This window comes from Saccoglossus kowalevskii, chromosome 15 (genome assembly GCF_978046115.1).
Source record: "Saccoglossus kowalevskii chromosome 15, keSacKowa6.1, whole genome shotgun sequence".
Lineage (NCBI taxonomy): Eukaryota > Metazoa > Hemichordata > Enteropneusta > Harrimaniidae > Saccoglossus > Saccoglossus kowalevskii.
The window spans coordinates 22527374-23019993 of NC_140655.1; the positions used below are offsets into that span (position 1 = coordinate 22527374).

Below are 492620 nucleotides of genomic sequence, written 5' to 3' on the forward strand. Positions count from 1 at the left end.
GTCACAATTCATCTCTGCTAACCGCCAAATGTTTTAAATAGTAGCGGAAGAAATGAATATTTCGGTTGCCCGCTTGGAGTACGACAACTAAGTTAACTCCTTTTAAATATATAATATACAATCAATGCATTGCTACGAAATCAATACTGTACATCAGGGACAAATGGGCATTCAACTAGGGAGGCTCAATCCAGCAAAACTGTAATGATTATTATTTGCGAGGTTCTATTTTCTTGTAGCATTGGAATACTTAACAGATTGTTAAATGGATTGAGCTTTTATTGCATTGAATGGCAAGTTAATATGAAAAAAACGAGAAGTGGTCGTACAATGGAGATATGGCGTTCCATTGTAAGTGTTTGGGTGTATTGTACAACCAACTTAATTGTGTTAGTATCTTACGCGCATCATAATGAAATGTGAGGTTTTACCGGAGATACGAGTAATTACAACGCCAATATATTGGTACCCGATGAATTTAACAGATTTGAAAAGATGAATAGATATCTGAGTAAATCTTATATAACCTGGAGCTTTATCATGAGTGTATGACTTCAAACAGTTATTTATGTTAATTGCAACAAGTCATATGGTCTGCAACATTGACAATTTCAATTAGCTATTTAAATCTAGGTTTATTGACGGTCTTTATTGCGAATGGTACTTCGACATCGCTTCCCATAAACACAAACCTAGAACGTGACAGATTTTAACTGTATATGCATTCACACCGATTATGTCACACATACATTGTTACTTTTCGCGCATCGACGCAATCAGAACTGAAGCAATGACGACGCAAGTGATAAAAATGAATTTCGCATTGTCGAAAACGGAAAGTATTTCGCTTAAAAACGCAACACGGCTAATATTTAAATTGATGTGCCGTAAACTTGTTACTATAATGTGGACCAGGAAATTACCATAATTTGGTTGAACAACTCAACCCAGACACGAAAGCTTACCGTATATCACAGCGCCACAGTTCGTGTGTTCGTGTGAATGGTAAACGCATTTTACTCGTGCGTTGTATACGCAATATGGGGACATGTTGCGCGTGCGCGGTGCAACGAGTAGAACGCTTTTTGTTGTCTTGACCTTTGTTCATATACAGAACATTTGTGGTATGTCGTACGGCTGTTTTACTAATGAGATTGACGTAAGGACGGCGTATTACAATTAACTCCAAAAACACCCATGAATCGCTGCAGCTTCTTTTTTAACAATCTTTCCTGCAGATGACACGTGGCATGAAATGAAGTTCTTATGGTGCAACCATATTTCAAGGCACGGATGCAGACGATGCCATACCAATGTTCTAAGACCACAAGTAAAGTTAATTAGACGTTTTGGCCATTCTTCGATCAAAGCGAACGCCATTGGTATGTCACAGTAATATGTGTTATGAACACGATATCACTCGTACGCTGCTTCACAACGCCACTACCTAGTGAGCACACCATGGCAACGCATATACGAGCTGGAAATATTAACAACTTAATCCCATCCCTTCTGATTTACACGTGGGCTATGACGTTGTTCTAGCTATTCGGCTATAGTATACGTGTTTGTAAAAAAAAGTTTGATCATCCTTAGAATCCAATGTCTCGCGTTTTTTGTATAAATACGATGCCAGTGTGGTGTATGATGAGGTGTGATACCGTTAGTAAAGTAACACAATAGTCGCCAAGACTGAGTTAGACTGTAAATGAGGTTTTCTGTTGAAGCAGCTAGGATTGAATGAGACAAAAAATGCAGACTAGAATAGAAGGGATATTGTTCACGAAGAGATCTGCACCAACACAAACTAGAAGGGACAAGAGCCGTGCTTGTGAGATTTTTTCCACATTAATTTAATGAATGTCTGGAGTAAAAATGAGCCAAAATTGTCTTTGTGGTATAACGAATATACACATAGTGATATGTCATGTCAAATTGAACTTATGTTTGAATATCAATTCATTTCCTAGCTGTATTCTCTGGGGCGGATCGGAGCCTCGTCACAGAACGTTCTACGTTGCTAAGACGCGCATCGCCGAACATGTATTTCTATGGGCTCTGCGCGAGCTACTGTGGAACGCCAGTCGAAGAGCTGGTGAAAACAACTAAAGTCGAGAAAACATCAAAAACTCAACTATGTGACAATACCGAAAAGACAAATTTATATTTGTTGCACATGTAGAGGTAATCTTGTCATAGTGTTCAGGAAAGTCTCAACAACTAGCCCAAATCACAGTTTCTTGTGAGTTTTCGACCGTTGTTTTTACCGGTTATAGTTGCCAGGCAGTGAAAATGCCCGGGGTAAAACAAATCAGTTCTTTAGAAAACCTGTATTACGAAAACAATCTAAACGAAAAAGTAATCTTACCGCCATACTATAAAATATAAATATTCGCCGATATATGAAATGGTCTTTCATATCACATTGGAAATTAATTGTCAAAGGTGTAACTTGAATTTACAAATGTGATCGCTGTGATTGTTCATTTCACTGCTAATATTGCGTAATCAGACAGTGACACACGACGCCCACACTACAATTATTTTTTCTATCAGCCTGGCGTTAATAACAACGGCGATGCCGGTAATTGCCTTGGCAACCGCAACAAACCGACGCTGAAAACTTAAATTAAGCTGAATTCTGTCACCATAACAACTGCCATGGTGTCAGTGCATACACACTGCCATACATACATTTATGTACGAAATGTATATATACTACGGAGACACGATTCAATTGTAGACGAATTACTTTCTTTTCGCCGATTCCCACAGGTGTATTCTATATATTTCTATAACGTTTTTGAACAAAATGACTACTCTAATTATTGTTTTTAATAACGCAAAAACCTTTCCTGCTATCGCGTTCTTTATAAATCGATATTAATTTATTATGTAATCGTAAGACTAAAATAAGTGGAAAAAAAGTATCAGATAACGTATGATTCGGAAAGTGATAATTGCAAATCGATTGGCGTCGCGTCTGGAATGTGACTGGAAAACTTGATGACGTCCCTGTCCATTTTCCCCAAACTAAGTAGCCAAGGTTCTCGCATGCGAATATTTTATACAAAACGAAATCAGTCCACATACAAACAAAATCGTCGTTTGTGGTTAAAATTGTCAATAAAGTCGACTAAAATTGTATAAATTTGAGTTCCTCGGCAATAAGCTCGTAGATTTTCGGGCTTCTCTGTGTCAAACATTTCGGACGGCAGAGGTCTGCCATTTGGTTTTCAAAAAAAACAGTGAAAATCGTTTGCTATTTTTATGGCGGTTGATACTAAGGCATCTTAAAACAGTGATGTGGGGTGCGGGGGGGGGGTACAATCGCGTTTTGTGGCATTTTTTCAGTTGGCCTTTGAATGTCTGGCACCCATTCACGTGCCCGAGTACAGACGATTTCTCCATTGTTGGTGTTCATATCAACCAGGTAGAATTTAAACCTGCTTTAATCCAATCATGCAAGCCGAACGACCGCTATGTCCTCTCTGAATAGCTATGGGTAGACGCATACAATGATTTTAGAGAGGAAAAAACACACATTGTATGTATTTTATGCCAATAAAAAGCAACTCATACTGATTTCTATATCAATACAATCTCAGTTTAACCTTGATTTACACACTAGTACAATGTTTCACTTTGTTTAAGAATTATTGGCCATATTACTCGTAATAAATCAAGATTACTAATAAATACATGCATAGCAAATGGTGAGGATAGTATGTCATTATTAGGACATATTTGCGGTAATCGTATCGATCGACACGAACTTTTGGTAAAACCTGGTTATTTAGCATCATTTTCAGTGTTTGAGATTGAACAGCTCGAAATGTCAGCGAACAGCAGGTCACGCAATGTTTGCATGCTGACATGGTTCGCGTTCCGTTACTTTATTTTGTTTCCGACTAAACTACTTTGCAGCTACATCCAATGAAACAAAATGTAACGCAAATGCGACACAGATTTACCAAATAATTATAAGGACGACGACCACACGTTCATAACATGTCATACCGTGCCGGTTGCACGCTGCCAGAAATGCATTCAGTTTAGTATCACAAACCATTTTTGATATTTTTTTTACGCCGGACAGTCACCTTACAGCGTTGATATATTGAAGATAATATTAGGTAATCGTAGTCCTAAATAACTATTAAAAATAGCTAGACGTTTCGAGCAATGGCTCTTTATCGATAGCATAGAAGCAAGTGCTTCTTCTATGCTATGCTTCTATGCTTCTATGCACTTGCTTCTATGCTATCGATAAAGAGCCATTGCTCGAAACGTCTAGCTATTTTTAATAGTTATTTAGGACTACGATTACCTAATATTATCTTCAATATATCATACTTATCAGTCCGAGCAGCGTTTATTTATTTATAAACTACCTTACAGCGTTGTTGAACGATACGAAACGCCAATGACAAACGGATTGCTCGACAGAAAAACGTTTGTAGACGTTCACACCTTTTCGCATTATTGAACGCATCCCCGATGTCCACTGAATATTATGAATATTAGTACCATGTGAGACAAGGTAGACAGTAGATCAAGCGATATTTTATGGCGCCGGTACACTTGTTGGGAAGGCCACCTCACAGTAGTTCAGTGGTGCGCACAATAAGAAATCAAAAGAGACACGGGGCATGACCCGTCACTGCACTGGAACATTACTGTCAATCACGGTGTGTCTAGCAGCTTATATCAGTATATTTAAAACTAAAGGCTAATTTTCGATCAATTACCAGTAAACGTAGACGAAAAAATGACTTTACAGATTGAATAGAATAAAATTGATTAAATATACACAGTGTCGCCACACCGCTCTTTTAATGTAAGATGAAATACGATATAATATACATAGAGGTCATGACCTTAATGCCACAGACCACAGACTAATTCACGCTGGTAAAAAAATTGAGCAAAGGCGTTAAAACCGATGGACAAATTAAGCTTGGAGATGTTTTTTCGGGAAGAGACGCATAACTCTTGTTTTGCATTGTGAATAAATCCAATCAGTTTCGCTAAAGTGTGGTTAAACTTGAAAGATGGGTGTGCGACGCTCTCATATAGACTCAGATATAAGAATTGCTGACATTGGATGTTTTACGGAGTAATAATGTAACCGATTCAAGTCACAAACTCGTGTATTTAAAATAGGTAAATTTAATTTGTTCAAATAATGACACGTTTATCACATAATGTCAAGTTCAATAATATACGTATAATCAAACATGTTCCTAATAACTAGCATCAAACGCATACTGTTAACAGGGAAGAAATAACACTTCATTTTTTGTTGAACTTCCGCAATTTGACATTATTACATTCAGTGGAAAATCCCCGACAAATACTCTACTTACCCAAGTTACTGGGTAGACACACAAACATTCACGTTGAGTACGAATTCCTTGCAGCGAATTCCGTGGGAGCTCGGTGCCGATCTTAGCGGTATGAAGTATATAACACCGTCGATGATCACCAATAGTTCCCTCTCACTGTATATTACAACAGTTACGGACAGTGGGCCAGTGGCTGTCAATATCCAATAATCAGTTAGTCAGGAAGCAGTCTTCTAAACGCTAATCCACCTCTAACTAGACATGCCGCGATCTGAGCAAATTTTTGAGCAAAATACGAACTCACTCGCTGTGCCGAAGCGCGTTGTAATCTCCGCGGAGTACATTCGGTTGCCTGGCAACACATCCTAGAAACATTCGCGATAACACAGTCTATGAATAAAGTAATATAAACCAATTTGTCTGTTTATCATCCGTAGTCACTATCGGTGTGCTTCACAAAGAGTCGACTATGATCTGACGCAAGACTGACAAATTATAATGTGTTTCCCATTATTTGAGCTGAGTAATCCAGAATTTGGGGTCATATTATTTTTTATAATACTCAGGTTAATATACTCTAAGGCGATTGGAGAAACCTATATCGAAACACTGTTTCTCCCTTTGAGATTATTATTTTTTCACATAATTGTGATGCTTATACTTCAAAAAACGTAAAATTTGATGGTCCACCGTTTATTTATATGTACGGTTTGAAATATACAATGTGTATACCGTGAGACCAGTGGGACCGCCAAAGAAGCAAATGTCATTAACAGCACAGAATAAACACGGACGGCGGCATATCATAACCATATTTGATGGAAATGCGATCGATAAAAGCTAAAAGCGCTGACAGAGTAATCGATAGTTTGTAACAAAGCCTTTCTATATAGTAGACATTTTTATTGCTTTATTCATTACCAGTTTGTTATTCTTCGGTGCTCGTGTCTACGTTACGAGTCGATGAGACCTTTGTACACTTGTATTTTATACCTGTGCAGTGGGTATAGCACGCAATTGTCAGTGCGTCTACCGTGGACAAATAATTGAATTAGAGTAGCGAATATTAAATAATTAATGGTTGCCGTGCCAACAAGGAAGTCTGGATATACACAGAGTCAAATTTAAGACGGTGTTTTTTTGTGGAAATTAGCAATACTATTACTTTTACTGATAATTAATAATGCTAACTTTATTTGATATAATTAACATGATTCTGTATCAAGCCAACTGATTGGCCGAAGTCATGTTTTATTTCTGCCACGAGATCTGACCCTCGTTTTGGTCCCGACAGTGAATAAAGAGGTTAGCTATTTTGAGTCAGGGTTAGAAAAGTATTAACTAAATGTGATACAGAAACTTGTACTCATCTACGCGTAAATTCTGCTAAGTGAGTTTTAAATAGCAAAATTTCGAATGTATGTATGTATGTATCACAAAACACAAGCAAACCCGAATTCACATGGAAATCAACGTAGATCATATTATTACGAGCTTTTCGGTATTCATGGCTTACGTGCACTCGTTGCGACAGTACAATGCATTGGGAGAGTTGGAAATACGCACCTATATAGTAAGCACATTTTCTAGCACAATTGACAGACGGATATTCTATAACGAGGTTATAAATGCTACACTATCTACGGCAAAGTGTGTTAGATAGTTCTTACATCCGTGACCAAATCTACAAGCTATCCTCGAACTGAAAAGTTAAAGTCTAATCTCGAGCAAATGTAGCGAAATCTTCCCCGATCGTCCTCCCTTCCAGTTTGAAAACTAATACATATGAAATATAACTGCAAAACTTGTTGTAAACGTCCTACTTCAATTTAATAACCAATAATGTTAAACCTTCGACTCAGTTTCACATACATTTCTCTTTCATGAGCTTTGTTTGTATGAATTCCATTTTAAAATGTTGTCCTGGTTTTAGTCATATTTATGTAAACGATTCCAGCGTTTTGTCATTAATTACCACACACCGCCATCTTGTCTGGTTCAGAGTCTGCTGTCATCGGGAATCGCTCACTGAAACATTTATTATGATTTATCCGATGTTTTACATTCTTTTTGCTCAATGTATGCTAATAACTTTATTGCGTGAATAACATGAATGAGTATGTTATTGTCGAATAAACCTCATTTGAAAGTCTCAAGTTCTAATGACTTGGCGTACTTTTAGTTTCAGAGCAATTTAAAAAACAACAACTATATCTTAATATCAGCTGAGATAAGCTTATATCCAACTTGAACATTGTAGTAATGCCAATTAGTCTTTGTGGTATCCTTCATATATAGAATGTTTTGAGCCAGTTCAGGAACATTTGTTAGAATATCTGTGTTTTAAAACTATGATCTCTATTGACAATAACTACATCACTTTACTCACGGTATATAAACACATCTGTTAAATTTGTATTCAGGGTAATTATTTATTTATTCAGGCTAAAATTAACAAAGTATATGTAGAATATAAAAATAAAATTACTAGTAAATGTTGACATTACATAGTAGACAGGGAGCATGACAAAGTAAATCATTTCGATATTGACGTCAAACATTTCAGACACTAAATTTATATTATAAACCATTTGTTTAGCGTAGAAATACGCATACACAATTTATTCAAAACATAAAGGGGCAAGTAGTATCTGGTTCAAGTTGTAATAAATGTGACATTCAAGTAAAATGTAAATTTCGTCTTTTATAACGTTTAAATAATAAATGCCACTCATTCTCAAAGTTCGATTTGGACACATGCTTACTTATATTTCTAAATGTGAATTCCCGGCACATAACCTGACAATACATTCCCGGAACAGTTTTAAAGTGAACACGAAATGTATAAATATGCCAGTAAATATATTAAATTACGTCAACGCAACGTGGAACGCGCAAACACACGCGCCCACGACCAAAACGCGCCAGTACATCATCGAGCACATTTAATGAAGAGTACTATTCTCACTGACAGGAAACAGTGTTTAAATTACCTATCAAATAATTAGTGTATAAACTATAACCTTTACAAGTAAATTTAATGAAGCTGAATATTGGGAACTAATGCAATTATTGAAAAGTATTTGATCATATTCACATGAACGAAGGCGCGACTAACGCATTACATAGCCTTATCGGAGGTGGCTGCGAGAAAATGTCATCGCCACTTTCATCGTAACATACCACTTGATACAACACGTGGTGGTGCGGTGTTGTGAGATACCTTGGAAAAAAATCGGTGGTGCTGTGGATGTACCATGCAAGAAAGTTTTTTACTCTCTTTTTCATTGGTTTTTAGTGGCAATGCTTATAATTTGCTCGAATCGCACTTTAAACCCTTTAAAGGGTTATTATCGAGCACGAATGTTGGTGTGCAATTATTAGGGCTACTTGTGTTCATTTTTTTAAATAAATGATTTGGCAACTATGTGTTTCAATTGCCGTTGTCTTTTATATGTCGAATGCGCCAAGATTTTGAAACAAGTTAGAGATATTTCTGAATGTTCACTGTAACTAAATGATATTAACAGAATGTCCAAGTAATGTCAAGCATGGAGATTGTGAATAAATGTCATATCATATATTAATATTTCAAGAGATAAATTAATAAGTACATTTATTATATTGGTGATAATAAATTCAATGGGGTGTCACAAATTAATGATTTTGTTGTATTGTATTGTACGCAAGGTTCTTACGATGCCAGGGTTAATGAACCGTAACAGCTACAACTTCACCCAGCAACGAATCAGTGCAAAGCTACTTATAAAACTGTGCCTGATTGGCTACCAGACACTTAGCAATCAGGCCAATCAGAGAACAAATTCTTTATTGTTATTTTTGTCGACGTAATTTATGCATTGCTTGAACTCAACTGTAACAACTTTGTATCTGCTGTCCTGGCAGAAAACAAATATTGAATGCATGCAACAGAAATTTGAAAATACTTGTGTTTTAAAACGTGAACTTGTTTTTGTGTAGATCCTGTGTATATATATTTGATTATGTATATTGTTTCATTCAATTCAGTGACTGTTACATATGTTTATTTGATTTCCTGTTTTTTTTTTTTAATTTCTGAGAAAACAAAACGTTGTGGTGTGGCCGTGACATATCCGTGAAAACCAGCCGCGAAGATGTGAACCATACCTGGGAAAACTTATATTATATGACGGCTTTCATTATTGCCGATGTCTCATGAACATCATGAAAAAAGTCACCGTGCAAAAACGCGCATTTTGTACCTGAAAATATGGAACTATACAGTTTAGAATATATATTTATTCTAGCATTACCCGCCCCCGTACTAGACAGAGCATATTACCAAATTCTCGTAAATGATATTGATTACTAACTATAATGACCTAATGTTAAAGTTTTCTTCCTTTCTTCTTTTTAGTCGTTTAAAAGTGCGCATAATTAGCGCATATAACAGTAACAATATTTCGGGTGCAATAACAGTAACACTAAATGAATTATTTTAATTCGCTGTCAAATACAAAGATTAAGCCCCATGTAACCAACATACATGAATAGGATATCATACAAAGTCGCAAGTGCAACTTATTTCTAGTAGGGTTCTATCACCACGCCCACGGGAAACACCAAAACACACAACGATACAAAAATATATTATAAAGACATTAATATACACACGATCAATTAAAAATCAATATATAATCTGGTCAATATATATTTTATTCGGTTACAGTAATATTACAATTTTATACATCCCCAACCTCACTACAAGATAAAAAGTACAATATAAAGACAATAATATATACACAATCAATTAAAAAATCAAATTTGTATGTACAAATTGATATAACATTCTATGACACACATCTTACAAAAATCAAAAATTACTTTGACAAATTTACCAGGTGTTTTTTCGTTATCTGTTTAAATTTGTGGTAATTTATTCTAATACTTAATGTCATTATTGTAATAAGTCTCAGTTGGTACATAAACATTTGAATCGTTCCCTCTCAGTGTCATAAGATTGTAAATGATCCCATGTAGAACATGGCGCTGAACATAACAATGTCAACAATACCTATATGTACGAGTTATTATATGGTATATGGTATTGTGATCGATTTCATGCATTACATCAACGATGGTACAAAGGGTATGCAACTTATACATACATATGCCAATAAGCGCATTAAGGTATATCCGCAAGAAACTTTTATTTTACGCTCAATAAATGGTTTGACCGAGATCAAGGCATCACGCAACATTTAAACCACTCATATACAACAATGTACAAAATTGAAAAGTAGGGTTGCATTATTGCCAATAAGACCTTTACCCGCCAAAATTCAAATCAAGAAATAACCAACATGATCCGAGAAGAAGTTGACTCACGAACGCACCTCCTCAAATCAATCTGTCATATTAAAAGAGTTTGGTTTTTGCTAACATTCCACGGACAAGTTTAGGACTTGTTCATGCTGGTATAATTTTTAATAAAACGGTGGGAAATGAAGTCATGCCATTACATGACTATGCGAACCCTACATTGCGCGATACAAGTTATAATTTTAGTATGACACGTATAAACAAAAGCAATGGACATTGCAACAAGGCCTGGCTTACAGAGCATCACACTTTATCAATTGCAAGTTTTTTTGTCATAAAGTCCGATAGAATAATATATTTAGGACAGCTGATAATGGAATACCAGTTTAACAATGGTGATACTGCCCTCTCGAGTTGAGGAAGGGTGAGTATTTGTTTTTATTTAGCAGGGGTGCTGTCTTGAGTCTTCCAAAAGCTTGTTCAAAACGTGATGACCATATTTTGTTTTATGTTTTTAAAAAACGACAGTTTCACTGCTTTTCTGAAATATATTGATGGATATTTAGTATTATTGATCGAGTGGCGGCGTCATACTGTCATCTCAAGCCAAATTTTCGAATACTTTCTAGATAGAAAATTCTCAGCTGTGGCATTCGTAATTTTTTATATTATGCATGGCAATTTAAACGTAAATTTCACAGCCTTGCTGATGGGTAATTGGTGTCTCACAGCTTTAGAGCGGGACAATATATGTGCTAAAGGTAGAACTGGGCAAATATGCAAATATTAACAGAAGACACAAATAGGTTTGAGCTAAGCCAAATAACACAATAACACATAAAGTTGCGTACATTCTAAGCCAGGTTTTTCATGACACGAATCCCATGAATAACAAAGATACCCGAGCAAATCTAAAATGTGCATGAATTCTGAGACAATTTACATAAACAGCACAATTTACTGGAAGGGGGTGTCACATGTGGATTAATTCAAAAGCTGGTTGAAAACCGTCGATCAAAGATATGTTTAAATGAAATTATCTGGGCTTACCCCTCTCTAGATATCAATAATATTCCACTATACAAACGTGTTTATTGTAATTCAAACGGATAATGTTTCTTTACTGATATTACATTGTTATATACATTCTGAAAGCTATATTATCCATTATATAAGTACCATTATTGAATAAGGAATTTATGACACAAAATAGATACAAAGGATATATGTGATTATATGAATAACGTTGAATTTCGAAATCTGGATAATCCTCCTTGGAATGTTATCAAGCCAACTGGCACTATCTGTCAATGAAAGCGAATCTTGCTGGTTTGTCAGGTACGTGGAGCATATAAAAATACACGCCCATTTTACCATGATGCCATTCAATTCTAAAATTCTTGACCAACTGAAAATATAAACAGATTTTCAGATTGATAATTGCAATTTTCAAATATAGCATGCTTGCTGTTATATGGACGATGTATGATGTTAAACGGTAAAGTATATTTTGTATCAGAGAATTATCATCATAATATCGAAATGTATGAAATGAAAACATATTTATGATAAACAAGAACATTTTTAGACAAACTGATTAAATAATATTATATTTGGTATAATTTCTTATCAATGCTTTACTACAATAATAGTCAGCTAATTACAGATCGATTTGGTCACACTTATTACACCCTATAAATGATTCATGGTCCAATTCTGTAGTACACTCATTCTCGACCAGCAATGTAGGATATTAATTATGGATCAGTACAGGTCATGAGCATTAGAAAATAAGAAAGTCCCTGTTAGAGCTTAATAGGGGGGGGGGTTAGCACTTATTACAATAAGAAACCCACGATAAAACAACTCACCTTTATCAATGCAAGTTGTAATTCCTGTTCTGCAACTCTTCTTCCAATACACATTCTGGCCCCAAAGCCAAACGGAAGATGAGCAAACCCACTTGTGTCTGTATGCATGTCCCCACCTCTCAGCCAGCGTTCTGGGATGAACTCATCAGGGGAAGGGAAGTATTCTGGCAATCTGCTGGCTATATTTGGTGCTACAACCATTGTCTGTATTGGAATATAAACCATTATTATTATAATATAACTTTTACATTGACCCGGGAATAAACACGCCAATAAGAACTCTTATAAATGTGACAAATCCTCTACCCACATCGAATTGACATGATGTGTGCACAAAACCCTATTTGACCACTGAGAAATGACATATTCTAATAATTGAACACAAGTTGTTGGTAATTATTTCATTCATACATTTAGGTTGGCTGAACAGCACCATGTACATGCATTTAAAAAAAAAATAATATATCATTTACAAAATGCTTGGTTCATGTCAAAATAGAACATATGACATAATCCTGCAAGTTCTTGCAAGTTTTATTCCAATGAATCTGTGTTTGGTCTATATATATTAGGTTACATACTCCACTCGGGATTTGGTATCCACTCATCACTAGATCTTTGGCAGTTACTCTTGTATTAGTAGGCACCAATGGGAATAGCCTAAAGCAAAGTACAAGGAACAGATGTAGTGATATACTATTAGATGTGATACCATATAACCCGCCAGGCTTGTTTAATGTTTAGTTTCCTTACAAAATGTTGTATATTCATTTGAAAACTGATTGTTATATGTATTGTGGATTCATACCTGAATGTTTCTTTAATACATGCTTTTAAATACCGCATACTTTTTAATGCTTCTGGTGTTATTGGGCTCTTGTCAGGGAGTATTCTGTTCAGTTCCTCGTATACCTTCTCTTGTTTTTCATGGTTTGTTGCGAGGGTGTAGAGATTGAAGACCAAGGTGTGAGAGGTCTAAAAGCGAGCAATATGAACGATCCGAAATCAACGTCCGGTAAATTAGAAAGTTCATTTCTAGAGATGTTTTAGACGTGTTCAGAAAGCACTGCGGTTTGCGTTATAACAATAACTTGGCTGCAGGTAGCCAAAAATATATTGGTGTGACGAAAATTCTGAATTCTAAGATTAACACTGCCGTTTTTGACAATTCTATTATTGGTCTTATGCAAATAAAATCAAGTTTGTTGACAACCTTTAATTTCAGGAGTCGTGTTTGTTTCATATGTAGCCCGTCTTAAGAGTGTCAGGAACTAATAAAACTAGTATTTGTAAACAAACTGCACATCATATTATGAAGCTATAAACGTGTACACACCGTATCAATGCCGCCAGTAATAAGTTCGTTTGAAGATATTAGAATATCCTTATAAGAAAGATCCTTCATTGCCAACAGGGAAAGTAAATATTTACTTTGTCCTTCTTCAAAACGACCCTCTTTAATCTTCTGAATGGCTGCTTCAGTATATTTCTGCGTTATTCTTTTGAATATAATATAATGATATCAAGATAAATAATTATTATGCGTGTGCATTCGCAGCGTCCTGTGATGTCAAAATGGCTGTAATAAAAAAATCCTAAATAATTTGACTTCACATCATACAGTAATAATAGCACAATAACAATCGAATTACTATTATAGACAAAATCTCGTATTATAATTGTAAAGCTTTGGGTTATAACTCAGTTGGAGAGATTAATCATATCTTATAATTTGAACTCGAAATCATGGATCCCAGGAGTTGATGAATACAATATCTAAAAAAAGAACTTGCATGGTAAAAAACCTTGTAAAATCAAGCATACTAATTCATTAACTGTATTTTTCTGTTCTGAAACCATAGTTATTTAGTATTTTGTGGTACATATTCAAACCGTTCATTTAAAGTTGATGGAGGATCCAAACCTGAAAAATATGTTTTTTTTATAGCCAGACAGTGTTTTCTACATACTTTTGGAGCTCTGAGACAAGTACAATCTATATCAAAACACTTAAGTATACATAATTGATTATATCCAGGTAGAGAAGGGGTTTCACTTTCGAATATTTCAAAGAGTTTTTGTTATATTCAAAATTAGATGTAGGCTTGACACAATACTACAAGTTAACGAAAAACACTGTCAACACTGCAAGACGCTCATTTGCAGAAACCAACCAATATTTATTAATATTTGAACTTATCTGGCAACCTTTAACAATTCCAGCTGGGAAATGTTGTAATTATTCATATCTCCCACAAACCGTTATTTATAATCAATTATACGGAGATAAAAATAGTGTTTAATTCTTTGTAAATTCAGTTGAACTCACTGGTTAAATCCAAGCTTAGCTGCCAAACGACGCACGGAGGCTGTGTTTATATGAACGATCTTACTAACCTACCTTAATAACGTCTCTCCGGCACGAGCAAATTGTGTCCACGATGGTGTACTGATATACTTATACAGCCCCGATGAGAACGTCAGCTTCCCCATTAAATTCATAAATATCCTAGTAGCATCTATCATGACACTTGGTTCTGAACTTGGATCAAGATGTGCTGATATGCAGCCCAGACGAGTGTCAAGTGCGATTGCTGCCACCGCTAATGAATTAAAATGTATGAACATGTGCGTCAACACATGGCGTCAACACACGGTGTCAACACACGGTGTCAACACACGGTGTCAACACACGGTGTCAACACACGGCGTCAACACACGGCATCAACACACAGCGTCATCACATAGTGTCAACACATGGTGTCATCACATGGCGTCAACACATGGCGTCAACACAGTCATAGTGTCAACACATAGTGTCAACACATGGTGTCAACACATGGCGTCAACACATGGCGTCAACACAGCGTCAACACATAGCGTCAACACATGGTGTCAACACAGGGTGTCAACACATGGTTTCAACACATGGTGTCAACACATGGTGTCAACACATGGTGTCAACACATAGTGTCAACACATGTTGTCAACACATGGTGTCAACACATGGTGTCAACACATGGCGTCAACACATGGCGTCAACACATAGTGTCAACACATGGTGTCAACACATGGCGTCAACACATAGCGTCAACACATGGCTTCAACACATGGCTTCAACACATGGCGTCAACACATGGTGTCAACACATGGTGTCAACACATGTTGTCAACACATGGTGTCAACACATGGTGTCAACACATGGTGTCAACACATAGTGTCAACACATGGTGTCAACACATAGTGTCAACACATGGTGTCAACACATGGTGTCAACACATAGTGTCAACACATAGTTGTCAACACATGGTGTCAACACTTAGTGTCAACACATGGTGTCAACACATGGCATCAACACATGGCATCAACACATGGCGTCAACATATGGTGTCAACACAGGGTGTCAACACATGGTTTCAACACATGGTGTCAACACATGGTGTCAACACATGGTGTCAACACATAGTGTCAACACAGTGTCAACACATGGTGTCAACACATGGCGTCAACACATGGCGTCAACACATGGTGTCAACACATAGTGTCAACACATGGTCTCAACACATGGTGTCAACACATAGTGTCAACACATGTTGTCAACACATAGTGTCAACACATGGCGTCAACACATAGTGTCAACACATGGCGTCAACACATTGTGTCAACACATGGTGTCAAGAAAACAAGAAAACTTACACCATAGAAGCTAGGCATAATTTACTCAAATTAAATAATTGATGAACTATCGAAATATTGAGCTAATTTTGCCAAAATAATAGCTGATCCGATAATATTATTGGTTTTAGAGTGTCGGGTTGAACAATAACTTCTTGCGTTTTATATATAATGGCCGGATACACATCATTGTCATATGGACAACAACGCCTAATCTGTGACAAGATAATGGTACTATGAATAAGTTGTCCAAAATTGGCAAGACCAGACATACAAGCTGTTAACAATCAATGGGCACAACCAAATCAACAGTATCCATGATATCACAGTGTGACTCCCACTATAATGCGGTGGTTTGTAGACACCTCAACCAAGAAGCTTCCATGGATTTAACCTCTGATGCTCGTTGTTGTTTAGTTTTTAATCACTTGCTAATTCTCACTCTAGGACTGCCATCAAAACAATCGTTGGCACAAAACAAACAACTAACACAATTTAACAAAACAATCTAAAACAATATAACAAAACAATCTAAAGCAATATAACAAAACAATCTAAAACAATATAACAAAACAAGCTAAAACAATATAACAAAACAAGCTAAAACAATATAACAAAACAAGTGAGAAGTATATTACAAAACAAGTGAGAAGTATATTACACTAAACTTAATAGTCAAATCGGCAAGAAAAGAAATACAATACCCGATTCAGGGAAGGTGAATTTGCAATATTTTAAACTCGTCTACGGGGTGCATAGGCATGACATTAGCGCCGTCCGACTGTGGCGTTTGGTCACCATGAATCGATTTATACCAGCACTACATCTTCACTAAAGACGGTTTCAATACCCCACAGAGCAACGCCTTATTAACCACGAAAAGTCATGAATGATTTAGAGTATAAATGCGTCATAACCTTTTACCTATTCATTGTTACTAGCTTTCTGTTGTTTATGTTATCTTCTCTAGCCTGTCTTGACCAGTAAATTGACAATTTGACTGGTTCTGCCATTAACAATTGTTAGAGTCCCATCTATTCTAATGGCCTAGCCACCAAAATATAGTTCATCAGTGAGAGTGATTTGTTTCACGCATTACAAGTTATACTTGTGCGTGGACAAATTTGTTATTGCATTTTTTTCTATAGTTGTTTTCACTAAATATCTTTCAAACATTACAGGTTGCATTAGTGGGTATAAAAACTAACCTTGAATTGTGACATAATTTTTCACTTGTTTCATTATTTTATAATTTATTTGTTTGGTTGTTCATCACTATAGCAACACAAAATATCCACAACCCTTCATTTCTTACACTAGGGTACCCACGTGATCACGTAAGATTTACACAAAGATTCAGTTATTGAGATTTGATAAAATTCATAGCGTTATTTCGAATTCACACAGCGTGTACTCACATTCCAGTGCCCATTTATATATTTGCCGTTGAAAATCAGGAACTTCTCCGTCCTCAGTTCGTAATTCTTTCATAAGACTGATGAAGTCATCAGCGATTATATCTTGGGCTTCAATAAAGTTGGAAATCTCCGCAGGTCTCAGAATAAATTTCTGCATACTACTTCTTATTTTGCGCCACTCCTTACCTTGCCTGTAAATTTTAAACAATAGTAAGTTACATGTAAGACATCTTTTCAATAATTCGAATGGTGATAAAACTGAGAACCACAAGCCTGTCGACGTTGACTATTCATAGAAAAGTGTACAAACTAAATGTGATGTTCTTGCAATCATGAGTGTGTGGAAAATGGCAAGTTTTGACAAATATTTCCCCCGAAAAGGTTACCCAATTACCTTTGTTGATTCCTGGTGATCTGATTGATTCAAAAGAAAATTATAATCACAATTTGCATGAAGGTCGGGTTGAAAGAAATTCAAACTTTCTGTTTCCAGACAATTGCGCGTTCATTGCGAAATCGGAATCAAAAATCAGTTAGGGCCTGAGTAAAACAATTATATTATTACAAACTAATAAACAAAACTTCACTTACAAATTCGCCAAACCAATAGGCATTTGAAACCTCTCTCTGACGAGTTTGAGTGGTTCAATAGCAAGTCGTATTGGAGTACTTCCATCGCTTTTGAACAGTGTCTCGATGTCGTCTGGCAGAATGATATTCACAGCTGGTATTGAAGCAAACGTCTCGCGCCATATGTTGCCATACTTACGGTATTTATCCAACAATGCGTCCTGTAATGCATGGAGTGAGTATGGCCCTGTAATAAAATAATGAAAAAAATTCTTCCATGAAAAAGTAATAATTACTTCGCCCATTGCTATCAGTGGAGCGTTGCCATTTGCCTAAACACAGACTAAATCCGTCATAGAGTAGGGTTATTGGTGCTGTCTGGTTACCGTTACAAAAGCGGAGGTTTGAACTTACTTTACCAACTTTTTCAACAGTTGGGGAAGAACTTACACGTTCCTCTAAAATTCAAAACTTTTACGCGTAGCCAAGATGTCAGTTCTGATGTGCCTGACACTAAAAAAAGTGAGCGAATTACTAATCGACATATATACGACTGAAAATTGTGGTTGTTACTAATGTGAAAAATACTAAGGCGATTACAATCTGCATTTTAAAAATAACTGTTATTGCTACTAAAATGCAAGTTACAAAATCTACATAGGGATAACCAAGTGATATAAGTCCAAGAACAGAATTACAGAATTATACCACTCTACATAATTATATCACTTACTAGGAATATACCACTCTACAAAATTATATCACTCTCTAGGAATATACCACTCTACATAATTATATCACTCTCTAGGAATATACCACTCTACATAATTATATCACTCTCTAGGAATATACCACTCTACATAATTATATCACTCTAGGAATATACCACTCTACATAATTATATCACTCTCTAGGAATATACCACTCTACATAATTATACCACTCTCTAGGAATATACCACTCTACATAATTATACCACTCTCTAGGAATATACCACTCTACATAATTATATCACTCTCTAGGAATATACCACTCTACATAATTATACCACTCTCTAGGAATATACCACTCTACATAATTATATCACTCTCTAGGAATATACAACTCTACATAATTATATCACTCTCTAGGAATATACCACTCTACATAATTATATCACTCTCTAGGAATATACCACTTTACATAATTATATCACTCTACAGAATTATACCACTCTACAAAATTATGTCACTCTACAGAATTATACCACTCTATATTATTGTATCACTCCACAGAATTATATCACCACTTAACAGAAGTATGCCACTCTACAGAATTATACCACTCTCTAGGAATATACCACTCTACATAATTATATCACTCTACAGAATCATACAGAACTATATATCACCTTACAGAATTATATCAACACTCAACAGAAATATGCCACACTACAGAATTATACCATTCTACGGATTCTTGCCACTTCACAGAATTATATCACTCTCTAGGAGTATGCCACTCTACAAAATTATATCACTCTACAAAATTGTACCACTCTACAGAATTATACCACTCTATATTATTATATCACTCTACAGAATTATACCACTCTACAGAATTATACCATTCTACAAAATTATATCACTCTAAGAATTATACCACTATATTATTATATCACTCTACAGAATTATACCACTCTACAAAATTATATCACTCTACAGAATTATACCACTCTACAAAATTATACCACTCTACAGAATTATACCACTCTATATTATTATATCACTCTACAGAATTATACCACTCTACAGAATTATACCACTCTATATTATTATATCACTCTACAGAATTATACCACTCTACAAAATTATATCACTCTACAGAATTATACCACTCTACAAAATTATACCACTCTACAGAATTATACCACTCTATATTATTATATCACTCTACAGAATTATACCACTCTACAGAATTATACCACTCTATATTATTATATCACTCTACAGAATTATACCACTCTACAGAATTATACCACTCTATATTATTATATCACTCTACAGAATTATACCACTCTACAAAATTATATCACTCTACAGAATTATACCACTCTACAAAATTATACCACTCTACAGAATTATACCACTCTATATTATTATATCACTCTACAGAATTATACCACTCTACAGAATTATACCACTCTATATTATTATACCACTCTACAGAATTATACCACTCTATATTATTGTATCACTCCACAGAATTATATCACCACTTAACAGAAGTATGCCACTCTACAGAATTATACCACTCTATATTTTTATATCACTCTACAGAAGTATGCCACTCTACAGAATTATACCACTCTATATTTTTATATCACTCTACAGAAATATGCCACTCTACGGAATTATATCACTTAACAGAATTATATCACTTGTGAATCGGCATTTTCTATATAACTATATATTTTGCACTATTATTACTATTGTAAATCGGACCTTGTACTTTGGCAGTCTTACTGCGCAGCGTAAAACCGTGTGTGTATAAGTTATACTAGATGTACAATAAAACAATAAATAAATACCGAAGGGTAGATACTCATATGAGGTTCCGAGTACCGGTATAGAGCGTGGTCCTGGTATTTCGTTGAACGGTTTTGCATTTGCAAAATCGATCTTCTTGATATCCTCTTTGATTTTAACTGCACCAGCAATGGTTGTAAATGTCCTCTTCTGGTAGTTCGACTTAAACCGGTTGCAAAAGCAGGCACAGTTTCTTAAATTGTGCATAGTTGTTCTGCTAATAGAAAAATAACATCTCTGAATGTATATAATGTAAATTAGTATATATGATCGTGTAACGAGATATCAAATCGTAGCAAGACTTGTGTGAGAAGTGGCAGCAGAAATATGGACGGTTATTAAAGCGGGAGTGTCGTCACCTACGCATGCGTCAGATGGCCATAGCGTGTCATTGTTTACAAACAAGCGTCTACCCATGAGCCTTTGCGTTTTTAGCGTGAGTTTTTATAGTCGCTTGGGACTCAACTCTCGCGCGTGCGCAGGTGCAAACCCTCCCGCTCTAACGCTATTTATTTCATTATTAAAGATAACCAATTAAAAATGTAATTATTGGATTTAGTGAAGTTTAAGCAGACGACATTGATTTTTTACGGGCCTATTCCAATTTCTGATTACGTTCGTATACCAGCCCTGTATTTTGAAGTCAGTGGGTTTGGGCCAAGACTTATTTTATTTCAAAATTAATTAAAGAAATTAAAATGTTCACATAATGCTCAGATTTTCTAATAACACTATAAAATTTAACGGGGAAAACATTATTAGTCCGGTCGATATTAGGCTCAACTCTTTCAATTAACTACGGATTTGATAAATAAATATATTTTGAGAGTTGAAATCGGTAGTGTTTGAAAAAAAATTATTCAGCTCTCATTTTCAGTCGCATATTTATCAAATCTTGATATTTTCATGATACATTTTCTGTGAATCATTGACTTATAATAATAATAATAATAATAACATTTAAAAAATAACGTCTTATTTGTTGAAAAACCAGTTTAGTTTTCGCAGTGTGAAATAAGTTCTAATGTTGAAAAATGATCGTAGCTAATCACTGTCCTTGCTAATGAGTTCATTTCGCATTTGTGAACATTTAGTTTGTTTCTGAGATAACCCACACAACATTGTGAATGTTTTTTTTTTTTAAATTTAGAAATAAGGTTGGTAAACGGTTGATTTAGCGAATATGGATGTTTTACTACTAGTAAATAATGAAATTCCACATCTTAGTTCATGAGAAACAAAGCCCGGCAAACTTACGTAGCGTCGATGTGACGCTTTTGAATCAATGTGAAACCTAAGTGAGTATATATAATGCGCCCTCTACTAATGTATATTGAGTGCATTCCTTCCGGGTTCGTTTTTAACCAGGTCATCAGGGCCTCAATATATTTAACATAAACAGTCCGTTATATGCACACTTTTGATAACAACATTGTGTTAACATCACAGAGCGTAGTATAATCGAGCCCTCGGGTTTATTTTATTCCTGGGCACTTTGAATACGGCCACTCTGTAGCCTAGGCCTAACTGCATGGTAATAAAAGAGAGCGGCACTCGCCTTGGGGAAACTAATTTGCATAACAACCCGGACGCCTTCACGAGTTGAAAGGCACTGCCCTGCAATGGTAACGTGAAGTGGTTTATCTGAAGAACTTACGCTGTTTAAAAACGTTGTTCCTTCATTTGTTTGTAGCTCTCCGGGATAGCTCCCCGGTAATAACAAACGGCACACGGAATCATACAGGTACCCGTGATTTCGACTGTTTAAATACAATAATGTACATATATTTCGAACTCATTTAAATGACACCGATAACATACTGAAGGTCAAATTCAGCGATTTGCATGATAGCGTGATACACTGATACTTACAGTACATCGGCGGGCCGGAGAATCTACACGGGTGATTCGTAAACCTTTCGTCGCGCCACGCACAGGACGCTACTAAGCTTCTGCTAGGTATATTCTTTGGTGATTGGAAGGTCACCGGCGGTAATTAGTGCACGTTGCACCGAGGTCGAAACTCGAACTCGTAATTTTCATTAGAAGAGCGCACTGGATTGTGGGAAAACCAATGTTTATCAACACAAATGTCGCACATGCGCGGTGCGACGACCACCGCCTTTGAAACATATAAAATAAATGTACAGTTGACAATTGCAATTTTGAAACAAAACTTTTCTCAGATAAATTAATTCCAGAAAAACTTCATATTAAATTCTGTGAAAGAGTTCTGGATGTGCACAGGAAGGCATCTAATGACCCATGTAGAGGTGAATTAGGTCAATATCCACTTATATTGGATATTAGTGTTTCAGTTATGAAATATTATCAAAGACTAGTATGTAAAAAAACAACAAAAAAACAATTCTATCATTGATGCAGCATATGAAGAATCCAAACTCTTGTGCATGACCCATGGCTTAACTTTATACAAAAATTACTAGTCATAACAGATCTAACTAATTCAGACCCACATCAGAACAATTGTTGTGATATTTTTAAAGAGAAGCTCAAATGTTTGTACCGTATGAAGTGGAAAAACAATTTGTTGAACAATTGTAAGCTTGACTTTTACAGGTGTGCTAAAGAAAATTTTGAATTTGAACATTATTTGGAAAAAAATAAAATTAAAAATCATAGAATAGCTTATACTAAATTTAGAACTTCTGCACATTTTCCTCCCATTGAATCCGGTAGACATAAAGGCATTTTGAAGGAAAACAGGCTATGTAATCTCCATGAATGCAATGAAGTAGGGGATGAGAAACATTATATTTTATATTGTAATAATTGTCAAATCAAAGAACAAAGATCTAGATTCCTTGCAGCTTTATACATCTATGCCCCAAAGCTGGAAGATTTTAGCATGGATGAATTATTTCCTATTATTGTTTCAAGTAATGATTTTTTCATTCTTAGCATTTTTGCAAAATTTATTTTCTATATTCTTGATATGTTTTAGTACTGTAGGTTTTTGTTGTTCTGAATGTTTTGTTTTGTTATTATTATTTTTGGACTTTACTCAAGATTTCATTGGTACGTTCCAAATAAAAAATCACTCAAGTCTTTGAAAAATATGGACTCCCTTTCAGACAAAAATAATGAAAAAAAGATTTTTTAGACAGACAGGGTAAAATAACATATTCCTTTTCAGACAGAAGTGGTGAATTTGGGACCCCTTTTGGCGGCACATATACATCTATCACTTCAATGCGAGTGCCCCCCCCGGTGCGTTACCCATTATTGTTTCATCAAATAACGCGAGATAGAGAGATAACTAAAATTTATTTTCTTTTAAAATATCAGCTTCCTACTGAATATCAAATGACTTCAATCGCTTAGTTGCGCGTGCATATCAAGTTTTCAAACACAATTTACTACATAAACCACGAAGCGATCACTGTTGACGCCAATACCGCTATTTGACCATTATACTAATAGAAAAGAACCACAAATTATGTGAAATGCGCTTGTGAGTTCGGCACTAGAATGACATTACGAAAACAGACGGAGCAGGTAAATGCGACTGCATTCGGAAATCTTCGGGTTAACCTTAGGACAAACATGTGCCAATAAACTACCAGCAACATCTACCGAGGCACGCATCCTAGGGGCAAAATCGTCCAAATCACACCTACTAGTTGCTAGTCTGTTTGTAGTTTAAGGAATTAGCGATAGCTGTTGATGGTATTGATCCGTGGTACATCGTGGCCATTTCACAATGTAATCTCATCCTTACAATTAATTAAATACAAATTTAGTATATTAGTCTTATTTTTGACTCGCTGTTAACATAACTCTGTACTATGGTATTGGTGATATATGAATTGAGTGCCATAGGATGGTACTTGATGGCCAACAACCTAGTCAAATATGTATTTTGCATTGTACGAGTGCAAAATAAGTTATTAGGAAATTAGGATATTAGTACCAGCTGTTTTATACGCATGCGCATTGCCCGATCCTGTCAAATCTCGTCATCTGTTTTGGGGCGTGTCTGGTCGATGTGAAATTGATTCAGCCATTGGGTAACAGAATTAATTTGTCTCTGTGTGAAACCCGCTGTAAAGTAGCGGTAAAATGAATTTGCGCGGTTTTTGCGCTGTCATATTCTGAATGATTGGAGCAGCAATGGAAGCCGACCATTTAATTGATAAAAATCGTGTCCAGAATATGATTTTAAATGGTCGAACTTATAGAGAAATCAGTCTCGTATTGGAAAGCATGTTTTCGGGAAGGAGAGGTGTCGAGGTGGCGTGTCGTGGTGAGTAGATTTCCTCCCCGGGACGCCGAGTTGGGCGTCGGTACTGAGAGAGAGGCGGTGAATATAATGTGGAGCGACCAACATAGTAAACCAAACTCACGATACTGGTCCAGACGACTATGGTCGAACAACCATGAAAAATAAATAGCAGGACTTCGGTATTGTGCATTCAGCACAGAAATAAAAGACACGCCCACAGTTAGACAACCAATCATTCTATTATTGGTCACGATGTACCACGGATCATTTCCACGTTCTTTGTAAACATCACATACACGATGTGCCGGCCATCCAATGGCGGGAAGTGCGGTTTCCTTTGTGCACAATCAGCGTCAACTTCATGAGAGAAACACGACGCACTTGCTAAGCCAGACCGTCTGGTGGCGCCCTACTATTTCATCAATAACCAAATGTACCACGGATCGGTAAATTATATCATACAAAAATGAGCTTGGTTTTTAGCGGGTGCCACTTTAAGGGGTCGTTATCTGCACATAAACTGTAACTTTTGAGTCCCAAGCGGGGGTATGTATTGGTACCTCAAAAGCGTATCTGTGGGCGAGTTTTGGAGCGGCTTAGCAAGTGCGTCGTGTTTCACCCTTGAAGATTGTGCACAAAGGAAGCCGCTCATCCCGCCATTGGATGGCGGCACATCGTGTATGTTCAACTGTGGGCGTGTCTTTTATTTCTGTGCTAAATGTGCAACACCAAAGTCCCGCCATTTATTTTTCATGGTTGTTCGACCATAGTCGTCTGCACCAGTATCACGTGTTCTAATTTTGGTTTACTATGTTGGTCGCTCGACACCATACTCCCTCTCCGTACCGACGCCCAACTCGGCGTCCTGGGGAGGAAATCTACTCACCACGCCACTCCACCTCGATACCTCTCCTTCCCGGAAACGTGCTTTCCAATACGAGACTGATTTCTTTATAAGTTCGGCCATTTAAAATCATATTCTGGACAATTAAATGGTCGGCATCCATTGCTGCTCCAAAATCATTCAGAAAGTGGCAGCGTAAAAACCGCGCAAATTCATTTTACTGCCACTTTACAGCAGTTTTATAAAACAGCTGGTACTAATATCCTAATTTCCTAAAAACTTATTTTGCACTCGTACAATGCAAAATACATATTTGATTAGGTTGGTTGGCCATCAAGTACCATCCTATGGCACCCAATTCATATATAACCAATACCATTGTACAGAGTTATGTTAACAGCGAGTCAAAAATAAGACTAATATACTAAATTTTTATTTAATTAATTGTAAGGATGAGATTACATTGTGAAATGGCCACGATGTACCACGGATCGTTTTGCGGGCACGCAGAAACCACAACACTGTTCTCTGCGTGTTGTTCTGTGTGTTGGTTCTGCGGGCACGCAGAAGACGTTTAGATAAAGTCTGCGTGTGCTACCGATTCTATTGTTTTAATACGATAAATGCAATCCGTTAATTAGCAATAACACTTGTTTTCAGTGATGAATATATGGAGGTAACGACAGAAAGAATTTAAGCAAGAAGCAAGGCCCGTGTTCAAAGTTAACCAAGCCATTATTTATTCTTTCCTTCTTATGAACGGTACGAGTATACCAACTGTTCAATAGTTTGAATGTCGGGATCGAACATACTCAATTTACAGTGCTATGATGGGAAATGACCCAATAGTTAATTTAATAACCAGTTAATATAGACTGGCCAAGAAAAAATTGGAAAATGGAAATTTTATATATATTTTGTTAAATCGTAGTCAACAAGAGAGCTTCTATAAAATCCGAAGGAATTATCGTATAAAACAAAAATGAAACGTCAGTCGACTGGACCAGACTACGTTTAATTCTGAGGATATAAACCTAAATAATTTCAATTGTGATCGGTATTTCACAAACCATCACCTCGAGGGGACGCGATATAGAGACGAGACGAGATTCCCCCCTGACACGTGTGGAGAACCCAGAGAAGAAGAAATTACCCCTGATATTACTCTCATCGTCATATTTCCACTTTTCCAAATTTCGCCTGGCCAGTCTATATTTTTGCCTAGGAGTGAATTGTTTTTTGCTTTTTATTATCCAAACAATCTTGGCTATAGACTGTTAAAATTCTCATACGATTTTAAATTTTTTTCTTTTGAATACTTAGCAAGTTTTAGCAAGGCTGTACATAAATTATCGAAAAGAAACATGGTGAAAAAGTAATGACTCTATAGTTACTTTTTACAAAACGATAATAAGTTTAAATTTGAAACTGTTACAGCCATTTTAATTATGGGCATTAGCAAACTTCTTACTGAGTGAATGATTATGCCATTATCTCCACTTGTGTATTTTTCAGTTTACAAGGGAAGTTCAAATCTAATAGCTTTCACAATTATTGTTTATTTCAAGTGAAACTTTCACACAACGTTTATCAGTTGTTCATTAACAAATTGGCGTCGGTCCAGGCTTGTATATAGTATGTTTTCATATTACAAAGTTGTCAAGCAGGACGTGTGCCGTATATTCATTTCACACTTCGAATGTCATTGTTCGAGAATGCACAGCTTTAAAAATAAGCCCAGACGTCCTTTTGTTCGTAGAGACGTTGTCAAAATAGTGTGAAAATGTCAAGACAAACTGACAAAAACTGTGGGAGCTAATTACTTTTCAATCTGTCTGACCAACCAGAAAACACGAACGGAGATAATGCCCGTTTTATGAAAGTGACGTTAATTAAAATACCGTTGAAGAAAAAAAAATGCGTAAAAAAATATTTACCAGTATAACACTAGAAGCTGCCAGTTGTCGACATGTTGCGAGATAAGAGTGAAAAAATTGACTTATCATTTACAACTGTATATTTTTTTGTTACGCTTGCATGCTGGAAGCGTCTGTGTCTTGTCTGTTATTTTTGTAGTTTGTGAGGCTAGTTGATAGCGCTTGAGGTAAGTTAAACTGGGTCAAGGACAGGAAGTCACACATCGCCGCACCGTAACTGAGGCCAGCAACTTAGGACATATTTCATTTCACGCCAATTTCCAATTTCCAATTACCGAATAGGGGTTTCTAGTCGCAGGACGAGAGAGCTGGTCAGTCACTGCCCTAGAAATACCATGAGAAGATCACGTGCTATTCGGTTAATGACCGGGAATCGAACATTGTGCGCACCTGCAACATGTTTATTGTATTGTACGTATTGTATTGTACGGAGACACAATGACCTCCCCTACGCGTACGTATCTACGACTGCTTTACTATGCTTACGTTGTGGTATTCAAAATATATATGCCAGCAGTAATAAAATATTGATCATACAATTACAGTATAGGCCTCTATATATTCGTACGTACATAGTTGCTTAGCACTAAGTAAAAGATAAGATTGTAAACTGCAGGTGAACTCGAAAAATGTCTTGCCCCCTCCCACAAAAGAAGAAAGAAATTAACCGTCAAACATTAAAAACTATAGTACTGTGGAGAGTACTAGTAATTTATTGCCCCTTCGGACATTATTTCGACTGCTATATCTCGCCCACCAATCAAGGGATTCTGCAGATGTTTAATATGAATTGGTGTTCAGATTGGTGTGTGAAGAATCAAGCAGTTTGCTGCATACAATATCACAAAATACTACTGTAACAGTGCTGAATGAGATTTTCACAAGTTCACTTTCTATCACTTCACCTCTTGCTAAATTTGACTTGGATATAATGTTGTACTATTTTTGGAAAATTTTAAACAATTCATGTTGTATTATTTGATAAGGAATACTGCGATTAATAGAGTGCATGTAAGTATTTATTGAGGAACAAAGACTAAATAGGTTTCTACCTCTCCCGTCACCGTAGGTGACAGCGCAGAGCTATTCATACGAAAATCGTTTTGTCTGTCGTCATCCGTCAACAAACTGTACAGAAACATTTTTGGACACGTAGCATATCAGCTAGTTGGAATGACATTGCAAAGTATACATATTGTGCCAGATATTTGCAGTAACTATACCAGCTTTAAAGAAAGTCGAAAAATTTTGCTGCTACGTTGAAGGGAGACAAAATACTTTGTCAGAAGTGTAAATGAATATGACAACAGCTGTGACACGTTTTTCGTTTTGGGTTGACAGATAATCAAATCTACCACTATAAATTTAGTTTTAAAGACAATACAATCTTTCCCTGATAGCTATAATTGTGAACATACATTCACATATATACTGTTATCATTGACTTATTGTCCTTGTAAATCCTTATGTCATGTGGGTTGCATGAAGAAACTGTATGCCAAGTTTGAAGTTCGTAGCTATTACCCCTTGTAGCCCAATTTTGAACATGCATAAACACAGACCTTTGACAAAAAAACAAACAAACATACAAGTCTAACTGTGACTTTGACCTTAAAATGTAGAAAGGTCTTGTGAATCGTGAGAAACATACGTTTTTAAGTTCCTAGATATTTCCCCTTGTAGCTCGGAATAAAATATACATAAATCAATAATGTGAATTTTACCCTTTGACCTTTTGACGCGAACATGCGCCCAGCTGTTGTGAGTCGCATGGGGAACATGTTTGCCATTTCTGCAGGTCCTGGTTATTTTCCCTCTGTAGTTATATACAAAACAGACATAAACTCATACTGTGACCCTGACCTTTGACCTCAAAATATCACAGGGAAAATGTGTGCCAATCTTTATGACACTGGCTATTCTTGCGCACATTTGTTCTCACCTTAAACAACTAGCTTGTTCTAAGCAAATTATTTTTTGTTTTATTCTAGCTTTAGTCATTCAAAGAAACAAAAAAATTAAATGGCAAAACACGGATTTTCAATCATTTTTTTGTTTTAATAATTAGTCTAATTTTAATAGTCTTAACTTAAAGGATCTCAAAACTTTAATCAATTGCCAGATTCAGCTATTGTTGGCGAATGTTAATCACAGTTAGTGTATGATTGGTCATATTTGGTGTAGGTTAATCACAGTTAGTGTTTGAATGGTCATATTTGGTGTAGGTTAATCACAGTTAGTGTAGGATTGGCCACATTTGGTGTAGGTTTGTCAGCATCCTTTATTTTATGTTTTTGTCATATTACCTCAAACCCTGCAAATGGAAGTTTGCTAAAATCATGGGATGAAACGGTGTGCATTGTGATAACTGTCATAAAGGTGATTGATAGGTCATACTTGTTTTCAACTCTGGAAGGACAGTTGGAATCTACCAGGTGTGCTTGTGATTTACATAACAAAGGGTGTTTATAACTTTGGAAGGAGAGTTGGAATCTACCAGGTGTGCTGTTGTTTGAATAACAAAGGATGTTTATGATCTACTGAGTTGCCTACGTGACACAGCTGCTAGCAAGATCACATTCTGATTGGCTTATGTGGAAACCCAGGTGGTGGCACTGAATCATGCCTATAAATTGGACAGACTCAGGACAGTTTGGGGGCCATCGTTTCAATTTGGTGTCCGTCTTTTCAACTTGCTTTCCTGTGTCTTGTGCTACGATATTGTTTGACAAGGTTAATCACCCCTTGTATTTTAACTATACAATAGCTTCTCAGTGGGCAAAATAAACAAACCTGACATACCATGAGCGGTCCTCTATAAAGCTGTCAAAATATTCCAAAACAAGTGAATATTTAATTCCCCAGAAGAAAATCTTTATCTAATTTCCAAGACATGTAAAAAACAGCACCACCGCTGCGTTCAAAATGTAATACATGTAATAATAATTATATTCTATTAACAATAAGAGTAATAATCTATTGCCCGATAAAGAAAATATTTTTTTCAATGATAGATATAATTATTTAAGATGACGTTAAATCGACATAAGAACAATGTACAACAGCTGTAACCTTAACAATACCTACAGTTCAGCACCTAACGTAACTCTTATCATAGTTATAATGGCTCCAAACATATTAGAGCTTTCTGCCAAGAAACAGGTAAAGTGGGAATGTTACGTGCATAACTGTCTTTTCGGGTGGAGTATTAACATCATCAAAGACACTCATGAATCTGAAAAAAATAAACAACAAAAAAAATACTGTATAATATACTTATTTACTCACCAATATCATCCAACTCACTACATGTATTCAACGAATACACTGCACTCGGTAACTCATATCAATAAACTCACTCACTACTTCCATCACCGATATCAACTAAGTCACCACACTAATTCACTGAAAGGAACAATACATAACTTCTCATGAAAATAATCAATTAATGAGATTTATGATTTGCGACGTACTTTTGCACCAATAGATTGTCTAGTGTACCACGATACTGTGGATTGTTATCCTGATATGCATAATATCCTGGTCGGGACTTAAAAAAACCGGCAAAATCTGCAACAGTGTAGTCGCGCTCAATTGATATAGTATCAACCCTATAGAACACAATACATGGAATAGATATTGTAATAAACAATAGTATTAGAATATACACAAACCAATTTTACAATGTAAATTGGGCATTGCTATTAATCTACTTAAACCTACACAGGCTGTATTGTATCATATGAGGACATGTGCTTTTTTACGTGCATGCTTGGGGGAGATTTTGACATGTACTATAACTGCTGAAGCCTACCTCTCTGACTCTGCATATGGCAGTTTAATTTCTCCATAATGACTCTCGGCTGTCCCATACTCACCCGATATCTTGTACTTTAACTAAATTCAAGAAAAGTATATATTACCAAGTTTTCAGTTTGGTCCGTAATTATATTTGTGTTCACAATTGAAAAATATATATGCACACTTTTATGAATTGCCAAGGGCAACTATGTGTTTAATATGGTTAAACACAATATCAAATTTTGTTTTAATATAGATACATATTCAGAGAATACTGGGACAGACTTCCAATACAAACCTCATCAAAAACATTTTGCAGTCGCTTCCCATGTATATTCATATGAAACAGTGCGTGAGCGTAGCCGTAAATAGCAACACATCCATTTGGCTTTAAAATCCTATCAACCTCGTTATAAAAATGTTGTTCATCAAACCAATTTGAAGCGGTTGCTGACGTCACAAGATCTACTGTACTGTCCGCTACAGGTATGTTTTCAGCACTACCAAGCCTGAAAAAATAATAACCATTGACTATAATTTCCTTATTTTTATATTGAACACACTAACTGGTAGTGATGTCAAATATTGAAATATCCTGGGACACATTTTAACAGGTCTATCCAAAGTATTTATATTAGTATTTTTTTTCACTTGAAAGTACATAACCATAATATATATGAGAAAACTTGCTTAAATCATTGCGAAAAGAAAAATTGTATTGCTGTACGTTTGGTGGAGCGGAGAGCCCGCTCGATGTAACGCCAATTCAATTTTCTTCCTTCAATTACTTGCCCAATGTTGAACTAAACCCGGTGATGCAAATTCTAAATTTCCCAGTACGTCATCATGTAAAATTAAAATTTATGGCTTACAGCCAAAGCCAGAATATATCATGTGTGTTATTGCATGTACACTGCGAGGCGGAAAACGTATTCAATCCTCCAGCTATCTATACTGACTTGTATGTTTTTCACCAGTATTTCTAGGTGTTAATGGTACATTGCGAATTACTGCGAACTGACACAGCAAACAATGCGCGCGTGCTTGACAAGAGTTCGTAACAAGTCACAAAACGGCCAACATATTCTGTTCGAGGTTATAAAATACTATAATGTAATACACTTGTATTTTTTAACTTACTTATATTCGATATTTGTGGAGTGGTTACTCTCCACAGCATATTGTACTTGTGATTCACTGACATCGTAACCAATGACTTTCTCAAAATGGTCGCATAGCAGTCTAGTACTTTGTCCAGAACCACATCCCACATCAACAGCCAGGTTGTAGGGACCGGAACTCTGTTTTGTAAGACAATATACGACAATCATTTGTGACGCAATACAATTAAACCTATGGGGTGAGTTTAATGCCAACAATCCATTCCCGAATTATTGATCAAGTGAATAAATTCTGTTTTTTTGTGTTTTTATATACTTTTTATTAGGCGCTTCATTGATACATTACATTGTTATGAAATTACATTGTTGTTCTTTCCTGTATTCTATTATACATATAGAGTAGTACCTCTTTTTATCTTACATATGATAACAAAGGAGACCACTTTTTTAGATGTGAAACCATCTTATTGTACTTTTTTGCAATATAATTTTCACATTGGTAAATTCTTTTACAGTAAGATAGGAAGCCAACGAAATTTGGCTTCATTTCCTTCATTTTACAAAAGTATACATGTTTTCTTACCAACAGAGATATAAAGTTTACAATCAAAGTATCATCTGGGTTAGATATAATCATACACAATCTACTTGGTGGTGACTTTAATTTAAGTGGTTCCCCCCACCAAAAGAGGATTTCACTCCAGAGAGATATAACATATTGACATTCATAAAACAGATGTTCATAGCTTTCGGCTTCCCCGTCACAGAACGTACACTGTGGGCTGCCATACTTCTGAGGGTTTATTTTGTGTAATTTTTGGTTTGTATATAAAATATTATGAAGGAGCTTGAACTGGGATTCTCTCATTTTGCTTTCAGTTGTCATTTTCATCATAAGTTTATATCTTTTTCCCCATTCCATGCACCCCTCCCTCAATTCCATTTGTAGTTTGTTTTGGCTTGTAGGAATAACAAATGACTTTTCACATAACTCATTTTTGATAGCTTTCTTAGTTAAGGTTTCCAGATCCATAGGAATTCCTGTAATTTTGAAATAAGTAGATTCCAGATCTGCTTCCCCATACTTTAGATCCCCAGGTTTAGCTGATGCTAAACCTAGCCATCTTAATTTATGTATTAGGGTAAATTCCTCCTGTGCTATTGACTGCCACGGTATCAAACCATTTGCGTCAAAAAGATCAGATACTTTCAATTATTCCATTTCGGACGAAGTCCTCCATATATACCGATTTTCCCCCAATCAGTATTTTTTCATTATTCCATATGATTTGATCTTTACCCTGTTTATAAACTTCAATTTCTTGTGCCCATATATCTAAGGTCTCTGTGACAAATTCACTCAGTTTCACCGGCAAAACCTTAGTATTATAATTGCACCTGAAGATCATTTCCCCTCCCACTGGTTCAAGCTGCTTGTCTAGAAAGAGTTTCCAGGGATGGTTAACGTCCGGATCTAAGTAATGTTTGATCCAAAGGATCCTTTGTTGTTTTTTCATGATATACAGGTTCGGCATAGCCAGACCTCCCTGGCCCACGCCTCCCATCATTGTACTTCTAGCTATTTTGTCTTTGCCTTCCCACAGGAATTCATACGTAATTTTATGCACTTCCTGAATAGTCTGTTTTTTCAGGGTAATTGAATTTAGAATATACGAGAATTGTGATATTCCAAATGTTTTTATAATCAGAACTTTTCCAAATAAGGACAGTTTTCTTCGTTTCCAAGAATTGAAGATCATTTTCATGTTACTCACTGCCTTATTGACATCTCTTGCATAATTTTCCCTTTTATCATACGAAAAATGAATTCCCACTATTTTGATGGGAGACGTGGGCCACTTCACCGCGAACATGCTTTCCTTTTTATTTCTCCATTTTCCTAACCAAGCTCCCTCTGATTTTTCTTTATTTATTTTCAGCCCTGAACAAGATCTAAATATATTAAGCAAGGCAAACAGTGCGCCAGCGGATTCCACATTTGATACAAAACACGTCATATCATCAGCAAATGCTGCAGCTCTAATTTCGGTTTCCCGTATTTTAATTCCGGATGTATCATGGCTTTTTTTATTGCTAGCAATAAAGGTTCTAAAGCTAACACAAATAACATTGGAGACAAGGGATCACCTTGTCTCACTCCCCTTCTCAATTCAAAATAGCCTGTACTGAACCCATTGTTCATTACGCACCCTTTAATATTACTGTACAGTGTAGTTATCCATTTATAGAATGTTGGCCCAAAATTAAATTGTTCAATAACTCTGAAAAGATACACCCAATTTACCGTGTCAAACGCTTTTTCAAAGTCTATTGCCAGTAGGATACTTCCCAGATTGGCTTCCCTTGTATAATGGTATATCTCATCTATCAATCTTACATAATCATTTATATTACGTCCTTTAACAAAGGCCGCCTGTGCAGGACCTATTAACTGGGGTATTACTTGTTCAAGACGTTTCGCAAGACACTTGGAGGCCATTTTGATGTCTACGTTCATTAGGGAAATGGGGCGCCAGTTCTTCAGATATAATTTATCCCGACCAGACTTTTCAATTAGGGTTATCATACTTTGTTTTTGGGACTCTGAGAATTCACCCTTGTCAAACGCATAGTTAAGTGAATCAACCGTCAACCCGTCATTCCCGGGACTTTTATTTTCCTTCATTTGTGGTAAAATATTAAATACCTCTCCTGTCCCCAATTTTCCTTCACATATATCTTGTGACCGATCAGATAGCCTAGGAATATCCAGATTTTGCAGAAACCTTTCAATTTCCTGTCTATTAAGATTTTCTTGTCTGTACAGATTTGTATAAAATGATTTAATTTCTTTTAAAATGTCCTGTTCTTGGCTAATCTCTGTAAATTCACTTGTTCTCAGCTGTTTAATAGTAGATCTTTTCTTGTTTGCTCTCTCCAGGCTCAAAAAATACTTGTTGTTCTTCTCACCCTTCTCATACCATATCGCTCTAGAGCGTATGATTGAGCCTTCTGTTATAACATTATAGAGTTCTTCTAATTCTCTAGTTAAATCTTCAAGGATTGAATAATTTTCCGTATTAGGATTAACCGAACAGCTGATCTGTGCTACCCTTATTTTATTTTCTAATTGCTTTAAATTTTCTTTATTTTCTTTGGACTTTTTCTTACTGTATTCAATTGTAACATTTCTAATTTTATATTTAATCATATCCCATAACAATCTTTTATCCTCTATCTCTTTCATTTCCTCTGTCCTTTCATTTATTTTATCTTTTAATATATTATTATACTTTTCATCTCTTGTTAAAGCTGAATTAAATCTCCAGTAGGCAGGCCCACGTTTCTGAGTTTTATCATCAATACTTAATACTATTGCTGAGTGGTCTGAGGCTATTCCTGGTATTATTTCTATTTTCTTTGTTACATTTTGTAAAACATCCGATATTATGAAATAGTCTAATCTACTCTGTTGTATGAAAGGATGCCTGCGTCGCCAGGTGAAATGTTTTTTATTCTGGTTTCTGACCCTCCATATATCTATCAAATTAAACTGGTCTAAGACATCATTAAATATTTTAATGGAGTGCTTCCAAGGTCTTGCATCACTGCCCGATCGATCTAACATGTTGTTTACTGTGAAATTTAAGTCCCCTCCCCATATAACTGCACAGTCTGGGTTTATATTTAAATCCACAAGTCTATCCCTCAAATTTCCTAAGAATTGTTTATGTTCCGATTCTCTGTTTGGTGCATAAGTATTCATTAAGATTAAAGGCGATCCATTGATCTTGCATTCAACAACAAGAAGTCTACCCTCATTATCTTGTACAATATTTAAAGCCTCCAAAGCTAAATTCCGGTCAATAATCATTACCCCCTTACTGTTATTAGAGCCATGTGAATACCAGATTTTGCCCCTAAATTGAGCTGACCAAAATTGTTCATCCGCTGGCACACTGTGTGTTTCCTGCAAGAAAACCACATCCACTTTTTTTGCTTTTATCAAATTAGATATCTTTTTTCTCTTTTTAAAATCTCTCATCCCTCTCGTATTAAGTGATAGAATTGATAACTGTAAGTCCATACATAATATTTTGGCTTTTACAGGAATTTCCTAAGAATAGTAGCACCCATTTTTCGTGAACACAAAACACTAAAAAACATACTAACAAAAGAAACGGTAAAAACAACATAGACATAATCTAAGATATTTAAGGCAAGATACTGCGCTATTGGACGGCTCGGTAACCTCATTATTTTAATCCTTATTCTCTCCGCCTTTAACTCAGATAGTACCACTTCATATATAGCACCAAGGAATTAGCTTACAAGATAATAAAAAATTTTTCCAAAAATCCTTATAGAACTGTTCAACACTGTGATAGCTGATAAAACTTACAAAGTTCTTAGGCTTTTCTTCTTCTTTCCTTTCTCGTGGTCTTTCATTCCTCTAGATCTTTCACCATAATCGCTTTCATTTTTCCTTCTACTTCTATCATGCACGTAGCTGGAACCCTCCATGAGATATAACTCTTTTTATTTGGATTCTCCTTCTGGTAGTCTTTACGAAGGTTCATCAATCTTTTCCTATCTTGGATAATTTTTTGACTCACGTCATCTGTTATGAAGATGTCCTTTCCTTCGAACTTGTTGTTCTTAAGTGTGCCTGGAGCTGCAAATAATATTGATCTTGATACACTTGCGTCAACAAATGCTACTGTTATGCGTCTTGGCTTACCAGACCGCAACGGAAACGAAGGCACTCTATGAGCTCTTTGAATGGCCACGTGGTTTTCGACACCTCTGACCTTCATATGATTCAAGACGAATTTCTTTATAAATTCTGAACACGGTTTCTCGTGTTTTTCTGCTCCTTCTGGGAAGTTATGGAAGTTTAAGTTCATTCGTCGCGATCTGTTTTCCAAATCGTCGTTCTTGTTTTCTGAATCACTCAGTCTGGTTTCCATTTCCCGGACTTTTAATTTCAGTTTGTCCACCATCTTGTCACGTGTCTCCCCGCTGCGGTCTCTTTTTTCGATATCCTCTACCCGTTCGTAGATATGATTTAATGATTCTTCTAATTCCGAGACTTTATGTTTTGTCTCCTCAATCTGCCGATTCATAGGTTCAATCTTGTCTACTGCCTCCCTTATCGAGAAAAGCAATCTCAACATCATTTCCGACCGATCTTTACTGGATAACTTCATTGCCTTTTGGAGGTCGCCATCTTGTATTATTTTATTCTGGCCTTCCGCACTTTCACTGGATGCCGATAGCATTTCGTCCACTTTCCTGTCCTGTTTCTCGGCTCCCTTTGCTCCATCTGCTTTCATGCCAACCCTCGGTGACATATTACTTCCGTATTTTCCTCTCGGCGGGTTAAATTTCTTCTGTTTTTTTGAGCCGTCCGGTTCCGATGTTACTTTAGTTGACGCATGCGCAGCTTCCATCAATAAATTCTGTTAACAAACAACGAACTACGGCGTGGTACTGTCACCTTTTCTCAATGGACATGCATTTTCTCGTTTTTTTGAAGGATGAGTTTGGGGTGGGGTGGTGGTAGCGGGAAGATGTTACACATAGAGTAGCAGATAAGTTGCATCGCCTCTCTGTTTTAATTGTACCACTCCAGCACATCTCTTGTAATGGCTGTTCTATTTTGGTAACAGCAGTGGGAGTACCAGTGGTGCACAATTTAATTTAATTTTCAAAACTTAATTAACTAACACTTTACAACGTATTTCAAGTGGTCTCTGGCAAAGTGTACCCTTTTTATTCAATCCTGAATAGTGTTAAATTAAAATAGTCGGGTATTCCTGAATCTAACTCAAATATCACTATGTGTTTTTGTTTTAAAAAAAAATCATCGCATTATTAAGTTTAGAAGGTAACTGATAAATGCAAAACAAGTAGAGCAACTTATTCAAAGTTCGATTTATCTTTTATAAAATAAAAACTTCATTGACCTCAATCATTCCCTTGAATTGGAATGGCTTATTTCGGGTGTGTTTCCTCATACCAGCATACTTTTTAATGCAACATAATTTTACTTAGGTGATTCTGCTGTCAGTATTTTAGTAGCTTCGATTGCAAATTCTGTTCTATTCTATTCTATTCTATTCTATTGCATCACCTGACGTGTTATCTGAGAATTCGCCTTGTGAAGAATAATTAATGATGACTATGTAAGCAACGACATTGTGTAAAAACTGTAAAAATTGCACAATAATGACGTGGAATATGTGGAATCATTGTAAAACGTTCAAATAAAGACGTAAATAAATAAATAAAGTAATAAATAAAGTAAGGTCAAATTATAACACAATACAAATCAAATAATGTTGTAACCATGCTCAAATTACAATACGTAAAAGTGGCCCAATAATAATAAAATGATGAAGTTTGATATGGTGAAATGGTCACAATGTACTAGTACTTTTAGAAAACATAGCCCTTGATGTATGAATGAAAAGTACACATGTTTGGATACTTTGCAACAACTTAATACACATGTTTATGTTTAGACTGCTGATACATTCACTGGATCGTGTTGTCAGCAGAATTTGAGATACATACACCCTGTCTCCCCTGTGGCATATTGGTATGTCTCAGAGAGTGGCATGGTGATTATGAAAAAACCTTGAATGTGCTGAGTCCAGTGTTGTTGACAATGAAAATAAATATGACATCATTGACCTGAAATCCCCTATTTTAAATTAGTAGAGCTTAGATAAAACGTGGTTTATTCCATTAGCAAATATGGCATTCTCCATGCATTGATGTGCTATTTCGGGATAATCAATCATTTCGTTGAATACATCACTCACTGCATGTTTTAAACAACACGCAGGTTAAACATGTCGGGTCTGCGTGAACTATCCCCCCCCCAAGATGGTCTGGTCTGTTCGGGCCAATCTTTGTACATTACAAAAGTTGTGTGTGTGTGTGTGTGTGTGTGTGTGGGTGTGTGTGTGTGTGTGTGTGAGGCAGTCTCAGTCTAGATGACATAAAGTACAAACATTGCGTCTTTTTGAGTCAGTCTTCTTTTGATAATCGACACTACAAACGTGGCACTGTTTGAATGACAGACAATATGAATATAAAGTCAACCTTACATAGCGACATTTCATAATGTTTACAATTTTGAGATAATTCGGATTACCTTGTGCCCAAGAAAAGTTATAATACGTTCAACTACTGCCGTTGGATACGATGGCCTGAATTTATAGTAAGCATCTGAAATCTGAATCTGAAATATGTAAGCTTTCACGTCACGTGGTGATAGTGCTGGCGATTGCTAGTATGTTGTACATTACATTAGGCATGCCTCTTTGATTCGTATTATAAATGGCGCCACTACTAATAGCGGGTTTACTCTTTGCATATTGTCAAGAAACAGGAATTACTCGTATACTGATTTGAAGTGTTATCTAAGTAATTAAAGTGCGGCAGTCGTCGTGCCGCGTTCTGTTCGATATGGGACTCATAGCGACGTATACAACGCGTGTAAAATACATTGTTTATTTACATGAAATTCAAACACGCGCTGCGCGACGACCACCGCGCTTTAATTATAGTTAATATGTGTCGCTAATAACCGTCAGCATACTCTGATTCATCGTTCGAATCGCATCGTTTCGCTGAAGCCGGCCATTCATAACCGGCCCACGAGGCTGTATCACACGTTGATTATTATATTCAACCGAGCTAGCTCCATTACCAAGTAATGTGTCGTTTCTATCGTGAGTTCTGATTGGGTAATCCAAATGAGACCAAGTGAATCTTATAATCGTTTCAGGGCGTGCGACATACAGTAAATAGTGATGAAATCTGTCAAGGGTAAATGTGGAGGCTTCGGCCGAATAAATGGTCCTTGGCTGGCGAAGTTGACTCTGAATGACATGGATGTTTTCTTACTTATTCATAAATTTAGCTAGTTAATTATAATATTCGATCGATAATTCCGCTGTACTGTCTTCGTCGTGCATACTCTGAGGTATCCTCGTAATAACTTCATAGTAATACATAAGCAAAATAATTGCTAACTTTGGTATCAAGACATTCCTAATTTTTTAGTTTGTTTAAATATGCCTGGCAACAGAAACTGAGTGTCAATTTTGTTCTTCCTGACTTGCTTTTGTTACTAGTATTGCAAGTGAAGGTTTAGTGATAACCAAACATGTCGTACATTTCGCCAGATCAATCAGATTTATATTCGGAACTACTTTACATGGCTTTGCAATAACCTCTGATATCCATGCCTGGTCGAATTCATTGTCCAAAGTTTCTCAGCGTTGCATCAAATAATGAATAAATCGCAATTAATACATATCCACCTCACAAGGCGACAGGTGCCCGTAATATAATTGACATGGCAAATATAATCCTGGATCTCAGTTATGTGGGATGAGATTTTGGTCAAAGCATCGGAATTCTCGGAAACCATTTTGAGCAAGTCATTGATTATGACGTCAGTAAATCACAGTTTCATTGAGTAGGCTCTCGCTCTCGAGTATGCAGAAATAGATTTGCATGCAGTCAGGGTTGGGTATTGTCGCTGTTTTCTTAATAGCTAAGGTACAGGGTGCGTAATGGGCAATTGAAAAACAAAACAAACGATTATAACATAACGATATACGTCATTCACAAAATGACCACCGCGATCTTGATGAGAATGAGAAAGCCACCGAAATAGTTTTCCATTTGCAAATAAGATTTATTCACAAATATGGACTCAACAAATACTGGCTCAGTTCTCGAAACGAAACTGTATATTCAACGGGTGTAATTGGCAGTATCGACCATCCTGGATTAGTGGCCGTAACCTTCGTAACATTACAATGCTAATATATATATACGTAATAAAAAGTGTAATTCAAATATATTTTGTATTATCTAATTGGGAGAATATGATTTTTATGCTGCAATGAACATCGTTAGATTATAAGAATTTAATAGGGCAACTAGTTCGTCATTTTCATTGAGGTTATTGCTCAAATCAGAAAAGTGACGATGTAATATATGTGTAATTATCGGTGTTACAACATTTACAATGTCTTAGCATACATTTGGAAATGAGCCTCCGGTAATTTATGCAATGATGTTGCAGACGATAAGACATGTTGTTTAGTTATTGAAGTGACATTTGGTTATGTAATAAATGTTATACCAATTCTTGATATATGCATATATCGTGTAGATACAAAAGTCGATTATCCCAAAGCAAAAGTGCTAAATACAAACGAAACGGTAATAGATGAATTAAGACAGAACTACATGAATGTTAAAACTCGGCAGCACTGCTTCGTAAGGTACAAGTACCTCACTCATCAGGCGCTTGTGTTTAATAATTCACTGCACCAACCAACATATATTATAAACTTCGAAAATTAACATATTAATTAAAATATTAAATAAATTAAAACGTACGGGTTTAAGTGTCACATAATAGTGTCTTTGATCTATGTCGGCGTGGTAATACGAGTTCATTCCTTTTGTTCAGTGTGGACTGATGGGGTCTACGTACACAAGGAGAATAAACATCCACCCGCAATCACAAAGAATATCCCGGTCGGGATTAACAGAGAAATTTTCAACAGAAATACCATCAAAGTCTGCTATAGCTGTATGAACAATATAAAAGATAATATTGAAAGTAAAACCAAACGCCAACTTGTGACCGGTAAGAACACCACGATCGATAAACAAAGATTAAACAAAGCTATGCAATTGCCAGAAGCAAACAGAATGCCCACTGGATGAGAAGTGTTTGCAGTTTGGCGTCATATACCGGAGGTTACGCGATCAGACAGCAAAACTAGCGAAATGAAATGAATTTAAAACAAGATAAAGAAATCACACGGCCTCATTTCGTAATCTCGAAATGCAACAGAACTAAGTAAGCATGTCACTCAAGGAAAAAAGTGTTGAGCATAGAATAACATGGAGAATACTTGCTCACGATACCCCATACAATAGCTTTTTATATTTGAAGAAAAATTTTATCATAATTTTTAGACCCCACCACTCCAAAACAATTTTGCAGCCATTGCCGCCCCTTTACATGACCTTACAAAAAAGGTCAACCAAAACAATTAAAATGGGAAGATGTACATCAAACTGCCTTCACTAAATTAAAACAAGCATTGAACTCTGATCGTATTTTACACCTCCCGAATTTTCGTAAAATATTTGTTCTTAGAACGGATGTCTCTAATGAAGGATTGGGGGCTGTTTTACTGCAGTACGACGAAGAAATTGCGTTTCCGATTGCTTATGCAAGTAGGAAACTTAGTTCGACTGAATCTAGATATGCGGTTGTTGAGAAGGAATGTCTGGCAGTCATTTGGGGCTAAGAAAATTCCAACAATACTTGCTTCTGAAAGAATTCTGGATAGAAACTGACCACCAACCTCTTATTTATTTAAATAAATCTAAAATGAATAATGGACGCCTTATGAGATGGGCAATGTATCTCCAGTCCTTCAGCTATCGTGTTATTGCTATCAAAGGGTCCCATAATATCGGAGCCGACTTTCTTAGCAGAAATGCCGTAGATTGAGGGAAGATTGTCCATCTTAATAGTTTTATAGGTTAATGTATGCATTTTAACATCGATGCCTTAAACTTTGTTTTCCCTGCTGTCTGCAGGTTCTTATTGTAAAATTATTTTACCATAGTAACCTCTCAAACCCGGGACATATGTCAGGAATCCAAAGTTTAATTGATTTCCAAGTATTACGCCCTCCCTGTTAGGCTTATAACTTTTAAATGCATACGTGATTTACATAGAAAGGGGAATACTTTGTGACTTGTTATAGGTGGAGAAATAAAGAAATACTTAATACATATATTGCATGCACGAATTGTTACATTCTTCGCAAGGAGAGCAGCCTGATTGGACGACAAAGAATTTATCTGGGGTGAGATTTGTCTCCAAATACTATGGTACCGAAGACTTGATTCCCGAGAATCAGAATGAATTTGAGGTTAATATTTATTAATAAACTTTGGTGAATTTGGTTAGACGGGTCAACAAACTCTGTTTTGCATTTCTGTCAGTTTGCATAACATTCCGGTCGCACCTGATGTGGTAGCTTCTCGCAATTCTTCTGGTTTCGACCAATTAGAAATGAGCAGTGTAAACAAAGAGGTGTCATCTTGATTTACATATGTTCCCCAATAAATTGAACCAGAAATCTCGCCTTTGTTGGCATGTTGGACGATCCACCAGAAGTTCGGTATAACACAGATAACGTCACCATTGAACTCCGGATTGAGAATTTACTCTCTGGTCGTCCTGGTGTCAGCTGTGTTACTGTACAGCGTTTTCGTGATGTGAGCCACCCCTGAAAACCAAGCCGTCTGAAGTTTGTCGCCACGTTTGTTGCTTCAGTTCGACAACGTCACGTCCGGTAAAGTACATCTGCCTTACACGCACAAACAGCCAGGTTTAAGTTTCCCCGTGCCTTACCTGCATATTTCGACCGCGGTTACGTTTATCGGAACCGTCTAAAATATTTAGGCAATGCAGTAATATTTAATTAGCCGATTTTGTGAAACTATTTGTGTATTTATTGTCAAACTTTTGTTTGTATTAAAGTTGCAGTTAATTCAAATTTGGTGTCATTTAGTGCTGTGCGTGTATGATGAATGTGTTCGTTCTCTTATTTATAAATTCTCTATGGTTCTTAGACGTCCAATTGTTATTGGCCTGAGATCATTGTCGTCTTGTAACGATAACCATCTTAATGATTTCCAATGCCTTGATGGCCCGTGAAAAGAACCCACAATAAGTGTGATCTATATAGTTTAAGTTATACGAATCACTGTTTGGCATTCCCATTCGCTTTGTATGAATTATTTCAGATTTAATACAAATATATATATATAGACCTCTTGACATAAAAGAGATGAACTCGCATAGACTAACATACGATGCGTAACAAGGCCCCACGCGAGAAACCGTACTCACTGCAACATATTAAAGTGCCTGTGAAATGCCCACCCACACGTTCCCCATTTTAAAACTGTGTCCCACTGAAATGGACAGTCATTGATTTTTGTTGTTGAATATGATTACTTGTATCCAAGTAAATTTGGGATATTTCTAGTACTGTAGCCACGGCCACCTATCCTGAAACGATCAGCTGTTTCCGGATTTCCGACTCTCGCCGAAGTAAAGTGCGCCACCAAACGTAAAAATTCGAGAGGAAGCCATACTTTTGTATGTACTTTTATAACACTGCGTCATTCAACATACTTTTGAACGATATACATTTTTCGGTCGTATTTTGTTTTCCGTTTTGTGTCCATGTGTTTAGAGAGTGTTTTGTTTAAGAAATAGATTCCGTACCAGCCCATGTTTACCGAGGCGGATTTCGGAAGAGAGTGAGAGACGTTCGACGGAGTCGGGTAAGTATATGGTTTGACTTTTTTGCGATCATGAATATCGCTTCATAGAGACCATTTAGCTTATGTAAGAAGTAGCAATATTTTTGATAGTGTCGCGAATACGAAGCGTCGGAAAAACAGGAAATTACGCAGCACTTACACACTGCTAATTGTTTTCATTTTCGCAGGCTGAAAGTTTCTGAATTGTTCGGTGATTGGTGTTGAATGGTGAATTCACACCTCTGTTCCCTCACCTCGCAGCTTGATCTGCGTAATAATTTGGGCTTGGGATGTCAATGTGTTTCGACCACGTAAATGTTTAATATGATGTCATAATTATGACAATCACGCTATCTCGAACCCACTCTGAATTTGTCTGTATAGTCTATCATACAGCATTGCCAGAAATGGACCATAGAATCTGGTCAAGTAGGGATTTCCTGTTTATCCCATTGCAGTGACTATAATTATTCAAGACAACGCATGATGTCATAGACTTTAAAGATCTATTGTTTAGTCTAATTGAGAGTATATTGTTATGTTAAGTAGTTCACAGCTTGGGGTTGGAAACAATAGTAAGTGAGATAATGTTTTGTTTCCTCTGTTCTTTGCCCTCTTGTATTTGTTAGCTGATCATTTGAAGCCATGTAATAAATGGTTGTGGTTACCAGAAGACGAGATACCCTTTGGTACACCGCAGTCCCTCTATCACCGGTCTGGAAACGCTTAGTATTCTATTGTACTAACCCTGGTAACGGGCAAATAAATCGTTGACACCTTACGCCAAGTTATCCCGAAAATAAACTCCCATTGATGTAGTCGTGCATATCATTAACCCACTGGAAGTTACCATGACACTTAGCGATTTGGGTCATTGCGCATGCGTCATTACCAGCACACCGATCACAACATTACCATGTGAAAGGCTTGCGGCGATTTTGTCGAATTCGACGATGACAACGTTGATTAGGATTTTGTTTTAAAAGACGTCATTGAGGAAGAAATCCATGAAGTCCATACAGATAAACCATGTAGTTCAACCAGTGCCGAAAACATACCGGAGAAACCTTTTACGAGGCATGATTGCCACGCCCACACTCCTGTCAAAACTCCACAACTGCTGTCTGAACGTAAACAAAATTTGTCTATGAAATTAAACTCTTTATTACACCCCAAACAGAATTAAACCACCCCATTAGTTTCAGAAGTAGTTTCTTTAACCACCAAATAAAAATGGAATTGGAGAATAACCCCATTCCCTTGTAATCGGAACAGAAACTAGCGTTACAATTATACGACTGAGAGAATGATGTGATCCAAAATGGCGCCGTCGTGAATACAATGACGTGCAAAACCAAGACCCAAAAATCATACATCTTGTGACATTAAACAGTATTTCAATTGATTGTGTTGCCGATATACATAGTTGTTGCAATTAATATGCCTGAAAAACAAAATAAGCAGAAAAACAAAATTACCGAAGTAAAATGTGTACAACATCGTAACTGGGACCGGCCATTTTGTTTTTAACGACGCCGTTTACTTCTTAAAAATAAGTGTCATTTTTTGAACGAACAATCATCAAAATCGTATATTCAACATGACCATTGTGCTAAACGTATTTCAAATCTACCAAAAACACAAATGTTGTCATGTTGTCAAGAATGTACCGTTAATGAGAGGAACAGAAAAAACGAGTCAGTTTACAAGTCATGGCACAGTCCCTCTATTACAAAAGGTGAAAAAGACATAATTTCACACAAGAAAACGTCGAGCATCAACATATTGTATACAACGAAACTTACTCTCCTTAAAATCAAAGACGTTACGAATCAACTATGGTAAAAAAATATTTGTATACGGTATCGAATATGTTCTGGAAACGTTAAAAAATAGATCACAGCACTGAACGCGATGTATCTCGAAGCTATCAACAGTATAGTACCGCGCTTCGCGGAGAGCCGTTACAAGCCTTAGCCCACTAATCCCGCCGATTCACACGTAAAACAATAGGCGTTTTCAGACCGGTGATAGAGGGACTGTGGGTACACTCTTGAAATGGCATTGAAGACAGCCACCCGTTATATACTTAATACAAAAATATGTGAGCAGACTAATCTTGTAAATATCATTGTGGTCGTCAATGACGATTGGTATGCAAATTATGTTTGTCTGGCGCATTACAAGACAAAAGATGAGACTGTCGTGGAACAATACACAACTCACGGACAGGCAGTGGGCTGAAACGCCTCTTTTATAAAGAGGAAAAACGGCCGATACAATATATTGATCTTGTGGTCTGAACTTCAGCATCAAAAGCAGTATGGCGATAGTGGGTCGGGTTCGAAAAGTGGGGTGATTTAACATGGAATAAATGACATAAAATAAATCTTGATTCAGGTTACTTCCTGTTAATTGGATTAAAACAGTTATATTTGCTAACAACTGGATCGTACATCTGTGTGAAAAAACGCATGAATTTCAACTCTAATTTGGGCAGCGAATACTGCGTCTACAACTGTGTCGCCGTGTTCAATGAACCAGAGAGTATCCAGAACGAAACAAACAAACTTGAACAGTCACCTGCGTTACTGCATTTTCTTATTTGTCAAAATAGAGTCTGGCACACAAATGGACATCGTCCAATGGTAATACACTGGGCCAGTGAGGAATTTATCATCAGGTTTTACGACAAGTTGGGCATTTAATGGTGAAGTTTTAATGGAAACATATATAACATATAGAAAGCTTGGAACATCACCTGTCTATTACGAAGCACACAAAAGTGAAAAACTGAAAAATATAAACTCAAAATTAAATTTTATTTTAATATATGTTTATGCAATGCATTCTCTATGGCACATTCTGTGATGTTTATTTGACTGGGGAACACTGGCGGAAGTCGGCCATCTTGTCCACTCATTTCTGGCGATGTATAATAAAAAAACAGAATGTCATAGCCTTTTTCTCAAAATCATTATATATATATATATATATATATATATATATATATATATATATATATATATATATATATATATATATATATATATATATATATATATATATATATTCAGAAAACTAAAATATAAAAAAATTATATTTCACGGGCACTTCAAGGGCTCATACCACGAATTAGAATTCCATGGACGACAATTGAATTTCTCTAAAAGATCAAAATATTGTTTTAATTTGTGTAATCACATGTACAATATAATTCTGGCCAGAAAGAAAAAAATGTTGGCCTTCTCAAACTTCTACAAAATAGATTAAAACCAAAACACACAAATTTGCCAGGCTTCAATAATCTCAGAAAAGAGGCCAGTCTTAAAGTTTAAATAAATCGAGAGTTGCCCAAATCCACAAATCACCGGTACTTGTCAATAAACAAAGATTCACACACCAGTCTATGGGCTCACACCACTAATGAGCAAATTGCTACATGAAAATGATAAACAAAGTCGGCAACATGACTCTATAATGGGAAATCAACATGTCAGTTATCAACCACATGAAACAAACAAAAACGCACATGTTTGCCAGATTACACTCTGACATAGCCGAGGTAAGCAAGACACACCTGGTGTAGAGTACTGCACCTAAAGAAATCACTGGAAACGTTCTATGGTTGATTAGTGGCATGAGACCTTAATAGCTGACGTAATTGAAGTACGCTCTCACACAACGCGTTTCAGATAAAACGCAGTGAAGAAAACCCATTGGCTATCCATGTATATGTATATGAGATCTTGTCATGTATACATGTCATGTATGAACTTTGAGTTGAGGTCAGATATCACGTGACAAACAGTTGTATGTATAGTCTCAGACTACTAGAGAACAAATTAGCAACGCGGCTTTTTCTTTGGTCAGATACGTGCCAGGTTTGTTTTGATGATAACTATTTAATCCAATAAACAACCGATGGAACTAGCCCGACTATAACGTAATAACGCGACATCATTACTATTTCATCAAATAACGCGAGATAGTGCAGTAACATTAGCTGGGTCGTAGTTTTCTTTTTTTCGTGGTTGAATGCTTGCCACAAATACGACAAAACATATGCAATGGATTTCTATGCTTATTCTCCATGTTTCTTTAATTATACAAATAACGAGATGGTAAATGAGAGTGCGTTCGAAAATCTTCGGACTCGGGATAAACGTACCAGCAAGGTCTGCCGTCACGGTGGCACGCACCCTACGGGCGTAATCCTCAATTCAAGTTTACATCCACAGCAATAGGCGTTGCTAGTCTGTTGTATAGTAGTCTGAAGTAAAGTAATGTCTTCGTGCGAAAGGTTATTTACTGGTGCTGCTATTGCTGAAGCTTACCGGAAATTCAGACCAACGTATCCCAAAGGAGTTGTTGATCGAATCATAAGCTATCTTGGACACAAGGTAATTGATTTATATGCCCATAAGCATTGCATTCAATCAGGGCATGGTGATGATGTTATTCGGTGTCCTCGAGATCTTGTTACAGTGAGCAGCAATTGTATTCAAAGCAGATGCAGATAGAGGTTTCTTCTGCTTTTACAATAATTTTGATCATTGGTCGATTTGAATGCGTTGTACATCCGGCGACTTGAAGTCAACTTGAATACATGGACGTATAGGGGCGGAACGACCTTGTCCCGGTGCCGTACCTTATTTTTCTCAAAATTACAGCAATTGTAGAATTGAAATAGTTCGGTAATATAATGCAAGTATATATCACAAAATTAATCTTCAGTGTTCCGACCCCCCCCCAAAAAAAAACACTAATATCTTGCTTTTGGTCGATCAGCCTGCGCTATACTAATCATAAGGGAACACCTTCAAGCAGAAATCATTTGCATGCAGTCCTGCCGCTGAAGGACACACTCGTAACTTGGTTGACAAGATATTTTGCTAAAAAAAATGTGTGCGTGTGTGCCCCATAGACGTCCATGTATTGACTTCAGCAACCAGCCACACAGATAGATCGTCAGACCCCAGTGATGAGTTAAAGGACATCGTATTTTAGATTGCAGTCATGGCCACATTTGTTTTGGCGTATGACAATGGAAATATTTAATCAACCATATCAACATTTGTATGCAAAATACATTGCCGTTACGTGAACTGTGATGGTTTAAATATTAGGCAATTTCTTTCTGCGCTGACTAGTGTCTTTTCCAGTACTATACGATCTTTATTTGTCCCCCTGTGTGATATTCAGTCATTTTCACAATTACAAAAAAGTTTATGGACAGTACCGAATTTCTGATCCAATGTTTCGATGTATGTTGGTGTTTTCAAAACAGAAGCCTGGTCCTCATAGCCTGGCCGTTGATGTGGGATGTGGTTCCGGTCAAAGTACGGTTATTCTTGGAGACTATTTTGATCAAGTCATTGGGTGTGACGTCAGTGAATCTCAGATACAAGAAGCCATTGACCATAACCTCGCAACAAATGTGGAATATAAGTAAGTTAGCTTATTTTCCCCCGGTAAGAGTTCTTTAGGGCCTTTCACCCATAACTCTAATACTAACCCCGCCCCTCCAATACCTCTCCTCCATTTCAATTGTATATACCCCACTTTGGGTCATTTATAATTATTTGGAGGAGTATATAGAACACCGGGGGGGGGACTGGAGTGTTGGAGTTAGGGATCATGTTAGGGGGCCCTAAGGAACTCTTTCCATTTCCCGTAACTGTAAACATAATCTCAAACGTGTTAGCTAACTGTTAGTTAAACAAAAAAAAAATGTAGAAAATTGAAAAGAAGTGCTTGTAATTAATGTTTCCTATTTTGTCAATCAACGTCACCGCCAAATGTTACAGCGGGCGCAAGATGCATACACACCTAACTCCCTCCCCATTACAGGTGGACTTTGCAACATTTCCTGAGTACCTAATTAACCGATATCAAAACGGCGACTTAGGTCGCAAGGAACGACGTAGTTGGACTATTCCATTGTCATTTACAAAGTGCCGGGTTGTTATTCTAATAGGCATGACCAAACGCGTTTCAATGTTACCCTGGCCAGCGACGTATTTTCATGTAATTGTTACATTATCACTCACGACATTCGAAAATAAGACCAACTACGATCAATGCGACGCCCCATGTGTGTATAAAGAAAAGAGGAAACAAAACGATTCATGTTAGTTCTTCTGCCGATTTCTCGCAACCATCAACGTGATTTTTTCATTTGGAATTTCGAGAAACTTAACATGAAACGTTATGGCATTCATATGCACAACACCTAACAATGTTTCAACTTTTAAATTGTCAGTTAACAAGGTCTTTCATAGTAGCACTTCTATGAGATTGACGTACTAGAATGAATGGGTTCAATTATCAGTACTAGTGTTCACTGATGATATCATTTGACATGCTAACCGGACGTTTGTCGTCTGCTTCACAGTCCGTTTTATACCCGATATTTAGAGCATTTCGCAGCACATACAAGCTGTTTTTATCGACATAATTCATTCATAGATCTCAAATTTCATGTACAGAGTGTCAAAAGCCAGACCTCTGCCCCCTTTAAAAAAGCCCAAAGCAGTTCATCAAATGTTATTTTATTGTCTTATTCACTTTTATTGCCTTTACCCAAACACAAGAATACCTGAATGTAACATGTAACTGAACTTCACAAGACAAAATCACTACTTTGCTGTATTTAACGAATACGTTGTCAATTTGTGATCATGAATAGCACTGGCGTATTCGTAAACAAAGTATATGCTTTGCTGTCCATCCCAAACGATGTGCTTTCTAGTTGCCTGTTTGTGCTCACCTAAACTCACTATCCTGACCTAGCCCTACTTGGTTGCTATGGCATTTGCTAGGCAAACATTCTATTTTTCTATACATGTTAATCAGCTGGGATTCCTTGTTAGTAACCTTGTGAATTTTAGTACATGACGATCTTTTGACGGTAAATACATCCACCTTAGAGCACATCATTTATAGACGATGGACTTCAAAGTTCGTGTAACAGATAAAAGTGTTTGCAACATTTTAATTAGAAGACACGTATACAAAAGGGGTAATCAGGCGCGTATTGATATTTGTTTTACTGATGTTAAATCGCTCAAATGGATATAGGAAGTGAGGCATATTATTCATTTATTATCCATTCATCCGAAAATGTTATAAATTTAAAAAATGTTTCGGTTCAATTGAATGAAAAACTAAATTAGCTGTTCAGATAAAACTGGGACGATGTGGTACCTCAACAGGCACACCTACTCAATAAATTCAGACGATAAAAGACGATATAAATAGAATCTTTAAGAATAATGTTACAGTACATGACACAGAGACAGATACAATGGCTTCTTTCAAATTACAAAAAAATGCATTCAATTGATGATTATTTAAATTACTAATTTTAGGTCTTGAAACTGCAAATTTATGATCGTAATATTTTGAAACAAGTATAAACGCGGAATAGCTGTATTTTAAGCTAAACAAAATTGTTATTGCTCTGAAATAATGACAAATAAGTGTCAATTATGTACCCGTCAAATTAAAAGTTCGATTCATCTTCTTTTAGATTGCTCAAATGTTAAGATTGCACTTCAAGTGTACTAAACGAAATTAAGCTCACAAACATAATAAAATTGAAGAAACAATCCAAGGTACAACATCAAAGTTTGCAATAGGCAACGCGGCCAACTGACTGTGGTGAAGGGCAACTAAAACAACGCGCGTTGCCCGATGCGATGCATCTCGAATTGCCAAGCGTAACACGGCTTTTACGCCTTTCGGAATATTGTGGCGACGCATCAATTGACACAATTCGGATCGCATGTCGATTTGGAAGAATGCATGAACGCTTCACAATATTTCCAGATTTGTAATTAGAATCACAGCTAAATTAAATTTTTAAGATTATAATTATATCTATTACAGAAATAACAAAACAAAAAAAACAATATATTCAACTAATTCAACACAATACAGCACAGAGGAAATAATAATTTTTTTTTATATTTGTATTTCAGAAGTGGAAGTGATAGAAATATACCTGCAGCTGATCATACAGTGGATCTAGTGACGTCAGCAGAGGCAGCTCATTGGTTCAATCGTAATCAATTTTATAAAGAAGTTGATAGGGTTTTAAAGCCGAACGGTTGCCTTGCTGTATATGGATATGGATTCCCAAAGTTGCACGACAATACAAATGGAAAACAATTGCAAAGTATACATGATGATGTGTGTATATTAAAAAAAACATCTATAAAACCAAACGAAATCTATTGCGCTTCGTGTTTCTGTATCGCGACGACATAATTCATACATATTATTGTGTGAAAGAACTTCGGTAATGCATACTATATGAAACGTGCCCACATCACACTGTCGAGATGTGTGCGCAATGAACGTGTATAATCATCCTTAATTCCAAGAATACAATCACATTGATAATTTCAACCATTGTGATCAGAGTTATTGAAAACAACTTTTCAGAATGATAAATATAGTACAGTAACGTGATGTGAACATGTTTCCTTTTTTGTGTGCCTCACCCTAACTAATAACATATTTTGTAATTCCGATTAAAAATGTTTAGCTAAAAACAACGGGCTTTGAAACTTGAAAAACATATCTTAGTGAAGTTGGTGCTGATTTTATTCATTATTTCTGTTTATTTCAGTTTGTTTATAAGACTTTAGGTGGGTTCTGGGAAGATGGAGTAAAGAACGTTGAGCAACACTATACATGCTTTACAATGCCGTATGCAGAATCTGAAAGGTGAGTATGTTAACACTTTCGCAGCTAAATGTGTTCTCGATGAGTTGTTTACAAATCATCTCATCAAATTTTAAATATTCATATATCATTTCAATATTGCGTGGCTGCTTTTCGCACGCGCTCATGTATAATACAATATATATGAATAATTATTACTTTTGTGATGAGTTTGGGGGCTGTGTACGTCAGTATTTAAATGTGTAATATGTTCCCTTTCATACAGGGATGATACGTTTTCAATTGAAATTGACTACAGTGTTGCAGATTTTGTGGGGTACTTAAGTTCGTTTGCAACATACCATAAATATCTAAAAATGAACCCCGACAAACAACACGTACTGCTGGAAGTGAAAGAAATGTAAGTTTGAAATGACATTCCATGTTTAACATTTAATGACAAATATTATTTGATTTAAAGTACATCATACTACTTTGCAATTGATAGATACTATCCCAAAGTGACTGCATCAAATGCTTAGAGTAAATATATTTCTACAGTATTTATATGTAATTTATTAAAAAATAACAAGATGTAATGTAATGTATTGTAATGTCACTAAACACTTTATACGCATTATGCTCATTTTACTGATAATGTTCACTAAATCTATTGTGAATTATAATGGATATTTGGCAACTGAGATAATATGTCCAAACAATTATTTCTCGATATACAATTGTACATATGTAATTTTGAAACGGTTCATTTAGGTATATTCGTATAATGCAGTGTATGCTTGAGTGTATGCGTTGTTAAGCAATTGAATAACATAATAAATATTGAAATGAATGAATTAATGAATAACTACCTGATTGAGTGAATAGTTGACTAAATTGGTTGAATGAATTACTGTAATAACGAATGAGTAACTGGCTTTTTGACTAATTGACTGACTGACTGACTGACTGATACAAACATGTTTAGATAGACTACGTTTGTAATATGGTTATATATTAAGTCTAAATAACGCTTTTTCAACAGGTTGATGAACGTCATTGGCGATGAGGCACCAGCTGAACACACAGCAATCCATGTATCATTTCCAGTTTTTTTGTTGCTTTGCAGAAAACCATAACACCTCTATGATACCCACCCACACCCACCCACACCCACACCCACACCCACCCACACCCACACCCACACACACACACACACTCACACACACACACACACACCCACCCACACACACACACATATATATACAAATAAATATGCAAAACGTTGCTAATTCATGAAGGTGAATTTATAAATCACCATCTGAATGAAGAGAGTTTTATGAATAGTATTACTAGACATTTTTTCAAAAACTACATTAAGAACACAATGTTGAATAAATACCGTTTTATTTTAGCTGAGATTAGTAACAATCATGTACGAATGCACTTTATTCCAAATTTACCAAGTTGTCTCATGATTCACGTCCCAAATTTTGGTTCCCTAGGCATCTCCAATATATAACCTATCCTATTTTTTGCCACGACCCTTTTTCGCTCGGAATGGCAAAGGCGATTAGACTCGATTTTCAAGGACGCAGGTCGTTTGCGTCGAACTTCTTCTTTTGTTTCGAGTTCGTTGTATCAACCTAGAAACATTGCAACGTTGCTTTCTGTTCCAATAAGGATTTTGATATGCATAACAATTCCTTACTGTAACGTCTTCTGTACTCTCCAAAATTTGACAATAGCACTAGTCCAAAATGGACTTCATGTTCAACGTATCTTTGATTTTAGCCATGTTCACGCCACTGTACGTAATAACATCCTCTTGTACTTGACAACATTCATTATCAGACCACTAAGCAAATAGATTAGTAAAAATATATCGCTGGCAGGGACGGCGACGGCTGACGGATTGTTTTGGTTTTGTGGCTCTTCTGGCATGGGCAACTTACTGGCGTGTTTTTTTGTATATACCAGCCAGAAACTGACAAGGAAGTAAGTACCAGTAAATGGTTCGGAACGTAGTTAATATGGGATTCTGAATCAGTTAGGCCCTGAAGGCGTCATCATATAGTATTCCATTAATGATTAAAATTCACATAACAATCTTATGCTTATTAATAATCCGATAATTATGCTGGAGAATACAGTACTGGTAAGTGTCAGATAAAAAGTGTCAAATCAGTAGGAACACAAATAGTATGGACCCTATGATATACAAAAAATGTAACTACAAAATAAATATCATTGAATACAATAATTTTTAACAAAACCCTGCCAACATGGGCATGTTGACAATTCTTAATATTGCTAAATCGCAAGTAATGAACTTTAAATCTCATTTACAATGATAGGGATAATGCATAGTTATGGCAAGGACAAACATTGATTCTTTAATTAAAATCTCATTTTTGTTAGAGTACCTGTAAGTATTGAAATATGTACACATTATATCTAATTTGGCCGGGAATTGCCAAGCCAGTTTAGAAAATTGTGAACAAACATTTATATATACTGTAAAATAACTAATTTTCACTGGGTTTAAATTTCGATGTTTTACCATTTCAGGCATATTCAGTGGGTTTTAAATTCACGGTTTTATCATTTAGATAATGTGTTCTATAATAAATTTTACCTATTTACTGGGTTTTAATTTAGCTCACTTTCCAATCAGCGAAATAAGCAAAATTAAAACCCAGTGATTAATTAATCCTTTTACAGTACATTTCTTTATTACATTTATACTATATTTATTTATTTGTTTCGTACTATAATTTCTTATCTATAGTGGAAAATTAGTCCGGGGATTATTATTACCAGGGGATTTCAATGAATAATATTCAACTGTCCTTCTGCAACACCAATAATATCATTACTTACAGTATGTCACTAAGTTGTCACCCACTATCATGGGTCTTATTTAGAAACTCCAGCCAGAGCAAGTGAACAAAACATAAGGGAAATTCAACAGTTCATAATGATGGTATTCCCAGAATAGCACAGGTTGTTAAAGACACATAATATTTTAATTCTCAACAAGGATGAAAAGAACAGTTACTGCGACAAAGCCCTTCTCCCCACGAAAGCTTCCCGCTACGAAACCCACTTACTGCGAAAGCCACTTACCGCGAAGCTACGAGTTATACAAAAAATATGAGCAATCACAGATTTCGAAACTGTATAGCGCCACCAACGATGAATATAACACGGCTCTATGTTTCAGGATTTAAATAGGCAATTTTGGGATGATTGAAACACATCAAATAACTTTACGTCGTAATTATTGCACATCGTATTTACACATAAGCTATCTCTGCAGTTGTACTCTTTGTTCTTCCAAGAAAAATGTTAGTACATCTAAAAATATAGAGAACGTGCTTACTCGTATGCATTTCATGAACTTTGGAGTGCCGTTCCATCAAACAAACGCCAAGTCAACAGCATGTCAACTTATTTAGGAAAACATGGACATTCTAGATAACCAAAGGTGTAGCAAAACTATGACATTGTACCAAACGTATTTCTCTGAGAATCAGCCAGTAAGGTGTATTACTTATGCTGACGAAGGTTAGAGCGACCATTATACATTAACGCAGAATCTACACGAGGGAAAGGGTCGCGTAATAAATATAGTAGATATCAGTGGCTAACCGAGTAATATTTTACGTATCCAATGATGTACTACCATACGTTTGTAACAATTTATTAAGAAATACACCACCACCAGCCCTACACTTTTTTGCCCTAAAATTGCAACATTTATCTAAACTTATCCTTACACACGCGTGAATGTGAGCGGAAACGGTTTATACGCGTATCAAACCATTCCAGGTCCACGTAACTCAAGGAGCGCCATCTATGGTGCAATTTTTCTTAAATGTAATTCATCATGACTGTGTGTCGAGTGTAACGTGAAAGTAGAATTTGCCCCCCCCATAAATATAGATATTTGATCGCTTTATGAAAAATGAAGAGCTGTTTTTTTCGGATGTTCTTCGATGCTGTTTCACAGGGTCTTTGTCACTGTTACGTATTTCCACAACCGCTTTCGGTTATGGTGTTTACTGTGTATCAAGACAAATGTAGCACCGTTGCCGTCAAGGCTATGTCTTATTTAATCATTTCATAAGTCCCTGGCGGCGCCCAATTTAGCCTACGACGCGCAATAAAACCCTATGCGAGAACAAGGGAGTGCGCAATGCATCATTGGTACTTGTGCATTGAATGTATGACCTTTGAGTTGAGGTCAGATATCACGTGACACACCAGCTGTATGTATAGCCATGTCCTGGTATGGAAGGTTGTTTACTGGTGTTGCGATCGCTGAAGCTTATCAGAAATTCAGACCAACGTATCCCAAAGGAGTTGTAGAGCGAATCATAAGCTATCTTGGACACAAGGTAAAGCTATTTTTAAGTTATACAACGTTGCACTCATTCAGGGTTTGCTGCAGTTTATGCAGCTCTCTTAGTCGTGGTATACGTTGCGGGGGGACCAGACTATGGCCGCAACGTTATGTCAGAATAGCATAAGCGGCCAATAAGAGCTGCTATACTTCAGCAAATTCACAGTATGACCTACGCCATATTCGATGCATTCTAGTTAAAGTAAACGGTAGCGTAGTCGCACTCAAATCTGAGGTAGATAGATATTGTGTCCGTTTTTGCAATAATTTGGGTCGTCGATGGATTTCAATGTGATGGTGGCTGATAATAAAAGCAACACAATATTTTAATACTGAAAATAAAGTGCACAGATATGTAACACACTGATGAAAATATGAAATCAGTGCGTGGAAACCTGTCCCTCCGAATCTCAGTTTATAGTCTGCACTCCCTTTCAAAAGAATGGGACAAAAATAGCCAATTTTTTCGACAAAAAACTGAAAATTGTCTGTCTCCAAAATTAGGGTGCATTTCCTGAAATAAGGAAGAATATGAAAAAAGCAGAAAAAATTGGGCGAGAAAGTCTGAAAGTAAAAAGGTGAACGGTGCCGTACATTATTTTCACAAATTCTGCCGTAGAGGGTGCTAATCGAACCGAAAAAGGATAGTCGTGTGTGGTATTTGTACTCATGACAATTAATTCAAACGAATCTGAATGCGTACAAACAGAAATTGATTGCATTAAATAAAATTGTAATATTGGAACTATATAGTTGCGAAAATGATCAGTTGTCTGAAAGAGATTGATAGGTTTCGTCTAGGTTTCTATTTCTTGTTTTTTTATCGCGTATATGGTTTACGTTTTAAATTAATCATATTATCGCTTTTTTGAAAACACAAATCATATTTTGTCACCTTCCATAAAATAGAGCCTGCAAAATATGTTTCATATATTTTTTCAATGCATGAGCAGTGTCTTATAAATTTCCCTATTTTTCAAAATAGAATCCAGGTCCTTATGGTCTGGCCGTTGATGTGGGATGTGGTTCCGGTCAGAGTACTGGGATTCTTGGCGACCACTTTGAGCAAGTCATTGGGTGTGACATCAGTGAATCTCAGATACAAAAAGCTATTGACAGTAACCTCACACCAAACGTAGAATATAAGTAAGTTAGCTTTTGGTTTATTGTAATTATACTATAACATTGTAATTTGCTTTGGGAATGGGTATGGGTAAAATAATTTTCATAGAGCGTAAAGTTGATCTTTATTTGTGTCGACTCACTCACAAACTTATATGGCACACTCGAACTTGACAGATTTTTTTGTTTTGCTGTCGAGCGGAGCTATTCATAATACTGATTGTCCGACACCGACCGTCGACATCATCTTTTCACTTCTTCTTAAAATCAAATAATTTCCAGAAAGGTACTTTGTGGGGTTTCTCCCCTAAGATTAGTTCATTTCACAATTTTGTGAATATTTCTGGTAAAAAATTACTTGTTTTTAAAATTTGCTTGCTGTGTTCACTTTTTTGACCATAATTTCTATTCTCTAATTTTAGTGAATATAACAGGAAATTCATTTTCAACTACTGCTGTGGCATATTTTTGGATATTTCTTTTGCATATTTCCAAATTTTGCATAAATTAAAGTAGTTGAATTTGGGCTTAGAAAATTGTTAAATTTTATATAAATGAGGCGATAAACAAGGACGCATGTCAGTGTTTTTTTCGAACTTACGAGAGTAGCTTTCGGAAATTCGTAATAGTACGAAGAAAACAAAAATCTTAACTGCAAACGTAAATTGTAAGTAAAAAAGACAGTTGCTGGTTAGCGCGACACCATTGTCATTGTGGCGTACAGTACGGTATAGAAATTTGACACGTGTGAATTGTTTTTTCGTCTTGCATTGCTATGTTCCGGCGACACCACAAGAGCCAGACCAGCACCCGGGACCAGCACGACTCACTGACGACTCAACTAGATACATAGCCGTGTGCTAATCCTGGATACGTATATGGTCGACGATTGGGATTTCACTTATTACGCCGCGACGAAACTGACGTGGCTTTATGGCTCAATCCTTATTACACTATTACTACGTTCACGTTTTTAATCAGTTGTGTTTGCAGAGATATTACAGCAGTTGTGTTCACGTTATTCAGGACCCACTTAGGACCGACTGGGCTCGTGCCGAAATCACGCTCTCATTCGTCGATCTGTTGGCACAAACGATACGCATATGATGATAATAATAATAATTGTTATAGTGAAATTATATCCAGTTGTTGCAATGGTGTTTATTACAAGCCATCGTGCACATGAACGGCAAAGAAGATTCGAAACACAATTATTTTGTTCACGAAAATATAGGTTGTAGCAGCACATAAATATGCGTCGCTGATGACGGTTTGCATTCAATACTTTAGCATCCGACCATCTACTAGTATATCCGAATTTCCTGTCATCGTCATTTTATGCTAGTATCAATCAACTTATGTTTTTCTTAAATTTACCACCGAGGGCGTGATTTCGGCTCGTGCCGAGCGTTCAGGCAGCAAATCTCGGCACGTGCCGAGTTTCGGTCCCAAGCATCCATCGGGACCGAGATCGAGTTCTTTTCGGCACGTGCCGACTCGGTCCCGACCGTTCACACACAATTTTCGGCACGTGCCGACTCGGTCCCGAGTCTCAGCACGTGCCGAGATCTCTAACGTGAACGCCACTTATGTGTTTATATCTATGATAAGAATAAATCATGTTTGCTCCCATGTTTACTCAGTAAACAAGTGACGCCATTTCGGGCGACTTTCGAACTTAGTTGCACTTACCCAAAAATATCCGTCAAAATATGATTCTTTTCGTCGATCAGAGCAAAGTATTTGGGAAAAAACACACCATCGTTTCAAATAGGTTTCCAGCTTTGTAGGAATGCGGGAAATGACTTTTATGCAAATTTGCCATTTTCAAGTGTTTCAGTTTGACACTTTAGTCAATACCTTATTATACAGACACCAATTTAATGAAACAATTATTATTATTAGACAAAATCTTCAAATCACCTGGCATTACTTTATGGCAGCTCACATGAGTAATATCATAATTCTACTGATTGCTCCTTCTCAGGAACTATTGATAAACGATTCAATTTTTAAGTTATATATACTGTACTGGCGTTCAAAATCTCGATTTTAACGACAACAATATTTTACAGAACTGGCAGTGATAGCAATATACCTGCAACTGACCATTCGGTGGATCTCGTGACGTCAGCACAATCATTTCATTGGTTTAATCATGAACATTTCTATAAAGAAGTTGACAGGGTTCTCAAGCCGAAGGGATGCCTCGCTGTTTATGGATATGGTACCGCTCAGTTCCATAAGAACACGAACGGAAAACAACTACAGAGTGTTTTTGATGAGGTGTGTAATATTTAACCTCGACTAATTAACTAATAATATGTTAATTTCACCGTTTTAACACTTTTAAGATGAAACAAATGAAGTTAGACGCCTCGGGACTAACAGGCTGTTAAAAAAAATGCAACAAAATTTAGGAAAGTAGACGTTTCGGTACTTTATTACTTATTTATTCACAATGATTTTATGCATTGGTACGTCAAAGTGGTTTCATATTTGTAGAATAACACCCACTCTAATGACCGAATGGCGGCTATTTTAATGCTATAAAATGCATCTAATTCATTAGATTCTACCATTCTATTGAGTATGATGGGTTGATTATGTACATCTTTTTTCCCCATATCGGATTTAAAATGGATGACTGACGGCCATTTTCTTTTGGCAAATATCTGACATTTCTTGACCAACATATTACTTTTTAACACAAAAAATGCATAAATAAAGTAGTTCCAATTTGTATCATGTCTGTCACATAGTTGTCAGTGACGATAGATTCAAGTTATTAGAAATAACGCCACCAAGAACTATAACACCACACCACTTATCTAATTTACTCATCAAACCAACTTTATTGACAAATTGAAATATTTTTTTTGTTTTCATCCTCTTGGATGTCTGATTTTGTCTCATGAGAGATCACTTTGAAAAAGTACCAAGCTTGTTTTCGAAGATTTGTAGAAATGTGTCTGCAAAACGAAAAAAATAAATAATTTAGTTCCTCCATTGTAATAATTGTAATTATTTATTTGAAACAATCATTTGTATATTGTCAGTTCTACAGTAAAGAATTAGAGGGGTTCTGGAGTAAAAGACGACGGCACATTGAAAATCACTTTAAACAATTTAAGCTGCCGTATACGGATTTTGAAAGGTATGTCTGCTGTACTCTTTTGTTGGTTAGATGTTTTCACACCAAATTGTTGGCTAAAATATTTGTGGATTCACTTCCAATTTGGCTGTCAGATTTTCTTATTCCATATATTGATTAAAAAAATTCGAAATCACATCTGATCAATATATGGTCGCCAGATAATGACGTATTTATATGTGTTACATTCGCCATGTATAAACACGTAATACGTTCAGATGCAATCTTTCAGTCCCCATTTCGCAGATTCAGTTTCCAATCATACACGTTGATTGGATATTGTGCATTCGAAATTAATTTTCCTGCCGCAATGTTGTATTGTAACACGCTGGTGAAACGCGCATATCATGAGTGATAAGATAAGTAGTGTAATTGTCAATGAAATTGATTTAACCTAAAAAAATATAATAAACTGAAATACCGGCCATATATTTAACCTGATGTGTTGCTTAATAGTTAGCATGTCCCCAAGCATCACGAAAATTGTGGAATCGACTGCTTTAGCCTGTTGATCCTTGTAATGAAAGAATAAAAAATAATCCTCAACCACCAAATCTTATCTCGAACACGTTATTAAAATACCTCAACAGTTGCCTGCATGCATTTCTTCCCACACAGAGATGATACATTGTCAATTGAAATTGACTACAGTGTTGCAGATTTCATGGGATACTTAAGTTCCTGGACAGCATACCATAAATATCTCAAAGTAAATCCACACAAACAACATATATTGGTGGAAGTGGAAGAAAAGTAAGTTTTGGAACGCTAAGGAAACTTATCATTACTTATCATTCACATTTTCTGAATATATTATAGATTCAGTTGGCGTAATTGAACGGGTGTAAATACTTCGATGACGTCCGAGAGTGGACAAAGATTTGAATCAGTGAGTGGGTGTATAAGCTTAGTTGAACGGGGATTAGTGTAACTAAAATGTTCGATTATCATTAGAACAGAAAATTTTACTATACAGCAAATGTGCAGTTTAGGTACGAGCCATAATGTCGCGTAAAGAGTCGTGATCCCTGAGTGCGTGGATTCAATGAACCACTTTGATCATCGAGTGAATAAATTAAAGTGAATGCTTGGTGAATGAAATAGTCAGTGAGATACACCGACTGAATTGTGTTCGTAGTGATTTATATTAATAATAATAATATCACTTCTCAGGTTGATGGGTGCGACTGGTGCTGATACGCTACCTGAAATGACAACAATTAAAGTTTCATTCCCCGTGTTTTTATTGCTTGGAAGGAAGAAATGACACTCGACACTTTCTAACACTCTCTGTAAGGTGACAATTTAATTTGTAAATAAAATGAATAAATATCATATCAATTTTCAATTCTGTTAATTGTGTAGCAATATGTTGGCTTACTGATGCCGCATATCAAATCTTGTATGTATAATTTGGGCACAAAGGTCGACAGACTATGGGTTTAAATAGAAATAAGGTCGTTCTAGAAATGAGTACGTAAGAAGCAGCTTAAGTATCATCACGTTATGAACATTAATGTGTCTATAGAATGGCTTTGTAAGGTTCCAATGATTTCCGTTTCCCGTCACGTTCAATATGGGCTAAACGTGTTCTGATTACTGTGTAATACAATTGTTTATCGTCGAGTTTTCGTTTATAAAATACAATAATACGTACCATTTGATTAGCTGTAACTTCCATTCTTCGCTACTTAGACCCTCACAGTGGCGGCGTCATGCTGAAATGGTGCCTTACCTGGACTCCAGCAAATGTGTATCTTTAATTGAAACCAACAAGTAATTGGTAAAGCCGCAATATACAAAGAACAAATCTCGAGGCCTCGGGCATTCTATCACTTTGTTTTCTAAACGATCCCGGAAACAAAGTATCGCTTTATTCAACTTTTTAAAATTTACCAAACATTTAAACAACTGAAGGATTTCCATTCTCGCGCTCTCATGATATTGTATGACAGACTTCACGTCGATAAGAAGTAGAGACGACGATTTGGCTTGAATTTAGTCACGAATGACTCTACAAAAAACAGGAATTTAACCGATATCAACTTCATGCCCGATTGTTTCACAGTAGTGTTCCGACATATTCTGACTTGACTGACGTGACAGGAACTCATTGTTACGTGACTAATATTCAGTATGTAACATATGAGTAGTCATATTGAATCTCGTGCGATTTGTTATTTGTTCGTCATCTTTCCAGTACCGGTCGACGAATTATTCGTGCCAAGGTGTATACCGGGGTGTATACTACGCCCATTGAATATTTAACTCAATAATCGATGATTATACAATAACTGGTGTGCGTGGTACAAAATAAAATGTATAGGCAATTATCATAGTATTCATCGGTGAGCTGTCTCTCCGAATCGATGCCTATAATGACTACATTACTACATGTAGCGCTGTTACTTCCGGTTCTTCTTTGGTACTTTTCTATAGGGCTTCCTGGACAGATTAACAGTCACGCATAACCTACATTTTTTAGTGTCCCGTCCTTGGTTCTCGGTTTGGGCCTTTATGTGACAAATTTAAAATTGTCATTAAAAGTGTGTCATATTTATCAATTTGATAAGCTCTTGATGGCACCTAAGCCATCCTAAGATGTGTAAGCTCGAATTCCTATGGGAGGGATGTGAACAAAACACACAGATTTATCAGACTTTTTACCTTCAGCATTCGCCGAAATACGTACAGCTTTGAAGTATCTTTGAAGTCAATAAAGAAACCTTCACACACAGTTCTAGCTGCTGACTTAATTGCAGTATGCCCTCGCACAACGCCTTTTAGATAGAACGCAGTTATAGAAAGCCTATTGGCTAACAACAACACTATATATATACTACGAACGCCGATTATGCTAATTTGTGGTACGAGATTATTCTCTATGGCTGAATACATGACCCTAGGAACAAATACTACGTGTCACCTCAACTATATGTGTGGTCATGTCTTGCAATGAAAGCTTGTTCACTGGTGATGCTATTGCTGAAGCTTACCAGAAATTCAGACCAACGTATCCAAAAGGAGTTGTTGAGCGAATCATAAGCTATCTTGGTGACAAGGTAAAGCGATTTATATGCCCATAAGCATTGCAGTAAGCAGTAATGCAATCGAATTCTAAGCATTTGTAGAATTTCCAACATCCAGCGACATTTTGAGATCAGATCTATGGCACATTTATAAGACACATTACAGTCATGGCCACATTTTTTGGTTGAGATTTATTCAATTGTTTTTTTTTATAGAAAAGTCCATAAAGTAAAAAATATGCTTCACAAAACTATGTTCCTGGACAGATCAGGTGTGCATTGCGCTATACACTGCGAATTTCTTTCCGTACAAAAGTAACAATCGAATCTCTCCATGGTTACCGACAATTATCCCCAACGCAAATTGTAGATCGTTGGATCAATATGTTACCTTTGTTTAGGCTACATGTGGCTTGTGAAGAGCGATCGACGACGTTATTCAGGCATGGTAACGCATGGTAAATATAGATAAATAAAAATAGATACATAAATGTTAAACAATATAGAACTGCCCGAAGCGTCATATACAATGTGTGTACAAAACATTGCCAGGACGTGAACTGTGATGTTCTAAATATTAGACAATTTCTTTGCATGACGTCACTACGCTGTCTAGTGCCTTTACCCGCACTATACTCTCCCAATACACCGACCTATTTGCCATTTTTCACAATAATGAATATGCTTATAAGTATAATTATATTTAATTTAGTACCGAGTTTCTGGTACAAAACTTCCATGTATGTTTTTTTTCTAAATAGAAGCCAGGTCCTTTTAATCTGGCCGTTGACGTCGGATGCGGCTCCGGGCAAAGTACTGCGGTTCTCGGAGACTATTTTGAGCAAGTCATTGGGTGTGACGTCAGTGAATCTCAGATACGAGAAGCTATTGACAAAAACCTTTCACCAAACGTAGAATATAGGTAAGTTAGTTTATATTTTGTTCTTGTAATTGTAATAATAAACTCAAAAGTGTTAGCTGACTGTTAATTAAAATATTTGTTGTAGAAAGTGTTTGTAATTAGTGATTCATATTTTTCAATTACATCCTTAAATCAATCAATTAATGGTCGCATCGATCTCCAACAGTCAACGTCACTGCCAAATGTTAGAGCGACGCATAATATTTACATACACCTGATCCCGCATCTGGTAGGCCCTTTCCGGGGTACTTTGCAACATTCCTAAACACTTTCATGGGAACTTGATTAACATATATCAAAACAACGAAAGCGGAAGCGGAAGGGCAGGTGTAGTTGAACTATTCCATTGCTAGTAGTAGGTATGACCAAAACGTTTCGATGTTAATTTCGTCAGCGACATGTTTTTAAGTAATTGTTCTATAATCACTAAGAACATTCAAAATTGTTGGAAGCAAAGTGAAAACGATATAAAATGGTGACAGTTTATTTGAAACAAATCTGTCACATCAAAGGTTCACGTATTTACTCGGGTAAATTGAAGGTTGTAAATAATTGTTACCATTGTCCCAAACCTTAGCATATTTATCGCGAGTGATAATCTGCTGAAAATCCACTGTGCTTACCCACAAAAAAATATTACCTCATGATTTTTTATTTTTAATAAAACAAAATAGAGAAGTATTCTTTGCCAAATACCAGGTTCATTACATTAAATTCGAATTTCATGTAAATAGACAATTTATATTACCCACGTTGTATACGTCACTATAGGTTGATTATATAATTGAACATGACTGTAGGGTTTTAAAATCAAGCCCGTCTGCCGGATAGTACGTCTGTTTAGTTCCCATCCAAGGCGACAAGCTTATTTATATATAAAGGAGAAATCTGGACTAAATTCAAATGGACTTTGGGATGTGCCCGTAGCCGTCGAAATTGGCGAGAAAAAAATGCAATACATGTACAATACAATACAAATTTTCATTTTCCTGCTAAGGCATTACTAATGTTTTGCCCATTCCTTATCACGCAATTTCAATTGTTATTCAAAATACCTTACGCATATTGTTATTGAATATTGAGTGTTTGTACTATACTACCAGTAATTGTCATAGGATAATCTGATAAGCGTTATATTACAGGCCTGAATTTAATCCGTGACGAAACAACGCGGCCACCACATAAAGATCGAGAATAATATAACATCAATATAAATGCGAATACGTTCTCTTTGACCTACAACAAATAATGCTGAAAATCATAATTTTGTCGCATGGAAGCCTTCAGTCAAGCAGTAGAAGACGTCATCAAATGTGACCACCTTGAATACTTAATATTATGTAGCACGTGTCACTATTTACCTCATTGACTGTGTTGAATGTTAGATGCGCACGGCAATATTTATTATATTAGGAATCGACCATTAAAAATCCTTCTGAATATCATTCTGAAAAGAAAGCAAAGCGGTCAAATGGGCCAGTCCAGATGCTGTGTTCTAAACACGCGTGTATGGGTAATTATTTTGTTGCGATCATTTCAACATGGATTGATTATTATTTTCCCGCAAAGTCATATCAAACAATTCATATTCACTACTATCAGATTATCAATTCAAATGTTCAGTTATCTTGATTGAAACCACTGACTTCTTCCTTTTTTTCTAACTAGTCGTCATAGCCATATATGAGCGGGAGGTTAAAGAAAGGAGGGGCATATTTCCGGGGACAACTTCCTCTGAAAAACCCACTTGTCGTCCCATAACATATTTAAATTCCAATTTCACAACACGTCGTGTCGTCCTTGTAAAAACGATCAACTCCCGTACCTCGGTGCGGAGCCAAGAGTTCCAAAAAGACCCCCAAAGCTTTGGGTCTCATCCAAATTGAAATGATGTCCTAATAGTCAGGTCAATAATTTAAATGCTTTGCAAGAGAAATCAGAATATATGGTGAAGTGCGCCAGCTTGCATCTTGCTCCATCGCCAAGGACGCAGAAATCATGCTAGGATAGATCAAAGACTCAAGGGGTAACGGATGTATTCTGTGATATGATATATTGACTATTTTGACAACAAATGCATGCTCATGATTGGTAACCCACAGTTCCACCTAAGTGCAAATCCATAGACGTTGGACTTCATGTTCGTGTAACAGAAAACAGGTGTTTGGATTATTTTGATTAGAAGAGACATCTACATATGGAGTCCATGGGTACCTAAGGGTATTTGAAGGATATATAAAATGAGAACCTTAATTTATCACTCATGCATTCAACATGATTATACATTTTAGAAATATTTCGATTGAATTAAAAAGAAAACTGAATTAACACTTAGAATACAGTACATGACAAAGTGGTGAACCAGGCTTCTTATAAATTCCAAACGAATTTAGGCCCTGACATTTGGAGTACTTGTAGTACAGCATGTTATTTAAATATGTGAATAGGTTGACAATTATTGGCTTTATATCTTTGTTTTGGAACTCCTAATACAAATGTATTTAAACAAGAAACAAGTTTTTATTTGGTTTTAGGAGTTGATCACATTCCAACAATATGTACTACATTACTAATGACCACACATTGAACATGATTGAGTAATTCACCACACTACAGTGAATTATTAAATGTATGGCAAAGAAAAAATGTAGACTATATGCCGTATTAGCTCGTACAAATTTAATTTGGAAATATTGCCGAAAATTGTAGTGATATTCATTTTTGTTACTGTCATTTGGTATTTTAAACAAACACATTGTAGGTAACAAATGAACAGTTTGACTTTGTTTTGTTATCTAACAATCGCACCTTTGCATGTACATGTACTATAATATGTACCGATAATAATTGTTCTGGTATTGTTCTTTGTTTGGTAGTTTTTTATGTTTATTTGTCACATATTACTTTCTTAGACTGACTGTTCCGAAAAAGTTCAGTTTTGCGCACCAAATGTGTGCTCACCATTTACCTAAATGGCAAACATCACAAACACGAACAAACTGTTTATATGCATTTTACTAAATTAAAAATATAGGCATTTGCTCAAGTTCGCCTAGGTTATTAAACGTGTTTTGTGTACTTTGATGACATACTGGAATTATTCTCAAAAATTCATTGTGTTTAATTGTACAACAACAATTTAGTACTTTAATAGGACACTATATTTTGAGATACATGTATTAGAGTATATTATTGTCATTTGAAATTATGGTAATTCACCTAATAATGCGAACGATTCACATTCAGAAATCACATCAAAATTGAAGCATCAGGACTATATACCATTTAAAGGAAAAAAACAATACATTCAAATGAATTCCAAGCTGATTCAACACAGACAATACAACACAGAGGAAATAATAAGTCATGTTTTTCTTTGTATTCCAGAAATGGAAGTGATAGAAATATACCTGCAGCTGATCATACAGTGGATCTTGTGACGTCAGCACAGGCAGCTCATTGGTTCGATCAAAATCAATTTTATAAAGAAGTTGATAGAGTTTTGACGTCGAATGGATGCCTTGCTGTATATGGATACGGATTCGCGCAGTTGCAAAGAAATACAAATGGAAAGCAACTGCAAAATATATATGACGATGTGTGTATAGTTTAAAAACATCTATAACCAAACGAAATTCATTGGTAATACAGTAAAGTACTATGCCCTGTGTTTCTGCACCGTGAAAATATAATTCGTATAAATCACTTTGTAAAGTGTCCTCATCACTTGCATAACACTATGGAGATGCATAAACCATGCACGTGATAACCATCATTAATCACGTTGTTAACCTCAACTGTGATTAGAAATATGGAAAATGGAAAAAATATCAGAATGATAAATGTAGAACAGTAACTTGATTTAAACATGTTTCCTTTTGTTGTTCCTCAACTCACCTCCCAGAAACGTCATGCAATATTTTGACGCACTTTTTCTGATTTTATTCTTTATTTCAGTTTCTTTATAAGACATTAGATGGCTTCTGGGGAGATGAAATAAAGCAAGTTGGGCAACGCTATACATGTTTTACAATGCCGTATGCAGAATCTGAAAGGTACGTATGTTCACCTTTTCACAGCTAAATACTTTCTCATTGAGTTTCATCCAATTCCTAATAGTGTTTTACAATTACAATATGAATTTCAAACGCGTGGCTTCTTTACTCACGCGCTCATGTATGATACAATACATATAAATAATCATTACTTTTTTGATGAGTTAGGGGGCTTTGTACGTCAGTATTTAAATGTGTATGATTTTATTTTTTATACAGAGATGATACATTTTCAATTGAAATTGACTACAGTGTTGCAGAGTTTGTGGGGTTTCTAAGTTCTTTATCAATATACCATAAATATCTAAAGGTGAACCCCGACAAACAATGTGTACTGGTGGAATTAGAAAAAAATGTAAGTTTGAAATATTCAAAGAAAAACAAAATATTTGTTTTAACCGAACCCGTCTCATAACAATCATACTTAATAAGATATTCATATTACTTAACAATTGATCATACTATCATAAAAATTACTGCACCAAATAGACAAAGCAAATATATACAGTCTTTTATATTGAATTTATTAAAAAATAACAAAATGGAAGAATTTCATACCATACGTGCCAATAAACCAGCATATAGGTAGAACATACAGATATATATATATATATATATATATATATATATATATATATATATATATATATATATATATATATATATATATAACATGATAAATGCCAAATATATAATACATCATACTTATTTTTCTGATAATGCTCACTACATCTATTTTAAATTATAATGGATAATTGGAGATGAATGTATTTTTCCCCGAAAAACCTTGTTAAGAGATTGAATCACAAAAAAACAAGAAATAAAATAATTGATGAATAACTAAAAAGATTGAATGAATGATTGGCTAAATCGATTGAATGAAAAAATTAAACGAATGTGCAACCGGCTTTTCGACTATGTAATTGACTGACTGACTGACTGATTAATTAATTAATGAAATTCAAAAATTACATTGTCTGATGAATGAAATAATTAATACGTTTTTAATATGTTAACAAATTTAATTTAAATAACACTTTTTCAACAGGTTGATGAGCGCCATTGGCAGTGAGGCACCAGCTGAACACACAACATTCCATGTATCATTTCCAGTTTTTGTGTTGCTTTGCAGAAAGTCGTAACATCCCTATGATATATATATATATATATATATATATATATATATATATATATATATATATATATATATATATATATATATATATATATATATATATATATATATATATATGCATAATACGCTTATGTGACAATTTCAGTTTGTCAATAATCATAATGCTACGGAAATATTCAAAACGTTGCGAATGCATGAAGGTGAATACATATATCGTCATCCAAATGAGGAGGATCTTATGGAAGGAACAATAACAATATATACATTTTTCAAAAATTATATGAAAAACACAATGTTGAATAAACACTGTCATATTTTAGGTGTTATTAGTAACAATTATGTACAAATGCACTTTATTCAAAATTTTCGAAGTTGTCTTATACGATCGACAGTGCTATAATATGCTTTAGTTCTGTTGAAAAGTTAATTCTGTATGTAATATTGGAGTAACTTTTGACAACTCACACATGTTTGACATCAACGTCGTGCAATCTATTCTAATCACTCTTTGTCCCATAGGTTTTTTAGTCAATACTTCAGCATGACTCGTGTCGCCCTTTGTGCAATCTTGTCTACCAAACTTAACTGAGAATACATGTCCAGGAAATAGACTCAATTCAAACCAACGAACTCAAACACCGCTGCTAGAATCATAAGCAATACTTATAAATTATACTGTATACTTGTATGGCTACAAAAATCACATTGTCTTCCCACTCATCATTGGGTTGATGTATATTTCAGGAAGCTCAAAAACAAGTTATGTTTAGTGCCTCGGTCAATAACTCATTTTTTGCCCAGCGTTCACTATAACATATATGAAAATAATGGCAATTCACGACTGCATATTGACCTTGTGAATATTAAGATGCTAATGTTCTCACCGCAACTGAGTCAAGACAACTTCATGTCCGGCTCCGAGAGTTTGTGACCCACTGACCTGTTTCTAGACGTCATACATGCTTGCTGCAATACGTGACAAGTTCAAGCTTGTCCAATTCAGATTAAATATGCAATTAACATTAGTGAGGTTATGATGTATGCATATGTCACGAATATTGAATGTTTAATTATCAAAAACATGAATCAAAGCAACCACATATTTTCGGCCACGATTTGCACACCATCTATCGTGATAATGAGAAGACTGTACACGCTTTTTATCATACTAAACTGCTCACTGTTTCATTTTTATACAATTGTATCATAACTACGACATTGTACCAAACGTATTATAAATGAGCGCTTGATCGCAATCCAGTTATTGTGCGAACGAAGACTAGAGCGATCAATATACATTTACGCAGAATCTACATGAGAAATAAGGTCGCGTAATAAATAAAGTACATATCAGTTACTAACCGAGTAATATATTACGTATCCAATGATGTACTACCATACGTTTGTAACAAAAAAAAAACAACAAAAACGAATGGCCTAAAGCGGATGGATAATCAATTGTTTGTGTTGTGAAACTAATGATACATCACCTCAAAATTGAAAATTTATGGAAAAAACTTGAATACAAACAGTCACTACATTGTATCTAGATGGCTCGTGGCGGTGCAATATCTTAAAATGACAATGTTAAGTATGGAATTGTACAGATATTGTCCATAAGCACAATTGGTCAAAATCCTGACTGAGAATGTGCAGTGTGCCTTCGTTGATACCTTCTCTATCAAGCGTCGTGAAAACGTCTTGATGTATACTCTGATTCCCCTCACGTTAGTCTTCGTGTGACTGAAAAACTGGCACGAAACTCTTTCTCACTTCGTCCAGGTTTATCAACTGCAACGGATTACAACATACACTTAGGCAGTACTTACAATAATCGTCGTCAAGGCAACGTCACACATCATCCGGTGAATATTGTGTGCATGAACTGCTTATTTCGCCAAATGTGCCTTTTGCTTGCAGAGAAGCGGGACACATGCATTGCGTTTACAGATACGGTAAACAGAATTACGTATTCGTTTTGTGGTGAAACTGGTCAAGGAGTTAAAAATCGATTAAGTACTGGCATGCTGTTTTTTTGTTTATTTAGTGTACTTTTTCGGATTAATTTTATATTTAAGAACGTAAATAATCCAACGAGTTTTCACATTCTCCTCATAAATACATGTTGGCTGCTCCCTTTCTTGACCCCTCCATAATTTCTGCGTGTAGTACCAACTCTTATGTATGTCCTCACTTGACGACACTAGCCAAGCTATAAATCTTATCTTCAATTAAACGTTTAGGAATCCGGACCTGCTCAGCGATTTTCATCAATAGGAAGTCAACGGCATGGATCACTTTGTTTACCCGAAACCAATCGTCTCTATGTACACACGGTAGTGCGAGCTAGCAGTACCATCAAGGCAAATTGTCTGGGAATGGTGTGGCTTGATCCTGCTTTGGTCATTTTGAGTTTTGATGACGGATCTTTACTATTGAGAATAGCTAAATTATCACGTCTAGGAGTTTGAACGTACGTTAATGGGCGTAGTGCTTTTAAAATAACATAAAACTTATTGTGTCTTTTGTACACAGCAACAAAAAAGATTATTTTCCAAGTCAGACCTTCGAGAGGGACGTTAGGTATTGATGTTGAACAGCGTTGCCTATACGAGAAGGTGTGAAACACTGGTTGTGCCTGCACTTCACTTGTTAATTTCACGACGGGCCAGAAGCGGCGGCACGACATTTTAGTTGACGAGATCTGAAATCTAGATCCTCTAAAACGTTATTTCCTGCATTCGGAGGGGCAAATTTTGCTGACACAAAAGGTTTCAACTTGAAGGGGCGACACCCCCGTCCGATGCCGCCACCACTGAGGGCCGAATTGTTTTAGAGATGTGAGACTGCTATTTTATGTCAGGTCAACAAACTTTCAAAGTGCTAGTATAAATGCATTAAACATGTAAAATAACGACAGAACTCATTGTTTTTCTTGCAAATACGTGAAGCAACTTAAAATCAGGCAATATATGCTGGAAATATCAAAATGAATTTAACGCTGGTTAAAATATTAATGGTTTTATAGTGCTTTAAAAATCTCGCAAAAAGTCAGTTCACGACAGAAACGTGAAAACGTTGGCACAAATTCAAAATTGAATCACTGTTCCATAAACTAACGTAATTCGCCTACAGGAAAACAAGTAGAACTGCTGTGAACAATAGTTTATATTTAAGGCACATATATTAGCCTGTGATACACAACATCCTGCGTTCTCACTGAACTGCTGTTATGTATGACCTTGGAGTTCCGGTCAGGCATCACGTGACACGCCAGCTGTACCATGTCGCCCTACAAACGGTTGTTCACTGGTGCTGCAATCGCTGGAGCTTACCAGAAATTCAGACCAACGTATCCTAAAAAAATTGTTGAGCGAATTATAAACTATCTTGGTCACCAGGTAAACCGATTTCGTATGTCGTTACATTCAATCGAGGCATGGTATAGTTCACGTTCCATGCCTTTGTTACAGTGTGCAGTAGCGTAATCGTATTCTAATCTGGGGCAAATAGAATAGTCATTCGTTTATACAGTAATTCTGATCATCGTCTGATTTAAATTCGATAAACATTTGGCAACTTTAGTTAAAGCAGCATCGCATTACTACATGTACTGTTGACAGATCTGTTGTATATTATACCTATTGCCACATTTCACACTGTCAACAATGATTAGGTATGTCTGACCGCCAATCAACACAAAGGAAATCAAAAAATGCTAATTAGTCAATATGGCTGCCTCTAAAATCTGCAATTTTGGATATTTTTTTCATTTTAGGCAAAAAATCATTAACTAAAGCGCAATTGCATATTAAATTAATGAAAGAATGTAGCCATTTGTTAGACCTGTTAAGGGGATTCCATTATTATCCAGAATTCCATCTTGATCACATGCATAGGGTGTAATATCAGTCCAAAAGTACCCAGTTGCAGGTTGGCAGTGTCGGTTAAGACCACTTACCGAACTGTAACCACTAAACCACCTATTTTGTAATTGTTTGTTTTTAGCCATAACATAGCGGAGGCTTTAAGAGGTAGTACGGCAACATAGTGGGTTGATGGCATGTGGGCAACTGTCCGTTGTCACTCGGTTTGTGTTTTCATTGGTCACTGAGCTTTATTTGTAGTAAAACTACAGAACTTTTTTTTCTGACGAAATACAGCTCATCTGCCACAATTATGCAAATAACATTGTTTATACTTGCAATAAATGTGTACTCATTCCAAACAACTTAATTAATTGTGCTGTAGCAACCCCCTTGTTGAATTCTTAGTGCATGTAAAATAGAAAATACAGTCTGACTGTTATATGACATTCGATTATTTTGTGATAAATTGCCAACACGATTGCCATTATTATGCATTTGTCTTATTCAGACGAATGATTTAGTTGTGATTTAAAGTTAAATGTACAAAATTATATGCCATATGGATGCTATACCGTCATATCAATTGCATGTAAAATACCAAATGGACAGTTCATTCACAAAAAATGTATACATACATGACACAAAATATAGGGTGCTCAGATTAGCACACCCACATGTTTCAACATCCCAATGTTCTAAATATACGCACATACATTTATAAATTATAGATAGACACAGTCACTTTATCAGCTCATATAGAAGAGCAAAAACTGACCTTTATTTATTTATTTATTTATTTATTTATTTATTTATTTATTTATTTATTTATTTATTTATTTATTTATTTATTTATTTATTTATTTATTTATTTATTTATTTATTATGTTTATCTGGATTACTGATCATCATGTCTGTTATGATCATACCTGCAAAAGAACTGTGCCTCTGTAATCTACCAATTTCCTTCCTTCTTCAAACCCATGTCGCACTTTTTTGCCGACAAGGAAAGAGGTCTCTGGGTCGGGCGAATCCGACAGATCACATTCATGATTGACTTATACTTTAACATTACTGGCTAATTCATTCCAGGACAAGTTTACTCTCTTTACCCGCCCTGTTTACGAGAAAAGCTGTAGACCGATTTGTCTCCTGCATCAAGAAACAAGTTTCAATACATTTTTTTCGAAAACGAAGTTGGGCTTTCAGAGCTTGTTCTTTCTCTTTATTTGGGTGCATTGATTCTAACATGGAATCAACTTGACCAATAGTTTGCTAAAGACCATAACAAATTATCTGATGGGTATCTTGTTCAAATTGGACAAGCTTATTTCCCTTCTATTTTGTACTTTGAGCCTCTGTTCTTCCAGAATTGTTTTTCGTCTTCTCTCAATTTCTTCTTTTCTCTTTTGGAATGCAACTTGGAGAGACTTCACTCCCTTCCTGGCAGCAGCAACCAATTTTTCACTTGTCTCATCAACCTGAGATGATAAACCACTGATCAGTCTTGTTTATACAAAACATTGTAGAGACCTCTGAGGCTAATACCGTTATAACGGAAACGCAAGTTGATCAAGATACCCAAACATACTTATTGTGCTTACCAACACTAAGCGTCTGCTCACGGAATTCAGTTGTTATAACTTCATAAAGTCCACCAGGAAGCTGATCTTTAAACTCTTTCTTTAGTAACTTTGCGAGAGCTGGTAACACGGATCCCAGAATCATTCGAATGAGACCATCATATTCTTGACTGTGCATGATGAAAGCATCCTTGTTTACAGCAATATTTTCAAATGAGAAAATAAGGCCCATCATGAAATTCTCCACATTCAAGGCAGCATCCTCAAGAAAATAAACTAATTGTAGGTAATAGTAGTTCATGTCTAGTACATAACATTTTTTAATCTCAAGCAATCTCCATAATGGAGTAGACACAAACTTAGAAATTAAACCTAACGCTCTACAACCAGCAACATAGAAATCTTCATTGAGTAAAGTAAATACACATTCACATTCCAATTTAGTGACTGAATAGACAGAACACTTTTTATCCTAGCATGAAGAAAATAACATGACCAGCATTAGTAAATACAATATTGAACCTATTACCACGATAAGAAACTAAGGGATCATAAATAATTTGTTATCTTTCAAGAAATGTAAGTTTTAAAACTGCGAAAACAGCCCGACTTTTCATCTGCTTCTCTAGCAAATGCGTTACAGGAGAGTCTGACCAAAGTGAGAGTTCATGGTTCATTAGGCATGAAGGATTCACAACCAGCAACTTTGACATAATCTGAACCAAAAAAGGACTTTTCCACCTCCAAAAACGCCTCTGGCATATGAACTAAACTGTGTAGTGCACAGAAACAATTCATAATGGCATCCACATGTTTGCCATTCTCAACATTTAGGTCAGCATAATTTGCCTTAATTTCAGAGATTTCTAGCAGTTTATTGAATTTACACTCAGTAGCTGCTCCATCACTCACAGTGTTGGCAATCTGGCACATGATTTTCCCAGCAGCATTCTAGCAACAAACGGAAGTGTTGTAAAGGTCTACATTTGTTTCTTGGCATCTACGTTTTCCGCCAGTAGTCTTCTCTATCCAGTGCTCGTTTGGCTCGTTTGGATTTCTCTTTAACTCATTCTTTCAAACCCTCTGTCTTCTCACCTTTTTCTGAGAGCTGTTCTTTCACCACTTTCAGTTTTTTTTAGATCTTGTTGTCGCTTTTCAGTTAAAGTAAACACTTCTTTTGCCAAAGAGAGTGCAACACTGCCATAAACTTCTGTTGGCTCAGTTGTGCTGCTTACAGAGAGCATGGCATATCAGGCAATTTTAATGTACTTTGCCGAAAATGGTTCAAATCTTCCAGCCCGGAAACTCTGATTCTATTTTTATTGAACTTTCTAAATGTAGTAATGACACGTGTCACATACTTCTGATATGTTGCAAACGGTATTTTAGATACTTTATGGCAGCTCTGCGACCATTTCGCCCATACTCTTTAAAATGATCCACAACTTTACCATTAGTTAGCGTATCCTCGATACTGACCGGTGCAAACAAATTTGGCTCATTATTTGAAGTGTAATTCCTGTAGTTCATTATCAAACATAATTTATTAACCCTTTCAACCATTACATCTTATAAACACAAATCCATGTGGAGTTCTATTATGCAAATTTTATTACAAATGTAGAGCACAATTGATCCTGCAAAAATTGTTTATACGACAATTCAGGTAAAATATCAACAATAAAAAAAGCAACTGCTACATGTTAAAGTATGCTAATATACATGATTAGGAATTGTTCCTCACATCAAGTATACCATGAAAGTAATATATACAAACATGCATTTACAATGCGAGGATGTTAATTTAGTCACAATAAATAAACTCAAAATAATTCACAGCAATGACCCTTTATAACTCTGTCTCAGACTCACTCGATGTAGCTAAAAAAAGCTGTCCAGTACTGGTGAAATAAAATAAACTGTCAAGCTCCCAATATACTCCTGGTAACAGTGGTTGACATGTACTTAACTTATCATGAACATAAATAACTAAACTAGCACTAATGTCATGAATGCTAACATAGCAGTTTTCCTTAGTATTGGCAAAAATAGTGTCAATAACCACAAGAATTATTTCACACATGCTACTATTCAGCAAAATATGGAGATAGTAAAGTATAGTATGTGTAACTTTGAGATGTGGACTGCAGACAACTGTTGGATCATGTAGTTTAGCTCGCAGTAACGCAGATTAGCATATGTTCCACTGACCATTTGCATTGGAACAAGTGGATAATAATATTGTTCTTGATTAGCAATAAAACAAGATTAATAACTACATGTATACTCATTGATGGCAAAAAATATCGGCTATCATGGTTTCAAAAAATTACCTATTTTTCAGGAAAATAAAAAAAAATAAACGGAATAACGACGACTTGAACTATATGAAAATGATGTCATATCCGGTGAATGATCACGCATGTGAAGAGGCCGCGTATAACTCGAGAATCTCTAAGATGGCGTAGCAGTCGCTGAAATGTTAACTAGGCGACAATTTACAACTTTTTAAGCGGAAAAAACGTTCTCAGAAGACAGATGACTTAAACAAAAGTAAATTTATATATTTTACTATGAATATCGATCAGTTTTACAACTCGTAGTCTTGAGAAATTTATTTAAGCACAATTTTAATTCTGCCTATGTTTCCAGTGGTGGTGGAATAGGGCCCAGCCAGTCTGTTATCGCTACAATGATGGGTGTGTCTCTGTATTTGTTTGACGTATGCCAATACAAATATTTGTAAAGTCTTCGAAAACCTGTCGGTGCTACTCGTTCTGAGAAGCGGTGCATGCTTACTTATCACAAGTGAATTCCAATGAATTTAATTCCGTACAAACTGTAATCGGTTGCAGTTGATACAATTGTAACAATATAGTAAATAAACAATCAATTTAGTTAAAATAATAATGACAAATTGAACACATAAAGGTTATTTATATTTAAGTAATGCTGACGTGCACGCAAATTTCAAAGAATACTCGAATGTTGTAAAAAAAATATTATTAATTCTTTAAGTCCAAATCAACTTTTACTTTCTCCCATAAAATACAAGCTGCATAATTGTTTTTCTTATTTTATAACCAAAATTGTTACCAAGCCAATTGCCCATTATCAAACATTTTTATCAGAAAAATACACAATATAGATTACATGCTCCAGAATTTTTTTCCGAGACAAATTAGGGTGTGTAGAATGTTATAGAATTTCTCTTTCCACAAAATGGTTTCATTCTAAATGTGTGAGTCTTTTGGTTTCTTAACATCATATACAACGTTTGCACGTATTGGGCTTTGCCGTGCATTTTATTTTTGTCACGTCACTCGCTCTCTATTGTATGAAATTCAGTCATTTTCATAAAAATGAATAACTTGATAGTTTACAGTTTCTGATTCAATGCTTTTCGTTCCAAAATAGAAGCCAGGTCCTTATAGTTTGGCCGTTGATGTGGGATGTGGTTCCGGTCAAAGTACTGGTATTCTCGCAAATCATTTCGAGCAAGTCATTGGATGTGACATCAGTGAATGCCAGATACAAAAAGCTATTGACAATAACCTTTCACCAAACGTAGAATATAGGTAAGTTAGCTTATTTTTTCCTGTAACTGTAAAAATAATTTCAAAAGTGTTAGCTAACTGTTAATTAAAATACTTATTACAGAAAATTGAAAAGAAGTGCTTGTAATTGATGATTCATATTTTGTAATTACACCCCTAGTTCGATAAAGCTTTGGGGCTCACTCAAAATGAATTCTGGCACACGAAATATGCCATGCTTAGGAGAGTAGCAGAAAGAAATGGTGTCATTGATAGTCGGATCGGTAATTTAAATGTTTTACTGAACGAAATCAAGCTTACAAACATAATAAAGAAAAACATTGTTTCATGTACAACGTCAACGTCACCAACCGGCAACGCGAGGAACTGAGTACACAGACATCTGACCGTGGTGACGGGCAACCAGAAAACCTTCATGGTAGTTTTCAGGTTCTCTGACCCATCCTTGCGACGCAATTGTACCATACACTCGAGGCAACCCGTGAAGCAACTGTGTTGCCTCCTTATAAAAGTTATAATCACAAGTGGTTAATAACCAGTACCAAATCGGTTAATTCATTCATAATCCAGCACCGAATTACGACATATCAATACAATCATACGTACATTCCAAATCGTTGCTAAGCCTACAGAGCTACTTAAAATCGAAACAACCGTGATGGTTGTTTGGTCGGAGAACAGTGTCGCGATTATATATTCCACGGACAAAAGGAAAAACAATTGTTTGTTTGTTTATTGCCCGAATAAAAAAACGAAAGACCGCGAATCCAAGCTTACAAAGGAAATGAAAAGCGAAGAAAACAACATAAATAGCTACGCGACTTTCAGAGCGGCGTCATGTTCGTTTTTACCACAATAGTCTTACCAGTTCATTAGAATGTTAGTCTAAAATGTTGAAATTGATTTAATCTCTGTTATTTTGTAAAAGGTTAACTTGAAATTGACTTCTGAAGCCTAGCGTTTTTGACCTCGTAAACTGTGATTGTAATTGCGATTTTGCATTGTTCTCTTTACACCTTTCTCGTCGAAAATGAGAAGCAGTGTCTTTTAGCACACGGGAGTTTTTTCTACGCTTTGTTAGACATTTATTCATGTTACTGTTATTTAGTATTTTAAACACGCACGTTGTAGGAAACAAACAGTACCCCTGTATGTACATGTACTATAATATGTACGGATAATAATTTGTCATGTATTGTCCTTTGTTTGGTAGTTTTTTAATGTTTTTTTTATCACATATTACTTTTTGTGGCTGTCCATTACAAAAAAAAAACATTTTTGTTTGTCGGATTTTGCGCACCAAAAGCGTGCTTCCATTTACATACATGATATAAATCCCTCACACACAAAGTAATTGTTGTTTATATGCAAAACTGCCCTCAAAATATAGAAATTTACTCAAGTTCGCCTTGCTCATTAAACTATTAAATTATTTTCACAAATGAGTCTAAGGCCTACCTTTTCTGGTGGCAGATTGTGTTTAATTGCATGTACAATACAAAAACAATATAGAAATGCCAACATAATTATTCCTCTGGGTCCATTTTGAATAGGACACTATATTTTGCGATACATGTATTAGAGTATATCATTGTCATTGGAAATTATGGTAAGACACCTAATAATGCGAACTTAACAAAACCTTACAATGCTTACGATTCACAACCAGAAATCACATCTAAATTGAAGATTCGGGATTATATATTACTTAACGATAAAACAATATATTCAATTGAAATTCCATGCTGATTCACACAGACAATACAACACAAAAGAAATAATAAGTCATGTTTATATTTGTATTTCAGAAATGGAAGTGATAGAAATATACCTGCAGCTGATCATACAGTGGATCTGGTGACGTCAGCACAGGCAGCTCATTGGTTCAATCGTAATCAATTTTATAAAGAAGTTGACAGGGTTTTGAAGTCGAAAGGATGCCTTGCTGTATATGGATATGGATTCTTGCAGTTGGAAAGTAATACAAATGGAAAACAACTACAAAGTATATATGATGATGTGTGTATATTTTAAAAAAACATCTATAACCAAACGATATCTATTGGTAATACAAGAAAGTATTGTGCCCTGTGTTTCTGTACCGTGAAAACATAATTCGTATAAATCACTTTGTATGAGAACTCTAGTAATGCATACAATAGAAAAAGTGTCCTCATTACTTGCATAACACTTTCGAGATGCATAAACCATGAACGTGATGATCATCATTAATTTCAAGAATATAATCAAATTCATAATCTCAAATGTGATTAGAGATATGGAAAACAAATCAGAATGATGGATGATACGTTACTCAACACAAGTCTAAGAAATATTGACACACTTTTTATTCATTATTTCAGTTTTTTTATAAGACATTAGATGGCTTCTGGGGAGATGAAATAAAGCAAGTTGAGCAACGCTATACTCGCTTTACAATGCCGTATGCAGAATCTGAAAGGTACGCAATTCACCCTTTCATAACTAAATGCTTTTTAGTTGTTGTTCACAAATCTTTCAACCCAATTCTTATAGTTTTCTACAACGTGGCTGCCACTATTTGAATATGTAAAATTGTCCCTTTTATACAGGGATGATACTTTTTCAATTGAAATTGACTACAGTGTTGCAGATTTTGTGGGTTATTTAAGTTCCTCTTCAACATACAATGAATATCTAAAAGTGAACCCTGACAAACAACACGTGCTGGTGGAAGTGGAAAAAAAGTAAGTTTAAATGACGTTTCATGTTTAATGAATAAATATTATTAAAAAAATAGTTAAAGTGCATTATCGCGCCATTCAAACAAACCGGTCTCCAAGCATTCATACTCAATCAGACAGAAATTTATATCATTTTGCAATTGATAAATAATATCACACTTACTGCACCAAGCACACAGAGCAAATATATCTCTACAGTATCTTATATTTAATTTATTAAAAAGTATCAAAATAAAAAAATAATCCCCATATGTACCAATAAACAAGCACATACACAGGCAATATAGTTGTATATAACATGAATGATGCAAAATATTTAACCTGAATAATACGTTTAAAAAATACTTTGCTGTAATGTAATGTAATGTAATGTAATGTAATGTAATGTAATGTAATGCAATGTAATGTAATGTACTGTACTGTAATGTAATGTAATGTAATGTAATATAATGTAACTAAACATTTTATACACATTATGGTCATATTACTGATGCGCGCTAGTTTTATTTTTAATTATAATGGATAATTGGCAACTGAGATAATATGTCCAAACAATTATTTCTCGATATACAATCATTGTACATATTTTATTAAACTATGTAATTATGGCGCTTTTGTGTTTAATGTCGTCATTGCTTGAAAGAGTGTTGCTTTTTTTCAAGAACTTGTAGAGCAAATTGTAGTAGAGTTTAGTGGTATAAATATGTTTAGAGAGACTATGTTTGTAATATGGTTATAAATTAAGTTTAAATGTTTTTGTTTTTTTTCAACTTGCAGGTTGATGAATGCAATTGGCAGTGTGGCACCAGCTGAACACACAACAATCCATGTATCATTTCCAGTTTTTTTGTTGCTTTGCAGAAAGTCATAACACCTGTATGATATATATACCTTATACGGTTCAGTAACAGTTTCAGTAGCTATAACATTGTCGGGGCACAGGTCAACATGTGTGTTTGTTACTTATTCTTATGCATTTGACTAACTATCAATGCATTTCTACATTTAGATAGATTCATTTATCTAGTGTTATCTAAAATTATTTAATTTAATTAAAATATATTTTTTATTATCTAATTGGATGAGTATGATTGCAATGAACGATCGTTAGATTATTGCTCATTGCTCAAATTATAAAGATAATCATGTTGTGATAAAACATTTTTAATGTTTTAACATATATTTGAAAAGAAAATGAAATATATTTAATTCAAACCTGTAGTAACGCGCACGGTACGATCCATTGTTTAATTATTGAACTGGAAAGAGTCGTTTGTACCCCACCCCTAACCCTAACTGTAGCCTTATCCTACTCCACGACGCTCCCAAATATATCTTTATTAAGAACACCCAGAGTTATCTAAAGGGGGGAGGACAATTTAGCTTGTGAGTATTGAAACGTAATTTTACTCTTCCTGTGAATATGTGGGGTAATAGTATATGCATGTATCAAACCATAAAAAATGGCGTTATGCGTTATTTCTAGTGACCCGTCCTCGGTTCCTGTTCCTGTCAATAATTAAATATCTATAGACGACAATATTAGCATCTGGGTTAATTTCTCCAAAATACAGGTTACAAAGATTAATAATATATTGTTCTCATTTTTTGACATAAAATGTAGGTACTCTGGCCAAAAAAACGCATGTTGGTCTGCTCGAATTCATATCAAAGCAATGTATACAAATTTGTCAGGCTTTCTCCCATCAGCATTCCCAGCATTTCCAAAAATACACACAGCTTTGAAGTGTCTTGTCAATAAACAAACCTTCACACACAGTTCTAGCTGCTGACATAATTGCAGTACGCCCTCACACAACGCGTTTTAGATGAAACGCAGTAATAGAAAGCCTATTGGCTAACAACAACACTATATATATACTTCGAACGTCGATTATGCTAATTTGTGGTACGAGATTATTCTGTATGACTGAATACATGACCCTGGGTACAATTATTACGTGTCACCTCAACTATATGTTAAGTCATGTCTTGCTATGAAAGATTGTTCACTGGTGCTGCTATTGCTGCAGCTTACCAGAAATTCAGACCAACGTATCCCAAAGGAGTTGTTGAGCGAATCATAAGCTATCTTGGTGACAAGGTAAAGCGATTTATATGCCTATAAGCTTTACAGTGAGCAGTAATGCAATCGAATTCTAAGCATATGTAGAATTTCCAACATCCAGCGACATTTTAGATCAGATCTATGGCACATTTATAAGACACATTACAGTGATGGCCACATTTGTTTTTTCACGTATGACAATTGAGGTATTTTATGAACCAATTCATCTCCCATAAAAAAGAACACGCATAACAGTTTTCATTTTTATCAACCTTACTTGAAGCCAATAGAAAATGATGTCAAATTGGTTGAGATTTATTCAATTGTTTTTTTATAGAAAGGTCCATAAAGTAAAAAAATATGCTGCACATACGCTATACACTGCGAATTTCTTTCCGTGCAAAAGTAACAATCGAATCTCTCCATGGTTACAGACAATTATCCTCAACACAAATTGTAGATCGTTGGATCAATCTGTTACCTTTGTTTAGGCTACATGTGGCTTGTGAAGAGCGATCGACGACGTTATTCAGGCATGGTAACGCATGGTAAATATAGATAAATAAAAATAGATACATAAATGTTAAACAATATAGAACTGCCCAAAGCGTCATATACAATGTGTGTACAAAACATTGCCAGGACGTGAACTGTGATGTTCTAAATAGTTTATGCTTATAAGTATAATTATATTTAATAAGTACGAGTTTCTGGTCCAAAGCTTCCATGTATGTTTTTATTCCAAATAGAAGCCAGGTCCTTATAATCTGGCCGTTGACGTCGGATGCGGTTCCGGTCAAAGTACTAGGATTCTTGGAGACTATTTTGAGCAAGTCATTGGGTGTGACGTCAGTGAATCTCAGATACGAGAAGCTATCGGCAATAACATTTCACCAAATGTAGAATATAGGTAAGTTTGCTTATTTTTTTTCTTGTAACTGTAATAATAAACTCAAAAGTGTTAGCTTAATTAATTCAAATATTTGTTATAGAAAGTGTTTGTAATTATTGATTAAAATTTTGTAAATCAATCAATTAATGGTCGCATCCATCGCCAACAATCAATGTCACTGCCAAATGTTACAGCGTCGCATAATATTTACATACACATGGCTCCCGCATCTGATAGGCCCTTGCCCTAAACACTTTCATAGGCACTTAATTAACATATATCAAAACAACAAAAGCGGAATGCATTTGATATGTTGCCACAAGGGCCGGTGTAGTTGGTCTATTCCATTGCTCCATCAATCACAAAGAGCCGGGCTGTTATACTAGTAATTTTAAGTAATTGTTTTATAATCACAGTTTATTTGAAACAAATCTGCAACATCAAAGGTTCACGTATTTGCTTGGGTAAATCGAAGTTTGTAAGTCATTATTCCAAACCTGAGCATATTTATCGCGAGTGATAATCTGCTAAAAATCAACTGTGCAGCATGTTATTAAATTACTACTTAAATATGCAAATAGGTTGACGATGATTGGCTTTATATCGTTGTTTTGGAATTCTTAATACAAATGTATTTAAACACGAAACAAGTTTTTATTTAATTTCAGGAGTTATTATTAAATGTATGGCAAAACAAAATGTAGTCTAGATGCCGTATAAGATCGTACAAACCGTTATGGTGGGTTTTTAGGTGAAGTTCCCTGACCCATCTTGGCGACGCAAGTATACTATACACACGAGGCAATCCGTGAAGCAACTGTCTTGTCTCTTTATAAAGTTTATAATCACATAGGTTTGTTAACCAGTTTCCAAATACACGCGCGGATTTAGGGGGAGGCGCGCCAGCCATTCAGCCCGCAAAAAAATGACAAATCGATTGACAAACCCAGCCCACGTAATAGGAGCGCACCCCCTTACAGAATTTCTGAAGCCGCCAGTGAAATAGGTTAGTTAATTCACGACCCAGCACCGAAATATGGCATACCAATACGATAACTAGTTCTCGTTTCAAACAACTTTAATTTGGAAATATTGCCGAAAATTGTAGTGATATTTATTCTTGTTACTGTCATTTGGTATTTGGTATTATTTGGTATAACAATCGTACCCCTGCCTGTACATGCACTATAATATGTACCGATAATAATTGTTCTTGTATTGTTCTTTGTTTGGTAGTTTTTTATGTCTATTTTTCACACATTACTTTCTTAGGCTGACTGTTCCGAAAAAGTTCAGTTTTTCGTGTCGGATTTTGCGCACCAAAATGTGCTTACAATTTACCTACGTGACATAAATCACACACACGAACAAACTAGCCGATGGTTATATGCATTTTACTAAATTAAAAATATAGGCATTTGCTCTAGTTCGTCTAGTTTATTAAACGTGTTTTGTGTACTTTGATGACATACTGAAATTATTCTAAAAAATAGTCTGTGGCCTTCTTTTCTGGTGACAGATTATGTTTAATTGCACGTACAATACACACACAATATATAAATGCCAATATAATTATTCCACTAAGTCCTATTTGAATACTTTTATAGGACACTAAATAATCGCCTACACAAATTCACTTGGAAAGGTCCTGACAGAGTCGCCAGGAATGCTTTGATTGGAGACTATAGCCAGGGCGACTTGAATATGCTCGATATATTTGCTCTGTATCACTCACTTAAATTAAATGGATACAATCATTTCAAAATAAAAACGAGACTCATCCTTGGAAAAATATTCTAGCACACTACCTATCTCCTGTTGATGGTTCTCTGATCTTTAATTGTAATTATAAAATAAAATATTTACCCATAATGCTGCCCCTGTTCTATGAAAGTTTACTCTACAGTTGGCGGAAAATTCATTGTCACGAGGTTGAATACACAATAGCAAATATCATAATTTGGAACAACCAACACATTCTAATAAATAACAAATGTTTATGTTGCCCAGATTTTATCTAAAAATGTATTGTGTACCTTTGTGATCTATACGATTTCACTGGTCAGTTTAAAAACAGGGAAGCATTGAGAGTCATTGGTCTGACGCAGAATCACTTTTTGCTATGGCGGGGAATAATCTCGGCTGTACCAAGTGAGTGGAAAGCTTGTGTGCCATATATTGTTAGACCACAATTACCTATGGGTATAATCATTAGTGATAAATTTATGTATCTGAAGGATTTATAATGCAAGCTAATACGAAGAATTTTGTCTAGCTTTTATCTAATTCCACCTAAAAGTACTCTTTTCTTTACATATTTGTTTCACATTGAAGACACCGAATGGAAGGAAATATTTCTTCTACCATTTGCTGTCACCATGTAAACAAAACTTCAAGAATTTCAGTGGAAGCTAACATATAATGTCCTATATACCATCTCCATGTGTCGCATACGACTTGTTTACCACTTCCGTGTGACTGAGAATGTTCTAGAACCGTACTGTGTCTGGGTGGAATTTTTAGAAGCTGGTTGAATAGGTAATAGGACACTGTAGAAGGCAATAGAAGGTAATGGAACATTCTAGAAATTTGTAGTAAATTCCAGACTCATTATGTATGCTGATGTAATGGTCTATTTATAGACAGTATAGGTATATATAGGGGAGTTGTTCAGCACTGAGATCAGATCGGAGATCTCGTTGAATTGTATTGGAGTTTAAGTATCTAGTTATTGGAGTAGTGGAGTTTTACCGCGTTATTGTACTTGATGTTTGCAGAGTATAATAATACCAGTACCAGTTGAAACCTCATCTGTTGGCTCCGTGTTCGTATTTTATCATCGCCGCCAGGGAAGTCTTTTTGTTACTGTTGCCATTTTGGTATTTGAACCATCACACCTGTACTATACCAATTACGGTAATATTACGTTGCGTGTGACATCTGGGGGCTCGTCCGGGAACAGTGAAGACATATAGAAGACAACATGGCCAGCGAGATAAAAGATATGTCGAAACAGGTGTTGATGGAATGGGCGGATGAACTTGGAATGACTGGAGAAGACAAAAGGAAATTTATTTTGGAGCAATTGAGTTCTCAGTGGGCTGACAGACAAGCGGCGAGGGAAGAGAGAAAGGCGAAAATGGAAATAGAAGTAGAGATGAGGAAACTGGAGATTGAGGAAAGAAAGGAAAAGTTACGTCTGGAAGCGGAAGCAAAACAGCGAGAAAAAGAAAGGGAGATTGAGGAAAGAAAGGAAAAGTTACGGCTGGAAGCGGAAGCAGGCGAAAGAGAGAAATTGCGAATGGAAGCAGAACAGCGAGAAAAGGAAAGGGAAGCAGAGGTAAGGAAAATGGAGATTGAGGAAAGAAAGGAAAAGTTACGACTGGAAGCGGAAGCAGAAAAGCGAGAAAAGGAAAGGGAGATTGAGGAAAGAAGGGAAAAGTTACGATTGGAAGCGGAAGAAAAGAAAAGAGAATTTGAGTTGAGGAAATTAGAGCTGCAAGCAGCAATGCCGGGGTTTCAACAGGCTGATTTTGGTGGTCAACGAAATGTGGTCAGTGATGCACAGTCACCAAAGTTGCCTGCATTTGTTGATGGTAAGGACGAACTTGATAGTTATTTATTGCGGTTTGAGAGGTTTGCAACGAATGCGAGTTGGCATAGAGATGGATGGGCCACAAAATTGAGTGCGTTGTTGACTGGTAGAGCACTGGAAGTATATACCAGGATGTCCGACACTGATGCAGTTGACTATGATCGTGTGAAGGTGGCGCTGTTGACAAGATACGATTTCACAGAGGATGGGTACAGGAAGTGATTCCGTGAAATTAAACCTGAAAGTTCCGAGAGTCCTGACCAGTTAATTGTGCGGCTTAAGAATTATTTTGCTAAATGGGTTGAGTTATCAGGCACTGCAACAACATATGATGGTGTTACTGACTTGATGGTGAAGGAGCAGTTTATTGGTACCTGTACAAAAAATCTTGCTGTTTATCTTAAAGAAAGAGCACCCAAAGATTTAGATGAGTTGGCAGTAATAACAAAGCAGTATCTAGTGGCACATGGTCGACAGTTATCCACAAAGGACCAGGTGAGGCGTAACGATAATAAGACGGCCATTGGAAATACTGATGTGGGACAGGGTAGTAGTATCCGGTGTTATGTATGTCAGGGCGTTGGTCATCGAGCAGTACAATGTCCATCCCGCGTTACTGATGTCAACCATGACAAAGGTGGACAGTGCCTTCAGTGTGGTGCTATAGGACATGTGGCTAAGTTCTGCCGTAGTGGACAACACAGGGGTCAAGAAAGAAAGAGTGTCAAACCCAGCACTACTACTGGTGCAGCTGCAGTGGTTAAAGAGGAGTCTAATATCAGTGCTAGCTGTGCTGTTCAAATTAACGGTGACGTGCCTAAAATGGTTGAGAAGGACCATTTGTTGTTAGCATCTGGGGAGCAGTTAAAGGTTGTGAATGGTGCATGTATGGAACGGAGTGGCATTGTGGAGGACAGGACTTTGCCTGTGGGTCAAGGGAAGGTTGGTGACACAGTTGTGACCATGTTGAGAGACACTGGGTGTAATGGCAATATAGTCAAGAAGAGCTTGGTACCAGATGACCAGTATACAAAAAAGATGGGTCATATGTTGATGGTTGATCGTACTGTAAGAAGGGTTCCAGTCGCCATGGTGGAAATTGATACGCCATATTTGAGAGGCACGGTTGAAGCATTATGTGTGCAGGACCCAATCTATGAGTTAATTGTTGGGAATGTGCCCGGAGCAAGACCACCAGATGACCCGGAACCATTGTGGAATGTGAGTGGAGCAGTAACAACCAGAGCGTAAGCGAAGAAATCTGGTAAGGTGAAGCCGCTCAAAGTGTGTGATGTAAAGACTGGAGCACATGTAACAAAAGACAATTTAATCGAGATACAGCAAGCAGACACATCGTTGAAGAAATATTATAATAAGAGAAAACCAGAAGTGAGAGGGCACCATACAACAGAGTTCCAGGTATATGGAGGCTTGCTATATCGTGTGTATCGGGATCGTTCAGTTCCAGGAGGCAAGACGGTTGTGGTAAGTGGTTGTGCCGAAACTGTTGAGGACTCGTGTTATGGAGATTGCCCATGATTCAATATTTGGTGGACACATGGGAATAAAGAAGACAGAAGACCGGATTGTGACTAGCTTTTATTGGCCAGGGCTACATCAAGATGTTACCAGTTTTTGTAGGTCGTGTGATGTGTGCCAGAAGACTGTTTCAAAGGGATCAGTTGTGAAGGCCCCATTAGGTAAGATGCCTTTAATTGATATGCCATTCAAGCGTGTGGCTATAGATTTGGTTGGACCAATTACACCAGCCAGTGACGGGGGTCATCGATACATCTTAACTATGGTGGACTATGCTACACGGTATCCAGAGGCCGTTCCACTTAAAAATATAGATACGGAGACTGTAGCCGAGGCGTTGATTGACTTTTATAGCCGATTGGGGATTCCAGAAGAAGTACTAAGTGACATGGGGACTAAGTTTGTGTCAAAATGCATGCAAGAAGTATCAATATTGCTCAGCATTAAGAGACTGACGTCTACGCCCTATCAACCCATCTGTAATGGACTGGTGGAAAAGTTTAATGGTACTTTGAAGAAGATGTTAAAGCGGTTGTGCCATGAACAACCAAGGCAATGGCATCGGTATATTAGTGCTTTACTCTTTGCGTATAGAGAGGTACCACAGGAGTCAACTGGTTTTTCCCCATTTGAGCTGTTATATGGTCGAATGGTTAGAGGCCCAATGAAGATCCTTAAAGAGTTATGGACCGAAGAGAGCGATACTCCTGAGATAGTTAATAGTTACCATGTGTTTGAGTTGAGAGATCGGTTAGAACAGACTTTAGAGATTGCTCGAGAGGAATTACAGAAGGCACAGAACCGATACAAGTGTTACTATGATCGTAAAACGAAGAAACGAGTGCTTAAGGAAGGAGATAAAGTGTTAATTTTGCTGTCAACTGACAACAACAAGCTGTTGATGCAGTGGAGGGGTCCTTATGTGGTGGAGCAGGTAATAGGTGAAAACGATTATCGAGTGAGGGTAGGTGACAAAGTGAAGACGTATCATGTAAATATGTTAAAGTTGTATGTTGAGCGGGAGACGTCATCTAAACCAGATGGAAGTGAGGCAAGTTACTCACCAAATACGGACATAGACTTGATGAATGCTGTGCGTGCAGCTACAGCGGGGTTCAACGAGTCAGATGAAGAGAATGCTGTAGACGAAGATGATCTTCTAGAGTTAGGAACTTGTAAACCCAAGGAGTCAGGTAAAGATGTACAGACCTGACAGAACACCAGAGAAAATAACTGGTGGGTTTAGTCAATACTTATGATAAGGTGTTTACTAACTTGCCAGGAAGGACCAAGATAATCAGTCATAAGATTGACCTGACAAATGATACACCAATACGATCTAAGCCATACTCACTACCATATGCAATAAGGGAGAACCTTAGGCAAGATATTGAAGATATGTTAAAAATGGGAGTAATCAGGAAGTCCACATCACCCTATGCCTCACCGGTGGTGATTGTAAAGAAGAAGGATGGATCGAATCGCATATGTGTAGACTATAGGAAATTAAATAAGGTCACTGTAACTGACCCTGAGCCAATGGTAACAACAGGGGATATATTTCAGAGGCTACATAATAGTAAGTTCCCGTCAAAAATTGATTTAATTAAGGGTTATTGGCAGATACCAGTAGCTGAAGAAGATATACCAAAGACAGCATTTGTTACTCCCGATGGAGCTTATGAATTTTTAAGCATGCCATTTGGAATGAAGAATTCGGGAGCTACTCTGGTGCGAGGAGTCAGAAAATTATTGTCAGGTATGGAGGGGGTTGGAAGCTATATAGATGACCTGATAGTTTATTCAAGCTGCTGGGATGAGCATGTGCAAGTATTATCTGAGTTGTTACGAAGACTGAGGGCAGGGAACATAACAGCTAGACCATCCAAGTGTGTTCTGGGTGCAACATCAGTAGAATTCCTGGGTCATGAAATTGGACACAATTGGGTGAGTCCGAGTCACGACAACATGGAAAAAATTCGAGAAGCGCAAAGACCAGCGACCAAGAAAGGTGTCCGATCATTCTTTGGGCTGGTCAATTACTACAGAGACCACATCCCCTTATTCGCAACTATTGCAGCACCCCTGAGTGATCTACTAAGGAATGGACAACCCAACAAAGTTGTATGGGGAGAGGCCCAGGAGAAAGCATATAACACTTTGCGGGAATACTTATTGGGCAAACCAATTTTGAAGTTGCCAGACCCACAGAAACCATTTGTGTTGCGGACGGACGCGTCTCAGGTAGGAATTGGAGCAGTACTTATGCAGAATCATGGTGAGAAGCTTCATCCAGTTGCGTATGCAAGTAAGAAGTTATCCGATGCAGAAAAGAAATATTCAACTGTAGAAAGGGAATGTTTAGCCATTGTATGGGGCGTGAATAAATTTCGCCTATATTTAGCCGGTGTGGAGTTCATTTTGCAGACGGATCATAAACCATTGTCTTACCTGGATAAAGCCAAGTTTGCAAATGACCGAGTGATGAGATGGGCGATGACTCTGCAAGGATATAATTATCGTGTTGAGGATATTCCTGGACGGGACAATGTGGTAGCGGACTACCTGAGTAGATTGATGGACTGAGGAACTTTTGAACAGTATAGTAGAATGTTATTCGTTTATGACTGTATTTCATATTTTATTATACTCTACTGTATGTGATTTTCGAATTTTTGTACTCAGAGCTTTATTCAGTTCGATTTGATATATTGTATTGTTGTTTTATTTGAGATTGTTATCGTATTCGTATCATTGACGTCGTCGCTAGTCATGTAATATTATATGTTATAATATTCTTGAGAGGGGAGGCATGTCGCATACGACTTGTTTACCACTTCCGTGTGACTGAGAATGTTCTAGAACCGTACTGTGTCTGGGTGGAATTTTTAGAAGCTGGTTGAATAGGTAATAGGACACTGTAGAAGGCAATAGCAGGTAATGGAACATTCTAGAAATTTGTAGTAAATTCCAGACTCATTATGTATGCTGATGTAATGGTCTATTTATAGACAGTATGGGTATATATAGGGGAGTTGTTCAGCACTGAGATCAGATCGGAGATCTCGTTGAATTGTATTGGAGTTTAAGTATCTAGTTATTGGAGTAGTGGAGTTTTACCGCGTTATTGTACTTGATGTTTGCAGAGTATAATAATACCAGTACCAGTTGAAACCTCATCTGTTGGCTCCGTGTTCGTATTTTATCATCGCCGCCAGGGAAGTCTTTTTGTTACTGTTGCCATTTTGGTAATTGAACCATCAGACCTGTACTATACCAATTACGGTAATATTACGTTGCGTGTGACACCATGCTACATCACACGAGACCTCGTCTTACAGCCTCTGGTCTTTCTACGTTTTATCATAGTTTTGAAGAAACACTCCTAAAGTTTGTCAATTGTGAATATGTTAAAAGCCTTTGGACTACATTGTGTGATCAATATGGAACAAATTTAAGAACCCCAGGTGATCTCACATGTAAACAAATATTATTAGGTGATACTCTATTTTTCAAGCTATTGAATCATACAATTATCATTACCAAATAGATAATTTACACTAGTAAGTTAAAAAACTGTTTACCCTCCTTTAACATGGTTAAAATGAACATACATAAAACACAACAAATTAAACACTATATTTTAATTAAGCAAAATAAAACAAACCTCTGTTTTGAAAAGTGGGGAAATCTTAAAACTAGGTAATGTTTTTTTTTGTTTGTTTTTCTACATGGTATTATTGTCATTCTTGTTAACCATTCTTGAGGGTCTGGAGAAATATGGCACCACCACACCCAGCTACTTTATTTTGTTATTTTACATGTATATTTATATACTCAAAAAATCGCACATATAAGTGAATCTTTAAGAACCATACTCAGGAGGAAATGTATTTGGTTTGTCAAAAACGCATATTTTGAGAACTGCGATATATGTAAATAAAAAAAAACAAAAAAACAAAAAGAGTTTCAGTAACAATAACATATTGTTACGGTAATATTCAGAACGTTGCAAATGCATGAAGATGAATATATATATATCGTCATTCAGATGAGGAGGGTCTTATGGAAGAAGCAATGAAAACATATACATTTTTCAATGTTGAATAAACACTGTCATATTTTTGCTGAGACCAGTAACAATTATGTACAAACGCACTTTATTCCAAATTTACGAAGTTGTCTCATCCGATCGACATTGCTAAAATGGACTTTAGGTCTGTTACTTCTGCATGTAATATCGAAGTAACTTGTGAAAACTCACACATGTTCGACATCAACATTAAGAATACATGTCAATCTATTTTAAGTTTTTTTAAAAAAAATATTTCAGCAAGACCTTTGTCGCCCCATGGGAAATCTTATCTACCTAACTTGACTGAGAATTCATTTTTATTTGGATGTCCAGACCGAATTCAAATGAACGAATCCACCCAAAGCTGCTCGAATCATAAACCATACTAAATGTTATGGCTACAAAAATTACATTGTTTTCCAACTCATCATAGAATTGGGTTGATGCATATTGTAGGAAACTCAAAAAAACAAACTTTTCTTGTCGTCGAAGTTGCTATATTTAGTGCCTCGGTCAATAACTCATTTTTTGCCATTTGTTCACTAATATGAACATTCACGACTGCATATTTAAAGACGATGATGTCTTCACCGCAGCTGAATCAAAGATGATGTCCGTCTCCGAAAGTTTGTGATCCACTGACCTGTCTCTAACCGTCATGCATGCGTGGTGCAGTTTCCGACAAAGTCAAGAATGTCCAATGCAGATCAAATATGCTAATAAAATTAATGAGGTTATGATGTATGTATATTTCACGAATATTGATTGAATATCCAATTATAAAAAAACCCCACATGAATCAAAGCAACCATCTGTTTGCAGCCCGTCTATCGTAATAATTAGAAGACTACCCGTTTTTTATCATACAAACTGGCACTGTTTGATATCTATATAAAAATAAACTGTATAGCGCCACCAATATTCCGGTGGATATCCCGGCTATATGTTCCAAGATTTAGGATTCAGAATGGTTGGAAAGCATCAAATAACTTTTAGGAAAAAAGTTCTAATTAGTACACATCGCGGATAAAACTCGCATTTACGCATGTCGCTTGCTTCAAGCTATCTCTGTAGTCGTACTTTTCGTTCTTCAAATAGAATATATTTTTGCACTTCTAACTATTGCGAACGTGTTATCTCATATGCAGTTGATAAACATTGGAGTGACGTTCCACCAAACAACCGCCAAGTCAAGCACAGGATAACTTATTTAGAAAAGAATTTTGTTGGAAACATTACAGTTTTCTAGATAGCCTGAAGTGTAGCATAACTATGACACTGTACCAAACGTATTTTTGTAAATGGGCGCGTGATGTGTGTGTGTAATCAAGTTATGTTTATAATGTCGAAATTCAATTATTGTGCGGACGAAGACAAGAGCGATCAATATACATTTACGCAGAATCTACATGAGAAATAAGGTGAGGGGAAGCATGCCACCAGACACCCTAGTAAGGTCGCCCTTTGAAGTACATATTAGTTACATATCCAATGATGTACTACCATATGTTTGTAACAACAAAACGGAAGCCCTAAAGCGGGCGTATAATCATTTGTTTGTGTTGTAAAACTAATGATACATCACCTCAAAATTGGAAATTTATGGGAAAAAAAAGAGTACAAATAGTCACTACTTTGTATCTAGATGGCTCGTGGTGATGCAATATCTCAAAATGACAATGTTATGTAATGCAATTGTACAGATAATGTCCCTAAGCACAATTGGTCAAAATACCGTAATGTATGGGTAATAAGGAGCAGTGTCCATTCATTGAGCATCGTTACAAAAACATCATTTACTGTTGATGCCATCATCGAATGTTATAGTGGGAACTGTGGAGAAATGTGTCGAACATATTTATTTATTTGCGCTGGCAGGAAACGCAATAAATAAAACAAATCATTTTTACCGATTGGCACTGAACTGAATATGTCTGTGACAGACAAAGAACAATTACAAGGAATAGTTTAGATGCGACTTGGTCCAAATGCACTAGACAAAACAAAATTCATGACAAGCACACACACACACACAAAATGAAGTTGTGCACCATAGTTGTTCAAAAACAAATGCAAGGAGCATCACTTGGAGTAGATGTTATGCACCTAGAATTCAAAGTGCCATTCATAACCTGAAGTGAAAATTCTGTAATTAAAAAAATTGTGAGGCTATTGGGGCCCAATGGCCAAAGACAAAACTTTAATTAAGTCATTAAAGCGAAAACAAATTAACAAGGAGAGTCATGCATAATGACAGATTTCTAAAAAAAATTAAAATAAATAGAGGAAAACAAAATACCTCTGTTAAAGAAATGTCTTTAAATGTACAGTCCTGTAAAAAATCAATATAAATTAACCGAGAAAAGAAATCTCACTCTTATGGTGCCGTACTGTGTTCCCCAGCTTGATTTTATATACCCTCTCCAAATAATGCAGCCCAATAACTTTTCAACTGGCCTAGAGTTAACTTTGTCAGAATAATGCTTTCGCCAAATGTCATCCATGATCGATAGAGGTCAATGGGGTCAAATGAGGTCAAATATTGTAAAAATAAATCACAAACAATTAGACATTATTTCAACCAAACAGTTTCAACACAAATTTCAAATTTGGGGGAAGATATAAGTCAAGCAAGTGGTTCCACATCGAATATTAGTTCAGGGCACATACCACTAATTGAAACTCCATAGACGACAATGTTAACATATGATGAGACTGATATATGAAAATAATAAACAAAGTTGAAACTATGGCTCTAAAATAGGAAATCGACATGTCTGTAATCAACCACATAAAAAAACGCACATGTTGGCCAGCTCAAACTCTTGCAAACAAGACACACCTACTGTATTTGGATTGCACATAGGGAAATCACTGGGAAAACACCAAGATTAGAACATCCAAATACATACAGAATAATTCCACAGGTAAACAGCCGCTAAGTAGTAAACAAAAGACCACATGTTAGTCTCACCATTTACCCAGGTGATCACGCCGTCAACAGAGAACACCTGAGAAAAAAATATTAAAAAAATGTCATTGGTTCTTGCAAGGCATTTAAAGTGAGCGTCCATTGGTTGATTAGTGACATGAAACCTGTACATACGGTTGTGAGAGCAAGCAGTAACAAATTTGATTGGGCGTGCCAAGAAACTGGCACCACCAATCAGCGTTGCTGTATCATAAATGTGAAGGTCGGGATCTCATCAAAGACTAAAACAATGGCGGCATGTACGCTTTGCGCTGATTCACCCGGAGTCAGAGACGGGGGAAGATTTGGCTGACACAAAAGGTTTCAACTTGATTTCCAGACCCCCATTTTTTCGGGTGGGCGACCGCCCCCTCCACACCCTCCCGTGCCGCCGCAACAGCAGGCCGAATTGTTTTAGAGATGTGTGACTGTTATTTTATGGCAGATGAACAGACTTTCTATGTGCTAATACAAATACATTAAATATTAAAAGATCTTGACTGCACATATATTAACCTGTGATGCACAACACCATGCGTACTCACTGAACCACTGTTATGTATGACCTTGGAGTTGGGAGGGGGTCAAACATCACGTGACACACCAGCTGTACTATGTCTTCCTACATAAGGTTGTTCGACGGTGTTGCAATCGCTGGAGTTTATCGGAAATTCAGACCAACGTATCCTAAAAGCGTTGTTGAGCGAATCATAAACTATCTTGGTCACCAGGTAAATCGATTTATATGTCGTTACATTCAATCGAGGCATGGTACAGTTCAAGTTCCATGTCCTCGAGATTGTGTTGCAGTGAGCAGTAACGTAATCGTATTCTAATCTGAGGTAAATAGAAGTGTCATTCGTTTATACAATGATTCTGATCATCGGCGGATTTGAATTCGATAAACATTTGGCAACTTCAGTTAAAGCAGCATTGTATTTCAATATTACATGTACTGTTGACCGATCTGTGGTATAATGATTATACTTATTTCAGTCATGGCCACGTTTCACCTGCCAACAATGATGGGTGTGTCTCTGTATTTGTTTGATGTATGCCAATTGAAATATTTATAATGTCTTCGGAAACCTATTATTCAGACTCTTGTTGTTTTTAACGGTGTTAAGAAAAAAAACACCGTAGAGAGTGCTAATCGTTCCGAGAAGCCGTGCATGGTTACTTATGACAAGTGAATTCAAATGAATGAATTTCCGTACAAACTTGGTTGCAGTTGATACAATTGTAACCGTATAGTTAATTTAAATAAACAATCAATCGGTTTAGCTAAAATACTAATGACAAATTGAACGCATAAAGGTTATTTAAGTTATGCGAACGTACACGAAAATGTCAAAGAATACTCGAATGTTTTGAAAAAAAAAATATTATTAATTCTTTAGAAGCCCAAATCAACTACTTTCTTCCACAAGTAACCTCTAGAATGCTGTGTGGGTAATATTTTCATATTGATTTTTGTTGCATTTGCAACAAATAGTTACCAAACAATGAGAAATCTATTGGATTGGATATACCTCTCAGCTGGCTTCACATGCATAGTTCAAGCCTGCCTAACCGGTGCGTATGCCAGGATTTAGTTGCAGCACCTAGACGGTCTGTGATTACAGCTTCATGTTCCGAGTAATCGCAAGAAATTGACATTACAATAAAAAAATAAAAGACTGGCACTCCAATGCAATTAATAGCAAGTAAAATTCCTGGGATTGAAACATAGACTTTGAAGTCACTAGTGTTGGCAATGAATAACTTCAAGTTGGCATAAAGACGAGGTAGTTTATTCAACCAGTTAAATTATAATTAAGTCATATAATTTGTTTATTTTATTTTCTCCTGAAGTCAAATAAAATACATCGGTGAATGGATGTTTTTTTTTGGGGGGGGGGTGTAGTTTACACTGTGTATGGAGTGGTAGGGTTGGGTGTCATATAATTTGTACATTTTCAACTCTCATAAAGTCACATAGAATTTCACTTAATTTATTTTTGTTTTCAAGCATTATGTGTGAATCCAATTTTAACTGAGCTGTGTCAAGTATAAATAGATTATGAGGGAAATGGCATTTTCACTGGAATTTATTTTAGCGGAAAAATGTTTACAGTGAAAATGAAGTATTTCACATTATTACATATGTACTGCAATTTATTTTGATTCGTCCCTGAAATCAAAATCGGTATTTCCACACCACATATGCAAATGAGGTCTGAGAGCAAACAAAGTAGTCCTTTCAAGAATAGCGTTTTTCGAAACATAGCAGAAATAAATTATATTTAGAAGTACGATATTTTACCCGAGGGTACATGAATATACTTGCCGAGTGGTACTTATTTTGACTAAAACTAATTTGCATATCACCCATGCAATAATGTTTTTGGTATTGTCACGGTTAATATGCAAATGAACATTGTATTGGCGATTCGCTCCACTGGGATTGCCCTTAAAAACACTTTTGTTTGTCTTGGCTTGGCCGATTTCGCTCAAACTTAGCATGTAGGTCACACCTTCATTAGAAAAAATCTGGAAAAAAATGTGCCCACCGTTGTCATACCAACAGCAAAATTTGTTGATAGCTTCGCGCTAAATGTATTTCCTCCAACAAATTTAGGATATAACACCTCAGACATAGCTCATTTCACTCAACGTGAGTGTGGGCACAAAGTTACTTTTTGTAAAATCTGAAAACAAATTCTGACCACCGTTTCTATGACAACAACCAAAAACTGATTCTTTTAATACCTTCACGCCAACTGTATCACACCCTACATTTCTATGATTAAAAAGCACGGACGTAGCTCATTCTACTCAGCTTGAGTGTGGGCAACAATTTACAGTTTTTTATGTCTATTTTCATTACCTAGAAAATGGACCCCAACTTGGGGTAACTTTTCACCAGCAACAGCTTTTAACTCCTCTCTTGGCTAGTTTTGTACATACATGACAGGCAGGTCGTACCGTCACTAATTGGAAAAACAATCCTGGCCCACAGCTACCATGTTAACACCCAAAAACTGTCTTTTGAATACTTTAGCCCCAAATTTATTACCTCCTACCAGTCTTGTAATAGCAGTTTTTAAATGATTATGCCTTTTATTTTGGCTACGTTGCACACCGGCGCCGACATTGTTACACTGTATCAACGTAATCTCAACGCAACTTTTAACTTTGAATGCAATGTAAATCTATAGCAGAACGATTGGAAATAATACATTTAACGGCATGAAATTAAGTGACTTCTAAAGACTGAATGTTTTTTGCGAACTTCCTATACGGTGCCCGGTTTTAGTTATAACCGACGTTAGCTTCACGTTCATGTACTACCATCGCTTGTTTTCATTGGCAACCGGACTACTTTTATTTTGTATACACATTTTCGTCTGCTATTTTTATCCAGTTCAAATCGTTCAGCAACATTTTTGGCATATTAAGTGTACATCACATCGAACACTACGATTAAGAGAACTTGGTGTATGTTGAGTTTTATAAACCCTGAAGGGCTCTTGGAAGATCCCCGGCAGTAAAATTAGCGATTGCCATGGAGGCGCAACCATCAAGATCAAAGTACCAGGAGGTTTCTGCTGGCGACGTTACCCAGTTCCAAATAAAAATTACCAACGCCAAATGAGCAACATTTTAACCGGTAATCAAGATTCATTCAATCCACGACTAACAAGCTACATCACAAGCGAAGTTGCAGCGTGCAGCTCAGCGACGACCGCTGTCGACGAAAGTCATCCCGTCAGTGGAGTGCCGCAGTAGCATGGCATGTTTGCCAAGGCAAAATTCTGTGGAGGAACTTTTAACTTCAACATAAATGTGTGTCCACCCTTCACAATTGTATTCAAACGAAACACGTGGTGTGCTGTTCCCCTTCAAACCCGGCATACTTAAACAGAAATGCTCAGCGATGCAAAAATAAGAATATATATTACTTTTCACTATACACATCTTTGTTGATACTATCCCTCACATATTCTACTCCCAATTATTCCTGCGTAAAATGGACTAGCCTCTTTTCAAGTTGACATTCAGAGTAAAATCACGTGATAGGCTGTTAAAATTAAAAAAATATTTAAAAATATGCCATTACAAAATAGGGGTGTTTTGAGCAAAAAACGAATAACCCTGGAGTGCACACAACACACTGAATTTCGGAACAAATCTTGCATTATTTACAGCACCAAAATACCACAGAATTATCAGACAAAACATGGAAACACTATATATTATACTTCGGCCTGAACCCTCTCTATTGCAATTCCAGGAATTACCCCCCTTATGTGCATCCATTTCCACCTTGGTATCACCCACCCCTGAAAACAAACTCTTAATACCACACTGGAGCGTTTGGCAATAAACTAAAAGCTGCATAATTGTTTTCATACTTTTTAACTGAAATTGATACCATGACATGAAGCCAATAACAAAATTATCAAAATATGTTTAGAAATATAGACAATATAAAATGGATGCGCAACATATCTTTTTTTCGAGACAAATTAGGGTGTGCAAAATGTTATATACTGAGAATTTCTCTTTCCACAAAACGGTTTCATTCCAAATGTACGAGTCTTTTAGTTTCTTCAATGCTGACAGTGTATAACTAATTGAAACATCATACAACGTTTGCAAAATACAATGACCGTTTGAACGTAATACGATCGTGCGCTTCGCCGGGCAATTTATTTTCGTGACGTTATAATGATGAATATGTTGATAGTTTACAGTTTCTGATTCTGATTCAATGATTTTATTTTCAAAATAGAAGCCAGGTCCTTATAGTTTGGCCGTTGATGTGGGATGTGGTTCCGGTCAGAGTACTGGTATTCTCGTGGATGTGACATCAGTGAATCTCAGATACAAGAAGCTTTTGACAATAACCTTTCACCAAACGTAGAATATAGGTATGTTCGTTTTTGTACAATAATATATTCTATGACTGAAATGTTGTATCGAGGCTAAAGTTGGCCTTTACTTGTGTTATTTCTGTTTGACAAGCTTTTGTCGTCAAACAACTAGATCTAGACAGAATTTTACCTTATCTGTCTCATCCTGAATGAAGAGAAAAGTATAAAAAGGGAAAAAGTTATTGCTAAATATCTAAATTTTACCCAGTATTTTTCCCTGCGTGTTCAAATAAATATTGCATTGTTTCAGGACTGTTATCGCAATAGCAATTATCATTTCATTGGCGATTTGTATTCACTCATTCATTCATTATATAATCTAGACAATATTAAAGATTCATAAATTATATAGAAATCACAGTACAATCAAATACAATACTCTACTGATTCCACACAGAAAAAACAACACAGAGGAGATAATAAGTCATGTTTATATTTGTATTTCAGAAATGGGAGTGATAGAAATATACCTGCAGCTGATCATACAGTGGATCTTGTGACGTCAGCACAGGCAGCTCATTGGTTTAATCGTAATCAATTTTATAAAGAAGTTGATAGAGTTTTGATGTCGAAAGGATGCCTTGCTGTATATGGATACGGATTCCGCAGTTGCAAAGTAATACAAATGGAAAACAACTGCAAAGTATTCACGATGAAGTGCGCAAAACATCTATAAAATCAATCCAAACCAATTGGGAATACAATGCATTTGTGACTCGTGTTTCTGTATTGTGACCATATAAATCGTATAAATCATTGTGTACGAGCATACCGGTTAAGCATACTATAAGATACTCTCAACTATTGTGATTAGAGATATGGAAAATGAAAAAAAATAATGATTGTCAGAATGATAAATGTACTACAGTAACTCGATGTGATTTCAGTTATATGTTCATCTTTATTATTTCTGTTTATTTCAGTTTGTTTATAAGACATTAGATGGGTTCTGGGAAGATGGAGTAAAGCACTTTGAGCAACACTATACACGATTTACAATGCCGTATGCAGAATCGGAAAGGTGAGTATGTTTACACTTTCGCAGCTAAATGTTTTCTCGATGAGTTGTTTACAAATATTCTTATCAAATTTGTAATTTCAAAAGCATGGTTGCATTACTCCCACGCTCATGTATGATACAATACGTATAAATAACCATTACTTGTGTAAAAATGGGGTTTGTGTCTGTCAGTTTTTAAATACGTAAAATTTCCTCTTTCATATAGGGATGATAAGTTCTCAATTGAAATTGACTACAGTGTTGCAGATGTTCTATGTCAGCATACCGTAAATATCTAAAAGTGAACCCTGACAAACAAAACGTACTGTTGGAAGTAGAAGAAATGTAAGTTTGAAATGAAATGTTATGTTCAAAATTTAACAACAAAAAACTATTTGTTTTAAGTGCATTATCGCGTAATCCTTCCAATCGTCTCCTGACATTCATACTCAATCAGATAAAACCTCATATTACGTTGCAAATGATAGATAATGTCAGAAAATGTACTTGAACAAAAATAAACAATACATTGGGAATTTGGAAACTAAACATTTTATACGTATTATGCTCATTTTCCTGATAATGTTCAAAAATTATTTTGTGAATTATAATGGATATTTGACAACTGTAAAAATATGTCCAAACAATTATTTCTCGATATACAATTGTACATATATTATGAAATTATGTAATTTTGAAATGGTTTATTGGGATATATGCGTATAATGTCGTGTATGCTTGAGCAAATTCTTCAAAAACCATGCTAACAGATTGAATGTCATTATAAATTAAGAAACCATTGCATTGATTGAGTTTGAAATTAGTAAAATGTGTATATCAATGAAATAACGAATAAGCAACTGCTTCTTTGACCAATTGCCTGACTGACTATCTGACTTGCAGAGCTTAGTGTTGCGAACGTTTTTAGAGAGACTAAGTTTGTAAAATGGTTATAAATTTAGTTTAAATGTGTTTTTTGCAACTTGCAGGTTGATGGATGTCATTGGCGGTGAAGCACCAGCTGAACAAACAACAATCCATGTATCATTTCCAGTTTTTTTACTGCTTTGCAGAAAGTCGTAACACCTCCATGATATATGTACGTAATACAATGTAATTCGATGAGATGGAAAAGTTACATTGTAATTTGGTGCAGACGTCCGTGAATTCAATTGAACAGTTTTGACATAAGCACAGCGTAACGAATTTAGCTAGACCAGGTGTTAGACCACATGTGAAAATTACTTACCAATGCTTCGAACATGATTATATGCTAATCGAGATAGAAGTGGTAATTCAAGATGAGTGTTATCTACTCAACATTCAAAACATGCAAAAGCATGATGGTAATTTCATAATGGAACTTAAAAGCGTAGAATCAGGTCGACGAGGATGGGATTCGAAACCACGCGTGCAGAGCACAACGGATTAGCAGTTCATCGCCTTAACCACTCGGCCACGTACTTATGGACAGCGTAACGAATTTAGCTAGGCCAGGTGTTAGACCACATGTGAAAATTACTTACCAATGCTGCGAACATGGTTATATGATAATCGAGATAGAAATGGTAATTCAAGAGTGTTAACTGCTCAACAATCGAAATCTGGCAACGAGGGTGATGGCGATTTTATTATCGTACTTAAAACTGTAGAAATTGCGTCGACGAGGATGGGATTCGAACCCACGCATGCAGAGCACAATGGATTAGCAGTCCATCGCCTTAACCACTCGGCCACCTCGTCTACGTACTTATGCACAGCGTAACGAATTTTGCTAGACGAGGTGTTAGACCACATGTGAAAATTACTTACCAATGCTGCGAACATGATTATATGCTAATCGAGATCGAAGTGGTAATTCAAGATGAGTGTTATCTGCTCAACATTCAAAATATGCAAAGGCATTATGGTAATTTCATAATGGAACTTAAAAGTGTAGAATCACGTCGACGAGGATGGGATGTGCAGAACACAATGGATTAGCAGTCCATCGCCTTAACCACACGGCCACCTCGTCTACGTACTTATGGACAGCGTAACGAAATTAGCTAGGCCAGGTGTTAGACCACATGTGAAAATTACTTACCAATGCTGCGAACATGATTATATGCTAATCGAGATCGAAGTGGTAATTCAAGATGAGTGTTAACTGCTCAACAATCAAAATCAGGCAACGAGCATGATGGCGATTTTATTATGGTACTTAAAACTGTAGAAATTGCGTCGTCGAGGATGGGATTCGAACCCACGGTTGCAAAGCACAATGGATTAGCAGTCTATCGCCTTAACCACTCGGCCACCTCTTCTACGTACTTATGCACAGCGTAACGAATTTAGCTAGACGAGGTGTTAGACCACATGTGAAAATTACTTACCAATGCTGCGAACATGATTATATGCTAATCGAGATCGAAGTGGTAATTCAAGATGAGTGTTAACTGCTCAACAATCAAAATCAGGCAACGAGCATGATGGCGATTTTATTATGGTACTTAAAACTGTAGAAATTGCGTCGATGAGGATGGGATTCGAACCCACGCATGCAAAGCACAATGGATTAGCAGTCCATCGCCTTAACCACTCGGCCACCTCGTCTACGTACTTATGGACAGTGTAACGAATTTAGCTAGGCCAGGTGTTAGACCACATGTGAAAATTACTTACCAATGCTGCGAACATGGTTATATGATAATCGAGATAGAAATGGTAATTCAAGATGAGTGTTATCTACTCAACATTCAAAATATGCAAAAGCATGATGGTAATTTCATAATAGAACTTAAAAGTGTAGAATCACGTCGACGAGGATGGGATTCGAGCCAACGCGTGCAGAGCACAATGGATTAGCAGTCCATCGCCTTAACCACTCGGCCACCTCGTCTACGTACTTATGGACAGTGTAACGAATTTAGCTAGGCCAGGTGTTAGACCACATGTGAAAATTACTTACCAATGCTGCGAACATGGTTATAGGATAATCGAGATAAAAATGGTAATTCAAGACGAGTGTTAACTGCTCAACAATCGAAATCTGGCAACGAGCGTGATGGCGATTTTATTATCGTACTTAAAACTGTAGAAATTGCGTCGACGAGGATGGGATTCGAACCCACGTGTGCAAAGCACAATGGATTAGCAGTCCATCGCCTTAACCACTCGGCCACCTCGTCTACGTACTTATGCACAGCGTAACGAATTTAGCTAGACGAGGTGTTAGACCACATGTGAAAATTACTTACCAATGCTGCGAACATTATTATATGCTAATCGAGATCGAAGTGGTAATTCAAGATGAGTGTTATCTACTCAACATTCAAAATATGCAAAAGCATGATGGTAATTTCATAATAGAACTTAAAAGTGTAGAATCACGTCGACGAGGATGGCATTCGAGCCAACGCGTGCAGAACACAATGGATTAGCAGTCCATCGCCTTAACCACTCGGCCACCTCCTCTACGTATTTATGGACAGCGTAACGAATTTAGGTAGGCCAGGTGTTAGACCACATGTGAAAATTACTTATCAATGCTGCGAACATGGTTATATGATAACCGAGATCGAAATTTTAATTCAAGACGAGTGTTAACTGCTCAGCAATCAAAATCTGCAAGAGAATGATGGTAATTTCATAATAGTACTTAAAACTGTAGAATCACGTCGACGAGGATTGGATTCGAAGCCACGCGTGCAGAGCACAATGGATTAGCAGTCCATCGCCTTAACCACTCGGCCACCTCGTCTACGTTCTTATGCACAGCGTAACGAATTTAGCTAGACGAGGTGTTAGACCACATGTGAAAATTACTTACCAATGCTGCGAACATGATTATATGCTAATCGAGATCGAAGTGGTAATTCAAGATGAGTGTTATCTACTCAACATTCAAAATATGCAAAAGCATGATGGTAATTTCATAATAGAACTTAAAAGTGTAGAATCACGTCGACGAGGATGGGATTCGAGCCAACGCGTGCAGAACACAGTGGATTAGCAGTCCATCGCCTTAACCACTCGGCCACCTCCTCTACGTATTTATGGACAGCGTAACGAATTTAGATAGGCCAGGTGTTAGACCACATGTGAAAATTACTTATCAATGCTGCGAACATGGTTATATGATAACCGAGATCGAAATTGTAATTCAAGACGAGTGTTAACTGCTCAGCAATCAAAATCTGCAAGAGAATGATGGTAATTTCATAATAGTACTTAAAACTGTAGAAACACGTCGACGAGGATGGGATTCGAACGACGCGTGCAGAGCACAATGGATTAGCAGTCCATCACCTTAACCACTCGGCCACCTCGTCTACGTTCTTATGCACAGCGTAACGAATTTAGCTAGACGAGGTGTTAGACCACATGTGAAAATTACTTACCAATGCTGCGAACATGATTATATGCTAATCGAGATCGAAGTGGTAATTCAAGATGAGTGTTATCTACTCAACATTCAAAATATGCAAAAGCATGATGGTAATTTCATAATAGAACTTAAAAGTGTAGAATCACGTCGACGAGGATGGGATTCGAGCCAACGCGTGCAGAACACAATGGATTAGTAGTCCATCGCCTTAACCACTCGGCCACCTCCTCTACGTATTTATGGACAGCGTAACGAATTTAGGTAGGCCAGGTGTTATACCACATGTGAAAATTACTTATCAATGCTGCGAACATGGTTATATGATAATTGAGATAGAAATGGTAAATCAAGACGAGTGTAAACTGCTCAACAATCAAAATCTGGCAACGGGCATGATGGCAATTTTATTATGGTACTTAAAACTGTAGAAATTACGTCGACGAGGATGGGATTAGAAGCCACACGTGCAGAGCACAATGGATTAGCAGTCCATCGCCTTAACCACTCGGCCACCTCGTCTACGTACTTATTGACAGCGTAACGAATTTAGCTAGGCCAGGTGTTAGACCACATGTGAAAATTACTTATCAATGCTGCGAACATGGTTATATGATAATTGAGATAGAAATGGTAAATCAAGACGAGTGTAAACTGCTCAACAATCAAAATCTGGCAACGGGCATGATGGCAATTTTATTATGGTACTTAAAACTGTAGAAATTACGTCGACGAGGATGGGATTAGAAGCCCGACCGTGCAGAGCACAATGGATTAGCAGTCCATCGCCTTAACCACTCGGCCACCTCGTCTACGTACTGATGGACAGCGTAACGAATTTAGCTAGGCCAGGTGTTAGACCACATGTGAAAATTACTTATCAATGCTGCGAACATGGTTATATGATAATCGAGATCGAAATAGTAATTCAAGACGAGTGTTAACTGCTCAACAATCAAAATCAGGCAACGAGCATGATGGCGATTCTATTATGGGACTTAAAACTGTAGAAATTGCGTCGACGAGGATGGGATTCGAACCGACGCGTGCAGAGCACAATGGATTAGCAGTCCATCGCCTTAACCACTCGGCCACCTCGTCTACGTACTTATGCACAGCGTAACGAATTTAGCTAGACGAGGTGTTAGACCACATGTGAAAATTACTTACCAATGCTGCGAACATGGTTATATGATAATCGAGATCGAAATGGTAATTCAAGACGAGTGTTATCTACTCAACAATCAAAATCTGCAAAAGCATGATGGTAATTTCATAATGGTACTTAAAACTGTAGAATCACGTTGACGAGGATGGGATTCGAACCCACGCGTGCAAAGCACAATGGATTAGCTGTCCATCGCCTTAACCACTCGGCCACCTCGTCTACGTACTTATGGACAGCGTAACGAATTTAGCTAGGCCAGGTGTTAGACCACATGTGAAAATTACCTATCAATGCTGCGAACATGGTTATATGATAATCGAGATCGAAATGGTAATTCAAGACGAGTGTTAACTGCTCAACAATCAAAATCAGGCAACGAGAATGATGGCGATTTTATTATGGTACTTAAAACTGTAGAAATTGCGTCGACGAGGATGGGATTCGAACGCACGCGTGCAAAGCACAATGGATTAGCAGTCCATCGCCTTAACCACTCGGCCACCTCCTCTACGTAATTATGGACAGCGTAACGAATTTAGCTAGGCCAGGTGTTAGACCACATGTGAAAATTACTTACCAATGCTGCGAACATGGTTATATGCTAATCGAGATCGAAGTGGTAATTCAAGATGAGTGTTATCTACTCAACAATCAAAATCTGCAAAAGCATGATGGTAATTTCATAATGGTACTTAAAACTGTAGAATCACGTTGACGAGGATGGGATTCGAACCCACGCGTGCAAAGCACAATGGATTAGCTGTCCATCGCCTTAACCACTCGGCCACCTCGTCTACGTACTTATGGACAGCGTAACGAATTTAGCTAGGCCAGGTGTTAGACCACATGTGAAAATTACCTATCAATGCTGCGAACATGGTTATATGATAATCGAGATCGAAATGGTAATTCAAGACGAGTGTTAACTGCTCAATAATCAAAATCAGGCAACGAGAATGATGGCGATTTTATTATGGTACTTAAAACTGTAGAAATTGCGTCGACGAGGATGGGATTCGAGCCCACGCGTACAAAGCACAATGGATTAGCAGTCCATCGCCTTAACCACTCGGCCACCTCGTCTACGTACTTATGCACAGCGTAACGAATTTAGCTAGACGAGGTGTTAGACCACATGTGAAAATTACTTACCAATGCTGCGAACATGATTATATGCTAATCGAGATCGAAGTGGTAATTCAAGATGAGTGTTATCTACTCAACATTCAAAATATGCAAAAGCATGATGGTAATTTCATAATAGAACTTAAAGTGTAGAATCACGTCGACGAGGATGGGATTCGAGCCAACGCGTGCAGAACACAATGGATTAGCAGTCCATCGCCTTAACCACTCGGCCACCTCCTCTACGTAATTATGGACAGCGTAACGAATTTAGCTAGGCCAGGTTTTAGACCACATGTGAAAATTACTTACCAATGCTGCGAACATGGATATATGATAATCGAGATAGAAATGTTAATTCAAGATGAGTGTCAACTGCTCAACAATCGAAATCTGGCAACGAGCGTGATGGCGATTTTATTATCGTACTTAAAACTGTAGAAATTGGGTCGACGAGGATGGGATTCGAACCCACGCGTGCAGAGCACAATGGATTAGCAGTACATCGCCTTAACCACTCAGCCACCTCGTCTACGTATTTATGGACAGCGTAACGAATTTAGGTAGGCCAGGTGTTAGACCACATGTGAAAATTCCTTATCAATGCTGCGAACATGGTTATATGATAATCGAGATCGAAATTGTAATTCAAGACGAGTGTTAACTGCTCAGCAATCAAAATCTGCAAGAGAATGATGGTAATTTCATAATAGTACTTAAAACTGTAGAATCACGTCGACGAGGATGGGATTCGAACCGACGCGTGCAGAGCACAATGGATTAGCAGTCCATCACCTTAACCACTCGGCCACCTCGTCTACGTTCTTATACACAGCGTAGCGAATTTAGCTAGACGAGGTGTTAGACCACATGTGAAAATTACCTATCAATGCTGCGAACATGGTTATATGATAATCGAGATCGAAATGGTAATTCAAGACGAGTGTTAACTGCTCAACAATCAAAATCAGGCAACGAGAATGATGGCGATTTTATTATGGTACTTAAAACTGTAGAAATTGCGTCGACGAGGATGGGATTCGAACGCACGCGTGCAAAGCACAATGGATTAGCAGTCCATCGCCTTAACCACTCGGCCACCTCCTCTACGTAATTATGGACAGCGTAACGAATTTAGCTAGGCCAGGTGTTAGACCACATGTGAAAATTACTTACCAATGCTGCGAACATGGTTATATGCTAATCGAGATCGAAGTGGTAATTCAAGATGAGTGTTATCTACTCAACAATCAAAATCTGCAAAAGCATGATGGTAATTTCATAATGGTACTTAAAACTGTAGAATCACGTTGACGAGGATGGGATTCGAACCCACGCGTGCAAAGCACAATGGATTAGCTGTCCATCGCCTTAACCACTCGGCCACCTCGTCTACGTACTTATGGACAGCGTAACGAATTTAGCTAGGCCAGGTGTTAGACCACATGTGAAAATTACCTATCAATGCTGCGAACATGGTTATATGATAATCGAGATCGAAATGGTAATTCAAGACGAGTGTTAACTGCTCAACAATCAAAATCAGGCAACGAGAATGATGGCGATTTTATTATGGTACTTAAAACTGTAGAAATTGCGTCGACGAGGATGGGATTCGAGCCCACGCGTACAAAGCACAATGGATTAGCAGTCCATCGCCTTAACCACTCGGCCACCTCGTCTACGTACTTATGCACAGCGTAACGAATTTAGCTAGACGAGGTGTTAGACCACATGTGAAAATTACTTACCAATGCTGCGAACATGATTATATGCTAATCGAGATCGAAGTGGTAATTCAAGATGAGTGTTATCTACTCAACATTCAAAATATGCAAAAGCATGATGGTAATTTCATAATAGAACTTAAAGTGTAGAATCACGTCGACGAGGATGGGATTCGAGCCAACGCGTGCAGAACACAATGGATTAGCAGTCCATCGCCTTAACCACTCGGCCACCTCCTCTACGTAATTATGGACAGCGTAACGAATTTAGCTAGGCCAGGTTTTAGACCACATGTGAAAATTACTTACCAATGCTGCGAACATGGATATATGATAATCGAGATAGAAATGTTAATTCAAGATGAGTGTCAACTGCTCAACAATCGAAATCTGGCAACGAGCGTGATGGCGATTTTATTATCGTACTTAAAACTGTAGAAATTGGGTCGACGAGGATGGGATTCGAACCCACGCGTGCAGAGCACAATGGATTAGCAGTACATCGCCTTAACCACTCAGCCACCTCGTCTACGTATTTATGGACAGCGTAACGAATTTAGGTAGGCCAGGTGTTAGACCACATGTGAAAATTCCTTATCAATGCTGCGAACATGGTTATATGATAATCGAGATCGAAATTGTAATTCAAGACGAGTGTTAACTGCTCAGCAATCAAAATCTGCAAGAGAATGATGGTAATTTCATAATAGTACTTAAAACTGTAGAATCACGTCGACGAGGATGGGATTCGAACCGACGCGTGCAGAGCACAATGGATTAGCAGTCCATCACCTTAACCACTCGGCCACCTCGTCTACGTTCTTATACACAGCGTAGCGAATTTAGCTAGACGAGGTGTTAGACCACATGTGAAAATTACTTACCAATGCTGCGAACATGATTATATGCTAATCGAGATCGAAGTGGTAATTCAAGATGAGTGTTATCTACTCAACATTCAAAATATGCAAAAGCATGATGGTAATGGTGTTAGACCACATGTGAAAATTACTTATCAATGCTGCGAACATGGTTATATGATAATCGAGATCGAAATGGTAATTCAAGATGAGTGTTATCTACTCAACATTCAAAACATGCAAAAGCATGATGGTAATTTCATAATGGAACTTAAAAGTGTAGAATCAGGTCGACGAGGATGGATTCGAAACCACGGGTGCAGAGCACAAAGGATTAGCAGTCAATCGCCTTAACCACTCGGCCACCTCGTCTACGTACTTATTGACAGCGTAACGAATTTAGCTAGGCCAGGTGTTAGACCACATGTGAAAATTACTTACTAATGCTGCGAACATGGTTATATGATAATCGAGATAGAAATGGTAATTCAAGACGAGTGTTAACTGCTCAACAATCAAAATCTGGCAACGAGCATGATTGCAATTTTATTATGGTACTTAAAACTGTAGAAATTGCGTCGACAAGGATGGGATTCGAACCCACGCATGCAGAGCACAATGGATTAGCAGTCCATCGCCTTAACCACTCGGCCACCTCGTCTACGTACTTACGGACAGCGTAACGAATTTAGCTAGACAAGGTGTTAGACCACATGTGAAAATTACTTACCAATGCTGCGAACATGATTATATGCTAATCGAGATTGAAGTGGTAATTCAAGATGAGTGTTATCTACTCAACATTCAAAATATGCAAAAGCATGATTGTAATTTCATAATGGAACTTAAAAGTGTACAATCACGTCGACGAGGATGGGATTCGAGCCAACGCGTGCAGAACACAATGGATTAGCAGTCCATCGCCTTAACCACTCGGCCAACTCGTCTACGTACTTATAGACAGCGTAACGAATTTAGCTAGGCCAGGTGTTAGACCACATGTGAAAATTACTTACCACTGCTGCGAACATGATTATATGCTAATCGAGATCGAAGTGGTAATTCAAGATGAGTGTTATCTACTCAACAATCAAAATCTGCAAAAGCATGATGGTAATTTCATAATGGTACTTAAAACTGTAGAATCAGGTCGACGAGGATGGGATTCGAACGCACGCGTGCAAAGCACAATGGATTAGCAGTCCATCGCCTTAACCACTCGGCCACCTCCTCTACGTAATTATGGACAGCGTAACGAATTTAGCTAGGCCAGGTGTTAGACCACATGTGAAAATTACTTACCAATGCTGCGAACATGGTTATATGCTAATCGAGATCGAAGTGGTAATTCAAGATGAGTGTTATCTACTCAACAATCAAAATCTGCAAAAGCATGATGGTAATTTCATAATGGTACTTAAAACTGTAGAATCACGTTGACGAGGATGGGATTCGAACCCACGCGTGCAGAGCACAATGGATTAGCAGTCCATCGCCTTAACCACTCGGCCACCTCGTCTACGTACTTATGCACAGCGTAACGAATTTAGCTAGACGAGGTGTTAGACCACATGTGAAAATTACTTACCAATGCTGTGAACATGATTATATGCTAATCGAGATCGAAGTGGTAATTCAAGATGAGTGTTATCTACTCAACAATCAAAATCTGCAAAAGCATGATGGTAATTTCATAATGGTACTTAAAACTGTAGATTCACGTTGACGAGGATGGGATTCGAACCCACGCGTGCAAAGCACAATGGATTAGCTGTCCATCGCCTTAACCACTCGGCCACCTCGTCTACGTACTTATGGACAGCGTAACGAATTTAGCTAGGCCAGGTGTTAGACCACATGTGAAAATTACCTATCAATGCTGCGAACATGGTTATATGATAATCGAGATCGAAATGGTAATTCAAGACGAGTGTTAACTGCTCAACAATCAAAATCAGGCAACGAGAATGATGGCGATTTTATTATGGTACTTAAAACTGTAGAAATTGCGTCGACGAGGATGGGATTCGAGCCCACGCGTACAAAGCACAATGGATTAGCAGTCCATCGCCTTAACCACTCGGCCACCTCGTCTACGTACTTATGCACAGCGTAACGAATTTAGCTAGACGAGGTGTTAGACCACATGTGAAAATTACTTACCAATGCTGCGAACATGATTATATGCTAATCGAGATCGAAGTGGTAATTCAAGATGAGTGTTATCTACTCAACATTCAAAATATGCAAAAGCATGATGGTAATTTCATAATAGAACTTAAAGTGTAGAATCACGTCGACGAGGATGGGATTCGAGCCAACGCGTGCAGAACACAATGGATTAGCAGTCCATCGCCTTAACCACTCGGCCACCTCCTCTACGTAATTATGGACAGCGTAACGAATTTAGCTAGGCCAGGTGTTAGACCACATGTGAAAATTACTTATCAATGCTGCGAACATGGTTATATGATAATCGAGATCGAAATGGTAATTGAAGACGAGTGTTAACTGCTCAACAATCAAAATCTGGCAGCGAGCATGATGGCGATTTTATTATGGTACTTAAAACTGTAGAAATTGGGTCGACGAGGATGGGATTCGAACCCACGCGTGCAGAGCACAATGGATTAGCAGTACATCGCCTTAACCACTCGGCCACCTCGTCTACGTATTTATGGACAGCGTAACGAATTTAGGTAGGCCAGGTGTTAGACCACATGTGAAAATTCCTTATCAATGCTGCGAACATGGTTATATGATAATCGAGATCGAAATTGTAATTCAAGACGAGTGTTAACTGCTCAGCAATCAAAATCTGCAAGAGAATGATGGTAATTTCATAATAGTACTTAAAACTGTAGAATCACGTCGACGAGGATGGGATTCGAACCGACGCGTGCAGAGCACAATGGATTAGCAGTCCATCACCTTAACCACTCGGCCACCTCGTCTACGTTCTTATACACAGCGTAGCGAATTTAGCTAGACGAGGTGTTAGACCACATGTGAAAATTACTTACCAATGCTGCGAACATGATTATATGCTAATCGAGATCGAAGTGGTAATTCAAGATGAGTGTTATCTACTCAACATTCAAAATATGCAAAAGCATGATGGTAATGGTGTTAGATCACATGTGAAAATTACTTATCAATGCTGCGAACATGGTTATATGATAATCGAGATCGAAATGGTAATTCAAGATGAGTGTTATCTACTCAACATTCAAAACATGCAAAAGCATGATGGTAATTTCATAATGGAACTTAAAAGTGTAGAATCAGGTCGACGAGGATGGATTCGAAACCACGGGTGCAGAGCACAAAGGATTAGCAGTCAATCGCCTTAACCACTCGGCCACCTCGTCTACGTACTTATTGACAGCGTAACGAATTTAGCTAGGCCAGGTGTTAGACCACATGTGAAAATTACTTACTAATGCTGCGAACATGGTTATATGATAATCGAGATAGAAATGGTAATTCAAGACGAGTGTTAACTGCTCAACAATCAAAATCTGGCAACGAGCATGATTGCAATTTTATTATGGTACTTAAAACTGTAGAAATTGCGTCGACAAGGATGGGATTCGAACCCACGCATGCAGAGCACAATGGATTAGCAGTCCATCGCCTTAACCACTCGGCCACCTCGTCTACGTACTTATGGACAGCGTAACGAATTTAGCTAGACGAGGTGTTAGACCACATGTGAAAATTACTTACCAATGCTGCGAACATGATTATATGCTAATCGAGATTGAAGTGGTAATTCAAGATGAGTGTTATCTACTCAACATTCAAAATATGCAAAAGCATGATTGTAATTTCATAATGGAACTTAAAAGTGTAGAATCACGTCGACGAGGATGGGATTCGAGCCAACGCGTGCAGAACACAATGGATTAGCAGTCCATCGCCTTAACCACTCGGCCAACTCGTCTACGTACTTATAGACAGCGTAACGAATTTAGCTAGGCCAGGTGTTAGACCACATGTGAAAATTACTTACCACTGCTGCGAACATGATTATATGCTAATCGAGATCGAAGTGGTAATTCAAGATGAGTGTTATCTACTCAACAATCAAAATCTGCAAAAGCATGATGGTAATTTCATAATGGTACTTAAAACTGTAGAATCACGTCGACGAGGATGGGATTCGAACCCACGCGTGCAGAGCACAATGGATTAGCTGTCCATCGCCTTAACCACTCGGCCACCTCGTCTACGTACTTATGGACAGCGTAACGAATTTAGCTAGGCCAGGTGTTAGACCACATGTGAAAATTACCTATCAATGCTGCGAACATGGTTATATGATAATCGAGATCGAAATGGTAATTCAAGACGAGTGTTAACTGCTCAGCAATCAAAATCTGCAAGAGAATGATGGTAATTTCATAATAGTACTTAAAACTGTAGAATCACGTCGACGAGGATGGGATTCGAACCGACGCGTGCAGAGCACAATGGATTAGCAGTCCATCACCTTAACCACTCGGCCACCTCGTCTACGTTCTTATACACAACGTAGCGAATTTAGCTAGACGAGGTGTTAGACCACATGTGAAAATTACTTACCAATGCTGCGAACATGATTATATGCTAATCGAGATCGAAGTGGTAATTCAAGATGAGTGTTATCTACTCAACATTCAAAATATGCAAAAGCATGATGGTAATGGTGTTAGACCACATGTGAAAATTACTTATCAATGCTGCGAACATGGTTATATGATAATCGAGATCGAAATGGTAATTCAAGATGAGTGTTATCTACTCAACATTCAAAACATGCAAAAGCATGATGGTAATTTCATAATGGAACTTAAAAGTGTAGAATCAGGTCGACGAGGATGGATTCGAAACCACGGGTGCAGAGCACAAAGGATTAGCAGTCAATCGCCTTAACCACTCGGCCACCTCGTCTACGTACTTATTGACAGCGTAACGAATTTAGCTAGGCCAGGTGTTAGACCACATGTGAAAATTACTTACTAATGCTGCGAACATGGTTATATGATAATCGAGATAGAAATGGTAATTCAAGATGAGTGTTAACTGCTCAACAATCAAAATCTGGCAACGAGCATGATTGCAATTTTATTATGGTACTTAAAACTGTAGAAATTGCGTCGACAAGGATGGGATTCGAACCCACGCATGCAGAGCACAATGGATTAGCAGTCCATCGCCTTAACCACTCGGCCACCTCGTCTACGTACTTATGGACAGCGTAACGAATTTAGCTAGACGAGGTGTTAGACCACATGTGAAAATTACTTACCAATGCTGCGAACATGATTATATGCTAATCGAGATTGAAGTGGTAATTCAAGATGAGTGTTATCTACTCAACATTCAAAATATGCAAAAGCATGATTGTAATTTCATAATGGAACTTAAAAGTGTAGAATCACGTCGACGAGGATGGGATTCGAGCCAACGCGTGCAGAACACAATGGATTAGCAGTCCATCGCCTTAACCACTCGGCCAACTCGTCTACGTACTTATAGACAGCGTAACGAATTTAGCTAGGCCAGGTGTTAGACCACATGTGAAAATTACTTACCACTGCTGCGAACATGATTATATGCTAATCGAGATCGAAGTGGTAATTCAAGATGAGTGTTATCTACTCAACAATCAAAATCTGCAAAAGCATGATGGTAATTTCATAATGGTACTTAAAACTGTAGAATCACGTCGACGAGGATGGGATTCGAACCCACGCGTGCAGAGCACAATGGATTAGCTGTCCATCGCCTTAACCACTCGGCCACCTCGTCTACGTACTTATGGACAGCGTAACGAATTTAGCTAGGCCAGGTGTTAGACCACATGTGAAAATTACCTATCAATGCTGCGAACATGGTTATATGATAATCGAGATCGAAATGGTAATTCAAGACGAGTGTTAACTGCTCAACAATCAAAATCTTGCAACGAGCATGATGACGATTTTATTCGGGTACTTAAAACTGTAGAAATTGCGTCGACGAGAATTGGATTCGAACCCACGCATACAAAGCACAATGGATTAGCAGTCCATCGCCTTAACTAATCGGCCACCTCGTCTACGTACTTATGCACAGCGTAACGAATTTAGCTAGACCAGGTGTTAGACCACATGTGAAAATTACTTACCAATGCTTCGAACATGATTATATGCTAATCGAGATCGAAGTGGTAATTCAAGATGAGTGTTATCTACTCAACATTCAAAACATGCAAAAGCATGATGGTAATTTCATAATGGAACTTAAAAGTGTAGAATCAGGTCGACGAGGATGGGATTCGAAACCACGCGTGCAGAGCACAAAGGATTAGCAGTCAATCGCCTTAACCACTCGGCCACCTCGTCTATGTACTTATGGACAGCGTAACGAATTTAGCTAGGCAAGGTGTTAGACCACATGTGACAATTACTTACTAATGCTGCGAACATGGTTATATGATAATCGAGATAGAAATGGTAATTCAAGACGAGTGTTAACTGCTCAACAATCAAAATCTGGCACCGAGCATGATTGCAATTTTATTATGGTACTTAAAAACTGTAGAAATTGCGTCGACGAGGATGGGATTCGAAACCACGCGTGCAGAGCACAAAGGATTAGCAGTCAATCGCCTTAACCACTCGGCCACCTCGTCTACGTACTTATTGACAGCGTAACGAATTTAGCTAGGCCAGGTGTTAGACCACATGTGAAAATTACTTATCAATGCTGCGAACATGGTTATATGATAATTGAGATAGAAATGGTAAATCAAGACGAGTGTAAACTGCTCAACAATCAAAATCTGGCAACGGGCATGATGGCAATTTTATTATGGTACTTAAAACTGTAGAAATTACGTCGATGAGGATGGGATTAGAAGCCACACGTGCAGAGCACAATGGATTAGCAGTCCATCGCCTTAACCACTCGGCCACCTCGTCTACGTACTGATGGACAGCGTAACGAATTTAGCTAGGCCAGGTGTTAGACCACATGTGAAAATTACTTATCAATGCTGCGAACATGGTTATATGATAATCGAGATCGAAATAGTAATTCAAGACGAGTGTTAACTGCTCAACAATCAAAATCAGGCAACGAGCATGATGGCGATTCTATTATGCGACTTAAAACTGTAGAAATGACGTCGACGAGGATGGGATTCGAACCGACGCGTGCAGAGCACAATGGATTAGCAGTCCATCGCCTTAACCACTCGGCCACCTCGTCTACGTACTTATGCACAGCGTAACGAATTTAGCTAGACGAGGTGTCAGACCACATGTGAAAATTACTTACCAATGCTGCGAACATGATTATATGCTAATCGAGATCGAAGTGGTAATTCAAGATGAGTGTTATCTACTCAACAATCAAAATCTGCAAAAGCATGATGGTAATTTCATAATGGTACTTAAAACTGTAGAATCACGTTGACGAGGATGGGATTCGAACCCACGCGTGCAAAGCACAATGGATTAGCTGTCCATCGCCTTAACCACTCGGCCACCTCGTCTACGTACTTATGCACAGCGTAACGAATTTAGCTAGACGAGGTGTTAGACCACATGTGAAAATTACTTACCAATGCTGCGAACATGATTATATGCTAATCGAGATCGAAGTGGTAATTCAAGATGAGTGTTATCTACTCAACATTCAAAACATGCAAAAGCATGATGGTAATTTCATAATGGAACTTAAAAGCGTAGAATCAGGTCGACGAGGATGGGATTCGAAACCACGCGTGCAGATCACAAAGGATTAGCAGTCAATCGCCTTAACCACTCGGCCACCTCGTCTACGTACTTATTGACAGCGTAACGAATTTAGCTAGGCCAGGTGTTAGACCACATGTGAAAATTACTTATCAATGCTGCGAACATGGTTATATGATAATTGAGATAGAAATGGTAAATCAAGACGAGTGTAAACTGCTCAACAATCAAAATCTGGCAACGGGCATGATGGCAATTTTATTATGGTACTTAAAACTGTAGAAATTACGTCGACGAGGATGGGATTAGAAGCCACACGTGCAGAGCACAATGGATTAGCAGTCCATCGCCTTAACCACTCGGCCACCTCCTCTACGTACTGATGGACAGCGTAACGAATTTAGCTAGGCCAGGTGTTAGACCACATGTGAAAATTACTTATCAATGCTGCGAACATGGTTATATGATAATCGAGATCGAAATAGTAATTCAAGACGAGTGTTAACTGCTCAACAATCAAAATCAGGCAACGAGCATGATGGCGATTCTATTATGGGACTTAAAACTGTAGAAATTGCGTCGACGAGGATGGGATTCGAACCGACGCGTGCAGAGCACAATGGATTAGCAGTCCATCGCCTTAACCACTCGGCCACCTCGTCTACGTACTTATGCACAGCGTAACGAATTTAGCTAGACGAGGTGTTAGACCACATGTGAAAATTACTTACCAATGCTGTGAACATGATTATATGCTAATCGAGATCGAAGTGGTAATTCAAGATGAGTGTTATCTACTCAACAATCAAAATCTGCAAAAGCATGATGGTAATTTCATAATGGTACTTAAAACTGTAGAATCACGTTGACGAGGATGGGATTCGAACCCACGCGTGCAAAGCACAATGGATTAGCTGTCCATCGCCTTAACCACTCGGCCACCTCGTCTACGTACTTATGGACAGCGTAACGAATTTAGCTAGGCCACGTGTTAGACCACATGTGAAAATTACTTACCAATGCTGCGAACATGGTTATATGATAATCGAGATAGAAATGTTAATTCAAGATGAGTGTTAACTGCTCAACAATCAAAATCTGGCAGCGAGCATGATGGCGATTTTATTATGGTACTTAAAACTGTAGAAATTGGGTCGACGAGGATGGGATTCGAACCCACGCGTGCAGAGCACAATGGATTAGCAGTATATCGCCTTAACCACTCGGCCACCTCGTCTACGTATTTATGGACAGCGTAACGAATTTAGGTAGGCCAGGTGTTAGACCACATGTGAAAATTCCTTATCAATGCTGCGAACATGGTTATATGATAATCGAGATCGAAATTGTAATTCAAGACGAGTGTTAACTGCTCAGCAATCAAAATCTGCAAGAGAATGATGGTAATTTCATAATAGTACTTAAAACTGTAGAATCACGTCGACGAGGATGGGATTCGAACCGACGCGTGCAGAGCACAATGGATTAGCAGTCCATCACCTTAACCACTCGGCCACCTCGTCTACGTTCTTATACACAGCGTAGCGAATTTAGCTAGACGAGGTGTTAGACCACATGTGAAAATTACTTACCAATGCTGCGAACATGATTATATGCTAATCGAGATCGAAGTGGTAATTCAAGATGAGTGTTATCTACTCAACATTCAAAATATGCAAAAGCATGATGGTAATGGTGTTAGACCACATGTGAAAATTACTTATCAATGCTGCGAACATGGTTATATGATAATCGAGATCGAAATGGTAATTCAAGATGAGTGTTATCTACTCAACATTCAAAACATGCAAAAGCATGATGGTAATTTCATAATGGAACTTAAAAGTGTAGAATCAGGTCAACGAGGATGGATTCGAAACCACGGGTGCAGAGCACAAAGGATTAGCAGTCAATCGCCTTAACCACTCGGCCACCTCGTCTACGTACTTATTGACAGCGTAACGAATTTAGCTAGGCCAGGTGTTAGACCACATGTGAAAATTACTTACTAATGCTGCGAACATGGTTATATGATAATCGAGATCGAAATGGTAATTCAAGACGAGTGTTAACTGCTCAACAATCAAAATCTTGCAACGAGCATGATGACGATTTTATTCTGGTACTTAAAACTGTAGAAATTGCGTCGACGAGAATTGGATTCGAACCCACGCGTACAAAGCACAATGGATTAGCAGTCCATCGCCTTAACCAATCGGTCACCTCGTCTACGTACTTATGCACAGCGTAACGAATTTAGCTAGACCAGGTGTTAGACCACATGTGAAAATTACTTACCAATGCTTCGAACATGATTATATGCTAATCGAGATCGAAGTGGTAATTCAAGATGAGTGTTATCTACTCAACATTCAAAACATGCAAAAGCATGATGGTAATTTCATAATGGAACTTAAAAGTGTAGAATCAGGTCGACGAGGATGGGATTCGAAACCACGCGTGCAGAGCACAAAGGATTAGCAGTCAATCGCCTTAACCACTCGGCCACCTCGTCTACGTACTTATTGACAGCGTAACGAATTTAGCTAGGCCAGGTGTTAGACCACATGTGAAAATTACTTAACAATGCTGCGAACATGGTTATATGATAATTGAGATGGAAATGGTAAATCAAGACGAGTGTAAACTGCTCAACAATCAAAATCTGGCAACGGGCATGATGGCAATTTTATTATGGTACTTAAAACTGTAGAAATTGGGTCGACGAGGATGGGATTCGAACCCACGCGTGCAGAGCACAATGGATTAGCAGTACATCGCCCTAACCACTCGGCCACCTCGTCTACGTATTTATGGACAGCGTAACGAATTTAGGTAGGCCAGGTGTTAGACCACATGTAAAAATTCCTTATCAATGCTGCGAACATGGTTATATGATAATCGAGATCGAAATTGTAATTCAAGACGAGTGTTAACTGCTCAGCAATCAAAATCTGCAAGAGAATGATGGTAATTTCATAATAGTACTTAAAATTGTAGAATCACGTCGACGAGGATGGGATTCGAACCGACGCGTGCAGAGCACAATGGATTAGCAGTCCATCACCTTAACAACTCGGCCACCTCGTCTACGTTCTTATGCACAGCGTAACGAATTTAGCTAGACGAGGTGTTAGACCACATGTGAAAATTACTTACCAATGCTGCGAACATGATTATATGCTAATCGAGATCGAAGTGGTAATTCAAGATGAGTGTTATCTACTCAACATTCAAAATATGCAAAAGCATGATGGTAATTTTATAATGGAACTAAAAAGTGTAGAATCACGTCGACGAGGATGGGATTCGAACCCACGCGTGCAGAACACAGTGGATTAGCAGTCCGTCACCTTAACCACTCGGCCACCTCGTCTACGATCTTATGGACAGCGTAACGAATTTAGCTAGACCAGATGTTAGACCACATGTGAAAATTACTTACCAATGCTGCGAACAAGGTTATATGATAATCGAGATCGAAATGGTAATTCAAGACGATTATATGCTAATCGAGATTGTAGTGGTAATACAAGATGAGTGTTATCTACTCAACATTCAAAATATGCAAAAGCATGATGGTAATTTCATAATGGAACTTAAAAGTGTAGAATCACGTCGACGAGGATGGGATTCGAACGCACGCGTGCAGACCACAATGGATTAGCAGTACATCGCCTTAACCACTCGGCCACCTCGTCTACGTACTTATGCACAGCGTAACGAATTTAGCTAGACGAGGTGTTAGACCACATGTGAAAATTACTTATCAATGCTGCGAACAAGGTTATATGATAATCGAGATCGAAATGGTAATTCAAGACGAGTGTTAACTGCTCAACAATCAAAATCTGGCAACGAGCATGATGGCGATTATATTATGGTACTTAGAACTGCGGAAATTGCGTCGACGAGGATGGGATTCGAACCCACGCGTGCAGAGCACAATGGAATAGCAGTACATCGCCTTAACCACTCGGCCACCTCGTCTACGTACTTATGCACAGCATAACGAATTTAGCTAGACGAGGTGTTAGACCACATGTGAAAATTACTTACCAATGCTGCGAACATGATTATATGCTAATCGAGATCGAAGTGGTAATTCAAGATGAGTGTTAACTGCTCAACAATCAAAATCAGGCAAGAGCATGATGGCGATTTTATTATAGTACTTAAAATTGTAGAAATTGCGTCGACGAGGATGGGATTCGAACCCACGCGTGCAAAGCGCAATGGATTAGCAATCCATCGCCTTAACCACTCGGCCACCTCGTCTACGTTCTTATGCACAGCGTAACGAATTTAGCTAGACGAGGTGTTAGACCACATGTGAAAATTACTTACTAATGCTGCGAACATGATTATATGCTAATCGAGATCGAAGTGGTAATTCAAGATGAGTGTTATCTACTCAACATTCAAAATATGCAAAAGCATGATGGTAATTTCATAATAGAACTTAAAGTGTAGAATCACGACGACGAGGATGGGATTCGAGCCAACGCGTGCAGAACACAATGGATTAGCAGTCCATCGCCTTAACCACTCGGCCACCTCCTTTACGTAATTATGGACAGCGTAACGAATTTAGCTAGGCCAGGTGTTAGACCACATGTGAAAATTACTTACCAATGCTGCGAACATGGTTATATGATAATCGAGATAGAAATGTTAATTCAAGATGAGTGTTAACTGCTCAACAATCGAAATCTGGCAACGAGCGTGATGGCGATTTTATTATCGTACTTAAAACTGTAGAAATTGCGTCGACGAGTATGGGATTCGAACCCACGCATGCAGAGGACAATGGATTAGCAATCCATCGCCTTAACCACTCGGCCACCTCGTCTACGTACTTATGCACAGCGTAACGAATTTTGCTAGACGAGGTGTTAGACCACATGTGAAAATTACTTATCAATGCTGCGAACATGGTTATATGATAATCGAGATCGAAATTGTAATTCAAGACGAGTGTTAACTGCTCAGCAATCAAAATCTGCAAGAGAATGATGGTAATTTCATAATAGTACTTAAAACTGTAGAATCACGTCGACGAGGATGGGATTCGAACCGACGCGTGCAGAGCACAATGGATTAGCAGTCCATCACCTTAACCACTCGGCCACCTCGTCTACGTTCTTATACACAGCGTAGCGAATTTAGCTAGACGAGGTGTTAGACCACATGTGAAAATTACTTACCAATGCTGCGAACATGATTATATGCTAATCGAGATCGAAGTGGTAATTCAAGATGAGTGTTATCTACTCAACATTCAAAATATGCAAAAGCATGATGGTAATGGTGTTAGACCACATGTGAAAATTACTTATCAATGCTGCGAACATGGTTATATGATAATCGAGATCGAAATGGTAATTCAAGATGAGTGTTATCTACTCAACATTCAAAACATGCAAAAGCATGATGGTAATTTCATAATGGAACTTAAAAGTGTAGAATCAGGTCAACGAGGATGGATTCGAAACCACGGGTGCAGAGCACAAAGGATTAGCAGTCAATCGCCTTAACCACTCGGCCACCTCGTCTACGTACTTATTGACAGTGTAACGAATTTAGCTAGACGAGGTGTTAGACCACATGTGAAAATTACTTATCAATGCTGCGAACATGGTTATATGATAATCGAGATAGAAATGGTAATTCAAGACGAGTGTTAACTGCTCAACAATCAAAATCTGGCAACGAGCATGATTACAATTTTATTATGGTACTTAAAACTGTAGAAATTGCGTCGACAAGGATGGGATTCGAACCCACGCATGCAGAGCACAATGGATTAGCAGTCCATCGCCTTAACCACTCGGCCACCTCGTCTACGTACTTATGGACAGCGTAACGAATTTAGCTAGACGAGGTGTTAGACCACATGTGAAAATTACTTACCAATGCTGCGAACATGATTATATGCTAATCGAGATTGAAGTGGTAATTCAAGATGAGTGTTATCTACTCAACATTCAAAATATGCAAAAGCATGATGGTAATTTCATAATGGAACTTAAAAGTGTAGAATCACGTCGACGAGGATGGGATTCGAGCCAACGCGTGCAGAACACAATGGATTAGCAGTCCATCGCCTTAACCACTCGGCCAACTCGTCTACGTACTTATAGACAGCGTAACGAATTTAGCTAGGCCAGGTGTTAGACCACATGTGAAAATTACTTACCAATGCTGCGAACATGATTATATGCTAATCGAGATCGAAGTGGTAATTCAAGATGAGTGTTATCTACTCAACAATCAAAATCTGCAAAAGCATGATGGTAATTTCATAATGGTACTTAAAACTGTAGAATCACGTCGACGAGGATGGGATTCGAACCCACGCGTGCAGAGCACAATGGATTAGCTGTCCATCGCCTTAACCACTCGGCCACCTCGTCTACGTACTTATGGACAGCGTAACGAATTTAGCTAGGCCAGGTGTTAGACCACATGTGAAAATTACCTATCAATGCTGCGAACATGGTTATATGATAATCGAGATCGAAATGGTAATTTAAGACGAGTGTTAACTGCTCAACAATCAAAATCTTGCAACGAGCATGATGACGATTTTATTCTGGTACTTAAAACTGTAGAAATTGCGTCGACGAGAATTGGATTCGAACCCACGCGTACAAAGCACAATGGATTAGCAGTCCATCGCCTTAACCAATCGGCCACCTCGTCTACGTACTTATGCACAGCGTAACGAATTTAGCTAGACCAGGTGTTAGACCACATGTGAAAATTACTTACCAATGCTTCGAACATGATTATATGCTAATCGAGATCGAAGTGGTAATTCAAGATGAGTGTTATCTACTCAACATTCAAAACATGCAAAAGCATGATGGTAATTTCATAATGGAACTTAAAAGTGTAGAATCAGGTCGACGAGGATGGGATTCGAAACCACGCGTGCAGAGCACAAAGGATTAGCAGTCAATCGCCTTAACCACTCGGCCACCTCGTTTACGTACTTATTAACAGCGTAACGAATTTAGCTAGGCCAGGTGTTAGACCACATGTGAAAATTACTTAACAATGCTGCGAACATGGTTATATGATAATTGAGATGGAAATGGTAAATCAAGACGAGTGTAAACTGCTCAACAATCAAAATCTGGCAACGGGCATGATGGCAATTTTATTATGGGACTTAAAACTGTAGAAATTGGGTCGACGAGGATGGGATTCGAACCCACGCGTGCAGAGCACAATGGATTAGCAGTACATCGCCTTAACCACTCGGCCACCTCGTCTACGTATTTATGGACAGCGTAACGAATTTAGGTAGGCCAGGTGTTAGACCACATGTGAAAATTCCTTATCAATGCTGCGAACATGGTTATATGATAATCGAGATCGAAATTGTAATTCAAGACGAGTGTTAACTGCTCAGCAATCAAAATCTGCAAGAGAATGATGGTAATTTCATAATAGTACTTAAAATTGTAGAATCACGTCGACGAGGATGGGATTCGAACCCACGCGTGCAGAACACAGTGGATTAGCAGTCCGTCACCTTAACCACTCGGCCACCTCGTCTACGAACTTATGGACAGCGTAACGAATTTAGCTAGACCAGGTGTTAGACCACATGTGAAAATTACTTACCAATGCTGCGAACAAGGTTATATGATAATCGAGATCGAAATGGTAATTCAAGACGATTATATGCTAATCGAGATTGAAGTGGTAATTCAAGATGAGTGTTATCTACTCAACATTCAAAATATGCAAAAGCATGATGGTAATTTCATAATGGAACTTAAAAGTGTAGAATCACGTCGACGAGGATGGGATTCGAACGCACGCGTGCAGACCACAATGGATTAGCAGTACATCGCCTTAACCACTCGGCCACCTCGTCTACGTACTTATGCACAGCGTAACGAATTTAGCTAGACGAGGTGTTAGACCACATGTGAAAATTACTTATCAATGCTGCGAACAAGGTTATATGATAATCGAAATCGAAATGGTAATTCAAGACGAGTGTTAACTGCTCAACAATCAAAATCTGGCAACGAGCATGATGGCGATTATATTATGGTACTTAGAACTGCGGAAAATGCGTCGACGAGGATGGGATTCGAACCCACGCGTGCAGAGCACAATGGATTAGCAGTACATCGCCTTAACCACTCGGCCACCTCGTCTACGTACTTATGCACAGCGTAACGAATTTAGCTAGACGAGGTGTTAGACCACATGTGAAAATTACTTACCAATGCTGCGAACATGATTATATGCTAATCGAGATCGAAGTGGTAATTCAAGATGAGTGTTAACTGCTCAACAATCAAAATCAGGCAAGAGCATGATGGCGATTTTATTATAGTACTTAAAATTGTAGAAATTGCGTCGACGAGGATGGGATTCGAACCCACGCGTGCAAAGCGCAATGGATTAGCAATCCATCGCCTTAACCACTCGGCCACCTCGTCTACGTTCTTATGCACAGCGTAACGAATTTAGCTAGACGAGGTGTTAGACCACATGTGAAAATTACTTACCAATGCTGCGAACATGATTATATGCTAATCGAGATCGAAGTGGTAATTCAAGATGAGTGTTATCTACTCAACATTCAAAATATGCAAAAGCATGATGGTAATTTCATAATAGAACTTAAAGTGTAGAATCACGTCGACGAGGCTGGGATTCGAGCCAACGCGTGCAGAACACAATGGATTAGCAGTCCATCGCCTTAACCACTCGGCCACCTCGTCTACGTACTTATGGACAGCATAACGAATTTAGCTAGGCCAGGTGTTAGACCACATGTGAAAATTACTTCCCAATGCTGCGAACATGGTTATATGATAATCGAGATAGAAAAGGTAATTCAAGATGAGTGTTAACTGCTCAACAATCGAAATCTGGCAACGAGCGTGATGGCGATTTTATTATCGTACTTAAAACTGTAGAGATTGCGTCGACGAGGATGGGATTCGAACCCACGCATGCAGAGCACAATGGATTAGCAGTACATCGCCTTAACCACTCGGCCACCTCGTCTACGTACTTATGCACAGCGTAACGAATTTAGCTAGACGAGGTGTTAGACCACATGTGAAAATTACTTACCAATGCTGCGAACATGATTATATGCTAATCGAGATCGAAGTGGTAATTCAAGATGAGTGTTAACTGCTCAACAATCAAAATCAGGCAAGAGCATGATGGCGATTTTATTATAGTACTTAAAATTGTAGAAATTGCGTCGACGAGGATGGGATTCGAACCCACGCGTGCAAAGCGCAATGGATTAGCAATCCATCGCCTTAACCACTCGGCCACCTCGTCTACGTTCTTATGCACAGCGTAACGAATTTAGCTAGACGAGGTGTTAGACCACATGTGAAAATTACTTACCAATGCTGCGAACATGATTATATGCTAATCGAGATCGAAGTGGTAATTCAAGATGAGTGTTATCTACTCAACATTCAAAATATGCAAAAGCATGATGGTAATTTCATAATAGAACTTAAAGTGTAGAATCACGTCGACGAGGCTGGGATTCGAGCCAACGCGTGCAGAACACAATGGATTAGCAGTCCATCGCCTTAACCACTCGGCCACCTCGTCTACGTACTTATGGACAGCATAACGAATTTAGCTAGGCCAGGTGTTAGACCACATGTGAAAATTACTTCCCAATGCTGCGAACATGGTTATATGATAATCGAGATAGAAAAGGTAATTCAAGATGAGTGTTAACTGCTCAACAATCGAAATCTGGCAACGAGCGTGATGGCGATTTTATTATCGTACTTAAAACTGTAGAGATTGCGTCGACGAGGATGGGATTCGAACCCACGCATGCAGAGCACAATGGATTAGCAGTCCATCGCCTTAACCACTCGGCCACCTCGTCTACGTACTTATGCACAGCGTAACGAATTTTGCTAGACGAGGTGTTAAACCACATGTGAAAATTACTTACCAATGCTGCGAACATGATTATATGCTAATCGAGATCGAAGTGGTAATTCAAGATGAGTGTTATCTACTCAACATTCAAAATATGCAAAGGCATGATGGTAATTTCATAATGGAACTTAAAAGTGTAGAATCACATCGACGAGGATGGGATTCGAACCCACGCGTGCAGAACACAATGGACTAGCAGTCCGTCGCCTTAACCACTCGGCCACCTCGTCTACGAACTTATGTACAGCGTAACGAATTTAGCTAGACCAGGTGTTAGACTACATGTGAAAATTCCTTATCAATGCTGCGAACAAGGTTATATGATAATCGAGATCGAAATTGTAATTCAAGACGAGTGTTAACTGCTCAGCAATCAAAATCTGCAAGAGAATGATGGTAATTTCATAATAGTACTTAAAACTGTAGAATCACGTCGACGAGGATGGGATTTGACGAAAAGTAAAAAAATGAAAATCATCAAAACAAAAGATACAGTAAAAACTGAAACAACATGGATGACACGGTATCTGATTTGACCTTTGTCTTGTCAATATAATGATCAATTTATTTACTCATCGGTTTTTTCTTTCTTTAAATGGTAATAATGTGAAAATATTTTTCCTTTTTATTTCTTTAGTTCTTCAACTATTACAATATGTCAATGCATTTATAAAACTTGAAAGAAATGAAAGAAAGGCTAGAATTGCACTTGTTTCCCTTATAGAGAATAAGATGGATATTCTTCTGTTAAGTAAGGGTTGGACCATTTGATTTGGGGGGGGGTCAGCTCAGTGAAAGGCAATTTTTTTTATAATTTTGTTATGTGTTTTGAGTTTTTTTTATCGGGTTTGCTTGCATTTTTTTAGGAGTCCACCATACACAACATTGTTTTTTTCATTATCAACGGAGGTAGCAAAGACTTGATATTTTACTGCCAGGTGGGATAGATTGGCACTTTGATAAGGGTTGGTCCTTCAGACCGAATGTCCGAATGCTGAGGTTTGTTGGTAGGTGTGGGTGAGGTAGGTGGTGATAGTGGAATGGTTGGTGAAAGTGAGGTGGGTGGTGAGAATGAGATAGGTGTGAGTGAGGTGGGTGGTGATAGTGGAATAGTTGGTGAAAGTGAGATGGGTAGTGAGAATGAGATGGTAGGTGTCAGTGAGATGGGTGGTGATAGTGGAATGGTTGGTGAAAGTGACGTGGGTGTTTTTTATTTGGACAGTGACTCAGATTAGACGTCTGATGATTTTACTTTTACACAGACTAGAGCGTAACATTGTCTTGGAACATATTATTTTATTTTATTTATTACTTGTTTAATAAAACATGGTTCCATACAATCATGAATGTATCTTGTCTATTATTGTGGTCACATAACATACCGTGGAATGCTTTATTTGCACTGGCATTTTATTTTCCCTGTTTTACCTGAAGTCAATTTTCTGCAAAATAAATTCCAATGAAAAGGCAGCTTTCTCTATACGTTGCATTGAGTCTTAATGCAACATAGTGAAAATTAGATTTTGCTCCACCGTTATCTCAAAAACCACTAATCAAATTTCGATTGAAATTAATATTGAAATGCAGATATTAATTTTCCCTCTGCTATTAATTAATTCACAAACCAGAATCATTGACATCCATTTATATATGAACTAGTTTCTTCTTGTACTCTGTTCCCCCTTATCTTGGCAGGAAGAATTGGCATATTCTTATGATGCAGTAATTCAAGTGAATCTACTGTGTTCAGAAATGACACAACAACAGCTGATGGAAACATTTTTTCCCCCAAGTCATAAAGTGACAAATATTTTTTTTTTACATTGGTGAAGAAACAATTTTTTTTGAGAACATTAATATAGTACTTGTACAGAGTATTTGAAGTTGATATAAACATAAAAGTGCTAAGAATTTCCTTTCAAATGTTTGTGATTGATATGCTAATTATATGCAAATTGGCACCCCTCTTGTGGAGAACACTGATGCTATTTAATAAATATGGTAAACAGAATACTGATAATTGCTCTTTGACCTACCTAAAATTAAGGTAATAGTTGATCTTGCTCAGAAAGCGTGCATTGAACATTATCTTTCGTAATGCTGTATGGGCTGCATCTCCTGTTTTCATATACTCTCTTTGAGTTTCATCATCTGTGAGGGGACCATGGTCACACTCTGCACTTCCCTCAATATAGGGGAGTACCCAGCTGTGTTCATCCACAACATGGTGAAGTGCACCACCCCACATTCCCTGTAATCACAATAAAGGAAAAAAGTCATGATTGTACCGTATTTACCCAGGTAAGAGCCCATGCTTGATCATACGCCCAGAGTGATTTAAAAATAACATTAAAAGTTGACTTCTTCTGTTTACGTAATTTACATTAATTTTTCATGATTTTTATTCTGAATCATAACAGTCAACAAGTCTACAAAAATGCAGGAAAGGTAGTTCTCTTTTTGCAATTTGATGTGGTCCTGATCGAAATTGAATTCAAGAGGAGTGTTAACTGCTCAGCAATCAAAATCTGCAAGAGAATGATGGTAATTTCATAATGGTACTTAAAACTGTAGAATCACGTCGACGAGGATGGGATTCGAAACCACGCGTGCAGAGCACAATGGATTAGCAGTCCATCGCCTTAACCACACAGCCACCTCGCCTTAACCACTTGGCCACCTCATCTACGTAATTGTGGACAGCATAACGAATTTAGCTAGGCCAGGTGTTAGACCGCATGCGAAAATTACTTATCAATGCTGCGAACATGGTTATATGATAATCGAGATCGAAATTGTAATTCAGGACGAGTGTTAACTCCTCAACAATCAAAATCTGGCAACGAGCATGATTGCAATTTTATTATGGTACTTAAAACTGTAGAAATTGAGTCGACGAGGATGGGATTCGAACCCATGCGTGCAGAGCACAATGGATTAGCAGTCCATCGCCTTAACCACTCGGCCACCACGTCTACGTACTTATGCACGGCGTAACGAATTTAGCTAGACCAGGTGTTATACCACATGTGAAAATTACTTACTAATGCTGCGAACATGGTTATATGATGATCGAGATAGAAATGGTAATTCAAGACGAGTGTTAACTGCTCAACAATCAAAATCTGGCAATGAGCATGATTGCAATTTTATTATGGTACTTAAAACTGTAGAAATTGAGTCGACGAGGATGGGATTCGAACCAACGCGTGCAGAGCACAATGGATTAGCAGTCCATCGCCTTAACAACTCGGCCAACTCATCTACGTAATTGTGGACAGCGTAACGAATTTAGCTAGGCCAGGTGTTAGACCACATGTGAAAATTACTTACTAATGCTGCGAACATGGTTATATGATAATCGAAATCGAAATTGTAATTCAGGACGAGTGTTAACTGCTCAACAATCAAAATCTAGCAATGAGCATGATTGCAATTTTATTATGGTACTTAAAACTGTAGAAATTGAGTCGACGAGGATGGGATTCGAACCCACGCGTGCAGGGCACAATGGATTAGAAGTCCATCGCCTTAACGACTCGGCCACCTCATCTACGTAATTGTGGACAGCGTAACGAATTTAGCTAGGCCAGGTGTTAGACCACATGTGAAAATTACTTATCAATGCTGCGAACATGGTTATATGATAATCGAGATCGAAGTGGTAATTCAAGATGAGTGTTATCTACTCAACATTCAAAATATGCAAAGGCATGATGGTAATTTCATAATGGAACATAAAAGTGTAGAATCACGTCGACGAGGATGGGATTCGAACCCATGCGTGCAGAACAGAATGGATTAGCAGTCCATCGCATTACCCACTCGGCCACCTCGTCTACGTACTTATGCACAGCGTAACGAATTTAACTAGGCCAGGTGTTAGACCACATGTGAAAATTACTTACCAATGCTGCGAACATGGTTATATGATAATCGAGATAGAAATGGTAATTCAAGACGAGTGTTAACTGCTCAACAATCAAAATCTGGCACCGAGCATGATTGCAATTTTATTATGGTACTTAAAAACTGTAGAAATTAAGTCGACGAGGATGGGATTCGAACCCACGCGTGCAGAGCACAATGGATTAGCAGTCCATCGCCTTAACCACTCGGCCACCTCGTCTATGTACTTATGGACAGCGTAACGAATTTAGCTAGGCCAGGTGTTAGACCACATGTGAAAATTACTTACCAATGCTGCGAACATGGTTATATGATGATCGAGATAGAAATGGTAATTCAAGATGAGTGTTATCGACTCAACATTCAAAATCTAGCAATGATCATGATTGCAATTTTATTATGGTACTTAAAACTGTAGAAATTGAGTCGACGAGGATGGGATTCGAACCCACGCGTGAAGAGCACAATGGATTAGCAGTCCATCGCCTTAACCACTCGGCCACCTCGTCTACGTACTTATGCACTGCGTAACGAATTTAGCTAGACCAGGTGTTAGACCACATGTGAAAATTACTTACTAATGCTGCGAACATGGTTATATGATAATCGAGATAGAAATGGTAATTCAAGACGAGTGTTAACTGCTCAACAATCAAAATCTAGCAATGAGCATGATTGCAATTTTATTATGGTACTTAAAACTGTAGAAATTGAGTCGACGAGGATGGGATACGAACCCACGCGTGCAGGGCACAATGGATTAGCAGTCCATCGCCTTAACGACTCGGCCACCTCATCTACGTAATTGTGGACAGCGTAACGAATTTAGCTAGGCCAGGTGTTAGACTACATGTGAAAATTACTTATCAATGCTGCGAACATGGTTATATGATAATCGAGATCGAAGTGGTAATTCAAGATGAGTGTTATCTACTCAACATTCAAAATATGCAAAAGCATGATGGTAATTTCATAATGGAACATAAAAGTGTAGAATCACGTCGACGAGGATGGGATTCGAACCCATGCGTGCAGAACAGAATGGATTAGCAGTCCATCGCATTACCCACTCGGCCACCTCGTCTACGTACTTATGCACAGCGTAACGAATTTAGCTAGGCCAGGTGTTAGACCACATGTGAAAATTACTTACCAATGCTGCGAACATGGTTATATGATAATCGAGATAGAAATGGTAATTCAAGACGAGTGTTAACTGCTCAACAATCAAAATCTGGCACCGAACATGATTGCAATTTTATTATTGTACTTAAAACTGTAGAAATTGAGTCGACGAGGATGGGATTCGAACCCACGCGTGCAGAGCACAATGGATTAGCAGTCCATCGCCTTAACCACTCGGCCACCACGTCTACGTACTTATGCAAGGCGTAACGAATTTAGCTAGACCAGGTGTTATACCACATGTGAAAATTACTTTCTAATGCTGCGAACATGGTTATATGATAATCGAGATGGAAATGGTAATTCAAGACGAGTGTTAACTGCTCAACAATCAAAATCTGGCAACGAGCATGATTGCAATTTTATTATGGTACTTAAAACTGTAGAAATTGAGTCGACGAGGATGGGATTCGAACCCAAGCGTGCAGAGCACAATAGATTTGCAGTCCATCGCCTTAACCACTCGGCCACCACGTCTACGTACTAATGCACGGCGTAACGAATTTAGCTAGACCAGGTGTTATACCACATGTGAAAATTACTTACTAATGCTGCGAACATGGTTATATGATGATGGAGATAGAAATGGTAATTCAAGACGAGTGTTAACTGCTCAACAATCAAAATCTGGCAATGAGCATGATTGCAATTTTATTATGGTACTTAAAACTGTAGAAATTGAGTCGACGAGGATGGGATTCGAACCCACGCGTGCAGAGCACAATGGATTAGCAGTCCATCGCCTTAACAACTCGGCCAACTCATCTACGTAATTGTGGACAGCGTAACGAATTTAGCTAGGCCAGGTGTTAGACCACATGTGAAAATTACTTATCAATGCTGCGAACATGGTTATATGATAATCGAAATCGAAATTGTAATTCAGGACGAGTGTTAACTACTCAACATTCAAGATATGCAAAAGCATGATGGTAATTTCATAATGGAACTTAAAAGTGTAGAATCACGTCGACGAGGATGGGATTCGAACCCATGCGTGCAGAACAGAATGGATTAGCAGTCCATCGCCTTACCCACTCGGCCACCTCGTCTACGTACTTATGCACAGCGTAACGAATTTAGCTAGGCCAGGGGTTAGACCACATGTGAAAATTACTTACCAATGCTGCGAACATGGTTATATGATAATCGAGATAGAAATGGTAATTCAAGACGAGTGTTAACTGCTCAACAATCAAAATCTGGCACCGAACATGATTGCAATTTTATTATGGTACTTAAAAACTGTAGAAATTAAGTCGACGAGGATGGGATTCGAACCCACGCGTGCAGAGCACAATGGATTAGCAGTCCATCGCCTTAACCACTCGGCCACCTCGTCTATGTACTTATGGACAGCGTAACGAATTTAGCTAGGCCAGGTGTTAGACCACATGTGAAAATTACTTACTAATGCTGCGAACATGGTTATATGATAACCGAGATAGAAATGGTAATTCAAGATGAGTGTTTTCGACTCAACATTCAAAATCTAGCAATGATCATGATTGCAATTTTATTATGGTACTTAAAAACTGTAGAAATTAAGTCGACGAGGATGGGATTCGAAGCCACGCGTGCAGAGCACAATGGATTAGCAGTCCATCGCCTTAACCACTCGGCCACCTCGTCTATGTACTTATGGACAGCGTAACGAATTTAGCTAGGCAAGGTGTTATACCACATGTGAAAATTACTTACTAATGCTGCGAACATGGTTATATGATAATCGAGATAGAAATGGTAATTTAAGACGAGTGTTAACTGCTCAACAATCAAAATCTGGCAATGAGTATGATTGCAATTTTATTATGGTACTTAAAACTGTAGAAATTGAGTCGACGAGGATGGGATTCGAACCCACGCGTGCAGAGCACAATGGATTAGCAGTCCATCGCCTTAACGACTCGGCCACCTCATCTACGTAATTGTGGACAGCGTAACGAATTTAGCTAGGCCAGGTGTTAGACCACATGTGAAAATTACTTATCAATGTTGCGAACATGATTATATGCTAATCGAGATCGAAGTGGTAATTCAAGATGAGTGTTATCTACTCAACATTCAAAATATGCAAAAGCATGATGGTAATTTCATAATGGAACTTAAAAGTGTAGAATCACGTCGACGAGGATGGGATTCGAACCCATGCGTGCAGAACAGAATGGATTATCAGTGCATCGCCTTACCCACTCGGCCACCTCGTCTACGTACTTATGCACAGCGTAACGAATTTAGCTAGGCCAGGTGTTAGACCACATGTGAAAATTACTTACCAATGCTGCGAACATGGTTATATGATAATCGAGATAGAAATGGTAATTCAAGACGAGTGTTAACTGCTCAACAATCAAAATCTAGCAATGAGCATGATTGCAATTTTATTATGGTACTTAAAACTGTGGAAATTGAGTCGACGAGGACGGGATTCGAACCCACGCGTGCAGAGCACAATGGATTAGCAGTCCATCGCCTTAACCACTCGGCCACCTCATCTACGTAATTGTGGACAGCGTAACGAATTTAGCTAGGCCAGGTGTTAGACCACATGTGAAAATTACTTATCAATGTTGCGAACATGATTATATGCTAATCGAGATCGAAGTGGTAATTCAAGATGAGTGTTATCTACTCAACATTCAAAATATGCAAAAGCATGATGGTAATTTCATAATGGAACTTAAAAGTGTAGAATCACGTCGACGAGGATGGGATTCGAACCCATGCGTGCAGAACAGAATGGATTAGCAGTGCATCGCCTTACCCACTCGGCCACCGCGTCTACGTACTTATGCACAGCGTAACGAATTTAGCTAGGCCAGGTGTTAGACCACATGTGAAAATTACTTACCAATGCTGCGAACATGGTTATATGATAATCGAGATAGAAATGGTAATTCAAGACGAGTGTTAACTGCTCAACAATCAAAATCTGGCACCGAGCATGATTGCAATTTTATTATGGTACTCAAAAACTGTAGAAATTGAGTCGACGAGGATGGGATTCGAACACACGCATGCAGAGCACAATGGATTAGCAGTCCATCGCCTTAACCACTCGGCCACCTCGTCTACGTAATTGTGGACAGCGTAACGAATTTAGCTAGGCCAGGTGTTAGACCACATGTGAAAATTACTTATCAATGCTGCGAACATGATTATATGATAATCGAGAACGAAGTGGTAATTCAAGATGAGTGTTATCTACTCAACATTCAAAATATGCAAAAGCATGATGGTAATTTCATAATGAACATAAAAGTGTAGAATCACGTCGACGAGGATGGGATTCGAACCCATGCGTGCAGAGCACAATGGATTAGCCTTAACCACTCGGCCACCTCATCTACGTATTTGTGGACAGCGTAACGAATTTAGCTAGGCCAGGTGTTAGACCACATGTGAAAATTACTTTTCAATGCTGCGAACATGGTTATATGATAATCGAGATCGAAATTGTAATTCAGGACGAGTGTTAACTAGTCAGCAATCAAAATCGGCAAGAGAATGATGATAATTTCATAATGGTACTTAAAACTGTAGAATCACGTCGACGAGGATGGGATTCGAACACACGCGTGCAGAGCACAATGGATTAGCAGTCCATCGCCTTAACCACTCGGCCACCTCGTCTACGTACATTTGCACCGCGTAACGAATTTAGCTAGACCAGGTGTTAGACCCATGTGAAAATTACTTACCAATGCTGCGAACATGATTATATGCTAATCGAGATCGAAGTGGTAATTCAAGATGAGTGTTATCTACTCAACATTCAAAATATGCAAAAGCATGATGGTAATTTCATAATGGAACTTAAAAGTGTAGAATCACGTCGACGAGGATGGGATTCGAACCCATGCGTGCAGAACAGAATGGATTAGGAGTGCATAGCCTTACCCACTCGGCCACCTCGTCTACGTACTTATGCACAGCGTAACGAATTTAGCTAGGCCAGGTGTTAGACCACATGTGAAAATTACTTACCAATGCTGCGAACATGGTTATATGATAATCGAGATAGAAATGGTAATTCAAGACGAGTGTTAACTGCTCAACAATCAAAATCTGGCACCGAGCATTATTGCAATTTTATTATGGTACTTAAAAACTGTAGAAATTGAGTCGACGAGGATGGGATTCGAACCCACGCATGCAGAGCACAATGGATTAGCAGTCCATCGCCTTAACCACTCGGCCACCTCGTCTACGTACTTATGCACAGCGTAACAAATTTAGCTAGGCCAGGTGTTAGACCACGTGTGAAAATTACTTACCAATGCTGCGAACATGATTATATGCTAATCGAGATCGAAGTGGTAATTCAAGATGAGTGTTATCGACTCAACATTCAAAATCTAGCAATGATCATGATTGCAATTTTATTATGGTACTTAAAACTGTAGAAATTGAGTCGACGAGGATGGGATTCGAACCCACGCGTGCAGAGCACAATGGATTAGCAGTCCATCGCCTTAACGACTCGGCCACCTCATCTACGTAATTGTGGACAGCGTAACGAATTTAGCTAGGCCAGGTGTTAGACCACATGTGAAAATTACTTATCAATGTTGCGAACATGATTATATGCTAATCGAGATCGAAGTGGTAATTCAAGATGAGTGTTATCTACTCAACATTCAAAATATGCAAAAGCATGATGGTAATTTCATAATGGAACTTAAAAGTGTAGAATCACGTCGACGAGGATGGGATTCGAACCCATACGTGCAGAACAGAATGGATTAGCAGTGCATCGCCTTACCCACTCGGCCACCTCGTCTACGTAATTATGCACAGCGTAACGAATTTAGCTAGGCCAGGTGTTAGACCACATGTGAAAATTACTTACCAATGCTGCGAACACGGTTATATGATAATCGAGATAGAAATGGTAATTCAAGACGAGTGTTAACTGCTCAACAATCAAAATCTGGCACCGAGCTTGATTGCAATTTTATTATGGTACTTAAAAACTGTAGAAATTGAGTCGACGAGGATGGGATTCGAACCCACGCATGCAGAGCACAATGGATTAGCAGTCCATCGCCTTAACCACTCGGCCACCTCGTCTACGTACTTATGCACAGCGTAACGAATTTAGCTAGGCCAGGTGTTAGACCACATGTGAAAATTACTTACCAATGCTGCGAACATGGTTATATGATAATCGAGATAGAAATGGTAATTCAGGACGAGTGTTAACTACTCAACATTCAAGATATGCAAAAGCATGATTGTAATTTCATAATGGAACTTAAAAGTGTAGAATCACGTCGACGAGGATGGGATTCGAACCCACGCGTGCAGAGCACAATGGATTAGCAGTTCATCGCCTTAACCACTCGGCCACCTCGTCTACGTACATTTGCACAGCGTAACGAATTTAGCTAGACCAGGTGTTAGACCACATGTGAAAATTACTTACTAATGCTGCGAACATGGTTATATGATAATCGAGATAGAAATGGTAATTTAAGACGAGTGTTAACTGCTCAACAATCAAAATCTAGCAATGAGCATGATTGCAATTTTATTATGGTACTTAAAACTGTGGAAATTGAGTCGACGAGGACGGGATTCGAACCCACGCGTGCAGAGCACAATGGATTAGCAGTCCAACGCCTTAACCACTCGGCCACCTCATCTACGTAATTGTGGACAGCGTAACGAATTTAGCTAGGCCAGGTGTTAGACCACATGTGAAAATTACTTATCAATGCTGCGAACATGATTATATGCTAATCGAGATCGAAGTGGTAATTCAAGATGAGTGTTATCTACTCAACATTCAAAATATGCAAAAGCATGATGGTAATTTCATAATGGAACTTAAAAGTGTAGAATCACGTCGACGAGGATGGGATTCGAACCCATGCGTGCAGAACAGAATGGATTAGCAGTGCATCGCCTTACCCACTCGGCCACCTCGTCTACGTACTTATGCACAGCGTAACGAATTTAGCTAGGCCAGGTGTTAGACCACATGTGAAAATTACTTACCAATGCTGCGAACATGGTTATATGATAATCGAGATAGAAATGGTAATTCAAGACGAGTGTTAACTGCTCAACAATCAAAATCTGGCACCGAGCATGATTGCAATTTTATTATGGTACTTAAAAACTGTAGAAATTGAGTCCACGAAGATGGGATTCGAACCCACGCATGCAGAGCACATTGGATTAGCAGTCCATCGCCTTAACCACTCGGCCACCTCGTCTACGTAATTGTGGACAGCGTAACGAATTTAGCTAGGCCAGGTGTTAGACCACATGTGAAAATTACTTATCAATGCTGCGAACATGATTATATGATAATCGAGAACGAAGTGGTAATTCAATATGAGTGTTATCTACTCAACATTCAAAATATGCAAAAGCATGATGGTAATTTCATAATGGAACATAAAAGTGTAGAATCACGTCGACGAGGATGGGATTCGAACCCATGCGTGCAGAGCACAATGGATTAGCCTTAACCACTCGGCCACCTCATCTACGTATTTGTGGACAGCGTAACGAATTTAGCTAGGCCAGGTGTTAGACCACATGTGAAAATTACTTTTCAATGCTGCGAACATGGTTATATGATAATCGAGATCGAAATTGTAATTCAGGACGAGTGTTAACTAGTCAGCAATCAAAATCGGCAAGAGAATGATGATAATTTCATAATGGTACTTAAAACTGTAGAATCACGTCGACGAGGATGGGATTCGAACACACGCGTGCAGAGCACAATGGATTAGCAGTCCATCGCCTTAACCACTCGGCCACCTCGTCTACGTACATTTGCAACGCGTAACGAATTTAGCTAGGCCAGGTGTTAGACCACATGTGAAAATTACTTACCAATGCTGCGAACATGGTTATATGATAATCGAGATAGAAATGGTAATTCAGGACGAGTGTTAACTCCTCAACATTCAAGATATGCAAAAGCATGATGGTAATTTCATAATGGAACTTAAAAGTGTAGAATCACGTCGACGAGGATGGGATTCGAACCCACGCGTGCAGAGCACAATGGATTAGCAGTCCATCGCCTTAACCACTCGGCCACCTCGTCTACGTACTTATGCACAGCGTAACGAATTTAGCTAGGCCAGGTGTTAGACCACATGTGAAAATTACTTACCAATGCTGCGAACATGGTTATATGATAATCGAGATAGAAATGGTAATTCAAGACGAGTGTTACCTGCTCAACAATCAAAATCTGGCACCGAGCATGATTGCAATTTTATTATGGTACTTAAAAACTGTAGAAATTAAGTCGACGAGGATGGGATTCGAACCCACGCGTGCAGAGCACAATGGATTAGCAGTCCATCGCCTTAACCACTCGGCCACCTCGTCTACGTACATTTGCACAGCGTAACGAATTTAGCTAGACCAGGTGTTAGACCACATGTGAAAATTACTTACTAATGCTGCGAACATGGTTATATGATAATCGAGATCGAAATTGTAATTCAGGACGAGTTTTAACTACTCAGCAATCAAAATCTGCAAGAGAATGATGGTAATTTCATAATGGTACTTAAAACTGTAGAATCACGTCGACGAGGATGGGATTCGTACCCACGCGTGCAGAGCACAATGGATTAGCAGTCCATCGCCTTAACCACTCGGCCACCTCGTCTACGTACATTTGCACAGCGTAACGAATTTAGCTAGACCAGGTGTTAGACCACATGTGAAAATTACTTATCAATGCTGCGAACATGGTTATATGATAATCGAGATCGAAATTGTAATTCAGGACGAGTGTTAACAACTCAGCAATCAAAATCTGCAAGAGAATGATGGTAATTTCATAATGGTACTTAAAACTGTAGAATCACGTCGACGAGGATGGGATTCGAACAACGCGTGCAGAGCACAATGGATTAGCAGTCCATCGACTTAACCACTCGGCCACCTCGTCTACGTACTTATGCACAGCATAACGAATTTAGCTAGGCCAGGTGTTAGACCACATGTGAAAATTACTTACCAATGCTGCGAACATGGTTATATGATAATCGAGATAGAAATGGTAATTGAAGACGAGTGTTAACTGCTCAACAATCAAAATCTGGCACCGAGCATGATTGCAATTTTATTATGGTACTTAAAACTGTAGAAATTGAGTCGACGAGGATGGGATTCAAACCCACGCGTACAGAGCACAATGGATTAGCAGTCCATCGCCTTAACCACTCGGCCACCTCATCTTCGTAATTGTGGACAGCGTAACGAATTTAGCTAGGCCAGGTGTTAGACCACATGTGAAAATTACTTATCAATGCTGCGAACATGGTTATATGATAATCGAGATCGAAATTGTAATTCAGGACGAGTGTTAACTACTCAACATTCAAAATATGCAAAAGCATGATGGTAATTTCATAATGGAACTTAAAAGTGTAGAATCAGGTCGACGAGGATGGGATTCGAACCCATGCGTGCAGAACAAAATGGATTAGCAGTCCATCGCCTTACCCACTCGGCCACCTCGTCTACGTACTTATGCACAGCGTAACGAATTTAGCTAGGCCAGGTGTTAGACCACATGTGAAAATTACTTACCAATGCTGCGAACATGGTTATATGATAATCGAGATAGAAATGGTAATTCAAGACGAGTGTTAACTGCTCAACAATCAAAATCTGGCACCGAGCATGATTGCAATTTTATTATGGTACTTAAAAACTGTAGAAATTAAGTCGACGAGGATGGGATTCGAACCCACGCGTGCAGAGTACAATGGATTAGCAGTCCATCGCCTTAACCACTCGGCCACCTCGTCTATGTACTTATGCACAGCGTAACGAATTTAGCTAGGCCAGGTGTTAGACCACATGTGAAAATTACTTACCAATGCTGCGAACATGGTTATATGATAATCGAGATAGAAATGGTAATTCAAGACGAGTGTTACCTGCTCAACAATCAAAATCTGGCACCGAGCATGATTGCAATTTTATTATGGTACTTAAAAACTGTAGAAATTAAGTCGACGAGGATGGGATTCGAACCCACGCGTGCAGAGCACAATGGATTAGCAGTCCATCGCCTTAACCACTCGGCCACCTCGTCTACGTACATTTGCACAGCGTAACGAATTTAGCTAGACCAGGTGTTAGACCACATGTGAAAATTACTTATCAATGCTGCGAACATGGTTATATGATAATCGAGATCGAAATTGTAATTCAGGACGAGTGTTAACAACTCAGCAATCAAAATCTGCAAGAGAATGATGGTAATTTCATAATGGTACTTAAAACTGTAGAATCACGTCGACGAGGATGGGATTCGAACAACGCGTGCAGAGCACAATGGATTAGCAGTCCATCGACTTAACCACTCGGCCACCTCGTCTACGTACTTATGCACAGCATAACGAATTTAGCTAGGCCAGGTGTTAGACCACATGTGAAAATTACTTACCAATGCTGCGAACATGGTTATATGATAATCGAGATAGAAATGGTAATTGAAGACGAGTGTTAACTGCTCAACAATCAAAATCTGGCACCGAGCATGATTGCAATTTTATTATGGTACTTAAAACTGTAGAAATTGAGTCGACGAGGATGGGATTCAAACCCACGCGTACAGAGCACAATGGATTAGCAGTCCATCGCCTTAACCACTCGGCCACCTCATCTACGTAATTGTGGACAGCGTAACGAATTTAGCTAGGCCAGGTGTTAGACCACATGTGAAAATTACTTATCAATGCTGCGAACATGGTTATATGATAATCGAGATCGAAATTGTAATTCAGGACGAGTGTTAACTACTCAACATTCAAAATATGCAAAAGCATGATGGTAATTTCATAATGGAACTTAAAAGTGTAGAATCAGGTCGACGAGGATGGGATTCGAACCCATGCGTGCAGAACAAAATGGATTAGCAGTCCATCGCCTTACCCACTCGGCCACCTCGTCTACGTACTTATGCACAGCGTAACGAATTTAGCTAGGCCAGGTGTTAGACCACATGTGAAAATTACTTACCAATGCTGCGAACATGGTTATATGATAATCGAGATAGAAATGGTAATTCAAGACGAGTGTTAACTGCTCAACAATCAAAATCTGGCACCGAGCATGATTGCAATTTTATTATGGTACTTAAAAACTGTAGAAATTAAGTCGATGAGGATGGGATTCGAACCCACGCGTGCAGAGCACAATGGATTAGCAGTCCATCGCCTTAACCACTCGGCCACCTCGTCTATGTATTATGGACAGCGTAACGAATTTAGCTAGGCCAGGTGTTGGACCACGTGTGAAAATTACTTACTTATGCTGCGAACATGGTTATATGTTAATCGAGATAGAAATGGTAATTCAATACGAGTGTTAACTGCTCAACAATCAAAATCTGGCAAGGAGCGTGATTGCAATTTTATTATGGTACTTAAAACTGTAGAAATTGAGTCGACGAGGATGGGATTCAAACCCACGCGTACAGAGCACAATGGATTAGCAGTCCATCGCCTTAACCACTCGGCCACCTCATCTACGTAATTGTGGACAGCGTAACGAATTTAGCTAGGCCAGGTGTTAGACCACATGTGAAAATTACTTATCAATGCTGCGAACATGGTTATATGATAATCGAGATCGAAATTGTAATTCAGGACGAGTGTTAACTACTCAACATTCAAAATATGCAAAAGCATGATGGTAATTTCATAATGGAACTTAAAAGTGTAGAATCAGGTCGACGAGGATGGGATTCGAACCCATGCGTGCAGAACAAAATGGATTAGCAGTCCATCGCCTTACCCACTCGGCCACCTCGTCTACGTACTTATGCACAGCGTAACGAATTTAGCTAGGCCAGGTGTTAGACCACATGTGAAAATTACTTACCAATGCTGCGAACATGGTTATATGATAATCGAGATAGAAATGGTAATTCAAGACGAGTGTTAACTGCTCAACAATCAAAATCTGGCACCGAGCATGATTGCAATTTTATTATGGTACTTAAAAACTGTAGAAATTAAGTCGACGAGGATGGGATTCGAACCCACGCGTGCAGAGTACAATGGATTAGCAGTCCATCGCCTTAACCACTCGGCCACCTCGTCTATGTACTTATGGACAGCGTAACGAATTTAGCTAGGCCAGGTGTTAGACCACATGTGAAAATTACTTACTAATGCAGCGAACATGGTTATATGATAATCGAGATAGAAATGGTAATTCAAGACGAGTGTTAACTGCTCAACAATCAAAATCTGGCAATGAGCATGATTGCAATTTTATTATGGTACTTAAAACTGTAGAAATTGAGTCGACGAGGATGGGATTCGAACCCACGCGTGCAGAGCACAATGGATTAGCAGTCCATCGCCTTAACCACTCGGCCACCGCATCTACGTAATAGTGGACAGCGTAACTAATTTAGCTAGGCCAGGTGTTAGACCACATGTGAAAATTACTTATCAATGCTGCGAACATGGTTATATGATAATCGAGATCGAAATTGTAATTCAGGACGAGTGTTAACTACTCAGCAATCAAAATCTGCAAGAGAATGATGGTAATTTCATAATGGTACTTAAAACTGTAGAATCACGTCGACGAGGATGGGATTCGTACCCACGCGTGCAGAGCACAATGGATTAGCAGTCCATCGCCTTAACCACTCGGCCACCTCGTCTACGTACATTTGCACAGCGTAACGAATTTAGCTAGACCAGGTGTTAGACCACATGTGAAAATTACTTATCAATGCTGCGAACATGGTTATATGATAATCGAGATCGAAATTGTAATTCAGGACGAGTGTTAACAACTCAGCAATCAAAATCTGCAAGAGAATGATGGTAATTTCATAATGGTACTTAAAACTGTAGAATCACGTCGACGAGGATGGGATTCGAACAACGCGTGCAGAGCACAATGGATTAGCAGTCCATCGACTTAACCACTCGGCCACCTCGTCTACGTACTTATGCACAGCATAACGAATTTAGCTAGGCCAGGTGTTAGACCACATGTGAAAATTACTTACCAATGCTGCGAACATGGTTATATGATAATCGAGATAGAAATGGTAATTGAAGACGAGTGTTAACTGCTCAACAATCAAAATCTGGCACCGAGCATGATTGCAATTTTATTATGGTACTTAAAAACTGTAGAAATTAAGTCGATGAGGATGGGATTCGAACCCACGCGTGCAGAGCACAATGGATTAGCAGTCCATCGCCTTAACCACTCGGCCACCTCGTCTATGTATTATGGACAGCGTAACGAATTTAGCTAGGCCAGGTGTTGGACCACGTGTGAAAATTACTTACTTATGCTGCGAACATGGTTATATGTTAATCGAGATAGAAATGGTAATTCAATACGAGTGTTAACTGCTCAACAATCAAAATCTGGCAAGGAGCGTGATTGCAATTTTATTATGGTACTTAAAACTGTAGAAATTGAGTCGACGAGGATGGGATTCAAACCCACGCGTACAGAGCACAATGGATTAGCAGTCCATCGCCTTAACCACTCGGCCACCTCATCTACGTAATTGTGGACAGCGTAACGAATTTAGCTAGGCCAGGTGTTAGACCACATGTGAAAATTACTTATCAATGCTGCGAACATGGTTATATGATAATCGAGATCGAAATTGTAATTCAGGACGAGTGTTAACTACTCAACATTCAAAATATGCAAAAGCATGATGGTAATTTCATAATGGAACTTAAAAGTGTAGAATCAGGTCGACGAGGATGGGATTCGAACCCATGCGTGCAGAACAAAATGGATTAGCAGTCCATCGCCTTACCCACTCGGCCACCTCGTCTACGTACTTATGCACAGCGTAACGAATTTAGCTAGGCCAGGTGTTAGACCACATGTGAAAATTACTTACCAATGCTGCGAACATGGTTATATGATAATCGAGATAGAAATGGTAATTCAAGACGAGTGTTAACTGCTCAACAATCAAAATCTGGCACCGAGCATGATTGCAATTTTATTATGGTACTTAAAAACTGTAGAAATTAAGTCGACGAGGATGGGATTCGAACCCACGCGTGCAGAGTACAATGGATTAGCAGTCCATCGCCTTAACCACTCGGCCACCTCGTCTATGTACTTATGGACAGCGTAACGAATTTAGCTAGGCCAGGTGTTAGACCACATGTGAAAATTACTTACTAATGCAGCGAACATGGTTATATGATAATCGAGATAGAAATGGTAATTCAAGACGAGTGTTAACTGCTCAACAATCAAAATCTGGCAATGAGCATGATTGCAATTTTATTATGGTACTTAAAACTGTAGAAATTGAGTCGACGAGGATGGGATTCGAGCCCACGCGTGCAGAGCACAATGGATTAGCAGTCCATCGCCTTAACCACTCGGCCACCGCATCTACCTAATCGTGGACAGCGTAACTAATTTAGCTAGGCCAGGTGTTAGACCACATGTGAAAATTACTTATCAATGCTGCGAACATGGTTATATGATAATCGAGATCGAAATTGTAATTCAGGACGAGTGTTAACTACTCAGCAATCAAAATCTGCAAGAGAATGATGGTAATTTCATAATGGTACTTAAAACTGTAGAATCACGTCGACGAGGATGGGATTCGAACCCACGCGTGCAGAGCACAATGGATTAGCAGTCCATCGCCTTAACCACTCGGCCACCTCGTCTACGTACATTTGCAGTGCGTAAAGAATTTAGCTAGACCAGGTGTTAGACCACATGTGAAAATTACTTACCAATGCTGCGAACATGATTATATGCTAATCGAGATCGAAGTGGTAATTCAAGATGAGTGTTATCTACTCAACATTCAAAATATGCAAAAGCATGATGGTAATTTCATAATGGAACTTAAAAGTGTAGAATCACGTCGACGAGGATGGGATTCGAACCCATGCGTGCAGAAGACAATGGATTAGCAGTCCATCGCCTTACCCACTCGGCCACCTCCTCTACGTACTTATGCACAGCGTAACGAATTTAGCTAGGCCAGGTGTTAGACCACATGTGAAAATTACTTACCAATGCTGCGAACATGGTTATATGATAATCGAGATAGAAATGGTAATTCAAGACGAGTGTTAACTGCTCAACAATCAAAATCTGGCACCGAGCATGATTGCAATTTTATTATGGTACTTAAAAACTGTAGAAATTAAGTCGACGAGGATGGGATTCGAACCCACGCGTGCAGAGCAAAATGGATTAGCAGTTCATCGCCTTAACCACTCGGCCACCTCGTCTATGTATTATGGACAGCGTAATTTAGCTAGGCCAGGTGTTAGACCACGTGTGAAAATTACTTACTAATGCTGCGAACATGGTTATATGTTAATCGAGATAGAAATGGTAATTCAAGACGAGTGTTAACTGCTCAACAATCAAAATCTGGCAACGAGCATGAATGCAATTTTATTATGGTACTTAAAACTGTAGAAATTGAGTCGACGAGGATGGGATTCGAACCCACGCGTGCAGAGCACAATGAATTAGCAGTCCATCGCCTTAACCACTCGGCCACCTCATCTACGTAATTGTGGACAGCCTAACGAATTTAGCTAGGCCAGGTGTTAGACCACATGTGAAAATTGCTTATCAATGCTGCGAACATGGTTATATGATAATCGAGATCGAAATTGTAATTCAGGACGAGTGTTAACTAGTCAGCAATCAAAATCTGCAAGAGAATGATGATAATTTCATAATGGAACTTAAAAGTGTAGCATCACGTCGACGAGGATGGGATTCGAACCCATGCGTGCAGAACAGAATGGATTAGCAGTGCATCGCCTTACCAACTCGGCCACCTCGTCTACGTACTTATGCACAGCGTAACGAATTTAGCTAGGCCAGGTGTTAGACCACATGTGAAAATTACTTACTAATGCTGCGAACATGGTTATATGTTAATCCAGATAGAAATGGTAATTCAAGACGAGTGTTAAATGCTCAACAATCAAAATCTGGCACCGAGCATGATTGCAATTTTATTATGGTACTTAAAAACTGTAGAAATTAAGTCGACGAAGATGGGATTCGAACCCACGCGTGCAGAGCACAATGGATTAGCAGTCCATCGCCTTAACCACTCGGCCACCTCATCTACGTAATTGTGGACAGCGTAACGAATTTAGCTAGGCCAGGTGTTAGACCACATGTGAAAATTACTTATCAATGCTGCGAACATGGTTATATGATAATCGAGATCGAAATTGTAATTCAGGACGAGTGTTAACTACTCAGCAATCAAAATCTGCAAGAGAATGATGATAATTTCATAATGGAACTTAAAAGTGTAGCATCACGTCGACGAGGATGGGATTCGAACCCATGCGTGCAGAACAGAATCGATTAGCAGTGCATCGCCTTACCAACTCGGCCACCTCGTCTACGTACTCATGCACGGCGTAACGAATTTAGCTAGGCCAGGTGTTAGACCACATGTGAAAATTACTTACCAATGCTGCGAACATGGTTATATGATAATCGAGATAGAAATGGTAATTCAAGACGAGTGTTAACTGCTCAACAATCAAAATCTGGAACCGAGCATGATTGCAATTTTATTATGGTACTTAAAAACTGGTGAAATTAAGTCGACGAGGATGGGATTCGAACCCAAGCGTGCAGATCACAAAGGATTAGCAGTCCATCGCCTTAACCACTAGGCCACCTCATCTATGTATTATGGACAGCATAACGAATTTAGCTAGGCCAGGTGTTAGACCACATGTGAAAATTACTTACTAATGCTGCGAACATGGTTATATGTTAATCCAGATAGAAATGGTAATTCAAGACGAGTGTTAACTGCTCAACAATCAAAATCTGGCAACGAGCATGAATGCAATTTTATTATGGTACTTAAAACTGTAGAAATTGAGTCGACGAGGATGGGATTCGAACCCACGCGTGCAGAGCACAATGGATTAGCAGTCCATCGCCTTAACCACTCGGCCACCTCGTCTACGTACTTTTGCACGGCGTAACGAATTTAGCTAGACCAGGTGTTAGACAACATGTGAAAATTACTTACCAATGCTGCGAACATGGTTATATGATAATCGAGATAGAAATGGTAATTCAAGACGAGTGTTAACTGCTCAACAATCAAAATCTGGCAAGGAGCATGATTGCAATTTTATTATGGTACTTAAAACTGTAGAAATTGAGTCGACGAGGATGGGATTCGAACCCACGCGTGCAGGGCACAATGGATTAGCAGTCCATCGCCTTAACCACTCGGCCACCTCATCTACGTAATTGTCGACAGCGTAACGAATTTAGCTAGGCCAGGTGTTAGACCACATGTGAAAATTACTTATCAATGCTGCGAACATGGTTATATGATAATCGAGATCGAAATTGTAATTCAGGACGAGTGTTAACTACTCAACATTCAAAATATGCAAAAGCATGATGGTAATTTCATAATGGAACTTAAAAGTGTAGAATCACGTCGACGAGGATGGGATTCGAACCCATGCGTGCAGAACAGAATGGATTAGCAGTCCATCGCCTTACCCACTCGGCCACCTCGTCTACGTACTTATGCACAGCGTAACGAATTTAGCTAGGCCAGATGTTAGACCACATGTGAAAATTACTTACCAATGCTGCGAACATGGTTATATGATAATCGAGATAGAAATGGTAATTCAAGACGAGTGTTAACTGCTCAACAATCAAAATCTGGCACCGAGCATGATTGCAATTTTATTATGGTACTTAAAAACTGTAGAAATTAAGTCGACGAGGATGGGATTCGAACCCACGCGTGCAGAGCACAATGGATTAGCAGTCCATCGCCTTAACCACTCGGCCACCTCATCTACGTAATTGTGGACAGCGTAACGAATTTAGCTAGGCCAGGTGTTAGACCACATGTGAAAATTACTTATCAATGCTGCGAACATGGTTATATGATAATCGAGATCGAAATTGTAATTCAGGACGAGTGTTAACTACTCAGCAATCAAAATCTGCAAGAGAATGATGGTAATTTCATAATGGTACTTAAAACTGTAGAATCACGTCGACGAGGATGGGATTCGTACCCACGCGTGCAGAGCATAATGGATTAGCAGTCCATCGCCTTAACCACTCGGCCACCTCGTCTACGTACATTTGCACAGCGTAACGAATTTAGCTAGACCAGGTGTTAGACCACATGTGAAAATTACTTATCAATGCTGCGAACATGGTTATATGATAATCGAGATCGAAATTGTAATTCAAGACGAGTGTTAACAACTCAGCAATCAAAATCTGCAAGAGAATGATGGTAATTTCATAATGGTACTTAAAACTGTAGAATCACGTCGACGAGGATAGGATTCGAACCCACGCGTGCAGAGCACAATGGATTAGCAGTCCATCGCCTTAACCACTCGGCCACCTCGACTATGTACTTATGGACAGCGTAACGAAATTAGCTAGGCCAGGTGTTAGACCACATGTGAAAATTACTTACCAATGCTGCGAACATGGTTCTATGATAATCGAGATAGAAATGGTAATTCAAGACGAGTGTTAACTGCTCAACAATCAAAATCTGGCACCGAGCATGATTGCAATTTTATTATGGTACTTAAAAACTGTAGAAATTAAGTCGACGAGGATGGGATTCGAACCCACGCGTGCAGAGAACAATGGATTAGCAGTCCATCGCCTTAACCACTCGGCCACCTCAACTATGTATTATGGACAGCGTAATTTAGCTAGGCCAGGTGTTAGACCACATGTGAAAATTACTTACTAATGCTGCGAACATGGTTATATGATAATCGAGATAGAAATGGTAATTCAAGACGAGTGTTAACTGCTCAACAATCAAAATCTGGCAAGGAGCATGATTGCAATTTTATTATGGTACTTAAAACTGTAGAAATTGAGTCGACGAGGATGGGATTCGAACCCACGCGTGCAGGGCACAATGGATTAGCAGTCCATCGCCTTAACCACTCGGCCACCTCATCTACGTAATTGTCGACAGCGTAACGAATTTAGCTAGGCCAGGTGTTAGACCACATGTGAAAATTACTTATCAATGCTGCGAACATGGTTATATGATAATCGAGATCGAAATTGTAATTCAGGACGAGTGTTAACTGCTCAACAATCAAAATCTGGCAACGAGCATGAATGCAATTTTATTATGGTACTTAAAACTGTAGAAATTGAGTCGAAGAGGATGGGATTCGAACCCACGCGTGCAGAGCACAATGGATTAGCAGTCCATCGCCTTAACCACTCGGCCACCGCATCTACGTAATAGCGGACAGCGTAACTAATTTAGCTAGGCCAGGTGTTAGACCACATGTGAAAATTACTTATCAATGCTGCGAACATGGTTATATGATAATCGAGATCGAAATTGTAATTCAGGACGTGTGTTAACTACTCAGCAATCAAAATCTGCAAGAGAATGATGGTAATTTCATAATGGTACTTAAAACTGTAGAATCACGTCGACGAGGATGGGATTCGAACCCACGCGTGCAGAGCACAATGGATTAGCAGTCCATCGCCTTAACCACTCGGCCACCTCGTCTACGTACATTTGCAGTGCGTAAAGAATTTAGCTAGACCAGGTGTTAGACCACATGTGAAAATTACTTACCAATGCTGCGAACATGATTATATGCTAATCGAGATCGAAGTGGTAATTCAAGATGAGTGTTATCTACTCAACATTCAAAATATGCAAAAGCATGATGGTAATTTCATAATGGAACTTAAAAGTGTAGAATCACGTCGACGAGGATGGGATTCGAACCCATGCGTGCAGAACACAATGGATTAGCAGTCCATCGCCTTACCCACTCGGCCACCTCCTCTACGTACTTATGCACAGCGTAACGAATTTAGCTAGGCCAGGTGTTAGACCACATGTGAAAATTACTTACCAATGCTGCGAACATGGTTATATGATAATCGAGATAGAAATGGTAATTCAAGACGAGTGTTAACTGCTCAACAATCAAAATCTGGCACCGAGCATGATTGCAATTTTATTATGGTACTTAAAAACTGCAGAAATTAAGTCGACGAGGATGGGATTCGAACCCACGCGTGCAGAGCAAAATGGATTAGCAGTCCATCGCCTTAACCACTCGGCCACCTCGTCTATGTATTATGGACAGCGTAATTTAGCTAGGCCAGGTGTTAGACCACATGTGAAAATTACTTACTAATGCTGCGAACATGGTTATATGTTAATCGAGATAGAAATGGTAATTCAAGACGAGTGTTAACTGCTCAACAATCAAAATCTGGCAACGAGCAAGAATGCAATTTTATTATGGTACTTAAAACTGTAGAAATTGAGTCGACGAGGATGGGATTCGAACCCACGCGTGCAGAGCACAATGAATTAGCAGTCCATCGCCTTAACCACTCGGCCACCTCATCTACGTAATTGTGGACAGCGTAACGAATTTAGCTAGGCCAGGTGTTAGACCACATGTGAAAATTGCTTATCAATGCTGCGAACATGATTATATGATAATCGAGATCGAAATTGTAATTCAGGACGAGTGTTAACTAGTCAGCAATCAAAATCTGCAAGAGAATGATGATAATTTCATAATGGAACTTAAAAGTGTAGCATCACGTCGACGAGGATGGGATTCGAACCCATGCGTGCAGAACAGAATGGATTAGCAGTGCATCGCCTTACCCACTCGGCCACCTCGTCTACGTACTTATGCACAGCGTAACGAATTTAGCTAGGCCAGGTGTTAGACCACATGTGAAAATTACTTACCAATGCTGCGAACATGGTTATATGATAATCGAGATAGAAATGGTAATTCAAGACGAGTGTTAACTGCTCAACAATCAAAATCTGGAACCGAGTATGATTGCAATTTTATTATGGTACTTAAAAACTGGAGAAATTAAGTCGACGAGGATGGGATTCGAACCCAAGCGTGCAGAGCACAAAGGATTAGCAGTCCATCGCCTTAACCACTAGGCCACCTCGTCTATGTATTATGGACAGCATAACGAATTTAGCTAGGCCAGGTGTTAGACCACATGTGAAAATTACTTACTAATACTGCGAACATGGTTATATGTTAATCCAGATAGAAACGGTAATTCAAGACGAGTGTTAACAACTCAGCAATCAAAATCTGCAAGAGAATGATGGTAATTTCATAATGGTACTTAAAACTGTAGAATCACGTCGACGAGGATGGGATTCGAACCCACACGTGCAGAGCACAATGGATTAGCAGTCCATCGACTTAACCATTCGCCCACCTCGTCTACGTACTTATGCACAGCATAACGAATTTAGCTAGGCCAGGTGTTAGACCACATGTGAAAATTACTTACCAATGCTGCGAACATGGTTATATGATAATCGAGATAGAAATGGTAATTCAAGACGAGTGTTAACTGCTCAACAATCAAAATCTGGCACCGAGCATGATTGCAATGTTATAATGGTACTTAAAAACTGTAGAAATTAAGTCGACGAGGATGGGATTCGAACCCACGCGTGCAGAGCACAATGGATTAGCAGTCCATCGCCTTAACCACTCGGCCACCTCATCTACGTAATTGTGTACAGCGTAACTAATTTAGCTAGGCCAGGTGTTAGACCACATGTGAAAATTACTTATCAATGCTGCGAACATGGTTATATGATCATCGAGATCGAAATTGTAATTCAGGACGAGTGTTAACTACTCAGCAATCAAAATCTGCAAGAGAATGATGGTAATTTCATAATGGTACTTAAAACTGTAGAATCACGTCGACGAGGATGGGATTCGTACCCACGCGTGCAGAGCACAATGGATTAGCAGTCCATCGCCTTAACCACTCGGCCACCTCGTCTACGTACATTTGCACAGCGTAACGAATTTAGCTAGACCAGGTGTTAGACCACATGTGAAAATTACTTATCAATGCTGCGAACATGGTTATATGATAATCGAGATCGAAATTGTAATTCAAGACGAGTGTTAACAACTCAGCAATCAAAATCTGCAAGAGAATGATGGTAATTTCATAATGGTACTTAAAACTTTAGAATCACGTCGACGAGGATGGGATTCGAACCCACACGTGCAGAGCACAATGGATTAGCAGTCCATCGACTTAACCATTCGGCCACCTCGTCTACGTACTTATGCACAGCATAACGAATTTAGCTAGGCCAGGTGTTAGACCACATGTGAAAATTACTTACCAATGCTGCGAACATGGTTATATGTTAATCGAGATAGAAATGGTAATTCAAGACGAGTGTTAACTGCTCAACAATCAAAATCTGGAACCGAGCATGATTGCAATTTTATTATGGTACTTAAAAACTGTAGAAATTAAGTCGACGAGGATGGGATTCGAACCCAAGCGTGCAGAGCACAAAGGATTAGCAGTCCATCGCCTTAACCACTAGGCCACCTCGTCTATGTATTATGGACAGCATAACGAATTTAGCTAGGCCAGGTGTTAGACCACATGTGAAAATTACTTACTAATGCTGCGAACATGGTTATATGATAATCGAGATAGAAATGGTAATTCAAGACGAGTGTTAACTGCTCAACAATCAAAATCTGGCAAGGAGCATGATTGCAATTTTATTATGGTACTTAAAACTGTAGAAATTGAGTCGACGAGGATTGAGTCGGCCACCTCATCTACGTAATTGTGGACAGCGTAACTAATTTAGCTAGGCCAGGTGTTAGACAACATGTGAAAATTACTTACCAATGCTGCGAACATGGTTATATGATAATCGAGATCGAAATTGTAATTCAGGACGAGTGTTAACTACTCAGCAATCAAAATCTGCAAGAGAATGATGGTAATTTCATAATGGTACATAAAACTGTAGAATCACGTCGACGAGGATGGGATTCGTACCCACGCGTGCAGAGCACAATGGATTAGCAGTCCATCGCCTTAACCACTGGGACACCTCGTCTACGTACATTTGCACAGCGTAACGAATTTAGCTAAGCCAGGTGTTAGACCACATGTGAAAATTACTTATCAATGCTGCGAACATGGTTATATGATAATCGAGATCGAAATTGTAATTCAGGACGCGTGTTAACTACTCAACATTCACAATATGCAAAAGCATGATGGTAATTTCATAATGGAACTTAAAAGTGTAGAATCACGTCGACGAGGATGGGATTCGAACCCATGCGTGCAGAACAGAATGGATTAGCAGTCGATCGCCTTACCCACTCGGCCACCTCGTCTACGTACTTAAGCACAGCGTAACGAATTTAGCTAGGCCAGGTGTTAGACCACATGTGAAAATTACTTACCAATGCTGCGAACATGGTTATATGATAATCGAGGTAGAAATGGTAATTCAAGACGAGTGTTAACTGCTCAACAATCAAAATCTGGCACCGAGCATGATTGCAATTTTATTATGGTACTTAAAAACTGTAGAAATTAAGTCGACGAGGATGGGATTCGAACCCACGCGTGCAGAGCACAATGGATTAGCAGTCCATCGCCTTAACCACTCGGCCACCTCGTCTATGTACTTATGGACAGCGTAACGAATTTAGCTAGGCCAGGTGTTAGACCACATGTGAAAATTACTTACCAATGCTGCGAACATGGTTATATGATAATCGAGATAGAAATGGTAATTCAAGACGAGTGTTAACTGCTCAACAATCAAAATCTGGCAAGGAGCATGATTGCAATTTTATTATGGTACTTAAAACTGTAGAAATTGAGTCGACGAGGATGGGATTCGCCCCCACGCGTGCAGAGCACAATGGATTAGCAGTCCATCGCCTTAACCACTCGGCCACCTAATCTACGTAATTGTGGACAGCGTAACTAATTTAGCTAGGCCAGGTGTTAGACAACATGTGAAAATTACTTACCAATGCTGCGAACATGGTTATATGATAATCGAGATCGAAATTGTAATTCAGGACGAGTGTTAACTACTCAGCAATCAAAATCTGCAAGAGAATGATGGTAATTTCATAATGGTACTTAAAACTGTAGAATCACGTCGACGAGGATGGGATTCGTACCCACGCGTGCAGAGCACAATGGATTAGCAGTCCATCGCCTTAACCACTCGGCCACCTCGTCTACGTACATTTGCACAGCGTAACGAATTTAGCTAGACCAGGTGTTAGACCACATGTGAAAAGTACTTATTGTTGCGGGCGCTACCCTTAATTCTTTACTCAGAATGATAATAGCTGTAATTTCGTAGTCTTCACGAACTTTATTTTTGCTGTCTATACCATCCAGGTAAACTACAGTACAAAAGTACATATAAAACTTGAGCAACGTCGTAATGAACATGCACATTTTGAATCATCAAATACAAATCCATAAAATACAAAGAATCAAACACAATTGTAATGTCAACACCAATAGATATTACTCATTTCTATCGCTACTAGAAAATACATTTAAATTAAGTATTCACCTAGATTTCGGGGCAAACTGATGGAGCCCGGTCTTTAAATGGCTGCCATATTTACGTTGACGGCATTTCTACTCCAGTGCATAACAAACAAACAATTGCAATAGAGGGCGCTGTAGAGGAATTCCTAGATTTACCGTACGACGGTAGCAACACTCCTCTCTGCAAATGGGTAATTTATCGTACATTTGCACTCATGCCAAACTTTATAATATCTATATCAAACTATGTCTATAAAAATAATTGCTCTTGAAATTCAAGTAAGAGTTCACAAAAAATAACATCAACAATAAAGGTAACAATTTAACTGTACTCAATGTTATTCATAGTCCCAATTAGTCTTCATCAACAGCAAGGAGCAGTACAAGCTTGTGGATTGGTCTGTCCACTATGGAACTGGCAGTAGTAAGCTGTACTTTGCGTACCAAACCATCTTTCCCAGGATACACTGCTGTCACTCTGCCAAGACGCCAGAAGTTACGTGGTACATTATCTTCCTTGATAATGACTATGTCACCCAATTTCAGATTGTACTGTGATGTGGTCCACTTTGGCCTTTGCTGTAGCGTATGCAGAAATTCTTTTCTCCATCGGTTCCAAAATTCATTGGTTAAGTGCTGTACTCTTCTCCATCTACGTGTTGAGTACATATCAGCCTTCTGGAAGTTGCCTGGTGGGGGAAGAAGTATTCTGGTCTTCATCGTTAACAAATGATTTGGTGTCAGAGGTTCTGGAGAATCGGGTTCACTCAGCTGATTGAGAGTAATTGGTCTTGAATTTACGATGTTCTGCACTTCGGCCATAAATGTGCGAAAGGACTCATCATCCAGCTGTGGACCTGCCTGATAGATGAGGGGTTCCAGAACACTTCGAACAGTCCTTATTTGTCTCTCCCAAATTCCTCCCATGTGACTACTGCTGGGAACATTGAATTTAAACTCAATCCAATCACACCTCTGACCTATCAAGAAATCAGCCATTTTCTTCTGATCGATCTCTTTCAGGCCCTTAATCATTTCATTGTGTGTTCCAACGATGTTAGTGCCACAATCTGCTCTCAGCTGCCTAATAGGTCCACGGATGCTAACAAATCTTCTCACCGCATTGATGAAAGAATTGGTATCTAGAGAGTTGACAGTCTCCAGATGAATTGCCTTGGATGCCATGCACACAAAAACTACACCATATCTCTTCAACTGGCTCCTCCTCTCCTTGATTAAGAATGGTCCAAAAATATCTACACCTGAATATGTGAATGGTGGGGCTTCCTTTATGCGGTCACTTGGAAGGTCTCCCATTTTCTGACTTTGGGGTGCTCTTCTGAACTTCCTACATGTGACACACTGATTGATCAATTTAGACACTGTATATGAGCCACTGATGATCCAATATCCATGCTGTCGGATGTAGTTGTGAGTACAGCCTCTTCCCATATGATTGATTTGTTCATGGAAGTGTCGCACTATTAGTGTTGTTATGTGAATATTCTTGGGTAAGATGACTGGATGTTTAATTTCAAAAAGCTGGCAGGATTTCTGTATTCTACCTCCAACTCTCAGCAAACCCTGGTCATCTATGAATGGATTCAGTTTATATATAGTGCTGGATTTTCTGAACTGTATATTTCGTGCCTTTAGTTGGTTTCTAGATTGTGGGTTACCCACTAGCTTCATTTCCTTCAGTATCTGTATTTCTTTCTGAAAGGCTCTACTTTGGACCTCTCGTATTATGGCTTTTTCACCTTCTGCGAGATCCTGTACAGTTAAGGGTGTATTAGTTTCTGACATGACATCTGTGAGATCTAACTTTCTATTTATGGTTTTGGTGGCTCTCAACATTTTTGCCTTAAGACGTAGACAATTAGCGGCTGCTCGTTTAGATGCGTCCCATGATGAGTACTGATCAAAGCGGTCGATCAATTGACCATCTGAACAGGCTGTGAGTGAATTAGTCTTCAATACCGTGGAAGTTCTCTTCATTTCTCTCCTCATCTCTTCTTCTGTGTCACTGGTACACTCATATCGAAATTCTGTTGCAGATAGGGACTTATCATTCCATAGAAAATCTGGTCCAGTTAACCAGTTAGAATCTTCGATAAGTTGCCTGGCAGTTATCCCTCTGCTAGCGTCATCACTTGGGTTTGAGGCAGTGTTAACATACTTCCATGCATCTGGAGAAGTCAACTCTCGTATCTGCTGGACCCTGTTGGCGACATAGGTGTGAAAACGTTTGGATTCATTATTTATGTATCCAAGAACAACTTTACTATCTACCCAAAAATACTCTTTCACATCTTTAAACTGTAGTGCTGTGGTGATGTAGTGACTCATTCTTGCAGATAAAACTGCTGCTGTCAGCTCAAGGCGAGGGATGGTGATTTGTTTGTTGAGTGGTGTGACTCTGGCCTTTCCTATGACGAAAGAACAGTATACTTCGTCATCCTGGTTGATTTGTCTCAAATATGTGCTCTGTCCGTAACCTGTTTCACTGGCATCAGAGAAGTAATGAAGCTCTATTCTCTTGACTTCACCAAAGTTGTTAGGTTTATAGCAACGGTTTACCTTCAAACTCTGTAACTCAAGAATGTCAGTTCTCCACTGTATCCATTTCATTCTGAGGTCTTCAGTGATGGGATCATCCCAATCAACATTATTTCTACATAATTCTTGCAAGATGATCTTTCCAGTTAGGATTACTGGGGCTGCAAAACCTAAAGGATCATACACTGAGCAGATGGTAGCAAGAATACCTCTGCGAGTAAGTGGTAAGTCGCGCAATAATATTCTAAATTGGAAAAAGTCACCCTCCACGACCCATGTCACTCCTAATGCTCTTTCTACAGGTAAGAGGTCTGTTTGAAGGTTTACTTCCATCAAACTTGACGCACGAGCTTCAGGAGGTATTGCATCCAACACTTCTCTCTTGTTTGAGATCCACTTGTGCAGTTTCAACCCAGCTTTAGCACAAATATCAATACTATTGTTAACAAGGGTGATGGCTTTGCTTACATCTGAAACTGACTTTAACCCATCGTCTACATAAAAGTCATCTCTTATAAAACTAGCTGCTTCTTCACCAAATTCCTCCTCTCCATCATCTGCTGCTCTCTTCAGACCAAAGTTGGCACATCCTGGTGAACTGGCTGCACCAAATAAGTGTACAGTCATTCTGTACTCAGACAATTCCTTATCCAAGTCACCATCTTTCCACCATAAGAAGCGTAACAGATCCCTATCATTTGGAGTGACATGAAACTGGTGGAACATACCCTGGATGTCCGCCATCACTGCCACCTCTTCTTTTCTGAAGCGACTTAAGACCCCAACTAGACCATTGGTAAGATCAGGTCCTTGGAGGAGACAGTCATTAAGAGATATGCCCTCATATCTTGCAGAGCAATCAAAAACCACACGGATCTTATCAGGTTTTTTGGGGTGATACACACCTGTATGTGGTACATAATTCACCCTGCCATCTACATTCTGTTGATCTTCAGGAACTTCTTCAGCACAGTTGGTTAGGATATCTTCCATAAATGTGAAGTAATCTTTCTTGTATTTCTGATTTCTTTGCAATCGTCTTTTGAGTTGTAATGTTCTTTTTACAGCTAATGGTTTGTTGTTTGGAAGTCGAAGATTATTGTACTTCAGTGGAAGGGGCATCTCATAGTGACCATCCTCTCTCTTGATGATATTGTCAGAGAGGCACCTGATGAACTTATGATCATTAACTGACAGAGAATCTTGTTTGTGTTTATGTTCAATAAAGTCCCGTTCAAACATCTGTTGAACCTGTTGTGTACTCACTATTTCCTTTGAGGTTGACTGAACTACCAATCTGTTAACTAATTTCGGCTTATTTGCAGGCATGGCTGTAAGCTGACTCGCTGCATTTGTTTCTGTGGTCACAATGCGGTTTGACACAACATTGTTTTCTGAATTTGAACAAATTGTTCCAACTATTCCCCATCCTAGTAGAGACCTTTGGCCATATGGATGATCTTCATCGCCAGCTATGATATCTCTAGGTCTTACAGCCGATGGAACATTGTTACCTATTAATATTCCAACCTTAACTTGAGGCATGATTGGAGGTATCTTATCAGCAATTCTTTGTAGATGGTTCCACTTCATTGCCACCTCTGAACTTGGGATTTGGTGTCTCTCTGCTGGAACATGGTCTCTGGTGTAGGATGTTGGCACTGGTATTACAACTTTTCTGTCGTAACTAAGAATCTCTAAATCCCTTATCCTCTTAGCTGAAACAACTGCACCGTTCATTTGCATTGTTGACAGTGTCAGTTCAGTATCATGCCCTATGATTCTAAGTTGTTTCTGAAGTTCTTTTGAGATGAAACAGGTATTGCTCTGTGGATCTAGAACACAATATTGTAAGATTTCTCTGTTGGGATTAACTTTGCTTCGTACCCATACAGGTACAATCATGGAGTTGTCAGTTGTCTGTTCTTCTCTGTTACATACAGAAATGCAATGACTTACACTGGTAGTACGGTTTTCATCATAGTGGAGAGCTGTCAAATGTTTTTTTGAACATTTCTTACAATCAACTCTGGATGTACATGCTCTCCCATTGTGTTTTTTAGTCATCCCACAAGCATAGCACAGACCTTCTGTCTTGAAGAATTGCTTCCGTTCTCTTCTGTGAAGATTCATCAGTTTGTCACAGTCATCAATATGGTGCTGTTCTTTGCAAAAAGGGCACTTCAGATCTTCATTACCACTGATTACATTTGTGGTAAATGTTCTAGCTTTCACTTGGTTCCCTCCCCTGCTGGTGTTTTTGCTTTCTCTATTGAAAACAGAAGATTCCTTCCAGTCTTTCACTTCAGGTTCAAAGGCAGGTATGTTTGCTTCTTTTGCCTTTTCTTTCACAAATAATGCAAACCGCTCAAAGGTTGGAAAACATCCACTGCTAACACTGGCATGTGTAATACGTCTCCATTGGTTTTCTATATAAGTTGGAATTTTAGCTACCAGCTTTGCATTTTCTTGTGGGTAATCCAAGACACCAAGATCATGTATTGTTCGCTTTGCTGCAACAACTTCATTTAACATATCAGAAAATCTTCGGAGTCCAATGGAGTCACGTGGTTGGATCCTTGGTGATGATGCAAGCTTATCTATGAATGCCTTGGCAATCACTGTATTGTTACCATACCTGTCCTTCAACTCAGCTTTGGCTTGTACAAATGCCTCTTCAGTTTGGAGCAAGAGGTAGCTATTAACCATTGCTTTGGGCTCACCAGACAGATGTTGGCTCAACAAATTTAATCTTTCAACCACTGAGGGGGCCTTTGACTCAATCAGAGACTTGAAAGAGGACTCCCATGAGGGAAACTGGAGTGGGTTTCCACTGAAAATTTCTAATTTGACTTGAGGAAGCCTAAATGAGTCCACCAACTGTTTCATAGCATCAGTGACTTCATTCGCAAGTGGGTTTGGAACACTGCTCACCTTGGCCCTGGCATCCTTGTTTTCTACTTTCTTGTTTACCTTTGCTTCCATTTTTGGTGACAAAATTAATGCACAGTTCTGATCGTGTACTGAAGGAACATGGCTGTAATCAACACTGCTGGCTGTACAACTAGTAGTTTGCATAGCCCTTTGTGCTTCTGTATTATTTGATTGTGAGTGTTGTTCATCCATCTCTGGTTGTGAATTTAAAAATCTGTACATATCTTCATCCTTATTGGCTGGCAGTATGCCACTCAAATTCTGACTTCCTTCATCAGATCTGTCTACTTCATATATCACTTCTTGCTGTGCCTGATTTTCAGCAAGTTTCTTATGTAACTTTAATTCTTCAATCCTCCTTCTATGTTCTAGCTCCTCTCTTTCTAGCTGTTTTTCCTTTTGTGCAAACGCTAGCTGTACTCTCAATGCAGCTTCCTGTTTCTTAAGTTCCAGTTTCATTGACCTGACACTGGAAGTTGTACGGTTGCTATGGCTACTAATTTTAGTTTTCTGTGAACTTGATTTGACTGATTCAGGGTTTAGCATTTCCATATCAATACGATGTTGAATTTCTACTTTGATGTCATCCTCAAATTTATGCCATTCCAAAAAGTCTTGTTGTTTCTGTTTTGTGAATGCAGCAATTTCTTCCTGCTTTTCCAACAATTCAGCAAGTTCATCATAAAGTTCACTTATGTCTTGCCATGCTATCTGTGCAACTAACAGCTTTTGTTTAAGTGCTCGGGTATCTTCAAATCCTTTTTGCATAATGGCATTTCTTTTGGCTTTACTAAGTTCAGATTTCTTTGCTTTCAAATCTCTTCTAAGAATGTTGAATCTGAGCTCCTTACCTTTCAGTGTTAAAGTCCGCGTTCGCGTCCCATTGACACTTGCTGCTTGATCTCTGTCTTCATCGACTGGAGATTGACCTTCAAGCTGAACTTCTGTGTCCTCGGACATTTCTAGTTTACTGTTGCGGGCGCTACCCTTAATTCTTTACTCAGAATGATAATAGCTGTAATTTCGTAGTCTTCACGAACTTTATTTTTGCTGTCTATACCATCCAGGTAAACTACAGTACAAAAGTACATATAAAACTTGAGCAACGTCGTAATGAACATGCACATTTTGAATCATCAAATACAAATCCATAAAATACAAAGAATCAAACACAATTGTAATGTCAACACCAATAGATATTACTCATTTCTATCGCTACTAGAAAATACATTTAAATTAAGTATTCACCTAGATTTCGGGGCAAACTGATGGAGCCCGGTCTTTAAATGGCTGCCATATTTACGTTGACGGCATTTCTACTCCAGTGCATAACAAACAAACAATTGCAATAGAGGGCGCTGTAGAGGAATTCCTAGATTTACCGTACGACGGTAGCAACACTTATCAATGCTGCGAACATGGTTATATGATAATCGAGATCGAAATTGTAATTCAGGACGAGTGTTAACAACTCAGCAATCAAAATCTGCAAGAGAATGATGGTAATTTCATAATGGTACTTAAAACTGTAGAATCACGTCGACGAGGATGGGATTCGAACCCACGCGTGCAGAGCACAATGGATTAGCAGTCCATCGCCTTAACCACTCGGCCACCTCGTTTACGTACTTATGCACAGCATAACGAATTTAGCTAGGCCAGGTGTTAGACCACATGTGAAAATTACTTACCAATGCTGCGAACATGGTTATATGATAATCGAGATAGAAATGGTAATTCAAGACGAGTGTTAACTGCTCAACAATCAAAATCTGGCAACGAACATGAATGCAATTTTATTATGGTACTTAAAACTGTAGAAATTGAGTCGACGAGGATGGGATTCGAACCCACGCGTGCAGAGCACAATGGATTAGCAGTCCATCGCCTTAACCACTCGGCCACCTCATCTACGTAATTGTGGACAGCGTAACGAATTTAGCTAGGCCAGGTGTTAGACCACATGTGACAATTACTTATCAATGCTGCGAACATGACTATATGCTAATCGAGATCGAAGTGGTAATTCAAGATGAGTGTTATCTACTCAACATTCAAAATATGCAAAAGCATGATGGTAATTTCATAATGGAACTTAAAAGTGTAGAATCACGTCGACGAGGATGGGATTCGAACCCATGCGTGCAGAACAGAATGGATTAGCAGTCCATCGCCTTACCCACTCGGCCACCTCGTCTACGTACTTATGCACAGCGTAACGAATTTAGCTAGGCCAGGTGTTAGACCACATGTGACAATTACTTATCAATGCTGCGAACATGGTTATATGATAATCGAGATAGAAATGGTAATTCAAGACGAGTGTTAACTGCTCAACAATCAAAATCTGGCACCGAGCATGATTGCAATTTTATAATGGTACTTAAAAACTGTTGAAATTAAGTCGACGAGGATGGGATTCGAACCCACGCGTGCAGAGCACAATGGATTAGCAGTCCATCGCCTTAACCACTCGGCCACCTCGTCTACGTACATTTGCACAGCGTAACGAATTTAGCTAGACCAGGTGTTAGACCACATGTGAAAAGTACTTATCAATGCTGCGAACATGGTTATATGATAATCGAGATCGAAATTGTAATTCAGGACGAGTGTTAACAACTCAGCAATCAAAATCTGCAAGAGAATGATGGTAATTTCATAATGGTACTTAAAACTGTAGAATCACGTCGACGAGGATGGGATTCGAACCCACGCGTGCAGAGCACAATGGATTAGCAGTCCATCGCCTTAACCACTCGGCCACCTCGTTTACGTACTTATGCACAGCATAACGAATTTAGCTAGGCCAGGTGTTAGACCACATGTGAAAATTACTTACCAATGCTGCGAACATGGTTATATGATAATCGAGATAGAAATGGTAATTCAAGACGAGTGTTAACTGCTCAACAATCAAAATCTGGCAACGAACATGAATGCAATTTTATTATGGTACTTAAAACTGTAGAAATTGAGTCGACGAGGATGGGATTCGAACCCACGCGTGCAGAGCACAATGGATTAGCAGTCCATCGCCTTAACCACTCGGCCACCTCATCTACGTAATTGTGGACAGCGTAACGAATTTAGCTAGGCCAGGTGTTAGACCACATGTGACAATTACTTATCAATGCTGCGAACATGACTATATGCTAATCGAGATCGAAGTGGTAATTCAAGATGAGTGTTATCTACTCAACATTCAAAATATGCAAAAGCATGATGGTAATTTCATAATGGAACTTAAAAGTGTAGAATCACGTCGACGAGGATGGGATTCGAACCCATGCGTGCAGAACAGAATGGATTAGCAGTCCATCGCCTTACCCACTCGGCCACCTCGTCTACGTACTTATGCACAGCGTAACGAATTTAGCTAGGCCAGGTGTTAGACCACATGTGACAATTACTTATCAATGCTGCGAACATGGTTATATGATAATCGAGATAGAAATGGTAATTCAAGACGAGTGTTAACTGCTCAACAATCAAAATCTGGCACCGAGCATGATTGCAATTTTATAATGGTACTTAAAAACTGTTGAAATTAAGTCGACGAGGATGGGATTCGAACCCACGCGTGCAGAGCACAATGGATTAGCAGTCCATCGCCTTAACCACTCGGCCACCTCGTCTACGTACATTTGCACAGCGTAACGAATTTAGCTAGACCAGGTGTTAGACCACATGTGAAAAGTACTTATCAATGCTGCGAACATGGTTATATGATAATCGAGATCGAAATTGTAATTCAGGACGAGTGTTAACAACTCAGCAATCAAAATCTGCAAGAGAATGATGGTAATTTCATAATGGTACTTAAAACTGTAGAATCACGTCGACGAGGATGGGATTCGAACCCACGCGTGCAGAGCACAATGGATTAGCAGTCCATCGCCTTAACCACTCGGCCACCTCGTTTACGTACTTACTAATTCTGCGAACATGGTTATATGTTAATCGAGATAGAAATGGTAATTCAAGACGAGTGTTAACTGCTCAACAATCAAAATCTGGCAACGAACATGAATGCAATTTTATTATGGTACTTAAAACTGTAGAAATTGAGTCGACGAGGATGGGATTCGAAGCCACGCGTGCAGAGCACAATGGATTAGCAGTCCATTGCCTTAACCACTCGGCCACCTCATCTACGTAATTGTGGACAGCGTAACGAATTTAGCTAGGCCAGGTGTTAGACCACATGTGAAAATTACTTATCAATGCTGCGAACATGGTTATATGATAATCGAGATCGAAATTGTAATTCAGGACGAGTGTTAACTACTCAACATTCAAAATATGCAAAAGCATGATGGTAATTTCATAATGGAACTTAAAAGTGTAGAATCACGTCGACGAGGATGGGATTCGAACCCATGCGTGCAGAACAGAATGGATTAGCAGTCGATCGCCTTACCCACTCGGCCACCTCGTCTACGTACTTATGCACAGCGTAACGAATTTAGCTAGGCCAGGTGTTAGACCACATGTGAAAATTACTTACGAATGCTGCGAACATGGTTATATGATAATCGAGGTAGAAATGGTAATTCAAGACGAGTGTTAACTGCTCAACAATCAAAATCTGGCACCGAGCATGATTGCAATTTTATTATGGTACTTAAAAACTGTAGAAATTAAGTCGACGAGGATGGGATTCGAACCCACGCGTGCAGAGCACAATGGATTAGCAGTCCATCGCCTTAACCACTCGGCCACCTCGTCTATGTACTTATGGACAGCGTAACGAATTTAGCTAGGCCAGGTGTTAGACCACATGTGAAAATTACTTACCAATGCTGCGAACATGGTTATATGATAATCGAGATAGAAATGGTAATTCAAGACGAGTGTTAACTGCTCAACAATCAAAATCTGGCAATGAGCATGATTGCAATTTTATTATGGTACTTAAAACTGTAGAAATTGAGTCGACGAGGATGGGATTCGAACCCACGCGTGCAGAGCACAATGGATTAGCAGTCCATCGCCTTAACCACTCGGCCACCTCATCTACGTAATTGTGGACAGCGTAACTAATTTAGCTAGGCCAGGTGTTAGACAACATATGAAAATTACTTACCAATGCTGCGAACATGGTTATATGATAATCGAGATCGAAATTGTAATTGTAATTCAGGACGAGTGTTAACTACTCAGCAATCAAAATCTGCAAGAGAATGATGGTAATTTCATAATGGTGCTTAAAACTGTAGAATCACGTCGACGAGGATGGGATTCGTACCCACGCGTGCAGAGCACAATGGATTAGCAGTCCATCGCCTTAACCACTCGGCCACCTCGTCTACGTACATTTGCACAGCGCAACGAATTTAGCTAGACCAGGTGTTAGACCACATGTGAAAAGTACTTATCAATGCTGCGAACATGGTTATATGATAATCGAGATCGAAATTGCAATTCAGGACGAGTGTTAACAACTCAGCAACCAAAATCTGCAAGAGAATGATGGTAATTTCATAATGGTACTTAAAACTGTAGAATCACGTCGACGAGGATGGGATTCGAACCCAAGCGTGCAGAGCACAAAGGATTAGCAGTCATCGCCTTAACCACTAGGCCACCTCGTCTATGTATTATGGACAGCATAACGAATTTAGCTAGGCCAGGTGTTAGACCACATGTGAAAATTACTTACTAATGCTGCGAACATGGTTATATGTTAATCGAGGTAGAAATGGTAATTCAATACGAGTGTTAACTGCTCAACAATCAAAATCTGGCAACGAACATGAATGCAATTTTATTATGGTACTTAAAACTGTAGAAATTGAGTCGACGAGGATGGGATTCGAACCCACGCGTGCAGAGCACAATGGATTAGCAGTCCATCGCCTTAACCACTCGGCCACCTCATCTACGTAATTGTGGACAGCGTAACTAATTTAGCTAGGCCAGGTGTTAGACAACATATGAAAATTACTTACCAATGCTGCGAACATGGTTATATGATAATCGAGATCGAAATTGTAATTCAGGACGAGTGTTAACTACTCAGCAATCAAAATCTGCAAGAGAATGATGGTAATTTCATAATGGTACTTAAAACTGTAGAATCACGTCGACGAGGATGGGATTCGTACCCACGCGTGCAGAGCACAATGGATTAGCAGTCCATCGCCTTAACCACTCGGCCACCTCGTCTACGTACATTTGCACAGCGCAACGAATTTAGCTAGACCAGGTGTTAGACCACATGTGAAAAGTACTTATCAATGCTGCGAACATGGTTATATGAAAATCGAGATCGAAATTGCAATTCAGGACGAGTGTTAACAACTCAGCAACCAAAATCTGCAAGAGAATGATGGTAATTTCATAATGGTACTTAAAACTGTAGAATCACGTCGACGAGGATGGGATTCGAACCCAAGCGTGCAGAGCACAAAGGATTAGCAGTCATCGCCTTAACCACTAGGCCACCTCGTCTACGTACTTATGCACAGCGTAACGAATTTAGCTAGGCCAGGTGTTAGACCACATGTGAAAATTACTTACCAATGCTGCGAACATGGTTATATGATAATCGAGGTAGAAATGGTAATTCAAGACGAGTGTTAACTGCTCAACAATCAAAATCTGGCACCGAGCATGATTGCAATTTTATTATGGTACTTAAAAACTGTAGAAATTAAGTCGACGAGGATGGGATTCGAACCCACGCGTGCAGAGCACAATGGATTAGCAGTCCATCGCCTTAACCACTCGGCCACCTCGTCTATGTACTTATGGACAGCGTAACGAATTTAGCTAGGCCAGGTGTTAGACCACATGTGAAAATTACTTACCAATGCTGCGAACATGGTTATATGATAATCGAGATAGAAATGGTAATTCAAGACGAGTGTTAACTGCTCAACAATCAAAATCTGGCAATGAGCATGATTGCAATTTTATTATGGTACTTAAAACTGTAGAAATTGAGTCGACGAGGATGGGATTCGAACCCACGCGTGCAGAGCACAATGGATTAGCAGTCCATCGCCTTAACCACTCGGCCACCTCATCTACGTAATTGTGGACAGCGTAACTAATTTAGCTAGGCCAGGTGTTAGACAACATGTGAAAATTACTTACCAATGCTGCGAACATGGTTATATGATAATCGAGATCGAAATTGTAATTCAGGACGAGTGTTAACTACTCAGCAATCAAAATCTGCAAGAGAATGATGGTAATTTCATAATGGTACTTAAAACTGTAGAATCACGTCGACGAGGATGGGATTCGTACCCACGCGTGCAGAGCACAATGGATTAGCAGTCCATCGCCTTAACCACTCGGCCACCTCGTCTACGTACATTTGCACAGCGTAACGAATTTAGCTAGACCAGGTGTTAGACCACATGTGAAAATTACTTACTAATGCTGCGAACATGGTTATATGATAATCGAGATCGAAATTGTAATTCAGGACGAGTGTTAACTACTCAACAATCAAAATCTGGCAAGGAGCATGATTGCAATTTTATTATGGTACTTAAAACTGTAGAAATTGAGTCGACGAGGATGGGATTCGAACCCACGCGTGCAGAGCACAATGGATTAGCAGTCCATCGCCTTAACCACTCGGCCACCTCGTCTACGTACATTTGCACAGCGTAACGAATTTAGCTAGATCATGTGTTATACCACATGTGAAAATTACTTACCAATGCTGCGAACATGGTTATATGATAATCGAGGTAGAAATGGTAATTCAAGACGAGTGTTAACTGCTCAACAATCAAAATCTGGCACCGAGCATGATTGCAATTTTATTATGGTACTTAAAAACTGTAGAAATTAAGTCGACGAGGATGGGATTCGAACCCACGCGTGCAGAGCACAATGGATTAGCAGTCCATCGCCTTAACCACTCGGCCACCTCGCCTATGTACTTATGGACAGCGTAACGAATTTAGCTAGGCCAGGTGTTAGACCACATGTGAAAATTACTTACCAATGCTGCGAACATGGTTATATGATGATCGAGATAGAAATTGTAATTCAAGACGAGTGTTAACTGCTCAACAATCAAAATCTGGCAATGAGCTTGATTGCAATTTTATTATGGTACTTAAAACTGTAGAAATTGAGTCGACGAGGATGGGATTCGAACCCACGCGTGCAGAGCACAATGGATTAGCAGTCCATCGCCTTAACCACTCGGCCACCTCATCTACGTAATTGTGGACAGCGTAACTAATTTAGCTAGGGCAGGTGTTAGACAACATGTGAAAATTAGTTACCAATGCTGCGAACATGGTTATATGATAATCGAGATCGAAATTGTAATTCAGGACGAGTGTTAACTACTCAGCAATCAAAATCTGCAAGAGAATGAAGGTAATTTCATAATGGTACTTAAAACTGTAGAATCACGTCGACGAGGATGGGATTCGTACCCACGCGTGCAGAGCACAATGGATTAGCAGTCCATCGCCTTAACCACTCGGCCACCTCGTCTACGTACATTTGCACAGCGTAACGAATTTAGCTAGACCAGGTGTTAGACCACATGTGAAAAGTACTTATCAATGCTGCGAACATGGTTATATGATAATCGAGATCGAAATTGTAATTCAGGACGAGTGTTAACAACTCAGCAATCAAAATCTGCAAGAGAATGATGGTAATTTCATAATGGTACTTAAAACTGTAGAAATTGAGTCGACGAGGATGGGATTCGAACCCACGCGTGCAGAGCACAATGGATTAGCAGTCCATCGCCTTAACCACTCGGCCACCTCGTCTACGTACATTTGCACAGCGTAACGAATTTAGCTAGATCAGGTGTTAGACCACATGTGAAAATTACTTACCAATGCTGCGAACATGGTTATATGATAATCGAGATAGAAATGGTAATTCAAGACGAGTGTTAACTGCTCAACAATCAAAATCTGGCAATGAGCATGATTGCAATTTTATTATGGTACTTAAAACTGTAGAAATTGAGTCGACGAGGATGGGATTCGAACCCACGCGTGCAGAGCACAATGGATTAGCAGTCCATCGCCTTAACCACTCGGCCACCTCATCTACGTAATTGTGGACAGCGTAACTAATTTAGCTAGGCCAGGTGTTAGACAACATGTGAAAATTACTTACCAATGCTGCGAACATGGTTATATGATAATCGAGATCGAAATTGTAATTCAGGACGAGTGTTAACTACTCAGCAATCAAAATCTGCAAGAGAATGATGGTAATTTCATAATGGTACTTAAAACTGTAGAATCACGTCGACGAGGATGGGATTCGTACCCACGCGTGCAGAGCACAATGGATTAGCAGTCCATCGCCTTAACCACTCGGCCACCTCGTCTACGTACATTTGCACAGCGTAACGAATTTAGCTAGACCAGGTGTTAGACCACATGTGAAAAGTACTTATCAATGCTGCGAACATGGTTATATGATAATCAAGATCGAAATTGTAATTCGGGACGAGTGTTAACAACTCAGCAATCAAAATCTGCAAGAGAATGATGGTAATTTCATAATGGTACTTAAAACTGTAGAATCACGTCGACGAGGATGGGATTCGAACCCACGCGTGCAGAGCACAATGGATTAGCAGTCCATCGCCTTAACCACTCGGCCACCTCGTCTACGTACTTATGCACAGCGTAACGAATTTAGCTAGGCCAGGTGTTAGACCACATGTGAAAATTACTTACCAATGCTGCGAACATGGTTATATGATAATCGAGATAGAAATGGTAATTCAAGACGAGTGTTAACTGCTCAACAATCAAAATCTGGCACCGAGCATGATTGCAATTTTATTATGGTGCTTAAAAACTGTAGAAATTAAGTCGACGAGGATGGGATTCGAACCCACGCGTGCAGAGCACAATGGATTAGCAGTCCATCGCCTTAACCACTCGGCCACCTCGTCTACGTACTTTTGCACTGCGTAAAAAATTTAGCTAGACCAGGTGTTAGACCACATGTGAAAATTACTTACTAATGCTGCGAACATGGTTATATGATAATCGAGATAGAAATGGTAATTCAAGACGAGTGTTAACTGCTCAACAATCAAAATCTGGCAATGAGCATGATTGCAATTTTATTATGGTACTTAAAACTGTAGAAATTGAGTCGACGAGGATGGGATTCGAACCCACGCGTGCAGAGCACAATGGATTAGCAGTCCATCGCCTTAACCACTCGGCCACCTCATCTACGTAATTGTGGACAGCGTAACTAATTTAGCTAGGCCAGGTGTTAGACCACATGTGAAAATTACTTATCAATGCTGCGAACATGGTTATATGATAATCGAGATCGAAATTATAATTCAGGACGAGTGTTAACTACTCAGCAATCAAAATCTGCAAGAGAATGATGGTAATTTCATAATGGTACTTAAAACTGTAGAATCAGGTCGACGAGGATGGGATTCGTACCCACGCGTGCAGAGCGCAATGGATTAGCAGTCCATCGCCTTAACCACTCGGCCACCTCGTCTACGTACATTTGCACAGCGTAACGAATTTAGCTAGATCAGGTGTTAGACCACATGTGAAAATTACTTACCAATGCTGCGAACATGGTTATATGATAATCGAGATAGAAATGGTAATTCAAGACGAGTGTTAACTGCTCAACAATCAAAATCTGGCACCGAGCATGATTGCAATTTTATTATGGTACTTAAAAACTGTAGAAATTAAGTCGACGATGATGGGATTCGAACCCACGCGTGCAGAGCACCATGGATTAGCAGTCCATCGCCTTAACCACTCGGCCACCTCGTCTATGTACTTATGGACAGCGTAACGAATTTAGCTAGGCCAGGGGTTAGACCACATGTGAAAATTACTTACCAATGCTGCGAACATGGTTATATGATAATCGAGATAGAAATGGTAATTCAAGACGAGTGTTAACTGCTCAACAATCAAAATCTGGCACCGAGCATGATTGCAATTTTATTATGGTACTTAAAAACTGTAGAAATTAAGTCGACGAGGATGGGATTCGAAACCACGCATGCAGAGCACAATGGATTAGCAGTCCATCGCCTTAACCACTCGGCCACCTCGTCTATGTATTATGGATAGCGTAACGAATTTAGCTAGGCCAGGTGTTAGACCACATGTGAAAATTACTTACTAATCTGCGAACATGGTTATATGTTAATCGAGATAGAAATGGTAATTCAAGACGAGTGTTAACTGCTCAACAATCAAAATCTGGCAACGAGCATGAATGCAATTTTATTATGGTACTTAAAACTGTAGAAATTGAGTCGACGAGGTTGGGATTCGAACCCACGCGTGCAGAGCACAATGGATTAGCAGTCCATCGTCTTAACCTATCGGCCACCTCGTCTACGTACTTATGCACAGCGTAACTAATTTAGCTAGGCCAGGTGTTAGACAACATGTGAAAATTACTTACCAATGCTGCGAACATGGTTATATGATAATCGAGATCGAAATTGTAATTCAGGACGAGTGTTAACTACTCAGCAATCAAAATCTGCAAGAGAATGATGGTAATTTCATAATGGTACTTAAAACTGTAGAATCACGTCGACGAGGATGGGATTCGTACCCACGCGTGCAGAGCACAATGGATTAGCAGTCCATCGCCTTAACCACTCGGCCACCTCGTCTACGTACATTTGCACAGCGTAACGAATTTAGCTAGACCAGGTGTTAGACCACATGTGAAAAGTACTTATCAATGCTGCGAACATGGTTATATGATAATCGAGATCGAAATTGTAATTCAGGACGAGTGTTAACAACTCAGCAATCAAAATCTGCAAGAGAATGATGGTAATTTCATAATGGTACTTAAAACTGTAGAATCACGTCGACGAGGATGGGATTCGAACCCACGCGTGCAGAGCACAATGGATTAGCAGTCCATCGCCTTAACCACTCGGCCACCTCGTCTACGTACTTATGCACAGCGTAACGAATTCAGCTAGGCCAGGTGTTAGACCACATGTGAAAATTACTTACCAATGCTGCGAACATGGTTATATGATAATCGAGATAGAAATGGTAATTCAAGACGAGTGTTAACTGCTCAACAATCAAAATCTGGCACCGAGCATGATTGCAATTTTATTATGGTGCTTAAAAACTGTAGAAATTAAGTCGACGAGGATGGGATTCGAACCCACGCGTGCAGAGCACAATGGATTAGCAGTCCATCGCCTTAACCACTCGGCCACCTCGTCTACGTAATTGTGGACAGCGTAACTAATTTAGCTAGGCCAGGTGTTAGACCACATGTGAAAATTACTTATCAATGCTGCGAACATGGTTATATGATAATCGAGATCGAAATTATAATTCAGGACGAGTGTTAACTACTCAGCAATCAAAATCTGCAAGAGAATGATGGTAATTTCATAATGGTACTTAAAACTGTAGAATCAGGTCGACGAGGATGGGATTCGTACCCACGCGTGCAGAGCGCAATGGATTAGCAGTCCATCGCCTTAACCACTCGGCCACCTCGTCTACGTACATTTGCACAGCGTAACGAATTTAGCTAGATCAGGTGTTAGACCACATGTGAAAATTACTTACCAATGCTGCGAACATGGTTATATGATAATCGAGATAGAAATGGTAATTCAAGACGAGTGTTAACTGCTCAACAATCAAAATCTGGCACCGAGCATGATTGCAATTTTATTATGGTACTTAAAAACTGTAGAAATTAAGTCGACGATGATGGGATTCGAACCCACGCGTGCAGAGCACAATGGATTAGCAGTCCATCGCCTTAACCACTCGGCCACCTCGTCTCTGTACTTATGGACAGCGTAACGAATTTAGCTAGGCCAGGGGTTAGACCACATGTGAAAATTACTTACCAATGCTGCGAACATGGTTATATGATAATCGAGATAGAAATGGTAATTCAAGACGAGTGTTAACTGCTCAACAATCAAAATCTGGCACCGCGCATGATTGCAATTTTATTATGGTACTTAAAAACTGTAGAAATTGAGTCGACGAGGATGGGATTCGAACCCACGCGTGCAGAGCACAATGGATTAGCAGTCCATCGCCTTAACCACTCGGCCACCTCGTCTACGTACTTTTGCACGGCGTAACGAATTTAGCTAGACCAGGTGTTAGACAACATGTGAAAATTACTTACCAATGCTGCGAACATGGTTATATGATAATCGAGATAGAAATGGTAATTCAAGACGAGTGTTAACTACTCAACATTCAAAATATGCAAAAGCATGATGGTAATTTCATAATGGAACTTAAAAGTGTAGAATCACGTCGACGAGGATGGGATTCGAACCCATGCGTGCAGAACAGAATGGATTAGCAGTCCATCGCCTTAACCACTCGGCCACCTCGTCTACGTACATTTGCACAGCGTAACGAATTTAGCTAGATCAGGTGTTAGACCACATGTGAAAATTACTTACCAATGCTGCGAACATGGTTATATGATAATCGAGATAGAAATGGTAATTCAAGACGAGTGTTAACTGCTCAACAATCAAAATCTGGCACCGAGCATGATTGCAATTTTATTATGGTACTTAAAAACTGTAGAAATTAAGTCGACGATGATGGGATTCGAACCCACGCGTGCAGAGCACCATGGATTAGCAGTCCATCGCCTTAACCACTCGGCCACCTCGTCTATGTACTTATGGACAGCGTAACGAATTTAGCTAGGCCAGGGGTTAGACCACATGTGAAAATTACTTACCAATGCTGCGAACATGGTTATATGATAATCGAGATAGAAATGGTAATTCAAGACGAGTGTTAACTGCTCAACAATCAAAATCTGGCACCGAGCATGATTGCAATTTTATTATGGTACTTAAAAACTGTAGAAATTAAGTCGACGAGGATGGGATTCGAAACCACGCATGCAGAGCACAATGGATTAGCAGTCCATCGCCTTAACCACTCGGCCACCTCGTCTATGTATTATGGATAGCGTAACGAATTTAGCTAGGCCAGGTGTTAGACCACATGTGAAAATTACTTACTAATCTGCGAACATGGTTATATGTTAATCGAGATAGAAATGGTAATTCAAGACGAGTGTTAACTGCTCAACAATCAAAATCTGGCAACGAGCATGAATGCAATTTTATTATGGTACTTAAAACTGTAGAAATTGAGTCGACGAGGTTGGGATTCGAACCCACGCGTGCAGAGCACAATGGATTAGCAGTCCATCGTCTTAACCTATCGGCCACCTCGTCTACGTACTTATGCACAGCGTAACTAATTTAGCTAGGCCAGGTGTTAGACAACATGTGAAAATTACTTACCAATGCTGCGAACATGGTTATATGATAATCGAGATCGAAATTGTAATTCAGGACGAGTGTTAACTACTCAGCAATCAAAATCTGCAAGAGAATGATGGTAATTTCATAATGGTACTTAAAACTGTAGAATCACGTCGACGAGGATGGGATTCGTACCCACGCGTGCAGAGCACAATGGATTAGCAGTCCATCGCCTTAACCACTCGGCCACCTCGTCTACGTACATTTGCACAGCGTAACGAATTTAGCTAGACCAGGTGTTAGACCACATGTGAAAAGTACTTATCAATGCTGCGAACATGGTTATATGATAATCGAGATCGAAATTGTAATTCAGGACGAGTGTTAACAACTCAGCAATCAAAATCTGCAAGAGAATGATGGTAATTTCATAATGGTACTTAAAACTGTAGAATCACGTCGACGAGGATGGGATTCGAACCCACGCGTGCAGAGCACAATGGATTAGCAGTCCATCGCCTTAACCACTCGGCCACCTCGTCTACGTACTTATGCACAGCGTAACGAATTCAGCTAGGCCAGGTGTTAGACCACATGTGAAAATTACTTACCAATGCTGCGAACATGGTTATATGATAATCGAGATAGAAATGGTAATTCAAGACGAGTGTTAACTGCTCAACAATCAAAATCTGGCACCGAGCATGATTGCAATTTTATTATGGTGCTTAAAAACTGTAGAAATTAAGTCGACGAGGATGGGATTCGAACCCACGCGTGCAGAGCACAATGGATTAGCAGTCCATCGCCTTAACCACTCGGCCACCTCGTCTACGTAATTGTGGACAGCGTAACTAATTTAGCTAGGCCAGGTGTTAGACCACATGTGAAAATTACTTATCAATGCTGCGAACATGGTTATATGATAATCGAGATCGAAATTATAATTCAGGACGAGTGTTAACTACTCAGCAATCAAAATCTGCAAGAGAATGATGGTAATTTCATAATGGTACTTAAAACTGTAGAATCAGGTCGACGAGGATGGGATTCGTACCCACGCGTGCAGAGCGCAATGGATTAGCAGTCCATCGCCTTAACCACTCGGCCACCTCGTCTACGTACATTTGCACAGCGTAACGAATTTAGCTAGATCAGGTGTTAGACCACATGTGAAAATTACTTACCAATGCTGCGAACATGGTTATATGATAATCGAGATAGAAATGGTAATTCAAGACGAGTGTTAACTGCTCAACAATCAAAATCTGGCACCGAGCATGATTGCAATTTTATTATGGTACTTAAAAACTGTAGAAATTAAGTCGACGATGATGGGATTCGAACCCACGCGTGCAGAGCACAATGGATTAGCAGTCCATCGCCTTAACCACTCGGCCACCTCGTCTCTGTACTTATGGACAGCGTAACGAATTTAGCTAGGCCAGGGGTTAGACCACATGTGAAAATTACTTACCAATGCTGCGAACATGGTTATATGATAATCGAGATAGAAATGGTAATTCAAGACGAGTGTTAACTGCTCAACAATCAAAATCTGGCACCGCGCATGATTGCAATTTTATTATGGTACTTAAAAACTGTAGAAATTGAGTCGACGAGGATGGGATTCGAACCCACGCGTGCAGAGCACAATTGATTAGCAGTCCATCGCCTTAACCTATCGGCCACCTCATCTACGTAATTGTGGACAGCGTAACGAATTTAGCTAGGCCAGGTGTTAGACCACATGTGAAAATTACTTATCAATGCTGCGAACATGGTTATATGATAATCGAGATCGAAATTGTAATTCAGGACGAGTGTAAACTACTCAGCAATCAAAATCTGCAAGAGAATGATGGTAATTTCATAATGGTACTTAAAACTGTAGAATAACGTCGACGAGGATGGGATTCAAACCCACGCGTGCAGAGCACAATGGATTAGCAGTCCATCGCCTTAACCACTCGGCCACCTCGTCTACGTACATTTGCACAGCGTAACGAATTTAGCTAGATCAGGTGTTAGACCACATGTGAAAATTACTTACCAATGCTGCGAACATGGTTATATGATAATCGACGTAGAAATGGTAATTCAAGACGAGTGTTAACTGCTCAACAATCAAAATCTGGCACCGAGCATGATTGCAATTTTATTATGGTACTTAAAAACTGTAGAAATTAAGTCGACGAGGATGGGATTCGAACCCACGCGTGCAGAGCACAATGGATTAGCAGTCCATCGCCTTAACCACTCGGCCACCTCGTCTATGTACTTATGGACAGCGTAACGAATTTAGCTAGGCCAGGTGTTAGACCACATGTGAAAATTACTTACCAATGCTGCGAACATGGTTATATGATAATCGAGATAGAAATGGTAATTCAAGACGAGTGTTAACTGCTCAACAATCAAAATCTGGCAATGAGCATGATTGCAATTTTATTATGGTACTTAAAACTGTAGAAATTGAGTCGACGAGGATGGGATTCGAACCCACGCGTGCAGAGCACAATGGATTAGCAGTCCATCGCCTTAACCACTCGGCCACCTCATCTACGTAATTGTGGACAGCGTAACTAATTTAGCTAGGCCAGGTGTTAGACAACATGTGAAAATTACTTACCAATGCTGCGAACATGGTTATATGATAATCGAGATCGAAATTGTAATTCAGGACGAGTGTTAACTACTCAGCAATCAAAATCTGCAAGAGAATGATGGTAATTTCATAATGGTACTTAAAACTGTAGAATCACGTCGACGAGGATGGGATTCGTACCCAGGCGTGCAGAGCACAATGGATTAGCAGTCCATCGCCTTAACCACTCGGCCACCTCGTCTACGTACATTTGCACAGCGTAACGAATTTAGCTAGACCAGGTGTTAGACCACATGTGAAAAGTACTTATCAATGCTGCGAACATGGTTATATGATAATCGAGATCGAAATTGTAATTCAGGACGAGTGTTAACAACTCAGCAATCAAAATCTGCAAGAGAATGATGGTAATTTCATAATGGTACTTAAAACTGTAGAATCACGTCGACGAGGATGGGATTCGAACCCACGCGTGCAGAGCACAATGGATTAGCAGTCCATCGCCTTAACCACTCGGCCACCTCGTCTACGTACTTATGCACAGCGTAACGAATTTAGCTAGGCCAGGTGTTAGACCACATGTGAAAATTACTTACCAATGCTGCGAACATGGTTATATGATAATCGAGGTAGAAATGGTAATTCAAGACGAGTGTTAACTGCTCAACAATCAAAATCTGGCACCGAGCATGATTGCAATTTTATTATGGTACTTAAAAACTGTAGAAATTAAGTCGACGAGGATGGGATTCGAACCCACGCGTGCAGAGCACAATGGATTAGCAGTCCATCGCCTTAACCACTCGGCCACCTCGTCTACGTACTTTTGCACTGCGTAAAAAATTTAGCTAGACCAGGTGTTAGACCACATGTGAAAATTACTTACTAATGCTGCGAACATGGTTATATGATAATCGAGATAGAAATGGTAATTCAAGACGAGTGTTAACTGCTCAACAATCAAAATCTGGCAATGAGCATGATTGCAATTTTATTATGGTACTTAAAACTGTAGAAATTGAGTCGACGAGGATGGGATTCGAACCCACGCGTGCAGAGCACAATGGATTAGCAGTCCATCGCCTTAACCACTCGGCCACCTCATCTACGTAATTGTGGACAGCGTAACTAATTTAGCTAGGCCAGGTGTTAGACAACATGTGAAAATTACTTACCAATGCTGCGAACATGGTTATATGATAATCGAGATCGAAATTGTAATTCAAGACGAGTGTTAACTGCTCAACAATCAAAATCTGGCACCGAGCATGATTGCAATTTTATTATGGTACTTAAAAACTGTAGAAATTAAGTCGACGAGGATGGGATTCGAAACCACGCATGCAGAGCACAATGGATTAGCAGTCCATCGCCTTAACCACTCGGCCACCTCGTCTATGTATTATGGATAGCGTAACGAATTTAGCTAGGCCAGGTGTTAGACCACATGTGAAAATTACTTACTAATCTGCGAACATGGTTATATGTTAATCGAGATAGAAATGGTAATTCAAGACGAGTGTTAACTGCTCAACAATCAAAATCTGGCAACGAGCATGAATGCAATTTTATTATGGTACTTAAAACTGTAGAAATTGAGTCGACGAGGTTGGGATTCGAACCCACGCGTGCAGAGCACAATGGATTAGCAGTCCATCGTCTTAACCTATCGGCCACCTCGTCTACGTACTTATGCACAGCGTAACTAATTTAGCTAGGCCAGGTGTTAGACAACATGTGAAAATTACTTACCAATGCTGCGAACATGGTTATATGATAATCGAGATCGAAATTGTAATTCAGGACGAGTGTTAACTACTCAGCAATCAAAATCTGCAAGAGAATGATGGTAATTTCATAATGGTACTTAAAACTGTAGAATCACGTCGACGAGGATGGGATTCGTACCCACGCGTGCAGAGCACAATGGATTAGCAGTCCATCGCCTTAACCACTCGGCCACCTCGTCTACGTACATTTGCACAGCGTAACGAATTTAGCTAGACCAGGTGTTAGACCACATGTGAAAAGTACTTATCAATGCTGCGAACATGGTTATATGATAATCGAGATCGAAATTGTAATTCAGGACGAGTGTTAACTACTCAGCAATCAAAATCTGCAAGAGAATGATGGTAATTTCATAATGGTACTTAAAACTGTAGAATCAGGTCGACGAGGATGGGATTCGTACCCACGCGTGCAGAGCGCAATGGATTAGCAGTCCATCGCCTTAACCACTCGGCCACCTCGTCTACGTACATTTGCACAGCGTAACGAATTTAGCTAGATCAGGTGTTAGACCACATGTGAAAATTACTTACCAATGCTGCGAACATGGTTATATGATAATCGAGATAGAAATGGTAATTCAAGACGAGTGTTAACTGCTCAACAATCAAAATCTGGCACCGCGCATGATTGCAATTTTATTATGGTACTTAAAAACTGTAGAAATTGAGTCGACGAGGATGGGATTCGAACCCACGCGTGCAGAGCACAATTGATTAGCAGTCCATCGCCTTAACCTATCGGCCACCTCATCTACGTAATTGTGGACAGCGTAACGAATTTAGCTAGGCCAGGTGTTAGACCACATGTGAAAATTACTTATCAATGCTGCGAACATGGTTATATGATAATCGAGATCGAAATTGTAATTCAGGACGAGTGTAAACTACTCAGCAATCAAAATCTGCAAGAGAATGATGGTAATTTCATAATGGTACTTAAAACTGTAGAATAACGTCGACGAGGATGGGATTCAAACCCACGCGTGCAGAGCACAATGGATTAGCAGTCCATCGCCTTAACCACTCGGCCACCTCGTCTACGTACATTTGCACAGCGTAACGAATTTAGCTAGATCAGGTGTTAGACCACATGTGAAAATTACTTACCAATGCTGCGAACATGGTTATATGATAATCGACGTAGAAATGGTAATTCAAGACGAGTGTTAACTGCTCAACAATCAAAATCTGGCACCGAGCATGATTGCAATTTTATTATGGTACTTAAAAACTGTAGAAATTAAGTCGACGAGGATGGGATTCGAACCCACGCGTGCAGAGCACAATGGATTAGCAGTCCATCGCCTTAACCACTCGGCCACCTCGTCTATGTACTTATGGACAGCGTAACGAATTTAGCTAGGCCAGGTGTTAGACCACATGTGAAAATTACTTACCAATGCTGCGAACATGGTTATATGATAATCGAGATAGAAATGGTAATTCAAGACGAGTGTTAACTGCTCAACAATCAAAATCTGGCAATGAGCATGATTGCAATTTTATTATGGTACTTAAAACTGTAGAAATTGAGTCGACGAGGATGGGATTCGAACCCACGCGTGCAGAGCACAATGGATTAGCAGTCCATCGCCTTAACCACTCGGCCACCTCATCTACGTAATTGTGGACAGCGTAACTAATTTAGCTAGGCCAGGTGTTAGACAACATGTGAAAATTACTTACCAATGCTGCGAACATGGTTATATGATAATCGAGATCGAAATTGTAATTCAGGACGAGTGTTAACTACTCAGCAATCAAAATCTGCAAGAGAATGATGGTAATTTCATAATGGTACTTAAAACTGTAGAATCACGTCGACGAGGATGGGATTCGTACCCAGGCGTGCAGAGCACAATGGATTAGCAGTCCATCGCCTTAACCACTCGGCCACCTCGTCTACGTACATTTGCACAGCGTAACGAATTTAGCTAGACCAGGTGTTAGACCACATGTGAAAAGTACTTATCAATGCTGCGAACATGGTTATATGATAATCGAGATCGAAATTGTAATTCAGGACGAGTGTTAACAACTCAGCAATCAAAATCTGCAAGAGAATGATGGTAATTTCATAATGGTACTTAAAACTGTAGAATCACGTCGACGAGGATGGGATTCGAACCCACGCGTGCAGAGCACAATGGATTAGCAGTCCATCGCCTTAACCACTCGGCCACCTCGTCTACGTACTTATGCACAGCGTAACGAATTTAGCTAGGCCAGGTGTTAGACCACATGTGAAAATTACTTACCAATGCTGCGAACATGGTTATATGATAATCGAGGTAGAAATGGTAATTCAAGACGAGTGTTAACTGCTCAACAATCAAAATCTGGCACCGAGCATGATTGCAATTTTATTATGGTACTTAAAAACTGTAGAAATTAAGTCGACGAGGATGGGATTCGAACCCACGCGTGCAGAGCACAATGGATTAGCAGTCCATCGCCTTAACCACTCGGCCACCTCGTCTACGTACTTTTGCACTGCGTAAAAAATTTAGCTAGACCAGGTGTTAGACCACATGTGAAAATTACTTACTAATGCTGCGAACATGGTTATATGATAATCGAGATAGAAATGGTAATTCAAGACGAGTGTTAACTGCTCAACAATCAAAATCTGGCAATGAGCATGATTGCAATTTTATTATGGTACTTAAAACTGTAGAAATTGAGTCGACGAGGATGGGATTCGAACCCACGCGTGCAGAGCACAATGGATTAGCAGTCCATCGCCTTAACCACTCGGCCACCTCATCTACGTAATTGTGGACAGCGTAACTAATTTAGCTAGGCCAGGTGTTAGACAACATGTGAAAATTACTTACCAATGCTGCGAACATGGTTATATGATAATCGAGATCGAAATTGTAATTCAGGACGAGTGTTAACTACTCAGCAATCAAAATCTGCAAGAGAATGATGGTAATTTCATAATGGTACTTAAAACTGTAGAATCACGTCGACGAGGATGGGATTCGTACCCAGGCGTGCAGAGCACAATGGATTAGCAGTCCATCGCCTTAACCACTCGGCCACCTCGTCTACGTACATTTGCACAGCGTAACGAATTTAGCTAGACCAGGTGTTAGACCACATGTGAAAAGTACTTATCAATGCTGCGAACATGGTTATATGATAATCGAGATCGAAATTGTAATTCAGGACGAGTGTTAACAACTCAGCAATCAAAATCTGCAAGAGAATGATGGTAATTTCATAATGGTACTTAAAACTGTAGAATCACGTCGACGAGGATGGGATTCGAACCCAAGCGTGCAGAGCACAATGGATTAGCAGTCCATCGCCTTAACCACTCGGCCACCTCGTCTACGTACTTATGCACAGCGTAACGAATTTAGCTAGGCCAGGTGTTAGACCACATGTGAAAATTACTTACCAATGCTGCGAACATGGTTATATGATAATCGAGGTAGAAATGGTAATTCAAGACGAGTGTTAACTGCTCAACAATCAAAATCTGGCACCGAGCATGATTGCAATTTTATTATGGTACTTAAAAACTGTAGAAATTAAGTCGACGAGGATGGGATTCGAACCCACGCGTGCAGAGCACAATGGATTAGCAGTCCATCGCCTTAACCACTCGGCCACCTCGTCTACGTACTTTTGCACTGCGTAAAAAATTTAGCTAGACCAGGTGTTAGACCACATGTGAAAATTACTTACTAATGCTGCGAACATGGTTATATGATAATCGAGATAGAAATGGTAATTCAAGACGAGTGTTAACTGCTCAACAATCAAAATCTGGCAATGAGCATGATTGCAATTTTATTATGGTACTTAAAACTGTAGAAATTGAGTCGACGAGGATGGGATTCGAACCCACGCGTGCAGAGCACAATGGATTAGCAGTCCATCGCCTTAACCACTCGGCCACCTCATCTACGTAATTGTGGACAGCGTAACTAATTTAGCTAGGCCAGGTGTTAGACAACATGTGAAAATTACTTACCAATGCTGCGAACATGGTTATATGATAATCGAGATCGAAATTGTAATTCAGGACGAGTGTTAACTACTCAGCAATCAAAATCTGCAAGAGAATGATGGTAATTTCATAATGGTACTTAAAACTGTAGAATCACGTCGACGAGGATGGGATTCGTACCCAGGCGTGCAGAGCACAATGGATTAGCAGTCCATCGCCTTAACCACTCGGCCACCTCGTCTACGTACATTTGCACAGCGTAACGAATTTAGCTAGACCAGGTGTTAGACCACATGTGAAAAGTACTTATCAATGCTGCGAACATGGTTATATGATAATCGAGATCGAAATTGTAATTCAGGACGAGTGTTAACAACTCAGCAATCAAAATCTGCAAGAGAATGATGGTAATTTCATAATGGTACTTAAAACTGTAGAATCACGTCGACGAGGATGGGATTCGAAACCACGCGTGCAGAGCACAATGGATTAGCAGTCCATCGCCTTAACCACTCGGCCACCTCGTCTACGTACTTATGCACAGCGTAACGAATTTAGCTAGGCCAGGTGTTAGACCACATGTGAAAATTACTTACCAATGCTGCGAACATGGTTATATGATAATCGAGGTAGAAATGGTAATTCAAGACGAGTGTTAACTGCTCAACAACCAAAATCTGGCACCGAGCATGATTGCAATTTTATTATGGTACTTAAAAACTGTAGAAATTAAGTCGACGAGGATGGGATTCGAACCCACGCGTGCAGAGCACAATGGATTAGCAGTCCATCGCCTTAACCACTCGGCCACCTCGTCTACGTACTTTTGCACTGCGTAAAAAATTTAGCTAGACCAGGTGTTAGACCACATGTGAAAATTACTTACTAATGCTGCGAACATGGTTATATGATAATCGAGATAGAAATGGTAATTCAAGACGAGTGTTAACTGCTCAACAATCAAAATCTGGCAATGAGCATGATTGCAATTTTATTATGGTACTTAAAACTGTAGAAATTGAGTCGACGAGGATGGGATTCGAACCCACGCGTGCAGAGCACAATGGATTAGCAGTCCATCGCCTTAACCACTCGGCCACCTCATCTACGTAATTGTGGACAGCGTAACTAATTTAGCTAGGCCAGGTGTTAGACAACATGTGAAAATTACTTACCAATGCTGCGAACATGGTTATATGATAATCGAGATCGAAATTGTAATTCAGGACGAGTGTTAACTACTCAGCAATCAAAATCTGCAAGAGAATGATGGTAATTTCATAATGGTACTTAAAACTGTAGAATCACGTCGACGAGGATGGGATTCGTACCCAGGCGTGCAGAGCACAATGGATTAGCAGTCCATCGCCTTAACCACTCGGCCACCTCGTCTACGTACATTTGCACAGCGTAACGAATTTAGCTAGACCAGGTGTTAGACCACATGTGAAAAGTACTTATCAATGCTGCGAACATGGTTATATGATAATCGAGATCGAAATTGTAATTCAGGACGAGTGTTAACAACTCAGCAATCAAAATCTGCAAGAGAATGATGGTAATTTCATAATGGTACTTAAAACTGTAGAATCACGTCGACGAGGATGGGATTCGAAACCACGCGTGCAGAGCACAATGGATTAGCAGTCCATCGCCTTAACCACTCGGCCACCTCGTCTACGTACTTATGCACAGCGTAACGAATTTAGCTAGGCCAGGTGTTAGACCACATGTGAAAATTACTTACCAATGCTGCGAACATGGTTATATGATAATCGAGGTAGAAATGGTAATTCAAGACGAGTGTTAACTGCTCAACAACCAAAATCTGGCACCGAGCATGATTGCAATTTTATTATGGTACTTAAAAACTGTAGAAATTAAGTCGACGAGGATGGGATTCGAACCCACGCGTGCAGAGCACAATGGATTAGCAGTCCATCGCCTTAACCACTCGGCCACCTCGTCTACGTACTTTTGCACTGCGTAAAAAATTTAGCTAGACCAGGTGTTAGACCACATGTGAAAATTACTTACTAATGCTGCGAACATGGTTATATGATAATCGAGATAGAAATGGTAATTCAAGACGAGTGTTAACTGCTCAACAATCAAAATCTGGCAATGAGCATGATTGCAATTTTATTATGGTACTTAAAACTGTAGAAATTGAGTCGACGAGGATGGGATTCGAACCCACGCGTGCAGAGCACAATGGATTAGCAGTCCATCGCCTTAACCACTCGGCCACCTCATCTACGTAATTGTGGACAGCGTAACTAATTTAGCTAGGCCAGGTGTTAGACCACATGTGAAAATTACTTATCAATGCTGCGAACATGGTTATATGATAATCGAGATCGAAATTATAATTCAGGACGAGTGTTAACTACTCAGCAATCAAAATCTGCAAGAGAATGATGGTAATTTCATAATGGTACTTAAAACTGTAGAATCAGGTCGACGAGGATGGGATTCGTACCCACGCGTGCAGAGCGCAATGGATTAGCAGTCCATCACCTTAACCACTCGGCCACCTCGTCTACGTACATTTGCACAGCGTAACGAATTTAGCTAGATCAGGTGTTAGACCACATGTGAAAATTACTTACCAATGCTGCGAACATGGTTATATGATAATCGAGATAGAAATGGTAATTCAAGACGAGTGTTAACTGCTCAACAATCAAAATCTGGCACCGAGCATGATTGCAATTTTATTATGGTACTTAAAAACTGTAGAAATTAAGTCGACGATGATGGGATTCGAACCCACGCGTGCAGAGCACCATGGATTAGCAGTCCATCGCCTTAACCACTCGGCCACCTCGTCTATGTACTTATGGACAGCGTAACGAATTTAGCTAGGCCAGGGGTTAGACCACATGTGAAAATTACTTACCAATGCTGCGAACATGGTTATATGATAATCGAGATAGAAATGGTAATTCAAGACGAGTGTTAACTGCTCAACAATCAAAATCTGGCACCGAGCATGATTGCAATTTTATTATGGTACTTAAAAACTGTAGAAATTGAGTCGACGAGGATGGGATTCGAACCCACGCGTGCAGAGCACAATGGATTAGCAGTCCATCGCCTTAACCACTCGGCCACCTCATCTACGTAATTGTGGACAGCGTAACTAATTTAGCTAGGCCAGGTGTTAGACCACATGTGAAAATTACTTATCAATGCTGCGAACATGGTTATATGATAATCGAGATCGAAATTATAATTCAGGACGAGTGTTAACTACTCAGCAATCAAAATCTGCAAGAGAATGATGGTAATTTCATAATGGTACTTAAAACTGTAGAATCAGGTCGACGAGGATGGGATTCGTACCCACGCGTGCAGAGCGCAATGGATTAGCAGTCCATCACCTTAACCACTCGGCCACCTCGTCTACGTACATTTGCACAGCGTAACGAATTTAGCTAGATCAGGTGTTAGACCACATGTGAAAATTACTTACCAATGCTGCGAACATGGTTATATGATAATCGAGATAGAAATGGTAATTCAAGACGAGTGTTAACTGCTCAACAATCAAAATCTGGCACCGAGCATGATTGCAATTTTATTATGGTACTTAAAAACTGTAGAAATTAAGTCGACGATGATGGGATTCGAACCCACGCGTGCAGAGCACCATGGATTAGCAGTCCATCGCCTTAACCACTCGGCCACCTCGTCTATGTACTTATGGACAGCGTAACGAATTTAGCTAGGCCAGGGGTTAGACCACATGTGAAAATTACTTACCAATGCTGCGAACATGGTTATATGATAATCGAGATAGAAATGGTAATTCAAGACGAGTGTTAACTGCTCAACAATCAAAATCTGGCACCGAGCATGATTGCAATTTTATTATGGTACTTAAAAACTGTAGAAATTGAGTCGACGAGGATGGGATTCGAACCCACGCGTGCAGAGCACAATGGATTAGCAGTCCATCGCCTTAACCACTCGGCCACCTCATCTACGTAATTGTGGACAGCGTAACTAATTTAGCTAGGCCAGGTGTTAGACCACATGTGAAAATTACTTATCAATGCTGCGAACATGGTTATATGATAATCGAGATCGAAATTATAATTCAGGACGAGTGTTAACTACTCAGCAATCAAAATCTGCAAGAGAATGATGGTAATTTCATAATGGTACTTAAAACTGTAGAATCAGGTCGACGAGGATGGGATTCGTACCCACGCGTGCAGAGCGCAATGGATTAGCAGTCCATCACCTTAACCACTCGGCCACCTCGTCTACGTACATTTGCACAGCGTAACGAATTTAGCTAGATCAGGTGTTAGACCACATGTGAAAATTACTTACCAATGCTGCGAACATGGTTATATGATAATCGAGATAGAAATGGTAATTCAAGACGAGTGTTAACTGCTCAACAATCAAAATCTGGCACCGAGCATGATTGCAATTTTATTATGGTACTTAAAAACTGTAGAAATTAAGTCGACGATGATGGGATTCGAACCCACGCGTGCAGAGCACCATGGATTAGCAGTCCATCGCCTTTTTTTTTTTTTTCTTTTATTAAAAGACAAGACCCACTGGTCCGTCATGTAAAGTAAAAATATTTACAAAATATGTTACATAATAATATATAACTTCAATCAACAAAAATTGGATTGGCTTTGGACGCCTTCGTCTGCAACTGTGGTCGCCTGACCAATGTTCATAGATGCCCGCCTAGAGTGGTGAGGTACAATACCTATCGACATATTGTTGCACAAGACAAAAAATAATTATTCTTACTACAAAGCAGATCGTTTATCTAGCTTTTATAAAGATAACAATACTATTGGTTATTACACTTGTACTGTCATGATGTCAATTACATAGAATTGTGAGACTGATTTAGAAATAGCTCAGAATGTTACCTGGAAATCGGTATTCGCGGTATTTTCTGCGAGACCTTCATACCTGACATAGAAAAGCGTTTCGTCGTCATTAATGTAATACATCTTATAGTCTGCTTTCATTTTTGCAAGTAGTTTATTTCTGAACACGTTCACAATAGGAATTATTTGTTTGGATGATTTATATATTTTGTGGCGCAGTATCACTACATGACGAGCCAGCGTCAGTAAATAGTTTGTCAGGGCTAGCTTTGGTTTATCGTCAGAGTCATAAAAACCAAATAATATTATGTAGTTCCTAGCACTCGTTATTGACTGGTATGGAAAAATGTATGATATTAATTTGAATACAAACTGCCAGAGAGGTGAGGTCGTACTACAGCCCGTTAGCATGTGTATTAACGTTTCCTCTTCAACTGTACAAAAGTCGCAGATGGCGGAATCAAGAACGCCGATTTTGTCAAGTAATGTATTGGTAAAAATAACATTGTGTATAATTTTGAAATTCAAATCGCTTAGTAGGTTAGGCGTGATGCCACCGTAAATATTGCGCCATATTATTCTGAAGTCTATTTGAAGAAAGCGATGTGACCAGTAGAATGTGCAAATCGGTTCCACAATTTTGTTCATGCCAACGAGTTGAGAAAAAAGCTTGGTTGTACATGTACTTATTGTATATGAGTGTTGTTTGTGCTTGATCTGAATTTCTGACATTACTAGGTCGGGTGTTAATGCTTGTTTACAACATTGTTTGACCCACGATGACGGAATAGCGTCCTTAATAGCCTTATACTGTTTACAAACAATTTTTGTTTCAGCTGTATTGGACAAAATGGAACCGACGTGTACCAATTCACAAATTGCTTTTGGTGGTAAGAAGCCTGGCACAACTTCATATAGTATATCTTTGATTTTTGTGATTCCATATTTTACAAATTGACGTTGAAATAATACATTTCCATTTGAAGTAATGAGTGGATTATAGAACAAGGGTTGATGATAAATATCTTTGAGTGTCTGTGGGATGGTGTATATATGGTCTGCAATAGTCGCCCAGGCTTGCAACATTTCAGAGTAAAATTGAGGCAGATTACTTAGTTTTCTGATATCAATTTCGAGTTTAAATATATCAGAGCCGAGGTTCAAGTTGCAATATTTATTTAGATAGAAATTCGTTAGATGCTTAAATTTATGTTTATAATTTGGGTCGAGAAACTTTTTGATCCATTTGAGTCGGAATGCTGCACGCCTAGTTTGCAGGTCACATAAATTCAAACCACCTTGTTCTATTGGATTAGTTAAAACTTCGTACCTGACGAGATGTTTGTGATTATCCCAGAAAAAATCAAGAACTGCCTTTTTAAATCGGTAAAGATAGTAATCCGGAATCGGAGTAACAGATAGAGAGTAGTTTAGAGACGATGCGACAAGTGTATTGATAATTATAATTTTACCTTTAAATGATAGTTTACGTCGTCTCCACTGATTTAATACCTTACAGGATTTAGAAATTCTTTTTTCCCAGTTATTTTCAGATACAGAGGTAGGATTGTGTCCGATGCAGATTCCGAGCATTGTTATACTATCGCTCCGAAATATTCCGCGGATAGGAGAGTCAGTGCGCCCTCTGTTGGTCCCTAACCACAATGCTTCAGTTTTATGTTCATTAATTTTGGCGCCGGAAATCATGCCATATTCTTTGAACACTTCTTGAGATGCTGTAATGGAGGTGTCATTAGACAGTGTCAGAGAGGTGTCGTCGGCATGCTGATAAATCAGAGATTGGGATTCCGAATTGGGAAGTGGAATTCCCACAATCCGAGGATTTCGTTTGATTGCAGTGTTGAGGGGGTCAATCGAAATAACGTAGAGCAGAGCAGATAGAGGGCAGCCTTGGCGGACACCGCGAGTAGGAAAAAAAGGATCGGACAAGAATCCGTTGCATTTCACTTTGCTTTCGATATTACAGTACAGTATAGAAATCCATCTGATAAAATTTGGTCCAAAATTGAAATATTTCAAGGTACTCTGCAAATAAGAGTGATCCACTCTATCAAAAGCCTTCATTTGGTCGAATTTTAGGATGACTCCGGGATTGTTTATTTCGGTGGTGTAAGATACTACGTCCTGCAGACAGAAAATGTGGTCAACAATATCACGCCCAGGCACACAGCAGGTTTGATCGTCGGATATTATTGAACCGATTACATTGCTTAGTCTTGAGGCCATTAGTTTTGCTATTATTTTGTAGTCAGTATTTAGCAACGAAATTGGTCGCCAGTTGCGAATGAATCTTTGATCTGAGTTCTTTTTCGGAATTAAGGTAATGATACCAGTACGAAGGCTTTGGGGCATTTCGCCAGAATCAAAAATAGTGCCTACAATATCATTGAAGTCATGTGCTATTTCATCCCAAAAGTATTTGTACCAGTTCACTGTAAGGCCATCGGAACCCGGGGATTTATTGTTGACCATGGCCAGTAACGTTTTTTGGAGCTCATTAACCGTTGGATTATTGTCAAGAGACTGTTTATCATCCTCGTTGAGTATCGAGGTGATGTTGTTTTGCAGGTAAGAATTTGCTGGGTTAGTTGGCTCCTTTGTATACAATTTCGAATAGAATTTGTGTATCTCGCTCATAATTGAATCTGTTGTGTTAAGAGTTTCGTCGCACTCACTAATTAGAGTTTTTATCGTTTTGTTTTCCTGTTTAATTTTCTCTAATGTTAGAAAGTATTTTGTATTTTTCTCCCCTTCTTCAATGAATTGTGATTTACTGCGTATTGCAGCACCTTCGGTTTCTGATCTAATGATTTTGTCTAATTCATCATTAAGATTGAGCAGATATGACGTGTTGTAGTCTGGGTACTTGGCAGCCTTGACATTCTCGTATTTAATTTTTTTTTCCAGATTTCTTTTCAATTTTCGCGTGGCATTAGCTTTCTGCTTGCCAAAGCGGGTCGTAATACGTTTTATTTCGTTTTTCAAAATTTCCCACCAGGCAAGTTTATTTTCAGAATACACAGGATATGTACGACTTTTTGTAATATGTTCAGAAATTAATTTTGTGTATTCAAGGTCTTCTAAGAGAGAGTTGTTAAAGTGCCAAACACCACGACCACGTTTAACACTGGACATATCAAATTTGTATATTATGCAGTCATGATCGCTATACGGAAACCTTGAGATAGAACTATGAGTGCATAGGTGTAAACTATTTGCGGATATAAAACAGTTGTCTATACGACTTTGAAGCAATTTATTATCGACCGAACGCCGCCAAGTATACTCTCTTGACCGCGGGTGATGGGTACGCCAAATATCGATTAGGTTGTTACTGGCGATTAGGTCTTTCAACTGTTGTCTTGAATGATCTTTATGAACTTGAGTGTATGAGCGTTCAAGATTAGTATCGATCACACAGTTAAAGTCACCAATGACAATATTAGTGCAGTCAGGTTCGAAAAAAAATTGTATGTGGCGGTAGAATTGACGGCGTTCGGTGACATTATTGGGACTATAAATATTTATAACATTTATAAATAAATCATCTATTTCGATAATTACTTTAAGTACTCGCCCACTAAAAAGGTCACTCGATTTTTTCTTAATAATTTTCACACCTGAGGCTTTGGAAATTAGGAGTGCTACCCCTCTCATACCTCGGTTGCACTGGTCACGGCAATTATTGGTTATTACATCACCATCCCACAGTGTTTTAATGGTTGGAACAAAGGAGTCCTGCCAGAAGGTTTCTTGAATTGCAAGAATGTCCACTTTATGTGAATTAGCATAATGAATTAAATTATTCAGTTTATTGATGTTTCGTAAACCATTGGCGTTTGCGGAGGCTAGCACAACCATTAAAACACTGAGGGATGAGAGGAACATTAATAATAAATAGAACTTAATCATTATTTTCAGATATGTTACCGTCATTGTTTTTCGATTTTGGGGTGAACAGCTTGCGTGAATGTTCAAGATTTGGTTTAGGTGTGTTCTTTTTCCTTCTAGTTGGTGCAGTCGGATCGGTCTGGTTTTCATTGTCGTTGTCTGTTGAAGACTCGTATTGCCGTTTTTTAACATTTGTTCCAGTAGGAGGTTCATCGTTGTCGACCTCGATTGGTGTAGGTAATGTTTCGGTAGCCGGTGGTGTGGAAGTTGGGTAATCAGGAGGGTTATCATTTGCAGCTTCATTGTTCTTTGTTAGATATTCATCATTAAATTGGCTCGCACAGTCGTCTTGATTGATGGCGGCGGAATTCTTGTTTTCAAGTCGGTTTTCAGGGTTATCATCCTTTGGTTCGTAGTTGTCAGTTCTTGATTGTTCACGGCGATTTGTATTTTCGTCACAATCTCTTGATATGTGTCCAAATTGTCCACACTTGTAGCATTTTTGTGCCCGACATTTCCTTTCCGTGTGGCCTTTTCTTAGACACACTGTGCAAATGTATGATGGGCATTGGTGTATAATGTGGTCTTCACTAAGACAGTTGTTGCATACTTTTCTCTGATTGTTGTGAATTAGCTTGACATAATGCCCGTTCTCCTCAAATTTTACAGCATATGGTAGTGATTTAATACCTGTTGGGAATTCGACCCTTATAAATCTTATGCCGTTTTCTATTGTAGGTGCTTCTCTGTGGAATTTATGAATCACACGGCTTCGAATCATACAGCCAAACTGTGTCAATTTCTTTATAATTTCATCGTCATCAATATAAATTGGAACGTTCAGAAATGATACAGTAGTAAACTGTCTAGTTACACCACGTACCTCGATCTCATTGCCCCTAAGCGTTACACCTTGTTGAAATAGCGAGTCGATATTGACGGTAGACTTCATAGTTAGCTGCCAGGTTCCATTAATATTCATACAGCTTAGAATTGATCTCTCTGATGTTGCTTGCTGAACAGACTCAATAACCTCAATAGCAGAGTATCCGTCATCACACAATGTAATTGTATGATCCTTGGTTCCGGTTGTTCGAACTCCTATGGCGGCCATCTTGGCTTCACCACCAGCCTGAACAGATCTTCTGTTCAGGCTGGGTAGTCGCGAAAACGACGGCAGATTACCAAAATAGTAGTAAAGTAATAATGTTCGTTATTAAACGAAGCAGGAAAGCTAAAAATCCAAAGTAAATGCTCAGCTACACGCTGGATTACACCGGATTGCAGGAGCGCAAGACTGACACGTCCATTCGTCGCAACTGGTGTTAGACCACATGTGAAAATTACTTACTAATGCTGCGAACATGGTTATATGATAATCGAGATAGAAATGGTAATTCAAGACGAGTGTTAACTGCTCAACAATCAAAATCTGGCAATGAGCATGATTGCAATTTTATTATGGTACTTAAAACTGTAGAAATTGAGTCGACGAGGATGGGATTCGAACCCACGCGTGCAGAGCACAATGGATTAGCAGTCCATCGCCTTAACCACTCGGCCACCTCGTCTACGTACATTTGCACAGCGTAACGAATTTAGCTAGATCAGGTGTTAGACCACATGTGAAAATTACTTACCAATGCTGCGAACATGGTTATATGATAATCGAGATAGAAATGGTAATTCAAGACGAGTGTTAACTGCTCAACAATCAAAATCTGGCACCGAGCATGATTGCAATTTCATTATGGTACTTAAAAACTGTAGAAATTAAGTCGACGATGATGGGATTCGAACCCACGCGTGCAGAGCACAATGGATTAGCAGTCCATCGCCTTAACCACTCGGCCAACTCGTCTATGTACTTATGGACAGCGTAACGAATTTAGCTAGGCCAGGTGTTAGACCACATGTGAAAATTACTTACTAATGCTGCGAACATGGTTATATGTTAATCGAGATAGAAATGGTAATTCAAGACGAGTGTTAACTGCTCAACAATCAAAATCTGGCAACGAACATGAATGCAATTTTATTATGGTACTTAAAACTGTAGAAATTGAGTCGACGAGGATGGGATTCGAACCCACGCGTGCAGAGCACAATGGATTAGCAGTCCATCGCCTTAACCACTCGGCCACCTCATCTACGTAATTGTGGACAGCGTAACGAATTTAGCTAGGCCAGGTGTTAGACCACATGTGAAAATTACTTATCAATGCTGCGAACATGGTTATATGATAATCGAGATCGAAATTGTAATTCAGGACGAGTGTAAACTACTCAGCAATCAAAATCTGCAAGAGAATGATGGTAATTTCATAATGGTACTTAAAACTGTAGAATAACGTCGACGAGGATGGGATTCAAACCCACGCGTGCAGAGCACAATGGATTAGCAGTCCATAGCCTTAACCACTCGGCCACCTCGTCTACGTACTTATGCACAGCGTAACGAATTTAGCTAGGCCAGGTGTTAGACCACATGTGAAAATTACTTACTAATGCTGCGAACATGGTTATATGTTAATCGAGATAGAAATGGTAATTCAAGACGAGTGTTAACTGCTCAACAATCAAAATCTGGCAACGAGCATGAATGCAATTTTATTATGGTACTTAAAACAGTAGAAATTGAGTCGACGAGGATGGGATTCGAACCCACGCGTGCAGAGCACAATGGATTAGCAGTCCATCGCCTTAACCACTCGGCCACCTCGTCTACGTACTTATGCACGGCGTAACGAATTTAGCTAGACCAGGTGTTAGACCACATGTGAAAATTACTTACTAATGCTGCGAACATGGTTATATGATAATCGAGATAGAAATGGTAATTCAAGACGAGTGTTAACTGCTCAACAATCAAAATCTGGCAACGAGCATGATTGCAATTTTATTATGGTACTTAAAACTGTAGAAATTGAGTCGACGAGGATGGGATTCGAACCCACGCGTGCAGAGCACAATGGATTAGCAGTCCATCGCCTTAACCACTCGGCCACCTCATCTACGTAATTGTGGACAGCGTAACGAATTTAGCTAGGCCAGGTGTTAGACCACATGTGAAAATTACTTATCAATGCTGCGAACATGGTTATATGATAATCGAGATCGAAATTGTAATTCAGGACGAGTGTAAACTACTCAGCAAACAAAATCTGCAAGAGAATGATGGTAATTTCATAATGGTACTTAAAACTGTAGAATCACGTCGACGAGGATGGGATTCAAACCCACGCGTGCAGAGCACAATGGATTAGCAGTCCATCGCCTTAACCACTCGGCCACCTCGTCTACGTACATTTGCACAGCGTAACGAATTTAGCTAGAGCAGGTGTTAGACCACATGTGAAAATTACTTACCAATGTTGCGAACATGACTATATGCTAATCGAGATCGAAGTGGTAATTCAAGATGAGTGTTATCTACTCAACATTCAAAATATGCAAAAGCATGATGGTAATTTCATAATGGAACTTAAAAGTGTAGAATCACGTCGACGAGGATGGGATTCGAACGCATGCGTGCAGAACAAAATGGATTAGCAGTCCATCGCCTTACCCACTCGGCCACCTCGTCTACGTACTTATGCACAGCGTAACGAATTTAGCTAGGCCAGGTGTTAGACCACATGTGAAAATTACTTACCAATGCTGCGAACATGGTTATATGATAATCGAGATAGAAATGGTAATTCAAGACGAGTGTTAACTGCTCAACAATCAAAATCTGGCAACGAACATGAATGCAATTTTATTATGGTAATTAAAACTGTAGAAATTGAGTCGACGAGGATGGGATTCGAACCCACGCGTGCAGAGCACAATGGATTAGCAGTCCATCGCCTTAACCACTCGGCCACCTCATCTACGTAATTGTGGACAGCGTAACGAATTTAGCTAGGCCAGGTGTTAGACCACATGTGAAAATTACTTATCAATGCTGCGAACATGGTTATATGATAATCGAGATCGAAATTGTAATTCAGGACGAGTGTAAACTACTCAGCAATCAAAATCTGCAAGAGAATGATGGTAATTTCATAATGGTACTTAAAACTGTAGAATAACGTCGACGAGGATGGGATTCTAACCCACGCGTGCAGAGCACAATGGATTAGCAGTCCATAGCCTTAACCACTCGGCCACCTCGTCTACGTACTTATGCACAGCGTAACGAATTTAGCTAGGCCAGGTGTTAGACCACATGTGAAAATTACTTACTAATGCTGCGAACATGGTTATATGTTAATCGAGATAGAAATGGTAATTCAAGACGAGTGTTAACTGCTCAACAATCAAAATCTGGCAACGAGCATGAATGCAATTTTATTATGGTACTTAAAACAGTAGAAATTGAGTCGACGAGGATGGGATTCGAACCCACGCGTGCAGAGCACAATGGATTAGCAGTCCATCGCCTTAACCACTCGGCCACCTCGTCTACGTACTTATGCACGGCGTAACGAATTTAGCTAGACCAGGTGTTAGACCACATGTGAAAATTACTTACTAATGCTGCGAACATGGTTATATGATAATCGAGATAGAAATGGTAATTCAAGACGAGTGTTAACTGCTCAACAATCAAAATCTGGCAACGAGCATGATTGCAATTTTATTATGGTACTTAAAACTGTAGAAATTGAGTAGACGAGGATGGGATTCGAACCCACGCGTGCAGAGCACAATGGATTAGCAGTCCATCGCCTTAACCACTCGGCCACCTCATCTACGTAATTGTGGACAGCGTAACGAATTTAGCTAGGCCAGGTGTTAGACCACATGTGAAAATTACTTATCAATGCTGCGAACATGGTTATATGATAATCGAGATCGAAATTGTAATTCAGGACGAGTGTAAACTACTCAGCAAACAAAATCTGCAAGAGAATGATGGTAATTTCATAATGGTACTTAAAACTGTAGAATCACGTCGACGAGGATGGGATTCAAACCCACGCGTGCAGAGCACAATGGATTAGCAGTCCATCGCCTTAACCACTCGGCCACCTCGTCTACGTACATTTGCACAGCGTAACGAATTTAGCTAGAGCAGGTGTTAGACCACATGTGAAAATTACTTACCAATGTTGCGAACATGACTATATGCTAATCGAGATCGAAGTGGTAATTCAAGATGAGTGTTATCTACTCAACATTCAAAATATGCAAAAGCATGATGGTAATTTCATAATGGAACTTAAAAGTGTAGAATCACGTCGACGAGGATGGGATTCGAACGCATGCGTGCAGAACAGAATGGATTAGCAGTCCATCGCCTTACCCACTCGGCCACCTCGTCTACGTACTTATGCACAGCGTAACGAATTTAGCTAGGCCAGGTGTTAGACCACATGTGAAAATTACTTACCAATGCTGCGAACATGGTTATATGATAATCGAGATAGAAATGGTAATTCAAGACGAGTGTTAACTGCTCAACAATCAAAATCTGGCAACGAGCATGATTGCAATTTTATTATGGTACTTAAAACTGTAGAAATTGAGTCGACGAGGATGGGATTCGAACCCACGCGTGCAGAGCACAATGGATTAGCAGTCCATCGCCTTAACCACTCGGCCACCTCATCTACGTAATTGTGGACAGCGTAACGAATTTAGCTAGGCCAGGTGTTAGACCACATGTGAAAATTACTTATCAATGCTGCGAACATGGTTATATGATAATCGAGATCGAAATTGTAATTCAGGACGAGTGTTAACTACTCAGCAAACAAAATCTGCAAGAGAATGATGGTAATTTCATAATGGTACTTAAAACTGTAGAATCACGTCGACGAGGATGGGATTCAAACCCACGCGTGCAGAGCACAATGGATTAGCAGTCCATCGCCTTAACCACTCGGCCACCTCGTCTACGTACATTTGCACAGCGTAACGAATTTAGCTAGATCAGGTGTTAGACCACATGTGAAAATTACTTACCAATGTTGCGAACATGATTATATGCTAATCGAGATCGAAGTGGTAATTCAAGATGAGTGTTATCTACTCAACATTCAAAATATGCAAAAGCATGATGGTAATTTCATAATGGAACTTAAAAGTGTAGAATCACGTCGACGAGGATGGGATTCGAACCCATGCGTGCAGAACAGAATGGATTAGCAGTCCATCGCCTTACCCACTCGGCCACCTCGTCTACGTACTTATGCACAGCGTAACGAATTTAGCTAGGCCAGGTGTTAGACCACATGTGAAAATTACTTACCAATGCTGCGAACATGGTTATATGATAATCGAGATAGAAATGGTAATTCAAGACGAGTGTTAACTGCTCAACAATCAAAATCTGGCAACGAGCATGATTGCAATTTTATTATGGTACTTAAAACTGTAGAAATTGAGTCGACGAGGATGGGATTCGAACCCACGCGTGCAGAGCACAATGGATTAGCAGTCCATCGCCTTAACCACTCGGCCACCTCGTCTACGCACTTATGCACGGCGTAACGAATTTAGCTAGACCAGGTGTTAGACCACATGTGAAAATTACTTACTAATGCTGCGAACATGGTTATATGATAATCGAGATAGAAATGGTAATTCAAGACGAGTCTTAACTGCTCAACAATCAAAATCTGGCAACGAGCATGATTGCAATTTTATTATGGTACTTAAAACTGTAGAAATTGAGTCGACGAGGATGGGATTCGAACCCACGCGTGCAGAGCACAATGGATTAGCAGTCCATCGCCTTAACCACTCGGCCACCTCATCTACGTAATTGTGGACAGCGTAACGAATTTAGCTAGGCCAGGTGTTAGACCACATGTGAAAATTACTTATCAATGCTGCGAACATGGTTATATGATAATCGAGATCGAAATTGTAATTCAGGACGAGTGTTAACTACTCAGCAAACAAAATCTGCAAGAGAATGATGGTAATTTCATAATGGTACTTAAAACTGTAGAATCACGTCGACGAGGATGGGATTCAAACCCACGCGTGCAGAGCACAATGGATTAGCAGTCCATCGCCTTAACCACTCGGCCACCTCGTCTACGTACATTTGCACAGCGTAACGAATTTAGCTAGATCAGGTGTTAGACCACATGTGAAAATTACTTACCAATGTTGCGAACATGATTATATGCTAATCGAGATCGAAGTGGTAATTCAAGATGAGTGTTATCTACTCAACATTCAAAATATGCAAAAGCATGATGGTAATTTCATAATGGAACTTAAAAGTGTAGAATCACGTCGACGAGGATGGGATTCGAACCCATGCGTGCAGAACAGAATGGATTAGCAGTCCATCGCCTTACCCACTCGGCCACCTCGTCTACGTACTTATGCACAGCGTAACGAATTTAGCTAGGCCAGGTGTTAGACCACATGTGAAAATTACTTACCAATGCTGCGAACATGGTTATATGATAATCGAGATAGAAATGGTAATTCAAGACGAGTGTTAACTGCTCAACAATCAAAATCTGGCAACGAGCATGATTGCAATTTTATTATGGTACTTAAAACTGTAGAAATTGAGTCGACGAGGATGGGATTCGAACCCACGCGTGCAGAGCACAATGGATTAGCAGTCCATCGCCTTAACCACTCGGCCACCTCATCTACGTAATTGTGGACAGCGTAACGAATTTAGCTAGGCCAGGTGTTAGACCACATGTGAAAATTACTTATCAATGCTGCGAACATGGTTATATGATAATCGAGATCGAAATTGTAATTCAGGACGAGTGTTAACTACTCAGCAAACAAAATCTGCAAGAGAATGATGGTAATTTCATAATGGTACTTAAAACTGTAGAATCACGTCGACGAGGATGGGATTCAAACCCACGCGTGCAGAGCACAATGGATTAGCAGTCCATCGCCTTAACCACTCGGCCACCTCGTCTACGTACATTTGCACAGCGTAACGAATTTAGCTAGAGCAGGTGTTAGACCACATGTGAAAATTACTTACCAATGTTGCGAACATGATTATATGCTAATCGAGATCGAAGTGGTAATTCAAGATGAGTGTTATCTACTCAACATTCAAAAGCATGATGGTAATTTCATAATGGAACTTAAAAGTGTAGAATCACGTCGACGAGGATGGGATTCGAACCCATGCGTGCAGAACAGAATGGATTAGCAGTCCATCGCCTTACCCACTCGGCCACCTCGTCTACGTACTTATGCACAGCGTAACGAATTTAGCTAGGCCAGGTGTTAGACCACATGTGAAAATTACTTACCAATGCTGCGAACATGGTTATATGATAATCGAGATACAAATGGTAATTCAAGACGAGTGTTAACTGCTCAACAATCAAAATCTGGCACCGAGCATGATTGCAATTTTATTATGGTACTTAAAAACTGTAGAAATTAAGTCGACGAGGATGGGATTCGAACCCATGCGTGCAGAACAGAATGGATTAGCAGTCCATCGCCTTACCCACTCGGCCACCTCGTCTACATACTTATGCACAGCGTAACGAATTTAGCTAGGCCAGGTGTTAGACCACATGTGAAAATTACTTACGAATGCTGCGAACATGGTTATATGATAATCTAGATAGAAATGGTAATTCAAGACGAGTGTTAACTGCTCGACAATCAAAATCTGGCAACGAGCATGATTGCAATTTCATTATGGTACTTAAAACTGTAGAAATTGAGTCGACGAGGATGGGATTCGAACCCACGCGTGCAGAGCACAATGGATTAGCAGTCCATCGCCTTAACCACTCGGCCACCTCATCTACGTAATTGTGGACAGCGTAACTAATTTAGCTAGGCCAGGTGTTAGACCACATGTGAAAATTACTTATCAATGCTGCGAACATGGTTATATGATAATCGAGATCGAAATTATAATTCAGGACGAGTGTTAACTACTCAGCAATCAAAATCTGCAAGAGAATGATGGTAATTTCATAATGGTACTTAAAACTGTAGAATCAGGTCGACGAGGATGGGATTCGTACCCACGCGTGCAGAGCGCAATGGATTAGCAGTCCATCGCCTTAACCACTCGGCCACCTCGTCTACGTACATTTGCACAGCGTAACGAATTTAGCTAGACCAGGTGTTAGACCACATGTGAAAATTACTTATCAATGCTGCGAACATGGTAATATGATAATCGAGATCGAAATTGTAATTCAGGACGAGTGTTAACAACTCAGCAATCAAAATCTGCAAGAGAATGATGGTAATTTCATAATGGTACTTAAAACTGTAGAATCACGTCGACGAGGATGGGATTCGAACCCACGCGTGCAGAGCACAATGGATTAGCAGTCCATCGCCTTAACCACTCGGCCACCTCGTCTACGTACTTATGCACAGCATAACGAATTTAGCTAGGGCAGGTGTTAGACCACATGTGAAAATTACTTACCAATGCTGCGAACATGGTTATATGATAATCGAGATAGAAATGGTAATTCAAGACGAGTGTTAACTGCTCAACAATCAAAATCTGGCACCGAGCATGATTGCAATTTTATTATGGTACTTAAAAACTGTAGAAATTAAGTCGACGAGGATGGGATTCGAACCCACGCATGCAGAGCACAATGGATTAGCAGTCCATCGCCTTAACCACTCGGCCACCTCGTCTACGTGCTTTTGCACTGCGTAAAAAATTTAGCTAGACCAGGTGTTAGACCACATGTGAAAATTACTTACTAATGCTGCGAACATGGTTATATGATAATCGAGATAGAAATGGTAATTCAAGACGAGTGTTAACTGCTCAACAATCAAAATCTGGCAATGAGCATGATTGCAATTTTATTATGGTACTTAAAACTGTAGAAATTGAGTCGACGAGGATGGGATTCGAACCCACGCGTGCAGAGCACAATGGATTAGCAGTCCATCGCCTTAACCACTCGGCCACCTCATCTACGTACATTTGCACAGCGTAACGAATTTAGCTAGAGCAGGTGTTAGACCACATGTGAAAATTACTTACCAATGTTGCGAACATGATTATATGCTAATCGAGATCGAAGTGGTAATTCAAGATGAGTGTTATCTACTCAACATACAAAATATGCAAAAGCATGATGGTAATTTCATAATGGAACTTAAAAGTGTAGAATCACGTCGACGAGGATGGGATTCGAACCCATGCGTGCAGAACAGAATGGATTAGCAGTCCATCGCCTTACCCACTCGGCCACCTCGTCTACGTACTTATGCACAGCGTAACGAATTTAGCTAGGCCAGGTGTTAGACCACATGTGAAAATTACTTACCAATGCTGCGAACATGGTTATATGATAATCTAGATAGAAATGGTAATTCAAGACGAGTGTTAACTGCTCGACAATCAAAATCTGGCAACGAGCATGATTGCAATTTCATTATGGTACTTAAAACTGTAGAAATTGAGTCGACGAGGATGGGATTCGAACCCACGCGTGCAGAGCACAATGGATTAGCAGTCCATCGCCTTAACGACTCGGCCACCTCATCTACGTAATTGTGGACAGCGTAACTAATTTAGCTAGGCCAGGTGTTAGACCACATGTGAAAATTACTTATCAATGCTGCGAACATGGTTATATGATAATCGAGATCGAAATTATAATTCAGGACGAGTGTTAACTACTCAGCAATCAAAATCTGCAAGAGAATGATGGTAATTTCATAATGGTACTTAAAACTGTAGAATCAGGTCGACGAGGATGGGATTCGTACCCACGCGTGCAGAGCGCAATGGATTAGCAGTCCATCGCCTTAACCACTCGGCCACCTCGTCTACATACATTTGCACAGCGTAACGAATTTAGCTAGACCAGGTGTTAGACCACATGTGAAAATTACTTATCAATGCTGCGAACATGGTTATATGATAATCGAGATCGAAATTGTAATTCAGGACGAGTGTTAACAACTCAGCAATCAAAATCTGCAAGAGAATGATGGTAATTTCATAATGGTACTTAAAACTGTAGAATCACGTCGACGAGGATGGGATTCGAACCCACGCGTGCAGAGCACAATGGATTAGCAGTCCATCGCCTTAACCACTCGGCCACCTCGTCTACGTACTTATGCACAGCATAACGAATTTAGTTAGGCCAGGTGTTAGACCACATGTGAAAATTACTTACCAATGCTGCGAACATGGTTATATGATAATCGAGATAGAAATGGTAATTCAAGACGAGTGTTAACTGCTCAACAATCAAAATCTGGCACCGAGCATGATTGCAATTTTATTATGGTACTTAAAAACTGTAGAAATTAAGTCGACGAGGATGGGATTCGAACCCAGGCGTGCAGAGCACAATGGATTAGCAGTCCATCGCCTTAACCACTCGGCCACCTCGTCTACGTACATTTGCACAGCGTAACGAATTTAGTTAGGCCAGGTGTTAGACCACATGTGAAAATTACTTACCAATGCTGCGAACATGGTTATATGATAATCGAGATAGAAATGGTAATTCAAGACGAGTGTTAACTGCTCAACAATCAAAATCTGGCACCGAGCATGATTGCAATTTTATTATGGTACTTAAAAACTGTAGAAATTAAGTCGACGAGGATGGGATTCGAACCCAGGCGTGCAGAGCACAATGGATTAGCAGTCCATCGCCTTAACCACTCGGCCACCTCGTCTACGTACATTTGCACAGCGTAACGAATTTAGCTAGACCAGGTGTTAGACCACATGTGAAAAGTACTTATCAATGCTGCGAACATGGTTATATGATAATCGAGATCGAAATTGTAATTCAGGACGAGTGTTAACAACTCAGCAATCAAAATCTGCAAGAGAATGATGGTAATTTCATAATGGTACTTAAAACTGTAGAATCACGTCGACGAGGATGGGATTCGAAACCACGCGTGCAGAGCACAATGGATTAGCAGTCCATCGCCTTAACCACTCGGCCACCTCGTCTACGTACTTATGCACAGCGTAACGAATTTAGCTAGGCCAGGTGTTAGACCACATGTGAAAATTACTTACCAATGCTGCGAACATGGTTATATGATAATCGAGGTAGAAATGGTAATTCAAGACGAGTGTTAACTGCTCAACAATCAAAATCTGGCAATGAGCATGATTGCAATTTTATTATGGTACTTAAAACTGTAGAAATTGAGTCGACGAGGATGGGATTCGAACCCACGCGTGCAGAGGACAATGGATTAGCAGTCCATCGCCTTAACCACTCGGCCACCTCGTCTACGTACTTTTGCACTGCGTAAAAAATTTAGCTAGACCAGGTGTTAGACCACATGTGAAAATTACTTACCAATGCTGCGAACATGGTTATATGATAATCTAGATAGAAATGGTAATTCAAGACGAGTGTTAACTGCTCGACAATCAAAATCTGGCAACGAGCATGATTGCAATTTCATTATGGTACTTAAAACTGTAGAAATTGAGTCGACGAGGATGGGATTCGAACCCACGCGTGCAGAGCACAATGGATTAGCAGTCCATCGCCTTAACCACTCGGCCACCTCATCTACGTAATTGTGGACAGCGTAACTAATTTAGCTAGGCCAGGTGTTAGACCACATGTGAAAATTACTTATCAATGCTGCGAACATGGTTATATGATAATCGAGATCGAAATTATAATTCAGGACGAGTGTTAACTACTCAGCAATCAAAATCTGCAAGAGAATGATGGTAATTTCATAATGGTACTTAAAACTGTAGAATCACGTCGACGAGGATGGGATTCGAACCCACGCGTGCAGAGCACAATGGATTAGCAGTCCATCGCCTTAACCACTCGGCCACCTCGTCTACGTACTTATGCACAGCATAACGAATTTAGTTAGGCCAGGTGTTAGACCACATGTGAAAATTACTTACCAATGCTGCGAACATGGTTATATGATAATCGAGATAGAAATGGTAATTCAAGACGAGTGTTAACTGCTCAACAATCAAAATCTGGCACCGAGCAAGATTGCAATTTTATTATGGTACTTAAAAACTGTAGAAATTAAGTCGACGAGGATGGGATTCGAACCCAGGCGTGCAGAGCACAATGGATTAGCAGTCCATCGCCTTAACCACTCGGCCACCTCGTCTACGTACATTTGCACAGCGTAACGAATTTAGTTAGGCCAGGTGTTAGACCACATGTGAAAATTACTTACCAATGCTGCGAACATGGTTATATGATAATCGAGATAGAAATGGTAATTCAAGACGAGTGTTAACTGCTCAACAATCAAAATCTGGCACCGAGCATGATTGCAATTTTATTATGGTACTTAAAAACTGTAGAAATTAAGTCGACGAGGATGGGATTCGAACCCAGGCGTGCAGAGCACAATGGATTAGCAGTCCATCGCCTTAACCACTCGGCCACCTCGTCTACGTACATTTGCACAGCGTAACGAATTTAGCTAGACCAGGTGTTAGACCACATGTGAAAAGTACTTATCAATGCTGCGAACATGGTTATATGATAATCGAGATCGAAATTGTAATTCAGGACGAGTGTTAACAACTCAGCAATCAAAATCTGCAAGAGAATGATGGTAATTTCATAATGGTACTTAAAACTGTAGAATCACGTCGACGAGGATGGGATTCGAAACCACGCGTGCAGAGCACAATGGATTAGCAGTCCATCGCCTTAACCACTCGGCCACCTCGTCTACGTACTTATGCACAGCGTAACGAATTTAGCTAGGCCAGGTGTTAGACCACATGTGAAAATTACTTACCAATGCTGCGAACATGGTTATATGATAATCGAGGTAGAAATGGTAATTCAAGACGAGTGTTAACTGCTCAACAATCAAAATCTGGCAATGAGCATGATTGCAATTTTATTATGGTACTTAAAACTGTAGAAATTGAGTCGACGAGGATGGGATTCGAACCCACGCGTGCAGAGGACAATGGATTAGCAGTCCATCGCCTTAACCACTCGGCCACCTCGTCTACGTACTTTTGCACTGCGTAAAAAATTTAGCTAGACCAGGTGTTAGACCACATGTGAAAATTACTTACCAATGCTGCGAACATGGTTATATGATAATCTAGATAGAAATGGTAATTCAAGACGAGTGTTAACTGCTCGACAATCAAAATCTGGCAACGAGCATGATTGCAATTTCATTATGGTACTTAAAACTGTAGAAATTGAGTCGACGAGGATGGGATTCGAACCCACGCGTGCAGAGCACAATGGATTAGCAGTCCATCGCCTTAACCACTCGGCCACCTCATCTACGTAATTGTGGACAGCGTAACTAATTTAGCTAGGCCAGGTGTTAGACCACATGTGAAAATTACTTATCAATGCTGCGAACATGGTTATATGATAATCGAGATCGAAATTATAATTCAGGACGAGTGTTAACTACTCAGCAATCAAAATCTGCAAGAGAATGATGGTAATTTCATAATGGTACTTAAAACTGTAGAATCAGGTCGACGAGGATGGGATTCGTACCCACGCGTGCAGAGCGCAATGGATTAGCAGTCCATCGCCTAAACCACTCGGCCACCTCGTCTACATACATTTGCACAGCGTAACGAATTTAGCTAGACCAGGTGTTAGACCACATGTGAAAATTACTTATCAATGCTGCGAACATGGTTATATGATAATCGAGATCGAAATTGTAATTCAGGACGAGTGTTAACAACTCAGCAATCAAAATCTGCAAGAGAATGATGGTAATTTCATAATGGTACTTAAAACTGTAGAATCACGTCGACGAGGATGGGATTCGAACCCACGCGTGCAGAGCACAATGGATTAGCAGTCCATCGCCTTAACCACTCGGCCACCTCGTCTACGTACTTATGCACAGCATAACGAATTTAGCTAGGCCAGGTGTTAGACCACATGTGAAAATTACTTACCAATGCTGCGAACATGGTTATATGATAATCGAGATAGAAATGGTAATTCAAGACGAGTGTTAACTGCTCAACAATCAAAATCTGGCAATGAGCATGATTGCAATTTTATTATGGTACTTAAAACTGTAGAAATTGAGTCGACGAGGATGGGATTCGAACCCACGCGTGCAGAGCACAATGGATTAGCAGTCCATCGCCTTAACCACTCGGCCACCTCATCTACGTAATTGTGGACAGCGTAACTAATTTAGCTAGGCAAGGTGTTAGACCACATGTGAAAATTACTTATCAATGCTGCGAGCATGGTTATATGATAATCGAGATCGAAATTATAATTCAGGACGAGTGTTAAGTACTCAGCAATCAAAATCTGCAAGAGAATGATGGTAATTTCATAATGGTACTTAAAACTGTAGAATCAGGTCGACGAGGATGGGATTCGTACCCACGCGTGCAGAGCGCAATGGATTAGCAGTCCATCGCCTTAACCACTCGGCCACCTCGTCTACGTACATTTGCACAGCGTAACGAATTTAGCTAGACCAGGTGTTAGACCACATGTGAAAATTACTTACTAATGCTGCGAACATGGTTATATGATAATCGAGATCGAAATTGTAATTCAAGACGAGTGTTAACTACTCAACAATCAAAATCTGGCAAGGAGCATGATTGCAATTTTATTATGGTACTTAAAACTGTAGAAATTGAGTCGACGAGGATGGGATTCGAACCCACGCGTGCAGAGCACAATGGATTAGCAGTCCATCGCCTTAACCACTCGGCCACCTCGTCTACGTACATTTGCACAGCGTAACGAATTTAGCTAGATCAGGTGTTAGACCACATGTGAAAATTACTTACCAATGCTGCGAACATGGTTATATGATAATCGAGATAGAAATGGTAATTCAAGACGAGTGTTAACTACTCAACAATCAAAATCTGGCACCGAGCATGATTGCAATTTCATTATGGTACTTAAAAACTGTAGAAATTAAGTCGACGATGATGGGATTCGAAGCCACGCGTGCAGAGCACAATGGATTAGCAGTCCATCGCCTTAACCACTCGGCCACCTCGTCTATGTACTTATGGACAGCGTAACGAATTTAGCTAGGCCAGGTGTTAGACCACATGTGAAAATTACTTACCAATGCTGCGAACATGGTTATATGATAATCGAGATAGAAATGGTAATTCAAGACGAGTGTTAACTGCTCAACAATCAAAATCTGGCAACGAGCATGAATGCAATTTTATTATGGTACTTAAAACTGTAGAAATTGAGTCGACGAGGATGGGATTCGAACCCACACGTGCAGAGCACAATGGATTAGCAGTCCATCGCCTTAACCACTCGGCCACCTCATCTACGTAATTGTGGACAGCGTAACGAATTTAGCTAGGCCAGGTGTTAGACCACATGTGAAAATTACTTATCAATGCTGCGAACATGGTTATATGATAATCGAGATCGAAATTGTAATTCAGGACGAGTGTAAACTACTCAGCAATCAAAATCTGCAAGAGAATGATGGTAATTTCATAATGGTACTTAAAACTGTAGAATAACGTCGACGAGGATGGGATTCAAACCCACGCGTGCAGAGCACAATGGATTAGCAGTCCATAGCCTTAACCACTCGGCCACCTCGTCTACGTACTTATGCACAGCGTAACGAATTTAGCTAGGCCAGGTGTTAGACCACATGTGAAAATTACTTACTAATGCTGCGAACATGGTTATATGTTAATCGAGATAGAAATGGTAATTCAAGACGAGTGTTAACTGCTCAACAATCAAAATCTGGCAACGAGCATGAATGCAATTTTATTATGGTACTTAAAACAGTAGAAATTGAGTCGACGAGGATGGGATTCGAACCCACGCGTGCAGAGCACAATGGATTAGCAGTCCATCGCCTTAACCACTCGGCCACCTCGTCTACGTACTTATGCACGGCGTAACGAATTTAGCTAGACCAGGTGTTAGACCACATGTGAAAATTACTTACTAATGCTGCGAACATGGTTATATGATAATCGAGATAGAAATGGTAATTCAAGACGAGTGTTAACTGCTCAACAATCAAAATCTGGCAACGAGCATGATTGCAATTTTATTATGGTACTTAAAACTGTAGAAATTGAGTCGACGAGGATGGGATTCGAACCCACGCGTGCAGAGCACAATGGATTAGCAGTCCATCGCCTTAACCACTCGGCCACCTCATCTACGTAATTGTGGACAGCGTAACGAATTTAGCTAGGCCAGGTGTTAGACCACATGTGAAAATTACTTACCAATGCTGCGAACATGGTTATATGATAATCGAGATAGAAATGGTAATTCAAGACGAGTGTTAACTGCTCAACAATCAAAATCTGGCACCGAGCATGATTGCAATTTCATTATGGTACTTAAAAACTGTAGAAATTAAGTCGACGATGATGGGATTCGAACCCACGCGTGCAGAGCACAATGGATTAGCAGTCCATCGCCTTAACCACTCGGCCACCTCGTCTATGTACTTATGGACAGCGTAACGAATTTAGCTAGGCCAGGTGTTAGACCACATGTGAAAATTACTTACCAATGCTGCGAACATGGTTATATGATAATCGAGATAGAAATGGTAATTCAAGACGAGTGTTAACTGCTCAACAATCAAAATCTGGCAACGAGCATGAATGCAATTTTATTATGGTACTTAAAACTGTAGAAATTGAGTCGACGAGGATGGGATTCGAACCCACACGTGCAGAGCACAATGGATTAGCAGTCCATCGCCTTAACCACTCGGCCACCTCATCTACGTAATTGTGGACAGCGTAACGAATTTAGCTAGGCCAGGTGTTAGACCACATGTGAAAATTACTTATCAATGCTGCGAACATGGTTATATGATAATCGAGATCGAAATTGTAATTCAGGACGAGTGTAAACTACTCAGCAATCAAAATCTGCAAGAGAATGATGGTAATTTCATAATGGTACTTAAAACTGTAGAATAACGTCGACGAGGATGGGATTCAAACTCACGCGTGCAGAGCACAATGGAATAGCAGTCCATAGCCTTAACCACTCGGCCACCTCGTCTACGTACTTATGCACAGCGTAACGAATTTAGCTAGGCCAGGTGTTAGACCACATGTGAAAATTACTTACTAATGCTGCGAACATGGTTATATGTTAATCGAGATAGAAATGGTAATTCAAGACGAGTGTTAACTGCTCAACAATCAAAATCTGGCAACGAGCATGAATGCAATTTTATTATGGTACTTAAAACAGTAGAAATTGAGTCGACGAGGATGGGATTCGAACCCACGCGTGCAGAGCACAATGGATTAGCAGTCCATCGCCTTAACCACTCGGCCACCTCGTCTACGTACTTATGCACAGCGTAACGAATTTAGCTAGAGCAGGTGTTAGACCACATGTGAAAATTACTTACCAATGTTGCGAACATGACTATATGCTAATCGAGATCGAAGTGGTAATTCAAGATGAGTGTTATCTACTCAACATTCAAAATATGCAAAAGCATGATGGTAATTTCATAATGGAACTTAAAAGTGTAGAATCACGTCGACGAGGATGGGATTCGAACCCATGCGTGCAGAACAGAATGTATTAGCAGTCCATCGCCTTACCCACTCGGCCACCTCGTCTACGTACTTATGCACAGCGTAACGAATTTAGCTAGGCCAGGTGTTAGACCACATGTGAAAATTACTTACCAATGCTGCGAACATGGTTATATGATAATCGAGATAGAAATGGTAATTCAAGACGAGTGTTAACTGCTCAACAATCAAAATCTGGCAACGAGCATGATTGCAATTTTATTATGGTACTTAAAACTGTAGAAATTGAGTCGACGAGGATGGGATTCGAACCCACGCGTGCAGAGCACAATGGATTAGCAGTCCATCGCCTTAACCACTCGGCCACCTCATCTACGTAATTATGGACAGCGTAACGAATTTAGCTAGGCCAGGTGTTAGACCACATGTGAAAATTACTTATCAATGCTGCGAACATGGTTATATGATAATCGAGATCGAAATTGTAATTCAGGACGAGTGTTAACTACTCAGCAAACAAAATCTGCAAGAGAATGATGGTAATTTCATAATGGTACTTAAAACTGTAGAATCACGTCGACGAGGATGGGATTCAAACCCACGCGTGCAGAGCACAATGGATTAGCAGTCCATCGCCTTAACCACTCGGCCACCTCGTCTACGTACATTTGCACAGCGTAACGAATTTAGCTATAGCAGGTGTTAGACCACATGTGAAAATTACTTACCAATGTTGCGAACATGATTATATGCTAATCGAGATCGAAGTGGTAATTCAAGATGAGTGTTATCTACTCAACATTCAAAATATGCAAAAGCATGATGGTAATTTCATAATGGAACTTAAAAGTGTAGAATCACGTCGACGAGGATGGGATTCGAACCCATGCGTGCAGAACAGAATGGATTAGCAGTCCATCGCCTTACCCACTCGGCCACCTCGTCTACGTACTTATGCACAGCGTAACGAATTTAGCTAGGCCAGGTGTTAGACCACATGTGAAAATTACTTACCAATGCTGCGAACATGGTTATATGATAATCGAGATAAAAATGGTAATTCAAGACGAGTGTTAACTGCTCAACAATCAAAATCTGGCACCGAGCATGATTGCAATTTTATTATGGTACTTAAAAACTGTAGAAATTGAGTCGACGAGGATGGGATACGAACCCACGCGTGCAGAGCACAATGGATTAGCAGTCCATCGCCTTAACCACTAGGCCACCACGTCTACGTACTTATGCACTGCGTAACGAATTTAGCTAGACCAGGTGTTAGACCACATGTGAAAATTACTTACTAATGCTGCGAACATGGTTATATGTTAATCGAGATAGAAATGGTAATTCAAGACGAGTGTTTACTGCTCAACAATCAAAATCTGGCAACGAACATGAATGCAATTTTATTATGGTACTTAAAACTGTAGAAATTGAGTCGACGAGGATGGGATTCGAACCCACGGGTGCAGAGCACAATGGATTAGCAGTCCATCGCCTTAACCACTAGGCCACCTCATCTACGTAATTGTTGACAGCGTAACGAATTTAGCTAGGCCAGGTGTTAGACCACATGTGAAAATTACTTACCAATGCTGCGAACATGGTTATATGATAATCGAGATAAAAATGGTAATTCAAGACGAGTGTTATCTACTCAACATTCAAAATATGCAAAAGCATGATGGTAATTTCATAATGGAACTTAAAAGTGTAGAATCACGTCGACGAGGATGGGATTCGAACCCATGCGTGCAGAACAGAATGGATTAGCAGTCCATCGCCTTACCCACTCGGCCACCTCGTCTACGTACTTATGCACAGCGTAACGAATTTAGCTAGGCCAGGTGTTAGACCACATGTGAAAATTACTTACCAATGCTGCGAACATGGTTATATGATAATCGAGATAAAAATGGTAATTCAAGACGAGTGTTAACTGCTCAACAATCAAAATCTGGCACCGAGCATGATTGCAATTTTATTATGGTACTTAAAAACTGTAGAAATTGAGTCGACGAGGATGGGATACGAACCCACGCGTGCAGAGCACAATGGATTAGCAGTCCATCGCCTTAACCACTAGGCCACCACGTCTACGTACTTATGCACTGCGTAACGAATTTAGCTAGACCAGGTGTTAGACCACATGTGAAAATTACTTACTAATGCTGCGAACATGGTTATATGTTAATCGAGATAGAAATGGTAATTCAAGACGAGTGTTTACTGCTCAACAATCAAAATCTGGCAACGAACATGAATGCAATTTTATTATGGTACTTAAAACTGTAGAAATTGAGTCGACTAGGATGGGATTCGAACCCACGGGTGCAGAGCACAATGGATTAGCAGTCCATCGCCTTAACCACTAGGCCACCTCATCTACGTAATTGTGGACAGCGTAACGAATTTAGCTAGGCCAGGTGTTAGACCACATGTGAAAATTACTTATCAATGCTGCGAACATGGTTATATGATAATCGAGATCGAAATTGTAATTCAGGACGAGTGTAAACTACTCAGCAATCAAAATCTTGAAGAGAATGATGGTAATTTCATAATGGTACTTAAAACTGTAGAATCACGTCGACGAGGATGGGATTCAAACCCACGCGTGCAGAGCACAATGGATTAGCAGTCCATCGCCTTAACCACTCGGCCACCTCGTCTACGTACATTTGCACAGCGTAACGAATTTAGCTAGAGCAGGTGTTAGACCACATGTGAAAATTACTTACCAATGTTGCGAACATGATTATATGCTAATCGAGATCGAAGTGGTAATTCAAGATGAGTGTTATCTACTCAACATTCAAAATATGCAAAAGCATGATGGTAATTTCATAATGGAACTTAAAAGTGTAGAATCACGTCGACGAGGATGGGATTCGAACCCATGCGTGCAGAACAGAATGTATTAGCAGTCCAACGCCTTACCCACTCGGCCACCTCGTCTACGTACTTATGCACAGCGTAACGAATTTAGCTAGGCCAGGTGTTAGACCACATGTGAAAATTACTTACCAATGCTGCGAACATGAATGCAATTTTATTATGGTACTTAAAAACTGTAGAAATTAAGTCGACGAGGATGGGATTCGAACCCATGCGTGCAGAACAGAATGGATTAGCAGTCCATCGCCTTACCCACTCGGCCACCTCGTCTACGTACTTATGCACAGCGTAACGAATTTAGCTAGGCCAGGTGTTAGACCACATGTGAAAATTACTTACCAATGCTGCGAACATAGTTATATGATAATCTAGATAGAAATGGTAATTCAAGACGAGTGTTAACTGCTCAACAATCAAAATCTGGCAACGAGCATGATTGCAATTTTATTATGGTACTTAAAACTGTAGAAATTGAGTCGACGAGGATGGGATTCGAACCCACGCGTGCAGAGCACAATGGATTAGCAGTCCATCGCCTTAACCACTCGGCCACCTCGTCTACGCACTTACGCACAGCGTAACGAATATAGCTAGGCCAGGTGTTAGACCAGATGTGAAAATTACTTACTAATGCTGCGAACATGGTTATATGATAATCGAGATAGAAATGGTAATTCAAGACGAGTGTTAACTGCTCAACAATCAAAATCTGGCAACGAGCATGATTGCAATTTTATTATGGTACTGAAAACTGTAGAAATTGAGTCGACGAGGATGGGATTCGAACCCACGCGTGCAGAGCACAATGGATTAGCATGATTGCAATTTTATTATTGTACTTAAAACTGTAGAAATTGAGTCGACGTGGATGGGATTCGAACCCACGCGTGCAGAGCACAATGGATTAGCAGTCCATCGCCTTAACCACTCGGCCACCTCATCTACGTACTTGTGGACAGCGTAACGAATTTAGCTAGGCCAGGTGTTAGACCACATGTGAAAATTACTTATCAATGCTGCGAACATGGTTATATGCTAATCGAGATCGAAGTGGTAATTCAAGATGAGTGTTATCTACTCAACATTCAAAATCTGGCAAGGAGCATGATTGCAATTTTATTATGGAACTTAAAAGTGTAGAATCACGTCGACAAGGATGGGATTCGAACCCACGCGTGCAGAGCACAATGGATTAGCAGTCCATCGCCTTAACCACTCGGCCACCTCATCTACGTACTTGTGGACAGCGTAACGAATTTAGCTAGGCCAGGTGTTAGACCACATGTGAAAATTACTTATCAATGCTGCGAACATGGTTATATGATAATCGAGATCGAAATTGTAATTCAGGACGAGTGTAAACTACTCAGCAATCAAAATCTGCAAGAGAATGATGGTAATTTCATAATGGTACTTAAAACTGTAGAATAACGTCGACGAGGATGGGATTCAAACCCACGCGTGCAGAGCACAATGGATTAGCAGTCCATAGCCTTAACCACTCGGCCACCTCGTCTACGTACTTATGCACAGCGTAACGAATTTAGCTAGGCCAGGTGTTAGACCACATGTGAAAATTACTTACTAATGCTGCGAACATGGTTATATGTTAATCGAGATAGAAATGGTAATTCAAGACGAGTGTTTACTGCTCAACAATCAAAATCTGGCAACGAACATGAATGCAATTTTATTATGGTACTTAAAACTGTAGAAATTGAGTCGACGAGGATGGGATTCGAACCCACGGGTGCAGAGCACAATGGATTAGCAGTCCATCGCCTTAACCACTAGGCCACCTCATCTACGTAATTGTTGACAGCGTAACGAATTTAGCTAGGCCAGGTGTTAGACCACATGTGAAAATTACTTACCAATGCTGCGAACATGGTTATATGATAATCGAGATAAAAATGGTAATTCAAGACGAGTGTTATCTACTCAACATTCAAAATATGCAAAAGCATGATGGTAATTTCATAATGGAACTTAAAAGTGTAGAATCACGTCGACGAGGATGGGATTCGAACCCATGCGTGCAGAACAGAATGGATTAGCAGTCCATCGCCTTACCCACTCGGCCACCTCGTCTACGTACTTATGCACAGCGTAACGAATTTAGCTAGGCCAGGTGTTAGACCACATGTGAAAATTACTTACCAATGCTGCGAACATGGTTATATGATAATCGAGATAAAAATGGTAATTCAAGACGAGTGTTAACTGCTCAACAATCAAAATCTGGCACCGAGCATGATTGCAATTTTATTATGGTACTTAAAAACTGTAGAAATTGAGTCGACGAGGATGGGATACGAACCCACGCGTGCAGAGCACAATGGATTAGCAGTCCATCGCCTTAACCACTAGGCCACCACGTCTACGTACTTATGCACTGCGTAACGAATTTAGCTAGACCAGGTGTTAGACCACATGTGAAAATTACTTACTAATGCTGCGAACATGGTTATATGTTAATCGAGATAGAAATGGTAATTCAAGACGAGTGTTTACTGCTCAACAATCAAAATCTGGCAACGAACATGAATGCAATTTTATTATGGTACTTAAAACTGTAGAAATTGAGTCGACTAGGATGGGATTCGAACCCACGGGTGCAGAGCACAATGGATTAGCAGTCCATCGCCTTAACCACTAGGCCACCTCATCTACGTAATTGTGGACAGCGTAACGAATTTAGCTAGGCCAGGTGTTAGACCACATGTGAAAATTACTTATCAATGCTGCGAACATGGTTATATGATAATCGAGATCGAAATTGTAATTCAGGACGAGTGTAAACTACTCAGCAATCAAAATCTTGAAGAGAATGATGGTAATTTCATAATGGTACTTAAAACTGTAGAATCACGTCGACGAGGATGGGATTCAAACCCACGCGTGCAGAGCACAATGGATTAGCAGTCCATCGCCTTAACCACTCGGCCACCTCGTCTACGTACATTTGCACAGCGTAACGAATTTAGCTAGAGCAGGTGTTAGACCACATGTGAAAATTACTTACCAATGTTGCGAACATGATTATATGCTAATCGAGATCGAAGTGGTAATTCAAGATGAGTGTTATCTACTCAACATTCAAAATATGCAAAAGCATGATGGTAATTTCATAATGGAACTTAAAAGTGTAGAATCACGTCGACGAGGATGGGATTCGAACCCATGCGTGCAGAACAGAATGTATTAGCAGTCCAACGCCTTACCCACTCGGCCACCTCGTCTACGTACTTATGCACAGCGTAACGAATTTAGCTAGGCCAGGTGTTAGACCACATGTGAAAATTACTTACCAATGCTGCGAACATGAATGCAATTTTATTATGGTACTTAAAAACTGTAGAAATTAAGTCGACGAGGATGGGATTCGAACCCATGCGTGCAGAACAGAATGGATTAGCAGTCCATCGCCTTACCCACTCGGCCACCTCGTCTACGTACTTATGCACAGCGTAACGAATTTAGCTAGGCCAGGTGTTAGACCACATGTGAAAATTACTTACCAATGCTGCGAACATAGTTATATGATAATCTAGATAGAAATGGTAATTCAAGACGAGTGTTAACTGCTCAACAATCAAAATCTGGCAACGAGCATGATTGCAATTTTATTATGGTACTTAAAACTGTAGAAATTGAGTCGACGAGGATGGGATTCGAACCCACGCGTGCAGAGCACAATGGATTAGCAGTCCATCGCCTTAACCACTCGGCCACCTCGTCTACGCACTTACGCACAGCGTAACGAATATAGCTAGGCCAGGTGTTAGACCAGATGTGAAAATTACTTACTAATGCTGCGAACATGGTTATATGATAATCGAGATAGAAATGGTAATTCAAGACGAGTGTTAACTGCTCAACAATCAAAATCTGGCAACGAGCATGATTGCAATTTTATTATGGTACTGAAAACTGTAGAAATTGAGTCGACGAGGATGGGATTCGAACCCACGCGTGCAGAGCACAATGGATTAGCATGATTGCAATTTTATTATTGTACTTAAAACTGTAGAAATTGAGTCGACGTGGATGGGATTCGAACCCACGCGTGCAGAGCACAATGGATTAGCAGTCCATCGCCTTAACCACTCGGCCACCTCATCTACGTACTTGTGGACAGCGTAACGAATTTAGCTAGGCCAGGTGTTAGACCACATGTGAAAATTACTTATCAATGCTGCGAACATGGTTATATGCTAATCGAGATCGAAGTGGTAATTCAAGATGAGTGTTATCTACTCAACATTCAAAATCTGGCAAGGAGCATGATTGCAATTTTATTATGGAACTTAAAAGTGTAGAATCACGTCGACAAGGATGGGATTCGAACCCACGCGTGCAGAGCACAATGGATTAGCAGTCCATCGCCTTAACCACTCGGCCACCTCATCTACGTACTTGTGGACAGCGTAACGAATTTAGCTAGGCCAGGTGTTAGACCACATGTGAAAATTACTTATCAATGCTGCGAACATGGTTATATGATAATCGAGATCGAAATTGTAATTCAGGACGAGTGTAAACTACTCAGCAATCAAAATCTGCAAGAGAATGATGGTAATTTCATAATGGTACTTAAAACTGTAGAATAACGTCGACGAGGATGGGATTCAAACCCACGCGTGCAGAGCACAATGGATTAGCAGTCCATAGCCTTAACCACTCGGCCACCTCGTCTACGTACTTATGCACAGCGTAACGAATTTAGCTAGGCCAGGTGTTAGACCACATGTGAAAATTACTTACTAATGCTGCGAACATGGTTATATGTTAATCGAGATAGAAATGGTAATTCAAGACGAGTGTTAACTGCTCAACAATCAAAATCTGGCAACGAGCATGAATGCAATTTTATTATGGTACTTAAAACAGTAGAAATTGAGTCGACGAGGATGGGATTCGAACCCACGCGTGCAGAGCACAATGGATTAGCAGTCCATCGCCTTAACCACTCGGCCACCTCGTCTACGCACTTATGCACGGCGTAACGAATTTAGCTAGACCAGGTGTTAGACCACATGTGAAAATTACTTACTAATGCTGCGAACATGGTTATATGATAATCGAGATAGAAATGGTAATTCAAGACGAGTCTTAACTGCTCAACAATCAAAATCTGGCAACGAGCATGATTGCAATTTTATTATGGTACTTAAAACTGTAGAAATTGAGTCGACTAGGATGGGATTCGAACCCACGGGTGCAGAGCACAATGGATTAGCAGTCCATCGCCTTAACCACTAGGCCACCTCATCTACGTAATTGTGGACAGCGTAACGAATTTAGCTAGGCCAGGTGTTAGACCACATGTGAAAATTACTTATCAATGCTGCGAACATGGTTATATGATAATCGAGATCGAAATTGTAATTCAGGACGAGTGTAAACTACTCAGCAATCAAAATCTTGAAGAGAATGATGGTAATTTCATAATGGTACTTAAAACTGTAGAATCACGTCGACGAGGATGGGATTCAAACCCACGCGTGCAGAGCACAATGGATTAGCAGTCCATCGCCTTAACCACTCGGCCACCTCGTCTACGTACATTTGCACAGCGTAACGAATTTAGCTAGAGCAGGTGTTAGACCACATGTGAAAATTACTTACCAATGTTGCGAACATGATTATATGCTAATCGAGATCGAAGTGGTAATTCAAGATGAGTGTTATCTACTCAACATTCAAAATATGCAAAAGCATGATGGTAATTTCATAATGGAACTTAAAAGTGTAGAATCACGTCGACGAGGATGGGATTCGAACCCATGCGTGCAGAACAGAATGTATTAGCAGTCCAACGCCTTACCCACTCGGCCACCTCGTCTACGTACTTATGCACAGCGTAACGAATTTAGCTAGGCCAGGTGTTAGACCACATGTGAAAATTACTTACCAATGCTGCGAACATGAATGCAATTTTATTATGGTACTTAAAAACTGTAGAAATTAAGTCGACGAGGATGGGATTCGAACCCATGCGTGCAGAACAGAATGGATTAGCAGTCCATCGCCTTACCCACTCGGCCACCTCGTCTACGTACTTATGCACAGCGTAACGAATTTAGCTAGGCCAGGTGTTAGACCACATGTGAAAATTACTTACCAATGCTGCGAACATAGTTATATGATAATCTAGATAGAAATGGTAATTCAAGACGAGTGTTAACTGCTCAACAATCAAAATCTGGCAACGAGCATGATTGCAATTTTATTATGGTACTTAAAACTGTAGAAATTGAGTCGACGAGGATGGGATTCGAACCCACGCGTGCAGAGCACAATGGATTAGCAGTCCATCGCCTTAACCACTCGGCCACCTCGTCTACGCACTTACGCACAGCGTAACGAATATAGCTAGGCCAGGTGTTAGACCAGATGTGAAAATTACTTACTAATGCTGCGAACATGGTTATATGATAATCGAGATAGAAATGGTAATTCAAGACGAGTGTTAACTGCTCAACAATCAAAATCTGGCAACGAGCATGATTGCAATTTTATTATGGTACTGAAAACTGTAGAAATTGAGTCGACGAGGATGGGATTCGAACCCACGCGTGCAGAGCACAATGGATTAGCATGATTGCAATTTTATTATTGTACTTAAAACTGTAGAAATTGAGTCGACGTGGATGGGATTCGAACCCACGCGTGCAGAGCACAATGGATTAGCAGTCCATCGCCTTAACCACTCGGCCACCTCATCTACGTACTTGTGGACAGCGTAACGAATTTAGCTAGGCCAGGTGTTAGACCACATGTGAAAATTACTTATCAATGCTGCGAACATGGTTATATGCTAATCGAGATCGAAGTGGTAATTCAAGATGAGTGTTATCTACTCAACATTCAAAATCTGGCAAGGAGCATGATTGCAATTTTATTATGGAACTTAAAAGTGTAGAATCACGTCGACAAGGATGGGATTCGAACCCACGCGTGCAGAGCACAATGGATTAGCAGTCCATCGCCTTAACCACTCGGCCACCTCATCTACGTACTTGTGGACAGCGTAACGAATTTAGCTAGGCCAGGTGTTAGACCACATGTGAAAATTACTTATCAATGCTGCGAACATGGTTATATGATAATCGAGATCGAAATTGTAATTCAGGACGAGTGTAAACTACTCAGCAATCAAAATCTGCAAGAGAATGATGGTAATTTCATAATGGTACTTAAAACTGTAGAATAACGTCGACGAGGATGGGATTCAAACCCACGCGTGCAGAGCACAATGGATTAGCAGTCCATAGCCTTAACCACTCGGCCACCTCGTCTACGTACTTATGCACAGCGTAACGAATTTAGCTAGGCCAGGTGTTAGACCACATGTGAAAATTACTTACTAATGCTGCGAACATGGTTATATGTTAATCGAGATAGAAATGGTAATTCAAGACGAGTGTTAACTGCTCAACAATCAAAATCTGGCAACGAGCATGAATGCAATTTTATTATGGTACTTAAAACAGTAGAAATTGAGTCGACGAGGATGGGATTCGAACCCACGCGTGCAGAGCACAATGGATTAGCAGTCCATCGCCTTAACCACTCGGCCACCTCGTCTACGCACTTATGCACGGCGTAACGAATTTAGCTAGACCAGGTGTTAGACCACATGTGAAAATTACTTACTAATGCTGCGAACATGGTTATATGATAATCGAGATAGAAATGGTAATTCAAGACGAGTCTTAACTGCTCAACAATCAAAATCTGGCAACGAGCATGATTGCAATTTTATTATGGTACTTAAAACTGTAGAAATTGAGTCGACGAGGATGGGATTCGAACCCACGCGTGCAGAGCACAATGGATTAGCAGTCCATCGCCTTAACCACTCGGCCACCTCATCTACGTAATTGTGGACAGCGTAACGAATTTAGCTAGGCCAGGTGTTAGACCACATGTGAAAATTACTTATCAATGCTGCGAACATGGTTATATGATAATCGAGATCGAAATTGTAATTCAGGACGAGTGTAAACTGCTCAGCAAACAAAATCTGCAAGAGAATGATGGTAATTTCATAATGGTACTTAAAACTGTAGAATCACGTCGACGAGGATGGGATTCGTACACAGGCGTGCAGAGCACAATGGATTAGCAGTCCACCGCCTTAACCACTCGGCCATCTCGTCTACGTACATTTGCACAGCGTAACGAATTTAGCTAGAGCAGGTGTTAGACCACATGTGAAAATTACTTACCAATGTTGCGAACATGACTATATGCTAATCGAGATCGAAGTGGTAATTCAAGATGAGTGTTATCTACTCAACATTCAAAATATGCAAAAGCATGATGGTAATTTCATAATGGAACTTAAAAGTGTAGAATCACGTCGACGAGGATGGGATTCGAACCCATGCGTGCAGAACAGAATGGATTAGCAGTCCATCGCCTTACCCACTCGGCCACCTCGTCTACGTACTTATGCACAGCGTAACGAATTTAGCTAGGCCAGGTGTTAGACCACATGTGAAAATTACTTACCAATGCTGCGAACATGGTTATATGATAATCGAGATAGAAATGGTAATTCAAGACGAGTGTTAACTGCTCAACAATCAAAATCTGGCAACGAGCATGATTGCAATTTTATTATGGTACTTAAAACTGTAGAAATTGAGTCGACGAGGATGGGATTCGAACCCACGCGTGCAGAGCACAATGGATTAGCAGTCCATCGCCTTAACCACTCGGCCACCTCATCTACGTAATTATGGACAGCGTAACGAATTTAGCTAGGCCAGGTGTTAGACCACATGTGAAAATTACTTATCAATGCTGCGAACATGGTTATATGATAATCGAGATCGAAATTGTAATTCAGGACGAGTGTTAACTACTCAGCAAACAAAATCTGCAAGAGAATGATGGTAATTTCATAATGGTACTTAAAACTGTAGAATCACGTCGACGAGGATGGGATTCAAACCCACGCGTGCAGAGCACAATGGATTAGCAGTCCATCGCCTTAACCACTCGGCCACCTCGTCTACGTACATTTGCACAGCGTAACGAATTTAGCTAGAGCAGGTGTTAGACCACATGTGAAAATTACTTACCAATGTTGCGAACATGATTATATGCTAATCGAGATCGAAGTGGTAATTCAAGATGAGTGTTATCTACTCAACATTCAAAATATGCAAAAGCATGATGGTAATTTTATAATGGAACTTAAAAGTGTAGAATCACGCCGACGAGGATGGGATTCGAACCCATGCGTGCAGAACAGAATGGATTAGCAGTCCATCGCCTTACCCACTCGGCCACCTCGTCTACGTACTTATGCACAGCGTAACGAATTTAGCTAGGCCAGGTGTTAGACCACATGTGAAAATTACTTACCAATGCTGCGAACATGGTTATATGATAATCGAGATAGAAATGGTAATTCAAGACGAGTGTTAACTGCTCAACAATCAAAATCTGGCAACGAGCATGATTGCAATTTTATTATGGTACTTAAAACTGTAGAAATTGAGTCGACGAGGATGGGATTCGAACCCACGCGTGCAGAGCACAATGGATTAGCAGTCCATCGCCTTAACCACTCGGCCACCTCATCTACGTAATTATGGACAGCGTAACGAATTTAGCTAGGCCAGGTGTTAGACCACATGTGAAAATTACTTATCAATGCTGCGAACATGGTTATATGATAATCGAGATCGAAATTGTAATTCAGGACGAGTGTTAACTACTCAGCAAACAAAATCTGCAAGAGAATGATGGTAATTTCATAATGGTACTTAAAACTGTAGAATCACGTCGACGAGGATGGGATTCAAACCCACGCGTGCAGAGCACAATGGATTAGCAGTCCATCGCCTTAACCACTCGGCCACCTCGTCTACGTACATTTGCACAGCGTAACGAATTTAGCTAGAGCAGGTGTTAGACCACATGTGAAAATTACTTACCAATGTTGCGAACATGATTATATGCTAATCGAGATCGAAGTGGTAATTCAAGATGAGTGTTATCTACTCAACATTCAAAATATGCAAAAGCATGATGGTAATTTTATAATGGAACTTAAAAGTGTAGAATCACGCCGACGAGGATGGGATTCGAACCCATGCGTGCAGAACAGAATGGATTAGCAGTCCATCGCCTTACCCACTCGGCCACCTCGTCTACGTACTTATGCACAGCGTAACGAATTTAGCTAGGCCAGGTGTTAGACCACATGTGAAAATTACTTACCAATGCTGCGAACATGGTTATATGATAATCGAGATAAAAATGGTAATTCAAGACGAGTGTTAACTGCTCAACAATCAAAATCTGGCACCGAGCATGATTGCAATTTTATTATGGTACTTAAAAACTGTAGAAATTAAGTCGACGAGGATGGGATTCGAACCCATGCGTGCAGAACAGAATGGATTAGCAGTCCATCGCCTTACCCACTCGGCCACCTCGTCTACGTACTTATGCACAGCGTAACGAATTTAGCTAGGCCAGGTGTTAGACCACATGTGAAAATTACTTACGAATGCTGCGAACATGGTTATATGATAATCTAGATAGAAATGGTAATTCAAGACGAGAGTTAACTGCTCAACAATCAAAATCTGGCAACGAGCATGATTGCAATTTTATTATGGTACTTAAAACTGTAGAAATTGAGTCGACGAGGATGGGATACGAACCCACGCGTGCAGAGCACAATGGATTAGCAGTCCATCGCCTTAACCACTAGGCCACCACGTCTACGTACTTATGCACTGCGTAACGAATTTAGCTAGACCAGGTGTTAGACCACATGTGAAAATTACTTACTAATGCTGCGAACATGGTTATATGTTAATCGAGATAGAAATGGTAATTCAAGACGAGTGTTTACTGCTCAACAATCAAAATCTGGCAACGAACATGAATGCAATTTTATTATGGTACTTAAAACTGTAGAAATTGAGTCGACGAGGATGGGATTCGAACCCACGGGTGCAGAGCACAATGGATTAGCAGTCCATCGCCTTAACCACTCGGCCACCTCATCTACGTAATTGTGGACAGCGTAACGAATTTAGCTAGGCCAGGTGTTAGACCACATGTGAAAATTACTTATCAATGCTGCGAACATGGTTATATGATAATCGAGATCGAAATTGTAATTCAGGACGAGTGTAAACTACTCAGCAATCAAAATCTTGAAGAGAATGATGGTAATTTCATAATGGTACTTAAAACTGTAGAATCACGTCGACGAGGATGGGATTCAAACCCACGCGTGCAGAGCACAATGGATTAGCAGTCCATCGCCTTAACCACTCGGCCACCTCGTCTACGTACATTTGCACAGCGTAACGAATTTAGCTAGAGCAGGTGTTAGACCACATGTGAAAATTACTTACCAATGTTGCGAACATGATTATATGCTAATCGAGATCGAAGTGGTAATTCAAGATGAGTGTTATCTACTCAACATTCAAAATATGCAAAAGCATGATGGTAATTTCATAATGGAACTTAAAAGTGTAGAATCACGTCGACGAGGATGGGATTCGAACCCATGCGTGCAGAACAGAATGTATTAGCAGTCCAACGCCTTACCCACTCGGCCACCTCGTCTACGTACTTATGCACAGCGTAACGAATTTAGCTAGGCCAGGTGTTAGACCACATGTGAAAATTACTTACCAATGCTGCGAACATGAATGCAATTTTATTATGGTACTTAAAAACTGTAGAAATTAAGTCAACGAGGATGGGATTCGAACCCATGCGTGCAGAACAGAATGGATTAGCAGTCCATCGCCTTACCCACTCGGCCACCTCGTCTACGTACTTATGCACAGCGTAACGAATTTAGCTAGGCCAGGTGTTAGACCACATGTGAAAATTACTTACCAATGCTGCGAACATGGTTATATGATAATCTAGATAGAAATGGTAATTCAAGACGAGTGTTAACTGCTCAACAATCAAAATCTGGCAACGAGCATGATTGCAATTTTATTATGGTACTTAAAACTGTAGAAATTGAGTCGACGAGGATGGGATTCGAACCCACGCGTGCAGAGCACAATGGATTAGCAGTCCATCGCCTTAACCACTCGGCCACCTCGTCTACGCACTTACGCACAGCGTAACGAATATAGCTAGGCCAGGTGTTAGACCAGATGTGAAAATTACTTACTAATGCTGCGAACATGGTTATATGATAATCGAGATAGAAATGGTAATTCAAGACGAGTGTTAACTGCTCAACAATCAAAATCTGGCAACGAGCATGATTGCAATTTTATTATGGTACTGAAAACTGTAGAAATTGAGTCGACGAGGATGGGATTCGAACCCACGCGTGCAGAGCACAATGGATTAGCATGATTGCAATTTTATTATTGTACTTAAAACTGTAGAAATTGAGTCGACGAGGATGGGATTCGAACCCACGCGTGCAGAGCACAATGGATTAGCAGTCCATCGCCTTAACCACTCGGCCACCTCATCTACGTACTTGTGGACAGCGTAACGAATTTAGCTAGGCCAGGTGTTAGACCACATGTGAAAATTACTTATCAATGCTGCGAACATGGTTATATGCTAATCGAGATCGAAGTGGTAATTCAAGATGAGTGTTATCTACTCAACATTCAAAATCTGGCAAGGAGCATGATTGCAATTTTATTATGGAACTTAAAAGTGTAGAATCACGTCGACAAGGATGGGATTCGAACCCACGCGTGCAGAGCACAATGGATTAGCAGTCCATCGCCTTAACCACTCGGCCACCTCATCTACGTACTTGTGGACAGCGTAACGAATTTAGCTAGGCCAGGTGTTAGACCACATGTGAAAATTACTTATCAATGCTGCGAACATGGTTATATGCTAATCGAGATCGAAGTGGTAATTCAAGATGAGTGTTATCTACTCAACATTCAAAAGCATGATGGTAATTTCATAATGGAACTTAAAAGTGTAGAATCACGTCGACGAGGATGGGATTCGAACCCATGCGTGCAGAACACAATGGATTAGCAGTCCATCGCCTTAACCACTCGGCCACCTCGTCTACGCACTTATGCACAGCGTAACGAATATAGCTAGGCCAGGTGTTAGACCACATGTGAAAATTACTTACTAATGCTGTGAACATGGTTATATGATAATCGAGATAGAAATGGTAATTCAAGACGAGTGTTAACTGCTCAACAATCAAAATCTGGCAACGAGCATGATTGCAATTTTATTATGGTACTGAAAACTGTAGAAATTGAGTCGATGAGGGTGGGATTCGAACCCACGCATGCAGAGCACAATGGATTAGCAGTCCATCGCCTTAAACACTCGGCCACCTCATCTACGTACTTGTGGACAGCGTAACGAATTTAGCTAGGCCAGGTGTTAGACCACATGTGAAAATTACTTACTAATGCTGCGAACATGGTTATATGACAATCGAGATAGAAATGGTAATTCAAGACGAGTGTTAACTGCTCAACAATCAAAATCTGGCAACGAGCATGATTGCAATTTTATTATGGTACTTAAAACTGTAGAAATTGAGTCGACGAGGATGGGATTCGAACTCACGCGCGCAGAGCACAATGGATTAGCAGTCCATCGCCTTAACCACTCGGCCACCTCATCTACGTAATTGTGGACAGCGTAACGAATTTAGCTAGGCCAGGTGTTAGACCACATGTGAAAATTACTTATCAATGCTGCGAACATGGTTATATGATAATCGAGATCGAAATTGTAATTCAGGACGAGTGTTAACAACTCAGCAATAAAAATCTGCAAGAGAATGATGGTAATTTCATAATGGTACTTAAAACTGTAGAATCACGTCGACGAGGATGGGATTCGAACCCACGCGTGCAGAGCACAATGGATTAGCAGTCCATCGCCTTAACCACTCAGCCACCTCGTCTACGTACTTATGCACAGCGTAACGAATTTAGCTAGACCAGGTGTTAGACCACATGTGAAAATTACTTACCAATGCTGCGAACATGATTATATGCTAATCGAGATCGAAGTGGTAATTCAAGATGAGTGTTATCTACTCAACGTTCAAAATATGCAAAAGCATGATGGTAATTTCATAATGGAACTTAAAAGTGTAGAATCACGTAGACGAGGATGGGATTCGAACCCATGCGTGCAGAACAGAATGGATTAGCAGTCCATCGCCTTACCCACTCGGCCACCTCGTCTACGTACTTATGCACAGCGTAACGAATTTAGCTAGGTCAGGTTTTAGACCACATGTGAAAATTACTTACCAAGCTGCGAACATGGTTATATGATAATCGAGATAGAAATGGTAATTCAAGACGAGTGTTAACTGCTCAACAATCAAAATCTGGCAACGAGCATGATTGCAATTTTATTATGGTACTTAAAACTGTAGAAATTGAGTCGACGAGGATGGGATTCGAACTCACGCGCGCAGAGCACAATGGATTAGCAGTCCATCGCCTTAACCACTCGGCCACCTCATCTACGTAATTGTGGACAGCGTAACGAATTTAGCTAGGCCAGGTGTTAGACCACATGTGAAAATTACTTATCAATGCTGCGAACATGGTTATATGATAATCGAGATCGAAATTGTAATTGTAATTCAGGACGAGTGTTAACAACTCAGCAATCAAAATCTGCAAGAGAATGATGGTAATTTCATAATGGTACTTAAAACTGCAGAATCACGTCGACGAGGATGGGATTCGAACCCACGCATGCAGAGCACAATGGATTAGCAGTCCATCGCCTTAACCACTCAGCCACCTCGTCTACGTACTTATGCACAGCGTAACGAATTTAGCTAGACCAGGTGTTAGACCACATGTGAAAATTACTTACCAATGCTGCGAACATGATTATATGCTAATCGAGATCGAAGTGGTAATTCAAGATGAGTGTTATCTACTCAACATTCAAAATATGCAAAAGCATGATGGTAATTTCATAATGGAACTTAAAAGTGTAGAATCACGTCGACGAGGATGGGATTCGAACCCATGCGTGCAGAACAGAATGGATTAGCAGTCCATCGCCTTACCCACTCGGCCACCTCGTCTACGTACTTATGCACAGCGTAACGAATTTAGCTAGGCCAGGTTTTAGACCACATGTGAAAATTACTTACCAAGCTGCGAACATGGTTATATGATAATCGAGATAGAAATGGTAATTCAAGACGAGTGTTAACTGCTCAACAATCAAAATCTGGCAACGAGCATGATTGCAATTTTATTATGGTACTTAAAACTGTAGAAATTGAGTCGACGAGGATGGGATTCGAACTCACGCGCGCAGAGCACAATGGATTAGCAGTCCATCGCCTTAACCACTCGGCCACCTCATCTACGTAATTGTGGACAGCGTAACGAATTTAGCTAGGCCAGGTGTTAGACCACATGTGAAAATTACTTATCAATGCTGCGAACATGGTTATATGATAATCGAGATCGAAATTGTAATTCAGGACGAGTGTTAACAACTCAGCAATCAAAATATGCAAGAGAATTATGGTAATTTCATAATGGTACTTAAAACTGCAGAATCACGTCGACGAGGATGGGATTCGAACCCACGCATGCAGAGCACAATGGATTAGCAGTCCATCGCCTTAACCACTCAGCCACCTCATCTACGTACTTGTGGACAGCGTAACGAATTTAGCTAGGCCAGGTGTTAGACCACATGTGAAAATTACTTATCAATGCTGCGAACATGGTTATATGCTAATCGAGATCGAAGTGGTAATTCAAGATGAGTGTTATCTACTCAACATTCAAAAGCATGATGGTAATTTCATAATGGAACTTAAAAGTGTAGAATCACGTCGACGAGGATGGGATTCGAACCCATGCGTGCAGAACACAATGGATTAGCAGTCCATCGCCTTAACCACTCGGCCACCTCGTCTACGCACTTATGCACAGCGTAACGAATATAGCTAGGCCAGGTGTTAGACCACATGTGAAAATTACTTACTAATGCTGTGAACATGGTTATATGATAATCGAGATAGAAATGGTAATTCAAGACGAGTGTTAACTGCTCAACAATCAAAATCTGGCAACGAGCATGATTGCAATTTTATTATGGTACTGAAAACTGTAGAAATTGAGTCGATGAGGATGGGATTCGAACCCACGCATGCAGAGCACAATGGATTAGCAGTCCATCGCCTTAAACACTCGGCCACCTCATCTACGTACTTGTGGACAGCGTAACGAATTTAGCTAGGCCAGGTGTTAGACCACATGTGAAAATTACTTACTAATGCTGCGAACATGGTTATATGACAATCGAGATAGAAATGGTAATTCAAGACGAGTGTTAACTGCTCAACAATCAAAATCTGGCAACGAGCATGATTGCAATTTTATTATGGTACTTAAAACTGTAGAAATTGAGTCGACGAGGATGGGATTCGAACTCACGCGCGCAGAGCACAATGGATTAGCAGTCCATCGCCTTAACCACTCGGCCACCTCATCTACGTAATTGTGGACAGCGTAACGAATTTAGCTAGGCCAGGTGTTAGACCACATGTGAAAATTACTTATCAATGCTGCGAACATGGTTATATGATAATCGAGATCGAAATTGTAATTCAGGACGAGTGTTAACAACTCAGCAATCAAAATCTGCAAGAGAATGATGGTAATTTCATAATGGTACTTAAAACTGTAGAATCACGTCGACGAGGATGGGATTCGAACCCACGCGTGCAGAGCACAATGGATTAGCAGTACATCGCCTTAACCACTCAGCCACCTCGTCTACGTACTTATGCACAGCGTAACGAATTTAGCTAGACCAGGTGTTAGACCACATGTGAAAATTACTTACCAATGCTGCGAACATGGTTATATGATAATCGAGATAGAAATGGTAATTCAAGACGAGTGTTAACTGCTCAACAATCAAAATCTGGCAACGAGCATGATTGCAATTTTATTATGGTACTTAAAACTGTAGAAATTGAGTCGACGAGGATGGGATTCGAACTCACGCGCGCAGAGCACAATGGATTAGCAGTCCATCGCCTTAACCACTCGGCCACCTCATCTACGTAATTGTCGACAGCGTAACGAATTTAGCTAGGCCAGGTGTTAGACCACATGTGAAAATTACTTATCAATGCTGCGAACATGGTTATATGATAATCGAGATCGAAATTGTAATTCAGGACGAGTGTTAACTACTCAACATTCAAAATATGCAAAAGCATGATGGTAATTTCATAATGGAACTTAAAAGTGTAGAATCACGTCGACGAGGATGGGATTCGAACCCATGCGTGCAGAACAGAATGGATTAGCAGTCCATCGCCTTACCCACTCGGCCACCTCGTCTACGTACTTATGCACAGCGTAACGAATTTAGCTAGGCCAGATGTTAGACCACATGTGAAAATTACTTACCAATGCTGCGAACATGGTTATATGATAATCGAGATAGAAATGGTAATTCAAGACGAGTGTTAACTGCTCAACAATCAAAATCTGGCACCGAGCATGATTGCAATTTTATTATGGTACTTAAAAACTGTAGAAATTAAGTCGACGAGGATGGGATTCGAACCCACGCGTGCAGAGCACAATGGATTAGCAGTCCATCGCCTTAACCACTCGGCCACCTCATCTACGTAATTGTGGACAGCGTAACGAATTTAGCTAGGCCAGGTGTTAGACCACATGTGAAAATTACTTATCAATGCTGCGAACATGGTTATATGATAATCGAGATCGAAATTGTAATTCAGGACGAGTGTTAACTACTCAGCAATCAAAATCTGCAAGAGAATGATGGTAATTTCATAATGGTACTTAAAACTGTAGAATCACGTCGACGAGGATGGGATTCGTACCCACGCGTGCAGAGCATAATGGATTAGCAGTCCATCGCCTTAACCACTCGGCCACCTCGTCTACGTACATTTGCACAGCGTAACGAATTTAGCTAGACCAGGTGTTAGACCACATGTGAAAATTACTTATCAATGCTGCGAACATGGTTATATGATAATCGAGATCGAAATTGTAATTCAAGACGAGTGTTAACAACTCAGCAATCAAAATCTGCAAGAGAATGATGGTAATTTCATAATGGTACTTAAAACTGTAGAATCACGTCGACGAGGATAGGATTCGAACCCACGCGTGCAGAGCACAATGGATTAGCAGTCCATCGCCTTAACCACTCGGCCACCTCGACTATGTACTTATGGACAGCGTAACGAAATTAGCTAGGCCAGGTGTTAGACCACATGTGAAAATTACTTACCAATGCTGCGAACATGGTTCTATGATAATCGAGATAGAAATGGTAATTCAAGACGAGTGTTAACTGCTCAACAATCAAAATCTGGCACCGAGCATGATTGCAATTTTATTATGGTACTTAAAAACTGTAGAAATTAAGTCGACGAGGATGGGATTCGAACCCACGCGTGCAGAGCACAATGGATTAGCAGTCCATCGCCTTAACCACTCGGCCACCTCAACTATGTATTATGGACAGCGTAATTTAGCTAGGCCAGGTGTTAGACCACATGTGAAAATTACTTACTAATGCTGCGAACATGGTTATATGTTAATCGAGATAGAAATGGTAATTCAAGACGAGTGTTAACTGCTCAACAATCAAAATCTGGCAACGAGCATGAATGCAATTTTATTATGGTACTTAAAACTGTAGAAATTGAGTCGAAGAGGATGGGATTCGAACCCACGCGTGCAGAGCACAATGGATTAGCAGTCCATCGCCTTAACCACTCGGCCACCGCATCTACGTAATAGCGGACAGCGTAACTAATTTAGCTAGGCCAGGTGTTAGACCACATGTGAAAATTACTTATCAATGCTGCGAACATGGTTATATGATAATCGAGATCGAAATTGTAATTCAGGACGTGTGTTAACTACTCAGCAATCAAAATCTGCAAGAGAATGATGGTAATTTCATAATGGTACTTAAAACTGTAGAATCACGTCGACGAGGATGGGATTCGAACCCACGCGTGCAGAGCACAATGGATTAGCAGTCCATCGCCTTAACCACTCGGCCACCTCGTCTACGTACATTTGCAGTGCGTAAAGAATTTAGCTAGACCAGGTGTTAGACCACATGTGAAAATTACTTACCAATGCTGCGAACATGATTATATGCTAATCGAGATCGAAGTGGTAATTCAAGATGAGTGTTATCTACTCAACATTCAAAATATGCAAAAGCATGATGGTAATTTCATAATGGAACTTAAAAGTGTAGAATCACGTCGACGAGGATGGGATTCGAACCCATGCGTGCAGAACACAATGGATTAGCAGTCCATCGCCTTACCCACTCGGCCACCTCCTCTACGTACTTATGCACAGCGTAACGAATTTAGCTAGGCCAGGTGTTAGACCACATGTGAAAATTACTTACCAATGCTGCGAACATGGTTATATGATAATCGAGATAGAAATGGTAATTCAAGACGAGTGTTAACTGCTCAACAATCAAAATCTGGCACCGAGCATGATTGCAATTTTATTATGGTACTTAAAAACTGCAGAAATTAAGTCGACGAGGATGGGATTCGAACCCACGCGTGCAGAGCAAAATGGATTAGCAGTCCATCGCCTTAACCACTCGGCCACCTCGTCTATGTATTATGGACAGCGTAATTTAGCTAGGCCAGGTGTTAGACCACATGTGAAAATTACTTACTAATGCTGCGAACATGGTTATATGTTAATCGAGATAGAAATGGTAATTCAAGACGAGTGTTAACTGCTCAACAATCAAAATCTGGCAACGAGCAAGAATGCAATTTTATTATGGTACTTAAAACTGTAGAAATTGAGTCGACGAGGATGGGATTCGAACCCACGCGTGCAGAGCACAATGAATTAGCAGTCCATCGCCTTAACCACTCGGCCACCTCATCTACGTAATTGTGGACAGCGTAACGAATTTAGCTAGGCCAGGTGTTAGACCACATGTGAAAATTGCTTATCAATGCTGCGAACATGATTATATGATAATCGAGATCGAAATTGTAATTCAGGACGAGTGTTAACTAGTCAGCAATCAAAATCTGCAAGAGAATGATGATAATTTCATAATGGAACTTAAAAGTGTAGCATCACGTCGACGAGGATGGGATTCGAACCCATGCGTGCAGAACAGAATGGATTAGCAGTGCATCGCCTTACCCACTCGGCCACCTCGTCTACGTACTTATGCACAGCGTAACGAATTTAGCTAGGCCAGGTGTTAGACCACATGTGAAAATTACTTACCAATGCTGCGAACATGGTTATATGATAATCGAGATAGAAATGGTAATTCAAGACGAGTGTTAACTGCTCAACAATCAAAATCTGGAACCGAGTATGATTGCAATTTTATTATGGTACTTAAAAACTGGAGAAATTAAGTCGACGAGGATGGGATTCGAACCCAAGCGTGCAGAGCACAAAGGATTAGCAGTCCATCGCCTTAACCACTAGGCCACCTCGTCTATGTATTATGGACAGCATAACGAATTTAGCTAGGCCAGGTGTTAGACCACATGTGAAAATTACTTACTAATACTGCGAACATGGTTATATGTTAATCCAGATAGAAACGGTAATTCAAGACGAGTGTTAACTGCTCAACAATCAAAATCTGGCAACGAGCATGAATGCAATTTTATTATGGTACTTAAAACTGTAGAAATTGAGTCGACGAGGATGGGATTCGAACCCACGCGTGCAGAGCACAATGGATTAGCAGTCCATCGCCTTAACCACTCGGCCACCTCGTCTACGTACTTTTGCACGGCGTAACGAATTTAGCTAGACCAGGTGTTAGACAACATGTGAAAATTACTTACCAATGCTGCGAACATGGTTATATGATAATCGAGATAGAAATGGTAATTCAAGACGAGTGTTAACTGCTCAACAATCAAAATCTGGCAAAGAGCATGATTGCAATTTTATTATGGTACTTAAAACTGTAGAAATTGAGTCGACGAGGATGGGATTCGAACCCACGCGTGCAGACCACAATGGATTAGCAGTCCATCGCCTTAACCACTCGGCCACCTCATCTACGTAATTGTAGACAGCGTAACGAATTTAGCTAGTCCAGGTGTTAGACCACATGTGAAAATTACTTATCAATGCTGCGAACATGGTTATATGATAATCTAGATCGAAATTGTAATTCAGGACGAGTGTTAACTACTCAACATTCAAAATATGCAAAAGCATGATGGTAATTTCATAATGGAACTTAAAAGTGTAGAATCACGTCCACGAGGATGGGATTCGAACCCATGCGTGCAGAACAGAATGGATTAGCAGTCCATCGCCTTACCCACTCGGCCACCTCGTCTACGTACTTACGCACAGCGTAACGAATTTAGCTAGGCCAGGTGTTAGACCACATGTGAAAATTACTTACCAATGCTGCGAACATGGTTATATGATAATCGAGATAGAAATGGTAATTCAAGACGAGTGTTAACTGCTCAACAATCAAAATCTGGCACCGAGCATGATTGCAATTTTATTATGGTACTTAAAAACTGTAGAAATTAAGTCGACGAGGATGGGATTCGAACCCACGCGTGCAGAGCACAATGGATTAGCAGTCCATCGCCTTAACCACTCGGCCACCTCATCTACGTAATTGTGGACAGCGTAACTAATTTAGCTAGGCCAGGTGTTAGACCACATGTGAAAATTACTTATCAATGCTGCGAACATGGTTATATGATCATCGAGATCGAAATTGTAATTCAGGACGAGTGTTAACTACTCAGCAATCAAAATCTGCAAGAGAATGATGGTAATTTCATAATGGTACTTAAAACTGTAGAATCACGTCGACGAGGATGGGATTCGTATCCACGCGTGCAGAGCACAATGGATTAGCAGTCCATCGCCTTAACCACTCGGCCACCTCGTCTACGTACATTTGCACAGCCTAACGAATTTAGCTAGACCAGGTGTTAGACCACATGTGAAAATTACTTATCAATGCTGCGAACATGGTTATATGATAATCGAGATCGAAATTGTAATTCAAGACGAGTGTTAACAACTCAGCAATCAAAATCTGCAAGAGAATGATGGTAATTTCATAATGGTACTTAAAACTGTAGAATCACGTCGACGAGGATGGGATTCGAACCCACACGTGCAGAGCACAATGGATTAGCAGTCCATCGACTTAACCATTCGCCCACCTCGTCTACGTACTTATGCACAGCATAACGAATTTAGCTAGGCCAGGTGTTAGACCACATGTGAAAATTACTTACCAATGCTGCGAACATGGTTATATGATAATCGAGATAGAAATGGTAATTCAAGACGAGTGTTAACTGCTCAACAATCAAAATCTGGCACCGAGCATGATTGCAATGTTATAATGGTACTTAAAAACTGTAGAAATTAAGTCGACGAGGATGGGATTCGAACCCACGCGTGCAGAGCACAATGGATTAGCAGTCCATCGCCTTAACCACTCGGCCACCTCATCTACGTAATTGTGTACAGCGTAACTAATTTAGCTAGGCCAGGTGTTAGACCACATGTGAAAATTACTTATCAATGCTGCGAACATGGTTATATGATCATCGAGATCGAAATTGTAATTCAGGACGAGTGTTAACTACTCAGCAATCAAAATCTGCAAGAGAATGATGGTAATTTCATAATGGTACTTAAAACTGTAGAATCACGTCGACGAGGATGGGATTCGTACCCACGCGTGCAGAGCACAATGGATTAGCAGTCCATCGCCTTAACCACTCGGCCACCTCGTCTACGTACATTTGCACAGCGTAACGAATTTAGCTAGACCAGGTGTTAGACCACATGTGAAAATTACTTATCAATGCTGCGAACATGGTTATATGATAATCGAGATCGAAATTGTAATTCAAGACGAGTGTTAACAACTCAGCAATCAAAATCTGCAAGAGAATGATGGTAATTTCATAATGGTACTTAAAACTTTAGAATCACGTCGACGAGGATGGGATTCGAACCCACACGTGCAGAGCACAATGGATTAGCAGTCCATCGACTTAACCATTCGGCCACCTCGTCTACGTACTTATGCACAGCATAACGAATTTAGCTAGGCCAGGTGTTAGACCACATGTGAAAATTACTTACCAATGCTGCGAACATGGTTATATGTTAATCGAGATAGAAATGGTAATTCAAGACGAGTGTTAACTGCTCAACAATCAAAATCTGGAACCGAGCATGATTGCAATTTTATTATGGTACTTAAAAACTGTAGAAATTAAGTCGACGAGGATGGGATTCGAACCCAAGCGTGCAGAGCACAAAGGATTAGCAGTCCATCGCCTTAACCACTAGGCCACCTCGTCTATGTATTATGGACAGCATAACGAATTTAGCTAGGCCAGGTGTTAGACCACATGTGAAAATTACTTACTAATGCTGCGAACATGGTTATATGATAATCGAGATAGAAATGGTAATTCAAGACGAGTGTTAACTGCTCAACAATCAAAATCTGGCAAGGAGCATGATTGCAATTTTATTATGGTACTTAAAACTGTAGAAATTGAGTCGACGAGGATTGAGTCGGCCACCTCATCTACGTAATTGTGGACAGCGTAACTAATTTAGCTAGGCCAGGTGTTAGACAACATGTGAAAATTACTTACCAATGCTGCGAACATGGTTATATGATAATCGAGATCGAAATTGTAATTCAGGACGAGTGTTAACTACTCAGCAATCAAAATCTGCAAGAGAATGATGGTAATTTCATAATGGTACATAAAACTGTAGAATCACGTCGACGAGGATGGGATTCGTACCCACGCGTGCAGAGCACAATGGATTAGCAGTCCATCGCCTTAACCACTGGGACACCTCGTCTACGTACATTTGCACAGCGTAACGAATTTAGCTAAGCCAGGTGTTAGACCACATGTGAAAATTACTTATCAATGCTGCGAACATGGTTATATGATAATCGAGATCGAAATTGTAATTCAGGACGCGTGTTAACTACTCAACATTCACAATATGCAAAAGCATGATGGTAATTTCATAATGGAACTTAAAAGTGTAGAATCACGTCGACGAGGATGGGATTCGAACCCATGCGTGCAGAACAGAATGGATTAGCAGTCGATCGCCTTACCCACTCGGCCACCTCGTCTACGTACTTAAGCACAGCGTAACGAATTTAGCTAGGCCAGGTGTTAGACCACATGTGAAAATTACTTACCAATGCTGCGAACATGGTTATATGATAATCGAGGTAGAAATGGTAATTCAAGACGAGTGTTAACTGCTCAACAATCAAAATCTGGCACCGAGCATGATTGCAATTTTATTATGGTACTTAAAAACTGTAGAAATTAAGTCGACGAGGATGGGATTCGAACCCACGCGTGCAGAGCACAATGGATTAGCAGTCCATCGCCTTAACCACTCGGCCACCTCGTCTATGTACTTATGGACAGCGTAACGAATTTAGCTAGGCCAGGTGTTAGACCACATGTGAAAATTACTTACCAATGCTGCGAACATGGTTATATGATAATCGAGATAGAAATGGTAATTCAAGACGAGTGTTAACTGCTCAACAATCAAAATCTGGCAAGGAGCATGATTGCAATTTTATTATGGTACTTAAAACTGTAGAAATTGAGTCGACGAGGATGGGATTCGCCCCCACGCGTGCAGAGCACAATGGATTAGCAGTCCATCGCCTTAACCACTCGGCCACCTAATCTACGTAATTGTGGACAGCGTAACTAATTTAGCTAGGCCAGGTGTTAGACAACATGTGAAAATTACTTACCAATGCTGCGAACATGGTTATATGATAATCGAGATCGAAATTGTAATTCAGGACGAGTGTTAACTACTCAGCAATCAAAATCTGCAAGAGAATGATGGTAATTTCATAATGGTACTTAAAACTGTAGAATCACGTCGACGAGGATGGGATTCGTACCCACGCGTGCAGAGCACAATGGATTAGCAGTCCATCGCCTTAACCACTCGGCCACCTCGTCTACGTACATTTGCACAGCGTAACGAATTTAGCTAGACCAGGTGTTAGACCACATGTGAAAAGTACTTATTGTTGCGGGCGCTACCCTTAATTCTTTACTCAGAATGATAATAGCTGTAATTTCGTAGTCTTCACGAACTTTATTTTTGCTGTCTATACCATCCAGGTAAACTACAGTACAAAAGTACATATAAAACTTGAGCAACGTCGTAATGAACATGCACATTTTGAATCATCAAATACAAATCCATAAAATACAAAGAATCAAACACAATTGTAATGTCAACACCAATAGATATTACTCATTTCTATCGCTACTAGAAAATACATTTAAATTAAGTATTCACCTAGATTTCGGGGCAAACTGATGGAGCCCGGTCTTTAAATGGCTGCCATATTTACGTTGACGGCATTTCTACTCCAGTGCATAACAAACAAACAATTGCAATAGAGGGCGCTGTAGAGGAATTCCTAGATTTACCGTACGACGGTAGCAACACTCCTCTCTGCAAATGGGTAATTTATCGTACATTTGCACTCATGCCAAACTTTATAATATCTATATCAAACTATGTCTATAAAAATAATTGCTCTTGAAATTCAAGTAAGAGTTCACAAAAAATAACATCAACAATAAAGGTAACAATTTAACTGTACTCAATGTTATTCATAGTCCCAATTAGTCTTCATCAACAGCAAGGAGCAGTACAAGCTTGTGGATTGGTCTGTCCACTATGGAACTGGCAGTAGTAAGCTGTACTTTGCGTACCAAACCATCTTTCCCAGGATACACTGCTGTCACTCTGCCAAGACGCCAGAAGTTACGTGGTACATTATCTTCCTTGATAATGACTATGTCACCCAATTTCAGATTGTACTGTGATGTGGTCCACTTTGGCCTTTGCTGTAGCGTATGCAGAAATTCTTTTCTCCATCGGTTCCAAAATTCATTGGTTAAGACCAGAATACTTCTTCCCCCACCAGGCAACTTCCAGAAGGCTGATATGTACTCAACACGTAGATGGAGAAGAGTACAGCACTTAACCAATGACAAATGATTTGGTGTCAGAGGTTCTGGAGAATCGGGTTCACTCAGCTGATTGAGAGTAATTGGTCTTGAATTTACGATGTTCTGCACTTCGGCCATAAATGTGCGAAAGGACTCATCATCCAGCTGTGGACCTGCCTGATAGATGAGGGGTTCCAGAACACTTCGAACAGTCCTTATTTGTCTCTCCCAAATTCCTCCCATGTGACTACTGCTGGGAACATTGAATTTAAACTCAATCCAATCACACCTCTGACCTATCAAGAAATCAGCCATTTTCTTCTGATCGATCTCTTTCAGGCCCTTAATCATTTCATTGTGTGTTCCAACGATGTTAGTGCCACAATCTGCTCTCAGCTGCCTAATAGGTCCACGGATGCTAACAAATCTTCTCACCGCATTGATGAAAGAATTGGTATCTAGAGAGTTGACAGTCTCCAGATGAATTGCCTTGGATGCCATGCACACAAAAACTACACCATATCTCTTCAACTGGCTCCTCCTCTCCTTGATTAAGAATGGTCCAAAAATATCTACACCTGAATATGTGAATGGTGGGGCTTCCTTTATGCGGTCACTTGGAAGGTCTCCCATTTTCTGACTTTGGGGTGCTCTTCTGAACTTCCTACATGTGACACACTGATTGATCAATTTAGACACTGTATATGAGCCACTGATGATCCAATATCCATGCTGTCGGATGTAGTTGTGAGTACAGCCTCTTCCCATATGATTGATTTGTTCATGGAAGTGTCGCACTATTAGTGTTGTTATGTGAATATTCTTGGGTAAGATGACTGGATGTTTAATTTCAAAAAGCTGGCAGGATTTCTGTATTCTACCTCCAACTCTCAGCAAACCCTGGTCATCTATGAATGGATTCAGTTTATATATAGTGCTGGATTTTCTGAACTGTATATTTCGTGCCTTTAGTTGGTTTCTAGATTGTGGGTTACCCACTAGCTTCATTTCCTTCAGTATCTGTATTTCTTTCTGAAAGGCTCTACTTTGGACCTCTCGTATTATGGCTTTTTCACCTTCTGCGAGATCCTGTACAGTTAAGGGTGTATTAGTTTCTGACATGACATCTGTGAGATCTAACTTTCTATTTATGGTTTTGGTGGCTCTCAACATTTTTGCCTTAAGACGTAGACAATTAGCGGCTGCTCGTTTAGATGCGTCCCATGATGAGTACTGATCAAAGCGGTCGATCAATTGACCATCTGAACAGGCTGTGAGTGAATTAGTCTTCAATACCGTGGAAGTTCTCTTCATTTCTCTCCTCATCTCTTCTTCTGTGTCACTGGTACACTCATATCGAAATTCTGTTGCAGATAGGGACTTATCATTCCATAGAAAATCTGGTCCAGTTAACCAGTTAGAATCTTCGATAAGTTGCCTGGCAGTTATCCCTCTGCTAGCGTCATCACTTGGGTTTGAGGCAGTGTTAACATACTTCCATGCATCTGGAGAAGTCAACTCTCGTATCTGCTGGACCCTGTTGGCGACATAGGTGTGAAAACGTTTGGATTCATTATTTATGTATCCAAGAACAACTTTACTATCTACCCAAAAATACTCTTTCACATCTTTAAACTGTAGTGCTGTGGTGATGTAGTGACTCATTCTTGCAGATAAAACTGCTGCTGTCAGCTCAAGGCGAGGGATGGTGATTTGTTTGTTGAGTGGTGTGACTCTGGCCTTTCCTATGACGAAAGAACAGTATACTTCGTCATCCTGGTTGATTTGTCTCAAATATGTGCTCTGTCCGTAACCTGTTTCACTGGCATCAGAGAAGTAATGAAGCTCTATTCTCTTGACTTCACCAAAGTTGTTAGGTTTATAGCAACGGTTTACCTTCAAACTCTGTAACTCAAGAATGTCAGTTCTCCACTGTATCCATTTCATTCTGAGGTCTTCAGTGATGGGATCATCCCAATCAACATTATTTCTACATAATTCTTGCAAGATGATCTTTCCAGTTAGGATTACTGGGGCTGCAAAACCTAAAGGATCATACACTGAGCAGATGGTAGCAAGAATACCTCTGCGAGTAAGTGGTAAGTCGCGCAATAATATTCTAAATTGGAAAAAGTCACCCTCCACGACCCATGTCACTCCTAATGCTCTTTCTACAGGTAAGAGGTCTGTTTGAAGGTTTACTTCCATCAAACTTGACGCACGAGCTTCAGGAGGTATTGCATCCAACACTTCTCTCTTGTTTGAGATCCACTTGTGCAGTTTCAACCCAGCTTTAGCACAAATATCAATACTATTGTTAACAAGGGTGATGGCTTTGCTTACATCTGAAACTGACTTTAACCCATCGTCTACATAAAAGTCATCTCTTATAAAACTAGCTGCTTCTTCACCAAATTCCTCCTCTCCATCATCTGCTGCTCTCTTCAGACCAAAGTTGGCACATCCTGGTGAACTGGCTGCACCAAATAAGTGTACAGTCATTCTGTACTCAGACAATTCCTTATCCAAGTCACCATCTTTCCACCATAAGAAGCGTAACAGATCCCTATCATTTGGAGTGACATGAAACTGGTGGAACATACCCTGGATGTCCGCCATCACTGCCACCTCTTCTTTTCTGAAGCGACTTAAGACCCCAACTAGACCATTGGTAAGATCAGGTCCTTGGAGGAGACAGTCATTAAGAGATATGCCCTCATATCTTGCAGAGCAATCAAAAACCACACGGATCTTATCAGGTTTTTTGGGGTGATACACACCTGTATGTGGTACATAATTCACCCTGCCATCTACATTCTGTTGATCTTCAGGAACTTCTTCAGCACAGTTGGTTAGGATATCTTCCATAAATGTGAAGTAATCTTTCTTGTATTTCTGATTTCTTTGCAATCGTCTTTTGAGTTGTAATGTTCTTTTTACAGCTAATGGTTTGTTGTTTGGAAGTCGAAGATTATTGTACTTCAGTGGAAGGGGCATCTCATAGTGACCATCCTCTCTCTTGATGATATTGTCAGAGAGGCACCTGATGAACTTATGATCATTAACTGACAGAGAATCTTGTTTGTGTTTATGTTCAATAAAGTCCCGTTCAAACATCTGTTGAACCTGTTGTGTACTCACTATTTCCTTTGAGGTTGACTGAACTACCAATCTGTTAACTAATTTCGGCTTATTTGCAGGCATGGCTGTAAGCTGACTCGCTGCATTTGTTTCTGTGGTCACAATGCGGTTTGACACAACATTGTTTTCTGAATTTGAACAAATTGTTCCAACTATTCCCCATCCTAGTAGAGACCTTTGGCCATATGGATGATCTTCATCGCCAGCTATGATATCTCTAGGTCTTACAGCCGATGGAACATTGTTACCTATTAATATTCCAACCTTAACTTGAGGCATGATTGGAGGTATCTTATCAGCAATTCTTTGTAGATGGTTCCACTTCATTGCCACCTCTGAACTTGGGATTTGGTGTCTCTCTGCTGGAACATGGTCTCTGGTGTAGGATGTTGGCACTGGTATTACAACTTTTCTGTCGTAACTAAGAATCTCTAAATCCCTTATCCTCTTAGCTGAAACAACTGCACCGTTCATTTGCATTGTTGACAGTGTCAGTTCAGTATCATGCCCTATGATTCTAAGTTGTTTCTGAAGTTCTTTTGAGATGAAACAGGTATTGCTCTGTGGATCTAGAACACAATATTGTAAGATTTCTCTGTTGGGATTAACTTTGCTTCGTACCCATACAGGTACAATCATGGAGTTGTCAGTTGTCTGTTCTTCTCTGTTACATACAGAAATGCAATGACTTACACTGGTAGTACGGTTTTCATCATAGTGGAGAGCTGTCAAATGTTTTTTTGAACATTTCTTACAATCAACTCTGGATGTACATGCTCTCCCATTGTGTTTTTTAGTCATCCCACAAGCATAGCACAGACCTTCTGTCTTGAAGAATTGCTTCCGTTCTCTTCTGTGAAGATTCATCAGTTTGTCACAGTCATCAATATGGTGCTGTTCTTTGCAAAAAGGGCACTTCAGATCTTCATTACCACTGATTACATTTGTGGTAAATGTTCTAGCTTTCACTTGGTTCCCTCCCCTGCTGGTGTTTTTGCTTTCTCTATTGAAAACAGAAGATTCCTTCCAGTCTTTCACTTCAGGTTCAAAGGCAGGTATGTTTGCTTCTTTTGCCTTTTCTTTCACAAATAATGCAAACCGCTCAAAGGTTGGAAAACATCCACTGCTAACACTGGCATGTGTAATACGTCTCCATTGGTTTTCTATATAAGTTGGAATTTTAGCTACCAGCTTTGCATTTTCTTGTGGGTAATCCAAGACACCAAGATCATGTATTGTTCGCTTTGCTGCAACAACTTCATTTAACATATCAGAAAATCTTCGGAGTCCAATGGAGTCACGTGGTTGGATCCTTGGTGATGATGCAAGCTTATCTATGAATGCCTTGGCAATCACTGTATTGTTACCATACCTGTCCTTCAACTCAGCTTTGGCTTGTACAAATGCCTCTTCAGTTTGGAGCAAGAGGTAGCTATTAACCATTGCTTTGGGCTCACCAGACAGATGTTGGCTCAACAAATTTAATCTTTCAACCACTGAGGGGGCCTTTGACTCAATCAGAGACTTGAAAGAGGACTCCCATGAGGGAAACTGGAGTGGGTTTCCACTGAAAATTTCTAATTTGACTTGAGGAAGCCTAAATGAGTCCACCAACTGTTTCATAGCATCAGTGACTTCATTCGCAAGTGGGTTTGGAACACTGCTCACCTTGGCCCTGGCATCCTTGTTTTCTACTTTCTTGTTTACCTTTGCTTCCATTTTTGGTGACAAAATTAATGCACAGTTCTGATCGTGTACTGAAGGAACATGGCTGTAATCAACACTGCTGGCTGTACAACTAGTAGTTTGCATAGCCCTTTGTGCTTCTGTATTATTTGATTGTGAGTGTTGTTCATCCATCTCTGGTTGTGAATTTAAAAATCTGTACATATCTTCATCCTTATTGGCTGGCAGTATGCCACTCAAATTCTGACTTCCTTCATCAGATCTGTCTACTTCATATATCACTTCTTGCTGTGCCTGATTTTCAGCAAGTTTCTTATGTAACTTTAATTCTTCAATCCTCCTTCTATGTTCTAGCTCCTCTCTTTCTAGCTGTTTTTCCTTTTGTGCAAACGCTAGCTGTACTCTCAATGCAGCTTCCTGTTTCTTAAGTTCCAGTTTCATTGACCTGACACTGGAAGTTGTACGGTTGCTATGGCTACTAATTTTAGTTTTCTGTGAACTTGATTTGACTGATTCAGGGTTTAGCATTTCCATATCAATACGATGTTGAATTTCTACTTTGATGTCATCCTCAAATTTATGCCATTCCAAAAAGTCTTGTTGTTTCTGTTTTGTGAATGCAGCAATTTCTTCCTGCTTTTCCAACAATTCAGCAAGTTCATCATAAAGTTCACTTATGTCTTGCCATGCTATCTGTGCAACTAACAGCTTTTGTTTAAGTGCTCGGGTATCTTCAAATCCTTTTTGCATAATGGCATTTCTTTTGGCTTTACTAAGTTCAGATTTCTTTGCTTTCAAATCTCTTCTAAGAATGTTGAATCTGAGCTCCTTACCTTTCAGTGTTAAAGTCCGCGTTCGCGTCCCATTGACACTTGCTGCTTGATCTCTGTCTTCATCGACTGGAGATTGACCTTCAAGCTGAACTTCTGTGTCCTCGGACATTTCTAGTTTACTGTTGCGGGCGCTACCCTTAATTCTTTACTCAGAATGATAATAGCTGTAATTTCGTAGTCTTCACGAACTTTATTTTTGCTGTCTATACCATCCAGGTAAACTACAGTACAAAAGTACATATAAAACTTGAGCAACGTCGTAATGAACATGCACATTTTGAATCATCAAATACAAATCCATAAAATACAAAGAATCAAACACAATTGTAATGTCAACACCAATAGATATTACTCATTTCTATCGCTACTAGAAAATACATTTAAATTAAGTATTCACCTAGATTTCGGGGCAAACTGATGGAGCCCGGTCTTTAAATGGCTGCCATATTTACGTTGACGGCATTTCTACTCCAGTGCATAACAAACAAACAATTGCAATAGAGGGCGCTGTAGAGGAATTCCTAGATTTACCGTACGACGGTAGCAACACTTATCAATGCTGCGAACATGGTTATATGATAATCGAGATCGAAATTGTAATTCAGGACGAGTGTTAACAACTCAGCAATCAAAATCTGCAAGAGAATGATGGTAATTTCATAATGGTACTTAAAACTGTAGAATCACGTCGACGAGGATGGGATTCGAACCCACGCGTGCAGAGCACAATGGATTAGCAGTCCATCGCCTTAACCACTCGGCCACCTCGTTTACGTACTTATGCACAGCATAACGAATTTAGCTAGGCCAGGTGTTAGACCACATGTGAAAATTACTTACCAATGCTGCGAACATGGTTATATGATAATCGAGATAGAAATGGTAATTCAAGACGAGTGTTAACTGCTCAACAATCAAAATCTGGCAACGAACATGAATGCAATTTTATTATGGTACTTAAAACTGTAGAAATTGAGTCGACGAGGATGGGATTCGAACCCACGCGTGCAGAGCACAATGGATTAGCAGTCCATCGCCTTAACCACTCGGCCACCTCATCTACGTAATTGTGGACAGCGTAACGAATTTAGCTAGGCCAGGTGTTAGACCACATGTGACAATTACTTATCAATGCTGCGAACATGACTATATGCTAATCGAGATCGAAGTGGTAATTCAAGATGAGTGTTATCTACTCAACATTCAAAATATGCAAAAGCATGATGGTAATTTCATAATGGAACTTAAAAGTGTAGAATCACGTCGACGAGGATGGGATTCGAACCCATGCGTGCAGAACAGAATGGATTAGCAGTCCATCGCCTTACCCACTCGGCCACCTCGTCTACGTACTTATGCACAGCGTAACGAATTTAGCTAGGCCAGGTGTTAGACCACATGTGACAATTACTTATCAATGCTGCGAACATGGTTATATGATAATCGAGATAGAAATGGTAATTCAAGACGAGTGTTAACTGCTCAACAATCAAAATCTGGCACCGAGCATGATTGCAATTTTATAATGGTACTTAAAAACTGTTGAAATTAAGTCGACGAGGATGGGATTCGAACCCACGCGTGCAGAGCACAATGGATTAGCAGTCCATCGCCTTAACCACTCGGCCACCTCGTCTACGTACATTTGCACAGCGTAACGAATTTAGCTAGACCAGGTGTTAGACCACATGTGAAAAGTACTTATCAATGCTGCGAACATGGTTATATGATAATCGAGATCGAAATTGTAATTCAGGACGAGTGTTAACAACTCAGCAATCAAAATCTGCAAGAGAATGATGGTAATTTCATAATGGTACTTAAAACTGTAGAATCACGTCGACGAGGATGGGATTCGAACCCACGCGTGCAGAGCACAATGGATTAGCAGTCCATCGCCTTAACCACTCGGCCACCTCGTTTACGTACTTATGCACAGCATAACGAATTTAGCTAGGCCAGGTGTTAGACCACATGTGAAAATTACTTACCAATGCTGCGAACATGGTTATATGATAATCGAGATAGAAATGGTAATTCAAGACGAGTGTTAACTGCTCAACAATCAAAATCTGGCAACGAACATGAATGCAATTTTATTATGGTACTTAAAACTGTAGAAATTGAGTCGACGAGGATGGGATTCGAACCCACGCGTGCAGAGCACAATGGATTAGCAGTCCATCGCCTTAACCACTCGGCCACCTCATCTACGTAATTGTGGACAGCGTAACGAATTTAGCTAGGCCAGGTGTTAGACCACATGTGACAATTACTTATCAATGCTGCGAACATGACTATATGCTAATCGAGATCGAAGTGGTAATTCAAGATGAGTGTTATCTACTCAACATTCAAAATATGCAAAAGCATGATGGTAATTTCATAATGGAACTTAAAAGTGTAGAATCACGTCGACGAGGATGGGATTCGAACCCATGCGTGCAGAACAGAATGGATTAGCAGTCCATCGCCTTACCCACTCGGCCACCTCGTCTACGTACTTATGCACAGCGTAACGAATTTAGCTAGGCCAGGTGTTAGACCACATGTGACAATTACTTATCAATGCTGCGAACATGGTTATATGATAATCGAGATAGAAATGGTAATTCAAGACGAGTGTTAACTGCTCAACAATCAAAATCTGGCACCGAGCATGATTGCAATTTTATAATGGTACTTAAAAACTGTTGAAATTAAGTCGACGAGGATGGGATTCGAACCCACGCGTGCAGAGCACAATGGATTAGCAGTCCATCGCCTTAACCACTCGGCCACCTCGTCTACGTACATTTGCACAGCGTAACGAATTTAGCTAGACCAGGTGTTAGACCACATGTGAAAAGTACTTATCAATGCTGCGAACATGGTTATATGATAATCGAGATCGAAATTGTAATTCAGGACGAGTGTTAACAACTCAGCAATCAAAATCTGCAAGAGAATGATGGTAATTTCATAATGGTACTTAAAACTGTAGAATCACGTCGACGAGGATGGGATTCGAACCCACGCGTGCAGAGCACAATGGATTAGCAGTCCATCGCCTTAACCACTCGGCCACCTCGTTTACGTACTTACTAATTCTGCGAACATGGTTATATGTTAATCGAGATAGAAATGGTAATTCAAGACGAGTGTTAACTGCTCAACAATCAAAATCTGGCAACGAACATGAATGCAATTTTATTATGGTACTTAAAACTGTAGAAATTGAGTCGACGAGGATGGGATTCGAACCCACGCGTGCAGAGCACAATGGATTAGCAGTCCATCGCCTTAACCACTCGGCCACCTCATCTACGTAATTGTGGACAGCGTAACGAATTTAGCTAGGCCAGGTGTTAGACCACATGTGAAAATTACTTATCAATGCTGCGAACATGGTTATATGATAATCGAGATCGAAATTGTAATTCAGGACGAGTGTTAACTACTCAACATTCAAAATATGCAAAAGCATGATGGTAATTTCATAATGGAACTTAAAAGTGTAGAATCACGTCGACGAGGATGGGATTCGAACCCATGCGTGCAGAACAGAATGGATTAGCAGTCGATCGCCTTACCCACTCGGCCACCTCGTCTACGTACTTATGCACAGCGTAACGAATTTAGCTAGGCCAGGTGTTAGACCACATGTGAAAATTACTTACCAATGCTGCGAACATGGTTATATGATAATCGAGGTAGAAATGGTAATTCAAGACGAGTGTTAACTGCTCAACAATCAAAATCTGGCACCGAGCATGATTGCAATTTTATTATGGTACTTAAAAACTGTAGAAATTAAGTCGACGAGGATGGGATTCGAACCCACGCGTGCAGAGCACAATGGATTAGCAGTCCATCGCCTTAACCACTCGGCCACCTCGTCTATGTACTTATGGACAGCGTAACGAATTTAGCTAGGCCAGGTGTTAGACCACATGTGAAAATTACTTACCAATGCTGCGAACATGGTTATATGATAATCGAGATAGAAATGGTAATTCAAGACGAGTGTTAACTGCTCAACAATCAAAATCTGGCAATGAGCATGATTGCAATTTTATTATGGTACTTAAAACTGTAGAAATTGAGTCGACGAGGATGGGATTCGAACCCACGCGTGCAGAGCACAATGGATTAGCAGTCCATCGCCTTAACCACTCGGCCACCTCATCTACGTAATTGTGGACAGCGTAACTAATTTAGCTAGGCCAGGTGTTAGACAACATATGAAAATTACTTACCAATGCTGCGAACATGGTTATATGATAATCGAGATCGAAATTGTAATTGTAATTCAGGACGAGTGTTAACTACTCAGCAATCAAAATCTGCAAGAGAATGATGGTAATTTCATAATGGTGCTTAAAACTGTAGAATCACGTCGACGAGGATGGGATTCGTACCCACGCGTGCAGAGCACAATGGATTAGCAGTCCATCGCCTTAACCACTCGGCCACCTCGTCTACGTACATTTGCACAGCGCAACGAATTTAGCTAGACCAGGTGTTAGACCACATGTGAAAAGTACTTATCAATGCTGCGAACATGGTTATATGATAATCGAGATCGAAATTGCAATTCAGGACGAGTGTTAACAACTCAGCAACCAAAATCTGCAAGAGAATGATGGTAATTTCATAATGGTACTTAAAACTGTAGAATCACGTCGACGAGGATGGGATTCGAACCCAAGCGTGCAGAGCACAAAGGATTAGCAGTCATCGCCTTAACCACTAGGCCACCTCGTCTATGTATTATGGACAGCATAACGAATTTAGCTAGGCCAGGTGTTAGACCACATGTGAAAATTACTTACTAATGCTGCGAACATGGTTATATGTTAATCGAGGTAGAAATGGTAATTCAATACGAGTGTTAACTGCTCAACAATCAAAATCTGGCAACGAACATGAATGCAATTTTATTATGGTACTTAAAACTGTAGAAATTGAGTCGACGAGGATGGGATTCGAACCCACGCGTGCAGAGCACAATGGATTAGCAGTCCATCGCCTTAACCACTCGGCCACCTCATCTACGTAATTGTGGACAGCGTAACTAATTTAGCTAGGCCAGGTGTTAGACAACATATGAAAATTACTTACCAATGCTGCGAACATGGTTATATGATAATCGAGATCGAAATTGTAATTCAGGACGAGTGTTAACTACTCAGCAATCAAAATCTGCAAGAGAATGATGGTAATTTCATAATGGTACTTAAAACTGTAGAATCACGTCGACGAGGATGGGATTCGTACCCACGCGTGCAGAGCACAATGGATTAGCAGTCCATCGCCTTAACCACTCGGCCACCTCGTCTACGTACATTTGCACAGCGCAACGAATTTAGCTAGACCAGGTGTTAGACCACATGTGAAAAGTACTTATCAATGCTGCGAACATGGTTATATGAAAATCGAGATCGAAATTGCAATTCAGGACGAGTGTTAACAACTCAGCAACCAAAATCTGCAAGAGAATGATGGTAATTTCATAATGGTACTTAAAACTGTAGAATCACGTCGACGAGGATGGGATTCGAACCCAAGCGTGCAGAGCACAAAGGATTAGCAGTCATCGCCTTAACCACTAGGCCACCTCGTCTACGTACTTATGCACAGCGTAACGAATTTAGCTAGGCCAGGTGTTAGACCACATGTGAAAATTACTTACCAATGCTGCGAACATGGTTATATGATAATCGAGGTAGAAATGGTAATTCAAGACGAGTGTTAACTGCTCAACAATCAAAATCTGGCACCGAGCATGATTGCAATTTTATTATGGTACTTAAAAACTGTAGAAATTAAGTCGACGAGGATGGGATTCGAACCCACGCGTGCAGAGCACAATGGATTAGCAGTCCATCGCCTTAACCACTCGGCCACCTCGTCTATGTACTTATGGACAGCGTAACGAATTTAGCTAGGCCAGGTGTTAGACCACATGTGAAAATTACTTACCAATGCTGCGAACATGGTTATATGATAATCGAGATAGAAATGGTAATTCAAGACGAGTGTTAACTGCTCAACAATCAAAATCTGGCAATGAGCATGATTGCAATTTTATTATGGTACTTAAAACTGTAGAAATTGAGTCGACGAGGATGGGATTCGAACCCACGCGTGCAGAGCACAATGGATTAGCAGTCCATCGCCTTAACCACTCGGCCACCTCATCTACGTAATTGTGGACAGCGTAACTAATTTAGCTAGGCCAGGTGTTAGACAACATGTGAAAATTACTTACCAATGCTGCGAACATGGTTATATGATAATCGAGATCGAAATTGTAATTCAGGACGAGTGTTAACTACTCAGCAATCAAAATCTGCAAGAGAATGATGGTAATTTCATAATGGTACTTAAAACTGCAGAATCACGTCGACGAGGATGGGATTCGTACCCACGCGTGCAGAGCACAATGGATTAGCAGTCCATCGCCTTAACCACTCGGCCACCTCGTCTACGTACATTTGCACAGCGTAACGAATTTAGCTAGACCAGGTGTTAGACCACATGTGAAAATTACTTACTAATGCTGCGAACATGGTTATATGATAATCGAGATCGAAATTGTAATTCAGGACGAGTGTTAACTACTCAACAATCAAAATCTGGCAAGGAGCATGATTGCAATTTTATTATGGTACTTAAAACTGTAGAAATTGAGTCGACGAGGATGGGATTCGAACCCACGCGTGCAGAGCACAATGGATTAGCAGTCCATCGCCTTAACCACTCGGCCACCTCGTCTACGTACATTTGCACAGCGTAACGAATTTAGCTAGATCAGGTGTTATACCACATGTGAAAATTACTTACCAATGCTGCGAACATGGTTATATGATAATCGAGGTAGAAATGGTAATTCAAGACGAGTGTTAACTGCTCAACAATCAAAATCTGGCACCGAGCATGATTGCAATTTTATTATGGTACTTAAAAACTGTAGAAATTAAGTCGACGAGGATGGGATTCGAACCCACGCGTGCAGAGCACAATGGATTAGCAGTCCATCGCCTTAACCACTCGGCCACCTCGCCTATGTACTTATGGACAGCGTAACGAATTTAGCTAGGCCAGGTGTTAGACCACATGTGAAAATTACTTACCAATGCTGCGAACATGGTTATATGATGATCGAGATAGAAATTGTAATTCAAGACGAGTGTTAACTGCTCAACAATCAAAATCTGGCAATGAGCTTGATTGCAATTTTATTATGGTACTTAAAACTGTAGAAATTGAGTCGACGAGGATGGGATTCGAACCCACGCGTGCAGAGCACAATGGATTAGCAGTCCATCGCCTTAACCACTCGGCCACCTCATCTACGTAATTGTGGACAGCGTAACTAATTTAGCTAGGGCAGGTGTTAGACAACATGTGAAAATTAGTTACCAATGCTGCGAACATGGTTATATGATAATCGAGATCGAAATTGTAATTCAGGACGAGTGTTAACTACTCAGCAATCAAAATCTGCAAGAGAATGAAGGTAATTTCATAATGGTACTTAAAACTGTAGAATCACGTCGACGAGGATGGGATTCGTACCCACGCGTGCAGAGCACAATGAATTAGCAGTCCATCGCCTTAACCACTCGGCCACCTCGTCTACGTACATTTGCACAGCGTAACGAATTTAGCTAGACCAGGTGTTAGACCACATGTGAAAAGTACTTATCAATGCTGCGAACATGGTTATATGATAATCGAGATCGAAATTGTAATTCAGGACGAGTGTTAACAACTCAGCAATCAAAATCTGCAAGAGAATGATGGTAATTTCATAATGGTACTTAAAACTGTAGAATCACGTCGACGAGGATGGGATTCGAACCCACGCGTGCAGAGCACAATGGATTAGCAGTCCATCGCCTTAACCACTCGGCCACCTCGTCTACGTACTTATGCACAGCATAACGAATTTAGCTAGGCCAGGTGTTAGACCACATGTGAAAATTACTTACCAATGCTGCGAACATGGTTATATGATAATCGAGATAGAAATGGTAATTCAAGACGAGTGTTAACTGCTCAACAATCAAAATCTGGCACCGAGCATGATTGCAATTTTATTATGGTACTTAAAAACTGTAGAAATTAAGTCGACGAGGATGGGATTCGAACCCACGCGTGCAGAGCACAATGGATTAGCAGTCCATCGCCTTAACCACTCGGCCACCTCGTCTACGTACTTTTGCACTGCGTAAAAAATTTAGCTAGACCAGATTTAGACCACATGTGAAAATTACTTACTAATGCTGCGAACATGGTTATATGATAATCGAGATAGAAATGGTAATTCAAGACGAGTGTTAACTGCTCAACAATCAAAATCTGGCAATGAGCATGATTGCAATTTTATTATGGTACTTAAAACTGTAGAAATTGAGTCGACGAGTATGGGATTCGAACCCACGCGTGCAGAGCACAATGGATTAGCAGTCCATCGCCTTAACCACTCGGCCACCTCATCTACGTAATTGTGGACAGCGTAACTAATTTAGCTAGGCCAGGTGTTAGACCACATGTGAAAATTACTTATCAATGCTGCGAACATGGTTATATGATAATCGAGATCGAAATTATAATTCAGGACGAGTGTTAACTACTCAGCAATCAAAATCTACAAGAGAATGATGGTAATTTCATAATGGTACTTAAAACTGTAGAATCAGGTCGACGAGGATGGGATTCGTACCCACGCGTGCAGAGCACAATGGATTAGCAGTCCATCGCCTTAACCACTCGGCCACCTCGTCTATGTACTTATGGACAGCGTAACGAATTTAGCTAGGCCAGGTGTTAGACCACATGTGAAAATTACTTACTAATGCTGCGAACATGGTTATATGTTAATCGAGATAGAAATGGTAATTCAAGACGAGTGTTAACTGCTCAACAATCAAAATCTGGCAACGAGCATGAATGCAATTTTATTATGGTACTTAAAACTGTAGAAATTGAGTCGACGAGGATGGGATTCGAACCCACGCGTGCAGAGCACAATGGATTAGCAGTCCATCGCCTTAACCACTCGGCCACCTCGTCTACGTACATTTGCACAGCGTAACGAATTTAGCTAGATCAGGTGTTAGACCACATGTGAAAATTACTTACCAATGCTGCGAACATGGTTATATGATAATCGAGATAGAAATGGTAATTCAAGACGAGTGTTAACTGCTCAACAATCAAAATCTGGCAATGAGCATGATTGCAATTTTATTATGGTACTTAAAACTGTAGAAATTGAGTCGACGAGGATGGGATTCGAACCCACGCGTGCAGAGCACAATGGATTAGCAGTCCATCGCCTTAACCACTCGGCCACCTCATCTACGTAATTGTGGACAGCGTAACTAATTTAGCTAGGCCAGGTGTTAGACAACATGTGAAAATTACTTACCAATGCTGCGAACATGGTTATATGATAATCGAGATCGAAATTGTAATTCAGGACGAGTGTTAACTACTCAGCAATCAAAATCTGCAAGAGAATGATGGTAATTTCATAATGGTACTTAAAACTGTAGAATCACGTCGACGAGGATGGGATTCGTACCCACGCGTGCAGAGCACAATGGATTAGCAGTCCATCGCCTTAACCACTCGGCCACCTCGTCTACGTACATTTGCACAGCGTAACGAATTTAGCTAGACCAGGTGTTAGACCACATGTGAAAAGTACTTATCAATGCTGCGAACATGGTTATATGATAATCAAGATCGAAATTGTAATTCGGGACGAGTGTTAACAACTCAGCAATCAAAATCTGCAAGAGAATGATGGTAATTTCATAATGGTACTTAAAACTGTAGAATCACGTCGACGAGGATGGGATTCGAACCCACGCGTGCAGAGCACAATGGATTAGCAGTCCATCGCCTTAACCACTCGGCCACCTCGTCTACGTACTTATGCACAGCGTAACGAATTTAGCTAGGCCAGGTGTTAGACCACATGTGAAAATTACTTACCAATGCTGCGAACATGGTTATATGATAATCGAGATAGAAATGGTAATTCAAGACGAGTGTTAACTGCTCAACAATCAAAATCTGGCACCGAGCATGATTGCAATTTTATTATGGTGCTTAAAAACTGTAGAAATTAAGTCGACGAGGATGGGATTCGAACCCACGCGTGCAGAGCACAATGGATTAGCAGTCCATCGCCTTAACCACTCGGCCACCTCGTCTACGTACTTTTGCACTGCGTAAAAAATTTAGCTAGACCAGGTGTTAGACCACATGTGAAAATTACTTACTAATGCTGCGAACATGGTTATATGATAATCGAGATAGAAATGGTAATTCAAGACGAGTGTTAACTGCTCAACAATCAAAATCTGGCAATGAGCATGATTGCAATTTTATTATGGTACTTAAAACTGTAGAAATTGAGTCGACGAGGATGGGATTCGAACCCACGCGTGCAGAGCACAATGGATTAGCAGTCCATCGCCTTAACCACTCGGCCACCTCATCTACGTAATTGTGGACAGCGTAACTAATTTAGCTAGGCCAGGTGTTAGACCACATGTGAAAATTACTTATCAATGCTGCGAACATGGTTATATGATAATCGAGATCGAAATTATAATTCAGGACGAGTGTTAACTACTCAGCAATCAAAATCTGCAAGAGAATGATGGTAATTTCATAATGGTACTTAAAACTGTAGAATCAGGTCGACGAGGATGGGATTCGTACCCACGCGTGCAGAGCGCAATGGATTAGCAGTCCATCGCCTTAACCACTCGGCCACCTCGTCTACGTACATTTGCACAGCGTAACGAATTTAGCTAGATCAGGTGTTAGACCACATGTGAAAATTACTTACCAATGCTGCGAACATGGTTATATGATAATCGAGATAGAAATGGTAATTCAAGACGAGTGTTAACTGCTCAACAATCAAAATCTGGCACCGAGCATGATTGCAATTTTATTATGGTACTTAAAAACTGTAGAAATTAAGTCGACGATGATGGGATTCGAACCCACGCGTGCAGAGCACCATGGATTAGCAGTCCATCGCCTTAACCACTCGGCCACCTCGTCTATGTACTTATGGACAGCGTAACGAATTTAGCTAGGCCAGGGGTTAGACCACATGTGAAAATTACTTACCAATGCTGCGAACATGGTTATATGATAATCGAGATAGAAATGGTAATTCAAGACGAGTGTTAACTGCTCAACAATCAAAATCTGGCACCGAGCATGATTGCAATTTTATTATGGTACTTAAAAACTGTAGAAATTAAGTCGACGAGGATGGGATTCGAAACCACGCATGCAGAGCACAATGGATTAGCAGTCCATCGCCTTAACCACTCGGCCACCTCGTCTATGTATTATGGATAGCGTAACGAATTTAGCTAGGCCAGGTGTTAGACCACATGTGAAAATTACTTACTAATCTGCGAACATGGTTATATGTTAATCGAGATAGAAATGGTAATTCAAGACGAGTGTTAACTGCTCAACAATCAAAATCTGGCAACGAGCATGAATGCAATTTTATTATGGTACTTAAAACTGTAGAAATTGAGTCGACGAGGTTGGGATTCGAACCCACGCGTGCAGAGCACAATGGATTAGCAGTCCATCGTCTTAACCTATCGGCCACCTCGTCTACGTACTTATGCACAGCGTAACTAATTTAGCTAGGCCAGGTGTTAGACAACATGTGAAAATTACTTACCAATGCTGCGAACATGGTTATATGATAATCGAGATCGAAATTGTAATTCAGGACGAGTGTTAACTACTCAGCAATCAAAATCTGCAAGAGAATGATGGTAATTTCATAATGGTACTTAAAACTGTAGAATCACGTCGACGAGGATGGGATTCGTACCCACGCGTGCAGAGCACAATGGATTAGCAGTCCATCGCCTTAACCACTCGGCCACCTCGTCTACGTACATTTGCACAGCGTAACGAATTTAGCTAGACCAGGTGTTAGACCACATGTGAAAAGTACTTATCAATGCTGCGAACATGGTTATATGATAATCGAGATCGAAATTGTAATTCAGGACGAGTGTTAACAACTCAGCAATCAAAATCTGCAAGAGAATGATGGTAATTTCATAATGGTACTTAAAACTGTAGAATCACGTCGACGAGGATGGGATTCGAACCCACGCGTGCAGAGCACAATGGATTAGCAGTCCATCGCCTTAACCACTCGGCCACCTCGTCTACGTACTTATGCACAGCGTAACGAATTCAGCTAGGCCAGGTGTTAGACCACATGTGAAAATTACTTACCAATGCTGCGAACATGGTTATATGATAATCGAGATAGAAATGGTAATTCAAGACGAGTGTTAACTGCTCAACAATCAAAATCTGGCACCGAGCATGATTGCAATTTTATTATGGTGCTTAAAAACTGTAGAAATTAAGTCGACGAGGATGGGATTCGAACCCACGCGTGCAGAGCACAATGGATTAGCAGTCCATCGCCTTAACCACTCGGCCACCTCGTCTACGTAATTGTGGACAGCGTAACTAATTTAGCTAGGCCAGGTGTTAGACCACATGTGAAAATTACTTATCAATGCTGCGAACATGGTTATATGATAATCGAGATCGAAATTATAATTCAGGACGAGTGTTAACTACTCAGCAATCAAAATCTGCAAGAGAATGATGGTAATTTCATAATGGTACTTAAAACTGTAGAATCAGGTCGACGAGGATGGGATTCGTACCCACGCGTGCAGAGCGCAATGGATTAGCAGTCCATCGCCTTAACCACTCGGCCACCTCGTCTACGTACATTTGCACAGCGTAACGAATTTAGCTAGATCAGGTGTTAGACCACATGTGAAAATTACTTACCAATGCTGCGAACATGGTTATATGATAATCGAGATAGAAATGGTAATTCAAGACGAGTGTTAACTGCTCAACAATCAAAATCTGGCACCGAGCATGATTGCAATTTTATTATGGTACTTAAAAACTGTAGAAATTAAGTCAACGATGATGGGATTCGAACCCACGCGTGCAGAGCACAATGGATTAGCAGTCCATCGCCTTAACCACTCGGCCACCTCGTCTCTGTACTTATGGACAGCGTAACGAATTTAGCTAGGCCAGGGGTTAGACCACATGTGAAAATTACTTACCAATGCTGCGAACATGGTTATATGATAATCGAGATAGAAATGGTAATTCAAGACGAGTGTTAACTGCTCAACAATCAAAATCTGGCACCGCGCATGATTGCAATTTTATTATGGTACTTAAAAACTGTAGAAATTGAGTCGACGAGGATGGGATTCGAACCCACGCGTGCAGAGCACAATTGATTAGCAGTCCATCGCCTTAACCTATCGGCCACCTCATCTACGTAATTGTGGACAGCGTAACGAATTTAGCTAGGCCAGGTGTTAGACCACATGTGAAAATTACTTATCAATGCTGCGAACATGGTTATATGATAATCGAGATCGAAATTGTAATTCAGGACGAGTGTAAACTACTCAGCAATCAAAATCTGCAAGAGAATGATGGTAATTTCATAATGGTACTTAAAACTGTAGAATAACGTCGACGAGGATGGGATTCAAACCCACGCGTGCAGAGCACAATGGATTAGCAGTCCATCGCCTTAACCACTCGGCCACCTCGTCTACGTACATTTGCACAGCGTAACGAATTTAGCTAGATCAGGTGTTAGACCACATGTGAAAATTACTTACCAATGCTGCGAACATGGTTATATGATAATCGACGTAGAAATGGTAATTCAAGACGAGTGTTAACTGCTCAACAATCAAAATCTGGCACCGAGCATGATTGCAATTTTATTATGGTACTTAAAAACTGTAGAAATTAAGTCGACGAGGATGGGATTCGAACCCACGCGTGCAGAGCACAATGGATTAGCAGTCCATCGCCTTAACCACTCGGCCACCTCGTCTATGTACTTATGGACAGCGTAACGAATTTAGCTAGGCCAGGTGTTAGACCACATGTGAAAATTACTTACCAATGCTGCGAACATGGTTATATGATAATCGAGATAGAAATGGTAATTCAAGACGAGTGTTAACTGCTCAACAATCAAAATCTGGCAATGAGCATGATTGCAATTTTATTATGGTACTTAAAACTGTAGAAATTGAGTCGACGAGGATGGGATTCGAACCCACGCGTGCAGAGCACAATGGATTAGCAGTCCATCGCCTTAACCACTCGGCCACCTCATCTACGTAATTGTGGACAGCGTAACTAATTTAGCTAGGCCAGGTGTTAGACAACATGTGAAAATTACTTACCAATGCTGCGAACATGGTTATATGATAATCGAGATCGAAATTGTAATTCAGGACGAGTGTTAACTACTCAGCAATCAAAATCTGCAAGAGAATGATGGTAATTTCATAATGGTACTTAAAACTGTAGAATCACGTCGACGAGGATGGGATTCGTACCCAGGCGTGCAGAGCACAATGGATTAGCAGTCCATCGCCTTAACCACTCGGCCACCTCGTCTACGTACATTTGCACAGCGTAACGAATTTAGCTAGACCAGGTGTTAGACCACATGTGAAAAGTACTTATCAATGCTGCGAACATGGTTATATGATAATCGAGATCGAAATTGTAATTCAGGACGAGTGTTAACAACTCAGCAATCAAAATCTGCAAGAGAATGATGGTAATTTCATAATGGTACTTAAAACTGTAGAATCACGTCGACGAGGATGGGATTCGAACCCACGCGTGCAGAGCACAATGGATTAGCAGTCCATCGCCTTAACCACTCGGCCACCTCGTCTACGTACTTATGCACAGCGTAACGAATTTAGCTAGGCCAGGTGTTAGACCACATGTGAAAATTACTTACCAATGCTGCGAACATGGTTATATGATAATCGAGGTAGAAATGGTAATTCAAGACGAGTGTTAACTGCTCAACAATCAAAATCTGGCACCGAGCATGATTGCAATTTTATTATGGTACTTAAAAACTGTAGAAATTAAGTCGACGAGGATGGGATTCGAACCCACGCGTGCAGAGCACAATGGATTAGCAGTCCATCGCCTTAACCACTCGGCCACCTCGTCTACGTACTTTTGCACTGCGTAAAAAATTTAGCTAGACCAGGTGTTAGACCACATGTGAAAATTACTTACTAATGCTGCGAACATGGTTATATGATAATCGAGATAGAAATGGTAATTCAAGACGAGTGTTAACTGCTCAACAATCAAAATCTGGCAATGAGCATGATTGCAATTTTATTATGGTACTTAAAACTGTAGAAATTGAGTCGACGAGGATGGGATTCGAACCCACGCGTGCAGAGCACAATGGATTAGCAGTCCATCGCCTTAACCACTCGGCCACCTCATCTACGTAATTGTGGACAGCGTAACTAATTTAGCTAGGCCAGGTGTTAGACAACATGTGAAAATTACTTACCAATGCTGCGAACATGGTTATATGATAATCGAGATCGAAATTGTAATTCAAGACGAGTGTTAACTGCTCAACAATCAAAATCTGGCACCGAGCATGATTGCAATTTTATTATGGTACTTAAAAACTGTAGAAATTAAGTCGACGAGGATGGGATTCGAAACCACGCATGCAGAGCACAATGGATTAGCAGTCCATCGCCTTAACCACTCGGCCACCTCGTCTATGTATTATGGATAGCGTAACGAATTTAGCTAGGCCAGGTGTTAGACCACATGTGAAAATTACTTACTAATCTGCGAACATGGTTATATGTTAATCGAGATAGAAATGGTAATTCAAGACGAGTGTTAACTGCTCAACAATCAAAATCTGGCAACGAGCATGAATGCAATTTTATTATGGTACTTAAAACTGTAGAAATTGAGTCGACGAGGTTGGGATTCGAACCCACGCGTGCAGAGCACAATGGATTAGCAGTCCATCGTCTTAACCTATCGGCCACCTCGTCTACGTACTTATGCACAGCGTAACTAATTTAGCTAGGCCAGGTGTTAGACAACATGTGAAAATTACTTACCAATGCTGCGAACATGGTTATATGATAATCGAGATCGAAATTGTAATTCAGGACGAGTGTTAACTACTCAGCAATCAAAATCTGCAAGAGAATGATGGTAATTTCATAATGGTACTTAAAACTGTAGAATCACGTCGACGAGGATGGGATTCGTACCCACGCGTGCAGAGCACAATGGATTAGCAGTCCATCGCCTTAACCACTCGGCCACCTCGTCTACGTACATTTGCACAGCGTAACGAATTTAGCTAGACCAGGTGTTAGACCACATGTGAAAAGTACTTATCAATGCTGCGAACATGGTTATATGATAATCGAGATCGAAATTGTAATTCAGGACGAGTGTTAACTACTCAGCAATCAAAATCTGCAAGAGAATGATGGTAATTTCATAATGGTACTTAAAACTGTAGAATCAGGTCGACGAGGATGGGATTCGTACCCACGCGTGCAGAGCGCAATGGATTAGCAGTCCATCGCCTTAACCACTCGGCCACCTCGTCTACGTACATTTGCACAGCGTAACGAATTTAGCTAGATCAGGTGTTAGACCACATGTGAAAATTACTTACCAATGCTGCGAACATGGTTATATGATAATCGAGATAGAAATGGTAATTCAAGACGAGTGTTAACTGCTCAACAATCAAAATCTGGCACCGCGCATGATTGCAATTTTATTATGGTACTTAAAAACTGTAGAAATTGAGTCGACGAGGATGGGATTCGAACCCACGCGTGCAGAGCACAATTGATTAGCAGTCCATCGCCTTAACCTATCGGCCACCTCATCTACGTAATTGTGGACAGCGTAACGAATTTAGCTAGGCCAGGTGTTAGACCACATGTGAAAATTACTTATCAATGCTGCGAACATGGTTATATGATAATCGAGATCGAAATTGTAATTCAGGACGAGTGTAAACTACTCAGCAATCAAAATCTGCAAGAGAATGATGGTAATTTCATAATGGTACTTAAAACTGTAGAATAACGTCGACGAGGATGGGATTCAAACCCACGCGTGCAGAGCACAATGGATTAGCAGTCCATCGCCTTAACCACTCGGCCACCTCGTCTACGTACATTTGCACAGCGTAACGAATTTAGCTAGATCAGGTGTTAGACCACATGTGAAAATTACTTACCAATGCTGCGAACATGGTTATATGATAATCGACGTAGAAATGGTAATTCAAGACGAGTGTTAACTGCTCAACAATCAAAATCTGGCACCGAGCATGATTGCAATTTTATTATGGTACTTAAAAACTGTAGAAATTAAGTCGACGAGGATGGGATTCGAACCCACGCGTGCAGAGCACAATGGATTAGCAGTCCATCGCCTTAACCACTCGGCCACCTCGTCTATGTACTTATTGACAGCGTAACGAATTTAGCTAGGCCAGGTGTTAGACCACATGTGAAAATTACTTACCAATGCTGCGAACATGGTTATATGATAATCGAGATAGAAATGGTAATTCAAGACGAGTGTTAACTGCTCAACAATCAAAATCTGGCAATGAGCATGATTGCAATTTTATTATGGTACTTAAAACTGTAGAAATTGAGTCGACGAGGATGGGATTCGAACCCACGCGTGCAGAGCACAATGGATTAGCAGTCCATCGCCTTAACCACTCGGCCACCTCATCTACGTAATTGTGGACAGCGTAACTAATTTAGCTAGGCCAGGTGTTAGACAACATGTGAAAATTACTTACCAATGCTGCGAACATGGTTATATGATAATCGAGATCGAAATTGTAATTCAGGACGAGTGTTAACTACTCAGCAATCAAAATCTGCAAGAGAATGATGGTAATTTCATAATGGTACTTAAAACTGTAGAATCACGTCGACGAGGATGGGATTCGTACCCAGGCGTGCAGAGCACAATGGATTAGCAGTCCATCGCCTTAACCACTCGGCCACCTCGTCTACGTACATTTGCACAGCGTAACGAATTTAGCTAGACCAGGTGTTAGACCACATGTGAAAAGTACTTATCAATGCTGCGAACATGGTTATATGATAATCGAGATCGAAATTGTAATTCAGGACGAGTGTTAACAACTCAGCAATCAAAATCTGCAAGAGAATGATGGTAATTTCATAATGGTACTTAAAACTGTAGAATCACGTCGACGAGGATGGGATTCGAACCCACGCGTGCAGAGCACAATGGATTAGCAGTCCATCGCCTTAACCACTCGGCCACCTCGTCTACGTACTTATGCACAGCGTAACGAATTTAGCTAGGCCAGGTGTTAGACCACATGTGAAAATTACTTACCAATGCTGCGAACATGGTTATATGATAATCGAGGTAGAAATGGTAATTCAAGACGAGTGTTAACTGCTCAACAATCAAAATCTGGCACCGAGCATGATTGCAATTTTATTATGGTACTTAAAAACTGTAGAAATTAAGTCGACGAGGATGGGATTCGAACCCACGCGTGCAGAGCACAATGGATTAGCAGTCCATCGCCTTAACCACTCGGCCACCTCGTCTACGTACTTTTGCACTGCGTAAAAAATTTAGCTAGACCAGGTGTTAGACCACATGTGAAAATTACTTACTAATGCTGCGAACATGGTTATATGATAATCGAGATAGAAATGGTAATTCAAGACGAGTGTTAACTGCTCAACAATCAAAATCTGGCAATGAGCATGATTGCAATTTTATTATGGTACTTAAAACTGTAGAAATTGAGTCGACGAGGATGGGATTCGAACCCACGCGTGCAGAGCACAATGGATTAGCAGTCCATCGCCTTAACCACTCGGCCACCTCATCTACGTAATTGTGGACAGCGTAACTAATTTAGCTAGGCCAGGTGTTAGACAACATGTGAAAATTACTTACCAATGCTGCGAACATGGTTATATGATAATCGAGATCGAAATTGTAATTCAGGACGAGTGTTAACTACTCAGCAATCAAAATCTGCAAGAGAATGATGGTAATTTCATAATGGTACTTAAAACTGTAGAATCACGTCGACGAGGATGGGATTCGTACCCAGGCGTGCAGAGCACAATGGATTAGCAGTCCATCGCCTTAACCACTCGGCCACCTCGTCTACGTACATTTGCACAGCGTAACGAATTTAGCTAGACCAGGTGTTAGACCACATGTGAAAAGTACTTATCAATGCTGCGAACATGGTTATATGATAATCGAGATCGAAATTGTAATTCAGGACGAGTGTTAACAACTCAGCAATCAAAATCTGCAAGAGAATGATGGTAATTTCATAATGGTACTTAAAACTGTAGAATCACGTCGACGAGGATGGGATTCGAACCCAAGCGTGCAGAGCACAATGGATTAGCAGTCCATCGCCTTAACCACTCGGCCACCTCGTCTACGTACTTATGCACAGCGTAACGAATTTAGCTAGGCCAGGTGTTAGACCACATGTGAAAATTACTTACCAATGCTGCGAACATGGTTATATGATAATCGAGGTAGAAATGGTAATTCAAGACGAGTGTTAACTGCTCAACAATCAAAATCTGGCACCGAGCATGATTGCAATTTTATTATGGTACTTAAAAACTGTAGAAATTAAGTCGACGAGGATGGGATTCGAACCCACGCGTGCAGAGCACAATGGATTAGCAGTCCATCGCCTTAACCACTCGGCCACCTCGTCTACGTACTTTTGCACTGCGTAAAAAATTTAGCTAGACCAGGTGTTAGACCACATGTGAAAATTACTTACTAATGCTGCGAACATGGTTATATGATAATCGAGATAGAAATGGTAATTCAAGACGAGTGTTAACTGCTCAACAATCAAAATCTGGCAATGAGCATGATTGCAATTTTATTATGGTACTTAAAACTGTAGAAATTGAGTCGACGAGGATGGGATTCGAACCCACGCGTGCAGAGCACAATGGATTAGCAGTCCATCGCCTTAACCACTCGGCCACCTCATCTACGTAATTGTGGACAGCGTAACTAATTTAGCTAGGCCAGGTGTTAGACAACATGTGAAAATTACTTACCAATGCTGCGAACATGGTTATATGATAATCGAGATCGAAATTGTAATTCAGGACGAGTGTTAACTACTCAGCAATCAAAATCTGCAAGAGAATGATGGTAATTTCATAATGGTACTTAAAACTGTAGAATCACGTCGACGAGGATGGGATTCGTACCCAGGCGTGCAGAGCACAATGGATTAGCAGTCCATCGCCTTAACCACTCGGCCACCTCGTCTACGTACATTTGCACAGCGTAACGAATTTAGCTAGACCAGGTGTTAGACCACATGTGAAAAGTACTTATCAATGCTGCGAACATGGTTATATGATAATCGAGATCGAAATTGTAATTCAGGACGAGTGTTAACAACTCAGCAATCAAAATCTGCAAGAGAATGATGGTAATTTCATAATGGTACTTAAAACTGTAGAATCACGTCGACGAGGATGGGATTCGAAACCACGCGTGCAGAGCACAATGGATTAGCAGTCCATCGCCTTAACCACTCGGCCACCTCGTCTACGTACTTATGCACAGCGTAACGAATTTAGCTAGGCCAGGTGTTAGACCACATGTGAAAATTACTTACCAATGCTGCGAACATGGTTATATGATAATCGAGGTAGAAATGGTAATTCAAGACGAGTGTTAACTGCTCAACAACCAAAATCTGGCACCGAGCATGATTGCAATTTTATTATGGTACTTAAAAACTGTAGAAATTAAGTCGACGAGGATGGGATTCGAACCCACGCGTGCAGAGCACAATGGATTAGCAGTCCATCGCCTTAACCACTCGGCCACCTCGTCTACGTACTTTTGCACTGCGTAAAAAATTTAGCTAGACCAGGTGTTAGACCACATGTGAAAATTACTTACTAATGCTGCGAACATGGTTATATGATAATCGAGATAGAAATGGTAATTCAAGACGAGTGTTAACTGCTCAACAATCAAAATCTGGCAATGAGCATGATTGCAATTTTATTATGGTACTTAAAACTGTAGAAATTGAGTCGACGAGGATGGGATTCGAACCCACGCGTGCAGAGCACAATGGATTAGCAGTCCATCGCCTTAACCACTCGGCCACCTCATCTACGTAATTGTGGACAGCGTAACTAATTTAGCTAGGCCAGGTGTTAGACAACATGTGAAAATTACTTACCAATGCTGCGAACATGGTTATATGATAATCGAGATCGAAATTGTAATTCAGGACGAGTGTTAACTACTCAGCAATCAAAATCTGCAAGAGAATGATGGTAATTTCATAATGGTACTTAAAACTGTAGAATCACGTCGACGAGGATGGGATTCGTACCCAGGCGTGCAGAGCACAATGGATTAGCAGTCCATCGCCTTAACCACTCGGCCACCTCGTCTACGTACATTTGCACAGCGTAACGAATTTAGCTAGACCAGGTGTTAGACCACATGTGAAAAGTACTTATCAATGCTGCGAACATGGTTATATGATAATCGAGATCGAAATTGTAATTCAGGACGAGTGTTAACAACTCAGCAATCAAAATCTGCAAGAGAATGATGGTAATTTCATAATGGTACTTAAAACTGTAGAATCACGTCGACGAGGATGGGATTCGAAACCACGCGTGCAGAGCACAATGGATTAGCAGTCCATCGCCTTAACCACTCGGCCACCTCGTCTACGTACTTATGCACAGCGTAACGAATTTAGCTAGGCCAGGTGTTAGACCACATGTGAAAATTACTTACCAATGCTGCGAACATGGTTATATGATAATCGAGGTAGAAATGGTAATTCAAGACGAGTGTTAACTGCTCAACAACCAAAATCTGGCACCGAGCATGATTGCAATTTTATTATGGTACTTAAAAACTGTAGAAATTAAGTCGACGAGGATGGGATTCGAACCCACGCGTGCAGAGCACAATGGATTAGCAGTCCATCGCCTTAACCACTCGGCCACCTCGTCTACGTACTTTTGCACTGCGTAAAAAATTTAGCTAGACCAGGTGTTAGACCACATGTGAAAATTACTTACTAATGCTGCGAACATGGTTATATGATAATCGAGATAGAAATGGTAATTCAAGACGAGTGTTAACTGCTCAACAATCAAAATCTGGCAATGAGCATGATTGCAATTTTATTATGGTACTTAAAACTGTAGAAATTGAGTCGACGAGGATGGGATTCGAACCCACGCGTGCAGAGCACAATGGATTAGCAGTCCATCGCCTTAACCACTCGGCCACCTCATCTACGTAATTGTGGACAGCGTAACTAATTTAGCTAGGCCAGGTGTTAGACCACATGTGAAAATTACTTATCAATGCTGCGAACATGGTTATATGATAATCGAGATCGAAATTATAATTCAGGACGAGTGTTAACTACTCAGCAATCAAAATCTGCAAGAGAATGATGGTAATTTCATAATGGTACTTAAAACTGTAGAATCAGGTCGACGAGGATGGGATTCGTACCCACGCGTGCAGAGCGCAATGGATTAGCAGTCCATCACCTTAACCACTCGGCCACCTCGTCTACGTACATTTGCACAGCGTAACGAATTTAGCTAGATCAGGTGTTAGACCACATGTGAAAATTACTTACCAATGCTGCGAACATGGTTATATGATAATCGAGATAGAAATGGTAATTCAAGACGAGTGTTAACTGCTCAACAATCAAAATCTGGCACCGAGCATGATTGCAATTTTATTATGGTACTTAAAAACTGTAGAAATTAAGTCGACGATGATGGGATTCGAACCCACGCGTGCAGAGCACCATGGATTAGCAGTCCATCGCCTTAACCACTCGGCCACCTCGTCTATGTACTTATGGACAGCGTAACGAATTTAGCTAGGCCAGGGGTTAGACCACATGTGAAAATTACTTACCAATGCTGCGAACATGGTTATATGATAATCGAGATAGAAATGGTAATTCAAGACGAGTGTTAACTGCTCAACAATCAAAATCTGGCACCGAGCATGATTGCAATTTTATTATGGTACTTAAAAACTGTAGAAATTGAGTCGACGAGGATGGGATTCGAACCCACGCGTGCAGAGCACAATGGATTAGCAGTCCATCGCCTTAACCACTCGGCCACCTCATCTACGTAATTGTGGACAGCGTAACTAATTTAGCTAGGCCAGGTGTTAGACCACATGTGAAAATTACTTATCAATGCTGCGAACATGGTTATATGATAATCGAGATCGAAATTATAATTCAGGACGAGTGTTAACTACTCAGCAATCAAAATCTGCAAGAGAATGATGGTAATTTCATAATGGTACTTAAAACTGTAGAATCAGGTCGACGAGGATGGGATTCGTACCCTCGCGTGCAGAGCGCAATGGATTAGCAGTCCATCACCTTAACCACTCGGCCACCTCGTCTACGTACATTTGCACAGCGTAACGAATTTAGCTAGATCAGGTGTTAGACCACATGTGAAAATTACTTACCAATGCTGCGAACATGGTTATATGATAATCGAGATAGAAATGGTAATTCAAGACGAGTGTTAACTGCTCAACAATCAAAATCTGGCACCGAGCATGATTGCAATTTTATTATGGTACTTAAAAACTGTAGAAATTAAGTCGACGATGATGGGATTCGAACCCACGCGTGCAGAGCACCATGGATTAGCAGTCCATCGCCTTTTTTTTTTTTTCTTTTATTAAAAGACAAGACCCACTGGTCCGTCATGTAAAGTAAAAATATTTACAAAATATGTTACATAATAATATATAACTTCAATCAACAAAAATTGGATTGGCTTTGGACGCCTTCGTCTGCAACTGTGGTCGCCTGACCAATGTTCATAGATGCCCGCCTAGAGTGGTGAGGTACAATACCTATCGACATATTGTTGCACAAGACAAAAAATAATTATTCTTACTACAAAGCAGATCGTTTATCTAGCTTTTATAAAGATAACAATACTATTGGTTATTACACTTGTACTGTCATGATGTCAATTACATAGAATTGTGAGACTGATTTAGAAATAGCTCAGAATGTTACCTGGAAATCGGTATTCGCGGTATTTTCTGCGAGACCTTCATACCTGACATAGAAAAGCGTTTCGTCGTCATTAATGTAATACATCTTATAGTCTGCTTTCATTTTTGCAAGTAGTTTATTTCTGAACACGTTCACAATAGGAATTATTTGTTTGGATGATTTATATATTTTGTGGCGCAGTATCACTACATGACGAGCCAGCGTCAGTAAATAGTTTGTCAGGGCTAGCTTTGGTTTATCGTCAGAGTCATAAAAACCAAATAATATTATGTAGTTCCTAGCACTCGTTATTGACTGGTATGGAAAAATGTATGATATTAATTTGAATACAAACTGCCAGAGAGGTGAGGTCGTACTACAGCCCGTTAGCATGTGTATTAACGTTTCCTCTTCAACTGTACAAAAGTCGCAGATGGCGGAATCAAGAACGCCGATTTTGTCAAGTAATGTATTGGTAAAAATAACATTGTGTATAATTTTGAAATTCAAATCGCTTAGTAGGTTAGGCGTGATGCCACCGTAAATATTGCGCCATATTATTCTGAAGTCTATTTGAAGAAAGCGATGTGACCAGTAGAATGTGCAAATCGGTTCCACAATTTTGTTCATGCCAACGAGTTGAGAAAAAAGCTTGGTTGTACATGTACTTATTGTATATGAGTGTTGTTTGTGCTTGATCTGAATTTCTGACATTACTAGGTCGGGTGTTAATGCTTGTTTACAACATTGTTTGACCCACGATGACGGAATAGCGTCCTTAATAGCCTTATACTGTTTACAAACAATTTTTGTTTCAGCTGTATTGGACAAAATGGAACCGACGTGTACCAATTCACAAATTGCTTTTGGTGGTAAGAAGCCTGGCACAACTTCATATAGTATATCTTTGATTTTTGTGATTCCATATTTTACAAATTGACGTTGAAATAATACATTTCCATTTGAAGTAATGAGTGGATTATAGAACAAGGGTTGATGATAAATATCTTTGAGTGTCTGTGGGATGGTGTATATATGGTCTGCAATAGTCGCCCAGGCTTGCAACATTTCAGAGTAAAATTGAGGCAGATTACTTAGTTTTCTGATATCAATTTCGAGTTTAAATATATCAGAGCCGAGGTTCAAGTTGCAATATTTATTTAGATAGAAATTCGTTAGATGCTTAAATTTATGTTTATAATTTGGGTCGAGAAACTTTTTGATCCATTTGAGTCGGAATGCTGCACGCCTAGTTTGCAGGTCACATAAATTCAAACCACCTTGTTCTATTGGATTAGTTAAAACTTCGTACCTGACGAGATGTTTGTGATTATCCCAGAAAAAATCAAGAACTGCCTTTTTAAATCGGTAAAGATAGTAATCCGGAATCGGAGTAACAGATAGAGAGTAGTTTAGAGACGATGCGACAAGTGTATTGATAATTATAATTTTACCTTTAAATGATAGTTTACGTCGTCTCCACTGATTTAATACCTTACAGGATTTAGAAATTCTTTTTTCCCAGTTATTTTCAGATACAGAGGTAGGATTGTGTCCGATGCAGATTCCGAGCATTGTTATACTATCGCTCCGAAATATTCCGCGGATAGGAGAGTCAGTGCGCCCTCTGTTGGTCCCTAACCACAATGCTTCAGTTTTATGTTCATTAATTTTGGCGCCGGAAATCATGCCATATTCTTTGAACACTTCTTGAGATGCTGTAATGGAGGTGTCATTAGACAGTGTCAGAGAGGTGTCGTCGGCATGCTGATAAATCAGAGATTGGGATTCCGAATTGGGAAGTGGAATTCCCACAATCCGAGGATTTCGTTTGATTGCAGTGTTGAGGGGGTCAATCGAAATAACGTAGAGCAGAGCAGATAGAGGGCAGCCTTGGCGGACACCGCGAGTAGGAAAAAAAGGATCGGACAAGAATCCGTTGCATTTCACTTTGCTTTCGATATTACAGTACAGTATAGAAATCCATCTGATAAAATTTGGTCCAAAATTGAAATATTTCAAGGTACTCTGCAAATAAGAGTGATCCACTCTATCAAAAGCCTTCATTTGGTCGAATTTTAGGATGACTCCGGGATTGTTTATTTCGGTGGTGTAAGATACTACGTCCTGCAGACAGAAAATGTGGTCAACAATATCACGCCCAGGCACACAGCAGGTTTGATCGTCGGATATTATTGAACCGATTACATTGCTTAGTCTTGAGGCCATTAGTTTTGCTATTATTTTGTAGTCAGTATTTAGCAACGAAATTGGTCGCCAGTTGCGAATGAATCTTTGATCTGAGTTCTTTTTCGGAATTAAGGTAATGATACCAGTACGAAGGCTTTGGGGCATTTCGCCAGAATCAAAAATAGTGCCTACAATATCATTGAAGTCATGTGCTATTTCATCCCAAAAGTATTTGTACCAGTTCACTGTAAGGCCATCGGAACCCGGGGATTTATTGTTGACCATGGCCAGTAACGTTTTTTGGAGCTCATTAACCGTTGGATTATTGTCAAGAGACTGTTTATCATCCTCGTTGAGTATCGAGGTGATGTTGTTTTGCAGGTAAGAATTTGCTGGGTTAGTTGGCTCCTTTGTATACAATTTCGAATAGAATTTGTGTATCTCGCTCATAATTGAATCTGTTGTGTTAAGAGTTTCGTCGCACTCACTAATTAGAGTTTTTATCGTTTTGTTTTCCTGTTTAATTTTCTCTAATGTTAGAAAGTATTTTGTATTTTTCTCCCCTTCTTCAATGAATTGTGATTTACTGCGTATTGCAGCACCTTCGGTTTCTGATCTAATGATTTTGTCTAATTCATCATTAAGATTGAGCAGATATGACGTGTTGTAGTCTGGGTACTTGGCAGCCTTGACATTCTCGTATTTAATTTTTTTTTCCAGATTTCTTTTCAATTTTCGCGTGGCATTAGCTTTCTGCTTGCCAAAGCGGGTCGTAATACGTTTTATTTCGTTTTTCAAAATTTCCCACCAGGCAAGTTTATTTTCAGAATACACAGGATATGTACGACTTTTTGTAATATGTTCAGAAATTAATTTTGTGTATTCAAGGTCTTCTAAGAGAGAGTTGTTAAAGTGCCAAACACCACGACCACGTTTAACACTGGACATATCAAATTTGTATATTATGCAGTCATGATCGCTATACGGAAACCTTGAGATAGAACTATGAGTGCATAGGTGTAAACTATTTGCGGATATAAAACAGTTGTCTATACGACTTTGAAGCAATTTATTATCGACCGAACGCCGCCAAGTATACTCTCTTGACCGCGGGTGATGGGTACGCCAAATATCGATTAGGTTGTTACTGGCGATTAGGTCTTTCAACTGTTGTCTTGAATGATCTTTATGAACTTGAGTGTATGAGCGTTCAAGATTAGTATCGATCACACAGTTAAAGTCACCAATGACAATATTAGTGCAGTCAGGTTCGAAAAAAAATTGTATGTGGCGGTAGAATTGACGGCGTTCGGTGACATTATTGGGACTATAAATATTTATAACATTTATAAATAAATCATCTATTTCGATAATTACTTTAAGTACTCGCCCACTAAAAAGGTCACTCGATTTTTTCTTAATAATTTTCACACCTGAGGCTTTGGAAATTAGGAGTGCTACCCCTCTCATACCTCGGTTGCACTGGTCACGGCAATTATTGGTTATTACATCACCATCCCACAGTGTTTTAATGGTTGGAACAAAGGAGTCCTGCCAGAAGGTTTCTTGAATTGCAAGAATGTCCACTTTATGTGAATTAGCATAATGAATTAAATTATTCAGTTTATTGATGTTTCGTAAACCATTGGCGTTTGCGGAGGCTAGCACAACCATTAAAACACTGAGGGATGAGAGGAACATTAATAATAAATAGAACTTAATCATTATTTTCAGATATGTTACCGTCATTGTTTTTCGATTTTGGGGTGAACAGCTTGCGTGAATGTTCAAGATTTGGTTTAGGTGTGTTCTTTTTCCTTCTAGTTGGTGCAGTCGGATCGGTCTGGTTTTCATTGTCGTTGTCTGTTGAAGACTCGTATTGCCGTTTTTTAACATTTGTTCCAGTAGGAGGTTCATCGTTGTCGACCTCGATTGGTGTAGGTAATGTTTCGGTAGCCGGTGGTGTGGAAGTTGGGTAATCAGGAGGGTTATCATTTGCAGCTTCATTGTTCTTTGTTAGATATTCATCATTAAATTGGCTCGCACAGTCGTCTTGATTGATGGCGGCGGAATTCTTGTTTTCAAGTCGGTTTTCAGGGTTATCATCCTTTGGTTCGTAGTTGTCAGTTCTTGATTGTTCACGGCGATTTGTATTTTCGTCACAATCTCTTGATATGTGTCCAAATTGTCCACACTTGTAGCATTTTTGTGCCCGACATTTCCTTTCCGTGTGGCCTTTTCTTAGACACACTGTGCAAATGTATGATGGGCATTGGTGTATAATGTGGTCTTCACTAAGACAGTTGTTGCATACTTTTCTCTGATTGTTGTGAATTAGCTTGACATAATGCCCGTTCTCCTCAAATTTTACAGCATATGGTAGTGATTTAATACCTGTTGGGAATTCGACCCTTATAAATCTTATGCCGTTTTCTATTGTAGGTGCTTCTCTGTGGAATTTATGAATCACACGGCTTCGAATCATACAGCCAAACTGTGTCAATTTCTTTATAATTTCATCGTCATCAATATAAATTGGAACGTTCAGAAATGATACAGTAGTAAACTGTCTAGTTACACCACGTACCTCGATCTCATTGCCCCTAAGCGTTACACCTTGTTGAAATAGCGAGTCGATATTGACGGTAGACTTCATAGTTAGCTGCCAGGTTCCATTAATATTCATACAGCTTAGAATTGATCTCTCTGATGTTGCTTGCTGAACAGACTCAATAACCTCAATAGCAGAGTATCCGTCATCACACAATGTAATTGTATGATCCTTGGTTCCGGTTGTTCGAACTCCTATGGCGGCCATCTTGGCTTCACCACCAGCCTGAACAGATCTTCTGTTCAGGCTGGGTAGTCGCGAAAACGACGGCAGATTACCAAAATAGTAGTAAAGTAATAATGTTCGTTATTAAACGAAGCAGGAAAGCTAAAAATCCAAAGTAAATGCTCAGCTACACGCTGGATTACACCGGATTGCAGGAGCGCAAGACTGACACGTCCATTCGTCGCAACTGGTGTTAGACCACATGTGAAAATTACTTACTAATGCTGCGAACATGGTTATATGATAATCGAGATAGAAATGGTAATTCAAGACGAGTGTTAACTGCTCAACAATCAAAATCTGGCAATGAGCATGATTGCAATTTTATTATGGTACTTAAAACTGTAGAAATTGAGTCGACGAGGATGGGATTCGAACCCACGCGTGCAGAGCACAATGGATTAGCAGTCCATCGCCTTAACCACTCGGCCACCTCGTCTACGTACATTTGCACAGCGTAACGAATTTAGCTAGATCAGGTGTTAGACCACATGTGAAAATTACTTACCAATGCTGCGAACATGGTTATATGATAATCGAGATAGAAATGGTAATTCAAGACGAGTGTTAACTGCTCAACAATCAAAATCTGGCACCGAGCATGATTGCAATTTCATTATGGTACTTAAAAACTGTAGAAATTAAGTCGACGATGATGGGATTCGAACCCACGCGTGCAGAGCACAATGGATTAGCAGTCCATCGCCTTAACCACTCGGCCAACTCGTCTATGTACTTATGGACAGCGTAACGAATTTAGCTAGGCCAGGTGTTAGACCACATGTGAAAATTACTTACTAATGCTGCGAACATGGTTATATGTTAATCGAGATAGAAATGGTAATTCAAGACGAGTGTTAACTGCTCAACAATCAAAATCTGGCAACGAACATGAATGCAATTTTATTATGGTACTTAAAACTGTAGAAATTGAGTCGACGAGGATGGGATTCGAACCCACGCGTGCAGAGCACAATGGATTAGCAGTCCATCGCCTTAACCACTCGGCCACCTCATCTACGTAATTGTGGACAGCGTAACGAATTTAGCTAGGCCAGGTGTTAGACCACATGTGAAAATTACTTATCAATGCTGCGAACATGGTTATATGATAATCGAGATCGAAATTGTAATTCAGGACGAGTGTAAACTACTCAGCAATCAAAATCTGCAAGAGAATGATGGTAATTTCATAATGGTACTTAAAACTGTAGAATAACGTCGACGAGGATGGGATTCAAACCCACGCGTGCAGAGCACAATGGATTAGCAGTCCATAGCCTTAACCACTCGGCCACCTCGTCTACGTACTTATGCACAGCGTAACGAATTTAGCTAGGCCAGGTGTTAGACCACATGTGAAAATTACTTACTAATGCTGCGAACATGGTTATATGTTAATCGAGATAGAAATGGTAATTCAAGACGAGTGTTAACTGCTCAACAATCAAAATCTGGCAACGAGCATGAATGCAATTTTATTATGGTACTTAAAACAGTAGAAATTGAGTCGACGAGGATGGGATTCGAACCCACGCGTGCAGAGCACAATGGATTAGCAGTCCATCGCCTTAACCACTCGGCCACCTCGTCTACGTACTTATGCACGGCGTAACGAATTTAGCTAGACCAGGTGTTAGACCACATGTGAAAATTACTTACTAATGCTGCGAACATGGTTATATGATAATCGAGATAGAAATGGTAATTCAAGACGAGTGTTAACTGCTCAACAATCAAAATCTGGCAACGAGCATGATTGCAATTTTATTATGGTACTTAAAACTGTAGAAATTGAGTCGACGAGGATGGGATTCGAACCCACGCGTGCAGAGCACAATGGATTAGCAGTCCATCGCCTTAACCACTCGGCCACCTCATCTACGTAATTGTGGACAGCGTAACGAATTTAGCTAGGCCAGGTGTTAGACCACATGTGAAAATTACTTATCAATGCTGCGAACATGGTTATATGATAATCGAGATCGAAATTGTAATTCAGGACGAGTGTAAACTACTCAGCAAACAAAATCTGCAAGAGAATGATGGTAATTTCATAATGGTACTTAAAACTGTAGAATCACGTCGACGAGGATGGGATTCAAACCCACGCGTGCAGAGCACAATGGATTAGCAGTCCATCGCCTTACCCACTCGGCCACCTCGTCTACGTACTTATGCACAGCGTAACGAATTTAGCTAGGCCAGGTGTTAGACCACATGTGAAAATTACTTACCAATGCTGCGAACATGGTTATATGATAATCGAGATAGAAATGGTAATTCAAGACGAGTGTTAACTGCTCAACAATCAAAATCTGGCAACGAACATGAATGCAATTTTATTATGGTAATTAAAACTGTAGAAATTGAGTCGACGAGGATGGGATTCGAACCCACGCGTGCAGAGCACAATGGATTAGCAGTCCATCGCCTTAACCACTCGGCCACCTCATCTACGTAATTGTGGACAGCGTAACGAATTTAGCTAGGCCAGGTGTTAGACCACATGTGAAAATTACTTATCAATGCTGCGAACATGGTTATATGATAATCGAGATCGAAATTGTAATTCAGGACGAGTGTAAACTACTCAGCAATCAAAATCTGCAAGAGAATGATGGTAATTTCATAATGGTACTTAAAACTGTAGAATAACGTCGACGAGGATGGGATTCTAACCCACGCGTGCAGAGCACAATGGATTAGCAGTCCATAGCCTTAACCACTCGGCCACCTCGTCTACGTACTTATGCACAGCGTAACGAATTTAGCTAGGCCAGGTGTTAGACCACATGTGAAAATTACTTACTAATGCTGCGAACATGGTTATATGTTAATCGAGATAGAAATGGTAATTCAAGACGAGTGTTAACTGCTCAACAATCAAAATCTGGCAACGAGCATGAATGCAATTTTATTATGGTACTTAAAACAGTAGAAATTGAGTCGACGAGGATGGGATTCGAACCCACGCGTGCAGAGCACAATGGATTAGCAGTCCATCGCCTTAGCCACTCGGCCACCTCGTCTACGTACTTATGCACGGCGTAACGAATTTAGCTAGACCAGGTGTTAGACCACATGTGAAAATTACTTACTAATGCTGCGAACATGGTTATATGATAATCGAGATCGAAATTGTAATTCAGGACGAGTGTAAACTACTCAGCAAACAAAATCTGCAAGAGAATGATGGTAATTTCATAATGGTACTTAAAACTGTAGAATCACGTCGACGAGGATGGGATTCAAACCCACGCGTGCAGAGCACAATGGATTAGCAGTCCATCGCCTTAACCACTCGGCCACCTCGTCTACGTACATTTGCACAGCGTAACGAATTTAGCTAGAGCAGGTGTTAGACCACATGTGAAAATTACTTACCAATGTTGCGAACATGACTATATGCTAATCGAGATCGAAGTGGTAATTCAAGATGAGTGTTATCTACTCAACATTCAAAATATGCAAAAGCATGATGGTAATTTCATAATGGAACTTAAAAGTGTAGAATCACGTCGACGAGGATGGGATTCGAACGCATGCGTGCAGAACAGAATGGATTAGCAGTCCATCGCCTTACCCACTCGGCCACCTCGTCTACGTACTTATGCACAGCGTAACGAATTTAGCTAGGCCAGGTGTTAGACCACATGTGAAAATTACTTACCAATGCTGCGAACATGGTTATATGATAATCGAGATAGAAATGGTAATTCAAGACGAGTGTTAACTGCTCAACAATCAAAATCTGGCAACGAGCATGATTGCAATTTTATTATGGTACTTAAAACTGTAGAAATTGAGTCGACGAGGATGGGATTCGAACCCACGCGTGCAGAGCACAATGGATTAGCAGTCCATCGCCTTAACCACTCGGCCACCTCATCTACGTAATTGTGGACAGCGTAACGAATTTAGCTAGGCCAGGTGTTAGACCACATGTGAAAATTACTTATCAATGCTGCGAACATGGTTATATGATAATCGAGATCGAAATTGTAATTCAGGACGAGTGTTAACTACTCAGCAAACAAAATCTGCAAGAGAATGATGGTAATTTCATAATGGTACTTAAAACTGTAGAATCACGTCGACGAGGATGGGATTCAAACCCACGCGTGCAGAGCACAATGGATTAGCAGTCCATCGCCTTAACCACTCGGCCACCTCGTCTACGTACATTTGCACAGCGTAACGAATTTAGCTAGATCAGGTGTTAGACCACATGTGAAAATTACTTACCAATGTTGCGAACATGATTATATGCTAATCGAGATCGAAGTGGTAATTCAAGATGAGTGTTATCTACTCAACATTCAAAATATGCAAAAGCATGATGGTAATTTCATAATGGAACTTAAAAGTGTAGAATCACGTCGACGAGGATGGGATTCGAACCCATGCGTGCAGAACAGAATGGATTAGCAGTCCATCGCCTTACCCACTCGGCCACCTCGTCTACGTACTTATGCACAGCGTAACGAATTTAGCTAGGCCAGGTGTTAGACCACATGTGAAAATTACTTACCAATGCTGCGAACATGGTTATATGATAATCGAGATAGAAATGGTAATTCAAGACGAGTGTTAACTGCTCAACAATCAAAATCTGGCAACGAGCATGATTGCAATTTTATTATGGTACTTAAAACTGTAGAAATTGAGTCGACGAGGATGGGATTCGAACCCACGCGTGCAGAGCACAATGGATTAGCAGTCCATCGCCTTAACCACTCGGCCACCTCGTCTACGCACTTATGCACGGCGTAACGAATTTAGCTAGACCAGGTGTTAGACCACATGTGAAAATTACTTACTAATGCTGCGAACATGGTTATATGATAATCGAGATAGAAATGGTAATTCAAGACGAGTCTTAACTGCTCAACAATCAAAATCTGGCAACGAGCATGATTGCAATTTTATTATGGTACTTAAAACTGTAGAAATTGAGTCGACGAGGATGGGATTCGAACCCACGCGTGCAGAGCACAATGGATTAGCAGTCCATCGCCTTAACCACTCGGCCACCTCATCTACGTAATTGTGGACAGCGTAACGAATTTAGCTAGGCCAGGTGTTAGACCACATGTGAAAATTACTTATCAATGCTGCGAACATGGTTATATGATAATCGAGATCGAAATTGTAATTCAGGACGAGTGTTAACTACTCAGCAAACAAAATCTGCAAGAGAATGATGGTAATTTCATAATGGTACTTAAAACTGTAGAATCACGTCGACGAGGATGGGATTCAAACCCACGCGTGCAGAGCACAATGGATTAGCAGTCCATCGCCTTAACCACTCGGCCACCTCGTCTACGTACATTTGCACAGCGTAACGAATTTAGCTAGATCAGGTGTTAGACCACATGTGAAAATTACTTACCAATGTTGCGAACATGATTATATGCTAATCGAGATCGAAGTGGTAATTCAAGATGAGTGTTATCTACTCAACATTCAAAATATGCAAAAGCATGATGGTAATTTCATAATGGAACTTAAAAGTGTAGAATCACGTCGACGAGGATGGGATTCGAACCCATGCGTGCAGAACAGAATGGATTAGCAGTCCATCGCCTTACCCACTCGGCCACCTCGTCTACGTACTTATGCACAGCGTAACGAATTTAGCTAGGCCAGGTGTTAGACCACATGTGAAAATTACTTACCAATGCTGCGAACATGGTTATATGATAATCGAGATAGAAATGGTAATTCAAGACGAGTGTTAACTGCTCAACAATCAAAATCTGGCAACGAGCATGATTGCAATTTTATTATGGTACTTAAAACTGTAGAAATTGAGTCGACGAGGATGGGATTCGAACCCACGCGTGCAGAGCACAATGGATTAGCAGTCCATCGCCTTAACCACTCGGCCACCTCATCTACGTAATTGTGGACAGCGTAACGAATTTAGCTAGGCCAGGTGTTAGACCACATGTGAAAATTACTTATCAATGCTGCGAACATGGTTATATGATAATCGAGATCGAAATTGTAATTCAGGACGAGTGTTAACTACTCAGCAAACAAAATCTGCAAGAGAATGATGGTAATTTCATAATGGTACTTAAAACTGTAGAATCACGTCGACGAGGATGGGATTCAAACCCACGCGTGCAGAGCACAATGGATTAGCAGTCCATCGCCTTAACCACTCGGCCACCTCGTCTACGTACATTTGCACAGCGTAACGAATTTAGCTAGAGCAGGTGTTAGACCACATGTGAAAATTACTTACCAATGTTGCGAACATGATTATATGCTAATCGAGATCGAAGTGGTAATTCAAGATGAGTGTTATCTACTCAACATTCAAAAGCATGATGGTAATTTCATAATGGAACTTAAAAGTGTAGAATCACGTCGACGAGGATGGGATTCGAACCCATGCGTGCAGAACAGAATGGATTAGCAGTCCATCGCCTTACCCACTCGGCCACCTCGTCTACGTACTTATGCACAGCGTAACGAATTTAGCTAGGCCAGGTGTTAGACCACATGTGAAAATTACTTACCAATGCTGCGAACATGGTTATATGATAATCGAGATACAAATGGTAATTCAAGACGAGTGTTAACTGCTCAACAATCAAAATCTGGCACCGAGCATGATTGCAATTTTATTATGGTACTTAAAAACTGTAGAAATTAAGTCGACGAGGATGGGATTCGAACCCATGCGTGCAGAACAGAATGGATTAGCAGTCCATCGCCTTACCCACTCGGCCACCTCGTCTACATACTTATGCACAGCGTAACGAATTTAGCTAGGCCAGGTGTTAGACCACATGTGAAAATTACTTACGAATGCTGCGAACATGGTTATATGATAATCTAGATAGAAATGGTAATTCAAGACGAGTGTTAACTGCTCGACAATCAAAATCTGGCAACGAGCATGATTGCAATTTCATTATGGTACTTAAAACTGTAGAAATTGAGTCGACGAGGATGGGATTCGAACCCACGCGTGCAGAGCACAATGGATTAGCAGTCCATCGCCTTAACCACTCGGCCACCTCATCTACGTAATTGTGGACAGCGTAACTAATTTAGCTAGGCCAGGTGTTAGACCACATGTGAAAATTACTTATCAATGCTGCGAACATGGTTATATGATAATCGAGATCGAAATTATAATTCAGGACGAGTGTTAACTACTCAGCAATCAAAATCTGCAAGAGAATGATGGTAATTTCATAATGGTACTTAAAACTGTAGAATCAGGTCGACGAGGATGGGATTCGTACCCACGCGTGCAGAGCGCAATGGATTAGCAGTCCATCGCCTTAACCACTCGGCCACCTCGTCTACGTACATTTGCACAGCGTAACGAATTTAGCTAGACCAGGTGTTAGACCACATGTGAAAATTACTTATCAATGCTGCGAACATGGTAATATGATAATCGAGATCGAAATTGTAATTCAGGACGAGTGTTAACAACTCAGCAATCAAAATCTGCAAGAGAATGATGGTAATTTCATAATGGTACTTAAAACTGTAGAATCACGTCGACGAGGATGGGATTCGAACCCACGCGTGCAGAGCACAATGGATTAGCAGTCCATCGCCTTAACCACTCGGCCACCTCGTCTACGTACTTATGCACAGCATAACGAATTTAGCTAGGGCAGGTGTTAGACCACATGTGAAAATTACTTACCAATGCTGCGAACATGGTTATATGATAATCGAGATAGAAATGGTAATTCAAGACGAGTGTTAACTGCTCAACAATCAAAATCTGGCACCGAGCATGATTGCAATTTTATTATGGTACTTAAAAACTGTAGAAATTAAGTCGACGAGGATGGGATTCGAACCCACGCATGCAGAGCACAATGGATTAGCAGTCCATCGCCTTAACCACTCGGCCACCTCGTCTACGTGCTTTTGCACTGCGTAAAAAATTTAGCTAGACCAGGTGTTAGACCACATGTGAAAATTACTTACTAATGCTGCGAACATGGTTATATGATAATCGAGATAGAAATGGTAATTCAAGACGAGTGTTAACTGCTCAACAATCAAAATCTGGCAATGAGCATGATTGCAATTTTATTATGGTACTTAAAACTGTAGAAATTGAGTCGACGAGGATGGGATTCGAACCCACGCGTGCAGAGCACAATGGATTAGCAGTCCATCGCCTTAACCACTCGGCCACCTCATCTACGTACATTTGCACAGCGTAACGAATTTAGCTAGAGCAGGTGTTAGACCACATGTGAAAATTACTTACCAATGTTGCGAACATGATTATATGCTAATCGAGATCGAAGTGGTAATTCAAGATGAGTGTTATCTACTCAACATTCAAAATATGCAAAAGCATGATGGTAATTTCATAATGGAACTTAAAAGTGTAGAATCACGTCGACGAGGATGGGATTCGAACCCATGCGTGCAGAACAGAATGGATTAGCAGTCCATCGCCTTACCCACTCGGCCACCTCGTCTACGTACTTATGCACAGCGTAACGAATTTAGCTAGGCCAGGTGTTAGACCACATGTGAAAATTACTTACCAATGCTGCGAACATGGTTATATGATAATCTAGATAGAAATGGTAATTCAAGACGAGTGTTAACTGCTCGACAATCAAAATCTGGCAACGAGCATGATTGCAATTTCATTATGGTACTTAAAACTGTAGAAATTGAGTCGACGAGGATGGGATTCGAACCCACGCGTGCAGAGCACAATGGATTAGCAGTCCATCGCCTTAACCACTCGGCCACCTCATCTACGTAATTGTGGACAGCGTAACTAATTTAGCTAGGCCAGGTGTTAGACCACATGTGAAAATTACTTATCAATGCTGCGAACATGGTTATATGATAATCGAGATCGAAATTATAATTCAGGACGAGTGTTAACTACTCAGCAATCAAAATCTGCAAGAGAATGATGGTAATTTCATAATGGTACTTAAAACTGTAGAATCAGGTCGACGAGGATGGGATTCGTACCCACGCGTGCAGAGCGCAATGGATTAGCAGTCCATCGCCTTAACCACTCGGCCACCTCGTCTACATACATTTGCACAGCGTAACGAATTTAGCTAGACCAGGTGTTAGACCACATGTGAAAATTACTTATCAATGCTGCGAACATGGTTATATGATAATCGAGATCGAAATTGTAATTCAGGACGAGTGTTAACAACTCAGCAATCAAAATCTGCAAGAGAATGATGGTAATTTCATAATGGTACTTAAAACTGTAGAATCACGTCGACGAGGATGGGATTCGAACCCACGCGTGCAGAGCACAATGGATTAGCAGTCCATCGCCTTAACCACTCGGCCACCTCGTCTACGTACTTATGCACAGCATAACGAATTTAGTTAGGCCAGGTGTTAGACCACATGTGAAAATTACTTACCAATGCTGCGAACATGGTTATATGATAATCGAGATAGAAATGGTAATTCAAGACGAGTGTTAACTGCTCAACAATCAAAATCTGGCACCGAGCATGATTGCAATTTTATTATGGTACTTAAAAACTGTAGAAATTAAGTCGACGAGGATGGGATTCGAACCCAGGCGTGCAGAGCACAATGGATTAGCAGTCCATCGCCTTAACCACTCGGCCACCTCGTCTACGTACATTTGCACAGCGTAACGAATTTAGCTAGACCAGGTGTTAGACCACATGTGAAAAGTACTTATCAATGCTGCGAACATGGTTATATGATAATCGAGATCGAAATTGTAATTCAGGACGAGTGTTAACAACTCAGCAATCAAAATCTGCAAGAGAATGATGGTAATTTCATAATGGTACTTAAAACTGTAGAATCACGTCGACGAGGATGGGATTCGAAACCACGCGTGCAGAGCACAATGGATTAGCAGTCCATCGCCTTAACCACTCGGCCACCTCGTCTACGTACTTATGCACAGCATAACGAATTTAGTTAGGCCAGGTGTTAGACCACATGTGAAAATTACTTACCAATGCTGCGAACATGGTTATATGATAATCGAGATAGAAATGGTAATTCAAGACGAGTGTTAACTGCTCAACAATCAAAATCTGGCACCGAGCATGATTGCAATTTTATTATGGTACTTAAAAACTGTAGAAATTAAGTCGACGAGGATGGGATTCGAACCCAGGCGTGCAGAGCACAATGGATTAGCAGTCCATCGCCTTAACCACTCGGCCACCTCGTCTACGTACATTTGCACAGCGTAACGAATTTAGTTAGGCCAGGTGTTAGACCACATGTGAAAATTACTTATCAATGCTGCGAACATGGTTATATGATAATCGAGATCGAAATTATAATTCAGGACGAGTGTTAACTACTCAGCAATCAAAATCTGCAAGAGAATGATGGTAATTTCATAATGGTACTTAAAACTGTAGAATCACGTCGACGAGGATGGGATTCGAACCCACGCGTGCAGAGCACAATGGATTAGCAGTCCATCGCCTTAACCACTCGGCCACCTCGTCTACGTACTTATGCACAGCATAACGAATTTAGTTAGGCCAGGTGTTAGACCACATGTGAAAATTACTTACCAATGCTGCGAACATGGTTATATGATAATCGAGATAGAAATGGTAATTCAAGACGAGTGTTAACTGCTCAACAATCAAAATCTGGCACCGAGCATGATTGCAATTTTATTATGGTACTTAAAAACTGTAGAAATTAAGTCGACGAGGATGGGATTCGAACCCAGGCGTGCAGAGCACAATGGATTAGCAGTCCATCGCCTTAACCACTCGGCCACCTCGTCTACGTACATTTGCACAGCGTAACGAATTTAGTTAGGCCAGGTGTTAGACCACATGTGAAAATTACTTACCAATGCTGCGAACATGGTTATATGATAATCGAGATGGAAATGGTAATTCAAGACGAGTGTTAACTGCTCAACAATCAAAATCTGGCACCGAGCATGATTGCAATTTTATTATGGTACTTAAAAACTGTAGAAATTAAGTCGACGAGGATGGGATTCGAACCCAGGCGTGCAGAGCACAATGGATTAGCAGTCCATCGCCTTAACCACTCGGCCACCTCGTCTACGTACATTTGCACAGCGTAACGAATTTAGCTAGACCAGGTGTTAGACCACATGTGAAAAGTACTTATCAATGCTGCGAACATGGTTATATGATAATCGAGATCGAAATTGTAATTCAGGACGAGTGTTAACAACTCAGCAATCAAAATCTGCAAGAGAATGATGGTAATTTCATAATGGTACTTAAAACTGTAGAATCACGTCGACGAGGATGGGATTCGAAACCACGCGTGCAGAGCACAATGGATTAGCAGTCCATCGCCTTAACCACTCGGCCACCTCGTCTACGTACTTATGCACAGCGTAACGAATTTAGCTAGGCCAGGTGTTAGACCACATGTGAAAATTACTTACCAATGCTGCGAACATGGTTATATGATAATCGAGGTAGAAATGGTAATTCAAGACGAGTGTTAACTGCTCAACAATCAAAATCTGGCAATGAGCATGATTGCAATTTTATTATGGTACTTAAAACTGTAGAAATTGAGTCGACGAGGATGGGATTCGAACCCACGCGTGCAGAGCACAATGGATTAGCAGTCCATCGCCTTAACCACTCGGCCACCTCGTCTACGTACTTTTGCACTGCGTAAAAAATTTAGCTAGACCAGGTGTTAGACCACATGTGAAAATTACTTACCAATGCTGCGAACATGGTTATATGATAATCTAGATAGAAATGGTAATTCAAGACGAGTGTTAACTGCTCGACAATCAAAATCTGGCAACGAGCATGATTGCAATTTCATTATGGTACTTAAAACTGTAGAAATTGAGTCGACGAGGATGGGATTCGAACCCACGCGTGCAGAGCACAATGGATTAGCAGTCCATCGCCTTAACCACTCGGCCACCTCATCTACGTAATTGTGGACAGCGTAACTAATTTAGCTAGGCCAGGTGTTAGACCACATGTGAAAATTACTTATCAATGCTGCGAACATGGTTATATGATAATCGAGATCGAAATTATAATTCAGGACGAGTGTTAACTACTCAGCAATCAAAATCTGCAAGAGAATGATGGTAATTTCATAATGGTACTTAAAACTGTAGAATCAGGTCGACGAGGATGGGATTCGTACCCACGCGTGCAGAGCGCAATGGATTAGCAGTCCATCGCCTAAACCACTCGGCCACCTCGTCTACATACATTTGCACAGCGTAACGAATTTAGCTAGACCAGGTGTTAGACCACATGTGAAAATTACTTATCAATGCTGCGAACATGGTTATATGATAATCGAGATCGAAATTGTAATTCAGGACGAGTGTTAACAACTCAGCAATCAAAATCTGCAAGAGAATGATGGTAATTTCATAATGGTACTTAAAACTGTAGAATCACGTCGACGAGGATGGGATTCGAACCCACGCGTGCAGAGCACAATGGATTAGCAGTCCATCGCCTTAACCACTCGGCCACCTCGTCTACGTACTTATGCACAGCATAACGAATTTAGCTAGGCCAGGTGTTAGACCACATGTGAAAATTACTTACCAATGCTGCGAACATGGATAATCGAGATAGAAATGGTAATTCAAGACGAGTGTTAACTGCTCAACAATCAAAATCTGGCACCGAGCATGATTGCAATTTTATTATGGTACTTAAAAACTGTAGAAATTAAGTCGACGAGGATGGGATTCGAACCCACGCGTGCAGAGCACAATGGATTAGCAGTCCATCGCCTTAACCACTCGGCCACCTCGTCTACGTACTTTTGCACTGCGTAAACAATTTAGCTAGACCAGGTGTTAGACCACATGTGAAAATTACTTACTAATGCTGCGAACATGGTTATATGATAATCGAGATAGAAATGGTAATTCAAGACGAGTGTTAACTGCTCAACAATCAAAATCTGGCAATGAGCATGATTGCAATTTTATTATGGTACTTAAAACTGTAGAAATTGAGTCGACGAGGATGGGATTCGAACCCACGCGTGCAGAGCACAATGGATTAGCAGTCCATCGCCTTAACCACTCGGCCACCTCATCTACGTAATTGTGGACAGCGTAACTAATTTAGCTAGGCAAGGTGTTAGACCACATGTGAAAATTACTTATCAATGCTGCGAGCATGGTTATATGATAATCGAGATCGAAATTATAATTCAGGACGAGTGTTAAGTACTCAGCAATCAAAATCTGCAAGAGAATGATGGTAATTTCACAATGGTACTTAAAACTGTAGAATCAGGTCGACGAGGATGGGATTCGTACCCACGCGTGCAGAGCGCAATGGATTAGCAGTCCATCGCCTTAACCACTCGGCCACCTCGTCTACGTACATTTGCACAGCGTAACGAATTTAGCTAGACCAGGTGTTAGACCACATGTGAAAATTACTTACTAATGCTGCGAACATGGTTATATGATAATCGAGATCGAAATTGTAATTCAAGACGAGTGTTAACTACTCAACAATCAAAATCTGGCAAGGAGCATGATTGCAATTTTATTATGGTACTTAAAACTGTAGAAATTGAGTCGACGAGGATGGGATTCGAACCCACGCGTGCAGAGCACAATGGATTAGCAGTCCATCGCCTTAACCACTCGGCCACCTCGTCTACGTACATTTGCACAGCGTAACGAATTTAGCTAGATCAGGTGTTAGACCACATGTGAAAATTACTTACCAATGCTGCGAACATGGTTATATGATAATCGAGATAGAAATGGTAATTCAAGACGAGTGTTAACTACTCAACAATCAAAATCTGGCACCGAGCATGATTGCAATTTCATTATGGTACTTAAAAACTGTAGAAATTAAGTCGACGATGATGGGATTCGAAGCCACGCGTGCAGAGCACAATGGATTAGCAGTCCATCGCCTTAACCACTCGGCCACCTCGTCTATGTACTTATGGACAGCGTAACGAATTTAGCTAGGCCAGGTGTTAGACCACATGTGAAAATTACTTACCAATGCTGCGAACATGGTTATATGATAATCGAGATAGAAATGGTAATTCAAGACGAGTGTTAACTGCTCAACAATCAAAATCTGGCAACGAGCATGAATGCAATTTTATTATGGTACTTAAAACTGTAGAAATTGAGTCGACGAGGATGGGATTCGAACCCACACGTGCAGAGCACAATGGATTAGCAGTCCATCGCCTTAACCACTCGGCCACCTCATCTACGTAATTGTGGACAGCGTAACGAATTTAGCTAGGCCAGGTGTTAGACCACATGTGAAAATTACTTATCAATGCTGCGAACATGGTTATATGATAATCGAGATCGAAATTGTAATTCAGGACGAGTGTAAACTACTCAGCAATCAAAATCTGCAAGAGAATGATGGTAATTTCATAATGGTACTTAAAACTGTAGAATAACGTCGACGAGGATGGGATTCAAACCCACGCGTGCAGAGCACAATGGATTAGCAGTCCATAGCCTTAACCACTCGGCCACCTCGTCTACGTACTTATGCACAGCGTAACGAATTTAGCTAGGCCAGGTGTTAGACCACATGTGAAAATTACTTACTAATGCTGCGAACATGGTTATATGTTAATCGAGATAGAAATGGTAATTCAAGACGAGTGTTAACTGCTCAACAATCAAAATCTGGCAACGAGCATGAATGCAATTTTATTATGGTACTTAAAACAGTAGAAATTGAGTCGACGAGGATGGGATTCGAACCCACGCGTGCAGAGCACAATGGATTAGCAGTCCATCGCCTTAACCACTCGGCCACCTCGTCTACGTACTTATGCACGGCGTAACGAATTTAGCTAGACCAGGTGTTAGACCACATGTGAAAATTACTTACTAATGCTGCGAACATGGTTATATGATAATCGAGATAGAAATGGTAATTCAAGACGAGTGTTAACTGCTCAACAATCAAAATCTGGCAACGAGCATGATTGCAATTTTATTATGGTACTTAAAACTGTAGAAATTGAGTCGACGAGGATGGGATTCGAACCCACGCGTGCAGAGCACAATGGATTAGCAGTCCATCGCCTTAACCACTCGGCCACCTCATCTACGTAATTGTGGACAGCGTAACGAATTTAGCTAGGCCAGGTGTTAGACCACATGTGAAAATTACTTACCAATGCTGCGAACATGGTTATATGATAATCGAGATAGAAATGGTAATTCAAGACGAGTGTTAACTGCTCAACAATCAAAATCTGGCACCGAGCATGATTGCAATTTCATTATGGTACTTAAAAACTGTAGAAATTAAGTCGACGATGATGGGATTCGAACCCACGCGTGCAGAGCACAATGGATTAGCAGTCCATCGCCTTAACCACTCGGCCACCTCGTCTATGTACTTATGGACAGCGTAACGAATTTAGCTAGGCCAGGTGTTAGACCACATGTGAAAATTACTTACCAATGCTGCGAACATGGTTATATGATAATCGAGATAGAAATGGTAATTCAAGACGAGTGTTAACTGCTCAACAATCAAAATCTGGCAACGAGCATGAATGCAATTTTATTATGGTACTTAAAACTGTAGAAATTGAGTCGACGAGGATGGGATTCGAACCCACACGTGCAGAGCACAATGGATTAGCAGTCCATCGCCTTAACCACTCGGCCACCTCATCTACGTAATTGTGGACAGCGTAACGAATTTAGCTAGGCCAGGTGTTAGACCACATGTGAAAATTACTTATCAATGCTGCGAACATGGTTATATGATAATCGAGATCGAAATTGTAATTCAGGACGAGTGTAAACTACTCAGCAATCAAAATCTGCAAGAGAATGATGGTAATTTCATAATGGTACTTAAAACTGTAGAATAACGTCGACGAGGATGGGATTCAAACTCACGCGTGCAGAGCACAATGGATTAGCAGTCCATAGCCTTAACCACTCGGCCACCTCGTCTACGTACTTATGCACAGCGTAACGAATTTAGCTAGGCCAGGTGTTAGACCACATGTGAAAATTACTTACTAATGCTGCGAACATGGTTATATGTTAATCGAGATAGAAATGGTAATTCAAGACGAGTGTTAACTGCTCAACAATCAAAATCTGGCAACGAGCATGAATGCAATTTTATTATGGTACTTAAAACAGTAGAAATTGAGTCGACGAGGATGGGATTCGAACCCACGCGTGCAGAGCACAATGGATTAGCAGTCCATCGCCTTAACCACTCGGCCACCTCGTCTACGTACTTATGCACAGCGTAACGAATTTAGCTAGAGCAGGTGTTAGACCACATGTGAAAATTACTTACCAATGTTGCGAACATGACTATATGCTAATCGAGATCGAAGTGGTAATTCAAGATGAGTGTTATCTACTCAACATTCAAAATATGCAAAAGCATGATGGTAATTTCATAATGGAACTTAAAAGTGTAGAATCACGTCGACGAGGATGGGATTCGAACCCATGCGTGCAGAACAGAATGGATTAGCAGTCCATCGCCTTACCCACTCGGCCACCTCGTCTACGTACTTATGCACAGCGTAACGAATTTAGCTAGGCCAGGTGTTAGACCACATGTGAAAATTACTTACCAATGCTGCGAACATGGTTATATGATAATCGAGATAGAAATGGTAATTCAAGACGAGTGTTAACTGCTCAACAATCAAAATCTGGCAACGAGCATGATTGCAATTTTATTATGGTACTTAAAACTGTAGAAATTGAGTCGACGAGGATGGGATTCGAACCCACGCGTGCAGAGCACAATGGATTAGCAGTCCATCGCCTTAACCACTCGGCCACCTCATCTACGTAATTATGGACAGCGTAACGAATTTAGCTAGGCCAGGTGTTAGACCACATGTGAAAATTACTTATCAATGCTGCGAACATGGTTATATGATAATCGAGATCGAAATTGTAATTCAGGACGAGTGTTAACTACTCAGCAAACAAAATCTGCAAGAGAATGATGGTAATTTCATAATGGTACTTAAAACTGTAGAATCACGTCGACGAGGATGGGATTCAAACCCACGCGTGCAGAGCACAATGGATTAGCAGTCCATCGCCTTAACCACTCGGCCACCTCGTCTACGTACATTTGCACAGCATAACGAATTTAGCTATAGCAGGTGTTAGACCACATGTGAAAATTACTTACCAATGTTGCGAACATGATTATATGCTAATCGAGATCGAAGTGGTAATTCAAGATGAGTGTTATCTACTCAACATTCAAAATATGCAAAAGCATGATGGTAATTTCATAATGGAACTTAAAAGTGTAGAATCACGTCGACGAGGATGGGATTCGAACCCATGCGTGCAGAACAGAATGGATTAGCAGTCCATCGCCTTACCCACTCGGCCACCTCGTCTACGTACTTATGCACAGCGTAACGAATTTAGCTAGGCCAGGTGTTAGACCACATGTGAAAATTACTTACCAATGCTGCGAACATGGTTATATGATAATCGAGATAAAAATGGTAATTCAAGACGAGTGTTAACTGCTCAACAATCAAAATCTGGCACCGAGCATGATTGCAATTTTATTATGGTACTTAAAAACTGTAGAAATTGAGTCGACGAGGATGGGATACGAACCCACGCGTGCAGAGCACAATGGATTAGCAGTCCATCGCCTTAACCACTAGGCCACCACGTCTACGTACTTATGCACTGCGTAACGAATTTAGCTAGACCAGGTGTTAGACCACATGTGAAAATTACTTACTAATGCTGCGAACATGGTTATATGTTAATCGAGATAGAAATGGTAATTCAAGACGAGTGTTTACTGCTCAACAATCAAAATCTGGCAACGAACATGAATGCAATTTTATTATGGTACTTAAAACTGTAGAAATTGAGTCGACGAGGATGGGATTCGAACCCACGGGTGCAGAGCACAATGGATTAGCAGTCCATCGCCTTAACCACTAGGCCACCTCATCTACGTAATTGTTGACAGCGTAACGAATTTAGCTAGGCCAGGTGTTAGACCACATGTGAAAATTACTTACCAATGCTGCGAACATGGTTATATGATAATCGAGATAAAAATGGTAATTCAAGACGAGTGTTATCTACTCAACATTCAAAATATGCAAAAGCATGATGGTAATTTCATAATGGAACTTAAAAGTGTAGAATCACGTCGACGAGGATGGGATTCGAACCCATGCGTGCAGAACAGAATGGATTAGCAGTCCATCGCCTTACCCACTCGGCCACCTCGTCTACGTACTTATGCACAGCGTAACGAATTTAGCTAGGCCAGGTGTTAGACCACATGTGAAAATTACTTACCAATGCTGCGAACATGGTTATATGATAATCGAGATAAAAATGGTAATTCAAGACGAGTGTTAACTGCTCAACAATCAAAATCTGGCACCGAGCATGATTGCAATTTTATTATGGTACTTAAAAACTGTAGAAATTGAGTCGACGAGGATGGGATACGAACCCACGCGTGCAGAGCACAATGGATTAGCAGTCCATCGCCTTAACCACTAGGCCACCACGTCTACGTACTTATGCACTGCGTAACGAATTTAGCTAGACCAGGTGTTAGACCACATGTGAAAATTACTTACTAATGCTGCGAACATGGTTATATGTTAATCGAGATAGAAATGGTAATTCAAGACGAGTGTTTACTGCTCAACAATCAAAATCTGGCAACGAACATGAATGCAATTTTATTATGGTACTTAAAACTGTAGAAATTGAGTCGACGAGGATGGGATTCGAACCCACGGGTGCAGAGCACAATGGATTAGCAGTCCATCGCCTTAACCACTAGGCCACCTCATCTACGTAATTGTGGACAGCGTAACGAATTTAGCTAGGCCAGGTGTTAGACCACATGTGAAAATTACTTATCAATGCTGCGAACATGGTTATATGATAATCGAGATCGAAATTGTAATTCAGGACGAGTGTAAACTACTCAGCAATCAAAATCTTGAAGAGAATGATGGTAATTTCATAATGGTACTTAAAACTGTAGAATCACGTCGACGAGGATGGGATTCAAACCCACGCGTGCAGAGCACAATGGATTAGCAGTCCATCGCCTTAACCACTCGGCCACCTCGTCTACGTACATTTGCACAGCGTAACGAATTTAGCTAGAGCAGGTGTTAGACCACATGTGAAAATTACTTACCAATGTTGCGAACATGATTATATGCTAATCGAGATCGAAGTGGTAATTCAAGATGAGTGTTATCTACTCAACATTCAAAATATGCAAAAGCATGATGGTAATTTCATAATGGAACTTAAAAGTGTAGAATCACGTCGACGAGGATGGGATTCGAACCCATGCGTGCAGAACAGAATGTATTAGCAGTCCAACGCCTTACCCACTCGGCCACCTCGTCTACGTACTTATGCACAGCGTAACGAATTTAGCTAGGCCAGGTGTTAGACCACATGTGAAAATTACTTACCAATGCTGCGAACATGAATGCAATTTTATTATGGTACTTAAAAACTGTAGAAATTAAGTCGACGAGGATGGGATTCGAACCCATGCGTGCAGAACAGAATGGATTAGCAGTCCATCGCCTTACCCACTCGGCCACCTCGTCTACGTACTTATGCACAGCGTAACGAATTTAGCTAGGCCAGGTGTTAGACCACATGTGAAAATTACTTACCAATGCTGCGAACATAGTTATATGATAATCTAGATAGAAATGGTAATTCAAGACGAGTGTTAACTGCTCAACAATCAAAATCTGGCAACGAGCATGATTGCAATTTTATTATGGTACTTAAAACTGTAGAAATTGAGTCGACGAGGATGGGATTCGAACCCACGCGTGCAGAGCACAATGGATTAGCAGTCCATCGCCTTAACCACTCGGCCACCTCGTCTACGCACTTACGCACAGCGTAACGAATATAGCTAGGCCAGGTGTTAGACCAGATGTGAAAATTACTTACTAATGCTGCGAACATGGTTATATGATAATCGAGATAGAAATGGTAATTCAAGACGAGTGTTAACTGCTCAACAATCAAAATCTGGCAACGAGCATGATTGCAATTTTATTATGGTACTGAAAACTGTAGAAATTGAGTCGACGAGGATGGGATTCGAACCCACGCGTGCAGAGCACAATGGATTAGCATGATTGCAATTTTATTATTGTACTTAAAACTGTAGAAATTGAGTCGACGTGGATGGGATTCGAACCCACGCGTGCAGAGCACAATGGATTAGCAGTCCATCGCCTTAACCACTCGGCCACCTCATCTACGTACTTGTGGACAGCGTAACGAATTTAGCTAGGCCAGGTGTTAGACCACATGTGAAAATTACTTATCAATGCTGCGAACATGGTTATATGCTAATCGAGATCGAAGTGGTAATTCAAGATGAGTGTTATCTACTCAACATTCAAAATCTGGCAAGGAGCATGATTGCAATTTTATTATGGAACTTAAAAGTGTAGAATCACGTCGACAAGGATGGGATTCGAACCCACGCGTGCAGAGCACAATGGATTAGCAGTCCATCGCCTTAACCACTCGGCCACCTCATCTACGTACTTGTGGACAGCGTAACGAATTTAGCTAGGCCAGGTGTTAGACCACATGTGAAAATTACTTATCAATGCTGCGAACATGGTTATATGATAATCGAGATCGAAATTGTAATTCAGGACGAGTGTAAACTACTCAGCAATCAAAATCTGCAAGAGAATGATGGTAATTTCATAATGGTACTTAAAACTGTAGAATAACGTCGACGAGGATGGGATTCAAACCCACGCGTGCAGAGCACAATGGATTAGCAGTCCATAGCCTTAACCACTCGGCCACCTCGTCTACGTACTTATGCACAGCGTAACGAATTTAGCTAGGCCAGGTGTTAGACCACATGTGAAAATTACTTACTAATGCTGCGAACATGGTTATATGTTAATCGAGATAGAAATGGTAATTCAAGACGAGTGTTAACTGCTCAACAATCAAAATCTGGCAACGAGCATGAATGCAATTTTATTATGGTACTTACAACAGTAGAAATTGAGTCGACGAGGATGGGATTCGAACCCACGCGTGCAGAGCACAATGGATTAGCAGTCCATCGCCTTAACCACTCGGCCACCTCGTCTACGCACTTATGCACGGCGTAACGAATTTAGCTAGACCAGGTGTTAGACCACATGTGAAAATTACTTACTAATGCTGCGAACATGGTTATATGATAATCGAGATAGAAATGGTAATTCAAGACGAGTCTTAACTGCTCAACAATCAAAATCTGGCAACGAGCATGATTGCAATTTTATTATGGTACTTAAAACTGTAGAAATTGAGTCGACGAGGATGGGATTCGAACCCACGCGTGCAGAGCACAATGGATTAGCAGTCCATCGCCTTAACCACTCGGCCACCTCATCTACGTAATTGTGGACAGCGTAACGAATTTAGCTAGGCCAGGTGTTAGACCACATGTGAAAATTACTTATCAATGCTGCGAACATGGTTATATGATAATCGAGATCGAAATTGTAATTCAGGACGAGTGTAAACTGCTCAGCAAACAAAATCTGCAAGAGAATGATGGTAATTTCATAATGGTACTTAAAACTGTAGAATCACGTCGACGAGGATGGGATTCGTACCCAGGCGTGCAGAGCACAATGGATTAGCAGTCCACCGCCTTAACCACTCGGCCATCTCGTCTACGTACATTTGCACAGCGTAACGAATTTAGCTAGAGCAGGTGTTAGACCACATGTGAAAATTACTTACCAATGTTGCGAACATGACTATATGCTAATCGAGATCGAAGTGGTAATTCAAGATGAGTGTTATCTACTCAACATTCAAAATATGCAAAAGCATGATGGTAATTTCATAATGGAACTTAAAAGTGTAGAATCACGTCGACGAGGATGGGATTCGAACCCATGCGTGCAGAACAGAATGGATTAGCAGTCCATCGCCTTACCCACTCGGCCACCTCGTCTACGTACTTATGCACAGCGTAACGAATTTAGCTAGGCCAGGTGTTAGACCACATGTGAAAATTACTTACCAATGCTGCGAACATGGTTATATGATAATCGAGATAGAAATGGTAATTCAAGACGAGTGTTAACTGCTCAACAATCAAAATCTGGCAACGAGCATGATTGCAATTTTATTATGGTACTTAAAACTGTAGAAATTGAGTCGACGAGGATGGGATTCGAACCCACGCGTGCAGAGCACAATGGATTAGCAGTCCATCGCCTTAACCACTCGGCCACCTCATCTACGTAATTATGGACAGCGTAACGAATTTAGCTAGGCCAGGTGTTAGACCACATGTGAAAATTACTTATCAATGCTGCGAACATGGTTATATGATAATCGAGATCGAAATTGTAATTCAGGACGAGTGTTAACTACTCAGCAAACAAAATCTGCAAGAGAATGATGGTAATTTCATAATGGTACTTAAAACTGTAGAATCACGTCGACGAGGATGGGATTCAAACCCACGCGTGCAGAGCACAATGGATTAGCAGTCCATCGCCTTAACCACTCGGCCACCTCGTCTACGTACATTTGCACAGCGTAACGAATTTAGCTAGAGCAGGTGTTAGACCACATGTGAAAATTACTTACCAATGTTGCGAACATGATTATATGCTAATCGAGATCGAAGTGGTAATTCAAGATGAGTGTTATCTACTCAACATTCAAAATATGCAAAAGCATGATGGTAATTTTATAATGGAACTTAAAAGTGTAGAATCACGCCGACGAGGATGGGATTCGAACCCATGCGTGCAGAACAGAATGGATTAGCAGTCCATCGCCTTACCCACTCGGCCACCTCGTCTACGTACTTATGCACAGCGTAACGAATTTAGCTAGGCCAGGTGTTAGACCACATGTGAAAATTACTTACGAATGCTGCGAACATGGTTATATGATAATCTAGATAGAAATGGTAATTCAAGACGAGAGTTAACTGCTCAACAATCAAAATCTGGCAACGAGCATGATTGCAATTTTATTATGGTACTTAAAACTGTAGAAATTGAGTCGACGAGGATGGGATACGAACCCACGCGTGCAGAGCACAATGGATTAGCAGTCCATCGCCTTAACCACTAGGCCACCACGTCTACGTACTTATGCACTGCGTAACGAATTTAGCTAGACCAGGTGTTAGACCACATGTGAAAATTACTTACTAATGCTGCGAACATGGTTATATGTTAATCGAGATAGAAATGGTAATTCAAGACGAGTGTTTACTGCTCAACAATCAAAATCTGGCAACGAACATGAATGCAATTTTATTATGGTACTTAAAACTGTAGAAATTGAGTCGACGAGGATGGGATTCGAACCCACGGGTGCAGAGCACAATGGATTAGCAGTCCATCGCCTTAACCACTCGGCCACCTCATCTACGTAATTGTGGACAGCGTAACGAATTTAGCTAGGCCAGGTGTTAGACCACATGTGAAAATTACTTATCAATGCTGCGAACATGGTTATATGATAATCGAGATCGAAATTGTAATTCAGGACGAGTGTAAACTACTCAGCAATCAAAATCTTGAAGAGAATGATGGTAATTTCATAATGGTACTTAAAACTGTAGAATCACGTCGACGAGGATGGGATTCAAACCCACGCGTGCAGAGCACAATGGATTAGCAGTCCATCGCCTTAACCACTCGGCCACCTCGTCTACGTACATTTGCACAGCGTAACGAATTTAGCTAGAGCAGGTGTTAGACCACATGTGAAAATTACTTACCAATGTTGCGAACATGATTATATGCTAATCGAGATCGAAGTGGTAATTCAAGATGAGTGTTATCTACTCAACATTCAAAATATGCAAAAGCATGATGGTAATTTCATAATGGAACTTAAAAGTGTAGAATCACGTCGACGAGGATGGGATTCGAACCCATGCGTGCAGAACAGAATGTATTAGCAGTCCAACGCCTTACCCACTCGGCCACCTCGTCTACGTACTTATGCACAGCGTAACGAATTTAGCTAGGCCAGGTGTTAGACCACATGTGAAAATTACTTACCAATGCTGCGAACATGAATGCAATTTTATTATGGTACTTAAAAACTGTAGAAATTAAGTCAACGAGGATGGGATTCGAACCCATGCGTGCAGAACAGAATGGATTAGCAGTCCATCGCCTTACCCACTCGGCCACCTCGTCTACGTACTTATGCACAGCGTAACGAATTTAGCTAGGCCAGGTGTTAGACCACATGTGAAAATTACTTACCAATGCTGCGAACATGGTTATATGATAATCTAGATAGAAATGGTAATTCAAGACGAGTGTTAACTGCTCAACAATCAAAATCTGGCAACGAGCATGATTGCAATTTTATTATGGTACTTAAAACTGTAGAAATTGAGTCGACGAGGATGGGATTCGAACCCACGCGTGCAGAGCACAATGAATTAGCAGTCCATCGCCTTAACCACTCGGCCACCTCGTCTACGCACTTACGCACAGCGTAACGAATATAGCTAGGCCAGGTGTTAGACCAGATGTGAAAATTACTTACTAATGCTGCGAACATGGTTATATGATAATCGAGATAGAAATGGTAATTCAAGACGAGTGTTAACTGCTCAACAATCAAAATCTGGCAACGAGCATGATTGCAATTTTATTATGGTACTGAAAACTGTAGAAATTGAGTCGACGAGGATGGGATTCGAACCCACGCGTGCAGAGCACAATGGATTAGCATGATTGCAATTTTATTATTGTACTTAAAACTGTAGAAATTGAGTCGACGAGGATGGGATTCGAACCCACGCGTGCAGAGCACAATGGATTAGCAGTCCATCGCCTTAACCACTCGGCCACCTCATCTACGTACTTGTGGACAGCGTAACGAATTTAGCTAGGCCAGGTGTTAGACCACATGTGAAAATTACTTATCAATGCTGCGAACATGGTTATATGCTAATCGAGATCGAAGTGGTAATTCAAGATGAGTGTTATCTACTCAACATTCAAAATCTGGCAAGGAGCATGATTGCAATTTTATTATGGAACTTAAAAGTGTAGAATCACGTCGACAAGGATGGGATTCGAACCCACGCGTGCAGAGCACAATGGATTAGCAGTCCATCGCCTTAACCACTCGGCCACCTCATCTACGTACTTGTGGACAGCGTAACGAATTTAGCTAGGCCAGGTGTTAGACCACATGTGAAAATTACTTATCAATGCTGCGAACATGGTTATATGCTAATCGAGATCGAAGTGGTAATTCAAGATGAGTGTTATCTACTCAACATTCAAAAGCATGATGGTAATTTCATAATGGAACTTAAAAGTGTAGAATCACGTCGACGAGGATGGGATTCGAACCCATGCGTGCAGAACACAATGGATTAGCAGTCCATCGCCTTAACCACTCGGCCACCTCGTCTACGCACTTATGCACAGCGTAACGAATATAGCTAGGCCAGGTGTTAGACCACATGTGAAAATTACTTACTAATGCTGTGAACATGGTTATATGATAATCGAGATAGAAATGGTAATTCAAGACGAGTGTTAACTGCTCAACAATCAAAATCTGGCAACGAGCATGATTGCAATTTTATTATGGTACTGAAAACTGTAGAAATTGAGTCGATGAGGGTGGGATTCGAACCCACGCATGCAGAGCACAATGGATTAGCAGTCCATCGCCTTAAACACTCGGCCACCTCATCTACGTACTTGTGGACAGCGTAACGAATTTAGCTAGGCCAGGTGTTAGACCACATGTGAAAATTACTTACTAATGCTGCGAACATGGTTATATGACAATCGAGATAGAAATGGTAATTCAAGACGAGTGTTAACTGCTCAACAATCAAAATCTGGCAACGAGCATGATTGCAATTTTATTATGGTACTTAAAACTGTAGAAATTGAGTCGACGAGGATGGGATTCGAACTCACGCGCGCAGAGCACAATGGATTAGCAGTCCATCGCCTTAACCACTCGGCCACCTCATCTACGTAATTGTGGACAGCGTAACGAATTTAGCTAGGCCAGGTGTTAGACCACATGTGAAAATTACTTATCAATGCTGCGAACATGGTTATATGATAATCGAGATCGAAATTGTAATTCAGGACGAGTGTTAACAACTCAGCAATAAAAATCTGCAAGAGAATGATGGTAATTTCATAATGGTACTTAAAACTGTAGAATCACGTCGACGAGGATGGGATTCGAACCCACGCGTGCAGAGCACAATGGATTAGCAGTCCATCGCCTTAACCACTCAGCCACCTCGTCTACGTACTTATGCACAGCGTAACGAATTTAGCTAGACCAGGTGTTAGACCACATGTGAAAATTACTTACCAATGCTGCGAACATGATTATATGCTAATCGAGATCGAAGTGGTAATTCAAGATGAGTGTTATCTACTCAACGTTCAAAATATGCAAAAGCATGATGGTAATTTCATAATGGAACTTAAAAGTGTAGAATCACGTAGACGAGGATGGGATTCGAACCCATGCGTGCAGAACAGAATGGATTAGCAGTCCATCGCCTTACCCACTCGGCCACCTCGTCTACGTACTTATGCACAGCGTAACGAATTTAGCTAGGTCAGGTTTTAGACCACATGTGAAAATTACTTACCAAGCTGCGAACATGGTTATATGATAATCGAGATAGAAATGGTAATTCAAGACGAGTGTTAACTGCTCAACAATCAAAATCTGGCAACGAGCATGATTGCAATTTTATTATGGTACTTAAAACTGTAGAAATTGAGTCGACGAGGATGGGATTCGAACTCACGCGCGCAGAGCACAATGGATTAGCAGTCCATCGCCTTAACCACTCGGCCACCTCATCTACGTAATTGTGGACAGCGTAACGAATTTAGCTAGGCCAGGTGTTAGACCACATGTGAAAATTACTTATCAATGCTGCGAACATGGTTATATGATAATCGAGATCGAAATTGTAATTGTAATTCAGGACGAGTGTTAACAACTCAGCAATCAAAATCTGCAAGAGAATGATGGTAATTTCATAATGGTACTTAAAACTGCAGAATCACGTCGACGAGGATGGGATTCGAACCCACGCATGCAGAGCACAATGGATTAGCAGTCCATCGCCTTAACCACTCAGCCACCTCGTCTACGTACTTATGCACAGCGTAACGAATTTAGCTAGACCAGGTGTTAGACCACATGTGAAAATTACTTACCAATGCTGCGAACATGATTATATGCTAATCGAGATCGAAGTGGTAATTCAAGATGAGTGTTATCTACTCAACATTCAAAATATGCAAAAGCATGATGGTAATTTCATAATGGAACTTAAAAGTGTAGAATCACGTCGACGAGGATGGGATTCGAACCCATGCGTGCAGAACAGAATGGATTAGCAGTCCATCGCCTTACCCACTCGGCCACCTCGTCTACGTACTTATGCACAGCGTAACGAATTTAGCTAGGCCAGGTTTTAGACCACATGTGAAAATTACTTACCAAGCTGCGAACTTGGTTATATGATAATCGAGATAGAAATGGTAATTCAAGACGAGTGTTAACTGCTCAACAATCAAAATCTGGCAACGAGCATGATTGCAATTTTATTATGGTACTTAAAACTGTAGAAATTGAGTCGACGAGGATGGGATTCGAACTCACGCGCGCAGAGCACAATGGATTAGCAGTCCATCGCCTTAACCACTCGGCCACCTCATCTACGTAATTGTGGACAGCGTAACGAATTTAGCTAGGCCAGGTGTTAGACCACATGTGAAAATTACTTATCAATGCTGCGAACATGGTTATATGATAATCGAGATCGAAATTGTAATTCAGGACGAGTGTTAACAACTCAGCAATCAAAATATGCAAGAGAATTATGGTAATTTCATAATGGTACTTAAAACTGCAGAATCACGTCGACGAGGATGGGATTCGAACCCACGCATGCAGAGCACAATGGATTAGCAGTCCATCGCCTTAACCACTCAGCCACCTCATCTACGTACTTGTGGACAGCGTAACGAATTTAGCTAGGCCAGGTGTTAGACCACATGTGAAAATTACTTATCAATGCTGCGAACATGGTTATATGCTAATCGAGATCGAAGTGGTAATTCAAGATGAGTGTTATCTACTCAACATTCAAAAGCATGATGGTAATTTCATAATGGAACTTAAAAGTGTAGAATCACGTCGACGAGGATGGGATTCGAACCCATGCGTGCAGAACACAATGGATTAGCAGTCCATCGCCTTAACCACTCGGCCACCTCGTCTACGCACTTATGCACAGCGTAACGAATATAGCTAGGCCAGGTGTTAGACCACATGTGAAAATTACTTACTAATGCTGTGAACATGGTTATATGATAATCGAGATAGAAATGGTAATTCAAGACGAGTGTTAACTGCTCAACAATCAAAATCTGGCAACGAGCATGATTGCAATTTTATTATGGTACTGAAAACTGTAGAAATTGAGTCGATGAGGATGGGATTCGAACCCACGCATGCAGAGCACAATGGATTAGCAGTCCATCGCCTTAAACACTCGGCCACCTCATCTACGTACTTGTGGACAGCGTAACGAATTTAGCTAGGCCAGGTGTTAGACCACATGTGAAAATTACTTACTAATGCTGCGAACATGGTTATATGACAATCGAGATAGAAATGGTAATTCAAGACGAGTGTTAACTGCTCAACAATCAAAATCTGGCAACGAGCATGATTGCAATTTTATTATGGTACTTAAAACTGTAGAAATTGAGTCGACGAGGATGGGATTCGAACTCACGCGCGCAGAGCACAATGGATTAGCAGTCCATCGCCTTAACCACTCGGCCACCTCATCTACGTAATTGTGGACAGCGTAACGAATTTAGCTAGGCCAGGTGTTAGACCACATGTGAAAATTACTTATCAATGCTGCGAACATGGTTATATGATAATCGAGATCGAAATTGTAATTCAGGACGAGTGTTAACAACTCAGCAATCAAAATCTGCAAGAGAATGATGGTAATTTCATAATGGTACTTAAAACGGTAGAATCACGTCGACGAGGATGGGATTCGAACCCACGCGTGCAGAGCACAATGGATTAGCAGTACATCGCCTTAACCACTCAGCCACCTCGTCTACGTACTTATGCACAGCGTAACGAATTTAGCTAGACCAGGTGTTAGACCACATGTGAAAATTACTTACCAATGCTGCGAACATGGTTATATGATAATCGAGATAGAAATGGTAATTCAAGACGAGTGTTAACTGCTCAACAATCAAAATCTGGCAACGAGCATGATTGCAATTTTATTATGGTACTTAAAACTGTAGAAATTGAGTCGACGAGGATGGGATTCGAACTCACGCGCGCAGAGCACAATGGATTAGCAGTCCATCGCCTTAACCACTCGGCCACCTCATCTACGTAATTGTGGACAGCGTAACGAATTTAGCTAGGCCAGGTGTTAGACCACATGTGAAAATTACTTATCAATGCTGCGAACATGGTTATATGATAATCGAGATCGAAATTGTAATTCAGGACGAGTGTTAACAACTCAGCAATCAAAATCTGCAAGAGAATGATGGTAATTTCATAATGGTACTTAAAACTGCAGAATCACGTCGACGAGGATGGGATTCGAACCCACGCATGCAGAGCACAATGGATTAGCAGTCCATCGCCTTAACCACTCAGCCACCTCGTCTACGTACTTATGCACAGCGTAACGAATTTAGCTAGACCAGGTGTTAGACCACATGTGAAAATTACTTACCAATGCTGCGAACATGATTATATGCTAATCGAGATCGAAGTGGTAATTCAAGATGAGTGTTATCTACTCAACATTCAAAATATGCAAAAGCATGATGGTAATTTCATAATGGAACTTAAAAGTGTAGAATCACGTCGACGAGGATGGGATTCGAACCCATGCGTGCAGAACAGAATGGATTAGCAGTCCATCGCCTTACCCACTCGGCCACCTCGTCTACGTACTTATGCACAGCGTAACGAATTTAGCTAGGCCAGGTTTTAGACCACATGTGAAAATTACTTACCAAGCTGCGAACATGGTTATATGATAATCGAGATAGAAATGGTAATTCAAGACGAGTGTTAACTGCTCAACAATCAAAATCTGGCAACGAGCATGATTGCAATTTTATTATGGTACTGAAAACTGTAGAAATTGAGTCGACGAGGATGGGATTCGAACCCAAGCGTGCAGAGCACAATGGATTAGCAGTCCATCGCCTTAACCACTCGGCCACCTCATCTACGTACTTGTGGACAGCATAACGAATATAGCTAGGCCAGGTGTTAGATCACATGTGAAAATTACTTATCAATGCTGCAAACTTGGTTATTTGATAATCGAGATCGAAATTGTAATTCAAGACGAGTGTTAACTGCTCAGCAATCAAAATCTGCAAGAGAATGATGGTAATTTCATAATGGTACTTAAAACTGTAGAATCACGTCGACAAGGATGGGATTCGAACCCACGCGTGCAGAGCACAATGGATTAGCAGTCCATTGCCTTAACCACTCGGCCACCTCGTCTACGTACTTATGGACAGCGTAACGAATTTAGCTAGGCCAGGTGTTAGACCACATGTGAAAATTACTGACCAATGTTGCGAACATGGTTATATGATAATCGAGATAGAAATGGTAATTCCAGACGCGTGTTAACTGCTCAACAAGAAAAAATCTACAAGAGCATGATGGCGATTTAATAATGGTACTTAAAATTGTAGAAATCTCGTCGTCGAGGATGGGATTGGGACCCACGCGTTCAGTGCACAATGGATTAGCAGTCTATCGCCTTAACCACTTGGCCACCTCGTCTACGTACCTACAAACAGCGTAACGAATTTAGCAAGGCCAGGTGTTAGACCACATGTGAAAATTACTTACCAATGCTGCGAAGTTGGCTATATGATAATTGACATCGAAATGGTAATTCAAGGTGAGTGTTAACGAAACAACAATCAAAATCTAACAACGATCATGCGAGTGTTACCAACTCAATAATCAAAATCAGCAAGAGCATAATGGTAATTTCATAATGGTACTTAAAACTGTAGAAATCACGTTGACGAGGATGGAATTGGAAACCCACGCGTGCAGAGCACAATGGATTAGCAGTCCATCGCCTTAACCACTCGGCCACCTCGTCTACTTATCTATGAACGGCGTAACGATTTTACCACTTCCAAGTGTTAGACCACATGTGAAAACTACTTACCAATGCTGCGAAAATGGTTATATGCTAATCGAGATCGAAGTGGTAATTCAAGAGGAGTGTTAAAGTAACAACAATCAAAAACTAACAACGATCATGCGAGTGTTACCATCTCAATAATCAAAATCTGCATGAGCATGATGGCGATTTCATAATGGTACTTAAAACAGTAGAAATCACGTCTGCGAGGATGGGATTCGAACCCACGCGTGCATAGCACAGTGGATTAGCAGTCCGTCGCCTTAACCACTCGGCCACCTCGTCTACGTACCTACAAACAGCGTAACGAATTTAGCTAGGCCAGGTGTTAGAACACATGCGAAAATTACTTACCAATCCTGCGAACATGGCTATATGATAATCGACATCGAGATGCTAATTAAAGACGAGTGTTAACGAAACAACAATCAAAATCTAACAACGATCATGCGAGTGTTACCAACTCAACAAGAAAAATCTACAAGAGCATGATGCGATTTCATAATGGTACTGAAAACTTTAGAAATCACGTCGACGAGGATGGGATTCATACCCACGCGTGCAGAGCACAATAGATTAGCAGTCCATCCCTTAACCACTCGGCCACCTCGTCTATGTACCTACTAACAGCGTAACGAATTTAGCTAGACCTGGCATTAGACCACATGTGAAAAGTACTTGCCAATGCAGCGAACATGGTGATATGCTAATCGAGATCGAAGTGGTAATTCCAGACGAGTGTTAACTGCTCAACAAGAAAAAATCTACAAGTGCATGATGGCGATTTCATAATGGTACTGAAAACTTTAGAAATCACGTCGACGAGGATGGGATTCGTACCCACGCGTGCAGAGAACAATGGATTACCAGTCCATCCCTTAACCACTCGGCCACCTCGTCTATGTACCTACTAACAGCGTAACGAATTTAGCTAGGCCTGGAGTTAGACCACATGTGAAAAGTACTTGCCAATGCTGCGAACATGGTGATATGCTAATCGAGATCGAAGTGGTAATTCCAGACGCGTGTTAACTGCTCAACAAGAAAAAATCTACAAGAGCATGATGGCGATTTCATATTGGTACTTAAAATTGTAGAAATCTCGTCGACGAGGATGGGATTGGGACCCACGCGTGCAGAGCACAATGGATTAGCAGTCTATCGCCTTAACCACTCGGCCACCTCGTCTACGTACCTACAAACAGCGTAACGAATTTAGCAAGGCCAGGTGTTAGACCACATGTGAAAATTACTTACCAATGCTGCGAACATGGCTATATGATAATTGACATCGAAATGGTAATTCAAGGCGAGTGTTAACGAAACAACAATCAAAATCTAACAACGATCATGCGAGTGTTACCAACTCAATAATCAAAATCTGCAAGAGCATAATGGTAATTTCATAATGGTACTTAAAACTGTAGAAATCACGTTGACGAGGATGGAATTGGAAACCCACGCGTGCAGAGCACAATGGATTAGCAGTCCATCGCCATAACCACTCGGCCACCTCGTCTACTTATCTATGAACGGCGTAACGATTTTACCACTTCCAAGTGTTAGACCACATGTGAAAACTACTTACCAATGCTGCGAAAATGGTTATATGCTAATCGAGATCGAAGTGGTAATTCAAGAGGAGTGTTAAAGTAACAACAATCAAAATCTAACAACGATCATGCGAGTGTTACCAACTCAATAATCAAAATCTGCATGAGCATGATGGAGATTTCATAATGGTACTTAAAACAGTAGAAATCACGTCGGCGAGGATGGGATTCGAACCCACGCGTGCATAGCACAATGGATTAGCAGTCCGTCGCCTTAACCACTCGGCCACCTCGTCTACGTACCAACAAACAGCGTAACGAATTTAGCTAGGCCAGATGTTAGAACACATGCGAAAATTACTTACCAATGCTGCGAACATGGCTATATGATAATCGACATCGAAATGCTAATTCAAGACGAGTGTTAACGAAACAACAATCAAAATCTAAAAACGATCATGCGAGTGTTACCAACTCAACAAGAAAAATCTACAAGAGCATGATGCGATTTCATAATGGTACTGAAAACTGTAGAAATCACGTCGACGAGGATGGGATTCGTACCCACGCGTGCAGAGAACAATGGATTACCAGTCCATCCCTTAACCACTCGGCCACCTCGTCTATGTACCTACTAACAGCGTAACGAATTTAGCTAGGCCTGGAGTTAGACCACATGTGAAAAGTACTTGCCAATGCAGCGAACATGGTGATATGCTAATCGAGATCGAAGTGGTAATTCCAGACGAGTGTTAACTGCTCAACAAGAAAAAATCTACAAGTGCATGATGGCGATTTCATAATGGTACTTAAAACTGTAGAAATCACGTCGACGAGGATGGGATTCGTACCCACGCGTGCAGAGAACAATGGATTACCAGTCCATCCCTTAACCACTCGGCCACCTCGTCTATGTACCTACTAACAGCGTAACGAATTTAGCTAGGCCTGGAGTTAGACCACATGTGAAAAGTACTTGCCAATGCTGCGAACATGGTGATATGCTAATCGAGATCGAAGTGGTAATTCCAGACGCGTGTTAAATGCTCAACAAGAAAAAATCTACAAGAGCATGATGGCGATTTCATAATGGTACTTAAAATTGTAGAAATCTCGTCGACGAGGATGGGATTGGAACCCACGCGTGCAGAGCACAATGGATTGAAGGTCTATCGCCTTAAGCACTCGGCCACCTCGTCTACATACCTACAAACAGCGTAACGAATTTAGCAAGGCCAGGTGTTAGACCACATGTGAAAATTACTTACCAATGCTGCGAACATGGCTATATGATAATTGACATCGAAATGGTAATTCAAGGCGAGTGTTAACGAAACAACAATCAAAATCTAACAACGATCATGCGAGTGTTACCAACTCAATAATCAAAATCTGCAAGAGCATAATGGTAATTTCATAATGGTACTTAAAACTGTAGAAATCACGTTGACGAGGATGGAATTGGAAACCCACGCGTGCAGAGCACAATGGATTAGCAGTCCATCGCCATAACCACTCGGCCACCTCGTCTACTTATCTATGAACGGCGTAACGATTTTACCACTTCCAAGTGTTAGACCACATGTGAAAACTACTTACCAATGCTGCGAAAATGGTTATATGCTAATCGAGATCGAAGTGGTAATTCAAGAGGAGTGTTAAAGTAACAACAATCAAAATCTAACAACGATCATGCGAGTGTTACCAACTCAATAATCAAAATCTGCATGAGCATGATGGAGATTTCATAATGGTACTTAAAACAGTAGAAATCACGTCGGCGAGGATGGGATTCGAACCCACGCGTGTATAGCACAATGGATTAGCAGTCCGTCGCCTTAACCACTCGGCCACCTCGTCTACGTACCAACAAACAGCGTAACGAATTTAGCTAGGCCAGATGTTAGAACACATGCGAAAATTACTTACCAATGCTGCGAACATGGCTATATGATAATCGACATCGAAATGCTAATTCAAGACGAGTGTTAACGAAACAACAATCAAAATCTAAAAACGATCATGCGAGTGTTACCAACTCAACAAGAAAAATCTACAAGAGCATGATGCGATTTCATAATGGTACTGAAAACTGTAGAAATCACGTCGACGAGGATGGGATTCGTACCCACGCGTGCAGAGAACAATGGATTACCAGTCCATCCCTTAACCACTCGGCCACCTCGTCTATGTACCTACTAACAGCGTAACGAATTTAGCTAGGCCTGGAGTTAGACCACATGTGAAAAGTACTTGCCAATGCAGCGAACATGGTGATATGCTAATCGAGATCGAAGTGGTAATTCCAGACGAGTGTTAACTGCTCAACAAGAAAAAATCTACAAGTGCATGATGGCGATTTCATAATGGTACTTAAAACTGTAGAAATCACGTCGACGAGGATGGGATTCGTACCCACGCGTGCAGAGAACAATGGATTACCAGTCCATCCCTTAACCACTCGGCCACCTCGTCTATGTACCTACTAACAGCGTAACGAATTTAGCTAGGCCTGGAGTTAGACCACATGTGAAAAGTACTTGCCAATGCTGCGAACATGGTGATATGCTAATCGAGATCGAAGTGGTAATTCCAGACGCGTGTTAAATGCTCAACAAGAAAAAATCTACAAGAGCATGATGGCGATTTCATAATGGTACTTAAAATTGTAGAAATCTCGTCGACGAGGATGGGATTGGAACCCACGCGTGCAGAGCACAATGGATTGAAGGTCTATCGCCTTAAGCACTCGGCCACCTCGTCTACATACCTACAAACAGCGTAACGAATTTAGCAAGGCCAGGTGTTAGACCACATGTGAAAATTACTTACCAATGCTGCGAACATGGCTATATGATAATTGACATCGAAATGGTAATTCAAGGCGAGTGTTAACGAAACAACAATCAAAATCTAACAACGATCATGCGAGTGTTACCAACTCAATAATCAAAATCTGCAAGAGCATAATGGTAATTTCATAATGGTACTTAAAACTTGAAAATCACGTCGACGAGGATGGGATTGGGACCCACGCGTGCAGAGCACAATGGATTAACAGTCTATCGCCTTAAGCACTCGGCCACCTCGTCTACATACCTACAAACAGCGTAACGAATTTAGCAAGGCCAGGTGTTAGACCACATGTGAAAATTACTTACCAATGCTGCGAACATGGCTATATGATAATTGACATCGAAATGGTAATTCAAGGCGAGTGTTAACGAAACAACAATCAAAATCTGACAAAGGTCATGCTGGCGATTTCATTATAGTACTTAAAACTGTAGAAGTCATGTCGACGAGGATGGGATTCGAACGAACGTGTGCAGAGCACAATGGATTAGCAGTGCATCGCCTTAACCACTCGGCCACCTCGTCTACGTACCCATGAACAGCGTAACGAATTTAGCAAGGCCAGGTGTTAGACCACATGTGAAAATTATTTTACAATGCTGAGAACATAGCTATATGATAATTGACATCGAAATGGTAATTCAAGGCGAGTGTCAACGAAACAACAATCAAAATCTAACAATGATCATGCTGGCGATTTCATTATAGTAACTGTAGAAGTCACGTCGACGAGGATGGGATTCGAAGCAACGCGTGCAGAGCACAATGGATTAGTAGTCCATCGCCTTAACCACTCGGCCACTTCGTCTACGTACGTACAAACAGCGTAACGAATTTAGCTAGGCCAGGTGTTAGAACACATGCGAAAATTACTTACCAATGCTGCGAACATGGCTATATGATAATCGACATCGAAATGGTAATTCAAGACGAGTGTTATCGAAACAACAATCAAAATCTAGCAACGATCATGCGAGTGTTATCAACTCAATAATCAAAATCTGCAAGGGCATAATGGTAATTTCATAATGGTACTTAAAACTTGAGAATCACGTCGACGAGGATGGGATTCGTACCCACGCGTGCAGAGCACAATGGATTAGCAGTCCATCCCTTAACCACTCGGCCACCTCGTCTATGTACCTACAAACAGGGTAACGAATTTAGCTAGGCCTGGTGTTAGACCACATTTAAAAAGTACTTGCCAATGCTGCGAACATGGTGATATGCTAATCGAGATCGAAGTGGTAATTCAAGACGAGTGTTAACTGCTCAACAAGAAAAATCTACAAGAGCATGATGGCGATTTTATAATGGTACTTAAAACTGTAGAAATCACGTCGACGAGGATGGGATTGGAACCAACGCGTGCAGAGCACAATGGATTAGCAGTCCATCGCCTTAACCACTTGGCCACCTCGTCTACGTACCTATGAACAGCGTAACGAATTTAGCTAGGCCAGGTGTTAGAGCACGTGTGAAAAGTACTTAGCAATGCTGAGAACATGGTGATATGCTAATCGAGATCGAAGTGGTAATTCAAGAGGAGTGTTAACGAAACAACAATCACAATCTAACAACGATCATGCGAGTGTTACCAACTCAATAATCAAAATCTGCAAGAGCACAATGGTAATTTCATTATGGTACTTAATACTTTAGAATCACGTCGACGAGGATGGAATTGGAAACCCACGCGTGCAGAGCACAATGGATTAGCAGTCCATCGCCATAACCAGTCGGCCACCTCGTCTACTTATCTATGAACGGCGTAACGATTTTAGCACTTCCAAGTGTTAGACCACATGTGAAAACTACTTACCAATGCTGCGAAAATGGTTATATGCTAATCGAGATTGAAGTGGTAATTCAAGACGAGCGTTAACTACTCAACAATCAATATCAGACTACAAGCATGATGGCGACTTTATAATGGTACTTAAAACTGTAGAAATCACGTCTACGAGGATGGGATTCGAACCAACGCGTGCAGAGCACAATGGATTAGCAGTCCATCGCCTTACCACTCGGCCTCTTCGTCTATGTATCTATGAACGGCGTAACGATTTTAGCACTTCCAGATGTTAGACCACATGTGAAAATTACTTAACAATGCTGCGAACATGGTTATATGCTAATCGAGATCGAAGTGGTAATTCAAGACGAGTGTTACCAACTCAATAATCAAAATCTGCAAGAGCATAATGGTAATTTCATAATGGTACTTAAAACTATAGTACTTAAAACTGTAGAAATTGCGTCGACGAGGATGGGATTCGAACCCACGCGTGCAGAGCACAATGGATTAGCAGTCCATCGCCTAAACCACTCGGCCACTTCGTCTACGTAACTATCAACGGCGTAACGATTTTAGCACATCCAGGTGTTAGACCACATGTGAAAATTACTTACCAATGCTGCGAACATGGCTATATGATAATTGACATCGAAATACTAATTCAAGACGAGTGTTCACGAAACAACAATCAAAGTCTAACAACGATAATGATGGCGATTTCATTATGGTACTTAAAACTGTAGAAATTGCGTCGACGAGGACGGGATTCGAACCAACGCGTGCAGAGCACAATGGATTAGCAGTCCATCGCCTTAACCACTCGGCCACCTCGTCTACATACCTATGAACGGCGTAACGAATTTAGCTAGACCAGGTGTCAGACCACATGTGAAAAGTACTTACCAATGCTGCGAACATGGTGATATGCTAATCGAGATCGAAGTGGTAATTCAAGACGAGTGTTAACTGAACAACAATCAACATCTGGCAACGAGCATGATGTCGTTTTCATAATGGTACTTAAAACTGTAAAAATAACGTCGACGAGGATGGGATTCAAACCCACGTGTGCAGAGCACAATGGATTAGCAGTACATCGCCTTAACCACCCGGCCACCTTGTCTTCGTACCTATGAACGGCGTAACGATTTTAGCAGGGCCAGGTGTAAGACCACATGTGAAAATTACTTACGAACCCACGAGTGCAGAGCTCAATGGATGAGCAATCCATCGCTTTAACCACTCTGCCACCTCGTCTACGTATATGTAAACGGCGTAACGAATTTAGCTCAGCCAGGCGTTAGAACACATGTGACAATTACTTTACAAATCTGAAGACATGGTTATATGGTAATCGAGATTGAAGTGGTGATTCAAGACGAGTGTTAACTGCTCTATAAGCAAAATCCGATAATGAGAATGATGGTCATTTCATAATAGTACTTAAAACTGCAGAAATCGCGTCGACGAGGTTGGGATTCAAACCCACGTGTGCAGAGCACAATGGATTAGCAGTACATCGCCTTAACCACCCGGCCACCTTGTCTTCGTACTTATGAACGGCATAACGATTTCAGCACGGCCAGGTGTTATACCACATGTGAGAATCACTTACCAATACTGCGAGCATGGTTATATGCTAATCGAGTTGGAAGTGGTAATTCAAGACGAGTGTTAACTGATGTTAAGTGCTGTTTGTTAATAAACATAATCCGATAATGAGCATGATGGCCATTAAATAATGGTACTTAAAACCTCATCTGCAACATATGAACTGCATAACGAATTTAGCTCAGCCAGGTGTTAGATCACATGTGAAAATTACTTTACAATGCTGCGAACATGGTTATATGCTAATCGAGATCGAAGTGGTCATTCAAGACAAGTGTTATCTACTCAACAAGCAAAATCTGAAAACGAGCAAAATGGCGATTTCATTATGTATTTAAAACTGCAAACATCGCGTCGACGAGGATGGGATTCAAACCAACGGATTAGCAGTCCATCGCTTTGACCTCTCGGCCAGCTCGTCTATGTACTTATGCACAGCGTAACGAATTTAGCTAGACCAGTGTTAGACCACATGTGAAAATGCTTACAAAGCTGCATTATCGAGATTGAAGTGTTAATTCAAGACGAGTGTTAGCTACTCAACAAACACAATCTGACAACGAGCATGATGACGATTTCATTATGATACTTAAAACTGTAGAAACCCCGTCGACGAGGATGGGATTTGAAGCCACGCATGCTGAGCACAATAAATTAGCAGTCCATCGTCTTAACCACTCGTCCACCTTGTCTACAACATATGAATGGCATAACGAATTTAGCTCAGCCAAGTGTTAGACCACATGTGAAAATTACTTAACAATGCTGCGAACATGGTTATATGATAATCGAGATAGAAGTGGCAATTGAAGACGAGTGTTAATCTGACAATGAGCATGATGACGATTTTATTTTGGTACTTAAAACTCTAGAAATCGCGTCCAGTGAGCTATCCAGTCGAAACGGTGGATGGAGAGAAGAACCCTGAATGGCGTCTCCATGTTGAACCGATCGAGTAGCACGTACTGATTCAGTCTGCCTAGGTCCAGAACTGGACGCCCGCCACCTTTAGATTTGGTACTACAAACACATTTGGGAGAAGCCTGGACTTAGTATCGGCTATCTACCCTGTGTACGGCGCCCTTTTCCAGCAAACTGCTATTTCCTGCCTGATTGCTTCCACCTTGCGGGAGTTCCCTGGCAGTGTCCAATAGGGGAGACACTGATGGGGGAGATTGAGATTTCAGCGGTATCCCGTAACAGGATGTCACCATCTGGAAAGGTCCTGGGATCGGTCACCCTCTGTCTCTAAGCCAGACTACACTGGTGCAATCTGTGTACGACAGGGATATGTGGCCATGGGTTTAGCAGTTGCGAGGGGTGGGCGCTCTCTTCTCCTATGAGGTGAGTTTCCCCAAGGCCTGAAGTAGTCACTAAGTTGTGACCTGACCACTCGCCGAACACATGCCTGTCCCCCCGGTTGCAGAGTTAAGCATCTAACACGCTTCCCCCACTGCCGGGGTAGATGACCACCCGAGGTGTGTGAGGTGCCACCACCTGGCTTTTTCCTCCCTGAGGGCGTGCCACTACTCTTCCCTTCCGTGGTAGGGTATGAGCGCTTGTCTCCTGGCTGACTCTGGCTAGCAGACAATGCCCTAGGGCGTTGTGTTTTCTGTGCCTGGAGTGCCCTCCGCTTACCCTTGGCAGAGCCAACTGGCTAGGGGATTTGATCTGAACCCTCTGGTTCATTGCACTCCGAAGCTCCGAGACTGTACCCACCATTCCCTGAACAAAGAGGGTGGAAGATGTCCAGTCTGTGTCACTGAGGACTCATCTTGCCGTCTAAGGCCGTGTCTCATTGCACAGTAGTGGCCCTGGCAAGAGACCAAGGTGACACTAGGAGATGTCGCACGTAGATATGCAGTGGCCCACCAGTAAATGTGTCGCCTGGTCTAGGAGGCTGGTCTGTTCTGCCTCCGAGATCTCATAGTTCTGTGTGCGCTTGATAATGCGCTCAAGCAACTATGTCCTCAGGCATGATGGATCATCTCAGATTGAGCTGGCCCATGGAACGTGGCTGTCCCCTTTACCCGGTTTGCCAAACGGAATTTGGGATCCAGTTGGGGGGGGGATTTTGGTTTCATCCCGAAACCACACCGACCGGGTAGCATTTGGTCCAGCCGAAAATGTTGCATAATATTTTACCCCACCCGGGGGCCTTAAACATTACCTCCTCCACAGCTGTCCAACGTCTGCCCATCAACATGGTTTGCATGCCCTTGCATATCCCACTCCGCACTTGGACGGACAGGGAGAGACATGCCGACGGGGTTACTTTGGATCCCAACATCAGTGATCCCATAAGCATTGAAGCAACCGTAAGTGGTCGCCTTAGGATCAAGGGTGGGAGTATTTACATCGCATAACTAGGATCGTTGAAACACTGTATCACCCCCAAATGCGTGGCTCACTGAGTCGTTACGGATGGAAGTCTCTGAGGGACCGCCCGAGGTACCAGCTGTATTCGACACGAGCAAACTGTGTCTCCTTTTCACTTTAAATATGTGAGAGAGAGCGTGTTTGACTGTGCATATCATGACAGGGTCGGTTCCCTCTGGGGATGCCCATGGGTCGGTAAGAAGGGAGTCAAAACCCACAGAGGAGACTGGACACAAGGGTAAATTCGTTACCATTGTACCAATACCGGGTGTAAAACCCTGGCTGGCAGAAAGTAGGTGGGTACAACGTGTGCCCTGCCCTAAAAGCCCTGCCCGAGATCAGAGGCTTGGCTGCCAGCACCTCATTGGCATTCAGTGCCTGAGGCTCCAGAGGAGACCCAGTGCAATTAGCCTGAGCCTCTGCCTCACCCAAATTAGTGGGAGAGCCGCGACTGGGAACGGGGGTTCCCTGGAAGAGACATGTTTGAATGCAAATGATGCTTTCGTGTTACTTCCTGCTTGCCCACCCGTGGGCTGCAGTGGAGACAGCTCGCTCCGACTGTGTCTGATCTACCCGGCCTGCCAGGAATGCAAATTTGCCCCGACAGTCTTTCGACCAAAGCCCTTCGACAAAGGGACCCACAACAGGCTCCATAGGAGGAAAAAACCTCTAGGGGCACAGCCTTGCTGTAGCTGGTAAAATCGGATAAACCACCGCCTGAAGCACCGAAGCACCGGTAGCCGAGCGTGAGGACTTTCTAATCATGCCAAATACGCAACTCACTTTAATCGATTTTTACTGAACGCGTGACCTTGCTGTGAAAATACGAGCGACGCAGTCAGTCTCAGCGATTTTGATGGCTCTGAAAAAAATTCTCAGGCCTCAGAACTCCAGTGAAAAACACACGCCTTCAAGGCAAAGACCTCAAACCTCACACGCAGCCATGGCAAACAGCATATCGGATGCAGGTTCTATGCTGGTAAATTCTGAATATAACAACTGCACAGTCGACTCGAAAACGAAGAGACCAAAAAACGGCAGTGAGTCATGGTGCTGACCATACATCTATTCATTTCTAAATACGTAGATCAAGCATAAAAAAGACGACATGCATGGAGGAAGCGAATTACAGTAGTAAAAGGTGACGTAACGCAGTCAAGAAGTGATTAAGCTACGATGCCCGGGTTTTATTTCATTGTTGTGAAAAATGCTGCACACAAAGGGGAAAACGACACGAGGGTAAAAATGACAAGGAAAACTTATTCTACCAGCTACAATGTCGCATGCCGCCCAACGGCAATAACTCAAGCTAGAAACCCGGACAGGAAAAAGCAAGCGATCCAGGCAGAGCTCGATAGATTTCATCTCCATTCGAGGCGGAGACAAAATCAGAGTGGTTAGCCAGCCGTAATGGCGCCGCGATATGGCCTCGGTCACGTGGTTCGTGACGTAAGGGCAAAGAATCTTGGGGTCATGGGGCTTCCCCTGACCTAGATTCTGTCTCTCCGTCATTTGCAGAATCGCTGATTAATGCCTACAGTTCAAAATAGTCATTGTGACTGACTGGAGTCTATGGTGGGTATTGAACGTAGTGAATTCACCACTTCCATGTACACAGGTAATTTTGACTTCTGGTTTAAGACCTAGTCGTGATAAATTCATTATGATATGGTCGCATGTACGTAGACGAGGTGGCCGAGTGGTTAAGGCAATGGACTGCTAATCCATTGTGTTTTGCAAACAGTCCGTTACCATCGTGTCTTAAAAATGTACATGTAAACTCTTGCCTTAAGTATTTTGCTGTATACAAACAATGAACTTCAAATGCTTGTGACTACTCTCCCTCTATATGCAATTATGATCTGAAAACTATTTGCACATGATACTATTATGATTATATTATATGAACCCCTACTATATCAACAGCCCCGTTTTTAAATTCATAATGTCAGACAGCTGGCTAAACGATGGGCGTAGAGCTTGATACCTTGTGAGTGAAGGCTATCCGAAGTGAAGTATGCTGTCAAGTCCATATACATAATTCATGCATCAATACCATACGCTCATAAATAAAATACCAGACAAAGCTAGATTTATTGATGGATTGTTTAAATGTTCAACCAAGTAGTTGTCTGAAATATTATTTTTTATTTGTCTACTATCAAAAATGAACTGCAAAAATACTTTGATGTAAACTTTTCCAATATGGTACGAATCAAAAGTGGTTATTGTTAAAATTGAATTCAAGATCACTTTCATCAATTAGCAGTTTGACTGTTTTACTTTATTTTTTAATATACCCCTTGGTAAATTAAAGTTGGATGATTATCTATCAATCATTTTTAATCAAAGTGTTTCTGGTGTGTAGAATATGACTAATGAAAAACATTTTCTCACTAAAATAACCTTGTCAGTATAATAAATCTTTTTTATTAAAAAACTATATTGATATATTTCACAAAGTGTCGGCTTTCTAGAGAACAAATTTATTGCAGGTTTATTTCGTTATTAATACGAAGCAGAATGTCTACAGAAATTAGTCGAAACGTTGGCATATGCCGAACCTCGGTTATTGTAGCCATAATTCTACTTTTTAATTTACATATGTGTTATTCAAAGCTTTAAAATGGCGGCGCTAATATCTCCTTGACAACCGTTTTGAGGTATTGAAGTTTTTGACGGATTTTGCAGTTTCTAATCTCCTATTAGACGTACAACATAATTTGTACTAGCGTTTGCCATGTATAAAAATATCCGTGTTATGAATTCAAATGCGAGGTGCCTGATAGCTATTCAGAAAACATATAAAAAGTCTGATGTGCATCTTTGACTAGTCTTAATTGAAAATGTGTGATCGTCGAGCAAAGATCATTAGCGCAATTCGATGACATGATGACATTACAAGATGCTATAAACTCGATTATAACAGAAGTTATTGAACTTCTTAATGACTATAGGCAAGGCGAATATCTTCCGATTCCCGTAGCTAATTAAAAGCTTTAAACAAAATCTTGTCGACAATACAACTTTTCGAAACACGAATGTCACCAGTTGGGTATTTTGAAGGTACATCACTATATATTCTATATCATCCAAGTAAATTAAAATGACATTTATAGTCTACGAAACCTTTAAAAAGGATTTGCAGGATTAAAAGGCTTACCTCAAATGACAAGTTTTATATAATCAAAATTATTGATCTGAAGAAGAACCGTTATCGATAAACGCTTATTTGTTTGTATATATTTGCTGGTAATGAAATGTGTATTAATACTTTTAAAGTATAAATATGAATTATTACAAATCATACATCAAAAGTGCTATTTTACAAAATGTAGATCTATGACATCATTCACACAAAGCGTCACTGCATTGGAACCTGTTAACATCTAACGTACAAAACAACCATACAATTCATTGACATTTAGACATATGAATGATGATTTTCGAGCCCACCACAGATCTCAACATCGAAGACATTCATTTCATTGTTTTCTTAGTTTGGCAGCAATCTTAGATTTCATTGCAGCATCTATTCTGGTGGACCTTTGTTGTGGTCGTCTTCTGTTTTGGCTTTCTGTTACTTCATTTGGTTTTACGCCACTTAGTCGCATTTCTTCCATCATTGCTTGTTGTTTGCGTTCTATGTCTACATTTTTATGCCAAATTAAGATATTCACACCTAAAAGAGAATATCAACATACAGTCAAACCTGACAAACTTTTTAATGGCATATTTGTTTCTATGACATTGTTAAAATCACAATTGCAGGAATACAAGCATGAAACTACTGGTGAATACAATGTGTAGTTTACACAGGATTTGTTTTACAAAGAACACTGGTCCTGGTATTTATTTATTTTTCTAATGTTATTATTCTAATTTTATGTAGACTATTTTTTACGTAGATACCGTTCACTTAAAATATGACTGATCCGAAAACAAATACAAAGACAAGTAAATTACCCATTGAGGAGGCCAATACATCTCCACCATGACTGAACTTATTTAACTGTATTAAAATAAAATAAAGATCGGTCAGTTCATTACATTTTACTTTTATGTATGTCACAAGTCACAAGTATGAACACATGTAATAATTAAGTTGATATTAGCTGGAAATAGTTGTTAAGTTATAATGGTTGTGTGACACGTAAATTTGTATCTCACGATACATTTTACCTATATTCACATGTGCAGCTAAAATGATGGCCATTCAAATCCTAATTACTATAGATTATTCCAAGGGTTCAAACAATACAATTATTATGACATATACCAGCAAAGAGCTTGAAGCATTCCACCTAGGTGTTATAATTGCAACGCTGTGGTCTTAAAATCTTCACCAATTAGGACATGCTGGTCAATCAACATTTTACAGAGTACTTTTAGACTATATGTCGACCAGGACAAAGTTATAAATTGTTCTTGCATAGTGAAAAAAAAATGAAATGTGTGTGCCCGTGACAAGTTAATCGAATAACAAGGTGTCGATACCGTAAACTACTCGAATTGCACTAGTTGGAGAAAACAGTCTATTATTATACATTATTATACATAACCATGTGTAGTAAACTAAATGCAATCTGTATTAAGTTAGGGAGTCATATCATAAATATTGTCACTACTGATGAGAGTTTATGTGATGACTTGGAGTACATTGTTGTTAATGTAATTTAAATATGATATAATATCACGTTTTCTGGCTAGATACTCACCGATATTAAACCTGGCGCTTTACTGTCTTTTATTTGACAAACAATATCTCCTGTGTTTACATCGATGACGTCAATACTACGAGTTTCATTGGGAATGTAGCCAGGAAATTTCTCATCTGGATATCTTCCAACAACTATCAGGTCACACATAGGATGCCATGTTGCCTAGTCATGTTAAACAAAAATATTCACTTTATAAATCAATATACTGTTTTGATGATCCGCTACACTGCCATAATGCCTAGTCATGTAAAACAAAAATAATCACTTTTTAAATAACTACACTGTTTTGAAGATTCACTACATTATTTTAAAAGAGTGACCTTGTTATCTTGTCACTATAGCGTTCTAGGGCATCATTGTATCGTTATCTAATGTACTATTATATAATTCATTATACAGAAAACTAATACAGTGAACCCGTTTTTCATTCAAATGATTTGATAGATGTGCATGTCATATAGGTGTAATTAAAATTATTCCAACTACATACAGTTTAAATAATACTGCAATTCAATTTCATTCATAAATAGGATTGTATTTTAATTGAGTTGAGTTGAAGTAAACTTAAATTGCAATTGATTAAACTGAATTTAAGTTAATCAACAGCAACAACAGCCCAAATTGGCGAGAGTGTATATTATGTTAGATTCTTGTCATCAACACTCACCTTAAAAGCTGTAATATGCTGAAAAAACCTGTGTGGATGCAAGATTGTTTTCATTACTCTACTCCAATCAGGTGAATGGTATACACGTATCTCACTGTACTGGTCTGTTGTTAGTAGCCTATTGTTGTCTGGACTAAAATATGCTAAATTAGGAAAACAGATATATTTATCTTGATCTAATTAACATCACCAGCACTTAAAGTGTACTCTTATTACAACAGATTAACAAATATACTATGGAACTTGTCAGATTGGTGTGTCACATAGATGGTGGACGGGACACGAGCATATCATCATGATAGTAAAATGTCAAATATATCAGTCTGTCGAAAAAATGGACAAATATATTTATAATTTAAGGTTAAAAATATTATAAAATCAAAGTTTGCACATGACATGCAATATTTTGAAGTAAAAACACAGCAAGAATCACAATTTATATAATTTTTACGTACATGATCACGTTTCTTACTTTACTCACAGCGACAAAGGTTCTTTACCCTGGATGCTACAACTCACCTGAGTTCACTGGTTTTTCATGGTTCAACACATGTACAACACTGTCTTTACCCTTTATCATACGTACATCCCATAATTTCACTGTTTTGTCGACTGATGATGTCACCAGCAGCCAATCACATTGGGGATTGAATTCACAGTGCGTGATTTTCTGTTTATGAAGTTTATGGTTCCAAAGCTGTGAAAAACCAAAAAACACGAATATTAAATAGCCATTTCCGTTATTTTGTATAAAACAATGAATTCAAAGACTATCGTAGAGTCTATTACATATCAAATTTCTATATAATTCTAGTTATTCAAACATTTTCCCAGATGAACTAATAATCAAAGACAGTTTAGAAAGAACTCTAGTGTGACAAAGCATAAGGTACAATTGCCGCATTTATCTGAAACATCTATTACAAAAAATGGGCGACATTCCAGCGCCTTGGCGATCTTTTGAATGCCGCAAAAAATAATTTGCGTAAGAACATGAACTAATGGAAGCTATTTTTCTATTCGTGTAGACAAAATTCTAAAAAGTCGGTCTGTGTTGATATTGGCATGAACGTGAAAACAGTTGATTGTACAGAAGAAAGTCAGTTATTTCCATTGTCTGATACCTTCAATATGGTCCTGGTTGTATATATTCATCTACAACGGTGCATGAAGTGCAGTTATGCGTATTATAATAGTCACATATGTCGTCCGGTGTCTTAATTATGGCATAATTGGTTTTACATTCCTATCTAGTTCTATTGATATTAGGTGTATAGATATTAATGATGCCACATGAACATATATGCTCATCTGATCACATCTGCGAGTGTTTCGATGTGATTTATGCATAGTAAATAGGCAACATGGTCATATATGATTATTTGTCATTTTAGTCGTATCTCTTGACCGATGCCTTTATTACAGCACTGGTTGCATGTTCGTTTCCGCAATGATGCGTTGAGTTACTACAGTTATGCATATTGATAAGGACACACGACTACGCAATGCCATGTGATATGTTAATCATATCTCGCCTGTTTTCAATCCTAAATTAATGGAATACCCTGGAGCATGTATAAAATCTAAATGAAATATAATAATCAATATTATTCAAATTAGGTTAAATAATTAGCAAGGATTCTCTTCCGGAAAGCCGAATATTTGTTAATTATTATGCAAATTAGGTGATATGCACATATATATATATAACATGTTTCATCGAAATTAGGTAAATTATTCTGAAAAAAAAATTATTAAAAAATTTCACTTGTTTTCAGTATTACTTTTTGAGGTGGCTATTAGTACATATATGACATGATGATACTCTTAATACTTAATTATAGTACTTACCACTTTACCTTCGCGACTAAGCAATAAAGCATTGCCCACGCTGTCACCAACGGTTACCAGACCAGTCGTAAATGACACGTCAAGTGCACAATACCAATTACTGTTAAGAACAGAAAATATTTCAGATTAGTGATGTTAAAATTTCTAGATTATATCTGAAATACAGTCAAAGTTACCATCCTTTCAACAATATTTTGCAAATTCACCTTTGTGATTTATGAAAAAACATCCTTAAATAATTTTGATAAATATTTTTGATAATTGTGTTTAAATTTTACCATCGATACCATCCCATTATTTTCCGATCAAAGGCTATGTATGTGTCGGTAATCCATGAAAAAATTACTCAACCTTCATATAAAGATCATCTTAATGAAATGGAGCCCCTTGTATTGACATTTCTTATCAAACCTAATGGAAAATTACGTTTATTTGCTCCAACATTGACTAACACAACATCGCAATGTTACACCAGAATGGAGGCAGTAAAAATTCTGCAGATAACATTGACAGAATTCACATGGCACCTAATAAAATATATCCTAATATTGTATCAATTTTACGTGCAACTTTTTTTGAATTACCAAATATACCAGCTGGTAGAAATTCACTGAAAAATATTCATTGAAAGAAAAAAACAACACTCACCGAATCCAGTCGTCTGATTCTAATAATATTTTAGATTGTCTTCCAGTGAAATCCTGTAAGCTGATTTTACCAAACACACTGGATGTATAGACAGTATTGGGATCGTCGACATTGAACTTCAAACCAGTAATTGCGTCGCCTTTGCCAGTCTGTAAAATACACGAAATTGATGACTGTTGTATTACTCCATAGATGTTTGTGTACACTTATTTAATAACAAAGAACAAAGGGTGTCAGAAAATAGCTAATTTTTACCCCTGAGATGAATTCCTGTTTGTCCGTTCTTTCATAGTCCCATAGTATCATATCACCACATTTGGAAGCGGCGGCTAAGACAGTCGGATGTGTAGGATGCCACTCAAGCGCAGTGACCCTCCTATCAAATGGACTCGCTGTTCTGTATACTTTAGCGTTGGAGAGAATATGAACGAATGGCTGACAAAAACTCTGAAGAAATAACAAAAAGGGATGTATTGATAAAACAAACCTATTTGCAATAAATGACACTTAGTTTAAACTCAAGAAGTTGACATTTGTTATTTATATTAAATAAATACATGAATTGATTAATCTATTACTTAAATTCTAATCAATCATCTTACCTTTCTCATTGTATGTTGTGACATTCTACCGAATGATGTATTATAGATATGATGAACAAGATTGTGACTATTATTACCAATGAGAGGAGTAACACTTATTGCAGGTATTGTTTTTCTCGTAGATGCACCACTGCAAATCTAAAATAAAATAAAATCATCAGCAGGCACATGGCCATACAGTTATTGGAGACTGAACTTGGTATGTATAGCTAGGTAAACACATCAAATATTTTAAGATACACTTTTGATCCAACTGAAGACCTGTAATTTCAGTTAGTATCTGAATAGGCCAAATAAAAAAGTAACCTATGGCTGAACTGAGGGTTGTGCACTTCCTGTATCTGCTGATTTCCACTGGTTCGTGGAAATTTGCTTATCGCGATATTAAAATATTTCACAATATACTATTTCAGTGGCTAAGCGAAATTCAGAAATAAAACCACATCAACATGTATAATAAAAATATAACCAAATTGTTTTTCCACCAAATACAATAAAAGCAATTATTTTGCTCAAAACATTAAAATGATGACAATAAATCTCAGTAAAAATAAATGGTTCACAGTTTGAACTAATGCCCAGCTCACGAAAATAAACAGAACAAGAAAATTCCTTCCCATACTAGATAATAGTGTATTAAGCCTATTGCAGAAGACATTGGGGTACCTCATCTCCCTCCTTCTGTTTTTTCCGCCTCGCTACCGAACAATAGGCTGCAGAATAATGGCTATGCGATCCGAAATTATACGTGGCGCGTTGATTGGTTATAGTTTTAGAGGAAAGGGCATGTATTTATTTATTCAAGTTGTTTTGTTTTGGCGTTTTTTTTTTATGTTTCACGATATTTTGGCTGAAAGCGGAAAAATAAGCGTTAGCGGCTCCTGTGAGAAGACGCACATGATGATAATGTATCTGTTGATCTTATATTTATCTAATATTGGAAAAAACTACCTTTGTTCTTTCATCATTTACAGCAGCATATTTTCTTGCAGGAGTTGTACTTTCCGATTGATCTGCACCATTTTCACAAGACCTCAATCTCTTCAATGACTTTCCTCGTGTTCTTCTAGGCATTTCTGCTCCCCGTGTTCTGAAAGTAAACGAACAACCAATAGCTACATTTTAGACCAATTTAGAAGTAAAAGTGTTAAGGGTACAAAAACGAATTATTTTAATCTGTTTTGATCATAAAACATAAATTACCCCTTCCACCCAAAAAACGCAATTTTATTCAGCGCTAATGCACTTGACTGGCAATAAGTACAATGAAGTATTTAATAAATTTTCATCTCTAAAATCATAAAATTTACATTTATCTAATTATTTATATTTTTAGCCAGGGATTGTTGGAAGTTACGTTGACAATGTAGTAACATATCCCCCCAAGGCTCAATTGAACCATCCCTAACGTTATATTACATTTGTGCTAAACACTTTATTTATGGTCTAAGTATATTCGTGTCAGGATATTTTTTATATTCACGCATAGATCATCCGTGTAATTTGTTCAAGCAAAAATTAACGATAACAAGACTCATTTGAAAAAAAATTTTTTTTAACTAAAACAAACTATTTAAACCAAAAAGTCTATATTGATGAATTAGTGCTGGAGAGATCATTTTATTGTTTTTAATTTTTAAAAAGCGCCCAGGCGCGTGATCTGTATTGTAGTTCATAGATATGTCATAATATGCCTTATACATATCATTACAAAAAAATCACTTTATCAATCCTGTTTTGTCATTTATTCACACATTCACAGTGGGGATTGATATTTGTATGACAACACAATATCGACAAGACACGACAGCGTTTTAACATTTAGACATTACTATGAAAAATATTCCTTAAGTAGAACCCCGACCGTAATGCGTATTTATTTGAATGTCGACAACAACATATATTTCGAAATACCTACCTAGCGCGGGATTAATAAAATATTAACGTATTTTCAGCGATATCCATAACAAACAATTAGCACTGTACACAGATCGTTCCACGCTGACGTCACATAAACAGTCAACTTTCACTCAAATGAATGATTAAAGCGTTCGGTCACAGAGCAGGTCAAGTATGTTGATTGCTAACAGAACACCAATTGTCATATGATAGATTTGGAAGTTGCGTGCTGTTTGTGTGACGTTTTTTTATATTATATTATGAATTTAGTTGTGCAGGGTATACAACAATTATCAATTTCAATATTTAGTATCGAATTATGGTTCTCTAAAAAGACTGTACAAGCTAGCATGTAGTCTTTATATTGAATTGAAAACGATATTGACGACATATATAAAATTAATATAAAGTATGAAAACGCCGCCAATTTACATGGTTTACATGTAATTGTTATAGTCGCTAATTCGTAATTATTTATAAAATTTTGTGTCTACGCTTTGATATTTACAAACAATTCTCTTAGTTGAAATTGTTTAGCAAAGAAGTAGGAAATACATGTTTACAAATAAAAAGATTGTTTGAGTACTATGTTATTTATTTATTTATTTATTTATTTGCTGCATGATATGTAAATCATATAACATACATGTCTGATTGCACGAGAAACGCAAGTATCTGTATATAATTTTCATAAATAAAAATAAAAATAATCAATATAATACGTTGATTTGTAAATAAATGTTTCAGGTTGTTTTCATCATGATAGAATTGAACTCAACCTTTATTATTTCTTTATAAAAAAAAATATGTATAATGTCTCTCGAAACACAATACAATAATATTTAAGTAATAAAAGTAAAATTAGGATAAAATAATCATAAAGATATTAAGATATTACTAGTATACGGCTCTTGATAATCTTGTTTGTGTGCCGAGGCCGGTCAAATTGTGCATCAACTGCGAGGAAAACTAAACTTTAGATAGAACTATTTCGGGGAACTGTTGTATCTTATTTTCATTATTGAGCAAGGCTGGAACTATGAATACAGCAATACATTAAACTGTGACGAAAAAAAACCAATTTGATCACTAAGAAATATCAGTACAAATATTCAGACAGAGACACATGATTTTGTCTTCGCGTGAGAGGGGGGGGGGGGTATTCAGAAAAGGCATTGTCTTTTCGTGTTTGTAATTGCCAGTGTGCCGGGGCACTCGATAACTCAACTTACCGGTACAGTGCGTTATCAGAAGGAAAGTGCAAACTTGGATCGGTGTGAATCGATGTCAACAACTTCAACGCCCGATGAGGTATATAGCTCTCTGATAAACTATCACCCAGTCCTGCTACTTGCTAAACCGACGCCGATGCGAATAAACAAATCTGGTGCATTTGAATTTGTACAAATTACGTAAGTTTAACCAAATTAGCATATATTTGCGATCTTTGACCTCTTCAGTGTCTTCCGGCCGCAAACAGCGAATACAGAATTCTGAAACGCACATTTTGGCCTGACCCTTCGCATATTTGGTTAGCTTGAAGACCTCTCATGCTAACTAATGCCTTACAATGTGTTGACTGATAAACGGGTATTCGGCGTTGAATTGAAATATGCAATGCTGCAAAGTCAACATCGTTTTAGTGAACGAGTTTTCGCACATAGTTTAAACTGTGAGCATGTAACAGCTGTGTGGTATAAAAAACAGTATTTTAATCATTTCATTGTCCATTAAAATTATAAATCGACAAGCAAAACGGCATGCGCTGAGTGAATGAACGAGAAAGGCACGTTTAAAAAAAATTATTCCAAAATTTACAGTGCAGTTTTGAGCGTACTTTCCACCGTTCACTCTACAGGCTAAATAGTTGACAAAAGACGATAAATTTGATTTGCATAATGACTGAAGTTGTAACACGTACACGTGGTCTTGAATAAATTAGAGGCGGGATACGCAATCCTGTTAAAGTTATCATTCAGTCTCACAGAAATTGTAATTGTAATTTTCTAAGACGGATTTAGCTACTTTATCACGATCTTAGTTGACCAATAAATTTGTGAGTGAATTACGAAAAACGTTTTTGTTGCATTTTATGTAAACTTATATTTGAGAATTGCGACGACGGAAATGATTTTCGTCTCGATAATGATTATCAAATGGTGCGTACGCCGACAAGAAACTTTTTTCAGCCTTACATGTTCAGTTTTTAGCAGAGACGCTCTAAGCGCAATTACGCTACCTCTCTCTTTTTCTCTCGCTAGCTTTTTATGTATCATCGCTCAGGCTGGCCAATGGATACTAAGCGATATGTTCATGTACAGGTTTAATATTTGTTCAAGTTGAAATCAGTCAAAAGTTATAATCCAATATGATGGTACGTAAAAATGTGAACACAGAGACAATAACGTTCTTTAATTGCAGACAATTCGTCAAAGAAGTCGTTGTCGTAATACTCAGGACATTTTAATGTGGCTACAATAATTCATGTCTAGTATCGGCATGTGACCAGTTTTTCAAATTTGTTTCAAATCGTATAGTATTCTTGTATACAGCGTGAGGTTGCATTTGTCAGTGGTTAATCTGTCGCGCGAATCACGGCCATAAACTAAACATTTTGAAATAACGAAAAGATTTTGCAAATATTTCATTTAGAAAAATGGTTGCGGAACTGTTATGGCCATTTCAGTCAAATCACGAGAAATATTTTTGCCTAGATTTATCTGTGGTTCAGCACTTTCATTTACATATTTTTTTAAAACCCATCAACTTCAAATTCATTGTCGGCTGTGATACCATGGTCACTATCGTTTTCTACATTATATTCATTTTTATTGTCGTCAAATCCGCCATCTGCTGCACATATGGTCAAGACAAGTGTTAACTGCTCAACAATCAAAATCTAACGATGAACATGTTGGCGATTCCATTCATAGAAAGTTGTAATTCCAACAAATATTTGAATGCACTATTATGGTACTCTAAATAGCGAACATCTCGTCGACGAGGATGATATTATGGCCGTAGCCAGAATTTTGCTTGGAAACTTTCTGAAATGGCATTTCCTGTTTGTTTGAGATGATTTCAAAGCAAAAATCAGAGACACGCACATAACTGCTTCAGACAACATTTTAGTAGATGAAAACGAAAGGTTGAGAACATCATTCGTTATGAAATGGCTTCCAGATTTTATAACCTAATAGCCTTGATTTCTAATATAAGTTGTAATTCTAATAAAACATTGAATGCACTATAATTATGCTTTTCAAAAATGCCAACATTCTGTCGACGAGAATTCGAACCCACGCATGCAGAGCACAATGGATTAGCAGTCGATCGCCTTAACCACACGGGCACTTTGTCTCCAAGCGATGTCTGTATCAGGGGGAAAAACTCTCTCTCGGGTTCTCCACACTGTCAGGGGGGAAACTCGTCTCGTCTCTATATCTCGTCCCCTTGAGGTACGGTATCGGGAAAGTCACTTTAACTTTACAGTCAAATAAGACACACACAATGAAATACGTTTCAGCTCTCGTCTTAGTCGATCTTTTGGAGCACTCTATAAGACACAGCGCCCTGGGGAAAAGTCCCCAAGACTCTCACAAGGCTGAACCAAGACTCGCCCAAGACTGGACTGCCTCAAGGCTCGCCCCTGGACTGGACTCTCTCTCAGACTGGACTCGACTGCCCAAGGCTGCGTCTGTCGTGGAGTATTCGCCAAGACCAACTCAAACTCTCTTTATTCATTTTCAAAACTCTAACCAATTACAAATCAGTAAAAAGACTCTAAGGCGTAAACTTCAATCATAAAGCCAATCACACTAAGTACTAAATACGTCATATCTTTTGATTAATCGTTCACTACATTAATAACTACTGATGTCAGAATAGCGACGGTATCTTGTAATTAGTTCCAAATCACTGAGCCAAGTTCCGTCCAAAACTTCAAATAGGCCTACACGATGACAGAATAACACAGCAATTCGCTAATAATCAGTTAATTAAGTCGGTTAACAGATACGCAAAAATAAATTCATGACACATCCCTTCACCCAAACTGAAATATGCCTCTCGGCATAACACGTTCATAAATCAAAGATACCGTCAGCCACTCATCGTCATACGGGTTAAATACAATACTAATAATAAAAGGTATAAATCAAAAAGAGTAAAACACACTAATTAAGTACAATGATTATAAAGTCCAAATACAATGGTTATTAAGTCACAAATATCAACGGTTATAAATCAAAAACAAGGGAAAGGCTACCAATCGACTCACTTTTCTCAAACAGTTCGCTGAGGGTAACCCTTCGCTGCACTGTCTCCATTACTAAGGTTACAAACTCTATATCAGAAGGTCAAAAAAACTAAGGCGTGGCGGTGTAACCAAGCGATCAGCCAATCGCTGCAGTCGACAGCATGATCACGTGATTACCAGGGATGCGTCTCTCGGTTAAAGCATTGCAAAGCGGTAACTAATAAACAATGAATAAAAAAAAGCTATTAATCAAACTCCTGTCACATACGCTTATAAACTTCAACTGAACTCACAAGTCGTTAATCTAAACAAAAGTCATACGGCGTGGAAATAGAATGCAAAGACAAATCTATCATAACACATTACTCCTCTGGCAAAAAAGACGGGAAAAGCGAAACGATAGAAACTACTGAGTCACATATAAACCTGTCAATCGTGAACAAAAGCTTGCGTTATCAAACAATACGTATATAAGCGCACCAAACTCTCACCTCAAAAAGACATAAAAAAAAACGTTACAAAGGTGCTCTACTAAACTCAAAAAGCGTCAGAAGTATTCCGGAAACAACACATAAACAAAAACAACTCTTAAAACGTCGATATCTCTGTACATCGACAAATCTCAAAACTCTTAAAAACACGTTGGGGCATTACTTTCCCCATCATATTCCGTACTCATAAACTCATTAAAACACCATAAAAATTCACAAAACTCAAAACACTGTGTTGCAAATACTTGTCCACTGAGGCGCGCTTAAATCGTTATAAAGGACCTCGAACGTCACCAAATATCACTTCAAAACAAAGATCTGGGCGCTTACATACATACAATTCAACATCACTAAAAAAAAAGGTAAAAAGGATAGGAAAAGCAAGCAATACATTACATTACTGAGCAATAGGTTTAGGGTTCTGGAAAAGAGTTCAACGTCCTGAGTTACACAGTGTCAGTTTCAGTGTCCAACCAGCGGTTCTCTAAGCAATACACAGATAGCTAAAGTCAAAGTTTATAAGCGTCTCTTCTCTTGTCGCGTTAGTCCGGGTCGTTCTTTCTCTTCTTCCTGTCTTTAATGTCGCTCAATTCTTAATTATACTGTCCTATCCGGTACTCATCCTTCGTAAGGGGTTCAGAAGTCTTCATCTCGTCAGCGTCGTACATCGGTGCCATACTGTTAATGGTGTTAGTCGTCGAGCGCGGTTTCGTCTCTGCCATCGAGCCAGTTAGTTCGGTTCACAAGAAAGACACATCTTCGCCATTTCACTTCTCTTCACAGGATGTCAATGTGTGTTAAACACCTGCCCGGGTTCATCCAAAACGTATCACGGGTAAATCTTCTCTCTCGGGTCTCCACACTTGCCAGGGGGGAAACTCGTCTCGTCTCTCTATCTCGTCCCCTTGAGGTACGGGATCGGGAAAGTCACTTTAACTTTACAGTCAAATAAGACACACACAATGAAATATGTTTCAGCTCTCGTCTTAGTCGATCTTTTGGAGCACTCTATAAGACACAGCGCCCTGGGGAAAAATCCCCAAGACTCTCACAAGGCTGGACCAAGACTCGCCCAAGACTGGACTGCCTCAAGGCTCGCCCCTGGACTGGACTCTCTCTCAGACTGGACTCGACTGCCCAAGGCTGCGTCTGTCGTGGAGTATTCGCCAAGATCAACTCAAACTCTCTTTATTCATTTTCAAAACTCTAACCAATTACAAAGCAGTAAAAAGACTCTAAGGCGTAAACTTCAATCATAAAGCCAATCACACTAAGTACTAAATACGTCATATCTTTTGATTAATCGTTCACTACATTAATAACTACGGATGTCAGAATAGCGACGGTATCTTGTAATTAGTTCCAAATCACTAAGCCAAGTTCCGTCCAAAACTTCAAATAGGCCTACACGATGACAGACATAACACAGCAATTCGCTAATAATCAGTTAATTAAGTCGGTTAACAGATACGCAAAAACAAATTCATGACATCTGCATAACGAACATAGTTCGACCCGATTTTAGACCACATTATTAATTGTATGTCAAATCTGTGTACACAGTCACATTTTAATCTTGATAGTAAGTCGTTACCTTCACAAATGTGCGTACATTGTTGTATGCTAATCGACACTGAAGTGGCGATTCAAGACGAGTGTTAACTGCTCAACAAGCAAAATATGATAATGAACATTTTGGCGATTCCATTCATACAAAGTTGTAAATCCACTAAATATTTGAATGTACTATTATGGTACTCTAAAATTCGAACATTCGATCAATGAAGATGGGACTCGAACCCACGCGTGCGGATCACAATGAACCACCTCGTATACATGCCAATGTCCAGAATAACCAATTAGACCAATTATATAATTGTGTGTCAAATCTGTGTACACGGTCAAATGTTAATCTTCATCCCAAGTGGTTACGTGCACAAATGTGCGTACATTGTTGTATTATAATCCAGATCACAGGTGGAGCAGCACAAGCAGTAATTTCCACATGAGCAAAATCTCTCAATAATCATGAAGCGGTTTGCAAATGTGTGCTGCACATTTTGCATGCTAATCTATATCTGATATGGTGCCTAAGTACAAGAGCAACGGCGAAGATCTGATCAACGGCGAGCAGGGTGGAATTCGAACCCGCGCGTTTAGAGCACAATGAAGTACAAGTCTCAGCGAATCAAGGTGTGACTAAATAAGCAATGGACACTTTAGGCATTACATCATGCAAGTTATAATTTCATCAAATACGTTTATGATACTAAACTCAAAGAATGCGAAGTAGCATTGACGTTGAGTACTCGGAGTGGCGTCTTCAACTGGCTTCGGGGTATCACAGTATTTTTAGCGCCAAACATCACAGTCCTTAATTGCAATGTCACATCTGCGTATTCGCCAACGGTTTCACCTAGACGGAAACTGGAGCGGTTCCTTGGAACGAAAAAGTTGCCAATTCAATTTGGGTGACACAAACAAGTATTTAGCGAAGTATTCATATTCAGCCGTGACATAATTTGTTATGTTTACAAAACAACAGTGGTTCGTTCATCATTTTTTACTACACTATATTATCGTGCAAAATATTCAATATCTGATAATATATGAGAATAGTAATGAAAGGAATGTTATGGTTTCAAAATGCAATTATTGTTGTCATTTTAGATTCAAATAAATACTGAACGATGCAGGAACAACACGTTGCCTGCGTTTCAAATCATTGTTAATTCTTAAAATTAAATCGGTCAGCGCATCCTATGAAATTATTGCTTATTGTGAAGTAAAATGTCACGATATTAAATTAACAATATATAGGTCTATAGCTAGAACGATTTGAAACCCTTGTTAAAAAGAAATTATATGTACATTCTTGAGGAGTTTTAAAACTTAAATGGTTGGACTCTCTTTGACAACCTTTTATTGAGTCACCGAATTGTTATGTTGTCGGATTTCAAAATTTAACAACTGTTTCTAACCCCATTTTTGTCAGAGGGTAAATAACAGGTACTCCCAACACTGACACAATTACTGAACGGTTTGAGTCTATGGGGCTTTAAATTAATGCCACTTTGCAAGCGTTGTTTGTTTAATCGTGATAGTATATGAAAAGTAACATGTCTTTTTTTGGTTGTGCCTTTCACATCAAAGAACAAAATGTACGACAATACAATATTTATAAATATTTGAGAGATACAGCAGATATAATCAAAATAGTTTCTAGCATCTTTTTTATTGTTTTAATATTGTTTGCAAGTATTATGTAGTTGAATACGGGGTTAAAGCACTCGTAAGATGTTGATGCTTGAACGAAGCTATCGACATTAAAGCTAGGTGTTTTTTTATATTTAAAAAATATCCAATTCATTATGTTGAATAGTATCCAAATGCATGATTCCATCATAAAAAATGGACTTGTCTCGCATTTCTTCTAGTTAATAATCACATTCTGTGTTTAACAATAATTACCTCAAATTACATGTATGCATTGGTAAATCAGAGAAACAGGCATTTTAGTGTTTTTCATTGTTCCATTGAACGAATGCAGTAGTTTACAACGTTTAGTCCATGGTGAATCGCACTATTTTATAACAAAGTCAAAATAAGAAAAAAAAACAAGAGATTTTACGGCACTCGGGCTCGAATGCGTAGGGTACTAACCCGAGTTCAAGAAAACTCATGGTTTCGTGTCTAGAAACCCGAGTTCCCCCCCCCCCCGGAGATAACGTGTCACATAAATACCCGGATATTACGTATACGTGGTTTATTAACTCAAATTATTACTTCCATGACTATATGATAATACTAGTACATCTGCCATAGCCACATATATGAAGATGACACATTTTAACACTCATAATTTGAATCAGTTTGTTTATTAGTAAGTAATAAAACACAAATAAGTAGCGCCTTGACTCACAAAATAAAAAAAATGCGAAAATTTACTAGTATTTACATTGTCGCTTATAAAATACTCGTACATGTATAATATTAGATCAGGACATGATATTCCAATATGGTGACTGGGTAACAGGAATAAGTTCTGTACTTACTAAGGTAATTAAAATCCCAATTAGCTATAAAAAAAAAAGCATGTTAGATTTATGTTTAGTTTCGCCTTTGTGTCATGGTACAAGAGAAATATTTAACACTTATAAATATATACAGGTATTTATATTAAAAACTATAATTGCCCATAGTATCACAATTACTTGGAATACAGTAGTAAAGATACGTGCTCCTCTCTGAAAAACATGTTGTATTGTCGGCAAAAACTGAGCTGAAAACCCTTTAAATTTTGAGTAACCCAGATTTGAAAGGTAATGATTTCACAAGTTATTACTGATCGAAAGCTGACACATCGAATACCTGAGTAGCATTACATGTTGTAATATCGTTCATATTGACTACTCTGATAGGGAATTCAGTACCATAATGACACTTCAAGATAATGAAAACTCGATCACAACCAAGACGATGAGACTGCGCAGAGATATACGGTTATTGGCAAGGCGAAGTTAATTTATTTAATACAGTACCGTACATATATTAACATATCTGAGGTTTCAAACAAAATCGTGTATCAGAGTTAAAATAAGAAACAGTTCTTTAAAACAATAAGTACTGTACTTAATTAAATAAAATAGTTAAACTCCCAATTAGCTAAAAAACATGCTAAAAATATGATTAGTTTTTTTTTTGTATCATGGTACAAGTAAAATATTTAACATTGATAAATATATGAAAGTATTTATATTAAAACTATAATTGCCTATACATGTAGTATCACAATTACTGAAATTATCAGTAGCATCGGTACATGCTCTTTTCTGCAAAACAAAAACAGTTGTATTGTATTGTTAGCAAAAGCTTAGTTAAAACCCATCAAAAATGAGATTTGAAAGTTAAGGCTTTCATGTGTTATTACTGATTGGAAGCCTATACATTGAGTCACGTATCAATGTGCTTCTTGGAGTACCTTATTTTGTAACATCGTTCATATTCGATCACTTAACAGAGAGTCATGTGTGCAATTTAGTGACCTGGTGACACTCTAAGATACTGAAAACTCGATCACAACTAAGACTACGAGACTCAGCAGTGATGTACAGCTATGTGCAGGGTAGATATCAAGGCGGAACCCCGTAGCTGTATTCATTACAGTACATATTAACATGTCAAAGGCCTCAAATAAAATATTGCCAACAATATGAATACATCTCTTATCTCAGCATATGTTCAATATCATCTTCAAACCAAATACTCATTAAATAATGCTGGAATATAGTTACAAATACTGAATTCTTGACATTGCATTGACATCTAACATCTGACATTTAACATGTGAATGATGATGTTCGGTCCCCTTCTTTCACCAAGAAGACATTCATTTCACTGTTGTTTTAGTTTGGCTGCAATCTTAGCCTTCATGGCGGCGTCCAATCTATTTGACCTTTGCTGTGGTCGTCTTCTGCCTTGGCTTTGTGTTGCTTCGTTTGGTTTCACACCATTTAATCGCATTTCTTCCATCATTGCTTGTTGTTTGCGTTCTATCTCTAAATTTTCATGCCAGATCAAGGCATTCACACCTAAAAGAAAATATCAATATAAAATCAAACCTGACTAACATTTTAAATGGCATATATATATATTATTTCAACCTAACCAGTTACAAACTTCCATTAGTAGTAAAAAAACGAGTGGAAGTATACAAGTTAGTTTTTTGTTTGCAAAGCAATGGCTTTAACAAAAATTCTTGGAAAATATACAAAAACAACTTATCAAATGTGTATTTCATGAAAGGTTTTAAAATATGAATTCGGTGACTTTTGTTTACAAGGTATTCAGCTTAGAGGTTTTACTTTACACAGGGCCTGTTTTACCAAGTATTTGTTTAACACTGAGGTTACTGTATAGATAGATATAACTATTTTCACAAGAATTACATACTGGGTGTGTGGAGGAGTGTTTTGATCACTGTCTATTCTATTATTTTTTCTTTTACAATTTGTTTGCAAATGTTTGATTCTTTTTTTCTGAAAATCTAACTAATCTGTCAACAAAATCAAATACATGGACCATCACGTTGGCAGAAAACTACAAATAATTAATATAATATACATAATTAATATAATAAATTACCCATTGAGGAGGCTAATACATCTCCACCATGATTGAACTTGTTCAACTGTTGTGAAAAGAAAAGAAATAATGTTTAGGTCATTACCATTTATCCGGTATCTATACATATGTCAAAGTATGAATACATTTGATAATTATGCTGATATTCATTGGAAATAGATGTTAAGTTATAATGGAAGTGTGAATAAAATAAAACATAGACACACATTGTACCCATCTACACATTAAATATGTGATGCTAAAATTAAAGACTATTCAATATATTCATATACCGGTCCGGTACTATAGTTTACTCCACGGAATCTTATAATGTCTATCATAATATATACCACATCCATTTTACTTAAATCTTAAAGCCTTCACCCATGGGGACATACTGGTCAATCCCAGGATTCAGCATTTTTTTCTCACCAGTCATACATAAACATATAAGATTGTAAAGAAGTCGGTAATGTTATCATTCCTATTAAAATAAAGTAAAAAAAAAGTATGAAGAGGAACAGTGGTTGCCCATAAAAAAGTAAATTGAATTACAAGTCATCTAATTGATTTAGTTAGAGAAAAACCATGTATAACAAGCCATGCATGGCACAGTCCCTGTTAGTTATCAAATTTAAGATATATAGTTTTGTTTATAGTACTATAGTTGGAACATAAACATGTCAGAAGTATGGATCCAGAAGATGATGCTTGATTATGATGATTTTTTAACATTAAAATGATTGACATCTTGTATCTGATCGTCAAACGAGTACTTGTCCATATTGAGAAATATTACTCTGGAACAGCATTAATTAAAACAAAATGGCCACCAGTCGGCCATTTTGAATACATCTACATATATAGAACATGATGTAAAATGAATATATCAAATTTGAACATAATCAGTGAAAGCATGGCAGAGATATGGCACTAAAACTGCATTTATTAAAACAAAATGGCCACCAGTCAGCCATTTTTAATCTGATCTGAAAAATAAAATTATGTGCATCAAGGTTCCATAATGTCCAACATATGTACCAAGTTTGAACAAAGTCCCAGTTCTGGAACGCCAGAAATGCTTGATTTTTGATGACTTTTTAGCACAAAAATTGCTGCCATTTGGCCATTTTGAATCAGATAGTCAATGTACAATGAATATATAAAATTTTAACATAATCAGTCAAAGCATGGCAGAGATATGGCACTAGAACTGCATTCATTAAAACAAAATGGCCACCAATCGGCCATTTTAAATCGAATCTGAAAAATAAAATGATGTCCAATGTATGCAACATGTTCAAACAAAATCCATCCATAAATGCCATTCGGCCATTAGATCATGAAACAAATTTATGTGCATATGTATAATATCATGTATAATGTATGTGTGAAGTTTAATTGTGATTGGTCCAGGCATTTCTAAGATACAGGTCCAGAGACATACACAGAAGCATGGACGCACAAAGGTCAAAATATAAGTCCCCGTTTTCGGACTACGTCTGAACAGGAACTAATAACATAGCGCCGTTTGGACGCTATTGTACAGAAGTAAGTAAGTATGAGTAAGTATGAGTCACAGCAAGTCAATATAGTCAGTTCTGACAGAGTAATGAATGAGCAAGTATATTTTTTCAGTGTAATATGGATATGACATCATTTCAGAAAATGAGCTGGATACTTACTGATATTAATCCTGGAGCTTTTGAGTCTTTAATTTGACAAACAATATCCCCTGTATTTACATCAATTACATCAATACTACGAGACTCATTGGCCACGTAACCAGGAAAATTCTGATCTGGATATCTTCCAACAACTATCAGGTCACACATAGGATGCCATGTTGCCTAGTCATATAAAATAAAAATATTCACTTTTTAGTAAATCACTATAATACTTATGGTCATTCAATTATTGCAATTCACAACAAGGCAAACAACATAGACATGGTAGTAGGACAGTGATGCAATTCTTGAGAATGCTTCAGGCTCCACTTTATTATCAATTGACTTCTAAATAATCTAAAATATTTTTTTTCAAACAAATCTTGTACAGCAAATATTATAGTATTATTATTATAGTAACATTAAGTTCGGATTAGACCCATTTCTCGTAAATTAATTTCGCAACCTGCATAAGATTGATAGACCTTTTTAGCGAGCACAGCTGCCATTTTGAATGGTGAAACCTCATGCCATCGACAAACTTTTGGATGCATTCAATGTCCTGATGTGTGACTACAAGTTTTTATGGTATTTAGTGCATGGCACTTGCATGGTTTCTCCCCTTATCTGACATTTGGTGGTGCAGTTTCACTTTGGGTGAAGGCAGAAAACTGGAAACAGTCAACTGCAACATGATAGGGGCATGGCTACAACTAGAAAACTTTTTTTTTCAATTTTACTTGAAGATGATTTATAATTAAATTTAATTTTTTTTTTAAATGTTTATTTCAAGGCAACAGAAACCAAAAACATATATGTGTGGGGTAGTCTTTCACAGGCATTTTACATAAGCACCAAATGATCCATTGAACGCTAATAAAGAACAGGGTGCAGTACAGCAAAATAAATGTACATGTATGTAAAAGGTCCTATCCACTATAATACACACTACATGTATATGCACATTAAATAAAATTTCCCAAAACACCAAAACTACATCTTTTGAAAGATCATTTCCAAAATCTATATAGACAAACTACAAAGTATACCTATATAATAACTTTATACAGTAAAACCTGTCAAAACCGACCATGACTGGGACTGGGATCTATGGTCGGTTTTCAGAGGGAGTCGGTTTATTCAGGGTGGGCGTGACTTCGATTGAAACAACAATTACATGTGCTGTAAACACGGGACAAATAAAAGACACAGGAGTTTGCCTCCTGTGATTATACATGTATTTACATTTATTGTATTGTTTCAATAAAATAATTTACCAAACAAGACAAGAATATTATGGTATGTACATGAAATCAATAAACATTAGAATAACTGTTGGAACAGACCGGGTAAGTATCGCGTATCGTAACTGAAGGCGTCCATTTTGAATGACATCACAATGTAAGTTCACGTGAGCTACATGTAATTATCATAATTTATGCAGACAGTCAATTTTGCTGTTAAGTCAATGAATCAAATTACGATGTAAAAAAATCATCAAGTTTTGAAGAACATCTTTTTTCAACGATTTTGTTTTCCGTTCGAATTATGACATTTTGGATATCTGTCAAGTAACTGGAGTCTTTGTTTATTGTGAAGTTTTGTAATCTTGTCAACATGTCTAGCACATTGCCATGCGTCAAGTCACGGTCGTCGTGGGGGTCAATAATTTGACTGTTGTTGCAATTTATGTCATCGTTGTCTATAGATTCATGGTTTTCTTTGTCTGCAATAAAATTCTCAACAATCTGTTGCTCTCACTCGCCGTCATACATTGCTTCAGTCAGTATACGTTCATCAAAGTGGAGGTATTCTACAACGCTACACTGTGTTTGCGGGTCTGCAACTTGCTAAATAAGGTTTCCGAATTCTTTGTTGTCGTCTGCTTCTTTGTCATCATAAATTTCAATCTTGAAGCCCCCTTTACGGAAACATTCGAAAGCACAAAATTGTCGATCAGAATCGTTATGGAAAGAAGAAAACTCAATGTCTTGATTATTGAAGAAGTCATAATGCAGTGTGCTTCACCGCAATTGAAGTTGATGACCCCGATCATTTGTTTATATCCGGGGTCATTACACTGTCAAGACATCACGCGATGCGAGGGCGTGTGGTGTGAAAAACGTAATCAGTTGCTATTGTTTTACACGAGACGTTACTTGTAGTGTGAGATTTGATATTGTTTCTGTGACGTTCACGGTAAATTTAAACAATGCACACTTTTTAGGTCGGGCAGACCGGATTACTAGATAGCGGATGTGGTGCAACTGGTCGGATGGTCGATGTATTCAGTGTGAATATTGGACTTGGGACCGATCAATGCGGTCGGTGTGCGGAGTAGACAGTGGTCGGATTTCACAGGTTGTTTTAACATAGTCGTCTATGGAGAAATTTCGGGACTACATAAATCGGTCGGTTCTGACAGTAGGTCGGTTTATCCAGGGGTCGGTTTTGACAGGTTTTACTGTATATAAAATTGATAGGGATCGGCTGAATTTTATTGGTGTTATCACGCACACAAGAAAAGTTCACAATGACAACGACAATATCAGATGACAGACATTTTGCCACTTCTATGACTTTCCCTTCACTTCATTACTGGCAAGCCAAAAGGGAAATTCAAGCTCAAAATCAAATCAATCGATTTTTGCAACAGATTTTCGGTCAACAGAGACAAACGATCTCAAAGTGAACAAAAAATCAACTTTTGAATGATTTTGCTGAAAGTGTATATTTGTTACATTCATGCCATAAACATTACTAACCTTAAAAGCTGTAATGTGTTGAAAAAACCTATGGGGATGTAAGATTGTTTGTTTCACTCTACTCCAATCCGGTGACTGATATACACGTATCTCATTACCTTGGTCAGTTGTGAGCAATTTAGAGTTGTCTGGACTGAAATAGGCTGTATAGAAAAAAGGGAATTATTATTGAACATACTGTACGTATATATGGTGATCACTGGTAAGTATGTAAGAAAATAGTATCTACATGTGTCAGTACATGTATACATGTATTATACTGAATTTTGCCTATGCTCGGCTAAAACGCCAACCCTTGACTTTTGTGACATTTATATTTTTGGGGTCAGATTCAGCTAAAATGCCTCAAAAACTGTCAATTGAAGAAACCTGGTCATAAAACAATGTTTTACTTTCTCAAATAATTGCAGTGTTCATTGTGACTATCGTGAATAGAGTGTGAATGGGTAACTACAATTCAACATGACCTAGCTGTTAATGGTCAAGAAAGGTGATAAATACTTCTTCCAAACTCGGTTTACCATTCAAAAATTGTGAATTACCAGTTTTTAAAAGCCTCACCATTTTGTCATCAGTGCCAACAGATCACATTTAAACATTGATAAATGATATTTCGAATTGCATTATGAAATTTGTCATTGTTAATTTTCAGAAATTCTCTTATAGTTGCATTAAAGAAGCATTCTGATTGGTTAATAATAGACTTGACCTGACCATAATGATTTTTACAACATATTTGTGATTATTTCTGTGTCACCATAACAAAAGTGATGTGAACAACATTGACAACTTATTTTGCTAATTTTTTCCAAAAATTACATAAATTTGTGCTCCTAATCTGGCAAATAGTGAACAAAAAAGCAGCGAGTCCCTTAAAAACAATTTTTTTTTGGATTTTTTAAGTCAGACCAGTACAGTTCCACTACTCCTTATATCGCTCATAAAATATTATGAAAATAGTATTTTCTACACCAAATGCTACAACTCACCTGAGTTTACTGGTTTGTCATGATTCAATACATGTAATGCACTCTCTGTACCCTTCACCATACGTACATCCCATAATTTCACCGTCTTGTCAACTGATGATGTCGCCACCAGCCAATCACATTGGGGATTGAATTCACAGTGGGTGACTTTCTGTTTATGAAGTTTATGCTTCCACAGCTGTGAAAAAGAAACAAAAGCACACTCCAAATTTACCTAATAGGAATATTAAATTGGCATTTAAATGAGAAATGAGAATTTTTATATAAAATATTCAATTCCAAGACTATCATGGAAGCCAATATACATCAAATTGTTATGTATTTTACGAATACTTTCTCAGCTGAAATAATGAAAAAAAAATATTTGTCTTTTTTGATTTTACTTTTTAGGTAAATTATTTCTATTAAGGCAACCATTATCTTTTTCGTTGAGAATTATAGTACTTACCACTTTACCTTCCTGGCTAAGCAATATAGTATTGCCTACGCTGTCGCCAACGGTTACCAGACCAGCCGTAAATGACACGTCAAGTGCACAATACCAATAACTGTCAAGGGAAGAAAATGTTTTGAATTAGTGATGTTCAAATTTCAAGACTTTATTTGAAAAACATTCAAACCTGTGTTAGCCTCCACTGTATAAAGATCAGTACTTTTAAGCATAATGTAAGAGCTACCTGGAGCACCCTTTCTACAATATTATTGCAGATTCACTTTTTTCTAGAGACCGAAATAATAATTATAATTCCTTTTATAAAGCAATTTTTATTTGAATTTAATTTAAATTTAATAAATGTACCGGTAATAATAATAAATAAATGTGTTTTTGTTGTATTTTGACTGATAGCATGTTGAAAGAATGAATAATTAAACTGCCATGTGAAGCCACTTTTTTTTATCTTGGGTGGTCGCTATACACAGGTTTGACTTTATGTGATTATTATATTTTTAATGAGCTTGATCAAAACCTGAAGCCAATAGAAAATCAAGTTCGTTTGGTCCAAAATTTACTAATAAAATTTCAAAGAGCTATATCAAAATGTTACAACAGAATTGATGGTGGCAAAAATGATGGAATTTTTATACAATTCTTACAATGCTAACATTGAATCAAATACAATACTCCAATACAGTATTACTTTAATTTTCAAACCAACATTTCAGAATTAACCGAGTAAACATGTGCATGTACCAACAAGTAAAAATGTACTAAAAAATAATTCACTCACCGAGTCCAGTCACTTGATTCATATAGTATTTTTGGTTGTCTTCCAGTGAAATCCTGTAAGCTGATTTTACCTGACACACTGGATGTATAGACAGTATTGAGATTGTCAACATTGAACTTCAAACTTGTAATAGAACCTCCTTTGCCAATCTAAGAAAAAAAAACATAAATTTAATGAGGCTACGGTAAATAAAACAAATTTGCTATTTCCAGTATGGATCTAAATTTTATATTATATTATTTTATTTTTTCCCCAATGTGAGAACATAATTATGCTTCACTATAAATGTAAAATCGTATACACACGATTATATATCGGAGCAAAAATTTGATGAAAAAAAACTTTCGCAAGAAAAAAGATTTATACTATATAATAAAAAAAAACATATCTACTGTAAGTAAAAAATCTTGAAGATTTTACTACTAACATCTGGTTCTCATGAATAGCAGTTTAAATGTCTTAATTGCTGCAACGTCCCTGTCTAACATAATTTTTATTGTAGCCAAACTTTTCAAAGTCAGCCATGCTAGTCCTACCAAAATTGATAAGATTTACAAAAATTTAGAAAAGATCAGATAAAAAATGTTTAACTTATTGTAACCACATGGAAATTTAAAGTTACATTTTCATGAGTTTGAATATCTTAAAAAATCAAATTGAAAAAGACTTCATACAGATTAATATCATTATGATAACTAATTTTCAAGATGATTGGATAATAGTTGTTTGAGTTACTGTAAGCACAAGTACTGAGTTAAGGTAGAAGCCTACTCATAATTTTTGAGAAAGTTGGTCATAAATCGCATGACAATGTTTATTGGTTTATTATGTAAAATTGTGAAGCCAGTGTCTCATGGTACCATGAAATAGCATTCTTTTGTGTGTTACAGTGACGTATTTTGAGAAATTTGTCCCAATATTTTTCAAAAATTGCTATTTTTAGAACAATTCCGTAGAACGCAATGCTAAAGAAAAAGTTTATTTTTCAACACTTTTTAAAACCCGGATTTTTGAAATAATTCAGGAAAACAAAAAGTACCCCATCATTGACAATATAGTATTTTATCAGCCTGTCACCAGCCTACAATTTGAAATATGGCATAATATCTCTGCCATAGGAGACTGTGGTAAAAGCTCTATATTACTGCCAAAATAGCCGCTACCCACTAAAATACAACCATCATTTTCTCGAAAATTAAGTAGGTGACCCCCAACTTTGAGTATTTGAATTTATGAGTCGGCTCTACCTTAACGGTGACGATGACAATAACAACTAAAATGACATGTTATCTATACCTTTCCCTTCATTAACTTTACATGTAGGATAAAAATGACAGATACGTTTGCTTTCAGAATATATTTCAGAATACAACTACGTGCTAGTCATTCAGTACATAGACAGAAATACATGAAATCAAGTAAATTAATATATTAATAATATCAATGGAATGACCACAGCTAATTTGCTTTCAATAAGTGGGATAATCAAAAAATTAACATTAATTTAATAGTACACCACTATTACCGGTAATGTCAGTAAATTGCTTAATTCTTACCCCTGAGATGAATTCCTGTTTGTCTGTTCTTTCATAGTCCCATAGTATCATATCACCACCTTTAGAACCAATGGCTAAAACAGTGGGATGCGTAGGGTGCCACTCAATCGCAGTGACCCTCCTATCAAATGGACTCGCTGTCCTGTATACTTTTGCGTTGGAGAGAATACGAACAAATGGCTGACACAAACTCTGAAAGATTAAAAAAATCATTTATTAATAAAATAAACCTGTTGTCTAGTTCTGGTACATCAGTCACCTCCAAAAATACACAGTTGCATTCAAATCAAAGATTTAAAACACAGTCACGTTAGTAAGAATTTAGTATCTATTTTTTGTTCTTAATGTCAAGGTAAATAGTAAGTCATACTGCAAGCTATATCAGGTAATACTGTAAAAACACCAATATTGATAAAAATATGATGATCTGGGTTTCCTTAAAAAAAGTGTATATGTGGAGTCCAGTAAATGTACTGTAGAATATTTTATTTTCGCTTGGAATTTATTTTCGCTATTTTCGCTGAAGGGATTGTTTTCGTGAAAATAAAATCCAGCGAATATACTTTTTTTCCCATATTTCACATTAAACTCATGAAAAATCAGTGAAAATAAATTCCAAGCAAAATGCCCAAAAAGCCTTTTCAGCGAAAATAAAGTATTCCACAGTAGTCTTTTCCCTTGCCTCTTGTAGTTGCATTGCATTTTAACTTTGGTGTATACATGTACTATGGGTAAGGGGGTCACAAACATTGAAAAAACTGTAAAATACTCTATTTTCGCTTGGAATTAATTTTCACTATTTTTGCTGAAGGGATAAATAATTCAATGAAAATCAAATCTAGCGAACATAACTTTTTTTCTATATTTCACATTCAACTCATCAAAAATCAGAGAAAATGAGTTCCATACAAAACACCCAAAAATCTTTTCAGCGAAAATTAATTCCAGCTAAGATAAAGTATTTGACAGTATTTTGTTACTAATATAAATGTTCACCACTTTTTTATATCATTGAATCTTATTTAGTATAATTTTCAAGGTAGAATACAGACACAAATGTTAAATTTATGAACATGACAAGTGATAAATTTAAATAAATTTAAAAAAATGAATGAATGAATGAGCACTCATCTTACCTTCCTCATTGTATTCTGCGGCCGTCTACCAAGTGATGTATTATGCATATGATGAACAAGATTTTGACTATTATTTCCTATAAGAGGTGTAACACTTATAGCAGGTATTGTCTTTCTTGTCAATACACCACTGCAAATCTAGAACAAAAATATTGAAATGTAAAGAACAGCCAGATACATCTGGAGAGATTAATTGCTTCAGACAATACTGTAAAACATGTTTAAATAGCTACATGACATTTTAGCAAATTTGACTCCATGCATGAATTAACTGAATTTTAATTTAGCTAGAGTGCCAACAATCCCATAGTGAAAATATACTTTATTTTAAATTAGCGGCATTTTGAATTAGCGAAATTACAGATTAGCTAAATTAGCTAAAAAGTGTGTAAAGCAGTGAAAACGCAACAAAAATTTAATTTTTAAGTACAGAACTGATTCAACTGAAGACAAACATGTCATTTGTACTTAATAGATAGTATGTGGATAAGCCAAAAAAAAATATGATGATTTGTAAACTAGCTCTAAAAAAATATAGCGTAACAATTACAACTTTGTCTATTAAGAATATAGATTTCAGCCAAATTTTACCTTACATGTATATCTTGAGAATTGAACTCGGTTGACATTTCATAACAATGTCAAGCTTCCCAAATTTGTAGATGAACAAATAATTTTTTTTTGAGTTTGAGATTTCACACTGGTTAATATAATACCAGTATCCAAGGAATTGGATAAAAACTGTTTGAGTTCAAGAAAAATTTTACGACAGTCAATGACGATGACAACATCGAAAACTTTGCCTACCCTATATTGAAACACCAAAGTATTTTGCAGATTTTCGTAATTTATTGGCTTCTAAAATTTCTACTGATCACATAATTGTACTGTTTTTAGTTTTCTAAAATGTTACCCCCCCCCTCCCAGATTTTTTTTTCTAACTTACTTTTCTCAATTACAAACAGCATTGCTTATAATTCAGTCAAGGTTAGATACACAAAATGTTATTTCTATGATTTTCTATGATTTCTTTATTATTTACTTATTTCTTTTATTTACACTTGTTTGGCCCTAATTAAACTCAGATATAATTGAAAAACAATATTACCTTTATTCTTTCATCATTCTCAGCAGTATCTTTTCTTTTAGACCTTTCATCATTCTCAGCAGTTTCTTTTCTTTTAGAGCTTGTACTTTCCGACTGATCTGCGCCATTTTCATAAGGCTTCATTCTCTTCCTTGTTTTTCTTTGTGTTGCTCCAGGCATTCTCCACACAGGTTTAGGTAATCTAGAAGTAAACATTAAGCAAATAGCTACAGTTTTTGACCAGTTGAGACTGGTAGCATTGTATGGTATATTACTGCTCATGAGTTATAATTTAAATTATCAATAATAATTACACCACTTACTGTCATAGTCTTATTGGGACATTTAAAACCACACTTCTTTTAGCTTATAATGGTATGGGAAGACTCTCCGGAAATCTGTGTGCGAAAGCATTCGGGTACATATGGCGTGAAAAATGTGCATCTATTTAATTCACAATAAAAAATATAATCTAACTGTAAAACTATGAGTATAAACATGGAGGTATGGCATAAATAAACGTTGGCGCAAATAAGATGCTGTGTTACATGTATTTACATTCATTTCCCGCTTACGACCCTACCCTATAGCCTACCCAATTAATCACTGATACTGCCAAGTGTAACGTTTGTATACATTAGTACCGATCGATAGAAAAAAACAAACATATGACTTTGACGACCATAACCGAATCGAACCAAGGCACTAAATTCTCTAAGACAAATCTGGACATGAATTCAGAAGAAGACAAAAGACTTATGCGTTAGCGTGGGGAAAGGAAGGTGTTAATCGGGATAAGCATCGTCTCTTCTTGTTTCCAAATTCAATGTGATGGGCAATGTTCAGAGACGCCCGATCAAACTCAACTTACCGGAAACATGTGTTATCAGATAGAAAGCAAACTTGGTTTGATGTAAATCTATGTCAACACCTTGGACGCCCGATGAGGTATATGCTGCCAATTACTCGCTGATCAACTATCACCCAGCCTAGTCACTTGTCAAACCAGGAAGCTACTGACGTCGACACGGAATAAACAAAGCTGCTGCTTTTGACCTTGCACACATTACGCAAGTTTAACCTAATTAGCATATATTCGTGAGCTTTGACCTCTGAGGGCGAACACAGAAATCTGAATATTCAGTTCAGTACCAATGAAAGTTGGTACCAATGAAAGTGTAGCGTTTTAATGAAAATCACAGCTTTGACACCGTGCAGCATAGCTTGGTCAGGAAAAACTTAGCTGCAAGAATGAAATCCGCTAGTTTTGACATCGAGAACTCAAGCTTTGAACATATTTTGATGTTGAGGGCGTACACAACATGGCTGCCTCCAAAAGCAGTGTTAGCGACGGAAAGTATTTTACTCGTTTTCTAAACAAAATCACCAATTTATGCTGTGTAATATGCTGCAATCAGCAAGGTTCAGGTTCAATTTCATTTCTAGAAAGTTTCAGCCACCATTTTACGAAACTTGCAGAGAAATCTCAATTCCAATTTTTGGAGCGAACAGGCTCGCAGGACGTCCTATTCTTATACATGTACTTGGATTTTATGACAGTGTAAAGACGTGGTGGCTAGTGTTGGCAATGTCTGTTTTCCAGAGTTTGTAAAAGCTCACGAAGATTTAAAAGTTAGTATCATATGAGATGAATATTTAGCTTCTCTTCCTTTCATTTATGCACTAGCCACCACGTCTTTACATTGTCATAAAATCCAAGTGCATGTATCCTCGGGGGGGGGGACATCCGGGCATTTTCACCGCCTGAATATTGTCATACGTAAGACCGTAGCTTATTGACTCCTGGGTTGAATGACGATTTCGGTTTCAAATACCTCGGGAAAGTGTTCTATTCTTCTAGCAACCGGATGTAATTAGGTGTTTGCAAGAGATTTTTCCGCACAAAAACGACGAATTCGGCCGAATTTTGCTAGCGGTTGGCGTAATATAACCCCCAGCGGATCGGTTGGCTGTGAAAGATTAGTATTTTTGTTCTGATTGTTGGAATCTGAAAAACGCGTTTCACAACTTTATTTGATTTCATGCCGTATTCAAGATGGCAGCCCCATATAGTAAAGATAAGATAATATAGTGGGGGGCAAGGGTTATTTTCATTCAACGTAATTGGAATATTTTTTTTGTTCGTACAACGTAAATTGAAAAAAATAAATTTCGTAATTCTGTAATCACAGGCTAGACGTACAACGTAATCAATCAAATATTTTTTTCGTACACTGTAAAAATGTGTCATTTTCTCGGTACGCACAAGAATTTACATACAAATAAAAAAAGTCGTGAAGAATAATCCAGGGAAATAACATTTTTGAAACTGTAAAACGACTAGATGACACAATTCACAGCAAAATTCAATTTTCACTGTAAACTGTAAAAACGTTTTTTTTTTTGTTTTTTTTCCTTGTAAATTGTAAAAAGCCCTTTTTATTTCCCCTAAAACTGTACCAGCTACCCACTTCCCCCTCAATATAGAATTTTATTTGGAACGTACCAAAGAAACCTTGAGTAATGTCAAATAATAATAACAACAAAACAACATTTAGGACAACAAAACTTACAGAAGTAAAACATCAAGAATATAGAAAATAAATTTTGCAAAAAAGCAAAAAAGATAAGAATGAAAGAATAGCCAGCTGATTGTGCCTCACGTCACTATAAAAGTTCTGTTAGTGCTCTATGGTCTCATCATTCACATAATATCATACTGCTCACCTTGAATGAAACCTCTCATTTTTTTCCTTTGGAAAAATAAATCTTTTAAAGCTGGTGAGTCGTCACCTGCGCATGCGTCAGTCGGCCGTAGCGTGTCATTGTTTACAAACAAGCGTCTACCCACGAGCCTTTGCGTTTTTAGCGTGTGCTGTTATCGTCGCTTAGGACTTAATTCCCGCGCGTGCGCAGGTGACGACCCTCCCGCTTTAACTACTACCCCTCAATGCGTTACCTAATAAAAGGGTGAAATTCAACAATTGAAATATTAGTATACAATGGTAGAAATATAAAGGGCGGTGGTCGTCGCGCAGCGCGTGTTCGAATTTCATGTCACATGCGTTGTGTACGTCGCTAAGAGTCCCACATCAAACAAAACGGCGCTGCGCGACGACCACCGCCCTTTAGCAGTGCATGTGGTTCTGTATGCAAGTTTTTCTCGTGTGAATTCCAGTGGAATACTAGTACACCTTTTACACACGTTTTTCGTTCTTTGTTTGTACTCCTTTTATTGTCATCTGACATGTAACACTTGCTTTATTACCTACTGTAACTAAATGAATTGCAATGTCTACACTTTTAGTATCCCACAAATTGTGGTCTCGGTTTGTGGATGAGGTTTAAAGTTAATGTTAGCACAGGGTTGTATGGAAGTATATGAGTTTCCCCCCAAACGCCCTCTATAGTTTAATTTTCTATCCCAAAATCCTTTACCAAATCTATGTTTACCTATTATTATGAAGCATAATTAACTACTATGAGTTTAGTTTACATAAAATCCCGATGAAACAATAAGGAATAATTTAGCAACGTTTTTCAAACATCTACTTAAATTGTATACACTACTAGTACATGGCGGCATGGAAAAAAACCCCAGAAAGTACGAAACTCGTTCGGTTACAATTGGCCTTCATACTAAAATTGTTTTCCTTCCTGGTTTTATTCTAACAATTGACGAAAAATCAAGAAAATGCAATTACAATCTCCTCACAACTGAAACATTTTCCAGCCAACCGACAACCTATTTTAAGATCCTCATTCCATTATCATACCTACAGAAAAAAATAAAAAAAATACCACAACTTGTTGAACATGCTAAGACAAGGAGAAAGCGCATCGTCCACAATGGCAGACAGGGCATAAGACGTCTCCCAAGAACACAACCGAATTTAGGTTAATTTATGCAAGGACGTGAATGGAGTGTGTCATAGGAAACAAAATACGAAATAAAATAAAACATCTGCAATTATAATCAAAGTTCTGTTTTATTATATCTTTCTGCTGTGCAATTTTTCATCGTTTCATTGAGTTTAAATTAGGGCACTTAAAATTTCATCCTCCAGCGTCCAGCATACTGTTTAACAGTTAGGATCACAAGTAATGTCAAGTATGTTCATTTTATGTATGTAAGTCACAGGGCAACTGACGAATTGCGATGTTTTCTTTTCTATTGAATAATGAAGGCCCCGGGAGAGGTGTACTCACATAGTTAATGTATACGGGTGTGCACCACTATTTTGATTCCAGTGTTTACGCTCGAGTTGATATTTTTGACTCTCAGTTTTAAGATTTTAGGCCATAGTTTGGCGATTAACGCCCTCGACGTCGATATGTTGTGGGTTCCGATTTACTGCGGCCTGACTGTATAACCAAACAGACCGCTAGTGGTGCTATACACTAATTAAAAATCAACATAATTACGATGCCAGTAATTAGCGACACTTTGGGTATATTATATATACCGTCCTGTTGGAAGGGTTAAAAATTACAGTAATTACCATAAATCAACCGCTTTAAATATATTTATTCATTCAATGATATATTAAAAGCCGTTGTTGCCTACGGCCCTTCGTCATGGGAACAGTGGGCGGGCGAATACTGTCATATATAATGAGGTCTGTTAACAAATATACGTTAAAAGGACCACGAAACTGTGTTATATTGTATGGTAAATAGATACTATGAGAATGGGTTCGAAACAAACCAGGACTGACTGTGAACCGAACCATAAAAAAAACAGTAACTTCTCTATTCGCAAGGAATATTAAAGGGGCGGCAGTCGTCGCGCCGCGTCCTGTTCAATATGGGACTCATAGCGACGTATACAACGCGTGTAAAATACATAGTTTATTTACATGAAATTCGAACACGCGTTAAGAAGTGAAGCTGGCGCCATCCGTGAAAAGAGTCCGCCCTATCCATGAGAACAATTGATAGAGCGGATATAAATCAGTCTCAACCGGCCAAGATTTATATATATGATAAGTTGAGTAAAACATAGTTTACATGTTATTAGCCAAAGATTTTTTAGTTATTAATTAAACTATAATTTATATATTAATTACTTAGTTCAGATATTAACTCTACTCCTCACGCACATGACGGAAAAACGTTCATTGACACCTTGACGTGAACTAATAATGCTTGTGTGTGGCATCGTTCTGAAACTGCAACTATACGTTTTTGTGAAATTGCAAAATTAAAATTACTCAATATTTGTATACGATTAAGCCCGACAAGCTGACTTTTCTGGAGTATAACCTTCTACCAGAGATAAAACATCTGGATAACAGGCCGAGACATTTAATGGTGGGTAGGACTTTAGTCCTAGTATGATGGCTCAACCCACTTAAAAGCCACCGCCCAAACCATCTATAGACATATATATCGCAGAAATTCTTATTCTTTTGACAGTGATTCCCTTGGGAATGTGTGGTCGTGTCGTTCTCCTAACATTACATACAGAAATTAGGACGGGTGGGCCGTACGCGCATGGTCAACTTGTAAATATTCATGCTAGAGCGAAAAGTCATACAATGACTTGAGTTTGATCTAAGGCTAATAACAGACATCAAGTTCAACCACTGTGTTAGTTCAGTGTTCGAACCTAAGTTGCTATTAAAGTGTTGTGATTTCTTCCTGTACAGTAAACGTAGTCTCTGTTACAACTTTGAGGTCACGTGATTTGTATAAGACAGGACAATATGATGAGAATCACAGTCTTCAGGGACTGTGTAAGAACACATATCAGAGAGATTTGACTAAAAAAATGAGCCAGGCTCAAAACAGTACATTTAGCACATGGATGGTGTGTTTAAAATACAGTCTGGACTCGTAATAAATAATCCCACTATACTGTCCTATAATTGAATTAATTAACTGAATAATTTCCACTAGGCTGACATCACTAGGTTGGCCTAGGGGTTTATCCGTTTACAACGATATAATTTATAATTTTTACATTTGTTTTCAACCTAATGCCATGGTATACTTGAGACCAACGAGATTAACCTATAAGCATTGGTCTGGGCAGCATACTGACCAGTAATACGATTAGAACACCACACTATTAAAAACTCGTGCAGTACGCATTACATACAAAAAAACGACGAAGGAGCCATTTGCCGTTAATGGACATGCATTGAAACTAAACACAGCACGAAGCAAGGATGATATATGCGTGCACGTCTCGACATGTAAGAAGTAACAGAGGACGTACCCGTACTTTGCGAGGAACCATAAATAGGAAGTGCTTGTCACGAACCAGTTGAGTTTAGAGACTGAGATAGATTGTTTTATTTGGATATTCGCGAGCATTCAAGTTCAATACAGATGTGTTTGATAGAAATGTTAATGGACGCGTAGTTAGTTATATACCTGCACACGTTTTCAAATATTGGAACATGCGTTGAGAATTAAACTAGACTAAAATGAAATAAGAAGCGTGTATTTCTTCAAATTTGTATCTGTCTGTTTTCAAACACTTAAATTGCGGGGAGAAACACTGGATAAAGATAAGTCTGAAATAAACAGTATGCGATTGTTTCTGTAAATTTCATTTGGTTAATATCAAGCGATAAACTCGAATGTACAAACGAAATGTACCAGCTAAATGGTGAAATAGCTATATCTATGACTAAACTCGTGACATATTAGGGTGTGCATTCATCGTGTTAAATGATCTGAAATAATTGTTTAAGGGTGTGCATTCATCATGCTAAGATGTGCATTTATCATGATATGGTGCGCAGTCTTCAGGATGTATACATTTGTCGCGTTATAGTATACACTTATTGAGTTATGGTACGTATGCGTTCATCGTGTTTTTGTATGCACTCGCATGCTGTGCTACAACACATTATAAAATTGTGAATTTGTTCATGTCATTTACACGAGTCGCATTAAACTGTACATGTTATAATACGTTTTTATTATGTGACTGTATCCTGGTCTACTAAATCGACCACTGCAAGCAATATTACGATGTTTGCACACGATGTCTGTCATGGTGCACTCGAAGGCACTACTATATTGTATTAATGTGTCTATATCTACACAATTTTCATATGTATGTACATGAGCTGCTAATTTCAATTTGAAACAAAATATCAAATTGAACTCGAATAGTTTATTCACTCAAAGAATGTTACAATTATTTTATTTTGCATTGGGAAAGAATGCTTCAAAATGTACTGTCTACCTGAAACTTGAACCTAGTCGGAAAGTTTATGTTTGAAGGACAACATCACCTAAACAATTCGTCTTCATATTTTTTGAAAACATATCATGATTATCTATCCATAATATGGTTATAAATAAAAAAAAACATTCCGAAAATCTTCCTATACCAATCAGATCTACATTCTTACCAAAATCCACTCATTGGTTCCAGTGTCAAGGACATCGCCTCCTGGAAATTGTATAAGAATCCATCTGGCTAAGTTATAAATGAAACATTATTTTCGAAAGTGTTGTTTTCATGACAACCGCACCGAATTCTCCATCTGGATTTGTCTGTGTGTCAGGGGTGAAAGCCTTCTGCATATACATTGTATATCGAAACAATCTATTGAGTTACCTTGTTTACATACAGAGGAAAACGTCACGGTTGTCATGCAATTCAGTGATATTGTAAATATAGACAGCAGCAAATTTAAGTATTCAATTTATTTTCAAATCTCTGGTTTTGGCATGTATAATTTGAAAATGATCAATAGCTATATGAACAGTCAAATTTGAAATACAAATATACAAAATACATATATGAACATTAGTACCAACAATGGTGAGACAAATGTCAAAAATCGACCGAGGAATCATCGAAATTCGAAACACCTCAAATAAATAAATAAATAAATAAATAAATAAATAAATAAATAAATAAATAAATAAATAAATAAATAAATAAATAAATAAAATTTATTATATATTATATTATAGCGTGATCAATACCAGTGGATTTTATGACGTCATTGCAGCAGATTATTCGCGATAATGTATCCCATTATTGAGCATCAAGGCCCTGTGCCATGGATATGAATACAATGTTGTTTTCGAAAACGAATAAATGAGAAACTATTAGAAAAAAAAAGAAATTGTTAGATAACAAGTATTTAATACTAAAGCGCAGTCGAAGCGTTCCATCTATTACGCGCGCTTATAGATTCGACTCATGCCGCTCTCCTTGTGGCCTCCCGATTAGTTCGCCTTATCGTGTTGATAAAGTGAGGTTAATCATGATCGAGGGTGATTTATCAAAGCAAATACGATACACGAAGTGGGGGTACAATGTATGTCTACGAGTACAAAGAGATGAATTTGTACTGTTTTTGTAGTGTGTAGTACCACACAATTTGCGAAACGAAATCGACGATGACCGGCGTGCCTTGTAATTCCTCAGCGTCGGCTCCCGGTAAATGTCACAGTCCGGGCACAGTTTGCATAAGAAAAAGAAAGTATCCATGTTTTCAGGTGTGTATTTTTTTAATTCATACTGCAGTCAGATTAAAATCACTGTTGGTTCTCCTTCTAGGATGGCTAACACCCACTAGCTTTCCAGCCATGCTCATTCGCTCGCTATGCCTGTAAGTTTCGTTTCTTAATCACCGCCCTCCCGTGGAATTTAAAATAACTATTACACAGACAGGACAGTTGCCAATAACATCTACCTTGATGGTTTGAAAACACTAGTACGTACATGTATCCCTGATACGCATCCCTACGCACAGTCGATCCAGCTGGACCACGGCGGCGATCTAGCCTAGCGTAGTGCAATGCCGCGGCAGACACCGATACGGCGTACCAGTCACGGTGTGCCATTCGCCTAGGCGATCACTGCAATGCTACTCCACACCACACCACACATCATTCACTCGCAATGCAAATGAGTTCAATGCAATAATATTGATGGATTAAAACTAGTGTCTTTCTTAGTTTGCCCATGGAATTATAGGTTTATAGTTCCATGGTTTGTCATATGAGATTGTGGAAACACTTTAAAGAAAGACATTTTAAATTATTCAGATTCACGGGCCAGTAACTGAAACTATTCCGTTCACTGTAGATTTTTCTCCAAATTTTTCGCCTTTTAGAGGCAGCAAATCTACTGGTATTGACAACACTACAAAATAATAACAATGATGAACTCCCTTCAAGCACAATGAACTCAAGCACACTTTGTGCTCCATATATGTACTCGCCTCACGTACATATATGTCGCACAAAGTGAGCTTTCGCCCATTATGGGTTGGCGGATCGTTCTTTATTGTTTAAATACATATCATATAATGTAATGAATATCATTTAAAATGTACGATAATTTCATATATCAACTATCCACTTAGATATCATTTCGACATATCTACTATTTTAAATCCTAATGTTGATTTGAAAAACATTTCTATTGTTGTTTTTATATAAAAAAATAATTAATTTTCTAGAAATTGCCGTCAATACCGTACATCAAGGTGTTTCTCCGGGCCTGTCGTCGAGTACGGCGTATAGTTTGCCTCCGTTTAATCGTTCTTTTTGCCACTCCTATTGTATTGGCAACTTTTTGGGCTTGTTTCAAAAAACGTTCCTGTGCAAGCGCAATTGTCATGGAAACTAATGAAAGGCCAAAAAGAAGAAAAATTGCAGTAGCTATAAGGACACTTGGATGTCCACCAAATACGGGAATAATGTCTCCAAATCCGATGGTTGTCAGGGAGATGAACGTGAAATAAAACGCTTGAAAAAAAGTCCAATTTTCCTGCCATTTGTAGAAAAACAAAGCACCAGCAAAATTGTTAAGAGTCAGTAGAAGAACAACTATAATAATTGGAACTTCATAATCTTTGTTTTCCTCTTCTCTTTTTTTGTTTTCATCATCTTTTTCCTCGAATTTGAAGTCACTCGCAAGAGAACTGCGGGGACTTTCAACGTTATATGCATTTGAACATAGTTCACTTTTCCACGTACTGTTATGTCTGTCATTGACACTCTGACTAATTGCCGAAGAAAAACCCACGCGACGCCGGTTTTCCGGGGCACTGTATCGTCTCTGGTTTGTTGCAATAGAAGATTTTCGAGAACCTCTTTCCCGACAAGACAGGGAATATGAAAGGGGCTTGTGCTTGTGTTTCACAGGGTGGTGTTGACGCAATAAATCCAAAATTACTTCGTTAATAAGTAGTTCTCCGTTTTCGTCCCTACGCCCATATCCCGTCTCATTATGACCGTTTGTCAGATCTAACCGCAACTTATTCAATAGTTCTCTTGGAATCTTGACATTAACACTCACATCGTCATCTTCAGAAGCAGGAGACGGTTCCGTTGAAGATGGTATATTTTCCTCAAAATGGCCTCCATCTACTTCATCTATTTCTTCTACTACTGGCTGAATATTATTACACAGAGGTGAACGAGTGATATCAGGTGTAGTTTGTGTAAGCATGTCTGTTGAACTGTCCCATGTCGAGTTATTCAGTCGCATACCAACTTTAGAACGTGCTGTTCTTAAACGGTTTATATTTCCTCCGTTGACGTTTGATTTGCGCCTTGATTCAGACATCGGTTTTGACCGTTTTTTTTTCTTGCAATTAATCGCTTCGCGTTCTTCATCACAGACACCATAATACGCAAGACGTGAGACATCCAAGTGTTTGGAGGAATTGCGTATTTTGCTGGAGCGTCGGCGACGATCAGCCGATTTATTAGACAGATATACGTCGACTTTCATACATACCGACTTCAATGATCTGGCGAGCAGTTTTCCAATGTCAGCCAAAACTACAAAACACAGAGGTACCCCGACTAAAGCGTAGAACATGCAGAATATTCGCCCTCCGATGGTCTCAGGGGTCACATGACCATAACCTGCAATAACAAAACGTTGAGTGATTATTGTTGCACCATGAATACAATGTATAACTATTGTATCTTTCTGAGTTCTTTTAAAGCGGGGAGTCGTCAGATGGCCATAGCGTGTCATTGTTTATAAACAAGCGTCTACCCATGAGCCTTTGCGTTTAAGCGTGTATTGTTATCGTCGCTTGGGAATCAATTCCCGCGCATGCGCATGTGACGACCCTCCCGCTTTAAAAATACGACGGCAATTAACAGTTATATAGTAGTTCTATCGACTACACAGCAAAAGCTGCTTGCGTAGCATATGATAAAAGCAATTGACCATTCGTAATCTCTGGTGTCTTCAAGTAGGAGAAGTCTAATTAGCATGTGTGGAGAACTAGTGATTATGGTACATTTGAGTAACGGTTAACGGTTAACGGTTTTTACATTACCCATCAACTCGTTACACGTTACATAGACATACATAGTGTTTGATATCAACAACAATCTCAATTCAATCATTTCTGGATCCAGTGTGGCTAATCCGAAGTGTCCGATCATTTACCAAATATGTTCAATCTTTTACAAAATGTTTAAAATTATTTACCAAAAGTAACCAATCTTATATGTATATGTCTTATATATACCCAAATTTGTTCAATTTCATACCAAATGTGTGTCAGATTAATTATAAAACTTATTATTAATAATTATTTCCTATTGTATACTATATAGACAACAAAAGATACACTGCACAGAGAAACAACACATGTAACAAAAACAGGAAAACTTAACCTAGTAAGCTTGCACATAACGCTGCTACAATTCGAACACAAGAAGGTCAATCCACGTTTATACTATTTCTAGGAGATGCAGCAACTCCGGGTGTTGGTAAATGGGGGATGTCCCGTTTACAAAGTTTAAAATAGTGTTACACATTATACAAGAGATAAAATGACGTTGCATATTTGACAACATATTTTGCTAACAAAGAACGTAGTGTGGATACTTTTTTTTCTAAAGATAACATCAGGATGCCTGCACCTTTGAATTGCAACGTATATCGAGTGGCTCGTGTGTATGTCATTATTCAACACAACGAGATGCAGGGAATCAACAATAACGCGACATCGTACTGTATTTCACCGTATCTGCAGAAGCATATTCAGCTGGCGTGCAAATGATAATGTAATAAATGCAACGAATTTACGTTATGTATCAGCCATATTTAATCCTCCCCTATCATAACAAAACGTGGATCAACCATACAGTTAAAACAAATAGACTTCCCAAATACCCGCCAATTACATAAAATGTATATATTTGGCTAATTATAGATATGATCAAAGTTTACTGTTGTTGCAAAAATTGTGAATAAACACCGCCATTATAATAATAACACTCGAACTCACAACATCAGTATGTTATTTCGGTCGACATATTTGAACTTGTTAAGTATCTATTGGAGCGGTAACTGGACGAAAGTGAGGTTATTGGAATGTTTGCTCACTGATCGTTACGTAGTATAATACTCTGGTATCCAAAAACATGATAAATATAAAGTCATGGCAGTTAAAATAATATCGCACGAGTTTTGGAGCTTGGATTCTCAGTTCTGAGTTAAAATTTGACTAAGAGTTTGATTCTCTAAACTACAAATTATTGCAATGTGTTCTGTCACGTGACAGACATAATTATAGTATGAAATATAAACAGTCGGACTCAGATGGTTAGCATAGTCACAGAAATATACCCACATTAGATGCATAGTTCTTCTCGTGATCGTCCAGATATGTTGTTTATATTAATACTAGAAACCGCCCGTCACATCACTGCTATGTGATATTTATAAACATGCTCTTGGCATTATTGACATAAAAGGTCATATGAAAAGATTGTAACAAGGGCATATATTTATAGTAATTTTGAAAAGAGGTCAACATTTTTAAATAATCAGCAAACTTACTCAGTGATTTACATCACCCATGTTCATTTCGACTCATAGTATATCAGCCCGCATGCTCACACCTAGCACCTGTGTGAGAAATTTACGCGTCCATTTCGAAAGCCGAGTTCAGCCCGTCGCGACCACCAACAATGCTCAACGCTGATTCTACCTTCAATCTTCAATAATTGCAAAAATATGTAATTACAAGCCCGAATACAAGAAGGCCTCTTAGATGAGGAGGTTGCACAATTAGAACGCGACGTTTGTCCTCCTTGTGACTGAGTAGCATAGAATTACTTTGAAATTAGAAGAAAGAAAAACAAAGTGTACTGATGTTTAGTGTTGGATGTTCTAGACATCTTTCCTCGCCTTCATGGCAATGACTACTACTTGTTCAATTCACAAATGCAATTATTAAATCGGTGAAACAAAAACAAAATATTAATTTTTGGACAAATTGTCAAGTGTTTCCAAGCGTATAATTTAAGGGACTTCGAGCAGTTTGAGAACATTATTATAAATAGCAATCAAATAGAAACACAATTCTGGTTTCCACTTAAATATAGATGTTTGAAAATGCGCACCAATATTACAGTTATTGCTATAAGCAATATGTGCATGTTTATTTCATGCCATTAAAAGGAAATTAAATTAGATATGAAAAAGTATCATATAAACCAATAAAAAGTAAAGTGTGAAATATGAATTTCGCCGTTTTCCAACATATATCAGACTCTCAATTTTAGAATAATAGCACAGAAATTGCAAATGGCATGAACCTGTAACAATGAAAACATCTACATGATTATGTACAATCTCTGCTTCTGACCTGAAACTCCTCATTAAAAACAATGTGAATATCTTTGATTATTATACTAATAATATTAATAATATACTATTATATCTGTCAGCGAAAACAATAGTATTTCACCCGACCGTAACACATCGTAAAATAATATTTTTTGTAAGTGTTTGAATGTTTTCTTTATTTGAAAAATTATGGGCCGTATTTCATTTATATGCGAACACTTTCACGTTTGTTTACGTGGGGACGCGGCAACAATGTAGCATCACTGAACGCAAAAGATCGCCCAAGCAATATTTTCCCTGGCATCCATTATCTCAAGACATTGCTACAAGCAGTGTACAACAATGAGATTATCACGGGAATAACGCAAAATAAGCGGCATACGCGCCTGTCGATGCGATCACCATACTGTCGTATTGGTGCAATATTATTTGTTTGACAGGGTACGATTTATCTTAAATATTATTGTGTTTTTTTTCGGCAATAAATGTAGCTGTATTCGTCAGACGAATAACGATATTGCGTTTCACTACCTTTTTTGCAACAAATACGACGCTTCATTTGTTTATTTTACGATCAATCGTTATCTTACTGAGTGTAACCAGATGTAATACTGTGCTTCTTCGCTTGTAAATTAACAGTTTAGTCGTTTCTCGCAATAATAAATAAACACAGACCTACAGATCAATTAAATTTCACCAAAAATAATAATATTTTGAACACGTTGTTGAAAACACAATCAGTTTATGTAATAATATACCTAAATAAAAATAAAATTTGTCATCACGTTACAAGTTCTTCAGTGCGAGGTATTTCGTAATTTATGCATGAAATTACGCCCGAGCTTGGCCTCCACAATAGCCGTTTAATTTTAGAAACCCCGTTCGAAATGGCACATGGGTAATCTATCTGGGTAAGCAGTATATAATGAACCAATAATAAATGTTCTATACGGTTCAGCAATTCTGTAATATAATATATGATTCATTGCGCTGACTGAACTATAATTCTATTTTTAATTTAACCAAAGGCCAAGACAGCACACTTTCTACTTGTTTAATTAACCTGCCATTGGCCAACGTCAGTTGTACTTGCATTTACTAGGTATACAGGGTATGCCACTGAAAAAAATCAGGAAGTCTGTAACGTGTATTTTTTAAAGTCTTTTGTTTGAAAAAAGGGTAATATTACTGAAAATCAACAAAACGCAATCTTTTATATCACAATTTGCTATTTCTGACTGTAATACCGAACACACTTACAAATAAATACAAGTGACACTTTTGCTGGTTCCCGGCGTCCTTTTCGAATGCGAAGTAGGACGCAGGTAACTATTAATCGCCACCTGACTGGGCCGGGATTCCGGCGCAAAGACTAAGTGACGTAATTTCAAAACATTCTGATATTCGTTTTCTGTAAACAAGTTTTTATTACGCCATGCCCATACAGTCTGCCTGATTTGACTTAATATTTGAGATGTTTCTGGCATTTCTCACTGTTTCTGTGTAAATTTGTTTGTATTCGCCCAACTTTCGAAAGTAAAAGGAAACCCCTGCTCTAGGTTCGCGAGTGTAAGCACTGACGTCAGGTAACCAAGGGAAATAGAACAAGCAACGAAAAAGTGATGGACCAATCAGAATGCTGTAATCATTACTAGTTACTGGCCTCTTGTGGCTTGGTGCGCCATGGCACTTGAGGCGGGAACCAGTCAAAGTAACACTGTGTAAGGCGTAAATATTGTTTGATGCGGCTACGAACTTTTACTAGACCCCGGCTCCAAAACAGTCCGTTAATTGAGGATACCTTGAATTTGGTGAGTTTTTTGTGTGTTTCTTCTTAAGCTCCATAACAGGTTTGGTGTTGTCGACGCGTACGTGTGTTACGTTACTCGTTATGTATATGAGGTCAATGAGCCAATGACCTAATCTCACCTGATGTGCAAAAAATAGTCCTTCCCTCGTAAACAGGTACTGTTTAGAACAAAGCAAACGCGGGCTAGTTAGAACAATGAAAGAGTACTTTTCTGGTAAATGCTCACAAAGAAAGGGTGCTGACAAAAAAGTTGGACGAAAGCTTTCCTCTATCAGCAATAAACACCATGCTAACCAAGGTTGTACATCGAAAAAGACAGTAAAACGCCACTGAGAAGTATTACTTGTACTTCTTTGAGGGAATTACTATTATTCGCTACGGTTCGCAGATTACTGTGTTCAACTGGGGGAATGGTCGACGCTAAATTAAGCTGTGTTATCATTCGAGGTTCTTGTGATACATATTCATGATATGAACATTTAATATCCATGAATGTTTGACGCCCATAGAACGCATTGAATTGGCTGCATTGCGCCCCCTACAACACATGTAGGGCATCATGATATGACAAGGATGGTAAAACGGTGGCAGTTTCAAACTTCAACATCTAAATAAGTTTATTCGTCGGATCTTTAAAAATGCAGGTAGAGCCAAGAAGAGTTAATAAATAATGAAGTATACGTAACACGGGCTACAACGTCTGATTAGTGTAGTGCAGTCAGTATAACGTAAATACCGTTATCGTGTCATTATTGCAAAATGTAAGTTGCTAAATTACACAGCGATTCACAGTTAATTTAATTTTCAACACTAGTAGTTTATTTTGTCATTTGAATCACAAATGTTATTGTATAAAAGGTGGTGACCGTTGCCACGCAACGCGTCATATTAGATATGGGTGCCAAGTGACGCAAAACACGCGTAATTTGCATATTCAATGGCCTATATACTCTCGTCATGTCTTATCAAACGTTTATTCACACTGCTTGATTATTTTTTCGCTATTTCTGTTGCAGCTAATTTGGAATATTAAAATCACATTGTTTCTTTAGTGTGTCCGTACTTGCCGTACTCGACGAAAAATAGTGATATTGAGCAAGGAAGAAAAAGAGACTCGCCCATTTAATACAGATGAACTAAATTAGAAATATATCAAATGTATTTAAGAGGAATCAAAATATATGGGTCTTTTTTATCCTGAAAGCTAAAATACATGACCAGATGGGGCACCCATAGGCTCTCTCTTTGCGAATACAAATTATAGAAGATAAATTATTGATAATAAATACAAGCTGCATAATAATAGCCACTATATTAGGAGTGACCAGACGCGTATTGGTATGAAGCAACATGGCATTATACAAATGTTCACCCCAGCAAATGTGGACATACAGTTTTAGCGACCTGAAGAGCTCATTGTTAATCGAGGGTCTCTAAAACTGTATGTCCGCCGCTGTTGGGTTGAGCACTTGTATTATTATAACGAATAAACCTTGGAACAAAACTTGATGGTGGCACTCAATCATGGCAATCTTCCAGTTCACGGTCGTAGAGTTGAATGCATGTGTGAATACAAATATACAAGTTGAAAGACTTCAAGAGCAGTCATGATTGAATTCAATAGAGTTGTATCATGGACGCCTTTTTACTTACATGGTTGTTTTGACAAACCTAATTTCAACATCTTCAGCCTGACAAAGAATTGATTTTTGTGTTGAATAGTTTGTTGCCAAGTGGGTAGCCTAACGTATTCTTCCCACATACCCGAGCGTCCCAAGCAAACATAAATACACCCGCTCCGTGATAACATGTCTATGGTCTCGAAATTTATTCTTGCGAAGCTTTACAACTCAAATATCACATTGTACATTCATTGACAGCAAAACGTTCTTGCTGAAGCGCGTTAAATGAGAGTGAATAGAAATGTATACAGACCAGCTAATATACTAATAGTTATTTTCATAATTTTTTCCTTGATCCTTGTTTGGTTTCGCATGTGATGGCATTTTTTTTACTGATCTGTCTTTGTTGTCTCGCATAATACATCGACATAATATTAAAAATATATCAGTATGATACTAAAACTAATAATTCATTAGTTATATTTCATGAATTTAATTTCACCGCATAATTATCAAAACTACCATTCTATTGAAGGACATGCGTATTCGTCATATACTGTTAGGGACAGCATCAAATGTTCAATGTAGGATAAAAAAACTTAATTCCTTTCCCCACCCCCACCCCACTGAAACTTAATTGATAAATTTTGATCATGGCGTCTTACTAACTCACGCCCAAAAAACCCAGCCAGCAAACCTTCAGCCGTTAAAGAAGAAATAATGAAGGGGAATATATGCATGCGCAAACTACTTTTCTGTGTTCTGCGCACGCTCTCGGTCCATGCCCTGAAATTGACCTCATTTGACGTAAATATTCACACTCGGACCAAAGCATTTTCTCGTCTTGGATGTGTGTTTTTTTCATTTTCTGTTATTTTTGTCCATACTTGGATAGAAAAAAAACGAACTACAAATACTCCAAGATTTTTTTGACTTCATTAAAAAAAAACTTTTTTGTAGGATGGAAATTTTTTTAGGTCAACCCCCACCCCCAGACTAAAGCAAATAAGTTTTTATCCGACATCGATGTTTTGACATCGTCTCTTAATAAACTGTATTAATAGCGATACTCGAACTACAGGTCAATTTGTATATATAATTTAGTTTTTTTTCAGCCAAAACATTTTTTTGTTCTTTGCCAGATTACACAGACTGTATTGTAACACAGGAAAACTTAATAGTAGCAATACGCAAGTACACAGGTAGCTTTCGTATACGTACATGAATATATTAGGCTCCTAAGACCAACGTCGGAGTGTGAATTCTGAATTATGCGTTGAAAAGACGAATTCACGTCATATAGGATTTTGAGTGAACAACGACCAAAATAACGAATGAGAAAATTCCAAGCTACGTGAAAGTGTACTATGACATCTCTCTTTTTTACAATAATTAATAATTTAAACGATTTCTGTGTCAGTCACGTCACGGAGTCTTGGAGTTAATTCAAAACTACCTACAATATTGTACCTGATTAGGTATACAACTCTAAAACCTAACCTTCAGACCAATCAGACAGCAGCTTATTCGTATCACATTCTGCGCTATATATATATATATATATGGTTTGAATCTTAGTAGTGACTATTCGTTTTATCTGAATGCACGTGTTCATGCTTTGTTTTCAGGTTTGCGAATAAATCACCTCTCCCCACACGCGGTTATTTGAGCTTTCGGGTTGCGATAGGGAAACGGGTAATAGTTTAATTGCGAATTATGGCATTCTCCACCAGTCAGTAAGGATGTAACTATGATAATATACATGTTTTCAGAAAGCTGAGAATGCGATAATATTTTATTAGGAGATTTAGCTACGTCTGTCTAAGACATATTTTTGAGGGTTTTCTAAGTGTTTCGTAGTTTCGATTTTATGGTTATATTTACCTCCTAGTTCTTGGAATATATTTTTCAGAACTTTCAGATTCAATTATATATATATATATATATATATAATTCAACCTCACAAGCCTACAATTTAAGATATGGCCTAATATCTCTGCAGTGTGAACCCGTGGTAAAATCGCTATAATACTGCCAACATGGCAACATACACTAAAACACAATCACTATTTTTTAGAAAATTAATTAGTGACCCCCTAACTTTCGAGTTAATACTTCTATATTGCCAGGGAGTACAATGTATTGCAAAATGAATAAATTCTGGGTATTTTCATTCATGGGCAGTCTTCCTTCATAATCAACAAAACTCTAAAATGGGTGTCTGTGCTTGTCAATCAAACGCCCACTATAACTTTCAAAAGTTGAAGGGCCATCGAGGTAACACATTAATCACTACCAGCTTCATCTCATTGTGATCACACTCCAATAATTCTCACCCTCTTCTTTCAATTATTTACATAACCGGGGATATAATGTAATGGTTATAATAAACATGGGTTAATAATTGTACACTGTTTTACTCGTCACGTTTTCACGCGGGCTAATGCGACGACTCATTGCCCGCATCTCTCCAATACATTTAAATTAGAACCTAGCTAAAATTGGCTGGATGCAAGGTTTGCATTATGAATCGTTTGAATATTATACTCTAGCGTGTAATTTACGCTGAATTGGGTACCTTTCAGTTCGCAAATTGCATGTTAAAAATATACTATTTGTTTATTATTTTAAATATTAGTTTGAGTTTGGGAACCGTTTTTTTTATATATTCTGCGAAAAGCATAGTTTATACATGATGACATCTTATTTTTAATTTATGATCCTATTTTAGTATTATCATAATCTATATCAGTATGCCGTTGAGAGTTACTACAATGTCCATAGACCTTAGACGTGAATGGCAGATCAGAGCTTGCTGGGAGGTAGGGGGCACTGTGCTTGTTTTTGACCCTCAAAATATGTCCCATCATCTCCCATCATCGGGCTTATTGTTCCATGAACCATGTTTACAAAGATCAGGCAAAGATAGACGGAATGACGAGCACTATATGAGGGACAAAAATAAACTTCGTTTCTGTCTCGTTTTCAGCGAGATCTCGGCGATAATTTGCATATAAAGGTCTATAATTATGTAAAGAACATCTGTCAAGGAATAATTAAGTTAGACAACCTATGAATGAAATATTACAGACACACAGCTGGATATTTTAGAAGTAAATATGGCTTACCGATAGTTGTGATAATAGTAACACAAACAATCATTGATCCCAGAATAGTCCAATGACTCTCAATAGGTAGACCCGTAGCTTCTAGTCCGTGGTTCTCATTGTGTGCGACGTCATGCTTGAATTTATCCGTCCATATATCAGCCTGTTTTTTCCATTCTTCGTATCCCGATGACGTTTCATTCCAGAGAATTTCCAGCATTGTTTTCCGCGTTTCAGACAGGACAGATTTTTCCGATTGTGCCGCCTCGCTCTCCAGCATGTGGAAAGTTTGGGCTCCCGCTAACAGGTAGACAACAAGCAGCAGAAGAAGTCCCAGATGCGAGAAGAAGAACTTGTTGATGGTTCGACATGTGTTTTTCAACCGTCGCTTTTTCTCGGGTTCCACAAACTGATCAGTTATTAACACGCGAATGGACTGACGCCGTTCTTTGGCTCTCATTAAATTTGTCGGCCTGTGCTCATCAGATGGCTTCATCATCCTCTCAGTACGCGTTGAAACCACTCACCCGTTTGACAATGTTTGCATTCGGTTGTCAACCTGCTTACCCACGGAGTCTCCCAACATCGAAATCGCTAAGGAAGTATTGAATTCGATATAACCCAAAACACAAACATAATAATACTCAATGGACAAAATACCGGCAAAAATATTGATCGACCAGCTACTTTTGCTCGATGGATGGTTACGCATGTCAGGGTAAAGTATAGCACGGCGTTGGCCTGACGAGCATCTATTTTTAAATATGCAAACAACTTCATTTACCTCCATCTATGCGCGAAGTCTGCTGGGGAAACAGAGCTCCCTGGGGTTACGCGTGCGCAAAACAGGTGTATCCCATTTAGGGTCATGCAATGCGCGTCGTACACTTCAAATGTGTCTGATGTTTATTTATGTAGACTATGAAGTATGCATTAGACAACACAACGGTATGCAAATTATCATTATACACCAATATAGCGTTCATGTCGATTGTAAACGATCACACTTGCATTTATATGGTAACTTCAATCATATGCATATACGTAACCCACATGATTTGTTACGTACATTGGAAACCCAAATCACACTTTATGTAATTTATATATTTTAACTTTAAGGTCGGGATGTGGAAGTCAAAATGATCGAGGTATATATCACATTTAAAAAAAACATTATGGGCCAGGACAGCGAAGGCATATACATAATTATACGTCTATCCGCAAGTTGTATTGTCGGCATTATTCCGTTTGATGTCTTTGATGTCATAAAGTATTATGCATATAATATATATATATACTTTATTGCATGTGCCATGCCTTTCCCATGTGAGGCAGCCCCTTGGAGATTTTGGATATCACATCCACTCAAAACGATATGGTGACGTAATCCCAAAGATAGCAAAATATGGCTCATTCGACGAATTTGCAATACTATTTTTTTTCTTCAGGAAACTGTTGTGAGTATGATAAATATTTATGATTCCACTATATACCTGTAATGTCAGAAATTTACCAACATGCATTTTGGCGTTAAACTTGCATACAAAGTTTTCTCGAAGTTTACGGGTCACTGAATTGTCATAAAATCTGTAAAAATCTGTGTTAACGATGGGTCCGTAAACCAAAATATGTTGACCCCCTTCCCTAAATAGGCAAATTGTTCAGCGGTGGCTATATATATTGTCCATAAACTATATACAAAGAACGGTGTCCCAATATACGAAAGTATACCGAATGCACTAAGAAACTGTACGATTCCGATATTTTTATGACGACATAAAAAACTGCGAAACAGACATAAGTGGTTAATAGGATAGGACATCCAATTCATGGCCGCGTGATGTGGGATTTATTAAACTCGTTTAATAAATCCGCCATCAAAAGATCACTTATTGGAGATCCTCTATGTAATAAATAAGTTGTTTAAGGTATAGATGCAGGTTCGTGGGCACTCGGAGTGAATTAACTAGCCTCGCACACTACAAAAAAAACAAGACGTAGACGCACCTTGTCAATAACCAAACATTACCGAGCAGTTTTGTAGATTAGTTTTCAAAATGTTAAACATGTTTTATTATGATTATCTTTTGATCCATTAGGTCCCTTTCTTTTGAATTCATCGGACGACTATATTTCTCATGTTCCCACAGCGCACCAGCGAACGTCGAACGTAACACGTGCGTGTATGTTATGAAATAATTTAAAAAAGTACGGACGAATATAAATGATATTTCATTTATATTCAATTCTAGGGTGTGAATGTAAAACACGTTTTCCATATTATAAAAACTCAAAGAACTTTCAACGTTGAACGTCCGCAATTCTGAATCAACAGGTGCGTCACAAAGCATGTATATTAAAATTTTCTCGCTCTAAACGAGATAAGGTATAGTATCGACATATTCTAAAATTAAAACTTGTTATTTGATCTACCCAGTTCTAGCAGATCCTTACTTGCCCAATTCATGTTCGGTGTTTTGTCATTGTGAATAGAAATTGGGAGTTTAAAAGGTTAACTGCTCGATACACTTATCTGTAAATAAAGCAATTGTCACAGTGTGGAAGACAAAATTCGTGTTATGTTTTATTAACGATACGATATCATGTTCTGATATCGAGGGATATACTGGTATTTAACTATATACATATTCTACTAGCAAACGCTCAGTGTAACATTCATATTTACCTGCGGAGTAGGAATTTGTTATAATAATTAACAAAGTTTTACTATACAGATCTATCGCAACATGAAAGACGAATAATATGCATATGTAAACCCAACACAAAAAAACGTGATTATAACAGCCCGTCAAATTAGAACCGACAATACACCGTATAATATTATACCTACCGTCACGCTACTAGTGAGGCTAAATGTTTCTTAGAGTCAATACACTACGGATGAGTAACACACACAATTAATTAGTTTAAAATAATTTAATGTAGTTTAATTATCCTGCGTAAAACGTATACCTTAACAGGCATCGCTGAATTTAATTAGTGTGAAAATCATTCGTGCATAGTATCATGAACATTTAAACGTTGTGTGCGGTCATTATCTGGGTATAAAACCTACCTAGAATTTGTATACAGCTAAGAATGCTTTAATGCAGGCTTCAACTGTACGAAATGCCCAAACGTTTTTTGAGTCAGACTTGCGCAATCAGGTCAAGTTTCAGAGCTATTTATAGATATTTATCAAGAGTTAGCGGGACCAGCGCAATATAAACGTGGCCTTGATAATGGGATTGTGTTTTCCAGAGTGTTCAAATAATAGAAGCTGACATTTTTAGACTAATTTTATGTAATTGAAAAACAAGACAAAGTATTAGATGGAATACAAAGAGGCTATAGTTAATAATGGGCAAATGATTTGCTTGAGTCATTGGTTAATTTATGGAATTGATTTTGCTGTATACATATGTGAACAATTATGTGGATATGTGGTGTTGTGTGTTATAGGAAGTAGATGATGTCTTAAGTCTTTTGGTTATGTCATTTGAATCTAGAAGGGGAGGTTAAAGTACTTGATCGGAAAGAATGATTATATTTGTTTTTTGGCAGTGAATGGCTTATTTGTACTTGACTGTGACCCGCCCACCACTCGATTATAATTTGGCCAGTTGCTATTAGACATTACTAGCATGACTAGTTGGAAGACAACCATGTTAAAATAGTGTGAATAAAATAATCGTCTGTAATGATCAAGGAATTTCTTTTATTTTTATCTTAACCAACAATAAACAACAAGTTTACAAAAAACATTCGAGTAAGAATAAAGTAAAAATAATTGTCAAGTTTAACCAGTAGGAGGTACAGGTGATGGTTGAATTATCTCGCCTGGAAGAAAATAAAAAACAAGTAAGTGGTAAGGATTATTGTAATGAATGATTTGAGTAAGGTTTTCAGTAGAGAAATGTTCAATTGGAAGAACATTCTTGAAATAGATAATGATTTGGAAATGATTGGACTTTCCATATTTAAATCTTGAGGCACATTGTAAATAACTACTGTTGACGGAAGACCCAAATGATAGGTATCACCACCGACAACCAATTTGGTAGTAGTCATATTGTCGAAAATACTATATCTTGTTGTTTTCAATAAGTATATGTGCAGCAACAATAAACTGTACAAAGACAGTATTATAGACCCATATCATGCAAAGTTACAGGGTGTTGTTCCCTTACTTTTAGGCTATTGTATGTTCATTTCCTTAAAAACGCATTTCCATAAAAATGAAATTTGGCCTCAATAACAAATGTCATTGTTTAAGGTTGAGGTAAGTGGCATGAACTGTTGCTCGGTGGCATCATTTCAAGAATGGCAGCTGGTGACAACAAAACATTCACTGTTGTACATGTTTATATAGAAATCATCACAAGGAATTAGCCCCTATCAGTTTCTGCCTAATAGATGACAGTTATGTACATTCCTGCTGTGGTCATTTACCTACAATAGCAACATCACAAGCATGATAAATGCATTTCTGATGTACACATTGTAGCTCTTACTGTTTCTTGTAGGTGAGAAAATTGTAGTGCGCCTAACAATGGTCATGAAAAAGTAAAAATGAGTACAGCCAGCCATGCCAATGTGCTGAATGAAATGCAATTATTGCATGACTTTCTGCTCAATATTATACAGTAGTCTATGTCGAATACTCAATGGCGTAATCACAAATGATCATAAAGAATAATCATGGTCACATAGACACTATAACATTACATTAATGGGCAAAGACTATAAATTATTTCCATGCCTTAGACATGGCTACATTCGAGGTCATCATTTTGCCAAGGCCATTCTTGCAATTTCATTATTGCTGGCTGCATACACCAGACTATTAATGTACACGTATTTACACATATCGGCCTTATTTTGGTTTTATATGCTATTTTATTGAGATGCATCGTGACAACTGTGGCCGCGAAGGTCCGGTAGGGTAGGTGATTGTAACTAGTCGCACCGTGCATGTGCATATCACACAAATCATATGAGTTCACATGCCATATGCCTAGTTCTATAACGAACAAACGCGCGGGTTTTTGGGCGTTTTAACTGTGTTTTGCGCATGCATCACTGTAACAGGAAAAAGTCGACATAGTAGACATTTGGAGAACACAATCGAAGCACTGATTGACGTTCTTCTGAGTGTGTTTTATCAGGTATCAACTTATTAGAGGTTGCTACAAATATGTTGGAATATTTGAGGGAGTGCAAATTAGGCGTACAGTTGATTCATCATACTTCACGGGATCCCTGTGGTTACAGCACAACTTTCTATTCAATTAAAACAAATCTTTTTATTAGCCCTACCCTGAACTCGAACCATGTTCCCCTAGATCAACAATATTGTCGGGTGGTCACTGGACTGTCTGAGGTTAGCACGTGATTGGCGAAGTAATGGGTGATAAACCAATGCTAGTATGTGGTGTGCCATCTTGTGTGTTCATGAACATAAAAAAGATTCAAATAACACGTTATAATTGTTGAAATCTTCAACTCATTCTGCGTATGGAGACGAATACAATGAAAATCAATGCAGTTCCACGACTCATAACGATTGTATTTTTATTAAATGAGCCACAATAAACAAATGACTGTTTATAACACACACAAAGCAACTCAAAGCAAGTCATAGATAATGCAGCCAAACATTATTAAACACGCAGTTGAGGTAGATTTCTCTAAATGCGTGATAAATTGCGCCACTTGCATAATATAATACCAGTATTTGGTAATTAAAAACTCAAACTAGTCGATAACGAGGATGGAATTCGAACCCACGCGTACAGAGCCCAATGCAGTCCATCGCCTTAACAACTTGCCCACCTCCTCTTCCTACATGTGACTAGCATAACGAACTGAGTTCAGTTAGGCGTTAGACCACATGTTACTTGCTTACTTGGGCCCTTCAACCCAGTCGGAGCATAGGCCACCAATGATCATTCTCCACTGTACTCGTCTCAGGGCCTTCCTTCTCAGGTCGTGCCAGCTGTTACTGATGCTCCTCATCTCTGCCTCAGTGTCCCTTCTCCAGCTGTTCTTAGGCCTTCCTCCTTTCGCTTGCCATGTGGATTCCAGGTTGCTGATCTTGCCTGACCACTTGATCTTAAAGATCCTCTACCCTTAGCTAAAAATTACATTTTGTTCCACAAAACTAATATTTATAACGCCATACAGAAGTAAATGCTTCACACTAAAAGCACATACAAAACAAGTACATCAACATTTCGTTTAAATGTAACTACTCTTTGTTAGTATCTGTTAATACAAAATCTTTAAAACTTTCTGGTATTGTTATCTCTCTTCTTGGTCTACTCACTGCAATACTATCTTTCTCAAAGTGACACTTTTCACTACTGTATGTAATATTTACAGAAACAGGATTACATTTTTCTACAGTATTATCTTCAATAACAGGTTTATGAATAGTAGAAATAGCACTTGTACTAGTAATACCACTTAGTATTTGGTAATTCAATTGAAGTTGACTCAAAAGAATATTTAGAACCAATATGATCAATACGTCGACGAACCCATCGACCATCAGATAATTTCAATGTGTAAGATACAGGACCTGACTTACATTCTATTTTTCCCTTAACCCAAGGACTACCATAACCATTGATAACTTCGAGTCCAAACAGTATCACCAATAGAAAATTTTATCTCTTTAACATTTCGATCAATAAAAACTTTCATTTTCTTTTGAGATTCAATTATTTTATTTTAAACTATATTGCGTCACTTTTTCAAGTCAATAGATGAATACCTTCAGAATCTAACATGTGACCTAAATACACAATTTTATCTTTCATGAACTCAGATTTAGTTTTCTTGAGTTTCAAACCAGCATTGTCTAAACGACATAACATTTTATCTAAGTTTGCAAGATATTCAAAATAATTTTTCCCAGTTACAATTATATCATCAAAATACACAACAACAACAACAACAACAGGCATGTCAAGCAGGACGCCCTCTATAGTTCTCTGAAAAATTGCTTGAGCTGAACCACACCAAAAGGTAAGCGATTATACCTAAATAGACTGGAGTAGCCCAATCAGAATGTGTGACTGGTCAATTATTTGTTTTTTTACAAAGGCTACGGATCTGGGTTTACAGAATTTAGGTTGGACAGTTTTGTTAACATGAATTTTGGCTTCAAAACCACGCATCAAATTTTCATGATCAACTAGAACTACTCGCAAATAATTACATGTGGTAGTATCACTATCATTAGACCTGCAGCTTGAAGTACACATCTTTGTTAAATTATTTGGCACTTGTTCAATCCAATTTCTGCCAACAAGGTTGGAACCCTTTCCCACAACTACATCAAGTGGTAAATTCTTAACACTCTTATTGTCAAACTGAACAGTTACATATTTACGACCTATAATGTTCACTCGTTCAACAGTGTAGGTTTTCAGACGAATATGACTGTCCTGTAACTGTGAATCTTGTAACTTGTGAAACGATGACTGATTCAGCAAGGTAAATAGACAACCAGTATCCACTTCAAAATCCCTAAATTAACTGTATATCCACCAGACTTTGAATTGCTACACTTCCCAAGCAGTTCATCGGACTGACAGGGACCAAAAACATTGTTATATGGGTAGTGTTGGGTATCAATGCTCTCCCCATCTGATTCAATCATGTGATTGGCAGCCTTAACTCGCTTTAGATTTGTACATGCAACTTTAATGTGTCGAAAAAATTTTAATCAACGCGTACGTTTTGGGACCCACGGAGGATAACAACACAGCACGTTTTCGATCATTGTCATCAATAAAATTTGCGTGAAAGAACTGGTCCATCACTTCACAGTAGTCCTCCCAAGACTGTTCCTGTGGGTTAAACTGGCTCACCGTTCCTATCAGAGAACTCGCCATTTCAAATACTAGTAATGAACGTACGGACGTGCAAAATAGACGTACAGCGCCAACAGTTCAGTTCTGGATGAGTTTTCAGTCGACGAGTTTTACCACTTTACGGACTTGCAGAATGTCAAAAAACAGTCGTGCCGGTTCTCCAAATACACAGTTTCATCTACGTCGCCAAATATGTCGTGGTCTGTGGTAAGGCAGAGATGAAACAAAGTTTGCAGAAACAAACGGTAGACTTTATTCAAAACCGACAGATACAATGCGCATGCGTGAACTACGAGAGCGGGAAATATTCCATAACTAATAACTTCCATTGGACGCAAAGACAAATTGGCCTGCCGTCTGTATTTTCTACCGTCGATAAAGTACCGTGATATGTCGTTTTCAATAATTCCATGAATGGCACGAATATAATGTGGATAATTTTAAATCCAGATCACTGCTACAGCAATGAACTCATTAGATTACTCAGACACATATGTCAATACAAATATATCAAATAGTACTACGCAGTGGACACAAACAAATCAGTAAAACATGGACAATGCCAGAAAGGTTTATTCTGGGATTGGTGATACCTTACTATTCTCTGCATCTCGTCTGCTCACATAGCTATCAAAATCCTGGGTTTAGTGATTGTCTTCCAATGGTATATATTTTGGAAGGTATATTACATATTACTGCTTGAATTTGGGTCAATTGTGGACGCATTTATGACCACTCTGTTTCAATAAATGAGTTTAGATGACATCAGTATTACGTGCAAAACAATATTTTCTTGACAGGGGTATTTATACTTTGACGTCATATATAGTTTCCACAGCAACGGATTTAACTGAAAAATAGTAATCATATATTTGAAAGAAACCGTGAATATATCAATCAAGCTAATGATAAAACTCCACAGACACATGTAATGCTGCATGACATTTAGTGTCTGCAATCACTTAGAGTAACCACGAATGTTTATTATTAACCCCATTGTTTTGCCGGTACACTTGTCAATTATCAGGTGTGATGTAATTTAGCTTTCCTCATAGACAGCGTCACTAAAGTCAGGCCAAAACTGATATGGTAAGGATTTAAATTTATGAAACTCGTTTGATTAATATAAACATTCGCGGATGCCATGTGTGTATACATCATCCAGGCAGGAGGAATGATGACATGAATCGATAGAGGATACGGATGCATTTTATATGTGTACATAAGCGTAATAATGACCGTTAACATCACAACCCTGTCACCCGTAAGTCACACGCCGGGAGAAAAATGCGTCGCGCATCCCGTCATCTGTTTGTGGACTTTATCCTTCGCTATCTTTAACTTGATACGCTACATGTGATATCAGCTCGATGTATTGTAACGTAGTTATAGTGTCGGGACTACCCATGTCGTGGTGATTGCACCATGATTGAGATTTGTAACCACCGCCTATTAGTGTGCCTTCTGTTCTGTTTTGCTTGTATCGCACATGGATTGACACCGGAGCAGATTCAACAACTTGACGATTTTATTGCCAGTACTATGAGTTGTAGACTGGTTCCTGGCTTGAACCTAGCATTGGTAAAGGATGGAGAGACGGTTTACACCAAGGGATATGGTGTTAGCAACATGGATTCGAAGTCCCCTGTCACGGAACATACATTGTTTGCCATTGCCTCGATAACCAAATCTTTTACCTCAACGTTATTAGCGATGCTACTGAGTGGACACAGCGATGTCACATGGGCAACACCTATTAGGCAGTACCTTCCCGATTTTGACCTCGGCGATCGATTTAGAACTGAACAGACCAACCTTCACGATCTCTTATCTCACAAAGAGGGCAAGCTTGATGACACTGATTATATACTGTTAGGTGGTTTTAACATAACGCGGGATTCATATATAAGGTAGGAACTTGGATATCACATATGGTATATTGCCTGCAAGGTGATGACGTCACCGAAACTACTGCGCAACGATACTGCGCATAACAAAATGTCGCTCGCTGCACTGGTGCTGCCCCGGCCGCTGTTGCTTTCGGGTTTGCTTTCAAGGTTTCGAAGGAGCTTTAACCATCCGAAATAGACAGCAAATGTGCCATGAATATTAATTAAGATACTCTGTTTTGATGTTTAGGGTATTCTTTATATGAGGCAAAAATGTACGGCAAGGCCGCCACTGAAACGTCGCAACTTGGATCGCTGCGGCGCGTTTTACACTGTGGTCATTTTTACGCGTATCACGCCAGTATTCACCGAGAACGCTCTTAGCTGAGTGACTTGTGAATAGAAGGTGTGGGAGAGCGGTTGTAAGTTATGTATGATATAGAGATAATTGTGCATGGCATTGTGCTCGATGTGATAACATAAATAACACATGATCATTCGGGCAATATCACGATGTGTTGCCTGCCCAAAAAATGGTGGTCATGACCATAATATAGATGATGCCAGATCCGAAGGCGAGGGCATCATTAATATTATGGCCATGACCAACATTATATCACCCTCACAAACATGTGTTATTATTTAACTATTCAATGATGTCATGTGAGTCTCAACCAATCACAGCATGCATAACAACAATGAGATGTGATAACAATGGTTATTGCAATGGAATAATTGTAATATGATAAAATGAACTAATAATACATTAATTAATAATAAATGCTTGAAACCTGGTTTATGACACAAATTCCACCCAAATATAAACCTACTCTGTCTGTGCCTTCTGGATACGTCTTTGTACCTGATGTGTTTTGCAAGATTCAACTCTATTCCCAGATATGAGATTATGCTACCACAATGAAACAAAGTACACTTTAGTACAGTAATCATCTGTCACATTGATTATATAACCATTGCTGCTCAATTGTTAATGCTAAGTTCACCACTGCCCAAGACCCATTCTTGGTTGAACACTTTTATTGTAATGAGATAATTGATTTCTACAACGCTTTTAGTTGAACGCACTTCAATGTAGGTGTACATTTTTAATGAAGATTAACAGTTCTTAGCAGTGACACACTGCGACAAAGTCTTTCTTTTTTTCTACACTGTTAAATTCTTTGGTGTTTTGGAAAAATAAAATAAAAATAAATAAATAATAAATAAATAAATATATCAAGATTAATGCATAACGAAAAGTATCCCATGATATGCACACCAATGATACGTGTTTTGAATTAAGAATAAAGGAAACTGAATGAAATACAAACTATGTAGTGTGCTCAAAAACTCATGTATTGGTAAAAATACAGAATTTTTCGTTATGAAATCGCAAGAATATTACAATGTCGTAAAACGGAAAGTATTTTTCGCATGCCAACTGTGCCATGCGTATTCTACTGCACAGAAATCATTATAACAAGTAACACATTTATATTATGAATATCGCACGCAGATCATTATTTACTTTTGCACTTATAATCAACTCAAATTTCTTTGTTCTCAGCCATAGAAAGTACATGGAACAAATCTTCCCATTCAGGAGCAGTTTTGCCTATTTGAACTCTATGTATGCCATTGCTGGCTACATTGCCGAACAGATTGGTGCTGACACATGGGAGAACCTCATTCAAGAGAGGATTTTCAATGCCCTTGGTATGGATGCATCATCGTTCACACACAGCGACTGGGGGAATCCTGACCTTGCTGAATCATATGTATACATGTTCAACAGATATGAGTACTATAAAATTGACAAGTCTACATTCTGGTAAGTGTAGATGAATCAGAAAGTTGTAATGGCCAGATGTTCTTGTATCTTGTCTCAGTGGAAGTTAACGTCGAATTTGATTACAGGTCAATTTACAACCACGCCCCCGCAGGGTCCATTATGTCGAATGCAGTAGACATGACCAAGTACATGAAGTTCATTTTGAATGAAGGGAAGAACAAGAATGGCGAGCAACTTGTAGATAAGATTCAACTTGCTGAAACTCATAAACCACAGAATGCAGTAAAAAATCCTATCTTGTTTTCAAAGCCCATTTTCCCAGTATCTGACTCGAGCTACACATATGGACTGGGTTGGATTAATGGCATATATAGAGGTATGTAATTATTTTTTTATTATGTTTTGTTATTATTGATTAGAATTTGAAATCATGACGTCACGGTGGCCCCTGAATCTCGTTTGCCTATGTTTATTCTTGTGACATTCAGATAAGTCTGTAACACGACCATGTTTTGATTGTAAAATTGTGTTGGTGAATAGACAAATATTAAACGCATTGAATGAACATTGACAAAAGACAGTTGCGGAATGAGCTGTTTATAGTGCAAATTATTTAAAAGTATTAATTGTCAACACATCTAATAATATACTGTTTTCATATTAAGCTGTATTATACTGTTTTAATGTTAAGCTAGTGATGACAGTGTACTTCAATATATATACTTATATTCTTTCTTCTTCTTTAACTTAATCGCCCACAATATACACCTGTAGGTTATTTGAAGAGCTATCACACAGGTGCATATCCAGGATTCAATTCTTTAATCACTCTGCTCCATGCTTCAAAGACTGGTATCTATGCCGGCACTAACGGTCCATATGACACATACGCCATGTTAGCCTTGGAAGTGATTCACAGGTATGCTTCTGATCTTCTTCTTGGCGAAGAGCCGTGGTTGAACAGCACCACGGCCTGCACATTTCCGTCGCCATGGATACCATCGCCATCAAATGGCGGAATAAAAGGCAAGCCGGTTAAAAGTAGCGATAGTCATGAAATAATAACAACGAGGCCACCGGAGGATTATACAGGAGTCTATGGACATAAAGGGTTAGGAAATAATACCGTTTATATTGACAAAGATGGTGTTACTTTGAGATTTCTCTACGGTGTGTATGGTAATGGAATACTTATACCCACTGCTGACGAGCTGCGTTTCAACTTCAGAATTGAAGGGCCAATGGAATGGTATTATGAATATTATTCACTCATGGTTCCTATTTTTGCTCAATTTTCATCTTCCTCTGGACCTGGAAAAGTAATTGATGAACTGCGACTTCCATACACACCCGGGTATGCTAGTGCTCTGTTTGAGAAATATTTGACCGATTCATAAACCAAGTTTTATTAAAATTCAAAGTTACGGTTTATGTACAAAAACAAAAAAAAACAAAAAAAACAGTTTACTTATACTAAATCATTGAATGAGCTTCTCCAATCAATGGCAGATTTCCTGTTTTGTCACACGGAGAATTAGGATTGTAAGCATATAGTTGAGCATCGCACGAAATATGTAACGAATGGAATTTTAAAAATAGATCTCCTTTCTTCGATTTATTTGGAAGTTAATTATATGCAAACTGAAAACGTTAAGTCATGTATTTCTATTACATAAAAATGTCAGGCATTCATTATATGTTATTATATTATATCAGTGTCAATGCCAGTGGATTTATGACGTCATTCCATATTGAGGGAATCGTCTGCTCTGTACGCTAAAGTGCGCTCGTTCGAAACGTTCCATCTAATACGCGCGCATCTAGATTCCGCGACTGATGCCGCTGTCCTGGTGGCTTTCCGACTAGTTCGACCTATCGTGTTGATAAAGTGAGGTTAACGTCACAATCCGGGCACAGTTTGCATAAAGAAATGGTCATGTCTTCCTATGCAAGTGACGCCAAATCCATGGACGCACACCCACAAAGTGAGCCAATCAGTGAATAGTGAGAACCCTTCACTTTGTTTCATAATTTATATTATAATTCAATCGAATTTAAGTCAAGTTTGCGAAGCTTAGGTTTAGTATTGGGGAAAGGTATGGCTCAGTTTATATTCATATCGCAACTATATTAAAAGTTAATTCAACTATATTTAAATATTAACCCAATGTGTGGCGTCACAACGATAGTAAGACCTGTATGTATAAAATTGTCCGTGTTCTTAGGTGTGTTTTTTATTCATATTATTAGACTGACTGACATTTACAAGCTAGCACTTAAAATAGTTGAAGCACAACAGTACAATTCACTAATTCTATTTTAATGATCAATATATATTTATTTTGAGTTAATAGAATACACACAGTGCACTACATGAGTTGTTATATCACCTTTCCGGCTTGAAATATGATGTCCTTTCGTATCTGGACATAATATAATGAAGAACGGACGTAATAAACTGATAAATGGGCATACTGTAAAAAGGAATGTATGTAATATAATGACCTATGAATCAGATTTGCACATTACAGATGAATATATTCCTGTGTCTACCTGCTGACATATTCGTATGTTTACCTCCATCTGGGTACCGCAATTCCTTCCCGAATTTACCTGATTTACGGCAAAAACTTGTCAAGCGTAGATGATATATACGCGGCAATGTAAGTTTCCTAATGCGAACTGGGACGCCGTGTGCATATAGCTGCGCTCCGGACGGGTGTGTTTGTAAAAAAAATGTCATGCTGAAACTGTTGAAATTAGGTTTATACAATCATGAAGGAAAAAGATGTCCATGATAAAACTTAATAAAATTCAATCACTTCTTTTTAACACATTTTGTATATTTATGTTCATGCACGCATTCAGCTCTGCGCGTGGACCTGAACGATTGTCATGATTGATCATTGAGTGCCACAATTTCTGTTTTTAAGAATTATTCGGTATAATATCACAAATGTTCACCTCAGTTTCACCGTCCCGAAAAGCTCATTGTCGACCAAGGCATAACCTCACTGTTAAGGTGAACATTTGGCCATCATATAATGTGAATGAACAGCGTATTACAACGAATGCACATCATCGTCTGCCGGATGTTGATATGAAACAGTTCTGGCGTTCCATAAGACTAATGACACGTAAAGTCTCACAGTATTCCCGCTCATAAATTTATTAAAAACACACTATGAACGTTGACTGGTATATGCAGAGTGCGTCTGATTATCTCTATGGAAACAAACAGCTTGTTGATAATTCCTCAGAGATTGTGACCACCCTCATTTGCATCTTTCAAAGTTCACAGGTAGTACAAAGTAATTGAGATAGTTTTTACGTGGGTTTGCATTGGGTATCTATGAATGTAAAGTATGACAGCTTTGGGTACACATTATATGATAACTGCCAAGTGACCCAAGAGGTAATTTGAGGTTTAATATGACGATATACAAAGTCAAGTTCATATCCTGCTCTCGTCATAATGAATAATTGTAAAGGTTGTCGACTGAGTGATTCACCGCTCCATAATCACGTCATTTTTTCGACTGCATGAAATTAGAGAGAACAAAGATTATCTGAATACGGTGTGTGAGTCATAGGAGGATATCTCCTCTATCAAAGTCCACATGCACTGCACTACAGTATAGAGTGTTTATGCGTTGGTCACGAGTCTTGTAACTGTAAAATATGGCCATTGCGAATATTCAACGTCTGATAGTTGTATTTCTTGGTGCATCGTTGGCTACATCTCTAACACCCGAACAACGAATCGATTTAGATAACTTCATCAATTCAACCATGACGTGTAAGCTGGTTCCTGGTCTGACTATAGCGCTGGTTCAAAATGGCGAGACTGTCTACGCTCGTGGATACGGGGTTAGTAATATGGAGACCGGCGATCCCGTGACTGCTGATACCTTATTTGACATGGCGTCAGTGACAAAGTCGTTCACAGCTACACTACTGGCCATTTTATTGAGCGATCGGGCCGATGGGGTTAACTTTGAAACCCCGGTAAGGCAGTACATAAATGACTTCATAATCCACGAAGAAGATGACTTTCGGAACTCACAAACCAATTTGCACGATCTGCTAGCACATAAAGAAGGCAAGTTCGATGACATATTGTATCTACAATTGGGAGGCTTTGACAACGTAACTAGACGAAATTACGTAAAGTGAGTACCCGTGTGAACCAACACATACATACACGACAGATACAAACGTGTAGTCCTATCGGAAATGCTGTCAAGTATATCTGTCAGGAGAGAATATCCTTATAATGTATTTACTGCAATTACTCACTTTAGAAAACTAATTAGATAATAGAATAGACAGCGGGAAAAGGATGCTGCGATTGTTTACCTACGATCAAAATCTCACTTATGCTGAGCGGACACGCTAACATTTAACCACAAGTCGTTAATTATTCTGTTCTTATTTTTGGCATCGCTATGTAGTAGCTACATTAAATACTATAAATATCATTCAGTAATATAGGTTAGGGAATATTCCAAAGACAGACAGCTAGACAATAGGCGATACTTAGTACAACGAATTTATGTCTACAAGATAGATGATTATAACTGTTAATGCAGTTCTTGATTCTTACAGACACCGGCAATATTTGGGGGAACGTTGTCCATTTCGAAGTGAGTACGTCTATCAAAATGCTATGTATGCCGTGGCTGGTGCTATTGCAGAATTTATTGGGGAAGATTCGCTAGAAAACCTACTACAGACAAGAGTATATGACGCGCTGGGGATGACGTCATCACGAATAATGCACCTTCACTGGGACGATGACAATTTTGCTGAGTCATACATATATATGCCAGAAGGATATTATCACCATGTTGATAAATCTACATACTGGTAAGAATACCATAGAATGTGATATAAATTAGAGATACAGACGGTTGTATTATATTCAATTGGATTTATAGTACGTGGAGACATATATATATACATGATTTAACCTTAAAATGTTCGTTTCGTACTACAATTTATTGGTATTAGTTCAGTGAATAAAATAAAATTGTACATTAAATTGTACGTACCAGTAATGCAAAGTATCGTTACTCTTGATCTAATTGTCAGCTCATGTCACTACATGCGTATATTTCTCCCATCTCATTTGATATACGAGACAGTTCATGGACTCAGACCGTGTTTTGAAGAGACATCGTCATTTCTATCAAACAACCTTGTTTGATTCAAGACAAAAAATATTCTTCAAAACGAAACTGTTTTACTCTGTCGTTACTTCTACTTTATCAGTAGTGATACGCAACTATTTATACACATAAATTGTCTCATTCTTACCAATTGCTTGACCCACAGGAGCAATCACGTACAACTAGCCGCTGGTGGCGTCCTTTCTTCTGCTAATGACATGGCTAAATACATAAAGTTTCTGTTGAATGACGGCATGGATGAGAAGGGAAACCAACTGGCACATCCTCTTCACTTTGCAGAGACGCTGAAATCACAGTTTGCCCATGCATCCCCATCAATACAAGCACGGCCGACATACCCTGTGGACCAATCCACATTTACATATGCACTTGGCTGGGATAATACAGTTTACAGAGGTGGGTTTGATTTCCAATCTTTCAATTTGTAAACGCTCTACAACGCAACACAACTCAGATTATTGTGTTGGTTTTCATTGTACTAACGCAAATATCTACAATGTTATTTTATTTTTATTTGAACAGGATATGTTCGTAACGAACATGCTGGTGCATATCCAGCTTTTGGCTCGAAACTTACCATTTATAAAGATGTAAACATTGGTATATTTACCGCTACTAATGGTCCGTACGGTATTAATGACCACGATGCTATGAGTAGAATACAAGCATATGCATCTGACATACTGCTCGGAGAGGAACCGTGGTTGAACACGACTACGGCATGCACGTTCCCGGAACCTTGGGAGGAGAAATCGATACCTGCAGAACAATACAATATATGGGGAGGGCCATCACAAGCGAACAGTGTTCTGGCGCTGAGTGACCTACAACTCAATGCCACACGCCCTCTTGGAGACTATGAAGGGATTTATAATCATAAAGCTTTGGGTAACACAACAATCTATATGGACGAGTCTGCAACTCTGAGATATAATTATGGCACATACGGGATCGGCGAACTAAAACGCACTGGAGATGAATTCATTTTCATGGCGACTTTAGAAGGCACTATGTCTTGGGCTCTTGACTACCATTTGTCAGGTTTATGTCCTGTGTCGTTCTTCTCCTCCGATGGCATAAATATAGATGGGTTTACATTTCCTTATGTACAAGGCGTTCCCACTCCAATGTTCAAAAGAGTGGAATTAGATTATGATCCGACAAACGAGCCCCCAACACCAGGTGAAGTGTCTTTTGCTGTTAGAAATATCAAGCAAACAAATTTCATTTTTCTTTTGATATTGTCATTTTTGTTACATTCTTCAAACATATTGTAAAATGTGAGATAATATATGATCATTATCAGTTGTTGGATTGCAATTTCAATGCCCACTTATACGCCGTCAACGTGCGTTTTTGTTGCATTGGTTAACATGCTAACAAAAAGAACCAAGGAAAATAAATGATCTGCATAATTTGAAGGACAATACATAAATTATGAGAAGTATAATTTGATCTTAAAAGGCGATTCTTGGAATCTTCATGTAACTTACTTTAACAAGCTTCTAGCAAATAGTGATTGATTAGTTTATAAACATATTTATGAAAACAATTGTAAACAACGATTTTCAGCTTTCATTCAAATATTTACTAGTGTTTGGCTGGCGAGCTTCCAATTTTCTACGTCCATAATGCGCACGCATTATTTCAAGTAACATAGCAACGGCGACCGCACACTTATTCGAAATGAAAGACTTGCTTATTATTAATTAGAACTCGTAATAATGTTGCCGTAATTTTTAGAAGATTATATTTAAAAATAGTTTATAACATACCCAGCTTTATGCCTTTCACACTGTTTTATGTTAATATAAGTTTCTATAAAACCTTCACAGTCACGTTGTTGATCTCTTGTTCATATTAAAACGTACACAGTGTGTGATGTTCTTTTGTAATAATGTGTTAAACAAGGTGTTGCCATATATGAAATATGAATGTGAACAGTTTTAGGTTTAGGTATTTTTGAATACTTCTTTAATAGGTTCCACATACATCGAAATTTTGAAAAAAAGTGTGTTGCCAACACTATCTAAATATAAACAAGACAAACAAGTGGAGGGCTCCGTGTGCCCACGGAGTCTTTTCTTTATGTTTCTTGTTATCTTGTGCTGTGGCATGCTTTAGTACAAAAAGATGTTCCTTCATTGATAGATCATCTTAGTGAAAGGTTCAATAAAAAGAATGCTAAACCCTGTGTAAACGATTGATGAAAATTAAGGGTTTATTATTTGTTTAATACCTATTAATGTATAGTTATTAGTTGTATATTGTACATTATTGTATATTTTGCTTTACTCATAACATTTGCATATCACATTTGCATATTGCACATATTGCTCAATACAATTTGCATATTACTACTCTTTAATACAAAGCTGCATTTATACGGCACTTTATATGGTTGAGAAATCTAAGAAATCATAACAAACGACAGACAAACAACCGGCAAGTACTCTACAATCCCTTACAACAATCTAACGGAACAAAACAGAGCAAACAGGTACACCACACAATGCATTCATGAGTAAAAGTATACGTGAATCAATCCTGTACATGAATTGGTGTCGGGTGTTTCAAAAGTAAATCTGGAACCAGGAATGCTACTAGGTTGACAGAAATTGTATTTGAACAATTGATGGCGCTATATCTAATGTAACCTACGTTTATTGATGGCTGGCTGGTTATGCTGAAACTAGAATGTATTGTAAACTATATGCTAATAAGGTTGCTAAGCGTTACAGGATGCTGTTGAAATGAGAATTTTCTATTGAAGCATCTGCTCAGAAATATACAGTATTTCCAATTCCAAATGTACATGACTAAGAACACCAACTAATACGGTTAAAAATTGACAAATTATTCCGAACGTCGCAAAGAGCCCGACATCGATACACCCAGCTGCAACTATTGGGTCAACGCGTATTTGAGTTCGGCCTCTTTTACAATTGGGACTTATGTTACTTGCAGAATTCATTTTACTCAAATCCAAAACCAGAAAACGGGGCCTGGCTGTCACCAACGTTTGGAAAACAATAACGTCGTTTACACTACAGCGATCTGCGCTAACAAACACCGCCTTGTAAACGCGTTCGAATGAGTTAGGTTCCGATAAATCCCGGGATTTATTTCAAAACAGTTTGACCCCGACATGGCTTCTTACTTTATCTTTAATAATATTGTATCAAGTATACGATATCAACACTACTGTCACGCATTTATTTGATATATATCAGTTTTTAACGTGTTTCTTGTTCAGGGCGTAAAACGGATCCATCAAAACTCGGTTTGCATTGTAATCAAATTGAACTTATGGTCGTTTCTTTGGAAATTGACTATATATTCGCACAACTAATTTCATCACCAACAAAAATACATATATGTTTCTCATCCTCGATAATTGAGAGCTGTTTAATGTGTCAAATTGAACAACAAATGATGGCACTGACGTTTGGAGCACTTGGTTAGGACAATAGCAAAAATGTACATACCCAGTCAGTTGGTCAAATCCACTTGTACAAGTAACTATACTAGCGTATTCTGCACAGTCAGTTGAAACGAACTTGACTAAAAAAAAACATCTACAAAACCAACTCTCGACTGAATTATTCAGTGGTCAGAGGGATGAAAGAAGAGATGTTCTCAGACTAGTCCAATGGTGTTGCTGACCAAAACTGACTTCCGAGTGGAAGGTCTCATGGGCAGTATGCAAATGGCTACTATTGTTACTCATTTTTCACCCTTTTTGGGCTAACATCATAATAATAAATAAATTTCTGTAAATACATATTAAAATAAATATCTTTAGCAAATCCTGTTTTTAAGATTCTCGTTAAGAGTAATGCAAATTAAATAGCGCCCTCAATGGTCAAACTGTACTTTGCTAACATTTGAAAGACATATGGCTTGATATACAGAGGTGGGTATAAGATATACTCGGAAAAAAGGTTCGAGGCCAGGTCATTAACAGTACTGAGGACAAATATTTATCGAGCGACTGTACAGTGAGTTGACAAGAAAGCATGTCATGTCATCATGTAGTGACTTGTATGAGAGCTCATCATAGTCTCATATTCGTCACACTAGGGTGGTGGTATTGTTTCTCAACCTGTATTTATGGTTGAGTCGACGTTATTTCAGTGAATGTTGCAGCTATCTAATAGAGTCATTATACTTAGACGTTGTACAGTGTTAATCAATCAAACATGGCTATGCATACAGGAAGTTTCTTGTCTACAAAAGTAAAGTAAACCTTGTCATCAAATGCTTGAGGGCAATGTTCAATTGACGTTACATTGATTTGATTCAGCCAACTGTTGAAGTTGTGTATACATGGGAACAAATCAAATTACGCTTTGATATTATCGTGATAATGCATCTTTTCCTGATAGTAATAACAATTTAGTAAGGTTTGTGCAGTCCAAAATGTCAACAAAGAAGTATTTGGGCCTGTGCGATCGGTTTTATTAGGTGATCAAATTCTATTATTGCTGACATGAGAGCACATCTCAATTCCTGGGGTCGTCTTTTGGTCATTCAAAATACGACTTTTTGTGCATCCTTTTATACATTTCTATGCAGTAGATGAGATTATGGTCTGGCACTTCTTCAAGCAATACTAGGATCAACACATTTTTGCCATTATCAAATAGATGACGTAATGCCATTTTCTGCTCATAAATACAATACTCATTTTCCAGAGAGTGTTCGGATATAAAACAAATAGTTGTCCTGCTTTTCTTGATAGTCTTCAATTTTATCCAATTCAATACCAGCCAGGAAATCTCTTTCCCAGTAACACAGTCTAAACCTATGCGAACCACTATTTTCTAATTCTGGCTGCAGCTTTGCAGTCACCCAATATACATCATGCTTGCTATGAGAGACAGATGCATCAAAGTCATATTCTGTGTTGTGTTCCTGTAGTGGTGAATACTTAAGAAAGTGAGCTTCTGTGACTAGACATACAAACTTGACATGCCATCTAAATCCAATACAGGTAGATACTGCAACCATAAAGACAGTAATACCGACAAGTATTAGACCTAAGGCCATTCGAGAGATGATCACATCACACTTCCACCGTGATGCCACATATGACAATATAGGCTGCTTAGACATAGATGGTGGTGAGAAGCATTTATATTTCTCAACATCTAAGATGTCAGTATGTGTGTTACCAATCCACAGCCTGAACCATTCTAGGTCACAGGTGCAGGAACAAAAGTTGAAATTCATATTTAGCACTTTCAGTGATTGCAGAACATATATGAGATTAGACTAGTTGATCAGGGTAAACATATTGTTATGGAGCTGAAGTTATTATAGGCTTGCGTGTGTTATTGAAAAGTTTACCAGGAAGACTGTTCAATTTATTGTATATTAAACTAACATTCTTTAATGAGTAAAGATCTTCAAATGCCCTTGGAGGAATGTTATCAAACCAATTGTAGCCTAAATGTAGGTTTTTGAGTGTTTTGAGGTTTCGCAGCATAAGCACAGGTCCCTCGAGATGTGCTTCCTTCCACAGTAAAAAATGTTGTGCTGCAGATAAAGCGTTTACTAAAATAGCAAATCGTCAAAGAAAGGAACTGTATCTATATTGTTGTTACTTAAATCAAGAGTTTTAAAAGTGTCAAGTTCTTGAATGGTGATAGCATAGAAGAATCAATTGTAAGAAGATTGAGATTAAATAGAGTTGTATAAGTTTTGGCATAACAGAAAAAGTCCTTGGAGTTAAATGTATATGCTTGTTTTTACCCAAATCTAAACGGGTTACGTTTCCAAGCAACTGAAAACAAAAGCTATCAAGTGAACCTTCAATACTATTATCATACATGTTCAAATCTACAAGTCGATTGAGTCCACTGAATGCGCCTGCTTAGATATGGTTGATATGACCGTTTCTGAGATATAAATGAGTGAATGACGGTGGTGTGTTCTCTGAAAACATGTTGCTTTTCAATACAGATATGTTATTTTGATTCAATGATCTAAGTGATTTAAGTTTTATGAATATCTTGTTGTTGCAATCCTTTAGACCATTTGCATCAAACTATTTAAGTTGACCAAGACGACTGAATGTGTCTTTGTCTTTAATAAGTGTAATGTTGTTCTTGGAAAGGTCTAAGTTTAACAATGTTTCTTTGTTCCAACCATCAAAAGTTGCAGGTTTTAGTGAGACAGGATTAAGATTCTCTAGATATAAATCTTGTACATGTTTTTCTCTGAGCTGACCAAATAAGTTCTTAACCAATGCAGATGAATTTTTGAGAAAACTTTGGCTAATGTGAAAGCTTATTACAGTACATCCTTCGAAGATTCCATCTTCAATGCTTGTGATTTTATTGTGAGATACGTCCAATGTAGCAAATGATGATCCATTCGACCCAGCAAACTCATCTCTACGAAGGCCATCTACTATGTTCATGCATAAGTTAAGCATTTTTTAAATTTGTCAGGTTTAATTGCTTTCCCAGATTAACTGACTCCAACATGTTCAGTGCTAAGTTGAGATATTCAAGCTTGTTCAGTCCATCGAGAAGGTTATTTTTGCTGGAATCAATAAGGCTATGACTGAGGTCAAGAAAGGAAAGGTCTGTCAGCATTCTGAATGTACCAGATTGTAAAGACGATTTGGTTATGACACAAAATCAGCATCTTGAGACGAGGCATTGAAGCAAAGACAACTGCGTCATAATGTGACAGGCTGTTGTATGATAGATCTAAATATGCTAGGTTTGATATACCTTTAATTATATATATATATATAATTGGCGTATCTATGAGCCGTGAAATCGTATTATGGCTCAAAATAAGGCGTTTAATACTTTTTTGGAAGGCCATTCGGAACAGAATTGAGCATTTTGTGGCTGCAGTCAACAGTTAGGTCATCAAACTTACATATAGGTTCAGGTGTGGGTGGCACAGAACAATTCACTATGGAGAGTATATATAGGAGCATCAGCAGACAATGCAAAAAATACATGACTGCCATTTTAACAGTCTACTTAGATTATACCGTAATCTGGAAATCCAATATAGAAGATGATTCCAATCCACAACTATTTAGTAGACCATCGACTCGTGGAAGATGATTCAGACACGGTATACAAGTAATCGATGTATAATCTTTAGTGAATTGAAATATAATATAACGGAATATTAATGATACACTGTGCATATGATTCAAACAACCATTTTGCTTTTAAAAAATCTAACAGAAAATTGACCAATTAGGTCAACATTACAAAAGTAGTGTAATGTATGTATTTCTACACTACCCCCTTCTATAGTGAAACTATATGTATTGTATTGTCTTATGTTACACCAAATCTTGCAAATTATTTTACCTTACTCCTATGTACATTATTAGTTTTTTGTAAAGTATCAACAGGATTTGTGATTAGTTGATAATAAAGTGAGCAGAATAAAGACGGACCGTGGAAACCGCATACATTACCGCGAATAAGGTAAAAGTAACACTTATGCCGCTCACTGGACGGCACAGACCATTCTTATAAAAACGTTGATGTTAGTTTGATTTGATGTTGAGTGTATTCTGTTTCACAAACTATTTATTATGAGAATATTACATGATGCCCTCCAAAATGTAATGATATTCAACTTCCAAGGCCCTATGCTGCATAACATACCACAGACGTCCAACATATGCAGATGCATGTACGTCTGGACACACTTTTTCTGTAGCCTCTTGTGCTCTACGTTTATATAGTTAGAAGTGAGGCTATGTTTAGAATTTTCATCAATTTATTTGAACAATCACGGTTCCTATTGGGCAGGCGAGTTTATGATTTGTTATAGAGTAGAATGTGTAACAAATTATTATAATTCTGTGGAGGATAACAAATTTAACACCATGCTATACCAAAGTCAAACTCGCATCCCACACCCACACTCGTAAAGGTATAAACAAGATGGTCATAACAAGTCATAAAATGTAAAATTCCACTGACTGCGCCTTCAACTTGTCCGATGTCATATACCATTCGTGATAGAAGACCAGAGTGAACTATGGGCATAAGAATAAATGTATGAATTCAATTATTCATTCCATTTGAATTACATTTTCAAACACGTTTTCGTTTAAAAGTCTCAACACACTGAAATGACAAAATAAATGACTGATATAGGACACAGCAACATAGATATATCCAACAGAAAATTTCCCATTTGTAAAACTAATGAAGTAGAGGATGAAATACACTTCCTTCTAAACTGTAAATTATACATAAATGAAAAAAAACGATATATTCAAAGAATTAAAAATACAGCCTAAAAACAATACCAATATAGAGAAATTAGAAACTCTTTCAAATAACAAAGATGAAAAACTGATTCTCAAAATACATTCACAAATGCTTTCTTATGAGAAAGGAAAATATACAGAGATTGCCAGCTGTCCTGAAAATATAATGCATTCTTACATTTATATGTAAACTATTTATTTATTACTAAAAGACTTTTTTACTGTTATTTTTTCTTTTTCTTTTATACTTTTATTTTTTATTTTTTTTGTTTTTGTATTTTATATATATATATTTTCTGTATCATCTAAACTTTATTGTATGTTAGTCCAGATCTCAATGGAGATGATTGACAATCAGGTTATTATTATTATTACATTGGCTGGAACATGCAACACAAGCTTTGAACATGCGATCACTGCAATCGCCTCGTCACTAAGGGTAGACTACCCACCACGCCTTTGTGATGTAGGTCAATGACCTGATACATTATTCATTAATTAGGCGTTGATCATTCATGGTGAATTTGCAGCCAAAACAAAGACATTAAACACTCGGTGATGCAGTCATTCATTTCAAAACTGCACCTTTTTATACTGACTGAAATTTCAGTGTTCAATTGAAAGTCATATTACTTTCCTATTATACATTTTAAATACCTACTATATAAGCTCAGCATACAGACTAAATTGTATTTTCAGATATCCACACTACCAGAAGTTACATGACCCATAATTACACAAATAATTAGTATACATGAGCGTATAACAACAAAATATGACCCAGACATATAGGCAGATTTTTGTTCGCGCCAAATAATAGATATGCTAATGATCGTCTGGCTTTTTGAAATAATGAATGTATCTTACGTGCCTCCGTACAATACCTATCTGAAAGTCGAACACATTAAAAACATTGCTCCAGTTCGATGAGTTTGCCTAAATTCAGACGATAATCCACAGGTTGGTGCCGGGAGGGGCGATTGTACACGCGGATAAAACAATCACTGGCTGTCGCCTCACAAGTTAGTCAGAGCCATACACTATAAAGAGTCTTTTTTTACATACTTATGTCGACATATTAATTACGGAATTATTATTGACTTTAATCCCTCAACATTGCACCTCGTACCCCCATGCAAAATAGCATGACCCAATTCCATGGAATTCCCCATTATTTATATATATCACCACGCCGGAAGTCGATGCCAGGTCATCGTGGTTAACATAATTTGTAACCTCGTTTCTAGTTGCCTGGTTCACGGCGTGCACCGTCAGCACCTCAACTCAGGCGTAGCTCATATAGGCACCAACCGACTATAGATTGGTCTTTACTTACCGTATTTTGGTCAAGATGTTATTTGTGGTAAAAATTATCCTGACGCCGAAAGGCTTTTGTATTTTACGTTTTAGTTGCTATTTTTGTAATTTGTACGTATGCGTATGTGAGTAATTAAGCTGCTCAACTGAAAGCCCGGTGCGCGACCATGAATATATATAGTATATATATGATAGTAATTTTCTGAAAAAATATTGACTACACATTCCTGCAAAACATACAGTATCAAGTGCTATCGCAAATATTATTTTGCATTCATAGAGATAATACAGTGATAGCAGGGGTCATCTCACTTACTCTTTGATATGGTAATTCTCCAAATATACTACGACTACGCTCCTTGCGTGCTTCTTCTATTGGCACATAATGTGATGGATATTTACAATTCCTACCCATCCTTGTTACACGTAGATTTTTTCAAAGAACTGAAATTACATTTTAGGTTGAACTAAAATATCCTTCCCTTACGTACTTAAACCATTTGTTATTATGTTTCAAAGCTGTTGCATTGACAGTACAGTGTGTCACCCTTTCACCTTCCTATATATACCATACATTAATGAAATGAAAATGAAAATTTTTAGTATGAGAAATAAAAATATAAGTGTATGTATCGTACCATTTTAAAGAAGAGTGAAGTTATATTTATATAGATTAAACGTGTTTTTACTATATTCAGCGATATTTTAATGTACGTCACGGTGCATACTATATCATCTATCGGACTGTTTGAAAATTGTTACCAGTCGTTTAATTTTTGTTCTTACGCACGTGAATTGTCCTATATGACTCAGAGGCGGCGGCACGACATTTTGCATTAGGGGCGAGATCTGCTCACCAACCTTGCGCCGAAGGGGTGACCTTACTAGGGGGTCCGGGGCATGCTCCCCTTAAAATTTTTGAAATCTAGACTCTGAAATGCTATTTCCTGCATTTTGAGGGTCAAAAGGGGTTTTAGCTTGACTTTGGAGGGGCGACGCCCCCAACATTTTTTTCGAGGGGCGATTGCTCTCTCTACGCTGGAATTAATAGACCATATATGCTGGTATGAAAAATATATACACAACACAAAGTCATGCATAGCATGCCGTATCACGCCTTATCATTGTATAAACATTGTAGTTGGTAGAAGTACATGATTGGCTATAATCTGTGAAATTAGCACGAAGTGGTAAATTATATTATCGAATCTTCCCGTCGAAGCAGGGAGGATTGGCACAAGAGGGCGCCATCCGATTTGAATGCAACGTTTCGAAGTCAGTCGTCCGTAGCCAATCGTCAACGCAACAACGTCCCTCTTATGAACATATGAAATAATTTCAGCAATTTCCTTACAGAATAATCCTCAACAAAACAAAAAAACATTTCACTTCAAAATTATGTCTAGAGCAATACAATTCAACCGAAAGCCAGTTTGATGCCACAATTTCTTGCTGGGGCCCTAGTTCTACGCGTGATTTTATTGCGTTCAAAAAAAAATCTATTTCAAACTGCGCATGCACACACATTGTACTAGAATGAAATATAAACGTGCCTCTGCATTCTCCGTGAATTTTGTAACTTGCTATGATCAGGGTAAAGAAAAACCCTGTGATTGCTGCAGTCTGATCAAAAACGTGTCTCAAAAAACTTTACATCAGTTTTTCCATATAGTCTTTCGGTTTGTAACGATAGAATCGGTCAATTTAGAACTATCATGTATGCTATCGGAAAGCATTTTGGCACAATTTTACTAATAAGACGATTTTTTCATTGCTCTGTGTCGAAGTGCATTGTTTCCACTTTTAATCTGATGACGAACACAGAGATTTTCACTCGATATATATTGGCCAACGACTGCGTTCAATTTAATTTTGAAAACAGAGAAGAGTAATTTGGACTGTTGGATAGTGTGACAAAAAACAAACAAATAACTCATGAAGGTTAAGTACAACAATTGTTTTTTCTAAGGAAATAGGGACTTCATTTACCTTGGGCAAAATTAGTTGAAGCTTAAAATAATTTTGTTGATAACTATTCATATATGCTTTGGACGATGTCATTCAAAGTTTCAATGAAGTTTAATGCCCGTCGTTGAATTTGATGATGCGATCCGACCCAATACAGCTGAATGGCAGATACATTAGCTTTTTTTTATAATACATAACCGACGTTGGCACTTCATTATAACATCCACGTTATTTAACACTAAGTCAGAGTTTTTACAACTTAACTAACTTTTTAATTAAATATTTTGAAAAATATCATTTAGTGAGTGAAATATTAATATTATACATAATTAATGTTTTTGACAGCAGAAACTAACACATAATTAAGATTAGAAAATTTGTGTTTGAAGTTTCAACTTTTCAGGTTTCAACTACCTTGTAATAGAACGTCCTTAAACGTAATAAAATCACGCGTGAAACATAAGGCAGCGTAAACTTATTGCTGATTACACTTTTAGGATTAGTGAATTTATATAACGTTTTTAAGTGTAATTAATCATTATTTAGTAAAGAAGTAACTGAATCGCTGTGTTATACCCTAAAATACGTCTCCGATTTATTAATCACACTTCAGAATTTTGAAGTCAAGTACTTATTTACATATTTTTACAACATTCTATTGTACCTGTATATGTATTTAAATATGTGGTGGTCTTTATTAGTTTAATTTAATACTCAACAATTAAAGGTGTGGAAATTAATGACAGCTAGAGAACCACAATGTATTTGTAACGGATAAACCCAATGACTAAGGACCCCCTTCCAAGTTATTTAGTTGCAGTTTCAAGGCAGACTGTATTCTCGCAGGACAAATAACCAAAGGTCGCCTAGTGTTGTTTCTTTTCACTGTCTCTTACCTGTTGACCCAGCATATCATGCCGTGTAGACAATACACAACGGCTTCACTGCACAATTAGGGCTATACGTTTGACGGGAACAGTGCCGTAGGAAACACTTTAACTATGACCTGGTTAGCCATGTTATTACTGGCGATGGTATTACTTACTTACCATGTTATTACTTACTGGTGAACATTATTCCACGTGATAAGAAATAATATCTTGTGATCCCCAGGATGTCAGAGTGGTCGAAGATATACTGCAAGATATATTAATAATTATTGATAACTCCGACTTGGCGGAAGGAAGGCCTCTAAGAAAAGTGAAATAGGAATAAAAATTAATAAAAAATAAGTATATGAACATCCATAGGACGTATTAGTTTGTCAAATTGATAGACATAGACTGAGTAGTGTTTTATGTTTATGTGTACGTTGACGTTGATGTGACGAGCCACCATCTTATTCATATTATATTTGACATTCATATTATATTCATATTATATGCTGCCACGCATCCATCGTATATAAGGAGTGACAACCGATTTATATCTTCACCAACTAGCGAATAGTGAAAAGGTAAGTAATGATACATTAACAACGCAGAACGAATGAATGCTCAAAAGGTCGCCTTATTGGATGACCTTTGTTTCGTAGAAAAGGTGGTTCTCGAAGACGCATACGGTTAAAAATGGCGACCATGGCAATGTTAGCGTGCGTACTCTTTATTTTTACTTCCCATTTTTTGGTGAATTCTCAACTTCTGGCCCCGAACGGAAAATGCACGGACGATGGAACAGAGTGTGTGTTTGATTTCGACGTGACGTATAGAAATACGATGGTACTGTACAACGATGACACAGGGAGCGGCGTTCCAGTGTACTACGATGCAAATAGCAGAACCTGGCGTAAAAGAGTATTGACTCGGGACAACTGTGGCAAAAACGCACAATTGACCCCTGAAGGTTAGTACACCACACTGGTTGTAACCAGCTCTCGGTCGACCTTCGACAATGCACAGAAACACCTCGCACACTCTCGTTGTGGGTCATATACCTGCACCTAACAATTTACAGGGACGTTGGGGAGTATTGAAAGAAAATTATGAACCAACGTATAATACGCAACAGTGTTTCTGTCCATGTTTCTGAGAAGCTGAAGACGAACTGCAAGTAGTAAATGCACGTACACGAAGCGTAAGGACGTGTACCTGTACAGTTCTGGCGCTATCAGCTTACTCCCAATTATATAATAATATTCACCGTCCCTCATCTATACATAATACATAGAAGGAAAGTGAAAGTAGACTTGGGTCTTTACAAATATACGTCTGAGATGCCCCCTCTTTACAGCTATATCATATTGTTTTCATGATACAATATTTATGCTGTCGATATTTGTTCAAAGGTATGAACGAGTTACCCGTAAATGCGTAATATCATGCCGTTTGTTAAAACAAAAATAATGTATTTATTTGTATAGTGAGTGTTATTTACGGTATTTACTAATAGGTTACAACTGTAACATCAACAAAATAATTAAATAATAATTATAGGCCGTCCGACTTGTTTCTTGAAATATAGGGTTCTAGTTTGTATTAAACAAACACAGAACAAAACAAGTAACCTGTAGAATGCTGTGTGGGTAATATTTTGATATTGATTTTTGTTGCATTTGCAGCAAATAGTTACCAAACAATGAGAAATCTATAGGATTGGATATACCTCTCAGCTGGCTTCACATGCATAGTTCAAGACTGCCTAACCGGTGCTTATACCAGGATTTAGTTGCAGCACTGTGGTCTGTGGTTACAGCTTCATTTTCCGAGTAATCACAAGAAATTGACATTACAATAGAAAATAAAAGACTGGCACTCCCATACAATTAATAGCAAGTGAAATTCCTGGAATTGAAACATAGATTTTGAAGTCACTGGTGTAGGCATTGAATAACTTCAAGTTGGCATAAATACGAGGTAGTTTATTTAATCAGTGCTGAACTAGAGGTTGAAATTATAATTAAGTTCGTTGTCATATAATTTGTTTATTTAAATTTCTCTTGAATTCAAATAGAATACACTGGTGAAAGGATGTTTTTGAGGTGTGGTTACATTGTGTATGGAGTGGTAGGGTTGGGTTTCATATAATTTTTTCATTTTCAACTCTCATGAAATCACACAGAATTTCACTTAATTTATTTTCGATGAAAAGTTTTCAAGCATACGGTGTGAATCAAATTTTCACTGTGCCGTGTCAAGTCTCAATAGAGTATGAGGGACATGGCATTTTCACTGGAATTTATTTTAGCGGAAAAATGTTCACAGTGAAAGGAAGTATTCCACATTATTACATATATACTGCAAATCGGTACTTCCACACCCCATATGCAAATGAGGTCTGAGAGCGAATAAAGTAGTCCGTTCAAGAGTAGCGTTTTTCGAAACATAGCAGAAATAAACAATATTTAGAAGTACGATACTTTACGTTCGGGTACATGAATATATTTGCCGAGTGAAATGAAATTTGAACAACAGTAATGGTACTTCTAAGCAGTAACTTATTTTGACTAAAACTAATTTGCATATCACCCATGCAATGATGTTTTTGGTATTTTCACGGTCAATATGCAAATGAACAAGGTATTGGCGATTCGCTCCACTTGGATTGCCCCTAAAATCACTTTAATTGTGTGTATCAGTGTGTGTGTGATTTCTAGTGTTTTCACGTATTAATTCTTCTGTGATTTGTTTGGCTCGGCCGATTTCGCTCAAACTTAGCAGGTAGGTCAAACCTTCACCTAGTCTCGCTTGCCAGACCTCTGGTCTGACTGAGTTTTACGAAAGGGCGCCTCTCGCGGCGAAGCCGCGAAAGCGAGGTCGTCAGACCGAGTATATTTTAGTATACTAAAACAGAAATGCTCAGCAATGCAAAAGAAGGATGGATGTTACTTTTCATTATACACATCTCTGTTGATACAATCCCTCACATATTCTATTCCCAGTTATACCTGCGTAAATGGATTAGCCTCTTTTGATGTTGACATTCAGAGTAAAATCACGTAACAGGCTGTTAAAATTGGCTGTTGCATACACTTTCGCCGGTCTGGAAAATGTGTTTAGTTAGCTCTCATTCAAGCAACAATGCAGATTTCCCAGTGGGAGTGAAACTATTCGACTCTGCCATTTAAAAATAGGGGTGTTTTGAGCAAAAAACGAATAACCCTGGAGTGCACACAACACACTGAATTTCGGAACAAATCTTGCATTATTTACAGCAGCAGAATACCACAGAAATATCAGACGAAACATGGAAACACTATATATATGTATTTCGGCCTGAACCCTCTCTATTGCAATTCCAGGAATTACCCCCCATATGTGCAACCATTTTCCACCTTGGTACCACCCAAGCCTGAAAACAAAATCTTAATACCACGCTGAAGCGTTTGGTAACAAGTATATCGTGTGTTACTGTCGGAGCACGTAGAGCTACAATGCCCGGTGCCATTTCAATGAAGTCATTTGTTATTTAAATTCGTATTTCAATAGGGTGCTTCCATGCACGGCAGAATTGACATACGACACGAGAGTTTTAAGTTATGGATTTAATTAGGTTCACCAAAGGCGCGCAGTTGAGTTGAAGCATATACACAATGTCCAAGCACAAGGCAAGATTAGTTTCGTAGATAACAACGAGTCAACAAACAAGCCACTTTCTGTTTGGTTCGACTGGTGTTAGAATTGAGCAGCCAGTAAGACACAGTTTTGTCTCGACTCGGTCGACAAGTGTGCGACCTTTCACAAAAGAGGGTTAACTAGAAGGTGATTTGTTTATGCAGATGTTTGTAACAGAATCTACATTGTATAAATAAATAAATATGCGCATGCGTGAAAAACATCCATGTGTAACTAAAGTTACGCTCACCTACCTATGTGGAGTTGACTGTTCCGTCGAGCAAGGCAACAAGGCTGGTAGCAGTGCCCGTGATGTTACCGGCATTCTGATTAGTCGATCAAGTTCTAATAGCATGTCTCCTCATGTCTTCTAACCTGGCGCTCGCACCAATTAGACGGTTGGCCATGCTATATATAGAGCAAGATTTTTTCACTCTGAAAGCTGTCTGCGTTCCTAAAACGTTTTTCTTTGTTACGTGCAAAAATAGTTATATTTGTGTCAAGTATGGTAGTTTTAGCAGTACATGACGAACAGTTACGTAACAAAATGTCGCTTTCTTTTATGCACTATCAATATTCATCATTATTCATTACGTCATTAAATTACTTCTTTGTTGGAGTCTGTTACTTGCAGCAAAGATGATGTGTGAGGGCGTCCTTCGCAGTGATCTGTTTGATTATCATTAAATGGTAGTTAAATGATGATGTTTTGTTTTTACATACTTATGTGAGTACGGCTAAAATAAAGCATTTTATTCAAATGTTCCTTCCGCTTCGTGCATGGACTAGCACTATATTTTTTTTTTCAAAAAGAAGAGCATTTACCAGATTGAGAAATAAATGCAGGTCTTACTCAGAGAATCCTCGACACAGAGACGATTTTTGACAACCCAAGGATGGGAAATGTGTGAGCAGTGTGCGCATATATAACACTCCAACAACAAACTACTATTTTCATTTTAAAGGTGGTTTACAATGTTGGTTTCTGTTACAGGGTCAATCAGAGGAAAAATCTAATGATCTCCCTATATTGTAATCTATATATCTATAATATTGTAATTTGTTCATAAAAATAAAGTATTATTATAATAAACAACATGTGAATATCACTACGAAAAGAGATTTCAGAAACAAAAGTGACTCGATTATTAATATTTTTTCATAATTGTATAATTAAAGTTGCCTTTGTAAATTTAAACATTCACATGTCTGAACAAAGGAAAGTGTTTGAACGTGTGACGGTTGTTACCACGATTTTACTTTGAACGTCCGAATGGGTGTCGATACGTTTTAGAAAAAGTGCTGACACGGTATTTTACGGAGCGGCAAATTATATTATTTTCGTTGCTAGATCTATAATAATTCTTCATACATTTTACAGAATTGGACAAAGTACTAACGGTTGATGGGACATATGGTACAGCTATTGCTGTTAATAATCAGATGCCAGGACCACCCATTATTGTCTACAAGGACACAGAGGTATTTTATGATTGATGGGTTTGTTTAAGTTTCTATGTCAATGAAATTTAGAATATCGTTATATCATATGTAGTCGACCATAGATATCCCAGCATGGAATTCTATAGTTGAGCGAAGTCAGTCGTTTTTCTTTACAATAGGGTGCATACTCATTTGTTTTATTTGTGTGTTTTATCGAGATATATGTTTTGTCCAGCCACGCATGTATGTGTTTATGAGACATGGAGGTACATGTGTGGCACACTATGACTTATATGCACTGTGTTTCCAACCAATATGTTATTTATTTTTATTCAATTTTCATTGCTATCATTCAAATATCTACACTGTATCTGGTGATAGGTTGTCAAAATAAAGCAATTTGAACATACGAAGCCACCAAACGTAATACAGAAAGAGCTAGTGTAGTAGTTTATTTCTAAAGATTCGTTTCTACGATCAACATTCCTCAGAGCGCCTACCAATCAATCTATGTATTAACAATTATTGGCCGACCACTTCAATACATATGCATGTTAATGAGATACCATTTCGAGAGTATTCGCCGAGACATGGATATCTGCAGTCGTGTACTTGATTATCACTGTCATTTGTTGATAGGTTGTAGTTAACGTTGCAAACAAACTGTTATTGGAAGGCATAACCCTTCACTGGCATGGTATAACACAGAAGAAGACTTCGTGGATGGACGGCGTTGGTATGGTATCACAATGTCCCATTAATCCTGGAGAAACATTTCAGTACAGGTGAGTTATACTACCATAGTAATATAGTATTGCATGCAAAGTTGCGCGTGTGTGTTATGCCGCCAAGGGTACGATAGAGATTTATAACAAACGCGAAATAAACCCATTGAATAATTGGTAGATTACAGAACACCTTATACAAACTATTGCTATCATTGTAGGTTTATAACAAACCAGATATCAATAATTTGCTGTCATACATTTGTAGGTTTATAACACACCATATGTTAATATCACGGTGTCATTTATTTGTAGGTTTATAACAAATCATATGTCAATATTACGGTGTCATTAATTTGTAGGTTTATAACAAACCATGTGTCAATATTACGGTATTATTTATTTGTAGGTTTATAACAAACCATATGTCAATAATACGGTATCATTTATTTGTAGGTTTATATCAAACCATATGTCAATATTATGGTGTCATTTATTTGTAGGTTTATAACAAACCATATGTCATTTTTACGGTATCATTTATTTGTAGGTTTGTCATTTTTACGGTATCATTTATTTGTAGGTTTATAACAAACCATATGTCAATATTACGGTATCATATATTTGTAGGTTTATAACAAACCATATGTCAATATTACGGTGTCATTAATTTGTAGGTTTATAACAAACCATATGTCATTTTTACGGTATCATTTATTTGTAGGTTTATAACAAACCATATGTCAATATTACGGTGTCATCTACTTGTAGATTTATAACATACCATATGTCAATATTACGGTGTCATTAATTTGTAGGTTTATAACAAACCATATGTCAATATTACGGTGTCATTAATTTGTAGGTTTATAACAAACCATATGTCATTTTTACGGTATCATTTAATTGTAGGTTTATAACAAACCATATGTCAATATTACGGTATCATTTATTTGTAGGTTTATAACAAACCATATGTCAATATTACGGTGTCATTAATTTGTAGGTTTATAACAAACCATATGTAATTTTTACGGTATCATTTATTTGAAGGTTTATAACAAACCATATGTCAATATTACGGTGTCATCTACTTGTAGATTTATAACATACCATATGTAAAAATTACGGTATCATTTATTTGTAGGTTTATAACAAACCATATGTCAATATTACGGTGTCATCTACTTGTAGATTTATAACATACCATATGTACAAATTACGGTATCATTTATTTGTAGGTTTATAACAAACCATATGTCAATATTACGGTGTCATTAATTTGTAGGTTTATAACAAACCATATGTCATTTTTACGGTATCATTTATTTGTAGGTTTATAACAAACCATATGTCAATATTACGGTGTCATCTACTTGTAGATTTATAACATACCATATGTACAAATTACGGTATCATTTATTTGTAGGTTTATAACAAACCATATGTCAATATTACGGTGTCATTTATTTGTAGGTTTATAGCAGACAAAGTTGGAACTCATTGGTATCATTCACATTATGGCACTCAACGAACCGATGGCTTATACGGAGCGTTTATTGTCTTAGATGTTGACGATGACGATGCCAGCAGTATAATAAGTGATACAGGAAATCCTACCAAAAGGAATTCTCCCGAGGAGGAAAACGTTAACAAGGAAAATAGAATGGTGAGTTGATAACAATTGTTTTCTGTTCAACGCCTTGTTCGTACTTGACAATTCAATGCATTCATAAATATGCTAAACCTCATTAATCTCTGACCCCCACATTCCTTGATCAAACCAGGTCATTCTAACGTAGGAACTTATCGCTACTACCCATACTACAACAAATCAGTACATTTTATAATTTGTGTGAGCTTATCACTTTGGGTTATGACCCAGATATATTGTTATCAATTGCAAACATTATGAATACTGTATAGAACTGTTAAATCAAATACTCGCCACCGTTTTGTAAAAAGCTAGCAAACTATAGACCTATGTAACCATGGTAAAAGTGAAGAGAATATGCGTCTAGGATTCTACTGATTTTATTCAAAGAAAAGAGATCAGCCAAGTCCTGACTTCGTTGGAGAGTTCATACTGTTACTGCATGATTGGATGAGACCTCCTACGCTCGACGTCAACAATAATATCCTATGGGAACTGCAAAGGTGTGTATAGTAATATACCTCTAATATTTACATACGCTAGAAAATGGCTTGGTCAGGTGTTCACTAATACATATATTTGTATTTGCATATGTACTTGATATTATAATGTCTGTGGTTAATCACGATTCCACTTTATGCTCTGTGTAGATTTACGCCTGGATATGATAATTTAAGAAATTGTTTTTATCAGACGAGACAGCTCGACGGTACAGAAATTGGTGTAACTCCATTTGTATCTGGTCTGATCAATGGAAAAGGTTAGTCACACTGTTGGAGTTTAGATATTAAATGATAAATATGTTGCTCGTTTATTCACAATTTGCTTGTATCATTAATCCCTACATGTTATCATTCATCAATTGAATGATAAACGGATTGACGCATTTGTTCATTAATAAATAAATTGGCTGATCAATTGAATTAGTCAGTTATTCTGTCATTCATTTCAATTTATCCATAAATCTATTGACTAATGCATTAACAAAATTATAGATTCATTCATTCATTTTTAAATTGATTTATTTAATCATGCATACATTGAATCTATTAATTCATTAATTTATAGAATCATTGATTCATTCGTTTACACTTTGATAAATGAGTAATTTGATTCATCTAGAGATAAATTTATACATACATTGATAGTTTTATTTATTTATTTATTTATTTATTTATTTATTTATTTATTTATTTATTTATTTATTTATTTATTTATTTATTTATTTATTTATTTACTTATTTATTTATTTATTTATTTATTTACAGGTCGGCGATATGATGCTTCCGGTAATGCGATGAAAAGTTACATTCCCGTAGAAGAGATTGAGATTGTTAAAAAAGGCACCTATAGATTCCGTCTTATAAGTGCAGCTATGATGTACCCATTCCGCTTCTCAATTGATGGACATGAATTGCATGTGTTTGCAACAGATGGAAATCTCATTAAAACTACGACTGTCGATGCTCTTATAATCAACTCTGGAGAAAGGTTTGATTTCTATATTGAGACATCGGCTCCCGTAACGAACTATTGGATCAGAGCAGAAACCCTGGAAACAGAGACAATACTTGGGGTACGTACGTCTTATACGTTCAGACTAGGTCATCTGCCCACAGTTATCATCTTAAAGGGTTTAATCAAGTGGCGACAGTGATTCTCTGCTTATGCTTACACAGATTACACATTCTTGGTGAGTCGGGAATTCAATTGCTAAAATAGAATGTGCCTGTCAAAACTTCTTGCCTGTTCAAAACCACATCACAACTAAGTCAACGCCGGCATGTTGTTGAGGTTGCGCGTTGTGACAATAACTTCTGGCTTTGTTTTAATAGACACCTATATCACCTGGTATTGTACGAGGAATACTGCGGTATAGGTCAGCCGATGATATGGAGCCAACATCTACAAGACAAACGTGCTCAGACAATGATCGATGTCTAGTTATGAACTGTCCGTTCAGGTACCAAATATTGAAGATAGATATAAAATCGGTATTAGTTTCTACTATGAGATTGAAGGTATATTCTATGCCTCAGCATACTTGCCAATACATGCCCCGGTCTAAAACCTAAAAAGTTGTTTTTATTAGTTCTGTAGCAACTACTTATGCGGGCATCGTGTATGTTTATATGACAATATTTTCTTTATTTTACCTAAGCTAAGATATATGGTTTATAAAACTGCTGTGCTCATCTAAGTATAAATCAAAGGATCGTGGGATTATATGCAGTAAAATGAGTTCAATTGCAACAAGCTATGGATAACATCACCTTTATAGTAATGATGAGTGTATTCTTTTCACTGTTGGGCATCACTAGGTATTACCCAGAAACAGCTAAGACTGACTGTCTATCTTGGTCGGAGGTAAAAGCACCTAAGAGAAGGGCTGCTCCTGCGATTTCAAACAAGTACACATTCCAGGAGAAATTTATCAATTTCCACTTTTCTGGGGACACTTCTTTAAGATCTTCAGTGAATGGTCGCCGATTCATCCCACCATCAACACCTCCAATGGTAAGAGTGATTGGGTGACATATTTATTTATTTCAATTATCTCACATAGTCTCGTTGCGGGCAAAAGGAAAGCCAATGTATGAATGTCGGAAAGCAAATTTCAACGACCTTAAGGAAAGTGTCCGCACCAGCAAATATCTCCGCAGTGCAATGACTATGAATGGAGTGTGTCGAATTTACTGCTTATACGCGGCCAGGGCAAGTTACGATCTAGATGAAGTTGATACAATTTTTGCAATATATGTTTAAATATTTCAGATTCTTCCCGGGGGTGATGAGAAAGATTACATGACAAAATGTAATGACACTGAGTGTGCACAGCGTCACTGCGATTGTACTCACTACATTACACTCCCATCCGATGCCATTGTGCAGATTGTATTATATAATATCAGAGTTGGTAGGTAATGCTTTAATAGATATTCTGGTCTTGGTTTGATAACCATGAAAGGAGAATATCACGCAATTTAAAAATAACGTCTACAACAGTTTCTATAATATTTGCTCAATTTAATGCTGAGTAATACATTTCAAAAATCGCGTATTTCTTCGCACATGAGTTCTGTTCAGCTAAGAAACTAATTATAAGTAATATAGTTATATATTGTGGTTATATAAGATGAGTGGATTCCTTGTCCGGTATGTCTGGTCCTTCTACAGTATATTGAGTATTCACGTTACATAAACAGAACATATATCTTACCCTTCATTCTTAACTAGTTTTTTTTTCGATCAAGTGTTGGTTATCTTGGTTCATCTTCAGGAGAAGGTCTAAGTGGTACATCTCATCCGGTTCATTTCCATGGCCACCATTTCCACGTACTCAAGTCTGGTTTTGGTACTTATGATACCACTACTGGCAGGTTTCTTGACGATACGACTGACATAAGCTGTGGCGACGACATCCCACGCTGTAATAGCGGTTCATGGAGCAACTCGAGCTGGTCCGGTGATGATATTCCGGGGTTGAACCTAGTAGATCCGCCGATCAAAGACACGGTCATCGTACCAGTTGGTGGATATGTGGTAATTCGATACAAGACTGACAATCCAGGTATGATGTTGTTAATTAGTCAGAATCACTTACTTAATTTCGATTAACACTCGCGCACATTACGCACCCTCCAAAACAGATATTACCAACGGTTAGTCCCAGGACTACTTATATACAATCTATACAGATAGGTCATACGATTTATGCTACAGTTGGTAAACAACTTGGTAAAGCTGTTCATGTGCAAAGGAACGTCAACTTTGAGAGTGGAACAGGTGCTGCAAGTGTAACTCCCGTGTAATTTGCTTCAGTAAACTTGTAATTTCGAACTCATCTATACTAATCAATTAAAACATATCCTGCTGAAGATTTTTAATTGAAAAAAATAGACGTTATTGGGAAGAGTTAAGGTAATTTCAAAAACGATAACACGTGTTTTCTTTTGTCGTGAATTTTATCTCTGAAACATAGTAGCAAATTCTCTTAGTGCAGAAGTGCATTTGAAAACATTTGAAGAATATATTTCGTCACACGATCCATTATGGTAGTATTTACATGAATGGTCTACTTAATTAGGAGCATAGTGCTGTTATTCTATCAGTAAAGTTAAAGCAATTTGGTCAATAGGTCACAATATAAAACACGTCATACGATTACCGTAACTCAGTACATTTGCTACAGGGTGGTGGTTTGTACACTGTCATATCGAGATTCACCAAGTAGAAGGAATGGCTTTGATGATCAAAGAAGGAGAAGAAAAGCAAATGACCAAACCACCGAAGGATTTTAAGACATGTGGTAATTTCCAATGGTCGAGAGAGGAGTTTAAAGAAATAATATCAATGGGTAAGACTTTCAGATTGGGCTGATTACTGAATAGGTGATTTTCCGTTAAACTGCGAGATCTATCGAGTTTGGGTGAAAGACGCGCGCCGAACATCTTCCGCAAAAATCGAACAATTTGAATTTTGAGTTTGAATTTCTTTATTTTTAATAGCCGATCTTTGACAGGGGAATATTGCGTTTGAATAACCCTCACTTCATAGAAATTGACCATCATTAAAATGTGTACAGTAAATGCGATGTTTGGAGCCACTTCGACACTATGACCTTTGATTTCACGTTCGATTTCACGCACAACGCGGGATCTCGCAGTGAACGTAAAATAGTCTATTAGAACCTTTTACCCGATGATGAAAGGTCAATAAAATTATCTATGAAATGTGGGCGATACATACTCGTCCACTCTTCTACAAGATAGCCCCCCCCCCCCATGATGCTATACAAAGGATATGTAATGAGTTACCTCCATTGGTTGTATAGTGGCATATAAATTACACGTTGTTGATATGATTGTTACGTTGTTCCCTTCGTACTGTGGGTTTTATTTGTCAGAATGGGAAATATCACGCAATTTATATCAACTATATCAGTTACAGTTGAGCGCTATACACTATACCACGTGGATGTCGCTATAGAAAATTGTGCCCCCGATATGGTGAACAACAATAGTAGAGTTTCCTTATAAACGTGTTTTAGTCCACCATCTTGGAAATTTTGCGCCATCATTACTCATTTGGTCATTTCATTTCCTAATAAGGTCGCGTACAGTGGAAATGGATTGACAACTGTGTGTATATAAATTAATATAATCTATACAGAATACTTACCAATAATTTGACGAAGAGATATAGCACGTTGATCAGTGACCGTAGAATTCACACAATTGTAACCCATGCAGTATTTTATTGTATTGTGCATTTATCTTTTGCAGGCTCCAAACCATCGCTGAACACCTTGGTATTCTGTCTAGCTGTGTACATAGCATTCAATGCGGTCACTGCCATATAGACTTCAGTGAATTCACCAACCTCAGACAACAACACAATACACCCTGGGACGTCGAAAATAACAGGTGAAGGCAAAGTCGACCAAAGCAAACTGTGTTTGACTGTGTCGTCATTCGGCAATTTGAATATTATTATTCAAACTTGAATGTTATTATTCAATTGTGAATATTATTATTCAAATTTGACTTTATTAGTTATTGACTGACGATCAAAACAAAATCGCAATGATCGACCTTTCTTTCCGCCTTCTTTCCTGTCTGCAAAATAAAAAATGATAGGAAAATATAATAATTGAATATACGTACTAATTTGCATATCTGTAAATAGTGAGTTATAACAGATTATAACATGTTTTAATTATACTAGACAACAACTACTCACACTTTTTGTGAAATTTGGTTATTAAGTGCACAACAATGTACATTAGTGAATTTTGTAAATCTGCGTGTGTGTGTTACATTAGTTTTTTTTTAAATTCAATTGTTCAGAAATTGCATTTTTGTTAAAGAAATTCCATAGAACAAACTGTGTTTATAACCTAACTGTCCACATTTGATATGATATCTACCATGTGATACCATAATAAACAAATACAGCGTAACCAGCATTTTCCCGGAAAACACTTTCCTCAAGTTAGTATAATTATTTTGAAGATTATTACAAAATAAATAAATTCTTGGTATAATTTTTGCAAATCTAGTGTTTAAGAATTAATTTTATCAGCAACACGTTTGCATATTTTAAATCAACAAATTTCAGTAAAACGCACTAATGTATTTTTCACTGATGATTTTCGCATTCCATGTATTTTATATACTTGTGTGTGTTTTTATACTTCAATTAGCCACACTTCAGTGGGTATTATGTGTTAAATATTTTCAACAACAGGCGTTTAATAGATGTAAATGTTGTTCCTGTCATCATTTGCACTTATATGTGCTGCAATATCTGACATGTAATACCATTGAGTGAGTAATTGTATTAAATATATATTAAACAGATATTAATAAAATACCTTAATTTAGTTTTTTGTGATCTTGTAATTTTGGTTACTCGCACTTAGGTGTTTGTAACTGCTAGTTCGTTATCCCCGAGGGTGATTGTAAATAAGTAGGTCGTTCTGACCTTGATTATACTGTACATTACTTGCGTGAAAAAAATTATAATCTGCATGTTATTTGTGACGTCAGAGAATCGAATTGCACGTGTCTATCTAGTATAAGACCAATCATTGTGGCGCTCTCGTCAACACGTTTCACAAATTCAAACTTTCCTTCATTGGTGCAGTAAAATCGACTCGTAGCCGGGGCCTTAATAAAAGCAAATGGTATGTGTTTAACATAACTGAATAGTTATTTACAACATAGAAGACAATTATTAGTTCAAATAATTCGAAAAAAAACATATGATCGAAGTGTTAACTTCAGCCCATTCATTCGAACATGTTCAAAGCCTGCGTCACATTACCCAGTGAACAGGTTACAGTTCAATAAATCTGATGTTGGGTTAGCAGCGTATATTGTTCTATCGTTGGACTGCACTACAGTCACAAACTTTGATTTTAATGCGTCATTTTGGATCTTCTGTGACACGTCTGTAATTTTGTGTTGCTCAACGTGCTTGGAGATTAAATTCATAATGCCACTATGATAGAAAGATGGCCATATAGTCCTATCATGTAGTCCAGGACTGGAATATGGTCTCTCGTGTAAAGTCAGAAGAGACAACAGTGCTATTTGACAATTGTTGCCTGGTACAACAATATTGGAAACACTAAAACTCAAGAAAATGATAGAATCTTCACAAGAAGGGCTAACTAAATTGTTAGATCAAAATGTAATAAATATATTTATATATAGATAGATAGATAGATAGATAGATAGATGTGCGGAATATTTCTATGATTACATTCCTTTCTTAAATTGCCATTTAATCGTTGTCTATGATGTAATACGGTGTACAATCTATCGATACTGTATGTGCATAGATCGATGATAGGACAATTGCTAAGTGCAAAGGCCAGGGTTTTTGAGAGATCACAATTCTCCCTACTTAGTATGGTACACAACACACTAATGGACAGACACGCTGTTGTAAGCCTTATTCACCGTCATAAAAAACATAATAAGAAACGTTTTGTAACATTTTGTACTAATTAATCATTCTATTAATTGCCGTGTTACTATAACTTTAGAAGCTGTGTGCGTGCAAAAGCCTTTGATATTCAGATCATTACGTCTAGTCTGATCGATCCATTTGTTGTTTTCAACTTTGTCAACTGGCACATTTCCTGGGGCCTTTCTACAAATTCTTTTGATATTTATCTCAAGAGACTGATAGTTTGTAATGGTTGAACTTTAACACTATTTACCTTTGTCCTACTAACTCTCACAGGGGACGGCGGGAACTAGCCAACTGAATGGAATTGGCTCTGTCGTATCAGAGGTGATGTTTTTTTCTCAGTGAATAAATCGGTGGCGCTACTTTTCAATTATAGGTGAATTCTAAACAGTCAGTTTGCCAAATTATGCATATCCTGTTGTTCATCATAGGCTCTGTGTTTGTTGGTGTTATGTCTGTGGATTAATAGAATGTGGGTTTTTGGTCTGTCGGTTCATGGTCAGTTCGTTTATGGTTTGTTGATTTACGTGGGCGTATGGTTTGTGGGTTTATTCTGTAGTAGGTTTATGGCCTGCAATGGTTTTACGATCTTCGTGTGTATTGTCCGGGTGTACAGGTGGGGGCTTTATGGGCTTTGGGTTTATGATTTGTTGGTTTATAGTCTGTGGGTTTAAGGTTAGTGGGTTATGATTTGTGGGTTTATTGTTTGAAGGTAATGATTTGTGGGTGTATGGTCCGCGGAGTATGGTTTGGGGTTTATGGGATAATTGTCTGTTAGTTTACTGTATCTTACATTTATTCTACCGTATTCTATACTATATAAATATATGGCAAAGGAATCCTATGCACTGAACACAAGGGTGAAATATTTTAAAACTTCAAGGCAACTAAACATGATAGAAAATGACTCGTTTCTACTGTTCACATCCATCCATGTTTGCAGAGTGCCTACCAATCTTTCTGAGCCAGCTTTTATAAAATCTTTTATAAAATTAGACTTTCAATGAACAGATGGGTAATATGGAGGTATGCGGGTGGCGGTAATGTTTAAACCAACAGTATAATGCCACGGACGATGCAGCAAATCGGCCATAATATCTCTTTAAAAATCTTAAAGAAGGATAAAAACAATAAACATACTTGAGTGATGATTCAGTAATATTTGTAGATTGTTCAACACCTAGTTCAGATTTGCGTCTAACGTCCATTTGCTGTATCATTGAATTCTATTGATTTTATTGGAAGAAACGGGATCACTCAAGTCCCGACTTCGTTGGGGAGTTCATATTGTTACTGCACGATTCCTACACTCGACGCCAACAACAACATCCTTTGGAAACTGCAAAGGTGTGTACAGTAGTATACCTATATTATTCACATACGCTAGAAAAGGACTTGGTCAAGTGATGTGTACATTTATTTATTGTGTAGCTATGGTGTATCCGTTCCGCTTCTCTTTTGAATACACTATGAGTTAAATTGACTGGAGCCTATTTATAGTCGAGCATAGTACTATTTTACAATACGAGAGTTGAGACAGTCAGGCCTTGGAGTCGCAATTCAATAGTTGTCATGTGAGTGTTCTCACTTCCTCTAAGATACAAATTGTTTTACGCTGAAATGTGCATTACAATGGTAACATATTGCCAATATTATCTTGTGATTTGCATATAATTACAGTGTGGTGGTTTGTTCATTGTCAGAGACCGTAAAGACTAGTCCAGTCGATGATCCAGACTGTCAAGTAGAAATTGACAAAGTACTGGTAAAAGAAAAGAAAATTACTCTTTACATAGCGAAAAGTAATCTATAAGTTTTAGATATAAACATGAAGAAAATAATTTGTATATAATAATATAAACGAACTACTGGTACAACGAATTTATATGCAGAAGAAAAGAAAATAATGCAGAGAAGGAATTTAACAAAGCAAATAATGTTTTATTTCGTATTTAAATTTGTTTCTGTTTTTGATATTTTTGAGGGAGTCTGGAAGTGAATTCCAGTGTTTTACTGCAGCAAATTTAAAATTATGCTGTGAAACTGTAAGTTGAGCAACATGAATTAGTGTGTTGTAAAGTAGGATGAGAATTGATCTGGGAACATAGTAACGAATGAGAGATATAATGCCCACTTTGGGACTAATGGTTTTCACGATTTTTCAATACGAGAATTCCAATTCAGGCATGGGTCAATAGTTACTCCGAGTTAAGTGGCTTTAGACACGCCCTCTATCAACGTATCATTTTCATCCTATATTGAAATAAAAACATGTTTCGTCAACGTATTCCTTAATTTTAACTGTCAAAGTATTCAATAACGCATGGAGATGCTTTCTAGTTTTCTACAATGTGTACGCTTACTGCCCATTCCCAAAGCATCGGCTGATTTCTATCGTTGGTGGCGTGGTTGAGGTCCAGCATCCGTCAGTGTTTGGAGAATGGTCACTATCATGTAGAGTTCAAAGGAATCTGTTTCACACAGTACTTTTTATTATTCAATTATTATTTTTTTTAGTTACGCGCCCTGGCAACGAAGTTCCTCCGTGAAGTCAAGTGTGAACGCGTCAACTTGTTTTCCGAAGCGATAACTAAGCGTTTGCTTGTGTTGTCGTTGTGCATATATTAAAGTGCGGCAGTCGTCGTGCCGCGTCCTGTTCGATATGGGACTCATAGCGACGTATACAACGCGTGTAAAATACATTGTTTATTTACATGAAATTTGAACACGCGCTACGCGACGACCACCGCGCTTTAAAACGCTCTTAGGCATTATTTGTAAATCACTGACGACTGTAGGCTAAAGGTTTTAAAAAAAGCAAAAAAAAAAAAAAGCAATATTGATATTATGATCGGCTTTTCATTTGCTTCGTGACAACTTTTCAACGCTAGAGGGTGCGACTGATTGACAAAGCTTACTGTAGAAAAAACAAATATTTACTACATTTCAATTTCACCAGATTTGATAACGCTGCTAAATTTACTAGATTGAAGATTCATAGATTTCTTGGGAAAACAATTCATTTTATTTTGTTGACTTTGCATACTCATTGGGATTTTACTTTTAGTGCAATTTGCGATATCCTACCATATTAGGAAATACGATTTCCAAATATGGAATGATTACGCGCGTAAGCGTCCTCTAATAATAAAAAACAAATATGGCTGCCACCAGAGTTTGACCGCATTCCACAAAAGATGTTCGCTGATTCTGCTCTAAACATTTTTGATTTCGGCATTCCAATAGTGTATCCTTGAAGGGAAAAGATGTATAATAATAAGATTATTATGAGAATACCTCAACACATGCACTCAGACAGTACGCCGCGCATCGACCTCCGCTGCGCGTCGGTTGATACTCCAGCTGTACTGTCTTCGTGCATACTTTCAGGCATCCTCATAATAAATTCATGGTACTATGCCCAAGGTATCAATGAAATGTAGATAACAATACGCAGACTGGATGTGATACGTTGAAAAACATCCGTCAACAAACAAGCTCTCTAATTGGTCCGACTGTTTGGTGTTGAGTTGGGTCAGCCAATCAGGCACACTCTTGTGCGTAGCTTCTCATTGACTCCAATCGCGTTTTTCATTAAATCAAAATTATAATGGCGAGGTTTTAATTTGCATTTTAGTGATTTGTCGACGTTGAACTGTCAAAACTACATGCGTATTTAATGCTTTCAAATGCATGCGTTAAAGTTATTTATAGCTACAGAACATCCTCTGAAGATACAATAAAACATTTTACTATCTATCGCATATGGCGCACTTTACCGTTGCTCTATAAAGCTCTCTCGCTGGATCGAGGGAGAGTGCGTTAATTAAATACTAACACACGTTTGAGAGGGTATATCACGATCTTTGCCTGTCCAAGGGATGGTGGTCATTGATGATGCCAAGCCGAAGGCGATGGCATCGATATAATCAACATTTATGGCCTTGAGCAACAGCCCAAGGGCAGACATGGTTACTGTGGTTCACTATAGGAAATGTTGGGTGTTTGTTTTTCTCTCCCATTTGTACGTTACAGTCTTTGCACAAATTATTTTTTCCCTTGAGATGGGTGTGTTTTGTTGTGTTTCTATACATTTTAACCACCTCATAGCCAGGTTGTAATACATGCGTTAATCGTGATTGACATAGAGCAATTCTTACTAATCTTTTGCCTATCACGTATCATCTAAGAGACAACACTAGCCTTACACCGGCGTATTTTCAAACCGTTTACAACCTTATATAGTTCTACTATTGTCGCGTCTCAGACAGAAAAAAAAACATCAAGCAAAGCGTGATGGTCAAAGAACACAATGCCGAAAGGGTTTGCATCTATTGTGAATATATATAACGCAATAATGATGGCATAGAATTAACACATTATCAGAGAAACAACAACAACAACAACAACAACAACAACAACAAAACTGTAACACAAAACTTTGTAAATGAATGTTTAGCATGTTTAATATTTGTTGTGGTTACAATAATAATAAATGGAACGTTTGTCAGATCGATAATCGATAATGTATGTCGAGTTCAGCCCATATTAGCTGTCAAAATATGTGATTAAATATGGTTACCGTGAAAATGAATGCTTCTCAATTTCGAGATCTTAAAAATACAATGTGTGATACCTACTTTTGTACAAGTGTGTTGAATTTATTTGGTATTCCCTACTAGCTTTTCGCCCCTAACAATAACCAATCACGTCAAACAGTTATTATATATACATATGAACACAACGACAAGCACATATGAAGCCCACCAGTACACTTCTTTGTCTGTTCGCAATACAATTCTTATGAAATTTTACAAATAAATGTTATACAAGACACAAATTATTTATTCATCTAGAAACTCTTTGCGTGAAATACTTCATATCCGAATATTGCTTTGTGTTGTGGCAATTTCTTTTACGAAAACACTATATTCACGCCCTATAGTGGCGACGATTCTTGTTTCAAGTTTCAGTACGATATAATGGATAGTGAGTAACACTTTGATCACATGACATCGTAAAAAAATGTTTTTGGAAATTTTTTGTTTCAGGGGCAGTGGGCAATTTTTTTATCTCCGAAATTTTCGACCGCACACAATTGGTTCAGGTTTAATCAATTTGTCAACAGATGGCGCTGTGCTGAGTGACGGAGTAAGTGAAACTTTGTAACGTTAAACTCGGGGACAAAAACATTAACCAAAATTGTGTGTGTGTTTCCAGTCCGTTACATACCGGCACTGTGACGAGTTATCTACTAGGAACAATAGATACAACTCGTGCAACGAGCTCGTGTACGACGAGTGAAAATCCGCTGTATGTTGTCAACTTACTCCTTCGTCTGAGTTACGACCCAACTTGACATTGACAAAAAAACACTTAATTGGGGGGTCATTATTTTGGCCGCCCGTTATGCGTTGTGTGTACTCTTCGTGAAACTTTCTTGGAAAAAAGATCAAAAACATATATTTTAGTCTTCTCAATAGTAGGAATGATACAATGCGGCATGTTTTCTTTTGTTTTGTCATCCCACAATGTTGCTGCGGTTCCGTAGCTCTTTGGTGTGTACGTCCATGCTATATTCAAGGTTCGGTTACCCAAGTTTTAGCCAACTGCCCCGGAATTAGATGTTGCCATAGCCTTAAATATAGGTGACAAGTGAGGGCGCTCTTCAACCAGGAAGTATTCTCACTGGGGATTTCCTCCGACGACTCGTTCATTATTTTAGTCGTATCTGTGTTGGAGGTATGTATTGGACTTTTCTTTTTACTCAGACCATAGTTTAGTTTAAAGATCCTTCAAGTGTGTTTAGGTATGGCGATGAGGTAGTATCAGATCATTTACTTTTCGGAAACAGTCCTAATCCGGTTATTCAAGAATAATGTTACCATGGAGGTAAACAAACCTCCATGCTGTTATCGACTGCACAATCACACACACACAAATACAACCTTAAATCTAATTCTGATATAACTTGCTCATCAATAATATCAGTACGGATGTAGTAGATAGATAAACATTTTGTGACATCAATGTGTTATTTCAACGGTGTTAGGGTGCCCGGCCGATAACTACTAATTTTGGTGAACCCTGAAATATTCAAAGGGCAGTAGTCATCGCGCCACGCATGTGCGAGAAATATGGGTCTCATATAAACAAATATGGCGACTTTGACTGTTGCACAGATCAACGAGTACAAACCTCAGACCATTAATAAATGTATTAGTGGTCTGAATACAAATCGAGACGTTACCAAGCATTAATTGGGTATTTTTTAGGTGATTGAAAGGTATTAAAGGAGTCACCGGCGGTAATTAGTGCAAGTAGCACCCACGTCAAACCTCATACTTGTGATTTCCATCAGAAAACCGCATTGGGTTGTGGGAAAATCAATGTTTATCAACACAAATGTCGCAGCACGACGACCACTGCCCTTTAACAGTTCCGCCTGTTTGTTTAGTATTTCAGCTTAGAACTTTGTGTTTTTGAGAAATTTCTGTTTAAAAGCTAGAGTCATTGCTCCACATTATGTTCAATATAGGCCACATATGCTGTGTATCCAAAACATGTGATATGGGCCCCATGGGCTGTGTATCCAAAACATATGATATGGACCCCATAGGCTGTGTATCCTAAACATGTGACATGGACCCTATAGGCTGTGTATCCAAAACATGTGATATGGGCCCTATAGGCTGTGTATCCAAAACATGTGATATGGACCCTATAGGCTGTGTATCCAAAACATGTGATATGGACCCCATAGGCTGTGTATCCTAAATATGTGACATGGACCCTATAGGCTGTGTATCCAAAACATGTGATATGGGCCCCATAGGCTGTGTATCCAAAACATGTGATATGGGCCCCATAGGCTGTGTATCCAAAACATGTGATTTGGACCCCATAGGCTGTGTATCCAAAACATGTGATATATGGACCCTATAGGCTGTGTATCCAAAACATGTGATATGGCCCCATAGGCTGTGTATCCAAAACATGTTATATGGACCCTATAGGCTATGTATACAAAACATGTGATATGAGCCCCATAGGCTATGTCTCCAAAACATGTGATATGGGCCCCATAGGCTGTGTATCCAAAACATGTGATATTGACCCCATAGGATGTGTATCCAAAACATGTGATATGGACCCCATAGGCTGTGTCTCCAAAACATGTGATATGGGCCCCATAGGCTATGTATACAAAATATGTGATATGGGCCCATAGGCTGTGTATCCAAAACATGTGATATGGGCCCCATAGGCTGTGTATCCAAAACATGTGATATGGGGCCCCATAGGCTGTGTATCCAAAACATGTGATATGGACCCCATAGGCTGTGTATCCAAAACATGTGATATGAACCCCATAGGCTGTGTATCCAAAACATGTGATATGGACCCTACAGGCTGTGTATCCAAAACATGTGATATGGGCCCCATAGGCTGTGTATCCAAAACATGTGATATGGGGCCCCATAGGCTGTGTATCCAAAACATGTGATATGGACCCCATAGGCTGTGTATCCAAAACATGTGATATTGGCCCCATAGGCTGTGTATTCAAAACATGTGATATGGGCCCCATAGGCTGTGTATCCAAAACATGTGATATGGACCCCATAGGCTGTATATCCAAAACATGTGATATGGACCCCATAGGCTGTGTATCCAAAACATGTGATATGGACCCCATAAGCTGTTTATCCAAAACATGTGATATGGACCCCATAGGCTGTGTATCCAAAACATGTGATATGGACCCCATAGGCTGTGTATCCAAAACATGTGATATGGACCCCATAGGCTGTGTATCCAAAACATGTGATATGGACCCTATAGGCTGTGTATCCAAAACATGTGATATGGGCCCCATAGGCTGTGTATCCAAAACATGTGATATGGGCCCCATAGGCTGTGTATCCAAAACATGTGATATGGACCCCATAGGCTGTGTATCCAAAACATGTGATATGGACCCTATAGGCTGTGTATCCAAAACATGTGATATGGGCCCCATAGGCTGTGTATCCAAAACATGTGATATGGGCCCCATAGGCTGTGTATCCAAAACATGTGATATGGACCCCATAGGCTGTGTATCCAAAACATGTGATATGGACCCCATAGGCTGTGTATCCAAAACATGTGATATGGACCCCATAGGCTGTGTATCCAAAACATGTGATATGGACCCCATAGGCTGTGTATCCAAAACATGTGATATGGACCCCATAGGCTGTGTATTCAAAACATGTGATATGGGCCCCATAGGCTGTGTATCCAAAACATGTGATATGGACCCCATAGGCTGTGTATCCAAAACATGTGATATGGACCCCATAGGCTGTGTATTCAAAACATGTGATATGGGCCCCATAGGCTGTGTATCCAAAACATGTGATATGGACCCCATAGGCTGTGTATCCAAAACATGTGATATAGACCCCATAGGCTGTGAATCCAAAACATGTGATATGGGCCCCATAGGCTGTGTATCCAAAACATGTGATATGGACCCCATAGGCTGTGTATCCAAAACATGTTATATGGACCCTATAGGCTGTGTATTCAAAACATGTGATATGGACCCCATAGGCTGTGTATCCGAAACATGTGATATGGACCCCATAGGCTGTGTATTCAAAACATGTGATATGGGCCCCATAGGCTGTGTATCCAAAACATGTGATATGGACCCCATAGGCTGTGTATCCAAAACATGTGATATAGACCCCATAGGCTGTGTATCCAAAACATGTGATATGGGCCCCATAGGCTGTGTATCCAAAACATGTGATATGGACCCCATAGGCTGTGTATCCAAAACATGTGATATAGACCCCATAGGCTGTGTATCCAAAACATGTGATATGGACCCCATAGGCTGTGTATCCAAAACATGTGATATGGGCCCCATAGGCTGTGTATCCAAAACATGTGATATGGACCCCATAGGCTGTGTATCCAAAACATGTGATATAGACCCCATAGGCTGTGTATCCAAAACATGTGATATGGGCCCCATAGGCTGTGTATCCAAAACATGTGATATGGACCCCATAGGCTGTGTATCCAAAACATGTGATATAGACCCCATAGGCTGTGTATCCAAAACATGTGATATGGACCCCATAGGCTGTGTATCCAAAACATGTGATATGGACCCCATAGGCTGTGTATCCAAAACATGTGATATGGACCCCATAGGCTGTGTATCCAAAACATGTGATATAGACCCCATAGGCTGTGTATCCAAAACATGTGATATGGACCCCATAGGCTGTGTATCCAAAACATGTGCGAAATGACTGCAACATTTTAACTGAAATTATTTCTAAAGATTAAATTTGCAGAAGCTGAATACAGTTTCTCCAGTACAGATATTCAAAGTTTCAATTATGGATCCTACAGTGCAGAAGAGAAAGCAGCTGGCATTGTCTGCAGCATTAGGATGTCTACAAAATCTGTGCAAAGTTTCTGAAAACAAAGCCTATTATCGAGAGCCAGAAAGGAATGCATTAAAATGGCTGGACATTTACAAAGGATCTCCCGATGAAGTAAGACGTATAATGTCTCTGTTGATTCTGTCTTATATCATTGATCCAGAAACGGAAACTGACTTGGTATTTGATACCGAAGGTGGGTTAATTGCTTTAAAATACTTTAATTTCGCTTGGAATTAATTTTCACTACTTTCCCTGAAGGAATGATTCAGTGAAAATAAAATCCAGCGAATATATCTTTTATTCTATATTGTACATCTGACAGGTCAAAAATCAGTGAAAATTAATTCCATACAAAACACCCACAAAGTTTTTTCAGCGAATATTAATTCCAGCTAAAATAAAGTATTTAGAGTATGACTTGATTTGAATAAAAAAAATGTTAGCACTCAAATTCTTAGAGATAATATAACATTATTGTAACTGTATAAAAATAATAAATATAAAAAGTTATTTCATTGTAAAAGGTAAGTGTTAGCGTAATAGGTTCAACATTGGTACTAAAGCATCATATATTCTTCAATGGTCATTGTGACTACATCCATTCGTATTGTCCTATATACCACCCATGGAAACATTTATCCGTGTGTATTTACACAAAATTAGAATGTATTCAAAAACATACAGCTATGTAGTGACCAATGCCATTTAATACTTCTTCAGATGAAATTGTTTAATGTATATTGCAGTAGAAACATGGTTTGCTATTACAGGCATAAATACTAGTACATTTGTCATATAGCAATTAAACTTTGCAATTTACTGTAAAATGATTAATTTTGTGTTTAAAGCTGGCTGATTTAGCATTTCAGGCATATTCAGTGAGTTTTAAATTCACGGTTTTATCATTTAGATAATGTGTTCTATGCTAAATTTTACATATTCACTGGGTTTTAATTTAGCGCATTTTCCAGACAGCAAAATAAGCAAAATTGAAACCCAGTAAATAATTAACCCTTTTACAGTCATACACAATGATGTTTGCTTCTAACCTCACAATTAGCTTGTACATTTTTAAATTATTTTTGTATAAATCTATCAATTTTGGAATTTTTTTATATTGTAATAAAAGTTATGGTATACAGGACGTTTCATTATAGCACAGTTACTAAAAATTAACTATGATTATAGGCAGTTATGTTTCATATATACAATGTTTATATTTTTTTTAAATTTAATTAATGGTTGAAAACAACTTGAAATGATGACAATGCCCTAGTGGCTAAATATCACCTGTGAAGAATTCTATAATTAAATCTACCTAAAAATAAATATTTTTTACAATTTGAAAGTTTGATTTACAAGTTGTAATATCAAAAATAAAGATCTGTGAATGATTAGATTAAAGTCGATGAATACATTTTAATGTGATACCTGTGGCACTTTATTTGATCGTGGTTGAAAAAAATACTTGTCGTTACCAAAGGTCTTCTCTAGCCAATGAATACTCTTTCTGCACATTTGAATGTAGTCCAAGAGTTTTCCTGGGTTAATGTTTTATAAATTTTCATAAGAAAACGTTTATGCCTTTTTGAAATTTTTTGTGTAGGTCATTCACTCCCACTTATATCAATTAACTTTGCTTTTATGTGATTGTTGGTGCATCATTGTCACACATTCTTATACATGTGGCTCCCCCACGGTACCATTTATATTTGGTATTAATTTCAATTTCATTAAGATTAATTATAAAAGCACAAAACATCAATCTGCGTAATACAGAAATTAAAGGTGGAAATTTACTGCATTGTTGTTTTATTTGAAAAGCCATACATTCCTCATCAACCTATAAATAGGATGAACCTTATATATAATATATAATATATATATAATTAATTTTCAACTTTTAAAATTTTCTTATTTAGGTATTATAGATATTTTGAAGTCTAAATTGGCAGAAAGAGTTCTTGGTCAGTCAAATGAATTTTCAACTCATGAACTTATTGAAGGACTTGAGAAACTGTCAGTGAATGCTGATAACAAGGCAAAGGTGAGAGTTCAACTTTACTTCTGTTAAATGCTAGCTGATTGATTGATACCTGAAGTTTTCAAACCACAATTAAGTCAATAATTTTATTCAAAACTGTGTTAATTCTTTTGCAGATTATCAGTCAATCTTTAGAATTTATTCAAACTGTATTGTTGACTGGAAGTGAGAAAGAAAGGAGGTGTGCCAATAAAGCCCTGAAAACACTGGGATATGATGCAGAAGAATTTTTACCAGTACAGAGCAAAAAAACTGAAGAAGATCCATCTGAAAAAGAAGGTTAGTGTAATTACACATTGATCTTTCAGTTTAGGCTAATAGTTTCTTCATAAATTTCTACTAGTGTTCATTTTAGACATTTTTAACTGTACTAGTGTTCAGTTTAAACAGGTTTCATTATACTAGTGTTCAGTTTAGACAGGTTTTATTTTACTAGTGTTCAATTTAAACAGGTTTTCCTGTAATAGTGTGAAGATCAGACAGGTCTCATTGTATGAGTGTTTCTTCATAGATTTCTACTAGTGTTCATTTTAGACATGTTTAACTGTACTAGTGTTCAGTTTGGACAGGTATGGCTGTACTAGTGTTCAGTTTAGACAGGCTTCATTGCACTAGTGTTCAGTTTGGACAGGTTTCATTTTGCTAGTGTTCACTTTAGACAGGTTTGACTTTACTAGTGTTTAGTTTAGACAGGCTTCATTGTATTAGTGTTCAGTTTGGACAGGTTTCATTTTGCTAGTGTTCACTTTAAACAGGGTTTCCTGTAATAGTGTAAAGATCAGACATGCAATGTACATGTGTTTAGGCCAGGTTTCACTGTCTGTTCAGTTCAGACAGGTTTTATTGTACTGGTATTCAGTTTAGACAGGTTTCATTGTACTAGTGTTAAGATTAGACTGGTCTCACTGTACTAGTGTTCATTTTAAAAGGTTTAATTGTACTTGTGTTCAGATTAGTCAGGTCTCATTGTACTAGTGTCCAGTTTAGAAAGGTTTAATTGTACTATTGTTAAGTTTAGACAGGTTTGACTGTAATAGGGTTCAGTTTAGACAGGTTTAACTTTACCAGGATTCAGTTTAGACAGGTTTGACTGTACTAGTGTTCAGTTTAGACAGGTGTGACTGTACTAGTGTTCAGTTTAGACAGATTTGACTGTACTAGGCTTCAGTTTAGACAGGTTTGACTGTACTAGTGTTCAGTTTAGACAGGTTTGACTGTACTAGTGTTCAGTTTAGACAGGTTTGACTGTACTAGTGTTCAGTTTATACAGGTTTGACTGTACTAGTGTTCAGTTTAGACAGGTTTGACTGTACTAATGTTCAGTTTAGACAGGTTTGACTTTACCAGGGTTCAGTTTGGACAGGTTTAACTGTACTAATGTTCAGTTTAGACAGGTTTGACTGTACATGGGTTCATTTTAGACAGGTTTGACTTTACTAGTGTTCAGTTTTAACAGTTTTGACTGTACTAGTGTTCAGTTTAGACAGGTTTGACTGTACTAGTGTTCAGTTTAGACAGGTTTGACAGTACTAGTGCTCATTTTAGACAGGTTTGACTTTACTAGTGTTTAGTTTAGACAGGTTTGACTGTACTAGTGTTCAGTTTAGACAGGTTTGACTGTACATGGGTTCAGTTTTAACAGGTTTGATTGTACTAATGTTCAGTTTAGACTGGTTTGACTGTACTAGTGTTCAGTTTAGACAGGTTTGACTGTACCAGGGTTCAGTTTAGACAGGTTTGGCTGTACTAGTGTTCAGTTTAGACAGGTTTGGCTGTACTAGTGTTCAGTTTAGACAGGTTTGACTGTACTAGTGTTCAGTTTAAACAGGTTTGACTGTACTAGTGCTCATTTTAGACAGGTTAGACTTACTAGTGTTCAGTTTAGACAGGTTTGACTGTACTAGTGTTCAGTTTAGACAGGTTTGACTGTACTAGTGTTCAGTTTAGACAGCTTTGACTGTACTAGTGCTCATTTTAGACAGGTTTGACTTTACTAGTGTTCAGTTTAGACAGGTTTGGCTTACTAGTGTTCAGTTTAGACAGGTTTGGCTGTACTAGTGTTCAGTTTAGACAGGTTTGGCTGTACTAGTGTTCAGTTTAGACAGGTTTGACTGTACTAGTGTTCAGTTTAGACAGCTTTGACTGTACTAGTGCTCATTTTATACAGGTTTGACTTTACTAGTGTTCAGTTTTAACAGTTTTGACTGTACTAGTGTTCAGTTTAGACAGGTTTGACTGTACTAGTGTTCAGTTTAGACAGGTTTGACAGTACTAGTGCTCATTTTAGACGGGTTTGACTTTACTAGTGTTTAGTCTAGACAGGTTTGACTGTACTAGTGTTCAGTTTAGACAGGTTTGACTGTACATGGGTTCAGTTTTAACAGGTTTGATTGTACTAATGTTCAGTTTAGACTGGTTTGACTGTACTAGTGTTCAGTTTAGACAGATTTGATTGTACCAGAGTTCAGTTTAGACAGATTTGGCTGTACTAGTGTTCAGTTTAGACAGGCTTGACTGTACTAGTGCTCAGTTTAGACAGGTTTGACAGTACTAGTGCTCATTTTAGACAGGTTTGACTTTACTAGTGTTTAGTTTAGACAGGCTTCATTGTACTAGTGTTCAGTTTGGACAGGTTTCATTTTGCTAGTGTTCACTTTAAACAGGGTTTCCTGTAATAGTGTAAAGGTCAGACATGCAATGTACATGTGTTTAGGCCAGGTTTCACTGTCTGTTCAGTTCAGACAGGTTTTATTGTACTGGTATTCAGTTTAGACAAGTTTCATTGTACTAGTGTTAAGATTAGACTGGTCTCACTGTACTAGTGTTCATTTTAAAATGTTTAATTGTACTTGTGTTCAGATTAGTCAGGTCTCATTGTACTAGTGTCCAGTTAGAAAGGTTTAATTGTACTATTGTTAAGTTTAGACAGGTTTGACTGTAATAGGGTTCAGTTTAGACAGGTTTAACTTTACCAGGATTCAGTTTAGACAGGTTTGACTGTACTAGTGTTCAGTTTGGACAGGTATGGCTGTACTAGTGTTCAGTTTAGACAGGCTTCATTGCACTAGTGTTCAGTTTGGACAGGTTTCATTTTGCTAGTGTTCACTTTAAACAGGGTTTCCTGTAATAGTCTAAAGATCAGACATGCAATGTACATGTGTTTAGGCCAGGTTTCACTGTCTGTTCAGTTCAGACACGTTTTATTGTACTGGTATTCAGTTTAGACAAGTTTCATTGTACTAGTGTTAAGATTAGACTGGTCTCACTGTACTAGTGTTCATTTTAAAAGGTTTAATTGTACTTGTGTTCAGATTAGTCAGGTCTCATTGTACTAGTGTCCAGTTAGAAAGGTTTAATTGTACTATTGTTAAGTTTAGACAGGTTTGACTGTAATAGGGTTCAGTTTAGACAGGTTTGACTTTACCAGGGTTCAGTTTAGACAGGTTTGACTGTACTAGTGTTCAGTTTAGACAGGTGTGACTGTACTAGTGTTCAGTTTAGACAGGTTTGACTGTACTAGGCTTCAGTTTAGACAGGTTTGACTGTACTAGTGTTCAGTTTAGACAGGTTTGACTGTACTAGTGTTCAGTTTAGACAGGTTTGACTGTACTAGTGTTCATTTTATACAGGTTTGACTGTACTAGTGTTCAGTTTAGACAGGTTTGACTGTACTAATGTTCAGTTTAGACAGGTTTGACTTTACCAGGGTTCAGTTTGGACAGGTTTAACTGTACTAAAGTTCAGTTTAGACAGGTTTGACTGTACATGGGTTCATTTTAGACAGGTTTGTCTTTACTAGTGTTCAGTTTTAACAGTTTTGACTGTACTAGTGTTCAGTTTAGACATGTTTGACTGTACTAGTGTTCAGTTTAGACAGGTTTGACAGTACTAGTGCTCATTTTAGACAGGTTTGACTTTACTAGTGTTTAGTTTAGACAGGCTTCATTGTATTAGTGTTCAGTTTGGACAGGTTTCATTTTGCTAGTGTTCACTTTAAACAGGGTTTCCTGTAATAGTGTAATGATCAGACATGCAATGTACATGTGTTTAGGCCAGGTTTCACTGTCTGTTCAGTTCAGACAGGTTTTATTGTACTGGTATTCAATTTAGACAGGTTTCATTGTACTAGTGTTAAGATTAGACTGGTCTCACTGTACTAGTGTTCATTTTAAAAGGTTTAATTGTACTTGTGTTCAGATTAGTCAGGTCTCATTGTACTAGTGTCCAGTTTAGAAAGGTTTAATTGTACTATTGTTAAGTTTAGACAGGTTTGACTGTAATAGGGTTCAGTTTAGACAGGTTTAACTTTACCAGGATTCAGTTTAGACAGGTTTGACTGTACTAGTGTTCAGTTTAGACAGGTGTGACTGTACTAGTGTTCAGTTTAGACAGATTTGACTGTACTAGGCTTCAGTTTAGACAGGTTTGACTGTACTAGTGTTCAGTTTAGACAGGTTTGACTGTACTAGTGTTCAGTTTAGACAGGTTTGACTGTACTAGTGTTCAGTTTATACAGGTTTGACTGTACTAGTGTTCAGTTTAGACAGGTTTGACTGTACTAATGTTCAGTTTAGACAGGTTTGACTTTACCAGGGTTCAGTTTGGACAGGTTTAACTGTACTAATGTTCAGTTTAGACAGGTTTGACTGTACATGGGTTCATTTTAGACAGGTTTGACTGTACTAGTGTTCAGTTTTAACAGTTTTGACTGTACTAGTGTTCAGTTTAGACAGGTTTGACTGTACTAGTGTTCAGTTTAGACAGGTTTGACAGTACTAGTGCTCATTTTAGACAGGTTTGACTTTACTAGTGTTTAGTTTAGACAGGTTTGACTGTACTAGTGTTCAGTTTAGACAGGTTTGACTGTACATGGGTTCAGTTTTAACAGGTTTGATTGTACTAATGTTCAGTTTAGACTGGTTTGACTGTACTAGTGTTCAGTTTAGACAGGTTTGACTGTACCAGAGTTCAGTTTAGACAGGTTTGGCTGTACTAGTGTTCAGTTTAGACAGGTTTGGCTGTACTAGTCTTCAGTTTAGACAGGTTTGACTGTACTAGTGTTCAGTTTAAACAGGTTTGACTGTACTAGTGCTCATTTTAGACAGGTTAGACTTTACTAGTGTTCAGTTTAGACAGGTTTGACTGTACTAGTGTTCAGTTTAGACAGGTTTGACTGTACTAGTGTTCAGTTTAGACAGCTTTGACTGTACTAGTGCTCATTTTAGACAGGTTTGACTTTACTAGTGTTCAGTTTAGACAGGTTTGGCTTACTAGTGTTCAGTTTAGACAGGTTTGACTGTACCAGAGTTCAGTTTAGACAGGTTTGGCTGTACTAGTGTTCAGTTTAGACAGGTTTGACTGTACTAGTGTTCAGTTTAGACAGGTTTGACTGTACTAGTGCTAATTTTATACAGGTTTGACTTTACTAGTGTTCAGTTTTAACAGTTTTGACTGTACTAGTGTTCAGTTTAGACAGGTTTTACTGTACTAGTGTTCAGTTTAGACAGGTTTGACAGTACTAGTGCTCATTTTAGACGGGTTTGACTTTACTAGTGTTTAGTCTAGACAGGTTTGACTGTACTAGTGTTCAGTTTAGACAGGTTTGACTGTACATGGGTTCAGTTTTAACAGGTTTGATTGTACTAATGTTCAGTTTAGACTGGTTTGACTGTACTAGTGTTCAGTTTAGACAGATTTGATTGTACCAGAGTTCAGTTTAGACAGATTTGGCTGTACTAGTGTTCAGTTTAGACAGGCTTGACTGTACTAGTGCTCAGTTTAGACAGGTTTGACAGTACTAGTGCTCATTTTAGACAGTTTGACTTTACTAGTGTTTAGTTTAGACAGGCTTCATTGTACTAGTGTTCAGTTTGGACAGGTTTCATTTTGCTAGTGTTCACTTTAAACAGGGTTTCCTGTAATAGTGTAAAGGTCAGACATGCAATGTACATGTGTTTAGGCCAGGTTTCACTGTCTGTTCAGTTCAGACAGGTTTTATTGTACTGGTATTCAGTTTAGACAGGTTTCATTGTACTAGTGTTAAGATTAGACTGGTCTCACTGTACTAGTGTTCATTTTAAAATGTTTAATTGTACTTGTGTTCAGATTAGTCAGGTCTCATTGTACTAGTGTCCAGTTTAGAAAGGTTTAATTGTACTATTGTTAAGTTTAGACAGGTTTGACTGTAATAGGGTTCAGTTTAGACAGGTTTGACTTTACCAGGGTTCAGTTTAGACAGGTTTGACTGTACTAGTGTTCAGTTTAGACAGGTGTGACTGTACTAGTGTTCAGTTTAGACAGGTTTGACTGTACTAGGCTTCAGTTTAGACAGGTTTGACTGTACTAGTGTTCAGTTTAGACAGGTTTGACTGTACTAGTGTTCAGTTTAGACAGGTTTGACTGTACTAGTGTTCAGTTTATACAGGTTTGACTGTACTAGTGTTCAGTTTAGACAGGTTTGACAGTACTAATGTTCAGTTTAGACAGGTTTGACTTTACCAGGGTTCAGTTTGGACAGGTTTAACTGTACTAATGTTCAGTTTAGACAGGTTTGACTGTACATGGGTTCATTTTAGACAGGTTTGTCTTTACTAGTGTTCAGTTTAGACAGGTTTGACTGTACTAGTGTTCAGTTTAGACAGGTTTGACTGTACTAGTGTTCAGTTTAGACAGGTTTGACTGCACCAGTGTCGAGTTTCACTAATTCACTACATACTGTCAAGATATGATTGTTTTGGGATATGTAGCTCAATATTGTGGAATATCATTTTGACAACAAATGCTGAATTTGATAATACATGTAATAGAATTGTAGGTGAACATAAAAATCATATTTGACTACATGTGTTTTACTTAGGTGCCAAATAAATTGAGAAATTATGATGAATGCTTTGTTATGAACTTACCTTTCCATTAACGATAATGAATGCATATTAAAATAAATTTAGATGTACAATACAGTCTGAGTATAACTCCTAGTCTTTTCATAGTAACTTACTATTTTTAAAGTCAGAATTCTTGTCACCAATAATTCAAAATTATGCTTGTATTATTACCCTAAACATGATAAAATTATTTTTTTGTTGAGTCATTTGCATATTCCGGTATTTTATTTGTATCATTCTTCAAATATTCATTAGCTAATTTTTTTTCTTCAGTTTCCAAGATATTTGTTGATGCTTTGGAGTTTGTACGTGACATGTTGTGTGTATTGGATGCTATGGACAGCTTTGTGTCAGACGAAATGACTCAAATTGTAAACGCCATTGTAACAAATGGGTGTAATAATCTGACCAGAGAAGAACGAGAAGCTGTTGCTGACAGTCTTGTTGACAATGGTATTGCAGGTGAGGACAGAGACAGAGCTTAAAATGCCATAATCTCATCACCTCGTTTTCCATTTGGATTACATATACAATGTTGTTTATTGGCATGAAACTGAGAGTATGAGAGTATGTGCAATTATATCAGTTTATCTCATTGTGTTTTTTGTTAAAAAAAAATTGCATTTTGTGACACTTTTTAAAACCCAGATATTTTAAATAATTCAGAACAAAAATACTCCATCATTAACAAATATATGATTTTTTCAGCCTATGTCACCAGGCTAGATTTTGAGATATTGCAGAATATCTCTGCCATAGGAAGCTATGGTAAAAGTGTTATAATAGTGTCAAAATGGCGACTTTCCACTAAAATACAAACATCATTTTCTCGAGAAAATGGCTGGTGACCCCCAACTTTTATGGGTCAATATCTTCGTATTGCCTTGGAGTACAGTTGCAAAATGAATAAATTCTGGGTATTTTAATTTATGAGTAGGCTTCAACCTTTACATGAATTTATTTTATATCTCAATATAGAGTTATTGATGAAGATTTTGACAGATTTAATAAAGGACAGAGAACTTGTATACAAGGATAACCAGATATTTGCCATATTCTATGGTGTGTTAAGTATTATATGGAACTATAGCGATGCTAGTCTGGTTTTCTCAAGTGCTCTGGGAAAAGAAGGAGTTGTCAAATTTATGTTTGATATCTGCGAATCATATTACATGGATAAGCGTGAGGAGGTAGAGAATCTTTTTTTCAGTTTGTTTATGACAAATGTACATGATTTTGTTTTGAAGATTGAATTCTAAATGGCTGACTGGTAGCCATAGTGTTTTAAAGAATGCCCATATATGACTATATTAATGTATCCCATACATGTCTGGACCAATTAAGTGATGTGATGTATCGCATAACAATCAACTTCAATAACAGTGCTGGATGTGAATAATTAGGGGAACATTTTGAAACTAGTTCAAAATTACAAAAAAAGGAAGCAGAAACTCACATTATTTCAGCAATAATGTAAATATAAGACAAAAACTTATTTTCAGGGTTTTTTTGCTGATCAGTGATCAGGAGCGAGCTAAAAACACTGAGATACTGAAATTTGCATAAATGAGACACTTGTGTTCCAGAATAATTATGAAATGTCGTCCTTTTTAGTGCTAAAAATGCACCAAAATAAAACATTAATTTCTGCATCTTGATGGGAACAGTGACATCACATAATAGAGAGTTTAAGATTTGCGTACGTAACGAGAACGTAACGTGATGTTCTACTTTCGTTTGCGTTACGTTCTCGGGTGTCAGAAAACGATTAAGTACAAGCGCCCACAACGGGAATGTAATTGAAACAGAACCATCTGAACCATGTCAATCCGTCTATCATTGGGCAACCATATTATCCAATAAAATTTGTTATGTCATTTCACGTCCTGAATCAGAATTAGTAGTTAGTTCACAGACATTTGACAGAGCTCTCGCTATTTCCATCCACTCTCTGCTGAGGTCCCAGGCCTGTTTGCCGACGTCTTTCAGCAGATCAATGTCATACGTTTTCAGTGGGTATAAATATCAGCTAAACTGCATCCAATATTTCTTATTTTATCATAAATATACAAAATTACTCTAATATAAAACGTTTTATCAATGTCAGTGAAAATTAATCAAAATTGACAACGAGAAAAGCTCTCGGAAATCAACTACGAGTCAGTCACCTTGATCACGTTCAAAACGACTGCCGTACGACCAGGGAACCAATGACGTCATTGGTTCGCGCGGAGGTCATGCACAAAGCGGTGACGTATCCGTTCTCGTTCCGTTCTCGTATGCGCATCGGAATGTCTCTATTTATTGTCTTGATATAATCACAACAAATATTAATTTCTAATCTGTAAATTTAACTAAAACTGAATTGGCAGAATCAGTAAAATATTTAAATAACCTTAGCTAAACAAGACAGTAAATATTGCTTCTATCAAGCTATACCAGATTTGAATACTTAATTATAAGTTATAATTATAATTTGAAAAATTATGCAAAGCAAATGCAAATGTGGTCAATAAAACATTCAATATTTGCAAATATTGATAATCGTTCCATAATTGCATTTCCTAATATGGTTATCATCATTCTTACAGAAGAAAGATCAAAAACAAAATTCAGATTGAAAGTTGAAAATGTAACTACTGATCTAGTGATTACCTTTGGTAGCAATATTTATAGTACCAATTTTCTGTATATTCACATTTTAGATGTTCCAACTTTCTGCTGCAATGGGAATCAAAAGAGATGATGAAAAAAAAGTAACAAACAATCCTCCACCAAAAAAAGAAGAGACATCAGATGAACAATTAAATGACACGGTGAGTAAGGTAATTATAGACAAGTAGATTCAGATTTGGAACACTTTATGGTTAAATATAAGAGGAACACCAATATATTTTCTGCTCATTTTACCCGACTTCAATTTTTTGTGCTGGCACAATGAGTCAAAAGACTAGTCACAGCCTATATAGGTCACTTAAGGTGGAAGCCTTCTCATAAATTAAAATACCCAGAATTTAATCATTTTGGATTTTGACCTGAAAAAAGTTTGGGGTCACCAGCCCTTTTTTTGAGAAATTAATGGTTGTATTTTAGTGGAAAGTCACCATTTTTTATGATACTTTTCCACAGGCTCCTATGGCAGAGATATTACGCAATATCTAAAAATCTAGCCTGGTGACATAGGCTGAAAAAATCATATAATGTCAATGATGGAGTACATTTGGGGTTTCTGGGTTTTAAAAAGTGTCAAAAAATGATATTGTGTTCTATGGAATTGTTCTAAAAATTGCATTTTACAAGAAATATTAGGACACGTTACTCAAAAAGCTTAACTCTGTAGCACACAAAAAAATGTTATTTCATTGTACCATGAGACATTAGCTTCATGATTGTACATAATAAACTAATGAACATTGTATGCGATTTATGACCAATTTTGTCAAAAATTATGAGTAGACTTCAACCTTAAACACTATATTAATTCTGCTATTTTGTTGAGCAATCCACTTTTTTTAAACTAATTCAGTATTTAATTGATCTATGAGGCAGTATAAGCGTGTGATAGAAATGTTTGTAAGTTAGTTATTCAGAAAACATTAAAAAATATTGACTTCACTTCACATAGGAGCATCTCTAGTTTTGTAGAATTAATTAATTTATAAATAGATTATTATAATTGATTAAATATTGATTAACTGATTAATGACCAACTTCAACTGAAGTGGAACATGATAATAATGTGAAGCCGGTAATATCATGAAGGCATTTTATTTTTTCATTCATTAGGTTTTAATTTCCTCCAAAATAAAATGTCTGTAAACATGTAAAATCACAGTATAACTCATGATTTATAATTATAAACCCAGTGAATATATCTCAAATATCAAAAGCAGTAAAAATCTACACATATTTTTTTTCTAATTCTTCAGCCCCCAAGTGAGGATGAATATTATTTTAAAATAGCACACTCTTCCCAAGATGCAAAGCTGCTGAACAGTTGCAAGACAGCATCAAGGGTAACCTGTGATAGTATAAGAAAGGCAGTCTTCATCAGCAACAAACCATTAGAGACTGGATATTTATTTGAGATACAAGTTGATAAGTTTATTGAGGGTGAACGTTACATTGGTTCACCAGAGTTTGGTAAGTTTGGTAATTGTGAAGTTGTCGAATTTTGATCTAAATTATTATGCCACACCCACATGTGCAAAACAGAGAGTATTTTTTGAGAAAATGGTTAGAAATAATTATGAGAAATATTTGGTTGTATAGTTTCTCATCATTTAATAATATAAATTATTATACATCTGTCACAATAACACCATAAGTTACAGCATGCCATAATTTTGTGTTATTGCACTGGGTATTTGCATCCTACCATATTAATAAATGCAATTTCATATATGGAAAGATTATGTGCCTAAGTGTCCTCTAATAATAAAAACAAACATGGTAGCCCCCAGGGTTTGACCAGACCCTGCACAAAGGAGTTCACCAAATCTGTTCTCTACTTTGTGGATTTCGGAACTTCCATGATTTAATAGATTCTTAACAGGCAAGCAATGGTATTGGCCATGCAAACATGTGCAAAGACAAAAAATGATAATGTCAATTGTTATAGCTCCTGCATGCCATTATTATTATTGACATATTACTAAACAAGTACCGGTAGTCTATGTAATTATTTTAGATCGAAATTATTTTTGTGGTTAGTAAGAATAACAAATGGTGGACATGAAAGGGTATAATTTCACATACATGATTGTTAACATGCTAGGTGTGACAATACATTGTGACATTCCAGAGGATGTGACTTATACTGGTGAAGGACTGGGCAGAGGAACCGGATTCTGGATGTTAAGGTCTGCAGTCAATTATAGTAAATCATTCAATTTGTGTCTAGAAATGTTCATAAATTGAGACAATGTGCTATGAAATCTTTATTGTCATACTATTTTATGAACTTTGTCATAAAACTTGTCTCTTACATAGCTAAAACAGTTAAGGTTGTTGCCCCTTTATTGGCTATAATGGAATAACATTATTATATTAGAACCTTGTTAAAATAAAGGTAAACTTTTTGGCTCCATCATGATGCAGAAATTATGTCATACCAATATATGTCTGTATCAATGGATGTGTCAAATCTTGTTGTATCAATATCACAAGAACTTAACTTAATGGTATTTTCAGCACAATCAGAGATGCATATCATTATTTTATTTAATCTGATGAAAATAAGATCCTAATTTGGGTGACGACCCTCACTATTTTTCTTAAGTTATATTAATATTTAATCAAATTTATGTCAAGTTTGTGTAGCTTAGGGTTAGTAAAAGGGTATGTTTTGATAACTTATTACCTAATTTGTATAAATTAACCAATTCATAGATGTTCCACAGATAACTTGAGTGCCACTCATCAAATTTTAATTAAAACATACAGGTGTGCTTTGTGATAATTCACCATTTCTGGTTACTTAAGGGTTGAAATCCATGCATGTTAATTACCTACTTAGTATAAATAGTTTCATGTATCCTCCTTAATATGCATAACTGCTGCAAACAGTGAGATGCACTCAGTGCTATATTGAAGGCATCTGACAATGTGATATAACTGATGTATCAGATGTTTGTAGGAACATGTGACATGTGACCTCAATAATATGTATAACTGTTATATTTTAATGATTTATTATACAATATTTTTTCTTTATGTGTATTGAAGATTTGCTTCGAATATAGTAAATTTCGTTTTTCTACTTCATGCCTCCAATACCTTCAGCACATTGGATTTATTTTGTAAAATCTGACGATAGTATTTAAATGGATGATGTATTGCTTCTACAATCTGTTTTGCAGGCATAGTGAGTTTATAAAAGACTTCAAATTAATTGGTGGGGGATACCCCCTACAGCTTCTTAACGTCAAAGTTGGTGATTGCATTGGAATTATCAGATTTCCTGATTCCACCATTCACTATTTTTGGAATGGACAAGACATGGGTGTTGCTTTCAGAAATGTACCGCAAAGTAAGTGATCCAACCAAAGTTGTGTCTTAATTAGCAAATAGCTAGAATCCAGTAATTTGTTAATCTGAGTTACATTTACGAGAGTTTTACAATTGATTTTTGGATTCCTAACGTTTAGAGTTGAGAATGCCAAAAGAAAGCAAAATATTGTCAATCACAATCCCTGTCAATAATTTTATTTACATAGTAATAGGTAGGAACCATGAAAAACAATACCACCAGTTGGCCATCTTGAATTCGTTCTTAATAAAAAAAACTTGTGTGCACCGACAAAACATATTAGGAATTATTAATGTTTTATTAATTTATGAATTATCAATGGAATGAATGATTTATCACCTAAACTCAGTCAGCTTAAGTCAATAAGTTCACATAAAAGTAATATGTGTTGTATAATATAGTCTCTATCTAATTAGTCGAAAAAAACTGTGAAGTAAAAACACCAATCCGCCATCTTGGATTATACTTTGAAGAAAGAAAAACAATGTCCACCTGCAACCGATTTTTGATATAATGTGTTGTCCAAAGTTTGAAAGCAGTTGGTTCACATGAAATTTTTGGAGATGGATGAACATACAAACGATCACATACATCTTAAAGTACCAATCAGTTTAAATTGTATATTAGATATATATGTACTACTCTGTGTTGATGCTAACTGGGAGAAGGTCACATTGAAGGAAGTAAAGGAGATTGCCATGGCAAGTGAACTTGTTGAATCTACTGAAAAACGTGGAAATAAAGTGCACAATATTCAAGGTGTGTTCGATAAAGAAATAAATCAACAATCTGCAATACTGTAGAATACTTTATTTTCGCTTGGAATTTATTTTCGCTATTTCCGCTGAAGGGATGATTCCGTGAAAATAAAATCCAGCGAATATACTTTTTTTCCTATATTTCACATTAAACTCATCAAAAATCAGTGAAAATAAATTCCAAGCAAAACGCCCAAAAAGCCTTTTCAGCGAAAATTAATTCCAGTGAAAATAAAGTATTCCACAGTATATAGTAATATTACTCTTAATGAAGTGGTATGTACTTTTCAAGTACACTCTGCTTAAATCCTATTTAGTAAACATCCTGAATGCTGCATTGTGGGTACCCATTCCATATATCAACTTTATTAGAAAAAAAGAATTATGATTTCGAAAACAATAGATTCTTCAAAACAATTTACAATAACTAGTATATTATGTTAAATCTATATATGTACTGTTTTATTATTAGACAAATTCGAGTTCACTACTGTAAGCGGCAGTAAGTTTTCGGGGAAAAAGTTAGTCTTTCCATATGGCACTGATTTTGTTGATCCAGACGTAAACCCAGAGGAGTATCAAATACTTGAGAAAGGTAGGAATCAATTCATATTGCTATATTCATCATATAAGGTTATTACGAGGATACCTCAAAGTATGCACAAAGGCGGTACAGCGGGAGCATGGACCGACACCCAGCTGAGGTCGATGCAACGACATACTCTCTGAGTATACATCTTTTCCTTCCAAGGGTAAATCATGGGAGTGCCGAAATTCAAAAAGTTTAGAACAGAATCAGCGAACATTTTTGTGTGGAGTCTGGTCAAACCCTGTTTGTTTTTATTATTAGAAGATGCTTAGCGCATAATCAATCCATATTTGGAACTCACATTTCCTAATATTGTAAGATGAAAATACCCCGTAAATTACCGCAAAATCACGGCACGCTATAACTTATGGCGTTACAGTGACAGATGTATAATAATAATAAATATGTTTTAAATACTGTCCTTGACAATATTTGTGATTCCACTTCTCATTGATTAATAGTCATAGTAAACAGTTTTGTAATTGCAATGATTGCTGTTCACTGGATTCAATAAATCATGCAACACATTGTGACCACATACATCATGTCATTAACATACACACATTAACACACTGCAGTATATGTAATGAAACAAATATAATAGGAAAATTAGAAGCTAAACAAATATACAAGCTACAAAGTCATTCAAATGTTAATATAATCATATTAACAATATTGCATACCTTGTTTTTTTATAGCAACAAGCACTGACAATACAGAATTGGTTGATGCATTCTCTCATGTAAAAGAAGGCCTTGATGAACTACACCAAATCAACCAAGTCAGTGCCGAGAAAGGTTACCTGAATGAGCGGGATATGGAGAATGTTATCCAAACTATTAAAGCCATGGTGTCTATTCAAACAGATCCAGTTACTTCAATTCCATTACATGTGCTTGGTAATGTTGTAGACCTAGCAGCAACATGTATTTATAAATTTCTCAAATTGAAACTTGATGATACGGATGAGTTGAAAATGGGACCAAAGCTCATGAAAGTAACAGGACGGTTTGCTGATATTCTCGAGAATGTTGTCATACCATGTTTTGACAATTTGAAAGGATTATCTTCATATGTTTGGACAGGAAGCACGAGTGAAGGGTTCGCGTTTGTTGATGAATATCGTGACCAAGTATACATTAACGATGAGATAGATATCATGGTTCCCATAGCAACAGTGAATGAGCAGAGTGAATTTGGGGAGAGACCAAGTAATGCAATATCAGAGTTGGAATGGGCAAGTAATAATACAGGGAGTTGTACACTCTTAGAAATGAAATCTGGTAATCACCCTGGATATGTTCGAGTGTTCGCATCATCATATGGTTCAGCTATCTTAAGTGACAATTCTATCACAAATATTTTTATTCAAAGTGAAACGAATGGGAAGATTGCCAAATTTCTGTCCCGTTCCAAAATCTTAAAATCACAAGAACATCATGTACGTGGACGCTTTCCATGTGTTCAACAACAACTCATTGAAAGATTCAAAGATGGATCCTTTACAGGAAGATTAGATTTAGTCCAGGAAGGTCCTGCCCAGACGCTATGTATACAGTTTCCTATTGGCACAGGTGTGATTCAGACTTGATAAGTTACTGCTACTATCTATCCCATCATTCAACGTGTCAGTCATTACTATTACTTCTTATTCAAGTACTTTTCTATTCTATTCTATTATTTTTGGACACTGGCCTCATTTAAAAATAATTTATGTAATAAGTATTTGAGTATGTTTTTCAGGACCCAAGGACGAAGAATATTTATTTGAGCAAATGGTTGATGTGACACTCGCGTTGAGGTGTCAGAATTGGCCGGATATATCGCGTCCATGGATAACACGTCAACGTCTGTGGCCAGATGCCAACACTGTTCAGAAAATCGTTGATGATGGCTGCCATGTGGTCCCCAAGGCTTACCCAGGTGAATTGATCTCTCAATAAATCTGGCCTTGAACAATTAATATATAGGAATTGGCAGCTGGTTTTGAATTAACTTTCGTTGCTGAATGTTTTGTATTGTGTATGAATGGTATATGTATTTGACATCAGAAAGTTGTTATGTCTACTTCATGACGACTGAAATGTATTCGAAGAGTATAAGCCATGGCCATTGAATGATTTACACATTTTCCTTGTGTTTTACAAGGCGAAGGTGGAGATGTTGATCTGGATTGGAGGCTTTCTTTCTCATTGGCAGAAAGAACATTAGCATTGTCAGTGAATGAGATTCAGAGAAACTGTTATCTTGTTTTGAAGTCTTTCTGGCGAAGATTTTTGAAGGTGAGAGTTTATATTTACTGGTTCATGCGTTAAATACGAGTAGATCTGCTATATGGTTGAACAAGGTCATTAGTAAACAAAGATGAAAACAATTACTTTATTCCATGCCAATAATGTTGAAATTAAATTTGTCAGTTAGTTTTGAGACATATTTTACAAACGTTAGTTTTTTTCTCTTGATCAGAAACCCAAGGTCTTGTCCTCATACCATTTGAAGACTACTTTATTCTGGCGATGTGAGAAAATTCCTCCGATACAGTGGACAAAGGAAAACATGGGGGAGAGATTCCTGGAACTCATCGATGACATCATCGCTGGTTTAACAAAGCGTAACATTCCTAACTTCTTCATTCCAGAGAATAATATGCTGAGTCATGTTTTGGAGACAGACATTTTGGAGGTTCTTGAGAAAGTGAAAGATGTTCGACGCAATCCCCTGGCATATTTCAATAGATACAATAGTTTGTTGACAAATAACTTTTCATTTTTTCTGACTAAGCCATGAACAAGTTTGAAGTAATAAATTTGGCATACATCTGCATTTTAAAATATTTCAACAAATTAGACGCTATATTCAAAGTGATTATCATTATATGCATTAATGTTTAATAAATATACAACATCCACGTTTTTCTCATTTACAACATTCGATTACTGAGAAATGTTGTTTTGAATGAATTATAATTATCAATTACAAATTTTTGAAAATGCTGATGATTCTATTTTTTTAACATGATTTGAATTTCACTGATTTTCTCACTTATTGTCAGCAAATAACATACAACAGTATAACCACTGACATTTACGAGATGAACAAAGTGAATATATTGAATTATATTTTTTGCAAGTCGATTCACCACACTGGACAAAACTATTCATTTAATATGATATTGAAATGAAAATAATTTCTTATTGGCTATAAGTCTTGAACACAATTTGTATACCAAAAGAATATGTATACATTTATGCAGGTTTTTGTATTGTATGTAATAAAATGGAAGCGAGGATATAAGGTTAGCTTGCTATTATCGCCACCAATACAATAATTTATTGTGTTTCTCAAATCTTTTCCAGACATAGTTTCCTGTTCGCAAGTCTAGCACATATATTTTCAGAGATACATGTGGAAATGTGTCTTAAAATTATCTTAGCATATCTTTGCTTTACATAGGCTGTGACTTCTATGTTATATATATAGTATATATGTTCGTCTCATCATTGGTTTATAAATATTTCAACTAAAATGTTTTGATCCGCTTTATTTTGTATAATTGCCATATTGGTTTCACCATATCTCGTGTGTCAGAATGAATTTGAAATAAAATATGCTTTGATGTAAGCGATAGTTTAATTAAGTCGGCGTATTAAGTTGCTGTGACGTGACGCTGTTTGTGTGCAATTGTATGAATGTACGAATGTCCACCAGCAAATAACTCTGGTAAAATCATAAATCCAATGTACCAGTGTACTGACTGTGTTGAAGTAAACACCAAACGAGCAAACTGTGGATGTACTTGAGACATTGAACAACACAAATGATTTGGAAATCCGTACAGTGTTTCTTGATTGACCTGGTTAATACCTAATCAAATAGATGTTGGGAAATGTCCACCTTTGGTTACTATTGCAAATATATTTCTGGTGCTCATGTGTATTGTCCACGTCTCTTCGCATGACCATTACAAAATTGTAATGCAGGAATAAACGCGTACACTAATTAAATTCAATTTATAAAAGAATCCCCCCCACACACACACACACACACATTCAATATACGTACAAGAAATAATTAGGTACCCAGTCGCTTGTTTTGGTAATATTAATCCCAAATCCCAAATTTAAATGAAAAATGTGTCATGTCACATGAACGGTCTAATCCATCAGTGTTACCACAATTAGTAAGTTTTCCTCGATATATATTTAGTGATTTAAGAATTTGAAATTTCAGATATAAATTTTTATTATATACAATAATGATTAAGTCAATCGAGCAAGTGAACCAACATTTTTGGCCATCAGAATTATGGATAGAAATATTAGTGTTCCTTTGTAAACTTTTACATGAAATATGTAACAATCTTTTTTCGCACACCTAATGCCAAAAATGTTGCGAAATATTGGTTAAACGTGCCCAGTTACGGCAAGTGTTTTAATTTTACGCACAGATTGTTTTCACATGGACTGACATTTGAGCTTATTAGGTACATAGTATATGTACTTTCATATATGTTTCAGACACAATATTACCTGTTTCAAAAATTAACGTCATCAATCTCACTCGCGAATATACTTCTTTAGAAAAAATGTTTTAATGACTCTGGCTTCTGTAATCTGGTCAGTTAACCCAAAGTTCAATTTTTTGCTCTGCCAAATTACTTAATATCGAGGGAATTAAAGATAGAAGAGGGAAAAGGACTTGGGACATAGGACGATCAAATATTTTTTTTACGGTCGACCATCTCAGTAGATCTTTCTGTCGTCATAGAAATTGCATCGAGTGAACCATTTACCGAGAATTTATGTGAAATGTGAATAGATGCCTTTCACTTAACATGAATAAAAATGGCGTTTCCAATTATAATTTACAACTCAAGTTGGCTAAAAACGAACTATGTACGTCTAAATAATACACATGGATGGCACTGCATCGAAGCTAACAGTCTATATGAAAACATTGGTTGTACTACCATTACCAACATGCAGATTGGTCAATCTTGCTTGTCCAAATTTATTACGAAGAGAAAAGAGTCAACGTGATGGAGGATAGAAACAGGTTATGAAAGACAATGGAATATCAATATGAATTAAATTTGCACTCACTCACACACTGTTTTGGACCTGTTAGTTATAGTGGATGTTGGGTTAGTGCCTTATCTACGCTATTCTTGGACGAAAATACCTTTTATGACGTTATTTTTGGGAAGACAGTGACTAACGCAAGATTTTCCATTTTGGTATCAGTCCGAGTGTAGCATGGATGTTTAATAGAAAATATTACCGTTTAGGACACTCGAATTAGACTGTATTGGTACGATAACCTAAACCTGGTTCATGACAGGGCTGAGTAGGAATTTAATAATTAGGGTTTATCCGCATGTCACGAACGATAGTGATATCGCTTGTCCTAGCATCGACCTGCCTGCTATCACCATGGAGATAATATTATCTCGCAGTAACCAATCATTGACATCACTATGAAAATAGTATTATGACACTGTTTTTAAATATTGCCCATCACCATGGAGATAATATCATCTCTCGGATACTGAGGATAGTCATCCCCATGAGAACACTAGTATATTATTGATCTAAATCATTTCCAATAATTAGTGATATAATCTCGCTTGTTCAATTTTTACTTACCACTTTTGAAATAATATCTCGTTGCACACATCTGGCATCTATATCGCGTTTGTACTGTTTCATTCTGTTGCCTCTTTGGGCTGAGCTAAATATGACCTCCGTTTTTTCCTGTTTTTGTTTTAATCTGTCTTTTTGACTGAATGTGCGTGTACAGGTTTTACTCGCGTAAATACTTGTTCTACGACGGAAGGTTCAACTGCCTTATTGTCAGCCTCGTTTACACATATATTGTGTAACCAATCGCATCTTTTAATTTGCTTTTAGTTTGGAGTGTTACATCATTTGTTGTTAGATATGAGTCGTAATAATGACTACGTTTGTACACTGAGTCCTGATCTAATAGAGAAGGCAAAACGGGAACTGAACGAAAACCCGGAGTCACGTCAGCAGCAATTGGCAGATTTACGCGCTATGTTCCGCGAAAGACCCGATATCAAGTTCCGTTTAGACGACTCTTTTTTAATACGTTTTCTACGAGTCCGAAAATTTGATGTTAAGCGTGCCTTCAATACATTAGTTCATTACTATGAAGTGAGGTCCCAGTATATGGATATCTTTACCGAGTTTGCACCATCTACAGTCCCGCAACCACTCGGGGACGAGGTTGATTTGGTATTGCCAGGTAGAGACAAAGATGGACGCCGAATATTCATCAAAAGGCCGGGTAAGTATTGTTTTGTCAATACACCCAAATACCTGACAACGTCAAACTTCATTACTTATATAATATACTATTTCTCATAACCGTTTTCTCCAGTTTTCATCCGCCTATTTATGTCGTGATTTTATTTCGCAATATATTTAATAATGTCAATGGTGCTGTGGGTAATACGGCATCGGACTGAGATGAACGGCAATTGGCTCAATATATTGTTCTGGTAAAAGAACACCGTGATATGCAAACTCTATGAACTAGTGTACGATGTTTGTAAACTGATGTTTGTAAATAAATCGAAACATATATATATGAAAATTGTCACCTGTTTTTTTGCTTTTATAATTTTACTTCGAACTTCTATTTTACAGCGAAAAATGAATTTATTTCTATTGTCATTCATTTTTATTTTGCTGTAGAAGTGCATTTTATAAAATAAAGTCATTGATTTACTCAATATAGTTTAATGTTTAGCTTGAATAAAACAATTCTGCTGACATAGTAGCAACAATTCATCAGAGTGTGAAATAACTCTCTTCGTCACCATATATTACATTGGTGCTGGTTTACTTATATATTGAGAATAATTCACCAGACTGTCGCAATATGGTTCAGTTTGTAATGCCATATGACAGCCCAAAGACGAGCATTTATATTAAAGTGAGTTTTTTATTAGCATAATATTTTTCAATATTTGTCAGGACGATGGGACACAGACACATATTCGGCCATACCGTGCTTCAAGTCAACTCTACTTCTCCTGGAGATGCTCTCAGAAGACGAGGAAACACAAGTAAATGGTATTGTGTTTGTTGTCGATTATGCGGGAATGACCATGAACCATGCTAAACAGATGAACCCTATTATAATGCGAAAACTTACCGATATAATTCAGGTGACTGAAAAATAATTCACACTGCTTTATATTGAGCATGCAGTAGTAGCGGCCATTTTGTTTTGAAACTTATTTACCAAAGGCATTGAAAGACCTCTTACTTTATATAAAATTATAGTGTGATCAATTTTGATATCTTCAGTTATTTTCAAAATATTAAGTGGTAAAATAGATAATTCGGGGTGGGTGACAAATAAACTGTGGTTGCATGTCACTGTGATCGGTCAACAGCATTGATTTCACATTAGATGGTTGAATTGATCCATGCCATGTATGAAATATATAGTAATTCCTTAAAAACATGGTCACTGGTCATTGTATGTATCATATTCAGTCTTACGTTCGTATGACATGCAATCGATGCAATGTGCCTATATTGCCATTTATACGTAATTATGTTGTGTATTTCACTCTACAGAATGCCATGCCACTGAGATTAAAGGCTATACACCATGTCAACCAGTCAAAACTATTTGACATAGTATTCGGGATTATAAAACCCTTCCTCACTGAAAAGATGACCAAGAGGGTAAGTGTGTTGTGGCGCTCTACATCGATCGATCTGGGTCACTGATGGGCGAGTCTTTGAATTATCAATGTGTGCAAAAATAGATCAACCTACAAGCTAATAAAACAAAAAGAGTGTATTCAGTCATTTTAGACTGACCTTTATATTACATATTATTTATACTTATTGCTGAAGGAGTCGTGTTGTTTGCGTCGTTATTGTGGATCTGCCATCATCAACAGGAACCATAAGCGCCATGTTTCCATGTATGAAATTGTTATAGAGTTTGTGCTACGGAAACACATATTTGCTTAGTAAAAATTAGAGTCAGGATAGCTGACATTTATTTCACAACAAAATATCAAATGCACAAAGAACCCGGACAAACTGTTAGAAAAGTGTCACGTGATAATTGGTATATTTTGTTCTAATCAGCCCACGAATAATTTGTCTGTTGACTTGAGTTAGACGTGATTCCGTGACTGAAATAAACAAGCCTTACGATATATAGGGTAAAAGGAAATAGACCAGCTCATATTCTGACTTACTCATTTACTCGGTTGCCAGTTGATAGAATTAAGTTTCATTTTTCTTTTTTGTTACAACAAAGTGTGTTCTTTTGTCTACACTGTAGTTGTATTTTCATGGAACTGAATTCGATACTTTGCACCAACACATACCATCATCAATCTTGCCAGCGGAATATGGTGGAGTCCTTCAAAATGTAACCAACAGACAGTGGATCGATCGGTTGGTGGCAGAAGAGGCAAAATTTACTGAGAATAATAACTACGGGTTTCCGAAATCTAAAGAAGCCCTAGGTGGTGTAAAAAGTGGTATGGATCCAGCTGGTGGACTCGTGGGGACATTTAAATCGTTGAACGTCGACTAGTATTCATTCTAATCTTGTCTATTAATCTTTTCGGGGTTTATTTTTGTGACAAACTATTTATCAGAGAAAGGGGAATACTATTGTGGATAAACCATACAGTTTTGTGCACACATGTCATTTTATATTTAGAGACCTACATAGACCTCTGACGACATATGACACATTCACTGTATTGACATCCTTCACATGGTAATCGCATTTATTTGAGGATCTAATGGGTAAGTTCTGCGCATGCACAACACATCACGAATGGGATTCCCTCACTCCCGGGATTCACACTCTGATTTGTGTGGTACTTACCCAGTACTAATCCAACACAGTGCGACTTGAATTCATCCAAGTATTCTATTTCATACCATACCTTGCTTGCACACGTACACAAATTGCAATGCAATGTGTCTCGTTCATCAGATCGTGGACAGGTTTTAACCCTTGATCTCATAGCTGTTATGTAATTATTTTACTAATCAACAAAATGTTACCAACAAGTCATCAGAGAGCAACAACACGGCTTATTCCCACTGAATCAGGAGTGTGGAAAATCTGTTATGTATTGCGTTAATAATACGACCAAACCATTTTGATCATAGGAGTGTCAAGTACATCACTTGGATGAGCTTTAAAACAATTTGATTATTATGAGCATAATACAAACAACTTTGAAGAATTCACTTATTTTTTTAAAATCAGAGTAAAATAACACAACTTAAAAATTACAAGTCAGATACTTCAACGAGCATACGTCACCCAATAATAATTTAACCTTATTTGCATACCGAGCACGCCTTTCACATATATTTTGATAGATTACAATTCAGCCGTTAATATTTTTCTAGTCATGTCCCGGGATACGAAACAGCTATCGTGTTACAATTTCCACAAATTGCCAATAGAGGGCGTATGTTAAAAAGTAAGTCACATGGCTCGATCACCACATTGGATTAACGAGAAAACGGCTTACACATTATGTTCACTACTCGACCAATTACTTTTGTTTATAATTACATTGGTTTAGTTAGGCCTCTTACAAGATCAACAGCACCAAATCCACCATGAATGTTCACGTAGTTAGATTTGTTAGATTTAAGAAAACCAGGAAGTATACTGTTCTTGTACTTACTGTGGTGGCTTGAGCAATTTGAATCTTTTCTTGTACCATATTTGATATATCTGTATTTTTTTCAATATTAGGCCAGACTTTTTTTATTCCTTGTTTCTCGAGTAATAAGGCAAGTAATAAGGCAATGTTTTTTCTCGAGTAATAAGGCAATGTTTTTTGCGGAGGGCGGAAAAAAATAAAATAATTCTTTTTTTCCATTAGATTTTTGTGTGATTCTCAAAGAATTGTAAGTGAGATCATTGATCGGAGAGAAGAAATGAAATACAATTTTATTCCATGTATAACCTTGTTTCTCATCTGCGCGAGACTTCGGTACTTTGATCAGGATACTCCCACAAAAATGCAACTTGGGTTTGTTATGCGGCGGGCGGAAAAAAATGAAGATAAAAATAAGTTTTTTTTAGCAATTTTTTGCACTTACAAGTCGGCGGGCGCGAGAAATTACGCTGAAATAAAATGTTATTTTTATTTCATTTCTGGCTCCTGTTTATTCGGCGGGCTCGCGAAACAAGGGATAATAAAAGTCTGGCCTTATCAATAGCATCCATATTCTGTGACATGACTTGTCATACTATATGTAATTTCTGAAAAATGGTATAACAATTAAATTAAATGTATGTAGAAGCGTACTGTGATTGATCACGTGGTTTAGCAGTCATAATTTATTGGAAATAAACTGAAAAAGCTCCATATAAATATCGGTTTTAAATACACAACAAATAAAAGTTAATCTATTGGTGTGTCGGGCATCTTGAATTTTTACCACACAGTTATACAAAGATCACACTTGGCCAAACACTGAGTCTTGGATCCATACATTGCTGTTTAGAGCTTTTATAAATTAATATTTAATTGTGAAATGTAATCAGAACAAACCATGTCATGTCATTTGCACACATCATTAGTGATATGTGTCACGGGGTACCACCATGCAAGTTAGATTCATTGACAAATGATTGTTTTTGTAAAATCTATTTTTATTCTATGCCGATTGTTCTGGTCGTTTGTTTATTTCTGAAACTCCACATTTCAAGTTGTTAATTTGTTAATAAGTTCTGTAATTCTAAGTTGTTTTTCAGATGCAACTACATTTTTCCTCTGCAGATTGTGATCGGGATATTTGTATATCAGCAACAACCACCGTTTTGGTTTGTGTATTTTTAGATGAGGAATTCACACACTTGTTGCTGTTGTCAGGCATTTCTGCTTGGTCAAGAATTGGAGATTTAGAGGCGGGTGAGAGTTTTTTTTCAACTATTGCAAAAGTCCAGTAATAGTATATTTTAACTATGACATCCGTATTCATAGTACATATATCTGGTTGGGATACCGGTTGGGATAGCTATGCAAAAAAAGACGTTCAAAAAAAAAAACCGTTTGTTGTCGTGTGATATGCACGACAATACAGCCTTTTGTGCTAATAATGTCCGTTCCATTGAGAACAATGGGCGAAGCAATGTGAACCTTTATTCACGTCTTAGTCAGACTGCTGTGTATAAGTCAGTAACCGCACCTCGCAGTTTTTTTACAGCAATACTTATTGTCAGTGATCTTGTGAACTTCACTAGATGCTGACCATAACCGTGATTGCTACACTTAAATTAGCAGGGCCATTCGTACTAATTATATTGTCAGAGTGCTATCAAGCAGACACAGAAACGCATATCACGATTACGGCGTTTGTTTTCGATTTAAAGTTCACTCAGTCATAACACACTCGCTCGTCACGTGTTAACGTAAAGTGGCACTTGCTGTCGTGATAAGGTTCACTTAAGTTAGACAACTACGCTGTATACACACAATGTATACAAACGAAATGGCAATACCATTTGTAAGCAAACCAGGAAACAGGAAATAACTATATTGTTTTGTATTGCAAGGTGCATTACAGCTTCACCACGATGTATCTGGGAGTATTTTTGATGTTTGTGATCATTTGCACATCACTGATGTTCTTCGATGTGGATAGCCAGGTTGAAATTGCCGTGTTGGAAGGTGAGAACATCACACTAACACATGTAGTGCAGACCGCGAATGTGCATGGATATTTTGATGTTTACTGGGACACACCAGAACATTCTGTTTGCTGGGATTTTCGTTGGGACGTCGATATAAATAGGCATTGCAGTACCAATGAAAAGTACTCACTCTCCACCGAATACGATACAGTAGATGCAGGAATGTCCATTGTTAACGTTAAAAAAATTGACGAGGGACGTTATTTTGTTCATGTCTTTCCGTTTATATATCCATATATGGAATACCAGCTAATAGTCGTCGTCCCACCAATCGATCCCTATCCATTATGTACAATTACACCGTTACAGGCAATCAGCGAGAAGCATGCTGGTACAAAAACAATAGTTTGTGAAAGTCGTGGAGGTGATCCGCCAAGTACATTAAGTCTCATATCTTCAAGAAATGAGACCATAACTTATGCTGAACCCATCGGTAATACGACATATTTGATATACACATTTCAGCCAGACATTGACGACCATGGATTGGTATTCATTTGTAAAGCAACCCAGGCTGGAATAGAAACAGGAATATGTGAAACAACTCCTATTGAAATAATACCGGCCCCACCAGTCATTTTAGTATTCACTCAGGTCGATGGTAGCATGTTGTTTGCATGCACAGTTGAAAGTAAACACCAACCGGTGTCATTTAACTGGTACTTTAATAACGAGCACGTGGTCGAGTCAAGTCGTTTTCGGATTATGGGGATTGGGGACATGCTTCAAGTTATGAACGTTTCATCTGAAGACAATGGAACTAGTGTCAAATGCACAGTAACTAACCGTGTGGGCGTGGCAAATGCTGACATAGAGATATATTTACCAGAACCAACCGGTAATGAAACATCCACCAAGAACCAAACAGAATTGATAAGTAGCTCCATAGAATGCCCGATATTTGAATGTGCATTCTCGGGATTAATTATTGGAGCATTTATAGGAGGTGTAATGTTTACTGTTGTTGTGTTTCTGGTCTACATGTATCGTATTGGCCATCTACAGTCGTGTATTCAACGCTTTAAAAAGACGAAAAACGATGCCGTCAAAATAGATACGATCAGTGCCAACATCAACAAGGGAAAAGGCATGGATGATAATAAAAATACTCCAGTCAACGTTGCATATGAAAGCGTCTCGGATGCAGTGCAAATCCAGCCCGATCACTATATGTCGCTTGTTAGAGGCGGTACAGACAATAACGAATATGAGGGACTCCGTTATGGACAGAAAACACCCGATGATTATACATATGAAAATGTTTGACATTTGACAGTTATACCACAAGTGTTGTAAACTTTTAATTGTATTTTTAAGTCTATAAAACAAATTAATAGGTCAAGACGATGTTCAAAGCTATATTATACGCTCTATAATTAAATGAATGTACACAATGTGATATTATTACACTCTATAATTAAATGAATATGTACAATGTGATATTATTCCATTCTATGATTAAATGGATATGCACAATGTGATATTATTACACTCACTGATTAAATGAATATGTTCAAAGCTATATCAATACGCTCTATAATTAAATGAATGTACACAATGTGATATTATTACACTCTATAATTAAATGAATATGCACAATGTGATAATATTACGCTCTATAATTAAATGAATGTACACAATGTGATATTATTACACTCTATAATTAAATGAATGTACACAATGTGATATTATTACACTCTATAATTAAATGAATATGTACAATGTGATATTATTCCATTCTATGATTAAATGGATATGCACAATGTGATATTATTACACTCACTGATTAAATGAATATGTTCAAAGCTATATCAATACGCTCTATAATTAAATGAATGTACACAATGTGATATTATTACACTCTATAATTAAATGAATATGCACAATGTGATAATATTACGCTCTATAATTAAATGAATGTACACAATGTGATATTATTACACTCTATAATTAAATGAATATGCATAATGTGATATTATTACGCTCTATAATTAAATGAATGTACACAATGTTATATTATTCCATTCTATGATTAAATGGATATCTACAATGTAATATTATTCCATTCTATAATTAAACAATGTAATATTATTCAATTCTATGATTAAATGGATATGTACAATGTAATATTATTCCATTCTATAATTAAACAATGTAATATTATTCCATTCTATGATTAAATGCATATGTACAATGTAATATTATTCCATTCTATGATTAAATGGATATGTACAATGTTATATTATTCCATTCTATGATTAAATGGATATGTACAATGTTATATTATTCTATTCTATAATTAAATGGATATGTACAATGTTATATTATTCCATTCTGTAATTAAATGAATATGCACAATGTTATATTATTCCATTATATAATTAAACAATGTAATATTATTCCATTCTATGATTAACTGGATATGTACAATGTTATATTATTCTATTCTATAATTAAACAATGTAATATTATTCCATTCTATAATTAAATGAATATGCACAATGTTATATTATTCCATTCTATAATTAAACAATGTAATATTATTCCATTCTATGATTAAATGGATATATACAATGTTATATTATTCCATTCTATAATTAAACAATGTAATATTATTCCATTCTATGATTAAATGGATATGTACAATGTTATATTATTCTATTCTATAATTAAACAATGTAATATTATTCCATTCTATGATTAAATCCAACTAAAATCTATGTTAAGGTAGCGAGAAGGGAAATTTTCACTTTTTTCTTGATTTTTCAAAAATTGATAAAACGGTTACTTTAGATTTTGATACATCACCCCAGGTTTACAAAAGATCGAAATTGCGAAATAACGTTGCTCAAATTAGTGTTTTAAAACACTAGCAGAAAAGACTACAACTGCCGTTTCGTGGATATTTGCATAGTGTTTATCTTTGGAAGGAATTAAATGATAAAATCTTATCTGTATACTCTGTTGTTGACGATTCTGATATAACGGATGATAAGCTTCCAGTTGCAAACAATGCGTGTTTATCTAACGTCCATTGTCAGCATTATTGTCAGTCGAGACTTCGTCGGAGAAACATGGTCATACAGTACTCATTTCGCCCAACCTTCCGCTTTTACATCGACCGCTTATCGCTTAATTTCCGACCACGCGGTCTTGTCCGACCGGAAACCGACCGCATTTTAATCGCGTTTTTTTTTCGCTCGCTCGCTCATTGAAAACATTGACCGCTCGCCCAAACACTGAAAACTGGCACATGGGTGGTCGAAATGGTGGTTTTGATAGTAAGTGTGAACATACAACTAGTATTAACTATTATTACATTCTGAACGACACTTCAAATCTAATAGCTGTATTACACTTGTATCGTGAAAGCAACTGAACTGGGACCTCTTGTTACGTGTTTTGGGTGCTTGTTCTAGATGTAATATTTTTATTTTTATTTTAATGAGACAGTTACGTGAAAAAAGCCTAGGTAACTTCTTTTGACAGAGCAGAGAAACGAGGAAATTTTAGTGATTAATTCCAAAAATAACGATATCGAATCCACATCGGTCCACGTCTGGTAAAATTTGACATTCAATTTTTAAAATTAAGTCACGATCATTGAATGAGCTCGGTCTATTCCGTATACGTACCGCAAAAGTGTTCCCACAAAAAATATTTTCGACTAAAAACGGCCACATGCCCTGAAAAATCGAACAGAGCTTGACATGTATGAATAATTTATTGGGCTTAAAAGAAAAACGTGTCAAATTTAGTTATAGCCATAACTATTTGGTGGCCAGTCGATGAACAATTCAAAGTCCTTCAGGGCTGAAAATCATCGACGCTACTCTGGTTTACTTTATTTCACAACTTGCAGAGAAAACTGATTCGCGTGAGCTCTAATGTATCTTAGCCTAGTATTTTCTTTTTGAACTAAGGTCAAATTCCATCAGTTTGTCAAAATATATGTTTTTCAGCGAATAATTTTGAAGCCTGTCACAGCACAAACAACTATGTGAATCGACGCCGGTGATTGGATTGTACGACGACCCTTCAATTAGCGTCAAATATGCTTTGTTACAACATCATTGATTGGCTGAGAGTCACCTGATCGGAGCACGAACTGGGTCACAGAACCATATTTGTCCGTATTATCAACAGGACTTTGCAAAATAACCACACCCTCATTTTCAATCTTTTTTAGCGCGGAAGTTGCCAACAAATGTAAAAAAATCGTGAATTTCATGGATTCGAATAAAATAAAGCAAGCGATTGATGATTATGGATAATCAAGGATGATTATTAATATTTTCCCCGATGCTCTTCGAATTTTTATTTTTTTTATTTCAAGGTAAGAAATGGCTAGTTGAGGTTGCATCGTCTTCAATGCGGTTGTTTCACCGCGAACAACTCTAGCTCTGTTTTGGGCATGGTTTAGTTTTACGATGTAAAATAAAATATATATTAAAATAATAATACTTGATTAATTATTTGGGGTTTCAGCCCACAAATTACGGACATGATCTCCATGAATTACAGTCAATGTTTGTCTTCTCTCGGCTGATTGTCACGGTGTTGATCGACGCCCTTCCTAAACTCAGTATGGAGAAACCAATGGGGATCGACATTCCAAACAAACAATCGAAATTATCAACGAACGACGAGATTTTTCTAGATATTTACAAACATACTGTCATGACAAACAAGTAGTTTAAGATGGACTATAGGTACGACCATGAGGGCGCTGTTCATAATCGGATGCGATGACGTCATACGAACAGCGCCCTCATGGTCGTACCTATAGTCCAGCTTTAGCATAAATAATGACGTCACAATGGGAATTCGTGCAAAAATTAGCATAAATGAGGACCAATGCCGTAAAGGGATCATTTGAATGAAGATGACGTCACAATGGGATATTGTGAATACATTTGCATACATAAAATAGATGTGAATACGAGGTCGTGTCGAGGTCATCGTGACATTTGCATAAATTACTATCAATTTTTTTAATTATTTTTTTTTTTTTTTTTTTTTTAATTATTTTTAATTTTTTTTTTAATTGGACAGGCGTGGACGAAAGATTTTAGCATAAATGAGGACCAATGCCGTAAGGGAAATTGTGCATACATTTGCATACATAAAATAGATGTGAATACGAGGTCGTGCCGAGGTCATCGTGAATACATTTGCATAAATTACCATCAATTTTTTTTAATTATTTTTAATTATTTTTTTAATTGGACAGGCGTGGACGAAAGATTTTCAGAATATATCGTAGAGGGCGCTCACACATACACACACACACACACACACACACGTTAATAAATACACGTCATTTTGAAAACTAATGGAGTTTATTGCACAAAAGAAGTAAACAAGAATGAAATATTGACATGGAGTATATATTTATGACATGGTTGAGTATTTTTTTAACGTCACAAAAAAACATACGATGTGAGTAAGGAAAATAGTTGCGTAGTGTATAAATGTTTAGCGTGATTAAATATTTCTTTGTTAACACCTCGAAAAATACGTAGATACATGTAAATGTGCGGCGTGGTTAAATTTATTTTTAATGCCACAAAAAATACGAGTACATAAACGATTCGATTAAAACACAGAAACGAGAAAAGCCAATAATAGTAAACATTGATCAATAAAAAATAATTCATTCTATATATACATATGTTGTTTATTTTTACATTTCTTACTTCCTTTCAATGAGTCAAGCAGTCTGTACACTTTTTTTTTTTATTCCATCACTATAATCAGAATCGCTCATCTGTCGTACAAGAAAGAGAGAGAGAGAGGATAATATTAAAAACCGATAGTTATATAAAGAAAGTATAAGTTATGTGTTGAAAATTTAATAGTATGAATTATCCCGTAAAACTGCGGTCATCAATCCGCTAAAATGCAAAGTATGCAAAATCGGTTGATCGACGTACAGTTTGTTTTTCAAAAAAATGGCGGACTACGCTACTATGAGTTAAAATGTATAATTACCTGATCGTTTCACAGAATAACTTTTGACATACATAATCATCACACGGAATGAGTTTACGGTGTAACGTAGCGATTTTCGTTTTTCCCTCGGCGAAGAAGATATGTCCTCGCTTCTTGCCAAAGATTCAAAGGTGGTAGACCAAGTTTGACCTTCCGTGAAAAGTTCATCTCATGGACACAACGAGTCATACAGGACGTATTGGCAACACATGGCTTGAAAGTAATTGATGATTGTAGATCCACGTACGAGAAATCTTATACATTCCATGACATGACTACCGTACGAGTCAAAATAGTCTTTGTGGTAAGGGTATTTCAGACAGAAAGTGGCCCAACGCGTTTCACTCGCGAATATCAACAGTGTTTGATATAAGCGATGTGTATCATTCCGAAGCACACTTGTGAGTGCCAGTCTGAACTCAATCACAAGATTAAATGTAAGGCGTGTCTAGTCCTAAGTGTTCCCAACGTGAAATAGACCTCCCACGTAGATGATAAACAACAGATGTTGGTATATTTATGTTATCTAAAACATGAACACTCACAAACAGCCTGAGGGATATTGAGTTTCAAGTTGAAAGCGTGAATTTCGACCTGCGTGTATGGGATACTGATAACATGACTCGACATTCTGTTGACCCCGGCACTATCAGTCAATTCACTGACTTAAACCACAGTCACTCTACTAGGACGGTTAGGAAGCGCCGCGTCATTCTATTGTACCCACCCTCGTCTCCATAAACATTGAAACAAGAGAGGTGTTAACGAGTTAAGAAGTCATTAGCATTAAACAGGCGACGGAAAACACGCGATAAATCATGAGACAGTGCGAGAGTTGCGTCATTTTCCCCCACAAAGCATTGCAATACATGGCACTTTGACCTTTCAACGAAGAGCAGTCTCAAATGCGGAAATGAACATGCTTTGTATATACACGTTTTTCGCGAGAAAATCTTGCTGTCTTGTATGGCATTCTGAAATTATAAATAGTTAATAGAATACTATATTAGTGAATTTCCCCCAAAAGTCGCCCCTGTCTCGACTGAATCAAAACATGTTGAACGGGATTTGTATCAGTCGTCAAATAAAGCGAATGGAGGGATATGAAAGCACGACAATCAAAAATCTCTTTTGTCCAATTACCTCCTATGAAAACTATGCAATAAAGCAACACGGCGACCACCTCCATAGACGAAAACATGCAAAACTTCGCCATAAAGTGACTCTAAAAACACACAAAAAATACGAGAATGGACAAAGGAATATTGTAAAGGTTTGCAGACATCAATGTTTTTAGCGATAAAATTGTTTCTAAACTGAGTGAGGGGTTTATTTTACGGACCGAAAGACTGTTAGAGATCAAGACAAAGAGACTGTCAACAAAACACCGTTTTTCTCGAGTAAAGCATCTTCAAGATTGCAAAAGAATGCTCATCTGAAAAATACAATATCACTCCTAGTCACAGTTCAGTTGAGATTGTAGTTTGATGTAAAAATAAAGCACAATTTAAAAAAGTTCACGGTCTTCTCGAGGGTCTTCTCGAGCAACATCGAACGCAATAAATAATGGTGAAAAATAGTGCATTCCAATGACAAATACGTCATAGTTTTGAGACCAGCATAGGTTCTCAGAAGCTGCTCGTTCACACCTTTAACCAATAGAGCTTCCTAACCGTCCTAGTAGAGTGACTCCTAGTAGAGTGACTGTGCTTAAATTATTTTTATCAATTACCCTTTGCTAAAATACTACCGTCATTTTCCACGTCATTAAAAAAAACATGCCCCGCAGCGGAGGGATTTGAAATAAAACACGTTCAATCTCGTAATGACGCGTTCTCCGTGTCAATGTTACGATTATACTCGAAATTGACTATTTGGGGGATAAAAACTGGGTCAACTTGATTCAGTCAACATGAATCTGACCCAGGCAGTATGATGATTCCAGTCCGTCACCAATTCACTTGTCTGAAAAGGCACACCCCAAGGGTGTATGACGCCTTGTCTCAATTCAGGCCGAATCAAAGACTGTGCACGCCGTCGATCTATATCTGTGATCGATGTAGACGAGAAACATTCCACCACTCTGATCGTTTTTATATCATCGGTAATTCAGTGTACCGCTCGAATGTAATGCATCAATCAATAGTTTAGTTTTGAAGGTTTATTTTACAATAACTGGAAAACCGACCGAAATCGCGAAATTTTAGGATTCAATCTTTACTCAGTCAAACATCAAAACTAAGTATTCAGTTCATTCTCTCTTCACTAATAAAATGGCAGTACTCAGCAAACTATCATTCATCGTTTTTTTAAACATCATTTCGAGTATCCACGATTTCGAAATACTAGAAGAGGCAAGAACGAACGTTACATTTGAATGGTCAAATGACAAGGGGCTGACCCCGCTCGAACGTGCAACAGAATGTATTAAATACATTGACCCATTTGAAAAACAGAGTCAACCTCAAAACATTGAGAGCCATAGCCGATGCTTCAAACAACGAGTTTCTCTTCAAATGGTTCAAAACCAAATTAAATGAAGCACTATGATTCGTCACAAATTACGCTGACATCCTTAGCAGCCTGGCAAAAGAAATCACTCAACTAACCACACCACCAGATTCAAATTTCCACGATCAACGACAAAAAAGAAACATTATAGACGATCTCCTGTTCGAGGTAACGGCCTTGGCTTGGCTACAAAGAGACAATTGTAGTTACTAGCTCGAGAAATTGACCCATATTTCTAAGACAAAATTAACCAAATTTTGAAATTATACATATTTTAATACCAAACTTGTTATTTTTACCAGCAAACTACTGAATCACAGTACGTATAATAACGTATACCATTGACAAATTCAGACTCCGCTTATAAATTATACTCGATTATGTCTTTACCACTAATTTAAAATAAACAGTTATATTGGAAAGAATGAGATGAAATTTTATTATTATCATTGTAGATTCAATAAGCAAACTGGAAGCGGGTCAAGAAATCGTAAATGTTTCATATTATAGAGATGGTGCGTAGTTTGTTCTTTGACGGTAAACACGTACGCATTTTCAATGGCGAACATCGACCAGTAATAATGGCATACACTTTGTATGCTAATTCATGTTTAATAAAATGCGCTAAGTTTTGATTATTCCCAAGATGTACAGAGAGCACTCGCTTATCCATTAGACAGATTCCACTATACAATTATAATATCCTGACCGCATTGTTTAAACTCTCGTAAATCGACTGTTTGACGTGACTGGGGCACCGGTGGACGAGAAATGCGTGCGTGCACATTACATTTCGTTAACACTTTCATTCATAATTGTATCACTTGCAATATGGCGTAATATCAATCGACGATCCTCAAAATACTGTATGTATGTATGCACGTTGTAGTTCGAATGATTAGATATTCCTTTTATTTTGCCATTTTTGTCGATTCTTTCATTATGAACAGTGTTGACTTGCTCTCGAAATAAATACTTTACACCGATGTTACCGTTTGTAATGTTTATAGTGTATACGTGAAAGATATTCGCCTTTGAAATAATAATTGAAGACACAACTATATAGTCTTCAAATCAGCTGGGTGTTATTATTGAAGTAACGCACGACGCGTGATATTGTTTTAATGGGGTCTGATCGCGTTTCATAACTCCTGTATTGAATAATGCCATGAATCAAATTGTCCTAACAACATGGTAAACACGGGTCAGCAATAAGTAGCTATTTTATCGGTGAGGAAAGGTCTGCTTCTTGATTGCGATTATGATTATGTCTAATATAATTTATAATAATCTATTACTCTACGTACACAACTTGAAGCGGGCTTTTCAATTCAACTCACTGCGGCCGTACACAACATGGCTAGTTCCCCCTTCGAAAGAGTGCGTGCGTGTGCTGCGTTAGCAACACTATCTGTGACCACTGAGCTTTTCAAATATTTACAAAGCACGATGTGATAACTGAGGTGGTAAACTGACCATGATGTCAATATCCAACCATCTAATTTGCACAATAATAATTAAAATTGAAACCGTATTCATGCGTGGGATCTTGGTTGGAAATACAACGAAGTAACAAAAAACCAGCAAAGTGTAACAATAATAAAATCACAAACATGTGAATGTAAAGCAAAAAAAAAAATATTTGGTGGTTGGTTTAGGCATTTGGCATTTTAGGATTTTTTTTTCTTATCGTGCCCTGAATCAGATGTGGACGAATGTTCCTAGCTCAATGATTGTTTTGTCATTTTAACTTTTTTAGTATACCTGTTAGGTGTTCATCATCTGTCCTAAAGTTGATTTTATTGTATTTAATATTTTAATCATGATTTTTTTTTTGTTTCTTATTGTATAGATTACAAATGAGAAGATATTGTTTTTCGTTCACTGTTTTGTCATTTTAACTTTTTTAGTATACCTGTTAGGTGTTCAACATCTGTCCTAAAGTTGATTTTATTGTATTTAATATTTTAATCATGATTTTTTTTGTTTCTTATTGTATAGATTACAAATGAGAAGATATTGTTTTTCGTTCACAATTTTCTAGTTGTCACAAACTGAGCAAATTCAGTCTTCAGCTATAAGATTATATACAATAAAGTAACAAAAATAAGCAATGTGTAACAATAATAAAATCACAAACATTTGAATGTAAAGAAAAACAAATTATTTTGTGATTGGTTTAGACATCTGGTATTTTAGTTTTTTTCTTGTCGTAACCTGAAACAGATGTGGACGAATTTTCCTAGCTCAATGATTATTTTGTCATTTTAACTTCTTAGTATATCTGTTAGGTGTTCATCGTCCGTCCTAAAGTTGATTTTATTGTATTTAATATTTTAATCATGATTATTTCGTTCCTCCATGTATAGATTACAATTGAGAAGTTGTTTTTCGTTCTCAATTTTCTAGTTGTTACAAACTGGGCAAATTTAGTCTTCAGCTATAAAGTTATTATATCTACCCCTTTCCATTTTTAGGGTATGAGCCCTTATTCCAAGTTTCGCCTTAGCGCAGCACTATGTTTTAGATTTTTGATTGTGGTGATATATTTTTTTATATGCAAGTTCTGTTTTAATTTTTCTGTAAGTTCGTAACTTGTTTTTATGATGTGTACTTTTATTTGCATCGTGTAATGTTTCTGTGCTATGAATTTCTAAAGGATTGTTCGAATTACCTGTCAATATTTCAATGATTTTCTTTTTTGTCATCCTGAGATTTATGTGTATTCCAAAATATATTTTTTCCATAGTCAAATTGTCTAAAATCTGATTCATGTCTTTTACAAGGATATTTTCTCAACTCTAGCAGGCTTGCCAAATTTCTTGGTTTGCTATTTACTTTGATTCATGTCTTTTACCCAGTTGTCTTTTCCCTTTTCGTCAATATGTATTCCAAGTTTGTGAGCTTCGTGAACTAGCGAGTTTGGGTTAGAATTATTTATTTTGATCCAATATTTCAATCTAGTTGCTATGGGGGAGGATATTTTCCCAACTCTAGCAGGCTAGCGAAATTTCTTGCTTTGCTATTTAATTTTAGAAGGTATTTGCAGTAATATATTTTCATTTTTTTTCCATTGGTCTAGACAGATTTGCCATAAGACGGGATTTTGTGTGTGGATGTTCTCCCTCGTACAAATTTCATTTTTATGAAGCGAAATTTTATGCTGATGGGGGAGAACTTGAATATACAAAAACCTACATATACCTACATACTAAAAACACACAAATCAGGAATATTCATCGTAAAACAAGAATGGAATACATATTGACGAAAAGGGAAAAGACAACTGGGTAAAAGACATGGATCAAAGTAAATAGCAAACCAAGAAATTTGGCAAGCCTGCTAGAGTTGAGAAAATATCCTTGTAAAAGACATGAATCAGATTTTAGACAATTTGACTATGGAAAAAAAATATTTTGGAATACACATAAATCTCAGGATGACAAAAAAGAAAATCATTGAAACATTGACAGGTAATTCGAACAATCCTTTAGAAATTCATAGCACAGAAACATTACACGATGCAAATAAAAGTACACATCATAAAAACAAGTTACGAACTTACAGAAAAATTAAAACAGAATTTGCATATAAAAAAATATATCACCACAATCAAAAATCTAAAACATAGTGCTGCGCTAAGGCGAAACTCGGAATAAAGGCTCATACCCTTCAAATGGAAAGGGGTAGATATAATAACTTTATAGCTGAAGACTAAATTTGCCCAGTTTGTGACAACTAGAAAATTGAGAACGAAAAACAACTTCTCAATTGTAATTTATACATGGAGGAAAGAAATAATCATGATTAAAATATTAAATACAATAAAATCAACTTTAGGACGGACGATGAACACCTAAAAGATATACTAAGAAGTTAAAATGACAAAATAATCATTGAGCTAGGAAAATTCGTCCACATCTGTTTCAGGTTACGACAAGAAAAAAACTAAAATACCAGATGCCTAAACCAACCACAAAATAATTTTGTTTTTCTTTACATTCAAATGTTTGTGATTTTATTATTGTTACACATTGCTTATTTTTCTTACTTTATTGTATATAATCTTATAGTTGAAGACTGAATTTGCTCAGTTTGTGACAACTAGAAAATTGTGAACGAAAAACAATATCTTCTCATTTGTAATCTATACAATAAGAAACAAAAAAATCATGATTAAAATATTAAATACAATAAAATCAACTTTAGGACAGATGATGAACACCTAACAGGTATACTAAAAAAGTTAAAATGACAAAACAGTGAACGAAAAACAATATCTTCTCATTTGTAATCTATACAATAAGAAACAAAAAAAAATCATGATTAAAATATTAAATACAATAAAATCAACTTTAGGACAGATGATGAACACCTAACAGGTATACTAAAAAAGTTAAAATGACAAAACAATCATTGAGCTAGGAACATTCGTCCACATCTGATTCAGGGCACGATAAGAAAAAAAAATCCTAAAATGCCAAATGCCTAAACCAACCACCAAATATTTTTTTTTTGCTTTACATTCACATGTTTGTGATTTTATTATTGTTACACTTTGCTGGTTTTTTGTTACTTCGTTGTATTTCCAACCAAGATCCCACGCATGAATACGGTTTCAATTTTAATTATTATTGTGCAAATTAGATGGTTGGATATTGACATCATGGTCAGTTTACCACCTCAGTTATCACATCGTGCTTTGTAAATATTTGAAAAGCTCAGTGGTCACAGATAGTGTTGCTAACGCAGCACACGCACGCACTCTTTCGAAGGGGGAACTAGCCATGTTGTGTACGGCCGCAGTGAGTTGAATTGAAAAGCCCGCTTCAAGTTGTGTACGTAGAGTAATAGATTATTATAAATTATATTAGACATAATCATAATCGCAATCAAGAAGCAGACCTTTCCTCACCGATAAAATAGCTACTTATTGCTGACCCGTGTTTACCATGTTGTTAGGACAATTTGATTCATGGCATTATTCAATACAGGAGTTATGAAACGCGATCAGACCCCATTAAAACAATATCACGCGTCGTGCGTTACTTCAATAATAACACCCAGCTGATTTGAAGACTATATAGTTGTGTCTTCAATTATTATTTCAAAGGCGAATATCTTTCACGTATACACTATAAACATTACAAACGGTAACATCGGTGTAAAGTATTTATTTCGAGAGCAAGTCAACACTGTTCATAATGAAAGAATCGACAAAAATGGCAAAATAAAAGGAATATCTAATCATTCGAACTACAACGTGCATACATACATACAGTATTTTGAGGATCGTCGATTGATATTACGCCATATTGCAAGTGATACAATTATGAATGAAAGTGTTAACGAAATGTAATGTGCACGCACGCATTTCTCGTCCACCGGTGCCCCAGTCACGTCAAACAGTCGATTTACGAGAGTTTAAACAATGCGGTCAGGATATTATAATTGTATAGTGGAATCTGTCTAATGGATAAGCGAGTGCTCTCTGTACATCTTGGGAATAATCAAAACTTAGCGCATTTTATTAAACATGAATTAGCATACAAAGTGTATGCCATTATTACTGGTCGATGTTCGCCATTGAAAATGCGTACGTGTTTACCGTCAAAGAACAAACTACGCACCATCTCTATAATATGAAACATTTACGATTTCTTGACCCGCTTCCAGTTTGCTTATTGAATCTACAATGATAATAATAAAATTTCATCTCATTCTTTCCAATATAACTGTTTATTTTAAATTAGTGGTAAAGACATAATCGAGTATAATTTATAAGCGGAGTCTGAATTTGTCAATGGTATACGTTATTATACGTACTGTGATTCAGTAGTTTGTTGGTAAAAATAACAAGTTTGGTATTAAAATATGTATAATTTCAAAATTTGGTTAATTTTGTCTTAGAAATATGGGTCAATTTCTCGAGCTAGTAACTACAATTGTCTCTTTGTAGCCAAGCCAAGGCCGTTACCTTGAACAGGAGATCGCCTATAATGTTTCTTTTTTGTCGTTGATCGTGGAAATTTGAATCTGGTGGTGAGGTTAGTTGAGTGATTTCTTTTGCCAGGCTGCTAAGGATGTCAGCGTAATTTGTGACGAATCATAGTGCTTCATTTAATTTGGTTTTGAACCATTTGAAGAGAAACTCGTTGTTTGAAGCATCGGCTATGGCTCTCAATGTTTTGAGGTTGACTCTGTTTTTCAAATGGGTCAATGTATTTAATACATTCTGTTGCACGTTCGAGCGGGGTCAGCCCCTTGTCATTTGACCATTCAAATGTAACGTTCGTTCTTGCCTCTTCTAGTATTTCGAAATCGTGGATACTCGAAATGATGTTTAAAAAAACGATGAATGATAGTTTGCTGAGTACTGCCATTTTATTAGTGAAGAGAGAATGAACTGAATACTTAGTTTTGATGTTTGACTGAGTAAAGATTGAATCCTAAAATTTCGCGATTTCGGTCGGTTTTCCAGTTATTGTAAAATAAACCTTCAAAACTAAACTATTGATTGATGCATTACATTCGAGCGGTACACTGAATTACCGATGATATAAAAACGATCAGAGTGGTGGAATGTTTCTCGTCTACATCGATCACAGATATAGATCGACGGCGTGCACAGTCTTTGATTCGGCCTGAATTGAGACAAGGCGTCATACACCCTTGGGGTGTGCCTTTTCAGACAAGTGAATTGGTGACGGACTGGAATCATCATACTGCCTGGGTCAGATTCATGTTGACTGAATCAAGTTGACCCAGTTTTTATCCCCCAAATAGTCAATTTCGAGTATAATCGTAACATTGACACGGAGAACGCGTCATTACGAGATTGAACGTGTTTTATTTCAAATCCCTCCGCTGCGGGCCATGTTTTTTTAATGACGTGGAAAATGACGGTTGTATTTTAGCAAAGGCTAATTGATAAAAATAATTTAAGCACAGTCACTCTACTAGGAGTCACTCTACTAGGACGGTTAGGAAGCTCTATTGGTTAAAGGTGTGAACGAGCAGCTTCTGAGAACCTATGCTGGTCTCAAAACTATGACGTATTTGTCATTGGAATGCACTATTTTTCACCATTATTTATTGCGTTCGATGTTGCTCGAGAAGACCCTCGAGAAGACCGTGAACTTTTTTAAATTGTACTTTATTTTTACATCAAACTACAATCTCAACTGAACTGTGACTAGGAGTGATATTGTATTTTTCAGATGAGCATTCTTTTGCAATCTTGAAGATGCTTTACTCGAGAAAAACGGTGTTTTGTTGACAGTCTCTTTGTCTTGATCTCTAACAGTCTTTCGGTCCATAAAATAAACCCCTCACTCAGTTTAGAAACAATTTTATCGCTAAAAACATTGATGTCTGCAAACCTTTACAATATTCCTTTGTCCATTCTCGTATTTTTTGTGTGTTTTTAGAGTCACTTTATGGCGAAGTTTTGCATGTTTTCGTCTATGGAGGTGGTCGCCGTGTTGCTTTATTGCATAGTTTTCATAGGAGGTAATTGGACAAAAGAGATTTTTGATTGTCGTGCTTTCATATCCCTCCATTCGCTTTATTTGACGACTGATACAAATCCCGTTCAACATGTTTTGATTCAGTCGAGACAGGGGCGATTTTTGGGGGAAATTCACTAATATAGTATTCTATTAACTATTTATAAATTCAGAATGCCATACAAGACAGCAAGATTTTCTCGCGAAAAACGTGTATATACAAAGCATGTTCATTTCCGCATTTGAGACTGCTCTTCGTTGAAAGGTCAAAGTGCCATGTATTGCAATGCTTTGTGGGGGAAAATGACGCAACTCTCGCACTGTCTCATGATTTATCGCGTGTTTTCCGTCGCCTGTTTAATGCTAATGACTTCTTAACTCGTTAACACCTCTCTTGTTTCAATGTTTATGGAGACAAGGGTGGGTACAATAGAATGACGCGGCGCTTCCTAACCGTCCTAGTAGAGTGACTGTGGTTTAAGTCAGTGAATTGACTGATAGTGCCGGGGTCAACAGAATGTCGAGTCATGTTATCAGTATCCCATACACGCAGGTCGAAATTCACGCTTTCAACTTGAAACTCGATATCCCTCAGGCTGTTTGTGAGTGTTCATGTTTTAGATAACATAAATATACCAACATCTGTTGTTTATCATCTACGTGGGAGGTCTATTTCACGTTGGGAACACTTAGGACTAGACACGCCTTACATTTAATCTTGTGATTGAGTTCAGACTGGCATTCACAAGTGTGCTTCGGAATGATACACATCGCTTATATCAAACACCGTTGATATTCGCGAGTGGAACGCGTTGGGCCACTTTCTGTCTGAAATACCCTTACCACGAAGACTATTATGACTCGTACGGTAGTCATGTCATGGAATTTATAAGATTTCACGTACGTGGATCTACAATCATCAAATACTTTCAAGCCATGTGTTGCCAATACGTCCTGTATGACTCGTAGTGTCCATGAGATGAACTTTTCACGGAAGGTCAAACTTGGTCTACCGCCTTTGAATCTTTGGCAAGAAGCGAGGACATATTTTCTTCGTCGAGGGAAAAACGAAAATCGCTACGTTACACCGTAAACTCATTCCGTGTGATGATTATGTATGTCAAAAGTTATTCTGTGAAACGATCAGGTAATTATACATTTTAACTCATAGTAGCGTAGTCCGCCATTTTTTTGAAAAACAAACTGTACGTCGATCAACCGATTTTGCATACTTTGCATTTTAGCGGATTGATGACCGCAGTTTTACGGGATAATTCATACTATTAAATTTTCAACACATAACTTATACTTTCTTTATATAACTATCGGTTTTTAATATTATCCTCTCTCTCTCTCTTTCTTGTACGACAGATGAGCGATTCTGATTATAGTGATGGAATAAAAAAAAAAAATGTGTACAGACTGCTTGACTCATTGAAAGGAAGTAAGAAATGTAAAAATAAACAACATATGTATATATAGAATGAATTATTTTTTATTGATCAATGTTTACTATTATTGGCTTTTCTCGTTTCTGTGTTTTAATCGAATCGTTTATGTACTCGTATTTTTTGTGGCATTAAAAATAAATTTAACCACGCCGCACATTTACATGTATCTACGTATTTTTCGAGGTGTTAACAAAGAAATATTTAATCACGCTAAACATTTATACACTACGCAACTATTTTCCTTACTCACATCGTATGTTTTTTTGTGACGTTAAAAAAATACTCAACCATGTCATAAATATATACTCCATGTCAATATTTCATTCTTGTTTACTTCTTTTGTGCAATAAACTCCATTAGTTTTCAAAATGACGTGTATTTATTAACGTGTGTGTGTGTGTGTGTGTGTGTGTGAGCGCCCTCTACGAAACATTCTGAAAAATATTTCGTCCACGCCTGTCCAATTAAAAAATAATTAAAAATAATTAAAAATAATTAAAAAATAATTAAAAAAATGATGGTAATTTATGCAAATGTATTCACGATGACCTCGACACGACCTCGTATTCACATCAATTTTATGTATGCAAATGTATTCACAATATCCCATTGTGACGTCATCCTCATGAAAAATCTTTCGTCCACGCCTGTCCAATTAAAAAACAATTAAAAATAATTAAAAATAATTAAACAAAATAATTACAAAAAAAATTGATGGTAATTTATGCAAATGTATTAAAATATCCCATTGTGACGTCATCCTCATTCAAATGATCCCCTTTACGGCATTGGTCCTCATTTATGCTAATTTATGCACGAATTCCCATTGTGACGTCATTATTTATGCTAAAGCTGGACTATAGGTACGACCATGAGGGCGCTGTTCGTATGACGTCATCGCATCCGATTATGAACAGCGCCCTCATGGTCGTACCTATAGTCCATCTTAAACTACTCAAACATATGTAAAATTAACAAATACACAAAGAGGTGTAATATTAGGTTTTATTTTAGGCTTAGAAATATTTTCTTTCACTCAGCCCATGCATGTAACTGCCATTTAGCTTTACGGTCCTTCAGCATCGGGGGAAAACAACAATAATTATACAAAACACATTGCGAAGACTCAACAATCAGGAAAGAAACCCCAGACAACCATGTCGTACTTGTGTTGAAATACATTTTGTATTTCACGTCAGAATATTGTTTAAAATAAAATATTCAGTCCAAGCCAAATCGAGGTCAAAGGGTCAGGTTGCGTGCATATAATTATATATAGTTAAAACAAAAAGTATTTGAACTTTTGTCAGCTGTTCAACATCTATAAAAACCAGAAAGACAATTATAAGACAATGTGAACCTCGGAAATTATTCTGTTAGTCCGAATTTTAAATGCGCGCGAGCGAGCAGGTGGGCGGTGATATTTCGGGGTTTGCGCGGTCGAAAATAAAGCGGAAATTGTCCGGTTGAATTCAACAAGCGGTCGCAAAAGCGAGAGAAAAAGGTGATTGGAAAGCTGAAGCGGGCGGGAGGTTGTGCGAAAGGAGTACTGTAACTTTGCACAACTTTCTTTTAAATCGTTTTATTTTCCAAGTCAATATTCTATTTTATTAATACATTTTTTTTCTAACGCAATGGCGAAGAAAAGAAAGAAAGCGTTGACAGACGAGGCAAAGAAAAATCTGCCACTCAGTGTCGCACTCTGACACACCAATTTTTTTTCAAACATCGACCATTTTGTTTCACCATGAAAACCGTTTTATTAGATGTCTTATCTGAGACACTTGAAGGATTAGCTTGTTTGTAAACTGTTAGCGTGTACAGTGGGACAGTAATGTTTGTCAGAGGATTATCCCTCGTTGTTCGTTTGCATAACAATGGAAAACCCGAACGTTCCTGGAGTACGGACTCAAATGCCAGCAGTTTTCTTCATTTTTCACGCTCGAGCTTGAAATTATTCATTATCTGACACTCTTTATGAGTTCTATGATATCAGTGGTTAATATGTTTGGCCATTTTTAGTGTATATTTGTAATAATGCAGCAAATCTACAGTGTTTTATTAACCAAAACTGTTTTTCGCGTTTTTCTCGAGTTGAAGTTTTGATCGAGAACGACTTATTGGGACCGCCGCCAAATCAAGTGCGTTCGGACTAGGACATTCAAACTCGCAGTTATCGTTCAAAATGGTGCGAAATATGTCTGGGTTTTTAAAGAAAATGCTTTGTCACAGAATAATAGTCTGTTAAAGGTGCCAAGTATGAAATAATTTGGGGACAAAAAAAACAAACCTGCATAGAAATCGGAATAATAGGTCTTTTGATTATCGGAGACGCATTTCAATGGACTTGATTACGGACAATGCATAACTTAAATTTCACCAGGAAATTCCGCAGTGTGCTCTCGCAATCGCGTACTTAGTCATTTTTACAAGGTTCGCCATTTTTGATGTCACGTGATAATTATGTAAACAATGTCTGTCCAGTTTGTGTGAACTTGCACCTCTATACTTAGTCTTTTGATATATATAACCTAAATTACTGTTCTGAACGAGACAACAGACAGAGAATGTTTTATTTAAAAACGTCACAAAACCTTCTCGCTACCTTAAAATGTTTTCAATAGCTTTGAATAATGCTGTGTAAATACAAAAATCGACTGCAGATGATATTAAACTTGATCTTTTAAAATAGATTCTGGATTACAAGATCTCACAATGGCATACACTTGTAACACCTTTTGTGGGATTATTATTATTAATCTAAACACTCCACTAAAGGTATATATTGTGTACAGAAGGTAGCGATGACTGGTAGATTCTTTACAACAACCAACTACAGGAGTTATACTTGTAGCTACACACTTGGTAGATATGCACTTTCTGTCACATATTGGTGAAAGAAATATTGTGCTTTATTTTTTTCAGGAATGACCTTAAAGAAAGTACCTCCATACCTCCTATTTCCTAAATTAGTTTAAAATACTTTAAGTTAATCACTATCCAAAGAATGCCCAAATTCTGAAAACAAGCAAAAAACTTGTAATATCAAACTAAATTTGATTGTATGAGATAAAACACTCTGATAAAACCGTAGAGAAATACATTTCACATTAAATTAATCATAAATCATGAAGAAACCCGGAATAAATGCTGGCTAAATGGCCAAATAGAGTTCCATGTGGTACTAACTAGTAACTAACTTAACTTGGTAACAACTAGTTAAATTGCAGTGGTACCAACCATGTAAAATAACTTTTAGCTACTCTCTCTCTTCATATACAACCTAATAAATGTGTGTTGGTAGAGACACTGCAAACAAAAAAGCTACAACGACCCTTACATTGTCTGATTACATTTTGGTGATATCTACATTTAGATAATTTCTGAGACTGCCACATTTATGTTGATATTCTATTCCACATAGGACCAAACAAAGCCAGAGATTTGATTTATGCTGGGGTTGTTTCGTGGACCATTCATGTACTTTAAATGATTTTCATATGATAGCTGCCAAACAGCTGATCATTTGAGCTCCAATTCAACAATGTGAGAAAACTCGCCAAAAGCTTGGTAATTTATTTTAATTTTCAAAAAAATTATTGTTAAAAAAGTTTCTGAGATAGATAAGTCAAATTAGTTACGTTCTGTTATTACTAAAATGGTTGAACAGATCAAGCATTTTTTAAAAAGAAAATCTTAAGTTTATCCAAACAAACACAGCAAAGTTCCCAGGTGAAAAAAAAACCCAACAATGTTCCACCAGTTGCATTTGAATTGATACAAACATCCAAAGTTGCAGGAAGTAAAAACAGTTATTAAAATCAAGAAATTAAAATAATAAGATCAAAGCCAAACCCCAAAAATCTTCTAAAACCAAAAGTACAGTACAATATACCAACAACAAACATACGCTCAGAAACCAAGGCAAAGTTCTTAAACTGATGAAGATCACAAATAGATTTTGAGAACTAATTAATAAAATTGGAAGGGCAATTAAGTGAGAGAATGATCTTCGATCCCTGTACAAAAAGTTATTCTACTCTTTTGGTGGAATGTGCTATGCAAGACTGTAGTGTTGTCACTGACAGAATGACAGCAGTTGCCAAAGCTGTATTGGCACTGGTTGGCAAAGTACTATCACGTATTCTTTGTCCCAAGTATTTGACCCCACACAAATGCAGCAGTGTGTGTCAGCAGCTTGTGCAAGTAAAGTACACCAAATTCAACCCTATACCTTGAAGACCCAGTGAACTTTATAATCTTCTAAGAGTGAGCACCAGACTGGGCACAACTCCATTAGCAGCCTTGTGGATGTCAAAGGCATCTCCTTGCTGTTGTAGTAACCAATTAATTATTCTTTTCAATGTATTCTATTCTACGATATTTGCATGGACTTTTCTAGGTCAAAATTACAAAGATGACTATTGGCTGATTTTTTAAGAAACTCAACAGTTTTCAAAACCATAACCAAGTATTGAGTGTTGGCTCATCTAGTTCTGTAACTGAAGACTGTTACCTCATCTAGTTCTGCACTAAAGACTGTTACATTTTCCAGTTTTGCACTAAAGACTATTACCGCTTCCATTCCTTCATTAAAGACTTACATCTTCTAGTTATGCACTAAAGACTGTTACCTCTTCTAGTCCTACATAACAACTGTTGTCTCTTTCAGTCTTGCATAGACTGTTACCACGTCTAGTTCCACACTAAAGACTGTTACCTCTTCTAGTCCTGCATAAAAACTGTTGTCTCTTCCAGTCCTCTACTAAAGAATCACATCTTCTAGTTATGTACTAAAGAATGTTGCCTCTTCTAGTCATGCACTGAAAACTGTTACCTCTTCCAGTCTGTACTAAAAACTGTTGCCTCATCTAGTTCACCAGGCTGAAGTCCTCGATAATCATAGTCATTCGCTTTGGATTAGAATCCCCTACCTGTTAACATTGTCCTGTGTCACCATGCTCCAATATAGTTAGATGACAACATAATCAAGGTTTATGTTAACCATATTTTGTCTTTAGATTAACAACACACCCGAGAAAACACAGTATGTAGTATGTTATGTTGAAAATAAGTGGTAGTGTCATGCCATTGCTTATAATTCAAGGGCATGCCAACCTAATGTTGCCACTATAGTGAAACCAAAATCTAGTAGGTCAAAGCCTTTATATGTAATTTTATCAGGTCAAATTGAAAATAGTTTCTTGCTGAACTTGTACCCTGTGCAAGCATTCCTGCTGATATATTTCCACCAATCATTGTAGCACAAATATGGATTGAAAATATCATCTCCAAGTGAAGAAATCCGGTGACAACTACATATATATTCTGCAAACAATCTGATTAGCGGTTGTCAAGAAGATAGAAATGCCTATAGAGCCATGATTGTTGACATGACAAGACACAACATCAAGAAGAGCTATAATACGATGCACACAAAACAGAATGCATAATACTGTAAACAATTAGTAGAACGGAATAGGAATTAGGATGAAATTTCACTAACTTAGATTGTTTAACATTTACTATGCAATTCCAATTCCAATAACAAGGTACATTTGACTAAAAATTGGCAATTGACTAGTTTTTGACATTAAACTATATTAAATTATAAATAAGAAGTAACAATCCAACATTTCATTGAAAGTGAAGTTTCCTAATCATCTATTACACCTCAACTGCTTCATAATAGGTATTTAGGTTTACTAGTATACAAATTCAGTAGAACTGAGGTTCTAACTTTGCTCTTGCTTGAAATTCTATGGCATGTGCAGCATGAAAAAGTAGGCACACAATTCAGTCTTGTCAGATAATCGTTTATCAATCACAGGATCATTTCGGGTCATCATGTTTTCAACACTGATATCAGTATGTGACATGAGTTAATGTACGACACAAGTTACTCGGTATCACTAAAATGCCAAAACTGTAAAAGAAAAAGTGTGAAAAAGACTAAAACCAATTAAGAGATGTCTGTCATTGAAATATGCCATTTTTGGTGAATTTGAAAAGTTTACTCAGTATTCACTGCTCTGTTTAGGATGTGTTGATGTCATACAATGGATTTGTCCAGGTTTCCAGCTGTCATTGTATATACATTGTATATGTTGTGTATAGAAAATTAAGATGAATGCCTAAACCGTATCTAGACTTTTTTATGTTGACAGGTCAAAGGTCAGAGCAGTCAATCATCTATACCGGTTCATTTTCTATTCATTGAGTATATACACACGAATAAAATGCACATAACTCCTATCTGAATTCCAATTACCAGTGTTTTTTATGTCATGGAACAACATTTATTTACAGAATAACATGTGGAAATATTGTTCACTATCGCATATCTAATCTGGGCTGATGCCGTAAAGGTTGCCTGTAACTCATTACAGATTGTTCTAGCATGGAAACTTTGTGTACAAATGTAGCACAAAATAAGCGTTTACATTTATACGCATGTTCTATGTAAATAGTTCGTAAATAATCAACTCGCCGTATTAAATTTATATTATATTTTATGCTATACAGACATGATGTTGAATTACATGAGACTGTGAAGGGTGAAAATGTATATATGTCAGTCAGAAAGACGGACATACAGTCACATATTTTGTATGATTACCTTCATTAAAAGCTTCATATTTTTTTAAATATTTCCAGTTTATCGTCAAAATGTAATGAACAAAAAACAAAATGAGTACATAAGACAAATACAAAAAATGTTTTTAATATTTGCAAATTATAGCGGGGTAGTCGTCACCTGCGCATGTGGCAAATGGCCATAGCGTGTCGTTGTTTACGAACAAGCTTCTAACCCTGAGCCTTTGCGCTCGCGCAGGTGGTGATCCCTCCGCTTTAAATAAATTAATATATCAAACGCATGCAGTCGTTCGTCAGTGGGTTACAGAGCTATTTCAAACTTTGGTCTGCATGTCAAATTACTATGCGTTTTATTATTGACCAACTATTATTTGTCCGACCTCACTGGACTTTGACTTGCTATTCATCACCTAATATGTTACTAATTCTGTTTTTGCAACAACAGTAAAACGACGTCTTATGGGCACGCAGACAGATGTATTTTCTTTATCGACTTATCGAGTATATTGTGCGCGATTGAAACGTACCAGTGTTTGATTTCATTATTTCGGGGATACTTGTCTTAAATGGATGAATACGGTAAGTAATGTGAAAGACCATAGCGCTGTTTCAGTTATATTTACCAAAGGTTGACATCGGGGTCATGTAATATATTGCATGGTTTCAGTGTGTGTCTGATATATTGTTATACTTCGGTGACACATACTCACCTGCAAAATGAAATAGTTCCGTCAGCATTGTTTTGATATGAATTTGAACACATCAGGATTCTAGGATTCTACAAGAAATAATATATGGGTGATTGCATACTGTCCTAGTTAATGTTAATGTTATGTTATGCTTATTAGTTTCACTTTAGCTTTACACAGTCACGTCTATTTTCCTAATAAATGCACATAGTCTTAACAGAACATAAACAGAAATGGCAGCGACAAAGGAAACTGAAAATACTAACCTTAGCGCTGAAGATTTTGCATAATCTGTCCAAAGTAGCAAACAACAAGATATATTTTCGAGAACCTGAAATAAATGCATTGAAATGGTTGGATATATACAAGCGATCCCCAGATAGAGAAAGAAAAGTATCATCATTGCTGGCATTATGTTATATAATTAATCCAGAAACTGAAGTAGACTTGGTTTTCGATAGTGAAGGTTTGTATTAGGTCGTTTCTTTTATCATGTTCAATAATTTGATCTACTCCTGCTTATACTATAATAATTGTATCAAAGTGTCTTTGATAGATATAAGATACATATATTGTCATTTTAATTTTTTTCAAACAAATGATGTTTAAATGGGTAGTTCAACAGGCGTAATACACGATTATATTATCGAAGTTATGTATTTTATGTCCTAGGAGTTGTTGATGAATTTGTGTCAAGATTTCAAGAGAGTCTTCAAAAAAAATTAAACAGTTCAGTCCTGGAACTTATTGAAGGATTTGAGAAACTGTCAATTAACCCCATTAATAATACTAAGGTAAGTGGTTGAAATGTTTCTTAGCCTTACCCAGCAAAAACGAGTAATTCATTATACAATTATAAGATGAAGAACTATGCATTAGTGATTGTCAGGGAAATTATATAGCTTTTTGTTGTTTTTCTATCCAGGCAATTACACAATGTAGACTTGCCAATATCGATATTCAGTTATGCTCTGTGTCCGTTTGTGAAATATAATGTCAAACTCGAGGTTCAATTTCATATTCAATTTGGCAACTTCTCGTTAATTTGCTGCATGCACTGAATCAATCCGATGTCATTAAATTACTACATCATAGTAATCTGAATCCTTATTTTTCAATGGTGTTCTCTCAGCGCTATTTACATCAGAATAATTAAAGTGTTTTTGCAATATTTAGTACGGCAAATCAAGTCCCTTCAGTCAGTGTTTATGGCATTAATTATCAGAATCCCTGCATTTCTTAGTAGTTCAACACGTCTCTTACACAGTGGCGTATTCTCCACACAAAACGATTGTCTATTCAAATGGTTGTTTGAAAGATTTATACAAAAGTTCAAAAAAGGAAAATTTATACCCGTCTTTGAATCTTGTTTAGAATACAGAACTGTAATGTGGAATGATAGATAAAACATATTGTCCCACATCTTCGTTTCATCATTGTCAGTGTCAGTGTCAGTGTCAGTGTCCTTGCTAAGTGGCACTTGACTAAATCGGAAGCCATAACTCTCATAGCTATACATACTCATAGTCATATATCAAATATTTTTCCTTAATTTCAGATTATTAGTCAATCCCAAAAATGTATACAACCCTTAAGGTTGATATTCGAAAATGGAAGCGACGAAGAAAAGATATATGCAAATAAGGCATTGATAGCACTAAAACATGGTGCAAACGAGAGTAAACAAGAGGAGAGCGAGAATAACACAACTGTTAATGTACAAGGTAAACTTGCGATTACATTTTATACATGTGTTGTGTATGGTAACTATGATTAGCAGCACTTAATCTGCCATGCCTTCTCTTGAATGTTGTGGCATTACCATAACCTATTAATAGTATACCTCAAATAGATGCCGGTTGAAATGTATGCATCAAATGCGCCCTCACCCACAATTTAAACTTGAATAGCTGCACCGTAGCGTGTGTACTAAGAGCTAGATGGCACATGACAAAAGTCTTGCATATAGTGTGTGAGCAAGTGTACATGATTATGTCTGCATGTGTAGAGAATTTAAATTGTTGTTATGATTAATAATTTTAGCTTCAAAGGAAGTAATAGAAATGTTGGAGAGTATCGAAACCAAGATGGAAAAATGGAAATCCAATGACAAATGTTACTCGGCACTTGATGTGTCCAAGGCACTATATCTGTCCAAACTAACACATGAAGAAAAGCAAACTGTGGCTGATAGACTTGCTGAAAATGGATTTGCACGTTAGTATAGAGGATGTTATCATAGTTACATATTATCAATTCTAAAATTCATAGACACACCTGGAGTTGGTTTTAAAACACAATTTGTATAGAATAATGCGAACTGTCTTTATACTAAAGAAACGAGCGGAATGGCTAATAATCGACGTATGACGCTATCGGCATGTACAAATGCAGTTGTAATTCACATATGCTCAAAAAGATTCATTGAGTGTTTTGTCCTTTGCTCAATATTAAATCAAAACAATATTGAAGGCATAACTGGAAACTTCAATTTATATTGATCTTTCAATACAGGTTTCTAGTACATACTAATAATGTTATACAATAATAAGTCCGGCTACATTGCTCATATTTGTCGCATAAACACTTTACAATTAATACAATTAGTGCTAGGAAGGAGCGCTTGAATAATATTAACATCTAAACTTATCTTGGAGTTTTTATTTGAAAAAATTACATTTCTGTTTATTCATGAAATGCATGAAAAGGTAAAAAACACCAAAATCATCACAGCAAAATACGTTCATGGCGTCATTTGATCAAAACTTAAGATGTCTTTTATGCATAAATGACTGTAGAAAACCACGTAGATCAACATTCGAAAGTTCAGTGATATAAATACTTTCCACAGCCATTAACATCCATTTCAAAATATAGGTGCGTCAAATCAGTGTCATGGCGCAGACAAGACGGCAAAACAGTCCAAAAGGGGGCATTACTGATATCACATAACAATCCAATTTGATACATCATAATCAGTGCGCGTAATGCAGACCGAAGATATTAATGATAGTAAAAAGTGTCAGAGTAAAATCCTAATTTAAAATACTTTCTTCAAAGTTTAAACTCTATAAAAAAAATAGAAACGATTTTCCAGCGCTTTTCACCAACTGCGATTTGTTGATATTGACTGATTATATTCATAATGTTTTCATTATAGGGATATTGATGAAGTCTCTGGTAAATTCAAGCAGAGATTCTGAATATCGCGATTGTAAATTCTCGACTGTTCGAAAACTTTTTTGTATTGTTCGCGACTGCAGCTCGGTTAGTTCCAAGTTCTCAGATGCCATGGGAAAAGAAGGAGCTATCAGGTTTATGTTTGATATCTGTGAAACGTACTATATTGAACGACGTAAAGAGGTAAGTGAATGCACGTCGTATTCAGTAGTTTTGCAGATGATGAATCGCTGTATACTAAATTAATAAAACCATTTTTATGGAAAGTATGAGTGCAGTCTTTCTTTGTTTTCGTGTCCTGCTTAACAACTATTTTTTTTTTCATTAGATGTTTCGTCTCACAGCGATACTTGGAGTCAGTCAAGATGATGCTCAAAATGGTGATGAAAACTTATTACAAATTCTGTGCCAGAAAATAAAGAACAATAACTCGCTACATAAGGTATGAAAATTGCCTCACATTTCTTTATTTCTATGTGATTCTGTTGCTATTTTTATTATATTTTAGGCGTGCTGTTGGATCCTGTTACTGTGTTATCACTTAGGTTTTTTAATCAGTAATTTTATGTTCTCTGATTTGACAATTATATTAAAAAATTCGAACATTATAAGTACTATTTTAGTTCAAACTTTGCTCTAGGGATATTTGTAGTGATCAAATCTTTTTACTAAATATGAACTCAAGTTGATTTGCGATGTTAATGCTACATTTCTCCTAAAACTTATTGACCAAATGATACAAATATGAATGGAAATTGCATATCAGGAATCAACGTTGTTATCAATAAACCTTCAGTGACTAGATATCTGTTTCAGATACTAGATGGAAATGTAGAAAGTGTTTGGGGCACTGGTTCTCCTGGTGCCGGTAAGTCTGCAAACCATTTTAAATATGTTTTCAATTAAGTGTTTTCAACCACTCTGCCAAAAGTTCTGTCCGTTGTACCCTTATTTATGCATATTGCCTACAACCCTACTGAACTGAAATCCTAGAAAGGCTTTACTTTTGCAGTTAACTGCCCAGATAGACAGTATTTGAATAATTTGTATATCATTTTTTTCTAGTTATGCCAAATACATTAATAGATCCCTCATGTCCGCATTTGCGGATTTCTAAAACAATAACTGGAATGTCCTAAGGTATACACACTGAATTTTGCTTGGTATGTGGTAGAGTTTTTTTTAAAAAAAGCACTGTCTGCAACCAACATTCTTTAAAGAGGTGATAATTGTGTGATGTTAACAAATGCTAGTTCAAACATGGGACTATGGGAATGGGAATATAGTTGTCATGGTAACACCAGTTGTTGATATATTTGTCAATTTGTTAGAATTAATTGGCATCTGAAACAACTGAATATTGATATATGATATTTACTGTAGAATTATCAACACAAATTATCATTACATTGTCGAAATATTAATAATCGGACTGTAAAACAAAATCATACCAAAAACTAACTATAGCTGGCGCTCTAACCATTACATCCCAGACCACATAACGTAACAAAACGATGCACGTGCACAAAGAAGACAATAACAAATGGTTCAGTTAATCCAAGAAATTATAAAAAAAACATTGTCTCCAACGTAGGATTAGTTGAATCCACACTTTATGTAATAAATAGAAAATAGTGAGTATCAAATTAACATGATAGCAAAACACTAGCATTTTGATTATACAACATCAACAAATCTAAATACCGTGTACATGTTAGAGTTCAATATGATTGGTATTCAGGTTTGCCTGAAATATGTTGATTGCTGTCATTGTGACAGTCATTCACAACAAGTAGGAAATTTTAGCAAATTTAACATTTGTTTCATTTTATTTGTATGTGAATTAAAACACCAAATTCATCTAAAAATAGAAAAGCGCCCTATGATAAATATTTCCCACTATGTTTTTCGACTACGCACAATACATGGTACTAATGTGTTCTAGTTCGTCTGACCACGTGGCCGTTAACGCAGATATTCCGGTTTGTCACATATTGTTATAATATATGAAACACACTTTCATTACGGGTTAAAGCCATGTTGTTGCAAGTGGATGTTGATTCAATGCATAGAAAACATTTTCTCCACGACAGAGTTGTCTGCCGCCACATGAACCTATGTCACCTACCTAGGCATTTTCCACCCCAGAGTTCTTATCGCAGGCAGGCTAACACATCTGCCACACTTGACTTTTCACGCTATGATTTGCCATATATCAATACGCAGGTGTTGTTCGGTTATTCAAGACGTGGACCATACCTAGTTGGCAAAGGAACTATTAAATCTTTCTCTTCCCATACACTTTCCATAACTTCCATCTGATTCGGTTTCAATTTCACGTCAGAATTGTATTCATTCAGTATATGTTTTGCGAACTCCGCCATATTTAAATGTAGTTCGAGTTTGACCCTACCAATGACCCTTGATTTGCATAAATGCATAATCAAGCTGTGGCAGAGGTGATTTGAAGAAGCACCACCCTGCGTAGATAGTAAGTACATATTGGGCCATGCAATATGTGTTTTATAACACATTACGCGTTCATACAAGGAACGTGCATAGATCGTCTGCCGTCTTCTTCTCGACGTCTGCGAGCAGTGTCCCGATTTCTTTACAAAAACGATGTAAAGACGCTTCTAGAAAACCTGATTGCATCCTTCGTCTTCGGTTCATCTTTATTTTCTACTAGTGTGTCAAGTTCTTCTTCTGAACTGAAGCTAAATCGACCAGTCTTTCGAGGCGGACCATCGATATCAGCGACCGAACTAGCAGACGACGTATTGGAAATTACACGATCAGGTGACGAGTGACGTCATCCCCGGGCACGAGTTGATATACTAGTCTCCCTAGGGAACTAGTAATTTCCCTGATATATTGAAGATAATATTGGGTAATCGTAGTCCTAAATAACTATTAAAAATAGCTAGACGTTTCGAGCAATGGCTCTTTATCGATAGCATAGAAGCAAGTACTTGCACTTGCTTCTATGCTATCAATAAAGAGCCATTGCTCGAAACGTCTAGCTATTTTTAATAGTTATTTAGGACTACGATTACCAAATATTATCTTCAATATATCATACTTATCAGTCCGAGCAGCGTTTATTTATTTATTTAGTAATTTCCCTGGCGCTACTATGGTAATTTAGCCGATAACACGTGATCCTGTTTCGACCAATTACAGTACAGTATTAACGAGTGATGTGTTATAATGCTACATAGGTTCGAATGAGGAACAGATTCAGCACTCGACTCGAGTCTACGTCCACCGTAAAATGAATAGAATGGCATTTTATTTAACACTCGCCAACCGTAAATGAGTGCCCGAGTCGTAATAGCTACATATTTCAACAACAACAACAAATGATGAACAATGCAATGAACAAATAGTTATACAAATAAACAAATGTACAATGAACGTGTTGTTTTTTTATCAACCAAATATTGTAATGTGCAGGCAATATACATTTCAAATAAAATATATCGCAATGTTTCTTTACGTTGTACAAGATTGTTATACACAATATCACAAGTGAAAACGTTGTGGGTCATGCCCCACCCCTTGTCCAATGACATGGTTTTCCGGTCACACTAATAAACAATTTGATATTACAGTACATTATTAAATTTGAAATTAAAATAATCGCCTATTTCCAAATCTTATTCACACTTTCAGTTTTGGTGTATCCATTATATTTGAATTTACAATGTATCCTCTCAAATAAAAATCCATAACCTACGATGACGTTTTCCTGACAAATGTATATTTAAGCAATAACCCCCGCCGAAGTTGGGTATACCACTTGATATTGCACAATTAACTCCATATATGCACTCGCCGCTGCATATATGGAGTGAATTGTGTAATATCATGTGGTATACCCAACTTCGGCGGGAGGTTATTATATTATACCAGTATACAATTCGATAAAACTAGTAAAACACTAGTTTACTTGCACCTACTATAAGATCATGATTATGGCCCTTGAACATGAATATTTATAAGAATAGTATGTTGTTGTACACTGAATACATACAAAAATTACATACGCAACACAGTTCAAATTGAATGCAAAAATGTTTTTATTCCGCGTGAAAACGAAACGTATCCAGTCAATAGAACAGCGTAAACACAGCAATTAGCATAACAAAAGATGACCTTTTACTGACCGCGCCAACGCCTGAAATACAGGGTCGTGTACAGTTTGAATCATTAAAACATTCATTCCGGTTTTCGTACAATTTGGACTGTAATTTGCCCATTGAAAGTAAAGTTGTGAAATAAACCGGTTTGGTGACTCGTCATACTACTTGTAACTGTGGATGTTTGACGTTCAGCAATACTTGGTTCGACCGAAGTTTGAGACGCGGCGGGACGCAGTGTATGTACGGCGACCGACACGGCGGCCTCAGTCCCAACATCTGACCTGGATACATCTTTGGTATAACCAAAGACAGTTTTGTGACAGTATGCCTGACAAGTTTTGTCGTTGTTCTGGGGGAAGTTTGGTGGTGTAAGATCGGGATTCTCGCATCGATTTTGTGACACGTACATGATATGCCTTTTCTCAACTCCAGCCGAAAAAAAGACTTTGCACGCCGTCGCTCTAATACAGTGGTTGGTGTACACTCGGCACAAATCTGCAGCTTTCGAAATTACCTTCGTCATCTCCTGTAATTTATTTACCCATAATGGAGAATTACAATAATACCATATATCGTCGTCGAATTCTGCATTCGTCTTTATTTTTTGAAACAGATGGCAATTACCCGGGTGCAATTTCACTGCAATTTTGTCAGCTAGAATTCGAACGCCGCTACGGGACACCGGTTATTATTGGTGGCATACATTTTTGCCTGTGACTCGTATTTTTTTTGCATTTTTTTGGTTCTTCAATCCCTCAATCTTATCTAGTTGGTCACCAGTTTAACTTAAAGATCATGTTTTCTTAATTGGAGGTTCGCATGTTTTCTTAATTGGAGGTTCGCATTATATTATACCAGTATATTGATGGTGTTAATCCATTGATTTGATTGGTCCAAACACAAAATTTGCATATGCAATCCATGGTGAATTGGCTGATAATGCGCGACTAAACCAAGTGGCCCTGGAGCATGAATTGACTACAGGTTTAATACGGAAATACATAAAAACCGGTATTATTTGATTTTTAGGGAAATATAGTGGTTGAATTTTGGAAGAATATTGAAAAAAATACTGAATTAAAAACATCTGAAAAGTTATATAACTATAATATTGCTTTTTGTTAATGGTGGGATCCAAGTTGTGAGCGTCGGTCGTTGGGTGATTGTCGTTCGCCACACAAACCTAAACCACCGTCCCTCAACACCGTGAGGTGCCTACACGAACGCCAGAACGCTATGTTCTCAGTGTTGTTACTTTGAGATGGATTGCGAACTTCCAACAAAGAAAACATGATCTTTAAGTACAAGATATAATTGAGGGATTTAATGACATAAAAATGCAAAAAACTATGAGTCACAGGCAAAAATGTATGCCACCAATAACAACCGGTGTCCGGTAGCGGCAGCTGACAAAATTGCAGTGCACCCGGTAATTGCCATCTGTTTCAAAGAACACGGGACAGCGCAGGATTCGACGACGATATATGGTATTGTAATTCTCCACTATGGGTAAATAAATTACAGGAGATGATGAAGGTAATTTCGAAAGCTACAGATTTGTGCGTGCAAAGTCTTTCGGCCGGAGTTGAGACAAGGCATATCATGTAGGTGTCACAAAAACGATGCGAAAATCCGATCTTGCACCATCAAACTTACCCCAGAACAACGACAAAACTTGTCAGTCATACTGTCACAAAACTTTGGTTATACCAAAGGTATCCAGGTCATATGTTGGAACTGAGGTCGCTGTGCCGGTCGCCGTACATGATACACCGCGTCCCGCCGCGTCTCAAATTTCGGTCGAACCAAGTACCGCTGAACGTCAAATATCCACAGTTACAAGTAATATGATGAGTCATAAAACCGGTTTATTTCACAACTGTACTTTCAATGGGCAAATTACAGTCCAATTTGTACAAAAACCGGAATGAAAACGTGGAAAATCCGTTGTTTAAAGGGGAACTAAATAGAGCCTATTTTGGTGTTTGTATTTATCAAGTTATGTATATTGATAATAAATTTGAAAAACAAATTTAAAAAAAATGATTATCTTCAGAGTTATGATGATTTAAATATGAGAAACCATAAACCTGCGAAGGACTTCCGTTTGCGCCATCTTGCCATAAAAAAACGCCCTCATGAGGAATAAACAGGTAAGGTAACAAAGCATGATGACGAAATAGTATCTGATAAGCAACTTAGGGAGCCATAGCTGGCTGGACTGGTGAATTGACTTCTAGTTTAGGTTGTTTCGACTTTTACGTTAATGTTATTTACAAGCGTATCAACATACAAACATTATGGATGTGTCATTGATCGAGACAGGCATTTTGTTTTGTTTTTTGTCTATCTAATAAATGCTGTTTCCAGTACTGCACTGTGCGGCGTGCAAATTATTCAAAGTCTGGATGCTGGAGTTTGCTATCTTGAGTTCGTAGGGTGGTGGTGGAAACATTTTCGTCCATGTATTCACGGGGCTGCACTGGCAACTCATGGGACAAGTGTTACAGGAACACCAAGCAGATTGTTCACAGACTTCCGTGTAATTTGAAATAAAACTTTCATCCGAACAAGGGGCATCGTCGACGATATACTCTCATCACTCACACTGGACTGATCTGAATCGTCACAGTATACCGTACTTCCCTGATCATAAGCCCGGAGGCATGAACACGTAAAGGAAAAGTAAGGGATGAGCTTGTACTCGAGGACCAACTCAGAAAAAATGATTTTGTTTTGGGGTTAAACACTGTAACCATCTTGCAAACAACGAAAAATTATCCAAAAAAAATATTCGTTCACCACGCCGGGCTCGGGAAAATAATACTTATTTTTGAAAAAAAATGCGTCATTGATTTGAACGATACTTACAATGAAGAAACAAACATGTTCATAAAAAACACACACATTTTATTACAATACGATTTACATACCGTCTGAATTTACGGTGAAATAATGGGTGGGTCTGTGAGGAAACGGTGGACGAAGGCGTTTATCATTATCTTCGTTTTGGTATGTTTTCGATCGTACGCAAACTCTCGACGCAAAACAATTTTCCACCATGAGGTTTTTCCGCACGATTTGACCTGGAACAACTTCCTTTGACATAACAGGTCATGTCTTTCATTAACCAATCAAAATGATGTGTCGTAATGATGAAATTTTCCGATTATTGACGATGATTTTTTTAGCGCAATGCGGAAGTGAATTACCGCAATGTTAAAATGCGATCTGTAGCACTGATTGCAACGAAAAAACGATGATTTTTTTTCCCTAAAAACTGGCGATTCGCAATTTCCGAAATATAAACGACGGTTAATAGTAACCGTGGGTAAACTGAGTGTGGAGGAAGAATTTAAACACCTTTCTCGGTCGCCAACATGTCTCATCGTTCAAACCCTAGGCCTTTCATGATAGTCTCAAAGTAAACCATGCCCAATATCCAGGTACACGCCTTGACGATCACATTTTTGGCTTTTCGAAGGCTACTACTCAAAGAAATATGGATTACTCCAGAATTGCAACATCGATGTTCATCCTGAGTAAATGACAGAATAGAAACGATGCGAATCACGTTGTGTACGTTCGCCATGCACTCTGAACTTGAAATTAATGCGAGTTTTCTCATAAAACTAAAAGCATGAACCAAACTAACATGCCAATCACGATTATTATGAAATGAAACACCTTTTACACGCATATTTTAAAAAATATCGTCGACGCCCAGTAAAAACACTCTGGGCTTATAATCGTGAATGCCCTCAACTCGATAAATACCAAGTAAAAACATAGGGATGGGCTTCATACTCGGGAGGGGCTTACGATCGGGGAAGTACGGTACTTTAACGCAATTGGGCTTTCACTCTCAGAATACTGTGGTTCAAACGCATAAGGCTCTAACCCAAGTTTTAAAAAGCACATTGTGCATATAAAAGTTGAGTTTATACTAATAGTACACAATGCTTGGCAGCGTGAACGGCTATGTACAATGGCGTATACGAATGCGATCAGATACTAAAACGTCATAGCTTTGAAAAGTACCCGGATGTTAAATATGTTCGTTCGTTAATTATTCCCCTCCATGAATGGCCTCCATGGCAAGCACTTCAAATGCTTATCCAAGCTACAGTTATAATTAAAACAAAATTAAACCACTGCAATATTATTTCGAATACAGTTTAGAATATACACAACTATAAATTAAGGCCGCATTTAGGTTCGCTTTAAATGATCCAAACTGTACACGACCCTGTATTTCAAATCGCGTTGTGCGTCAGTAAAAGGTCAGAAAGGTCATCCTTTGTTATGCTAATTTGTATGTTTACGCTGCTCTATTCAACGTGGATATGTTTCTTTTTCATGTGGAATAAAAATTAGTTTGTATTCAATTTGAACTGTGTTGCGCATGTAATTTTTGTATGCATTCAGCGTACAACTGCATACTATTCTTATAAATATTCATGTTCGAGGGCCATAATCATGATCTTTTAGTAGATGAAAGTAAACTCTTCTTTTATTAGTTTTATCGAATTGTCAATATACTGGTATAATATAATAGCAATAACCCCCGCCGAAGTTGGGTATATTATACTGGTATAATATAATATATAATATAACAGCGTAACCATTTATATTTCCGAATTCTGGACCGACAATATTATTGTTTCAAATTATACAAAACTAGTTGTTACAAATCACAGAAAACGAATCGTTAGATTTAGTAAGTTGCAAATAAGATTATGCAGCGATGAAAAGCGCTTTTGAGCGAGAACAAAACAACGCCTCGGTTACAAAAACCAAGAACACCAAAGTGGAGACAGTTCATATTACGTTTGAGTATACAAGCAAAAACGTGCTGGAGGGGATTGTGTCGAAGTGTGTTTTAATTGTGCTATAATTATCATATAAACGAATTGTGAGAATCATCTGCGATCTTGAAATGTACATAGTCTTATTTCACATCGGCTAATCGTAACATTTAAAAAAAAATACATGTATTTAAGTGAATCTATAGTACGGACACATAAGTACAGCTAATAAGTACCATAAAATTCAAAGCTGCTGTACGATTGACATCGTACCCAAAATGTCTCCACGGCAAACCTATGGTATGAAAGTCGTCAAATTTGTGTGAGATTTATGCAGATAAATAAAAAATAATACATGAATATATTAACTTGCAGTGCTCAAATCCGATTAGATGATAACAAACTAAAAATATGTTATATTATATTTCTAGATCAAGAACGCCTGCTTTCTGAAATCACTGTAAAGAATGGTTATTTTAGTGAACGTGATATAGAGACTATCATTCAGTATGTGATAGCTGTTAGAAGAGATCCCTTGAGTAGTACCTTGTTAAACACGCTAAGTAAAAAGATTCTTCAAGTATATGAAGACATTCAAAAATGTCTTAAATTTGACCGAGACGACGAGAACCAGTTATGGATACCACCAGGTCATTTAGGATTTCAGCCCACCAAACACAGTGGATTTGCTGATATCATCGAACATGTAGCATCGCCATGCTTTGATAATTTGAAAAGTTTTTCATCCTACATGACTGCAGGAAGCTTTATTGAAGGTTTTTCTTTCATTGATGAGTATAAAAGTAATTTATATGTTGATGAGATGGACATGATGGTTTCCATAGCAACAGTAAATGAGCAGAGTAAAGTTGACGAGAGACCAAGTAATGCAATTTCTGAGTTAGAGTGGGCAAGTGGAAATACCGGAAGTTGTACACTCTTAGAAATGAAATATGGTCATCCCCCTGGATATGTTCGAGTCTACGCATCACCCTATGGTTCAGCTGTCCTAACTGACAGTTCTCTCAAGAATATATTCATGCAACATGAGAGAAATGGGGATGTCACCAATTTTCTATCGCCATCTAAACTCTTGAAGAACCAAGTAGATTACGTCAAGAAACGCTTCTCAGTAGTCACACAGCAACTCAGTAAAAAGTTTCCAGGAGGAAGATTCACTGGGACTTTGTATTTGATACAGGAAGGTCCATCTCAGACCATTTGTCTACAGTTCCAACTTGGTAAAGGTGTGTTTATATTATGACATATGAAAATAATGTATGCATTATACAATTGTTGGAAACGATCGCTTCTATATCGAAAGACCTAGATGTTTGTAGTAATTCGTTTATCATATTTTTTGCCTTCAATTGCTCGTGTCGGATCATTGGTTCAAACCACCTTGCACACCTGTAACACGCAGAATATATTTATTTAGTAGTGTTCTTTGCTCTTTTTAGGACCTACGGGTGAGTATATACTCTTCGAGCAAATGGTTGACGTGACAGTCGCGTTGAAGTGTCCGAATTGGCCAGTTATATCACGTCCATGGATAAAACGTCCACGTTTGTGGCCAGATGCAAAGTGTGTGCAGTTCATCGTTGATTGTGGCTGCCACGTTGTTCCAAAGGCGTACCCAGGTATTTAAACTATTTAAACTACTAGGTGAGAGAGGTGAATTTTATGATTTAGAAAAGAAATGATGGGCGAAAAACTGTCCGCTTTTTTTTCTAAATTCTCATTCCATCAAATGTATATAGACATGCTTATATAGAAATTATTGAGATACT

General features: G+C 38.3%; 18 protein-coding genes, 3 long non-coding RNA genes and 282 other non-coding genes across 304 annotated transcripts; 12 read left to right on the forward strand and 291 right to left on the reverse strand.

The window, feature by feature from the left end:
* Window positions 1-10010: 10010 nt before the first annotated feature.
* On the reverse strand, window positions 10011-22809 carry LOC102805106 (putative cytochrome P450 301a1, mitochondrial). Of its 2 annotated transcripts, none has more exons than XM_085508355.1 (10): window positions 22626-22809; window positions 20756-20967; window positions 18208-18433; window positions 17617-17807; window positions 14925-15126; window positions 13860-14022; window positions 13332-13498; window positions 13105-13183; window positions 12524-12727; window positions 10011-12060 (listed from the first exon to the last, which is right to left on the reverse strand). In XM_085508355.1, exons 2-10 carry the CDS (start codon window positions 20958-20960, stop codon window positions 11953-11955), a joined length of 1545 nt encoding a protein of 514 aa, XP_085364481.1. In that variant the 5' UTR covers window positions 20961-20967; window positions 22626-22809; the 3' UTR covers window positions 10011-11952. The 2 variants fall into 2 exon arrangements, with proteins under 2 accessions (XP_085364481.1, XP_006812664.1); XM_006812601.3 differs by having other exon boundaries at window positions 20756-20970.
* A 7805-nt stretch (window positions 22810-30614) lies between these two features.
* LOC144342283 (putative methyltransferase DDB_G0268948) lies at window positions 30615-44184 on the reverse strand. Its single transcript, XM_085508523.1, has 7 exons — window positions 44179-44184; window positions 39868-39954; window positions 32722-32882; window positions 31880-32090; window positions 31595-31677; window positions 31254-31391; window positions 30615-31015 (listed from the first exon to the last, which is right to left on the reverse strand). Exons 1-7 carry the CDS (start codon window positions 44182-44184, stop codon window positions 30919-30921), a joined length of 783 nt encoding a protein of 260 aa, XP_085364649.1. The 3' UTR covers window positions 30615-30918.
* A 5200-nt stretch (window positions 44185-49384) lies between these two features.
* LOC102805214 (putative methyltransferase DDB_G0268948) lies at window positions 49385-54910 on the forward strand. Its single transcript, XM_006812602.2, has 6 exons — window positions 49385-49501; window positions 50389-50549; window positions 53084-53294; window positions 53737-53834; window positions 54058-54192; window positions 54817-54910. Exons 1-6 carry the CDS (start codon window positions 49385-49387, stop codon window positions 54908-54910), a joined length of 816 nt encoding a protein of 271 aa, XP_006812665.1.
* A 3146-nt stretch (window positions 54911-58056) lies between these two features.
* Window positions 58057-63796, forward strand: LOC102805332 (putative methyltransferase DDB_G0268948). The gene is made up of 6 exons (XM_006812603.3): window positions 58057-58174; window positions 59165-59325; window positions 61377-61587; window positions 62361-62458; window positions 63074-63208; window positions 63629-63796. The coding sequence occupies exons 1-6, from the start codon at window positions 58058-58060 to the stop codon at window positions 63720-63722; spliced, it is 816 nt and encodes a 271-aa protein (XP_006812666.1). The 5' UTR covers window position 58057; the 3' UTR covers window positions 63723-63796.
* Window positions 63797-65385: 1589 nt separating this feature from the next.
* On the forward strand, window positions 65386-71611 carry LOC102805450 (putative methyltransferase DDB_G0268948). The gene is made up of 6 exons (XM_085508356.1): window positions 65386-65517; window positions 66246-66406; window positions 69794-70004; window positions 70364-70461; window positions 70681-70816; window positions 71510-71611. The coding sequence occupies exons 1-6, from the start codon at window positions 65401-65403 to the stop codon at window positions 71531-71533; spliced, it is 747 nt and encodes a 248-aa protein (XP_085364482.1). The 5' UTR covers window positions 65386-65400; the 3' UTR covers window positions 71534-71611.
* A 3259-nt stretch (window positions 71612-74870) lies between these two features.
* On the forward strand, window positions 74871-84359 carry LOC144342301 (putative methyltransferase DDB_G0268948). Its single transcript, XM_078005559.2, has 6 exons — window positions 74871-74997; window positions 80463-80623; window positions 82411-82621; window positions 82966-83063; window positions 83194-83328; window positions 84103-84359. The coding sequence occupies exons 1-6, from the start codon at window positions 74881-74883 to the stop codon at window positions 84194-84196; spliced, it is 816 nt and encodes a 271-aa protein (XP_077861685.1). The 5' UTR covers window positions 74871-74880; the 3' UTR covers window positions 84197-84359.
* A 953-nt stretch (window positions 84360-85312) lies between these two features.
* LOC144342317 (putative methyltransferase DDB_G0268948) lies at window positions 85313-105467 on the forward strand. Its single transcript, XM_078005561.2, has 5 exons — window positions 85313-85429; window positions 86143-86303; window positions 103832-104000; window positions 104308-104405; window positions 105374-105467. The coding sequence occupies exons 1-5, from the start codon at window positions 85313-85315 to the stop codon at window positions 105465-105467; spliced, it is 639 nt and encodes a 212-aa protein (XP_077861687.2).
* Window positions 105468-106045: 578 nt separating this feature from the next.
* Window positions 106046-106127, reverse strand: TRNAS-GCU (transfer RNA serine (anticodon GCU)). Its single transcript has one exon. It is a non-coding gene; the product is annotated as a tRNA-Ser (tRNA).
* A 1345-nt stretch (window positions 106128-107472) lies between these two features.
* TRNAS-GCU (transfer RNA serine (anticodon GCU)) lies at window positions 107473-107554 on the reverse strand. Its single transcript has one exon. It is a non-coding gene; the product is annotated as a tRNA-Ser (tRNA).
* Window positions 107555-108901: 1347 nt separating this feature from the next.
* On the reverse strand, window positions 108902-108983 carry TRNAS-ACU (transfer RNA serine (anticodon GCU)). Its single transcript has one exon. It is a non-coding gene; the product is annotated as a tRNA-Ser (tRNA).
* Window positions 108984-110055: 1072 nt separating this feature from the next.
* TRNAS-GCU (transfer RNA serine (anticodon GCU)) lies at window positions 110056-110137 on the reverse strand. Its single transcript has one exon. It is a non-coding gene; the product is annotated as a tRNA-Ser (tRNA).
* A 493-nt stretch (window positions 110138-110630) lies between these two features.
* On the reverse strand, window positions 110631-110712 carry TRNAS-GCU (transfer RNA serine (anticodon GCU)). The gene has a single exon. It is a non-coding gene; the product is annotated as a tRNA-Ser (tRNA).
* Window positions 110713-112354: 1642 nt separating this feature from the next.
* Window positions 112355-112436, reverse strand: TRNAS-GCU (transfer RNA serine (anticodon GCU)). Its single transcript has one exon. It is a non-coding gene; the product is annotated as a tRNA-Ser (tRNA).
* A 1773-nt stretch (window positions 112437-114209) lies between these two features.
* On the reverse strand, window positions 114210-114291 carry TRNAS-GCU (transfer RNA serine (anticodon GCU)). Its single transcript has one exon. It is a non-coding gene; the product is annotated as a tRNA-Ser (tRNA).
* Window positions 114292-115067: 776 nt separating this feature from the next.
* TRNAS-GCU (transfer RNA serine (anticodon GCU)) lies at window positions 115068-115149 on the reverse strand. Its single transcript has one exon. It is a non-coding gene; the product is annotated as a tRNA-Ser (tRNA).
* Window positions 115150-115353: 204 nt separating this feature from the next.
* TRNAS-GCU (transfer RNA serine (anticodon GCU)) lies at window positions 115354-115435 on the reverse strand. The gene has a single exon. It is a non-coding gene; the product is annotated as a tRNA-Ser (tRNA).
* A 1773-nt stretch (window positions 115436-117208) lies between these two features.
* Window positions 117209-117290, reverse strand: TRNAS-GCU (transfer RNA serine (anticodon GCU)). The gene has a single exon. It is a non-coding gene; the product is annotated as a tRNA-Ser (tRNA).
* A 490-nt stretch (window positions 117291-117780) lies between these two features.
* On the reverse strand, window positions 117781-117862 carry TRNAS-GCU (transfer RNA serine (anticodon GCU)). Its single transcript has one exon. It is a non-coding gene; the product is annotated as a tRNA-Ser (tRNA).
* A 910-nt stretch (window positions 117863-118772) lies between these two features.
* On the reverse strand, window positions 118773-118854 carry TRNAS-GCU (transfer RNA serine (anticodon GCU)). Its single transcript has one exon. It is a non-coding gene; the product is annotated as a tRNA-Ser (tRNA).
* A 490-nt stretch (window positions 118855-119344) lies between these two features.
* Window positions 119345-119426, reverse strand: TRNAS-GCU (transfer RNA serine (anticodon GCU)). Its single transcript has one exon. It is a non-coding gene; the product is annotated as a tRNA-Ser (tRNA).
* Window positions 119427-121073: 1647 nt separating this feature from the next.
* On the reverse strand, window positions 121074-121155 carry TRNAS-GCU (transfer RNA serine (anticodon GCU)). The gene has a single exon. It is a non-coding gene; the product is annotated as a tRNA-Ser (tRNA).
* Window positions 121156-122223: 1068 nt separating this feature from the next.
* On the reverse strand, window positions 122224-122305 carry TRNAS-GCU (transfer RNA serine (anticodon GCU)). Its single transcript has one exon. It is a non-coding gene; the product is annotated as a tRNA-Ser (tRNA).
* A 3248-nt stretch (window positions 122306-125553) lies between these two features.
* Window positions 125554-125635, reverse strand: TRNAS-GCU (transfer RNA serine (anticodon GCU)). Its single transcript has one exon. It is a non-coding gene; the product is annotated as a tRNA-Ser (tRNA).
* A 1484-nt stretch (window positions 125636-127119) lies between these two features.
* On the reverse strand, window positions 127120-127201 carry TRNAS-GCU (transfer RNA serine (anticodon GCU)). Its single transcript has one exon. It is a non-coding gene; the product is annotated as a tRNA-Ser (tRNA).
* Window positions 127202-129743: 2542 nt separating this feature from the next.
* Window positions 129744-129825, reverse strand: TRNAS-GCU (transfer RNA serine (anticodon GCU)). The gene has a single exon. It is a non-coding gene; the product is annotated as a tRNA-Ser (tRNA).
* A 780-nt stretch (window positions 129826-130605) lies between these two features.
* On the reverse strand, window positions 130606-130687 carry TRNAS-GCU (transfer RNA serine (anticodon GCU)). Its single transcript has one exon. It is a non-coding gene; the product is annotated as a tRNA-Ser (tRNA).
* Window positions 130688-131179: 492 nt separating this feature from the next.
* Window positions 131180-131261, reverse strand: TRNAS-GCU (transfer RNA serine (anticodon GCU)). Its single transcript has one exon. It is a non-coding gene; the product is annotated as a tRNA-Ser (tRNA).
* Window positions 131262-134210: 2949 nt separating this feature from the next.
* Window positions 134211-134292, reverse strand: TRNAS-GCU (transfer RNA serine (anticodon GCU)). Its single transcript has one exon. It is a non-coding gene; the product is annotated as a tRNA-Ser (tRNA).
* A 496-nt stretch (window positions 134293-134788) lies between these two features.
* TRNAR-UCU (transfer RNA arginine (anticodon UCU)) lies at window positions 134789-134870 on the reverse strand. Its single transcript has one exon. It is a non-coding gene; the product is annotated as a tRNA-Arg (tRNA).
* Window positions 134871-135364: 494 nt separating this feature from the next.
* TRNAS-GCU (transfer RNA serine (anticodon GCU)) lies at window positions 135365-135446 on the reverse strand. Its single transcript has one exon. It is a non-coding gene; the product is annotated as a tRNA-Ser (tRNA).
* Window positions 135447-136517: 1071 nt separating this feature from the next.
* TRNAS-GCU (transfer RNA serine (anticodon GCU)) lies at window positions 136518-136599 on the reverse strand. Its single transcript has one exon. It is a non-coding gene; the product is annotated as a tRNA-Ser (tRNA).
* Window positions 136600-136806: 207 nt separating this feature from the next.
* TRNAC-GCA (transfer RNA serine (anticodon GCU)) lies at window positions 136807-136888 on the reverse strand. Its single transcript has one exon. It is a non-coding gene; the product is annotated as a tRNA-Cys (tRNA).
* Window positions 136889-137671: 783 nt separating this feature from the next.
* On the reverse strand, window positions 137672-137753 carry TRNAS-GCU (transfer RNA serine (anticodon GCU)). The gene has a single exon. It is a non-coding gene; the product is annotated as a tRNA-Ser (tRNA).
* Window positions 137754-138536: 783 nt separating this feature from the next.
* On the reverse strand, window positions 138537-138618 carry TRNAI-GAU (transfer RNA serine (anticodon GCU)). Its single transcript has one exon. It is a non-coding gene; the product is annotated as a tRNA-Ile (tRNA).
* Window positions 138619-138825: 207 nt separating this feature from the next.
* TRNAS-GCU (transfer RNA serine (anticodon GCU)) lies at window positions 138826-138907 on the reverse strand. Its single transcript has one exon. It is a non-coding gene; the product is annotated as a tRNA-Ser (tRNA).
* Window positions 138908-140247: 1340 nt separating this feature from the next.
* Window positions 140248-140329, reverse strand: TRNAR-CCU (transfer RNA serine (anticodon GCU)). Its single transcript has one exon. It is a non-coding gene; the product is annotated as a tRNA-Arg (tRNA).
* A 208-nt stretch (window positions 140330-140537) lies between these two features.
* On the reverse strand, window positions 140538-140619 carry TRNAS-GCU (transfer RNA serine (anticodon GCU)). The gene has a single exon. It is a non-coding gene; the product is annotated as a tRNA-Ser (tRNA).
* A 783-nt stretch (window positions 140620-141402) lies between these two features.
* On the reverse strand, window positions 141403-141484 carry TRNAS-GCU (transfer RNA serine (anticodon GCU)). Its single transcript has one exon. It is a non-coding gene; the product is annotated as a tRNA-Ser (tRNA).
* A 204-nt stretch (window positions 141485-141688) lies between these two features.
* Window positions 141689-141770, reverse strand: TRNAS-GCU (transfer RNA serine (anticodon GCU)). The gene has a single exon. It is a non-coding gene; the product is annotated as a tRNA-Ser (tRNA).
* Window positions 141771-143401: 1631 nt separating this feature from the next.
* On the reverse strand, window positions 143402-143483 carry TRNAS-GCU (transfer RNA serine (anticodon GCU)). The gene has a single exon. It is a non-coding gene; the product is annotated as a tRNA-Ser (tRNA).
* A 208-nt stretch (window positions 143484-143691) lies between these two features.
* TRNAS-GCU (transfer RNA serine (anticodon GCU)) lies at window positions 143692-143773 on the reverse strand. The gene has a single exon. It is a non-coding gene; the product is annotated as a tRNA-Ser (tRNA).
* Window positions 143774-145127: 1354 nt separating this feature from the next.
* TRNAS-GCU (transfer RNA serine (anticodon GCU)) lies at window positions 145128-145209 on the reverse strand. Its single transcript has one exon. It is a non-coding gene; the product is annotated as a tRNA-Ser (tRNA).
* A 208-nt stretch (window positions 145210-145417) lies between these two features.
* TRNAS-GCU (transfer RNA serine (anticodon GCU)) lies at window positions 145418-145499 on the reverse strand. The gene has a single exon. It is a non-coding gene; the product is annotated as a tRNA-Ser (tRNA).
* Window positions 145500-146567: 1068 nt separating this feature from the next.
* TRNAS-GCU (transfer RNA serine (anticodon GCU)) lies at window positions 146568-146649 on the reverse strand. The gene has a single exon. It is a non-coding gene; the product is annotated as a tRNA-Ser (tRNA).
* Window positions 146650-147431: 782 nt separating this feature from the next.
* On the reverse strand, window positions 147432-147513 carry TRNAS-GCU (transfer RNA serine (anticodon GCU)). The gene has a single exon. It is a non-coding gene; the product is annotated as a tRNA-Ser (tRNA).
* A 1068-nt stretch (window positions 147514-148581) lies between these two features.
* On the reverse strand, window positions 148582-148663 carry TRNAS-GCU (transfer RNA serine (anticodon GCU)). The gene has a single exon. It is a non-coding gene; the product is annotated as a tRNA-Ser (tRNA).
* Window positions 148664-149445: 782 nt separating this feature from the next.
* On the reverse strand, window positions 149446-149527 carry TRNAS-GCU (transfer RNA serine (anticodon GCU)). Its single transcript has one exon. It is a non-coding gene; the product is annotated as a tRNA-Ser (tRNA).
* A 493-nt stretch (window positions 149528-150020) lies between these two features.
* Window positions 150021-150102, reverse strand: TRNAS-GCU (transfer RNA serine (anticodon GCU)). Its single transcript has one exon. It is a non-coding gene; the product is annotated as a tRNA-Ser (tRNA).
* A 1354-nt stretch (window positions 150103-151456) lies between these two features.
* On the reverse strand, window positions 151457-151538 carry TRNAS-GCU (transfer RNA serine (anticodon GCU)). The gene has a single exon. It is a non-coding gene; the product is annotated as a tRNA-Ser (tRNA).
* Window positions 151539-152320: 782 nt separating this feature from the next.
* On the reverse strand, window positions 152321-152402 carry TRNAS-GCU (transfer RNA serine (anticodon GCU)). The gene has a single exon. It is a non-coding gene; the product is annotated as a tRNA-Ser (tRNA).
* Window positions 152403-152609: 207 nt separating this feature from the next.
* Window positions 152610-152691, reverse strand: TRNAS-GCU (transfer RNA serine (anticodon GCU)). Its single transcript has one exon. It is a non-coding gene; the product is annotated as a tRNA-Ser (tRNA).
* A 494-nt stretch (window positions 152692-153185) lies between these two features.
* TRNAS-GCU (transfer RNA serine (anticodon GCU)) lies at window positions 153186-153267 on the reverse strand. The gene has a single exon. It is a non-coding gene; the product is annotated as a tRNA-Ser (tRNA).
* Window positions 153268-154331: 1064 nt separating this feature from the next.
* On the reverse strand, window positions 154332-154413 carry TRNAS-GCU (transfer RNA serine (anticodon GCU)). The gene has a single exon. It is a non-coding gene; the product is annotated as a tRNA-Ser (tRNA).
* A 493-nt stretch (window positions 154414-154906) lies between these two features.
* TRNAS-GCU (transfer RNA serine (anticodon GCU)) lies at window positions 154907-154988 on the reverse strand. The gene has a single exon. It is a non-coding gene; the product is annotated as a tRNA-Ser (tRNA).
* Window positions 154989-156917: 1929 nt separating this feature from the next.
* Window positions 156918-156999, reverse strand: TRNAS-GCU (transfer RNA serine (anticodon GCU)). The gene has a single exon. It is a non-coding gene; the product is annotated as a tRNA-Ser (tRNA).
* A 1876-nt stretch (window positions 157000-158875) lies between these two features.
* TRNAS-GCU (transfer RNA serine (anticodon GCU)) lies at window positions 158876-158957 on the reverse strand. The gene has a single exon. It is a non-coding gene; the product is annotated as a tRNA-Ser (tRNA).
* Window positions 158958-159651: 694 nt separating this feature from the next.
* On the reverse strand, window positions 159652-166722 carry LOC144347452 (uncharacterized). The gene is made up of 3 exons (XM_085508525.1): window positions 166598-166722; window positions 159879-166421; window positions 159652-159702 (listed from the first exon to the last, which is right to left on the reverse strand). The coding sequence occupies exon 2, from the start codon at window positions 166307-166309 to the stop codon at window positions 160211-160213; it is 6099 nt and encodes a 2032-aa protein (XP_085364651.1). The 5' UTR covers window positions 166310-166421; window positions 166598-166722; the 3' UTR covers window positions 159652-159702; window positions 159879-160210.
* A 167-nt stretch (window positions 166723-166889) lies between these two features.
* On the reverse strand, window positions 166890-166971 carry TRNAS-GCU (transfer RNA serine (anticodon GCU)). Its single transcript has one exon. It is a non-coding gene; the product is annotated as a tRNA-Ser (tRNA).
* A 207-nt stretch (window positions 166972-167178) lies between these two features.
* On the reverse strand, window positions 167179-167260 carry TRNAS-GCU (transfer RNA serine (anticodon GCU)). The gene has a single exon. It is a non-coding gene; the product is annotated as a tRNA-Ser (tRNA).
* Window positions 167261-167754: 494 nt separating this feature from the next.
* TRNAS-GCU (transfer RNA serine (anticodon GCU)) lies at window positions 167755-167836 on the reverse strand. Its single transcript has one exon. It is a non-coding gene; the product is annotated as a tRNA-Ser (tRNA).
* Window positions 167837-168040: 204 nt separating this feature from the next.
* Window positions 168041-168122, reverse strand: TRNAS-GCU (transfer RNA serine (anticodon GCU)). The gene has a single exon. It is a non-coding gene; the product is annotated as a tRNA-Ser (tRNA).
* A 207-nt stretch (window positions 168123-168329) lies between these two features.
* TRNAS-GCU (transfer RNA serine (anticodon GCU)) lies at window positions 168330-168411 on the reverse strand. Its single transcript has one exon. It is a non-coding gene; the product is annotated as a tRNA-Ser (tRNA).
* A 494-nt stretch (window positions 168412-168905) lies between these two features.
* On the reverse strand, window positions 168906-168987 carry TRNAS-GCU (transfer RNA serine (anticodon GCU)). Its single transcript has one exon. It is a non-coding gene; the product is annotated as a tRNA-Ser (tRNA).
* Window positions 168988-169191: 204 nt separating this feature from the next.
* TRNAS-GCU (transfer RNA serine (anticodon GCU)) lies at window positions 169192-169273 on the reverse strand. The gene has a single exon. It is a non-coding gene; the product is annotated as a tRNA-Ser (tRNA).
* Window positions 169274-169998: 725 nt separating this feature from the next.
* Window positions 169999-170080, reverse strand: TRNAS-GCU (transfer RNA serine (anticodon GCU)). The gene has a single exon. It is a non-coding gene; the product is annotated as a tRNA-Ser (tRNA).
* Window positions 170081-170287: 207 nt separating this feature from the next.
* Window positions 170288-170369, reverse strand: TRNAS-GCU (transfer RNA serine (anticodon GCU)). The gene has a single exon. It is a non-coding gene; the product is annotated as a tRNA-Ser (tRNA).
* A 783-nt stretch (window positions 170370-171152) lies between these two features.
* Window positions 171153-171234, reverse strand: TRNAS-GCU (transfer RNA serine (anticodon GCU)). Its single transcript has one exon. It is a non-coding gene; the product is annotated as a tRNA-Ser (tRNA).
* Window positions 171235-172013: 779 nt separating this feature from the next.
* Window positions 172014-172095, reverse strand: TRNAS-GCU (transfer RNA serine (anticodon GCU)). The gene has a single exon. It is a non-coding gene; the product is annotated as a tRNA-Ser (tRNA).
* Window positions 172096-172302: 207 nt separating this feature from the next.
* Window positions 172303-172384, reverse strand: TRNAS-GCU (transfer RNA serine (anticodon GCU)). Its single transcript has one exon. It is a non-coding gene; the product is annotated as a tRNA-Ser (tRNA).
* A 493-nt stretch (window positions 172385-172877) lies between these two features.
* Window positions 172878-172959, reverse strand: TRNAS-GCU (transfer RNA serine (anticodon GCU)). The gene has a single exon. It is a non-coding gene; the product is annotated as a tRNA-Ser (tRNA).
* A 208-nt stretch (window positions 172960-173167) lies between these two features.
* Window positions 173168-173249, reverse strand: TRNAS-GCU (transfer RNA serine (anticodon GCU)). The gene has a single exon. It is a non-coding gene; the product is annotated as a tRNA-Ser (tRNA).
* A 207-nt stretch (window positions 173250-173456) lies between these two features.
* On the reverse strand, window positions 173457-173538 carry TRNAS-GCU (transfer RNA serine (anticodon GCU)). Its single transcript has one exon. It is a non-coding gene; the product is annotated as a tRNA-Ser (tRNA).
* Window positions 173539-174029: 491 nt separating this feature from the next.
* TRNAS-GCU (transfer RNA serine (anticodon GCU)) lies at window positions 174030-174111 on the reverse strand. Its single transcript has one exon. It is a non-coding gene; the product is annotated as a tRNA-Ser (tRNA).
* A 207-nt stretch (window positions 174112-174318) lies between these two features.
* On the reverse strand, window positions 174319-174400 carry TRNAS-GCU (transfer RNA serine (anticodon GCU)). The gene has a single exon. It is a non-coding gene; the product is annotated as a tRNA-Ser (tRNA).
* A 490-nt stretch (window positions 174401-174890) lies between these two features.
* TRNAS-GCU (transfer RNA serine (anticodon GCU)) lies at window positions 174891-174972 on the reverse strand. Its single transcript has one exon. It is a non-coding gene; the product is annotated as a tRNA-Ser (tRNA).
* Window positions 174973-175180: 208 nt separating this feature from the next.
* Window positions 175181-175262, reverse strand: TRNAS-GCU (transfer RNA serine (anticodon GCU)). Its single transcript has one exon. It is a non-coding gene; the product is annotated as a tRNA-Ser (tRNA).
* Window positions 175263-175469: 207 nt separating this feature from the next.
* TRNAS-GCU (transfer RNA serine (anticodon GCU)) lies at window positions 175470-175551 on the reverse strand. The gene has a single exon. It is a non-coding gene; the product is annotated as a tRNA-Ser (tRNA).
* Window positions 175552-177194: 1643 nt separating this feature from the next.
* TRNAS-GCU (transfer RNA serine (anticodon GCU)) lies at window positions 177195-177276 on the reverse strand. Its single transcript has one exon. It is a non-coding gene; the product is annotated as a tRNA-Ser (tRNA).
* Window positions 177277-177484: 208 nt separating this feature from the next.
* TRNAS-GCU (transfer RNA serine (anticodon GCU)) lies at window positions 177485-177566 on the reverse strand. The gene has a single exon. It is a non-coding gene; the product is annotated as a tRNA-Ser (tRNA).
* Window positions 177567-178350: 784 nt separating this feature from the next.
* On the reverse strand, window positions 178351-178432 carry TRNAS-GCU (transfer RNA serine (anticodon GCU)). Its single transcript has one exon. It is a non-coding gene; the product is annotated as a tRNA-Ser (tRNA).
* A 1643-nt stretch (window positions 178433-180075) lies between these two features.
* On the reverse strand, window positions 180076-180157 carry TRNAS-GCU (transfer RNA serine (anticodon GCU)). Its single transcript has one exon. It is a non-coding gene; the product is annotated as a tRNA-Ser (tRNA).
* A 208-nt stretch (window positions 180158-180365) lies between these two features.
* On the reverse strand, window positions 180366-180447 carry TRNAS-GCU (transfer RNA serine (anticodon GCU)). Its single transcript has one exon. It is a non-coding gene; the product is annotated as a tRNA-Ser (tRNA).
* A 1070-nt stretch (window positions 180448-181517) lies between these two features.
* Window positions 181518-181599, reverse strand: TRNAS-GCU (transfer RNA serine (anticodon GCU)). Its single transcript has one exon. It is a non-coding gene; the product is annotated as a tRNA-Ser (tRNA).
* Window positions 181600-181807: 208 nt separating this feature from the next.
* TRNAS-GCU (transfer RNA serine (anticodon GCU)) lies at window positions 181808-181889 on the reverse strand. Its single transcript has one exon. It is a non-coding gene; the product is annotated as a tRNA-Ser (tRNA).
* Window positions 181890-182096: 207 nt separating this feature from the next.
* On the reverse strand, window positions 182097-182178 carry TRNAS-GCU (transfer RNA serine (anticodon GCU)). Its single transcript has one exon. It is a non-coding gene; the product is annotated as a tRNA-Ser (tRNA).
* A 490-nt stretch (window positions 182179-182668) lies between these two features.
* TRNAS-GCU (transfer RNA serine (anticodon GCU)) lies at window positions 182669-182750 on the reverse strand. Its single transcript has one exon. It is a non-coding gene; the product is annotated as a tRNA-Ser (tRNA).
* A 208-nt stretch (window positions 182751-182958) lies between these two features.
* On the reverse strand, window positions 182959-183040 carry TRNAS-GCU (transfer RNA serine (anticodon GCU)). The gene has a single exon. It is a non-coding gene; the product is annotated as a tRNA-Ser (tRNA).
* A 207-nt stretch (window positions 183041-183247) lies between these two features.
* Window positions 183248-183329, reverse strand: TRNAS-GCU (transfer RNA serine (anticodon GCU)). The gene has a single exon. It is a non-coding gene; the product is annotated as a tRNA-Ser (tRNA).
* Window positions 183330-184972: 1643 nt separating this feature from the next.
* TRNAS-GCU (transfer RNA serine (anticodon GCU)) lies at window positions 184973-185054 on the reverse strand. Its single transcript has one exon. It is a non-coding gene; the product is annotated as a tRNA-Ser (tRNA).
* Window positions 185055-185262: 208 nt separating this feature from the next.
* On the reverse strand, window positions 185263-185344 carry TRNAS-GCU (transfer RNA serine (anticodon GCU)). The gene has a single exon. It is a non-coding gene; the product is annotated as a tRNA-Ser (tRNA).
* A 207-nt stretch (window positions 185345-185551) lies between these two features.
* On the reverse strand, window positions 185552-185633 carry TRNAS-GCU (transfer RNA serine (anticodon GCU)). Its single transcript has one exon. It is a non-coding gene; the product is annotated as a tRNA-Ser (tRNA).
* A 490-nt stretch (window positions 185634-186123) lies between these two features.
* Window positions 186124-186205, reverse strand: TRNAS-GCU (transfer RNA serine (anticodon GCU)). The gene has a single exon. It is a non-coding gene; the product is annotated as a tRNA-Ser (tRNA).
* Window positions 186206-186413: 208 nt separating this feature from the next.
* TRNAS-GCU (transfer RNA serine (anticodon GCU)) lies at window positions 186414-186495 on the reverse strand. The gene has a single exon. It is a non-coding gene; the product is annotated as a tRNA-Ser (tRNA).
* A 207-nt stretch (window positions 186496-186702) lies between these two features.
* Window positions 186703-186784, reverse strand: TRNAS-GCU (transfer RNA serine (anticodon GCU)). The gene has a single exon. It is a non-coding gene; the product is annotated as a tRNA-Ser (tRNA).
* A 490-nt stretch (window positions 186785-187274) lies between these two features.
* Window positions 187275-187356, reverse strand: TRNAS-GCU (transfer RNA serine (anticodon GCU)). The gene has a single exon. It is a non-coding gene; the product is annotated as a tRNA-Ser (tRNA).
* A 208-nt stretch (window positions 187357-187564) lies between these two features.
* TRNAS-GCU (transfer RNA serine (anticodon GCU)) lies at window positions 187565-187646 on the reverse strand. The gene has a single exon. It is a non-coding gene; the product is annotated as a tRNA-Ser (tRNA).
* Window positions 187647-187853: 207 nt separating this feature from the next.
* TRNAS-GCU (transfer RNA serine (anticodon GCU)) lies at window positions 187854-187935 on the reverse strand. The gene has a single exon. It is a non-coding gene; the product is annotated as a tRNA-Ser (tRNA).
* A 780-nt stretch (window positions 187936-188715) lies between these two features.
* Window positions 188716-188797, reverse strand: TRNAS-GCU (transfer RNA serine (anticodon GCU)). The gene has a single exon. It is a non-coding gene; the product is annotated as a tRNA-Ser (tRNA).
* Window positions 188798-189004: 207 nt separating this feature from the next.
* On the reverse strand, window positions 189005-189086 carry TRNAS-GCU (transfer RNA serine (anticodon GCU)). The gene has a single exon. It is a non-coding gene; the product is annotated as a tRNA-Ser (tRNA).
* A 780-nt stretch (window positions 189087-189866) lies between these two features.
* TRNAS-GCU (transfer RNA serine (anticodon GCU)) lies at window positions 189867-189948 on the reverse strand. Its single transcript has one exon. It is a non-coding gene; the product is annotated as a tRNA-Ser (tRNA).
* A 207-nt stretch (window positions 189949-190155) lies between these two features.
* TRNAS-GCU (transfer RNA serine (anticodon GCU)) lies at window positions 190156-190237 on the reverse strand. The gene has a single exon. It is a non-coding gene; the product is annotated as a tRNA-Ser (tRNA).
* A 784-nt stretch (window positions 190238-191021) lies between these two features.
* On the reverse strand, window positions 191022-191103 carry TRNAS-GCU (transfer RNA serine (anticodon GCU)). Its single transcript has one exon. It is a non-coding gene; the product is annotated as a tRNA-Ser (tRNA).
* Window positions 191104-191887: 784 nt separating this feature from the next.
* Window positions 191888-191969, reverse strand: TRNAS-GCU (transfer RNA serine (anticodon GCU)). The gene has a single exon. It is a non-coding gene; the product is annotated as a tRNA-Ser (tRNA).
* Window positions 191970-198252: 6283 nt separating this feature from the next.
* Window positions 198253-198334, reverse strand: TRNAS-GCU (transfer RNA serine (anticodon GCU)). Its single transcript has one exon. It is a non-coding gene; the product is annotated as a tRNA-Ser (tRNA).
* Window positions 198335-198831: 497 nt separating this feature from the next.
* On the reverse strand, window positions 198832-198913 carry TRNAS-GCU (transfer RNA serine (anticodon GCU)). The gene has a single exon. It is a non-coding gene; the product is annotated as a tRNA-Ser (tRNA).
* Window positions 198914-199117: 204 nt separating this feature from the next.
* On the reverse strand, window positions 199118-199199 carry TRNAS-GCU (transfer RNA serine (anticodon GCU)). Its single transcript has one exon. It is a non-coding gene; the product is annotated as a tRNA-Ser (tRNA).
* Window positions 199200-199406: 207 nt separating this feature from the next.
* Window positions 199407-199488, reverse strand: TRNAS-GCU (transfer RNA serine (anticodon GCU)). Its single transcript has one exon. It is a non-coding gene; the product is annotated as a tRNA-Ser (tRNA).
* A 207-nt stretch (window positions 199489-199695) lies between these two features.
* On the reverse strand, window positions 199696-199777 carry TRNAS-GCU (transfer RNA serine (anticodon GCU)). The gene has a single exon. It is a non-coding gene; the product is annotated as a tRNA-Ser (tRNA).
* A 204-nt stretch (window positions 199778-199981) lies between these two features.
* Window positions 199982-200063, reverse strand: TRNAS-GCU (transfer RNA serine (anticodon GCU)). Its single transcript has one exon. It is a non-coding gene; the product is annotated as a tRNA-Ser (tRNA).
* A 493-nt stretch (window positions 200064-200556) lies between these two features.
* TRNAS-GCU (transfer RNA serine (anticodon GCU)) lies at window positions 200557-200638 on the reverse strand. Its single transcript has one exon. It is a non-coding gene; the product is annotated as a tRNA-Ser (tRNA).
* Window positions 200639-200842: 204 nt separating this feature from the next.
* Window positions 200843-200924, reverse strand: TRNAS-GCU (transfer RNA serine (anticodon GCU)). Its single transcript has one exon. It is a non-coding gene; the product is annotated as a tRNA-Ser (tRNA).
* Window positions 200925-201131: 207 nt separating this feature from the next.
* TRNAS-GCU (transfer RNA serine (anticodon GCU)) lies at window positions 201132-201213 on the reverse strand. The gene has a single exon. It is a non-coding gene; the product is annotated as a tRNA-Ser (tRNA).
* Window positions 201214-201420: 207 nt separating this feature from the next.
* Window positions 201421-201502, reverse strand: TRNAS-GCU (transfer RNA serine (anticodon GCU)). Its single transcript has one exon. It is a non-coding gene; the product is annotated as a tRNA-Ser (tRNA).
* Window positions 201503-201706: 204 nt separating this feature from the next.
* Window positions 201707-201788, reverse strand: TRNAS-GCU (transfer RNA serine (anticodon GCU)). The gene has a single exon. It is a non-coding gene; the product is annotated as a tRNA-Ser (tRNA).
* Window positions 201789-202281: 493 nt separating this feature from the next.
* Window positions 202282-202363, reverse strand: TRNAS-GCU (transfer RNA serine (anticodon GCU)). The gene has a single exon. It is a non-coding gene; the product is annotated as a tRNA-Ser (tRNA).
* Window positions 202364-202567: 204 nt separating this feature from the next.
* Window positions 202568-202649, reverse strand: TRNAS-GCU (transfer RNA serine (anticodon GCU)). Its single transcript has one exon. It is a non-coding gene; the product is annotated as a tRNA-Ser (tRNA).
* A 493-nt stretch (window positions 202650-203142) lies between these two features.
* TRNAS-GCU (transfer RNA serine (anticodon GCU)) lies at window positions 203143-203224 on the reverse strand. Its single transcript has one exon. It is a non-coding gene; the product is annotated as a tRNA-Ser (tRNA).
* Window positions 203225-203431: 207 nt separating this feature from the next.
* Window positions 203432-203513, reverse strand: TRNAS-GCU (transfer RNA isoleucine (anticodon GAU)). Its single transcript has one exon. It is a non-coding gene; the product is annotated as a tRNA-Ser (tRNA).
* Window positions 203514-203717: 204 nt separating this feature from the next.
* On the reverse strand, window positions 203718-203799 carry TRNAS-GCU (transfer RNA serine (anticodon GCU)). The gene has a single exon. It is a non-coding gene; the product is annotated as a tRNA-Ser (tRNA).
* A 493-nt stretch (window positions 203800-204292) lies between these two features.
* Window positions 204293-204374, reverse strand: TRNAS-GCU (transfer RNA serine (anticodon GCU)). The gene has a single exon. It is a non-coding gene; the product is annotated as a tRNA-Ser (tRNA).
* A 204-nt stretch (window positions 204375-204578) lies between these two features.
* TRNAS-GCU (transfer RNA serine (anticodon GCU)) lies at window positions 204579-204660 on the reverse strand. The gene has a single exon. It is a non-coding gene; the product is annotated as a tRNA-Ser (tRNA).
* A 774-nt stretch (window positions 204661-205434) lies between these two features.
* Window positions 205435-205516, reverse strand: TRNAS-GCU (transfer RNA serine (anticodon GCU)). The gene has a single exon. It is a non-coding gene; the product is annotated as a tRNA-Ser (tRNA).
* Window positions 205517-206006: 490 nt separating this feature from the next.
* On the reverse strand, window positions 206007-206088 carry TRNAS-GCU (transfer RNA serine (anticodon GCU)). Its single transcript has one exon. It is a non-coding gene; the product is annotated as a tRNA-Ser (tRNA).
* Window positions 206089-206296: 208 nt separating this feature from the next.
* On the reverse strand, window positions 206297-206378 carry TRNAS-GCU (transfer RNA serine (anticodon GCU)). Its single transcript has one exon. It is a non-coding gene; the product is annotated as a tRNA-Ser (tRNA).
* A 207-nt stretch (window positions 206379-206585) lies between these two features.
* On the reverse strand, window positions 206586-206667 carry TRNAS-GCU (transfer RNA serine (anticodon GCU)). Its single transcript has one exon. It is a non-coding gene; the product is annotated as a tRNA-Ser (tRNA).
* Window positions 206668-207732: 1065 nt separating this feature from the next.
* TRNAS-GCU (transfer RNA serine (anticodon GCU)) lies at window positions 207733-207814 on the reverse strand. The gene has a single exon. It is a non-coding gene; the product is annotated as a tRNA-Ser (tRNA).
* A 208-nt stretch (window positions 207815-208022) lies between these two features.
* Window positions 208023-208104, reverse strand: TRNAS-GCU (transfer RNA serine (anticodon GCU)). Its single transcript has one exon. It is a non-coding gene; the product is annotated as a tRNA-Ser (tRNA).
* Window positions 208105-208312: 208 nt separating this feature from the next.
* Window positions 208313-208394, reverse strand: TRNAS-GCU (transfer RNA serine (anticodon GCU)). The gene has a single exon. It is a non-coding gene; the product is annotated as a tRNA-Ser (tRNA).
* A 493-nt stretch (window positions 208395-208887) lies between these two features.
* On the reverse strand, window positions 208888-208969 carry TRNAS-GCU (transfer RNA serine (anticodon GCU)). The gene has a single exon. It is a non-coding gene; the product is annotated as a tRNA-Ser (tRNA).
* Window positions 208970-209176: 207 nt separating this feature from the next.
* On the reverse strand, window positions 209177-209258 carry TRNAS-GCU (transfer RNA serine (anticodon GCU)). Its single transcript has one exon. It is a non-coding gene; the product is annotated as a tRNA-Ser (tRNA).
* Window positions 209259-209462: 204 nt separating this feature from the next.
* On the reverse strand, window positions 209463-209544 carry TRNAS-GCU (transfer RNA serine (anticodon GCU)). The gene has a single exon. It is a non-coding gene; the product is annotated as a tRNA-Ser (tRNA).
* Window positions 209545-209752: 208 nt separating this feature from the next.
* Window positions 209753-209834, reverse strand: TRNAS-GCU (transfer RNA serine (anticodon GCU)). The gene has a single exon. It is a non-coding gene; the product is annotated as a tRNA-Ser (tRNA).
* Window positions 209835-210042: 208 nt separating this feature from the next.
* On the reverse strand, window positions 210043-210124 carry TRNAS-GCU (transfer RNA serine (anticodon GCU)). The gene has a single exon. It is a non-coding gene; the product is annotated as a tRNA-Ser (tRNA).
* A 493-nt stretch (window positions 210125-210617) lies between these two features.
* Window positions 210618-210699, reverse strand: TRNAS-GCU (transfer RNA serine (anticodon GCU)). The gene has a single exon. It is a non-coding gene; the product is annotated as a tRNA-Ser (tRNA).
* Window positions 210700-210906: 207 nt separating this feature from the next.
* TRNAS-GCU (transfer RNA serine (anticodon GCU)) lies at window positions 210907-210988 on the reverse strand. Its single transcript has one exon. It is a non-coding gene; the product is annotated as a tRNA-Ser (tRNA).
* Window positions 210989-211478: 490 nt separating this feature from the next.
* TRNAS-GCU (transfer RNA serine (anticodon GCU)) lies at window positions 211479-211560 on the reverse strand. Its single transcript has one exon. It is a non-coding gene; the product is annotated as a tRNA-Ser (tRNA).
* A 207-nt stretch (window positions 211561-211767) lies between these two features.
* Window positions 211768-211849, reverse strand: TRNAS-GCU (transfer RNA serine (anticodon GCU)). Its single transcript has one exon. It is a non-coding gene; the product is annotated as a tRNA-Ser (tRNA).
* A 493-nt stretch (window positions 211850-212342) lies between these two features.
* Window positions 212343-212424, reverse strand: TRNAS-GCU (transfer RNA serine (anticodon GCU)). The gene has a single exon. It is a non-coding gene; the product is annotated as a tRNA-Ser (tRNA).
* Window positions 212425-212921: 497 nt separating this feature from the next.
* Window positions 212922-213003, reverse strand: TRNAS-GCU (transfer RNA serine (anticodon GCU)). Its single transcript has one exon. It is a non-coding gene; the product is annotated as a tRNA-Ser (tRNA).
* A 204-nt stretch (window positions 213004-213207) lies between these two features.
* Window positions 213208-213289, reverse strand: TRNAS-GCU (transfer RNA serine (anticodon GCU)). The gene has a single exon. It is a non-coding gene; the product is annotated as a tRNA-Ser (tRNA).
* Window positions 213290-213496: 207 nt separating this feature from the next.
* Window positions 213497-213578, reverse strand: TRNAS-GCU (transfer RNA serine (anticodon GCU)). The gene has a single exon. It is a non-coding gene; the product is annotated as a tRNA-Ser (tRNA).
* Window positions 213579-213785: 207 nt separating this feature from the next.
* TRNAS-GCU (transfer RNA serine (anticodon GCU)) lies at window positions 213786-213867 on the reverse strand. The gene has a single exon. It is a non-coding gene; the product is annotated as a tRNA-Ser (tRNA).
* A 497-nt stretch (window positions 213868-214364) lies between these two features.
* TRNAS-GCU (transfer RNA serine (anticodon GCU)) lies at window positions 214365-214446 on the reverse strand. The gene has a single exon. It is a non-coding gene; the product is annotated as a tRNA-Ser (tRNA).
* A 493-nt stretch (window positions 214447-214939) lies between these two features.
* On the reverse strand, window positions 214940-215021 carry TRNAS-GCU (transfer RNA serine (anticodon GCU)). Its single transcript has one exon. It is a non-coding gene; the product is annotated as a tRNA-Ser (tRNA).
* A 493-nt stretch (window positions 215022-215514) lies between these two features.
* TRNAS-GCU (transfer RNA serine (anticodon GCU)) lies at window positions 215515-215596 on the reverse strand. Its single transcript has one exon. It is a non-coding gene; the product is annotated as a tRNA-Ser (tRNA).
* Window positions 215597-215800: 204 nt separating this feature from the next.
* Window positions 215801-215882, reverse strand: TRNAS-GCU (transfer RNA serine (anticodon GCU)). Its single transcript has one exon. It is a non-coding gene; the product is annotated as a tRNA-Ser (tRNA).
* Window positions 215883-217816: 1934 nt separating this feature from the next.
* On the reverse strand, window positions 217817-217898 carry TRNAS-GCU (transfer RNA serine (anticodon GCU)). Its single transcript has one exon. It is a non-coding gene; the product is annotated as a tRNA-Ser (tRNA).
* Window positions 217899-218601: 703 nt separating this feature from the next.
* On the reverse strand, window positions 218602-218683 carry TRNAS-GCU (transfer RNA serine (anticodon GCU)). Its single transcript has one exon. It is a non-coding gene; the product is annotated as a tRNA-Ser (tRNA).
* A 589-nt stretch (window positions 218684-219272) lies between these two features.
* On the reverse strand, window positions 219273-219354 carry TRNAS-GCU (transfer RNA serine (anticodon GCU)). The gene has a single exon. It is a non-coding gene; the product is annotated as a tRNA-Ser (tRNA).
* Window positions 219355-219558: 204 nt separating this feature from the next.
* TRNAS-GCU (transfer RNA serine (anticodon GCU)) lies at window positions 219559-219640 on the reverse strand. The gene has a single exon. It is a non-coding gene; the product is annotated as a tRNA-Ser (tRNA).
* Window positions 219641-220998: 1358 nt separating this feature from the next.
* Window positions 220999-221080, reverse strand: TRNAS-GCU (transfer RNA serine (anticodon GCU)). Its single transcript has one exon. It is a non-coding gene; the product is annotated as a tRNA-Ser (tRNA).
* A 703-nt stretch (window positions 221081-221783) lies between these two features.
* TRNAS-GCU (transfer RNA serine (anticodon GCU)) lies at window positions 221784-221865 on the reverse strand. Its single transcript has one exon. It is a non-coding gene; the product is annotated as a tRNA-Ser (tRNA).
* Window positions 221866-222454: 589 nt separating this feature from the next.
* On the reverse strand, window positions 222455-222536 carry TRNAS-GCU (transfer RNA serine (anticodon GCU)). Its single transcript has one exon. It is a non-coding gene; the product is annotated as a tRNA-Ser (tRNA).
* Window positions 222537-222740: 204 nt separating this feature from the next.
* TRNAS-GCU (transfer RNA serine (anticodon GCU)) lies at window positions 222741-222822 on the reverse strand. The gene has a single exon. It is a non-coding gene; the product is annotated as a tRNA-Ser (tRNA).
* A 207-nt stretch (window positions 222823-223029) lies between these two features.
* Window positions 223030-223111, reverse strand: TRNAS-GCU (transfer RNA serine (anticodon GCU)). Its single transcript has one exon. It is a non-coding gene; the product is annotated as a tRNA-Ser (tRNA).
* A 493-nt stretch (window positions 223112-223604) lies between these two features.
* Window positions 223605-223686, reverse strand: TRNAS-GCU (transfer RNA serine (anticodon GCU)). The gene has a single exon. It is a non-coding gene; the product is annotated as a tRNA-Ser (tRNA).
* A 703-nt stretch (window positions 223687-224389) lies between these two features.
* TRNAS-GCU (transfer RNA serine (anticodon GCU)) lies at window positions 224390-224471 on the reverse strand. The gene has a single exon. It is a non-coding gene; the product is annotated as a tRNA-Ser (tRNA).
* A 589-nt stretch (window positions 224472-225060) lies between these two features.
* On the reverse strand, window positions 225061-225142 carry TRNAS-GCU (transfer RNA serine (anticodon GCU)). The gene has a single exon. It is a non-coding gene; the product is annotated as a tRNA-Ser (tRNA).
* Window positions 225143-225346: 204 nt separating this feature from the next.
* Window positions 225347-225428, reverse strand: TRNAS-GCU (transfer RNA serine (anticodon GCU)). Its single transcript has one exon. It is a non-coding gene; the product is annotated as a tRNA-Ser (tRNA).
* A 207-nt stretch (window positions 225429-225635) lies between these two features.
* On the reverse strand, window positions 225636-225717 carry TRNAS-GCU (transfer RNA serine (anticodon GCU)). The gene has a single exon. It is a non-coding gene; the product is annotated as a tRNA-Ser (tRNA).
* A 207-nt stretch (window positions 225718-225924) lies between these two features.
* TRNAS-GCU (transfer RNA serine (anticodon GCU)) lies at window positions 225925-226006 on the reverse strand. Its single transcript has one exon. It is a non-coding gene; the product is annotated as a tRNA-Ser (tRNA).
* A 779-nt stretch (window positions 226007-226785) lies between these two features.
* TRNAS-GCU (transfer RNA serine (anticodon GCU)) lies at window positions 226786-226867 on the reverse strand. The gene has a single exon. It is a non-coding gene; the product is annotated as a tRNA-Ser (tRNA).
* Window positions 226868-227071: 204 nt separating this feature from the next.
* Window positions 227072-227153, reverse strand: TRNAS-GCU (transfer RNA serine (anticodon GCU)). The gene has a single exon. It is a non-coding gene; the product is annotated as a tRNA-Ser (tRNA).
* A 493-nt stretch (window positions 227154-227646) lies between these two features.
* On the reverse strand, window positions 227647-227728 carry TRNAS-GCU (transfer RNA serine (anticodon GCU)). The gene has a single exon. It is a non-coding gene; the product is annotated as a tRNA-Ser (tRNA).
* A 204-nt stretch (window positions 227729-227932) lies between these two features.
* TRNAS-GCU (transfer RNA serine (anticodon GCU)) lies at window positions 227933-228014 on the reverse strand. Its single transcript has one exon. It is a non-coding gene; the product is annotated as a tRNA-Ser (tRNA).
* A 1358-nt stretch (window positions 228015-229372) lies between these two features.
* On the reverse strand, window positions 229373-229454 carry TRNAS-GCU (transfer RNA serine (anticodon GCU)). Its single transcript has one exon. It is a non-coding gene; the product is annotated as a tRNA-Ser (tRNA).
* A 703-nt stretch (window positions 229455-230157) lies between these two features.
* On the reverse strand, window positions 230158-230239 carry TRNAS-GCU (transfer RNA serine (anticodon GCU)). Its single transcript has one exon. It is a non-coding gene; the product is annotated as a tRNA-Ser (tRNA).
* Window positions 230240-230540: 301 nt separating this feature from the next.
* Window positions 230541-230622, reverse strand: TRNAS-GCU (transfer RNA serine (anticodon GCU)). The gene has a single exon. It is a non-coding gene; the product is annotated as a tRNA-Ser (tRNA).
* Window positions 230623-230828: 206 nt separating this feature from the next.
* Window positions 230829-230910, reverse strand: TRNAS-GCU (transfer RNA serine (anticodon GCU)). The gene has a single exon. It is a non-coding gene; the product is annotated as a tRNA-Ser (tRNA).
* A 195-nt stretch (window positions 230911-231105) lies between these two features.
* TRNAS-GCU (transfer RNA serine (anticodon GCU)) lies at window positions 231106-231187 on the reverse strand. The gene has a single exon. It is a non-coding gene; the product is annotated as a tRNA-Ser (tRNA).
* A 782-nt stretch (window positions 231188-231969) lies between these two features.
* TRNAS-GCU (transfer RNA serine (anticodon GCU)) lies at window positions 231970-232051 on the reverse strand. The gene has a single exon. It is a non-coding gene; the product is annotated as a tRNA-Ser (tRNA).
* A 784-nt stretch (window positions 232052-232835) lies between these two features.
* On the reverse strand, window positions 232836-232917 carry TRNAS-GCU (transfer RNA serine (anticodon GCU)). The gene has a single exon. It is a non-coding gene; the product is annotated as a tRNA-Ser (tRNA).
* Window positions 232918-233972: 1055 nt separating this feature from the next.
* On the reverse strand, window positions 233973-234054 carry TRNAS-GCU (transfer RNA serine (anticodon GCU)). The gene has a single exon. It is a non-coding gene; the product is annotated as a tRNA-Ser (tRNA).
* A 1647-nt stretch (window positions 234055-235701) lies between these two features.
* TRNAS-GCU (transfer RNA serine (anticodon GCU)) lies at window positions 235702-235783 on the reverse strand. Its single transcript has one exon. It is a non-coding gene; the product is annotated as a tRNA-Ser (tRNA).
* A 1350-nt stretch (window positions 235784-237133) lies between these two features.
* TRNAS-GCU (transfer RNA serine (anticodon GCU)) lies at window positions 237134-237215 on the reverse strand. The gene has a single exon. It is a non-coding gene; the product is annotated as a tRNA-Ser (tRNA).
* A 1642-nt stretch (window positions 237216-238857) lies between these two features.
* Window positions 238858-238939, reverse strand: TRNAS-GCU (transfer RNA serine (anticodon GCU)). Its single transcript has one exon. It is a non-coding gene; the product is annotated as a tRNA-Ser (tRNA).
* Window positions 238940-239722: 783 nt separating this feature from the next.
* Window positions 239723-239804, reverse strand: TRNAS-GCU (transfer RNA serine (anticodon GCU)). Its single transcript has one exon. It is a non-coding gene; the product is annotated as a tRNA-Ser (tRNA).
* A 780-nt stretch (window positions 239805-240584) lies between these two features.
* On the reverse strand, window positions 240585-240666 carry TRNAS-GCU (transfer RNA serine (anticodon GCU)). Its single transcript has one exon. It is a non-coding gene; the product is annotated as a tRNA-Ser (tRNA).
* Window positions 240667-242542: 1876 nt separating this feature from the next.
* TRNAS-GCU (transfer RNA serine (anticodon GCU)) lies at window positions 242543-242624 on the reverse strand. Its single transcript has one exon. It is a non-coding gene; the product is annotated as a tRNA-Ser (tRNA).
* Window positions 242625-243318: 694 nt separating this feature from the next.
* Window positions 243319-244119, reverse strand: LOC144350545 (uncharacterized). The gene is made up of 2 exons (XR_013420266.2): window positions 243546-244119; window positions 243319-243369 (listed from the first exon to the last, which is right to left on the reverse strand). It is a non-coding gene; the product is annotated as an uncharacterized LOC144350545 (long non-coding RNA).
* A 26-nt stretch (window positions 244120-244145) lies between these two features.
* LOC146734179 (uncharacterized) lies at window positions 244146-250389 on the reverse strand. Its single transcript, XM_085508526.1, has 3 exons — window positions 250265-250389; window positions 244239-250088; window positions 244146-244197 (listed from the first exon to the last, which is right to left on the reverse strand). The coding sequence occupies exons 2-3, from the start codon at window positions 249974-249976 to the stop codon at window positions 244146-244148; spliced, it is 5790 nt and encodes a 1929-aa protein (XP_085364652.1). The 5' UTR covers window positions 249977-250088; window positions 250265-250389.
* Window positions 250390-250556: 167 nt separating this feature from the next.
* TRNAS-GCU (transfer RNA serine (anticodon GCU)) lies at window positions 250557-250638 on the reverse strand. The gene has a single exon. It is a non-coding gene; the product is annotated as a tRNA-Ser (tRNA).
* Window positions 250639-250845: 207 nt separating this feature from the next.
* On the reverse strand, window positions 250846-250927 carry TRNAS-GCU (transfer RNA serine (anticodon GCU)). The gene has a single exon. It is a non-coding gene; the product is annotated as a tRNA-Ser (tRNA).
* A 494-nt stretch (window positions 250928-251421) lies between these two features.
* Window positions 251422-251503, reverse strand: TRNAS-GCU (transfer RNA serine (anticodon GCU)). Its single transcript has one exon. It is a non-coding gene; the product is annotated as a tRNA-Ser (tRNA).
* A 204-nt stretch (window positions 251504-251707) lies between these two features.
* Window positions 251708-251789, reverse strand: TRNAS-GCU (transfer RNA serine (anticodon GCU)). The gene has a single exon. It is a non-coding gene; the product is annotated as a tRNA-Ser (tRNA).
* Window positions 251790-251996: 207 nt separating this feature from the next.
* On the reverse strand, window positions 251997-252078 carry TRNAS-GCU (transfer RNA serine (anticodon GCU)). Its single transcript has one exon. It is a non-coding gene; the product is annotated as a tRNA-Ser (tRNA).
* Window positions 252079-252572: 494 nt separating this feature from the next.
* On the reverse strand, window positions 252573-252654 carry TRNAS-GCU (transfer RNA serine (anticodon GCU)). The gene has a single exon. It is a non-coding gene; the product is annotated as a tRNA-Ser (tRNA).
* A 204-nt stretch (window positions 252655-252858) lies between these two features.
* On the reverse strand, window positions 252859-252940 carry TRNAS-GCU (transfer RNA serine (anticodon GCU)). The gene has a single exon. It is a non-coding gene; the product is annotated as a tRNA-Ser (tRNA).
* Window positions 252941-253089: 149 nt separating this feature from the next.
* On the reverse strand, window positions 253090-253171 carry TRNAS-GCU (transfer RNA serine (anticodon GCU)). Its single transcript has one exon. It is a non-coding gene; the product is annotated as a tRNA-Ser (tRNA).
* Window positions 253172-253665: 494 nt separating this feature from the next.
* On the reverse strand, window positions 253666-253747 carry TRNAS-GCU (transfer RNA serine (anticodon GCU)). The gene has a single exon. It is a non-coding gene; the product is annotated as a tRNA-Ser (tRNA).
* A 207-nt stretch (window positions 253748-253954) lies between these two features.
* TRNAS-GCU (transfer RNA serine (anticodon GCU)) lies at window positions 253955-254036 on the reverse strand. The gene has a single exon. It is a non-coding gene; the product is annotated as a tRNA-Ser (tRNA).
* Window positions 254037-254819: 783 nt separating this feature from the next.
* On the reverse strand, window positions 254820-254901 carry TRNAS-GCU (transfer RNA serine (anticodon GCU)). Its single transcript has one exon. It is a non-coding gene; the product is annotated as a tRNA-Ser (tRNA).
* A 779-nt stretch (window positions 254902-255680) lies between these two features.
* Window positions 255681-255762, reverse strand: TRNAS-GCU (transfer RNA serine (anticodon GCU)). The gene has a single exon. It is a non-coding gene; the product is annotated as a tRNA-Ser (tRNA).
* A 207-nt stretch (window positions 255763-255969) lies between these two features.
* Window positions 255970-256051, reverse strand: TRNAS-GCU (transfer RNA serine (anticodon GCU)). The gene has a single exon. It is a non-coding gene; the product is annotated as a tRNA-Ser (tRNA).
* Window positions 256052-256544: 493 nt separating this feature from the next.
* On the reverse strand, window positions 256545-256626 carry TRNAS-GCU (transfer RNA serine (anticodon GCU)). Its single transcript has one exon. It is a non-coding gene; the product is annotated as a tRNA-Ser (tRNA).
* Window positions 256627-256834: 208 nt separating this feature from the next.
* TRNAS-GCU (transfer RNA serine (anticodon GCU)) lies at window positions 256835-256916 on the reverse strand. Its single transcript has one exon. It is a non-coding gene; the product is annotated as a tRNA-Ser (tRNA).
* Window positions 256917-257123: 207 nt separating this feature from the next.
* Window positions 257124-257205, reverse strand: TRNAS-GCU (transfer RNA serine (anticodon GCU)). Its single transcript has one exon. It is a non-coding gene; the product is annotated as a tRNA-Ser (tRNA).
* A 490-nt stretch (window positions 257206-257695) lies between these two features.
* On the reverse strand, window positions 257696-257777 carry TRNAS-GCU (transfer RNA serine (anticodon GCU)). Its single transcript has one exon. It is a non-coding gene; the product is annotated as a tRNA-Ser (tRNA).
* Window positions 257778-257985: 208 nt separating this feature from the next.
* TRNAS-GCU (transfer RNA serine (anticodon GCU)) lies at window positions 257986-258067 on the reverse strand. The gene has a single exon. It is a non-coding gene; the product is annotated as a tRNA-Ser (tRNA).
* Window positions 258068-258848: 781 nt separating this feature from the next.
* On the reverse strand, window positions 258849-258930 carry TRNAS-GCU (transfer RNA serine (anticodon GCU)). Its single transcript has one exon. It is a non-coding gene; the product is annotated as a tRNA-Ser (tRNA).
* A 207-nt stretch (window positions 258931-259137) lies between these two features.
* On the reverse strand, window positions 259138-259219 carry TRNAS-GCU (transfer RNA serine (anticodon GCU)). The gene has a single exon. It is a non-coding gene; the product is annotated as a tRNA-Ser (tRNA).
* A 490-nt stretch (window positions 259220-259709) lies between these two features.
* TRNAS-GCU (transfer RNA serine (anticodon GCU)) lies at window positions 259710-259791 on the reverse strand. Its single transcript has one exon. It is a non-coding gene; the product is annotated as a tRNA-Ser (tRNA).
* A 208-nt stretch (window positions 259792-259999) lies between these two features.
* TRNAS-GCU (transfer RNA serine (anticodon GCU)) lies at window positions 260000-260081 on the reverse strand. The gene has a single exon. It is a non-coding gene; the product is annotated as a tRNA-Ser (tRNA).
* A 207-nt stretch (window positions 260082-260288) lies between these two features.
* Window positions 260289-260370, reverse strand: TRNAS-GCU (transfer RNA serine (anticodon GCU)). Its single transcript has one exon. It is a non-coding gene; the product is annotated as a tRNA-Ser (tRNA).
* Window positions 260371-262013: 1643 nt separating this feature from the next.
* TRNAS-GCU (transfer RNA serine (anticodon GCU)) lies at window positions 262014-262095 on the reverse strand. The gene has a single exon. It is a non-coding gene; the product is annotated as a tRNA-Ser (tRNA).
* Window positions 262096-262303: 208 nt separating this feature from the next.
* On the reverse strand, window positions 262304-262385 carry TRNAS-GCU (transfer RNA serine (anticodon GCU)). Its single transcript has one exon. It is a non-coding gene; the product is annotated as a tRNA-Ser (tRNA).
* A 1070-nt stretch (window positions 262386-263455) lies between these two features.
* TRNAS-GCU (transfer RNA serine (anticodon GCU)) lies at window positions 263456-263537 on the reverse strand. The gene has a single exon. It is a non-coding gene; the product is annotated as a tRNA-Ser (tRNA).
* Window positions 263538-263745: 208 nt separating this feature from the next.
* On the reverse strand, window positions 263746-263827 carry TRNAS-GCU (transfer RNA serine (anticodon GCU)). The gene has a single exon. It is a non-coding gene; the product is annotated as a tRNA-Ser (tRNA).
* A 207-nt stretch (window positions 263828-264034) lies between these two features.
* On the reverse strand, window positions 264035-264116 carry TRNAS-GCU (transfer RNA serine (anticodon GCU)). Its single transcript has one exon. It is a non-coding gene; the product is annotated as a tRNA-Ser (tRNA).
* A 490-nt stretch (window positions 264117-264606) lies between these two features.
* Window positions 264607-264688, reverse strand: TRNAS-GCU (transfer RNA serine (anticodon GCU)). The gene has a single exon. It is a non-coding gene; the product is annotated as a tRNA-Ser (tRNA).
* Window positions 264689-264896: 208 nt separating this feature from the next.
* TRNAS-GCU (transfer RNA serine (anticodon GCU)) lies at window positions 264897-264978 on the reverse strand. Its single transcript has one exon. It is a non-coding gene; the product is annotated as a tRNA-Ser (tRNA).
* Window positions 264979-265185: 207 nt separating this feature from the next.
* On the reverse strand, window positions 265186-265267 carry TRNAS-GCU (transfer RNA serine (anticodon GCU)). Its single transcript has one exon. It is a non-coding gene; the product is annotated as a tRNA-Ser (tRNA).
* Window positions 265268-266910: 1643 nt separating this feature from the next.
* TRNAS-GCU (transfer RNA serine (anticodon GCU)) lies at window positions 266911-266992 on the reverse strand. The gene has a single exon. It is a non-coding gene; the product is annotated as a tRNA-Ser (tRNA).
* A 208-nt stretch (window positions 266993-267200) lies between these two features.
* Window positions 267201-267282, reverse strand: TRNAS-GCU (transfer RNA serine (anticodon GCU)). Its single transcript has one exon. It is a non-coding gene; the product is annotated as a tRNA-Ser (tRNA).
* A 207-nt stretch (window positions 267283-267489) lies between these two features.
* Window positions 267490-267571, reverse strand: TRNAS-GCU (transfer RNA serine (anticodon GCU)). Its single transcript has one exon. It is a non-coding gene; the product is annotated as a tRNA-Ser (tRNA).
* A 490-nt stretch (window positions 267572-268061) lies between these two features.
* Window positions 268062-268143, reverse strand: TRNAS-GCU (transfer RNA serine (anticodon GCU)). Its single transcript has one exon. It is a non-coding gene; the product is annotated as a tRNA-Ser (tRNA).
* Window positions 268144-268351: 208 nt separating this feature from the next.
* TRNAS-GCU (transfer RNA serine (anticodon GCU)) lies at window positions 268352-268433 on the reverse strand. The gene has a single exon. It is a non-coding gene; the product is annotated as a tRNA-Ser (tRNA).
* Window positions 268434-268640: 207 nt separating this feature from the next.
* Window positions 268641-268722, reverse strand: TRNAS-GCU (transfer RNA serine (anticodon GCU)). The gene has a single exon. It is a non-coding gene; the product is annotated as a tRNA-Ser (tRNA).
* Window positions 268723-269212: 490 nt separating this feature from the next.
* On the reverse strand, window positions 269213-269294 carry TRNAS-GCU (transfer RNA serine (anticodon GCU)). The gene has a single exon. It is a non-coding gene; the product is annotated as a tRNA-Ser (tRNA).
* Window positions 269295-269502: 208 nt separating this feature from the next.
* Window positions 269503-269584, reverse strand: TRNAS-GCU (transfer RNA serine (anticodon GCU)). The gene has a single exon. It is a non-coding gene; the product is annotated as a tRNA-Ser (tRNA).
* A 207-nt stretch (window positions 269585-269791) lies between these two features.
* Window positions 269792-269873, reverse strand: TRNAS-GCU (transfer RNA serine (anticodon GCU)). The gene has a single exon. It is a non-coding gene; the product is annotated as a tRNA-Ser (tRNA).
* A 780-nt stretch (window positions 269874-270653) lies between these two features.
* On the reverse strand, window positions 270654-270735 carry TRNAS-GCU (transfer RNA serine (anticodon GCU)). Its single transcript has one exon. It is a non-coding gene; the product is annotated as a tRNA-Ser (tRNA).
* Window positions 270736-270942: 207 nt separating this feature from the next.
* On the reverse strand, window positions 270943-271024 carry TRNAS-GCU (transfer RNA serine (anticodon GCU)). The gene has a single exon. It is a non-coding gene; the product is annotated as a tRNA-Ser (tRNA).
* A 780-nt stretch (window positions 271025-271804) lies between these two features.
* On the reverse strand, window positions 271805-271886 carry TRNAS-GCU (transfer RNA serine (anticodon GCU)). The gene has a single exon. It is a non-coding gene; the product is annotated as a tRNA-Ser (tRNA).
* Window positions 271887-272093: 207 nt separating this feature from the next.
* On the reverse strand, window positions 272094-272175 carry TRNAS-GCU (transfer RNA serine (anticodon GCU)). Its single transcript has one exon. It is a non-coding gene; the product is annotated as a tRNA-Ser (tRNA).
* A 784-nt stretch (window positions 272176-272959) lies between these two features.
* Window positions 272960-273041, reverse strand: TRNAS-GCU (transfer RNA serine (anticodon GCU)). The gene has a single exon. It is a non-coding gene; the product is annotated as a tRNA-Ser (tRNA).
* A 6282-nt stretch (window positions 273042-279323) lies between these two features.
* Window positions 279324-279405, reverse strand: TRNAS-GCU (transfer RNA serine (anticodon GCU)). The gene has a single exon. It is a non-coding gene; the product is annotated as a tRNA-Ser (tRNA).
* Window positions 279406-279902: 497 nt separating this feature from the next.
* Window positions 279903-279984, reverse strand: TRNAS-GCU (transfer RNA serine (anticodon GCU)). Its single transcript has one exon. It is a non-coding gene; the product is annotated as a tRNA-Ser (tRNA).
* Window positions 279985-280188: 204 nt separating this feature from the next.
* Window positions 280189-280270, reverse strand: TRNAS-GCU (transfer RNA serine (anticodon GCU)). Its single transcript has one exon. It is a non-coding gene; the product is annotated as a tRNA-Ser (tRNA).
* Window positions 280271-280477: 207 nt separating this feature from the next.
* On the reverse strand, window positions 280478-280559 carry TRNAS-GCU (transfer RNA serine (anticodon GCU)). Its single transcript has one exon. It is a non-coding gene; the product is annotated as a tRNA-Ser (tRNA).
* Window positions 280560-280766: 207 nt separating this feature from the next.
* Window positions 280767-280848, reverse strand: TRNAS-GCU (transfer RNA serine (anticodon GCU)). The gene has a single exon. It is a non-coding gene; the product is annotated as a tRNA-Ser (tRNA).
* A 204-nt stretch (window positions 280849-281052) lies between these two features.
* TRNAS-GCU (transfer RNA serine (anticodon GCU)) lies at window positions 281053-281134 on the reverse strand. The gene has a single exon. It is a non-coding gene; the product is annotated as a tRNA-Ser (tRNA).
* A 207-nt stretch (window positions 281135-281341) lies between these two features.
* On the reverse strand, window positions 281342-281423 carry TRNAS-GCU (transfer RNA serine (anticodon GCU)). The gene has a single exon. It is a non-coding gene; the product is annotated as a tRNA-Ser (tRNA).
* A 204-nt stretch (window positions 281424-281627) lies between these two features.
* Window positions 281628-281709, reverse strand: TRNAS-GCU (transfer RNA serine (anticodon GCU)). Its single transcript has one exon. It is a non-coding gene; the product is annotated as a tRNA-Ser (tRNA).
* Window positions 281710-281916: 207 nt separating this feature from the next.
* On the reverse strand, window positions 281917-281998 carry TRNAS-GCU (transfer RNA serine (anticodon GCU)). Its single transcript has one exon. It is a non-coding gene; the product is annotated as a tRNA-Ser (tRNA).
* A 204-nt stretch (window positions 281999-282202) lies between these two features.
* On the reverse strand, window positions 282203-282284 carry TRNAS-GCU (transfer RNA serine (anticodon GCU)). The gene has a single exon. It is a non-coding gene; the product is annotated as a tRNA-Ser (tRNA).
* Window positions 282285-282777: 493 nt separating this feature from the next.
* On the reverse strand, window positions 282778-282859 carry TRNAS-GCU (transfer RNA serine (anticodon GCU)). The gene has a single exon. It is a non-coding gene; the product is annotated as a tRNA-Ser (tRNA).
* Window positions 282860-283063: 204 nt separating this feature from the next.
* On the reverse strand, window positions 283064-283145 carry TRNAS-GCU (transfer RNA serine (anticodon GCU)). The gene has a single exon. It is a non-coding gene; the product is annotated as a tRNA-Ser (tRNA).
* A 493-nt stretch (window positions 283146-283638) lies between these two features.
* Window positions 283639-283720, reverse strand: TRNAS-GCU (transfer RNA serine (anticodon GCU)). The gene has a single exon. It is a non-coding gene; the product is annotated as a tRNA-Ser (tRNA).
* Window positions 283721-283927: 207 nt separating this feature from the next.
* TRNAS-GCU (transfer RNA serine (anticodon GCU)) lies at window positions 283928-284009 on the reverse strand. Its single transcript has one exon. It is a non-coding gene; the product is annotated as a tRNA-Ser (tRNA).
* Window positions 284010-284213: 204 nt separating this feature from the next.
* On the reverse strand, window positions 284214-284295 carry TRNAS-GCU (transfer RNA serine (anticodon GCU)). The gene has a single exon. It is a non-coding gene; the product is annotated as a tRNA-Ser (tRNA).
* A 493-nt stretch (window positions 284296-284788) lies between these two features.
* TRNAS-GCU (transfer RNA serine (anticodon GCU)) lies at window positions 284789-284870 on the reverse strand. Its single transcript has one exon. It is a non-coding gene; the product is annotated as a tRNA-Ser (tRNA).
* A 204-nt stretch (window positions 284871-285074) lies between these two features.
* On the reverse strand, window positions 285075-285156 carry TRNAS-GCU (transfer RNA serine (anticodon GCU)). The gene has a single exon. It is a non-coding gene; the product is annotated as a tRNA-Ser (tRNA).
* Window positions 285157-285930: 774 nt separating this feature from the next.
* On the reverse strand, window positions 285931-286012 carry TRNAS-GCU (transfer RNA serine (anticodon GCU)). The gene has a single exon. It is a non-coding gene; the product is annotated as a tRNA-Ser (tRNA).
* Window positions 286013-286502: 490 nt separating this feature from the next.
* Window positions 286503-286584, reverse strand: TRNAS-GCU (transfer RNA serine (anticodon GCU)). The gene has a single exon. It is a non-coding gene; the product is annotated as a tRNA-Ser (tRNA).
* A 208-nt stretch (window positions 286585-286792) lies between these two features.
* On the reverse strand, window positions 286793-286874 carry TRNAS-GCU (transfer RNA serine (anticodon GCU)). The gene has a single exon. It is a non-coding gene; the product is annotated as a tRNA-Ser (tRNA).
* Window positions 286875-287081: 207 nt separating this feature from the next.
* Window positions 287082-287163, reverse strand: TRNAS-GCU (transfer RNA serine (anticodon GCU)). Its single transcript has one exon. It is a non-coding gene; the product is annotated as a tRNA-Ser (tRNA).
* A 493-nt stretch (window positions 287164-287656) lies between these two features.
* Window positions 287657-287738, reverse strand: TRNAS-GCU (transfer RNA serine (anticodon GCU)). Its single transcript has one exon. It is a non-coding gene; the product is annotated as a tRNA-Ser (tRNA).
* A 490-nt stretch (window positions 287739-288228) lies between these two features.
* TRNAS-GCU (transfer RNA serine (anticodon GCU)) lies at window positions 288229-288310 on the reverse strand. The gene has a single exon. It is a non-coding gene; the product is annotated as a tRNA-Ser (tRNA).
* A 208-nt stretch (window positions 288311-288518) lies between these two features.
* On the reverse strand, window positions 288519-288600 carry TRNAS-GCU (transfer RNA serine (anticodon GCU)). Its single transcript has one exon. It is a non-coding gene; the product is annotated as a tRNA-Ser (tRNA).
* Window positions 288601-289094: 494 nt separating this feature from the next.
* Window positions 289095-289176, reverse strand: TRNAS-GCU (transfer RNA serine (anticodon GCU)). The gene has a single exon. It is a non-coding gene; the product is annotated as a tRNA-Ser (tRNA).
* A 204-nt stretch (window positions 289177-289380) lies between these two features.
* Window positions 289381-289462, reverse strand: TRNAS-GCU (transfer RNA serine (anticodon GCU)). The gene has a single exon. It is a non-coding gene; the product is annotated as a tRNA-Ser (tRNA).
* Window positions 289463-289670: 208 nt separating this feature from the next.
* Window positions 289671-289752, reverse strand: TRNAS-GCU (transfer RNA serine (anticodon GCU)). The gene has a single exon. It is a non-coding gene; the product is annotated as a tRNA-Ser (tRNA).
* Window positions 289753-289960: 208 nt separating this feature from the next.
* TRNAS-GCU (transfer RNA serine (anticodon GCU)) lies at window positions 289961-290042 on the reverse strand. The gene has a single exon. It is a non-coding gene; the product is annotated as a tRNA-Ser (tRNA).
* A 493-nt stretch (window positions 290043-290535) lies between these two features.
* TRNAS-GCU (transfer RNA serine (anticodon GCU)) lies at window positions 290536-290617 on the reverse strand. Its single transcript has one exon. It is a non-coding gene; the product is annotated as a tRNA-Ser (tRNA).
* Window positions 290618-290824: 207 nt separating this feature from the next.
* TRNAS-GCU (transfer RNA serine (anticodon GCU)) lies at window positions 290825-290906 on the reverse strand. The gene has a single exon. It is a non-coding gene; the product is annotated as a tRNA-Ser (tRNA).
* Window positions 290907-291396: 490 nt separating this feature from the next.
* On the reverse strand, window positions 291397-291478 carry TRNAS-GCU (transfer RNA serine (anticodon GCU)). Its single transcript has one exon. It is a non-coding gene; the product is annotated as a tRNA-Ser (tRNA).
* Window positions 291479-291679: 201 nt separating this feature from the next.
* Window positions 291680-291761, reverse strand: TRNAS-GCU (transfer RNA serine (anticodon GCU)). The gene has a single exon. It is a non-coding gene; the product is annotated as a tRNA-Ser (tRNA).
* Window positions 291762-291968: 207 nt separating this feature from the next.
* TRNAS-GCU (transfer RNA serine (anticodon GCU)) lies at window positions 291969-292050 on the reverse strand. Its single transcript has one exon. It is a non-coding gene; the product is annotated as a tRNA-Ser (tRNA).
* A 493-nt stretch (window positions 292051-292543) lies between these two features.
* TRNAS-GCU (transfer RNA serine (anticodon GCU)) lies at window positions 292544-292625 on the reverse strand. Its single transcript has one exon. It is a non-coding gene; the product is annotated as a tRNA-Ser (tRNA).
* A 497-nt stretch (window positions 292626-293122) lies between these two features.
* TRNAS-GCU (transfer RNA serine (anticodon GCU)) lies at window positions 293123-293204 on the reverse strand. Its single transcript has one exon. It is a non-coding gene; the product is annotated as a tRNA-Ser (tRNA).
* Window positions 293205-293408: 204 nt separating this feature from the next.
* TRNAS-GCU (transfer RNA serine (anticodon GCU)) lies at window positions 293409-293490 on the reverse strand. Its single transcript has one exon. It is a non-coding gene; the product is annotated as a tRNA-Ser (tRNA).
* A 207-nt stretch (window positions 293491-293697) lies between these two features.
* TRNAS-GCU (transfer RNA serine (anticodon GCU)) lies at window positions 293698-293779 on the reverse strand. Its single transcript has one exon. It is a non-coding gene; the product is annotated as a tRNA-Ser (tRNA).
* Window positions 293780-293986: 207 nt separating this feature from the next.
* TRNAS-GCU (transfer RNA serine (anticodon GCU)) lies at window positions 293987-294068 on the reverse strand. The gene has a single exon. It is a non-coding gene; the product is annotated as a tRNA-Ser (tRNA).
* Window positions 294069-294565: 497 nt separating this feature from the next.
* TRNAS-GCU (transfer RNA serine (anticodon GCU)) lies at window positions 294566-294647 on the reverse strand. The gene has a single exon. It is a non-coding gene; the product is annotated as a tRNA-Ser (tRNA).
* A 493-nt stretch (window positions 294648-295140) lies between these two features.
* Window positions 295141-295222, reverse strand: TRNAS-GCU (transfer RNA serine (anticodon GCU)). The gene has a single exon. It is a non-coding gene; the product is annotated as a tRNA-Ser (tRNA).
* Window positions 295223-295715: 493 nt separating this feature from the next.
* TRNAS-GCU (transfer RNA serine (anticodon GCU)) lies at window positions 295716-295797 on the reverse strand. Its single transcript has one exon. It is a non-coding gene; the product is annotated as a tRNA-Ser (tRNA).
* A 204-nt stretch (window positions 295798-296001) lies between these two features.
* On the reverse strand, window positions 296002-296083 carry TRNAS-GCU (transfer RNA serine (anticodon GCU)). Its single transcript has one exon. It is a non-coding gene; the product is annotated as a tRNA-Ser (tRNA).
* Window positions 296084-298017: 1934 nt separating this feature from the next.
* TRNAS-GCU (transfer RNA serine (anticodon GCU)) lies at window positions 298018-298099 on the reverse strand. Its single transcript has one exon. It is a non-coding gene; the product is annotated as a tRNA-Ser (tRNA).
* A 703-nt stretch (window positions 298100-298802) lies between these two features.
* TRNAS-GCU (transfer RNA serine (anticodon GCU)) lies at window positions 298803-298884 on the reverse strand. The gene has a single exon. It is a non-coding gene; the product is annotated as a tRNA-Ser (tRNA).
* Window positions 298885-299473: 589 nt separating this feature from the next.
* TRNAS-GCU (transfer RNA serine (anticodon GCU)) lies at window positions 299474-299555 on the reverse strand. The gene has a single exon. It is a non-coding gene; the product is annotated as a tRNA-Ser (tRNA).
* Window positions 299556-299759: 204 nt separating this feature from the next.
* Window positions 299760-299841, reverse strand: TRNAS-GCU (transfer RNA serine (anticodon GCU)). The gene has a single exon. It is a non-coding gene; the product is annotated as a tRNA-Ser (tRNA).
* A 207-nt stretch (window positions 299842-300048) lies between these two features.
* Window positions 300049-300130, reverse strand: TRNAS-GCU (transfer RNA serine (anticodon GCU)). The gene has a single exon. It is a non-coding gene; the product is annotated as a tRNA-Ser (tRNA).
* Window positions 300131-300337: 207 nt separating this feature from the next.
* TRNAS-GCU (transfer RNA serine (anticodon GCU)) lies at window positions 300338-300419 on the reverse strand. The gene has a single exon. It is a non-coding gene; the product is annotated as a tRNA-Ser (tRNA).
* Window positions 300420-301198: 779 nt separating this feature from the next.
* On the reverse strand, window positions 301199-301280 carry TRNAS-GCU (transfer RNA serine (anticodon GCU)). The gene has a single exon. It is a non-coding gene; the product is annotated as a tRNA-Ser (tRNA).
* A 204-nt stretch (window positions 301281-301484) lies between these two features.
* Window positions 301485-301566, reverse strand: TRNAS-GCU (transfer RNA serine (anticodon GCU)). Its single transcript has one exon. It is a non-coding gene; the product is annotated as a tRNA-Ser (tRNA).
* A 1068-nt stretch (window positions 301567-302634) lies between these two features.
* Window positions 302635-302716, reverse strand: TRNAS-GCU (transfer RNA serine (anticodon GCU)). The gene has a single exon. It is a non-coding gene; the product is annotated as a tRNA-Ser (tRNA).
* A 703-nt stretch (window positions 302717-303419) lies between these two features.
* On the reverse strand, window positions 303420-303501 carry TRNAS-GCU (transfer RNA serine (anticodon GCU)). The gene has a single exon. It is a non-coding gene; the product is annotated as a tRNA-Ser (tRNA).
* Window positions 303502-303802: 301 nt separating this feature from the next.
* TRNAS-GCU (transfer RNA serine (anticodon GCU)) lies at window positions 303803-303884 on the reverse strand. Its single transcript has one exon. It is a non-coding gene; the product is annotated as a tRNA-Ser (tRNA).
* Window positions 303885-304090: 206 nt separating this feature from the next.
* On the reverse strand, window positions 304091-304172 carry TRNAS-GCU (transfer RNA serine (anticodon GCU)). The gene has a single exon. It is a non-coding gene; the product is annotated as a tRNA-Ser (tRNA).
* Window positions 304173-304367: 195 nt separating this feature from the next.
* TRNAS-GCU (transfer RNA serine (anticodon GCU)) lies at window positions 304368-304449 on the reverse strand. Its single transcript has one exon. It is a non-coding gene; the product is annotated as a tRNA-Ser (tRNA).
* A 782-nt stretch (window positions 304450-305231) lies between these two features.
* On the reverse strand, window positions 305232-305313 carry TRNAS-GCU (transfer RNA serine (anticodon GCU)). The gene has a single exon. It is a non-coding gene; the product is annotated as a tRNA-Ser (tRNA).
* A 784-nt stretch (window positions 305314-306097) lies between these two features.
* On the reverse strand, window positions 306098-306179 carry TRNAS-GCU (transfer RNA serine (anticodon GCU)). The gene has a single exon. It is a non-coding gene; the product is annotated as a tRNA-Ser (tRNA).
* Window positions 306180-307234: 1055 nt separating this feature from the next.
* TRNAS-GCU (transfer RNA serine (anticodon GCU)) lies at window positions 307235-307316 on the reverse strand. The gene has a single exon. It is a non-coding gene; the product is annotated as a tRNA-Ser (tRNA).
* Window positions 307317-308673: 1357 nt separating this feature from the next.
* TRNAS-GCU (transfer RNA serine (anticodon GCU)) lies at window positions 308674-308755 on the reverse strand. The gene has a single exon. It is a non-coding gene; the product is annotated as a tRNA-Ser (tRNA).
* Window positions 308756-309533: 778 nt separating this feature from the next.
* On the reverse strand, window positions 309534-309615 carry TRNAS-GCU (transfer RNA serine (anticodon GCU)). Its single transcript has one exon. It is a non-coding gene; the product is annotated as a tRNA-Ser (tRNA).
* Window positions 309616-311098: 1483 nt separating this feature from the next.
* TRNAT-GGU (transfer RNA threonine (anticodon GGU)) lies at window positions 311099-311179 on the reverse strand. The gene has a single exon. It is a non-coding gene; the product is annotated as a tRNA-Thr (tRNA).
* A 1196-nt stretch (window positions 311180-312375) lies between these two features.
* On the reverse strand, window positions 312376-312456 carry TRNAT-GGU (transfer RNA threonine (anticodon GGU)). The gene has a single exon. It is a non-coding gene; the product is annotated as a tRNA-Thr (tRNA).
* A 206-nt stretch (window positions 312457-312662) lies between these two features.
* On the reverse strand, window positions 312663-312743 carry TRNAT-GGU (transfer RNA threonine (anticodon GGU)). Its single transcript has one exon. It is a non-coding gene; the product is annotated as a tRNA-Thr (tRNA).
* Window positions 312744-313939: 1196 nt separating this feature from the next.
* TRNAT-GGU (transfer RNA threonine (anticodon GGU)) lies at window positions 313940-314020 on the reverse strand. The gene has a single exon. It is a non-coding gene; the product is annotated as a tRNA-Thr (tRNA).
* Window positions 314021-314226: 206 nt separating this feature from the next.
* Window positions 314227-314307, reverse strand: TRNAT-GGU (transfer RNA threonine (anticodon GGU)). Its single transcript has one exon. It is a non-coding gene; the product is annotated as a tRNA-Thr (tRNA).
* A 1107-nt stretch (window positions 314308-315414) lies between these two features.
* On the reverse strand, window positions 315415-315496 carry TRNAS-ACU (transfer RNA serine (anticodon GCU)). The gene has a single exon. It is a non-coding gene; the product is annotated as a tRNA-Ser (tRNA).
* Window positions 315497-323532: 8036 nt separating this feature from the next.
* On the reverse strand, window positions 323533-332247 carry LOC100376707 (DNA damage-binding protein 2-like). Its single transcript, XM_078012621.2, has 11 exons — window positions 332097-332247; window positions 329917-330055; window positions 328966-329103; window positions 328619-328810; window positions 328369-328512; window positions 327716-327817; window positions 326384-326561; window positions 325865-326007; window positions 325195-325359; window positions 324443-324488; window positions 323533-324158 (listed from the first exon to the last, which is right to left on the reverse strand). The coding sequence occupies exons 2-11, from the start codon at window positions 330037-330039 to the stop codon at window positions 323962-323964; spliced, it is 1428 nt and encodes a 475-aa protein (XP_077868747.1). The 5' UTR covers window positions 330040-330055; window positions 332097-332247; the 3' UTR covers window positions 323533-323961.
* A 7213-nt stretch (window positions 332248-339460) lies between these two features.
* On the reverse strand, window positions 339461-353249 carry LOC100377457 (DNA damage-binding protein 2-like). Its single transcript, XM_085508357.1, has 12 exons — window positions 353037-353249; window positions 352489-352563; window positions 352187-352367; window positions 351079-351216; window positions 349943-350134; window positions 348387-348535; window positions 347606-347705; window positions 347158-347335; window positions 346169-346311; window positions 343422-343586; window positions 341758-341803; window positions 339461-341204 (listed from the first exon to the last, which is right to left on the reverse strand). Exons 3-12 carry the CDS (start codon window positions 352343-352345, stop codon window positions 341008-341010), a joined length of 1467 nt encoding a protein of 488 aa, XP_085364483.1. The 5' UTR covers window positions 352346-352367; window positions 352489-352563; window positions 353037-353249; the 3' UTR covers window positions 339461-341007.
* Window positions 353250-381603: 28354 nt separating this feature from the next.
* Window positions 381604-385256, forward strand: LOC100377760 (uncharacterized). The gene is made up of 4 exons (XM_006812194.2): window positions 381604-382088; window positions 383635-383898; window positions 383985-384235; window positions 384634-385256. Exons 1-4 carry the CDS (start codon window positions 381604-381606, stop codon window positions 385254-385256), a joined length of 1623 nt encoding a protein of 540 aa, XP_006812257.2.
* A 2284-nt stretch (window positions 385257-387540) lies between these two features.
* LOC100376556 (uncharacterized) lies at window positions 387541-392516 on the forward strand. The gene is made up of 5 exons (XM_002731298.1): window positions 387541-388031; window positions 388468-388728; window positions 389197-389447; window positions 389574-390233; window positions 392308-392516. Exons 1-5 carry the CDS (start codon window positions 387541-387543, stop codon window positions 392514-392516), a joined length of 1872 nt encoding a protein of 623 aa, XP_002731344.1.
* Window positions 392517-393737: 1221 nt separating this feature from the next.
* On the reverse strand, window positions 393738-394286 carry LOC144359416 (toll-like receptor 6). The gene has a single exon (XM_078012569.1). The coding sequence runs from the start codon at window positions 394284-394286 to the stop codon at window positions 393738-393740; it is 549 nt and encodes a 182-aa protein (XP_077868695.1).
* Window positions 394287-402133: 7847 nt separating this feature from the next.
* LOC100376857 (uncharacterized) lies at window positions 402134-415359 on the forward strand. The gene is made up of 13 exons (XM_085508528.1): window positions 402134-402444; window positions 406534-406634; window positions 407235-407380; window positions 408797-408989; window positions 409359-409477; window positions 409625-409734; window positions 410243-410550; window positions 410810-410937; window positions 411296-411491; window positions 411750-411891; window positions 412255-412545; window positions 413167-413331; window positions 414260-415359. The coding sequence occupies exons 1-13, from the start codon at window positions 402171-402173 to the stop codon at window positions 414334-414336; spliced, it is 2250 nt and encodes a 749-aa protein (XP_085364654.1). The 5' UTR covers window positions 402134-402170; the 3' UTR covers window positions 414337-415359.
* Window positions 415360-422125: 6766 nt separating this feature from the next.
* LOC100377009 (uncharacterized) lies at window positions 422126-439155 on the forward strand. The gene is made up of 8 exons (XM_078012580.2): window positions 422126-422198; window positions 425803-426101; window positions 427831-427955; window positions 428069-428231; window positions 435110-435298; window positions 435815-436026; window positions 437542-437652; window positions 438766-439155. The coding sequence occupies exons 2-8, from the start codon at window positions 425861-425863 to the stop codon at window positions 439012-439014; spliced, it is 1290 nt and encodes a 429-aa protein (XP_077868706.2). The 5' UTR covers window positions 422126-422198; window positions 425803-425860; the 3' UTR covers window positions 439015-439155.
* A 594-nt stretch (window positions 439156-439749) lies between these two features.
* On the forward strand, window positions 439750-445847 carry LOC146734263 (uncharacterized). Its single transcript, XM_085508358.1, has 7 exons — window positions 439750-440867; window positions 441495-441626; window positions 442098-442220; window positions 442913-443788; window positions 443958-444137; window positions 444363-444496; window positions 444681-445847. Exons 1-7 carry the CDS (start codon window positions 440666-440668, stop codon window positions 444999-445001), a joined length of 1968 nt encoding a protein of 655 aa, XP_085364484.1. The 5' UTR covers window positions 439750-440665; the 3' UTR covers window positions 445002-445847.
* Window positions 445848-448111: 2264 nt separating this feature from the next.
* On the forward strand, window positions 448112-452553 carry LOC144359422 (alpha-tocopherol transfer protein-like). Its single transcript, XM_078012585.2, has 4 exons — window positions 448112-448523; window positions 449216-449409; window positions 449828-449938; window positions 450552-452553. Exons 1-4 carry the CDS (start codon window positions 448154-448156, stop codon window positions 450807-450809), a joined length of 933 nt encoding a protein of 310 aa, XP_077868711.1. The 5' UTR covers window positions 448112-448153; the 3' UTR covers window positions 450810-452553.
* A 6717-nt stretch (window positions 452554-459270) lies between these two features.
* Window positions 459271-460679, reverse strand: LOC146734264 (uncharacterized). The gene is made up of 2 exons (XR_014931712.1): window positions 459942-460679; window positions 459271-459717 (listed from the first exon to the last, which is right to left on the reverse strand). It is a non-coding gene; the product is annotated as an uncharacterized LOC146734264 (long non-coding RNA).
* A 19586-nt stretch (window positions 460680-480265) lies between these two features.
* Window positions 480266-480793, forward strand: LOC144359445 (uncharacterized). The gene is made up of 2 exons (XR_013422019.2): window positions 480266-480421; window positions 480741-480793. It is a non-coding gene; the product is annotated as an uncharacterized LOC144359445 (long non-coding RNA).
* Window positions 480794-492620: the final 11827 nt, after the last annotated feature.

Excerpts from the sequence above, each read along its gene's own strand:
- LOC102805106 (XM_085508355.1), bottom strand. The coding sequence starts at position 20,960 with ATGCACAATTTAAGAAACTGTGCCTGCTTTTGCAACCGGTTTAAGTCG. Across the intron at positions 14,023-14,924 it reads GCCGGAGAGACGTTATTAAG|AATAACGCAGAAATATACTG; the intron begins GTAGGTTAGTAA and ends TATATTCAAAAG. Across the intron at positions 13,499-13,859 it reads TTACTGGCGGCATTGATACG|ACCTCTCACACCTTGGTCTT; the intron begins GTGTGTACACGT and ends GCTCGCTTTTAG.
- LOC144342283 (XM_085508523.1), bottom strand. Across the intron at positions 31,678-31,879 it reads TGCAAAATGTTTTTGATGAG|TTAAAGTACAAGATATCGGG; the intron begins GTTTGTATTGGA and ends TCTTGAATTTAG. Across the intron at positions 31,016-31,253 it reads GACAATCTATTGGTGCAAAA|ATTCATGAGTGTCTTTGATG; the intron begins GTACGTCGCAAA and ends TATTTTTTTCAG.
- LOC102805214 (XM_006812602.2), top strand. The coding sequence starts at position 49,385 with ATGTCTTCGTGCGAAAGGTTATTTACTGGTGCTGCTATTGCTGAAGCT. Across the intron at positions 50,550-53,083 it reads GCAACAAATGTGGAATATAA|AAGTGGAAGTGATAGAAATA; the intron begins GTAAGTTAGCTT and ends TTTGTATTTCAG. Across the intron at positions 53,835-54,057 it reads CCGTATGCAGAATCTGAAAG|GGATGATACGTTTTCAATTG; the intron begins GTGAGTATGTTA and ends CCTTTCATACAG.
- LOC102805332 (XM_006812603.3), top strand. The coding sequence starts at position 58,058 with ATGTCCTGGTATGGAAGGTTGTTTACTGGTGTTGCGATCGCTGAAGCT. Across the intron at positions 58,175-59,164 it reads TAAGCTATCTTGGACACAAG|AATCCAGGTCCTTATGGTCT; the intron begins GTAAAGCTATTT and ends TTTTCAAAATAG. Across the intron at positions 63,209-63,628 it reads TTGGTGGAAGTGGAAGAAAA|GTTGATGGGTGCGACTGGTG; the intron begins GTAAGTTTTGGA and ends ATCACTTCTCAG.
- LOC102805450 (XM_085508356.1), top strand. The coding sequence starts at position 65,401 with ATGTCTTGCAATGAAAGCTTGTTCACTGGTGATGCTATTGCTGAAGCT. Across the intron at positions 66,407-69,793 it reads TCACCAAACGTAGAATATAG|AAATGGAAGTGATAGAAATA; the intron begins GTAAGTTAGTTT and ends TTTGTATTCCAG. Across the intron at positions 70,462-70,680 it reads CCGTATGCAGAATCTGAAAG|AGATGATACATTTTCAATTG; the intron begins GTACGTATGTTC and ends TTTTTTATACAG.
- LOC144342301 (XM_078005559.2), top strand. The coding sequence starts at position 74,881 with ATGTCGCCCTACAAACGGTTGTTCACTGGTGCTGCAATCGCTGGAGCT. Across the intron at positions 82,622-82,965 it reads TACAAAGTATATATGATGAT|TTTTTTTATAAGACATTAGA; the intron begins GTGTGTATATTT and ends TCATTATTTCAG. Across the intron at positions 83,064-83,193 it reads CCGTATGCAGAATCTGAAAG|GGATGATACTTTTTCAATTG; the intron begins GTACGCAATTCA and ends CCTTTTATACAG.
- LOC144342317 (XM_078005561.2), top strand. The coding sequence starts at position 85,313 with ATGTCTTGCTATGAAAGATTGTTCACTGGTGCTGCTATTGCTGCAGCT. Across the intron at positions 85,430-86,142 it reads TAAGCTATCTTGGTGACAAG|AAGCCAGGTCCTTATAATCT; the intron begins GTAAAGCGATTT and ends TATTCCAAATAG. Across the intron at positions 104,406-105,373 it reads CCGTATGCAGAATCGGAAAG|GTTGATGGATGTCATTGGCG; the intron begins GTGAGTATGTTT and ends TGCAACTTGCAG.
- LOC144347452 (XM_085508525.1), bottom strand. The coding sequence starts at position 166,309 with ATGTCCGAGGACACAGAAGTTCAGCTTGAAGGTCAATCTCCAGTCGAT.
- LOC146734179 (XM_085508526.1), bottom strand. The coding sequence starts at position 249,976 with ATGTCCGAGGACACAGAAGTTCAGCTTGAAGGTCAATCTCCAGTCGAT. Across the intron at positions 244,198-244,238 it reads AATCATTTGTCATTGGTTAA|CCTTCTGGAAGTTGCCTGGT; the intron begins GTGCTGTACTCT and ends AGTACATATCAG.
- LOC100376707 (XM_078012621.2), bottom strand. The coding sequence starts at position 330,039 with ATGCCTAGAAGAACACGAGGAAAGTCATTGAAGAGATTGAGGTCTTGT. Across the intron at positions 328,513-328,618 it reads AACAGGAATTCATCTCAGGG|ACTGGCAAAGGCGACGCAAT; the intron begins GTAAAAATTAGC and ends TGTATTTTACAG. Across the intron at positions 324,159-324,442 it reads TGTATTGGCCTCCTCAATGG|GTGTGAATATCTTAATTTGG; the intron begins GTAATTTACTTG and ends ATTCTCTTTTAG.
- LOC100377457 (XM_085508357.1), bottom strand. The coding sequence starts at position 352,345 with ATGCCTGGAGCAACACAAAGAAAAACAAGGAAGAGAATGAAGCCTTAT. Across the intron at positions 350,135-351,078 it reads CGCAGAATACAATGAGGAAG|AGTTTGTGTCAGCCATTTGT; the intron begins GTAAGATGAGTG and ends TTAATCTTTCAG. Across the intron at positions 348,536-349,942 it reads AACAGGAATTCATCTCAGGG|ATTGGCAAAGGAGGTTCTAT; the intron begins GTAAGAATTAAG and ends TTTTTTTCTTAG.
- LOC100377760 (XM_006812194.2), top strand. The coding sequence starts at position 381,604 with ATGATTGAGATTTGTAACCACCGCCTATTAGTGTGCCTTCTGTTCTGT. Across the intron at positions 382,089-383,634 it reads ACGCGGGATTCATATATAAG|CCATAGAAAGTACATGGAAC; the intron begins GTAGGAACTTGG and ends CTTTGTTCTCAG. Across the intron at positions 384,236-384,633 it reads GATTAATGGCATATATAGAG|GTTATTTGAAGAGCTATCAC; the intron begins GTATGTAATTAT and ends ATACACCTGTAG.
- LOC100376556 (XM_002731298.1), top strand. The coding sequence starts at position 387,541 with ATGGCCATTGCGAATATTCAACGTCTGATAGTTGTATTTCTTGGTGCA. Across the intron at positions 388,729-389,196 it reads GTTGATAAATCTACATACTG|GAGCAATCACGTACAACTAG; the intron begins GTAAGAATACCA and ends CTTGACCCACAG. Across the intron at positions 390,234-392,307 it reads AAACGAGCCCCCAACACCAG|GGCGTAAAACGGATCCATCA; the intron begins GTGAAGTGTCTT and ends TTTCTTGTTCAG.
- LOC144359416 (XM_078012569.1), bottom strand. The coding sequence starts at position 394,286 with ATGAATTTCAACTTTTGTTCCTGCACCTGTGACCTAGAATGGTTCAGG.
- LOC100376857 (XM_085508528.1), top strand. The coding sequence starts at position 402,171 with ATGGCGACCATGGCAATGTTAGCGTGCGTACTCTTTATTTTTACTTCC. Across the intron at positions 407,381-408,796 it reads GGAGAAACATTTCAGTACAG|GTTTATAGCAGACAAAGTTG; the intron begins GTGAGTTATACT and ends ATTTATTTGTAG. Across the intron at positions 410,551-410,809 it reads AAACAGAGACAATACTTGGG|ACACCTATATCACCTGGTAT; the intron begins GTACGTACGTCT and ends TTGTTTTAATAG.
- LOC100377009 (XM_078012580.2), top strand. The coding sequence starts at position 425,861 with ATGGATCCTACAGTGCAGAAGAGAAAGCAGCTGGCATTGTCTGCAGCA. Across the intron at positions 428,232-435,109 it reads AGATCCATCTGAAAAAGAAG|TTTCCAAGATATTTGTTGAT; the intron begins GTTAGTGTAATT and ends TTTTTTCTTCAG. Across the intron at positions 435,299-435,814 it reads TGTTGACAATGGTATTGCAG|AGTTATTGATGAAGATTTTG; the intron begins GTGAGGACAGAG and ends ATCTCAATATAG.
- LOC146734263 (XM_085508358.1), top strand. The coding sequence starts at position 440,666 with ATGATGTATTGCTTCTACAATCTGTTTTGCAGGCATAGTGAGTTTATA. Across the intron at positions 440,868-441,494 it reads TTTCAGAAATGTACCGCAAA|ATATATATGTACTACTCTGT; the intron begins GTAAGTGATCCA and ends ATTGTATATTAG. Across the intron at positions 442,221-442,912 it reads GTATCAAATACTTGAGAAAG|CAACAAGCACTGACAATACA; the intron begins GTAGGAATCAAT and ends GTTTTTTTATAG.
- LOC144359422 (XM_078012585.2), top strand. The coding sequence starts at position 448,154 with ATGAGTCGTAATAATGACTACGTTTGTACACTGAGTCCTGATCTAATA. Across the intron at positions 449,410-449,827 it reads AACTTACCGATATAATTCAG|AATGCCATGCCACTGAGATT; the intron begins GTGACTGAAAAA and ends TTCACTCTACAG. Across the intron at positions 449,939-450,551 it reads CTGAAAAGATGACCAAGAGG|TTGTATTTTCATGGAACTGA; the intron begins GTAAGTGTGTTG and ends TCTACACTGTAG.